A 529,180-nucleotide genomic window follows, 5' to 3' on the forward strand; every position below is an offset into this window, starting at 1 on the left:
TTGGAAAACTGAGTTGTGGAAGTGCCTGGGACACTACCTTGAAGAAGGGTGAGGGACCGTCCAGATCAATATCGATCCTGAGAACAGCACTACCATGGACTGGCTCATCATTTATCACCGGGCTGCTCATGGGACCTTGCTACGGGCAAATTGGCTGCAACCCTTCTGCCACGCTCATTGGCAGGTTTTGAGGTCGTGACACGTGCTATGATGTGAGGGTCTCTTTCCCTGGAATGGGGCGAAGTACAAAGGAAGAGCGCATTTACCGTCAAAGTGAACCTTTATGATGTAATCCTTGTAAAACCTCTTGCCATTCAGGGGCCTCATGTTGTCGCAGAGCCTGGTGGTGTTGGGGCAGAGTGCCTGCTGCATGTTGTGGAGGGCATGGGCCATGGCGTAGACGGCATTGAGTACGAACATGATCTTGGACTCTGGCTGGTAGTTCTCCTTCCTGAGAGTGTTGCTGGTGCATTCCCGCTGGCGGAAGCTGCAATTGAACCTCTGCTGCCAGAACTCCCGGAACCAGGCGTTCCTGTGGTTGTTGGTTGGGTGGAGGTTGACGAAGTACGCGGCGAACTCGGCGATGGGGCGAGCGGCCAGCTCGATGGTGATGGCCCCCCGCGCCGCCTGCTCATTACCCCGCACCACGTTCTCCAGGGCACCCCAGCCGTCGCTGGCCACCCAGGTGAAGGTGAGGTTGAGCCGGTGGGCGGCAGCCAGCAGCTCCCGCGCGTCTTCGCTCTTGGTGAAGAGCACCACCACGCGGGCGCTGGGCTTCTGCGCCAGGGCCTTGATGACGCCGTCGTAGCTCTTCTGGTCCATGGAGCGGCCCACCTTCTCCGAGGTGGCGATGCAGATGTTCCTGGCACGGGCCTCCTGCTCAAACACCTCGATGCCCGTCTCGCCGTAGTCGCCCTCAGATGCCACCGTGGACACGTACGTCCAGTTGAAAAAGCGGAGGATGTCCGACATGGCCTTCGCTTGGTAGAAATCGGGAGGCACAGTCCGCGCAAAGTAATCGTAGCGGGACTTGTCGCTCAGTTTGGCGCTGGTGGAGGCATAGCTGATCTGGGGGATCTGGAACAAGCGCAGCAGGTTGGCAACCTGGCACAATATGGAAAGAAGAGAGTCAGTGTACCTCGCCATTCAACCAAATCCCTGAACCAGTGATGCCAGCTGTTTGGCAACCCAACAGGCTGGACAAAAATTCCCCGAACATACAGGAACAATACTACTAAACTGGAGGGGGTTTGGAAAATATCTACTGAGGCGTTTCCAGGACTCGAGGGTTTGAGTTATAAAGGAGAGGCTGGAAATGCTGGGACATTTTTCACTAGAGCCCAGGAGGTTGAGGGGTAACTTTACAGAGGTTTATAAAATCATGAGGAAAATGGATCAGGTGAATAGCCAAGGTATCTCCTCTTGGACTGGGGAGTCCAAAACGGTGGGGACATGGTTTCAAGGTGAGGGGAGAAAGATCTAAAAGGGGCCACGGGGCAACATCTCCATGAAGAGGATTGTGGAATGAACTGCCAAAGGAAGTGGTGGGTGCAGGTACAGCGACAACATGTAAAAGACGTTTGGACAGGTACACCTAGTGGAAAGGTGTGGAGGGATAGTGGGCCAAATGCAGGCAAATAGGACTTGTTCAGTTTGGGAAGCTTGGCAGGTATGGACGTGTTGGACTGAAGGGTCTGTTTCCATGCTGTATGACTCTATCTGTACCAACCAGACTCCGAAAGCTTGCTTCTCAGAACAGAAATCTCGCTCTCCTGGTCGCTTCTGTTATCAAGGTCTATGTCCCCAAGACTCTCTCAGACCCACCCCGTGCCCAACTTACCCCAGAGCTCTGACTGCTGCCTTTTCTCACAGCTCGGTCACGGTCTGGGATGTAGGGACAGCCCTGCATGCCACGCTCAGCTCAAGTAGTGGGGCATTGCCACCAGCCTTCACACTGGGGCACACCTCTTGCTGCCAGCCTCAGCAGGCCTGCAGTAAATGGCACAGGCCCTCCCACCACCCGATGCACAAAGGTATCACTCAGCCTGCCAGCTAGCCACCCCATTCAATGCAAGACACTGTGGATGCTGGAAACGTAGAATAAGAAGAGGAAATGTTGAGGAACTCAGTGGTCGCGGCAGCATCAGTGAAGAGATTAACAGTTAACGTTTCAAATCTTGAGAACTGAAGAGTCATATCGGACTCAATGTTACATCTGTTTGTCTCTCTCCTCAGCTGCTGTCAGACCCGTTGAGTTTCTCCAGCACTTCCTCTTTTCAACTTCAGTTTAAATCCTAACTGCCCGACAACGCGGTTTCACTTTCCCACTATTGCCCCACATCCCTCAACTTGCAAAAATTAGCAACCTCAGTCAGAAAAGCTCCCATTGTTTCCCAGCACTTTACAAGGACGATGGTCTTCACCCAAAGATGAAGAGTATGGTCATCGAATCTAGAGCTCTTGATGAGTCCTTACAGCTTCATGGGAGTGACTGAGACAGTGAAGAACTTTGCCAGTGTTGGCTGGTGCTATCTCACTCTGGGAACAGGTCTTGCGTGAGTAAGCTGACCAATCCTATCAGCAACATACCATCCTTTGAAACCCATCCCTCCAGTGCCTGAAGTTACGTATCAGAGAATCTTCCCCATTTCAATAAGTCCCTCACATTTTCAATTTCCCCAATGGATCACTGTAAGCATTCGGAACTCTCATGAACAAAATTCTTTCGAATGCAAGTGGTTAGCACAGCTGCCTCACAGCGCCAGGGATCCAGGTTCGATTCCAGCCTTGGGTGACTGTCTGTATGGAGTTTGCACATTCTCCCCATGTCACAGTCCAAGGGTGGAATCAAACCCAAGTCCCTGCCACTCTGAGGCAGCAGTGCTAACCACTGAGCCATTGTGTTCTCTTGAGAGGGCATTGGATTATTATTTAAATAGAAACAATGTGCAAGGGTATTGGGGTAAAGGCAGGAGATTGGCCCGAAGTCATCTTACTCATTTGATGAGCCAGTACAGGCAAGATAGACTGAATGGCCTCTTTCTGATAACAATTCTCTGATACTCTTAATCATCAGCAAAGTTGGACAATGCTGTGAAGTTACACTGATGCAGTAATAACCTGCACATTGACACTCGGTTTGAGTTCCACCAGAACCACTCATTACCTTCATCCAAACATAGACAACACAGCTGAACTTCCGTGATGTTACTCCAGCCCCACAGCAATATAGTTAACTCTGAACTGTCCTCTGGGCAATTCGAACTGGGCAATACATGCTGACTCAGCCAGTGACACCCACAATTAACTCAGCATAAACCACTGAGCTCTGGCAACATTGGAGCCAATGAGAATCCAGAGGAAAGCTGTAGTGGGGGGGGCGGGGGCTCACTGATGATTTTGTAGTGTTCTGTGCTCTTCCCAACTCCTCAGATATTGAAACAACAAGTGCAGCAAGACCAGGACAAAACATAGGCTCAAATTGATTGGGAACAATTAACATTTGTGCCATACAGATGCCAGGCAATGACCATCCCCAATAAAAGAAAATCTAACCACTGCCTCTTGACATTCAATGATGTTACCATCACTGAAGCCCCCACCACCAACATCCTGGGGGGTTACCATTGACCAGAAACTCAACTAGATGCACCACCTAAACTCAGTGGTTACCAGAGCGGGTCGGGGCTGGGAATATTGTGGTGAATAACTCACTTCCTGACTCTGTAAAGCCCATCCACCATCTACGAGTCAGGAATGTGATGGAATTCCACCCCCCCCCCCCCCCTTCAACCGCCTCAATGGGGGAAGCTTCAATTGCATTCAAGATAATTGAAGCCATCCTGGTAAAAGCAACCCCCTTGCTCGGTGCCCCATCCCACCCCCCCCCCCCCCCCCACCACTTTAAACATTCACTCTCTCCACCCCTGAAGCTCAGTAACAACAATGTCTATCACCCACACCCTGCACTGCAAATAACTCCTTCCTAACCCACAACCACTTCCATCAAGGACAGCAAATATAATGGGAACACCAGCAGCTGCAACTTCCCCTCCAAGCCACTCCCCAACCTGAATTGGAAAAAAATGTCATTATTCCTGCACTGTCGCTGGGTCAAAACCTGACAGTCTCTCCGTGTCGGCACTGTGGGGATCCGTGCACCCTGAGGCACTGCAGCACTTCAAGAAGCCAACTAACTCACTACCGTCTCCAGGGCAATAATTGATGGCCCACCCAGCAATGCCCCCGCCCCATGAACAAATGTAATTGTAAATAAGAATGAACACGCCATTGCAGAGAGTTCGTTGCAAGGTGACCAAGGAAAGAACCTAAATATTCAAGGGTTCCTGACAGTTTGGAAGGCACGAAGGTAGGAAAGGTCATGGGGTAGCTGTGTTAGTTAAGGATAACAGATCAGTGGTGAGTAACGACCTTGCTTTCAGAAAATCAGCATCCAGAATGAGTTTGATTGAGACAAGAAATAGCACAGGGAGGAAGTCACTTGTGTTCACTAGTTTATAAGCCCCTGAACAATAACACACTGTAAGACAGAGTATTTCAGAAGAAAAAGAACCTTGAAAGAAGATCCTGCAATAATTTCGTGCTTCCTATACAGTGGCAAAGAACATAGAATAGTGCAGCTCAGAAATATCTGTGTCGATTCTGATATATTCTAAACTAATCCCATCTGCCTGTATATGGTCTGTAGCATTCTATTCCTGCCTATCCATGTATCTGTCTAAATGTCTCTTAAACATTGTTATTGTACCTGCTTCTACCGCCTCTGGAAGAATGTTTCAGTCACCTACCACCCTCTGTGTAAAAAAGGTTACCCTGCGAATCTCCTTTAGATTTTCCCCCTCTCACCTTAAACCTATGCCCCATAGTATTTGATATTTCCAACCTGGGAAAAAAGAGTATCTGACTATCCACCCTATCCACGCCTCCCATAATCTTATGGACTTCTACCCCTCAGCCTCTGATGCTCTAGCGAAAACAATCCAAGCTTGCCCAACCTCTCCTTACAACTAATACACTCCAATCCAAGTAACATCCTGGTAAATCTCTTTTTCACCCCCTCCATTTCCTTCCTGTAGTATGGTGACCAGAACTGCACACAATACTCCGAAGTGTTATACAGTTGCAACATGGCTGACCAATTTTTATTCTCAATGCCCTGGGATATATACTTATTTGCCACCTTATCCACTTTTGTTGCCACTTTCAGGGAGCTGTGAACTTGAACCCCCAGATCCTTCTGTATGTCAGTCCTCCTAAGGGTCTGGCCATTTACTGTGTACTTTCCTCTCACATTTGACCTCCCAAAATGCATCACCTCATACTTGTCCAGATTATCATCTGTCATTTCTCTTCCCAACTTTCCAGTTGGTGTACGGCCTTCTTAATATTGACATGCCCCAGAATATGAACATACCCCTCCCTAACCTTTTCTCTGTAGCCATTACCTTCTCACTGGTGAATACCAATACAAAGTATTCATTAAGGACCTCATCCATGTCCTCTGGCTCCATGCATAAATTCCCTCCTTTGTCCTTGAGTGGACCTATCCTTTCCCCAGTTACCCCTTGCTCCTAATGTGAATATAAAATGCCATGGGATTCTCCTTGATCCTACTTGCAAAGGACATTCCATGGCCCCTTTTAGCCCTCCCTTAACTCCTGGTTAAAGCTCTTTCCTGCTTTCTTCATGTTCTTCAAGGCCTGAGTCTGAATTCAGTTTCTTAAACCTTTCATGTGCTTCTTTCTAACTTTCAATATCTCTTGTCATCCAGGATTCCCAAATCTTTCAATCCTATCTGCCATCCTCACATGAACGTGCTGGTCCTGACCTCTGAATCAACCTGTTTTTAAAAGACTCCCACATGTCAGATGTGGATTTACCCTCAAACAGCCACCTCCAATGTAATTTATTTTCAGTTTCTGCCTAATCCCATGCTAATTAGACTTCCCACAATTTAGACTTTTCATGCAAAGACCTGCCTTATTCTTATCCATGCTGATCGTAAAACTTACAGAATTATGATCACTCTTCCCAAAATGCTTCCTCAGTGAAACTTCAATCAGCTGGCCAGGTTCTATCCCCACTGCAAGGTATGGTACGGCCGGTACCCCAGTTGGACTATCTACAGAACGTTTCAAGGAACCTTCTGAGATGCAGCTTACAAATTCTGTCTCATCTGAGTCAATACATTTTGCCCTTCCATACTAAAACTGTCCTCACTTACAGGATCTGTATCCCTCTATTCCCTTCCTATTCATGTATTCGTCCAGTTGCTTCTTGAATGCTGCTATTGTGTCTGTTTCCACCCCCTCCTCTGGCAGTGTGCTCCAGGCACTCACCACCCTTTGTGGGAAAAACCTGCCTCACAGATCTCTTTTAAGCTTCCTCCCTTGCATCTCGAACTTGTGTCCTCTTGTAATTGGCCCGTCCACCCTGGGAAAAAGCCTCATACTTTCCACTCTATCCACACCAGTCAGAATCTTGTAAACTTTGATCAGGATGCCCCTCAACTTCCTGCATTCCAGTGAAAACAAACCCAGCCTATCCAAACCTTTCTTCATAGCTAAAATCGCCCATACCAGGCAACGTCCTGGTAAACCTTTTCTGTACCCTCTCCAATGCGGCCACAATCTTCTGGTAGTGTGGTGACCAGAACTATTGGCTAGCTTTGACAGCTATAAAGATGAGTTCAGAGAGGGTTAAAGAGATCAAACTTTCTCACAGTAGTACTTTGTCATGCCAAACAGGAAAGCTCTGGTTAGGCCCCATTTGGAGTACTGTGTCCAGTTTTGGTCCCCACACCCCAGGAAGGACATACTGGCACTGGAACGTGTCCAGCGGAGATTCACACGGATGATCCCTGGAATGGTAGGTCTAACATATGAGGAACGGCTGAGGATCCTGGGATTGTCTTCATTGGAGTTTAGAAGATTAAGGGGAGACTTAATAGAGACATACAAGATAATACATGGCTTGGAAAGGGTGGACGCTAGGAAATTGTTTCCGTTAGGTGAGGAGACTAGGACCCGTGGGCACAGCCTTAAAATTAGAGGGGATCAATTCAGAACAGAAATGTGGAGACATTTCTTCAGCCAGAGAGTGGTGGGCCTGTGGAATTCATTGCCGCAGAGTGCAGTGGAGGCCGGGACGCTAAATGTCTTCAAGGCAGAGATTGATAGATTCTTGTTGTCTCGAGGAATCAAGGGCTATGGGGAGAATGCGGGTAAGTGGAGTTGAAATGCCCAGCAGCCATGATTGAATGGCAGAGTGGATTCGATGGGCCGAATGGCCTTACTTTCACTCCTATGTCTTATGGTCTTATGGTCTAGGCTGTTTAAACTCTGGTCATTGGCAATGAGACAGGATTAATTAACATCATAGTAAAAGAGCCTGTAGGCAACACTGGCAATAAGATGCTAGATTTTAACATTCAGTTTGAGAAGGAACAGTGTGGATATTCTCAACATAAAGTAACTGCATGGATATGAGGAAAGTATTGACTAAAACTAACTGGAAACATAGGCAGCCACTGAGTGGTGAATGGGTTTTTTCTGGAGTCCAATCACGGAATCCCTATCTTTAGCCTATCGAGTCCATATTAACTCTCCAAAGAGCATTCCACCCAGCCCCTATCCCAGTAACCCTGTATTTCCCTTGGCTAATCCATCTAACCTGTACAGCCCCAGACACTTCGAGAAATTTGACATGGCCAATCCACCTTACCTTCATACCATTGGATTGTGGGAGGAAACCAGAGCATCCAGAGGAAACCCATGCAGACACGGGGAGAGTGTGCAACTTCCACACAGTCACCCGAGGCTGGAATTGAACCTGGTTCCTGGCGCTGTGAGGCAGCAGTGCTAATGACAGTCAATTTTAATGCAAGTCAGAATACAATGTGGGACAACGTAATGTTGGGTCTTTTTGAGGCAAAGATCCTGAGCAGACTTCCAGTGTACGTAATGAGAAGATGTTTCCCTTGGTGGGGGGGGAGTCCAGAAAACAGACTCCCCTTCAAGTTGGAGATGAGGAGAAAGATTTTCACTCAAGAGATTGATAGTGGAATTCTACTCTGCAGACAGCAGTGGAGGCTTGGTCATAGGGAGCATTCAAGGTGAGTTAGATAGATCTAGATTTATGGGTGGCACGGTGGTTAGCACTGCTGCCTCACAGTACCAGAGACCTGGGTTCAATTCCCGCCTCAGGTGACTGTGTGGAGTTTGCACGTTCTCCCTGTGTCTGTGTGGGTTTCCACCGGGTGCTCCAGTTTCCTCCCACAGTCCAAAAACATGTGGGTTAGGTGAATTGGACACGTTAAATTGTCCGTAGTGTTAGGTGAAGGGGTAAATGTAGGGGAATGGATCTAGGTGGGTTGCGCTTCGGCGGGTCGGTGTGGACTTGTTGGGCCGAAGGGCCTGTTTCCACACTGTAAGGAATCTTTGATCAGTAAGGGAAGGTCAGGACAGCTCTCAAGCTGTGAGGGAGATGCTGTTCAGGGTGAAAATGAGGACAGTTACTGGGAACCAGCTGTGTTCTCCACCTTCAGGCTCCAAACCCTAACCCCCTCCCAACCCTGACCTACCCCCAGGGGCCCAGATGTGGGCTGGGGTGCCAGCTGAGTCCGGGTTAAGAGCCACATCTCTCAACAATGAAGAAAAAGGGAGGGTTGTTTTGAGGAAGAGTGAGTTAGGATGTATTTTGTCTCTACCAACAGTTTAAAAATAGTTCATTGGCAACCTAGCCTCTTGCTGTGCTTACACTCCTGGAATTTCTGAAAACTTAGCTCTGACTCTTTTCATTTCCTGGACATTCTATGGTATGAAATTAAAATGTTTGGCAATTTTTTCCATCTCAGTGGAAAGTTGATACCTGATTTAACAAGCTGCCCCTTCAGTCACTTTTTCACTGCTGGTTCACCCTTTTGAATTTTTGTAGCGCCCTGCATGGCCACAGGATGTTCCCAGTGCCTTTACAGTCGATGAAACTCTTCAGAAATACAGGCAAATGGTGCAAACATGGCAACAGCTCTCAATGCAATGACCAAGCAGCCAGAAGGGGGCAGCATCTGCCAAGCATGGTGCTGCTATCCATGCTACACCCAATATGTAAAGTTGCTTTTGATCCCTTTAATGCTCCTGATTTATGATCAGCAAGGAAAACAAAAATGATTCAGAACTGCGACAGAGAAAAATCTGATGGAAGCAAGGGAGAAATATGTACTTTAATGCACCTCAGCAATTCTGTCTCTCAAGGTAAGATTTCTAAGTAGGGACCATCTTTTACAATCCAATCCTCAAAAAATATTGCAACCAATGAGGCAATTTTCAATTGTAATTATTGTGGTGGACGAAAAATCAGCAGCCAATTCATTCACAGGAAGCTCCCACAAACCGAGGAGGTGATAATGACCACTTCTGCATTGTTACTTGAGGGATAAAACATGCCCAAGGCACTGGGACTAACTCATTCACTTTTCTTTTTGACAGAGCGTTGAGTGCTCCTTTACATCAGAGGCAAATGGGGGTCTCAGCTTAACTTCTTCGCCAAAGGACAGCTCCCCCAACAGTGCATCACTCCCTCAAACCCTGCACTGAGCCATGATTTTGTCTACATCAAGCCCTCGAGAGGGGATTGAACACTGGACCCTGCGACTCAGACAAGCTTGCAGTTGATGACACTGCAGTGACTTGGTGTCTGATGTCCTGAACAGGGCAACCACTTGACTGACTCCACTGTGTAGCACGGATAGCATCACCAAGGTTGGCAGATGCTGCCCCCTTCTGGCTGCCTAATCATTGCGCCATGGACTGTTGCCATGATTGCACCATTCACCAACATCTCTGAAAAGTTTCATCGACTGTAAAGGCACTGGGAATATCCTGCGGCCATGCAAGGCGCTACAAAAACGCAAAAGGGTGAACAAAGAGTGCAATAGAGACTTGTTATGAAAGGACAGCTTGTTAAATCAGGTTTCAATTTTCCAATGAGGTGAAAAATGTTGCCAAGAATTTTAATTTTAATTTCATACCAAGACATAGACTGTCCAGGAAAAAAAAAGTTGAAAAACACCTTGAGAAAGCGAAGATCGCACCTTCTTCCACCAACCAGGCACATGTCCTAAAGATACCATTGGGACATAGGTCACCTTACAAAAAGAAGCTGTCAGCTTTAAAGTCCAGCTTAAACTGCCTCGAGTCACCATATCAAATAGCACAGACTGTAGAGGAAGATAACAGCCCAATACCAGCATCCATGAATTGCTGTGGGTCAGCAACAGCAGAACTAACAGCCCAGACCATCCCTTACATTCCACAATCAAACACAGAGATAAAGACTGGTTCCACAGAGAACATCATTTCATATATCACTGAATAATGTTCGAAAGTAATATAATGAAACACAGCTCTACATGCGAAACACCAAAGGCTATTGATTACAAATACCACCTAATCAACTTGTTCAGAGATGGCGACAGCTGGGATTTTTTTACTCAATAGTGGGACTTGAGTGTTGCTGGCTATTGCCTGCCCCTAGTTGCCCTAGTGATGGTGAGCTGCCTTCTTGAATCACTGCAGTCCATGTGCTGGAGGAAGACCTAAAATGCCCTTAGAGAGGGAATTCCAAGATTTTGACTCAGCAACACCAGGTCACAGCAACAATGGTGAAATATTTCCAAGTCAGGATGGTTTGGAGGGGAACTTGCAGGTGATGGTGTTTTCATATATCTGCTGCCCTTATCCTTCCAGATGGAAGTGTTTAAGGGTTTGGAAGGACCTGTCTAAGGAGCTTTGGTGAATTTCTGCAGTCCACCTTCTAGATAGTACACACTGCTGCTACTGAGGGTGGTGGAGGGTGTGGATGTTTGTGGATGCAGTGCCAACCAAGAGAGTTGCTTTGTCCTGGATGGTGTTGAGCTTCTTTGAGTTTTGTTAGATCTGCACTCATCCAGGCAAGTGGAGAGCATGTCAATGGTGGACAAGCTGTGGGGAGTCAGGAGGTAGGTTACTTGCTGCATTGTAGCTGGGTCTCTTAAATTTAAACCTGGGTCTCCTGGCGCAGAGATAGGGGCACTACCAATGCACCACATGAACAACTAAGCAACAGAAGCACATAGTTGCACAATCAACACATCAGAACAAAGCTCTCCATTCCCATTATAATGGTTCAGATAGTGAGGGGTAATCTGACAACGTAGAGGAATATGAGCATTCTCCATTCTGACTGCTGGCCAGAGTCTCAGATCCCACTGATCGGGAGCATACATGCATTCCAAAATGAGCAGATATCCCACTTGTTCCCCCTTCCAGGGTCTGGGTCATCATTGTAAACGGCTAACCAGTTCTCTTGTTTGGGATGCTTTGACCCTCAAACCTAGTTGAGATTTTTGAGGAGATAAGGTGAAAGATTGTGGGAGATTGTGTTCGCAGATGGTGCTTATATCGACTCCCAGGACGGTTATCAGTAAATTAAACAGGAGTGCATAAAATTGCAATGTGAGTGGTGAAGTGGACAGCAGTCATAAGGGGGCTGTACGACAGTTAGCAATTTCTGACTCGGGGATCTGTACCAAGTCTCAACCTTTCATTAAAATAAACACCTGGATGTACAGAAAGCAATATGAGTGAGTTAGCTGTGGTCACTGGATTTGCTGGTGTAATAAATAGGTTAGACGGGACCCTATTCTTAAAGGGACTGCAGGACAGAGGAGGGATTATGTTGAAATTGTATAAATCATGGTCACACAGTGACTCCAGTGGTTAGCAGTGCTGACTCACACTGCCAGGGACCAAGGTTTGAATCCAACCTTAATTAGATTAGATTACTTACAGTGTGGAAACAGGCCCTTCGGCCCAACAAGTCCACACCGACCCGCAACACACCCATTCCCCTACATTTACCCCTTTACCTAACACTATGGGCAATTTAGCATGGTCAATTCACCTAACCTGCACATCTTTGTGACTGTGGGAGGAAATCGGAGCACCCGGAGGAAACCCACGCAGACTCGGGGAGAATGTGCAAACTCCACACAGACAGTCGCCTGAGTCGGGAATTGAACCCGGGTCTCTGGCGCTGTGAGGCAGCAGTGCTAACCACTGTGCCACCGTGCCGCCCACACAGGTGACTGTCTGGGTAGAGTTTGCACACTCTCGCTGTTTCTGTGTGGTTTTCCTTTAGTTGCTCTTGTTTTATCCCACAATCCAAAGGTGTGCAGGTTAGTTGGATTGGCCATGCTAAATTGCCCATGGTATCCAGGGATGTCTAGGCTAGGTGGATTAGCCATGGGAAATGCAGGGTTACAGGGATAGGGCGGCAGGGTGGGGGTTGGGAGTGGACTTGGGTGGAACGTCTTTCAGAGGGTTGGTGTGAAATCGATGGCCGAATGGTCTGCTTCCACGCTGCTTCCACTATGATTCATTGGTCAGATCCCACCTCAAATTTTGTGCTCAATTCTGGAAAGGACAGAATGGCCTTTTTGGTGGGGTGGGGGGGGAAAGAGGGAGGAGGGGAGGGACTGTGGTTTGAGTTAACCGGACAAAGCCATAGCAGATTTTCAAAGAATAGAGGAGGACTTGTACATCCCTGCCTCTGCGCCAAAAATTCTGGATTCAATTCCCACTCTGGGACCTGATACTGAAGGAAAGTGTGTTCAAACAGTTGCGTCTTGACTAATTAATCCTTCCAACACCATTGGCAGGCCATAAGAACATTACACTTGTATTCCCATCAGTATGGAAGGTTAATGGCTGACCTCCTTGAGAAGGTTACAATGATTACTTTCATTGATAGGGAAGGTGGAGAGGAACTATTTCCTCTCATGGGAGGGTTTAGGTCAAGGTGAGATAACCTTAAGATTAGTCCCTTTGGGGTTATTGGTAGGGAACAGCTTTTCACCCCAAAAAGAGAACAATTCTTTCCCCTGAAAAATTGTCATTTAAATTACAAAGTTAAAAACTGCAGCTGGATTTTTTTGTGAGACTAATAGCACCAAGGATTTTAGAAGCAGGGTGAGTGGATGGGGTTAAAATGTAGGTCAGCCCAAGACTTAATTGGATGATGGAATGAGCTGAAGGAGTTAATGGCTTCTGCGGATTTTTCATTTGAATCCTGTACTGTGGGCCTTTGGAATTTTACAGAGATAATGGTCTGTGCTGTGACCTTTAATCTTCAACCCTGTCCTGTGAGACCCTTAGCCTTTGACCTACGGGATATGTGGTCAATTTGGCCCTTTTGCCCAGATCTTTGACCATCAAATGGGTTTCTCTCAGCAAGAACAAAATTGAGCCTGTTTGCAGTGGGGGGGGGGGGGCTGAATTACTGAGCTGTTACCTATTGAGTGAACAGTTATTTTAAGCACATTTCAAGCCTGCTCATTATCTCACCAGAAATGCAAGGGGGTTTCCATATGTGAGCTCACGCACCGTGTTATGCAGCTTGACAAGGCTGGAAGAAAACGTACCCTTCACCCCCATCACCACCCCCTTCGTAAGTGTCAAGGCCACATCTACTGCTTCTCGCCGCCTTCCCTCTAATTAACCCTTCAGTGAGAGCATTAATTAGCAAGCACCAGCTTCAAAACCACTAGGCATTACATCAACCTCCTACTGTGCAGACCTGCTGACCTGCAGCTAACACACTGCATACAGTAATTGGCAGCTTTAAATATATATGCAGCCATTTCTGGTGTTTAGGTTAGAAATATGGTCACAGGGAAAGTAGGAACATGGGTTGTAGGTAGGCCATTCAACCCTTCAATGCTGATCTATCCATTCAGTCAATCCTGCACCTCCTTGCACTTTCCTCCATATTCAGTAACACACACACACACCACTTGTTGTGACACTAAAGAAACATGCGAACACAAGGCAGGTTTTTAGCCCTGTTCTCATGAAGCCTCTTTGTCCTTGAGGGAGATGTTTGCGGAGACAGTCAGACTGTGTTCAGCTGTCAGACTCTCCGGAGCAGATTGGCAATGCCTGGGAAATCTGCATCCTGCCTCTTTTGCTGAGTCCAGGCTGCACAGCGCCTTCACTAAATGGCTCCAAGAAGCAATGGCCAGTGCCAAAGCCTGATCGGGACACACATGACACTAACATGGAGAAAGACAGAGCCTGGAAGTTCCCAAATACCTCGTAGGAAGTATACAATGATACAAATATACAATTGCATGAGTATACAATTACATGAGCAGTGATGGTATGCATAATGAACAGTAGGACCCTGGGATGCACTGAGGATCAGAGGGGACATTGATGTGCGTGTATAGCAGTACCTTAAGGTATCAGGAGAAGTGGATAAAGTGGTTAACAAGGCATATGGGACACTAGCCAAGCACACAATTCAAGAGCAGGGGGGTGATGCTGGAACTGTATAAATCATTGGTTAGGTCACAGCTAGAGTGTTGTGTGCAGTTCTGGATCCCACATTATAGGAGGGATGTGATAGCACTGGAGAGGAGACAGAGGAGATTTACAGGTGTTGCCTGGGCTGGAGAATTTCAGTTATGAAGAGAGAGGGGGCAGACTGCGATTGTTTTCCTTTGAGCAGTCGAGATTGACAGGGGACATGACTGAGATGTTTAAAATGAGGAGGGCACAGATAGAGTAGGCAAGAAAAAAATCCTTCCCCCTTGATGGAGGGGTCAGTGACCAGCGGGAAGGCAGGAGGTTTACAGGAAACGTGAGGAAAAGCTTTTTCACCCAGAGAATAGTGGGAATCTGGATCTTGCTGCTTGTAAGGGGAGAGGCAAAAACGCTCACAATATTGAAGAAGTATTTAGATATACGCTAGTGATGCCAAGGCTAGGGGCCAGTGCACAAAAAGGGGATTAGAGCAGATAGATGCTTTGACCAGTGCTGACTCAACAGGCCAAAGGGTCTTTTTCTGTGCTGTAAATCTCAATGACTCCAATGATGTCAGTATACAATGATATCGGTACACAATGATATCAATATACAATGATATCGGTATACAATGATATCAGTATACAATGATATCGGTACACAATGATGTCAGTATACAATGATATCGGTACACAATGATATCAATATACAATGATATTGGTATACAATGATATCAGTATACAATGATATCGATATACAATGATATCAATATACAATGATATCGATATACAATGTAATCAGTATACAATGATATCGGTATACAATGATATCAGTACACAATGATGTCAGTATATAATATGTCAGTATATAACAATGTCAGTATATAATGATATCAGTATAAAATGATATCATCATACAATGATAACAGTATACAATGATATCAGTACACAATGTAGTCTGTTCACGAAAGCATAATGTCAAGTTTGAAATATTGCCTTAATGTTAATACCCTCCCAGTTTCTGTCTCCTCTGGTGACGCCATTTACCACATTAGGCCAAGATGCCAGTTCTGTCTGGCCCTTACCTGGATGGACACATCACTGTACGAGCCCCCAATGACCCCAGCAATGGCAAACGCCTTGTCATCATGAATGGCAAAGGATCCATCTGGACAGATGTATTCGGTCTCGTCGACTTTAGCCAGTGACGATCTGACAAACTCCAGTGACTGCTCCAATGCGTAGGTGTCCTTGGAGCAGGTGTCCAGGATGTGGGCCCCAAGTTTGATCCCAGGCAAAATGCTGGGGTCCTTGTTTATCGTGTCCAGAGCAAAGAGCATGGCCTCAAGCCGCTCAATGCCCCGCTGCTCGTTGATCCTTCCACAGTCTTCCAAACCGTTGCCTTTCTCATGGACTGGGAACAAGCCTCCGATCACCAGATCCCCATCGATCGCAATCTCCTTCTTCCCAGCAGGAAAGCTATTGGAGCTGGACAAGATCACCTGAAGCACAAGGTGCAGGAGGCTGAGCAGCTGTGGCTGGGACATGTCCAGTGGCAGGGGGCGTGCAGGGGAGGGGGGGTTTGGGGGAGAGCTGTTTCTATTAAAATCTCACAACTTCCAGGAGACAGGGGGCAGCAAGAACTCCCCCAATCTGGGAACAAAGGGCATTATCCTAGTCAGTTGGCTGTGGAGAAAGATGCAGAAAGATCCAATTAGAGTGACATTTGGAAATTGATTCAAATCTTATAGAGTCACACAGCATGGAAACAGACCCTTCGGCCCAACTCATCCATGCCAACCAGGTTTCCCAAATCTAACTAGGCCCATTGGCCCATATTCCTTTAACCCCTTTCCTATTCACATCCCTGTCCAAATGCCTTTTAAACACTCCTCTGGCAGCTCATTCCATGCATGCGCCACCCTCTGTGTGAAAAAGTTGTCCCTTGGATCCCTATTAAATCTTTCCCCCTCACCTTAATCTTGGACTCCCTCACCCTTGGAAAAAGACCTTGCCTGTTCACCACATCTATGCCCCTCGTGATTTTACAAACTCTGTAAGATCACTCCCTCAGTCTCTGATGCTCCAGGGGAAAAAAGTCTCAACGTTTCCAGCCTCTCCTTATAACTTAAACCCTTCAGTCTCAGTAACATCCTTGTAAACGTTTTTCTGTATCCTTTCTCAGGAATGTCTCTTCTCACCTTTTCCAACGCATTTGTCAGCAGACACCATTAATCAATTGCACACCCAAGGAAATTCTGCTCAATGATGTACCGGGCACACTACCACGCTAAGGAAAATGACCTTTAGTTCATCCTCATTTGTTTCTGAAGCAGTCCACATTGACATTGCTCTAATCAATCTTACCTCCTCCCTGTGCATTCAGCTCTAACGGGCTGTATCCTGCTATCGTTCCCAGCCTCTCACTGGTAACTTTCCCAGCCTTCATTACAAGCAGTTTCACAGAAATTCCAGCATAAAAACATTAAAGGTTTACCCTGTGTTCAGTTCTGGTCACCCTGTTATAGGAAGGACATGATCAAGTTGGAGAGGGTGCAAAAGAGATTTACCAGGGTATTGTCGGGAATTGGAGATTTAAGTTAGAAGGAGAGACTGGATAGTCCGGGGCACTTTTCACTGGAGTGTAGGAGGTTGAGGGGTGACTTTATCGAGATTTATAAAATCATAAGGGATATAGATAAGGTGAGTGGCAGATGTCTTTCCCCTAGGATGGGGGATTTCAAGACTGGGGGACATATTTTTAAGATGAAAGGAGAAAGATTTAGAAAGGACATGGGGGCAACATTTTTATACAGAGAGTAGTTCAAGTGTGAAATGAGCTTCCAGACGATGTAAGTACAGTTACAATGTTTAAAAGACATTTGGATAGGTTCGTGAATAAGAGAGGTTTGGAGGGAACTGAGCCAGGTGCAGGCAGGTGGGACTAGTTCAGTTTGGGATTATGGCCAGCATGGACTGGTTGGATTGAAGGGTCTGTTTCCGTGCCGTATGACTCTATGACTCTACTTGAGGCTGGACTTTCCTTGTCCCTCCTTATCTCTTATCCATTAGTCCTCACCTTCTCTGTTGAATGGGTTCTGTGTTCCATAATCTGAGAACCTTCTGTGTTATAAACGTTTCCCTCTGTCCATCATACGTCTCTTATCTTTAATATTATACCTTGTTCTGGACACCTCAAAGAACTGTCTGCTTCAATCATCTCTGTTTGACCGCTTGTAACCTTAAACATCTCCACCCAGCTCATTCTCTAGCCCTTCCTTTTGTAGCTGGCTTCCCTCCCAGCTGGGTAGTTGCTGGTGTATCTGAGCTGTAGTTTTGGAATCCTTCCAACAGCGTGGAGCTCAGACTCACACTCGCTAGCCCTACTGTATGGTTGCTGCGGATTTCCCATGGAGGCACCATTGCGTTTCGACACTGCACTTTTCTCTTTGGGAGCAAGATCTCTATTTATCTTTTCAACATGGCCTTATCCATTTGAGGGAGGGGGGGGCCATTAAATGTGGTTATCAGTCACAACGCCCACTGAGTCATAAAGTCATCGGAAGCAGACCCTTCAGTCCAACCCGTCCGTGCTGTCCAGATATCCCAACCTAATCCAGATGCCTTTCCCAGTATTTGGCCCATATCTCTCTAAATTCTTCCCATTCATATACCCACCTAGATGCCTTTTAAGTGCTGTAATTGTACCAACCTCCACCACTTCCTCTGGCAGCTTGTTCCATTCACTCATCACCCTCTGTGTGAAAACGTTGCCCCTTGGGTTCCTTTTAAATCCTATCTCCTCTCACCTTAAGTCAATGCCCTCTAGCTTTGGACTCCCCCCACCTTGGGTAAAGCCCTTGGCTACTCACCCTATTCGTGCATTATTGATTTTATAAACCCCGATAAGGTCACCCTCAACTTCTGACACACCAGGTAAAATAGCTCCAGCCTCTTTCTATAGTTCAAGCCCTTCAACCCCAACAACATCCTTGTAAATCGTTTCTGTCCCTTTCAAGTTTAACAACATCTTTCCTATGGCAGCGAGAGCAGAATTGAACGCAGTGTTCCAAAAGTGGACCAACCATCATTGCTCATTATCTTGGAACTGATTGGCTCACCAGAACTATTTCCAACCCAACCACAGAATCCCTATGGAGCAGAAAGAGGCAGTTTGGCCCATTGAATATGCACCAACCCTCCAAAAAGCATCCCACCCAGACCCAGCTCTATCCCCATAACCCTGCATTTCTAATGGCTAGTCCACCAACCCTGGTCACCACGGGGCAATTTTAGCATGGCCAATCACTGTACCATCCTTGCCAGGAGACCTATTTTCCTGAAAGGACATAATTACAAAGAATGGCTTTCCGTTCCAGGACAATGAATTGAATCTGACTTTCACCGGGTGCCAAGGTGGGATATGAACCCATCTTCCCAGAGTATTGGCTCGACATCTTTTCACTATTATGCCACGACATCACCATCTCCCTCGAGTTACCAACTGAACATGATCCACCAAATCCTTCCATACTTCTGCAAAGGGGTCAGACCTTTGCTTGTCTTTACCCTGGAAGGTTTCATCTCCTGACCTCCAGCTTCTTCCCTCTACCATTCCATACACAGTGTCTCGCTTTTGCAATGTGAGTCAGTAAAAAATGGACCTTTAGTGCTTGATTCCGCACTGTTATTCAACCAACTGTAACTCTACCATGACCACCATAAAATGTACAAATAAAAACTCACACACGTTATCATTCTTATAGCTTTACTCTCACTCCAGAACATCAACGTTTAATCCCTGAGAATCTCCAAGGCTAGCATGCAGGCGCAGCAAGACAGCTAGAGACAAACATCATGTTTATTACAAGGGAATTCAAGTGCGCAGCAAAGAAGGGTTGTTCCAATTGTAGAGGACACTGGTGAGAGTCCATGTGAAGTAATGTTGCCATTCTAGTTCCCTTGCCTCAGGAAGGATATGTTTGCCACTGACAGTATGTAGTGGGGGGGAGAGGGGGGAGGGGGTCTGTCCTCTGAGGAGACAGGATTTTATTCTGTATTCCCTAGAGTTGAGAATAATGGGAGACTATCTCATAGCTACTTCCAAAATTCTAAAAGGAGTAGATGGAGTAGATGCAGGTCCCCGATCTGTGAAGTCTAGAAACAGGTGACAAGAGTCTCAGAATGAAATGGAAGCCATTTAGGACCGAGGTGCTGAGATATGTTTTCACTCAGAGAGTGACAAATCTTTGGAATGTTCTAGTCCAGACCATTGCAGGAGCTTCGGTATTAAGTAAGTTCAAAAGAGAGATTGATAAACTTCAAGTTCCTCATGACATCAAGAGGTATCGGGGTAATGTGGGAATTTTTACTTCATTCAGACACAGGATGAGAATATTAATGATTCGGTGGCATTCTGAGGAAGAGTCACTCGACCTGAAAACATTAACTCTGATTTCTCAGCCAGACCTGCTGAGCTTTTCTAGCAATTTCTACATTTTGTCCCCACATTGCTGTGGGTCTGGAGTCACATGTCAGCCAGTCCAGGTAAAGGTTAGCAGTTTCCTTCCCAAAAGGACATTAGTGAACTAGATGGGCTTTTCCCAACAACTGACAGCAGATTCGTGGTCACTGTTAAACCCGTAATTCCAGACTTTTCTTGAATTTAAATTCCACCATCTGCCACGGCAGGATTCAAACCCAGATCTCTGGGTTAATAGTCCACTAGCCTTCCCATTTAGTATTAAGATAAGTGATCAACCCTGATTGAGAAAAATCAAGGAAAACTCGACTAGCTGAATGGCTTACTCTTGCTCCTATGTTCCAATGTCCAACCCCATTTACCTTCACTCAGTCAAGATAATCAAAATATACCATCTCACACATACTGATGTTGAATTCCATTTGCTGCAGATTTGCCAATTCTACCTTCTTGTTAATATTTACTTTCAGCTTCTTTTGAGTGTCAGTGTATTGACCGAGCTTTCACTGTTTAACACCATGTGCAAATGTAAAGACCAATCCCCCTCAATCAAGATCTGAATGGTTAACATTCACACAATACACAAAGGCTGTGCCAGAACAGAATCACGTGGCACTGTCATTCACTAGGTGTAAACAATGATTGTAGATGCTGGAAACCAGATTCTGGATTAGTGGTGCTGGAAGAGCACAGCAGTTCAGGCAGCATCCAAGTAGCTTCGAAATCAACGTTTCGGGCAAAAGCCCTTCTTCAGGAATAAAGGCAGTGAGCCTGAAGCGTGGAGAGATAAGCTAGAGGAGGATGGGGGTGGGGAGAAAGTAGCATAGAGTACAATGGGTGAGTGGGGGAGGGGATGAAGGTGATAGGTCAGGGAGGAGAGGGTGGAGTGGATAGGTGGAAAAGAAGATAGGCAGGTAGGACAAGTCCGGACAAGTCTTGGGGACAGTTACCTGTCATCCACTACAGTCTGTTGTGAGGAATTGTCCTTAATACAACCTCTCTCTTTCTGCTCTTAGACCACTTTTAAGTCAAATTGGCTACTAATTCCATACCCCTCTCCAATTATTTCAAGTGTAAACCCACATGCAACCAAGACAGTGAATCTGTAAGATCTGACTGCTCCACATTTGTTGCACTTCTTCATCCACCTCATCCCTCACTTCGTCAGACAATTCTGTCCCACTTTCGACACAATCTGTTCTTAAATCTGGTGCTGGCTACTACTCATCTTCCATGGGATTATCACTTTGTTTCCCACCATGGTTCAACAGAAGAATCTGCACACACCAATGAGATGGTCATTCCTCCATGATCTCATTTGCCTTCTGCTCGCAACGCAGTGGGACATTGGGAGAAACATCCCTCAATCAACACCACAAACAAAATTATTGAGCCATTACTGCATTGCTGCTTGCGTTGCATGTGAATTGCCTGCTGCATTCCCTACAGTATAATAGTGACCACTACATTCCAGAAGCATTCCATTAGCTGTTGGGGCATTTGTGATGTGCAATGGTCATGAAAGATGCTAGGGAGCGATAGAATCAGAGGTATTATGACTGAATAGAGGCATGATGGTCGAATTGACTGGGAGAGGAGCCGAGCCGGAAAGACAGTGGAACGGCAATGGCAGGAGTGTCCGTGAGTAGCTCAGGAGATACATCCCAAGGAAAAGGAAGCATGGTACAAGAAGGATGAGGCAACCATGGCTGACTAGAGAAGTTAGGGATAGCATAAAAGCAAACAAGAAAGCATTTAATATGGAGAAGGGCAGTGGGAAACCAGAGGATTGGGCACCTTACAAAGTCCAACAGAGGACAATGAAGAAGAAATAAGAAGGGAGAAGATTAAGTATGAGGGTAAGCTGGCCAGTAATATAAAGGGAGACTGTAAGAGTTTCTTTAGATATATAAAGGTCAAAAGAGAGGCAAAAATGAAGATTGGAAAATGATAGTAGTGGGGAACATGGAAATGGCTGAGGAACTGAATAACTACTTCACATCAGTCTTCATGGTGGAAGACATGAGTAATTTCCCAAAAATTCAAGAGAGTGAGGGGACAGAGCTGAGTATGGTGCCCATCAGCAAGGAGAAGGTGCTAGAAAAACTGGCTGGCCTGAAGCTGGATAAATCCCCTAGACCAGATGGATTACACCCCAGAGTTCTAAGGAAGATAGCTGAAGAGATAGTAGAGGCATTAGTGGTGATCTTTTAGGAATCGCGAGAGTCAGGGAGGTTCCCAGAGGACTGGAAGATTGCTAATGTGACACCCCTGTTTAAAAAGGGAGTAAAGCAAAAGACAGAAAATGACAGACTGATTAGCCTAACCTCGGTGGTGGGTAAGATTTTGGAGTCTGTCGTGAAGGATGCGATTTCTGAATACTTGGAAATGTATGGTAAAACAGGGCAGAGTCAGCATGGTTTCATCAAGGGGAGATCATGCATGACAAATCTGCTAGAATTCTTTGAGGAAGTAATGAGCAGGTTAGACTAAGGAAAGCCAATGGATGTTATCTATGTGGACTTCCAGAAGGCCTTTGACAAGGCTCCACACAGGAGGCTGCTGAGTAAGATAAAGGCCCATGGTGTCAGAGGCAAGGTGCGAGCATGGATAGAACGTTGGCTATTTGGCAAAAAGCAGAGAGTGGGGATAAAAGGGTCCTTTCACAGGATGGCAGCTGGTGAAAAGTGGTTTTCCGCAAGGCTGTGTTGGGACCACAACTTTTCACTTTAGACATTAACGATCTAGATGAAGAAATGGGGGGGGCATTCTGGCTAAGTGTGCAGATGATACAAACTTCGGTAAAAGGACAGGTAGCACTGAGGAAGTGGGGAGGTTGTAGAAGGATTTGGACAGGTTAGGCGAGTAGGCAAAGAAGTGGTAGATGGAGTACAATGTGGGAAAGTGTGAGGTCGTGCACTCTGGTAGGAAGATTAGAGCTATGGACTATATTCTAAATGGAGAGAAAATTCAGAAGTCTGGAGTGCAAAGAGACTTGAGAGTTTTCGTCCAGGATTCTCTCAAGGTAAACTTGCAGGTTGAGTCAGTAGTTCGGAAGGCAAATGCAAAGATGGCATTTATTTTGAAATGACTAGGATATAAAAGCAGGGATGTACTTCTGAGGTAGTATAGGGTCTGGTCAGGCCACATTTGGAGTATTGTGCTCAGTTTTGGGCCCCGTATCTCAGGAAGGATGTAATGGAATATGGTCAGAGAAGGTTCACGAGAATGGTCCCAGGAATGAAAAGCTTAACATATGAGGAACGTTTGAGGACTCTGGGTCTATACTCAATGGAGTTTAGAAGGATGAGGGGGGTATCTAATTGAAACATACAGAATACTGAATGGCCTGGACAGAGTAGATGTTGGGAAGATGTTTCCATTGGTAGGAGAGACTAGGACCTGAGGGCACAGCCTTAGAGTAAAGGGGGACCTTTTAGAATGGAGATAAGGAGAAACTTCTTCAGCCAGAGAGTGGGGAATCTATGGAATTCATTGCCACAGAAGGCTGTGGAGACCAGGTCATTGAGTATATTTAAGACTGAGATAAGTAGGTTCTTGATCGTTAAAGTGATCAAGGGTTACGGGGAGAAAGTGGGAGAATGGGGATGAGAAAATAATCAGTCATGGTGTTGGAAAAGCACAGCATCCGAGGAGCAGGAAAATCGACGTTTCGGGCAAAAGCCCTCGCCTGAAGTTCTCACTTTCGCCTGTGAGAAAATGATCAGTCATGATTGAATGGCAGAGCTGACTCGATGGACTAAATGGCCTAATTTCTGCTCCTATGCCTTAGGACTTTATATATTCAAGTCATTTATTTCCTATTTTCCTACATACGTGAAATTAAATGGCCTGGGTTTTGCCAGACAAGCTTTGTTGTATTTTTGGAAGATGTTTTACTTTGAACATGCTTCAATCCTCAAGCATTCTCACTCACTAGATGAGGAAGACAGGTAAGAGGAAGAGAGTAATAGAAGAAAAGAGACAAAGTTAAAGGCTGAGACAGGAGAAGCTACAATGGGCTTGAAGAAAATGGCAGATGTTAAACAAATATGGCGTCAATGTGAGAGGTACAATGCTTCGCACAAAATGTCAGAGACAAGGAAAGCGAAAATCTAAAAGTAATTAGTATAAGAGAGAAACAGTACTAGAGAAATGAATGGGATAAATTACCTCTAACCTGACTGGACGTACAGAGATAATAAATGCAATTATTGTGACATTCCAATACTCCTTGAATCCTAATACAGTCCCAATGGTTTGGAACGTTTAAAACATAATCCCACTATTCAAGGAAAGAAGGAAAACTGGCCACTTAGGCTGACATCCTAGTGTGGGAAATACTGACATTTTTTCTTAAAGTAGATAAGATCACAGTCCGATTATAGAATCATCGAATCCCTCCAGTGTGGAAGCAGGCCATTCGGCCCATTGAATCCACGTGTATTCAACATGATTTAATGATTAGGCAGTCAGGCACAGTCTGGAGCCAGATTGGGCGGGAGTCTCAGCGCTAGCTTGGGATGGTTGGAAGACCATTGTTCTAGACTTCGATTTCTGCAAAGCTGGACATTTTAACTTTGCTATTTTATCAGATGTTGTAACTAAAGAAGCTGTACCTAGTTAGCTTTGTACCTAAAATGGCAAGGTAAGTGGCAACACATAAATTTTTCACTGTACTCGCTTGAGTATATGTGACATTAAAGCTAATTCATTCATTTACATGGTTTCATCCAAGGGAAACTGTGTTTGCCACACTAAGTAGAGCTTTTTTAAAAGGAGGTAACAAGCAGGGAGGATAAAGAGAAACCAGTGGATGTAGTATATTTGAAATTCCAAAAGTATTTGATAAGGTACCATAAAAGATCAGTGCACATGATTAATACTGATGGGTTTGAGGACCCCTCTTAACACGGATAGAGATTAGGACACAGACAGAAAATCAGTAAGTAGGAGAAGTGGGACAGTCTCAGTGAAATATAACCTGCCCTACTTTCTCTACTTCTTGGACTAATGACCAATATGAAGCCATGGTCATTATCGATGCACAGTTAACTCATCTGTCTATCTAGAACCAAAACCAGCAACAGCTCTCTTTCCTTGATGATTACATTCTACCAGTGGGACATCTCTCATTTGTTTTCCAAGCCCCATCCCTGATCAAGTACAGGGCAGCGTGCAGTTATCGAGTCATAGAGATGTACAGCACAGAAACAAACCATTTGGTCCACCTTGTCCATGCCGACCAGATATCCCAACCTAATCTAGTCCCATTTGCCACCACCCAGCCCATATCCCTCCAAACCCTTCCTATTCATATGCCCATCCAAATGCCTCTTAAATGTTGCAAGTGTACCAGCCTCCACCACTTCTTCTGGCAACTCATTCCATACACGTACCACCCACTGCATGAAAAAGTTGTCCCTTAGGTCCCTTGTAAATTTTTCCCCTCTCACCCTCAACCTAAACCCTCTCGTTCTGGACTACCCCAACCCAGGGAAGAGACTTTGTCTATTTATTCTATCCATGGCCCTCTATAAGGTCAGCCCTCAGGCTCCAACGTTCCAGGGGAAACAGTCTCAGCCACTTCAGCCTCTCCCTATAGCTCAGATCCTCCAACTCTGGTGATCTTATCTGAACCGTTTCAAGTTTCACAACTTGATCCTTCCGAGAGGAGGGAGACGAGAATTGCGTAATTGCGTATTGAATGATGATCTGATTCAACTGCCTATCCCCTAGCAATCAATTGGCCAGTGTTCGGAGATCACACATTCTTTAGTGGTCTAAAGATGGCTCATACCATGGTTCATTTGCTAACATTCTGGGCCCAGGTTCATAAGGTGCTTGACTCCTGTGATAGCATTAAGGGATTACTGCACTGATAGAGGTGATTTTTCAATGAGATGTTAATCCTCTGCTTGTCCACTCAGTCAAGGACACTGTTTGAAAAAGAATGAGGGAAAATTTAGCAATATTTACCACCTGCTCCCAATCTACATCAATAAACATTTACGCTGGTCATTGTTATATAGCTGTTTGTGGGACCTCCCTCTGTGCAAATAGGCTGCCATATTCTCTGCATTACAACAGTAAACACTGAGGAAGGAAAGCACCTCATTGGCTGGAATGTACTTGAGATGTCAAGGGGTCACGAAAGGTGCTACATAAATTCAAATCCTCCTGTCTATAGTTGAGCAGAATGGAAATGATCAATGTGACAGACATATTCTGTGCCCTCTCTAGAGTGCAGGCACTCAATTTCAGACCTCAAGAGCAGCAAATATTACCCTGAACTTTGGACTCAAAACGTTAACTCTGCTTCTCTCTCCCCGTAGGTGCTGTTTTTGGCTCCTCTGCATTTAGATCGACCATTGTAACCACACTGTAAAACCACACAGGAGCCTGTGACCGATTGCTGTATGGGAACTGAGGTGCTGTGGATTGAGCACAGTTCTTTCTACCCCCTTCTCTCTTTAAAAAAGGCTATTATTCTGGGTGACTGGAGCTAACTAAACCATGGTCCACAGCACTGCGCTATCATCAGCCAGTGCCAAGTAACGTGGCGGCATTCGCGCTGCTAGAAATGGTAGTGTGTAGGGATTGTTGACAGAGTGAGCTCGGTCTGTTCCACCACAGGCATGATAGTGAGCCTGAACACAACAGGACACACACACCCAACAACACAGTCACCAGCCCCACAACCACTGTACTGCCATCAACCGCTTCACAATCAGGGAGCAGGGACAACAAGACAGAACTGAGTGCCAGCTCTGAAAAGACTGCAAGACATCAGAGAAGGCCATCCAGCCCATTGAGTCTGTTCTACCAAGCAATGAGGTCATAGCTGAGCTGATAATCCTCAATTCCACTTTCCTGTCTTTCCCCATCACCCTTGCTGAGGGAATATTTGTCTCAGTCTTCGACGTACTTAATGACCCAGCCTCGACAGTCCTTTGCGGTAAAGAATTCCCCAGATGCATTCCATTCCCGAGAGAAGGAATTCCTCCTCGGTTCTGTCTTTAATGGGTGGCCCTCATAATGACCACTGGTATGAGACTCTCCCACAAGGGGAATCAAGCGTTCTCATACGTGAAGGGAGCAAAGGAGGGGACAGGAATAAAATGTTGTGATGTTAAAAGGGACACAGGAAGAGAGAAATCGGGGAGGGGAGGATATATATATACACAATCAAGGCTTAGATGGTGGTAGGACAGGTCACTAAAAACGTTAAGAATGCACAGAGGCAAAAGCAGAAACATATGCAAAACGTTTGTTGGATGGTCAAGAGAAGACGAATCAATTCCAGGCATGGCATATGTAAGAGCTCCAGAGTGACTCCAGGACTGAGAGACCTCAGTGCAGATGGAGTGAGTGAATGAGAGTGAGAGAGAGAGAGAGAGAGAGAGAGAGAGGGAGTGGAATAGAGAGGTTTGTCTCCAGAGGGTGAAGGGGACAATGAATGGTTGGAATGTGAATTATAAATTGTGTTTTGTCGAGTAGACTCTTTTACAGGCAGGTCGGTCAGAGGATTAAAGTTCAAGGTAACTGGTAGAGGTTTTGAAGGAGTTTACAGGGTGCGGCGTTGTGCACTGGAATATGTCAATAGACAACCAAGTTCAATAGAAAAAAACATTTCAAAGAGAGTTTGTTAGATACTTTGAACAAACAAAAATCTCTGCAGGACTGTTAGGGGAGGGCGAGCGATTGAGTGGACAGAATCTCTTTTGGAAAGCTGACACACATATGAGGGGCTGAATGGCCTCTATCTGAACTAGGTGGCTCTGTGTTTCTACAGGACATGACTGAGAAACCCACTCCAATGCGAGAGGATGTAAGCACAGCCCCACACAGACTCACAGCCTTGTGAATCATGCACAGGACTTCTCTCTAAGACCTAGGACAGACTTTTAAGGATGAGACAAACCAGGGAAGCTGCCCCCAGGCTAGAGATACACTTGGGCATCTCGGCTTTGAAGAGAAGCGGCCAATAAAGTCAATTTCAAAAATACCTTACTGACTTAAAAAGCTCATGCCCATGACTCATAAAAATGCCGAAACCAATCCTGCAAAATGCCAGGACAGAATCCAACTGGGATAGAAATCTGGGAAAACCAAGATGTAACCCTTCGAAGGTTCCAACTGCGCATCAGTTGTGATAAAGATTGGACATCAATGACTAAATCGTGTCGCCCGTATTAAAAAATGAGCCTAATTCTGGCTAAAATTCCCAACACTTACCAGAGTTCAGGGGCAGTGCTGAGGCCTGTGCACCCGTGTGCGAAACGCGGTTACATTCACCAAGCCCTTGCGGAGCCGATAGCGAGCAAAGTGTCACTGAGACCAGCTTTTAAATCAAGGAATCGGTGACAGTGGGAGCTGCAGGATGGAAATCCAGGCACAGCTGCCACTCAGGCACTGGGAGACAATCTTTGCGAAAACCTTAACTCTCTGAAGTACCTGCCCAATCTGCATATTGCCCAGCCTCATGTTGTTCACAGACTCTGTCCCTGCCCGCTGCTAAAACCCTGGTGCGTTCACAGATTCTCTCCCTGCCCACTGCTAACAGCCCCGTGGGGCACAACCGAAGGCTCCAAAATTGTAACAATCTGCTTCAGCCACATAATTAAAAAGCAACAAGGTGCCAACAACATTTAGAACACTCCTTTTATCCTTGTGGAATATTCCAGCCTTGATTGCAAAAGGTCTTATTAACACCATTAGCATCTTTATTCAAGAAGGTATGACATTTATTTCAAAACGAACATTCTTTTTCTCCATGTTCTTAACCATACTTTTTTTTGTCGAAGGGGATTGTTCAAACTCAGGAACAGAAAAGTCCACAATGCAGAAACCACTGTCCCTAATAAACTCCCCCAAACGCAGGGACAGCATGAGGTTAGATACAGAATAAACCTTCCTCTACAATGTCCCCATCAAATTCCTGCAGGGCAGGGAAAAGCACAAGGTTAGTTATTGTTCTATTTATCTTGTCCTCTTCAAATGGCCCCAGGACAGGGACAGCACAGTGTTAGATAAACTTAGCAGCCTCTCTACACTGTCCCCATCAAACACTTCCAGGGCAGTGATACCACAGGTTTAGATACAAAGTGCAGCTCCCTCTACATTATCCCCATCAAATACTCTCAGGATAGGGACAGCACAAAATTAGGTACAGAGTAAAGCTCCCTCTACACCGTCCCCATTAATGATTTCCCAAGACAGGTTCCGCATGGTGTTAGATCTAGAATAAACATCCCTCCGCACTGTTGCCATTGTAACAATTGTAACAAGGTAAACCAGGTGGACCTTATAAAATATGAATTATCTGATTTGGGCTATTAATCTTGTCCAATCAGGGAGTCCAGGCTGACAGAGAAGAACAGGCGTCCTCACTCGGGTGTTTTCCTATCTTCCTGGTGGTGGAAACTGAATAAAGATTCGTGCACTTTGTGTCTCTCACTGTGTCTAACACCTGCACACACACACAACATGGTGCTGGGGGACAAAATAAGCACTACCGCAGTTAGGCGGGAGGGTGGGGGTTAATTTAAAAAAAAACAGGCATCCTCGACTGCTGCTGCACACCGTCCACCTCTTCTCCCCCATCCACCGTCCGGACACGCCTTGGCGTGCCCATTTGCCACCGGGCGGTGGGGATCCCCAGTGGAGGGCTCTCTACGCGGGAGTCATCCCCCTTTCTCTCGGGGATCTGGGGTGGAGGGTGCTGCACGCAGCAGTCCCCTGCAACCGCAGGTTGCGGTGGTTCACGGACTCCCAGCCCAACTGCTTGTTCTGTGGCGCTGTGGAGTCCGTGGACCATGTATATATTGGGTGTGGGCGTTTGCACTCCCTTTTTGATTTTCTCAAAAACCTCCTCCTCTGCTTTTGGTTGCACTTCAGTCTGACGTTCCTGATCTTCGGGCACCCGGTACGGAGGAGGGAGGGCAGGTCCGAAGACCTCCTCGTGGGTCTGCTCCTGGGCCTGGCCAAACTGGCCATCAACAGGTCCAGGCAGTGGGCCGTGGAGGGGGTCGTTAGGGCCGACTGCCTGCCCCTCTTCCGGGGTTACGTTAGAACCCGGGTGTCCTTGGAGAAGGAGCATGCGGTGTCCACCAACACCCTGGAGTTGTTCAGGGAGAGGTGGGCGCCGCAGGGAGTGGAGTGTATTATTTCCCCTTCCAACTCTATTTTGATTTAGTCCCTACCCTCCCCTTCACTGTTTGATCACACAGCATTGCCCTTTGATGTGAAGGGCAGTGCTTGTCACTGGCCACTTGGGTGTTTTCCTATCTTCCTGGTGGTGGAAATTCGTGCACTTTGTGTCTCTCACTGTGTCTCACACCTACACAAACACACACAACATGGGTGCTGGGGAAAAAATAAGCACTACCGCAGTTAGGCGGGAGTGTGGGTGGTTTTAGAAAAAGAAAAAAATTAAACAGGAGTGTCAGAGGTTCTGCTCACTCTGAGAGCTGGCTCTGAGGGAGCTGGACCAGTGTGTGTGAAAGACTCTCCTCTTAAAAAAAAGAACAGGCATCCTAGCTGCCTCTGAGGGAACGGGATCAGTGGTGAAACACTCTCCATTTTGTGGATAACAAAGAACATACATCCTGTTTTATCTGAGAGCTGGCTCCGGGGAACTGAATCAGTGTCAAGGACTCTCCACGGTAAAAATAAAGATTGATTTAGCGTTGACATACCCGCGGCTGTGGAGTTATTTCAGTGGCGACAAGATAAAAGCATGCTCCTGAAGAAATTCACTTGTCTCAATCGTCTTTGAGTTGGGCTAAGAATTCCTGGCATCATGCTGTTATTTGGAAAGCTTAACTCATTCAATCCTGGCACTGAAGACTGGGCCCAATATGTGGGAAGAATACGTATTTTTTCCGGGCAAATGACATTGGGCCAGATGAAAAGCAACAAGTAATTCTCCTGACTGCTTGTGGACATGCAGCCTTTTTGGTTATTAGGAGGCTAACTTTTCCTGAGGCACCAGGACTTTCAAAGGTTGATAGATTTAGTTATGGAATATTATGACCCCAAACTGCCTCTAATTCTGAGATGCTATCAGTTTTCCTCAGCAATTTGAGTATCAGTGGAATCTATATTGGGATTTTTGAGGCGGTTAAGACATCGTGTGACTTTGGTTTAACCCCTAATGAGATGCTGAGAGACCATGGACACCCTCGCTGGTCTGACTGTGGTTGGGGAACACCACTTGAGTGAAGACAATTGCACAGCCTCACTCAGGACATATCCTGAACAGAGGGACTCTAGGTCAGCCCACAGCAAAACCCCACGACAAAGCCAAGCCTCGGCCAAATGGTTCAAACTTTCTTCAGGATTCAGGCTGACAAGCCGTTGTAGGCAGACTCAGGACGGTAAAACTCCCATTCGACCTAAACTGAGGAAGAGAACCCTGAGGCCAGTATCGAGGAGAGTGCACACTCTGGAAAGTCCATCTATAGCTGATTTGGAACAGGTGAATTGCTTCGCAATGTCCAAATCAAAATCAGTTCGAATAAACGTTTGGTTAAATGGTCATCCAGTTCTAATGGGGGTCGATACTGGTGCAGTCATTTCAGCCATAGTTTTTCTCTGGACTCAAACTCTCCTATGTTTGTGTAGGTCCTTGTCTAGACTGAGAATGTACACCAGGGAACGTTTACAGATTAAATGTTCAACTTCAGTTCTGGTCTCTTAAGAGAAACAGTTGGTTCAGTTCCCACTGATGGTAGTAAATGGCTTGGGCCCAAGCCTGATTGGGGTGAAGTTGGTTGCGAAAGATTCACCTCGAGTGGCTCAACATTTTTTTGATTAGAAAATGGCTGCCTGAGTAAAGTCCTAATGAATTAATTACTTGGAAACTTTTCAGGAAGGTGTAAGGACTGTCAAAGGCTGCCTTGCATGTTGAGCAGGAAGCAATTCCACGATTCTTCAAAGTCGACCCAGTGCCATTTGCTTTGTGGGCTGGGGTAGAGGGAGAAATCGGAAGGCTGGGAAGCGAAGGCATCATCAAGCCAGTGCAGTTTGCCGAATGGGCAGCACCAATTACACCACGTTATGAAGTCTGACAGGTCAGTTCACCTTTGTGGGATTTTCAACAAACAGCAAACTGCTTCTTGCAGCTGGATAGATACCAGAAGGGTCTATACGCAAAGCTGGCAGGATGCTGTCCTTCATGAAGGTGGACCTGGGCCATGCTAATTTGCAATTGCAGTTAGATGACGATTCTCCGAGGAATGCCACAATTAATACTCATAAGGGTTTGTACCGATATACAAGACTGCCATTTGGGGTATCATCAGCCTGTACAATTTTACAGCAGACGATGGAGAACATTTTATAAGGTCTACCCTAGGTCACCATTTATCTGGATGATGTGCTAATAACAGGGAAGACCAATAAGAAGCACTTAGAGAACTCGGTCGTTGTCCTAAGGTGTTTCTTCCAGGTTGGTGTATGCCTTAGAAGGGAACCATGTGTGTTCCACACACCCCAGATGACCTACTTGGGTGACAGAGTCGACAGGATTGGGTTACACCCATTGGAAGATAAAGTGGGGGGGTGATCAAATGCGCCCCGGCTCCCATGTCCATACTGGAGTTTAGGTCTTTCCTTGGGCTGGTGAATTATTATGGAAAGTTCATACATAACCAGGCCTCCAACCTGGTCCTTTTGTGTCAACTCTTAAAAAAAGGATCAGCTTTGGAAATGGTCACGTAGTCAAGTCTTAGCCTTCAGGGAAGTGAAGAAATGGCTATCATCCTGTAAGGTATTGGCACATGAGGATCCCAAGTAAGATCTGGAATTGACCTGCAAATGACTATGGCATTGGGGTTGCATTAGCTCATAGATGGAGAGAAATATCTAATAGCATTTCCATCCAGGACTTTGGCTAAAGCAGAGCATAAATACACCCAGAGGAGGGTTTGGTGGTCATATTTGGAATCAGAAAGTTCCACCAATACCTTTATGGGTGTAAATTTGTAATAACAGGCCCCGCCTCCACCCCACCCACCCCTGCTAGGTTTACTTGAAGAGGACAAGGCTATGCTGCCCATAGTGCCATCCCAAATTCAGCAGTGAGCTCTAATACAAAGTGTGCATCATTACAAGTTGGAACATCAGCCCCAGCTGGCCAAGTGGCACATGGGGATGCACTGAACTGCCCCCTGCTGACAGATGCACCACTGGTGATACTGCCTCTGGATGTCCATAATAGTCTAGCTGACAATACAAGACTTTGGATGCAGTAAGAGCCAGTCCTGGCCAAATTGAAAGAATTGCTAGTGATGCGGGAGACCGAAGGGCCGTCACAATCAGATTTGAAACTGTTTTGGACCCAGAGTGACCAGATCACAGCAGAGGACAGCATATTATTGTGGGGAACAAGAGTGCTTGTCCGAGCAAAGATCACTGCCAGATACTGGCTGAACTTCAGGGGTTTCCAAATTGAAGATACTGGGTGAGACGTTATGTCTGCTGACCGGAATTGGATGCAGTCATAGCTACGTTGATGGGACAGTGCCCAAAGCACCGGCAGCTCCCCCACATTCATGGGGATAATCTTGGGCTCGGTTACACATCGACTATGCCTATCCTTTCACGTGCTCAACATTCTTAGTCATTGTAGATGCCCACTCAAAATGGCTGGATGTGCACAGAGTTCATTCATCAAACACAGGGATGACAATAGAAAAACTGCGAACATCTTTTACAATACGCAGATGGAATTTGAGTATTTCCTAAAGTCAAATGGTATTCAACATATAAGGACAGCTCCTCATCATCTACCATCCAACGATCTGGCAGAAAGAGCAGTCCAAACCTTGAAAACAGGCTTAAAGAATCGGCCTACAGTTTCACTCGGTTGCAAACTGTCCCGGCTCCTGCTTGATTATAGGACCGGCCCTCATGCAACTGTAGGGATAGCTCCAGCAGAGTTGCCAATGGGAAGCAGACGCTGCACCAGGTTAAATCTGATCTTCCTGGTCCTGGGGGTGGGTGTGAAACCGCATCAGAAACCTAATGCCAGACACAAAGTTCTGCCAAGTGAGAGAGACAGTTTACTTCAGAGGATGAAGTTGGTGGAGGAACCATGGGAATGGCCCCGCACCGATAAGAGCCATGTTCGATGCAAGGTCAGGTCCAGTGATGCACAAAGTTTGGGTAGGTGCGATATGACCATATGAAAGCTGCAAACAGTGGAAGAGCAAAACGTGCCCATCTCCTCGACTACTTTTCTGACTATTCCAGAACCTGTGGGTTCTCCTTGTCCATCACACGTTGGAGATACCTCGGAATCTGAATTGGACCTGGCAGATGCCGCTGCCTAGACACCTTTTCCAGTGGAAGAAGAGAATGAATTTCTTCTGAGATTCTCTGGGCACTAGAGGTGAGCTATTGAGTATTACATGCTGCCCATATCAGAGGTAGAGTTGGACGAACCTGAACCTGGTGCTAAAATGCCCCAAGTGGAGCTACACAAAGAGAACTGGCCTATGTCATAGAACATAGAACATAGAAAAATACAGCGCAGTACAGGCCCTTTGGCCCTCGATGTTGCGCCGATCCAAGCCCACCTAACCTACACTAGCCCACTATCCCCCATATGCCTATCCAATGCCCGTTTAAATGCCCATATAGAGGGAGAGGCCACCACTGCAACTGGCAGGGCATTCCATGAACTGACAACTCGCTGAGTAAAGACTCAGAGTGCCGTTACTGAGTGTCAGTGGGTGGAGGGAGTGGATGCTTGTGGATGTGGTGCCAATCAAGCAGCTGCTTTGTTCTGGATGGTGCCAAGCTTCTTGAGTGATGTTGGAGCTGCAGTAGATGGAGAAAAATTCAAAGCCAGGTAAATGGGTTCAAGGTCCAGAAAATCCAGGATGTAACTGAACAGCAGTACAGAGTGAATGGGCTAAATAGCCTCCTTGTGTTCTTGTCCATCCAAAAGAAGAAGCTGCATATTTGTTTTCCCAGTCAGCAACACCATTGAAAATGTAGACATCAAAATGTCACTGAGTTTCTGACCTGAGGCCAGGTTAGTGCAACTACGCTGAGCAAAGAGGGTGAGAAGCAGAGCAGCCAAACTATCAAGACAGGTGAAGTCCTGCCTGTACGGGATGAGTAGGACCTTGAGAAGGGTTGACGATCAGAGGAACCTTGGTGTGCATGGACCCTGAAGGTATCGTGACAGATAGATAAAGTGGTTAAGAAGGCACATCGGATATTGGCCTTCATTAGCCAAGGCATAGAGTTTAAGAGTGGGGAGATTATTGCTGGAACTGTATAAAACATCAGTTAGGCCACACCGAGAGCATTTGTGTAGTTTTAGAATCCATTGTATTGGAGGGATGTTGGTTGGAGAGGGTGCAGAGGAGGTTTACCAGGATGTTGAGACGGACTGGAGATTAAGCAGCTGGATAAAGACAGACCGAGTTAAACACAGGTCCACGTTAGCATCTTGATCAAATACTCGGGCTGACAGAAACAATCCTCCCCAATTTAATAATATCCTTCCAACAGGAGGGCAACCAGAATTGTATGCAGCACTCCAAAAGTGACCTCACCGACGTCCTTCCCCATTGATGAGGTAGCACCTCGAAATGACCAACTCTTTGAGAGGCTGAGTGTGGGAGCCCTTGTGATGCAGTGGTTGTGTCCCTAGCAGTGAGCCAGGAGGCCTGGGAACAAGTCCCACTTTGAACAAATTGATTGAAAGAGATACCTTATTAATGTACGACTGAATGGCATGAAACCATGCACCTTGGAATAAATGAAAGGTCAGCCGCAATGGTTTCAACTTTGGCTTGTCTGAAGGAAGTGGAATATTCTCTTCCCTGACAATACTGGAGAACAAGCTGGCCTTGTGTTCGGGTGGCTTTCAACACCAGCATTATTAATGCTACCATATATCACCTCACATAATACAACAAGACAGATGTCACAACCTTTCAGGCAGCATCCAAGTAGCTTCGAAATCGACATTTCGGGCAAAAGCCCTTCATCTGTATTCCCGATGAAGGGCTTTTGCCCGAAACGTCGATTTCGAAGCTCCTTGGATGCTGCCTGAACTGCTGTGCTCTTCCAGCACCACTAATCCAGAATCTGGTTTCCAGCATCTGCAGTCATTGTTTTTACCCAGATGTCACAACCTTCCTCATTATTAATGTCACTCTGCCCTCCATTTTACTCACAGGTTTATGGATACTGCTTATAGTATGCTGCAATGTGAGGTGAACGTTACTCAGAGGAACTCCATATCTGATCATTTGCATCTAGTGTCACCTCAAATACACAAGAGCTTAGATACAGAAGCAATTGAATCTTCTCTCAATTTAAATCAATTCTTAAATTTGGACATAGCCTATCCCAACGTAATGAAGGCATTGCTGGAACCCCCTCCGAGATCAGTGCATCCCACATCAAGCATAGGAGAGCACACCTGTACACAGCACTGAAGGTGAGGTCTGAAAAAAGCTCTAATTGCTTTTTTTTTGTATACTTTCACAGTCCAAACCTTTTGCATTAACATTTACAACTGCATTTACAGTTCAGTTTTTCTGTACTAACCTTTTGTCTTTCTATAATTTGTGTATACAGACTTCAAATCTTCATTATACAATCATTTACTAGTCTCTCACCTCTGATTTTATATTCTTCCTGCTAAAATGGGTAATTTTACACCTCTCCATGTTATTTTCCATCTGCTACCATCTTATTCAATCACTTAATCTATCTATAACCCCTTCTGATAGATGCTTTTGGCTCTCGATTTTAAGTAAACTGAACCCCTCTAAATCACTGACGAGTTTTATAAATAACTGGGGTCCAGCCCCTGCAGATTATTAAATGATTCCAAAAGTGACCAATCTATTCTACTTCCTGTCTTCTGTCTATTAACCAAATACAGAATCCATGTCATAATAATGACCTGTTGCTTTTGACAATATTATCAGACCCTTCTTTTGATAGAAAATACCCTTAATTTCTTTAGTTAGCTGCAGGGCTTTCCTGTGGAGTCTTTATTCCTCAGAGCAATACACATTGCGAAGAATTGCAAATTATTTCTCTAAATGTTCCCTGTTTTCCGAAATGCTTTTTAAAAATCTAATACCAAATCAACCTTTGTGCCTTTGGGGTAGGCTATGTCTAAATTTAAGAATTGATTTTGAGATTGATCTCATCCCTGTCAAACTTAGTGTGAAATTCCAACCACGTTATGATCACTCCTGCTCAGTGGATCTTTAACTATGACATTGCTCATGAACCCTGTCCCACTAATATCATCTTTTCCTTATTGGCTGCTGAACTTACTGTTCTTGAAAACTGTCTTTGAATGCAGTCCTTGTTCTTAAAGCCAATTTTGTTTGCCCGCTGCATATCAAGATTAAAGTCCCCCACAATTATGAAGTTGTCCGTGTTCGGTTTTCCTCGACAGTTCTTAGTTGTGCTCTGTTCAGTGCTGATTACTGTCAACAAGCTACAAATTACAACCCTGTTCCCAGTATCTCCTGCTCTATGTTTATCTTGGCTCCACACCCAATGCATCCTACTTCTTCATTTGCTGATCTTGGATCCTTTCCTGCTATGGCCTTTGATGCTTTATCATCCGGGCTGTCCCACCTCTGCTGCCATTTTGCCTGAGTTTTCTCAAAGTCAGGCATTCAGGAATATCTATTTCCTGACCTTGGGCCTTTGTAACCATGCCTCTCTGATGACAGCTAGATCAAACTCTATTTTCCCATTTGAGTCCATTATTTCATCGATCTTTGCTTCCACGCTGTGTACCCCATCTTTATTTTCAACTTTTTAATTATTTTCCCCTGAAGCAGTGTTTGTTGCTCATGTTCATTTGCAATTATTATTTGCTCATTCCTGACCCAAAACTTTACTCAAAACACTGTTCCTCTCTGCAACTTTGCCTTTTCCCTTCAGATTCCCAAGTTTTATATCTCGGATTTATCAAAGTCGATAGTTCCTGCTTGTATACCATTAATCAGATTCTCCATGTTCTAATCCAGCAGATTTTTAATCTGTCGGCACCCTGGCTGGGAAGCACTTAATGCTGGTCTCTCGTTTCCCTTGAGACGGTCGTGATGAACTAACCTTTTTAAATCACTCCAGTCTAGGTGCTGTAGGTAGACCCACAGTGCCCTTCGAGAGGGAATTGACCCAGTGACACTCTAGGAATGGAGATATATTTCCAAGTCAGGATGGCAAGTGGCTTGGAGAGGAATGGTGTTCACATGTATCCGTTCTGCTTGTCCTTCAAGATGGAAGAGGTTATGGATTTGGAAGGTGATGTCCAAGGAACAGTGTTCCCACTAAACAAACTCTTACCCTTTGGTCACAGGGATACAGAACAGTGGCACTTTCTAGTGCACCCTCAGTGTAGCCTCTCCCTTAATACAGCCCGTTCCTCAATTCAGCCCCTCCTTTAATACAGCCTCTTCCTCAGAGCATTCTCTTCTGCAGTACGATCTCTCCCTCGGTGCAATCTCTCCCTCAGTGCGATCTCTTCCTCAGTGCGGTCTCTCCCTCGGTGTAGCCTCCCCCTGAGTGCAGTCTCTCCCTCGGTGCAGACTCTCCCTCGGTGCAGACTCTCCCTCGGTGCAGACTCTCCCTCGGTGGAGCCTCTCCCTCGGTGCAGACTCTCCCTCGGTGCAGACTCTCCCTCGGTGCAGTCTCTCCCTCGGTGCAGTCTCTCCCTCGGTGCAGACTCTCCCTCGGTGCAGACTCTCCCTTGGTGCAGTCTCTCCCTCGGTGCAGACTCTCCCTCGGTGCAGACTCTCCCTTGGTGCATTCTCTCCTTCGGTGCAGACTCTCCCTCGGTGCAGTCTCTCCCTCGGTGCAGACTCTCCCTTGGTGCAGTCTCTCCTTCAGTGCAGACTCTCCCTCGGTGCAGCCTCTCCCTCGGTGCGAGGTAAAAACAATGACTGCAGATACTGGAAACCAGATTCTGGATTAGTGGTGCTGGAAGAGCACAGCAGTTCAGGCAGCATCCAGGGAGCAGGAAAATCGACGTTTCGGGCAAAAGCCCTTCATCAGGAATAAAGGCAGAGAGCCTGAAGGGTGGAGAGATAAGCTGGAGGAGGGTGGGGGTGGGGAGAAAGTAGCATAGAGTACAATGGGTGAGTGGGGGAGGGGATGAAGGTGATGGGTTGGGGGCGGGGGGAAGGTGGAGTGGATAGGTGGAAAAGGAGATGGGCAGGTAGGACAGGTCATGGGGACAGTGCTGAGCTGGAAGTTTGGAACTAGGGTGAGGTGGGGGAAGGGGAAATGAGGAAATTGTTGAAGTCCACATTGATGCCCTGGGGTTGAAGTGTTCCGAGGCGGAAGATGAGGCATTCTTCCTCCAGGCGTCTGGTGGTGAGGGAGCGGCGGTGAAGGAGGCCCAGGACCTCCATGTCCTCGGCAGAGTGGGACAGAGGCAGACCAGGGCCTCCAAGCCCTATGTTATTTCCTCTCCTGACATCCCCAACAGTACCCTTCCACCGACACTCTCATTCGTTTGGCCGAATTTCTCCTTTGAATCCTCCCACTTCCTCCAGACCAAAGGGGTAGCCATGGGCACACGTATGGGCCCCAGCTATGCCTGTCTCTTTGGTGGCTACGTAGAGCAGTTGATCTTCTGTAATTACACCGGCACCACTCCCCACCTCTTCCTCCGCTACATTGATGACTGCATTGGCGCCACCTCGTGCTCCCGCGAGGAGATTGAGCAATTCATCAACTTCATCAACACATTCCACCCTGACCTTAAATTTACCTGGACCATCTCTGACGTCTCCCTCCCCTTCCTGGACCTCTCCATCTCCATTAATGACGACCGACTTGACACTGACATTTTTTACAAACCCACCGACTCCCACAGCTACCTGGATTACACCTCTTCCCACCCTATCTCTTGCAAAAATGCCATCCCATATTCCCAATTCCTCCGCCTCCGCCGGATCTGCTCGCAGGAGGACCAGTTCCACCACAGAACACACCAGATGGCCTCCTTCTTTAGAGACCGCAATTTCCCTTCCCACGTGGTTAAAGATGCCCTCTAACGCATCTCGTCCACATCCTACACCTCCGCCCTCAGACCCTACCCCTCCAACCATAACAAGGACAGAACGCCCCTGGTGCCCCTCCAAACAGACCCCACCACCAGGAATATATTTCCCTCCCCACCCCTTTCCGCCTTCCACAAAGACCGTTCCCTCCGTGACTACTGGCCAGGTCCACGCCCCCCTACAACCCACCCTCCCATCCTGGCACCTTCCCCTGCCACCGCAGGAACCGTAAAACCTGTGCCCACACCTCCTCACTCACCTCTATCCAAGGCCCTAAAGGAGCTTTCCACATCCATCAAAGTTTTACTTGCACATCCACTAATATCATTTATTGTATCCGATGCTCCCGATGCGGTCTCTTCTACATTGGGGAGACTGGGCGCCTCCTAGCAGAGCGCTTTAGGGAACATCTCCGGGACACCCACACCAATCAACCACACCGCTCTGTGGCCCAACATTTCAACTCCCCCTCCCACTCTGCCGAGGACATGGAGGTCCTGGGCCTCCTTCACCGCCGCTCCCTCACCACCAGATGCCTGGAGGAAGAACGCCTCATCTTCCGCCTCGGAACACTTTAACCCCAGGGCATCAATGTGGACTTCAACAACTTCCTCATTTCTCCTTCCCCCACCTCACCTAGTTCCAAACTGCCAGCTCAGTTACTGTCTCCTTGACTTGTCCTACCTGCCTATCTTCTTTTCCACCTATCCACTCCACCCTCTCCTCCTTGACCTATCACCTTCTTCCCCTCCCCCACTCACCCCATTGTACTCTATGCTACTCTCTCCCTTACCCCCACCCTCCTCTAGCTTATCTCTCCACCCTTCAGGCTCACTGCCTTTATTCCTGATGAAGGGCTTTTGCCCGAAACGTCGATTTCGCTGCTTGTTGGATGCTGCTTGAACTGCTGTGCTCTTCCAGCACCACTAATCCAGAATCTCCCTCAGTGCAGCCTCTCCCTCGGTGCAGTCTCTCCCTTGGTGCAGTCTCTCCCTCGGAGCAGCCTCTCCCTCGGTGCAGTCTCTCCCTTGGTGCAGTCTCTCCCTCAGTGCAGCCTCTCTCACAGTGCAGTCTCTCCCTCGGTGCAGCCTCTCTCTCGGTGCAGTCTCTCCCTCGGTGCAGTCTCTCCCTCGGTGCAGTCTCTCTCTCAGTGCAGTCTCTCCCTCGGTGCAGCCTCTCTCTCAGTGCAGCCTCTCTCTCAGTGCAGTCTCTCCCTCGGTGCAGCCTCTCTCTCAGTGCAGTCTCTCCCTCGGTGCAGTCTCTCCCTCGGTGCCGTCTCTCCCTCGGTGCAGCCTCTCCCTCGATGCAGCCTCTCCCTCGGAGCAGCCTCTCCCTCGGTGCAGCCCTTCCCTCGGAGCAGTCTCTCCCTCGGTGCAGTCTCTCTCTCAGTGCAGCCTCTCTCTTGGTGCAGCCTCTCTCTCGGTGCAGTCTCTCTCTCAGTGCAGTCACTCTCTCAGTGCAGTCTCTCCCTCGGTGCAGCCTCTCTCTCAGTGCAGTCCCTCCCTCGGTGCAGTCTCTCCCTCAGTGCAGTCTCTCCCTCGGTGCAGTCTCTCCCTCGGTGCAGTCTCTCCCTCAGTGCAGCCCCTCCCTCAGTGCAGCCTCTCCCTCAGTGCAGTCTCTCCCTCAGTGCAGTCTTTGGACGGCATAGTGGCTCAGTGGTTAGCACTGCCACCTTACAGAGCCAGGGTCCCAGGTTCGATTCCAGTCTTGGGTGACTATCTGTGTGGAGTTTACTCCCACATTCCAAAGATGTGCAGGTCAGGTGAATTGGCCATGCTAAATTTATCATAGTTGTTAGGTGCATTAGTCAGAGGTGAGGGGGGGGACGGGGGTTAGCCTTTGGAGGGTCGGTGTGGACTCATTGGGCCAAAGGGCCGTGTTTCCACACTGTAGGGAATCTAATCTAATCAGCCTTTCCCTCAGTGCAGCACTCACTCATATTTCCATATTCGGATGGTGCCATTCAGGGACTGTTCCATGACCAGACAGTCCCCTATTGGGACAGTTCCATATCCGTACAGTTGCTTATTTCGGACGGTTTTACATCCGGACGATCTCCTATCCAGGACATTTTCATATTTGGACAGTCCCCTATCTCATACAGTTCCATATCCGGACAGTCCCCTATCTGGTACAGTTCCATGTCTGGATAGTCCCCTACCCTGGACAGTTCCATGTCCGGACAATACCCTATCTAGAACATTTCCATATCCCGACAGTTCCCTCCCTGGGACAGTTCCATATCCGGACAGTCCCCTATCTGGACCATTTCCATATCCGGACAGTCACCTATCCGGGACAGTTCCATAACCAGACAGTCCTCTATTCTGGACAATTCCATATCCGGAGAATCCCCTATCCGGGACAGTTCCATATCTGACAGTCCCCTATCCGGGACAGTTCCATATCTGACAGTCCCCTATCCGAGACAGTTTCATAGTCAGACAGTACTCTATCCCGGACTGTTCTACATCTACACAGTCCCCTATCCGGGACAGGTCCATATCTGGACAGTCCACTATCCAGGACAGTTCCATATCCGGACAGTCCCCTAACTGGTACAGTTCCATGTCCAGAGAGTCCCCTATCCGGGACAGTTCCATATGGGGACAGTTCCATATCCGGGACAGTCTCCTATCCCGGACTGTTCCATATCCCGGACAGTCCCACATCCCGGACAGTCCCCTATCCCGACAGTCCCCTATCCGGGACAATTTCATATTCGGTGAGTCCCCTATTCAGGACAGTTCCATACCTGAACAGTTCCCTATCTAGGACAGTTCCCTACCTTGGTAGTTCCCTATACTGAGCAATTCCCAATCTAAACAGATCCCTATCCAGAAGGTCCCTGTCCAGACTGTCCCAAAACTGGCCAAACCCTTATTTTGACCAATGACTGTCTGTACAATCCCCTGTATGGGCAGGCTACTATCCATCTATATCTCTGTCCAAACAGTTTGCTATCTGACTATCGCCTAATCTAGATGGTTGACTATCCAAATATACCCTGATCCAGGTAGTCCACTACTGCATTGCTACCCTACCTGGACACTCCCCCACCTGGACACTCCCCTACCCGGACACTCCCCCGCCTGGACACTCCCCTACCTGGACACTCCCCCCACCTGGACACACTCCTACCTGGACGCTCCCCCGCCTGGACGCTCCCCCACCTGGACACTCCCCTGCCCGGACACTCCCTTACCTGGACACTCCCCCACCTGGACACTCCCCTGCCCGGACACTCCCCCGCCTGGACACTCCCCTACCGGACACTCCCCCACCTGGACACTCTCCTACCCGGACACTCCCCCCACCTTGACAATCCCCTACCTGGACACTCCCCCACCTGGACACTCCCCTACCCGGACACTCCCCCCACCTGGACACTCTCCTACCTGGACATCCCCCCACCTGGACACTCCCTCACCTGGACACCCCCCCACCTGGACACTCCCTCACCTGGACACACCCTCACCTGGACACTCCCGTACCCAGACACTCCCCTACCTGGACACTCCCCTACCAGGACCTTCCCTACGTGGACAGTCCCTTATGCGGACAGTCCTCTACCCGGACACTCCCCTACCCGGACACTCCCCTACCCGGACACTCCCCACACCTGGACACTCTCCTACCTGGACACCCCCCCACCTGGACACTCCCTCACCTGGACACACCCTCACCTGGACACTCCCGTACCCGGACACTCCCCTACCTGGACACTCCCCTACCAGGACCTTCCCTACGTGGACAGTCCCTTATGCGGACAGTCCTCTACCCGGACACTCCCCTACCCGGACACTCCCCTACCCGGACACTCCCCTACCCGGACACTCCCCTACCCGGACACGCCCCTACCCGGACACTCCCCTACACGGACACTCCCGTACCCGGACACTCCCCTACCTGGACACTCCCCTACCTGGACACTCCCCTACACGGACACTCCCCTACCCGGACCTTCCCTACGTGGACAGTCCCTTATGCGGACAGACCTCTACCCGGACACTCCCCTACCCGGACACTCCCCTACCCGGACACGCCCCTACCCGGACACGCTCCTACCCGGACACTCCCCTACACGGACACTCCCCTACACGGACACTCTCCTACACGGACACTCCCCTACACGGACACTCCCCTACACGGACACTCTCCTACCCGGACACTCCCCTACACGGACACTCCCCTACACGGACACTCTCCTACCCGGACACTCCCCTACACGGACACTCCCCTACACGGACACTCCCCTGCCCGGACACTCCCCTACACGGACACTCCCCTACACGGACACTCTCCTACCCGGACACTCCCCGACACGGACACTCCCCTACCCGGACACTCTCCTACACGGAGACTCTCCTACACGGACACTCCCCTACCCGGACACTCTCCTACACGGACACTCCCCTACACGGACACTCTCCTACCCGGACACTCCCCTACCCGGACACTCCCCTACCCGGACACTCCCCTACCCGGACACTCCCCTACACGGACACTCCCCTACCCGAACACTCCCCTACCCGGACACTCTCCTACACGGACACTCTCCTACACGGACACTCCCCTACCCGGACACTCCCCTACCCGGACACGCCCCTACCCGGACACTCCCCTACCCGAACACTCCCCTACCCGGACATTCCCCTACCCGGACACTCTCCTACACGGACACTCTCCTACACGGACACTCCCCTACCCGGACACTCCCCTACCCGGACACGCCCCTACCCGGACACTCTCCTACACGGACACTCTCCTACACGGACACTCCCCTACCCGGACACTCCCCTACCCGGACACTCTCCTACACGGACACTCTCCTACACGGACACTCCCCTACCCGGACACTCCCCTACCCGGACACTCTCCTACCCGGACACTCTCCTACACGGACACTCCCCTACCCGGACACTCCCCTACCCGGACACGCCCCTACCCGGACACTCCCCTACCCGGACACTCCCCTACCCGGACACGCCCCTACCCGGACACTCCCCTACCCGGACACTCTCCTACACGGACACTCCCCAACCCGGACACGCCCCTACCCGGACACGCCCCTACCCGGACACTCCCCTACCCGGACACTCCCCTACACGGACACTCTCCTACACGGACACTCCCCTACAAGAACACTCCCCTACCCGGACACTCTCCTACCCGGACACTCTCCTACACGGACACTCCCCAACCCGGACACGCCCCTACCCGGACACGCCCCTACCCGGACACTCCCCTACCTGGACACTCCCCTACACGGACACTCCCCTACCCGGACACTCTCCTACACAGACACTCCCCTACACGGACATTCCCCTACACGGACACTCTCCTACCCGGACACTCCCCTACACGGACACTCCCCTACCCGGACACTCCCCTACCCGGACACTCCCCTACCCGGACACTCCCCTACACGGACACTCCCCTACACGGACACTCTCCTACCCGGACACTCTCCTACACGGACACTCCCCTACCCGGACGGTCCCCTACACGGACACTCCCCTACACGGACACTCTCCTACCCGGACACTCCCCTACACGGACACTCCCCTACACGGACACTCTCCTACACGGACACTCCCCTACACGGACACTCCCCTGCCCGGACACTCCCCGACACGGACACTCCCCTACACGGACACTCTCCTACCCGGACACGCCCCTACACGGACACTCCCCTACACGGACACTCCCCTACCCGGACACTCTCCTACACGGACACTCTCCTACACGGACACTCCCCTACCCGGACACTCTCCTACACGGACACTCCCCTACACCGACACTCCCCTACACGGACACTCTCCTACCCGGACACTCCCCTACACGGACACTCCCCTACACGGACACTCTCCTACACGGACACTCCCCTACACGGACACTCCCCTGCCCGGACACTCCCCTACACGGACACTCCCCTACACGGACACTCTCCTACACGGACACTCCCCCACCTGGACACTCCCCTACACGGACACTCCCCTACCCGGACACTCCCCTACACGGACACTCCCCTACACGGACACTCCCCTACCCGGACACTCTCCTACACGGACACTCCCCTACACGGACACTCCCCTACCCGGACACTCCCCTACCTGGATACTCCCCCACCTGGACACTCTCCTACACGGACACTCCCCTACCCGGACACTCTCCTACACGGACACTCCCCTACACGGACACTCCCCTACCCGGACACTCCCCTACACGGACACGCCCTTACCCGGACACTCCCCTACACGGACACTCCCCTACCCGGACACTCCCCTACCCGGACACTCTCCTACACGGACACTCCCCTATCCGGACACTCTCCTACACGGACACTCCCCTACACGGACACTCTCCTACACGGACACTCCCCTACCCGGACACTCCCCTACCCGGACACTCCCTTACCCGGACACTCCCGTACCCGGACACTCTCCTACACGGACACTCCCCTACCCGGACACTCCCCTACACGGACACTCTCCTACACGGACACTCCCCTACCCGGACACTCCCCTACACGGACACTCCCCTACCCGGACACTCTCCTACACGGACTCTCCCCTACCCGGACACTCCCCTACACGGACACTCCCCTACACGGACACTCCCCTACCCGGACACTCTCCTACACGGACACTCCCCTACCCGGACACGCCCCTACCCGGACACTCCCCTACACGGACCTTCCCCTACACGGACACTCCCCTACCTGGACACTCTCCTACACGGACACTCCCCTACAAGGACACTCTCCTACACGGACACTCCCCCACCTGGACACTCCCCTACACGGACACTCCCCTACAAGGACACTCTCCTACACGGACACTCCCCTACCCGGACACTCCCCCACCTGGACACTCCCCTACACGGACACTCTCCTACACGGACACTCTCCTACACGGACACGCCCCTACCCGGACACTCCCCTACACGGACACTCTCCTACACGGACACTCTCCTACACGGACACTCTCCTACACGGACACGCCCCTACCCGGACACTCTCCTACATGGACACTCCCCTACACGGACACTCCCCTACCCGGACACTCCCCTACACGGACACTCTCCTACACGGACACTCTCCTACACGGTCACGCCCCTACCCGGACACTCCCCTACACGGACACTCTCCTACACGGACACTCTCCTACACGGACACTCTCCTACACGGACACGCCCCTACCCGGACACTCTCCTACACGGTCACTCCCCTACCCGGACACTCTCCTACACGGTCACTCCCCTACCCGGACACTCCCCTACACTGACACTCTCCTACACGGACACTCTCCTACACGGACACTCCCCTACCCGGACCCTCCCCTACACGGACCCTCCCCTACCCGGACACTCCCCTACACGGACCCTCCCCTACCTGGACACTCCCCTACCCGGACACTCTCCTACACGGACACTCCCCTACACTGACACTCCCCTACACGGACACTCTCCTACACGGACCCACCCCTACCCGGACACTCGCTACATGGACACTCCCCTACACGGACACTCTCCTACACGGACCCTCCCCTACCCGGACACTCCCCTACACGGACACTCCCCTACCCGGACACTCCCCTACCTGGACACTCCCCTACCAGGACCTTCCCTACGTGGACAGTCCCTTATGCGGACAATCCTCTACCCGGACACTCCCCTACCCGGACACTCCCCTACCCGGACACTCCCCTACACGGACACTCCCCTACCCGGACACTCTCCTACACGGACACTCTCCTACACGGACACTCCCCTACCCGGACACTCCCCTACCCGGACACGCCCCTACCTGGACACTCCCCTACCCGGACACTCTCCTACACGGACACTCTCCTACACGGACACTCCCTTACCCGGACACTCCCCTACACGGACACTCTCCTACACGGACACTCTCCTACACGGACACTCCCCTACCCGGACACTCTCCTACCCGGACACGCCCCTACCCAGACACGCCCCTACCCGGACACTCTCCTACACGGACACTCTCCTACACGGACACTCTCCTACACGGACACTCCCCTACCCGGACACTCTCCTACCCGGACACGCCCCTACCCGGACACTCTCCTACACGGACACTCTCCTACACGGACACTCCCCTACCCGGACACTCCCCTACCCGGACACTCTCCTACACGGACACTCTCCTACACGGACACTCCCCTACACGGACACTCCCCTACCCGGACACTCCCCTACCCGGACACTCTCCTACCCGGACACTCCCCTACACGGACACTCCCCTACCCGGACACTCTCCTACACGGACACTCCCCTACACGGACACTCCCCTACCCGGACACTCCCCTACCCGGACACTCCCCTACCCGGACACTCTCCTACCCGGACACTCCCCTACACGGACACTCCCCTACCCGGACACTCTCCTACACGGACACTCCCCTACCCGGACACTCTCCTACCCGGACACTCCCCTACACGGACACGCCCCTACACGGACACTCCCCTACCCGGACACTCCCCTACACGGAAACTCCCCTACCCGGACACTCTCCTACCCGGACACTCCCCTACCCGGACACTCCCCTACACGGACACTCCCCTACACGGAAACTCCCCTACCCGGACACTCTCCTACCCGGACACGCCCCTACCCAGACACGCCCCTACCCGGACACTCTCCTACACGGACACTCCCCTACACGGACACTCCCCTACCCGGACACTCTCCTACCCGGACACGCCCCTACCCGGACACGCCCCTACCCGGACACTCTCCTACACGGACACTCTCCTACACGGACACTCTCCTACACGGACACTCCCCTACCCGGACACTCTCCTACCCGGACACGCCCCTACCCGGACACTCTCCTACACGGACACTCTCCTACACGGACACTCCCCTACCCGGACACTCCCCTACCCGGACACTCCCCTACCCGGACACTCCCCTACACGGACACTCCCCTACACGGAAACTCCCCTACCCGGACACTCTCCTACACGGACACTCCCCTACCCGGACACTCCCCTACCCGGACACGCCCCTACCCGGACACTCTCCTACACGGACACTCCCCTACCCGGACACTCCCCTACCTGGACACTCCCCTACCCGGACACTCCCCTACCTGGACACTCCCCTACACGGACACTCCCCTACACGGACACTCCCCGACCCGGACACTCTCCTACACGGACACTCCCCTACACGGACACTCTCCTACCCGGACACTCCCCTACACGGACACTCCCCTACACGGACACTCTCCTACCCGGACACTCCCCTACCCGGACACTCTCCTACACGGACACTCCCCTACACGGACACTCTCCTACACGGACACTCCCCTACCCGGACACTCCCCTACCCGGACACTCCCCTACCCGGACACTCTCCTACACGGACACTCCCCTACCCGGACACTCTCCTTTACGGACACTTCCCTACCCGGACACTCCCCTACACGGACACTCCCCTACACGGACACTCTCCTACCCGGACACTCTCCTACACGGACACTCCCTTACCTGGACACTCCCCCACCTGGACACTCTCCTACCCGGACACTCCCCCCACCTTGACAATCCCCTACCTGGACACTCCCCCACCTGGACACTCCCCTACCCGGACACTCCCCCCACCTGGACACTCTCCTACCTGGACATCCCCCCACCTGGACACTCCCTCACCTGGACACACCCTCACCTGGACACTCCCGTACCCAGACACTCCCCTACCTGGACACTCCCCTACCAGGACCTTCCCTACGTGGACAGTCCCTTATGCGGACAGTCCTCTACCCGGACACTCCCCTACCCGGACACTCCCCCCACCTGGACACTCTCCTACCTGGACACCCCCCCACCTGGACACTCCCTCACCTGGACACACCCTCACCTGGACACTCCCGTACCCGGACACTCCCCTACCTGGACACTCCCCTACCCGGACACTCCCCTACCCGGACACTCCCCCCACCTGGACACTCTCCTACCTGGACACCCCCCCACCTGGACACTCCCTCACCTGGACACACCCTCACCTGGACACTCCCGTACCCGGACACTCCCCTACCTGGACACTCCCCTACCAGGACACTCCCCTACCCGGACACTCCCCTACCCGGACACTCCCCTACCCGGACACTCCCCCACCTGGACACTCTCCTACCTGGACATCCCCCCACCTGGACACTCCCTCACCTGGACACACCCTCACCTGGACACTCCCGTACCCAGACACTCCCCTACCTGGACACTCCCCTACCAGGACCTTCCCTACGTGGACAGTCCCTTATGCGGACAGTCCTCTACCCGGACACTCCCCTACCCGGACACTCCCCTACCCGGACACTCCCCTACCCGGACACTCCCCTACCCGAACACGCCCCTACCCGGACACTCCCCTACACGGACACTCCCGTACCCGGACACTCCCCTACCTGGACACTCCCCTACCTGGACACTCCCCTACACGGACACTCCCCTACCCGGACCTTCCCTACGTGGACAGTCCCTTATGCGGACAGACCTCTACCCGGACACTCCCCTACCCGGACACTCCCCTACCCGGACACGCCCCTACCCGGACACGCCCCTACACGGACACTCCCCTACACGGACACTCCCCTACACGGACACTCTCCTACCCGGACACTCCCCTACACGGACACTCCCCTACACGGACACTCTCCTACCCGGACACTCCCCTACACGGACACTCCCCTACACGGACACTCCCCTGCCCGGACACTCCCCTACACGGACACTCCCCTACACGGACACTCTCCTACCCGGACACTCTCCTACACGGACACTCCCCTACCCGGACACTCTCCTACATGGACACTCCCCTACACGGACACTCTCCTACCCGGACACTCCCCTACCCGGACACTCCCCTACCCGGACACTCCCCTACACGGACACTCCCCTACCCGAACACTCCCCTACCCGGACACTCTCCTACACGGACACTCTCCTACACGGACACTCCCCTACCCGGACACTCCCCTACCCGGACACGCCCCTACCCGGACACTCCCCTACCCGAACACTCCCCTACCCGGACATTCCCCTACCCGGACACTCTCCTACACGGACACTCTCCTACACGGACACTCCCCTACCCGGACACTCCCCTACCCGGACACGCCCCTACCCGGACACTCTCCTACACGGACACTCCCCTACCCGGACACTCCCCTACCCGGACACTCTCCTACACGGACACTCTCCTACACGGACACTCCCCTACCCGGACACTCCCGTACCCGGACACTCTCCTACCCGGACACTCTCCTACACGGACACTCCCCTACCCGGACACTCCCCTACCCGGACACTCCCCTACCCGGACACTCCCCTACCCGGACACGCCCCTACCCGGACACTCCCCTACCCGGACACTCTCCTACACGGACACTCCCCAACCCGGACACGCCCCTACCCGGACACGCCCCTACCCGGACACTCCCCTACCCGGACACTCCCCTACACGGACACTCTCCTACACGGACACTCCCCTACACGGACACTCCCCTACCCGGACACTCTCCTACCCGGACACTCTCCTACACGGACACTCCCCAACCCGGACACGCCCCTACCCGGACACGCCCCTACCCGGACACTCCCCTACCTGGACACTCCCCTACACGGACAATCCCCTACCCGGACACTCTCCTACACAGACACTCCCCTACACGGACATTCCCCTACACGGACACTCTCCTACCCGGACACTCCCCTACACGGACACTCCCCTACACGGACACTCTCCTACCCGGACACTCCCCTACCCGGACACTCCCCTACCCGGACACTCTCCTACACGGACACTCCCCTACACGGACACTCCCCTACACGGACACTCCCCTACACGGACACTCTCCTACCCGGACACTCTCCTAACCGGACACTCTCCTACACGGACACTCCCCTACCCGGACGGTCCCCTACACGGACACTCCCCTACACGGACACTCTCCTACCCGGACACTCCCCTACACGGACACTCCCCTACACGGACACTCTCCTACACGGACACTCCCCTGCCCGGACACTCCCCGACACGGACACTCCCCTACACGGACACTCTCCTACCCGGACATGCCCCTACACGGACACTCCCCTACACGGACACTCCCCTACCCGGACACTCTCCTACACGGACACTCTCCTACACGGACACTCCCCCACCTGGACACTCCCCTACACGGACACTCCCCTACCCGGACACTCCCCTACACGGACACTCCCCTACACGGACACTCCCCTACCCGGACACTCTCCTACACGGACACTCCCCTACACGGACACTCCCCTACCCGGACACTCCCCTACCTGGATACTCCCCCACCTGGACACTCTCCTACACGGACACTCCCCTACCCGGACACTCTCCTACACGGACACTCCCCTACACGGACACTCCCCTACCCGGACACTCCCCTACACGGACACGCCCTTACCCGGACACTCCCCTACACGGACACTCCCCTACCCGGACACTCTCCTACACGGACACTCTCCTACACGGACACTCCCCTACCCGGACACTCTCCTACACGGACACTCCCCTACACGGACACTCTCCTACACGGACACTCCCCTACCCGGACACTCCCCGACCCGGACACTCCCTTACCCGGACACTCCCGTACCCGGACACTCTCCTACACGGACACTCCACTACCCGGACACTCCCCTACACGGACACTCTCCTACACGGACACTCCCCTACCCGGACACTCCCCTACACGGACACTCCCCTACCCGGACACTCTCCTACACGGACTCTCCCCTACCCGGACACTCCCCTACACGGACACTCCCCTACACGGACACTCCCCTACCCGGACACTCTCCTACACGGACACTCCCCTACCCGGACACTCCCCTACCCGGACACTCCCCTACACGGACCCTCCCCTACACGGACACTCCCCCACCTGGACACTCCCCTACCCGGACACTCCCCTACAAGGACACTCTCCTACACGGACACTCCCCCACCTGGACACTCCCCTACACGGACACTCCCCTACCCGGACACTCTCCTACACGGACACTCCCCTACCCGGACACGCCCCTACCCGGACACTCCCCTACACGGACCCTCCCCTACACGGACACTCCCCCACCTGGACACTCCCCTGCCCGGACACTCCCCTACCCGGACACTCCCCTACCCGGACACTCTCCTACCCGGACACGCCCCTACCCGGACACTCCCCTACCCGGACACTCCCCTACCCGGACACTCCCCTACCCGGACACTCCCCCACCTGGACACTCCCCTACAGGGACACTCCCCTACCCGGACACTCCCCTACCCGGACACTCTCCTACACGGACACTCTCCTACACGGACACTCTCCTACACGGACACGCCCCTACCCGGACACTCCCCTACACGGACACTCTCCTACACGGACACTCTCCTACACGGACACTCTCCTACACGGTCACGCCCCTACCCGGACACTCTCCTACACGGTCACTCTCCTACACGGACACTCTCCTACACGGACACTCCCCTACCCGGACCCTCCCCTACACGGACCCTCCCCTACCCGGTCACTCCCCTACACGGACCCTCCCCTACCTGGACACTCCCCTACCCGGACACTCTCCTACACGGACACTCCCCTACACTGACACTCCCCTAGACAGACACTCTCCTACACGGACCCTCCCCTACCCGGACACTCGCTACATGGACACTCCCCTACACGGACCCTCCCCTACCCGGACACTCTCCTACACGGACCCTCCCCTACCCGGACACTCCCCTACACGGACACTCCCCTACCCGGACACTCCCCTACCTGGACACTCCCCTACCAGGACCGTCCCTACGTGGACAGTCCCTTATGCGGACAATCCTCTACCCGGACACTCCCCTACCCGGACACTCCCCTACCCGGACACTCCCCTACACGGACACTCCCCTTCCCGGACACTCTCCTACACGGACACTCTCCTACACGGACACTCCCCTACCCGGACACTCCCCTACCCGGACACGCCCCTACCCGGACACTCCCCTACCCGGACACTCCCCTACCTGGACACTCCCCTACCCGGACACTCTCCTACACGGACACTCTCCTACACGGACACTCCCTTACCCGGACACTCTCCTACACGGACACTCTCCTACACGGACACTCTCCTACACGGACACTCCCCTACCCGGACACTCTCCTACCCGGACACGCCCCTACCCGGACACTCTCCTACACGGACACTCTCCTACACGGACACTCCCCTACACGGACACTCCCCTACCCGGACACTCCCCTACCCGGACACTCTCCTACACGGACACTCTCCTACACGGACACTCCCCTACCCGGACACTCCCCGACCCGGACACTCCCCTACCCGGACCCTCCCCTACCCGGACACTCCCCTACCCGGACACTCCCCTACCCGGACACTCCCCTACACGGACACTCCCCTACACGGAAACTCCCCTACCCGGACACTCTCCTACACGGACACTCCCCTACCCGGACACTCCCCTACCCGGACACGCCCCTACCCGGACACACTCCTACACGGACACTCCCCTACCCGGACACTCCCCTACCTGGACACTCCCCTACCCGGACACTCCCCTACCTGGACACTCCCCTACACGGACACTCCCCTACACGGACACTCCCCGACCCGGACACTCTCCTACACGGACACTCCCCTACACGGACACTCTCCTACACGGACACTCCCCTACACGGACACTCTCCTACCCGGACACTCCCCTACCCGGACACTCCCCTACCCGGACACTCTCCTACACGGACACTCCCCTACACGGACACTCTCCTACACGGACACTCCCCTACCCGGACACTCCCCTACCCGGACACTCCCCTACCCGGACACTCCCCTACACGGACACTCCCCTACACGGACACTCTCCTACCCGGACACTCTCCTTTACGGACACTTCCCTACCCGGACACTCCCCTACACGGACACTCCCCTACACGGACACTCTCCTACACGGACACTCCCCTACACGGACACTCTCCTACCCGGACACTCCCCTACCCGGACACTCTCCTACACGGACACTCCCCTACCCGGACGCTCCCCTACACGGACACTCCCCTACACGGACACTCTCCTACCCGGACTCTCCCCTACACGGACACTCCCCTGCCCGGACACTCCCCTACACGGACACTCCCCTACACGGACACTCTCCTACACGGACACTATCCCTCCTGGACACTCCCCTACACGGACACTCCCCTACCCGGACACTCCCCTACACGGACACTCCCCTACCCGGACACTCTCCTACACAGACAATCCCCTACACGGACACTCCCCTACCCGGACACTCCCCTACCTGGACACTCCCCCACCTGGACACTCCCCTACACGGACACTCCCCTACACGGACACTCTCCTACAAGGACACTCCCCTACACGGACACTCCCCTACACGGACACTCCCCTACTCGGACACTCCCTTACCCGGACACTCCCCTACCCGGACACTCTCCTACCCGGACACTCCCTTACCCGGACACTCCCCTACCCGGACACTCTCCTACACGGACACTCCCCTACACGGACACTCCCCTACCCGGACACTCTCCTACACGGACACTCCCCTACAAGGACACTCTCCTACACGGACACTCCCCCACCTGGACACGCCCCTACCCGGACACTCCCCTACAAGGACACTCTCCTACACGGACACTCCCCTACCCGGACACTCCCCTACCTGGACACTCCCCTACCCGGACACTCCCCTACACGGACACTCTCCTACACGGACACTCTCCTACACGGACACTCCCCTACACGGACAGGCCCCTACCCGGACACTCCCCTACACGGACACTCCCCTACCCGGACCCTCCCCTACCCGGACCCGCCCCTACCCGGACCCTCCCCTACCCGGACACTCCCCTACACGGACCCTCCCCTACCTGGACACTCCCCTACACGGACACTCTCCTACACGGACACTCTCCTACACGGACATTCCCCTACCCGGACCCTCCCCTACACGGACCCTCCCATACACGGACCCTCCCCTACACGGACACTCCCCTACCCGGACACTCTCCTACACGGACACTCCCCTACACGGACACTCCCCTACCTGGACACTCCCCTACCCGGACACTCTCCTACACGGACACTCCCCTACACGGACACTCCCCTACACGGACACTCTCCTACACGGACCCTCCCCTACCCGGACACTCCCCTACACGGACACTCCCCTACACGGACACTCTCCTACCCGGACACTCCCCTACACGGACACTCCCCTACCCGGACACTCTCCTACCCGGACACTCCCCTACCCGGACACTCCCCTACACGGACACTCCCCTACACAGACCCTCCCCTACACGGACACGCCCCTACACGGACCCTCCCCTACACGGACACTCCCCTACACGGACACTCCCCTACCCGGACGCTCTCCTACACGGACACTCCCCTACACGGACACTCCCCTACCCGGACACTCCCCGACACGGACACTCCCCTACCCGGACACTCCCCTACACGGACACTCCCCTACCCGGACACTCCCCTACACGGACACTCTCCTACACGGACACTCCCCTAACTGGACACTCCCCTACCTAGACACTCCCCTACACGGACACTCTCCGACACGGACACTCCCCTACCCGGACACTCCCCTACCTGGACACTCCCCTACCCGGACACTCTCCTACACGGACACTCCCCTACCCGGACACTCCCCTACACGGACACTCCCCTACACGGACACTCTCCTACCTGGACACTCCCCTACACGGACACTCCCCTACCTGGACACTCCCCTACCCGGACACTCTCCTACACGGACACTCCCCTACCCGGACACTCCCCTACACGGACACTCCCCTACACGGACACTCTCCTACCTGGACACTCCCCTACACGGACACTCCCCTACCCGGACACTCCCCTACACGGACACTCCCCTACACGGACCCTCCCCTACCCGGACACTCTCCTACACGGAGACTCCCCTACCTGGACACTCTTCTACCCGGACCCTCCCCTACACGGACACTCCCCGACCCGGACACTCCCCTACACGGACGCTCCCCTACACGGACGCTCCCCTACACGGACGCTCTCCTACACGGACACTCCCCAACCCGGACACTCCCCTACCCGAACACTCTCCTACACGGACACTCCCCTACCCGGACACTCCCCTACACGGACGCTCCCCTACCCGGACGCTCCCCTACACGGACACTCCCCTACCCGGACACTCCCCTACACGGACACTCCCCTACACGGACACTCCCCTACACGGACGCTCCCCTACACGGACGCTCTCCTACACGGACACTCCCCTACACGGACACTCCCCTACCCGGACACTCCCCTACACGGACACTCCCCTTCCCGGACACTCCCCTACACGGACACTCCCCTACACGGACACTCCCCTTCCCGGACACTCTCCTACACGGACACTCTCCTACACGGACACTCCCCTACCCGGACACTCCCCTACCCGGACACTCCCCTACACGGACACTCCCCTACACGGACACTCTCCTACACGGACACTCCCCTACACGGACACTCCCCTTCCCGGACACTCTCCTACACGGACACTCCCCTACACGGACACTCCCCTACCCGGACACTCCCCTACACGGACACTCCCCCACCTGGACACTCCCCTACCTGGACACTCACCTAACTGGACACTCCCCCACCTGGACACTCCCCTACACGGACACTCCCCTACCTGGACACTCCCCTTCCCGGACACTCTCCTACACGGACACTCCCCTACACGGACACTCTCCTACACGGACACTCCCCTACACGGACACTCCCCTACCTGGACACTCCCCTTCCCGGACACTCTCCTACACGGACGCTCTCCTACACGGACACTCCCCGACACGGACACTCCCCTACACGGACACGCCCCTACACGGACACTCTCCTACCTGGACACTCCCCTTCCCGGACACTCTCCTACACGGACACTCTCCTACACGGACACTCTCCTACACGGACACTCCCCTACACGGACACTCCCCTACCCGGACACTCCCCTACACGGACACTCCCCTACCCGGACACTCCCCTACACGGACACTCCCCTACCCGGACACTCCCCTACCTGGACACTCCCCTACCCGGACACTCCCCCACCTGGACACTCCCCTACCTGGACACTCCCCCACCTGGACACTCCCCTACCTGGACACTCTCCTACCTAGACACTCCCCTACCTGGACACTCCCCTACCCGGACACTCTCCTACACAGACACTCCCCTACACGGACACTCCCCTACCCGGACACTCCCCTACCCGGACACTCCCCTACACGGACACTCCCCGACACGGACACTCCCCGACACGGACACTCTCCTACACGGACACTCCCCTACACGGACACTCCCCTACCTGGACACTCCACTACCCGGACACTCCCCTACACGGACACTCTCCTACACGGACACTCTCCTACCCGGACACTCCCCTACACGGACACTCCCCTACCTGGACACTCCCCTACCCGGACACTGCCCTACCGGGACACTCCCCTACCCGGACACTCCCCTACACGGACACTCTCCTACCCGGACACTCCCCTACCCGGACACTCCCCTACACGGACACTCTCCTACACGGACACTCTCCTACACGGACACTCCCCTACACGGACACTCTCCTACACGGACACTCCCCTACACGGACACTCCCCTACCCGGACACTCCCCTTCCCCGACACTCTCCTACACGGACACTCTCCTACACGGACACTCTCCGACACGGACACTCTCCTACACGGACACTCCCCTACACGGACACTCTCCTACACGGACACTCCCCTACCCGGACACTCCCCTACCCGGACACTCCCCTACCCGGACACTCTCCTACACGGACACTCCCCTACACGGACACTCCCCTACCCGGACGCTCCCCTACCCGGACGCTCCCCTACACGGACGCTCTCCTACACGGACGCTCTCCTACACGGACGCTCCCCTACACGGACGCTCTCCTACACGGACGCTCTCCTACACGGACGCTCCCCTACCCGGACGCTCCCCTACCCGGACGCTCCCCTACACGGACGCTCCCCTACACGGACGCTCTCCTACACGGACATTCCCCTACCCGGACGCTCTCCTACACGGACGCTCCCCTACACGGACGCTCTCCTACACGAACACTCTCCTACACGGACACTCTCCTACACGGACACTCTCCTACCCGGACACTCTCCTACCCGGACACTCCCCTACCCGGACACTCCCCTACCAGGACACTCCCCTACCCGGACACTCCCCTACCCGGACACTCCCCTACCCGGACACTCTCCTACCCGGACACTCCCCTACACGGACACTCTCCTACACGGAAACTCCCCTACACGGACTCTCCCCTACACGGACACTCCCCGACACGGACACTCCCCTACACGGACACTCTCCTACCCAGACACTCCCCTACCCGGAAACTCCCCTACCCGGACACTCTCCTACCCGGACACTCCCCTACACGGACACTCTCCTACACGGACACTCCCCTACACGGACTCTCCCCTACACGGACGCTCTCCTACACGGACGCTCTCCTACACGGACGCTCCCCTACCCGGACGCTCCCCTACCCGGACGCTCCCCTACACGGACGCTCCCCTACACGGACGCTCTCCTACACGGACACTCCCCTACCCGGACACTCTCCTACACGGACGCTCCCCTACACGGACGCTCTCCTACACGAACACTCTCCTACACGGACACTCTCCTACACGGACACTCTCCTACCCGGACACTCTCCTACCCGGACACTCCCCTACCCGGACACTCCCCTACCAGGACACTCCCCTACCCGGACACTCCCCTACCCGGACACTCTCCTACCCGGACACTCCCCTACACGGACACTCTCCTACACGGACACTCCCCTACACGGACTCTCCCCTACACGGACACTCCCCGACACGGACACTCCCCTACACGGATACTCTCCTACCCGGACACTCCCCTACCCGGACACTCCCCTACCCGGACACTCCCCTACCCGGACACTCTCCTACCCGGACACTCCCCTACACGGACACTCTCCTACACGGACACTCCCCTACACGGACTCTCCCCTACACGGACACTCCCCGACACGGACACTCCCCGACACGGACACGCCCCTACACGGACACTCTCCTACCTGGACACTCCCCTTCCCGGACACTCTCCTACACGGACACTCTCCTACACGGACACTCCCCTACACGGACGTTCCCCTACACGGACACTCTCCTACACGGACACTCTCCTACACGGACACTCCCCTACACGGACACTCCCCTACCCGGACACTCCCCTCCCTGGACACTCCCCTTCCCGGACACTCTCCGACACGGACGCTCTCCTACACGGACACTCCCCGACACGGACACTCTCCTACACGGACACTCCCCTACACGGACACTCCCCTACCCGGACTCTCCCCTACACGGACACTCCCCTACCCGGACACTCTCCTACCCGGACACTCCCCTACACGGACACTCCCCTACACGGACACTCCCCTACCCGGACACTCTCCTACCCGGACACTCCCCTACACGGACACTCCCCTACACGGACACTCCCCTACCTGGACACTCCCCTACCCGGACACTCCCCTACCCGGACACTCCCCTACCCGGACACTCCCCTACCTGGACACTCCCCCACCTGGACACTCCCCTACCTGGATACTCCCCCACCTGGACACTCCCCTACCTGGACACTCTCCTACCTGGACACTCCCCTACCTGGACACTCCCCTACCCGGACACTCTCCTACACGGACACTCCCCTACACGGACACTCCCCTACCCGGACACTCCCCTACCCGGACACTCCCCTACACGGACACTCCCCTACACGGACACTCTCCTACACGGACACTCCCCTACCTGGACACTCCCCTACCTGGACACGCCCCTACACGGACACTCTCCTACACGGACACTCTCCTACCCGGACACTCCCCTACACGGACACTCCCCTACCTGGACACTCCCCTACCTGGACACTGCCCTACCTGGACACTCCCCTACCCGGACACTCCCCTACACGGACACTCTCCTACCCGGACACTCCCCTACCCGGACACTCCCCTACCTGGACACTCCCCTACCCGGACACTCCCCTACACGGACACTCCCCTTCCCGGACACTCTCCTACACGGACACTCTCCTACACGGACACTCTCCGACACGGACACTCTCCTACACGGACACTCCCCTACACGGACACTCTCCTACACGGACACTCCCCTACCCGGACACTCCCCTACCAGGACGCTCCCCTACACGGACGCTCTCCTACACGGACGCTCTCCTACACGGACGCTCCCCTACACGGACGCCCTCCTACACGGACACTCCCCTACACGGACTCTCCCCTACACGGACACTCTCCTACCGGACGCTCCCCTACCCGGACGCTCCCCTACCCGGACGCTCCCCTACACGGACACTCTCCTACACGGACACTCCCCTACACGGACTCTCCCCTACACGGACACTCTCCTACCCGGACACTCCCCTACACGGACACTCCCCTACCCGGACCCTCCCCTGCCCGGACACTCCCCTACCCGGACACTCCCCTACACGGACACTCTCCTACCCGGACACGCCCCTACCCGGACACTCCCCTACACGGACACTCCCCTACACGGACACTCCCCTACCTGGACACTCCCCTACCCGGACACTCCCCTACCCGAACACTCCCCTACCCGGACACTCCCCTACACGGACACACCCCTACACGGACACTCTCCTACACGGACACTCTCCTACACGGACACTCCCCTACACGGACACTCTCCTACACGGACACTCCCCTACCCGGACACTCCCCTACACGGTCACTCCCCTACACGGACACTCCCCTACCCGGACACTCCCCTTCCCCGACACTCTCCTACACGGACACTCTCCTACACGGACACTCTCCGACACGGACACTCTCCTACACGGACACTCCCCTACACGGACACTCTCCTACACGGACACTCCCCTACCCGGACACTCCCCTACCCGGACACTCTCCTACACGGACGCTCTCCTACACGGACACTCCCCGACACGGACACTCCCCTACACGGACACGCCCCTACACGGACACTCTCCTACCTGGACACTCCCCTTCCCGGACACTCTCCTACACGGACACTCTCCTACACGGACACTCTCCTACACGGACACTCCCCTACACGGACACTCCCCTACCCGGACACTCCCCTACACGGACACTCCCCTACCCGGACACTCCCCTACACGGACACTCCCCTACCCGGACACTCCCCTACCTGGACACTCCCCTACCTGGACACTCCCCCACCTGGACACTCCCCTACCTGGACACTCCCCCACCTGGACACTCCCCTACCTGGACACTCTCCTACCTAGACACTCCCCTACCTGGACACTCCCCTACCCGGACACTCTCCTACACAGACACTCCCCTACACGGACACTCCCCTACCCGGACACTCCCCTACCCGGACACTCCCCTACACGGACACTCCCCGACACGGACACTCCCCGACACGGACACTCTCCTACACGGACACTCCCCTACACGGACACTCCCCTACCTGGACACTCCACTACCCGGACACTCCCCTACACGGACACTCTCCTACACGGACACTCTCCTACCCGGACACTCCCCTACACGGACACTCCCCTACCTGGACACTCCCCTACCCGGACACTGCCCTACCGGGACACTCCCCTACCCGGACACTCCCCTACACGGACACTCTCCTACCCGGACACTCCCCTACCCGGACACTCCCCTACACGGACACTCTCCTACACGGACACTCTCCTACACGGACACTCCCCTACACGGACACTCTCCTACACGGACACTCCCCTACACGGACACTCCCCTACCCGGACACTCCCCTTCCCCGACACTCTCCTACACGGACACTCTCCTACACGGACACTCTCCGACACGGACACTCTCCTACACGGACACTCCCCTACACGGACACTCTCCTACACGGACACTCCCCTACCCGGACACTCCCCTACCCGGACACTCCCCTACCCGGACACTCTCCTACACGGACACTCCCCTACACGGACACTCCCCTACCCGGACGCTCCCCTACCCGGACGCTCCCCTACACGGACGCTCTCCTACACGGACGCTCTCCTACACGGACGCTCCCCTACACGGACGCTCTCCTACACGGACGCTCTCCTACACGGACGCTCCCCTACCCGGACGCTCCCCTACCCGGACGCTCCCCTACACGGACGCTCCCCTACACGGACGCTCTCCTACACGGACATTCCCCTACCCGGACGCTCTCCTACACGGACGCTCCCCTACACGGACGCTCTCCTACACGAACACTCTCCTACACGGACACTCTCCTACACGGACACTCTCCTACCCGGACACTCCCCTACCCGGACACTCCCCTACCAGGACACTCCCCTACCCGGACACTCCCCTACCCGGACACTCCCCTACCCGGACACTCTCCTACCCGGACACTCCCCTACACGGACACTCTCCTACACGGAAACTCCCCTACACGGACTCTCCCCTACACGGACACTCCCCGACACGGACACTCCCCTACACGGACACTCTCCTACCCGGACACTCCCCTACCCGGAAACTCCCCTACCCGGACACTCTCCTACCCGGACACTCCCCTACACGGACACTCTCCTACACGGACACTCCCCTACACGGACTCTCCCCTACACGGACGCTCTCCTACACGGACGCTCTCCTACACGGACGCTCCCCTACCCGGACGCTCCCCTACCCGGACGCTCCCCTACACGGACGCTCCCCTACACGGACGCTCTCCTACACGGACACTCCCCTACCCGGACACTCTCCTACACGGACGCTCCCCTACACGGACGCTCTCCTACACGAACACTCTCCTACACGGACACTCTCCTACACGGACACTCTCCTACCCGGACACTCTCCTACCCGGACACTCCCCTACCCGGACACTCCCCTACCAGGACACTCCCCTACCCGGACACTCCCCTACCCGGACACTCTCCTACCCGGACACTCCCCTACACGGACACTCTCCTACACGGACACTCCCCTACACGGACTCTCCCCTACACGGACACTCCCCGACACGGACACTCCCCTACACGGATACTCTCCTACCCGGACACTCCCCTACCCGGACACTCCCCTACCCGGACACTCCCCTACCCGGACACTCTCCTACCCGGACACTCCCCTACACGGACACTCTCCTACACGGACACTCCCCTACACGGACTCTCCCCTACACGGACACTCCCCGACACGGACACTCCCCGACACGGACACGCCCCTACACGGACACTCTCCTACCTGGACACTCCCCTTCCCGGACACTCTCCTACACGGACACTCTCCTACACGGACACTCCCCTACACGGACGTTCCCCTACACGGACACTCTCCTACACGGACACTCTCCTACACGGACACTCCCCTACACGGACACTCCCCTACCCGGACACTCCCCTCCCTGGACACTCCCCTTCCCGGACACTCTCCGACACGGACGCTCTCCTACACGGACACTCCCCGACACGGACACTCTCCTACACGGACACTCCCCTACACGGACACTCCCCTACCCGGACTCTCCCCGACACGGACACTCCCCTACCCGGACACTCTCCTACCCGGACACTCCCCTACACGGACACTCCCCTACACGGACACTCCCCTACCCGGACACTCTCCTACCCGGACACTCCCCTACACGGACACTCCCCTACACGGACACTCCCCTACCTGGACACTCCCCTACCCGGACACTCCCCTACCCGGACACTCCCCTACCCGGACACTCCCCTACCTGGACACTCCCCCACCTGGACACTCCCCTACCTGGATACTCCCCCACCTGGACACTCCCCTACCTGGACACTCTCCTACCTGGACACTCCCCTACCTGGACACTCCCCTACCCGGACACTCTCCTACACGGACACTCCCCTACACGGACACTCCCCTACCCGGACACTCCCCTACCCGGACACTCCCCTACACGGACACTCCCCTACACGGACACTCTCCTACACGGACACTCCCCTACCTGGACACTCCCCTACCTGGACACGCCCCTACACGGACACTCTCCTACACGGACACTCTCCTACCCGGACACTCCCCTACACGGACACTCCCCTACCTGGACACTCCCCTACCTGGACACTGCCCTACCTGGACACTCCCCTACCCGGACACTCCCCTACACGGACACTCTCCTACCCGGACACTCCCCTACCCGGACACTCCCCTACCTGGACACTCCCCTACCCGGACACTCCCCTACACGGACACTCCCCTTCCCGGACACTCTCCTACACGGACACTCTCCTACACGGACACTCTCCGACACGGACACTCTCCTACACGGACACTCCCCTACACGGACACTCTCCTACACGGACACTCCCCTACCCGGACACTCCCCTACCAGGACGCTCCCCTACACGGACGCTCTCCTACACGGACGCTCTCCTACACGGACGCTCCCCTACACGGACGCTCTCCTACACGGACACTCCCCTACACGGACTCTCCCCTACACGGACACTCTCCTACCGGACGCTCCCCTACCCGGACGCTCCCCTACCCGGACGCTCCCCTACACGGACACTCTCCTACACGGACACTCCCCTACACGGACTCTCCCCTACACGGACACTCTCCTACCCGGACACTCCCCTACACGGACACTCCCCTACCCGGACCCTCCCCTGCCCGGACACTCCCCTACCCGGACACTCCCCTACACGGACACTCTCCTACCCGGACACGCCCCTACCCGGACACTCCCCTACACGGACACTCCCCTACACGGACACTCCCCTACCTGGACACTCCCCTACCCGGACACTCCCCTACCCGAACACTCCCCTACCCGGACACTCCCCTACACGGACACACCCCTACACGGACACTCTCCTACACGGACACTCTCCTACACGGACACTCCCCTACACGGACACTCTCCTACACGGACACTCCCCTACCCGGACACTCCCCTACACGGTCACTCCCCTACACGGACACTCCCCTACCCGGACACTCCCCTTCCCCGACACTCTCCTACACGGACACTCTCCTACACGGACACTCTCCGACACGGACACTCTCCTACACGGACACTCCCCTACACGGACACTCTCCTACACGGACACTCCCCTACCCGGACACTCCCCTACCCGGACACTCCCCTACCCGGACACTCTCCTACACGGACACTCCCCTACACGGACACTCCCCTACCCGGACGCTCCCCTACCCGGACGCTCCCCTACACGGACGCTCTCCTACACGGACGCTCTCCTACACGGACGCTCCCCTACACGGACGCTCTCCTACACGGACGCTCTCCTACACGGACGCTCCCCTACCCGGACGCTCCCCTACCCGGACGCTCCCCTACACGGACGCTCCCCTACACGGACGCTCTCCTACACGGACATTCCCCTACCCGGACGCTCTCCTACACGGACGCTCCCCTACACGGACGCTCTCCTACACGAACACTCTCCTACACGGACACTCTCCTACACGGACACTCTCCTACCCGGACACTCTCCTACCCGGACACTCCCCTACCCGGACACTCCCCTACCAGGACACTCCCCTACCCGGACACTCCCCTACCCGGACACTCCCCTACCCGGACACTCTCCTACCCGGACACTCCCCTACACGGACACTCTCCTACACGGAAACTCCCCTACACGGACTCTCCCCTACACGGACACTCCCCGACACGGACACTCCCCTACACGGACACTCTCCTACCCGGACACTCCCCTACCCGGAAACTCCCCTACCCGGACACTCTCCTACCCGGACACTCCCCTACACGGACACTCTCCTACACGGACACTCCCCTACACGGACTCTCCCCTACACGGACGCTCTCCTACACGGACGCTCTCCTACACGGACGCTCCCCTACCCGGACGCTCCCCTACCCGGACGCTCCCCTACACGGACGCTCCCCTACACGGACGCTCTCCTACACGGACACTCCCCTACCCGGACACTCTCCTACACGGACGCTCCCCTACACGGACGCTCTCCTACACGAACACTCTCCTACACGGACACTCTCCTACACGGACACTCTCCTACCCGGACACTCTCCTACCCGGACACTCCCCTACCCGGACACTCCCCTACCAGGACACTCCCCTACCCGGACACTCTCCTACCCGGACACTCCCCTACACGGACACTCTCCTACACGGACACTCCCCTACACGGACTCTCCCCTACACGGACACTCCCCGACACGGACACTCCCCTACACGGATACTCTCCTACCCGGACACTCCCCTACCCGGACACTCCCCTACCCGGACACTCCCCTACCCGGACACTCTCATACCCGGACACTCCCCTACACGGACACTCTCCTACACGGACACTCCCCTACACGGACTCTCCCCTACACGGACACTCCCCGACACGGACACTCCCCGACACGGACACGCCCCTACACGGACACTCTCCTACCTGGACACTCCCCTTCCCGGACACTCTCCTACACGGACACTCTCCTACACGGACACTCCCCTACACGGACGTTCCCCTACACGGACACTCTCCTACACGGACACTCTCCTACACGGACACTCCCCTACACGGACACTCCCCGACCCGGACACTCCCCTCCCTGGACACTCCCCTTCCCGGACACTCTCCGACACGGACGCTCTCCTACACGGACACTCCCCGACACGGACACTCTCCTACACGGACACTCCCCTACACGGACACTCCCCTACCCGGACTCTCCCCTACACGGACACTCCCCTACCCGGACACTCTCCTACCCGGACACTCCCCTACACGGACACTCCCCTACACGGACACTCCCCTACCCGGACACTCTCCTACCCGGACACTCCCCTACACGGACACTCCCCTACACGGACACTCCCCTACCTGGACACTCCCCTACCCGGACACTCCCCTACCCGGACACTCCCCTACCCGGACACTCCCCTACCTGGACACTCCCCCACCTGGACACTCCCCTACCTGGATACTCCACCACCTGGACACTCCCCTACCTGGACACTCTCCTACCTGGACACTCCCCTACCTGGACACTCCCCTACCCGGACACTCTCCTACACGGACACTCCCCTACACGGACACTCCCCTACCCGGACACTCCCCTACCCGGACACTCCCCTACACGGACACTCCCCTACACGGACACTCTCCTACACGGACACTCCCCTACCTGGACACTCCCCTACCTGGACACGCCCCTACACGGACACTCTCCTACACGGACACTCTCCTACCCGGACACTCCCCTACACGGACACTCCCCTACCTGGACACTCCCCTACCTGGACACTGCCCTACCTGGACACTCCCCTACCCGGACACTCCCCTACACGGACACTCTCCTACCCGGACACTCCCCTACCCGGACACTCCCCTACCTGGACACTCCCCTACCCGGACACTCCCCTACACGGACACTCCCCTTCCCGGACACTCTCCTACACGGACACTCTCCTACACGGACACTCTCCGACACGGACACTCTCCTACACGGACACTCCCCTACACGGACACTCTCCTACACGGACACTCCCCTACCCGGACACTCCCCTACCAGGACGCTCCCCTACACGGACGCTCTCCTACACGGACGCTCTCCTACACGGACGCTCCCCTACACGGACGCTCTCCTACACGGACACTCCCCTACACGGACTCTCCCCTACACGGACACTCTCCTACCGGACGCTCCCCTACCCGGACGCTCCCCTACCCGGACGCTCCCCTACACGGACACTCTCCTACACGGACACTCCCCTACACGGACTCTCCCCTACACGGACACTCTCCTACCCGGACACTCCCCTACACGGACACTCCCCTACCCGGACCCTCCCCTGCCCGGACACTCCCCTACCCGGACACTCCCCTACACGGACACTCTCCTACCCGGACACGCCCCTACCCGGACACTCCCCTACACGGACACTCCCCTACACGGACACTCCCCTACCTGGACACTCCCCTACCCGGACACTCCCCTACCCGAACACTCCCCTACCCGGACACTCCCCTACACGGACACACCCCTACACGGACACTCTCCTACACGGACACTCTCCTACACGGACACTCCCCTACACGGACACTCTCCTACACGGACACTCCCCTACCCGGACACTCCCCTACACGGTCACTCCCCTACACGGACACTCCCCTACCCGGACACGCCCCTACCCGGACACTCTCCTACACGGACACTCTCCTACACGGACACTCTCCTACACGGACACTCCCCTACACAGACACTCTCCTACACGGACACTCTCCTACCCGGACACTCTCCTACCCGGACACTCCCCTACACGGACACTCTCCTACACGGACACTCCCCTACACGGACACTCCCCTACACGGACACTCCCCTACCCGGACACTCTCCTACACGGACACTCTCCTACACGGACACTCTCCTGCACGGACACTCTCCTACACGGACACTCCCCTACACGGACACGCCCCTACACGGACACTCCCCTACACGGACGCTCCCCTACACGGACGCTCCCCTACACGGACACTCCCCTACACGGACACTCCCCTACCTGGACGCTCCCCTACACGGACACTCTCCTACACGGACGCTCCCCTACACGGACACTCGCCTACCCGGACACTCCCCTACCCGGACACTCCCCTACACGGACACTCCCCTACACGGACACTCTCCTACACGGACACTCCCCTACCCGGACACTCCCCTACCCGGACACTCCCCTACCCGGACACTCCCCTACACGGACACTCTCCTACCCGGACGCTCCCCTACCCGGACACTCCCCTACACGGACACTCTCCTACACGGACACTCTCCTACCCGGACGCTCCCCTACCCGGACGCTCCCCTACACGGACACTCCCCAATACGGACACTCTCCTACACGGACGCTCCCCTACACGGACGCTCCTCTTCCCGGACACTCCCTACCCGGACAGTCCCCTACACGGACACTCCCCTACACGGACACTCCCCTACCCGGACACTCCCCTACACGGACACTCCCCTACACGGACACTCTCCTACACGGACACTCCCCTACCCGGACACTCCCCTACCCGGACACTCCCCTACCCGGACACTCTCCTACACGGACACTCCCCTACACGGACACTCTCCTACACGGACACTCCCCTACACGGACACTCCCCTACACGGACACTCCCCTACCCGGACACTCCCCTACACGGACACTCTCCTACCCGGACACTCTCCTTTACGGACACTTCCCTACCCGGACACTCCCCTACACGGACACTCCCCTACACGGACACTCTCCTACCCGGACACTCTCCTACACGGACACTCCCCTACCCGGACGCTCCCCTACACGAACACTCCCCTACACGGACACTCTCCTACCCGGACTCTCCCCTACACGGACACTCCCCTGCCCGGACACTCCCCTACACGGAGACTCCCCTACACGGACACTCTCCTACACGGACACTCTCCCTCCTGGACACTCCCCTACACGGACACTCCCCAACCCGGACACTCCCCTACACGGACACTCCCCTACCCGGACACTCTCCTACACAGACAATCCCCTACACGGACACTCCCCTACCCGGACACTCCCCTACCTGGACACTCCCCCACCTGGACACTCCCCTACATGGACACTCCCCTACACGGACACTCTCCTACAAGGACACTCCCCTACCCGGACACTATCCTACACGGACACTCCCCTACCCGGACACTCCCCTACACGGACACTCCCCTACACGGACACTCCCCTACACGGACACTCCCCTACCCGGACACTCCCCTACACGGTCACGCCCCTACCCGGACACTCCACTACACGGACACTCCCCTACCCGGACACTCTCCTACACGGACACTCTCCTACACGGACACTCCCCTACCCGGACACTCTCCTACACGGACACTCTCCTAAACGGACACTCCCCTACACGGACACTCCCCTACCCGGACACTCTCCTACACGGACACTCCCCTACCCGGACACTCTCCTACCCGGACACTCCCTTACCCGGACACTCCCCTACCCGGACACTCTCCTACACGGACACTCCCCTACCCGGACACTCTCCTACATGGACACTCCCCTACAAGGACACTCTCCTACACGGACACTCCCCCACCTGGACACGCCCCTACCCGGACACTCCCCTACAAGGACACTCTCCTACACGGACACTCCCCTACCCGGACACTCCCCTACCTGGACACTCCCCTACCCGGACACTCTCCTACCCGGACACTCCCCTACAAGGACACTCTCCTACACGGACACTCCCCTACCCGGACACTCCCCTACCTGGACACTCCCCTACACGGACACTCTCCTACACGGACACTTCCCTACCCGGACACTCCCCTACACGGACACTCTCCTACACGGACACTCTCCTACACGGACACTCCCCTACCCGGACCCTCCCCTACCCGGACCCTCCCCTATCCGGACCCTCCCCTACCCGGACACTCCCCTACACGGACCCTCCCCTACCTGGACACTCCCCTACACGGACACTCTCCTACACGGACACTCTCCTACACGGACATTCCCCTACCCGGACCCTCCCCTACACGGACCCTCCCCTACACGGACCCTCCCCTACACGGACACTCCCCTACCCGGACACTCTCCTACACGGACACTCCCCTACACGGACACTCCCCTACCTGGACACTCCCATACCCGGACACTCTCCTACACGGACACTCCCCTACACGGACACTCCCCGACACGGACACTCTCCTACACGGACCCTCCCCTACCCGGACACTCCCCTACACGGACACTCCCCTACACGGACACTCTCCTACCCGGACACTCCCCTACACGGACACTCCCCTACCCGGACACTCTCCTACCCGGACACTCCCCTACCCGGACACTCCCCTACCCGGACACGCCCCTACACGGACACTCCCCTACACGGACCCTCCCCTACACGGACACTCCCCTACCCGGACCCTCCCCTACACGGACACTCCCCTACAGGACACTCTCCTACACGGACACGCCCCTACACGGACCCTCCCCTACACGGACACTCCCCTACACGGACACTCCCCTACCCGGACGCTCTCCTACACGGACACTCCCCTACACGGACACTCCCCTACCCGGAACACTCCCCGACACGGACACTCCCCTACCCGGACACTCCCCTACACGGACACTCCCCTACCCGGACACTCCCCTACCCGGCACTCTCCTACACGGACACTCCCCTAACTGGACACTCCCCTACCTAGACACTCCCCTACACGGACACTCTCCGACACGGACACTCCCCTACCCGGACACTCCCCTACCTGGACACTCCCCTACCCGGACACTCTCCTACACGGACACTCCCCTACCCGGACACTCCCCTACACGGACACTCCCCTAAACGGACACTCTCCTACCTGGACACTCCCCTACACGGACACTCCCCTACCCGGACACTCCCCTACACGGACACTCCCCTACACGGACCCTCCCCTACCCGGACACTCTCCTACACGGAGACTCCCCTACCTGGACACTCTTCTACCCGGACCCTCCCCTACACGGACACTCCCCGACCCGGACACTCCCCTACACGGACGCTCCCCTACACGGACGCTCCCCTACACGGACGCTCTCCTACACGGACACTCCCCTACCCGGACACTCCCCTACCCGGACACTCTCCTACACGGACACTCCCCTACCCGGACACTCCCCTACACGGACACTCCCCTACACGGACGCTCCCCTACACGGACGCTCCCCTACACGGACGCTCTCCTACACGGACGCTCCCCTACCCGGACGCTCCCCTACCCGGACACTCCCCTACACGGACACTCCCCTACCCGGACACTCCCCTACACGGACACTCCCCTTCCCGGACACTCCCCTACCCGGACACTCCCCTACACGGACACTCCCCTACCCGGACACTCTCCTACCCGGACACTCTCCTACACGGACACTCCCCTACCCGGACGCTCCCCTACACGGACACTCCCCTACACGGACACTCTCCTACACGGACACTCCCCTACCCGGACACTCCCCTACACGGACACTCCCCTACACGGACACTCTCCTACCCGGACACTCTCCTTTACGGACACTTCCCTACCCGGACACTCCCCTACACGGACACTCCCCTACACGGACACTCTCCTACCCGGACACTCTCCTACACGGACACTCCCCTACCCGGACGCTCCCCTACACGGACACTCCCCTACACGGACACTCTCCTACACGGACACTCCCCTACCCGGACACTCCCCTACCCGGACACTCCCCTACCCGGACACTCTCCTACACGGACACTCCCCTACACGGACACTCTCCTACACGGACACTCCCCTACACGGACACTCCCCTACACGGACACTCCCCTACCCGGACACTCCCCTACCCGGACACTCCCCTACACGGACACTCCCCTACACGGACACTCTCCTACCCGGACACTCTCCTTTACGGACACTTCCCTACCCGGACACTCCCCTACACGGACACTCCCCTACACGGACACTCTCCTACCCGGACACTCTCCTACACGGACACTCCCCTACCCGGACGCTCCCCTACACGGACACTCCCCTACACGGACACTCTCCTACCCGGACTCTCCCCTACACGGACACTCCCCTGCCCGGACACTCCCCTACACGGAGACTCCCCTACACGGACACTCTCCTACACGGACTCTCTCCCTCCTGGACACTCCCCTACACGGACACTCCCCAACCCGGACACTCCCCTACACGGACACTCCCCTACCCGGACACTCTCCTACACAGACAATCCCCTACACGGACACTCCCCTACCCGGACACTCCCCTACCCGGACACTCTCCTACCTGGACACTCCCCCACCTGGACACTCCCCTACCTGGACACTCCCCCACCTGGACACTCCCCTACATGGACACTCCCCTACCCGGACACTCCCCTACACGGACACTCCCCTGCCCGGACACTCCCCTACCTGGACACTCCCCCACCTGGACACTCCCCTACATGGACACTCCCCTACCCGGACACTCCCCTACACGGACACTCCCCTACACGGACACTCTCCTACAAGGACACTCCCCTACCCGGACACTATCCTACACGGACACTCCCCTACACGGACACTCCCCTACCCGGACACTCCCCTACACGGACACTCCCCTACACGGACACTCCCCTACCCGGACACTCCCCTACACGGTCACGCCCCTACCCGGACACTCCCCTACACGGACACTCCCCTACCCGGACACTCTCCTACACGGACACTCTCCTACACGGACACTCCCCTACCCGGACACTCTCCTACACGGACACTCTCCTACACGGACACTCCCCTAAACGGACACTCCCCTACCCGGACACTCTCCTACACGGACACTCCCCTACCCGGACACTCTCCTACCCGGACACTCCCTTACCCGGACACTCCCCTACCCGGACACTCTCCTACACGGACACTCCCCTACACGGACACTCCCCTACAAGGACACTCTCCTACACGGACACTCCCCCACCTGGACACGCCCCTACCCGGACACTCTCCTACACGGACACTCCCCTACCCGGACCCTCCCCTACCCGGACCCTCGCCTATCCGGACCCTCCCCTACCCGGACACTCCCCTACACGGACCCTCCCCTACCTGGACACTCCCCTACCCGGACACTCTCCTACACGGACACTCTCCTACACGGACATTCCCCTACCCGGACCCTCCCCTACACGGACACTCCCCTACACGGACCCTCCCCTACACGGACACTCCCCTACCCGGACACTCTCCTACACGGACACTCCCCTACACGGACACTCCCCTACCTGGACACTCCCCTACCCGGACACTCTCCTACACGGACACTCCCCTACACGGACACTCCCCTACACGGACACTCTCCTACACGGACCCTCCCCTACCCGGACACTCCCCTACACGGACACTCCCCTTCACGGACACTCTCCTACCCGGACACTCCCCTACACGGACACTCCCCTACCCGGACACTCTCCTACCCGGACACTCCCCTACCCGGACACTCCCCTACCCGGACACTCCCCTACACGGACACTCCCCTACACGGACCCTCCCCTACACGGACACTCCCCTACCCGGACCCTCCCCTACACGGACACTCCCCTACAGGACACTCTCCTACACGGACACGCCCCTACACGGACCCTCCCCTACACGGACACTCCCCTACACGGACACTCCCCTTCCCGGACGCTCTCCTACACGGACACTCCCCTACACGGACACTCCCCTACCCGGACACTCCCCGACACGGACACTCCCCTACCCGGACACTCCCCTACACGGACACTCCCCTACCCGGACACTCCCCTACCCGGCACTCTCCTACACGGAAACTCCCCTAACTGGACACTCCCCTACCTAGACACTCCCCTACACGGACACTCTCCGACACGGACACTCCCCTACCCGGACACTCCCCTACCTGGACACTCCCCTACCCGGACACTCTCCTACACGGACACTCCCCTACCCGGACACTCCCCTACACGGTCACTCCCCTAAACGGACACTCTCCTACCTGGACACTCCCCTACACGGACACTCCCCTACCCGGACACTCCCCTACACGGACACTCCCCTACACGGACCCTCCCCTACCCGGACACTCTCCGACACGGAGACTCACCTACCTGGACACTCTTCTACCCGGACCCTCCCCTACACGGACACTCCCCGACCCGGACACTCCCCTACACGGACGCTCCCCTACACGGACGCTCCCCTACACGGACGCTCTCCTACACGGACACTCCCCTACCCGGACACTCCCCTACCCGGACACTCTCCTACACGGACACTCCCCTACCCGGACACTCCCCTACACGGACGCTCCCCTACACGGACGCTCCCCTACACGGACGCTCCCCTACACGGACGCTCCCCTACACGGACGCTCTCCTACACGGACACTCCCCTACCCGGACACTCCCCTACCCGGACACTCCCCTACACGGACACTCCCCTACCCGGACTCTCCCCTACACGGACACTCCCCTTCCCGGACACTCCCCTACCCGGACACTCCCCTACACGGACACTCCCCTACACGGACACTCCCCTTCCCGGACACTCTCCTACACGGACACTCTCCTACACGGACACTCCCCTACCCGGACACTCCCCTACACGGACACTCCCCTACACGGACACTCTCCTACACGGACACTCCCCTTCCCGGACACTCTCCTACACGGACACTCTCCTACACGGACACTCGCCTACACGGACACTCCCCTACCCGGACACTCCCCTACACGGACACTCCCCCACCTGGACACTCCCCTACCTGGACACTCCCCTAACTGGACACTCCCCCACCTGGACACTCCCCTACCTGGACACTCCCCTACCCGGACACTCCCCTACCCGGACACTCTCCTACACGGACACGCCCCTACCCGGACACTCCCCTGCCCGTACACTCCCCTACACGGACTCGCCCCTACACGGACTCTCCCCTACACGGACACTCCCCGACACGGACACTCTCCTACACGGACACTCCCCTACACGGACACTCCCCTACACGGACACTCCCCTACCTGGACACTCCCCTTCCCGGACACTCTCCTACACGGACACTCCCCTACACGGACACTCTCCTACACGGACACTCTCCTACACGGACACTCCCCTACACGGACACTCCCCTACCTGGACACTCCCCTTCCCGGACACTCTCCTACACGGACGCTCTCCTACACGGACACTCCCCGACACGGACACTCCCCTACACGGACACGCCCCTACACGGACACTCTCCTACCTGGACACTCCCCTTCCCGGACACTCTCCTACACGGACACTCTCCTACACGGACACTCCCCTACACGGACGTTCCCCTACACGGACACTCTCCTACACGGACACTCCCCTACACGGACACTCCCCTACCCGGACACTCCCCTCCCTGGACACTCCCCTTCCCGGACACTCTCCTACACGGACGCTCTCATACACGGACACTCCCCGACACGGACACTCTCCTACACGGACACTCCCCTACACGGACACTCCCCTACCCGGACACTCCCCTACACTGACACTCCCCTACCCGGACACTCCCCTACCTGGACACTCCCCTACCCGGACACTCTCCTACACGGACACTCCCCTACACGGACACTTCCCTACCCGGACACTCCCCTACACGGACACTCCCCTACACGGACACTCTCCTACACGGAAACTCCCCTACCCGGACCCTCCCCTACCCGGACCCTCCCCTATCCGGACCCTCCCCTACCCGGACACTCCCCTACACGGACCCTCCCCTACCTGGACACTCCCCTACACGGACACTCTCCTACACGGACACTCTCCTACACGGACACTCCCCTACACGGACACTTCCCTACCCGGACACTCCCCTACACGGACACTCCCCTACACGGACACTCTCCTACACGGACACTCCCCTACCCGGACCCTCCCTTACCCGGACCCTGCCCTATCCGGAACCTCCCCTACCCGGACACTCCCCTACACGGACCCTCCCCTACCTGGACACTCCCCTACACGGACACTCTCCTACACGGACACTCTCCTACACGGACATTCCCCTACCCGGACCCTCCCCGACACGGACCCTCCCCTACACGGACCCTCCCCTACACGGACACTCCCCTACCCGGACACTCTCCTACACGGACACTCCCCTACACGGACACTCCCCTACCTGGACACTCCCCTACCCGGACACTCTCCTACACAGACACTCCCCTACACGGACACTCCCCTACACGGACACTCTCCTACACGGACCCTCCCCTACCCGGACACTCCCCTACACGGACACTCCCCTACACGGACACTCTCCTACCCGGACACTCCCCTACACGGACACTCCCCTACCCGGACACTCTCCTACCCGGACACTCCCCTACCCGGACACTCCCCTACCCGGACACTCCCCTACACGGACACTCCCCTACACGGACCCTCCCCTACACGGACACTCCCCTACCCGGACCCTCCCCTACACGGACACTCCCCTACAGGACACTCTCCTACACGGACACGCCCCTACACGGACCCTCCCCTACACGGACACTCCCCTACACGGACACTCCCCTACCCGGACGCTCTCCTACACGGACACTCCCCTACACGGACACTCCCCTACCCGGACACTCCCCGACACGGACACTCCCCTACCCGGACACTCCCCTACACGGACACTCCCCTACCCGGACACTCCCCTACCCGGCACTCTCCTACACGGACACTCCCCTAACTGGACACTCCCCTACCTAGACACTCCCCTACACGGACACTCTCCGACACGGACACTCCCCTACCCGGACACTCCCCTACCTGGACACTCCCCTACCCGGACACTCTCCTACACGGACACTCCCCTACCCGGACACTCCCCTACACGGACACTCCCCTAAACGGACACTCTCCTACCTGGACACTCCCCTACACGGACACTCCCCTACCCGGACACTCCCCTACACGGACACTCCCCTACACGGACCCTCCCCTACCCGGACACTCTCCTACACGGAGACTCCCCTACCTGGACACTCTTCTACCCGGACCCTCCCCTACACGGACGCTCCCCTACACGGACGCTCTCCTACACGGACACTCCCCTACCCGGACACTCCCCTACCCGGACACTCTCCTACACGGACACTCCCCTACCCGGACACTCCCCTACACGGACACTCCCCTACACGGACGCTCCCCTACACGGACGCTCCCCTACACGGACGCTCCCCTACACGGACGCTCTCCTACACGGACACTCCCCTACCCGGACACTCCCCTACCCGGACACTCCCCTACACGGACACTCCCCTACCCGGACACTCCCCTACACGGACACTCCCCTTCCCGGACACTCCCCTACCCGGACACTCCCCTACACGGACACTCCCCTACCCGGACACTCCCCTACACGGACACTCTCCTACACGGACACTCCCCTACACGGACACTCCCCTACACGGACACTCCCCTACCCGGACACTCCCCTACCCGGACACTCCCCTACACGGACACTCCCCTACACGGACACTCTCCTACCCGGACACTCTCCTTTACGGACACTTCCCTACCCGGACACTCCCCTACACGGACACTCCCCTACACGGACACTCTCCTACCCGGACACTCTCCTACACGGACACTCCCCTACCCGGACGCTCCCCTACATGGACACTCCCCTACACGGACACTCTCCTACACGGACCCTCCCCTACCCGGACACTCCCCTACACGGACACTCCCCTACACGGACACTCTCCTACCCGGACACTCCCCTACACGGACACTCCCCTACCCGGACACTCTCCTACCCGGACACTCCCCTACCCGGACCCTCCCCTACACGGACACTCCCCTACAGGACACTCTCCTACACGGACACGCCCCTACACGGACCCTCCCCTACACGGACACTCCCCTACACGGACACTCCCCTACCCGGACGCTCTCCTACACGGACACTCCCCTACACGGACACTCCCCTACCCGGACACTCCCCGACACGGACACTCCCCTACCCGGACACTCCCCTACACGGACACTCCCCTACCCGGACACTCCCCTACCCGGCACTCTCCTACACGGACACTCCCCTAACTGGACACTCCCCTACCTAGACACTCCCCTACACGGACACTCTCCGACACGGACACTCCCCTACCCGGACACTCCCCTACCTGGACACTCTTCTACCCGGACCCTCCCCTACACGGACGCTCCCCTACACGGACGCTCTCCTACACGGACACTCCCCTACCCGGACACTCCCCTACCCGGACACTCTCCTACACGGACACTCCCCTACCCGGACACTCCCCTACACGGACACTCCCCTACACGGACGCTCCCCTACACGGACGCTCCCCTACACGGACGCTCCCCTACACGGACGCTCTCCTACACGGACACTCCCCTACCCGGACACTCCCCTACCCGGACACTCCCCTACACGGACACTCCCCTACCCGGACACTCCCCTACACGGACACTCCCCTTCCCGGACACTCCCCTACCCGGACACTCCCCTACACGGACACTCCCCTACCCGGACACTCCCCTACCCGGACACTCTCCTACACGGACACTCCCCTACACGGACACTCTCCTACACGGACACTCCCCTACACGGACACTCCCCTACACGGACACTCCCCTACCCGGACACTCCCCTACACGGACACTCTCCTACCCGGACACTCTCCTTTACGGACACTTCCCTACCCGGACACTCCCCTACACGGACACTCCCCTACACGGACACTCTCCTACCCGGACACTCTCCTACACGGACACTCCCCTACCCGGACGCTCCCCTACATGGACACTCCCCTACACGGACACTCTCCTACACGGACACTCCCCTACCCGGACACTCCCCTACCCGGACACTCCCCTACACGGACACTCTCCTACACGGACACTCCCCTACACGGACACTCTCCTACACGGACACTCCCCTACACGGACACTCCCCTACACGGACACTCCCCTACCCGGACACTCCCCTACACGGACACTCCCCTACACGGACACTCTCCTACCCGGACACTCTCCTTTACGGACACTTCCCTACCCGGACACTCCCCTACACGGACACTCCCCTACACGGACACTCTCCTACCCGGACACTCTCCTACACGGACACTCCCCTACCCGGACGCTCCCCTACACGGACACTCCCCTACACGGACACTCTCCTACCCGGACTCTCCCCTACACGGACACTCCCCTGCCCGGACACTCCCCTACACGGAGACTCCCCTACACGGACACTCTCCTACACGGACACTCTCCCTCCTGGACACTCCCCTACACGGACACTCCCCAACCCGGACACTCCCCTACACGGACACTCCCCTACCCGGACACTCTCCTACACAGACAATCCCCTACACGGACACTCCCCTACCCGGACACTCCCCTACCTGGACACTCCCCCACCTGGACACTCCCCTACATGGACACTCCCCTACACGGACACTCTCCTACAAGGACACTCCCCTACCCGGACACTATCCTACACGGACACTCCCCTACACGGACACTCCCCTACCCGGACACTCCCCTACACGGACACTCCCCTACACGGACACTCCCCTACCCGGACACTCCCCTACACGGTCACGCCCCTACCCGGACACTCCCCTACACGGACACTCCCCTACCCGGACACTCTCCTACACGGACACTCTCCTACACGGACACTCCCCTACCCGGACACTCTCCTACACGGACACTCTCCTACACGGACACTCCCCTACCCGGACACTCCCCTACCCGGACACTCTCCTACACGGACACTCCCCTACCCGGACACTCTCCTACCCGGACACTCCCTTACCCGGACACTCCCCTACCCGGACACTCTCCTACACGGACACTCCGCTACACGGACACTCCCCTACCCGGACACTCTCCTACACGGACACTCCCCTACAAGGACACTCTCCTACACGGACACTCCCCTACCCGGACACTCCCCTACAAGGACACTCTCCTACACGGACACTCCCCTACCCGGACACTCCCCTACCTGGACACTCCCCTACCCGGACACTCTCCTACACGGACACTCCCCTACACGGACACTTCCCTACCCGGACACTCCCCTACACGGACACTCCCCTACACGGACACTCTCCTACACGGACACTCCCCTACCCGGACCCTCCCCTACCCGGACCCTCCCCTATCCGGACCCTCCCCTACCCGGACACTCCCCTACACGGACCATCCCCTACCTGGACACTCCCCTACACGGACACTCTCCTACACGGACACTCTCCTACACGGACATTCCCCTACCCGGACCCTCCCCTACACGGACCCTCCCCTACACGGACCCTCCCCTACACGGACACTCCCCTACCCGGACACTCTCCTACACGGACACTCCCCTACACGGACACTCCCCTACCTGGACACTCCCCTACCCGGACACTCTCCTACACGGACACTCCCCTACACGGACACTCCCCTACACGGACACTCTCCTACACGGACCCTCCCCTACCCGGACACTCCCCTACACGGACACTCCCCTACACGGACACTCTCCTACCCGGACACTCCCCTACACGGACACTCCCCTACCCGGACACTCTCCTACCCGGACACTCCCCTACCCGGACACTCCCCTACCCGGACACTCCCCTACACGGACACTCCCCTACACGGACCCTCCCCTACACGGACACTCCCCTACCCGGACCCTCCCCTACACGGACACTCCCCTACAGGACACTCTCCTACACGGACACGCCCCTACACGGACCCTCCCCTACACGGACACTCCCCTACACGGACACTCCCCTACACGGACACTCCCCTACCCGGACACTCCCCGACACGGACACTCCCCTACCCGGACACTCCCCTACACGGACACTCCCCTACCCGGACACTCCCCTACCCGGCACTCTCCTACACGGACACTCCCCTAACTGGACACTCCCCTACCTAGACACTCCCCTACACGGACACTCTCCGACACGGACACTCCCCTACCCGGACACTCCCCTACCTGGACACTCCCCTACCCGGACACTCTCCTACACGGACACTCCCCTACCCGGACACTCCCCTACACGGAAACTCCCCTAAACGGACACTCTCCTACCTGGACACTCCCCTACACGGACACTCCCCTACCCGGACACTCCCCTACACGGACACTCTCCTACACGGACACTCCCCTACACGGACACTCCCCTACCCGGACACTCCCCTCCCTGGACACTCCCCTTCCCGGACACTCTCCTACACGGACGCTCTCATACACGGACACTCCCCGACACGGACACTCTCCTACACGGACACTCCCCTACACGGACACTCCCCTACCCGGACACTCCCCTACACGGACACTCCCCTACCCGGACACTCCCCTACACGGACAATCCCCTACCCGGACACTCCCCTACCTGGACACTCCCCTACCTGGACACTCCCACACCTGGACACTCCCCTACCTGGACACTCCCCCACCTGGACACTCCCCTACCTGGACACTCTCCTACCTGGACACTCCCCTACCTGGACACTCCCCTACCCGGACACTCCCCTACCTGGACACTCCCCTACCCGGACACTGCCCTACCGGGACACTCCCCTACCCGGACACTCCCCTACACGGACACTCTCCTACCCGGACACTCCCCTACCCGGACACTCCCCTACACGGACACTCTCCTACACGGACACTCTCCTACACGGACACTCCCCTACACGGACACTCTCCTACACGGACACTCCCCTACACGGACACTCCCCTGCCCGGACACTCCCCTTCCCGGACACTCTCCTACACGGACACTCTCCGACACGGACACTCTCCGACACGGACACTCTCCTACACGGACACTCCCCTTCCCGGACACTCTCCTACACGGACACTCTCCTACACGGACACTCCCCTACACGGACACTCTCCTACACGGACACTCTCCTACACGGACACTCTCCGACACGGACACTCTCCTACACGGACACTCTCCTACACGGACACTCTCCCACACGGACACTCTCCTAACCGGACACTCTCCTACACGGACACTCCCCTACCCGGACACTCCCCTACCCGGACACTCCCCTACCCGGACGCTCCCCTACACGGACGCTCTCCTACACGGACGCTCTCCTACACGGACGCTCCCCTACACGGACGTTCTCCTACACGGACGCTCCCCTACCCGGACGCTCCCCTACCCGGACGCTCCCCTACACGGACGCGCCCCTACACGGACGCTCTCCTACACGGACACTCTCCTACACGGACACTCTCCTACCCGGACACTCTCCTACCCGGACACTCCCCTACCCGGACACTCCCCTACCAGGACACTCCCCTACCCGGACACTCCCCTACCCGGACACTCCCCTACCCGGACACTCTCCTACCCGGACACTCCCCTACACGGACACTCTCCTACACGGACACTCCCCTACACGGACTCTCCCCTACACGGACACTCCCCGACACGGACACTCCCCTACACGGACACTCTCCTACCCGGACACTCTCCTACCCGGACACTCCCCTACACGGACACTCTCCTACACGGACACTCCCCTACACGGACTCTCCCCTACACGGACGCTCTCCTACACGGACGCTCTCCTACACGGACGCTCCCCTACCCGGACGCTCCCCTACCCGGACGCTCCCCTACACGGACGCTCCCCTACACGGACGCTCTCCTACACGGACACTCCCCTACCCGGACACTCTCCTACACGGAAGCTCCCCTACACGGACGCTCTCCTACACGAACACTCTCCTACACGGACACTCTCCTACACGGACACTCTCCTACCCGGACACTCCCCTACCCGGACACTCCCCTACCAGGACACTCCCCTACCCGGAAACTCCCCTACCCGGACACTCCCCTACCCGGACACTCTCCTACCCGGACACTCCCCTACACGGACACTCTCCTACACGGACACTCCCCTACACGGACTCTCCCCTACACGGACACTCCCCGACACGGACACTCCCCTACACGGACACTCTCGTACCCGGACACTCCCCTACCCGGACACTCCCCTACCCGGACACTCCCCTACCCGGACACTCCCCTACCCGGACACTCCCCTACTCGGACACTCTCCTACCCGGACACTCCCCTACACGGACACTCTCCTACACGGACACTCCCATACACGGACACTCTCCTACACGGACACTCCCCTACACGGACGTTCCCCTACACGGACACTCTCCTACACGGACACTCTCCTACACGGACACTCCCCTACACGGACACTCCCCTACCCGGACACTCCCCTCCCTGGACACTTCCCTTCCCGGACACTCTCCGACACGGACGCTCTCCTACACGGACACTCCCCGACACGGACACTCTCCTACACGGACACTCCCCTACACGGACACTCCCCTACCCGGACTCTCCCCTACACGGACACTCCCCTACCCGGACACTCTCCTACCCGGACACTCCCCTACACGGACACTCCCCTACACGGACACTCCCCTACCTGGACACTCCCCTACCCGGACACTCCCCTACCCGGACACTCCCCTACCTGGACACTCCCCCACCTGGACACTCCCCTACCTGGACACTCCCCCACCTGGACACTCCCCTACCTGGACACTCTCCTACCTGGACACTCCCCTACCTGGACACTCCCCTACCCGGACACTCTCCTACACGGACACTCCCCTACACGGACACTCCCCTACCCGGACACTCCCCTACCCGGACACTCCCCTACACGGACACTCCCCTACACGGACACTCTCCTACACGGACACTCCCCTACCTGGACACTCCCCTACCCGGACACGCCCCTACACGGACACTCTCCTACACGGACACTCTCCTACCCGGACACTCTCCTACCCGGACACTCCCCTACACGGACACTCCCCTACCTGGACACTCCCCTACCTGGACACTGCCCTACCTGGACACTCCCCTACCCGGACACTCCCCTACACGGACACTCTCCTACCCGGACACTCCCCTACCCGGACACTCCCCTACCTGGACACTCCCCTACCCGGACACTCTCCTACACGGACACTCTCCTACACGGACACTCTCCTACACGGACACTCCCCTACCCGGACACTCCCCTTCCCGGACACTCTCCTACACGGACACTCTCCTACACGGATACTCTCCGCCACGGACACTCTCCTACACGGACACTCCCCTACACGGACACTCTCCTACACGGACACTCCCCTACACGGACACTCCCCTACCAGGAAGCTCCCCGACACGGACGCTCTCCTACACGGACGCTCTCCTACACGGACGCTCCCCTACACGGACGCTCTCCTACACGGACGCTCTCCTACACGGACGCTGCCCTACCCGGACACTCCCCTACCCGAACGCTCCCCTACACGGACGCTCCCCTACACGGACGCTCTCCTACACGGACACTCCCCTACCCGGACGCTCCCCTACACGGACACTCCCCTACACGGACACACCCCTACCCGGACACTCTCCTACACGGATGCTCCCCTACACGGACGCTCTCCTACACGGACACTCCCCTACCCGGACGCTCCCCTACCCGGACGCTCCCCTACCCGGACGCTCCCCTACACGGACACTCTCCTACACGGACACTCCCCTACACGGACTCTCCCCTACACGGACACTCTCCTACCCGGACACTCCCCTACACGGACACTCCCCTACCCGGACCCTCCCCTACCCGGACACTCCCCTACCCGGACACTCCCCTACCCGGACACTCCCCTACCCGGACACTCTCCTACCCGGACACGCCCCTACCCGGACACTCCCCTACACGGACACTCCCCTACACGGACACTCCCCTACCTGGACACTCCCCTACACGGACACTCCCCTACCCGAACACTCCCCTACCCGGACACTCCCCTACCCGGACACTCCCCTACACGGACACACCCGTACACGGACACTCTCCTACCTGGACACTCCCCTACCTGGACACGCACCTACCCGGACACTCCCCTACACGGACACTCTCCTACACGGACACTCCCCTACACGGACACTCCCCTACCCGGACACTCCCCTACCCGGACACTCCCCTACCCGGACACGCCCCTACCCGGACACTCTCCTACACGGACACTCTCCTACACGGACACTCCCCTACACGGACACTCTCCTACACGGACACTCCCCTACACGGACACTCTCCTACCCGGACACTCCCCTACACGGACACTCTCCTACACGGACACTCTCCTACACGGACACTCTCCTACACGGACACTCCCCTCCACGGACACTCTCCTACACGGACACTCCCCTACCCGGACACTCCCCTACACGGACACTCTCCTACCCGGACACTCCCCTACACGGACACTCTCCTACACGGACACTCTCCTACACGGACACTCTCCTACACGGACACTCCCCTCCACGGACACTCTCCTACACGGACACTCCCCTACCCGGACACTCTCCTACACGGACACTCCCCTACACGGACACTCCCCTACACGGACACTCCCCTACACGGACACTCCCCTACCCGGACACGCTCCGACCCGGACACTCTCCTACACGGACACTCTCCTACACGGACACTCCCCTACACGGACACTCTCCTACACGGACACTCCCCTACACGGACACTCTCCTACCCGGACACTCCCCTACACGGACACTCCCCTACACGGACACACTCCTACACGGACACTCTCCTACACGGACACTCCCCTCCACGGACACTCTCCTACACGGACACTCCCCTACCCGGACACTCCCCTACACGGACACTCTCCTACCCGGACACTCCCCTACACGGACACTCTCCTACACGGACACTCTCCTACACGGACACTCTCCTACACGGACACTCCCCTCCACGGACACTCTCCTACACGGACACTCCCCTACCCGGACACTCTCCTACACGGACACTCCCCTACACGGACACTCCCCTACACGGACACTCCCCTACACGGACACTCTCCTACACGGACACTCCCCTACCCGGACACTCCCCTACACGGACACTCCCCTACACGGACACTCCCCTACCCGGACACGCCCCTACCCGGACACGCCCCTACCCGGACACTCTCCTACACGGACACTCTCCTACACGGACACTCTCCTACACGGACACTCCCCTACACGGACACTCTCCTACACGGACACTCTCCTACCCGGACACTCTCCTACCCGGACACTCCCCTACACGGACACTCCCCTACACGGACACTCTCCTACACGGACACTCTCCTACACGGACACTCCCCTACACGGACGCTCCCCTACACGGACGCTCCCCTACACGGACACTCCCCTACCTGGACGCTCCCCTAAACGGACACTCTCCTACACGGACGCTCCCCTACACGGACACTCCCCTACCCGGACACTCCCCTACCCGGACACTCCCCTACACGGACACTCCCCTACACGGACACTCTCCTTCACGGACACTCCCCTACCCGGACACGCCCCTACCCGGACACTCCCCTACACGGACACTCTCCTACCCGGACGCTCCCCTACCCGGACGCTCCCCTACACGGACGCTCTCCTACACGGACGCTCTCCTACACAGACACTCCCCTACCCGGACACTCCCCTACACGGACACTCCCCTACACGGACGCTCCCCTAAACGGACACTCCCCTACACGGACCCTCTCCTACACAGACACTCCCCTACCCGGACACTCCCCTACCCGGACACTCCCCTACACGGACACGCCCCTACACGGACACTCTCCTACACGGACGCTCCCCTACACGGACGCTCCTCTTCCCGGACACTCCCCTGCCCGGACACTCCCCTACACGGACACTCCCCTACACGGACACTCTCCTACACGGACACTCCCCGACACGGACACTCCCCTACACGGACACTCCCCTACACGGACACTCTCCTACCCGGACACTCCCCTACCCAGACGCTCCCCTACACGGACGCTCTCCTACACAGACACTCCCCTACCCGGACACTCCCCTACCCGGACACTCCCCTACACGGACACTCCCCTACACGGACACTCTCCTACACGGACACTCCCCTACACGGACACTCTCCTACACGGACACTCCCCTACCCGGACACTCCCCTACCCGGACATTCCCCTACACGGACACTCCCCTACCCGGACACTCCCCTACACGGACACTCTCCTGCACGGACACTCCCCTACACGGACACTCCCCTACCCGGACACTCCCCTACACGGACGCTCTCCTACACGGACACTCCCCTACACGGACACTCCCCTACCCGGACACTCCCCTACACGGACACTCTCCTGCACGGACACTCCCCTACACGGACACTCTCCTACACGGACAATCTCCTACACGGACACTCCCCTACCCGGACACTCCCCTACCCGGACACTCCCCTACCCGGACACTCCCCTACACGGACACTCCCCTACCCGGACACTCCCCTACACGGACACTCCCCTACCCGGACACTCCCCTACACGGACACTCTCCGACACGGACACTCCCCTACACGGACACTCCCCTACCCGGACACTCCCCTACACGGACACTCCCCTACCCGGACACTCCCCTACACGGACACTCTCCTACACGGACACGCCCCTACACGGACACTCCCCTACACGGACACTCCCCTAGCCGGACACTCTCCTACACGGACACTCCCCTACACGGACACGCCCCTACACGGACACTCCCCTACACGGACACTCCCCTACCTGGACACTCACCGACACGGACACTCTCCTACACGGACACTCCCCTACACGGACACTCCCCTACCTGGACACTCCCCTACCCGGACACTCCCCTACACGGACACTCTCCTACACGGACACGCTCCTACCCGGACACTCCCCTACACGGACACTCCCCTACCTGGAGACTCCCCTACCCGGACACTGCCCTACCGGGACACTCCCCTACCCGGACACTCCCCTACACGGACACTCTCCTAGCCGGACACTCCCCTACCCGGACACTCCCCTACCCGGACACTCCCCTACACGGACACTCTCCTACACGGACACTCTCCTACACGGACACTCCCCTACACGGACACTCTCCTACACGGACACTCCCCTACACGGACACTCCCCTACCCGGACACTCCCCTTCCCGGACACTCTCCTACACGGACACTCTCCTACACGGACACTCTCCGACACGGACACTCTCCTACACGGACACTCCCCTTCCCGGACACTCTCCTACACGGACACTCTCCTACACGGACACTCCCCTTCCCGGACACTCTCCTACACGGACACTCCCCTACACGGACACTCTCCTACCCGGACACTCCCCTACACGGACACTCTCCTACACGGACACTCTCCTACACGGACACTCTCCTACACGGACACTCCCCTCCACGGACACTCTCCTACACGGACACTCCCCTACCCGGACACTCCCCTACACGGACACTCTCCTACCCGGACACTCCCCTACACGGACACTCTCCTACACGGACACTCTCCTACACGGACACTCCCCTCCACGGACACTCTCCTACACGGACACTCCCCTACCCGGACACTCTCCTACACGGACACTCCCCTACACGGACACTCCCCTACACGGACACTCCCCTACCCGGACACGCCCCTACCCGGACACTCTCCTACACGGACACTCTCCTACACGGACACTCCCCTACACGGACACTCTCCTACACGGACACTCCCCTATACGGACACTCTCCTACCCGGACACTCCCCTACACGGACACTCCCCTACACGGACACTCTCCTACACGGACACTCTCCTACACGGACACTCCCCTACCCGGACACTCCCCTACACGGACACTCTCCTACCCGGACACTCCCCTACACGGACACTCTCCTACACGGACACTCTCCTACACGGACACTCTCCTACACGGACACTCTCCTACACGGACACTCCCCTACCCGGACACTCTCCTACACGGACACTCCCCTACACGGACACTCCCCTACACGGACACTCTCCTACACGGACACTCCCCTACCCGGACACTCCCCTACACGGACACTCCCCTACACGGACACTCCCCTACACGGACACTCCCCTACCCGGACGCGCCCCTACCCGGACACGCCCCTACCCGGACACTCTCCTACACGGACACTCTCCTACACAGACGCTCTCCTACACGGACACTCCCCTACCCGGACGCTCCCCTACCCGGACGCTCCCCTACCCGGACGCTCCCCTACACGGACACTCTCCTACACGGACACTCCCCTACACGGACTCTCCCCTACACGGACACTCTCCTACCCGGACACTCCCCTACACGGACACTCCCCTACCCGGACCCTCCCCTACCCGGACACTCCCCTACCCGGACACTCCCCTACCCGGACACTCCCCTACCCGGACACTCTCCTACCCGGACACGCCCCTACCCGGACACTCCCCTACACGGACACTCCCCTACACGGACACTCCCCTACCTGGACACTCCCCTACACGGACACTCCCCTACCCGAACACTCCCCTACCCGGACACTCCCCTACCCGGACACTCCCCTACACGGACACACCCGTACACGGACACTCTCCTACCTGGACACTCCCCTACCTGGACACGCACCTACCCGGACACTCCCCTACACGGACACTCTCCTACACGGACACTCCCCTACACGGACACTCCCCTACCCGGACACTCCCCTACACGGACACTCTCCTACCCGGACACGCCCCTACCCGGACACTCTCCTACACGGACACTCTCCTACACGGACACTCCCCTACACGGACACTCTCCTACACGGACACTCCCCTACACGGACACTCTCCTACCCGGACACTCCCCTACACGGACACTCTCCTACACGGACACTCTCCTACACGGACACTCTCCTACACGGACACTCCCCTCCACGGACACTCTCCTACACGGACACTCCCCTACCCGGACACTCCCCTACACGGACACTCTCCTACCCGGACACTCCCCTACACGGACACTCTCCTACACGGACACTCTCCTACACGGACACTCTCCTACACGGACACTCCCCTCCACGGACACTCTCCTACACGGACACTCCCCTACCCGGACACTCTCCTACACGGACACTCCCCTACACGGACACTCCCCTACACGGACACTCCCCTACCCGGACACGCCCCGACCCGGACACTCTCCTACACGGACACTCTCCTACACGGACACTCCCCTACACGGACACTCTCCTACACGGACACTCCCCTACACGGACACTCTCCTACCCGGACACTCCCCTACACGGACACTCCCCTACACGGACACTCTCCTACACGGACACTCTCCTACACGGACACTCCCCTCCACGGACACTCTCCTACACGGACACTCCCCTACCCGGACACTCCCCTACACGGACACTCTCCTACCCGGACACTCCCCTACACGGACACTCTCCTACACGGACACTCTCCTACACGGACACTCTCCTACACGGACACTCCCCTCCACGGACACTCTCCTACACGGACACTCCCCTACCCGGACACTCTCCTACACGGACACTCCCCTACACGGACACTCCCCTACACGGACACTCCCCTACACGGACACTCTCCTACACGGACACTCCCCTACCCGGACACTCCCCTACACGGACACTCCCCTACACGGACACTCCCCTACCCGGACACGCCCCTACCCGGACACGCCCCTACCCGGACACTCTCCTACACGGACACTCTCCTACACGGACACTCTCCTACACGGACACTCCCCTACACGGACACTCTCCTACACGGACACTCTCCTACCCGGACACTCTCCTACCCGGACACTCCCCTACACGGACACTCCCCTACACGGACACTCTCCTACACGGACACTCTCCTACACGGACACTCCCCTACACGGACGCTCCCCTACACGGACGCTCCCCTACACGGACACTCCCCTACCTGGACGCTCCCCTAAACGGACACTCTCCTACACGGACGCTCCCCTACACGGACACTCCCCTACCCGGACACTCCCCTACCCGGACACTCCCCTACACGGACACTCCCCTACACGGACACTCTCCTACACGGACACTCCCCTACACGGACACTCTCCTACACGGACGCTCCCCTACACGGACACTCCCCTACCCGGACACTCCCCTACCCGGACACTCCCCTACACGGACACTCCCCTACACGGACACTCTCCTACACGGACACTCCCCTACCCGGACACGCCCCTACCCGGACACTCCCCTACACGGACACTCTCCTACCCGGACGCTCCCCTACCCGGACGCTCCCCTACACGGACGCTCTCCTACACGGACGCTCTCCTACACAGACACTCCCCTACCCGGACACTCCCCTACACGGACACTCCCCTACACGGACGCTCCCCTAAACGGACACTCCCCTACACGGACGCTCTCCTACACAGACACTCCCCTACCCGGACACTCCCCTACCCGGACACTCCCCTACACGGACACGCCCCTACACGGACACTCTCCTACACGGACGCTCCCCTACACGGACGCTCCTCTTCCCGGACACTCCCCTGCCCGGACACTCCCCTACACGGACACTCCCCTACACGGACACTCTCCTACACGGACACTCCCCGACACGGACACTCCCCTACACGGACACTCCCCTACACGGACACTCTCCTACCCGGACACTCCCCTACCCAGACGCTCCCCTACACGGACGCTCTCCTACACAGACACTCCCCTACCCGGACACTCCCCTACCCGGACACTCCCCTACACGGACACTCCCCTACACGGACACTCTCCTACACGGACACTCCCCTACACGGACACTCTCCTACACGGACACTCCCCTACCCGGACACTCCCCTACCCGGACATTCCCCTACACGGACACTCCCCTACCCGGACACTCCCCTACACGGACACTCTCCTGCACGGACACTCCCCTACACGGACACTCCCCTACCCGGACACTCCCCTACACGGACGCTCTCCTACACGGACACTCCCCTACACGGACACTCCCCTACCCGGACACTCCCCTACACGGACACTCTCCTGCACGGACACTCCCCTACACGGACACTCTCCTACACGGACAATCTCCTACACGGACACTCCCCTACCCGGACACTCCCCTACCCGGACACTCCCCTACCCGGACACTCCCCTACACGGACACTCCCCTACCCGGACACTCCCCTACACGGACACTCCCCTACCCGGACACTCCCCTACACGGACACTCTCCGACACGGACACTCCCCTACACGGACACTCCCCTACCCGGACACTCCCCTACACGGACACTCCCCTACCCGGACACTCCCCTACACGGACACTCTCCTACACGGACACGCCCCTACACGGACACTCCCCTACACGGACACTCCCCTAGCCGGACACTCTCCTACACGGACACTCCCCTACACGGACACGCCCCTACACGGACACTCCCCTACACGGACACTCCCCTACCTGGACACTCACCGACACGGACACTCTCCTACACGGACACTCCCCTACACGGACACTCCCCTACCTGGACACTCCCCTACCCGGACACTCCCCTACACGGACACTCTCCTACACGGACACGCTCCTACCCGGACACTCCCCTACACGGACACTCCCCTACCTGGAGACTCCCCTACCCGGACACTGCCCTACCGGGACACTCCCCTACCCGGACACTCCCCTACACGGACACTCTCCTAGCCGGACACTCCCCTACCCGGACACTCCCCTACCCGGACACTCCCCTACACGGACACTCTCCTACACGGACACTCTCCTACACGGACACTCCCCTACACGGACACTCTCCTACACGGACACTCCCCTACACGGACACTCCCCTACCCGGACACTCCCCTTCCCGGACACTCTCCTACACGGACACTCTCCTACACGGACACTCTCCGACACGGACACTCTCCTACACGGACACTCCCCTTCCCGGACACTCTCCTACACGGACACTCTCCTACACGGACACTCCCCTTCCCGGACACTCTCCTACACGGACACTCCCCTACACGGACACTCTCCTACCCGGACACTCCCCTACACGGACACTCTCCTACACGGACACTCTCCTACACGGACACTCTCCTACACGGACACTCCCCTCCACGGACACTCTCCTACACGGACACTCCCCTACCCGGACACTCCCCTACACGGACACTCTCCTACCCGGACACTCCCCTACACGGACACTCTCCTACACGGACACTCTCCTACACGGACACTCCCCTCCACGGACACTCTCCTACACGGACACTCCCCTACCCGGACACTCTCCTACACGGACACTCCCCTACACGGACACTCCCCTACACGGACACTCCCCTACCCGGACACGCCCCTACCCGGACACTCTCCTACACGGACACTCTCCTACACGGACACTCCCCTACACGGACACTCTCCTACACGGACACTCCCCTACACGGACACTCTCCTACCCGGACACTCCCCTACACGGACACTCCCCTACACGGACACTCTCCTACACGGACACTCTCCTACACGGACACTCCCCTACCCGGACACTCCCCTACACGGACACTCTCCTACCCGGACACTCCCCTACACGGACACTCTCCTACACGGACACTCTCCTACACGGACACTCTCCTACACGGACACTCTCCTACACGGACACTCCCCTACCCGGACACTCTCCTACACGGACACTCCCCTACACGGACACTCCCCTACACGGACACTCTCCTACACGGACACTCCCCTACCCGGACACTCCCCTACACGGACACTCCCCTACACGGACACTCCCCTACACGGACACTCCCCTACCCGGACGCGCCCCTACCCGGACACGCCCCTACCCGGACACTCTCCTACACGGACACTCTCCTACACAGACGCTCTCCTACACGGACACTCCCCTACCCGGACGCTCCCCTACCCGGACGCTCCCCTACCCGGACGCTCCCCTACACGGACACTCTCCTACACGGACACTCCCCTACACGGACTCTCCCCTACACGGACACTCTCCTACCCGGACACTCCCCTACACGGACACTCCCCTACCCGGACCCTCCCCTACCCGGACACTCCCCTACCCGGACACTCCCCTACCCGGACACTCCCCTACCCGGACACTCTCCTACCCGGACACGCCCCTACCCGGACACTCCCCTACACGGACACTCCCCTACACGGACACTCCCCTACCTGGACACTCCCCTACACGGACACTCCCCTACCCGAACACTCCCCTACCCGGACACTCCCCTACCCGGACACTCCCCTACACGGACACACCCGTACACGGACACTCTCCTACCTGGACACTCCCCTACCTGGACACGCACCTACCCGGACACTCCCCTACACGGACACTCTCCTACACGGACACTCCCCTACACGGACACTCCCCTACCCGGACACTCCCCTACCCGGACACTCCCCTACCCGGACACGCCCCTACCCGGACACTCTCCTACACGGACACTCTCCTACACGGACACTCCCCTACACGGACACTCTCCTACACGGACACTCCCCTACACGGACACTCTCCTACCCGGACACTCCCCTACACGGACACTCTCCTACACGGACACTCTCCTACACGGACACTCTCCTACACGGACACTCCCCTCCACGGACACTCTCCTACACGGACACTCCCCTACCCGGACACTCCCCTACACGGACACTCTCCTACCCGGACACTCCCCTACACGGACACTCTCCTACACGGACACTCTCCTACACGGACACTCTCCTACACGGACACTCCCCTCCACGGACACTCTCCTACACGGACACTCCCCTACCCGGACACTCTCCTACACGGACACTCCCCTACACGGACACTCCCCTACACGGACACTCCCCTACCCGGACACGCCCCGACCCGGACACTCTCCTACACGGACACTCTCCTACACGGACACTCCCCTACACGGACACTCTCCTACACGGACACTCCCCTACACGGACACTCTCCTACCCGGACACTCCCCTACACGGACACTCCCCTACACGGACACTCTCCTACACGGACACTCTCCTACACGGACACTCCCCTCCACGGACACTCTCCTACACGGACACTCCCCTACCCGGACACTCCCCTACACGGACACTCTCCTACCCGGACACTCCCCTACACGGACACTCTCCTACACGGACACTCTCCTACACGGACACTCTCCTACACGGACACTCCCCTCCACGGACACTCTCCTACACGGACACTCCCCTACCCGGACACTCTCCTACACGGACACTCCCCTACACGGACACTCCCCTACACGGACACTCCCCTACACGGACACTCTCCTACACGGACACTCCCCTACCCGGACACTCCCCTACACGGACACTCCCCTACACGGACACTCCCCTACCCGGACACGCCCCTACCCGGACACGCCCCTACCCGGACACTCTCCTACACGGACACTCTCCTACACGGACACTCTCCTACACGGACACTCCCCTACACGGACACTCTCCTACACGGACACTCTCCTACCCGGACACTCTCCTACCCGGACACTCCCCTACACGGACACTCCCCTACACGGACACTCTCCTACACGGACACTCTCCTACACGGACACTCCCCTACACGGACGCTCCCCTACACGGACGCTCCCCTACACGGACACTCCCCTACCTGGACGCTCCCCTAAACGGACACTCTCCTACACGGACGCTCCCCTACACGGACACTCCCCTACCCGGACACTCCCCTACCCGGACACTCCCCTACACGGACACTCCCCTACACGGACACTCTCCTACACGGACACTCCCCTACCCGGACACGCCCCTACCCGGACACTCCCCTACACAGACACTCTCCTACCCGGACGCTCCCCTACCCGGACGCTCCCCTACACGGACGCTCTCCTACACGGACGCTCTCCTACACAGACACTCCCCTACCCGGACACTCCCCTACACGGACACTCCCCTACACGGACGCTCCCCTAAACGGACACTCCCCTACACGGACGCTCTCCTACACAGACACTCCCCTACCCGGACACTCCCCTACCCGGACACTCCCCTACACGGACACGCCCCTACACGGACACTCTCCTACACGGACGCTCCCCTACACGGACGCTCCTCTTCCCGGACACTCCCCTGCCCGGACACTCCCCTACACGGACACTCCCCTACACGGACACTCTCCTACACGGACACTCCCCGACACGGACACTCCCCTACACGGACACTCCCCTACACGGACACTCTCCTACCCGGACACTCCCCTACCCAGACGCTCCCCTACACGGACGCTCTCCTACACAGACACTCCCCTACCCGGACACTCCCCTACCCGGACACTCCCCTACACGGACACTCCCCTACACGGACACTCTCCTACACGGACACTCCCCTACACGGACACTCTCCTACACGGACACTCCCCTACCCGGACACTCCCCTACCCGGACATTCCCCTACACGGACACTCCCCTACCCGGACACTCCCCTACACGGACACTCTCCTGCACGGACACTCCCCTACACGGACACTCTCCTACCCGGACACTCCCCTACACGGACGCTCTCCTACACGGACACTCCCCTACACGGACACTCCCCTACCCGGACACTCCCCTACACGGACACTCTCCTGCACGGACACTCCCCTACACGGACACTCTCCTACACGGACAATCTCCTACACGGACACTCCCCTACCCGGACACTCCCCTACCCGGACACTCCCCTACCCGGACACTCCCCTACACGGACACTCCCCTACCCGGACACTTCCCTACACGGACACTCCCCTACCCGGACACTCCCCTACACGGACACTCTCCTACACGGACACTCCCCTACACGGACACTCCCCTACCCGGACACTCCCCTACCCGGACACTCCCCTACACGGACACTCTCCTACACGGACACGCCCCTACACGGACACTCCCCTACACGGACACTCCCCTAGCCGGACACTCTCCTACACGGACACTCCCCTACACGGACACGCCCCTACACGGACACTCCCCTACACGGACACTCCCCTACCCAGACACTCTCCTACACGGACACTCTCCTACACGGACACTCCCCTACACGGACACTCCCCTACACGGACACTCCCCTACCCGGACACTCCCCTACACGGACACTCTCCTACACGGACACGCTCCTACCCGGACACTCCCCTACACGGACACTCCCCTACCTGGACACTCCCCTACCCGGACACTGCCCTACCGGGACACTCCCCTACCCGGACACTCCCCTACACGGACACTCTCCTACCCGGACACTCCCCTACCCGGACACTCCCCTACCCGGACACTCCCCTACACGGACACTCTCCTACACGGACACTCTCCTACACGGACACTCCCCTACACGGACACTCTCCTACACGGACACTCCCCTACACGGACACTCCCCTACCCGGACACTCCCCTTCCCGGACACTCTCCTACACGGACACTCTCCTACACGGACACTCTCCGACACGGACACTCTCCTACACGGACACTCCCCTTCCCGGACACTCTCCTACACGGACACTCTCCTACACGGACACTCCCCTTCCCGGACACTCTCCTACACGGACACTCCCCTACACGGACACTCTCCTACCCGGACACTCCCCTACACGGACACTCTCCTACACGGACACTCTCCTACACGGACACTCTCCTACACGGACACTCCCCTCCACGGACACTCTCCTACACGGACACTCCCCTACCCGGACACTCCCCTACACGGACACTCTCCTACCCGGACACTCCCCTACACGGACACTCTACTACACGGACACTCTCCTACACGGACACTCCCCTCCACGGACACTCTCCTACACGGACACTCCCCTACCCGGACACTCTCCTACACGGACACTCCCCTGCACGGACACTCCCCTACACGGACACTCCCCTACACGGACACTCCCCTACCCGGACACGCCCCTACCCGGACACTCTCCTACACGGACACTCTCCTACACGGACACTCCACTACACGGACACTCTCCTACACGGACACGCCCCTACACGGACACTCCCCTACACGGACACTCCCCTAGCCGGACACTCTCCTACACGGACACTCCCCTACACGGACACGCCCCTACACGGACACTCCCCTACACGGACACTCCCCTACCCAGACACTCTCCTACACGGACACTCTCCTACACGGACACTCCCCTACACGGACACTCCCCTACACGGACACTCCCCTACCCGGACACTCCCCTACACGGACACTCTCCTACACGGACACGCTCCTACCCGGACACTCCCCTACACGGACACTCCCCTACCTGGACACTCCCCTACCCGGACACTGCCCTACCGGGACACTCCCCTACCCGGACACTCCCCTACACGGACACTCTCCTACCCGGACACTCCCCTACCCGGACACTCCCCTACCCGGACACTCCCCTACACGGACACTCTCCTACACGGACACTCTCCTACACGGACACTCCCCTACACGGACACTCTCCTACACGGACACTCCCCTACACGGACACTCCCCTACCCGGACACTCCCCTTCCCGGACACTCTCCTACACGGACACTCTCCTACACGGACACTCTCCGACACGGACACTCTCCTACACGGACACTCCCCTTCCCGGACACTCTCCTACACGGACACTCTCCTACACGGACACTCCCCTTCCCGGACACTCTCCTACACGGACACTCCCCTACACGGACACTCTCCTACCCGGACACTCCCCTACACGGACACTCTCCTACACGGACACTCTCCTACACGGACACTCTCCTACACGGACACTCCCCTCCACGGACACTCTCCTACACGGACACTCCCCTACCCGGACACTCCCCTACACGGACACTCTCCTACCCGGACACTCCCCTACACGGACACTCTACTACACGGACACTCTCCTACACGGACACTCCCCTCCACGGACACTCTCCTACACGGACACTCCCCTACCCGGACACTCTCCTACACGGACACTCCCCTGCACGGACACTCCCCTACACGGACACTCCCCTACACGGACACTCCCCTACCCGGACACGCCCCTACCCGGACACTCTCCTACACGGACACTCTCCTACACGGACACTCCACTACACGGACACTCTCCTACACGGACACTCCCCTACACGGACACTCTCCTACCCGGACACTCCCCTACACGGACACTCCCCTACACGGACACTCTCCTACACGGACACTCTCCTACACGGACACTCCCCTCCACGGACACTCTCCTACACGGACACTCCCCTACCCGGACACTCCCCTACACGGACACTCTCCTACACGGACACTCTCCTACACGGACACTCTCCTACACGGACACTCCCCTACACGGACACTCCCCTACACGGACACTCTCCTACACGGACACTCCCCTACCCGGACACTCCCCTACACGGACACTCCCCTACACGGACACTCCCCTACACGGACACTCCCCTACCCGGACACGCCCCTACCCGGACACGCCCCTACCCGGACACTCTCCTACACGGACAATCTCCTACACGGACACTCTCCTACACGGACACTCCCCTACACGGACAATCTCCTACACGGACACTCTCCTACCCGGACACTCTCCTACCCGGACACTCCCCTACACGGACACTCCCCTACACGGACACTCTCCTACACGGACACTCTCCTACACGGACACTCCCCTACACGGACGCTCCCCTACACGGACACTCCCCTACCTGGACGCTCCCCTAAACGGACACTCTCCTACACGGACGCTCCCCTACACGGACACTCCCCTACCCGGACACTCCCCTACCCGGACACTCCCCTACACGGACACTCCCCTACACGGACACTCTCCTACACGGACACTCCCCTACACGGACACTCCCCTACCAGGACGCTCCCCTACACGGACGCTCTCCTACACGGACGCTCTCCTACACGGACGCTCCCCTACACGGACGCTCTCCTACACGGACGCTCTCCTACACGGACGCTCCCCTACCCGGACACTCCCCTACCCGAACGCTCCCCTACACGGACGCTCCCCTACACGGACGCTCTCCTACACGGACACTCCCCTACCCGGACACTCTCCTACACGGACGCTCCCCTACACGGACGCTCTCCTACACGGACACTCCCCTACCCGGACGCTCCCCTACCCGGACGCTCCCCTACCCGGACGCTCCCCTACACGGACACACTCCTACACGGACACTTCCCTACACGGACTCTCCCCTACACGGACACTCACCTACCCGGACACTCCCCTACACGGACACTCCCCTACCCGGACCCTCCCCTACCCGGACACTCCCCTACCCGGACACTCCCCTACCCGGACACTCTCCTACCCGGACACGCCCCTACCCGGACACTCCCCTACACGGACACTCCCCTACACGGACACTCCCCTACCTGGACACTCCCCTACACGGACCCTCCCCTACCCGGACACTCCCCTACCCGGACACTCCCCTACACGGACACACCCGTACACGGACACTCTCCTACCTGGACACTCCCCTACCTGGACACGCCCCTACCCGGACACTCCCCTACACGGACACTCTCCTACACGGACACTCCCCTACACGGACACTCCCCTACCCGGACACTCCCCTACCCGGACACTCCCCTACCCGGACACGCCCCTACCCGGACACTCTCCTACACGGACACTCTCCTACACGGACACTCCCCTACACGGACACTCTCCTACACGGACACTCCCCTACACGGACACTCTCCTACTCGGACACTCCCCTACACGGACACTCTCCTACACGGACACTCTCCTACACGGACACTCTCCTACACGGACACTCCCCTCCACGGACACTCTCCTACACGGACACTCCCCTACCCGGACACTCCCCTACACGGACACTCTCCTACCCGGACACTCCCCTACACGGACACTCTCCTACACGGACACTCTCCTACACGGACACTCTCCTACACGGACACTCCCCTCCACGGACACTCTCCTACACGGACACTCCCCTACCCGGACACTCTCCTACACGGACACTCCCCTACACGGACACTCCCCTACACGGACACTCCCCTACCCGGACACGCCCCTACCCGGACACTCTCCTACACGGACACTCTCCTACACGGACACTCCCCTACACGGACACTCTCCTACACGGACACTCCCCTACACGGACACTCTCCTACCCGGACACTCCCCTACACGGACACTCTCCTACACGGACACTCTCCTACACGGACACTCTCCTACACGGACACTCCCCTCCACGGACACTCTCCTACACGGACACTCCCCTACCCGGACACTCCCCTACACGGACACTCTCCTACCCGGACACTCCCCTACACGGACACTCTCCTACCCGGACACTCCCCTACCCGGACACTCTCCTACACGGACACTCCCCTACACGGACACTCCCCTACACGGACACTCCCCTACACGGACACTCTCCTACACGGACACTCTCCTACCCGGACACTCCCCTACACGGACACTCCCATACACGGACACTCCCCTACCCGGACACGCCCCTACCCGGACACTCTCCTACACGGACACTCTCCTACACGGACACTCTCCTACACGGACACTCCCCTACACGGACACTCTCCTACACGGACACTCTCCTACCCGGACACTCTCCTACCCGGACACTCCCCTACACGGACACTCCCCTACACGGACACTCTCCTACACGGACACTCTCCTACACGGACACTCCCCTACACGGACGCTCCCCTACACGGACACTCCCCTAAACGGACACTCTCCTACACGGACGCTCCCCTACACGGACACTCCCCTACACGGACACTCCCCTACCCGGACACTCCCCTACCCGGACACTCCCCTACACGGACACTCCCCTACACGGACACTCTCCTACACGGACACTCCCCTACCCGGACACGCCCCTACCCGGACACTCCCCTACACGGACACTCTCCTACCCGGACGCTCCCCTACCCGGACGCTCCCCTACACGGACGCTCTCCTACACGGACGCTCTCCTACACAGACACTCCCCTACCCGGACACTCTCCTACCCGGACACTCCCCTACACGGACGCTCCCCTACACGGACGCTCTCCTACACAGACACTCCCCTACCCGGACACTCCCCTACCCGGACACTCCCCTACACGGACACTCCCCTACACGGACACTCTCCTACACGGACGCTCCCCTACACGGACGCTCCTCTTCCCGGACACTCCCCTACCCGGACACTCCCCTACACGGACACTCCCCTACACGGACACTCTCCTACACGGACACTCCCCGACACGGACACTCCCCTACACGGACACTCCCCTACACGGACACTCTCCTACCCGGACACTCCCCTACCCAGACGCTCCCCTACACGGACGCTCTCCTACACAGACACTCCCCTACCCGGACACTCCCCTACCCGGACACTCCCCTACACGGACACTCCCCTACACGGACACTCTCCTACACGGACACTCCCCTACACGGACACTTTCCTACACGGACACTCCCCTACCCGGACACTCCCCTACACGGACACTCCCCTACCCGGACACTCCCCTACCCGGACACTCCCCTACACGGACACTCCCCTACACGGACACTCTCCTACACGGACGCTCCCCTACACGGACGCTCCTCTTCCCGGACACTCCCCTACCCGGACACTCCCCTACACGGACACTCCCCTACACGGACACTCTCCTACACGGACACTCCCCGACACGGACACTCCCCTACACGGACACTCCCCTACACGGACACTCTCCTACCCGGACACTCCCCTACCCAGACGCTCCCCTACACGGACGCTCTCCTACACAGACACTCCCCTACCCGGACACTCCCCTACCCGGACACTCCCCTACACGGACACTCCCCTACACGGACACTCTCCTACACGGACACTCCCCTACACGGACACTTTCCTACACGGACACTCCCCTACCCGGACACTCCCCTACCCGGACATTCCCCTACACGGACACTCCCCTACCCGGACACTCCCCTACACGGACACTCTCCTGCACGGACACTCCCCTACACGGACACTCTCCTACCCGGACACTCCCCTACACGGACGCTCTCCTACACGGACACTCCCCTACACGGACACTCCCCTACCCGGACACTCCCCTACACGGACACTCTCCTACACGGACACTCCCCTACACGGACACTCCCCTACCCGGACACTCTCCTACACGGACAATCTCCTACACGGACACTCCCCTACCCGGACACTCCCCTACCCGGACACTCCCCTACCCGGACACTCCCCTACACGGACACTCCCCTACCCGGACACTCCCCTACACGGACACTCCCCTACACGGACACTCTCCTACCCGGACACTCCCCTACACGTACACTCTCCTACACGGACACTCTCCTACACGGACACTCTCCTGCACGGACACTCCCCTACACGGACACTCTCCTACCCGGACACTCCCCTACACGGACGCTCTCCTACACGGACACTCCCCTACACGGACACTCCCCTACCCGGACACTCCCCTACACGGACACTCTCCTGCACGGACACTCCCCTACACGGACACTCTCCTACACGGACAATCTCCTACACGGACACTCCCCTACCCGGACACTCCCCTACCCGGACACTCCCCTACCCGGACACTCCCCTACACGGACACTCCCCTACCCGGACACTCCCCTACACGGACACTCCCCTACCCGGACACTCCCCTACACGGACACTCTCCGACACGGACACTCCCCTACACGGACACTCCCCTACCCGGACACTCCCCTACACGGACACTCCCCTACCCGGACACTCCCCTACACGGACACTCTCCTACACGGACACGCCCCTACACGGACACTCCCCTACACGGACACTCCCCTAGCCGGACACTCTCCTACACGGACACTCCCCTACACGGACACGCCCCTACACGGACACTCCCCTACACGGACACTCCCCTACCTGGACACTCACCGACACGGACACTCTCCTACACGGACACTCCCCTACACGGACACTCCCCTACCTGGACACTCCCCTACCCGGACACTCCCCTACACGGACACTCTCCTACACGGACACGCTCCTACCCGGACACTCCCCTACACGGACACTCCCCTACCTGGACACTCCCCTACCCGGACACTGCCCTACCGGGACACTCCCCTACCCGGACACTCCCCTACACGGACACTCTCCTAGCCGGACACTCCCCTACCCGGACACTCCCCTACCCGGACACTCCCCTACACGGACACTCTCCTACACGGACACTCTCCTACACGGACACTCTCCTACACGGACACTCCCCTACACGGACACTCCCCTACCCGGACACTCCCCTTCCCGGACACTCTCCTACACGGACACTCTCCTACACGGACACTCTCCGACACGGACACTCTCCTACACGGACACTCCCCTTCCCGGACACTCTCCTACACGGACACTCTCCTACACGGACACTCCCCTTCCCGGACACTCTCCTACACGGACACTCCCCTACACGGACACTCTCCTACCCGGACACTCCCCTACACGGACACTCTCCTACACGGACACTCTCCTACACGGACACTCTCCTACACGGACACTCCCCTCCACGGACACTCTCCTACACGGACACTCCCCTACCCGGACACTCCCCTACACGGACACTCTCCTACCCGGACACTCCCCTACACGGACACTCTCCTACACGGACACTCTCCTACACGGACACTCCCCTCCACGGACACTCTCCTACACGGACACTCCCCTACCCGGACACTCTCCTACACGGACACTCCCCTACACGGACACTCCCCTACACGGACACTCCCCTACCCGGACACGCCCCTACACGGACACTCTCCTACACGGACACTCTCCTACACGGACACTCCCCTACACGGACACTCTCCTACACGGACACTCCCCTACACGGACACTCTCCTACCCGGACACTCCCCTACACGGACACTCCCCTACACGGACACTCTCCTACACGGACACTCTCCTACACGGACACTCCCCTACCCGGACACTCCCCTACACGGACACTCTCCTACCCGGACACTCCCCTACACGGACACTCTCCTACACGGACACTCTCCTACACGGACACTCTCCTACACGGACACTCCCCTACCCGGACACTCTCCTACACGGACACTCCCCTACACGGACACTCCCCTACACGGACACTCTCCTACACGGACACTCCCCTACCCGGACACTCCCCTACACGGACACTCCCCTACACGGACACTCCCCTACACGGACACTCCCCTACCCGGACGCGCCCCTACCCGGACACGCCCCTACCCGGACACTCTCCTACACGGACACTCTCCTACACAGACGCTCTCCTACACGGACACTCCCCTACCCGGACGCTCCCCTACCCGGACGCTCCCCTACCCGGACGCTCCCCTACACGGACACTCTCCTACACGGACACTCCCCTACACGGACTCTCCCCTACACGGACACTCTCCTACCCGGACACTCCCCTACACGGACACTCCCCTACCCGGACCCTCCCCTACCCGGACACTCCCCTACCCGGACACTCCCCTACCCGGACACTCCCCTACCCGGACACTCTCCTACCCGGACACTCCCCTACACGGACACTCCCCTACACGGACACTCCCCTACCTGGACACTCCCCTACACGGACACTCCCCTACCCGAACACTCCCCTACCCGGACACTCCCCTACCCGGACACTCCCCTACACGGACACACCCGTACACGGACACTCTCCTACCTGGACACTCCCCTACCTGGACACGCACCTACCCGGACACTCCCCTACACGGACACTCTCCTACACGGACACTCCCCTACACGGACACTCCCCTACCCGGACACTCCCCTACCCGGACACTCCCCTACCCGGACACGCCCCTACCCGGACACTCTCCTACACGGACACTCTCCTACACGGACACTCCCCTACACGGACACTCTCCTACACGGACACTCCCCTACACGGACACTCTCCTACCCGGACACTCCCCTACACGGACACTCTCCTACACGGACACTCTCCTACACGGACACTCTCCTACACGGACACTCCCCTCCACGGACACTCTCCTACACGGACACTCCCCTACCCGGACACTCCCCTACACGGACACTCTCCTACCCGGACACTCCCCTACACGGACACTCTCCTACACGGACACTCTCCTACACGGACACTCTCCTACACGGACACTCCCCTCCACGGACACTCTCCTACACGGACACTCCCCTACCCGGACACTCTCCTACACGGACACTCCCCTACACGGACACTCCCCTACACGGACACTCCCCTACCCGGACACGCCCCGACCCGGACACTCTCCTACACGGACACTCTCCTACACGGACACTCCCCTACACGGACACTCTCCTACACGGACACTCCCCTACACGGACACTCTCCTACCCGGACACTCCCCTACACGGACACTCCCCTACACGGACACTCTCCTACACGGACACTCTCCTACACGGACACTCCCCTCCACGGACACTCTCCTACACGGACACTCCCCTACCCGGACACTCCCCTACACGGACACTCTCCTACCCGGACACTCCCCTACACGGACACTCTCCTACACGGACACTCTCCTACACGGACACTCTCCTACACGGACACTCCCCTCCACGGACACTCTCCTACACGGACACTCCCCTACCCGGACACTCTCCTACACGGACACTCCCCTACACGGACACTCCCCTACACGGACACTCCCCTACACGGACACTCTCCTACACGGACACTCCCCTACCCGGACACTCCCCTACACGGACACTCCCCTACACGGACACGCCCCTACCCGGACACGCCCCTACCCGGACACGCCCCTACCCGGACACTCTCCTACACGGACACTCTCCTACACGGACACTCTCCTACACGGACACTCCCCTACACGGACACTCTCCTACACGGAAACTCTCCTACCCGGACACTCTCCTACCCGGACACTCCCCTACACGGACACTCCCCTACACGGACACTCTCCTACACGGACACTCTCCTACACGGACACTCCCCTACACGGACGCTCCCCTACACGGACGCTCCCCTACACGGACACTCCCCTACCTGGACGCTCCCCTAAACGGACACTCTCCTACACGGACGCTCCCCTACACGGACACTCCCCTACCCGGACACTCCCCTACCCGGACACTCCCCTACACGGACACTCCCCTACACGGACACTCTCCTACACGGACACTCCCCTACCCGGACACGCCCCTACCCGGACACTCCCCTACACGGACACTCTCCTACCCGGACGCTCCCCTACCCGGACGCTCCCCTACACGGACGCTCTCCTACACGGACGCTCTCCTACACAGACACTCCCCTACACGGACGCTCTCCTACACAGACACTCCCCTACCCGGACACTCCCCTACCCGGACACACCCCTACACGGACACGCCCCTACACGGACACTCTCCTACACGGACGCTCCCCTACACGGACGCTCCTCTTCCCGGACACTCCCCTGCCCGGACACTCCCCTACACGGACACTCCCCTACACGGACACTCTCCTACACGGACACTCCCCGACACGGACACTCCCCTACACGGACACTCCCCTACACGGACACTCTCCTACCCGGACACTCCCCTACCCAGACGCTCCCCTACACGGACGCTCTCCTACACAGACACTCCCCTACCCGGACACTCCCCTACCCGGACACTCCCCTACACGGACACTCCCCTACACGGACACTCTCCTACACGGACACTCCCCTACACGGACACTCTCCTACACGGACACTCCCCTACCCGGACACTCCCCTACCCGGACATTCCCCTACACGGACACTCCCCTACCCGGACACTCCCCTACACGGACACTCTCCTGCACGGACACTCCCCTACACGGACACTCTCCTACCCGGACACTCCCCTACACGGACGCTCTCCTACACGGACACTCCCCTACACGGACACTCCCCTACCCGGACACTCCCCTACACGGACACTCTCCTGCACGGACACTCCCCTACACGGACACTCTCCTACACGGACAATCTCCTACACGGACACTCCCCTACCCGGACACTCCCCTACCCGGACACTCCCCTACCCGGACACTCCCCTACACGGACACTCCCCTACCCGGACACTCCCCTACACGGACACTCCCCTACCCGGACACTCCCCTACACGGACACTCTCCTACACGGACACTCCCCTACACGGACACTCCCCTACCCGGACACTCCCCTACCCGGACACTCCCCTACACGGACACTCTCCTACACGGACACGCCCCTACACGGACACTCCCCTACACGGACACTCCCCTAGCCGGACACTCTCCTACACGGACACTCCCCTACACGGACACGCCCCTACACGGACACTCCCCTACACGGACACTCCCCTACCCAGACACTCTCCTACACGGACACTCTCCTACACGGACACTCCCCTACACGGACACTCCCCTACACGGACACTCCCCTACCCGGACACTCCCCTACACGGACACTCTCCTACACGGACACGCTCCTACCCGGACACTCCCCTACACGGACACTCCCCTACCTGGACACTCCCCTACCCGGACACTGCCCTACCGGGACACTCCCCTACCCGGACACTCCCCTACACGGACACTCTCCTACCCGGACACTCCCCTACCCGGACACTCCCCTACCCGGACACTCCCCTACACGGACACTCTCCTACACGGACACTCTCCTACACGGACACTCCCCTACACGGACACTCTCCTACACGGACACTCCCCTACACGGACACTCCCCTACCCGGACACTCCCCTTCCCGGACACTCTCCTACACGGACACTCTCCTACACGGACACTCTCCGACACGGACACTCTCCTACACGGACACTCCCCTTCCCGGACACTCTCCTACACGGACACTCTCCTACACGGACACTCCCCTTCCCGGACACTCTCCTACACGGACACTCCCCTACACGGACACTCTCCTACCCGGACACTCCCCTACACGGACACTCTCCTACACGGACACTCTCCTACACGGACACTCTCCTACACGGACACTCCCCTCCACGGACACTCTCCTACACGGACACTCCCCTACCCGGACACTCCCCTACACGGACACTCTCCTACCCGGACACTCCCCTACACGGACACTCTCCTACACGGACACTCTCCTACACGGACACTCCCCTCCACGGACACTCTCCTACACGGACACTCCCCTACCCGGACACTCTCCTACACGGACACTCCCCTACACGGACACTCCCCTACACGGACACTCCCCTACACGGACACTCCCCTACCCGGACACGCCCCTACCCGGACACTCTCCTACACGGACACTCTCCTACACGGACACTCCACTACACGGACACTCTCCTACACGGACACTCCCCTACACGGACACTCTCCTACCCGGACACTCCCCTACACGGACACTCCCCTACACGGACACTCTCCTACACGGACACTCTCCTACACGGACACTCCCATCCACGGACACTCTCCTACACGGACACTCCCCTACCCGGACACTCCCCTACACGGACACTCTCCTACACGGACACTCTCCTACACGGACACTCTCCTACACGGACACTCCCCTACACGGACACTCTCCTACACGGACACTCCCCTACCCAGACACTCCCCTACACGGACACTCCCCTACACGGACACTCCCCTACACGGACACTCCCCTACCCGGACACGCCCCTACCCGGACACGCCCCTACCCGGACACTCTCCTACACGGACAATCTCCTACACGGACACTCTCCTACACGGACACTCCCCTACACGGACACTCTCCTACACGGACACTCTCCTACACGGACACTCCCCTACACGGACGCTCCCCTACACGGACGCTCCCCTACACGGACACTCCCCTACCTGGACGCTCCCCTAAACGGACACTCTCCTACACGGACGCTCCCCTACACGGACACTCCCCTACCCGGACACTCCCCTACCCGGACACTCCCCTACACGGACACTCCCCTACACGGACACTCTCCTACACGGACACTCCCCTACCCGGACACGCCCCTACCCGGACACTCCCCTACCCGGACACTCCCCTACCCGGACACTCCCCTACACGGACACTCCCCTACCCGGACACTCCCCTACACGGACACTCCCCTACACGGACACTCCCCTACACGGACACTCCCCTACCCGGACACTCCCCTACCCGGACGCTCCCCTACACGGACGCTCTCCTACACGGACGCTCTCCTACACAGACACTCCCCTACCCGGACACTCCCCTACACGGACACTCCCCTACACGGACGCTCCCCTAAACGGACACTCCCCTACACGGACGCTCTCCTACACAGACACTCCCCTACCCGGACACTCCCCTACCCGGACACTCCCCTACACGGAAACTCCCCTACACGGACACTCTCCTACACGGACGCTCCCCTACACGGACGCTCCTCTTCCCGGACACTCCCCTGCCCGGACACTCCCCTACACGGACACTCCCCAACACGGACACTCTCCTACACGGACACTCCCCGACACGGACACTCCCTTACACGGACACTCCCCTACACGGACACTCTCCTACCCGGACACTCCCCTACCCAGACGCTCCCCTACACGGACGCTCTCCTACACAGACACTCCCCTACCCGGACACTCCCCTACCCGGACACTCCCCTACACGGACACTCCCCTACACGGACACTCTCCTACACGGACACTCCCCTACACGGACACTCTCCTACACGGACACTCCCCTACCCGGACACTCCCCTACCCGGACAGTCCCCTACACGGACACTCCCCTACCCGGACACTCCCCTACATGGACACTCTCCTGCACGGACACTCCCCTACACGGACACTCTCCTACCCGGACACTCCCCTACACGGACGCTCTCCTACACGGACACTCCCCTACACGGACACTCCCCTACCCGGACACTCCCCTACACGGACACTCTCCTACACGGACACTCCCCTACACGGACACTCCCCTACCCGGACACTCTACTACACGGACAATCTCCTACACGGACACTCCCCTACCCGGACACTCCCCTACCCGGACACTCCCCTACCCGGACACTCCCCTACACGGACACTCCCCTACCCGGACACTCCCCTACACGGACACTCCCCTACCCGGACACTCCCCTACACGGACACTCTCCTACATGGACACTCCCCTACACGGACACTGCCCTACCCGGACACTCCCCTACACGGACACTCTCCTACACGGACACGCCCCTACACGGACACTCCCCTACACGGACACTCCCCTACCCGGACACTCTCCTACACGGAAACTCCCCTACACGGACACGCCCCTACACGGACACTCCCCTACACGGACACTCCCCTACCCGGACACTCTCCTACACGGACACTCTCCTACACGGACACTCCCCTACCTGGACACTCCCCGACACGGACACTCTCCTACACGGACACTCCCCTACACGGACACTCCCCTACCTGGACACTCCCCTACCCGGACACTCCCCTACACGGACACTCTCCTACACGGACACGCTCCTACCCGGACACTCCCCTACACGGACACTCCCCTACCTGGACACTCCCCTACCCGGACACTTCCCTACCGGGACACTCCCCTACCCGGACACTCCCCTACACGGACACTCTCCTACCCGGACACTCCCCTACCCGGACACTCCCCTACCCGGACACTCCCCTACCCGGACACTCCCCTACACGGACACTCTCCTACACGGACACTCTCCTACACGGACACTCCCCTACACGGACACTCTCCTACACGGACACTCCCCTACACGGACACTCCCCTACCCGGACACTCCCCTTCCCGGACACTCTCCTACACGGACACTCCCCTTCCCGGACACTCTCCTACACGGACACTCTCCTACACGGACACTCCCCTTCCCGGACACTCTCCTACACGGACACTCTCCTACACGGACACTCTCCGACACGGACACTCTCCTACACGGACACTCTCCTACACGGACACTCTCCCACACGGACACTCTCCTACCCGGACACTCTCCTACACGGACACTCCCCTACCCGGACACTCCCCTACCCGGACACTCCCCTACCCGGACGCTCCCCTACACGGACGCTCTCCTACACGGACGCTCTCCTACACGGACGCTCCCCTACACGGACGTTCTCCTACACGGACGCTCCCCTACCCGGACGCTCCCCTACCCGGACGCTCCCCTACACGGACGCTCCCCTACACGGACGCTCTCCTACACGGACGCTCTCCTACCCGGACACTCTCCTACCCGGACACTCCCCTACCCGGACACTCCCCTACCAGGACACTCCCCTACCCGGACACTCCCCTACCCGGACACTCTCCTACCCGGACACTCCCCTACACGGACACTCTCCTACACGGACACTCCCCTACACGGACTCTCCCCTACACGGACACTCCCCGACACGGACACTCCCCTACACGGACAATCTCCTACCCGGACACTCTCCTACCCGGACACTCCCCTACACGGACACTCTCCTACACGGACACTCCCCTACACGGACTCTCCCCTACATGGACGCTCTCCTACACGGACACTCTCCTACACGGACACTCTCCTACCCGGACACTCCCCTACCCGGACACTCCCCTACCAGGACACTCCCCTACCCGGAAACTCCCCTACCCGGACACTCCCCTACCCGGACACTCTCCTACCCGGACACTCCCCTACACGGACACTCTCCTACACGGACACTCCCCTACACGGACTCTCCCCTACACGGACACTCCCCGACACGGACACTCCCCTACACGGACACTCTCCTACCCGGGCACTCCCCTACCCGGACACTCCCCTACCCGGACACTCCCCTACCCGGACACTCTCCTACCCGGACACTCCCCTACACGGACACTCTCCTACACGGACACTCCCCTACACGGACTCTCCACTACACGGACACTCCCCGACACGGACACTCCCCGACACGGACACGCCCCTACACGGACACTCTCCTACCTGGACACTCCCCTTCCCGGACTCTCTCCTACACGGACACTCTCCTACACGGACACTCCCCTACACGGACGTTCCCCTACACGGACACTCTCCTACACGGACACTCTCCTACACGGACACTCCCCTACACGGACACTCCCCTACCCGGACACTCCCCTCCCTGGACACTCCCCTTCCCGGACACTCTCCGACACGGACGCTCTCCTACACGGACACTCCCCGACACGGACACTCTCCTACACGGACACTCCCCTACACGGACACTCCCCTACCCGGACTCTCCCCTACACGGACACTCCCCTACCCGGACACTCTCCTACCCGGACACTCCCCTACACGGACACTCCCCTACACGGACACTCCCCTACCTGGACACTCCCCTAGCCGGACACTCCCCTACCCGGACACTCCCCTACCTGGACACTCCCCCACCTGGACACTCCCCTACCTGGACACTCCCCCACCTGGACACTCCCCTACCTGGACACTCTACTACCTGGACACTCCCCTACCTGGACACTCCCCTACACGGACACTCTCCTACACGGACACTCCCCTACACGGACACTCCCCTACCCGGACACTCCCCTACCCGGACACTCCCCTACACGGACACTCCCCTACACGGACACTCTCCTACACGGACACTCCCCTACCTGGACACTCCCCTACCCGGACACGCCCCTACACGGACACTCTCCTACACGGACACTCTCCTACCCGGACACTCTCCTACCCGGACACTCCACTACACGGACACTCCCCTACCTGGACACTCCCCTACCTGGACACTGCCCTACCTGGACACTCCCCTACCCGGACACTCCCCTACACGGACACTCTCCTACCCGGACACTCCCATACCCGGACACTCCCCTACCTGGACACTCCCCTACCCAGACACTCCCCTACACGGACACTCTCCTACACGGACACTCTCCTACACGGACACTCTCCTACACGGACACTCCCCTACATGGACACTCTCCTACACGGACACTCCCCTACCCGGACACTCCCCTTCCCGGACACTCTCCTACACGGACACTCTCCTACACGGATACTCTCCGACACGGACACTCTCCTACACGGACACTCCCCTACACGGACACTCTCCTACACGGACACTCCCCTACACGGACACTCCCCTACCAGGACGCTCCCCTACACGGTCGCTCTCCTACACGGACGCTCTCCTACACGGACTCTCCCCTACACGGACGCTCTCCTACACGGACGCTCTCCTACACGGACGCTCCCCTACCCGGACACTCCCCTACCCGAACGCTCCACTACACGGACGCTCCCCTACACGGACGCTCTCCTACACGGACACTCCCCTACCCGGACACTCTCCTACACGGACGCTCCCCTACACGGACGCTCTCCTACACGGACACTCCCCTACCTGGACGCTCCCCTACCCGGACGCTCCCCTACCCGGACGCTCCCCTACACGGACACTCTCCTACACGGACACTTCCCTACACGGACTCTCCCCTACACGGACACTCTCCTACCCGGACACTCCCCTACACGGACACTCCCCTACCCGGACCCTCCCCTACCCGGACACTCCCCTACCCGGACACTCCCCTACCCGGACACTCTCCTACCCGGACACGCCCCTACCCGGACACTCCCCTACACGGACACTCCCCTACACGGACACTCCCCTACCTGGACACTCCCCTACACGGACACTCCCCTACCCGGACACTCCCCTACCCGGACACTCCCCTACACGGACACACCCGTACACGGACACTCTCCTACCTGGACACTCCCCTACCTGGACACGCCCCTACCCGGACACTCCCCTACACGGACACTCTCCTACACGGACACTCCCCTACACGGACACTCCCCTACCCGGACACTCCCCTACCCGGACACTCCCCTACCCGGACACGCCCCTACACGGACACTCTCCTACACGGACACTCCCCTACACGGACACTCTCCTACCCGGACACTCCCCTACACGGACACTCTCCTACACGGACACTCTCCTACACGGACACTCTCCTACACGGACACTCCCCTCCACGGACACTCTCCTACACGGACACTCCCCTACCCGGACACTCCCCTACACGGACACTCTCCTACCCGGACACTCCCCTACACGGACACTCTCCTACACGGACACTCTCCTACACGGACACTCTCCTACACGGACACTCCCCTCCACGGACACTCTCCTACACGGACACTCCCCTACCCGGACACTCTCCTACACGGACACTCCCCTACACGGACACTCCCCTACACGGACACTCCCCTACCCGGACACGCCCCTACCCGGACACTCTCCTACACGGACACTCTCCTACACGGACACTCCCCTACACGGACACTCTCCTACACGGACACTCTCCTACCCGGACACTCTCCTACCCGGACACTCCCCTACACGGACACTCCCCTACACGGACACTCTCCTACACGGACACTCTCCTACACGGACACTCCCCTACACGGACGCTCCCCTACACGGACACTCCCCTAAACGGACACTCTCCTACACGGACGCTCCCCTACACGGACACTCCCCTACACGGACACTCCCCTACCCGGACACTCCCCTACCCGGACACTCCCCTACACGGACACTCCCCTACACGGACACTCTCCTACACGGACACTCCCCTACCCGGACACGCCCCTACCCGGACACTCCCCTACACGGACACTCTCCTACACGGACACTCCCCTACACGGACGCTCCCCTAAACGGACACTCCCCTACACGGACGCTCTCCTACACAGACACTCCCCTACCCGGACACTCCCCTACCCGGACACTCCCCTACACGGACACTCCCCTACACGGACACTCTCCTACACGGACGCTCCCCTACACGGACGCTCCTCTTCCCGGACACTCCCCTACCCGGACACTCCCCTACACGGACACTCCCCTACACGGACACTCTCCTACACGGACACTCCCCGACACGGACACTCCCCTACACGGACACTCCCCTACACGGACACTCTCCTACCCGGACACTCCCCTACCCAGACGCTCCCCTACACGGACGCTCTCCTACACAGACACTCCCCTACCCGGACACTCCCCTACCCGGACACTCCCCTACACGGACACTCTCCTACACGGACACTCCCCGACACGGACACTTTCCTACACGGACACTCCCCTACCCGGACACTCCCCTACCCGGACATTCCCCTACACGGACACTCCCCTACCCGGACACTCCCCTACACGGACACTCTCCTGCACGGACACTCCCCTACACGGACACTCTCCTACCCGGACACTCCCCTACACGGACGCTCTCCTACACGGACACTCCCCTACACGGACACTCCCCTACCCGGACACTCCCCTACACGGACACTCTCCTACACGGACACTCCCCTACACGGACACTCCCCTACCCGGACACTCTCCTACACGGACAATCTCCTACACGGACACTCCCCTACCCGGACACTCCCCTACCCGGACACTCCCCTACCCGGACACTCCCCTACACGGACACTCCCCTACCCGGACACTCCCCTACACGGACACTCCCCTACACGGACACTCTCCTACCCGGACACTCCCCTACACGTACACTCTCCTACACGGACACTCTCCTACACGGACACTCTCCTACACGGACACTCCCCTCCACGGACACTCTCCTACACGGACACTCCCCTACCCGGACACTCCCCTACACGGACACTCTCCTACCCGGACACTCCCCTACACGGACACTCTCCTACACGGACACTCTCCTACACGGACTCTCTCCTACACGGACACTCCCCTCCACGGACACTCTCCTACACGGACACTCCCCTACCCGGACACTCTCCTACACGGACACTCCCCTACACGGACACTCCCCTACACGGACACTCCCCTACACGGACACTCTCCTACACGGACACTCCCCTACCCGGACACTCCCCTACACGGACACTCCCCTACACGGACACTCCCCTACCCGGACACGCCCCTACCTGGACACGCCCCTACCCGGACACTCTCCTACACGGACACTCCCCTACACGGACACTCCCCTACACGGACACTCTCCTACACGGACACTCTCCTACCCGGACACTCTCCTACCCGGACACTCCCCTACACGGACACTCCCCTACACGGACACTCTCCTACACGGACACTCTCCTACACGGATACGCCCCTACACGGACGCTCCCCTACACGGACGCTCCCCTACACGGACACTCTCCTACCTGGACGCTCCCCTAAACGGACACTCTCCTACACGGACGCTCCCCTACACGGACACTCCCCTACCCGGACACTCCCCTACCCGGACACTCCCCTACACGGACACTCCCCTACACGGACACTCTCCTACACGGACACTCCCCTACCCGGACACGCCCCTACCCGGACACTCCCCTACACGGACACTCTCCTACCCGGACGCTCCCCTACCCGGACGCTCCCCTACACGGACGCTCTCCTACACGGACGCTCTCCTACACAGACACTCCCCTACCCGGACACTCCCCTACACGGACACTCCCCTACACGGACGCTCCCCTAAACGGACACTCCCCTACACGGACGCTCTCCTACACGGACGCTCTCCTACCCGGACGCTCCCCTACCCGGAAACTCCCCTACACGGACACTCCCCTACCCGGACACTCTCCTACACGGACACTCCCCGACACGGACACTCCCCTACCCGGACACTCTCCTACCCGGACACCCCCCTACACGGACACTCCCCTACCTGGACACTCCCCTACCCGGACACTCCCCTACACGGACCCTCCCCTACCCGGACCCTCCCCTACCCGGACCCTCCCCTACCCGGACACTCCCCTACACGGACACTCCCCTACCCAGACTCTCCCCTACACGGACACTCCCCTACCAGGACCCTCCCCTACCCGGACCCTCCCCTACCCGGACATGCCCCTACCCGGACCCTCCCCTACACGGACACTCCCCTACCCGGACACTCCCCTACACGGACACTCTCCTACACGGACACTCCCCTACACGGACACTCCCCTACCCGGACACTCTCCTACACGGACAATCTCCTACACGGACACTCCCCTACCCGGACACTCCCCTACCCGGACACTCCCCTACCCGGACACTCCCCTACCCGGACACTCCCCTACACGGACACTCCCCTACCCGGACACTCCCCTACACGGACACTCTCCTACACGGACACTCCCCTACACGGACACTCCCCTACACGGACACTCTCCTACACGGACACGCCCCTACACGGACACTCCCCTACACGGACACTCCCCTACCCGGACACTCTCCTACACGGACACTCCCCTACACGGACACGCCCCTACACGGACACTCCCCTACACGGACACTCCCCTACCCAGACACTCTCCTACACGGACACTCTCCTACACGGACACTCCCCTATCTGGACACTCCCATATCCGGACACTCCCCTACACGGACACTCTCCTACACGGACACTCCCCTACACGGACACTCCCCTACACGGAAACTCCCCTACCCGGACGCTCCCCTACACGGACGCTCTCCTACACGGACGCTCTCCTACCCGGACGCTCCCCTACCCGGAAACTCCCCTACACGGACACTCCCCTACCCGGACACTCTCCTACACGGACACTCCCCGACACGGACACTCCCCTACCCGGACACTCTCCTACCCGGACACTCCCCTACCCGGACACCCCCCTACACGGACACTCCCCTACCTGGACACTCCCCTACCCGGACACTCCCCTACACGGACCCTCCCCTACCCGGACCCTCCCCTACCCGGACCCTCCCCTACCCGGACACTCCCCTACACGGACACTCCCCTACCCAGACTCTCCCCTACACGGACACTCCCCTACCAGGACCCTCCCCTACCCGGACCCTCCCCTACCCGGACATGCCCCTACCCGGACCCTCCCCTACACGGACACTCCCCTACCCGGACCCTCCCCTACCCGGACACTCCCCTACACGGACACTCCCCTACACGGACACTCCCCTACACGGACACTCCCCTGCCCGGACACTCCCCCGCCTGGACACTCCCCTACACGGACACTCCGCTGCCCGGACACTCCCCCACCTGGACACTCCCCTACCTGGACACGCCCCTACACGGACGCTCCCCTACCCGGACACTCTCCTACACGGACACTCTCCTACACGGACACTCCCCTACACGGACACTCCCCTACCTGGACACTCTCCTACCTGGACACTCCCCTACCCGGACACTCCCCTACCTGGACACTCCCCTACACGGACACTCCGCTGCCCGGACACTCCCCCACCTGGACACTCCCCTACCTGGACACTCCCCCACCTGGACACGCCCCTACACGGACGCTCCCCTACCCGGACACTCTCCTACACGGACACTCTCCTACACGGACACTCCCCTACACGGACACTCCCCTACCTGGACACACTCCCCTACCTGGACACTCCCCCACCTGGACACTCCCCTACCTGGACACGCCCCTACACGGACGCTCCCCTACCCGGACACTCTCCTACACGGACACTCTCCTACACGGACACTCCCCTACCCGGACACTCCCCTACACGGACACTCCCCTACCCGGACACTCCCCTACACGGACACGCCCCTACACGGACACTCCCCTACCTGGACACTCCCCTACATGGACACTCCCCTACACGGACACTCCCCTACCCAGACACTCCCCTACACGGACACTCCCCTACCCAGACACTCCCCTACACGGACCCTCCCCTACACGGACACTCCCCTACCCGGACACTCCCCTACCCGGACCCTCCCCTACACGGACACTCCCCTACCCGGACACTCCCCCACCCGGACACTCCCCTACCCGGACCCACCCCTACACGGACACTCCCCTACACGGACACGCCCCTACACGGACACTCCCCTACACGGACACTCCCCTACCCGGACACTCCCCTTCCCGGACTCTCCCCTTCCCGGACACTCCCCTACACGGACACTCCCCTACACGGACACTCCCCTACCCGGACACTCCCCTGCCCGGACACTCCCCTGCCCGGACACTCCCCTGCACGGACACTCCCCTACATGGACACTCCCCTACCTGGACACTCCCCTGCCCGGACACTCCCCCGCCTGGACACTCCCCTACACGGACACTCTCCTATCCGGACCCTCCCCCCACCTGGACACTCCCCCACCTGGACACTCCCCCACCTGGACACTCCCCTACCTGGACACTCCCCCACCTGGACACTCCCCTACCTGGACACGCCCCTACACGGACGCTCCCCTACCCGGACACTCTCCTACACGGACACTCCCCTACCCGGACACTCCCCTACACGGACACTCCCCTACCTGGACACTCCCCTGCCCGGACACTCCCCCGCCTGGACACTCCCCTACACGGACACTCCCCTACACGGACACTCCCCTACACGGACACTCTCCTACCTGGACACTCCCCCACCTGGACACTCTCCTATCCGGACACTCCCCCCACCTGGACACTCCCCTACCTGGACACTCCCCTACCTGGACAGTACCCTACCTGGACGCTCCCCTACCTCGATACTCCCCTACCCCGACACTCCCGTACCTCGACGCTCCCCTACCTCAACACTCCCCTCTCCAGACACTCCCCTACCCGGACACTCCCAGACCCGGACACTCCCCGACCCGGACAGTCCCCGACCTGGACAGTCCGCGACCCGGACACTCCCTGACCTGGACAGTCCCCGACCTGGACACTCCCCTACCTGCACACTCCCCGACACTGTCACTCTCCTACCTGGACGCTCCTGTACCTGGACAGTCCCCTACCTGGACAGTCCCTTACCTGGATACTCCCCCTACCTGGACAGTCCCCTATCCAGACACTCCCCTACCTGGACACTATCCTACCTGGACATTACCTAACCCGGACACTCACCTACCTGGACACGCCCCTACCTGGTCACTCCCCTACCTGGATACTTCCCTATCTGGACAGTCTCATACCTGGACATTCTCCTACCTGGACACTCCGCTACACGGACACTCCCCGACCTGGATACTCACCTACCTGGATATTCCCTACCTGGACACTCCCCTACCTCAACACTCCCCTACCTGGACACTCTCCTACCTCGACACTCTCCTACCTGGATACTCCCCTACCTCAACACTCCCCGACCCGCATACTCCCCTATCTCGACACTCCCCTACCTCGACACTCCCCTAACCGGACACTCTCCTACCTGGACTCTCTTCCACCCGGACAGTCCCCTACCTGGACACTCCCCTAACCGGACGGTCCCTCACCTGGACGGTCCTCTACCTGGACGGTCCCCTACCTGGATACTCCGCTACCTGGATACTCTCCTACCTGGACTCTCTTCCACCCGGACAGTCCCCTACCTGGACACTCTCCTACCAGGACGCTCGCCTATCTGGACACTTCCCTTCCTGGAATGTCCCCTACCTGGACACTCCCCTACCTGGACCTTCCACTATGTGGACAGTCCCCTACCCAGACAGTCCTCTACCTGGACAGTCCCCTACCTGGACGCTCCCCTACCTCGATACTCCCCTACCCAGACACTCCCGTACCTCGACACTCCCCTACCTCGACACTCCCCTAACTCGACACTCCCCGACCTGAACACTCCCCGACCCGGACACTCCCTGACCTGGACAGTCCCCGACCTGGACACTCCCCTACCTGCACACTCCCCGACACTGTCACTCTCCTACCTGGACGCTCCTGTACCTGGACAGTCCCCTACCTGGACAGTCCCTTACCTGGGCACTCCCCTACCTGGACACTATCCTACCTGGACATTACCTAACCTGGACACTCACCTACCTGGACACACCCCTACCTGGACACGCCCCTACCTGGACAATCCGCAACCTGGACACTCTCCTACCTGGACACTCTCCTACCTGGACACTCTCCTACCTGGACACACTCCTACCTGGACAGTCCCCTACCCGGACACGCCCCTTCCCGGACACTCCCCTATCTGGACAGTCCCCTACCCGGACACTCCCCTACCGACACTCCCCTACCCGGACACGCCCATACCTGGACACGCCCGTACCCGGACAGTTCCCTACCCGGACAGTCCCCTACCTGGAAATTCCTCTACCCAGACACTCCCCTACCTGGATACTCCTCTATCTGGACACTCTCCTATCTGGACACTCCCCTACCTGGACACTCCCCTATCCGGACACTCCCCTTCCCGGACACTCCCCTTCCCAGACACTCCCCTATCTGGACACTCCCCTTCCAGGCACTCCCCAACCTGGACACTCCCTTACCTGGACAATCACCTTGCTGGACACTCCCCTACCTGGACACTCCCCTACCTGGACGCTGCCCTACATCGATACTCCCCTCCCCAGACACACCCCTCCCCAGACACTCCCCTCCCCGGACACTCCCCTCCCCGGACACTCCCTGACCCGGACACTCCCCGACCCGGACACTCCCCGACCCGGACACTCCCCGACCCGGACACTCCCCGAACTGGACGCTCCTGTACCTGGACAGTCCCCTACCTGGACAGTCCCCTACCTGGGCACTCCCCTACCTGGACACTATCCTACCTGGACATTACCTAACCCGGACACTCACCTACCTGGACACACCCCTACCTGGACACTTCCCTATCTGGACATTCTCCTACCTGGACACTCCGCTACACGGACACTCCCCTACCTAGACAGTCCCTTACCTGGACAGTCCCCTACCCGGACACTCCCCGACCTGGACACTCCCCTACCTCGATACTCCCCTACCCGGACACTCCCCTACCTCGATACTCCCCTACCTGGACACTCCCCTACCTGGACAATCCCCAACCTGGACACTCCCCTACCTCGATTCTCCCCTACCTGGACACTCCCCTACCTGGACACTCCCCTACCTGGACAATCCCCAACCTGGACACTCCCCTACCTGGACACTCCCCTACCTGGACAATCCCCAACTTGGACACTCCCCTACCTGGACACTCTCCTACCTGGACACTCCCCTACCTGGACACACTCCTACCTGGACAGTCCCCTACCCGAACACGCCCCTTCCCGGACACTCCCCTATCTGGACAGTCCCCTACCGACACTCCCCTACCGACACTCCCCTACCCGGACACGCCCCTACCTGGACACGCCCGTACCCGGACATTCCCCTACCCGGACACTCCCGTACCCGGACATTCCCCTACCCGGATACTCCCCTACCCGGACATTCCCCTACCCGGATACTCCCCTACCTCGATACTCCCCTACCCGGACAGTCCCCTACCCGGACATTCCTCTACCCAGACACTCCCCTACCTGGATACTCCTCTATCTGGACACTCTCCTATCTGGACACTCCCCTACCTGGACACCTCCCTATCCGGACACTCCCCTTCCCGGACACTCCCCTTCCCAGACACTCCCCTATCTGGACGCTCCCCTTCCCGGACACTCCCCTATCTGGACACTCCCCTTCCCGGACACTCCCCTATCTGGACACTCCCCTTCCCGGACACTCCCTAACCTGGACACTCCCTTACCTGGACAATCACCTTGCTGGATGCTCCCCTACCTGGATAGTCCCCTACCTGAACAGCCCCCTACCTGGATAGTCCCCTACCCAGACACTCCCGTACCTCGACACTCCACTACCTCGACACTCCCCTCCCCGGACACTCCCCTCCCCGGACACTCCCCGACCCGGACACTCCCTGGCCTGGACAGTCCCCGACCTGGACAGTCCCCGACCTGGACACTCCCCGACCCGGACACTCCCTGACTCGGACCCTGTCACTCTCCTACCTGGACGCTCCTGTACCTGGACAGTCCCCTGCCTGGACAGTCCCTTACCTGGATACTCCCCCTACCTGGACAGTCCCTATCTGGGCACTCCTCTACCTGGGCACTCCCCTACCTGGACATTACCTAACCCGGACACTCTCATACCTGGACATTCCCCTACCTGGACACACTCCTACCTGGACACGCCCCTACCTGGACACGCCCCTACCTGGACACGCCCCTACCTGGACACGCCCCTATCTGGACACACTCCTACCTGGACACGCCCCTACCTGGACACGCCCCTACCTGGACACTCCCCTACCTGGACACTCCGCTACACGGACACTCCCCTACCTGGACACTCCCCTACCTGGACACTCCCCTACCTGGACACTCTCCCACCTGGACACTCCCCTACCTGGACACACTCCCACCTGGACACTCCCCTACCTGGACACTCTCCCACCTGGACACTCCCCTACCTGGACACACTCCCACCTGGACACACTCCCACCTGGACACTCCCCTACCTGGACACACTCCCACCTGGACACTCCCCTACCTGGACACACTCCTACCTGGACACTCCGCTACACGGACACTCCCCTACCTGGACACTCCCCTACCTGGACACTCTCCCACCTGGACACTCCCCTACCTGGACACACTCCCACCTGGACACTCCCCTACCTGGACACACTCCCACCTGGACACACTCCCACCTGGACACTCCCCTACCTGGACACTCCCCTACCGACACTCCCCTACCGACACTCCCCTACCCGGACACGCCCATACCTGGACACGCCCGTACCCGGACACTCCCGTACCCGGACATTCCCGTACCCGGATACTCCCCTACCCGGACAGTTCCCTACCTGGACAGTCCCCTACCTGGAAATTCCTCTACCCAGACACTCCCCTACCTGGATACTCCTCTATCTGGACTCTCCCCTACCTGGACACTCCCCTTCCCGGACACTCCCCTATCTGGACGCTCCCCTTCCCGGACACTCCCCTTCTCGGACACTCCCCTTCCCGGACACTCCCCTTCCCGGACACTCCCCTATCTGGACACTCCCTTACCCGGACAATCACCTTGCTGGACGCTCCCCTACCAGGACAGTCCCCTACCTGGACAGTCCCCTACCAGGACAGTTCCCTACCTGGATACTCCCCCTACCTGGACAGTCCCCTACCTGGATACTCCCCTACCTGGACAGTCCCCTACCTGGATTCTCCCCTACCTGGACAGTCCCCTACCTGGACACTCCCCTACCTGGACACTCCCCTACCTGGACACTTCCCTACCTCGATACTCCCCTACCCCGACACTCCCCTACCTCGACGCTCCCCTACCTCAACACTCCCCTACCTCAACACTCCCCTACCCGGACACTCCCCTCCCCAGACACTCCCCTCCCCAGACATTCCCCTCCCCGGACACTCCCCGACCCGGACACTACCTGACCCGGACACTCCCCTACCCGGAGACTCATCTATCTGGTCACTCTCTGACCTGGACACTCTCCTACCTGGACAGTCCCCTACCCGGACACTCCCCTACCGACACTCCCCTACCCGGACACTCCCCTACCGACACTCCCCTACCCGGACACTCCCCTACCCGGACACTCCCCTACCCGGACACGCCCGTACCCGGACACTCCCCTACCCGGACAGTCCCCTACCCGGAAATTCCTCTACCCAGACACTCCCCTAACTGGACACTCTCCTACCTGGACAGTCCCCTACCTGGACGCTCCCCTACCTCGATACTCCCCTACCCCGACACTCCCGTACCTCGACACCCCCCTCCCCAGACATTCCCCTCCCCGGACACTCCCCGACCCGGACACTCCCCGACCCGGACACTCCCTGACCCGGACACTCCCCTACCTGCACACTCCCCTACCCTGTCACTCTCCTACCTGGACGCTCCTGTACCTGGACAGTCCCCTACCTGGACAGTCCCTTACCTGGATACTCCCCCTACCTGGACACTCCCCCTATCCGGACACTCCCCTACCTGGACACTATCCTACCTGGATACTCCTCCTACCTGGACACGCCCCTACCTGGACATTCCTCTACCTGGACACTCCGCTACACGGACACTCCCCGACCTGGACACTCACCTACCTGGACACTCCCCTACCTGGACACTCTCCTACCTGGACACTCCATTACACGGATACTCTCCTACCTGGATACTCCCCTATCCAGACAATCCCAACCTGAACACTCCCCTACCTCGACACTCCCCTACCTCGACACTTCCCTAACCGGACACTCCCTACCCGGACACTCTCCTACCTGGTTACTCCCCTACCTGGATACTCTCCTACCTGGACTCTCTTCCACACGGACACTCCACTACCCAGACACTCCCCTACCCAGACACTCCCCTACCCGGACACTCCCCTACCTCGATACTCCCCTACCCCGACACTCCCCTACCTGGACACTCCCCTACCCGGACACTCCCCTAACTGGACGGTCCCTCACCTGGACGGTCCCCTACCTGGACAGTCCCCTACCTGGATACTCCCCCACCTGGACACTCCCCCACCTGGACACTCCCCTACCTGGATACTCTCCTACCTGGACTCTCTTCCACCCGGACAGTCCCCTAGCTGGACACTCCCCTACCCGGACACTCCCCTACCTGGACCTTCCCCTATGTGGACAGTCCCCTACCCAGATAGTGCTCTACCTGGACACTGCTCTACCTGGAAAGACCCCTATGTGAACAGTCCCCTACCTGGTCACTCTCCTACCTGGACACTCCCCTACCTGGACATTCTCCTATCTGGACAGTCCCAGACCTGGACACTCTCTTACCTGTACACTCTCCTACCCGAACAATCCCCTACCTGGACACGCCCTTACCTGGACACGCCCCTACCTGGACACGCCCCTACCTGGACACTCCCTTACCTGGACACTCCCCTACCTGGACACTCCCCTACCTGGACACTCCTTTACCTGGACACTCCCCTACCTGGACACGCCCCTACCTGGACACGCCCCTACCTGGACACGCCCCTACCTGGACACTCCCCTACCTGGACACTCCCTTACCTGGACACGCCCCTACCTGGACACGCCCCTACCTGGACACGCCCCTACCTGGACACTCCTCTAACTGGACTGTCCCCTACTTGGTCACTCTCCTACCTGGACACTCCCCTACATGGACACTCCCCGACTTGGACCCTCCCCTACCTGGACACTCCTCTCCCTAAACACGCCCATACCTGGACACTCCTCTACCGGGATAGTCCCCTACCTGGACCCTCTCCTACCTGGACACTCCCCTATCCGGACACTCCCCTTCCCGGACACTCTCCTACCTGGACACTCCCCTTCCCGGACACTCTCCTACCTGGACACTCCCCTTCCCGGACACTCTCCTACCTGGACACTCCCCTTCCCGGACACTCTCCTACCCGGACACTCCCCTACCCGGACACTCCCCGACCCGGACACTCCCCTCCCCGGACACTCCCCTCCCCGGACACTCCCCTCCCCGGACACTCCCCTCCCCGGACACTCTCCTACCCGGACACTCCCCGACCCGGACACTCATCTATCTGGTCACTCTCTGACCTGGACACTCTCCTACCTGGACACTCCCCTCCCCAGACACCCCCCTCCCCAGACATTCCCCTCCCCGGACACTCCCCGACCCGGACACTCCCCGACCCGGACACTCCCTAACCCGGACACTCCCCTACCTGCACACTCCCCGACCCTGTCACTCTCCTACCTGGACGCTCCTGTACCTGGACAGTCCCCTACCTGGACAGTCCCCTACCTGGATACTCCCCCTACCTGGATATCCCCTATCTGGACACTCTCCTACCTGAACACTCCCCTATCCAGACAATCCCAACCTGAACACTCCCCTACCTCAACACTCCCCTACCTCAACACTCCCCTACCTAGACATCCTCCTACCTCGACACCCTTCTACCTGGATACTCCCCTACCTCAACACTCCCCTACCCACACACTCCCCTATCTCGACACTCCCCTAACCGGACACTCCCCTAACCGGACACTCTCCTACCTGGACGGTCCTCTACCTGGACGGTCCCCTACCTGGACGGTCCCCTACCTGGATACTCTCCTACTTGGACTCTCTTCCACCCGGACACTCCACTACCCAGACACTCCCCTACCTCGATACTCCCCTACCCCGACACTCCCCTACCTCGACACTCCCCTACCTCGACACTCCCCTACCTCGACACTCCCCTACCCCGACACTCCCCTACCCGGACACTCCCCTACCCGGACCCTCCCCTAACCGGACGGTCCCTCACCTGGACGGTCCCCTATCTGGATACTCTGCTACCTGGATACTCTCCTACCTGGACACTCCCCCACCTGGACACTCCCCTACCCGGACACTCCCCTACCCGGACAGTCCCCTACCTGGACACTCCCCCACCTGGACACTCCCCCACCTGGACACTCCCCTACCCGGACACTCCCCTATATTCACCATCCAGATCACGGTCTATGTAGACAGATGGTTTCTCAGATTCTCTTCTATCCAGATAGTCCACTGTCTCAATACTCTCCTATTTGGGTAGACTACAAATTGGACCATTCCAATATCAAGATACCTTCCTATCCAGACAGTCTGATATCCAAATAATCCACGATTGAGATAGTGGCCTGTCCGGACATTCTCTGTTCTGGACAGTCCACTATGTGGACATTTGCAATCCATCATCTAAAAGCCTTCCCCTTTCCAGACAGTCAACAACTGGACATTGAGCTTTTTGGACAAACCCTTATCCCAAGTTGGACACACCCCTCTCCTTGTCAGAGCCCTAATGGGACAGTTCATTCGTTGGACTGTCAGCTTTTCGGGGCCAATCCAACATTAGAACCATACATTACCCAAAGCACCTCTTCCCAGGAGAGTCTCATATTGTATTGGAAGACAGCCACTATCCAGACCTTTCGGTGTCTGGGTAAATTCCAATCTAAATACACCTCCTGGTATTGTAACGTGATAGCGGTGTCCCTCTGCAACCTCGCGCAATCGAAAATCACACTATGGAAACTCACTGTAGAAAATCATGCTATAGAAACCTGCTATATAAAATCATGCTATAGAAACCTGCTATATAAAATCATGCTATCGAAACCTGCTATATGAAATCATGCTATAGAAACCCACTGTAGAAAATGGTGCTGGGGAAACTCACTAAAGAAACTGGTACTATGGAAACTTGCTATGGAAAATCACACTATGGAAAAATCACACGATGGAAACACTATAGAAAATTGTATTATGGAAACTCTCTATAGAAACTCATGTCGGCCGGGTGCTGGCAGGTGGGACTAGATTGGGTTGGGATATCTGGTCGGCATGGACGGGTTGGACCGAAGGGTCTGTTTCCGTGCTGTACATCTCTCTGACTCTACGCTATGGAAACCCCTTATGGAAAATTGCGCTGCAGAAGACTGATAATAGAAAATCGCTCTCCCCATTCGGCAGAAAGTTTACATTCTCCAAACAATGTCCACAATTTGTCCATCACATTATAGCCAATTTGCACTTACGTTAAAGCAAAAGCACCTGTGGTCCCCCTGACTGGACAATCCCAAATCCAGCCACATACCATCCAAACCCTCTCCAATCTGGATACTCCTCCAGCTGGCACTCCCCTATCCATCACTCCACTATCTGGACAGTTTCCTCTCTGGACAAATTCCTATCTGGATAGCCCTATCTGGACACTCACACCATCTGGAAGGTTTCCTATTTTCTAGCTTCTTTCACTTGCCGCTTTGGAAGGGGCATCGTGTTTCTACACTTGGATTAAGCCTATAGCTGGTAATCTCTGATCTCTGCGATGCTGGTGTGTGAAGGCATCGCAAACAGTAATCAAATTCTTAAAAATGAAAAAACTGTGGATGCTGGAAACCAGAAACAGAAACAAAAACAGGAAAAACACATCAGGTCTGGCAGCATCTGGGGAAAGGATTCAAAACCGTTCTGAAGAAAGATCCCTGGATCTAAAATGTTAATTCTGCTTTCTCTCCACCAATGCTGTCAGACCTGTTGAGTTTCTCCAGCAGTTCCTGTGTTTGTTTTTGAAACAAATGCTGATTCCTGATTGGGACTTACATGGTGCTATGTTACTCTAGTCCTATCCAATGGAAAATGTGTGGGATTAATAGAGCTCAATGTTGAAACTGGTTACTTATTGAAACCACTGGATCTCCAGTTCTTCCCTCGAACTAATGGTTAGATTTTTGATTGATGAATATCACTAAGTGAGGTGTCCATTTTTAGTAGCCTGATCTGGTCTGAATGTACATTAAAAACAGGAAGGTGGATGCGTGTGAGATTGTCTGTATGCATATGTGTATGCTCCTGTATGTCGGTGAGATTGTGTGACTGTGTGACTGTATACGTGTGTGCATGTCTACGTGACAGAGACTGTGTGTTTGAGACTGTGTATTGTCATGTGTAAGTGTGAATGTGTGTGTCGATGTGAGTGATGATGTGTGTCAATCTGTGACTGAGTGTTGGTATGGTTTTCTGTGTGCATGTTGGTGTCTAACCACGTTCATGCGTTGGGTGTGCATGAGACTGTGTTTCTGTGTGACTGTGTCTTCGTGTGTGACTGCATGTTAGAGTGTAACTGCATTAGCGTGTGACTTGGTGTGTGTGTGTCAGTGCGTGACTGTGTTGGTGTGTGGTTGTGTGTTAGCAAGTCTAGCTCTGTATGTTGGTGTGTGTGTCCGTGTGTAACTGTGTAGATGTCAATATGTGACTGTGTCTGTGTGTCTGTGTGTCAGTATGTAGCTCTATGTCAGCATGTGACTGTGTCTATTGATATGTGACTGTATCTGTGTGACTGTGTGACTGTATGTCTATATGTAACTGTATGTATCACTGTGTGTCAGTGTGCAACTCTGTAAGTGTATGATTGTCTGGATGACTGAACATAGAACATTGAACATAACAGTGCAGTACAGGCCTTTCGGTCCTCGATGTTGCGCTGACCTGTGGAACCAATCTGAAGCCTATCTATCCTACACTATCTCATTGCCATCCATTTGTTTATCCAGTGACCACTTAAATGCCCTTTAAAGTTGACAGGTCTACTAATGTTGCAGGCAGGGCATTCCATACTCCTACTACTCTGAGTAACGAAACTACCTCTGACATCTGTCCTATATCTATCATCCCACAATTTAAAGTGGTGTCCCCTCGTGCTAGCCATCACCATCCGAGGCAAAAGGCTTTCACTGTCCACCCTATCTAACCCTCTGATTATCTGACTGTGTCTGTGTCTAACTCTGTGTCAGTGTGTGACTGTGTGTTGGAATGTGACTATTTCTGTGTGACTGTGCATCTATGCGCAACTCTATGTGTGACTGTGGCTGTGTGTCAGTGTGTAACTCTGTGAGTGTGTGACTGTGTCTGTTGGTATGTGTCTGTGTGACTGTGTGTGTAACTTTACTCAATGTGTGATTGTCTGTTGATGTGTGACTCTGTCAGTGTGCAACTCTGTGTCAGAGTTTGACTCTGTGTGACTGTGTCTGTATGACTGTGTCTAACTCTGTGTCAGAGTGTGACTGTGTGACTGTGTCTGTATGACTGTGTATACCTCTGTGTCAGAGTGTGACTCTGTGTGACTGTGTCTGTGTGACTATGTATAACACTGTGTCAGAGTGTGACTGTGTCTAACTCTGTGTCAGAGTGTGACTCTGTGACTGTGTCTGTGTGATTGTGTGTAACTCCGTGTCAGTGTAACTGTGTGACTGTGTCTGTGTGTAACTCTGTGTCAGTGTGACTCTGTGTGACTGTGTCTGTCTGACTATGTGTAACTCCATGTCCGTGTGACTGTGTGACTGTCTGTAACTCTGCGTCAGAGTGTGACTCTGTGTGACTGTGTGTAAATCTGTGTCAGTGTGACTGTGTCTGTATGACTGTGTGTAACTCTGTCAGTGTGTGACTCTGTGTGACTGTGTCTGTGTGACTGTGTGTAACTCTGTGTCAGTGTGACTCTGGGTGACTGTCTGTAACTCTGTGTCAGAGTGTGACTGTGTCTGTGTGATTGTGTGTAACTCCGTGTCAGTGTGACTCTGTGTGACTGTGCATAACTGTCAGTTTGACTCTGTGTGACTGTGTGTAACTCTGTGTCAGAGTGTGACTCTGTGACTGTGTCTGTGTGACTGTGTGTAACTCCGTGTCAGTGTGACTCTGTGACTGTGTGTAACTCTGTGTCAGTGTGACTCAGTGTGACTGTGTGTAACTCTGTCAGTGTGAAACTGTGTCAGTGTGACTCTGTGTGTAACTCTGTGTCAGAGTGTGACTCTGTGACCGTGTCTGTGTGACTGTGTGTAACTCTGTGTCAGTGTGACTCTGTGTGACTGTGTAACTCTGTGTCAGTGTGACTGTGTGTAACTCTGTCTGTGTGAATGTGTGTAACTCTGCGTCAGAGTGACTCTGTGTGACTGTGTCAGTGTGACTGTGTGTAACTCTGTGTCAGTGTGACTCTGTATGACTGTGTGTAACTGTGTCAGTGTGACTCTGTGTGACTGTGTGTAACTGTGTCAGTGTGACTGTGTGTAACTCTGTGTGATTGTGTGTAACTCTGTGTCAGAGTGTGACTCTGTGTGACTGTGTCGGTGTGACTGTATGTAACTCTGTGTCAGTGTGACTCTGTGTGACTGTGTCTGTGTGACTGTGTGTAACTCTGTGTCAGTGTGATTCTGTGTGACTGTGTGTAACTCTGTGTCAGAGTGTGACTCTGTGTGACTGTGTCTGTGTGACTGTGTGTAACTCTGTGTCAGTGTGACTCTGTGTGACTGTGTGTAACTGTGTCAGTGTGACTCTGTGCGACTGTGTGTAAGTCTGTGTCAGTGTGACTGTGTGTAACTCTGTGTCAGTGTGAAACTGTGTCAGTGTGACTCTGTGCCAGAGTGTGACTCTGTGTGACTGTGTCTGTGTGACTGTGCGTAACTCTGTATCAGTGTGACTCTGTGTGACTGTGTGTAACTGTGTCAGAGTGTGACTCTGTGTGACTGTGTCTGTGTGACTGTGTGTAACTGTGTCTGAGTGTGACTCTGTGTGACTGTGTGTAACTGTGTCAGAGTGTGACTCTGTATGACTATGTCTGTGTGATTGTGTGTAACTCTGTGTCAGAGTGTGACTGTGTGACTGTGTGTAACTCTGTGTCAGTTTGACTCTATGTGACTGTGTGTAACTCTGTGTCAGAGTGTGACTCTGTGTGACTGTGTCTGTGTGCCTGTGTGTAACTCTGTGTCAGTGTGACTCTGTGTGACTGTGTGTAACTGTGTCAGTGTGACTCTGTGCGACTGTGTGTAAGTCTGTGTCAGTGTGACTGTGTGTAACTCTGTGTCAGTGTGACTCTGTGTGACTGTGTGTAACTGCGTCAGAGTGTGACTCTGTATGACTGTGTCTGTGTGACTGTGTGTAACTCTGTGTCAGTGTGAAACTGTGTCAGTGTGACTCTGTGTCAGTGTGACTGCGTGTAACTCTGTGTGATTGTGTGTAACTCTGTGTCAGAGTGAGACTATGTGTGACTGTGTGTAACTGTGTCAGTGTGACTCTGTGTGACTGTGTGTAACTCTGTGTCAGAGTGTGACTCTGTGTGACTGTGTCTGTGTGACTGTGTGTAACTCTGTGTCAGTTTGACTGCGTGTAACTCTGTGTGATTGTGTGTAACTCTGTGTCAGAGTGTGACTCTGTGTGACTGTGTCGGTGTGACTGTGTGTAACTCGGTGTCAGTGTGACTCTGTGTGACTGTGTCTGTGTGACTGTGTGTAACTCTGTGTCAGTGTGATTCTGTGTGACTGTGTGTAACTGTGTCACAGCGTGACTCTGTGTGACTGTGTCTGTGTGTAACTCTGTGTCAGTGTGACTCTGTGTGACTGTGTAACTGTGTCAGTGTGACTCTGTGCGACTGTGTGTAAGTCTGTGTCAGTGTGACTGTGTGTAACTCTGTGTCAGTGTGAAACTGTGTCAGTGTGACTCTGTGTGTAACTCTGTGCCAGAGTGTGACTCTGTGTGACTGTGTCTGTGTGACTGTGCGTAACTCTGTGTCAGTGTGACTCTGTGTGACTGTGTGTAACTGTGTCAGAGTGTGACTCTGTGTGACTGTGTCTGTGTGACTGTGTGTAACTGTGACTGAGTGTGACTCTGTGTGACTGTGTAACTGTGTCAGATTGTGACTCTGTGTGACTGTGTCTGTGTGACTCTGTGCGACTGTGTGTGAGTCTGTGTCAGTGTGACTGTGTGTAACTCTGTGTCAGTGTGAAACTGCGTCAGTGTGACTCTGTGTGTAACTCTGTGTCAGAGTGTGACTCTGCGTGACTGTGTCTGTGTGACTGCGTAACTCTGTGTCAGTGTGACTCTGTGTGACTGTGTGTAACTGTGTCAGAGTGTGACTGTGTGTGACTGTGTGTAACTGTGTCTGTGACTCTGTGTGACTGTGTGTAACTGTGTCAGAGTGTGACTCTGTATGACTATGTCTGTGTGACTGTGTGTAACTCTGTGTCAGTGTGACTCTGTGTGACTGTGTGTAACTCTGTGTCAGTGTGAAACTGTGTCAGTGTGACTCTTTGTGTGTAACTCTGTGTTAGTGTGACTGTGTGTAAGTCTGTGTCAGTGTGACTGTGTGTGACTGAGTGTAACTGTGTCAGTGTGACTCTGTGCGACTGTGTGTAAGTCTGTGTCAGTGTGACTGTGTGTAACTCTGTGTCAGTGTGACTGTGTTTGACTGTGTGTAACTTTGTGTCAGAGTGTGACTCTGTGTGACTGTGTGTAACTGTGTCAGTGTGACTCTGTGCGACTGTGTGTAACTCTGTGTCTGTGTGACTGTGTGTAACTGTGTCAGAGTGTGACCCTGTATGACTGTGTCTGTGTGACTGTGTGTATCTCTGTGTCAGAGTGTGACTCTGTGTGACTGGGTCTGTGTGACTGTGTGTAACTGTGTCTGAGTGTGACTCTGTGTGACTGTGTGTAACTGTGTCAGAGTGTGACTCTGTGTGACTGTGTCAGTGTGACTGTGTGTAACTCTGTATCAGTGTGAAACTGTGTCAGTGCGACTCTGTGTGTAACTCTGTGTCAGAGTGTGACTCTGTGTGACTGTGTCTGTGTGACTGTGCGTAACTCTGTGCCAGTGTGACTGTGTGTAACTGTGTCAGTGTGAAACTGTGTCAGTGTGACTCTGTGACTGTGTGTAACTCTGTGTCAGTGTGACTGTGTGTAACTCTGTGTCAGTGTGACTGTGTGTGACTGTGTGTAACTGTGTCAGTGTGACTCTGTGCGACTGTGTGTAAGTCTGTGTCAGTGTGACTGTGTGTAACTCTGTGTCAGTGTGACTGTGTGTAACTCTGTGTCAGTGTGATTCTGTGTGACTGTGTGTAACTGTGTCACAGCGTGACTCTGTGTGACTGTGTCTGTGTGTAACTCTGTGTCAGTGTGACTCTGTGTGACTGTGTAACTGTGTCAGCGTGACTCTGTGCGACTGTGTGTAAGTCTGTGTCAGTGTGACTGTGTGTAACTCTGTGTCAGTGTGAAACTGTGTCAGTGTGACTCTGTGTGTAACTCTGTGCCACAGTGTGACTCTGCGTGACTGTGTCTGTGTGACTGCGTAACTCTGTGTCAGTGTGACTCTGTGTGACTGTGTGTAACTGTGTCAGAGTGTGACTGTGTGTGACTGTGTGTAACTGTGTCTGTGACTCTGTGTGACTGTGTGTAACTGTGTCAGAGTGTGACTCTGTATGACTATGTCTGTGTGACTGTGTGTAACTCTGTGTCAGTGTGACTCTGTGTGACTGTGTGTAACTCTGTGTCAGTGTGAAACTGTGTCAGTGTGACTCTTTGTGTGTAACTCTGTGTTAGTGTGACTGTGTGTAAGTCTGTGTCAGTGTGACTGTGTGTGACTGAGTGTAACTGTGTCAGTGTGACTCTGTGCGACTGTGTGTAAGTCTGTGTCAGTGTGACTGTGTGTAACTCTGTGTCAGTGTGACTGTGTTTGACTGTGTGTAACTTTGTGTCAGAGTGTGACTCTGTGTGACTGTGTGTAACTGTGTCAGTGTGACTCTGTGCGACTGTGTGTAACTCTGTGTCTGTGTGACTGTGTGTAACTGTGTCAGAGTGTGACCCTGTATGACTGTGTCTGTGTGACTGTGTGTATCTCTGTGTCAGAGTGTGACTCTGTGTGACTGGGTCTGTGTGACTGTGTGTAACTGTGTCTGAGTGTGACTCTGTGTGACTGTGTGTAACTGTGTCAGAGTGTGACTCTGTGTGACTGTGTCAGTGTGACTGTGTGTAACTCTGTATCAGTGTGAAACTGTGTCAGTGCGACTCTGTGTGTAACTCTGTGTCAGAGTGTGACTCTGTGTGACTGTGTCTGTGTGACTGTGCGTAACTCTGTGCCAGTGTGACTGTGTGTAACTGTGTCAGTGTGAAACTGTGTCAGTGTGACTCTGTGACTGTGTGTAACTCTGTGTCAGTGTGACTGTGTGTAACTCTGTGTCAGTGTGACTGTGTGTGACTGTGTGTAACTGTGTCAGTGTGACTCTGTGCGACTGTGTGTAAGTCTGTGTCAGTGTGACTGTGTGTAACTCTGTGTCAGTGTGACTGTGTGTAACTCTGTGTCAGTGTGACTCTGTGCGACTGTGTGTAACTCTGTGTCAGAGTGACTCTGTGTGTAACTCTGTGTCAGTGTGACTGTGTGTAACTCTGTCAGAGTGACTGTGTGTGTAACTCTGTGTCAGTGTGACTCTGTGTGTAACTCTGTGTCAGTGTGACTGTGTGTAACTCTGTGTCAGAGTGACTGTGTATGTAACTCTGTGTCAGTGTGACTGTGTGTGTAAGTCTGTGTCAGTGTGACTGTGTGTAACTGTGCCAGAGTGACTGTGTGTGTAACTGTGTTAGTGTGACTCTGTGTGTAACTCTGTGTCAGAGTGACTGTGTGTGTAACTCTGTGTCAATGTGACTCTGTGTGTAAGTCTGTGTCAGTGTGACTGTGTGTAACTGTCAGAGTGACTGTGTGTGTAACTGTGTCAGTGTGACTCTGTGTGTAACTCTGTGTCAGTGTGACTCTGTGTGTAACTCTGTGTCAGAGTGACTGTGTGTGTAACTGTGTTAGTGTGACTCTGTGTGTAACTATGTGTCAGAGTGACTGTGTGTGTAACTCTGTGTCAATGTGACTCTGTGTGTAAGTCTGTGTCAGTGTAACTGTGTGTAACTGTGTCAGAGTGACTCTGTGTGTAACTCTGTGTCAGTGTAACTGTGTGTAACTGTGTCAGAGTGACTCTGTGTGTAACTCTGTGTCAGTGTGACTCTGTGTGTAACTCTGTGTCAGAGTGAACTCTGTGTCAGTGTGACTGTGTGTAACTCTGTGTCAGAGTGAACTCTGTGTCAGTGTGACTGTGTGTAACTCTGTGACGGCATTTATCTCTCTGTGTCAGCGGCCCTGTGCATGGCTCTGAGCTCCCGTGTGTTCAGCTCTCTCCTGTTGGAGTTGGAGTTGATTTTCTGTTCCGGACACCGAGCACACTGTCCTGTGGGACAAGCTGCAGCTCCCCTCACTGCTTCCCCGCCTCTGGCTCTTCCTGAGGGGCTGATGCAGTGACTGACAGTCGGCTAGCCTTTCTGGAGAGTGACCCTGGGAGCACCGCTGGGATCTGGGATCAGAGCCCCAGTCCTCTCCGGGCTGAGGGAGATTCTCAGCCGCCGACAGAACAAACATCCCCCCAAGGTCTGAGCTCCTCCAACACCAGAGTGTGTTCTTCCAACTGCATCAGTCAGTGGGCAAGAGGCAGAATGGTATCTCCGAGAGAGAGAGAGAGAGACAAGGACACTGAGAGGGATAGGGAAAGGGGGCTGTGGGGAGAGAGGAAGGGGACAGAGGGAGAGTTATAGAGGACGATAGAGAGGGGGAGGGGGAGGGAACAGGACTCGGGTCAGCTTCACTTTGGCTAGTCCAGGGACTGCTCCTGAGCACAGGAAGATCCCAGACTAAGCAATGCCGGAGCTGAGAGTGGGTAACCAGTTCGGAACGCCAGTGTGGGGCCAGTATCAACACATCAATACTCCCGGTTATAGCGCCGTCCGAACACCTCCTCAAACAGGGAGGCTCCGTGTGTCTGTGTGTGTATCCCTGTCTCTATGTGTCCCTGTGTATCTGTGTATATGTGTGTATGTGTCCCTGTATCTATATATTCCTCTGTGTATCTCTGTGTGTGTGTGTGTCTGTGTGTATCTGTGTCTGTGTCCCTGTCTCTATATATCCCTCAGTGTATCTGTGTGTGTTTGTGTCCCTGTCTCTATATATTCCTCTGTGTATCTGTGTGTGTGTCTGTGTGTATCTGTGTCTGTGTCCCTGTCTCTATATATCCCTCAGTGTATCTGTGTGTGTGTCTCTGTCCCTGTCTCTAAGTATCCCTCAGTGTATCTGTGTGTGTCTGTGTCCCTGTCTCTATATATTCCTCTGTGTATCTGTGTGTGTGTCTGTGTGTATCTGTGTCTGTGTCCCTGTCTCTATATATCCCTCAGTGTATCTGTGTGTGTGTCTGTGTCCCTGTCTCTAAGTATCCCTCTGTGTATCTGTGTGTGTGTCTGTGTGTGTATCTGTGTCTGTGTCCCTGTCTCTAAGTATCCCTCAGTGTATCTGTGTGTGTGTCTGTGTGTGTATCTGTGTCTGTGTCCCTGTCTCTAAGTATCCCTCAGTGTATCTGTGTGTGTGTGTCTGTGTCCCTGTCTCTAAGTATCCCTCAGTGTATCTGTGTGTGTGTCTGTGTCCCTGTCTCTAAGTATCCCTCTGTGTATCTGTGTGTGTGTCTGTGTGTGTATCTGTGTCTGTGTCCCTGTCTCTAAGTATCCCTCAGTGTATCTGTGTGTGTGTTTGTGTCTGTGTGTCTCTCAGTGTCCCTGTCTCTAAGTATCCCTCTGTGTATCTGTGTGTGTGTCTGTGTGTGTATCTGTGTCTGTGTCCCTGTCTCTAAGTATCCCTCAGTGTATCTGTGTGTGTGTGTCTGTGTCCCTGTCTCTAAGTATCCCTCAGTGTATCTGTGTGTGTGTCTGTGTGTATCTGTGTCTGTGTCCCTGTCTCTAAGTATCCCTCAGTGTATCTGTGTGTGTGTCTGTGTCCCTGTCTCTAAGTATCCCTCTGTGTATCTGTGTGTGTGTCTGTGTGTGTATCTGTGTCTGTGTCCCTGTCTCTAAGTATCCCTCAGTGTATCTGTGTGTGTGTTTGTGTCTGTGTGTCTCTCAGTGTCCCTGTCTCTAAGTATCCCTCTGTGTATCTGTGTGTGTGTCTGTGTGTGTATCTGTGTCTGTGTCCCTGTCTCTAAGTATCCCTCAGTGTATCTGTGTGTGTGTGTCTGTGTCCCTGTCTCTAAGTATCCCTCAGTGTATCTGTGTGTGTGTCTGTGTGTATCTGTGTCTGTGTCCCTGTCTCTATATATCCCTCAGTGTATCTGTGTGTGTGTCTGTGTCCCTGTCTCTAAGTATCCCTCTGTGTATCTGTGTGTGTGTCTGTGTGTGTATCTGTGTCTGTGTCCCTGTCTCTAAGTATCCCTCAGTGTATCTGTGTGTGTGTTTGTGTCTGTGTGTCTCTCAGTGTCCCTGTCTCTAAGTATCCCTCAGTGTATCTGTGTGTGTGTCTGTGTGTGTATCTGTGTCTGTGTCCCTGTCTCTAAGTATCCCTCAGTGTATCTGTGTGTGTGTGTCTGTGTCCCTGTCTCTAAGTATCCCTCTGTGTATCTGTGTGTGTGTTTGTGTCTGTGTGTCTCTCAGTGTCCCTGTCTCTAAGTATCCCTCTGTGTATCTGTGTGTGTCTGTGTCCCTGTCTCTAAGTATCCCTCTGTGTATCTGTGTGTGTTTGTGTCTGTGTGTATCTGTGTCTGTGTCCCTGTCTCTAAGTATCCCTCTGTGTATCTGTGTGTGTTTGTGTCTGTGTGTATCTGTGTCTGTGTCCCTGTCTCTAAGTATCCCTCAGTGTATCTGTGTGTGTGTGTGTGCCCGTGTGTCTCTCAGTGTCCCTCTGAGTGTTTCAGCATCAAACTGCTGAGGGGTGACTGGGCTCAGTTTGCTCCCCCCCCCCCCCCCCCCCCCCCGTGTGTGTGTGTGCTGCTGCCGATGAGATTCCCGGTCTCCCGGTTCTTACCGCTGTGTGCCGGTGTTTTCCGGGATGTTCCCGGGCTCCGCTCCCATCCCAGAAGGCGGTCCCGGCTCAGCTCTCTCCCAGTCTCCGTCTGTGTGCTCAGCGGGCTGGGACTGACCCTCTGGATACCCCCCAGCCCCCGGTTCCTCCCTCTCCCTCTCCCTCTGTGATGGGGGCTCACTCCCTCTCCCTGAGCCCCTTCACCCCCCTCCCCAACACTATTACACACACACACACACACAATAGTACAACACACACACACACAATGCACAGAAACCTGGGGAAGGGGGTGGGGGGGGGGGAGAACCATTCCTCACTCACCTGAGGCATCCCTCCCTCATCTCGCCCCAAGAGGGCTATCACCCGCTGGACGGGCCCAACGGACTTGCCTGTGATACCGGGGGGCACTCCTGAAGTTGGACGCGGAATGGTGTCTGCCTGGTGGCGTGGGGCAGTGCTAACGGTGGGTGCTCCGGGCTGTCACTGAGGCTGGGTTTCCTGGGGGTGGGGGGGGGTCTGAGCCCCTTCCTGGGTCCGGGAGGCAGTGAGGGGCGAAACGGGCAGCACTCACCGCTGCACAGACTCGACTCTGCTGGAATTTGAGAATCCCAGTTCCAGATTATTTCCCGAGAGCTGTCCACAAGCCACACACTCAGTCTCTCTCTGTCTCTGTCTCCACTGAAGGTTTCTCGCTGGTCTGTTCCTTTATTTCCAAACTGTTCCTGTGACAGACGTTGCTTTGATAAGCCAAAGGGGCAGTGGAAATGGCGAAAATGCTCACTGAATGTTGCACCAGGCTCGAGAGGCGGCACTGACAACGGCTGGGAGTGAAAAGGGCGCACGGGTCTGCATTTGGATAGCCCCTTTCACAATCGCAGGGCACCTCAAAGCGCCCTGCAGCCAAGGAGTGGAGGTGCAGTAACTTGAAATGTTCAGATAGGTGGCGCACGGCACACTCCCACCCCCTCTCCCCCCACCCCCCAGACAGCAAGGAGATAATGACCAGTTCCCAGTCAGGGTTAACTACATTGCTGTGAACCTGGAGTCACATGTACACCTGACCAGGTAAAGATGGCCGACTCCCTTCCTGAGAGCACCTGAGTGAATCAAAGAGGGTTTTGCAGCACCCAGTGGTCACCATCCCTGAGACTAGCTTTCAACTGCAGGTTGATGATGAATCACAAGTTAAATTCTACCAGCTGCTGTGTGGGGGGGGGGGGATTTGCACGGTGTCCTCAAAGCGCAAGTGGGGCTCGTCAGGATTGAGGCTGGGAGGACCCCAGCAACTACTCCCCTGCTGGGGTTTCTGTGCTCACCCGAGACCGGGCGATCTGGAAGGCGGTAGATGTGAGTGTGCAGCCCTCCCACAGTGGCACACCGAACGAGTTGCCTATTTCGACAGGCACTGGCAAGTGGCACAGTGTGGATCCATAACCTGCTGATTGAGAGTTCATCCACCCACACACCCACACACACACACACACACACACCCGCACACACACCCACACACACACTCACCCACACTCACACACCCACACACACACAGTACGATGAACACAGACAGATCAGACACTGACAGGGATAATGAGGCGGCCAGTGTTAACGAGGATGTCTTAACCAAATTGGGAGGGTTGAGGGTGACACAGGATGGTACACGTTGAGTAGAGTGTCGTTAGTACCTGGGAATGATGGAGAAGCAGAGAAGAGCAGGAGGATAAGGGACAAATGTTGTATTTTGTTAACAAAAGGGTTGGATAGTCAGGGTTAATGAGGCCGGTGTGAGCCTAAGGTAGCTGCTGTGTTTCTCATTTGGAGGGAGTACATTATCATGAAGCTGTGAGGCTGTCTGATTCCCTCTAGCAACTGGAGAGGAGAACGGGTGAGGTGTGTGCCAGTTCCAATCGAAGTGGGCGACCATGGCTAATGGCGTTCCACAGGGCTCAGTGTTGGGATTGCATCTCTTCACCTTCCACATGAACAATGTGGACCAAGGAACTGAGGGCTTTGTTGCTAAGTTTGTGGCTCTCACAAAGATAGGTGGAGAGACAGGTAATGATGGGAGAAGGGCTTGGACGGGCGAAGAGATAGGGAACAAAAGTGGCTGATGGAATACAATGTGGGAAAGTGTGAGGTCGTGCACCTTGGTCGGAAAAACAGAGATTTTCTAAACAGGGAAAGACCTCGGAAATCTGAAGCACAAAGAGATTCATTGATCAGGATTCTCTTAAGGTGAACCCGCAGGTTCAGATGGCAGTTAGGAAGGCAAACGCAATGTTCGCATTCATTGCAAAGGGGCTAGAATACAAGAGCAGAGATGTCTTGCTGAGACTGTGTAAGGGTCTGGTCAGACCGCATTTGGAATATTGTGAGCAGTTTTAGGGCTCAGGTCAAAGGAAGGACCAAAGGCTGGAATTGTGGGAAAGGTCCAGAGGAGGATTTCAGGTATGGTCCCAAAGATAAAGGGCTTGTTAAATGAGCAGCTGAGGACTCGATGCAGTTTAGAAGGTTGAGGGGGGCCTTACAGAATACTGAGAGACCTGGATAGAGAAGATGTTACCATAAGACCATAGGACATAGGAGTGGAAGTAAGGCCATTCGGCCCATCGAGTCCACTCCGCCATTCAATCATGGCTGATGGGCACTTCAACTCCACTTACCCGCATTCTCCCCGTAGCCCTTAATTCCTCGAGACAACAAGAAACTATCAATCTCTGCCTTGAAGACATTTAGCGTCCCGGCCTCCACTGCACTCCATGGCAATGAATTCCACAGGCCCACCACTCTCTGGATGAAGAAATATCTCCGCATTTCTGTTCTGAATTGACCCCCTCTAATTCTAAGGCTGTATCCACGGGTCCTAGTCTCCTCACCTAACGGAAACAATTTCCTAGCGTCCACCCTTTCCAAACCATGTATTATCTTGTAAGTTTCTGTTAGATCTCCCCTTAATCTTCTAAACTCCAATGAATACAATCCCAGGATCATCAGCCGTTCCTCGTATGTTAGACCTACCATTCCAGGGATCATCCGTGTGAATTTCCGTAGGACTTACTCCAGTGCCAGTATGTCCTTCCTGAGGTGTGGGGACCAAAACTGGAGACAGTACTCAAAATGGGGCCTAACCAGAGCTTTATAAAGTCTCAGTAGCACAACGGTGCTCAGTAGCACCACTAGTAGGAGAGACTAGAACCTGAGGGCCCAGCCTCAGAGTGAAGAGACAGCCCTTTAGAACTGAGATGAGGTGGAATATCTTCAGCCAGAGGGTTAGTTAACCTGTGGACCTCATTGCTGCACAGGACTGAGGAGGGGCCCAAGTCACTGAGTCCATTTCAGAGAAAAGGACAAAAGGCAGGAGAATGGGGTTCAAAACCATGTCAACCCATGGTCGAGTGGTGGAGCAGATTTGATGGTCCGAATGGCCTAATTCTGCTCCTGTTTCTTACTCTTTCGTGGGAGTGAGGGAGGTGAGTGAGTGGGTGGGTGGGAGTGAGGGAATGGCTGAGTGACTGGGAGTGAATGAGAGAGTGGATGGGCTTGAGTGAATGGATAGGAGTGACTGAGTAGGTGGGAATGAGGGCAGGAGTGAGTGGGTGTGGATGAGTGAGTTGTTGAAGTGAGTGGGTGGGAGTGAGAGAGTGGCTGGGAGTGGATGAGTGGGAGGGAGTGAGCTGGATGGAGTCATAGTCATAGAGATGTACAGCATGGAAACAGACCCTTCGGTCCAACCTGTCCAGGGAGTGAGGGCGAGTGAGTGAGTGGGTGGGAGTGAGTGGGATGGATTGAGTGGGAGTGATTATATAGCAGTGAGTGAGTGAGTGGGAATGGGGGGGAGGGTGAGTGATAGTGCATAGGCAGGACAGGGTGGGTGTGGTTGGGACTAAGAGGAGGAGAGTGAATCAGAGAGAGTAAGTGTGAGTGAGTAGTGGAATGCAATGAATCGGTGGGTGGGAGGGAGGGTTGGGAATGAGTGAGAGTAGATAGGTGGGTGGGAGGGAGGGTTGGGAATGAGTGAGAGTAGATAGGTGGGTGGGAGGGAGGGTTGGGAATGAGTGAGAGTAGATAGGTGGATGGGAGGGACTGAGTGGGTGAGAGGGAGGGAGTGAGTGAGTGGGTGGGTGAGAGGGAGGGAGTGGGTGAGAGGGAGTGAGTGAGAGGGAGGGAGTGAGAGGGAGGGAGTGAGTGGAGGTGAGTGATTGTGTGGGAGTGAGTGAGTGGGTGGGAGTGAGTGGCGGTGAGTGAGTGGTAGTGAGTGAGTGAGTTGGAGGCAGTGAGTGAGTGGGTTGGAGTGAGTGAGTGAGTGGGTGGGAGTGAGTGAGTAAGAGTGAGTGGAGGTGAGTGAGTGAGTTGGAGGGAGTGAGTGAGAGGGAGGGAGAGAGTGAGTGAGAGGCAGGGAGAGAGTGAGTGAGTGGGAGGGAGGGAGTGAGTGGGTGGGTGAGAGGAACGGAGTGAGTGACTGGGTGGGTGAGAGGGAGTGAGTGAGTGAGTGGGAGTGAGTGACTGAGTGGGTGAGAGGGAGGGAATGAGTGAGTGAGTGGGTGAGAGGGACGGAGTGAGTAAGGGAGTGAGTGGTGGTGAGTGAGTGAGTGAGAGGGAGGGAGTGAGTGAGAGTGAGTGAGTGAGAGGGAGTGGGTGAGAGGGAGGGAGTGAGTGGAGGTAAGTGAATGAGTTGGAGTGAGTGAGTGGGAATGAGTGAGAGGGAGTGAGTGAGAGGGAGTGAATGGAGGTGAGTGAATGAGAGGGAGAGAGTGGGTGAGAGGGAGTGAGTGAGAGTGAGTGAGTGAGAGGGAGGGAGTGAGTGAGAGGGAGGGAGTGAGAGGGAGGGGGTGAGTGAGAGGGAGAGAGTGAGAGGGAGGGAGTGAGGTGAGTGAGAGGGAGGGAGTGAGTGTGTAGGTGGGAGTGGAGGTGAGTGAGTGAGAGGGAGGGAGTGAGTGAGAGGGTGGGAGTTAGTGGGTGAGTGAGAGGGAGGGAGTGAGGTGAGTGAGTGAGAGGGAGGGAGTGAGTGAGTAGGTGGGAGTGGAGGTGAGTGAGTGAGAGGGAGGGAGTGAGTGAGAAGGTGGGAGTGACTGAGTGGGTGAGTGAGAGGGAGGGAGTGAGTGAGTGAGTGGGAGTGAGTGAGTGTGACGGAGTGAGTGAGTGAGAGAGAGGGAGAGAGTGAGTGAGAGGGAGGGGTGAGAGGAACAGAGTGAGTGGAGGTGACTGAGTGAGAGGGAGGGAGTAAGTGAGAGGGAGGGAGTGAGTGAGAGGGAGGGAGTGAGTGAGAGGGAGGGAGTGAGTAGAGGTGAGTAAGGGAGTGGGAGGGAGTGAGTGAGTGAGTGGGAGTGAGTGAGTCAGAAGGAGTGAGTGACTGGGTGGGAGTGAGTGAGAGGGAGGGAGGGAGTGAGAGGGAGTGAATGGACGTGAGTGAATGAGAGGGAGAGAGTGGGTGAGAGGGAGTGAGTGAGAGTGAGTGAGTGAGAGGGAGGGAGTGAGGTGAGTGAGAGGGAGGGAGTGAGAGGGAGGGAGTGAGAGGGAGGGAGTGAGTGAGAGGGAGGGAGTGAGAGGGAGGGAGTGAGGTGAGTGAGAGGGAGGGAGTGAGTGTGTAGGTGGGAGTGGAGGTGAGTGAGTGAGAGGGAGGGAGTGAGTGAGAAGGTGGGAGTGAGTGAGTGGGTGAGTGAGAGGGAGGGAGTGAGTGAGTGAGTGGGAGTGAGTGAGTGTGACGGAGTGAGTGAGTGAGAGAGAGGGAGAGAGTGAGTGAGAGGGAGGGGTGAGAGGAACAGAGTGAGTGGAGGTGACTGAGTGAGAGGGAGGGAGTGAGTGAGAGGGTGGGAGTGAGTGAGAGGGAGGGAGTGAGTGGAGGTGAGTAAGGGAGTGGGAGTGAGTGAGTGAGTCAGAAGGAGTGAGTGACTGGGTGGGAGTGAGTGAGAGGGAGGGAGTGAGTGGAGGTGAGTAAGGGAGTGAGAGGGAGTGAGTGAGTGAGTCAGAAGGAGTGAGTGACTGGGTGGGAGTGAGTGAGAGGGAGTGAGTGAGTGGAGGTGAGTAAGGGAGTGGGAGGGAGTGAGTGACTGGGTGGGAGTGAGTGAGAGGGAGGGAGGGAGTGAGTGGGAAGGAGTGAGTGAGAGGAGGTGAGTGAGTGAGTGGGAGTGAGTGGAGGTGAGTGAGTGAGAGGGAAGGAGTGAGTGAGAGGGATTGAGTGAGTGAGAGGGAGTGAATGAGAGGGTGGGAGTGAGTGAGAGGGTGGGAGTGATTGAGAGGGAGAGAGTGAGAGGGAGGGAGTGAGTGAGAGGGTGGGTGAGAGGGAGGGAGTGAGTGAGAGGGAGGGAGTGAGTGAGTGGGAAGGAGTGAGTGAGAGGAGGTGAGTGAGTGAGTGGGAGTGAGTGGAGGTGAGTGAGTGGGAGATAGTGAGTGAGAAGGAGGGAGTGAGTGAGTGGGAAGGAGTGAGTGAGAGGGCGTGAGTGAGTGGGAAGGAGTGAGTGAGAGGAGGTGAGAGGGAGGGAATGAGTGAGTCAGAAGGAGGGAGTGAGTGGGTGGGAGTGAGTGAGAGGGAGGGAGTGAGTCAGAAGGGGTGAGTGAGTGGAGGTGAGTGAGTGAGTGGAGATAAGTGACTGAGAGATAGTGAGTGAGAGGGAGGGAGGGAGTGAGAGGGAGGGAGGGAGTGAGAGGGAAGGAGTGAGTGAAAGGAAGTGAGTGAGTGGAGGTGAGTCAGTGAGTGGGAGTGAGTGAGTGAGTCGGAGGGAGTGAGTGAGTGAGAGGGAGTGAGTGAGTGAGTCGGAGGGAGTGAGTGAGTGAGAGGGAGTGAGTGAGAAGGAGAGAGGGAGTGAGTGAGTGGGTAGGAGTGAGTGGAGGTGAGTGAGTGAGTTGGATGGAGTGAGTGAGTGAGAGGGAGTGAGTGAGTGAGAGGGAGTGAGTGAGTGGTGAGTGAGTAAGTGAGAGGAAGGGAATGAGTGAGTGGGTGGGAGTGAGTGAGTGGTGAGTGAGTGAGAGGGTGGGAGTGAGTGAGTGGTGAGTGAGTGAGAGGGAGGGAGTGAGTGAGTGGGTGGGAGTGAGTGAGTGGTGAGTGAGTGAGGTGGGAGTGAGTGAGAGGAAGTGAGTGAGAGGAAGTGAGTGAGAGGGAGTGAGTGAGAGGGAGTAAGTGAGAGGGAGCGAGTGAGTGAGTGGGAGTGAGAGGGAGTGAGTGAGAGGGAGTGAGTGAGTGGGTGGGAGTGAGAGGGAGTGAGTGAGAGGGAGCGAGTGAGTGAGTGGGAGTGAGAGGGAGTGAGTGAGAGGGAGTGAGTGAGTGAGTGGGAGTGAGAGGGAGTGAGTGAGAGGGAGCGAGTGAGTGAGTGGGAGTGAGAGGGAGTGAGTGAGAGGGAGTGAGTGAGTGAGTGGGAGTGAGAGGGAGTGAGTGAGAGGGAGTGAGTGAGTGAGTGGGAGTGAGAGGGAGTGAGTGAGAGGGAGTGAGTGAGTGGGTGGGAGTGAGAGGGAGTGAGTGAGAGGGAGTAAGTGAGAGGGAGCGAGTGAGTGAGTGGGAGTGAGAGGGAGTGAGTGAGAGGGAGTGAGTGAGTGAGTGGGAGTGAGAGGGAGTGAGTGAGTGGGTGGGAGTGAGAGGGAGTGAGTGAGAGGGAGTGAGTGAGTGGGAGTGAGAGGGAGCGAGTGAGAGGGAGTGAGTGAGTGGGTGGGAGTGAGAGGGAGTGAGTGAGAGGGAGTGAGTGAGTGGGAGTGAGAGGGAGTGAGTGAGAGGGAGTGAGTGAGTGGTGGTGAATGAATGGTGATGGTTTGGGAGAGAGTAGGTCTCAGGAGGTGGAAGTTATTTGGTGTAAGTGAGTGTGTAAGAGAGTGTTGATAGGAATGTTGAGCCGTACAGCACACCAACAGACCATTCAGTCCAACTAACCCACGCCAAGATTCCCAAACTAAACTTCATTCCACTTGCGTGCATTTAGCCCATATCCCTCTAAACCTTTCCTAAGTATGTACATGTCTTTTAAATGTTGTAACTGTACCTGCATTTAACACTTCCCCTGCCAGTTCATTTCACACATGAACCATTCTCTGTGTTAAAACATTGACCCTCATGTCCCTTTTCCTCACACAGCCCTAGCTTTGAACTCCTACGTCCTTGCTAATAATCTTATCTATTCTCTTCATGATTTTATAAAACTCTCTAAGGTCACTGCTCCCCCGTCCTATGCTCCAGTGAAAAAAGTCCCAGCCTATCCAGTCTATCCTTTTAACTGAAACCCTCCATTCCTGGCAACATCCTGGTAAATCTTTCCTGCACCCTCTCAAGTTTGATAATATTCTTCTTTTAACAAGGTGACTAGAACTGTACGCAATACTCTGAAAGTGGCCTTACCAACATCCTGTACTGCTTCAACATGACACCCCAATTCCTAGCTCAATAGTCTGACCAATGAAAGCTAGTGTGCTAAATGCCTTTTTAACTCCCCTGATGAAGGGCTTACGCCCAAAACGTCGACTCTCCTGCTCCTCGGATGCTGTCTGACCTGCTGTGCTTTTCCAGTGCCACACTTTTTGACTTTTTAACTACCCTGTCTAACTTTAATGCAAATTTCAAAGAAATACGTTCCTGAACCCCTCTGTTCGACAACACTACCCAGGGCCCTACTATTAATTGTATAAGTGCTGTCCTTGTTCATTTTACCAAAATCCAATACTTCACATTTATCTAAATTAAACTCTATCTGCCACTCCTCAGCCCATTGACCCAATTGATCCCTTTGTACTCTTAGTCTTATTCACAGTCCGCTATACCACCAATTTTGATGTCATCTGCAAACTGAGTAACCACACCTCCTAAATTCTCATTCAAATCAATTAAATACATTACAAACAAAAGTGGACCCAGCACCAATCCTTGTGACACCCCACTGGTCAAAGGCCTCCAGTCTGAAAAACAACCCTCCATCACCACCCTCTGTCTCCTACCATCAAGCCCCGATTTTGTAACCAGTTGGCAAGCTAACCCTGAATCCCAGTGTCTGGGATCCCTGTCTGTCAATGGGAGTGTGCGGCTGGAGTAAATGGGTGGGAATGAGTGGGAGGGAGTGGGATCGGGTGATTTGATATACGGTGAGTGCGTGTGAGTGAGTGGGTGAGAGTGAGTGGAATGGAATGAGTGTGCGTAATTGGGAGTGACTGTGTGTGAGTGAGTGATTGGCAGTGAGAGGAGGTGAGTGAATCAGTGGGACTGAGTTCGAGTAATGGGATGGAAGGAGACGTTGGGTGGGAGTGAGTCCGAGGGAGTGACTGAGTGGTGATAGTGAGAGAGTGGAATTGAGAGGGAGTGATTTAATTTAATAATTTATTGTTAGGTGTATTTCTTGTATTGACAATGAAACGTGTTGTTTAGTGTTGTTTCAGAAAACCAACCAAAACACTTGGAAATTAGAGCCAGAAAAATAAAACAATAAAGTTTATAGAGTTATAGAGGACACAGACCCTTCGGTCCAACAAGTCCATGCTGAACATAATCCCAAACTAAACTAGAACCACCTGCCTGCTCCTGGCCCATATCTTCCAAACCTTTTCTATTCATGTACTTACCCAAGTGTCTTTTAAACATTGTAATTGTGTTGCATCCACCACTTCTTCGGGAAGTTCATTCCCCTTCATTTATTTGTATCATCAATAGACATGGTTGAGATGCTGGAAGACGGGAGGGTTGCTAACATGGTGCTACTATTTAAGAAAGACAACAAAGAAAAGCCAGGGAACTATAGACCATGGGCCTGACCTCGGTGGTGGGCAGGTTGTTGGAGGGAATCCTGAGGGACAGGATGTCCATGTATTTGGAAAGGTAAGGGCTGATGAGGGATAGTCAGCATGGCTTTGTGCCTGGGAAATTATGTCTCACTTGATTGAGTTTAAAAATCTCACAGCACCAGGTTATAGCGCAACAGGTTTATTTGGAAGCACTAGCTTTCAGAGTGCTGCTCCTTTGTCAGGTGGTTATCATATTGGTAAACGATAACATTGGGTAAACATTATAACCCGGTGTGGTGTGATTTTTAACCTTGTCCACTCCAGTCCAACACCAGCACCTCCAAATCATGACTTGATTTGAGTTTTTTGAAGAAGTAATGAAGAAGATTGATGAGGGCAGAGCAGTGGATGTGGTCTATATGGACTTCAGTAAGGTGTTCAACAAGGTTCTTCATGGGAGACTGGTTAGCAAGGTTAGATCTCATGGAATACCGGGAGAACTAGCCATTTGGATACAGAACTGGCTCAAAGGTAGAAGACAGAGGGTGGTGGTGGAGGGTTGCTTTTCAAACTGGAGGCCTGTGACCAGTGGAGTGCCACAAGGATCGGTGCTAGGTCCACTGCTTTTCATCTTTTATATAAATAATTTGGATGTGAACATAGGAGGTAGGGTTAATAAGTTTGCCGATGACACTAAACTTGGTTGGTGTAGTGGACAGTGAAGAAGATTACCTCAGAGTACAGTGGGATCTTGATCAGATGGGCCAATGGGCTGAGGAATGGCAGATAGAATTCAATTTAGATAATTGTGAGGTATTGCATTTTGGAAAGGCAAATCAGAGCAGAACTTATACACTTAATGGTAAGGTCCTAGGGAGTGTTGCTGAACAAAGAGACCTTGGAGTGCAGGTTCATAGCTCCTTGAAAGTGGAGTCACAGGTAGATAGGATAGTGAAGAAGGCATTTGGTATGCTTTCTTTTATTTGTCAGAGTATTGAGTACAGGAGTTGGGAGGTCATGTGGCTGTACAGGACATTGGTTAGGTCACTTTTGGAATATTGTGTGCAATTCTGGTCTCCCTGCCGCAGAAAGGATTTGATGAAACTGGGAAAGGTTCAGAAAAGGTTCATGAGAATGTTGCCAGGGTTGTAGGATTTGAGCAATTGAGAGAGGCTGAATAGATTGGGGCTGTTTTTTTTCTGGACCATTGGAGGGTGAGGGGTGACTTTGTAGAGGTTTATAATATTGTGAGTGGCATGAATAAGATAATTGGACAAAGTCTTTTCCCCAGGGAGGGGGAGTCCAAAACTAGAGGGCATAGATTTAAAGTGAGAGGAGAAAGATTTAAAAGGGATGGAAGGGGCAACTTTCTCATGTGGTGGGTGGTGCGTGTACGGAACAAGCTGCCAGAGGAAATGGTGGAGGCTGGTACAATTACAGCATTTAAAAGGTATCTGGATGGGTGTATGAATAGGAAGGGTTTAGAGGGATATTAACGAGACTAGATTCTTTTCGGATATCTGGTTGACATGGACGAGTTAGACCAAAGGGTCTGTTTCTGTGCTGTGTGCAGGAGACGATCGTTTATCCGAAATTCCGAAATCCAAAAACTTCCGAAATCCAGAATTTTGTTCGTGAGGTTTGATTTCCTCCATAACAAGATTGTTTGGTGTGTGAACAGTTAACCCAAGTCCACGCCCACTCGACCCACATCACTCAGATGTGCTGTGGCAGCCGTATGGCCCAGCACTGGCAGGAGTCAATTCTGTCTCACAGCTCATAGTAGTCACACTTGCGTCTGCCACTTGGTAAGTTTTTTTTTTGATTTCACCGTGGAAATGCCATTTATTCCAAAATCCCCAAATCTGAAAACCAGCTGTCCCCGAGGGTTTCGGATAAAAGATTGTCTACCTGTATTTCAGTGCGAACCACCCTCTGTGTAAAAAAAATGTCCCCCTGGTGTATTTTTTTAAAATCTCTCTCCTCTCGCCTTAAAAAATCATGCCCTCTGGCCTTCAAACGTATAGACTTATCTCAATAAAGGTAGGTAGTCTGCGGGACAGCTCCCACATCGAGCTCAGCCTCGGCCCTGGATCTGGTTTCCTCCGTCCTGGTCCTCATGTCCGTGTTGCTAAAACCGATTACACTGCTGCAATCGTGCTTCACCACCTCTCGGGAACTAAGAGTGGCCCACTCACCAACAGGATCTCACCTCCACCAATAAGACAGGGTGAGTGAGTGTGCAGGAGGGACTGTGTGGGAGAAAGAGTGGGAGTGAGGATCAAATATGTCAGGAGATTGGCTGTTAAGAGTAATAGTATTGTAATAGTAGGGGATTTTTTTAATCTTTCAGACATTGACTAGGGCTGCCATAGTGTCAAGGACCTGGATGGGAAGGAATTTGTTCAGTCATTAGACAGGGGTCAAAATCCGACATCCTCTTTGGAGATAAGATACAACAGATGACTGAAGTGATAATGGAGCGGCACTTTGGGACCAGTGACCATAATTCTATTAGTTATAAAATAGTTATGGAAAAGAATGGGACTGATTAAAGTCAAAGTTCTAAATTGAGGTTAGGCCAATCTTGATGGTATTAGACAGGAACTTTCAAACTTGACGAGGGGAGGGCTCCTCCCAGATAAAGGGACGTCCGGCACAATGGGAGGTTGTCAAAAATGAGATGATGACAGTTCAGAGACAGTATGTTCTTGTTAGTGTGAAGGGTAAACGGCAGGAGCAGGTGACACTGGATGACTAAAGGTATTGAGCTCTGTTCAAGAAAAAGGAGGGATATGTCAGGTATAGACAGCTGGGATTAAATGAATCCCTTGATTATTGTAGGAGTACACTTAAGAGTGAAATCAGGAGACAAAAACAGGACATGCAATAGCTTTAACTGATAAGGTTAAAGAGAATCCAAAGAGAGTGGGCAAGTATATCAAGGGTGCTGGAAGAGCACCCAATTCCTCTGCCTCCCACTCTGCCAAGGACATGGAGGTCCTGGGCCTCTTTCACCGCCGCTCCCTCACCACCAGACGCCTGGAGGAAGAACACCTCACCTTCCGCCTCGGAACACTTCAACTCCAGGGCATCAATGTGGACTTCAACAGTTTCCTCATTTCCCCTTCCCCCACCTCACCCAAGTTCTAAACTTCCAGCTCAGTAACTGTCCCCATGACTTGTCCGGACTTGTCCTACCTGCCTATCTCCTTTTCCACCTATCCACTCCACCCTCTCCTCCCTGACCTATCACCTTCATCCCCTCCCCCACTCACCCATTGTACTCTATGCTACTTTCTCCCCACCCCCACCCTCCTCTAGCTTATCTCTCCACGCTTCAGGCTCACTGTCTTTATTCCTGATGAAGGGCTTTTGCCCGAAACGTCGATTTCGTAGCTCCTTGGATGCTGCCTGAACTGCTGTGCTCTTCCAGCACCACTAATCCAGAATCTGGTTTCCAGCATCTGCAGTCATTTTTACTTAAGCATATTAAGGGCAAAAGAGTAACCAGGGAGAGAATAGTACCCCTCATAGATCAATGAACTGTACATGTGTGGAACCACAGGAGATGGGTGAGATGCTAAATTAAGCATTGTCGGAAGAGATAGGAGAGGTCTTGAACAAGTACTTCTCTTCAGTATTTACGAATGAGAGGGACCGTATTGTTGAAGAGGAGAGTGTGAAACGGACTGTTAAGCTAGAAGAGATACCTGTTAGGAAGGAAGATGTGTTGGACATTTTGAACAACTTGAGGATAGACAAGTCCCCCGGGCCTGACGGGATATATCCTAGGATTATGTGGGAAGCAAGAGAGGAAATTGCAGTACCGTTGGCAATGATCTTCTCGTCTTCACTGGCAACGGGGGTGGTACCAGGGGACTGGAGAGTAGCGAATGTTGTGCCCCTGTTCAAAAAAGGGAATAGGGATAACCCTGGGAATTACAGGCCAGTTAGTCTTACTTCTGTGGTAGGCAAAGTAATGGAAACGGTACTGAGGGATAGGATTTACGAGTATCTGGAAAGACACTGCTTGATTAGGGACAGCCAGCACGGATTATTGAAGGGTAGGTCTTGCCTTACAAGTCTTATTGAATTCTTCGAGGAGGTGACCAAGCATGTGGATGAGGGTAGAGCAGTGGATGTAGTGTACATGGATTTTAGTAAGGCATTTGATAAGGTTCCCCATGGTAGACTTATGCGGAAAGTCAGGAGGCATGGGATAGAGGGAAATTTGGCCAATTGGATAGAAAACTGGCTAACCGGTCGAAGGCAGAGAGTGGTGGTAGATGGTAAATATTCAGCCTGGAGCCCAGTTACAAGTGGAGTTCCGCAGGGTTCAGTTCTGGGTCCTCTGCTGTTTGTAATTTTTATTAATGACTTAGATGAGGGAGTCGAAGGGTGGGTCAGTAAATTTGCAGATGATACGAAGATAGGTGGAGTTGTAGACAGTGAGGAGGGCTGTTGTCGGCTGCAGAGGGACTTAGATATGATGCAGAGCTGGGCTGAGGAGTGGCAGATGGAGTTCAACCCTGCCAAGTGTGAGGTTGTCCATTTTGGAAGAACAAATAAGAATGCGGAATACAGGGTTAATGGTAGGGTTCTTAGTCAGGTAGAGGAACAGAGGGATCTTGGGGTCTATGTACATAGATCTTTGAAGGTTGCCACTCAGGTGGATAGAGTTTGTAAGAAGGCCTATGGAGTATTATCGTTCATTAGCAGAGGGATTGAATTCAAGAGTCGTGAAGTGATGTTGCAGCTGTACAGGACTTTGGTTAGGCCACAGTTGGAGTACTGTGTGCAGTTCTGGTCGCCTCACTTTAGGAAAGATGTGGAAGCTTTGGAGAGGGTGCAGAGAAGATTTACCAGGATGTTGCCTGGAATGGAGAGTAGGTCGTACGAGGATAGGTTGAGAGTTCTCGGCCTTTTCTCGTTGGAACGGCGAAGGATGAGGGGTGACTTGATAGAGGTTTATAAGATGATCAGAGGAATAGATAGAGTAGACAGTCAGAAACTTTTTCCCCGGGTACAACAGAGTGTTACAAGGGGACATAAATTTAAGGTGAAGGGTGGAAGGTATAGGGGAGATGTCAGGGGTGGGTTCTTTACCCAGAGAGTGGTGGGGGCATGGAATGCGCTGCCCGTGGGAGTGGTAGAGTCAGAATCATTGGCGACCTTTAAGCGGCATTTGGATAGGTACATGGATGGGTGCTTAATCTAGGATAGAAGTTCGGCACAACATCGTGGGCCGAAGGGCCTGTTCTGTGCTGTATTGTTCTATGTTCTACGTTCTAATATTTTGCATCAACATTTACTATGGAGAAAGACAGGGAAACTAGGGAACTCAGGGAAAGTCCACATTAGAGAACAGGATTTCCTGGAGGTCTGAAAATGCATAAAGGTAGATACGGCATGGTGGCACAGTGCTGCCTCACAGCGCCAGAGACCCGGGTTCAATTCCCGCCTCAGGTGACTGACTGTGTGGAGTTTGCACGTTCTCCCTGTGTCTGCGTGGGTTTCCTCCGGGTGCTCCGGTTTCCTCCCACAGTCCAAAGATGTGCAGGTCAGGTGAATTGGCCATGCTAAATTGCCCGTAGTGTTAGGTAAGTGGTAGATGTCGATGTAGATGTAGGGGTATGGGTGGGTTACGCTTCGGCGGGGCGGTGTGGACTTGTTGGGCCGAAGGGCCTGTTTCCACACTGTAAGTAATCTAATCTAATCCTGAAATCCCCAGGACCTGATCAAGTGTATCCCAAGACATTGTGGGAATGATGGGTGAGGTGCTAGAAGCCTGGAGAATGGCTAATATCGGGCCATCATTTAAGATTGACTGCAATGAAAAGCCAAGGAACTGAAGATGAGTGAGCCTAACACTCTTAAGTGTACTCCTATACCTGCAATTATCAAGGGATTCATTTAATCCCAGCTGTCTATCCCTGACATATACCTCCTTTTTCTTGAACAGAGCTCAATATCTTTAGTAATCTGGTGTTGTCTACTCCTGCCTGCCTTTTACCTTTCACGTTAAGATCAGTGTTGGGTAAGTTGTCGGAGAGGATACTAAGAGATGGGATCTGCATGCATTTGGAGAGGCAAGGACTGATTAGGGATAGTCAGCATGGTTTTGTGCTTGGGAAATCATGTCTCATAAACTTAATTGAGTTTTTTGAAGAGGTGACCAAGAGGATAGAATAAAGGTAAAGCAGTAGATATTATCTACATGGATTTGAGCAAGGTCTTTGACAAGGTTCCACATGATAGGCTGGTTAGTAAGGTTAGATCACATGGCATCGAGGGAGAGCTAACTAATTGGATACAAAATTGACTTGACAGTAGGAGACAGAGGGTGGTGGTGGAGAGCGTTTTTTTGGGCTGGAGAATAAAATGGGACCCATTAGAGTACAGGAGTTGGGAGGTCATGTTGTGGCTGTACAGGACGTTGGCTAGGCCACTGTTGGAATATTGTGTGCAATTCTGGTTTCCTTCCTATCGGAAAGATGTTGTAAAACTTGAAAGGGCTCAGAAAAGATTTACAAGAATGTTGCCAGGGTTGGAGGATCTGAGCTATAGGGAGAGGCTGAACAGGCTGAGGCTGTTTTCACTGGAGCGTCAGAGGCTGAGGGGTGACCTTACAGAGGTTTATAAAATTATGAGGGGCATGGATAGGGTAAATAGGCAAAGTATTTTACCTGGGGTTGGGGAGTCCAGAACTAGAGGGCATAGGCTTAGGGTGAGAGGCTGGTACAATTGCAACGTTTAAGAGGCATCTGGATGGGTATATGAATAGGAAGGGTTTGGAGGGATATGGGCCGGGTGCTGGCAGGTGGGACTAGTTTGGGTTGGGATATCTGGTCGGCATGGATGGGTTGGACTGAAGGGTCTGTTTCCATGCTGTACATCTCTATGACTCTATGACTCTAAGATGGGGCAGTGTGCTGAAGAATGGCAGTGTAGATTTTAATTGAGAATAAATGCCAAGGTATTGCATTTTGGCAAGACAAACCAGGGCATGATGAATATAGTTAATGGTAGGGCCCTGGGGAGTGTAGGGGTGCGTGTAAATGGTTCCTTGAAAGTGGTGTCACAAGTAGACAGGGTAGTGAAGAAGGCCCCAGTTACCGCGCTCCCAAGCCACATTCCTGATGAAGGCCTAACGTCCGAAATGTCGGTTTTCCTGATCCTCGGATGCTGCCTGACCTGCTGTGCTTTTCCAGTGCCATCGTTTTCGACTGGTGAAGAAGGCATTTGGCGTGCTTGCTTTCATTGGTCAGTGCACTGAGTACAGGAGTTGGGGGTATCATGTTGACGCTGCACAAGCCAACTGTAAAGGGGGCAAAAAAAAGGAGTTAGAAGGATGTTACCAAGATTGGAGGGTTTGAGTTAGATGGACTGGTTGGATAGACTGGGACTTTTTCCCTTGAGCATAGGAGGATGAGAGGTTGACCTTATAAAATCATGAGGGGCATAGATAAGGTCATAGATAAGCCAAGGTCCTTTCTCCAGGGTAGGCGAGTCCAAAACTAGAGGGCATAGGTTTAAGGTGAGGGGGAAATGTTTAAAAGATAAGTGAGGGGGAACATTTTCTTACAGAGTGTGCTGTGCATATGGAATAAGCTGCCAGAGGAAGTGACCAAGGTGGTACAGTTACAATATTTAAAAGACATTTAAGGTAGGTAGATGAATAAGAAAGGTTTAGAGGGAAATGGGCCAAACACAGGTAAATGGGATTAGTTCAGTTTAGGAAACCTGGTCAGCATGGATGAGTTGGGCTGAAGGGTCTGTTTCTGTACTGTATGACTCTATGACTATTATTAGCATTCCCTGTGAGTGATTGGGAGTGATTGACTGGGATTGAGTGGTTGGGGGTGAGTGGGAGTTAGTGAGTGGGTGGGAGGAGGGGAATTAATGGGAATTCGGGATGGGTGGGTGGTACAGTTTATTGAGTTTCAATTGAAAGACTGCAACATTCAATCTAACACAGGGGCAGTTATAATCCAGAAATTAACTTGCTCCAATCAGGGGTTTCAGATCTCAATGTGCCAGGTCCTTATTGCCAGACTTTGCTTCTTTAATGCGGCCATTCCATACAGTCTTCAAATTTCTGAGGGAATAGTCCCTGCGGATTAGCGAACTAAACTGAGAAATGGAAGCAGAACTACGTTCTGGTTCTAGTGGAGATTTAAACTTCTCTCTGTCTCCCCCCCTGCCTCACCCACTACAAGGAGAAACCTCATTCCTGAAGAAGGGCTGATGCCCGAAACGTCGATTCTCCTGCTCCTTGGATGCTGCCTGACCTGCTGCGCTTTTCCAGCAACACATTTTCAGCTCTTACCCACTACAAGCCAAGAGGAGGTTTAATCTGTGTGGGCAGCTTTTCCTTACAGAGTCAAACAGTCCGACAGCACAGAGATAGTCCCTTGGCCCAAACTGGTCCATGCTGAATGAAATATCCATCCACACTAACCCCATTTCCCTGCACTTCGAAACTTTTCCGTTCCATGTATTTGTCCAAATGCCTTTTAAGTGTTGTTAATGTACCCACCTCAAACTCTTTCGCTGGCAGCTCATTCCAAATGCGTACCACCCTCTGTGTAAAGATGTTGCCGTCTATTTTAGTGTCGTCTACAAGAATGCCTTGTTCAATCTCATCCAAGTCTTTGATATCGATAACAAACAGCAATGAGCCCAGCACCGGCCCCTGAAGCACTCCACTCATCATAGGCCTCCTGTCTGACAAGTGTCCTTCCACTATTACCCTCTGCTTCCGACCATCAAGCCAATTGTGTCTCCAGTTTGCCAGCTCCCCCTGGATTCCATGTGGTTTAACTTTCCAGAGCAGCTCACAATGTGAAACCTTATCAAAGGCCTTACTGACATTAACATCGACTCCATCTACTGCCCTGCCCTTGTCAGCCTTCCTTGTCACTTCATCAAAGAACACTAACAAATTTGAGAGGCATGACCTCCCACTCACAAAGCCATAATCACACCCTGTCTTTCCAAATGCAAGTATATCTTATCTCTCAGAATCTTCTCAAGTAACTTATCCACCACAGATGCTATGCTTACTGGTCAAGCATAGAACATAGAACATAGAACATGACAGCAGGCCCTTCGGCCCTCAATGTTGCGCCAACCTGTGGAACCAATCTGAAGCCTATCTAACCTACACTACTCCATCTTCATCCATATGTTTATCCAATGACCAATTAAATGCCCTTAAAGTTGGTGAGTCTATTACTGTTGCAGACAGTGTGTTCCACGCCCCTACTGGGAATTGTAATGTAACACTCACTGGGAATTGCACTGGAGCACGCACTGGGAATTGTAATGTAACACTCACTGGGAATTGCACTGGAGTACTCACTGGGAATTGCACTGGAGCACTCACTGGGAATTGCACTGGAGTACTCACTGGGAATTGCACTGGAGCACCCACTAGGAATTGCACTGGAACACTCACTGGGAACTGTACTGGAGTACTCACTGGGAATTGCACTGGAGCACTCACTGGGAACTGTACTGGAGTACTCACTGGGAATTGCACTGGAGCATCCACTAGGAATTGCACTGGAACACTCACTGGGAATTGCACTGGAGCACTCACTGGGAACTGTACTGGAGTACTCACTGGGAATTGCACTGGAGCACCCACTCGGAATTGCACTGGAACACTCACTGGGAATTGCTCTGGAGCACCCACTAGGAATTGCACTGGAGCACCCATTGGGAATTGCACTGGAGCACCCACTGGGAATTGCACTGGAGCACTCACTGGGAATTGCACTGGAGTACTCAAAGAGAGTTACAGTGGAGACTACAGTGGAACACTCATGGGTAAAGAAACTAAAGAAACTGAGTAAAGAAACTACCTCTGACATCTGTCCTATATCACTCACCCCTCAATTTAAAGCTATGTCTTCTTGTGCTAGCCATCACCATCCGAGGAAAATATAATTCCCAAACATTCCTTTGCAGCCTTCTTGAATAAGGGTAAAACATTCACTACCCTCTAGTCCTGTGGTCATCTTCAAACAGTTTCAATTCGCAAGGTCGATGCGAGTTTGATGTGTCCAGAGTGGAATTCAATGCCCACCCAGAACCGCAATGTCCTGATCGAGTAGGATTAACAGAATCACAAAGGGAGGAGAAGATGGAGATAGTGGGGCTAGAGGGATTGGGCCTGGAGGGACAGGGGTTGGAGGGAGTGGGGCTAAAGGGAGTGGGTCTGGAGGGACAGGGGTTGGAGGGAGTGGGGCTGAAGGGAGTGGGTCTGGAGGGACAGGGGTTGGAGGGAGTGGGGCTGAAGGGAGTGGGTCTGGAGGGACAGGGGTTGGAGGGACAGGGGTTGGAGGGAGTGGGGCTAAAGGAAATGGGGGGATAGAAGGAGTGGGGCTAAAGGGAGAAGGGGCTACAGCGAGACGGCCTGGACGGAGTGGGGCTGGAGGGAGAGGGGCTGGAGGGAGTGGGGCTGGAGGGAGTGGGGCTGGAGGGAGAGAGGTTGGAGGGAGACAGGTTAGAGTCAGAGGGGCTGGAGGGAGAGGGCCTGGAGGGAGAGGGGTTGGAGGGAGACAGGTTAGAGTCAGAGGGGCTGGAGGGAGAGGGCCTGGAGGGAGAGGGGTTGGAGGGAGAAGGGCTAGAGGGAGTAGGGTTGGTGAGAGAGAATGGGGTGAAGGGATGGAGGGAGGGGGCAGGAGGGAGTGGGGATGGAGGGAGACAGGTTGGAGGGACAGGTACAGCAGTAGTCAAACCACTCAACTGCACACCCCTCAGCAACCACTTCTGCTAGCTCCTCAAAGAACTCAATCAGATTGGTCTGACCTGATTTGACTTGAACTGGTGTCTGCTGGTTGCTAATTATTATTCCATATTTTCCCACATGATCACTCCTCTCCTTCCCCAGACGTGTGAGTGCAGCCTGTGCTCCAGTGCAGTTCTAGCTCGGTATTCCAGTGCAGCTCTAGCTCGGTATTCCAGTGCAGTTCTCGCTCGGTCTTCCAGTACAGTTCTAGCTCGGTATTCCAGTGCAGCTCTAGCTCGGTATTCCAGTGCAGCTCTAGCTCGGTATTCCAGTGCAGTTCTCGCTCGGTCTTCCAGTACAGTTCTAGCTCGGTATTCCAGTGCAGTTCTAGCTCGGTATTCCAGTACAGTTCTAGCTCAGTGCTCCAGTGCAGTTGCCTGTGGGAGATCCAGGACAGTTCCCAGCAAGTGCTCCATGCTCGTTGTCTGTGGGTGCTCCTCTGTGATTCTTTCTGGGTGTTCTTCTGCAGTGGTGTGTGATGCTGCAGTGCTGTTCATGGCGGGTGCTCAAGTGCAGTATTCCATGAGTGTTCCACTGTAGCTCTCCACTGTAATTCTCTTTGAGTACTCCAGTGCAATTCCCAGTGAGTGCTCCAGTGCAATTCCTAGTGGGTGTTCCAGTGCAATTCCCAGTGAGTACTCCAGTGCAATTCCCAGCGGGTGCTCCAGTGCAATTCCTAGTGGATGCTCCAGTGCAATTCCCAGTGAGTGTTACATTACAATTCCCAGTGCGTGCTCCAGTGTAATTCCCAGTGTGTGTTACATTACAATTCCCAGTGCTTGCTCCAGTGCAATTTCCAGTGCATGTACATTACAATTCCCAGTGAGTGCTCCAGTACCATTCCTAGTGAGTGCTCCAGTGCAGTTCCCAGTGAATGCTCCAGTAGAGTTCCCAATAAGTGCTCCAGTGCAATTCCCAGTGAGTGCTCCATTACAATTCCTAGTGAGTGCACCAGTACAGTTCCTAGCGTGTGCTCCAGTGCAATTTCCAGTGAGTGCTCCAGTGGAATTCCTAGTGAATGGACAATTTAGCATGGCCAGTTTGCCTAATCTGCACATCTTTGGAATTTGGGAGGAAAATGGAGCACTTGGAGAAAACCCATGCAGACACATGTAGAATGTGCAAGCTCCACACAGACAGTGGGTGCTCCAGTACAATTCCTATTAAGATCTCCAGTGCAATTCCCAGTAACTGCTCCAGTACCATTCCTAGTGAGTGCTCCAGTGCAGTTCCTAGTGAATGCCCCAGTTCAATTCCCAGTAAGTACTCCAGTACAATTCCCAGTAAATGATCCATTGCAATTCCCAGTGAGTGCTCTAGTATAATTCCCAGTGAGTGCTCCAGTACAATTCCCAGTGAGTGGTCCAATGCAATTCCCAGTGACTGCCCTAGTACAATTCCCAGTGAGTGCTCCAGTGCAGTTCCTAGTGAATGCCCCAATGCTATTCCCAGTCAGTACTCCAGTACAATTCCCAGTAAGTGATCCAGTACAATTCCCAGTGAATGCTCCAGTACAATCCCCAGTGAGTTCTCCAGTGCAATTCCCAGTAAGTGCTCCAGTGCAATACTCAGTGAGTGCTCCAGTACAATTCCCAGTAAATGCTCCAGTGCAGTTCCTAACATGTGCACCCATGCAATTCCCAATGGGTGCTTCTGTACAATTCACAAAGTGAGTGTTCCATTGCAGTTCCGACTGAGTGCTCTAGTGCAATTCCCAGTGAGTGCTCCAGTGCAGTTCCTAGTGAGTGCTCCAGTACGATTCCCAGGGAGTGCTCTAGGACAGTTCGTAGTGAGTGCTCCAGAACAATACCCATTGAGTGCTCCAGTACAGTTCCTAATGAATGCTCCAGTGCAATTCCCAGTAAGTGCTCCAGTGCAATACTCAGTGAGTGCTCCAGGACAATTCCCAGTGAATGCTACAGTGCAGTTCCTAGTGAGTGCTCCAGTGCAATACTCAATGAGTGCTCCAGTACGATTCCCAGTGAATACTCCAGCGTAATTCCCAATGAGTACAATGAATGCTCCAGTGCAATTCCTAGTATTTGGTCCAGTGCAATTCCCAGTGAGTGCTCCAGTGCAATTCCTAGTAGTTGGTCCAGTGCAGTTCCTAGTGAGTGATCCTTGCAATTCCCAGTGAGTGCTCCCATGCAAAAGCCAGCGAGTACTCCAGTGCAATTCCCAGTAGTTGGTCCAGTGCAGTTCCTAGTGAGTGCTCAATGCAGCTCTCGAACTGATATTCACTCTGATGCAATAGCTTGTGGTGATTATTGGGTGATGCATCACATTGCTGTCAGAGGAAGCTGGCTGTGCGCAAATTCACTGACCACACTTCAAGAGAACTTCATTTGTTTTGGCGTTATGGAGTCATTGAGATGTACAGCACGGAAACAGACCCTTCGGTCCAACCCGTCCATGCCGACCAGATATCCCAACCCAAACTAGTCCCACCTGCTAGTACCTGGCCCATATCCCTCCAAACCCTTCCTATTCATATACCCATCCAAATGCCTCTTAAATGTTGCAATTGTACCAGCCTCCACCACATCCTCTGGCAGCTCATTCCATACACATACCACCCTCTGCGTGAAAACGTTGCCCCTCTTTTATATCTTTCCCCTCTCACCCTAAACCTATGCCCTCCAGTTCTGGACTCACCGACCCCAGGGAAAAGACTTTGTCTATTTATCCTATCCATGCCCCTCATGATTTTGTAAACCTCTATAAGGTCACCCCTCAGCCTCCGACGCTCCAGGGAAAACAGCCCCAGCCTGTTCAGCCTCTCCCTATAGCTCAAATCCTCCTACTCTGGCAACATCCTTGTAAATCTTTTCTGAACCCTTTCAAGTTTCACAACATCTTTCCAATAGGAAGGAGACCAGAATTGCACGCAATTTTCTAACAGCGGCCTGACCTGTACAGCAACAATATGACCTCCCAACTCCCAACTCCTGTACTCGATACTCTGACTGCTAAAGGAAAGCATACCAAATGCCTTCTTCACTATCCTATCTACCTGCGACTCCACTTTCAAAGAGCTATGAACCTGCTCTCCAAGGTCTCTTTGTTCAGCAACACTCCCTAGGACCTTACCATTAAGTGTATAAGTCCTGCTAAGATTTGCTTTCCCAAAATGCAGCACCTCTCATTTATCTGAATTAAATTATCTGCCACTTCTCAGCCCATTGGCCCATCTGGTCCAGATCCTGTTGTAATCTGAGGTAACCCTCTTCGCTGTCCACTACACCTCCTATTTTGGGTGTCATCTGCAAACTTACTAACTGTACATCTTATGCTCGCACCCAAATCATTTATGTAAATGACAAAAAGTAGAGGACCCAGCACCGATCCTTGTGGCAATCTACTGGTCACAGACCTCCAGTCTGAAAACAACCCTCCACCACCACCCTCTGTCTTCTACCTTTGAGCCAGTTCTGTATCCAAATGGCTAGTTCTCCCTGTATTCCATGAAATCTAACCTTGCTAATCAGTCTCCCATGGGGAACCTTGTTGAATGCCTTACTGAAGTCCATATAGATCACATCTACTGCTCTGCCCTCATCAATCCTCTTTGTTACTTCTTCAAACAACTCAGTCAAGTTTGTGAGACATGATTTCCCACGCACAAAGCCATGTTGACTATCCCTAATCAGTCCTTGTCTTTCCAAATACATGTACATCCTGTCCCTCAGGATTCCCTCCAACAACTTGCCCACCACCGAGGTCAGGCTCACCGGTCTATAGTTCCCTGGCTTGTCCTTATCACCCTTCTTAAACAGTGGCACCACATTAGCCAACCTCCAGTCTTCCAGTACCTCACCTGTGACTATCGATGATACAAATATCTCAGTAAGAGGCCCAGCAATCCTTGATAATTTGGGTCTAAAAAACTTCTTTCTCTTTTTAACCTCACTGGTTCCACTCCCAAACGGACATCTCACTTCCTGGACAGTTAATTTGCTTTGCTCAATAGCTAGACAACAAGCAACAAAGACCTCCATTCACCATTGGCAGCAATATGTCTGGTGTTGCCGTGAGAATTGTGGTCCTGACAGCATTGAGCTGGATATTCAGCAGAGAGACACAGGCTTTGAACAAATAAACCATTTCATTTCCATGTGATAGACATACAAATTTGTGTGATTTAACATCGTATGGGACAATGTTCCCTGCATTTATTAATGTATACAACAAAGGCATAGTTCTGGTTAACTAAGGTTTCATATCTTTGTTCAAAGTAAGTGGCTGCTGGCTCTGATGTTCACACGTTCATCCTCGCAAACATACAGAGACACCCCCCCACACACACATACACACCCACACACACCCACACACACACACACCCACACCCACACATACACACACACACCCACACACACACCCACACACACACACACACACACACCCACACGCACATACACACTCTCTCACCCACACACACACCCACACACACACCCACACCCACACACACACCCACCCCACACACACACCCCACACACACACACACCCTACACACACCCACCCCCACACACACACCCACACACACAAACCTCCCCCCCCACACACACCCACCCCCACACACACACCCACCCCCACACACACCCACCTCCACACACACACACACCCGCCTCCACACACACACACACTCACTCTCTCTCTCACACGCACACTCAGATGTACATACACACAAACACACGTACAGTCACACATACACATGCGCGCATACATATACACACACACATTCACATATACTCACACACATATTCAGACACACATACACAGTCACACAAATACACACAAACATACAAACAAGCACACACATATCTTCACACATACACACACAAAAACAAAGACATATACACACATATGTATACACAAATACAGACACAGACATACATATACACACACACATATACAAACACAACATACATGCAGTCACACACAACCGCACACATGCACATGTAATCAAACGTACACATGTACACACATGTAAATACACATACACTGACACGGATATATACACACACAAACACACACTCTCACACACAGACATGCACTCACACACACAATACACAAACACACACTCTATCTCTCTCACACAGACACACAAACACAGGCACACTCTGTCACACATGCACACATATACACTGGCACACACACAAATACACACAGCCACCCTCTCTGTCTGTCACATACACGCAGACACACAGACACACACAAACACAGGCACATCCACACAGACACACAGGCATACACACACCGACATGCATGCGCGTACACACACACACACACTCACCCACTCTCACCCACACACACACAGATCCACACACACATTCACACTCACAGAGAGACACATACATACATACTCATACACACATATTCACCCACACATACAGTCACCTATGTACACACAAACATACACACAAGCACACACTATATATACACACACATAAATGCACACAAACACACATATATAGACACAGATCATGCACCCACATACACACATATCTATACATGTACACAGGCACACATAGACACACATACACAGACATATACACACAGGCACATACACATACAAACACAAGCATACACTCAGACACAAATTTCACATATGCACATGCAAACAAACATACACATATACACGTATGCACACACATACACTGACAACAAACACATTCACTCTCTCATAAACACAGATACGTATTCTTTCACACAACCAGATATAGACATACATATGCATGCACACATATATACATACAGTCACACATGCACACATATATACATACAGTCACACATGCACACACATATACACATGCACACACATTTACACACACATATACACTCCGACAGACAGATATTCACTCAAGCATACAGACATACATGAACAAATACAGATAAACACACTCATGTACAAACACAGTCACACATACACACACATACACTGACACAATACACACACGCATCTTTCTCACACATAAAGACATGCGCTAGTACTCAGGTATTCAACAGACACTCTCTCATACACAGACACGCTGTCTCACTGCCACACATATACACACACAGGCACATACACATAAACACACAGGCACACGCACACACAGACATGCTCTGTCTGTCTCTCTCACACACACACAGACATCTCTCTCTGTCATGCACACACAGAGACACACAGTCATACACACACTCACAGACGTGCTCTCTCTGTCTCACATGTACACAGGCACACACACACACACACACACACACACACACAACACACACAGAGGCATATACACACACACCATGGACACGTGCTCACTGTTACTCACTCTCATACACACTCTCTCTCTCACACACACACACACACACACACAACACACACAGAGGCATATACACACACACCATGGACACGTGCTCACTGTTACTCACTCTCACATACACACACGCACACACCCATTTTCCTCAAATTTGCCTCGATCAGTCTGGGAAAGGCTCAAGCGGGATGTTCCCAGACTGAGTAAGATGGGCTTGGGCTCAGCGATGTGGACAAAATTGCAGCAACTACCATCAGGGTTCTGACCTGCTCCCTGCCTCTCTCCCACCTTTCCAAGGAAGCAGAGTCAGAAAACCTCATTGCTGAGGCATGAAGCCAATTCAAGCCGGAGTGAAGTTGGTTCCCTGATGACAACGCTGACCTGCTGACTGTGGCTATCTAGGGTTGGGCACGTGTGGTGGGAAGTCATTGAGATTGAAACCAGTATGTCAGCCTTGAAAAGGGGAAACTGACCCACAATCTGAGAGAGTTGTGCTGACTAGAGATGTTGGTGTACAGAATGAGTGTACACAGACCTGTGCAGCAACATCTCTATCAGTCTAGAAACTGACACTTTGTCTGGAAGATCAGCTTGGACATAGAGAGCCAGTCAGTCCCAGAGAGATGCAGGACTGATGACTTCTGAGTGCTTTATTCAGGTGTGGGCAAGGCTAGCATCTCTAATTGCCCCCTCAGCTATGGGATTTGAGCATATATACCACATGTTGTAGTATCCCCAGATATTAGGTTGTGAGTCAAGTGACAGTGCCGCTGTGGCCCTGTCTCCCCCATATTAGACAAGCAGGAGGCTGGAAGAACACAGCAAGTCAGCCAGCATCACGAGGTGGATAAATCAATGTTCTTCAGGACCCTTCCCCACCTCCCGAGGCTGCCTGGCTCGCTGTGTTCTTCCAGCCACTGGTTTGGCCACCTTGGATTCCAGCATCTGCAGGGGTTTTTTTGTCTCTGTCTCCCCCGTGTGGCAGCCGATGGAGATCAGTGTCCAGGACTGTGCTGGTGGTGATGGACTGAATGAACCCAGTAGATCCAGACCCTGTAATGATAAGGGGACCACTGCCCCCACATCCCCTCCCAGTCAGCACCCCAATAGCCTCAGGGCAATCAAATAGAAACCAATGACAGCTAAACACCAAAGACAGCACTAATGCTAACCCTAATGGAGGGCAGGACACTGGATAGCTTAGAGGAACAGAGGGATCTTTGGGTAGTTATTCACAGACCTCTGAAATCGGCAGAGCATGTGAATAGGATAGTTAAGAAGGGTTATACGACCCTTGCTCTCATCAGTTGTGGCGCTGAGTCTAAGAGTGAGGAGGTAATGTTGGAGTTGTGCAGAGCATTGGGCAGACCACAACTGGAGTAGTGTGTGCAGTCCTGGTCACCTCATGACTGGAAGTACTAGGAAGGGATACAGAGAAGGTTCGTCTGGACGCTGCCTGGGATGGAGAAATTGAACTGTAAGGAGAGACTAGAAAAGCTAGGATTGTTATCTTTAGAGCAGAGAAGACTGGGGCACATGGTTGAGGTGGAGGGGTCTCGACAGGGTGAATAGAGAGCAGCTGTACCCTTTGCTTGAAGGATCAATCACAAAGAGGGGATAGTTTTAAGGTGAGGGCCAGGAGATTCAGTAGGTGGTGGGAATCTGGAATGCACCTGCCTGGCAAGGAAGTGGAGGCTGGAAACCTTATAACCTTTATAAAATATTTGGATGAGCACGTCAAATATCATAACGTTCAAGGGTACGGAACAAGTGCAGGAAATTGGGATTAGCGCACCTTTAGCGGTAGTTATGGGCCGAAGTTTCCCCTTTTCAGTGCTGACATACTGGTTTCAATCTCAATGACTTCCAACCACACACGTGCCCAACTCTAATTAGACACAGTCAGCAGGGTCATGTCATGAACACTGTCAAGGTCATCGATTTCCACAAGGCACTAACCTGGGACATCACACCCAAGTGATTCTCTAGGTACAGTTCAAACCCTTTCTGCCTTCTCTTCCCCCCCCCACTGTGTGGTTCTCTCTGTGTTAGATCTGTTGAGGTGCCAACTCCTTCTGGATGTGGTAGACATGCTATGGGTTTCTGGAGCCCTGCCTGTCTCTTAGTGGTGGGACTTGGGTCAGAGTCAGAGGTGCTCCAGTCCCGTCAGGCCCACCTTCCCTCTCAGGGCCTACCATCCAACTGAGCATGTTGTAGTGTTTAACCTTGAGGACCAGTGACTCTGGTGACCAGTGACCAGTGACTCTGGGAGAACAGGAACCTTTCTTTTTCACAATTTGAGGCAGAGAAAACCAGAGAAACCTAGCAAGTCAGGCAGTATCTGTGGAGAGAGACAGAGAAATAGAGTTCATGTCCCAGCCTCACCGCCATCTCCCTCACCCTCAACCCTCCCAACCCCTCAAACCCATCCCCCTCAGGCCCTTACCCCATCACCTCATCCAGCCCCTGCTCTCCCCATCACCTTTATTCCCTCCCTACCCACATCTCTCTCCCTCCCCTCCATCTCTGTCCCTCTCAATTTCTCAACACTTCGAACCCACTTCACCCTTTCACCTCATCCATCCCCATTTCCTTCCTCCATCTTTCAACCTTCAAACCTCCTCCACAAACACATTCCTTTCCCCCTCGACTCACCCATTCTCTCACACTGTCCTCCCCATCAGTGCCATCTCCCTTCTCCTCGCATCTCCCTCACTCTTCTTCTTCACTTCCCTTCCTCTCAATTTCCCAGCTGTTCAAACCCACCACCTCCTCCTCACATACATCTCCCTTCCCCTTGCCTCATTCATCCCCTCACCATATCGTCCCCATGACATCTGTATCTGATCCCATCTCCCTCATTCCCCCCCACACTCCCCCTGTTGCATCACCTCTACACCTCCACCTCCCTCCCCCTCTCTCCTCCTCCATTTCCTTCTCTCTCAAACACAAAACTCTTCAAACCCACCATCTCCTGGTCAAAACGTCCCCCACCCCCTCACTTCACCCATCCCCTCACCCACTCCCCATTCCCCCCCCACCCCCCCCACCTTGCACAACTCCATTTCCAATCCCTTCCCCTCAGCACGTTCCATCCCCATGCTCCACTTCTTCCTCCCTTCCCCAGCCTATTGCTGGATTGTAAGCTCCTTTTCCCTTCTGTTTGGAACAGTGGGAAGTTGGGAATAGAGGGCACACTGTCCTCACTCGGGATGGAGTCTGAATATTCAGGATGTGGGGAGAGCTCACTGTGTGGCATCATAAGGTGAATGTTGATAGTGTCTGTAGAGCTGGGGAATGGGGTAGACATCTGGGGCAGCATTCCTCTGCGGAATGTTGAATTGTGTGTGCCTCCAGGTACATCCATGCCTTGTGTCATCCGACAGAATTATAATCTGCCTTGAGTTTACATCTCCCACCGCTGCTCTGTGAGCTGCAGCCTAGCCTGTTTGGTGAGTCTCGCTGTGCTCCACCCCACATTCACTCCTACCTCTGTGTTCTGTTTCACGTATCGCCAACAAGGTGGTTGTTGTACACCTGGAGCAGCTCTCTCCCCTCTGCCCACCTCCTCTCTCGTGCCTCTTGTTGAGTAAATCAGGCCAGAGACTTCGAGTGCTGCTGGTGTTGGTCCTACAATCTGCTCCCCCCCTGAACTGCAAATCAAAGAGGCCCCAGTTCATTGGAGATCTCAGTCCCCCACCTCCAGGTCTCAGATACAATTGCCAATCCAAATGACCTTTCTCAGTTTGTTCTCACTTAACGTTCGACTGCAATCTTTAAAATGGCAACTCAAAGTGAAATGACCGGAAGTGAATCATGACCTCCCATTGAAATCAAGGTTAAAGCCAGACTTAGGACCCTGCGAATATTTATTGTCTGAAAGCAAATACTAACCACACACGTGCAAAACTGCATTCTTGCTGAAATAAAGTGTAACGTAAAACATATCACTAAATGTAAGAAAAATCCAATACCATTGCTTTTTAAAAAAAATACACCCTTGCCTTTACTGTACGGTGCAGTTGAATTGATCAGGTTCCATCCGATGGCAGAATAGTTTGGCTGCCCAGATGACCTCCTCTGATTGGCTCCTGCCCAAGGCCTCCGTTTACACATTAAAGGACAGAAGCTAAGAACAAAGACAAGGCCAGAGCTAGGCCTAAAGGTAAGCACAGGGACAGGACGGTAGGGATCAGTGGGGTGGGTGGGTGGGGGGGAGGGGTGCAGGTGGTGAAGATGAGGCCGGGGCAAAGCAACAATGAGATGGGAGACAATGTCGGGAGATCATGATGGCAAGGGGGCAGCAAGTCAGCAAACCATGAGGTCAGGAGACAGGTAGGTTCCAGAAGAGGAAACTACCTTTCGATATCTGCCCTGCACACTCGTCTCTCAGAATCTGAACCGTTTTGGTGAGCTCACTGTAGTGATGGGAACGAAGCCAGACAGGTGGACCTCATAGAATGTGAGTTCCCTGATTGGGGCTGTTAATCTGGTCCAATGAGGGAGCCCTGGCTGACAGATATGAACAGGAGCGTCAGAGATTCTGTTCGCTCTGAGGAAGCAGGACTAGTGTCAATGACTATATGCGCACAAATAAAGGCCGACTTGGTGAAGGGAGACTGGCCTCTGTGGAGGTTGTCGACGAGAGCAAAGCAGACTCCTGAAGAAATCTGCTCCCAACAGCCATCTTTGAGTTGGCGTAAGCATTTCTTACATCACGCCATTATTTGGAAAGTGTGACTCATTTGATGAGGACCGTATCCAGTATTTGGAAAGAATGCATTTTCTTTTTCTCGGCAAATGGCATTGCGGCAGATGAAAAGCAGTGAGTAATTCTGCTGACAGTGTGTGGACCCACAGTTTATTTGTTTATGAGGAGTCTGACGTCTCCTGAGGCACGAGATCACAAATCCTTTCAAGGGTTGACAGAATTAGTCAAGGAATATTACGACCCCCCAAGTCTCCTCTAACTCTGAGACGCTATTGGTTTGACTCGGCTGCTCGAAAACCTGTGTCAGGATTTTTGAAGCATGTGATATTGGTTTAACCGGAAGTGACATTCTGAGACTGTTGGGTACGTGGGATTCATGATGTAACCACGCAAAAAACTCCTATTTGTTATAACCCACCTGGGCTCCAAACAGGCACCACTTAACATTGGAAAATGCACTAAGTGGAGCATATGAGTTGCATGGTATTCCAGTGGAAGTGGACACTCTCACCAGGCTGACTGAGCTCAGGGAACACCACCTGAGTGAAGGCAATTGGGTGGCCTCACTCAGGACATATTCTGGACAGAGGGACTCCAGGTCAGCCCACAGCAAAATCCCAAAACAAAGCCAAGCCTTGGCCAAACAGTTAACGCTCCGGGCCAGTGAGCTATCGTCGTTGCTGCCGGTATGCCAACTCAAGACAGCAAATCAGTCCCACTAGGCCTGAATTCATTAAGAGAACTCAGAGGCTGTTTTCTAGGAGAGTGCATACCTTGGAAAGCCCACCCACAACTGGTTTGGAACAGATAAAATGCTTAGCAACATCCAAATCAAAGTGAGCATCTCATTTAATGGTTACCTGGTTCAAATGGAGGTTAAATACCAAAGCAGCTGTGTCAGTGATTCCAGACTGAGTCTTTAACAAAACGCACTCTAAACTCCAACCCTTAAATTTGCATAAGACCTCATCTAGACTGAGAACCTGCCCCAGGGATCCCCTACGAGAATAAAGGTACAACCTTGGTTCAGGTCTTGTGGGAGAAGTAGCTGGTTCAGTTCCCACTGATCGTAGTAAAAGCCTGACGGGGCAAAATTGGTTGAGAAAGACTCACCTTGATTGGCTCAACGTTTCTCAGTTAGAAAAGGGCTGCCTGAATGAAGGCCCTAATGAGGTGCCCGCAGGTTTTTCAGGAAGGTCGAGGGACTATTGCAGGAGCCTTTCATGTTGACCAGGAGGCAATTCTGTAATTCTGCAGGGCCTGCCCAGTGCCATCTACCTTATGGGCAGACGTAGAGGCAGTAATTAGAAGGCTGGGAAGGCTGAGGGATCGGTTCACCTTTGTGGGGGTCTCGAACAAACGGCAAACTACTTCTCGCAGCTGGATGAGTACTCAGTCCCTCGCACGGAGGATTCATACAGAACGCTGGCGAGGAGGTCTGTCCCTCATGAGCACGGACATGAGCCATCTATACTTGCAATTACCGTTAGTTGGGGATTTCCGGAAGTATGCGACAATCAATATCCACATGGGGTTGTACCAAAATAGGAGACTACCAATTGGGGCACCATCAGCCTGTGCAATTTTTCAGCAGACGATGGAGACATTTTACAAAGCTATTGATAAAGGGTCAGCTTTGGAAATGGACTCACAGCCAAGATGTAGCCTTTATGGAAGTGAAGAAGCAGCTATCATTGTCTAAGGTTCTAAGTGAATCCCATGAAACAGCATCAGGAACGCCAATACCAGACACAAGACTCATAGAGTCATAGAATTATACAGAATGAAAACAGACCCTTCAGTTCAACTTGTCCATGCTGCCTATATATCCTAAATTAATCTAGTTCACTTTGTTAGTATTTGGCCCAGATCCCTCTAAATGCTTCCCATTCATGTACCCATCCAGGTGCCTTTTAAATGTTGTAATTGTACCAGCCTCCACCACTTCCTCTGGCAGCTCATTCCATACACGTACCACCCTCTGCATGAAAAAGTTGCCCCTTATGTCTGTTTTATATCTTTCCCCTCTCACCCTAAACCTATGCCCTCTCGTTTTGGACTCCCCCACACCAGGGAAATGACCTTGTCTATTTACCCTATCGGTGCCCCTCATGAATTTATAAATCTTTATAAAGTCCCCCCTCAGCCTCTGATGCTCCAGGGAAAAACAGCCCCAGCCTGTTCAGCCTCTCCCTACAGCTCAAACTCTCCAACCCTGGCAACATCCTTGTAAATCTTTTCTGAACCTTTTCAAGTTTAACTACCTTCCCCCTCCCCTCCACATTCTTGATGAAGGGCTTTCTTATAGGGAGACCAGAATTGCATACAATATTCCAACAGTGGCCTAACCAATGTCCTCTACAGCCACAAATTGACCTCCCAACTCCTATTCTCAATGCAGTGACCAATAAAGTCAAGTATACCAAATGTTTTCTTCACTATCCTGTCTACCTTTGATTCCACTTTCAATGAGTTATGAACCTGTACTCTAAGGTCTCTTTGTTCAGCACAATTCCTCTACGCAAGAGACAGAGTTTACTTCATGGTGCTGAAACCATGGAAATGGCCCTATAAGGGGAAGAGGCAAGGTCCACCCCGTGATGTGCTTGTTCAGGGAGGAGAGACGGGCCCTGAACAAGCACATGGATCACATGAAAGCAGCAGATGGGGCAAGAGCAAAACATACCCGGCTCCTCAGAACAGCTTGAAAGTCTGTCACAACCTATGGGTGCTCCCCCTCCATCTAGTGTCAAAGAAATGTCAGAGTTTGAGATGAGCACCATAAATAAAGGGTGACTTGGTGATGGGATACTGGCTTCTATGGTGTTATTTCAGTCATCACACATTTTTTTATGAGTGCAAGCCCAAACTTCTCCACCTCTCCTCACACAAAACTCCCTTCCTATCCAAGAGCAGTCCAGTGAACCTTCTCTGGAACTGCCTCCAATGCCAGTATATCCTTGCTTAGATACAAGGACCGACATGTTCATGATATTCCAGCTAGTGTTAGGCATAGATTTAGCAAAATCTCCCTATTTTTGTGCTCCATTCTCTTTGAGTTAAATTCAAAGGAGGGGAGAGGGGATTTAACTCCGAGATATACATGAGCAACACCTGCAGGAAATGGACTAGTGCTTTGGATGGACTACTACAGCTTTTTCAAAAACATCACAAGATGCTTTGAACCATATGTACCAGCTCCCTGTCGTCATTAGTGTGTGAGTCAGAAGATAGCTGGAACATGAGCAGGATCATGGCCGACTGCTACTAAGTGGTTGAAGTCTTGAGAAACATTATCACATATAGTCTTGGGCACTAAGCCATATATACACACACTGATTCGATATTCACAAGCATTCTGGAGGTGAAAGATGGAAGTCTACTGTGTGACTGAAGCTAGTGCAATTCTGGTCCCCTTCCTATCGGAAGGATGTTGTGAAACTTGAAAGGGTACAGAAAAGATTGACAAGGATGTTGCCAGGGTTGGAGGATTTGAGCTATAGGGAGAGGCTGAACTGGCTGGGGCTGTTTTCCCTGGAGTGTCGGAGGCTGAGGGGTGACCTTATAGAGGTTTACAAAATCATGAGGGGCATGGAGAGGATAAATAGACAAAGTCTTTTCCCTGGGGTGGGGGAGTCCAGAACTAGAGGGCATAGGTTTAGGGTGAGAGGGGAAAGATATAAAAGAGACCTAAGGAGCAACCTTTTCACACAGAGGGTGGTACGTGTATGGAATGAGCTGCCAGAGGATGTGATGGAGGCTGGTACAATTGCAACATTTAAGAGGCATTTGGATGGATATATGAATAGGAAGGGTTTGGAGGGATATGGGCCGGGTGCTGGCAGGTGGGACTAGATTGGGTTGGGATATCTGGTTGGCATGGACGAGTTGGACCGAAGGGTCTGTTTCTGTGCCGTACATCTCTATGACTACGACTCTATGACCCAATCCTCTTCACTCGGAGAAAGTGAGGACTGCAGATGCTGGAGAGTCTGAATCAAAAAGGGTGGTGCTGGAAAAGCACAGCAGGTCAGGCAGCATCTGAGGAGCAGGAGAGTCAACGTTTCGGGTATAAGCCCTTAATCGGGAATGTGGAGAGGGAGGGAGAAGAGTGATAAATAGGGGGTGAGGGTGGAGCTGGGGGGTAGATAGGTGGGAAGGTGATAAGTAGATACAGGTGGGGGGGTAATTGTGTTAGTTTGGTGGGGAGGTGGAGTGGGTAGGTAGGAAGGAAGATGTCTAGATTAGAATGGTGCTGGAAAAACACAGCAGGCCAGTCAGCATCCGAAGAGCAGGAAAATCGACGTTTCAGGCAAAATATTCCCTGATGAACGGCTTTTGCCCGAAATGTCGATTTTTCTGCTCCTCGGATGCCAACTGACCGGCTGTGTTTTTCCAGCACCACTCTAATCTTGACTCTAATCTCCGCCTGCAGTACCCACCTCCACCAGGAAGGAAGATGGACAGACAGCACAGGTCAAAAGGATGGTGCCAGGTTGGAGGGTTGGATCTGGGATGAGATGGGGGGGGGGGAGGGTGGTGGAGGGGAGATTTGGAAACTAGTGAAACCCCACCATCCTGTGGCCAACCACTTCAACTCCCCTCCCACTCCCCTAAGGATATGCAAGTGCTGGGCCTCCTTCACCGCCAAATCCAAATCACCTGCCAACTTGGAGGAAGAATGCCTTATTTTCCTCACTGGGACCCTTCGACCACACGGCATCAACATTGACTTCACTAGTTTCCAAATCTCCCCTCCCCCCACCTCATCCCAGATCCAACTCTCCATCTCAGCACTGCCCTCTTGACCTGTCCCACCTGTCTATCTTCCTTCCCACTGGTCCCCTCTAACCTCTGCATCAACCTATCACAATTAACCCCCACCCGCATCCACCTATCGCCTTCCCACTTACCTTCACACAGCCCCACCCTCACCCTCTCTATCCATCTCAGTCCCCTTCCCCCTCCACATTCCTGATGCCTGAAATATCAACTCTCCTGCTGCTCGGATGCTGCCCTGACCTGCTGTGCTTTGCCAGCAGCACTTGATCTCCAGCACTGCCCTACCTGTCCATTTTCCTTCCCACTTATCCACTCCACCCTTGGCTCCGACCTATCAGCATCACCTGCATCTCCCGATTGCCTTCCTGTCTACCTTCCCCCTCTCCCCCAGCCTCATTCCCCCTCCTATTTATCTCTCAGCCCCCTTCCCCTTCCCACCAAATTTTTGATGAAAGGCTTATGCCTGGAACATTGATTCTCCTGCTCCTCAGACACTGCCTGACCTGCTGGGCTTTTCCAGTTCAACACTTGTCGACCCTGTCGAAGGTGGATGGACTTTGGGGAGTCTCTCTTATTGGAGATACTAATTGCCTGGCATTTGTGTGGCACCACTTTTACTTGCCACTTGCCAGCCCAAGCCTGGAAATGGCCCAGATCTGGTCCATTTGAACATGGACTGCTTCAGTAGCTGAGGAGTCGTGAATGGTGCTGAACATTGTGCAATCATTGGTGAACCTCCCCACCTCTGACCTTATGATAGAGGGAAGGTCATTGATGAAGCAGTTGAAGATGGTTGGGCCTAGGACATCACCCTGAAGAACTCCTGCAGAGATGTCCTCTAGTTGGGATGTATTAAGAACAAAGTGATATTTTACCAAGGTGGCATATATTAATGAGAATGAGATGTTTCATTTTGGGGGCAGCATATTTTATTGAATTTATAATCAAGAGTAGGATTGAACATCTTGGGCCAATACATAATTTGGAGCAGGCTGTTTTATCAAAAGCAGCAACGATGTGGAAATGCCAGTGTTGGACTAAGTTAAAAATCACACAACACCAGGTTATAGTCCAACAGGTTAATTTGGAAGCACAATCTTTCGGAGGGCTGCTCCTTCATCAGGTCGCTAGGATATAAGGCAGACATAATGCTAGTATATGTTCAAAGGCAGGATCTGTTAATGTCAATGGAATGTAGTGCTGAGCTTAATATTCAACACCAAAGGGCAGATGGATCACCAAAGGCAGAAAATGTTCACATGTTTTCTAGAGTTATAACATCATATAGCATCGAAACAGACTCTCGTTCAACTCATCTATGTCAATCAGATCTCCGAAATTTAATTAGTCCCTTTGCCTGCGTTTGGCCCATATCCCTCTAAACCTTTCTTATTCATGTATCTGTTCAAATGTCTTTAAAGTGTTGTAGATGCACTTGTCTCCACCACTGGCAGCTTAATCCATACACACACCAACCTCTGTGTGAAATAATCCATACACACACCAACCTCTGTGTGAAAAAATCCATACACACACCAACCTCTGTGTGAAAAAAAATTCCTCTGAGGTCCCTTTTAAATCTTTCCCCTCTCACCATAAATTTAGGCCCTTTAATTTGGACTCCCTACCCTTGGAAAAGACCCGGCTATTCGCCCTATCCACGCCCCTCATGAGTTTAGAAACCTCTATAAAGTCACCTCTCAGCCTCCTACACTCCAGTGAGACAAGTCCCAGTCCATCCATCCTCTCCCTGTCGCGCAAACCCTCAAGTCTCAGTAACATGCTTGTAATTTCTTTCTGAACTCTTTCTGAACTCCAATAGTAGGGCAACCAGAATTATACTCAGTACTCCTCACCATTGCCTTGTACAGCTTCAACATGATGTTCTGTACTAAAGAAGGCAAGTGTGCCAAACGCTTTCTTCACCACCCTGTCTACCTCTGGCCCCATTTTCAAGGAACTATAAACCTGCATCCCTAGACCTCTTTGTTGGCAACATTCTTCAGGACCCTGTCTTACCAGCATCTCACATTTATCTAGATTAAACTCCATTTGCCACTTCTTGGTCTATTGGCCAATCTGATCAAGATCTCATTGTACTCCAAGATAACCACCTTCATTGTCCACTATCCTACCTATTTTGGTGCAATCCATAAATTTACTAACCATCTGTCCTATATTCTCATCCAAATTGTTTATATAAATGACGAACAACAGAGGACCCAACTCCAATCCTTGCTGCCCACAGCTTGGTCACAGGCCTCTAGTCTGAACAACAACCCCCTACTATCACCCTCTGTCTCCTCCCATCAAGCCAATTTTGTATCCAATTGGCAAGCTCTCCCTGAATCCCATGTGATTGACCTTACTAGCCAGGTAAAAACAAGGATTGCAGATGCTGGAAACCAGAGTCTAGATTAGAGTGGTGCTGGAAAAGCACAGCAGGTCAGGCAGCATCCGAAGAGCAGGAAAATCGACGTTTCAGGCAAAAGCCCTTCATCAGGAATAGAGGCAGAATGCCTGCAGAGTGGAGACATAAACCAGTCTATCATGCAGAATCTTGTCTAAGACCTTGTTAAAATCAATGCAGGGTGGAATATTTTATAACAGATGAGGTTCAGTACAGAGGAATGTATATATTACCAGAAGTAGTATATAATAAAGCCAATAGGATATATTATCAAGAATAGGCCATATTAGCCCAGGGGGTATATTTCACTCAGGGACAGTGTATAGAGGAGCTGGATGGGGAGGGGGATATTGGATTACTAATATTTTAGCCAAGTATATGTAACTGAGGCGAGTCAGAATCCCCTAATATTAGGGGATTTCTCATCAAATACAAATGGTTTTGATTCTCCGATGTAAGGGAGCTGCTACATGAACTCCTCTTTCCAAGTTTCTGAGGCCTGACTTCACTCAGAGTGTACAATAGATGGAGCTCTTCCTCATCAAGTCAAGCCCTCGTCCTTGCCGAATGGTCTTTGACAACACCATCGTAAACCAGCAGAGCTGCTGGCTAGCAGCTTCCCTGCAGACCTGTAAGTTATACACATGCATTGAACACCAGCAGTATTCACAACATGCACTAAACACATTGTGTACGTTCTAAACTTATTATTAACTTATAAACTGAAATTATGGCAGAGCTACTGACTGCATTGTTTATTTTAAATATGGACCATACTATGGGCGGCACGGTGGCACAGTGGTTAGCACTGCTGCCTCACAGCGCCAGAGACCTGGGTTCAACTCCCACCTCAGGTGACTGACTGTGTGGAGTTTGCACGTTCTCCCCGTGTCTGCGTGGGTTTCCTCCGGGTGCTCTGGTTTCCTCCCACAGTCCAAAGATGTGCAGGTCAGGTGAATTGGCCATGCTAAATTGCCCGTAGTATTAGGTAAGGGGTAGATGTAGGGGTATGGGTGGGTTGTGGGTCGGTGTGGACTTGTTGGGCCGAAGGGCCTGTTTCCACACTATAATGTAATGTAATCTAATCTATTTAAATTGTTAACCTATACAAAGCAGATAATTAAATGATTCCACTAATATTAATGGCATTGTTACTGTATACTGACCATTATAAAGCATGCTGGACACATGGAAGCTATACAAGTTGCCATTGCTATTAACCTAACTTTAAAATAAAGCTTTGGATTCAAGGAAGGAATTGATTAATAAGCATTTGGGGAATGTTTGTTCAAATCCTAGGTTTATTTCACTTAATTTAGTTTAAAGAGGTAAGGAACATAGGAACAGGAATAGGCAATTCAGTCCCTTAAGCATGTTCCAAAATTCAAAGAGATAATGACTGATCTGTGGCCTAACTCCATATACCTGCCTTTGGCCCATATTCCTTAATACCTTTGCTGAACAATTTTTTTAAAATCTGGTTTTGAAATTGACAACTGATCCAGCATCTACTGCTTTTTATGGAGGACAGTTCCAACCCTCTCCCAATCTTTGTGTGTAGAGGTGTTTCCTAATATCTCCTGAATGGACTGGCCCTAATTCACAGACAATGTCCACTAGTTCTAGAAACCCCAATCAGTGGAGGTAGCTTCTCTGCATCTACCCTGTCTTATCCTAGCACCTCATGCCCTGTTCCCTGTGGTTTTTCCAGGATACAAGAGGTAACATCAGCTGGTGGAGCTCAGAGCTTCATATATCGAACTGGAGCTGGTGTCCCTGTGCTGTGTTTATGAGGCTCAGAGGTACATGGAGAGGAGATCTCTCAATGTGGTCACTGTGTAGCTACAGGTAGTGAGGGAAGGAGCAGCCAGGGACTGCCACTTTGACCAGCTGTGAGGGGACAAGGCAGGAGTGAGGGGGAAGGGTTGGAATGGGGAGAAAGGGTAGGAGTGAGGGAGGAAGGGCAGGAGTGAGGGAGAAAGGGCAGGAATGGGGAGGAAGGGTAGGAATGAGGGAGGAAGGGCAGGAATGGGGAGGAAGGGTAGGAGTGAGGGAGAAAAGGGCAGGAATGGGGAGGAAGGGTAGGAATGAGGGAGGAAGGGCAGGAGTGAGGGAGAAAGGGCAGGAATGGGGAGGAAGGGTAGGAATGAGGGAGGAAGGGCATGAGTGAGAGAGAAAGGGCAGGAATGGGGAGGAAGGGTAGGAGTGAGGGAGGAAGGGCATGAGTGAGGGAGGAAGGGCAGAAGTGAGGGAGAAAGGGCAGGAATGGGGAGGAAGGGTAGGAATGAGGGAGGAAGGGCAGGAGTGAGGGAGAAAGGGCAGGAATGGGGAGGAAGGGTAGGAATGAGGGAGGAAGGGCAGGAATGGGGAGGAAGGGTAGGAGTGAGGGAGAAAAGGGCAGGAATGGGGAGGAAGGGTAGGAATGAGGGAGGAAGGGCAGGAGTGAGGGAGAAAGGGCAGGAATGGGGAGGAAGGGTAGGAATGAGGGAGGAAGGGCATGAGTGAGAGAGAAAGGGCAGGAATGGGGAGGAAGGGTAGGAGTGAGGGAGGAAGGGCATGAGTGAGGGAGGAAGGGCAGAAGTGAGGGAGAAAGGGCAGGAATGGGGAGGAAGGGTAGGAATGAGGGAGGAAGGGCAGGAGTGAGGGAGAAAGGGCAGGAATGGGGAGGAAGGGTAGGAGTGAGGGAGGAAGGGCATGAGTGAGGGAGGAAGGGCAGAAGTGAGGGAGGAAGGGCAGGAGTGAGGGAGAAAGGGCAGGAATGGGGAGGAAGGGTAGGAGTGAGGGAGGAAGGCCAGGAGTGAGGGAGGAAGGGCAGGAATGGGGAGGAAGGGTAGGAATGGGGAGGAAGGACAGGAATGAGGTGAGGCAGGGGTGAGGGAGGAAGGGCAGGAGTGAGGAAGGAAGAGCAGGAATAAGGGAGGGCAGGAGTGAGGGAGGAAGGGCAGGAATGAGGCGAGGCAGGAATGAGGGAGGAAAGGCAGGAATGGGGAAGGACAGGAATGGGAGAGGAAATGGGGAAGGACGAGAGTGTAGTCCTTCCTTCCCATCAGAGTAGTTGGTTCCTCTTTTTCTGATTCCTCTCCCTAAAGGGACCACAAAGACTAATAACTTCCTCCTCCTGCTTTCCTTGGCCTGCCCAGTTTGATTACCTGGAGGATGGGGAGACGATGAAAAACCACTCCTAGTTTGGCTGTGCTCCCTGGGATCTTCATTATAGGCCACCATTTTGGGGGCAGGTGTTACTCACCGAGTTGCCCATTTTAAGCCTTCATTTCAGCTTTGAAAAGTCTAGCTCCTTCACTAAACGTGACATGGCTGTGAGTCCCGTGTTGCTGGTCGTACCTAAGTCTAGAGTTTGCAGAGAGACCCCCCCTTTATCAAAAGGAGATGGTTAATGGACCTTCAGAATCTGCTCCTTTCTTCAAAGTTGCAATCCCAAACTGGGAACAAGGACGTGAGAGGCTGGGTGAGAGATTCCTTCCTGAGGCTTGCTCTGAAAAGAATGGAATGGATGTCATTTGAACCCAGAGAAAATCGATGGGTTCTGGGTGAGTTAAATCCCATCTCAATATCTTGCCGTTTTCCCCATCACCTGTCCAGGACCTTTTGCCCCATTGCTTTCCATCCTGTCACAATAGCACCCATTTCATCTCCTTCCAGAGATCTGGGTTGCTGTTTTCATTGGAGAAAAGAAGGTTCAGGGGGTGACTTGATAGAGGTGTACAAGATGATTAGGGGTTTAGATAAGGTTGACCATGAGAACCTTTTTCCACGTATGGAGTCAGCTATTACGAGGGGGCATAGCTTTAAGTTAAGGGGTAGTAGGTATAGGACAGATGTTAGGGGTAGATTCTTTACTCAGCGAGTCGTGAGTTCATGGAATGCCCTGCCAGTAGCAGTGGTGGACTCTCCCTCTTTATGGGCATTTAAACGGGCATTGGATAGGCATATGGAGGATAGTGGGCTAGTGTAGATTAGGTAGGCTTGGATCGGCGCAACATCGAAGGCCAAAGGGCCTGTACTGCGCTGTATTTTGCTATGTTGTAAATGTTAACTGTCACTATTGAGTTCGGACTTTATAAAGTAGGAGATTCCTTTATAGTTAGAACATCTTGACTTCATTACTGGCATTTTTCACTGCAGTTTATTCTGAAATCTTTTTTAGTGAAATAGATTGAAATATGGGTTTATAAATAGTGTTGTGAGAACACTGGGACTTTTAATGAGGCATTGTTCAGCTTCAGTACGAGAGAGTGCAGATCTTAATTGACAATTAAAATTAAAATGTACCGTGGAGCTGTCCTTTTAGCAGCTGGCCCTTTTCTGTGTGTTTTATTATAATTACATATGAGCAAATGTCACTTGTTGTCACCTGCAGCGAGTCAGTGGAGAGACTGTTGTATAATAACAGAATGATGCCGAGAAGGTGGTGGGAAAATGATCCCGGGAAGGAAGTGTGATACCTGCAGGAAATGCACGCAGTAGCAAGGCTTGAATACAGACCTTTGACAGGCGAATATTCTCAAGATCTGCTCTTTCAATGTTCATTCTCACTCATCGAGAGCACCAAATGTGAAATGAACTGCACTCTTCATCATGGGTGTGGCTCGGTAGCTCAATGGTTAGATACTGCTGCCTCACCGCGCCAGAGATCTGGGTTGAATTCCACCCTCAAGTGACTGTCTTGGTGGAGTTTGCATGTCCTCCCTGTGTCTGGGTGGGTTTTCTCCCACAGTCCAAAGATGTGCAGGTTAGGTGGATTGGCCATGCGAAATTGCCATACTGTCCAGGGAGGTGCAGGCTAACCATGGGAAATGCAGGGTTACAAGGACATGGTAGGGCGTTTGAGACTGGGTGGAAAGCTCTGTGGAGAGTCAGTGTGGACTTGATCGGCTGAATGTCCTCCTTCCACAGTGTAGGGATTCTATGATTTAACATGGACATCTTTCTGAAACGTGCTCAGAAGCCTCATCTGCCTCAGGTTTTGTATATCAACATCTCTTAATGCAGTCCATAAATCAAACTGTGTTCTTTTACTTTCTGTATGTTTCACCTTGCTGTAGTGTCCTGGAGACTTGGGGAATATCATTCTGCTCTGAGTTTGAGTAAGTGAAGACTCGCTTTGCTTATTCTTCTGTGGAATGTGGGCACGGCCAGCATTTATTGCCTGCCCCTAGTTGCCCTGGGAGCAATTGGGAAGATACTTTCAGCATTTTGACCCAGAACAATGAACGGTGATATGTTCCGATGTCAGGATGGTGAATGGAATCGAGAAGGTGGTGGTATTCCTGGGTATCTATTGGCCTTGTTGTTCTCGGTGGTACATATAATCTCAGAGAATGAGATCTTGCAATACAGATTCCATTCTGTGGTTAGTCACCCTCCTGACATCAGCAACATAGCAGGGGAGTTCAGAAGTCGTTTAGACAGAACCTGATCTCCTCTTCACCCATTTTCCTTCATCTTGTGGCACTGATTCAAGGCACGTGGCAGAAACCTTGGGGGAGACGATGACCCAGTGCACCAGTACTGGACTATCATTCAGAGACTCAGCCAATACTCGGGGGACCTGGGTTCAAATCTCACGAATTTGAACCTAGAATTAATCATTGCCGAGAACCATTGTCAGGAGAAACCCATCTGTTTCATGAGATATCCTTCAGGGAAGGAAACTGCCATCCTGACCTGGTCTAGCCCACATGTGACTCCAGAGCCACAACAATGTGATTAACTCTTAACTTCCCTCTGATGAGGACAATAGATACACCCTGTGAATAAATAAAAAAGAAATCCAAGCCAACAATCCCACCTAATGTGCCAGAACTTCACGGAATGGGTGCTAGGTAAAAACAATGACCGCAGATGCTGGAAACCAGATTCTGGATTCGTGGTGCTGGAAGAGCACAGCAGTTCAGGCAGCATCCAAGCAGCAGCGAAATCGCCGGTTCGGGCAAAAGCCCTTCATCAGGAATAGGTGCTACACAGTGAGATTTATGTTTTGAGGATAAGCCCTTGCCCATTTCAGGGAGATGCAAAAACTCCCAAGGGACGGTTGAAAGATGAGCAAGGAGTTCTTCGCCATGGCTTGGGAAACATGTTCTCCTCATGCATTTGCAAATTTGGATTGAGTAGCGATTTCTTTTATTGTTGTTTGAGGCATTTTGCTCTGCACAAACAGGCCAACATTGTACAAGATCTGCACTTCAGCAACTGATTGTCTTTGTGAGCCCTCTGGGAGGTCCTGGGGCCAGGAGACCATGGAAATGGAAGGCCCAATCATCTTCATGTAGAAGGTGGCTGTAGAAAAACATTGAGGACTCAAGAAAGGCAACTGAAACTAGTAAAGAAAAAAATAACAGCTAACAAGGCAGTGTTTGCTGATGTAACAGTATCAAAAGGAAATGTGCAGGCAGGCGGTCACAACATGAGTCAATCAGGAACGAGAAGTGGAAACGACACAAACTATTCATATAAATCAATGAGGACATGAAAGCAATAAATAGAACAGAGGACATAAAGAACTGCATGAATAGCTATAGCCGACATGTGAAATGATATGTGGATTGGTCAGTGAAATTCTCTGTGGTCAGGGTGAAAGAACTAATTTGTATTTATATAATGCTGACCGACAATGGTTTTCAGTTCATCCACGCATCCAGTTTAAAATTCTCACTCATGGGATAAGATCCCTTCATGGCTTTCCCCTGATGATCAGACTCCTCTAGCCCTAACATTCCTCTGATCTCTCTGATGGCTCTCAGCCTCCTCCCACCTTTTGCCTTAGTAGCTGGACCCTACAACTCTCCAGGTCTAGTCCTCTGCAATTCCCTCCTTAATTGTTTTGCTGTTCCACCCCCTTCACCCTTTAAAAGCCTGCCATTAGTGAGTTGGAGTAGACATCGACGAACACTAAAATGCAGATCTGCAAAAGATCTGAAATAGAATGAGCTTCTGGGCTCATTTCAACTTTTAAAAACATATTTATTTGTGGGATGTGGCTGTCGCTAGCTGGCCAACATTTATTACCTGTCCCTCATTGCACTTAAGAAAGTGGTGGTGAGCTGCCTTCTTGAACTGCTGAAGTCCACCTGCTGTGGATTGACCCACAATGCAACGAGGGAGAGAATTCCAGGATTTCGATTCACGACAGTGAACGAACAGCTATATATTGCCAAGTCAGGATAAAGGCTGGCTTGGTGGGGAATTGAACGTGGTGGAGTTCTCATGTATCTGCTGCCCTTCTTCTAGACAGAAGTGGTCGTGGGGTTGGAAGATTCTGTCTGAGGATCTTTGGTGCATCTCTGTAGATAATAGATTGACCAGAGTGTTGGAGAATGGGGAAGAGTTGGTGTGAGCTGGAAAGAATTTTCCTCGATTTTCTCCTCAAGTTATCCCGGGTTTTCACCTAACCCAAGGGATCTCCGAGTTTTGGGCAGAAGTTTGGGAGTACATCCTTGTGTGGGCAAGGCTGGATGGACGAGAGGCTCCTGACAGTCAACGTTCATAAACTTGTGCCATTTGGCCTGTGGGGAACTTTGCATTAAGGATCGCAAGCTGCAACAACTCAGAGGTACACGTATCCCCTGGAACCTTCAGTGTCCTTATTCCTTCTCCTAACCCTATCTTTTGTCAGGTATTTACTAACCCTTCTGACCTTTTGCTCTCTGATGCTGAACAGTTTGTATTCACCAAAGGTCTTATTTTATCATCTCAGTGAATTTCAGGCGTTACATGTCTTTGAATTCTTCCATCGCCTTTACCTCTGTGCCCATTTCTATGGACAAGTGCCCTCTGCCCTTCCCAAAGACCATTCACCCACCTCCAACACACTCTCTCCACCTGGACCCTTTCCCTCTGGTCTTTCACCTGCACTCAATGCCTCATTGAGAACTGTTGCTGTCATATTGCTTGCCTTAATTGCACCCATTCGAACCAGTCACCCTCGGAACTGAAAGGACTCCACGCTCACAGATCTAACCCTGACTTTGTAATTAAGCCTGCCGACGAGGGCGGTGCTATTATTATCTGTTGTATTGACCTCTACATTGCAGAGACTGAGCATACGCGCTCAGATACCTTCTCCTATTTCCCCTTGAACCATGACTCTATTTTTGGAACATCAAACTACCATGTCTATGATGGTCATTAAGCTCAACTTACTTGAGGATCCCCCGCCAAAAACCTCCAAGCTCATCGTCCCCCAACCCCACAAAACTCACTTCGACTTCCGTCCCAAAATCCATAAACAAGACTGCCCAGGCAGACCCATTGTTTAGGCCTACTCCTGCCCCACAGAACTCATCCCTTCCTATCTCAAGTCATTTTTTTCTTCCTTTGTCCATTCCCTTCCTACTTATATCCACGATTCTTTTAATGCAATCCCTTTACACGTCCATCCCCCACCAGGACAGTCTCACGGCCCACTGCTTCTTCCTTGAAAACAGGCCTGAATTATTGCCATCCATCACCACTTCCTCCCCCTAGCTGAGCTCATTCTCACCTTGAACAACTTCTCCGTTAACTCCTCCCATTTTCTTCAGGTCAGAGGAGTGGCTGTGTGTAAACCGCACGGGTCCCAGTTATGTCTTCGTGAGATACATGGAACATTCTTGTTCCAGTCCTATTCTGGCCCCGATCCACAACTCTCTCTATGGTACATCAATAACATCATTGGTGCTGCTCCCCTCTCTTGTTCAGAATTGGAAAAGTTATCAATTTCATTTCCAATTTCCACCCCACTTTCACCATCACTCATTCATCTGACTCCTCCCTTCTCTTCTGCGTCATTTCTGTTTCTATTTCGAGGGATAGGCTGGCCATCAATATCCATTACAAACCATTACAAAGGGGAAGGGGAGGTCTCTAAAATGCTCACCTTCTTCCTCAACCAAGGATTCCTCAGCACTGTAAGTTGAAGAACACCCAGCCATGCTTGACCCATCTCCTACACTTTGGCTTCACCCTCCCACAACAGTGATAGTATCCAACACAACACCTAACATTCCACCAGCATCCACAGCCAGAGGGTCATCAGCTACCATTTCTGCCAGCTTCAGGATGCCACAACCAGACACATACTTTCCTCCCTTCCCTAGTCAGCCTTCCAGAGACTATTCCCTCCAGGTCACCCTGCTCTGTGTCTCCTCCTTTCCCAACACCTCCCCATGCAATCACAGAAGGTGTCACACCTTCTCTCTACTGAGTATCAAAAGGCCCCAAACACACCTTCCAGGTGAAGCAGTGCTTTATCTGCACTTCACACAATCTAGTCTAATGCATTCACTGTTCAGAATGTAGTCTCCTCTCCAGTGGGGAAATGAAATGCAGACTCGGTGACCACTTTGGAGAACACCGATGCTCTGACGGTAAAAATGACCGTGAGCTTCCAGTAGCCTGCCACTTCAATATACTACTGTGATACTTGGCCAACGTTCCTGTCTCAGGCCTTGCTGCAGTGCTCAGAGCATGCTGGAAGAATAGTATCTCATTTCCTGCTTGGGAACCCTGCAGCCTCTACGATTCAACATCAAGTTCAGTAACTTTAGAATCCGATTCAGTGCTTCCATGTTTTTACCCCCCCCCCCAATCCTGGTCCTCTCACGACATGGGTTACCTTTAGCACAACCCACCCATCTCTCATTATCACTTCTTCACCATTCCTTCTCTCCTGGCCTCTACCAATAATTCCCACATTTGCCTAACCCTTTCATATCTCTGACCCTCTACACTGTGTGTCCATCTATCCATGGGCCTCCCCATTCCACTTCCCAACCCATCTTCAGCATCAATATTACTTTTTCCTAGCTGCTCTCAGTTCTGAAGGGACAGTGGACTCAAAACATTAACTCTTTTTTTTCCTCAGATGCTGCCAGACCTGCTGAGTTTCTCCAGCGATTTCTGTTTTGTTTCAGATCTCTAGCATCTGCAGTTCTTTGTTCTATTTTATGACATGTTGTTGTTGTAACTGTTAGCTTACAGCTTACAAAGAGTTAAACCTGAGAGGGTACACAAGCCATGCATCATACTGATGAGAATGGCCCAAACCCAAGATATTCGAAGAGGAGAAACAGCCTCTTTGTCAATGCTCCAACTCTAGCAGACTCAGTGTCAGTAGAATGGGAGAACCCATATTTCAAATCCCAGAAATCATGTGCAAAACCATGAAATGGAATTATTGATGAAGTGCAAAAAGAACTTAAAATCTCATTTTTAATTGTTAATGCCAAATATTTGAATTTATTTAAAAAATGAATAATGTTGCTCAAGTATTACAGTATTATAGATACATTGATAGAAGCTTCAATCTTCAATCAAGACTTTCTTTTAAATTTCAAGCTATTTGATTAACGATTATGTTTCTCTGGAGTTGCAGCAAGCCATCTGTACCTAATCGGTGGAAATGTACCAAGCAAAGTAGTTTGCATGGTCCCAGTCAGGTCACTTCATCATTCCTTCCGTCTTTATTCCTCCTCCATTCTCCTGATATCAGTTTCTGTCACTTCGTCCAGTTTCTTTGCCACATCAGAGCTCTGAGGAGAGACCCAGGGCCGGTCCCCGTTATCTTGTGCTTCCAGATCAAGTTCCTCGAAGGACGATCCACTCGCGACTGACTCACTTTTGTCACTCTTCTCGCTGTCCTCAGCGTCCTTGTTGCTCAAGGTGGTCGTCTCTGACTTTGCCATTGAGGTTTCCCTGCTCTCTGTGTAGGCCTCGTAAGTCACTGAGCTTTTCTCGCTGAATGAATCTACACCTGAAGTAATAAAGAGAAAAGACAGACATCATTCAACCCAAACTAACATTCCCTAGCACATAAATAAAATGTCAGAAAGCCAGTCAGCTCTTGACACTCATCAGACTGCTCAGGCTCAACAATTTTATCGTTCATGCAAGAGGACATCTTAGGATGTTTTGAAGAAATTGGTGAATGAGAGGTAATGGTGGTGTGGAAAGCTAGTACGGTGGTACAGCGGGTTATGAGGAGGGAAAACAGAATTTTGATACCTATTACAAATTAAAAATCAGCCTATCTCCTCCAGAAGGTTACTCAGTTTCCCAGCATCTACTGCACTCTGGGGGTGTGAACTCCACCGATTCACAACCCTGGAGGAGAAGTCATTCCATCTCATTTCTGTTCTAAATCTGATACCATTTATTGCTGAATCTTTACAAGCGAGACCGCATCCAGAGTATTGCGTCCAGTTTTGGTCCCTTTACTCGAGGAAGGATGTAATTGCACTAGAGGCAGCTCAGAGAAAATTCAATCAATCAGTCAATTCCAGAGATTACAGATTTGTCCTATGAAGAGGGATTGAGTGGTTTAGGTCTGTACCAACTAGGGGTGGGAAGAATGAGAGGAGGCATACATAATGTTAAAGGGAATTGACAGAGTAGACAAAGATGTTTCCCCTTGTGGTGCAATCTAGAATGAGGGGTCCTAGTTTGAGGACAAATGGTAGCAGATTTCAAACAGAAATGAGGAGGAACTACTTCTCCTACAGGGTTGTGAATTGGTGGAATTCACTCTCCCAGAAGGTGACGGATGCTGGGAAACTGAGTAACCTTCTGGAGGAGATAGGCAGATTTTTAATTAGTAATGGGTCGAAGAATTGTGGAGAGCAGGCAGGAAGTGGAGTTGAGGCTGAGATGATATCAACCATGATTGTATTAAATGGTGGAGCAGGCTCGAGGGGCTGAATGACCTAGTCCTAAACTGAAATTATACAGCCAATCTGAAAATAGCCCAAAAATAACAGCACTAGAATTCATGAAGATCGATAGCTAAGCTAACCCATCAGAAGCTGTAATCAGTCACACAGAAGGCCGCAGCATTCAGGGAGTGGCAAGGACTGAGAGCTTTATTCACAGTAAAAACTTGCAGAGGACTGACACATGCTGTTCTCAAAGTAAATTGCTGCCACAAAGTTAACTATCCCAATGAGGTCTCCCGGTTTGGTACAATGCAGTTTCAACTCGTGTGTGGGATTCACCTGCTTTGACAATATTTGGTCCCAAAAGGAGGGCAGTCTGGGAAATGAGAAAATTGGAGACCCTCATACACACTTCCTATCACGTAAATACCCAGACCCTAATGTACCCCTTCCTCGGCTCCAACTCCCTTTCCCAGCCTGAACCCAAACTGCCAGCATCAATCTACCCTTCCTTTCCCCAACCCAAGCTGCCACTTCTAGTTGAGGCCCTAATGTCACAAATGAATGAGCTAAACTCAGATTTGTTCATTAACCCAGATACAGACAGGCTGGTAGCTTTTCAGCTTGATGGGACGGAGTAGGGACTGTGCTCTGTTGATCAACAGCACTTGGTAGGTATGATTAAAGGGCTGGATACTAGACAGGAACTACCCACAGGGTGCCACACTGCTGCAGTCCCCTCTCCCTGCAACACCCATTACATTCAATCCTTCTCCCTTCACATCCCTCTTATCTAGCTCATATGCACTCTTGCTCCTCAGATGCTGCCTGACCTGCTGTGCTTTTTCCAGTCACCGACCTATCACAATCATCTCCTATCTTCGTTCACCTATCGCCATCCCAAGAACAACTCCCCCAGCCTCACCCAACCTCTCCCTATTTCTCAGCCCCCCTCCCCAGTCCTAATGAAGGGTTAAGCCCAAAATGTCAACTCTCTTGCTCCTCAGATGTTGTCTGACCTGGTGTTCTTTTTACAGCGCTACACTTTATCAACTCATACGTACCTTTAGTCAGTCTGCAATTCTGGGAGCCTGCAGTGGGATTCTGTCCATTTAACTCAGTTCCTCACCACAGACTCTGCTTGGCTATTGTGCATTTCCTGTATTTTTGACTGCGATTTGGTTTTAAATTCTAAGCATCCATAACATTGTGCTTTAAGTTCATCGAATACAAAACACCACACTAATGTTCATATTCAGGAAAAAAGATATAGACTGCAAATGTTAAGACTTGTTGAGAAATATGGAGAGGTGAGGTGTGGAGGGATCTGGAAATTTATTGTGAACATGGAGATGAAAAGTCATGATAGTGACACACACATCTTAAGATTTTTTTCCAATCAGCTTGTTCAGCTCCCATTGTGGAGCAGGTGGGACTTGCGTGTGGGCCTCCTGTCTCAGAGGTATGGACACTACCACTGCATTGTGGAAGGTCACCATTTTGAACAATGTTGTTTGGGACGCATTTGTTAAATTCGGAAGCTTGAATTGCAGCAGGTTATTAGAAATTGTTATGTCTAAGGCTAATGAAGGCCTTACTCTATTCATTGTTCTTTTATTAAGTGAAAGAAAGTTTACAGATGTTCTAGTATAACTATTGCTCTACAGTTTACTTACATTCACATGGAGAAGCTGCTTGTTTACCTTATTGTAACAAGAACAAAGCATGTGTGAGGCACAATGCAATAGGCATGACATCTCACTTTTATGTCAAAGCACCTATAGTTTTACACCCCACGAGTTTTACAGATCCATAACAAGTATTGGGCACCATGAGTCAACTCAGAATGTAAGGGTTATGAAATTCATTTGGAGGATTAATTAACGCCAATGAGACTGAGAGGGCATTAAAAGAAAGACATGAAACTTGTACGAGCCAGTGACTTTGGGCTCTTGCTCAATCGCGAACACTAAAGTTAATTACTGTTAAGTTTTCACTGATTCAACTGAAAATGCCACCTCTAAGATCTAGGTGTCTCTACTAAACTTAGAGTCATACAGATGTACAGCATGGAAACAGACCCTTCGGTCCAACCCATCCATGCCGATCAGATATCCCAACCCAAACTAGTTCCACCTGCCAGCGCCCGGCCCATATCCCTCCAAACCCTTCCTATTCATATAGCCATCCAAATGCCTCTTAAGTGTTGCAATTGTACCAGCCTCCACCACGTCCTCTGGCAGCTCATTCCATACACGTACCACCCTCTGTGTGAAAACGTTGCCCCTTAAGTCTCTATTATATCTTTCCCCTTTCACCCTAAACCTATGCCCTCTAGTTCTGGACTCCCCGACCCCAGGGAAAAAACTTGGTCTATTTATCCTATCCATGCCCCTCATAATTTTGTAAACCTCTATAAGGTCACCCCTCAGCCTTTGACGCTCCAGGGAAAACAGCCCCAGCCTGTTCAGCCTCTCCCTATAGCTCAGATCCCTGAACCCTGGCAACATCCTTGTAAATCTTTCCTGAACTCTTTCAAGTTTCACAACATCTTTCCGATAGGAAGGAGACCAGAATTGCACACAACATTCCAACAGTGGCCTAACCAATGTCCTGCACAGCCGCAACGTGACCTCCCAACTCCTGTACTCAATACTCTGACCAATAAAGGAAAGCATACCAAATGCCTTCTTCACTATCCTACCTTCCTGCGACTCCACTTTCAAGGAGCTATAAACCTGCATTCCAAGGTCTCTTTGTTCAGCAACACTCCCTAGGGCCTTACCATTAAGTGTATAAATCCTGCTAAGATTTGCTTTCCCAAAATGCAACACCTCGCATTTATCTGAATTAAACTCCATCTGCCACTTCTCAGACCACTGGCCCATCTGGTCCAGATCCTGTTGTAATCTGAGGTAACCCTCTTCGCTGTCCACTACACCTCCAATTTTGGTGTTATCTGCAAACTTACTAACTGTACATCTTATGCTCGCATCCAAATCAGCCCTGTTCTAAAAGAAATTAAACTGGCATAGAGTTAATAATTAACAAATTAAATTTTGTGCTTTAGGAAACAAAATCAAATCTGCCATCTTGTTTGAAGTGTGTTGGCTTTACAGAAAGAAAGGACTTACATTTATACAGTGCCTTTTGTGACTTCAGGGCGTCTCAAAGCACTTTACAATTTATGCACATCAAAGAGTTTCAAACAGCAATAACATTAATAACCAGATAATCTATTTAAGATTATTGTTGGACAAATATTGGCCAGGTACCAGCAGAATTCCCCTGCTGTTCTTAGAACAGTATCATAGAATCTTTCACACCTTCCCAAGAGAACAGACAAGACCTTCATTAACTGCTCAGCTAAAAGACAGCACTTCCTACAGTGAGAATCTCCCTCAGCTCTGCACTGGAATGTCAGCCAAGATTTTGCAGTCAAGTCTGGAACATGGTTTGACTCCATGACATTGACTCAGAGACTTCGGAGCTATCACTGAGGCAATTGCCACTTCTACCCTCTCACATTAATCTCTCTCCCTGTTCAAGTCAAAGCTTTTTACCTCATGTTTATTTTTCATCACATCCTTTTTTTAAATACAGTTTTTGTAAATTGCCCCATTTTTGGTGATTTTTGTTCATCAGGCACCAGCTTTCAGTTTTTCTACAATTAAATTGGGAAATAACCAGCCAACCCATTCGATCCTTCGATATATAGGAGTGTCAGGTGCACAGAAATCATCTGACAGAGTGCCCACTGGAGTCATCTGTAGCCTCTCTTTGCAGGTGCTGTCAAAGCATTTGCTGTCCTCACTTCAATTTTCTGGTTTTAAATTTGTCATCTTTCCAAATTAAAACAGTCCCGAGTTCCATTTTTGTTCGTACTATGATTCTTTACCCGAAAGTTTTTTCAAGCGTAAGGCTTGGCCCTATTCCTTGTCCTTGCCTGACATATAAATTCCATTATCAGAGCAGTCAATTCTCTGGTGTACCAGATGTAATTACTGTCTGTGTTTTAGTTAGACTACGTTAATTGCACACAGCAATTAAATGGCAGAATGTTCAGAGTTTTAATTGGTCTTGGGGTGAAGTTACAATCAGTAGCACTGGATAAAGGAAGAGTGCATATGTAGTGATAATGATTAAGTATATACAGTAATGGCAGCAGTTAGCATATTAGATGCAAATTTGAAAGTTCTTGCATCAATATAAGCAGCATTGTATATATCTCACTTCTGTAATGTGGGTAAGTGAAAGCTGCTTTTGGGAGGAAGGATTATGGTTATTGTCATTGGAACTTCATCCTTCCCAATTAATTTTTGAGCTAGGGCAGTCACTCAGTTTAAAGAGAGGCCCACAGGTATGGTCAGGCATGGATGATTTAACAGAGTTCAGCTGCAGCAGGAATATGGCTGTCAAAAATGACCTGAGAGTCTGCTTTTACATTGGCATTTGAGGGTCTCTCGCTAATGTGGAAAAATCTCAGGGGAAAGTTGCTGGATTGGCTACAACTTTGGCCTAATGTTACTATGGGTTTTCCTGTTGAGGCCTCTGGAAGTGAATTTAGAAAATTTACACTGGGAATATAAGCAGACACCACAGGAAGCACACAGCAAGTCAGTCAGAGTCTGTGACATAATCGTTTTCTACAAAGCAACGACTGAGGAAGAGCCCAGTCTGAGATATTTCTCCTCCTGACCCCTCTCCTCAGAAATGATTACTGATCTTTGAAGGTTTCTAGTATTTCCTGCATTGGATCCCGGCCTTTGCCAGTTTATGTGCAAAATTTATATTAATAATCGTCACCAGATACACAAGCCATCACTCTGAAGCACTGTTGTTCATCTGCAAGATGCTGATCAGGTCTCTGTACTTTTCTGACATTTTTTTGTTCCCCAACAGAGTAACATTTGACTCCATTAAAATTATAGAATACAATAGAATCCCTACAGTGTGGAAACAGGCCCTTTGGCCCTCCGAAGAGAAACCCACCCAGACCCATTCCCTTCGCCTATTGTTCTACATTTACCCCTGACTAATGCACAAATCCTACACATCCCTGAACACTATGGGCAATTTAGCATGGCCAATTCACCTAACCTGCACATCTTTGGACTATGGGAGGAAACCAGAGCACCTGGAGGAAACCCACACAGACACGGGGAGAATGTGCAAACTCCTCACAGACAGTTGGTCGAGGCTGGAATCGAAGCCGGGTCCCTGGTTCTATGATGCAGCAGTGCTAACCACTGAGCCACTGTGCTGTTTGTTAAAATACTGGTTCGGAAAATCCTTTTAAGGAACTGTTTTGCCTTGCTTGAATCAGGATCTCAATTCAATGTGTTTTGAGAGTTATGTAATGGGACAGATTTTGTTTTTATATTGAAATTGTACAACATTCTGTCCTTTTAAAAATTATCAAACTTGTAACCTTCAAACAAATTGATTGAGCACCTTGAGTCCCTGATTCTGTTTGAAATTCTACAATGCCCGTTTTAAAAAAAAAGTTGGGTCAGTAGACATGCTTTAGCCAGATTGTATTAAAATATCTTTGCTGCTGTGTTTTTAATGCAGTGTGTTCACAAAAAGAAGAGTGCATTTTGAGTTTGCTGTTTTGTTAAGATTTTAGAGAATATTAGAACTTGAGACTGTGCTGTTTAAATTCTGTTAATCATTGTTAAGACTTCATTGGCCCCCTTCATATTGCAAATTCAAAGAATGTTGATCTCTACCAAAGCTGTCACTGTAATTCTGACTGTTTTATTTGGGAAGTTTCATTTGGAGAACATATTTTAAAATATTCCGCATTTGTTTCCCACAAATATTTGAGATTTAAATCTGAACTGAAATTGCCTCTTTTAATTGCTAAAGCACAGGAAACATTTTGTTGCTTTTGTGCTGTTCTGACTTTTGAAATACGTTTCCTGGCAGCATTCACATTAGCTAAGTATTAATTTGTTAATACAACCTGAATGGGGTCCCCCGAGGGTTTGATTTTAGGACCATTGATTGCTGTTTATAATTGACTGAATTGTTTAGGCAGTACAATTTAGAAGTTTATGGATTGTATAAAACTTGATAATAGTGAACAGAATAACAGACTTCCAGATGACTGAGAATGTTGAAATAGGCAGACACAATTTTTTGTAGTTAAACGCGTGACTGTCTTCATATTGATAACCACCTTGGCAAAGAAGGAAGGAGAGAGGAAATGCAAAGATACTTTCAGCAGCTAACATCGTCTCTAGAGTTTCTCCATTCACACCTTCGGACCACCACAACCTGATCCAATGGATTCAATCAACTCCCCAGCCATGAGCATGAAAAGTGAAGAAGTTAACAACAGTGAAGAGAAGGTCGGTGTGCTTTTTGTCAGTGGCCTTCCTATGGACGTTAAACCACGTGAGCCTTACCTTGTCTTTGGATCATTTAAGGGATATGAAGGTTCACTGATCAAACTAACATCACAACAGTCAGTTGGCTTTGTTACATTTAACAGCAAAGCGGGAGCAGAAACAGCAAAGAATGCTGCATTCACCTAGTCTGCAGTTGCAGCTCCTGCACTGCACACTGACACATGCGCTGATATCCTCCAACTGAAGCAAATCTGGAAGGATGGAAGTCTCGACAGTTTTGTGAAACATTTAACTGCCCTTATCCAAGAATTCAGATTTCTCTGAGGAGTGATGCACAAGGACAGACTGAATTTTGTTTTCAGGTTGGACTTTATTAAAGGAGATTTTGGAGAACTCGACTTGGAGGGGACGTAGTGGCCGCTAAGGACTCTGGATTTAAGGACTTTACCAGTGATTTAGTTTCCCCCACATGGGACCATTCTTCAAACTCTATTTACTGTTACAGACTAGTAATTTTTGTTGTTATAATCACTGAATAGTGTGTGTCAATGACTTGCTTGGGTGCTGGCTGTCAGAGTCTTATGAAAGCTGGTAATGCCACTGGTTATCATGGACTGTAAGCAGGCAGGGAAAGAGTTAACTTCAGAGTTTTGTGAAACAAGAGGTTCAGCTGATCATGACTCAGATCAGATAAGAGCTTACAGTTAACAATGGGGTGCTGGAGGCAAGGGTAATGGGTTAACAAGGTGGAAAAGCATTCATTATGTAGTGCCATTTAACAAGATGAGGTAGCATTCAGTATGTAAGGCCAGTTAATAAGGTGAAAAGTATTCATTATGTGAAGCCAGTTAAGGTTAAGAACATTCATTGTGTAATACCAGATGGCTTAATCTTTGCTAATGGCACGGTCACCCAATCAATATGTATGACTTCTTATCTGGATGCTCCTCCCTGTAAAATGACTATATAATTCATTAAGAACCTGCTCTTCCAGAGAAGACCATGCGTCTCTGTGCACATGGGCGATTGTTCTCTCTCCCTCCAGGACCCGGAATAAAGATGAAGTTATGATGTACTGTGAAAAGGGAAGGTTATCAAACCAATCGGCCATTTGGGGCCTGGCTTGATCAAGATTTCCCACTTTGACGTGCATGTAAGCTTCATTAGTCAAGAGAACTCAGACCTGTCAATGAGTTTCTCTTCGTCTACAAACTTCTGCCATTTTATTGCTGGTTATTTGAATAAGGACATGGGATGTTCTTGCAATTTTAATACCAATTTCTGTATAAAGACAGCCTATTTGCAGCAGCAAGGGGAGTAGCCTGAGAAACATCTTTGGGGTAAGAGCTGGCTACTCTGCTAATGGTTTTAGAACCTTAGATACCTGCAATCCAGGCTTGAGCTATGTTATAGTGTAACATTGATACAGTTGGTAAATACAGGTAATAATTTAAACTAAACTGTCATAAGAGTGTTATATTCCAGACTATCACAGAGAATGGTCTCCGGGACGAACCAAGAAAGGCTTACAGGTTGAGTCAAAGAGTCATAGAGATGTACAGCACGGAAACAGACCCTTCGGTCCAACCTGTCCATGCCGACCAGATATCCCAACCCAATCTAGTCCCATCTGTGAGCACCCGGCCCATATCCCTCCAAATCCTTCCTATTCATATACCCATCCAAATGCCTCTCAAATGTTTCAGAGTCCATCAGGGATTCCCTGAGCTGTCTCGAATAGGTGCTTTAACATGACCATTTACGCCGCCCTGCCGCGGGTTATGCTGTGGAAGAGTTTTATACTGGCATATTATTGGCACAAGAGGTGTAAAAGGCATGCATTTATAAAACACCTTTCCCAAACTCATGATGCCCACAAATGATTTACAGCCAATGAATTGTAGTCGTTTCTGCAACATAAGTAAACATGGCAACTAATCTGCACATAGCAAGGTCCCAAAGTGATCTGATTATAAGCAAAAAAATCTGTTAGCAGACAGTGGTTGCAGGACATAGAACAAGTTCCCAATCCTGTTTTAAATTGTAATTTTTAAATCAGTTTGAGAGAACAGCTTGACCCTCAGTCAAAAGATGTGGGAGTCGATAAAATGTGGAGCTGGAAAAACACAGCAGGTCAGACAGCATCGGAAGAGCAGGGAAGTCGACGTCTCAGATCAGGACCTGTCCTAATGAAGAATCCTGATCTGAAATGTTGACTTTCCTGCTGCTCCGATGCTGTCTGATGTGCTTGTTTTGCTAGCTCCACATTTTACCAATTCTGACTTCCAGCATCTGCAGTCCTTACTATTTCCTCCTCAATCATAGAGTCATAGAGGTGTGCAGCACGGAAACAGACCCTTTGGTCCAACTCGTCTACGTCAACCAGGTATCCTGAAATAATTTAGTCCCATTTGCCAGCATTTGGCCCAGATCCCTCTAAACCCTTCCTATTCACATACCCATCCAAATGCCTTTTAAATATTGTCATTGTACCAGCCTCCTCCACGTCCTCTGGCAGCTCATTCCATACACACACACCAACCTCTGCATGAAAAAGTTGCCCCTTAGTCCCCTTTTAAATCTTTCTCCACTCACCCTAAACCAATGCCTCCTAGTTTTGCACAGCCCCACACCGGGGAAAAGACCTTGTCTATTTATTGTATCAATGCCCCTCATGATTTTATAAACCTCTATAAGGTCAAACCTTAGCTTCCGACACTCCAGGAAAAACGGCCCCAGCCTATCAGCCTCTCTATACAGCTCAAATCCTCCAAACCTGGCAACATCCTTGTAAATCTTTTCTGAACCCTTTCAAGTTGCACAACATTCCTCCTATTGTATGGAGTCCAGGATTTCAAAAGATGTTGTGTGATGAACTCTCAGTGTCCCTAAAATAGATAGGGAAACATAATCTAGCACAATTGTGTCACCTGAGTGCTACGCACTGCTGGAAGGTTGGATGAGGATATTGTAGGTCTCACTGGTAATGCTGCCCCTTTCTAGGGATTGCTTTCTGACTCTCAATGTTTGTGTTGAAACATGGAAGGTGTCACCTGATTGAGGCTCTTGTGTTTGTTCGCACTCACTGAAGTGCAGTCCAACGGACAGGAAAGAGGTAGGAAGAGGGTGAACAAATCTAAAGACTAAAGCAACAGTGGGAAGGTTTGAACTGTAGGACCAGATGCATAGCAGGAATTGTCACTTAGCAACCAGCAGAAGCTACTGCAGTGTAAGGTCCAAGAACTGGCCCTGGTCACAGTCCTTGCAGCTGAGAGCAACAACACTCCCTCTCCAGCCGAGACTGGCTCTCATTCATCAATGAGCAAATCCAATATTCTGGCTCAGACGTCCCTCTCTTTTCAAAGAGAAATGCTCCACCGAATCACTGAGGTCAGCGCATCTTCTATTTTATAGTTCAGCAGTCATTCCATGTTTGACAGTTGTCAGCATTACTTTTTCTCACCTACTGTGCAATTAAGATGTTTCCTCCTAGATTTCAGTTGTGTTTGTATAAAATCTGCCAGTGTTCACATTCACTTCCTCTTCCAACAATGGCTTTGAAAGGCTCCATTAAGGAGGAGCTGAATGCCCCTATCCATAATGGACCTTCACAGCAGAGTGAGCCTATTGAACACTTCAGTTACTTGGGGCTGTTGCACATGTTCCTTTACAATGATGTACTCACTCTTATCAAAGCAGCGTGGCTCACGGAGAGAAATCTTAAAGGCACCGTACACTTCAAGTCACTGTTCCCTCTGACATTGGAATGCCACATGCAAAGATGAGCTGATAACTTTCAGCGGCATTCATGCAAGATGTTTGACCTGAATCACTTCTTAAAATGTTATGTTTTCTTCAGAATGTCACTGCGCATTTAATCTTATGAAATACTCGGTGCCAGGCTTTTCAGAGATGTCATTAAGGTGGATAATGGAAAAAGCCAGCATTCCTCTGAACTGAAATAAACCAAGCACCCAATACTTTAAGATTGTGATGCTCAGAAGCTGGGGGTAAAACAGTTCTGTGTATTGTATCCTCAGCAACTTTTAAACAGGCTATTATTCCCCTCTGCTTCAGGTCAACATTCATCCATCAGCAAGCATCATTATGGCCTGGTCTTTATCTGATTGCTCATGGTGACAGCACTCTCTAAGCAAATTCACAACTGACTCCACTACATTATAACCATCACTGTAACCTAACAGTACAATCCCAACCATTTATAACAGAGGCTTTATTGGAAAAGCAATTTTCCTGCTGCATGTTGATGGTCTACAAAACACAGGAAACCATTAGAACCTTGCAGACAGGAGAAGGATTCAAGCAAAACTGCACTAAAAACACCAACATCAAAATTAAATATAGAAACAGGAGGCAAAGAAAAGGAAGAGAAGGGTCAGGAACTGGGAGGAAGCCTTATTTAATCCTGGAGAATAGAGAGGCACAGTGGCACAGTGGTTAGCACTGCTGTCTCACAGAGCCAGCGACCTGGGTTCAATTCCCGACTCAGGCGACTGACTGTGTGGAGTTTGCATATTCTCCCCATGTCTGCGTGGGTTTCCTCCGGGTGCTCCGGTTTCCTCCCACAGTCCAAATATGTGCAGGTCAGGTGAATTGGCCATGCTAAATTGCCTGTAGTATTAGGTAAGGGTTAAATGTCGGGGTATGGGTGGGTTGCGCTTCGGCGGGGCAGTGTGGACTTGTTGGGCCGAAGGGCCTGTTTCCACACTGTAAGTAATCTAATCTAAGTAATCTAATCTAATCTAAAAAGAGATTCACGGGGTAACAGGTATTTTTTGAGCAGGATCAGAGGTATTCACGGTGTAAAATCTATGAATCCAGAGCATAATGGTGTAATATTTGTTTATCCAGCAGCGTAAAGATTCAGAATAGGAGAGGGCCTCTCAGTCCCAGGGCCCACTCTGTTCCTCAGATCATTGCCATGCAGTACCTTAATCCAAGTCCGCTTGATAGTCTTACACAAGAATGGTCCAGGGTCAGGAAGGTCCAACTGGCCCTCAGCATCAACAATACTCTGTGAAAAAGAACTAATGATTCCCATTTCCATTCCAACTGAAAAACTGTTCCTCAAATTTGCTACTAAATCAGTCTATATCTAATATGCAGATTATTTTGTATTTATCTACCGGCGGAAATACTTTCTTTCTATGTACACTGGCACATCTTTTAAACAGTCGAAATATCTTGATTAGATCACTCTTTAATTTTCTTTTCTCAAGGCAATAGCAGCCGAGTTTGTGCAATTTGTCTGAATAATTTCACCCTCCAAGACCTGCCATTATTCTGCCATTGCTTTAGGAAACTCGTTATTCGGCAGGGCTTTATAGTATTTTGTTTCTTTTTAAATTTCATCGGAGTAGGAGTAAACTACTAATCACCACACTTGGGCAAAGGTTGAGATTAAGTTTATTCAGGAGGTTAACAGTTAAAACAGGAGTCTTAAACATTTACTGGGTGACCATATGGCATATTGGTTTATGCAGTGGGATAAACATTAAGATTCTACTGAACATATGTTGTGCGAAATGTATAGAATCCAGGATGTAACACTCTTTATATGATTGGCACAAAATTGAAAAATGAAGAAAGGTGTGACGGATTAGAACACTGACTTCTGATTTAATCCAGTTGACAGCTCCCCTTTTACATTTGGCTGCAATGTTCTTCTGGAAACTGGCTGGGCAATCCCAACCCAGCAGCTAATTGATCCCACTCCATAACAGAGCTTTTTAGAATGTACAAAACTGCTCACAATGTGTGTGCATGTTCAAGTAAGAGAATGGGAGAAATAGAACTGTCTTGCTTGATTACAGTCATTATGGTTACATGCTGGAGACCTACCTGATAGTAAGCATACAAATACCTGATCAGGGCAGTGTTCAATGTTTCTACTCAATACAAGAATGTAAAAGCAAAATGTACAATGCATAGAATCATATAACATGGAAATAAACACTTTGACACAGCTCTTTTCCTCCCATACCCCAAATTCACCCAGCCCCTTGCTTGCTGTTCTGCAAATGTTTCCTAGTACTCATGTGTCCACCTTAAACAACATGAAATTTACCTAATGTGAGAATCCGTATAGCATCGAGCTGGATAGAAAGCTTCCTCCTGTATTACACAATTAAATTATAGTAATTTAAACGTAAACGTCAAGCTTGCTGCTAGTTTTATTTTTACCATTCTGAATCAGCAAGACAATGTGTTTCTTTATTGCTGGCAGCGAGGGAGAGGGGGACGGGTATGTAAGCACTTAACCAGGTTCTACCACTTTTGATTCCTGTGACTTGGAAATATCTACCATTATCCAAACCTATGGCTACCTGCCACTGCCTAACCAATGTGCCAGAGAATTTTTCTGATTCACCAAACCAAACGTGACTGCTGCACCTCAATGATGTAGTCCAAGTTAAGCAGATGCAGAAAGCTCAAGTCACTGTCTGCACTGAGTTAGCTGTCTCAGGGGTTCTAGAATTGATTTGTGCCCCTTGGTGGGTGAAGGGGAGAAAATCAGATGCTCCTTCCTCAATGGTGGCTATTCAATCTAAAGTACGAACAGGCCAACACTGAACATATGGATGACTGATGCTTACGAGGGAATACAACCAAATACTTACATTCTAGAAATGTCTGGAAGCACTTATCATCAGTTAGAAAGAGCGGGCAGTTCCAACAAAATCAGACAATCCATGCGTACCCACCCTGTGGACAGCCATGATGCATAACTATACTAGAATGTATAACTCTACATACCACACATACAAGAAATAGTCACGTTTAATAATAAAGGGAAATCAACGGATGACAGTATTAGGAAAAGCCACTTGAATGGAGTATGAAGCCTCGGACTGTATTGTCACAGGGTTCAGTGCTTTCAGCAGAAGAGATAAAATAGGAGTTGAGAGGATGTGTTTGTAATGGTTAATAAGCAGTCAGGCTTGAGTGAAAGATAAATGATACTGTTCACTGACACACAATGAGGCAGGGTTCAACGTCACATTTTTACCCAATTGCAATGCAATCAATCCCTTCGCCAGAGGAAGAAGAGTAAATCTGAACAGTCAATGTCACAAAGCAATATTTTAATGTGCACTTACTGCATTCTCCAGTTCTCATTCAATAAGTTATAAAACCTGACTCTATAAACTCAGAGACACTGCAAAGTAAAGCTCCTTAGATCAGGTCCCACTTATTTTATTTAAATCTAACCCATCAATTAGATTTCAACCTTAAAGTAACCGGAAATACTGTTTGAGTTCCAGCCTGTCAATGGTTACCCAGTTATTTTTTTCAGTTTCAAGGCTAAACACGCCCTCAGCAAATCAACCACGTCTCTCAGAAAACCTGTCCTCAGTGTCGATCATAAAGGCACAGACTCCTGTCCTCAGTGTCCATCAGAAAGACCCGAGCCCGTCCTCAGTGTCTATCAGAAAGACCCAGGGCCTGTCCTCAGTGTCTACCAGAAAGACCCAGGGCCTGTCCTCAGTGTCTACCAGAAAGACCCAGGGCCTGTCCTCAGTGTCTACCAGAAAGACCCAGGGCCTGTCCTCAGTGTCTACCAGAAAGACCCAGGGCCTGTCCTCAGTGTCTACCAGAAAGACCCAGGGCCTGTCCTCAGTGTCTACCAGAAAGACCCAGGGCCTGTCCTCAGTGTCTACCAGAAAGACCCAGGGCCTGTCCTCAGTGTCTATCAGAAAGACCCAGGGCCTGTCCTCAGTGTCTATCAGAAAGACCCAGGGCCTGTCCTCAGTGTCTACCAGAAAGACCCAGGGCCTGTCCTCAGTGTCTATCAGAAAGACCCAGGGCCTGTCCTCAGTGTCTACCATAAAGACCCAGGGCCTGTCCTCAGTGTCTACCAGAAAGACCCAGGGCCTGTCCTCAGTGTCTATCAGAAAGACCCAGGGCCTGTCCTCAGTATCCATCAGAAAGGTGCAAAGTCTCATGAGTAACTCCACCATCTTGTCCAGAAAGACAAGGATCATTTGAATCATTGTGATGATTAATTATTCTTGATAGATATGCAAAATGATCACGTGCACAATGCCCAGCATGCCCTTTTGGAAAATCTGAGTCTTAAGTTATTGAGATGACAAGTTAATATTCATGGTTGAACCAGCAGATAGACAAACAAAGAAGCAGTTGAAGATAGCCATTAAAATACTGGAATGTACACTGAACACATGTTGGAACATTAATTAATCCACCGGAGTACTGTATAATTAGAGTGAGTCTCACAATCAAAGCTTCTTTAAAACATCAAATCTGAACAAAAACATTACCATCAACTTGTAGATTAATTAGTTGGTGCATTTCTATTGACTAATTAAATATTTTTCCTCTAAATAATGACTGTTGATTTCATTTGGAGTTGGGGGAAGCAGTTGTTTTGGAAGTGTGAACGTGGGGCCACATTGATGGCCATGATAGCCACTCAACCTGGGTGGCTCAGAGGCATTGCTGGTGCAAAATTGCAATTTTTTTTAAAAAAGTGTTTTGTTGCCCTTGGATTCATCCAGCCAGCTCCACCTGTGTGAGATGGTTCACAGCTCTGCAGGTGTCAGTTTTCTGTACCTTCAGTTGTAGCTAATGCCAGGATGTTGAATGTTTTCAAACATTTTGGTCCTTATACCAGTGCCTGGTCGTTGAAAATATTGTTTCAGACTGGAGGTTGATGTGTATTTCAGGGTAAAGAATAGTACAGCATATGGAATATTCTCACAAGATGGACAGAGTCCTCTGATGAGAAAATAGGACAATTCATTCCCAGAATGTGAATGCCATTGGGTTGCGCTATCTTATATTGCCAATCCCTGATTGCCCTGGTGAAGGTGGCAGTCTTCTTGAACAGTTGCAGACCGTGGAATGTAGGGACACCCACAATGGTGCTGGGAGGGAGCTTTAAGGATTTTGAGGTGAGGTGTGAGTGACCGCCCTTCACATCAAGGCAGCATTTAACTTAACATGATATCAAGGAGCCTGAGCAAGACTGGAATTAATAGGAGTCGGGGGAAAACTCTCCGATGGTTGGAGTCATACTCTAAGGAAGATGGCTGTGGTTGTTGGAGGTCAGTCATCTCAGCTCCAGAATATCTCTGGAGTTCCTCAGTGTAGTGTCCTATGCCCAACCATCTTCAGCTACTTCATCAATCACTTTTCCTTCATCATGAGGTCAGAGTAGGGACGTCATCTGATGACTGCACAGGGCTCAGTACCATTTACAACTCCTTAGTTACTGAACAGTCTGTGTACAAATACAGAAAAACCTGGACACTACCAGGCTTGGGTTAACAAATGAAAAGTCACATTTGTGCAAGTGCCAGGCCATGACCATCTTAACAAGAAAAAACCTAACCATCTTCTGTTGACCATCAATGGCATATTCATCACTGAATCTGCCAATATCAACGTCCTGAGGATACCACTGACTGAAAACTGAACTAAACAGTCACAATAACTCCTGTACTTTCAAGATCAGATCACAGGTTAGAAATTCTGTAGAAAGTAACTGATTTCCTGATCTACAGAACACAAGTCTGTGTCTGCACCAAGTTGGCTGTGACAACATTTGGGCAATAATTCTGAAGACTTGTGCTGTGGAAAAAGTGAGGGAGGTTAGAATATGAATGCAAATTAGGAGAAAAACAAAAAATAAAGATTGTAAAAGCTATTTTAGGTGTGTAAGAAGGAAATGTTTGGCTAAGACAAATGAATCCATTATAGACAAAATCAGAATTTATAATGGGGATATAGAGAAATTACAGAAAACTAAATGATTATTTTGTCGTCACTGAAGAATACACAATACACTAACAGGTTCAAGAACAGCTTCTTCCCTGCTGTTTATTAGACTGCTGAATGGACCTCTCTAATTTCAAATCTGACGTTGACTTTGCTTTTGTGCACCTCTGTGCAGTCATAGCTTTGTGTGTCTTGGTCTAAGCACCCTACAATTTGTATGTCCTTGTCTGCTGTAATCTACCTGTACTGTTCACAAAATGATTTTTTTCACTGTACTTAGGTACACATGACAACAATAAACTTAATCAAATCAAAACACAAAAACAATCTCCCAGATTAGCGATTTTGGGACTAAGAAGAATGAGGAATTGAAGGAAATTAAAATTAGTAAGAAAGGCATGTTGGCTAAATTAATGATTCTTTGGAATTCTCTACCCCCAAGGGCTATAGATGCTCAGTCATCAAGAACCTTAGAGATGGACAGATTTCTAATTCTCAGGAATGTAAACAGATATGAGGATAGCGTAGAGAAACGTCATTAGCGTGCATGATTAACCATCATCATGTTGAATGGCACAGAAAGCTCAAAGAAATGACCTATTCCAACACCTAAGTTTCTGTATGATAAATACTCTCCACTTGCAAGGATGGGTGCAGCTCCAAAATGCTCAAGAACATTGGCAATGTCCAGGATAAGGCCACTCATTTGATTGGTAGCCCATTGACCACTTTAAACATTCACTTCCTCTACTACCAATGCACATTGGAGCAGTGTGTACCATCTATAAGATGCAGTCCAACAACACACCAAGTATCCTTCAACAGCACCTTCCAAACTAACAACTTCTACCAGCCAGAAGTCAGCAGGCATATGAGAACACCTAATACCCAGAACTCGTCCTCTAAATCAGAGGTGATCTCGATTTTGAACTATATCACTGGTCCATCAGTATCACTGGTACAAAATTCTGCAACTGCCTTCAACCTACCAAGTGCTATTTGGAAGGCAGCTCATAATTATGTTCTCTATTTATCAAGGGCAATCTGTTAGCAATGTTCATAATCCCATTAACAACAACAAAAATAAACACTCTCAGACTAAGAAAGCGAGAGTTAAAAGCAGGGTAAAACAACACTCTTCACCTCCTAAAACAATGCACTTCAAACCCAATTTTAGAAGGTCCCCTTCCTACAAATGAAAAGTAGAATTCGCACAACAGTCCCTCTTCTAGACAGCTAATTCAACGTTAAATGAGGCTGAATTAGGAGAACTCTGTTCTACCAATCTAACCCAACAGGTACATTTCTTTCAGCCTTTAACTTAACTGGTAAAATGATTGAAAGGACAGGAAGTGAGACAGGAGCACTGTTTTCTCTCAAACTGGCAAATGAACTCACTTTGCCAACTCAGGACTTTCAAATATAGTTGCTGCTTTTCATAGTCACGCTGTTTAATTTTGGCTTAACCAAGTTGTAATGAGACAGATTGACTACAATGTGCTGATCTGGTTTTTACACTGATACTGAAGCACTGAAGAAAAACCTACAAATATGAGACCTACAAATTGAGAGGATGTATTAGTCAGGGTTAGGCATGCTGGGACTTCATCTCTGAAAAGGAGGCAGTGGTTATATCACTGGACTAGCAATCCAGAGCCCCAGGCCAATATTCTGGGATCATAAAAGCAAAATACTGTGGCTGCTGGAAATCTGAAAGACAAACAGAGTGTTGCAGAAACTCTGGCAACATCCACACAGAGAGAAACAAGGTTTTCATTTCAAGTCCAATATGATTCTTCTTCAGAGCTGTTTTTTTAAACAACAGATAAACAAAGCAAGAGGAGAGTGGGGAGCATAAGAAAATTAGAGGACAGAGATTACATTCTGAAATTGTGGAACTCAATAGTGAGTCCTAGAAGCTGTAAAGTTATGGCTTGTGGTCATGGGCTTGAATCCCACTATGCAAATGCTGAAATTTAAATTCAATGCAAGACTCAACTATAAAATCAGCCTAGTGGTGACCATGTAAACAGTGTGACTGTTGAAAAAAAACACTCATATGGTCCTTTAGAGAAGGAAATCCACCATCCTTACTGTCCTAAATGTGACTCCAAACCCACAGTAATGTGGATGACTATTAACTTCACTCCGAGCAATGAGGAGGTTGGCAAAAATTGCTGAGAAAATGAAGAGATCTCATCGAGGTTCTTAAAATTTTGGATGGGTTGTTCAAGTGATGTCGAGAAACAATTTCCACTTGTGAGGACTGTAGATGCTAGAGATCAGAACTGAAAAAAGTAGGGCACTGGAAAAGCACAGCAGGTCAGGTAGCATCTGAGGAGCAGAAGAACCGATGTTTTGGACATAAGCCCTTCATCACGCATTCCTGATGAAGGGCTTATGCCCGAAACATTGATTCTCCTGCTCCTCGGATGCTGTCTGACCTGCTGTGCTTTTCCAGCACCACACTTTGACATGAGAAAATAGTGACTAATTACATCAAATTTTCATAGTATGCAGCACAGAAACAAGCCATTTAGCCCAACACGGTGTTGCTTTTAGACACCACACTAGATTTTTCCAATTCCACTGGCCTCAGTGCTTCACCATATCTTTTTATATTCTCTTTTCTCTTGTATGCTCCTCCAGTTTCTGATCAAAAACATAAGTTATTGATCTATTTCACTTCCTCTAGCAATCGCTTTTGCATAATATAGTGCTTTTTGAGTGAATTAATTGATCCTTCCATTCAGTTTTGTGCTATCATTTTGCGAATATGCTATACTGCCAAAAAAATCAAAACGCCTCATGACCATGTGTAACACATACCAAGACTTAAACAATAGAGTGGTTAAAGTGTTGTTAACGCTTTCATTTGTGACTGTGCATAATACACAGATTAACTTCTCCAGATTTACATTTAGGAGAAAATACATACTAGACCAGATTTTCCATTGAGTGGTAATCATGGTCAGATTGCTAGTCTTCTCCTCCATCTAACTGCTTAGAAAGAGCTCCACATTCCTGGTCAGGGATTACAATCACAGTTCCTTTACGAATGCATACCTTTCATCCGATCATGTTCTCATAGAGCATGATAATCAGAAAGGCAAACCATGGTCCCCTTTCTCCACAGCAGTCAATTGTTATATTCTGCCATTAAAACATTCAGTATCTCAGACAGCCACCTTGTCAGCTCCTCTGAAAGAGTAAACAAAATGCGATGCTATGGTACCATAACTAGGGGACAGGAGGGCAGACTGCCATGGTGCCAGGTAAGTAGGGTGTCAGGGTTCAAGGTGGGAGTTAAGTGTTTTTTCAGTGTTCAGAGTAGGTCTGGTTGGGTGGACGGCGTTAGGTCTGGGGGTGGGAAGGGCGATGGGCCCTGGAAGTAGGCGGAGAGGTTGGTGTTGGGAGCTAGGGGGCATTGGGTTCCTGGGGGAGGTGGAGGAGTGTCAGAGTGGACAGAGATGGGTGCTTGGTTCAGCAATGTGGAGGTGTGTGTCAGTGCCCGATGGTGTGGGGGGAGGCACATCATAATCACAGAATCCCCACAGTGTGGAGACACGCCATTAGGCCCAAGACCACACGAACCCTCCAAAGAGTAACCCACCCAGACCCATTCCCTTACCCTATTACTCTACATTACCCCCCACTAAGGCACCTAAACTACATATCCCTGTGGGCAATTCAGTGCGGGCAATTCACCTAACCTGCATATCTTTGTACTGTGGGAGGAAACCGGAGCACCCGGAGGAAACCCACATAGACATGGGGGTGTGCAAACTCCACACGGTCACCCGAATCTGGAATCGAACCCGGGTCCCTGGTGCTGAGAGGCAGCAGTGCTAACCACTGAGCCATTGTGCCACCAGGGTCAGGGGAATAGGTTTATCTGGGGCGATTTGGTGGTCGAATACATTGCAGGTCAGTCATCCAGGAGGTAGACTAGGTTTTATAATTTTCTTTTACTGAACTGCAGTGGAACCTCTGAATTCTCTCTGAATTAAGTGGGTAATTTCAGAAGCTTCCTGACACAAGGGAATCTCCTCGGATTCTGCTACATCAGAGATGCTGCAGGATCCCGACGCGTGACTCCCATCTATGGTGCAGAATCAACTGTCGGGTCATTGGAAAATCTGGGCGATTATATTTGGAAAATTACAGAATTTTCTATGACGAAGGTAATCCATCTATCTATTGCATCAAAGTACAAAGTTGGAGAATTCAATCTCAGTGGTGTAACAGTAAGGTAGCAGTGAGGCAGATCCATGCTCTTTTACAAGATTAGTGATCTTCCCAGTGTGCAGCTTGTGGTACCCACTCTACCTTTAAGAAACAGGAACAGGAGATGGTCATGCAACCCCTGTGCTCTTCATAAATTTTTGCTTCCCTTGTCAGGCATGACTGTGTAACTTAGCCACAAGTACATTCAATAACTCAGCCTTCACTGCTTTCTGGGAAGAGAATTCCACACACCAGCAGCCCTCTGAAGAAAGAAGATCCTCATCATCTCCATCTGAAATGGGACATGCTTACTTTTTAAACAGTACCTCCGGTTGTAGATTTCCCAGAAAGGGAACATTCTCTCACCATCCAGCCTAAGAATTGGAAATACCTCCATAAGGTCACATCTCATGCTTCTAAACTCCAATGAGTATAGACTCAACCTGCTCAACTTACCCACTTAAGACTGCAATCTCATCCCAGGTATCAACCTAATAAACTTTCTCTGAGAAGTCTCCAATGCAAGTACATATGTAACTTAAATAAGGAGACAAAAACTGTACACAGTACTCCAGGTTCATTCTCACCCATGTCCTACACAGTTGTAGCAAACTCTTCCTACTTTTATACTCCATCTCTCTTGTAATAAAGATCAATACTTAACTTGCCTTCCTAATTACTTGTAGCACATGCATACTAATTTTCTGTGATTCATATTTGGGAACACCCAGACTCCACTAAGGGGTGGCACAGTGGCTAGCATTGCTGCCTCATAGCACCTGAAATCCAGGGTGAATTCCACCCTTAGGTGACTGTCTGAGTAGAGTTTGCACATTCTCCCAAAGTCTGCAAGGTTTTCTTCCTATTCTATGAATCGGTATTCCAGTATTCTGCACTCTCTCTCTCTCTCTCTCTCCATTTCAGTAATATACACCTTTTTATTCTTCTTGTCAAAGTGTACATCTCTCATTTCCCACAGGATACTCTATCTGGCAAATTTGCCCCATCACCCAGCTATCATTATCCCTTTACAGATTCTCTGTATCCTCCTCATAATCTGCTTTCCTGCCCATCATCAGCAAATCTGCCTGCAATACACTCAGTCTCTTCGTACAAGTTATTGATGTAGATCATAAATAGACAAGACCTTTGCACTGATCCCTGAGGAGCTCCATGAAGGATTGTTTATCAATTCGAAAATGACCTATTTATCCCATTTTCAGTTGGATAGCTGATCCTTTACCCATTCTAGTGTATCACCCTCAAATATAATGATGCTTAACTTGTGCAATAGCTTTTTATGTGGGACTTTATCAAGTCCCTTTTCAAGTCATAATATAATATCTACTGATTTCTCTTTTCCCATTTTGCTCATCACATCCTCAATAAGCTCTAATAAATTTGTCAAGTACAATTTTCCTTTCAGAAGACCAGGTTGACTTTGCCTGGTTGTATTTTGACCACACAAAAATACCCTGTTAAATCCAGTTATACTGGATTTCAGCATTTTTTCAATGATAAATGTTCGTTTAACGAGCCAATAGTTTCCTCCTTACTGTCTCCCTCCTTTCTAGAATAGAAATGTTGTATTTGTGGTTTTCTGATCTGCTGGGATCTGTCCGGAGTTAAGCAAATTTTGAAAGATTACAACCAATGCACCCACTATCTCTGCATCTACTTCTTTTCAGGCCCTAAGATGCAGGCCATTGGGTCCAGGGGACTTGCCAACCTTCAGTCCCATGAGTTGGCCTAGTCCTTCTCCTCCAGCGATCATAATTATTTTAAGTTCTTCCCTCCCTTTTACCTCTTAGCTTCCTACTATTCCTGAGATCACTATAGGACTGATGAAACAAGCAATGAAGCCAAGCCTTGTTCTTTCCGAATGGCTATCTCCCAAAGTACTTGTGAACTTAAATAGCTGCTTTTCGATTTCCTTGTCATTCTAGAGGGTGGCAACAGTTTTACACAGGATTCATGTCAATGACTCCTTCAATGAGAATACTCATGAAATGATATAGGAAACCCTCATGTAAAAAAACCTCTCCAGATACTCAATGGTTGAAAGCCTTTTTCACTGGGGTCACAACAAGGTGACTGACCGCATGGATATTCATGATCAGAGTGTCAGTGTAGGAATACACTGCCTCCAAATCATTGATCATTCCCTAGCAAGAGTCACACATTGAATATTACTATGTTGATCTGATGGGCTAACTCCTTTGCATCAACATTTCCAGTCAAGAGTTTTGTTTCTCAATGTTAAAATGCATGAGTCCTCTGAATCACACAGGCAGTATTTAGAGTATACTTTCTACGGTGTAGGTTTGCTCGCTGAGCTGTAGGTTTGATATCCAGACGTTTCATTACCTGGCTAGGTATCATCATCAGTGGCGACCTCCAAGTGAAGCGAAGCTGTTATCTCCTGCTTTCTATTTATATGTTTGTCCTGGATGGGGTTCCTGGGGTTTGTGGTGATGTCATTTCCTGTTCGTTTTCTGAGGGGTTGATAGATGGTATCTAGATCTGTGTGTTTGTTTATGGCATTGTGGTTGGAGTGCCAGGCCTCTAGGAATTCTCTGGCATGTCTTTGCTTAACCTGTCCCAGGACAGATGTGTTGTCCCAGTCGAAATGGTGTATTTTTTTCATCCGTGTGTAGGGCTACGAGGGAGAGAGGGTCGTGTCTTTTTGTGGCTAGTTGGTGTTCGTGTATCCTGGTGGCTAACTTTCTTCCTGTTTGCCCTACATAGTGTCCCATGCAATTCCATGCAAGGACTGCCACAAACACGCAGGACAAACAGGAAGAAAGTTAGCCACCAGGATACACTAACACCAGCTAGCCACAAAAAGACACGACCGTCTCTCCCTCATAGCCCAACACACGGATGAAAGAAAACACCATTTCGACTGGGACAACACATCTATCCTGGGACAGGCTAAGCAAAGACACGCCAGAGAATTCCTAGAGGCCTGGCACTCCAATCACAACGCCATAAACAAACACATAGATCTGGATACCATCTATCAACCCCTCAGAACACGAACAGGAAATGACATCACCACAAACCCCAGAAACCCCATCCAGGAGAAAGATATAAATAGAAAGCAGGAGACAACAGCTTCGCTTCACTTGGAGGTCACCACTGATGATGTTACCTAGCCAGGTAATGAAACGTCTGGGTATCAAACCTACAGCTCAGTGAGCAAACCTCCACCCTAAACCTCAACCTGAGCTACAAACCTTCACAAACCTTGCAGTATACTTTCTGTTTCAGATTCTATTGAAAATTAATCTATATTCTCAGATAGAAAAAGTTCAATGCAAATTTATTTCTTGACCTCCAAAGACAATGCAATATTAATAACATTGAGATAAATTATATATCAATTGCACAACTCCCACATCCTCATCAGAGGAAGGTTTGTTGGTGTTGTTGAGAAACATTTGTGAGGGGAGTAACAGAAATTGTGGCTGTTGGGTTTGATCAGAAGTGAAACATGGTTTGTGCTCAGGTTTTGCTTTTAACCAGATCCTGCAAAAGTGCAGAGACAACATTAATTGCCATAAGGTTTTTCTATATGTTATCGGGTATAGAACAGGCACCATTCTGTATGGTTTTCAGCTAAACAGGATTGCAATGGTGATGTTCAGTAACACTTGCAAATGTCATTTATATCTAGAATAACTGGACATCACTAGTAATGCCAGTTAATCCTGTGACAGAGAGTGGTTTCCATGTCCTCCTCCTTCACGAACTTGACAAGTCTCCTTCTAAACGACTGCAATATACTCATTCCTTTAGAAAAAAAAATCTTTGCAGTGAAATAAAGAAATAATTGCATAACCTCATCCAACCCTTTCCCTACAGATTTTATGGGTATGTGGTCCTCCATTTTTACTATTCATTTTGAATATTCAACAATAACTACAATATCCACCCATTTTCAAATCCTCTACCAACCCTACATTTCAAGTCTGCCATTAGCTGGATATACCTCCTGTGGTTTATTTACATATCATAGGCAAACAGCCCCTTCATCTTATATCTCACATTATATGTGACTATTAAACAAAATTGTTCAAAGAAAATAAAGAAAACATAAATGTCTCTCAAGGCTTTGTTCCTGTTCTGCTTTTAGCAGTACTTGCAAATGTAACTGTCAGTTTCTGGAGAATCCTGTTGAGCTGGTAATCCTAATCACACTCTCTCTCCTTCCCCATAGCTGAAAGCTCATCTTAGATGCTCCTTCTAGACTCTCAGCAGTCATTCAATGGAGGTGGAGTCAAAACCTGGACACTGATGCACCAAAGCTTAAAGCTTAAGTATAACAGTCATGTTCTGAGAATAGGGAATGTTTTATGAAGTTGAGGGCATGTATCATACCTTTAAGAGAGAGTCAATGCAGTTTTGTACTGAGAGTTTGCAAGCACCTGTCATATGACTAACTAGCAGTCCCATAGTATACTGGAAAATTGAAAATATGCAATACTTGGCTGTGAAATACACACCTGAGTCAGTTGCTGTTTTGACAACAATTTAACCAATTTAAATTATGCCCCGGGATACTAAAGCCCAATCGAGTTTGAATTTATTGTTTTGCCAACATCAAACCAATGAGATGATCCGATGTTGGGGGTATAAAAAAAGGCAGTCAGTTTGAAAGTCAGACAGAACAACTGCCATTTGAAACACTCTCCATGAAAGGTATCTTTTCACATGGGACATCTTTGCATTAAAAGAAAGAAGGGAGATCTTCAGCCGAAGGAAGAAATACACCAAAGACAACAGCCACTGTATGATTTTGAAATTATGTTGCTGTAAATTTACTAAGTATTTTATAGAGTTGGAGACAGAAAAAGTAATGGGGGGCTTAAAGTTGTGAATAGTTGATGTTTAATGTTCACTTTTAAAGTTAAAGAATAAATTGATATTATTTTCTTTAAATAGTGGAATTTGGGAGTTCTCTGTCACTCATATTTTATCAGATTACGAGGCGAGGTGAGTTTCCTCGGTGTTTGGTTTAATTAACAGAAAGGTTCACTGCCGTGTTGCAACACTTGCACCATTTAATAGAAACACAGGAGAAGGTCTTTCCTTTGCCAATCAATATGATCATCACTGATCTTTTATCTCAATGCCATATTCTGGCTTTCTCCCCTGCCCCTTAAAGCATTTAAAAACAAAACATTCTCCCTCTGTTTCTTGAATACATTGAGTGACTTAGCTTGCACAGCTTCTGTAATGGTAAATTCCACAGCTTCACTATCCTTTGAGTGAAGATATGCTTCCTCATCGCACTCCTAAATGGTCTACTCCCCATCTAGAGGAAACATCTTCGCTGTATCTAGTCTGTTAGAAATGAATATGTTTCAATCAGATTCCCTCTCATCCTTCTAAACTGTAATGAATATAGGTCCAGTTGAACCAATCTCTTCTGATCAGATAGTCCTGCCAACCTGGTCTCAGCCCAATGAACCTCTGCAACATTCTTTTTATTCATTTGTGGGACTTAGGCATTGCTGGCTGGCCAGCATTGATACCCCATCCCTGTTGGCCCTTGAGAAGGTGGTAGTGAGCTGCCTTCTTGAATTGTTGCAGTCCACTTGCTGTGGGTTGACCTATAATGCAGGTGGGGAGGGAATTCCAGGATTTTGACCCAATGATTGTGAAGGAACGGTGGTATATTCCCAAATCAGGGTGGTGAGTGGCTTGGAGGGGAACTTGCAGGTGGTGGTGTTCTCAAGTATCTGCTGCTCTTGTCTTTCTAGATGGAAGTGGTCGTGGGTTTGGAAGTTGCTGTCCAAGGATCTTCGGTGAATTTCTGCAATACAGCTTGTAGGTTGTACACACTACTGCTACTGAACGTCGGTGGTAGAGGGATTGAATGTTTGTGGATGTGTTGCCAATCAAGCGGGTTGTTTTGACCTGGATGGTGTCAAGGTTCTTGAGTGGTGTTGGAGCTGCATCCATCCAGGCAAGTGGGGAGTATTCTATCACACTCCTGACTTGCACCTTGTAGATAGTGGACAGACTTTGGGGTGTCAGGAAGTGAGTTGTTCACCGCAGTATCCCTTGTCTCTAACCAGCTCTTGTAGCCACTGTGTTTATGTGGTGAATCCAGTTGAGTTTCTGGTCAATGGTAACCCCAAGGATGTTGACAGTGGGGTTTCAGTGATGGCAATACTGTTGAATGTCAACGGATGATGGTTAGAGTATCTCTTATTGGTGATGGTCATGTCTGGTATTTGTGTAACATGAATGTTATTTGCCACTTGTCGGCCAAGCTTGGATATTGTCCAGATCTTGTTGCATTTGAGCACAGACTGCTTCAGTATCTGAGGAGTCGCGAATGGTGCTGAACACTGTGCAGTCATTGGTGAACATCCTCACTTCTGACCTTATGACAGGTGAGGGAAGGTTGTTGATGACACAGCTGAAGATTGTTGGACCTAGGACATCATCCTGGAGCTGAAATGACTGACCTTCCACAACCACAACCTTTGTGCCAGGTCTGACTCTAATCAGTGGAGTGTTTGCTCCCAGATACCCTTTCATTCTAGTTTTGCCAGGACTCCTTGATGCCATACTCAGTCAAATATGGCCTTGATGACAAGGGCTGTCACTCTCACCTCACCTTTGGAATTCAGCTCTTTTGTCCATGTTTGAACCAAGGCTGTAATGAGATCAGGAGCTGAGTAACCCTGAATGACCATTCTCTCTGCTGTAAACACCTTAGGGAGGGAAACCAGGATATGCAAGACAGCAAGGAAATTTAGATTCCCTCTGCAAATCTGAGTGCGTCACTGCAAGAACCACAGAGAGGATCAGCTGGCAACTAGAGAGCTTTAAACAATTGCTACAAAACAAGCAAAGCGCATGCAATACAATCACCTCCAGATCTTGAAGGGCTTTAGGAATCACAGACGCTGATTTGAAGTTCTCCACTAACTTCAGGACACATCAACACCCAACTAGCTACCAAAAGACATGACCCACTATCACTAGTATCCTTGCATACAGTCAAAGGAGGACACCACTTTGACTGGGCCAACACATCCATCCTAGGACAAGCTAAACAGAGCCACTCACTGGAGTTGCTAAAGACCTGACATTCCAACCAAAACTCCATCAATAAACACATTGATATGGACTCCATCTACCAACCTTTGAGAAAAAGAACCAGAAATTATATCACCCACCTGAAGAAACCAAGACCCATAAACAGAAAGCAGAACATAATGATGCGGCACAGTGGCTCAGTGGTTAGCACTGCTGCCTCAGAGCACCGGGGACCCGGGTTCAATTCCTGCCTCGGGCGACTGTCTGTGTGGAGTTTGCACATTCTCCCAGTGTCTGTGTGGGTTTCTTCCCACAGTCCAAATATGTGCAGGTCAGGTGAATTGGCCATGGAAAATTGCTCATAGTGTTAGATGCATTAGTCAGGGATAAGTGTATGGAAATGGGTCTGGGTGGGTTATTCTTTGGAGGGTCGGTGTGAACATGTTGGGCAGAATGGCCTGTTTCCTCACTGTAGGGAATATAATCTAAAAAAACACCAGCGCTTCATCGGTGGCTCACTGATGAGGTCACCTAGTATGGTGATGAAACGTCTGAAAACGAACCTTTCAGCTCATTGAGCAAACTTACATCCAGAGACTCTACAAATCTTTTCAAAGAAAGAGAGTCAAGCAAAGTGATTCCTGTACTGATGGCTGCCTTTGTGCTGAGCTGGGGGCCATTCAGCCTGTGTTAGTAGCAGGAAGTATAGTCAGCCTTTTGTTCAAAAAGCATACAATCTGCAGGCAGTCAGTCCATGTGACATGTTATAAATTCATACTTTGGATACAGAACCAGTCTGGCTCACACTTTTAATGCATTGTCTGAGATGAGATGTCACTTTTAAAAAAAAATCCTTAAGTTATCTCGGGAATGTGACTTGAAAGTAGTTCTGGGATTTACATATTAATGAATTGAAACCTGCAGTGCATTCTAAGTGATTAAAGACTGAACAACAATTTAGGTTTGTTCAATACATCACATCAGTTGTATGTTATTTTGACCTTTTACTATAAATTCAGAGTCCTATGATCCTGCCCCGCTAGTGACCTGAAGAAGGAGCAGTGCTCTGAAAGCTAGTGCTTCCAAGCAAACCTGTTGGACTAAAACCTGGTGTTGTGTGATTTTTAACTTTGTCCATCCCAGTCCAAAATCGGCACCCCCCCCCCGCCATTTTGTTCTTAAATATAGTCTATTTCTTATAAAAACAAAGACTGCCTGAGTTATCATGCTCTGTGCACTTATGCATTCCACATTCTACATGCCCTTTGCATGACTAAACCTTTTCTAACCTTTGTGCTTCTAGAACTTCTCCAGAGTTTATATTTGCTTGCTATATTTTATAATACTTTCATAATTTTCAATAGCTCTATGAAAACCAACCATTCTCCGCGGCAGAAGAACACCGCCCCCAGGCTTTGAGTTTTTATACAATTACATTCTGTTAGATTCAGTCAGATAGTATCAAAGTTATATTGCACCTTTTCCATACTTACAACACGCTTTCCAAGTGGGGTTTCCTAAAGCACTACGCATACTCTAATTAACACCTAATTAATCTCCTATACAAATTCATTCTCTGCTTCTCCAGTCTGTTGTAATCAATGCCTACTGACTCTGGATTACATATGCCTATTTTGTTTTTTTGCCTCTGCAAACCCACTATTGAACATCTTTGTATGGGCACTCCTAGAAATCTTTGTATCCTCCACCCCAGTGAACTTTCCAGTCCTCAGTGACTACAGTAAACGAAGTGTGAGTGAAAATGGAAGACTCAAGTACTTTAAATTATCTTCAGCTGGTTTTATAGAATGGAAGATCCCTTTCTGCCTCCATCTGGGCTCCCCACATCATTAAAACCAGTCTTCAGGCATTTCAATTCACTCCACCGTTACCAACAATTGGGTCAGCACATTCACAGAATCATAGAATCCCTACAGTGTGGAAACAGGCCCTTCAGCCCAACAAGTCCACACTGCCATTCTGAAGAGTATCCCATCGAGACCCATTCCCCTATTATTCTACATTTCCCTGATTAATGAACTTAACTTACACATTCCTGAGCACTATGGGCAATTTAGCGCGGCCAATTCACCCAAACTGTACATCTTTGGATTGTGGGAGGAAATCGGAGCACCCGGAGGAAAGCCACATAGACATGGGGTGAACGTGCAAACTCCACAGACAGTCACCCGAGGCTGGAATTGAACCAGATCCCTGACGCTGTGCGGCAGCAGTGCTAACCACTGAGCCACTGTGCCACCCTTCATGCCCCAAGAAAATCTGTCCTATTGTTTTCAAGACACCGTGACTCTAGCCAAACTCTTCCAGTATAGTTACAAAACAGGCAGTTATCTGACAAAGTTGAAAATGGGAATAAAATGTCCTTACAAAGCATGACAAGCCCAATCAGACCAATTATCACTCTGTCAGTCTACCTGACAGAGTAGCCAAAATGCCAAAAGGTGGCAATTACTCACCAATAACATGCTTACTAGTGTTTAATTGCTTAGGGTGCATTAGCAGCATGGTATGTTACTAGGCTAATAATCCTGAGCCTTCATTTATTGACTTTCAAGTCCTCTCAAGGCAATTGGGGAACTTAAATGGATTTGGAACGAGAAGTTAGTGTTAATAATAGCAACAATGTAATGAACAGATTGGTGTACGAGATCAGTTCACTAATATATTGGAATATAAGTGAATCAGCCATTCTTATCTGGTCTGTCCTATATGTGACTCCAGACAGACAACTATGTGGTAAAAACAATGACTGCAGATGCTGGAAACCAGATTCTGGATTAGTGGTGAATTAGCAGTTCAGGCAGCATCCAAGTAGCTTTGAAATCGATGTTTCGGGCAAAAGCCCTTCATCAGGAATAAAGCCTGAAGTGTGGAGAGATAAACTAGAGGATGGTGGGGGTTGGGAGAAAGTAGCATAGAGTACAATGGGTGAGTGGGGGAGGGGATGAAGGTGATAGGTCAGGGAGGAGAGGGTGGAGTGGATAGGCGGAAAAGGAGATAGGCAGGTAGGACAAGTCCGGACAAGTCATGGGGACAGTGCTGAGCTGGAAGTTTGGAACTAGGGTGAGGTGGGGAAGGGGAAATCCACATTGATGCCCTGGGGTTGAAGTGTTCCGAGGCGGAAGATGAGGCGTTCTATGTGGGTGAGTCTTAACTGCCTCTGAAATGTTTGAGCAAACAGTTATGTAAAGTACAGTAAGACTAAAATCAAATGAAGCACTGGCAACCACCTGCCCTCCTCAGTAATATCTGGGGACTCACGCCAAAACTGAGAGCTTGCCCACAGACTAGTCAAGCAGCAGCCATATATGATGATATTCATCAACTCGTATCTTGCAGTCAGTGTCCTAGACACTTCCACCACTATCCCTGGGTGTGTCCTTTTCCAACAACAGGCCAGAGCCACCAGAGATGGTAGGAGAAAGTGAGGACTGCAGATGCTGGAGTACCAGAGTTGAAAAATGTGGTGTTGGAAAAACACAGCAGGAAAAAGGGCTTATGCCCGAAATGTCGATTCTCCTGCTCCTCGGATGCTGCCTGGCCTGCTGTGTTTTTCCAGCACCACATTTTTCAACCACCAGAGATGGTGTCATAATTGTATACAATAGCAGGTGTCGCCCTGAGAATTCTCAATAGTGACTTGAAAGTTCACTGAGTTTCGTGGAGTCGGATTAAATTAGCAGAAGCCAGGATTTCCAGTTATCAACACTATCTGCTGGAAAGTCAGACATGCGGACATTGAATAAGGAACGTGATTTATGGTGAATAGTTACAATGGTGCATAGCTATCTGGTACATCAGTTTACACTGTGAGATCGCAAGTGAGGTGCATCAGAGGACATGTGCATTATATCAGCAGCAAAATGAGCTTCCATTTCCCAGAATATTTAAGGACTGTGGTTCAGCAGTTCTTTCTTATTTCAACTGGATATTCCCCTCAGCCTGCCCACCAACTGCTTCTGGTCCACTTTCGCTGGTGATGTAAGGGTCACACCAATGAGTTAATCAAAGATGCATGGCCAGGTTGCAGAAGACAAAATCAATTCTCCAAGGATCAGTTACATAGAATCCCAACAGGTCATTTGATTTGACTGGTCCACACTGACCCTTTGAGGAGCATCCCACCGGACCCATTCCCCTACCCGATGTTTCCCATGGCTAACCCATCTAGCATGCGCATCCCTGAACACAAAACGCAATTTAACATTGCCAATCCACCAAACTTGCACATCTTTGGACTGTGGGAGGGAACCAGAGCACCTGGTGAAAACCCACACAGGCACAGGGAAAATGTGAAAACTTTACAGTCGCCTGAGGGTAAAATTGAATCTGGGTCCCTGGTGCTGCCAGGCAGCAGGGCTAACTACTGAGCCACCGTGTCACCAGAGAGGTTGGCTGCACCAGACCTGGGAGATGCGAAACTGCCATCAGCTCATATTTTCCAAAGGCTTTAACAGTGTTCCTGCTCAGACTCATGCAGGAAGTAGAATCGTCAGGGTAAATGCTACATGGGTGGCTGCAAATAAAAGTCAGGAAGAGGGGAGTGCGGAAGGAAATTCATGCACATATTTCCTTTTAAATAAAAAAAAGCGACTTAGTTTAATTTGCATTCTTGTCTCGAGACATAATCAAGGTTATAAAGGGTCACTAAGTGTGACAGAATGAGGGATATGGCAAGACACATATCCTCATAATCAAAGTCCAACTACTTTCCCTCCAAACAAATAAACTAATTAGATCTGCACTGATAATAATTCAGCTGCTCTTGTCTTCAGGTCATTCTGGATCACAGACCTAGCAAAGTGAGTGCACACCAGTCCATTCGCAGCATCACTGTCCTGTATGTGGGCAATCACCTGGGTGTATTGCTGCCTGCTAACAATGAGGTTCATAGTCCTGCAGGTCAGCGTTGATAAAGCATGACGCTGGAAAAAGCACAGCAGGTCAGACAGCATCCAAGGAACAAGAGATTAGATGTTTTAGGCAGGACCCTACTTCAGGACTGGGGAGGGGGAAGGTGGCTAAAAGATCAATGGAATGTGGGTGGAGCTACAAAAAGGTAGGTGGGATGGCAACAGGTGGGCAAAGGTGAGAGTTGATGGTGAAAGGTCGGTGGGAATTGTGGAGAGGATGGGAGGGAAGGAAGATGGACAGGTAGGACAGTTCAAGAGGGCGGATTTGATTTGGATGGTTGGATCTGGGATGGGGTGGCGGGAGGGGGGGATTTGGAAACTGATGAATGCAATGTTCATGCCACGTGATTGTAGGCTCTTGAGGTGGAAGATGAAGTGTTCCTCCTCCAGTTTGCAGGTGGCCTTGTGTAGGCAGTGGAAGAGGCCCAGAATAGATATGTCCTCAGGGAGTAGAAGTGAATGGCAACATGATTCTAGATTAGAGTGGTGCTGGAAAAGCACAGCAGATCAGGCAGCATCCGTGGAGCAGGAAAATCGATGTTTCAGGCAAAAGCCTTTCATCAGGAATAGAGTGAATGGCAACAGGAAGGTGGGGTTGGTTGGTGCATATGGACCAAAGATATTCCCCAGGATTGTTCCGTGAGTTTGCGCTTGGTCTCTCTGATGTAGAGGAGACCACATCGAGAGCACCGGATGCAATAAATGAGGTTGGAGAACGTACAAATAAATTTCTGTGCTGCAGATCAAACAATAATCTGGTTGTGATCTGTCATAAAGCCATTTCCATGTGGCATCCTAACTACAGCATGAGAGATCAAGAAGGGAAGGTGCACATCACAACATTCATGCCTAACAGATGAGCATGAAAATGTGTTGCTGGAAAAGCGCAGCAGGTCAGGCAGCATCCCAGGAACAGGAGAATCGACATTTCGGGCATGAGCCCTTCTTCAGCAATAAGGAAAGTGTGCCAAGCAGGCTAAGATAAAAGGTAGGGAGGAGGGACTTGGGGGAGGGGCGTTGGAAATGCGATAGGTGGAGGGAGGTTAAGGTGAGGATGATAAGGTGAGGGTGATAGGTGGGGGTGGGGGTGAAGAGGTCAGGAAGAAGATTGCAGGTTAGGAAGGTGGTGCTGAGTTCGAGGATTGGGACTGAGACAAGGTGGGGGGAGGGGAAATGAGAAAACTGGAGAAAGCGGAGTTCATCCCTTGTGGTTGGAGGATTCCTCGGCGGAAGATGAGGCGCTCTTCCTCCAGCCATCGTGTTGCTATGGTCTGGCGATGGAGGAGTCCAAGGACCTGCATGTCCTTGGTGGAGTGGGAGGGGGAGTTGAAGTGTTGAGCCACGGGGTGGTTGGGTTGGTTGGTCCGGGTGTCCCAGAGGTGTTCTCTGAAATGTTCCGCAAGTAGGCGGCCAGTGTCCCCAATATAGAGGAGGCCACATCGGGTGCAGCGGATGCAGTAAATGATGTGTGTGGAGGTGCAGGTGAATTTGTGGCGGATATGGAAGGATCCACTGGGGCCTTGGAGGGAAGTAAGGGGGGAGGTATGGGCGCAAGTTTTGCATTTCTTGCAGTTGCAGGGGAAGGTGCCGGGAATGAAGGTTGGGTTGGTGGGGGGCGTGGACCTGATGAGGGAGTTACGGAGGGAGTGGTCTTTTCGGAACGCTGATAGGGGAGAGGAGGGAAATATATCCCTGGTGGTGGGGTCTGTTTGGAGGTGGCGGAAATGACGACAGATGATACGATGTATCTGGAGGTTGGTGGGGTGGTAGGTGAGGACCAGTGGGGTTCTGTCCTGGTGGTGATTGGAGGGGCGGGGCTCAAGGGCGGAGGAGCGGGAAGTGGAGGAGATGTGGTGGAGAGCATCGTCGACCATGTCTGGGGGGCAATTGCAGTCTCCAACCCTCCAACCACAAGGGATGAACTCAGATTTCTCCAGTTTTCTCATTTCCCCTCCCCCCACCTTGTGTCAGTCCCAACCCTCGAACTCAGCACCACCTTCCTGACCTCTCCGTCCCCACCCCGGCTTATCACCCTCACCTTAACCTCCTTCCACCTGTCGCATTTCCAACGCCCCTCCCCCAAGTCCCTCCTCCCTACCTTTTATCTTAGCCTGCTTGGCACACTTTCCTCATTCCTGAAGAAGGGCTTATGCCCGAAATGTCAATTCTCCTGCAGATGCTGCCTGATCTGCGGCGCTTTTCCAGCAACACATTTTCAGCTCTGATCTCCAGCATCTGCAGTCCTCACTATCTCCTAACAGATGAGCACGACTACCAGTCATCTGTGTCTTCATATCCTCCGGTGTAAACTGGGAGGCAACACCAAGGTAATGTCATCACCATTTAGTGTCTTAAAAAAAAATACATTACAGGAACTGAATCTGTAGAAGTATCAGTGTTAATTATAACATCGTATAATGGTTTACTTTGGTATGCCTGTTTGAGAAACTACATCGATAACAAACAGCTACCTCAGGTCTCAAAGCTTTTTGAATGGTTAAGTTATTAATGGCCTTTGATCTCGTGAAGGACAAAATACTGGAGCTCACCAGAGGCAAGACAACATAATTTGTGGATGGATTATAATGCAATCTGCTGTTAGAAACTATGGATACATTTTTCTGATTTAAGCCTTGTCTCAGCATTGCAGCAGATACAATGAAAATGTAGTGAGACAGTCACTGCCCTGGGCAATACACAATGTACAGGCAGAGGAGGGCTCACATGGTTATTCATAAGGCACAAGCTGCTCTCAAGCTCTTCACCTACAGCTCAGTTATAAAGCAAACAACATACGCTGCTGTGACATGTTTGCTAGATCCTTTTCTCTCTAGGTTCAAGACTTTTTTGAAGCCTATTTTGTTTCACTGGTCTGGTTCTGGGAATGAAGTGGATCAAGTGTTAGTGGGGGTACATTGTATCAATGTGCCACTGTTATCTGTGGTCAATAGTAGAAATTGCTGGGAAGGCTCAGCAGGTTTGGCTGCATCTATAGAGAGAAATCAGAGTTAACGTTTTGAGTTCAGTGATCCATCCTCAAAACAGTTCTGAGGGAGGTTCACTCATCCTGAAACATTAACTCGGATTCCTATCCACTGATGCCGCCAGACCTGCTGAGTCTTTCCAGCAATTTCTGTTTTATTTCTGATTTACAGCATCTGCAATTTTTTTTTTATTTTTATTGAGTGGAACATTGATCAAAATTTAGGATAGCTATGGAAATGGCAACGAGCAAACTAGAGCAAAATAACTTCACTGGAGATTTCATAGAACATAGAACACAGAACGTAGAAATGTACAGGCCATTCAGCCCTGGATGTTGGGCCGAACCCTTTATCCAAACTCTTAAGATCAAACTAACCTCCATACCCTTCATTTTACTATCATCCATGTGCCTATCCAAGAGTCGCTTAAATGTCCCTAACGTATCTGGCTCTACTACCACTGCCGGTAGTGCATTCCACGCATCCACCACTCTCTGTATGAGGAATCTTCCTCTGACATCTCCCCTAAACCTTCCTCCAAGCACCTTAAAATGATGCCTCCTCGTGATAGCCATTTCTGCCCACTCTAACTATGCGTCTCCTCATCTTGTACACCTCTATCAAGACACCTCTTATACTTCTTCGCTCTAATGAGAAAAGCCCTAGCTCCCTCAACCTTTCTTCATAAGACATGCCCTCCAGTCCAGACAGTATTCTGGTAAATCTCCTCCACACCATCTCTAAAGCTTCCACATCCTTCCTGTAAGGAGGTGACCAAAACTGAACACCGTATTCCAAGTGTGGTCTAACTAGAACCTTTTAGAGTTGCAGTATAACCTTGCGGCTCTTAAACTCAACCCCCCCTGCTAATGAAAGCCAACACACCATACGCCTTCTTTACAATCCTATCAACCTTGGTGGCAACTTTGACGGATCCAAGGATGTGGACCCCAAAGTCCTTCTGTTCCTCTACACTGCCAAGAATCTTGCCTTTAACTGTATTCTGCATTCAAATTTGACCTTTCAAAATGAATCACTTAACACTTTTCCAGTTTGAACTCCATCTGCCACTTATCAGCCCAGCTCTGCATCCTGTCAATGTCCCGTTGCAATCTATAACAGCCCTCCAAACTATGCACAATTCCACCAATCTTCGTGTCATCGGCAATCTTATGAACAAACCCTTCCACTTCCTCATCCAAGTCGTTTATAAAAATCACAAAGAGCAGAGGTTCCAGAATAGATCCCTGCAAAACACCACTAGTCACCAAGCTCCAGGCTGAATACTGTTCATCTACCACCACAGTGTCTTCTATGGGCTAGCCAATTTTGAATCCAGACAGACAAATTGCCCTGTATCCCAATTTTCCTTACTTTCTGCATGAGCCTACCATGGGAACTTTAGCAAACGTCTTGTTAAAATCCACATACACTACATCCACTGCTCCACCTTCATCACTGTGTTTTGTCACATCCTCAAAGAATTCAATAAGGTCATGCTGCACCTGTTGGACTACAACCTAGTGTTAATTGATTTTTAACTTAGTTCTACCCAGTTCAACATCAGCACCTCCACATCCTGTGTTTTATGATCCTGCTCCACAGCTACCTGATGATGGAGCAGTGCTCTGAAAGCTAGTACTTTCAAATAAACCTGTTGGATTATAACGTGGTGTTTGTGTGATTTTTAACTATCTCTAATTAAACTATGCTTTTCCAAGTAATCATAAATCCTGTCTCTCAAAATCCTCTCCTATAATTTTCCCTCCACCAACATAAGACTGACTGTTGTGTAATTTCCAGGATTATCCCTATTCTCTTTCTTGAACAAGGGAAGAGCATTTGCCACCCTCCAATCATCTGGCACAACTCCAGTGGACAGCGAGGAGGCAAAGATCATCACCAAAGGCGCAGCAATCTCCTCCCTTGCTTCCCGTTTTAACCTTGGGTATATCCAATCTGGCCCAGGGGATTTTTATATCACGTTTTTCAAAATTCCCAGCATATCCTCCTTCTTAACATCAACTTGTTTGAGCATATCAGGCTGTTTCATGCTGTCCTCACAAATGACAAGGTCCCTCTCACTAGTGAATACTGAAACAAAATATTCATTATGGACCTTCCCTACCTCCTCTGACTCCAGGTACAAGTTCCCTTCACTATCCCTCATCGGCCCTACCCTTACTCTTGTTCCTCGCATAAGTGTAGAATGCCTTGGGGTTTTCCTTAATCCTACCCACCAAGGCTTTTTCATGCCTTCTTCTAACTCTCCTAAGTCTATTCTTCGGCTCCTTCCTGGCTACCTTGTAACCCACCAGGGCCCTGTCTGATCCTTGTTTCCTCAACCTTAAGTAAACTATCCTTCCTCCTCTTTACTAGATGTTCCTTGCCTCAGTGAGACAAACCTATCCAGCATTCACAGCAAGTGCTCCCTAAATAACCTCCACATTTCTGCCATGCATAATATCTATTCCCAATTTATGCTCCACAGTTCCTATCTAATAGCATTGTAATTCCCCCAGCCCCAATTAAATACTTTCCCATACCGTCTGCTCCTATTTCTTTCCATGATTATCATAAAGGTCAGGGAGTTGTGATCACTATCACCAAAATGCTCTCCCACCGAGAGATCTGGCACCTTGCGTGGTTCATTGCCAAGTACCAAACCCAATATGACTTCCCCTCTAGGCAGCCTATCTACATAATGAGTCAGGAATCCTTCCTGGACACATCTGACAAAATCTGTTCCATCCAAACTATTTGCACTAAGGAGATTCCACTCAATATTAGGGAAGTTAAAGTCATCAGTGCCAACAACCCTGTTATTTCTGCACCTTTCCAAAATCTGTCTCTCAATCTGCTCCTCAGTGTCTCTGTTGCGACTGGGGAGTCTATAAAAACTCCCAATAAAGTGACTGCTCCTTTCCTGTTTCTGACTACCACCCATACTGACTCAGTAGACAAACCCTTCTCGATGACCTCCCTTTCTGCAGCTGTGATTCTATCCCTGATTAGCAATGCCATTCCCCCACTTCTTCTACCTTCCCCTCCCTATTCCTTTTGAAATATCTAAACCCTGGAACATCCAACAACGATTCCTGCTCCTCTGATATCTAAGTCTCCATAATGGCCAAAACATTGCAGCTTTAATACTGATCCATGCTCTCCTTGCATTAAAATAGACACACTTCAATCCATCACACTGGCTACAACTTTGTCCTCGGAACTATCTATCCTTCCTCACAGACTCTGCATGCTGTATCCGCCTGTTCACCAGCTACCTCATCTGCTAATCCGTAGCTCCATTCCCATCTCCTTGTCAGACTAGTTTAAACACTCCTGAAGAGCTCTCGCATACCTCCCGCCCAGGATATTGGTACCCCTCCAGTTCAGGTGCAACTTGTCCTCCTTGTACAGGTCCCATCTTCCCCAGAAGGTATTCCAATGATCCAGATATCTGAAGCCCTCCTTCCTACACCAGATGTGGAGCCACGTGTTCAATGAGCTGCGGTACAAATATATGAATTGAAAGCAGATGTAGACCATGTGGCCCCTTGAATACGTTCTGCCACTCAGTAAGATCATGGCTGATGTGTTTAATTTGAGTTCCGAATTCTACATTCCTATTTACCATGGTGACATTTGATTCTCCCACCTGACAAGATTCTATCCACATCTACCAGAAGAAAAGTCAATGACCTTGCCTATACCACCATTTGAGACAAGGAGTTCCAAAGTGGCACACTCCTGTGAGCGAAGATGGTTCTCCTTACCTCTGCCCTGAAAGGGAAACCCCTAGTTGTAACACAGTGCCCCTACTGCTGGATTGATGCACAAGAGAAAACATCCTTTCCAAGTCCACATGTCAAGAGAATTCAGAATCTTATAAACTCTATTCACTAGTCAGTGAAAACAAGCCCAGCCTTTCTACCTTATCCTCATAAGACAATGCAATCTGGTGCAGTTAAAATGGAATCACAGTTTGACTGGCAACCTGCAACAATGGGGCAGATCTTCAATGATTCAGGAAGTGTGGAAAAATGGAGTGGTAGGGCCCGATACCAGGATTACTTACCCAGCAATTTTTATAGCACTCCCATTCTTTCCAGCTCCAGTGTGTAGCAGATAGTCTAAATCGACCTGCAATTTCTGTGGAGTTAAAAAGCAGGAGAGTCGACGTTTCGAGCATAAGTCCTTCATCAGGAGATCTTATGCTCGAGCTTATGCTCAAACAATCAACTCTCCTGCCTCCTCGGATGCTGCCTGACCGGCTGTGCTTTTCCAGCACCACACATTTTGACTCTGACCTTCAGCATCTGTGGTCTTCACTTTCTCCCTGCAATTTTTTGGAGTTAGAACATAGAAAAATACAGCGCAGTACAGGCCCTTTGGCCCTCGATGTTGCGCCGATCCAAGCCCACCTAACCTACACTAGCCTACTATCCTCCATATGCCTATCCAATGCCCATAAAGAGGGAGAGTCCACCACTGCCACTGGCAGGGCATTCCATGAACTCACGACTCACTGAGTAAGGAATCTACCCCTAACATCTGCCCTATACCTACCACCCCTTAATTTAAAGCTATGCCCCCTCGTAATAGCTGACTCCATACGTGGAAAAAGGTTCTCATGGTCAACCCTATCTAAACCCCTAATCATCTTGTACACCTCTATCAAGTCGCCCCTAAAGCTTCTTTTCTCCAATGAAAACAGCCCCAAGTGCCTCAGCCTTTCCTCACTGGGTGCTCACTGTCAGTGGACATGAACCACAGCCTCAAATGAGAAACAGCGCATGGGGGAGAATTATCAACAAAAGCAAGCTGAACAGATAAGACTGGAAATCGTAAATCTAACAGAGCTTTCACTGCACAGCTTGAAAAAATATCAATTCCTGAAAGTCCATTTAAAGTTATTTTTAATCTCAATACTTTACTCTTATCAAAACAAAATTCTATTCGCAACCTAATTCAGAGATAGATAATTCATTAATAAGCTGTTTAATTTGTCAATTATACGGTGAACTGAAACGGCCACATCTAGTAAATACATTTTTAAAAAATGCTTTGGAATATCCTGAGGTTGTAAAAGGTCATTTCTTTGTTAGTCAGTTTCTCCTCAGAGTTCTCTTGAGAGAGAGGCTGGTCACTCATTTCAAACACAAACTTGCTGTGTGATTAGTTTTCAGACATCTGTTTGATTGCTGATATTTTGATCTTCTGAATGCAGCAGAGTTGTACAAATTCAGTGTTAGTTCTTACTTTTAAAAACAATTAATTTCACCTTGAGCCTTTGCAGATAGTCAGAACAAACTCTTTTCAAATTGCTAATTTGAAAACAAGCTCACTATAAGGAGCTGAAGTCTGCCAGAGATGACACTACCTTGGACAAAAAAAGCCAATACATCTCATCAATAGTAGTACTGCCCTCAGTAAGTAGCAGTTCAAACTGAAGGACAAGCAGGGCAGGGAGGGATTGTGATTCCTCTTTCTGGATATCTATCGTGATTGGATTATGGCATCAAGCACCATCCTAATTTGGGAATGGAGGGTTTTTTTTTGGTGTGGGCTAATAATAGTAAGTCATTCAAATGGTAAAAGGAATACATGACAGACATGGATTTAATGAACGGAATCTTGATGGAGAAAACAACAGAAGTTGGAATATTTCAGCCAATGAAGTACAGGTACTGAGGTAGATCTGAAGGCCAGGTAGCTTTGTAGGTGCAAATTACTGCAGATGCTGGAATATGTACTGAAAAAAGGTGCTGGAAATCACAGGTTGGGCAGCGTCCGTGAAGAGAAAGCAAGCTAATATTTTGAGTCTACATGACTCTTAATCGAAGTTGGATGAAACTAGATCAGCTCTGATGAAAAGTCATCGAGATTTGAATATTAACTTGCTCTCTCTTCATTGATGCTGTCTGAATGGCTGTGATGTCCAGTATTGTTTGTATTCTTTAGCTGCTTCTAGAAGTGGCTGAAAAATGTTTCTCTTCCCTGCAGACTCCTGGCTTGCACTGTGTTACCTGATTTTAATCAATATGCTAACCAGGCACTACAGTTGCCTTCATTACTTTGATTGAAGGGCAGGACTCACAATACATGGGCGCAGCAGACTAATCCATCCCTGAAATCTTCAAACTGCCCAAAGTCCACTCGGGGTGGCCAATCAGAGAAATGTCATCCTGTAAATAGAATGGAAGGAAATATTGAGCAGCCTCTCCTCCAATCACAGGCTGGCTCACTCCCATGTTTGTTGCTGATGGGTTCACTGCAAACCCACCAATGGAAGAAGACTAGCGTGTGATTAGAGGAACAAAGTGGCAGCAGACAGCAAGTTTGGAGGAAGGGGGCTGGAGTGGAAGTGAGGCCATTTGCCAGAGTAGCAAGGCCCAGAGGGAGGCAAAGGAATTAGACTTGGAGACAAGGCTGGTGAACAGAGGCTCAACAAGAGAAGAAAAGAATTGCATGGTGGAAGAGGAGGGCCGGAAAGGAGGAGGAGGATTAGAAGGGGGCAAAAGGGATGGTAAAGAGGCAAGAAGAAATTGTACAGGGGAGAGACGTTCCAGAAAGGGGAAAGAGAAGTTAGAAAATGAGCTTAGAGGTCTCTGAGAAGGAGTAGTTGATCTGCAAAAGGGAATGGGGCTATTTAGGGGCAGTGGGGACCTTTTTTTGGGGGGGGGGGGGGGGGGAGGGGAGCGGGAGTGGGATGGGGTGAGGTGAGGTAGTTTGGGGTAGGGAGGGAGAGGGTCTATGAGGGGAGAAAACATTTTAAAACTTTAAAACTTTTCAATGAAGTAGTGCTCACCTAATTAGGAACAGGAAAACTGAGATAATGAATTCCTTGCAAACTAATGTAGATCTCTAGAGTGATAGAGCTGTCCAGCATGGAAACAGACTCTTCAGTCTAACTTGTCCATGATGACCAGCTATTCTAAATTAATCTAATCCCATTTGCCAGCATTTGGCCCATATACCTCCAAACCCTGCCCATTCATTTACCCTTCCAGATGCCTTTTAAGTGTTGTAACTTACCAGCCTCCACCAATTTCTCTGGTAGCTTGTTCCATACATGAAAAGGTTGTCCCTTAGGTCCCTTTTAAATCTTTCCCCTCTCACTTTAAATATCCGCCCTCGAGTTCTGGTTTTCACCACCCATGGGAAAAGACGTTGGCTGTTCACCCATTCATCCCCTTATGGCCTTGTAAATCTCTATAAGGTCACTGATAGTCCAAGGAAAATATCCCCAGCCTATTCAGCCTCTCTCTCGAGAAGACAAACTGTCCAACCTTGGCAACAGGCTTGTAAACGTCATCCTGAAATATTTCAAGTTTCACAACATCCCTCCTATAACAGGGAGACCAGAACTGAATGCAGTGTTCCAAAAGTGGCCTTTACCAATGCCTTGTACAGCTACAACACAACATCCTTACTCCTATACTCAATGCACTGTCCAATAAAGGCATGATGTGGAGGTGCCAGTGGACATGGTCAGAAGTCACATGACACTAGGTTGTAATCCAACAGGTTTATCTGAAGTCTCATCCTTTTGAAGTGCTGACCCTTCATCAGGTGAAGCCATTGGTATGCTTTCCATTATTGGACAGAGTATTGAGTACAGGAGTTGGGAGGTCATGTTGCAGCTGTACAGGACATTGGTTAGGCCACTTTTGGAATATCGTGTGCAGTTGGAAGGATGTTGTGAAACTTAAAAGGATTTAGAAAGGATTTACAAGGATGTTGCTAGGGATGGTGGATTTAAGCTATAGGGAGAGGTTGAATAGGCTGGGGCTGTTACCCCTGGAGCATCAGAGGCTGAGGGATGACCTTATAGAGGTTTATAAAATCTTGAGGGGCATGGATAGGGTAAACAGAAAAATTCTTTTCCCTGGGGTGGGGGAGTCCAGAACTAAAGGGCATAGAGTCAGTTTAGGGTGAGAGGGGAAAGATACAAAAGGGACCTAAGGGGCAACTTCTTCATGCAGAGGGTAGTGTGTGTATGGAATGAGCAGCCAGAGGAAGAGGTGGAGGCTAGTACGGTTGCAACATTTAAAAGGCATCTGGATGGGTATATGAATAGGAAGGGTTTGGAGGGATATGAGCCAAGTGCTGGCAGGTGGGACTAGATTGGGTTGGGATATCTGGTCGGCATGGACGGGTTGGACCGAAGGGTCTGTTTCCATGCTGTACATGTCTACGACTCGATATACTTCATGTTGCAATGTGCAAAGGCAAGCATATCTTTACTATCCTGTCAACTTGGATTACGCTTTCAAAGATTTTTTTAACCAGAACTCCAAGGTCTCTTTGTTCAGCAACACACCCCAGAATCTTACCATTAAGGTGGCTAAGTCCTGCTCTGATTTGTCTTTCCAAACTGCAGCAGATCACATTTATCGAAATTCAACTCCATCTGCCACTCAGTGGCCCATTAGCCCATCTGATCAAGATCCTGGTGAATTCTGAGGTAACCTTCTTCATTATCCACTACACCTCCAATTTTGGTGTCATCTGCAAAATTACTAACTCTTCCTTCTATGTTCACATCCAAATCATTTATATAAATGATGAAAAGCAGTGGACCCAGCACCAATCCTGGTGGCCAACCGCTGGTCACAGGCCTCCAGTCTGAAAAACAACTCTCCATCACCACATTATACCTCGTACCACATTAAAGTGAGGGGAGTTCAGGACCTATTATTTGGTGGAAAATAGAGTGGATGGTATTGTCAATTGGACAATTTAGCACTGAAAAGTTTTATTTCATAAATCTCTGTATTTATGTGTTATTGCATCTCAAATCTTCTTAGATACTGTGAATTACATGAGGTGCAGCAGCTGTGTTAGAGATAAACATGTAACAGTTTCACTATAACCTCACCAGTTTGTGGAAAGTGTGTTTAGGGTGATGGATTTGTGTGCACAGAAGTATGAGTTAGTTACTAAAAAAGAAATTTATTACTAACTTATGTAATGTGCCAATTTAAATATTATTGTATCTAGGAAATAAATGCTCATAAAAGTGGCCTAATCAATGTCCTGTACATACGCAACATGACCTCCCAACTCCTGTACTCAGTGCTCTGACCAATAAAAGAAAGCATACCAAATGCCTTCTTCACTATCTGCCTTCTTCACTATCCAATCTATCTACGACTCCACTTTCAAGGAGCTACGAACCTGGACTCCAAGGTCTCTTTATTCACCAACACTCCCCAGGATCTTGAGGTCAAGTTGCAGCTGTACAGGACATTGGTTAGGCCACTGTTGGAATACTGCGTGCAATTCTGGTCTCCTTCCTATCAGAAAGATTCTGTGAAACTTGAAAGGATTCAGAAAAGATTTACAAGGATGTTGCCAGGGTTAGAGGTTTTGAGCAATAGGGAGAGGTTGAACAGGCTGGTGCTGTTTTCCCTGAAGTGCGGAGGCTGAGGGGTGACCTTATAGAGACTTATAACATCATGAGGGGCATGGATAGGGTAAATAGACAAGGTCATTTCCCTGGTATGGGGGAGTCCAGAACTAGAGGGCATAGGTTTAGGGTGAGAAGAGAAAGGTATAAAACAGACCTAAGGGGCAACTTTTTCAGGCAGAGGGTAGTGTGTGTATGGAATGAGCTGCCAGAGGAAGTGGTGGAGGCTGGTACAACTGCAACATTTAAAAGGCATATGGATGGGTATATGAATAGGAAGGGTTGAAGGGATATGGGCTGGGTGCTGGCAGGTAGGATTAGATGGGTTGGGATATCTGGTCGGCATGGAGAGGTTGAACCAAAGGGTCTGTTTCCGTGCTGTATATCTCTACAACTCTAAGTCCTGCTAAGATTTGCTTTCCCAAAATTCAGCACCTCACATTTATTAAATTAAACTTCATCTGCCACTCGTCAGCCCATTGGCCTATCTGATCAAGATCCTGTTGTAATCTGAGGTAGCCTTCTTCGATGTCCACTACACCTTTAATTTTGGTGTCGTCTGCAAAACTTACTAACTATACCTGTAATGCTCACATCCAAATCATTTATATAAATGACGAAAAGTAGTGGACCTACTCGTCACAGGCCTCCAGTCTGAAAAACAACCCACCACCACCCTCTGTCTTCTACCTTAGAACCAGTTCTGTATCGAAATGTCTAGTTCTCCCTGTATTCCATGAGACCTAACCTTGCTAATCAGTCTCCCACAGGAAATCTTGTTGAACGCCTTACTGAAGTTCATATAGATCACTTGTACTACTCTGCCCTCAACAATCCTCTTTGTTACTTCTTCAAAAAACTCAATCAAGTTTCTGATACATGATTTCCCACACACAAAGCCATGTTGACTATCCCTAATCAGCCCTTGTCTTTCTAAATACACGTACATCCTGTCGCTCAGGATTCCCTCCAACAACTTGCCCACCACCGATGTCAGGCTCACCGATCTATAGTTCCCTGGCTTGTCCTTATACTTACAGAAAATGCAGCAAGCTCAATAGAGGAGACAACTCCTCCAGTCCACTTTCAGAAAGGGAGAGGTTACTGCTAATTCAGGCTTCAAACATTAATCAAAATCAGTATCAGGTAATAACCAACATGAAGCACCAAATGCAGAGATATATTAATTTTGTATTACCCACTGCAGTTCAAATTTACTTTGGGACCTCAGTAGAAAGGGTTTCATATAAGGCACTAATTCTGTAAAGTGCAAATAAATCTCTGAAATATTGAAAAATAAGCCACTCATTAAAATTCAGGTGTTGTTATCTTTCATCAACGCAGACTGAACTGGATTTTATCACAACTGGATTAGCTTCAGTGCTGGAGATTTTCATACTGGATTAATTCTAGTACATGATTTGTTCTAACACTCAAATTGATTTGTTGTAGAATTGAATGTTCATTACCCTGCTTCACACATTGCACTACATGCAATCAGTGTCCCACCACCCCATGCACACACTCGCTGACCCACTTACTTCAATTCCCCTTAGAATCCCATTCCTCCCCTCTTTTGACAGTCCCATCTTCTCACTCTGACAGTCCCATCCCCTCCACTCAGCACCACTCTCTTTATTCTCTCCCACTGTCTCACTCCCTTTTCTTCCTCCTGCCCCTTCTCCAGGATCAGTTCAATAACAACAAAAGTGAAGGAAAAGTAGGGAAAGAGGGAGGGATTAAATTAAAATGGAATTGGAGGGGGAGATGCCAGAACTCAGCTCTTTCCTTATTATATTTTCTAATCAATCTGTTTGAAAATGTTGTTAGACAGCTCTGGAGCAGGTGCGACTTGAACCCAGGCCTCCTAGCTCTGAGGGTAAGGACACTTCCACTGTGTCACGAGAGCCCCTTGAAAACTCAGCTCTTTTTTTTGATACCCGTCACCAAATTACCATTTGACAAATTGAAGAATTAACAAGCACTACACACCAGGAACAGTGCAATAACATAAGTAGGGAAGGGCAGGTGGACAGAATGGGAACTAAATTATAGGAGAGATGGATGGGGTAATAATGACGCTAAGCCCCACAGTGTCTACCATGTTAATGGTGTTAGTAGCCACTGTAAGAACTCAGCTCACAGATATTTTTATTAACTTCACAGATATTATGACATACCTCTGCAGTGGGTGGGGTTTGTACCTAGGTGTTCCTGGCACAGAGGCAGGGACACTACCACTTCACCACAAGGGTCCCTCACCACAAAGTCCAATGAGTGTCACTGTTTGAGCTTTAAAGGAACTTGTAAATCTAACTCTAGCATACCCCACTCTACTCCCACTGACCATGGTAAATATCTTCAAGAGGGTGTTCAACCCAAGGTTGTACCAGCTTTCATTTCCAAATGTACTGATACTCCTGAAGTGAGGTACAGTCCCGCAAATGAATGGGCATTTATATGAGATAATACTGAACAGACTGAGTATAGATTTGGTAATGTACACAGTGACCTATGTTGCGTTTGGTCAGAAGTGCACAATTTTTCTTCATGTTTTTATTTGAATCATTTATGTCCCTATGATCGCCTCACCAGCTGACTGCACCACGAACATGTTTAAAACACATCCAGACTTCTTTTGCTGTGGGTCTTCCAGACTGGCCTTGGTGGAAGACTCCTGTTCATATCCAGCTGCACTGATGAGCACAGTTCAGAACTGGCCACAGTACCAGCAATGAACGTGGCTCTGGATGGCACGACTGGCACTGGAGTACCAGCAGCTCCTGAAGCCATCCCTTTGGCGGAGAAGGAAAATCCTCAAGAAAGATCGTCCTCATTATATCATGGCATGGAACTTGGTGAAATTTAACTTGGGTATACAAGCAGCATGGTACACATCATCACATGAGTTGTGCACCCTGCCCAATGATCCGATCCAACAAAATTGGAGGATACAACATGGGCAGCCGATGCTCTGAAAGAAGACTGGAAAAGTTCAGGACTCCTGAAAATACGCCATGACAGTGAAGGTGAGCAATTGAGAAATTCTCTCTGAAAATTGTATTCCAGAGTGAGAATTGTAAACGTCCTCAGCCTTTCTCCTAGATCAAACTATTCTAAAATAGAAGAGAATAGAATAGAAGAAATAGAATTAGCATCAGTGAACAAGTTTATATCAAACTACCTTATGGATTCAATTTGGTATTTTAGCCCAGTAAAGATCAGAAAAAAAGGAGTGTCAAAATATTCCAATGTTATTGCTTTCATTTTCATTTATTGCCTGAATACGACAAAAGTGGGAGCATTCTCTACCCCTCATTCAGTGCCAATGATTAATTATACAGCAATCAAGCTGTCTGCTTAGGAGCTGTTTAATAAATCCAGCCCAAAACAAAAAGGCTCAACCCCTAGTTAACTCTGTCATGCTGCTTTCAGTGCTATTTGATCATTTCCTTTTCAGCTTCAGCCTTGCTTCAGTGGTAGTACTCTCTTACCTGTGAAACAGAAGATTGGTTCATGCTCCACTCCAGAGAGATGACTCATGATTCAGCACTGAAGTTGTGCTGCACTACCGGAGGTGTCACCTTTCAGATAAAACATTAAATCCTCTGCTCTCTCAGGTGGCCTTGGAGAGTGGTGAGAATTTGAACTTACTACCACAAAAAGGATGATGTGAAACCTGAAAGGGTTCAGAACAGACTTACAAGGATGTTGCCAGAGTTGGAGGGTTTGAGCTGTAGGGAGAGGCTGATTAGGCTGGGGCTGTTTCCCTGGAATGTCAGAGGCTGAGGGGTGACCTTATAGAAGTTTATAAAATCATGGGGGGGGGTGGGCATGGATAGAGTAAATAGACAAGGTCTTTTCCCTGGGGTGGGGAAGTCCAAAACAAGGGGGCAGAGGTTTAGGGTGAGGGGGGAAAGATTTAAAAGGGACCTGAGGGGCAAAGGGTAGTGTGAAATGAGCTTCCAGAGGAAATGGTGGAGGCTGGTACAATTACAATATTTAAAAGGCATCTGGATGGGTATATGAGTAGGAAGGGTTGAGAGGGATATGGGCCAAGTGCTGGTAAATGGGACAAGATTGATTAAGGATATCTGGTTGGCATGGATGAGTTGGACCAAAGGGTCTCTATGACTCTAATAGCTTAGCTGAACGGCAGTGATGTAACGAAAAGGAAGCTAATTACATACGTGAGAGAGAAAGGAATAGAAGGATACAGCCATTGGGTGAAATTACCTATGTTGAGTGCAGATTCATGTGGAGCATTCACATTTGCTTGTTGCAAACTGCTAATGAATACTACAAGAGCTCTTCCGAGCTGTCAAGGCAAGCCAATGGTCTGTTTGATCAGATCTCATGGGAACACAGCTTTCAATGTATGAACCCGTGAGCTATGTACTGGAGCCATCAGCAATTCAGAGCATTGCCTTTGCCACGTAGTCCGGCACCTTTGGTTAGTCGTATGACAGACTCAGAAAGACGACGTCATGGCAACTGCCAATTTATGAGCCATTGACCAGGCTGATTCTGTGCCTATGGTCACTTACAGAAAAAAGAATAACACAGCGCAGGAACAGGCCCTTTGATCCTCCAAGCCTGCATTGTTATATCTACCCCCTACTTCTGTCACAACTGCAACCTGAAAGTAGGGCATGGATCTCATTGCTAGTGGCTGTGAAGGTGATCTTGCTCATGAACTTTTCTCGATCGAGCTCCTTCCAGGCTGAAACTGGAGATATTATAATTTCTCACAGATTTCCAACTACAGCTGTGTACTTTAAGGAAAGTTATCGAGCCTTTCTATTCGGGAGAACTGAATGCATTCCTTTCTTGTAGGTTGAGCATACAGATTTGCTCAGATTGCATGTTGCTTCTTAATACAGGATGATGCAGATTATAGAAATCTGATGAAATAAACACCCCTAGCAGTCCGCTGGCTGAAATGCACAAACAGGTTTGTATCTTTGCCAAAGTGAGGTCTCTAGCACAGTGAGTCCTGAATACTTTGGATCTCATAATCCATATGCAAACCAACCATCTGTGGAAGTATTAAAAACAGGCTCCTGGGGAAATGAAAAGTCACTTTTGTTAGGAAGGAGGTTTTGAAGTAATCCATGTTGGCTTTGGCTTTCTTTGGACTGTGAAGGACCAAGAAAGAACTTGTAGACACTTTGATTAGATAGTAGATGGCTACTCTCACCAGTTTCACTCTGTTTCATGTGCTTATTTATAGTGTAGACTGTTCACTGCTCAAACACCCTCATCAAGGCAGTCTCTAATCGTGTGTTCACGAAATCTGTGAGTGTACTGCCAATGCCATTTCCCAAACAACAGATGCAAATAATTCTATGCAATGTCTATTATTTACCTGTAATACTTGTCTGCACTTTAGAATACTGCCTATCATTTGACACATGTACATGCATCAGAATACATCCATCATTTAATGGTGATGCTTGTATGTGCTCTAGGGCACTCTCACTTACCAGTGTCTGTAAGTGCATCGTCCCCCTCTTCCTCTTTCTGTTTCTTGTCAGCTTCCTTTAGTTCAGGCACATAGAAGTCCCCCTGACGTGCCAGAGGACACATGTAATAGATCATGTCCCCACGATAGATCTCCAGACATGGATGGGCACACAGCTTCCGCTCCTAAAGAAAAGAAGATGCGTTGATAAAAATGGAATTATACTAAGTCAACTTTAGGTGAGACATCTGTATGAGTAGCTGCACACAAGTTGCCTGATGGAGATGAAAAATCAGCAAAGGATCAACTAAAATACTTGGAATCATTGTGCTTTCGATAGCACAATGAAATGATGATGATGATGCATCTGCTAAAGAAACTCTCTGACTGAAAGAAACCAACTCTGATGAAATCTTATTAATTTGAAACTGGGTTCAATTATCTCCTCCTTGCGATGGCAAAGAAGAAAGTGAAAACAGTAGCCACTTACTGGGCTTCAACCTGCCACTGGCATGATTTTCTTCCTCCCTGCCAGGGGAGTTAAGCGAAATTAAAATGCTATGAATACTGGAAATCTGAAATAAAAACAGAAAGTGCTGGAGAAACTCAGTAGGTCTGGCAGCAACTGTGGTGGGGGGAAAACAGACCTCATGTTTCGAGTCCAATATGAGCCTTCTTTGGAATGGAGTCAATGTCAGTCAAATGGCAGCTTTCCCAACTGGTGGTGATTGGAGGATTGTTCTGGCAAGCTGTCCCGCTGGTAGGGATAGTGAAAATGCCTGCTTGCATTTAGTGCATGGAGAACTGAATCTTAGCCATTAACACAGTTTCTCTCTCAACAGAAACTGCCAAGTCTGCTTATTATTCCATGCAGTTTCTGTTTCTATTCTCTGAAAGACACCATTACAACAGGACTGACTCTGAAAGTTTCAATCCCACATGAACACTCATTCTAACCTTTCGCTCCACTGCCTAACAAGGCAGTGAAGAATATTTGAAAGGACTGCTGTAAGTCACAGGGGCTCCTGCGGGTGGGAAAACAAGTAAGCAGATGCATAAATTTGGGCAACGTGCCATCATGCCACTCAAATGCCTAGCCACCTTTCATGTACAGTCGGGTAGGATTCAGGTGGGCTCCTCCCTTGGATCTAGTTGAGGCCAAGTGGGCAATTAATGCATAACGGAGGACCTCTTTCCATTACCACTCTAGACACTAGAGGCCTACACAGGTTTAACCCTGAGGGCTGTTGCTCAGTGAAAGGGCAGTATACCACAGTTTTGCCTCCTCCATCAACTCTCCCCCATCAACTCTCCCCCACTGACTGCCTTGTCCAGTAGGCCCACCTCCACCCTCCTTGATGGGTCCTGACAACACTACCCCATTGAGAACATAGATTTTGAGCATTCATGTTCCCTCTTCCTTCCATCTTTCTGTAAAACTGGAAGTGATCATTTGCACTCCACAAGGAATGAGAACTAGGGCAGCAAAAGTACAGAAATACAACTTCCTGTAGGTTCTCTTCAAGATACACTTGAAATTACATCATGGGTTCCTCAGTGTTCCTGGATCAAAATCCTGGAACTCTTCCTAAGCAGCACTGTGGCTGTCCCTACACTGCTCGGACTGCAGTGGTTTGAGAAGGCAGCTCACCATCATCTTCTCAAGAACAATTAAGGATGAGTAATAAATGCTGATCTTCAGTGGACTGTCCACACACCACAAAAAATGTGTTTTACAATAAAGTCCTTTCTTCTTTCTTGTCACCATGTAAGCGTCTGTCTCTGTGTATGCTTGTACCATATCAATAGACAGTTAGACCCCAGAATCTCATGTATTAAAATCAAAATTGTATTGAACCTGCCCCCCCCCCCACCACGGTAACTGCTACTATTCTGGGCATGTCCTAAAGAACAGCACAGTCAACAGTGCCACCATCTGTTGGAAAGTTCATTGATGATTCTGGCCTAGTAGAGCACTTAGAATAATCTCAGAATCTTTTTGAACTACGTAGCCCACCAGGAGGCATGGGAAATGCACCCACTTCTTTCACTTTCACTTCTACTTCCTCGTTAAAATTCATCAAATGAAATCCAATGCTAATTACTGCAGATAAATGTTTGCTAATTCAATTTGCATATGAGTTTCCATTAGTGATAACGTATAATCAAATGAGAAGACAAAATGCTCCTTGTTTCATCTGCATATTAGACTTTTGAATCATTTTCTCTTGCATAATAAATCAAGAGTGAAATCCTATCCAGTCTAAGTCAAATGAGGCCACTCGCAAAACTGAGCAATTTTAAACAAGTCTTACTTCAATCCCAGGTGAATTAATGAAGTTCATTATTAGAAGTAAATTTGAAGGCAATTACCACAACAACATAGCAAACCACAGCCATTGTGGATTCAAAATCAGAGCTGGAGAAAGATGCAAAACAAAAAGGGCGGTCAGTTCTTCTCCCTCTCTCAGGTACTTGCCTTCGACAGGGCATGGGCAACCATAGACTTTCACTGGACTGGTCTATACTTGTGGGAAACATACTGCAGAGGTTGACTTCTGTAGTACATCTGATCGGAAAACTGTTCTGCTCTTATCACCGACCATCAGGAGTATTGGAATGATTTCCATAGAATCCCCAAGCTGAAAATGTGTTGCTGGGAAAAACGCAGCAGGTCAGGCAGCATCCAAGGAACAGGAGAATCGACGTTTCGGGCATCAGCCCTTCTTCAGGAATCAAGCATGGCACATCTTTGGACTGTGGGAGGAAACCGGAGCACCCAGAGGAAACCCACGCAGACACAAGGAGAATGTGCAAACTCCACACAGTCACTCCAGGCTGTGAGGCAGCAATGCTAACCACTGACCACCGTGCTGCCCTTTACAGGCTGACCTGTAAAGAATACAAGAATACCCATTGCAGCACAAGACCTGCTCATCAATTCAAATTCAGCCATCTCTCAATTGCCCAGAGCCAATGCAACATTCAACATCTCTGCACAACCAGCTGAAGATAATCTTCACCTTTCTTAATTCTCTCAATTAAAAGTCATAATAAGTATAGGATAATACAGGGACACTCCTGCCAAATCATAATAGGTGCCTCTCACTCTAGTCACTTGGACCTCTCCGATCACGCATCACTACTGACTGTGTCTCCAGCTATCTAGGCCTCACTTAAACTTCTTAAAGTTCTGTTTCTCCCCCTTTATCTCTGTCTGCCTTAAAACTAATCTTTCTGATCAAGCTTTTGATCACCACTCTAAACCACTCTTTCCTCATACATCTGTTAAACATCTTTAGCCCATCTTTTTAGATTAGATTAGATTACCTACAGTGTGCAAACAGGCCCTTCGACCCAACCAGTCCACACCTACCCTCTGAAGAGTAACCCACCCAGACCCATTTCCCTCTGACCAATGCATCTAACACTACGGGCAATTTAGCATGGCCAATTCATCTGACCTGCACATCCTTGGCCTGTGGGAGGAAAACGGAGCACCTAGAGGAAACCCACACAGACACAGGGAGAACGTGCAAACTCCACACAGACAGTCACCCGAGGCTGGAATCGAACCTGGTGCTGTGAGGCAGCAATGCTAACCACTGAGCCACCATGCCACCCAAGGATCCAGATTATATGTTGTCGCAATATAATTTGTTTCACACTAGTATCACTGACATTTTGAGAAACTAAGCATAAAATTTCCTCGTGTTCATGATGTTGCAACATTTTTGGTTCAGTTCAACTTTATATAGAAAACTTACAATTTGTAATTTGTGATTGTGACACCATCATAGTGTCTACTCCACAACTGATGCTTCAGTCACATGATGTTCTCTCATTTTGTTCATAGCAGGGGGTGTGTACACATTGTGTTTTACATAGTAATGCATGAATATTTTGGCAGCTAGGTATGAAACACAATATTTCTTTAAGTTACAGTCCCTATCCTTACCCTCTTCATTGTTTCTTATGCAGGGAAATTGCCCCGATATGAGTTGTATAGGTGACTTTAATACTTTTACAGTCCCTATCCTACCAGATTTACATTAAAAGTTCCTATGGAGAAGAACTCTTCAGTGTGATTTAGATGTAAGTTGCACTTTTCTGGTACTCAACGTCAACATGTATCAAGGCCCTCGTATATGCAAATCATCAGTGATCACGTAGCTCATAGTAATATTACACAAACCTACTGTCGGTATTGAGCATCATACGTGGATTTTAGTGATATCTTATTGTCACATTTCACTCAATGATTCTGCAATTTATTCAGTCACTTGTCATTCCATCTCTATAACTATCTTGGTCTCAGGGAACTGTAACTTACATTACAGGACCATATTTGTTATTGGCTGAGGTATAATGATCACACTTATTTAATATCCAACCTAACCAAAGGCAACATGCAATGCATTACTCACTCACAATAAAGAAAATCCCTTAATACAATACACTCTCACTGCTGCACAATACTCATTCTGGAACCTCACTGTTAGCTCTCCTATGGAATATGCTGTACCTGTAACACATCCCTCACTGTAGAGTTCTTTAGCAAAAAAGGCACAGAAAGCAAGATTCCTGAGTGTCATTTAGAACATTGCAGGCTGAAGTCAGAAATCAGATACCTTCAGCACCAGAAGTATTTAATCCATTGAATTTCAGAATGCCTGTTGTTTATACTGTACACAATTAGACAAGTTTACAGTAACAGTTTTAATAAGATACTGTCTCTGTCTTCAACTATACTGCAAAAAATGACCATGCTAATCAGTTTGCTGCCTTGTGACACAGTAGGAATAATTGTTACAAGTAATTATATTTCAAATATTCTCTTTAATTTTTTTATTTCCAAAAGAACTTGCATCATGAAATTTTCTCATTATTTTACAAACATTTCAAAGCTGTCCACAAATGCTTTGAAGTGCAGAGAATACAGTCAAACAATTTGCAGCAATTGCAATGAGTGATAGAAAAGTAGAAAATAGGAGTAGGCCATTCAGCCTGCTCCACCGTTCAATTTGACCATGGCTGATCATCCAAACTCAGTACCTTATGCCTGCTTTTCCCCCCATACCCTTTGATCCCTTTAGCCCAGAGTGCGATATCCAATTCCTTCTTGAAATCATACAATGGTTCGGCCCTGACTGCTTTCTGCAGTCGCAAATTTCACAAGCTGATCACTCTGTAGGTGAAGGAATTTCTCCTAACCGCAGTCCTAACTGGACTGTAACTCCTGGCTCTGTATTCCGTGGTTATCAGGAACATCCTTCACATATTTTACCCTGTCCAGTCCCGTTAGAATTTTATAGATTTCTGAGATTCTCCCTCAGTCTTTTGAAGGTTAGTGAATATAATCTGAACCAATTCAACCTCTTCGCATATGTCAGATGCAGAAAAAGTATTTCATAAACACAATATCTCCAACTAAGATATGAAAGAATATCAAGTTATCAATTATTGTATCTATGTTATATAAATTGAATCTCTGAAAACATTTCAGCTGAGTGGCCTACTACTTTTGTTAAAATGCTTGCTGATTTTTCATTCCTTTTTCTTTTTATTCTTTTATAAATTTTGGTTTGGAATTGTGAGTGAGCAATGACTTGTTGACTTTGGGGCATCTTGTGGTAAAAGGAAAAGAACAGACTAGACAAGTTTTGTTTGTTTGTGAGGCCAGTACTGGAGACTAATCACAGGCTGATTCTTGATTAAGAAGGTTCCAACAGACACAGCAACTCCCGGAAGTGCACTGCATTTATACAGATAACAGAAGGTGGCTACCAACAAGGTCAGTACCTGAAAATTGATTCTGGCAAGTCTAGCAGAGACCCTATGTTCAAGCAGATGGCTGTTGTTGAAAGGCTCGAGAAGACATAATCAGCTATCTGGGCAGAACCAGAGTGAAAACAAGACAAACCACATAAATCCTACAAGATGGTCTACGAGAGTCTTGTTAGAATTGTACAGCATAGCACAAAGTTCATCAGTCCTGTGCCAGTTGTGTCAAAACAGTGATGCAATTGATTACACTTCCCTGTTCTTTCCTTAAAACACTGCAGTTTTTACCTTCAAATGTTTACCTAATCCACCTTTGAAAGTTGCTACTGAATTTGTGTCCATCATTCCTGCAGACAGATTGTAATGACTCGCATAGTTTAACAAGGTGCCTGTGGCCTTTTGTTTTTGCTAATTAACATAAATCCGTATCCATATCTGGTTACTGATCATTCACATCTTGAATCAGTTTCTTATCAAAACCATTCATAATTTTGAATGCATCTCTCAAGTCTTCCCTTATCATTCTCTAGTCTAGAACATAACAACAGTGCAGCACAGGACTAGGCTCTTCGGTCCACTATAATCTGTATTAATCTTGGTGCTATTCTAAACTAATCCCATCTGCCGGCACATGGTCTGTATCCCTTTATTCCCTACCTGTTGATGCATCTGTCTAAATGCCTCTTAAACATTGCTATCATTTCTGCTGCTTCCACCTCCCCTGACAGCACATTCCAGGCACCTATGACACACTGTGTAAAGAGAGTGGGGCGGCACAGTGGCTCAGTTAGCACTGCTGCCTCACAACGCCAGGGACTCAGGTTTGATTCCCGCCTCAGGTGACTGCCTGTGTGGAGTTTGCACGTTCTCCCAGTGTCTGTGTGGGTTTCCTCTGGGTGCTCCAGTTTCCTCCCATAATCCAAAAATGTGCAGGTTAGATGAATTGGCCATGCTAAATTGCTTATAGTCAGGGGTAAATATAGGGTAGGGAAATGGTTCTGGGTGAGTTACTCTCCGGAGGGTCGGTGTGGACTTGTTGGGCCGAAGGGCCTGTTTCCATACTGTAGGTAATCTAATCTAATCTAAAAACCTTGCCTCACAAATCTCCTTTAAATGTTCCCTCATCTTAAACCAATACTCCTTCGTATTTGACATTTTCATCCTGGGGGGAAAAAACATGCAGACTATCTACTCTGTCCATGCCTCCCATAAGTTTACATACTTCTATTAGGACACCCCTCAGTCTTTGACTCTCTAGCAAAAACAATCCAAGTTTGTCCAACCCCTTTATTAGTCAGAGCATTGAGTATAGGAGTTGGGAGATCATGTTGTGGCTGTACAGGACATTGACACTTTAGGACTATAGTGTGCAATTCTAGTCTCCCTCCTATAGAAAGGATGTCGTGAAACTTGAAAAGATTCTGAAAAGATTCATGAGGATATTGCCAAGGTTGGAGGGTTTGAGCTACTAGGGGGTGCTGAATACATTGGGGCTGTTTTCCCTGGAATGGAGGCTGAGGGGTGACCTTATAGAGGTTTATAAGATCATGAGAGGCATGGATAGGGTAAATAGACAAAGTCTTTTCCCTTGGATGGGGGAGTCCAGAACTAGAGGTTTAGGGTGAGAGGGGAAAGATTTAAAAGGAATCTAAGGGGCAACTTTTTCAAGTAGAGGGTGGTGTGTGTATGGAATGAGCTGCCAGAGGAAGTGGTGGAGGCTGGTACAATTACAACATTTAAAAGGCAATTGGATGGGTATATGAAAAGGAAGCGTTTAGAGGGATATGGGCCAAGTGCTGGCAAATGGGACTAGATTAATTTAGGATATCTGGACCAAATGGACGAGTTGGATCGAAGGGTCTGTTACGGTGCTGTACAACTCTACGACACTAGAAAAAGACAATGTTGTCGAGGAGAATACTGAGATACAGGCTACTAGACCGATGGGATAGAGGTTTATAAGGAGGGAGTGTTAGCAATTCTGGAAAGTGTGAAAATAGATAAGTCCCCTGGGCTGGATGGGATTTATCCTCAGACTCTTTGGAAGGCTAAGGAGGAGATTGCAGAGCCTTTGGCTTTGATCTTTATATCATCATTGTCTACGGGAATAGTGCAAGACTGGAGGATAGCAAATGTTGTTCTCTTGTTCAAGAAGGGGAGGAGAGACAACCCTCGTAATTACAGACTAGTGAGCCTTAATTCGGCTGTGGTAAAGTGTTGGAAAAGGTTATAAGAGATAGGATTTATAATCATCTAGAAAGGAACAAGTTGGTTAGGGATAATCAAAATGGTTTGGTGAAGGGTAGGTCTTGCCTCACAAACTTTATTGAATTCTTTGAAAAAGTGACCAAACAGGTGGATGACGGTAAAGTGGTTGATGTGGTGTATATGGATATCAGTTAGGCATTTGATAAGGTTCCCTACAGTAGGCTATTGCATAAAATACGGAGGCATGGGATTGAGGGTGATTTAGCCTCAATGATTTGGATCAGAAATTGGCTCGCTAAAAGAAGGCAGAGGGCAGTAGTTGATGGGAAATGTTCATTCTGGAGTTCAGTTACTAGTGGTCCACTGCTGTTTGTCATTTTTATAAATGACCTGGATGAGGGCGTAGAAGGATGGGTTAGCAAATTTGTGGATGACACTAAAGTTGGTAGAGTTGTGAATATTACAGAAAGATATTGTAGGTTACAGAGTTGGGCTGAGAAGTGGCAAATAGAGTTTAATGTAGAAAAGTGAGAGGTGATTCACTTTGGAAGGAGCAACAGGAATGCAGAGTACTGGACTAATGGTAAGATTCTTGGTAGTGTAGATGAGCAGGGATCTCTGTGTCCACAAACATAGATTCCTGAAAGTTGCCACCCAGGTTGATAGAGTTATTGAGGTGGCATATGGTGTGTTAGCTTTTATTAGTAGAGGGATTGAGTTTCGGAACCATGAGGTCATGATGCAACTGTACAAAACTCTGGTGCGGCCACACTTGGAGTATTGCATACAGTTCTGGTCACTGCATTGTAGGAAGAATGTGGAAGCTTTGGAAAGGGTTCAGAGGAGGTTTACTAGGATGTTGCTTGGTTTGGAGAGAAGGTTTTTTTTCTTTATCTTAGCAAAGTTCATGTCCACACAGGCAAATGTTAAGGGCTTCAGTTTTAATAACAAATCTACTATGTGGTACAAAACAACTTTTGAAAATCTATGTACACCATATCAACTGCAAAATCCTCAATAAACTTTTCTGACACATCAAAAACTCAATTAAGTTAGTCAAACATTCCATATGTTTATGAAATTCAAATTTCACAATCTTCTGTGGTGAGATTTGAACCTGGACACCCAGAATATTAACTGGCTCTCTGGATTAACAGCTGAAAATGCGCAGCAGGTCAGGCAGCATCCAAGGAGCAGGAGAATCGACGTTTCGGGCATGAGCCCTTCTTTGGGAAGGGCTCATGCCCGAAACGTCGATTCTCCTGCTCCTGGATGCTGCCTGACCTGCTGCGCTTTTCCAGCAACATATTTTCAGCTCTGATCTCCAGCATCTGCAGTCCTCACTTTCCCCTCTCTGGATTAACAGTCTATCACTAAACTCACTAGACTATTGCCTTCTGGCTTTCATTTACTAAAACAAATTTTTCCATGGCCAATTAATTTTGTCCCAAATTAATGTCTCTAAAGGTTTCCAACAGTTATCCGATTTATTCCTCTCCCCTTTTTTGAGACATGGTGTAAGATTTACAAACTTCCAGTCTTCTAGCACCACCTCCATCGAAGGAAGATTGGATCATTATGGCCAGAACCTCTACAACTTCACTTCTTCTTCTAATCTAGGCTCAATGCTATCTCTAAAATAATTTTGCTATGTATGACCTACTTATTATCATGCACATAACTAAAACAGAGTATTTTAAACAGGACAAATTCTAAGCAAGCCACTCTGTAGCTTCCAGATGGCAGTGTGATTACACATTGGACACATCCAAATGGGTATGGGTGACTTTTCTACTGAGTGTGCTGGGATTCTCAAGTACTTTTATTTTTAACCAATTCAATTTGTCTACTATTTTCTCCTTTTTTGTGACATTTGCAGTTTCCTCTTCCTTAATGAATATAGCAGGAAAGAACCGATTCAGTACTTTAGGCCATGTACTCTGTCTCTACAAGTTCATCCTCTTTTTGATCCTTAATTTGCTTCACCATTCCTTTGACTAACATTTTTACTCTTTGTATATTTATATCTTTGGTTCCCTTTCAAGTTACCTGAAACATTGGAAAATGACTGTTGAAAACACATCAACATTGAGTTGTCAAAGAGTGTGGCGCTGGAAAAGCACAGCTAATCAGGCAGCATCCGAGGAGCAAGAGAGTTGATGTTTTAGACACAAGCCCTTTATCAGAGTTGGGGGGGGTGGACAAGGTAGCTGAGAGTTACATGGGGTAGGGGGTGGACCCATGACATGAAACCAGCTTGTGTTTCTGGTCATTGCTCAATCTGGTTTGACTAGATTCCAGCCACAAGATACACACTCCCTTAGAGAATATATAAACAATATTTACCAATCCCCTCCTCTAATTTCAAGCCTTCAGGCTCTACCTTGCTCTATTCGAATGTCCCTCAGTTCAGATCCTGAATTTTGACATTGACTTTTATAGCTATAATCACTTTAATATTGTGCCTGTTGACCAAATGTGTGACAAATATCCTAAACTGGAATTAATGTTTGAAAATTATGGACTATAGATGATTTTAAAAAATAGTTAAATTGTGGCTATAATGTGGTCATACAAATTTTGAAGTATTTCATACTAACATTAAATATCTGTTCTTACACTAAGGATTTTGATCAAGGGACAGTAATGATCTGGAATGGGACACTCCTTTTTCCAAACTATCTGTAGTAGGTCAATACGATTATGCAGCATTAAACAATACATTAATTGCCAGCCATATGTAGTTAGGATTAATTGGAACCAATAAACACTTAATTTTTGATTAATAGATAAGAATTCTAAGTAATGATTGCAGAGCGATTCCAGGGCTCATGTAAATATGGCTATCTATGTGAATTCTGGGGGTTAGCCAGTTTGTAATAATAGCTTGGATCCAACTCCCACAGCAACTGAGGTTACCAGGAAGGACTCTCCTTCTCAACTTCTCCCCTCACCTGAGCCACAGTGACCTTCAGGTTAACCACTACCCATGGTCACTCATGACAGAACAACCCTCAGGGACTACATACATTAAGTACCTTTATCAGTAATGTTCCCTGTGTGAATAAAGCAGCTTCCACAGAAGTTAGGGTTTGTGGATGAAACAGTATTTCTGAAGTCACAGCAGTAGCTACTTAGCAAATGAAAGTGCAAATTCTCTCATGTTTGGTTTCATGAGCTCACTGTCTTCTTCAATCACAGAAGCCACTAATTTTAGCATATGCACATTCCAATGAAGAATCAAGAAAGAGCAAATTAAATGTGAACCAGACTGAGTCCAGGAGACCAGCTGAAGGTGAGGTCACAGCTAAGCATTCAAAAGTCTGTAGTATATATCTGTGAAAATCAGGAAACAGTTATCACCACTGTCCTACAAACTAAATTATTCTAAGTTAAAAATCACACAACACCAGGTTATAGTCCAACAGGTTTAATTGGAAGCACACTAGCTTTCGGAGCGACGCTCCTTCATCAGGTGATAGTGGAGGGCTCGATCGATTTTTTGTGTGATTTTTAACTTTGTATACCCCAGTCCAACACTGGAATCTCCAAATCATAAATTATTCTAGACACACATCTGTGATCATTGCTTAACTCCATTGTTCAATACAGCTAGTTATGACCATTGATCTACGAACATGGTTGTTGTGGAGCAGCTACCCAATTTCCCCTTAAATTGATATCTTTGCTGTTTACTGGCTTGCCTACATTGAGTTACTCATTAAAGAACTATGCTATACTTCATTTTGTTCACTTCTTCATCCATTTTATTTTTTTTCAAGGGACGTGCTGGTAATAAATTTCCTTCTTGAATTACAGCTCTGTTCAGTGTGTAAAGACAGTGGGATTAGGAAGGTCACTCCAGAAATTTTGACCCAGTGATACTGAAGAAATTGTGATATAAGTCCAAGTAAGGATGACGAACAAATTGGAGAACAGCTTGTAGGTTGTGCCTCTCCTGGGTATCTGTTGTCTTTGCTTCCCCCCCCCCCCACTCCGCAAAGTGATAGAGGTTACTGATTTGCTGGTGCTGTCAAAGGAGACTTGGTGAATTACTGCAGTGTAATGTACATGGTGTACATTGCTGCCACTGTGCTTTAATGGTGGAGGGAGTGAATTTTGAAAGTGTAGATATGGTGCTAATCAAGCAAAGCTACTTTTTCCTGATGGTCTTGAGTTTCTTAAATGTTTTTGGAGCTGCACCCATCCAAACAAATGAAGACTACTCCATTACACTCCTGACTTGTGCTTTGGAGATGGTGAGTTACTCATTGCAGAATTCCTAACCTCGGATCTTCTTTTGAACCCACATACACAGTATGGCTAGTTCAATTCATTTTCTGGTCAATCTGTCCACCAGGATATTGATAGTCGGAGATTCAGTGTTTGGCAAGCCATTGACTGTCTAGAGGTTATCATTAGATTCTCTCTTAATTGGAGATGGTCACAGCTTAGCACTTATACGGTGTGAATCATACATGCTGCTTATAAATCCAAGCCTGAATGTTGTCCAGATCTTGCTGCATCTGGTCGTGGACTGCTTCATTAGCTGGCGTGTCATAAATCATGGAATCATAAACGGTGATGAACTTTGTAATCATCGACAAACATCTATCTCCACCTCCGACCATATGGTGGTGGGAAGATCATTGATTAAGCAGCTGAAAACAGCAGGGCCTAGGATACTCCCTGAAGGAACTCTTTCAGAGATATCCTTGAATTGAGATGACTGACCTCAATCAACTATCTTCCTAGTGCCAGGTATGATTCCAACCAGCAGAGAAATCTCACTCCAATTCCAGATTTGTGAGGACACCTCAAAATCACACTCGGTCAAATGCAACTTTGATATCAGGGACAGTCACTCTCACCTCACCCATGGAATTCAGCTCTTTTGTGTTAGAACCACAGAGCACAATGGAAGATAAAGTCCTGTCTTCACATTGTCAGTATCTTCACAATGTGCAGTGGTCTCTCCTATCAATAATGTTATCGACTGATGCATCTGATACAGATTGTTTGGTGATTTCTCTCTTGCTGATGTCCTTAATCCTTGCCTCAGACCTAGTCCACCAGCTTTAAGGAATCTGCCAGCTCATAGTGTAGAGATGTTGCCAGGCCAGTCTTGGCAACGGACATTTAAGCTGTCAAACCAGAGTATATTCTGCACTCTTACCACCTTCAATATTTCCTCCAAATAATGCTCAACGTGAAGCAATACTGATTCATCAGCCTAGCAGGGTGTGTGGCAATCAGCAGGAAGATCCTTTGCATCTGTTTAACTTGGTGCCATGAGACCTCATGGGGTCCAGAGTAAATGTTCAGGAATGTTTCTCCTGACTGCATTCCATCACCTCTGCTGGTTGTATCCTACCAGTGGGACAGGACATACCCAGGGATGGTGATATACTTTACAGTCAGTGTACTGTATGATTTTGTAAGTGAGATTACATTAGGTTGTTGCATGACTGGTCTGTTGGACAGCCCTTCTACTTTTGGCACAAGCCCAGACCTATGAAAGGAGAATTTTGCAGGGCTAACAAAGCTGGGTTTGCAGTTTTCTTTTCTGGTGCCTAAGTTGATGATGGGTGGTTGATCCAAATGTTACATTGTAAACACATGGACAAAGCTGCTGTAAAGATATCCTTTAATGGTTCAAAAACTTCTTTTCATCAACAACTTCAAATAATAATTGCTGGTGTAAAGTGGCTTGTTGGTACAGTTTACAGAAATTGTCCTACTTTCGATACTAGAATTTGGATTAGATTTTATTGTCACATGCACTCAAGTACAGGGACACAGGAGTACAGTGGGAAGTCATCATTCCCAGTGCCTTCTTAGATACAAAGGTACCTTGGTACGAAATCTTGGTACAAAGTTGAAAAATAAACTAATAGATTTCCAAGTTCAACATTATAGCCCTTAAGTTCTTAGCCATACTGGTCTCAATCTCCTTCACACTGGGCTCGGTCTCCCCCCCACTGGCTCAATCTCTCTCATGCTAGATATCACCACAGAGGTTGAGACACCTTGGGCTGCCTGCTCTCAATGCCACAGATATCAGGGAAACTCTCTTGCTGCCACACTGGCTCGATCTTCTCCGTGCTGCACAAGCTCATTCTCCACAGAACGTAAGTAGATTAAGAAAAAAATAAGCAGTGAAAGAATAAAAAACAAACGTAAAAGCAGATGGAACAGATGAGCTCTGGACAGGAGCCACCACCATCTTGGATTAGTTGTTTCAGTAATGACTAATTTCACTGGTGTCAAGGCTGATACTGAGTCCATTCTTGTCTCACAGTCTCAATTGATATGTGAAACAAATATCCTGAACAAGGTTCCACCACATTGATTGTAAGTAGTTTTTTTACTCTAGAGTTCTATTCTATCAAATTTCATAATAGAGATACCTTGGACTATAAAAATCTCATTCAGACTACCACTGGAACAAAATGTTTAAATAAAAAAGATCTCTACTACAGTGATAGTAGTGGTTTTACACTTGGCCTTAGGACCCCTGGTTTAAATTGATTTCCTGCTGTCTACCCAGCAATCCCTGATATATGTATGATTTGCATATGTGGAACTGTCACATTAAGACAGGATTAAGCTTGGCTATACAACTCACTTAGCATAGTTGCACGGCACAAATTTGAGTCAGTCACAGAATCAGAATGGATTTGCGATGAACTAATCGTATTGACTAATCTGGTTGAATTTGTGAAGATGGTTGATCAAGGATTGTCTGCAGCCATTGCCTGTCTGAACTTATGAAAGGCACTGTGCATGTTAATGCATAAGACATTATTAGCAGTTAAGAAAGGGTACAGATTTGGTGGCAATGTGATATGGGCTGGAAAACTGTTCGGGAGGTAGGCTATAAAATGTGAGTTGCGGAATTGTAGTATTGTCCTGATGAAGGACGAAACGTCGATTTTACTGCTCCTCGGATGCTGCCTGAACTGTTGTGCTCTTCCAGCACCACTAATCCAGTGTTGTGCAGGGATGTATTACGTTGTAGTTTGCTTCTTCCCTCCTGAAACTCCTGTTTATTTTCCCTTGATCAGTCTCTTTCCATCCAACTTTCAAGCGGCCCCCTAAGGCCAGATGTCCTCCTAGGTTGGGGGTGGATGTCTCACCTTAAAACAATTATCAGCTTGGTCTGCTGATTGCCTAATCTTATTTCCAGCTTGGTAAGAAATCAGCATTTCCTATCAGTTCATGGCTTGCTTCGCAGAAGAACAGAACTTCTATTTCCTCGTGGGTGTAAAATATTATTGTTCTTCATCTTCATTTATTATTCAAACCTCTTCAGCTTGCCTCTTTGCCCTTTAACTGAATGAGTTCTGCAGTTTTCTCCAGATGGTTACACTGCAAATATCCTCATCATTGCCAGATGATATTGAACTTCTAAGCAATATAAAAAAAAGGTTAATTACATTGGAAACCATTGGGACGTATTATTAATAATTAATTGAATTTTATAAATCTGAAGCACGAAATATCCTGGTCACTGGAAAGTTATTTCCTGGAACCATCCTTGCCTTCTGACAGGTTCAAGCCCAGTCAGAAAACTTATAAGAAATAAAGGTTCCTGCATATTTGGGTACATCTAAGTTTCCCAAGACTAAATGAGAGAATCCTACATTTTAACCCCAGACAACTGATAAAACTAATAATGTAACTAAGAATTGTCTGAAAATTATGCGGAAGTACAGTTGTGTCACATTTTCCTAAGTGACCACTCAGAGTACCTCATGGTATTTGCCACCTCTACAATATGTAGTACCGGGTAAGGGTTGCTTGGGGTAGCTTGTTGCTACCAATCCTCTTTTGAATCGTGCCTATCTAGTGATTAGTGGTGAATGACACAGCATATTAGAGCATTTACAGAAGAGACACTTCTGAGAAATTAAGAAGTTTAATACATTATGGCAATAAGTACATTTAGTTGGGCATTTTGATTAAGACCTTAGGGAGATGGTCCAAATACATCTTTTCTCTGAAAGCTCAAGTAGAACTCAATGCAGCAAAGACATGCACCCCTCAAACTATTACCTTTCAAAGCTGTGTGCAGCTAGTGAAGTTCATAGCGTAGCTGAGGCCCTTGAACGCTTTTAATATACATTATGATACCCATGTTTGCTGACATACAGCGCCATTAGATGTAAAGTGTTTTGCACATGAGAAAACAAGTGTTTCCAAAGAGATCCAAGATCAGATGGTATACTGAGGTCAATTTTGTTTTAATCATGAACTATCCTTCGTGTATTGAAAGCACATCCATGCATGTAATGCAACAAATCAACAGTTTAATTAAACACTATCCAGTTTTTTCCTCTATCTCATAATGCTCTAATTACAAACTCACATTTGTGTGAGGATCTGGTTCGGCATTAGTGACTTATTTTGTTGAAAGTTGACAATGTTTGAAATCTCAGGTACTTATTGAGGGAATAAAGCCAAAAGTTTGTCAGTTTTGAACAAATAAAATGAACTTTATTATACAAAGCAATCTCTCATATATAGATGCAAAACATTTACACTAACAATCAGAATAAACACAAGGAAAATATGGGCACAAACTCTGGTAAGACATCCTATCAAGCGCATTAAGTTGCAAATGCGGTAAGACAGTTGCCTTAGATTTCTCAGCCAGCCAACCAACCAAATGAAAGTGACACCGTGGATCATGCGATCTCACTAAAAATCTGTCTCTTTTTCAATGGAGTTCCATTCTTCACTCTGAAGCTCTGGTCTTGAAATTCCCTCAAAGGCCACTTCATCGCAGACTGCCTGTTGATGATTGTTCATACCTTGACAGTTCAAACTTTTGCCTGAATTTATGTTGCACTAAATTTCCAAAATTACACTCCAACCTTACTCACAAGCACAATTCTAACAACGGTTATATTCACAAGTCTTGGCACTGCCCAGATTCTCTGAACGCCAGTCCTTCTCAACTAAACCAAGCAAATGCTCCTTGTGCATTTCCTTCACCTCCACTCTCAGTTAACAAATGGGTCCATGGACCTCAATGAGTTTTCCAGCTCCTCTGAGATAACAGCAGTATTTTAGCTGTATGGGGACACTTTCTTTGGCTGTTCCTTTCTCCAATAGAAGGCCAGTGATCTTATACTGCCTTCGAAGCTCAAGGTTTCCCAAGCCCTGACTGCCTAGAAACTCACAGCCACAGCGTTAAAATTGCAACTTAATATCTCCCTGCAAGCAAATACATTGAATCCAGAGAATCTTTTCATTAAAAGTCCACCATCCCCATGACAAAATAGCTTTCTCCAATACTCTTAACCTGACCTTTTCGGTTTAGTATCACCCATTAACAATTTCTTTCTAGATCTGATGAAGTAAAATGGGTTTTACAACTTTTCCAAATTCACTGAATTGTTTAAAGGTAATTCAGTTCTATCCCCCCAAAACAATCTCTTCTATTCTGCTTTTATTAAGCAAACATAGGTAATCTCTTAAAGCACCAGATTCCAATCTTTTAAGTACACTTGACTTCAATGTGCTTCAATTCCATTTATGCCATCTTCTAAGTTAAACTTTAATTCCTTAAGCTAAAGCTTATTCAGTGAAACATATAAAGCACGTACTAGACATTTCTTGTTGAAACTCTGTACTGTAAGAGGTCAAAGAAAGGTCTGGTCTAATTTAGGTTTTATGTAGCTGTTCAGGTGGAACAGATGTCGATATCTGAATTTGCACAGTGATGTACGACTTATGGAAAAAAATCAACGAGGTAAAAACAATGACTGCAGATGCTGTACAGGACTTTGGTTAGGCCACATTTGGAGTACTGTGTGCAGTTCTGGTCGCCTCACTTTAGGAAAGATGTGGAAGCTTTGGAGAGGGTGCCTGGAATGGAGAGTAGGTCGTACGAGGATAGGTTGAGAGTTCTCGGCCTTTTCTCGTTGGAACGGCGAAGGATGAGGGGTGACTTGATAGAGGTTTATAAGATGATCAGAGGAATAGATAGACAGTCAGAAACTTTTTCCCCGGGTACAACAGAGTGTTACAAGGGGACATAAATTTAAGGTGAAGGGTGGAAGGTATAGGGGAGATGTCAGGGGTGGGTTCTTTACCCAGAGAGTGGTGGGGGCATGGAATGCGCTGCCCGTGGGAGTGGTAGAGTCAGATTCATTGGCGACCTTTAAGCGGCATTTGGATAGGTACATGGATGGGTGCTTAATCTAGGATAGAAGTTCGGCACAACATCGTGGGCCGAAGGGCCTGTTCTGTGCTGTATTGTTCTATGTTCTATGTTCTATGCTGGAAACCAGATTCTGGATTAGTGGTGCTGGAAGAGCACAGCAGTTCAGGCAGCATCCAAGTAGCTTCTTGGATGCTGCCTGAACTGCTGTGCTCTTCCAGCACCACTAATCCAGAATCAAAGCATGAACTCCATTTCACAGTCTACAAATGCTGCCAGACTTGCTGAGTTTCTCCAGCACTTTGTTAATTTTGCTGAAGCCTCTTTTGTTTTTTAGTAAAGAATAGAGCTAATGCTCCCAGGAATGATACAGAATCCATAGCACATGACTCCATTGTTTATACTCAATACAACTTTTCTAATGTCCTCTTCTTGCCTCAATACTCTTCCATTCTCTTCTCCCTCATGCATAGGCTCTCCATATGTAAAATAACTACCTGCTGACTAAAGGAGATGGATTAATTTATTAGTGTCATGGTGAAAACAGAGAGCAAAATTACTACTTTTTAACTGAGGAGGATGATCCAATCTTGAATTTGTAGGGGATAGGATAAGTCTCTAGACACTAACTGGGATCATGGAAAATCAAATTCTTATCAACCGTAATGTTTAGAGCCCAGGGCGGTAAACACCTCCAAAACACCAGTGCAATCCTGCTCAGATTTTGTGCCTCCATCTGGCAGAGTTCGAGGACACCATACAGCCCATTCAACTGAACAAGAAACAGAAGAAGTTGGAAGAACAGAGCAAATCGATCAGCATCATTGAAGCAGTTTATGTCAACTCTGTTCAGGAATGACACATCAAACATTGATCCTGCCTTCTCCCTTTTCAGAACGCCAATTGGCTAACTGTATTCTCAAGTGTTCTGGCTTGCTTTCGGAAATCTGACCTCACATGAGATGAGACGACACAAAAACATTTTATAGATTGTTTCCATATTATTCTGCAGGCAGAGTAGTTACAACACAGGAGGAGGGCATTCAGCCCAAAATGGCTCTCTGCAATGGCAATTTAGTTTGCACTGTGGTTCTCAACCATTCTGACAATGCAAAGATTTCCTCTGCCTAGATCTCTCATCATTTTCAGTATGTCTGCCGAATTACTCTCTAATGGTTTTCTCTTATTGTATGTATTCTCAGAAGCAAAAAGACCTTTCTCTGTAGCATACAATATGGTATCAAATTAGTAGTTAATTAGCAGATGTCTTTGTACTGACCCAGCCACCATTAGATTTACAGAGTACAAACAGAAAACCTGACATTTTTCATTAACACCCTGTCGAAGAGGTACTGAGAGTATAAAGTGTTACCATGGCAGCTGAGAACTTCCACTTCTGATCTGCTCAGATGGGCCTGGTTTGTAGGCTTATTTACCAGGGGGAGTATGCCCTAGCTTTATCTGGTCAGCTTGCAACAAACCAATGGTCTAATTTTAAGACTGGGACTGATTTTTTGATGAGTGGCAGCTTCATGCAGATTTTTTTTTTATGAAAGAAGGAAGCATTGATTTCTCAGAGGAGATTCCACTGAAGGCTCTGTCATAAGTATGGAGCCATACTTGCATTCTGACAATTCTTTTGGCCTGGTCAGAGGAAGGCAAACCATATCCCATTTCCAAAGCAGTCAACTGCCATTTCCTGAAATGTACAAGGTCGAGAATCACAAAAAGTCACTTTAACAGCTGCTGTCATATAATAAATGTGATGCCGGGTCCTGGGAGGGAGGGCATCAGATGTGCAAGAGGGAATAGGTGCGAGATATGTAGGGTGCCACGTGTATAGGTTGCTAGATGAGTACAGGTTAGTGTCCCAGGTTAATCACATACCAGCTGGGTAAGGTGCCACGTGGATAGAGGGTAGACTGTCAGAATGCAAGGTTGGGGATGCAGAGTGGAGGATAGTTTGGAGAGATCAAGTCCTTTGTCTGTGGGAAAGGTAGTTGGGTTGTGTGAGCTAAGTATGGAGTCTGTTGAATAGTTAGACAGGAGGTAAACTACAGATTTAATAGTCCAATATTTTTTGGGTAACTACTTCATGTAATTTCAACAGAATCCTTCCAAGTTAAATGAAACCGTTGGAAGGTTTCAGACATAGTGGAACTGCCCAGGAAGAATTAAATTTCCTCTGGCAATTCCTTCAACAGTACTACAATGCATGTGCAACTCACAGCTGGAAAGGCAGCTGGCTGGCCATTGGGAAACCTGGGCCAACATGTAAATTTAGGCATGGCGTACAGAGGTATCTTTGATTGTATCAGTTTCTTCCTGAGTCTGTTAAAAGTATTTAAAAGCAGAGAATTGCAGCAGCCATGGAGAGCGAGAGAGAGAGAGAGAGAGAGAGAAAGGAGCATCTCCACAGTTGTTGCCTGTCTGGTTGAGCATTTCCAGTATTTTTTGCTTTTACCTCTTAAAATTATCCCATCATGCACTCAGCATTCTGACCTGGTAAAACTGTATTTTTCACTTTGCAATACCAATAACTGGTCAATCGATATAAATGGGATCCATGCAACAACCCATTCTCACTCCAAGATGTGCCCGTTGTCCACCAATCGGTTCATTGACACCACCGTCCCTGCCTTCTCTTCCTGTCCAGGGATATGTCCACTTGACTCCACTAACCTCAGCAATCTATCTGCTGATCCTGCTTCCCCATGGCCTGTCTCTTACTGAACCTACAAACTGCCCACTAACTGGACACTCCCCAAAATCCCCCTACCAGTGACCTACTTCCTTTGCTGAATTCTAACTATGGCCTGAGCCACTGGCCTTGCCACCCAACTGCCTCCAATTTGCTTAGCTGCTGGGCCAGAAAATGAGAATTTAAGGAAAAAAGCAAGTCTTTCTGTTAAAATGGGTAGGACTTCCAGGATGAATATATTTCCAGGTTTTGAGCCACTAGACCTCCCTGGAGACCCTTCCTGGTTTCTTGTTATTATTGGGGCCTAATGTGTAGGATCGGTTCTCTTTCCCTCAGGAAAATAGAAAATGGTCCATCAAATACAGACATTTTTCCTCCTTCAGCTTAACTAATGTATTCTGTTTCATAACACATCTTTTCTGGGACAAATTCAGGCCTCACCTCCAGACCACATCCTTCCTTCCTGCATTAACTGAATTGAAACCCTTATAAAGTACCCTTGGCTGTATCTGTTTCACTTTTACTAAGGTGTCTCCTCTCAGGTGTCCCAGTCATTTCGAACAATTTGTTATACTGGCATATTTACAAATCTTTATCTGGTCTTAATATCTTTTTCTATTCATTCATCATAGTCTTTCCTAACTCTTGTCATCCATTTATTAACTTATGTCTAAATTTTTCATTTTCTCTTACTTTAACCGTTTTTATTGTGCATATTTGACCCACATGGGATCCCTCCTTCAATGTGATTTCTAATCTTCCTATTTATCCATGACATGCCAAATCCTGAGATGCACACCTTCTTTAACGAGATCATGCTATAGAACATAGAACAGTACAACACAGTACTGGCTTTTGGCCCTCGATGTTATGCCAACTTTTTATCTTTCTCTAAGATCAAACTAACCTACATACCCTTCATTGTACTATTTTCCATGTGCTTTCCAAGTGACGCTTAAATATCCCTAATGTATCTGACTCTAATATCACTGTTGGCAGTTCATTCCACGCACCTACCACTCTCTGTATAAAGAACCGACCTCTGACATCTCCCCTAAACCTTCCTCCAATCACCTGAAAATTATGCCCCTTCGTGATAGCCATTTCCACCCTGGGAAGAAAATCTCTGGCCATCCACTCTATTTATGCCTCTCTTCATCTTGCTTCCATATCCTTCCTATAATGAGGCGACCAGAACTGAACACAATATTCCAAGTGTGGTCTCACCAGGGCAGCATAACTTTGTAGCTCTTAAACGCAATCCCCCTGCTAATGAAAGCCAACAAACCAAACATCATCTTGACAACCCTATCAACTACCTTTGAGGGATCTACCAACATGGACCCCAACACCCCTCTGTTCCTCCACATTGTGAAGAAGCCTGCCTTTAACCCTGTATTCTGCGTTCAAATTCGGCCTTCCAAAGTGAATCACTTCACACTTTTCCAAGTTGAATTCCAACTACCACTTAACAGCCCAGTTCAGCATCCTGACAAAGTCCTGCTTCAACCTACACTGTTAATCTATTTTGTAAACAGTTGTGGTTTGAGCACTGATGCCTGTGGACCCCCATTTGTCAAGGGTCTCCAACCTGAAAAGGAGCTCTTTATCCCCACTCAATATTTCCTTTCATTACCAATTTTCTATGCATGACAATAACCCACCTCCAATGCAATGGATCCTTACCTTATAACTACCTTTTGTGAGGTCATCAAACACTTTCTTGAAGTTCAAATACATCGTATCCACTGGTTCTCCTCTATCCACTCTGGTTGAGGCATCCTTGTAAAATTATAGTAAATGGGCGAGACGTGATTTGGCGGCACCCCTCCCCCAACCCCATCTTTCTTTCAATCAATTTAAACCCATGCTCCCTAATCATGGTTTGTTCAGGTTTGCCAGGTCTTTTTAACTCAGACAAGGCATGAACATCCCATTCTAAGGTTTCCCACCCAATAAGAGAATGCAGCTATGATGATGATGATCCACACTAGTCAACTGAAGGGAGTCATACGTAAAGGGAGAAGTCAGACGGCTCCGTTGAAGACCTGTCTCTGAGCGTACAGCAAGCATCAGGATGGATGACTATGCCCCTAACTTCACCTCTTTGATGCATCCTTTGCTACAGATTGAGAGTGTCCAGACAGAACTATTAGCCCCTTGCAAAGAGCTAGAAACCAGCTTTATAAAGAAACAGGTATGGTTGTAAGCTGCTGAAAACATGCAGTAGAGTCAAACAAGGCTCAGTGACTTCAATAGCATAAGGAAGTTGAAAGACATACCAAATGCTAATCCCCATTCTCTGAATACCTCCGTATTTTCCCGCAAGCACTCCTCAGACCCTGCAGCTTTCCCTCTCATTCCTGTCTCAAGACATCTCATCACATCACCATCTAAACAACCAATAAGCATCCTCATCTGATTATCATCCCATACCTACCCCTCACAATTACCTTGTACAAATGTTTTCATGCCATTCTGTCCATAAAATGCATTCCTGACACATGTAGGTCTTGCTCCTCACAGAGGAGAGCACCAGTGCTGGTCCTGGCAGTGCATGCCCACCTTCTTTCAGGAGGCTGTAGATGTAAGCAACAAGCTACCATGGAAACCTGAGTGTTCTGAGGTCCTGTTACCCAGTTATATTCAGAAAGCTGATCCCCTGCTTGTACAACCTAAATCGAGGCATCAAGCTGGAGTTCTATGTCCATCCCCTCTACCTTGCAAATGGATATTTAAAGCACAAGGTTTCTCTTCTGTTAAAACTGAGTGCCAGTTTGCCAATGGAAACTGGCTTGAACATTGAACAGAAAGAGAAGCATTAAGCATCTGAAAATCACGAATTCATAGCAATGAGTTGCTCTCAATTTGCTATCTCCAAAAATTTATATTACTTTCCGACAAACGAGAGAAACGAGGGAAAAATCTATTAGACCTTGTCCTATCAACCTACCTGTTGCAAGTATGTCTCTCTGTCATAGCAAGTTTGAGTTTGGCAAGTAACATCTATGCTACCCAAGTTCTAGACAATGACCATTTCCATTAATACAGATCCTAACCACTTCCCATCGACATTTAACAACTTTAACCACCTTAACTATTAATATCTTGAGAGATACCATTGAATTTTGCTTCTGGTTAATCAGCCACATAAATATTATGGGTACAAGAGAAGGCCAGAGACAGAGAATTCTGTGGCAAGTAACTCACCTACAGAGTTCCTGAAGTTTGCCCACCATTTATAAGGCACAAGGCAATAGTACAGTGCAATACTTGTTTGACAAGAGCAACTCCAATAACATTTAAGAAGCTTGACACTGTGAAGAACAAAGCAGCTGATTTCATGGGTCCCTATATCTTAAACATTCGCTCCCTTCACTATCAGTACACAGTAGCAGCAGTTGTTTCTTTCTCCGATACAGTGCAGTAACTCACCGAGCCTTCTTCTGAACAGAAGAGCAAGGATGGCAGGCTGATGACGGCACTACTATCTGCAAGCTCTCTTTCAGGGCACATACCATACTCATTTGGGAATACTTCTGATTTCTTATTAGTTGATAATACACAGCAAGCAGAAGCAGCCATTCAGCCCATTGAGTCCACTTCCCAGTTCAGTCAGACCATGGTGAGTCTGACAATCCTCAATTCCACTTTCCTGTCTTTTCCCCATAAGCCTTGATTCTCTTACTGACTAAAAATGTCTCCCTCAGCCCTAAATGTACTTAACGATCCAGTCCTCTGCTGCAAAACATTCCACAGATTTACTTGCCTTCGGATAAGGAGAAGGACAAAGATGAGGAGTTTCTTCTTGGAGATTAGATCCTAGTCTCTCTCACAAGGGGAAACAACCTCTCTGCATCTACCCTGCCCACCCCTGAAGAATCTTACACATTTCAAGAAGGTTGCCTCTCATTCTTCTAAACTCTAATGCTGCTCATTGGATGCTGCCTGAACTGCTGTGCTCTTCCAGCACCACTAATCCAGAATGAGTACAAGTCCCACCTATTCAACATTCCTTCATAACAAAATCCCTCCATACCCGGGATCATCTCAATGAAGCTTCTCTGGACTGCCTCTCATACCAGTATGTTTCCAGAGACATGGAAATCAAAACTGTTCAGTTTCATTTGAAATGTCCTAGGAGAAAATGAGGACTGCAGATGCTGGAGATCAGAGCTGAAAATGTGTTGTTGGAAAAGCGCAGCAGGTCAGGCAGCATCCAAGGAGCAGGAGAATCGACATTTCGGGCATGAGTCCTTCTTGAGGGCTCATGCCCGAAGCTTCGATTCTCCTGCTCCTTGGATGCTGCCTGACCTGCAGCACTTTTCCAGGAACACATTTTCAGATTTCAAATGTCCTCCCTGGCAGCACTGTGATTTAACTACAACACGTGGACTGCGGTGGCTTAAGAAGTTAAAAATCATAACACCAGGTTATAGACCAACAGGTTTATTTGGAAGTACTAACTTGCGGAGCGCTGTTCCTTCATCAGGTACCTGATGTTGTGTGATTTTTAACTTTGTCCACCTCAGTCCAACACCAGCACCACCACATCATGGCAATTTAAGGTGGCAGCTCACCATCACTTTCTCAAGGGCAGTTTGGGATGGGCAACCAATGCTGCCCTGGCCACACCCCAGGAATGAATCAAAAAAATTGCGACACTTTAGAAGTACTTTATTGTAAAGCACTTTGGCATGTTGTACAGTTGCAATATAAATGCAAATTATGCATTTCTTCTAATGTCAAATAGTCTTCTCTCCAGTTTCAAATATACATAAGTCAGATGTATCACATTGTTCCTCTTCACTGAAATAAATTACTTTTTGCTGAGCATCATTGCAAAACGGGTCCAATTGTTTCAAACCAGGAGCTTTGCCTTTTATGTATCTTTGTTCTTTTGGGAGGTTTTGTTATGATCATCCAATGAATTAAGATATGCAGACGACATATATACCTTTACAAATACTTCCAATCGCAAGACTTCTCTAGGCAGGCGGATCAGATAAATACTTTTTAATGTTTGGAAAAATTTTTAGAGGTCCAAACATGGGAATAAACTGAACAAAGGTATCAAGCCTTTTTTCCCCAAAATTTACTTTAATATTCTATTGTAAACAGCCCCTATTGACAGTTCAAGAGTTAAAGCTGAATCCTAATTTCTTTGGAATCTTTGTTTCTTTGTTCACCTTTTCTTCTGAGGAAATGTGTGCTGTGAGTCTCCAAATTCTGCCCTCAATGTCCTGGAGCACTTTTCTTTGTTGAATCCCTCATTTCTTTTAATGCCAGATGATTTCATCTAAATTGCAACTTGCTAGTCAGCTTTGTCTAACCTAAGGGTCTGCAGTCTTAAAATCAACGACTTTGAAAGTCAACGACTCTTATTCTGCCAGTAGAAATAAGTTTTGGGGCATTTATTCAGTTTGTATACACTGCTGCCTCCTGGGATCCTTTATTATACATTCACAATAAGAATGGGCTGCGACGAAGCTCCTTTAACTCATTTGACTCTATGTTTCCAATGCCACCTCCTCCACTGCACATAATACCGCACATTCCTCCTTTACAGGTAATAATCCAGTTTCCCCTCATTGCACCTCACATTCCAGATCAAAACTCCTTAAAAGTTTATTTCTATTCATAAACCCAGCTAACACATCACAGGTCAGTCATCAAGTTTCAGTTACATAACAGTAAAACTTCTAGTTTATTGAATATTTGACCTCTTGTCAACGTTCACGTGTTTGAAACACACTCTACACCAAGAAATGTCATTGACAGATTTCTATTGCGCTTCTGCGCTCAATGGAACCGATACTTGATTTTGCAAGTGATTGACCTCACATCTGCAAAGTATTTATTTGCAAGACAAAAGATTCATTAAGGAAACTGTTAACTGAATGAAGTGTATTTAAAGACCAAAAGACAGAGGCGCAGAAGTAGGCCCATCGAGTCTGCTCTGCCGTTCCATGAGATCATGATTGGTTTGATAATCTTCCATATCTCTTTCCTGCTTTTTCCACAGTGATTTCTCCACTGACTAAAACTTTGTTGATCTCAGCCTTGAATATACTCATAACCCAGCCTCAACAGCAATCTGTGGGAAAGAATTCCACAGATTCATTACCCTCTGAAAAAAAATTCTTTCTCACCTCTGTGTTAAAAACTTTATTCAGAAATTATATGTGACCCCTTATTCTGAAATTATGCCTTCTGGTCTTAGACACTTGCACAGTGGAAAAATCTCTCCACATCTAGCCTGTTAAGATCCCTAATTAAGGTTGTCTCTCATTCTTCGGTACAGTGGCTCAGTGGTTAGCACCGTTGCCTCACACGGCAGCTGTCTCGGGCAATTGTCTGTGGAGAGTTTGCACATTCTCCCCGTGTCTCCATGGCTTTCCTCTGGGTGCTCTGATTTCCTCCCACAGTTCAAAGATGTGCAGGTTAGTCAAATTGGCCATGTTAAATTGCCCCATAGTGTTCAGAGATGCGCAGGTTAGGAGAGTTAGTCAGGGGTAAATGTAAAGTAATAGGGTGAGGGAATGGGTCTGGGTGGGTTTCTCTTCGGAGGGTCAGTGTGGATTTGTTGGGCCAATGGGCCTGTTTCCACACTATAGGGATTCTATAGACCAATGAATACAGCCCCAACCTCCTCCTCAGACGACTGCCATTCATACCTGGGAACAAACTAGTGACCTAGTCAATCTTCATTGGACAGTCTCCAATGCCAGCATATCTTTCCTTAGGTAAGGGGAGGCAAACTGCTCACAATAGCCCAGCTGTAGTCTAATTAGTGGCTCATATTGTTTTAATGACTCCTTCCTACTTTCATCCTCAATTCCCTTTGAATTAAAGGCCAACATTCCACCTGTCTTCCCTATGACCCGCTAAAGTGAGATGTTAGCTTTTACGGACCAGGACTCCCGAATACCACTGCGCTACACCTTTCAGCAATCTTTCTCTATTTAAATAATATTCAGCTTCTCTGTTCTTCCTGTCAAAGTGCAAAATCTCACATTACTTTCCATCTGCTGTTTAATGAAACTTGGTGTGGAGCAGCTTAAATGAAACTCCTTCAAAAGATAGCTGCAGCTGCAGGATATCTTCTTAAATAAGTTTTGAGACGGTAGAAGCAGCATTATTATTGCACTGCAAAATTCATCTCTTTCTTGATGTGAACCCTTTATAGTCTGCCCTTATAGTCTGTCCTCCTCCCCAATTCAAAAGAAGTCCAATAGCTTTCACTGGGTGCTCATGGAAGCAGCCACATTAATCTCAACATCAGTACTGAATATAACAATTGCATTGCTTTGGCAGAAATTTAGATCTGAACGAAATACATTGTAGGTAGTACAATTTGAAACACTAATGGCAGTGCCAAATTGAGCATAACTAAATTGTAGTTGGTGCCCAATTCTTCCCACAAAAGAACTGACTTGGTTGGAGTCATAGTGAATGTACCAATAAATCAATGAATGACTGGAGTTGTGCACCATTTAACACCAGATGAAATCTTATTATCTGACATTGCCCACTAGCAATAGTCAAAGAGCGTTCTAAATTGTCCTTGGTTCTGGATTCAATGGCCTGGAGAAGCATTCCATGTTGGGAGTAGCCACTCTGAGGTGGGGAAGCTGGGTTTTCTGTACATTGTAACCACATGCTCCTTTATGTCCATTGTCCAGCCTGAGGCAAAAACAGAAAATACTGAAGAAGCTCTGCAGAACTGGCAGCATCTGTAGAAAAAGAAACAGAATTTCAAAATGTTAACTCTGTTTCTCTCTCCACTGCTGCCTCTCCAGCATTTTCTGCTTTTGTTTCTGGTACCCAGCATCTAAAATATTTTATTTTTACCTACCCTAAAGCAGGCTGAATGAATGGTTAGAGACCTATTAGGTAAGGAAGCCTGCAGCAAAAGGCAGCATTGTGGGTGCATAGGCCACAGGAGTCCTAATGAGAGCAGGGGAGAGAGGACATTTTAAAATAAGATGGGAATCCAATGCGCTTGGGAGGGTGCAACTGGAAGGCAGGTGTAAAATGGTGGGTTAATGGATTGAAAAGGACTGGAAAGGGAAAAGCTTTGTGGTTGGCTTTTTGGAACAGTCCTGAGAGTCAAAGCAATGCTGTAAAGACAAAGAAACTGTGGATACAGGAATCCAAAGTAGACAAGCAGGAGGCTGGAAGAACACAGCAAGCCAGGCAGCATCAAGAGGTGGAGAAGTCGATGTTTCAGGTGTAACCCTTCTTTATATCAGTGCTATAAAGCTACTTCATTCATGGGGTCAGTCTTTCTCATCCCCTTTCACTTGCTGGGTTTACAGACAGCTTCAAAATCCAACCAACAGGAGATAAAAATAGAATGACTTTCCAAATGAAAGCACAGCCTCATTGTAAATATTGAAATGACAAATACAGCTCGTGGCAATGATTTAATTCGTCAATAGCATGAAGGTGTGTGTTTATGGCTGGGGCCAATACCCACCCTCCAAAAGCTAGTTTCTACCTATTTAAATAACAAGTTTCAAACTAATGAAAGCACATGCAGAAAGAGATAAACCTGGTAACAAAGCTAACCATATTTATTGAAATGTAAAGATCAAACTCCATGATTTATGCCTAAAGACATTTTCTCGATTTAAATTAGATGAAAATCCACAGATGTGGTAAATCAATAAGTAATTGATTTGGATGCGAGGGACATTTTTTCAAATCTGTGTTGGGAATAGATGAGGTATTTCAGTGCTGAAACAGAAGCAGAAAATTAAAGTTATGACTTTTTGAGAAGACTGCCACCAACCACACAGATTATCTAACATCTTCTGCATATGGTTTTTGTCATTTATCAAGGTGCTGATGAGGCAGGCAGTGTTCCAGGCTTTGTTTGAACTCTAAATCAGTAATTCTGTGGCCAAGAGGTCACAGATCTTAGCGTCAGGAGCATTTAGCTTCCAAGGGGAGGAGAAGTCATCAAATTCGGTGTTCCACTCTGGTCTTTTGGAAGGTGCTAAAAGGCCTAAAATCCTTCGTAATCTAGTGGAAAGCAGTACCGATCGAGCTTATAGAATCAAAGACTGTTTACAAGACAAATCATTTGACTTCTTGTACGCATGTCGCTGTCTGCGAGAGCAACAAAGCTACTCCAACTTCCCCAGCCTGTACCCAATATTTTCTGCATAGATCCTTTTATAAAGTCATAGAATCAAACAGCACAAAAACAGACCCTTTGATCCAACTCATCCATGCCAAACCAGGGCTTCCCAAACTAGTCCCACACCTCTCTAAACCATTGCTATTTACATACCTGTGCAAATGGCTGAATCTATCACTCACAGACAGTGTATTCCAGAAAATAGCCTCTTGCAAATATAAAGATGTTTTTCCTTATGTTATTGCTTCTTTCGTCAATGATCTGAAATTGGATTCCTCTGGCTCTCAATCCTTCTGCCAATGGCTATAGTTTCTCTCTAATTATGCTGTGCAGGCCCTTCATGACTTGGAACATCTCCACACAATTTCCATTCAACCTGCTCTGAGGAGTACAACCTCACTACCTCCAACCGACTCATGTAACTGAAATCCCTCAGCCATGACCATATCAAATGGCAAAGCAGGCTTGAAGCGTTTAACTGCTTATTCCTGCCCATAGTTCTTGTGATCTTAATGTTTTCTGCAACCTCCAAAAGTTTGAAACTTGTTATTTAAATAGGTAGAAACTAGCTTTTGGAGGGTGGGTATTGGCCCCAGCCATAAACACACACCTTCATGCTATTGACGAATTAACTCATTGCCACGAGCTGTATTTGTCATTTCAATATTTACAATGAGGCTGTGCTTTCATTTGGAAAGTCATTCTATTTTTATCTCCTGTTAGTTGGATTTTGAAGCTTTCTGTAAACCCAGCAAGTGAAAGGGGATGAGAAAGACTGACCCCATGAATGAAGTAGCTTTATAGCACTGATATAAAGAAGGGTTACACCTGAAACATCGACTTCTCCACCTCCTGATGCTGCCTGGCTTGCTGTGTTCTTCCAGCCTCCTGCTTGTCTACTTTGGATTCCTGTATCCACAGTTTCTTTGTCTTTACAGCATTGCTTTGACTCTCAGGACTGTTCCAAAAAGCCAACCACAAAGCTTTTCCCTTTCCAGTCCTTTTCAATCCATTAACCCACCATTTTACACCTGCCTTCCAGTTGCACCCTCCCAAGCGCATTGGATTCCCATCTTATTTTAAAATGTCCTCTCTCCCCTGCTCTCATTAGGACTCCTGTGGCCTATGCACCCACAATGCTGCCTTTTACTGCAGGCTTCCTTACCTAATAGGTCTCTAACCATTCATTCAGCCTGCTTTAGGGTAGGTAAAAATAAAATATTTTAGATGCTGGGTATTTTCTCTACGCTCTCTAAAGCCTTCACATCTAAGTGCGTATCCAAAATTGGAGATCTTCCCTTTCTTTTAATAAAATCTAGGATTCAGTGTGCCTTTTTAAAAAAAAATCTTCTCTGTCAACTTCAACAGTTTTTTGCACATATTTCCTTAGGTTCCCTGCTCCTGCACCTCCTTCAGAATCGCACCCTATATATTTTTTTTGGCACTTCTAATTTTTCCCACCAAAATGTATCGCTTCATACTTCTCCGCACTAAATTCCTACCCATTTTACCATTCCGTCTAATCCTTTTGAAATCTTTCAATATCCTCCCCACAGTTGACAACACTTTCAAATTTTCAGTTTTGAAGTTGTGTCCTGAGTCCCCAAGTCTAAGTCATTAATATGAATCAAGAAACTAAAGGAAAGAGTTTGTGCAGTGGAAGGGAAAAGGATACTCAAGTTTACAATTAGTCCTTTATTATGAAAGGGGCAGAAGGGAGTTTCCGTTTTGCTCAAGTTCAGGCAATCTTTTTATCTCTGGCAATAGCTCCACCCCTCATTTCAGGCTGTAAAATGTCTCTGCAGGAGATCCACTAATTAAGAATACATTAAGTGAATGGATGAATAGAGACTCTTATCATACCAAGAATAAGCATATTGAATGTAACCATCTGCTGATTAGCAGTCCACCCAGGAACCAGGCTGCATTCAACTGAAATGTATTTTGTAAGCCTGGAGCACAGATGGGAACACTACAGAAAATTCATTACGGGTTCATGGTTGAAATTCTTATGCAGAGCAGTGTACTTTAACAATAGAGCTTCAAGAATCATAATTGGGCATTGGAGCAAAGTAACAAGAATATATATTCAAGGCACAGAAGTATAATCCAGAATGGTCTGCTGTGCTCCAAATATATTAAACAGACTGAAACATAATAAAGACCTATGCTCGCTGAGTTAAAAATACTTCAGAGAAAATGTTTTGGAATTATATATGTATTGCACAAGCACGTGTGAGTGTGTGTGTGTCATACAGATACACTCAAAAGTTGCCTGTACATGACATTAATGGAATATATGCTGTGACTTCTGGAAGTCTGAATTCTATCAAGTTTGCAGTAGCACCATTGGAAACCTACCTTACTCAACAAGGCCATAATTCAGGAAGACCCTTATTTTTATTTCAATCCACTCGCTCCTCTATGTCAACATCTATGAATCTGGGCATGTTTAGGGTTGCATAAATACAATGCCTGACACCAGTATAAAAGCAGCTGTAATGTACTTTGGATCTCTATTGTGTTCAACTCCAGTCGGAGGAAGGGTCACTCAACCAGAAATGTTAACTCTGATCTCTCTGCACAGGTGCTGCCAGACATGCTGAGCTTTTCCATCAATTTTTGTTTTTGTTTCAATTCTGGTCTCCTTTCTATAGGAAAGATATTGTAAAACTTGGAAGGGTCCAGAAAAGATTTACAAAGATGTTGCTAGGGTTGGAGGGTTTGAGCTATAAGGAGAGGCTGAATAGGCTGGGGTATTCTTCCTGGAGCATCAAAGGCGGAGGGGTGACTTTGTACAGGTTTATAAAGTCATGATGGGCATGGATAGGGTGAATAATCAAGGCCTTTTCTCCAGATTAGGGGAGTCCAGAACTAAACGGCATAGGTTTGAGGTGAGGAGGAAATATTTAAAAGGGACTTAAGGAGCAACTTTTCCAGACAGAGGGTGGTGCATGTATGGAATGAGCTGGCCGAGGAAGAGATGGAGGCTGGTACAGGTTACAACATTTAAAAGGACTCTGGATAGGTATATGAAGAGTTGAGAGGGATATGGGCCAAATGCTGGCAAATGGGATTAGATTAATTTCAGATATCTGGTCAACATGGAAGGGTTGGACTGAAGGGTGTGTTTCCATGCTGGACAACTCTATGACTCGGGAGATCTACATTAATTTGCAAATAATTCATTACCTCAGTTTCCCTGTTCCCAGTTATGTGAACACTACTTCATTGAAAAGTATTAAGGGATTTAACTGCATTCCCATAGGATACTCAGTCTCAGGCAGAGAAGCCCCCTTATGGGGTGCCACAATGACACGGTGGTTAGCACTGCTGCCTCACAGTACCAGGGTCCCAGGTCCCAGGTTAAATTCCAGCCTCGGGCGACTGTGTGGAGTTTGCACATTCTCCCAGTGTCTGCGTGGGTTTCCTGCGGGTGCTCCGGTTTCCTCCCACAGTCCAAAGATGTGCAGGTCAGGTGAACTGGCCATGTTAAATTGCCCATAGTGTTAGGTGCATTAGTCAGAGGGAAATGGGTCCGGGTGGATTACTCTTCAGAGGGTCCGTGTGGACTGGTTGGGCCGAAAGGACTGTTGCCACACTGTAAGAAATCTAATCTAATCTAATCTAATCAATTAACAGGGGTGTATGAATAACTGGTGCATGAGCTGAAGCCTGGAATGTGGCTGGAATCAATATTGTGAAGGCCCAAGGATAAATGACAAAGGGGGTCTAGCCAACCTCTTGAGATTATCTAGAACAATCCATCGATTGATCACAGTCACATGATTAACTTGATTGGATGTGCATGTAATCAATTAATAATACGATTGGTTCACAACAATCAAAGGCAGGCTAAAAGCAAATATGTAAAAAGTGACTGGATGTTCCTTTTGTTCAGTGGAGGACCTTCTGGACTGCCACAGATTTTCCTCCCACTGGTGTAAAACAGTAAAGCACTCTGACAACAAAGTGGTCCTGAGTGTCGAGTGATTATGCCCCAACTAAACCAACCTTAAATACTCATTAGCATAAAATGTTTTTATAATTGTGTCTTGATATAAAGTTAGTAATCCATGAGAATCTCATGGCACATAGTGGTTTTTCTTGTTTTACTCAAGTGGCACAAGAGATTGGAGTCGGAGAATGGAGTTTTGCACTGAAGGTCAGAAATGGTGACGATGATTCGATGGTGAGGATCTGGAATGCATTAAGACAATTATACTCTTAACATCAAATATAATGAAAACATGGACTTTCGCTTCATGAGATTTTTGACAGGTTAAACCACCATCTGCCATGAAAAACATCTGTCCTGAATGAACACAGACCAAGCAATCCAATGTTTGTGTGCAGAAGATCCTCCTCATTATTACTAATAGATACATTTTTCTCACCTTTCTCACAGTGTAATGTCTTCTCGTGTCAATGCCAACTTTTAACTAACTAGCCAACTTAGTTATTTGAGAATGATACAATGATAGTACTTAATTTTGAAAAGTAGAGGACATCTATGTCCCCTATAGTGCAGAAGTAGGGCATTCAGTCCGTCAAGTCTGTATTGACCCTCCAAACGGCATCCTATGAGACCCAGACCCCAATCCTATCACCATAAAGCTGCATTTTACCATAGCTAATCTATCTATTGAGTTAGATAGGTTTTATGACATGGTCATCGTTAGCATTTTATTCCAGTTATTTGAAAACTGAATTCAAGTTTCACCATCTGTCTTGAACATTAGCCTGAGGATCAGGATTAGTGGTCCAGTGCCATTACCCTGACACCACCACCTCTTTATACATTAAAGCAGTTAAATGTGAAATACAAATAAAATGAGATTTGTAGAAAGTGATTAAGATTTCTTAGTCACCTACTCCAAGCATTCTGCACAAGATCATACTTAATATATTACTTGGACCATGATTATGCCATTGTAAATTTTGACAAATCATAACAAAAAGAGCTTTTAGAATATTGAATACTTTGTCATATAAGCAGCAAGAGTATGTGTCAGTGTGAGAAATGATTTACAGACAACACAAAAGATTTAAAATAGAAAGATCATCTCTGCTGTGTCGATTACTTCAGCTTTCTAATTACGGATAAAGTCAAATTTATTTATATAACAATCAGTGCAAGACTTTACATCTATTTTTCTGTCAGCCACTTCCCAAATTGTTCACCTTTTATAAGACAGAGGGTGCAATTTTCCCTCGCTGAGAAGTGGTGAGAGAAATGAGGGGCTGAAGGTTAGTAAATGGGAGATATCTGCCCCATTCCCACCAGTTTTTTGAAGAGATAATAAAGAAGATTAATGAGGATAGAGCAGTAGACATGATCTATATGGACTTCAGTAAGTGTTTGACAAGGTTCTCCATGGGAAATTGGTGAGCAAAGTTAGATCTCATGGAATACAGGGAGAACTAGCCATTTGGATACAAAACTGGTTCGAAGGTAGAAAACAGAGGGTGGTGGAGGATTGTTTTCAGACTGGAGGCCTGTGATCAGTGGAGTGCCACAAGGATCAGTGTGGGGTCCACTAATTTTCATCATTTATTTAAATGATTTGGATGTAAGCATAAGAGGTATAGTTAGTAAGTTTGCAGATGAGGTGTAGTGGGCAGTGAAGGAGGTTACTTCAGATTACAATGGGAACTTGACCAGATGGGCCAATGGACTGAGGAGTGGCAGATGGAGTTCATTTTAGATAAATGTGAGGTGCTGCATTTTGGGAAAGCAAATCTTAGCAGGACTTATACACTTAATGATAAGGTACTAGGGAGTGTTGCTCAACAAAGAGACCTTGGAGTGCAGGTTCATAGCTCCTTGAAAGTGGAGCCGCAGGTAGATAGGATAGTGAAGAAGGCAATTGGTATGCTTTCCTTTATTGGTCAGAGTATTGAGTACAGGAGTTGGGAGGTCATGTTGCGGCTGTACAGGACATTGGGTAGGTCACTGTTGGAATATTGTGTGCCATTCTGGTCTCCTTCCTATTGGAAAGATGTCCTGAAGCCTGAAAGGGTTCAGAAAAGATTTACAAGGATGTTGCCAGGGTTGGAGGATTTGAGCTATAGGGAGAGGTTGAATAGGCTGGGGCTGTTTTCCCTGGAGCGTCGGAGGCTGAGGGGTGACCTTATAGAGGGTTACAAAATCATGAGGGACATGGATAGGATAAATAGACAAAGCCTTTTCCCTGGGGTGGGGGAGCCCAGAACTAGAGGGCATAGGTTTAGGGTGAAAGGGGAAAGATATAAACAAGACTGATAGGGCAACTGGCATAAAATTCACCAAACTGCCATTCCTAGATGTCACAATAGAGCGAACAGCCAGTAGGGAACTTCAAACCAGCGTCTACAGGAAAACAATACATACGGACCAAATATTGAACTACAGAAGCAATCATCCCAACACCCACAGACTAAGTGCATCAGAACATTATTTCAATGAGTCAACACACACTGCAGCACAGAGGAACTATGCAGAGTAGAGGAAAATCACCTATACCGAGTATTCAATGAACACAGCCTGTCGATTTCTCAGCAACAAACCCAAAAAAGCAGACAAAACATGTCCAGAAACCCTAGCCACTCTCCCCTACATGAAAGACAACTCAGAAATAACCACCAGACTACTCAGAGGATGGTGAGTGTATGGAATGAGCTGCCAGAGGAAGTGGTTAAGGCTGGTACAATTGCAACACTTAAAAGGCATATGGATGGATAAAGGAATAGGAAGGGTTTGGACGGCTATGGGCCGGGTGCTGGCAGGTGGGACTAGATTGGGTTGGGATACCTGGTCGCCATGATCGAGTTGGACCGAAGGGTCTATTTCCGTGCTGCACATCTCTATGACTCAATGACACTACAGGTGTTAAGTTTCTGGCAGGAAGGCTAAAGTTGAGTTTTCTACACCATTGCCAAGTGAGGCCTTTAAGTAGTCAATTATCAAGCACTTAAGGGCCTGATCCTACTGGGATACAATGACTCCAGATGGGTCAAGAGTAAGTTGTCCTAAATGCTTGTAAACCAGTGTGGGCAGACTGTAAGTTTGGACTGAGGGTAGGATTGTCTCTGAATCTGCAATAATGTATGTGGACCTAGGGATGGGGGCTTGGCATTTGAAATCCACCCTGCCTTCACCTGTGGCTCCTTCCTCCCTCTACCCATCACCCTAAATCCAAGAAATCCCCTCCTCCCCAAACAATGCCTACATTAGTGAGTTTTGAGAAGATTTGTAGCTCAGGTTGAGGTTCTGGATGTAGGTTTGCTCGCTGAACTGGAAGGTTCATTTCCAGACATTTTTCACCCTACATTGTTCAGTGGGAATCCTTATCTGGGACCCAGGGGATGATTTCCCAGCAGCATCCACAGCCTCCAAGTGAACAGCAGCTCAGTGAGTGGGGCTTCCTGCTCCTGGTCATACTTCTGACAGAATGCCCACCAGCAGCCAATCAGATGAATGATCATAGATCTGGCAGGCATTCAAAAACACACCATCTACTTCCACACATTAGGTATGGTGCTGGAGGGAAGCACAGAAAGTTAATACAGGAATAAGATGTCAAATAAAGTTCATTACATAAAACTTCTTTCTGAACTATTTCTTCAATGGTGGTTGGATTGAAAGTAGGCGTGTAGCAAAAAGGCATCCCATGTTTTTCTAATTCTTGGGATTTTGGAGGATGCTATCACTTTGCAATCCTTGTTTGTTTAAAAAAAAAGTCTTTTGTTAAGTTTATTCCTTTAAAGGAGAGTTACCTCTTCCACTGGAACACCTTCAAACTGCTTAGGTCAACCTTATTGTACAGAGCAGGAAATTGAGAGGATTGGGTGGAAAGCCAAGTTTATGTTCCAGCCAATGCCACTTGCCAGTGACTTCAATGGAATGTAAAACTAGATGGGATGGAAACCATTGTTGCATCTTATCCTACCAGCTGCCCAACGTGTGTGTTAGGTTAAAATTGCATCCATGTGCACTCGTTCAGCATAATCTACTTCTTCATTTCAAGTTCCCTGCCTGGAAGCAAGTTTGGCCTGTAGTTCCATAGCATTGTGGGTTTCATTGCATTTCAAGGACTGCAGCAGTTCAAGAAGGCAACTCACCGCCACCTTTTCCAGGACCAACCCGGAATGGGCAGTAAGTACCAGTTTAGCCAGTGATGTCCATATCCCATGAAGGAAGGAACAAACTCTCCACTCTGGGGAGGGCATTGAGACAGATTCCAATTCACCCAAGCCAAAATATGGATCAAACGTTCGCACCAGTCTGATCCAGACCAGCTGTCCAGTTAACTAATCCCCAAGTTCATCACTGAAGTTCTGTAGCAGCAGTGTGTACTATTGACAAAACGCAGTGAGGAAATCACCAAAGATCTTGAGATACCACCTTCCAAACTCTCAGCCACTTCCACCTAAAAGGACAAGGGTATCAGATACATGGGAACACCACCTCTTACAAATTCCCCTCCAAGCCTATCATCCGGACCTGGAAATATATTGTCTTCAATCAGTGCTATTCAGTCAAAATTCTTGAATTCCCTCCCTAACAGCTTTGTGGATTTACTTAGTGGTTTAAGGCAGCAGCAAATCACCATCTTCACCAGGGCACCGAGAGACGGGCAACAAGTGTTGGCTCACTCAAATACCATGAATTAATTTTGAAAAAGCACAAGGACTACCAAATCTCCTGTGCTGCAAACTTCTATACTATGTTTCTCTATTTAAATAATATTCAATTTCTCTATTCTTCCTGCCAAAGTGTATTGCCTTCTATTCCATTGGGCATTTTTTACCCTTTTGCTTCCTCTGTCTATGTCCATCTGCAGACTCTGTCATCCTCACCACTTGCCTTCCCACCTAAGTTTGTCTCCTCTGCAAACTCGGAGATGGTATGTTCCCTTTCCATATCTCCGTCATTATCATTTATTGTAAATAATTGTGGCATTACCACTGTGCCAACTAGGTACAGGCAATAAATTCTGGCCTAGCCAGTGAAGCCTATGTCCCATGAGTGAATAACAAAATCGAAATGGTTGCTGAATACACAGTTACATGTACATTGTAATCCTGTGATTATTGATAGTGATGGTAGAGGATCCAATTTACCTTCCATCACATGGTTGAACAGGAATCTTTATTCTTTCATGAAATTTGGGCATCACCGATTAGGACAGCATTTATTGCTATCCCTAATTGGTCAGAGTCACTCACATTGCTGTAACTCTGGAATCACATGTAGGTCAAATCAGCTGAGGACTGCAGATTTCTTCTCCTAAAAGGCATTAGTGAACCAGATGGGTTTTTAAATGACAATCGACAATAGTTATATGAGATTAGCTTTCTTTTCTTAATTACAAATTTTTATTGAATTCAAATTTCACCTGTTATAGAGTCCCTTTGCCATGGTGGGATTTGAATCCATGAGAACTTTAGTCACAGTCTCTGGATTACTAGTCCAGTGAAAACCTCCAATGCTTAGAGCATGTTCAAAGGATTTACAAACTAATAATCTATTTACATCAGCAGCCTCCTTAAGTCTTCTTCACAATGTACTTTCTGATTTATCTTGAAATTGCCTCCACATTTAGATACCAACTGACCTCCCTTAGGCACTAAGACCTGGGGTGGATTTGAACCTAGATCTTCTGGCTCAGAGGCAAGGACATTACCAATGCACCACAAGACCTCATGTAACCTCTTTCTGATGTGGCAACACTTTTCTTTGGATTGCGTTTTCCTCCTGCCATGATGTACAGCAATTCTACTGTATCCCTAAATAAAGCCAGATATTTTGATGACTTAATCGGTTTCCAAATATTCCTTGTCAAACTCATCCACGTGGTTGTCAGAAAAACTAATGAGTGTGGCAAACAGAGCATACAGAAAGTTATTAATATGCACTGAAGAATGTAAGGAATGCTCACTTGTCGCAGGCATCAACAGCCAGCAGCAATGACACTCTGGCACTGAATAAATAGATGATACACTGTCACCTCTGCCTTATTTTCACAACTGATTAAAATTGGATGATTTGTAAGGGCCGCAGGCATAATAAAGACAGAGTTGTCAATTCTCATTCATTAGAGATGACACTCGCTCATTTTGGTTCTATTACATAACCTATATTGATGCACATAGCCCTAGCACATAATTGAACAGTTTCGCAAGGGACTTTATTCTTTATGATCATAAATCTTACACTACCTCGACATGAACATGTTTGGAGGAAAGAGGAAGGTTTTAACATCACCAATTCAGTGCAATGGCAAGAGATCTCTGTTCTTTTCAATCTGCCCTCATTGTTTCTTTCACTGACTAAAGGAATGAAGGTGACCTCTGAGAATTTTAAAAGTCTTGCATACAACATGCAACTCCTGAAACACACTGTTCATTTACTCATAATAAAACTGGAGGTGTGGGTTTCATAACATCATAGAATCCCTACAGTATGGAAATAGGCCATTCAGACAAACAAGTCCACATTGACCCACGCCCCCTGCCCTATTCCTATAACTCTGCATTTCCCATGGCTAATCCATCTAACCTACATATCCATGGACAATTTAACATGGGCAATACACCTAACTTGTATATCTTTGGACTGTGGGAGGTAACCCGCGCAGATGTGGGGAGAACGTGCGAACTCTACACAGACAGTTGACCAAGGCTAGAATTGAACCCAGGTTCCTGGTAACCACTGAGCCACTGTGCTGCTCAGTGGGTTGAAATCCTGGAACACCCTTCCCAACAGCACAATGTGTACACCTACAACGGTTCAAAACGACAACTAACAATCATCACCTCCAGGGCAATTAGATAAGATCAGTAAATGCTGACCGGGCGAACAATCTCACATTCCAAAAAACAAACAACCAAAGATGAAGAGCTAGAAACAAGCAGGGAGTTCTCAAAACCACCAATCAGGGAACGTATGGCTGACAAAGGAGAAAGTGAAGCAATCATTTCACCCCATCTTTGAAAAAATTATCTCCACAATTTTTCTTCACAAATTGAAATTTCTGATGTTTAAAATAATACTTTATACAAATAAATCCCATTTGATATTTCACAGTAACATAAATATGAATTTGATGGGAAAATGTAGTTAAATTGTTTGATACAGGGTAAATCTTTGACCTGGAGGCAGTAAAGCGAGGAAAATTTGAAGTTGTTATAAGTTAACCGTTTTGTATGCCTATTAAGAAACAAATCTTTCATGGGAAGTTGGTTACACAGGTTAGATATTTGTTGCCCATCCACAATTGCACGAGAGGTTGATAGTGAGCTACCTTAATGTTTGAAAATAACTTTTCAGATTTTTTGTTTATCAACTATAAAAGGGAACAACTGTAAAGTTTCTTGTACCACAAGCAATATTGGCCCATGTAACCTGCTGACTATTGACTTGGAACCAGTACTAACTAGAAGGAAGTTAAGAAAAGCTGCATGGTCGACACAAAAGACGACTGCAGTTACAAAGCAGAACTCCAACCAGAGGAGCTGGAGGATTGAGATGGTCAGCATATGAATACAGATTGTAATTATCCCAGCAGATGATATCAGTGGATAAACCAGATCCGAGATTAAGACTTGGTTAGGTAGACCGTAAATTTTATTTTTATGTTTACTGTAGGATCAGAACATAAAGGTTTATTACAAAAATAAAAATGTTATACTGTACAAGAGCTTTATGAAATAAACTCTTTACAAATATCAAAGAAGAATTCAAACCTCAGATCCTAACAACAATTTTACAGACATCCAGATCTCAATGAAGGGCCACCCTTGTCTTCAAACTAAAGCTCTTTCCTCAGCTGGTGTGATTGGAATCAGTTTCTTCTTGGCAAATGTTTGCATTCAGCAGATGCTACTTTTTGTTCATGTCCTTTCCTGAAAGTAAGTGTCACAACAGGGAGTTGAAAACTTATTAGCATGCTGCAAACAGTCAAGTCCAATCAAAACAGTGGCTGAGGAGGGGAATGGAATTGTTAGTGAGGATATAGAATACTCCAATTCTACAACCCTGCCAAAATTCTTCGTTCCTCAGTGTGTCATTCACTCTAGCACTGGCAATCTTCCCTTCAGCTAGCTAAATCCTCCAACGAGGAATTCCAATTTTCAACCTGTCCAACATTCCACAACCTCTCCATGTTTCAGATCCTCCTTCAAATACAGCTATTTGGCAAAACGTTTGATCACCCTATCTTAATATCTCCTCAGGAAGCTCTGCACAAATGTTTTGATTACATTCTTGTGAAATGCCTCGGGACATTTTCATACAATCAAGATGTTATCTAATGGCAACTTACTCTTCAGAAATCTCAACTACAAATATCATTGGAAATGCTCTGTAATGTTAGTGGAATTGAATTTCGAAGTGAAACTCCCATGGATGTGCAGGTTTGAATCCTTTAACCAACTTTTTCATTTTCTTCAGCTAAGATGTAGATCGGTTAATTTGGTGTTTGTCCAGTCCACCATAAGACACAGCAGCAGCAGAAGTAGGTAATGTAGCTCATTGGGTCTGCTTCACCACTCACTGAGATCTTGGCTGATCTGATAATCCTCAGCTGCATTTTCATGCTTTTTCCCCCATGACCCTCGATTCCCTTACTGATTAATACTGTGTCTATCTCAGTCTTGAATACACCATGGGGAAGGTGAGAGAATTGATCATTCAAGTGGTTATAACTGGCCACTTGGAAAATTTCATGGTAATTGGGAAACTTCAGTATGGTTTTGAGGAGAGGAAATCACTTTTAATTGGAGTTCTTTGAAGAATAATATATACTGTAGACAGAGGTGAGCCTGTAGCCATCTTCGAAGTGCAGTATTTTATAAGGTATCATTGTACATTTCACTCTGTAGGCGATAACAAATTAACATGGATAGAAGATTGGTTGACTATTCAAAAATAAAGTATGCATAAACAAGACTTTTCCAGATTGGTACTATGTAACTAGTGAGGTCCTAGTTTTTTACAATTGACATCAATGATTTAAATGAGGGTAGTGAAGGCTTGGTATATAAATTCGAAGACAACATCAAGATAGATCAGAAAGTAGAGTGTGAAGAAGACATAAGGAGTTTGCAGATGGATACAGAAATATCGAATGGTTAAACATCTGATAGATGGAGTGCAAAACGGGAAAATGTGAAGTTATTTACTTTTTGGAAGGATGAAAAGACAGTATTATTTAAATGGAGAATGACTGTGAAATTCCGAGATGCAGAGAGAATTCAACACAGCAGTCAAGATTAAACATTGCAACATTCACAACCATACAAATTAATATCTGTAATTCCTTAGAAGGAAAACTGATTAGGTATCAAAAGTATAAGAGTAAATAAATTGTGCAAGGATTCAACATAAATTCTGAGACATTCTCTATATATAGTCAGCCCCTGTGGATCATCAGTCTGTAAGCCAGCTGAGAATTCTCTCTGCCAAAATAAGGTCTCCAATTTTGACACAGGCAAAGACAAATAGAAAGTCTACTACCTTCAGTGCATCTGTGGTTCAGTGAGTACAGCTCCTACCTCCAGGTCAGAATGCTGAGAGTTCTAAATCTCACAGTCTCAAGCTCATAATCCACACTGCACTCCAGGGCAGAACTGAGAAAATGCTGCATTAAGTGTTGGCTTTCACCTGGAGTATTAAACTAAAGCCCTACGTTGGTTGGCAAATGTAAAGGATCTGTAACACTATTCTAAGAACAGCAGCCGTGTTCTCTGGTTTTCAACCAACGTTTTCCTTCAAACAATATAAGAAGAATCAGGAACAGGAGTAGGCCATTTGGCTCCTCAAACCTACTTTGTCATTCAATTGGATCCCCAAATGGATAATCTGGTCATCATTCAATTTCGATGTGCGGAATCTTGCTGTGTACAAATTGGCACTCATATTTTCTAAAGCTCAATTGTGATGACAGTTCATATGTACCTCATTGGCTGTGAAGCATTTTAGGATGTCTTAAGTTTGTGAAAGGGGCTGGGCATTAAGTTCATTTATTCAGTGAGATGGCAGAAGCAGCAGCACCTTTATATTCTCAGAACTCTTAACATCGCAACTGATTTTGCATGGAACTGTTCCCCATCAACTGAAGCTTATGGTATTCTACACTGGCTGCAGTGTTACACCAACTCGTTGCGAGACACTGTGGGTGCACATGTTGCACTGAATGCAGAAATAGGAAACTAGGTTAGCACTGTTGCCTCACATCGCCAGAGACTAGGGTTCAATTCCCGCCTCAGGCGACTGACTGTGTGGAATTTGCACATTCTCCCCGTGTCTGCGTGGGTTTCCTCCGGGTGCTCCGGTTTCCTCCCACAGTCCAAAGATGTGCAGGTTAGGTGAATTGGCCATGCTAAATTGCCCATTGTGTTAGGTGAAGGGGTAAATGTAGGGGGAAGGGGTCTGGGTGGGTTACGCTTCAGCGGGTCGGTGTGGACTTGTCGAGCCGAAGGGCCTATTTCCACACTGTAAGTAATCTAATTTAATCTAGAAGCAGGCAGCACCTGTAGGCAGCAGGAACTGGAAACAGTTGAAGAGATTTATGAGAAACCAAGGTACAAAGGATGAAAATTTTGCTTTGGGTACTCTAGGAAGGATGTCAATGCCATATCAAATATGGAATGCCTTCAAGAAAGTAATATCAGGATGTGGGACTTTCAAACAAAAAGAGGAGAGATGTGTCTCTATGGCTCCATGCAAAAAGCAGGTTTTTTTTATTAGAGTAGAGGGAATATATTTTTATAGGAGTTCATAAATCTTTAAATAATTTAACGGTACAGGTTCATCATCAAAGAAACAAAAATAAACCTTAGATGTTTCTACTCTATTGATTGATGAAAACCTAGAATGCTTTAATTAAAAAGTGATAGAAACAATATCACGATTTTTAGAAAGAGAGTGGAAAAATACTTAAAATAAATGTTAAGAGGTTGTGGAGAAGAATTGGGAAGACAAATTAAGTGGATACGGCTTTCAGGGAGCTGCAAAGATGCAATTGGGTCAATTGACTTTCTTCTGAAATATAACAATCTTAGGGTTTTAGAAAAGAATTTCTTCAAGAGTTTTGCAAGATATAATGCAATGGCACAACCTAGATACAAGATAAGTAATTATAATAGATGGATGTCAGCACACAGATCTCATTTATGTTGAGAGAGATTTTCCAAGCACTTCAATCACTTGTGTGAAGAGAAGCAGCACACTCATCCTGCAGGTCTGATGAGTTTGACAGCTTTATGGTTTTGAAGACCCGTCTCTAGTTACTTTCAACTTTCAGAATAAATCAGTCTCGATCAAAGCAGAGTTGCCAGATTAACAGATTGCTCTCTACTTCTTCAATTATCAAGTTCATCATTTGGGATAGAGAAATGCCGTCTGCTCCAGTCCTCTTTTTAGATTGTGAAATAAACATCTTGTTGCGGTTGAGGTAAAACTTCAGACAGAAGGAAAGGAAAATAATTAAGGTGATTCAATAAACCCTATTCTGTCCTACTGGATAGCTCTTTGGGGGCTATGAAGAGGACTGCCCTGCCCAGCCTGAAACCCTCAGTTAAAATCATGAGAAATTGAAGTGAAAGTAGACCATGGTTTGTCTCCCATAACCCGTTCCCTTGTCACTCAAAAATGTAACTAATTCATTCCTGAATATATTAAGTGACCCAGCCTCCATTGCTCTCTTAGGGAAAAAAAAATCCCAAAATACACATGGAGTTATCCATCCTGTAATTGGATGCAGCATATTCAGGAAGGATGATATCTCATATTTAGCTTTAGGAAATGGAAATTCAGCAACATTTTTCCCAAACCATAGATTTCCCTCTGTATTTGGTCACCATTTCAATGACTATGATTCACCACCCATATCTCTGTTATGACAGGTGGCTATTCCAGAAATCTCACACTTTACTTATCAATAATTTCGCAATATCACTCAACGAAAAGTGAGACTTGCCATTTTAAACAACTCATGATATGGATGGGAGCTACTGAGGTGTGTTTTTCGGCTGACTTCACTGGATTTCACGAATCCTGTATAACTATACCCCACAACCCCACACATCTTGGTCAAATGATTGCATTATCAGTTTCTTTAACTGTAAAATTCAAATGCTCTTTTCCTGTTATGTGGAAAAAATACTTAACAAATTAGCTACAAAAATACAAATAGTAGGGCGAAGATTAGAGGAAGGTAGAAGGTAATGTTTCACCAGGATCAGTGCAAGGACTGCTGTATCTCACAATTCATACTAACAATTTGGAATCGTCAAGGATAAGTACCACACCAAAAGGATCTACAGACGCAGATGAGCAAATCATTTAAAGTAGCATTACAATTAAAATGCTAACAAAGCACTGGGATTTACTTTTAGCGATACAGAATTCAAAACCAGGGAAGTCATTTTCAACCAGTATACAGTCAATATCTTCTGATTAGATTAGATTACTTTAGATTAGATTACTTACAGTGTGGAAGCAGACCCTTCGGCCCAACAAGTCCACACCGACCCGCCGAAGCGCAACCCACCCAGATCCATTCCCCTACATTTATCTCTTCACCTAACACTACAGGCAATTTAACATGACCAATTCACCTAACCTGCACATTTTTGGACTGTGGGAGGAAACCAGAGCACCCGGAGGAAACCCACACAGACACGGGGAGAATGTGCAAACTCCACACAGTCAGTCGCCTGAGGCGGGAATTGAACCCGGGTCTCTGGCACTGTGAGGCAGCAGTGCTGACCACTGTGCCACCGTGCTGCCCATCATACCTTGTCATCATACCTTGACAAGTTGCTACTGATATCTAAATAAATCATCCAATGCCCTCTTGAATTCCTCAACTGAACCTGCATTCCATGGTAGGATCAGAAGCTCCATGTTACTGAGGCGAGGTATGCAGTCAATAAGAAATGTGTTTGACAAACAATGTCTTCGATAAGCAAAACCCTTCAATTCTAGGCTGATGCCAAGTGAGAAATGCTTCTTGATCCTCATCGGACAAAAGATGCTGCTGCAAATTGCTCTTGATGTCTCAGACTTCTCACATGTTTCAGTCACAAATCTCACCACAGCCCATGTTGTTCAGACCCCTAAAAAGATTCTCCCCTCAGTTAACACTACACATTAAATCAGGTAGAGGGGTGGAGGTCTATAGCATAGGTTAGGTAAATGTGATTGAAACTACTTTCTCACATGGAGCGAAAACACGGGCTCAGACTCGTTCTCTGCTGCAATGTCCATGAACAATGCTTTATGAGATGTCCACAAATTTGAATCCTTCACATGGCAGCAATGCCGAGGAACAGGAAGAGGAAAATAACTGAGGAAAAGAGCAAACAGAATGTGTCAAGTGGCAGAAATATAGGCCACTGTGATTTCATGTGTCCAGCGTGAAGTGAGGACAGTACTTTGAATGGACACAACTTGGTCAGATCTTCCTAATCCAGCACATTGCAATATACCTGTTTGAGAACTTGGGAAAGACTGCAGTTAGATGTAAATATACAACCAGACTATACCAACACACAGCAGGTTGAACATCTACATCCATGTTTTCAAAGGGGGAGAAAAAAAATATGAAAATTAGGTCACTCTATTGGGGTGCCTATTTCTTTGAGTGCAGTAATTCTTAACAACAGTAAAGTGTCATTCAGTTACTCTGTATTTTAATGTGGCTGTTTCACATGGAAAAGTGAAATCTCTAGACCTGTATTTCAGTTATTATTGCCCTGTAGTAAACCTTGCACGCTGCAAGTTCCCAAAGACTCCATGAGGTTGAATCACCAGGTATTCTAAAAGTTTGATCGTTTTGGCCAAGAGTCAAGCTTTGCTCAAGAGCCCAAAAGGAGTTTCTAATATTCTTCAAAGAGTTCTGTATTCCTGAATCATCCTTTGCACACTTGGTATTAGCATCTCCTCTCAGGATCAGTACTGACTGAATTACTACACCTTAGCTCTAATGTGAAAAGTTTAAATTGTACTATTTCTCTGGACATTAATGTAATGTCAAAGGGTTAAACTGTACTGTCTTACTCCAAAAAGCTGAACATTCTAGAAGTGGGTGGGGGCGGCATTCTATCTCACAGAAAGCGTGAAAGAATGTGGCTGACTGTCCATTGAAATCCACACTTCATTTGGGTAGCCATTTATTAATACTCTACTGCTATTATCAAATTAAACTCTCATTCAGTCCCTTCCATTCAGAAATACTTTCAGTGCCATCCCCCAGCCAATCAAATTCATTTGCATGATCATCGTCCGACACTGAAGCAAACCACACCTACATTGTCTGGGGAAGTAGTGGAGCCAGAACTCATCTGCAGAACTCGCCCCGAAGCTAGGACATATCACTCCTACATTGCCTTGGGGAATTGCTGAGTCAGGAAATCATTTGCATAACAATTCCTCAGAATTAGGGCATTTACATTATCTCCAAGGATAACCTCATCTTCCCATTGTACCAGGGGTGACGTGGTTAAGGGGACGGGAGGAGTGGCCTGAGTACCTGAGCATCATCAACCGACCTGTATAAAAGGATAAGTTTCCTTTATTTGTGGCCTCTTTTGACTCAACTTCGCATGCCTGTGAGGAGTGTCAAAGGGGGTCACCGAACTGGTACAGGTTTTAATAAACTTTAATCTTTGCAGAAGTTGGAGTGTGTGAATTGCATCTCTTGGTTTGGAGATGCATCTCATGTGTGAAACCTTGGGAAAAGAACTGAACATAGCAAGGTCCAAAAACTGTCATTCCTTCCTTTCTTTGATTATCCTCAAGCCTGCTTTGCTTTATCTTTTCAGAGGGAGGCTCTCTTACTAAGGATAGCTGAAGTTCAATACTGGCTACTGCTGGGACCTCAAAACTACATTTATATCCAATTGTCCACTGATTTTTTGACATTAATGGAGCACTTGGTTGAAATGATCTTTTGCTAATCATCTTTTCTACTCCTTTCATGTAACAACGAAACAAGAATTAGAATTTTTACTTTCTCAGGTCTTGCTACTTGACTGATTGCATCCTACATTACAAATTCCTCAACACATTCAGATAGAGAATGAGGGACTTGCATAGATTGGCAAACTTGAATGACATTACTATTTGGCCGGAACCATGACAAAACTTGGCAGGGCTTTGGGAGCAGCCGGTAAGCGAGTCAGGGTAGGGGAATATGGCTGTTTGGGCATTAAATCAGTTCTTAGCTAGCAGAAGCTACATCTCTTGGCTCTCAAGTCAAATTCCTCCCCTGGGAATCAGAGACATTTTGCAACCTGACCGAATGATGAACAGCAGCTTTGAGATAGAAAGATATCAAAGAGGGGCAGTCTGGAATCTGGGAAGTATCTCCAAGAACAATCCCCACGGCAAGGATTCTTGGATCAAGCAAAGTGATTGGCAGCATATTGTTTCCTCTGAAGCACTCATGGGTGCCAGGTTCTGTTCAACAGCTTTGAAAGATAAGTAACAGAAACTATTCTTCCTGCTGTAGGGAGAACAACAAAGTGGAAACAAGAATTAACTAATTTAAATGTTTAAGAGTGCAAATGTTGCTTCCTTCATTATCTTCTCCCTAACCATTAGCTCTCTGGAGTGCCTTACACATTCCACAAATATACTCACTTTATTGCATTGTATTAGTGCAAAACTCAGCACTACTTCTGAGTGGCTATCCATTAATAATAAATATTGGATTGAATAAAGAGCACTCCCTAATTTTGTAGTCTGTTACTTACAAGGCAGATGCAGAAAAACATATTTTGAACATTTAATCACTTATTTTTCAGGAGAAGGGCAAGTAGATCTTTAAACTAAATACAATCATGACCATGTTATATGGAGTATGTCAGGGTAAAGGTTCAAAATGTTAACTGGTTTGTTATGTGCTACAATGTACAAAGCACAGCAATAAATTAGGGGACTTCGAATTTCTATGGATCTGTCCTTTAATATGTTGGGTCTACACTTCGAACATGCTTGTTTGGTACACAAAAGCACAATGCTGCAAATGTTGGAAATTTGAACTAAGAACAAAAAATGCGGAAAACACTCAGCAGCCGTGGCTAGGGAAATAAAGTTAGAGTTTCAGGACATTGACCTTCCATCAATTCTGGAATAAAGGAAGATCTGTTATGCCAAAAGTCAGGAAGGTGTAAAACGATGGGACAAAGTGAAGAAACAAAAAGATTGGTCTAGGAACTATATGTTGTATTGGCAGAATCATTCAAATACGTGTTGACCCCAAAATCGGGGTGGGGAATGTTGCTGAACAAACTTTGGAGTGCAGGTTCATACTTCCTTGAAGGTGGAGTTGGCAGGTAGATAGGATAGTGAAGAAAGTGTTGACTATGCTTTCCTTTATTGGTCAGAGCATTAAGGTCAGGGGTTGGGAGGTTATGTTGCAGCTATACAGGACATTAGTTAGGTGACTTTTGGAATATTGCATACAATCCTGGTCTCCTTCCTATTGGAAAGATGTTGTGAAACTTGAAAGGGCTCAGAAAAGATTTACAAGGATGTTGCCAGGGTTGGAGGATTTGAGCTATAGGAATAGGTTGGGGCGGTTTTCCCTGGAGCATCTGAGACAGGCTGACTGTTCCATGCCCCTACTACTCTGAGTAAAGAAACTACCTCTGACATCTGTCCTATATCTATCACCCCTCAATTTAAAGCTATGTCTCCTTCATAAGACCTTCCCTCAATACCAGGCAACATCCTGGTAAATCTCCTCTGAACCCCTTCCAAAGCTTCCACATTCTTCCGATAATGTGGTGACCAGAACTGTATGCAATACTCTAAATGCGGCTGCACCAGAGTTTTGTACAGCTGCAGCATGACCTTATGACTCTGAAACTCAATCACTCTACCAATAAAAGCTAACACACCATATGCCTTATTAACAACCTTATCAACTTGGGTGACAATTTTCAGGGATCTATGTTCATGTACATAGAGATATCTCTGCTCATCTACACTGCCAAGAATCTTACCATTAGCCCAGTACTCTTCATTCCTGTTGCTCCTTGCAAAGTGAATCACCTCACACTTTTCTGCTTTCGGTGTTGGCATGATGGCTCAGTGGTTAGCACTGCTGCCTCACAGCACCTGGGATCAGAATTCGATTCCAGCCTCAGGCGACTGTCTGTGTGGAGTTTGCACATTCTCCCAGCGTCTGTGTGGGTTTCCTCTGGGTGCTCAGATTTTCTCCTACAGTCCAAAGATGTGCAGGTCGATGAAAGAGCTATGCTAAATTGCCCATTCAGGGATGAGTAGGTTAGGTGCATTAATCAGGGGTAAACGTAGAGACATGGGGATTGAGTTTGGGTGGAATACTCTTTGGAGGGTCGGTGTAGACTTGTTGGGCTGAAGGGCCCACTGTAGGGATTCTAAGATTCTAAACTCCATTTGCCACCTCTCAACCTAGCTCTGCAGCTTATCTATGACCCTCTGTAACCTGCAACACCCTTCCGCAATATCCACTCCACTGAGCTTGGTGTCATCCGCAAATTTACTAACCCATTCTTCTACGCCCTCATCCAGGTCATTTATAAAAATGAGAAACAGCAGTGGCCCAATACATATCCCTGCGGTACACCATTAGTAAGTGAACTCCAGGATGAATATTTCCCAACAACCACTACCCGCTGTCTTCTTACAGCTAGCTAATTTTGATCCAAACTGCTAAATCACCCTCAATCCCATGCATCTGCATTTTGTGCAATAGCCTACTGTGGGGAACCTTATCAAACGCCTTACTGATATCCATATACATGATATCAACCGCTTTACCTCACCCACCTGTTTGGTCACCAACTCAAAGAACTCAATAAAGGTTTATGAGACATGATCTTCCCTTCACAAAACCGTGTTGACAATCCCTAATCAAAGTATTCCTCTCTCGATGATTATAAATCCTTTCTCTTATAACCTTTTGCAAAGCTTACCTAGTAGAAAGTGAGGACTGCAGATACTAGAGATCAAAGTCGAGATTGTGGTGCTGGAAAAGCGCAGCAGGTCAGGCAGCATCCGAAGAGCAGGAGAATCTTGGATGCTGCCTGACCTGCTGTGCTTTTCCAGCACCACACTCTTGACCCCAACACTTTATCCACAACTGAAGTAAGGCTGACTGGTCTATAATTACTCGGGTAGTCTCTAGTCCCCTTCTTGAATAAGGGAACAACATTTGCCATCCCCAGTCTTCTGGCACTATTCCTATAGACAATAATGACATAAAGATCAAAGCCAAAGGCTCTGAAATCTCCTCCATGGCTTACCAGAGAATCCTAGGATAAATCCCACCCAGCCCAGGGGACTTATCTATTTTCACACTTTCCAGAATTGCTAACACCTTCTCCTTGTGAAGTCGTCTGTATCTCAATCTTCTCCTTGACAACATCGTCTTTTTCCAGCGTGAATACTGACAAAAAATATTCATTTAGTGCTTCCCCTCTCTCCTTGGACTCCATGCGCAACTTCCCACAACTATCCTTGATTGGCCCTAATCTTACTCCCGTTATTCTTTTATTCCTGATATACCGATAGAAAGCTTTGGGGTTTTCCTTGATCTTATCCGCCAAAGGCTTCTCATGTCCCCTCCTGGCTCTTCTTAGCTCACTTTCATTTGGTCTTTACTGGCTAACTTGTAACTCTCAAGTGCCCTAACTGAGCCTTCACGTCTCATTCTAACATAAGCCTTCTTCTTCCTCTTGACAAGAGATTCAATGTCTTTAGCAAACCACGGCTCCCGAGCTCAACACTTCATCTCTGTCTGACAGGTACATACTTATCAAGGATACACAGTAGCTGTTCCTTGAATAAGCTCCACATTTCAATTGTCCCCATTCCCTGCAGTTTCCTTCCCCAATCTATGCATCCTAAGTCTTGCCTAATCGCATCATAATTCCTTTCCCTCAGCGATAACTCTTGCTCTGCAGTATATACCTATCCCTTTCCATTGCTAAAGTAAATATAACCAAATTGTGGTCACTATCACCAAAGTGCTCACCTACCTCCAAATCTAACACCTGGCTTGGTTCATTACCCTGTACCAAATCCAATATGGCCTTGCCTCTTTTTGGCCTGTCTGCATACTGTATCAGGAAACCATGCTGCATACATTGGACAAAAACTGACCCCTCTAAGGTACTCAAACTATAGCGTTTTCAGTCAATATTTGGAAAGTTAAAGTCCCCCATAACAACTACCCTGTTACTCTCACTCCTATCCAGGATCATCTTTGCTATCCTTTCCTTTACATCTCTGGAACTATTTGGAGGCCTCTAGAAAACTCCCAACAGGGTGACCTCTCCTTTCCTGTTTCTAACCTTAGCCCATACTAACCTAGTAAACAAGTCCTCAAACATCCTTTCTGCCACCATAATACTGTCCTTGACAAATAGTGACACACCTACCCCTCTTTTACCATCTTCTCTGTTCTAAGCAAAACATCTAAATCCCGGATACTGCAGCAACCATTCCTGCCCTGCTCTACCCATGTCTCCGAAATGGCCACAACATTGAAGTCCCAGGTACCAACCCATGCTGCAAGTTTGCCCAACTTATTCCGGAAGCTCCTGGCGCTGAAGTAGACACACTTCAAACCACCTTCCTGCTTGCCGGTGCAATCTTATGATCTTGAAACCTTATTTCTGTCCTCACACTACTCTCGACCTCTTGGACACTGGAACTACAATTTAAGTTCCCATCCCCCTCCTGTTTTGTAATGTGCATCCCACTCCAACTTCAACATCCTCAGCTGTTACACTGCTTTGGTGCACTCACTAAAAACTTGGTACATCTCTAACCTTTTTTTCCAATTCTGATTAAAGGTGATCAACCTGGCATATTCACTTTATTTCTTTGCCCAAAGATGCTGCCTGGCATGCTGGGTATTTCCAGCATTTCAGTTGCTTGCAGTAGTTTCATGTAAATTTTGTTTTGGAGAATCACAGAAATGTTTCGTGAATTACTTGCCTATAGTCTGTATTTGTGAAAACCTTGACAGATAGTAAAAGCTCTCAGAAAAACTGGCTTGTCAAAAATAGTTCTGACCCTAACTCCATAACAAGATGTTAGCCCTAAAGTTCAATGGATACAGACCTCAAGTTGCAGGTATACCCAACACGTAATTGATTTCTCTTCTTCAAGAAACATAATGTGTATAGAAATACGCTGACAAATTTAGAAATGACTAAATGAGGATGAAAGTATTGGAAGCAAGAGATTTATTTTTTCTTAAACTCTAGATGCTTGACTCTTATACCTCCTCACTCAAATCTGTACCTTCTCCCCTGGCACCATCTCCAAACCACTGTGCAAAACTCTCTCTCATACCCATCAGGGAACACTCATTGCTCACTTCAGAAACTCACAGATCATGGGTGTGCTGATTGAGTAAATATCTATTTATTTCTTCGTATCTTCACAATTCAGTATGCATTAACAGAACTAAATTTTAGAACTAAGTTCTCTTTAAGGCTCACCATTAAGCACCAAGCTGTCCTCTCTTCTTTAAAATGACTATTATGTTTAAGAAATTAAGTCAAAGGGGGAAGCATTGAAGTTAGACATTTCAATTGGCTTTAACAGGGTACAACACAATGTGACCATGAACAAACTAATAACATCTTGTGATGCTAGCAAACCAGGAGGACCAATGGAACTGAAGTTACAGAATAAAATTTGGATAAAATGCACCAAGTTTTTTATTAATTCATGGGTTGTCAATGTTGCTAGCTGGGTCACCATTCATTGCTCATCCCCAATTGCCTCAGAATTTGCTAACAAGTTGCCTACTTGAATTGCAGCAGTCCATGGGGTATAGGAGGGGCATACCAGGATTTGGACCCAGCAGCATTAAAAGAATGGCAGTATTAGTTACAAGAGGTGTGTGACATGGAGAGGAATACACAGGTAGCATTCCCATGCATCTTCCACCTTTGTCTTTCTAGGTGGTGAGACTACAGATTTGGAAGTTACTCTCGATTAAGTCTTCCTTTATTAGTGTCAGTATGTATTGGTGATGAAGGGAGTGAATATTGAAGATTGCGGATGGGGTCAGCTTTCTTGAATGTTGTTGAAGTTGCACTCATCCAGACAAAATGGCACAGAATAAAGGCAAATGAAATTAAATGCAATCAAGTATTGTGCATACAGAAAACGTTATAGAATCCCTACATTGCAGAAAGAGACCAGGTGACTCATCGAGTCTGCAGCAACCTTCCAAAGAGCAACCCACCCAGACCCAGTTTCTCATCCTAAGCCCTCAACCCCACACTTACCATGGTTAATCGACCTTGCCTGCACATCCCTGGACACTATGGGACAATTTACAATGGCCAATCAAGCTAACCTGAACATCTTTGGGCAGTGGGAGGAAACCAGAGCACCCAGCCAAAGCCCAAGTGGACACAAGGGGAATGTGCAAACTCTACAGACAGTTGCCCAAGGCTGGAATTGAACTTGTGCCCATGGCACTGTGAGGCTGCAGAGATAAACACTGAACCACAGTGCCTCCTAATGTTTGACAAATTTCTTAGATTTATTTGAAGTTGTAAGCAGGTGATTAAAGGCAAATCTGTAGATATAACATATTTCGTTTCCGAAGGATATCCAATAAACTGCCACAAAAAAAAATAACTACACAAATTAGGAGGACATGTAGTTGGGGTGATATACAGTTATAAGTAATAAGTGGAATGTGACAACAATCAGTATATAGTAATAACTTGATGAAATGATAAATAATATGCAGTCAAATTTTCCAATAATACAAAGATAGTCAGGAAAGCAAGCGATTGAGGAAGCAGCTGAAAAAGAAATACAATTGTTAGCAGGTTCAACACTCCCCACCTTTTCCTCCGCTACATTGATGACTGCATCAGCGCCACTTCATGCTCCCACGAGGAAGTTGAACAGTTCATCAACTTCACCAACACATTCCACCCCGACCTTAAATTCACCTGGACCATCTCTGACACCTCTCTCCCCTTCCGGACCTCTCCATCAACAACGACGAACTCAACACTGACATTTTCTACAAACTCACTGACTCCCACAGTTACATGGATTACACCTCCTCCCACACTGTCTCCTGCAAAAATGCTATCCCTTATTCCCAATTCCTCCGCCTCTGCCTCATTCTGCTCCCAGGAGGGCCTGTTCCACCACAGAACACACCAGATGGCCTCCTTCTTTAAAGACTGCCATTTTCCCTCCCATTTGATTGAAGATGCCCTCCAACGCATCTCATCCACGACCTGCACCTCCACCCTCTAACCCCACCTCTCCAATTGCAACAAGGACAGAGCCCACTTGGTCCTCATCTTCCACCACACCAACCTCTGTATACATGGCATCATCCGCTGACTTTTCCACCATCTACAAACGGACCCCACCAGAGATATTTTTCCCTCCCCACCTCCATCCACTTTCCGGAAAGACTGTTCCCTCCATGACTACCTGGTCAGGTCCACACCCTCTAACAACCCACCCTCTCGTCCTGGCATCTTCCCCTGCCACCGTTGGAATTGCAAAACTTGCACCCCCACCTCCATCCAAGGCCCCAAAGTTTCACCTGCACTTCCACACATCATTTATTGTATCTGTTGCTTCCTCGACATTAGGGAGACTGGACGCCTACTCGCAGAGTGCTTCAGAGAACATGTCTGGGATATCTGCACCGCCCCGTGGTTAAACATTTCAACTCCCCCTCCCACTCTGCCAACGACATGCAGGCCCTGGGCCTCGTCCATCGCCACTCCCTTACCACCCAACGCCTGCAGGAAGAATGCCTCATCTTCTGCCTCAGGACCCTTCAACCCCATGGCACCAATGTGGATTTCTACTCCAGCACCTTACCCCAGTTCCAACCTTCCAGCTCAGCACCATCCTCATGACCTGTTCCACCTGTCAATCTTCCTTCCCACCTATCCGCTCCACCCTCCTCTCCAGCCTATCACCTTTACCGCCACCTCCATCCACCTATTGCACTCTCAGCTACCTTCTCACCATCCCCATCCCCTCCCATTTATCTCTCCACCCCAGAGTCTCCCAGCCTTATTCCTGATGAAGAGCTTTTGCCCGAAATGCCAATTTTCCTGCTCCTCGGATGCTGACTGACCAGCTGTGCTTTTCCAGCACCACTCTAATCTTGACCTGACACACAACATGTCCAGCTAAAGCACAAACTGCATTCAGCTCTGCTTTGAGAAAAGGCAAATTAGATTTGGAAAAGAAGAGGACATTAAAATGTTAACCTAACTAGCACAAGTCAGGAGTGTGATGGAATGCTCCCCACTTGGCTGGTTTGCTGCAGCTCCAACACATTCAAGAGGTTTGACAACATCCAAGAAAAAAGCTACCCACTTGACTGGCACCCCATCTATCACTTTCATTGTTTCCAATTCAACAAGATCTATAAGATGCACTGCAGAACAAAACCTATGCTCCTTCCAAATCCAAGACCTCTACAGCTGCCAATTCAGAACCTTCCAGTCCTAAATATAAGACCTCTTCTATTGATTTTGAGCATGTCTGTTCTTTCTCATCTTCCACTCTCTCTTCTTCAGGGAATTATAGACTCTTGGAAAAACATTTGAGGTAACAGTGGCTGAAGGATCTGAACTGAAGGGAGTTTATATTTGCCAGGAATTGGTGTTGGAGAGATTGTTAGGTCTGAAGGTTGATAAGTCCCCGGGGCCTGATGGTCTACATCCCAGGGTACTGAAGGAGGTGGCTCGAGAAATTGTGAATGCGTTGATTATTTTCCAGAGTTCGATAGATTCAGGATCAGTTCCCGCAGATTGGAGGGTGGCTAATGTTGTACCACTTTTTAAGAAAGGTGGGAGAGAGAAAACAGGAAATTATAGACCAGTTAGTCTGACCTCAGTGGTGAGAAAGATGCTGGAGTCTATTATAAAGGATGAAATTACGACACATCTGGATAGTAGTAACAGGATAGGTCAGAGTTAGCATGGATTTATGAAGGGGAAATCATCCTTGACTAATCTTCTGGAATTTTTTTGAGGATATAACTCTGAAGATGGACGAGGGAGATCCAGTAGATGCAGTGTACCTGGACTTTCAGAAAGCTTTTGATAAAGTCCCACATAGGAGGTTAGTCAGCAAAATTAGGGCGCATGGTATTGAGGGCAAAATCCTAACTTGGATTGAAAATTTGTTGGCTGACAGGAAACAAAAAGTAGTGATAAACGGCTCCATTTCGGAATGGCAGGCAGTGACCAGTGGGGTACCGCAGGGATCAGTGCTGACCGCAGCTTTTTACAATATATATTAATGATATAGAAGATGGTATTAGTAATAACATTAGCAAATTTGCTGATGATACTAAGCTGGGTGGCAGGGTGAAATGTGAGGAGGATGTTAGGAGATTTCAGGGTGACCTGGACAGGTTAGGTGAGTGGTCAGATGCATGGCAGATGCAGTTTAATGTGGATAAATGTATGATTATCCACTTTGGTGGTAAGAACAGGAAGGCAGATTACTACCTAAATTGAATCAATTTAGGTAAAGGGGCAGTACAGAGAGATCTGGGTGTTCTTGTACACCACTCAATGAAGGTAAGCATGCAGGTACAACAGGTAGTGAAGAAAGCTAATAGCATGCTGGCCTTCATAACAAGAGGGATTGAGTATAGAAGCAAAGAGGTTCTTCTGCAGCTGTACAGGGCCCTGGTGAGACCGCACCTGGAGTAGTGTGCGCAGTTCTGGTGTCCAAATTTGAGGAAAGACATTCTGGCTATTGAGGGACTGCAGCGTAGGTTCACGAGGTCAATTCCTGGAATGGCGGGGCTACCTTACGCTGAAAGACTGGAGCAACTGGGCTTGTATACCCTTGAGTTTAGAAGACTGAGAGGGGATCTGATTGAGACATATAAGATTATTAAAGGATTGGACACTCTGGAGGCAGGAAACATGTTTCCGCTGATGGGTGAGTGTCGAACCAGAAGACACAGCTTAAAAATATGGGGTAGACCATTTAGGACAGAGATGAGGAGAAACTTCTTCACCCAGAGAGTGGTGGCTGTGTGGAATGCTCTGCCCCCAGAGGGCAGTGGAGGCCCAGTCTCTGGATTCATTTAAGAAAGAATTGGATAGAGCTCTCAAGGATAGTGGAATCAAGGGTTATGGAGATAAGGCAGGAACAGGATACTGATTGAGGATGATCAGCCATGATCATATTGAATGGTGGTGCAGGCTTGAAGGGCAGAATGGCCTACTCCTGCACCTATTGTCTATTGCCAGGCTGAAAAGATGACTGAGCCTTTGACTCCCAAAGCTCTCCAGCATTTAAGATTTGCTCTCTGTCAGTTGTAATTAGTAGTGATCAATGGCTCTGATTAAGCAACTGCTTCACTGTCATTGTATCTTGTGACCAAGACGATTGAAGAGGGAGAACTTTATGGTATTTGGCTTTTTTTTTTAACATAGCAATTGCTATGTTTCTTTCTTGGGAAAGCCCTACAGAAGTTTGAGTGTTTCTATCAAATTTCTTCTAACCTCCTGTGCTCTGGTGAACAGATTTAATTTGTTTTGCTTCCATTTTGACAGAATGCCTCTCATCCCCGGTGCCTTGATATCCTTCCTAACGTGTCCATTATGGGACAAATTCTTCTCGTAACCAAATAAAAGGTTCAGCAGTCCCTCGGCTTTTGTATTCTACAAAACGGAAACGTGTCTCAAACTGTTTTGGCCTAGTATCAGCAATACACTGGTATTGCCCAATCCACCTGGAGGGCCCTCATTTCATCCACTGCTTTGTGAACAGCCATATAAATTTCTTTCCATTTATAAAGGTTTGAGCCTCTGAGTCCTTCAATCTCTTTGTTCCTCTAATGCTTTTAGTTTTACCAGCGTGCGCATTTGCTTTTCTTCTCCTTCTTCATAAAGCATTACATCACATTCCTCCACATTCAATGTCATCTGACATCTATCTGACTAATTTATCCACCTAATCCCTCACTTAGTGTTTCTTCCACAGTTAACACTGACCTTGGGGGATGCCCATAGGTGCTTCCTTCCAACCCAAACAAAACTCAGATTTCTGTTTGAGTGAGTATCCCATCCACATTCCCTCTTAAGACTGTGTCTCAATTTAATCAATAAGAACCTTGATGCTGTACACTTTGAAATTGCACGAAAACCATGAACAGTTTATTTCCTTATAAACACATTCATCCAATTTGGTTGAGAATTTCATCAGACACAATTTGACAATTACAAATCATCCATACTTCTATTTAAGCAATCCATCTTTCAAAGTGATTATCAATTTTATCATGTATTACAGAATCCTACCTGCTACTAAATTTAGGCTGACTGGTCGATAAATGGCAGGTTACCACTTCAGTCTGACTTGAACAGACTTTTTATATTGGCAATGCTCTAGCATAACATATTTGCATGCACACAGGAGAGATTACTAAACAAGTGCTCATGTATAAAATGGATATATTTGTTCTATAGCAACAGCAAAATACAAGACTCAGATACTGGGCTGGAAATTTGACAGACTTGAGCACACGGCTCAAGATCAGTCCGATAATGTCGTATTTCTATTACCATCCCAATCTCATGTTTACTGAGGTTTGGCAATGCACTAGGCTCTTGCAATCTGTGCTCTTAGATGTTGCCCAAGCATAGTCTTATCGAAAAAAAAACCTTAGTTATTTTCCACAGCATCACATATACAGCACAGGTGGTCATTGCCAATTCTCTGCATAAACAACTTTACTGATTCCCATTCCTTCACCTTTTCTGGGAGGTCCTGCAATTTCATCTCTCTTTAGAAGCTGATCCAAATCTCTTTAGTAAAGATGCAATTCATCCTCTCAGGCAGCACATACTAAGATATGCTTTCTTGGGAAAACGGTCATTAGTTCATTGCTCAAAGTGGCTCTCTGAACTGGAACTCAAGATGGCGCTTGTAGTTTTCACTAAATTATAGGAAAATCATTCATAATGCTATGCTTTCACTGGCTAATCAGGCAGTAAACAATACAACTCCAGACCCACTCTCAATAGTATCCTTACATACAGATGAGAAAGGACGCCATTTTGACTGGTGCAACATTTCCACGCGAGGACTAGCAAAACAGAGACACACACGAGAATTCCTAGAAGCATGGCACTTCAACCGGAACTCCAGCAACAAACACATTGACTTGGACCCCAACTACCACCCTCTGAGAAAAAGAGCAGGAAATGACATCACCAACTCAAGGAAACCTAAATACATAAATAGAAAGTGGGACACAACACCATCGTTTCACCGGAGGCTCACTGATGATGTTACCTAGTAGGGTGGCAAAACGTCTGAAAACGAACCTTCCAGCTCAGCGAGCAAACCTACATCCAAGACTCTATTATCTTAAATAAATTAATGACTTCTGAAACAGCAAAGACTAGAGTTTTACAGAACTTTGTTAAGTGTGTATACCCTTTATCTTACAGAGATGTTTAAGCCTCTTACCCTTTGTTACTGCTTCTAATTAGGCCAATTTAAATTAAATATTGAATGAATGAACTTTGATATGAAGTTCCATCAATTTTAAAAATTAAAACCATGGCTTACCACAATCCTCATTCAACCTTCACAGCATCTGGCAAACCTGTCTGGTGTTGATAAGGATCTGGTATTTATGCTGCAAGTAGTAACAAGGCTTGGCCCCTTAGGACAGATGTTCCATGGCTTCCATTAAAATCCATGTTATATTTCTAATTTTCAGATGTCAAAACACGTTTGCGTCTCCTGACCTGATGACACTTTCTGTAAGATGGATGAGAGTTCAGCAAAGTGAAAATAACTCTGAGAGCGAATGGTTATCTCATTACTATAAGCGCTCAGCTCATGGGATTTCAATGGAAGGCTTATAACTGACACAAAATGAATAAAATCTCACTTCAATGCTCATGTGATTTTGTTACATGGTACAAAACCAACATTTAGCCAACCAATGTTCTTTGATTTCAGCTGGCAGTAGAACAAGGTATGGTTCATTCATCAGTACAGAAGCACATTCCCCAACTGCTTTACTCTGAAGTTGTACTAATGATTTTCTCCCCACCCAATGTTTCCAAATACCTGAATTTTGAAGGAGTACTATTGCAGAGATGTCAGCCATTCGCCAAAGCCTCACACAGTGCCTTGTACATTTGGACAGCAAGTGTCTACTGACTATTCTACTGTAAGAGATACTGCAGTATTTCAGAGTCCTCATCCAATATCTGCGCACACAATATATTCCAGCAAAGCCACAGCCCCTTCCTCTTACTACAATGAGGACATTGAACATAACAGCGCAGTACAGGCCCTCGACACTGCACCGACCTGTGAAACCAATCTAAAGCCCATCTAAACTATACTATTCCAATATCATCCAGATGTTTATCCAATGACCATTTAAATGCCCTTAATGATGACGAGTCCACTACAGTTGCAGGCAGGGCTTTCCACACCCCTCCTACTCTCTGACTGAAGAACCTACCTCTGACACCTGTCCTATATTTATCATCCCTCAACTTAAAGCTATATCTCCTTGTGATAGCCAACACCAGAGGAAAAAGGCTCTCACTGTCCACCCTATCTAATCCTCTGATCATCTTGTATATCTCCATTAGGTCACCTCTTAACCTTCTTCTCTCGAACAAAAACAGCCTCAAGTACCTCAATCTTTCCACTTAAGACCTTCCCCCCCATACCGCAACATCCTAGTAAATCTCTGCACCCTTTCCAATGCTTCAACATCCTTCCTATAATGCGGTGACCAGTATTGTATGCAATACTCCAAGTGCGGTCACACCAGAGTTTTGTACAGCTGCAGCATGACCTCGTGGCTCCAAAACTCAATCCCTCTACTAAAAGAAGCTAACATATATATGCCTTCTTCACAATCCTATCAACCCGGGTGGCAATTTCCAGTGAACTATGCACATGGACACCGAGATCACTCTGCTCATCTACACCTCAACCTCACCCTGAAATGCAGCACCCAGCCCCACCCTGAAACACAGCATCTAGCATCGAGCACCCAGCCCCGCCCTGAAATGCAGCACCCAGCCCCGCCCTGAAATGCAGCATCTAGTATTTAGCCTCATCCCGAAACACAGAACTAGCATCACCCTGAAACACAGTGCCCACCCTATATTGTTGAAACCATGGGTTCAAGGCCAACCTGAACACCATTTTTTTTTTATGTTCAGCTGTTCACCTGAAGAATGAGTCATATGAATATTCTGAGCTACTTCAAATGTAGTTCTGTCTTTCTTCAAATAAAGAGACCAATACTGTACACACAGTACTCCAGATGTGGTTTCATCAACATCCTGTGCAGCTGAGTAAAACATCCCTCATTTATATTCCATTCTCTTTAAAACAAATACTAATATCTACCTTCCTAATTATTTGCTGTACGTGGATACTAATGTTTTGCTATTCATGTTCCAGGTCACCCAGATGCCGATGTACTGCAGAATTTTGCAATCTCTCTCCCTCTTTAAATAATCTGCTACTTTTCTATTCTTCCTAGAAAAATGGAGAATTTCACATTTTCTTTCATTCTACTCCATCTGACAAAGTTTTGCCCAATCACTTAACCAATCAATACCCTTTACAGACAGACATACAGTCAGGGCTGATTTTTTAATCTTTTTGGTTAAGTTTGAGTTGTCAAGTTTCTACAGGGTTTGTTGTTGTGATGCCAAGTGAGTTATTTCAGTGTATCTCACCAAATCTGCCTCACTAATTACTCACTCAAGCCCCTATTGTGTGTCTCACATCCGATTTTCGCCTCATCTTAGCATGTGCTGCTGTTGGAATAAGTTGCCACTCAGCAGATAATGTTTTGCCTGGTGTCCAATTTGGAGATCAATAGTGGCACTTGGCAAGCTGAATTTGCCAAATACCTGTTTTGGCTTCCATGTCAAGTTTTCCTGAAATCTAGCTCGTTTACTGAGCTTGGTAGAATGGGGGACTGAATATTAGCAAGGCAAGTTGTGGCATTAAGACATTAAAGCATTAATCCCTATCATCTGGCATGTTGCTGCTATATGATAGGATCTCACCACATCACTTGTGAAAATTTTAAAAAGAGGAAGCGAGGTGATCACAATATCCAATATGGGCCTCACCGCACTGGTCACTCGACCCTGCCACTCATCTTATCATAGACCACATCGTGCAAATCCCTAAAAGATTCTACCTCTTACTACATCTTGATAATTTATTTTCCTACCTCATCGTAGTGCCACTGGCATTTGGGCCTGACCCTCAAGTCATTGATAGAGGTGGCAAATAGTTCAGGGCCCAGCACTGGTCCCTGTAGCACTACCATTTACTTTTGTTTTTCTTTCTTTTCCTTCTGTCTGTTTTCTCATCTTTCTCTTTTAATACAAGGTTTTTCATTTCTCTCTCTCTCTCTCTTTGTTTTCCCTCCAATTCAAATCTTTTCATTTCTAATTGTGTCTTAGCTGATTTTCAGCAGTGTCATCTCAGTTATAGGCTCCCTTCAAGTTCTAAAAGTTGGACCATCATTTTCCCCTTCACACCCTTGCAAAATCCCGCTTTCATTTCCACTTCCAATTTCTCTGCTTACTCTCTCAGTTTAGCATTGATCTATGATTTCAAGTTATTCACTATTATATCTTCTACTCCCAAAACACATTCAGAACCATTTTTAAAATCTGTACAATAAACTTCACCACAACTTTCCTATGTCATGTTCAGAACCTCTACACCCCCACTTAAAATGGACCAGATCCTTCTTCAATTCAATGAACTCAAATCCAGGCAAAAGTTCCACTAAGCTGAAGTTATGACTGGACAAGTCTGATCTAAGAATGAAATCGCGCTTGATAAATCATATTTTGCTTTGTTTAATTTAACTTGGTAGCATTTCCCTGAATCATAAGCATGCCAGGCCACTGATTTGGTTTTTTAACAATAAGACAGACATTGTACAAAAAGAATACAAGAAAAATAAAACAAAACAAGCTATCCAAATACAGAACACAGTTTGAAATAACCCAAAACAGTACCATCCACATTAAAGCAAGTCAAATTCAGATTTTTATTAAATCTTTAAGTTTGACTTAACTGCTTTTCCTCCCCTCCCCCCGCCAAGTCTGTCATTTGAACTGTGATGTCTTCTTACATGAATACCCATAAAACTAAAAGCTTAGACTCTCATTTTTTTTTAAATTCTCAGCAAATTTCAAATCAAATGTTACTGGTCTGGAAATTGCACAAGCTAAAGTTTGATACGAAGATAAGTGACTTTTCCCGATATCCCTTTCTAAGATGGTGAGTATATGGAATGAGCTGCCAGAGGAAGAAGTGGTAGAGGTGGGTACAATTACAACATTTAAAAGACATTTGGACAGGTACATGGACAAGAAAGGTTTAGAGGGATATGGATCAAATGCAGGCAAATGGAACAAGTTCAGTTGAGAAAACCTGGTTGACATGGACAAGCCCAAAAGCTTTTCACTCTAGGTTTTCCCAACTTAAATGAATCCTTGATTATATCAACAGCTTTGAAGCAGGGTCACTAGACTTGAAATAATAACTCTGCTTTCTCTCCACAAATGAGGAGAGATCTGCAGAGTTTCTCCAGCAATTTCTGTTGTTGCCTTGGTTATACTGTGCCAAACGCAATCTAATGCCTCCACCATTTACACTCCCTGTCATTAGCCCCCACAATATCAACAACCTTCCATTAACATTCAAGTTGCTTTGCAGTTCCCTCTCTCTGACAACACACCATTCTGGAATAGACTCTGATTATTTTCTCCCCAGTAGTGGACCAAAATCAGAAAATGTCAATAATCCGATTGGTGTAGATGTGAAATAAGAAATGTCATAGTCACAGATATTAAATGAGATATGACCTGAACTGAAAAGGTGCAACAAAAAATAGTACTCTTGATATATATTCACTAATCTATAAAAATTATCCAATGTGGAAAATATGTTCCTAGAGATGAGAAACCAAATTATAGAAAGTTAAATGGTGGCCGAGTCATAGATGAATTATTATGCAGTATCATATCCCAGTAGTGAGGTGTGTTAAGTTACACAGAGGTGCTAAGATCTGTGATCCATTTCTTTCATTTTGAAATTAAACATTGGAGACAATGTACAGCGTGTCAGCTGCAATTGCAGTAAGTGGATTCACGTGCAGTGGAGAAACATAAATGAGGTTAAAAGTAAATGAAATTCTGTAAATTGGCAATGAATGCTTTAATGCATTGGGATGTTTTACAGTGTGTGTAAATTGCGCTGGAGCTTGGCAGCATTTAAACAGGAACTATGTAATGTACAGGAGGTATACAAGCTACAATCAGAAGATAACCATTGTGGTAATTGATCAGACATAGTGAAAACCAGCCCTCCATCAGCAGTTCAGTTGAAGAGATTATCAACTCTTCATTTCCTTGCCATGCTCACTGTTTAATTTACACTTCTACCAGACCAGTTATGTATATTTGAGAAACATAAGTGCAGATGTGTTTGGGTTCTATCTTGTACTGACTACTCCATTTTATGTTTGAGTGAATAGCTGCAGAAAACTCTTGCTTGCAGTACCTGTGCCATGTTCAGATTGGCCCAGAACCAATTTATGACCTATTCAACTCACAGTCATGATGTTATTTTGATTCACAAACACATAGAGAGATGCTTTCACCTTTCCTCGAATTGAAAGGAAACAGATAGCTGATGAGATGTCATAAACTCCACCATACAGATATAAATAGGTGTCTGGCATTTACCTTTCACCCACTCAAAATGTGGAGACAACAAATTACTGATTAATGGTGGTTAATATGAACCATGTAAGGTGCAAGATGCAAGAGTCTGTAGTCAAACTACAATTACCAAACCACATAACGTGTAATGTGAATTTAGGGTATGGAGGGTTGACTAGTTTGCCCATGAGCTCAATGACAGTAGCAGGACTTCACAACATAATGGGTTTTGCCTGTATGCTTGGAAGCACTTTGTGTCCACAGAGCTAAAGATAAAATAGAAGAGGGTGAGAAGGAGCAAGAGCAAGGTCAAAGAGAAGGCTGCAGACAAAACTGCCAAATGGAGGCATGGCTGGAGGTTAGGGAGTTCAAGAGAAATGAGCAAAGTGATGGAAACAGCAGCTGCCACAAAAATGGGCAATAACCAGCTATGTGGATTTACTTAGCATAATTAATATTGAAAAATGTAGGACACCAGGCAAAGGAGGTGACGTTAAGAGAGATGAGTTGGTGAAAGAGCTTTTTGTACAGAGAACCTTATAGCAGGAGAGGGGAGTGAAAAGAGGGGTGAAGGTTTCAGGTGGGACTTGAGTTTTTTTGACTGTAAATAGAGACATCAATGGTGAGGCAATACAAAAAGGCCTAGAATCAGAGGAATGGAGAGTTTAGTCATGGAGGAGGTTACACGGATAAAGGAGTCGACCACTTTTGGAAGAACAGAGGATATGTTAGAGATTCAGGCTGAGGAAATCATAGCAGCAAAACTGAGGAGGGTTTTGAAGATGAGATTGGGAAGCTTAATTTTAAAAAGAATTAAGCCATGGGATGTGGCGTCGCTGGCTGAACCAGCATTTATTGCCTTTCCCTGGATGCCCTCAAGAAGGCAATGGTGAGCTGCCTTCTTGAACCATTGCAGTCCATGTCCTGTAGGCAGATCCACAATGCTGTTAAGGAGAAAGTTTCAGGATTTTGGCTCAGTGACTGTGAAGGTACAGTGATATATTCTGGATTAGTGGTGCTGGAAGAGCACAGCAGTTCAGGCAGCATCCAAGGAGCTTCGAAATCGACGTTTCGGGCAAAAGCCCCTGCAGTCATTGTTTTTACCCTACTTATATATTGCCAAGTTAGGATTGCTTGGAGGGTAACTTGCAGGTACTAGTGATCCCAGAAACCTTCTCCCCTTCTCCTTCTTGATGGAAGTGGTTGTGGGCTTCGAAGGTGCCGTCTAAGAATCTTTGGTGAATTGCTTGCAGATCTTGTACATCTTGTGGATGGCACACACTGCTACTACTGAGTGTCTACAAACTTCTTGACTGTTGTTAGAGCAAAACTCATCCAGGAGAGTGGAGTGTATTTCATCACATTCCTGACTTGTGCCTTGGAGTTGGTGGGGTTTGGAGAGTCATGAAGTGAGTTACTCACTGTAGTAACTCACTAGTTTCTGACATATTCCTGTAGACCCAGTATTTATATGGCTAGCCCAGTTTAGTTTCTGGTCAATGATACTCCTTAGGATGTTGATAGTGAAGGATTCAGCAATGATGATGCCATTGAATATTAAAGTGTGACGGTTGGATTCTTTCTTATTGAAGATTTATTCATCTGACGTATTTGAAAACAAGAGACTCAACATTCTTAATGATGTCAATAGTGGTTCAAAACAGAAAATTGATTAGAAGGTTGGAAAAGTCCACATAAAAGATGATAAAGGTGTGTACTTGGAGCAGAGACTGCAGATGTTAAGTGTCGAGCCCTTTGCAAACTTGGAGCAGACTCAACATTACTGATAGAAATTGAAAATTTCGATTGGAGTAGTATTCTTTATAAATATGGAACATGAGAGATGAACAGTGTTGGGTCTGAGATAAAAGCTTCCTTTCCCTTGGGATGTGAAGTACAATCAGGAACGGATTCCTTTGTAGGCAGTCAAACTGATCATTACATTTGAATAACGGAGTGGAAAGCATGGTGTAATTGCACTGTCACTGGATTGGTAATCCCTGAATCTAGAGATATTGGTTTGAATTCCAGCATAGCAGATGGTAAAATTTGAAATAAACAAAAATCTGGAAATAAGAAGTCTAGACTTGTCGATCATAAAAACCTGTGTGTATCGCTAGTGTCCTGTCATAGAAACATACAGCACAGAAACAGATCTTTAGTCCAACTCGTCCATGCCAACCAGATATCCTAAATAAATCTAGTCCCATTAGCCTGCACTTGGCCAATATCCCTCTAAACCCTTCCTATTCATATACCCATCTAGACACCTTTTAAGTGTTGTAATTATACCAGCTTCCACAATTTCCTGTAGCACCTTATTCCATACATGCATCATCTGTGCATAAAAAAAGTTGCTCCTTAGATCTCTTAAATTTTTCCCCTCTCATCGTAAATCTATACCCTCTAGTTTTGGACTTTCCCCACCCCAGGGAAAAGACCTTGTCTATTTACCCTTTCCATGCCCCTCATGATTTTATAAACCTCTATAAGGTCACCCATTAACCTATAACACTCCAGGGAAAACAGCCCCAGTCCTATTCAGCCTCTCCCTACAACTCAAATCCACCAACTCTGACAACATCTTTGTAAATGTATTTTGAACTATTTCAAGTTTCACAACATAGCAGGGAGAACAGAATTGCATGCAGTACTCCAAAAGTGGCCTAACCAATGTCCTGTACTGCCACATGACCTTCCGACTCCTATACTCAATGCACTGACCAATAAAGGCAAGCATACCAAATGCCTTCTTCACTATCCTATCTACCGGTGATGTCACTTTCAAGGAACTATGAACCTGCACTCCAAGGTCTCTTTGTTCAGCAACACTCCCTGGGACCTTACCATTAAGTGTATAAGTCCTATCCTGATTTGCCTTTCCAAAATGCAACACATCATTTATCTAAATTGAATTCCATTTGCCATTCCTCGGCCCATTGTCTGATTAAGATCCCATGCACTCTGAGGTAATCTTCTTCACTGTCTACTATACCTCCAAAGTTTAGTGTCATCTGCAAACTTACTAACCATACCTCCTATGCTCACATCCAAATCATTTATATAAATGACGAAAAGCAATGGACCCAGAACCGATCCTTGTGGCACACTGCTGGTCATACTTCCAGTCTGAAAAGCAACCCTCAATCACCAACTTCCTGTCTTCTATCTTTGAGGCAGTTCTATACCCAAATAGCTAGTTGTCCCTGTATTCCTTGTAATCTAACCTTGCTAATCAGTCTACCATGAGGAACCTTGTCAAATGCCTAATTGAAGTCCATACAGATCACATCCACCACTCTGCCCTCATCAATCCTCTTTACTACTACTTCAAAATAACTCGACCAAGTTAGTGAGGCATGATTTCCCACACACAAAGCCATGTTGACTATTCCTGATTGGTTCTTGCCTTTCCAAATACCCGTGTTTCAGCAATGCTGATATCCTCACTTGCTCTAGCCTATATGTGACTCCACACCTACAGCAACTTGGTTGTCTCGCGAATGCCCTCTCAATTTGCTCTGTTCAAGGGCAATTAAGGTTGCATCAGCAATAGTTTTTACATTGCTAAAACTTGTATTCCAATATCCCTCATCCCAAATTAGAATCACTGGGGCGACACGGTGGCTCAGTGGTTAGCACTGTTGCCTCACAACAGTAGGGTCCTGGGTTCGATTCCAACCTCAGGTGACTGTGTTGAGTTTGCACATTCTCCCAGTGTCTGCGTGGGTTTCCTCCGAGTGCTCCGGTTTCCTCCCACAGTCCAAAGATGTGTAGGTTAGGTGAATCGGCCATGCTTACATTGCCAATTAGGTGCATTAGTCAGAGGGAAAAGGGGTTGGGTGGGTTACTCTTCGGAGGGTCGGTGTGGACCTGTTGGGCTGAAGGGCCTGTTTCTACACTGTAGGGAATCTAATCTAATCTAAAATATATAATCATCGATGCTACAACTGTATCCAACAGTAGAAATGAAGAGTGACACATGGACACAACTGTCCTGGATCATATATAAGCCTACAGCACATGTAAAAACACCTTGACACACTCCATTGCTGTGTGCAAGTTATCTTCCTTCTACCCAGATTTACAGTGTACATGAATTCTAATAAATGGGTTTTTGGGTTGTAAGTTTGTCTGTTGAGCTGGAAGATTTGCCACCATGCTAGGTATCATCATCATTGAGCATCCGGTGAAGTGCTGGTGTACTGTTCCATTCTCTTTTTGTGTCTTGGTCTGTTGTGGTGGGTGATATCACTTACGGTTCTTTTTCTGAGAGGTTGGTAAATGGGGTCCAAATTGATGTGCTTGTTGATGGAGTTCTGGTTTGAATGCCAGGCCTCCTGGAATTCCCATGCGGATCTTTGTTTAGCCTGTTCCAGGATTGATGTATTGTCCCAGTCAAACAGGTGTCCCACATTGTCTGTGTGTAAGGAACGTAGTGATATCCACCATGGTCTTTTGGTGGCTAGTTGGTGCTTGTGTATCCTGGTGATTAGTTTCCAGCCAATCTAATGGATGTAATGCTTGTTGCAGTCCTTGCAGGATATCTTGTATATGATGTTTGTTCTGCTGGTTGTTGGTACAGGGTCCTTTAGATTCATGAAGAGCTGTGTCAGTGTGTTAGTAGATTTGTGGGTTACCATGATGCCAAGGGACCGGAGTAGTCTAGTCATCATCTCTGTGATGTCTTTAATGTGTGGTAGTGTGGCTAGAGTCTCTGGGCAGGTTGTAGATTGTTTAGGTTTGTCATGTAAGAATTGGTGGACTGCGCTTATCTGCTAGGTAAAAACAATGACTGCAGATGCTGGAAACCAAATACTGGATTAGTGGTGCTGGAAGAGCACAGCAGTTCAGGCAGCATCCAACGAGCAGCGAAATCGACGTTTCGGGCAAAAGCCCTTCATTTATTCCTGATGAAGGGCTTTTGCCCGAAACGTCGATTTTGCTGTGCTTATCTGCTGCCTGTTGTTCTTGAATACATCGTATATGTGTTTTTCTTCGGCATCTCGCAGTTCCTGGGTGATGCAGTGTGTTATGGCCCATTAAATAGTGTCCTGATGAAGCTCCATTTGTGGATGTTGAGATGATTGCCCCTGTAGTTGAGTGTCTGGTCTGTGTGTCACTTTTCTGTAGACACTGGTCTGCAGCTCTCCATTGGCTTTTCGTTCTACTGTGATGTTGGAAAGGGAGTACGTTGTTGTTCTCTTCCTCTTGGTGAACTTTATACCAGTAAGGATGTTGTTTATGTGTTTGTGGGTTTCTTCTAATTTGTTCTGTTTTGTGATGACAAAGGTGTTATCCACATAGTAGATCCAAAACTTCGGCTGGTTCGTGATGAAGGCTGCTCGCTCCAACCTCTGCATAACTGCTTCTGCCAAGAATCCTGATGTTGGTGATCCCATGGGTGTTCCATTGCTTTGTTTGTAGGTCTGGTCATTGAAGGTGAAGTGGGTTGTGAGGCACAGGTCTACTAGTTTGAATTTGCTGTCCTTGCAGATGGAGGAGGTGCTAGCAGGTGTTTGTGTCCTTGGTTTGCCTAGTACTGTGACCAGTGTTTCTTTGGCCAGGGTGATATTTATTGATGTGAATAGGGCCATCGAAGGAAATCATGACCGCGTCATCCTCCACCTTGGTGTCTTTGATGATGTCAGGAATTCCTGGGTGGAGTGGATGGAGTGGTGTGAGTCTTCTACTAGGTATTTTGGTTTGCGTTGAAGTTCCTTTGCTAGCCTGTGTGTCGGCCTGGGAGGTGAGACTATGGGTCTGAGGGGGACCCCTGGTTTGTGTACCTTTGGTAATCCGTAGCAACGGGGTATATTGGATCTATCAGGTTTCATATACAAAATACCCTGCAAGGACTGCAACAGATATTACATAGGATAGACTGGCAGGAAACTAGCCGCCAGGATACACAAACACCAATTAGCCACCAAAAGACACGACTATCACTAATATCCTTATACACAGACAATGACAAGAAGAAAGCAGGACAGAATATCAGTGCTTCAACGGAGGCTCATTGATGTTACCCAACATGGTGACGAAACGTCCGAGAACAAACCTTCCAGCTCAGTGAGCAAACTTACAACCTGAACCATAACCTGAGCTACAAAAATCACAATTGTGTTTGGTTTTTGACATTCGTGTGCAATATAAATGCATGTTCTTATGCTATTTCCGAGAATGATCTTCATATACACAAAGTCACTGAATCCAGTGTGCTAGAACTAGATACGTCAGCATTGTAAAATCTGTCATTGTAAAAGTTAATTTTCACCATCACAGAATCCATTATAATCAGAAGGCCGCTGAGAGCTGAATAAGGGTACAGCTTAGCTTTATTGGGAGGGTGAGGTCTTAAAATTTTGCGGTACAACTCTGAATAACATCTGTGGAGGCATGTTGTGACAGAAATTTTAAAGAGCAAGATTAGTTCTCTTCTATCCAACCTGAGAGCACTGGAAGTTCCAAGTATGAAGAGGAGAAATGTTTCATTTCCAGCACTGGCACCTCTCATCTGAATGAACATGCACGAACCCACATATAGAGAGAAAGAGACAAATCATTCATCCTGAGAAACCAGTCACTAAATTAAAGTACAATAGAGTGGCAGTGCACAACCTGACAGTGCCTTTAGTGTGCAGCAGCAAGCAACCCACCCCATTGTCCATCTTGCTTTGTAATGTGTTTCCACATCAGCCACAGGCAATATATGCTACAAAGCAATTGAGAAAGGAAGAGGAGAAATTACAATAAAAGGCAAGGGGTGCTGCTGCAGGCAGCAATTAAATCCATGAGTTACACAGTTCAAATATATCCTTCACAGTGACTCTCATGATAAAAATGATTCATGAAGTAAATCATCCTGAAGAAATGTTATTTGGAAGAAGTGAGAACTGCAAGGAAAACATTTGAGTTTAAAATAAAAATTAAATATTGTTTGCCTTTCTCTGCACAACTTTTCCTCTTCAACATTCATTTTAAACCTTTTCAGCAATTCTGGTCTCTAAAGTAAATACCTGCAGAACGCCTTAAACTAATATAACAGTGGAACTCAGAAGAATATAGGTGTCAAAGCAGTGAGTGTAGCCTGGGAATTGTTCAAACCTCAAGACTGCATCTAAAAGATGTGAAGTTTGTGCGTGACTAAGCCGCATGCTTGAAGCTAGAGCAAAAAGCTGAGAATACTTTCAACTTTGGGCCTCCCTTGAACGCCAATGAGCTGCAAACGTTAAGTGAGGTTCTACTTGCTTCCTGCCAGTTGTGAGGAGGCCAGGGCATGTTGGGGGGCTTGGCAGGTGAGGATTTTGGAACATAACGGGGATTTTAATTTTGCAGAGGAGTGTGGGTGGAGTTCAAACACGGAGGTAGGTATGAGAGATGTCCCCAGACAAGTTTGAGCAGAAATTGGCAGTGGCTTGCAGTAATTTTACAGTGCACCTGCTGACTCTAGTATCTTGAAATTCCCCAAAATGTAATTGTAGAGATGTAAGTGAACAGCCTATATCCATGAATTATGTTACATGGGTTGGGCTGAACATAGATACAAATAGGGACAATCTGCAAAGAGCACAGCCCACTATGTTGTATCAGAAGAATTGCACTTGGTATCCTACAATTGGTGTTTGATTTTGTTCTGTGATTGGAAACCTCGGAGCTAAGTGATAGTCTCCCCATGTGGCTGAGTTATAGGTGATTAGTGTGTACAGGGTACTCCTCAGTAACATGCAGCATTATTTCTATGGCACCACAAGTATAAGGAGTTTATAGTGAGGCCCCAGTGGTTGGTGGCATAGGAACCCTCGCTTGCCCTGCACAGTGTTTATTAGGACCACCCCCGTGGTGGTAGCTCAAAGCCTGCTATTCAACGGATAGGATTTGTCACACGAAACTTGCTCGTGACTTCCTGTGGCGTAGTGAAAAGAGAACATGTTCATTAGAATGTACTAAGAGGAGAGAGATAACTGGGAGGCAACAGAATTCTTCTTTCAATAGCAATAAAAAGAATCAGACCACTGGACATCCTAAAGATGTTATCTCAAAAGGAAAGGCATTTCTTTATGCTACAAATCAAAAAGGTACACCAACAAAGACATTTAAATAAGTCAGTCATTGATACTAGATGATGATACAATTTATCTTGCAATGGGATTAATGGAAGACAAAATGTTAATTGAGGTATACACAGAGGTTACAAACTAACCCAGAGAGTTGGATTAAAGAGGGACTTAGTCAATGGAGAAGTTGCAATTGGAGCAGTGAAACAAATCCCTGTAGAAGGGATATATTTTATCTTTGGAAATGACTGAGTTGGTTCAAAGATACTGGTCTCACCCAAGGTAGTGGAAGGTAAAAGAAAGTGGAATGCAGCAGGAACATTTTGTATTGCTTTCTGACGGTGTTGCAACTAGAACTCTGACCCACAGAAGTGGATAGGAAGAAGAGGAGTCCATGAAAAGGAGAGATAACTTGAAAATTCAGTTACTGGATACAATTTTTAAAAAAAATTAGAAGCAATGAAGCTAAAAAGAATGAAGATCCATCTTCTTTCATGGAAATATAACACATGGATCCTAAATTGACAGAGTTATACCAAACAGCCTACTCAAAAAATCAGTGTGCATTGGAAAGATGTCCTGACCCCCTTTTCCCAAGGATGTATACTAGGTACATAGATTTTAAACAATATTTATCAATTATTTAGTGGAAAGGAAAGAGGTCTGTATATCCAAGTTTCCTGATTATACTAAATTAGGTGACAGAGCAAGTAGTTTAGATAGATGCAGAAAGTGGTAAAGAGACACTGATAAGTATTGTGAATGGTCAAAATCGTGGCAGCTGAAGTTCAGTGTGTAAAAAATGTGAGATCATCCACTCTGGGTCTACCAATGATAGATTAAAGCAAAAAGTTCATGTAGCCTTTATATTAAGAAACCTGGAATACTTGGGTAACAACATCCAGTTTCTATTATAAAAATGTCTAGGGTTTATACACTCAAATGGACTACTGCATTTAGTTCTGGACACCACACCTCGGGAAAAATATATTGGGTTTGGAGAGGGTGAAGTGATGATTCATCAGCATGTTACAAGCAGGGGCTAAAAACTCTAAATTAAGAGGACATGCTGCTAAGACTAGGTTTATATTACTTTTGGCATAAAAGATCAAGGGATTATTTAAGGTTTTAAGATGCTTGAAGGCTTTGAGGTCATAGAGTACAAAAATAGACCCTTTGGTTCAACTTATCTACACCAGACATCCCAACATGACCTAGTCCCATTTGCCAGCATTTGGTCTACATCTCTCTAAACCCTTTCTATTCATATACCCATCCAAATGCCTTTTAAATATTGCAATTGTACCTCTAGGATAGTTGGAGAAACAAGTTCCTCTAGTGGACAGAAGCTTAAATTAGATCTAGATTTAAATAAGACCTAATTAGATTATTCAAAGAGAATGCTGGGAAGAATTTCTTCAAAAGAAATTTTGGAAAGCTGGATTGCTCCCCAAAAAACTTGTTGAGCCAGGAATCAATAGAAAATTTAAAATTAAAGCTATTATAGTTTTGTTAAGCAGGGGCATTTCAGATTATGTAACTGAGGCAGCTAGATAGCATTAAGGTAGAAATAAACCAAAATGTAACTAAATGGATGAAAGTACCAATTCCATACTCCTGTTCCTGTGTTCACCTTTCACAAGTTCACAAATTCCTAGGAGTGACAATAACTGACAACCTGAACTTCCCACGTAGATGCAATTGTCAAGGAGGCATAACAATGCTTCTTCTTTCTCAGGCAGCTTAGGAAATTTGGCATGTCCATAAGGACCCTCACAAATATTTGCAGATGTACCATAGGCAGCATACTATCTGGGTGCAATAACGGCCTGGTGTAGGAACTGCTCTGCCCAGGACTGTAAAAAACTACTGAAAGTTGTGTGCACAGCCCAGACTATCAAGGAAGCCAATCTTCCTTCCATGGACTCCATTTGCACTTCCCATGCCGGGAAAGGCTACCAACGTCATCAAAGACCCCTCCCCACCTTAGTAATGCTCGCCTACAATGTCTTCTGTCAGGCAGAAGATACAGAAACTCAGACACATGCACCATCAAGTTCCTTCCCTGCTGTTAGTAGACTGATAGATAAACTCTAACTTCAAATAATGTTGATCTTGATTTGTGCATCTCCTGTACAATGTGACCTTGTAGGCCTTGCTCTGTCTAAGCACCCTATGACCTGTATGTCCTTGTTTGCTATGATCTGCCTATACTGCTCGCAAACAAAGTTTTTCACTGTACTGAGGTATATGTGACTACTAGAAATCAAATCAAAAATCAACCCTGGGTTGAAAATAATTGTAAATTTCTTTCGAATTTGAGTTACAGCCTGAAACTTTGGCATGCTTTAAAATGCAAATTTCTCTTTCAGAAATGAGATCTAAATAATCTTAGTCCTTATTTTCTTCACTGTACTTTATGGCCTTTAAAACACCTACTTTAGTACAATATCTCACCATACGTTAAACTCCCTCTACTGGCAATAATCATCGGGTTATCATGAGCATTGCCACAGAAGAGTCTTACATTTTAAATCATATGCACGAAATGAAAATAAAAACATTAGGTCATCTGAACAGCTGCTCATGATGAATTTTGCTCTAAATTTTAGTGTGGAAGCTGCTTTATCCTGTTGCTATTTCACTTCTAAAAGTTAATAATTAGTATAAATACATATTCCAGTTAGGATCAGGTAGGAGGGAGATTAAATCGGAGATCAGATTGGGAAAAAACACACAAGTTATTCCAGTCCCTCTTAAGACTTTTGTCAAGACAATTACTATCTTCAAAATCTCTGGACATATGCAGCTCCTTAAACATTCTCAGAAAAATAAATATAACTAAATAAACAATGATGCCTTTTTTTTGAACAAACCTCTCAGCTGTTACTACCGCAAGCTCACATGGACTGTAGATAGCAATGCTAAATGTTAAAACAATTAATATTCCATAAATTCATCTAGAATCCTGAAATCCAAATCTTTTTTAAGCAAAATAAACATTTTTGTACTGCTTGTTCATATTAGTGTAAAGTGAGGTGTTTTGAGTTAGTGCCACAGTAGATATTCTGGCAGGGAACCGGGTTTGGCACCTGATGTTGATCATCAGTGTTTGAGCAGAGCTCCTGCTGCTGTGGAACTATGATCTTTAAATTTTGCAACTTGTAATTGGACAGAATTGACAGGATGTTGATGGAGAGGGCTACTATTTGCTTTCTGCAATCTGCTGCTGCAGAATATTTTATTTCACAAACACTTACTAAAAGCAAAGTAGTTTGCGCATAGATTAAAAAGAATCATGTAAAGTGATATGGAAGATGGGTCAGCTGAGGCATTTAGGATGGAAAATTTAGGCTTGTGGATAATTGGAATGCAGTTTGCAAGTCCCAAGAAAAGCCCCTCACTCGACCACGCCTCAAATGCCTATTAAACATTTGTGAATATTTTATCAAACTGACTCCATGAGTAGGAGAAAGTGAGGACTGCAGATGCTGGAGATCAGAGTCGAGTGTGGTGCTAGAAAAGCACAACTGGAAGGGCTTATGTCCTAAAGGTCGATTGTCCTGTTCTTCAGATACTGCCTGACCTGCGGTGCTTTTCCAGCACCACACTCTCGACTCTGACTCCATGAGTAGTCACAGTCAGTGCATAATGTAACGAATCTAAACTGGGAACCTTCCCTCTTAAACTTGAGCTCAGAACCTCCGGTTGCTCCAATCTCAATCATATTATTGGAGTTCAATTTCTTTGTTCCTCAAGATCTTGAATACTTAATAATTCTTCTCTTGAACTTTCTGAGACAGAAGTTATTCAAATTTTTCCTGCTACTTTGCTTTTATTTTCTATTTTAGCGATACTAGCTAGTTTCGAATCTGCTTTTTGCTATTTTTAATATCAGTCTCTTCAGTGTTATATATTCAAGAATAATCAAAGTTTTAGACTTATAACCACATTTCATGGAAATAGATATGTATAATTTGATAGCCATCAAGAGACATTGCTTTAAGGTGACCATGGCTGGGACTTGAATATTAACAAATATTTAACGTTTTGACAAGATAGGAACCAGAAAAAAGGTGGTAAGAGTCACTTTGATTAAGGATGTTATTACTCCAGTTGAGAGGGATGACCTTAGCTTGAAAGGGCAAGATGTAAACTCATTTTAGGTGGAGACAAGAAATAGAAAAGTTAAGAGATTATTTTTATGAATAGATACACTGTTGGACAGAGCGCACAGGAGGAAACAAATGGGACATGTAACAAAGGCGCCACAATAATCACGGGTGACCTAAATCTACATGTAGACTGGGCAAATCAGATTGGTCAAGGCAGCCTAGAAAATAAATTCAGAGAATGCATTCAGAACCATTTCTTAGAGCAGTACATTCTGGAGCCAACCAGTGAACAGGCTAGACTTCGTAACAAGCAAAAAGACAGAGTTAATCAATAATCTCACTGTAAGGAATCTGTAGATGACAGCGATCACAAGTTGATAGAATTTTACATTAATTTGAAGTGGAAAACTGTGCATATCGATCTTTTAGATGTGAAAAAAAGTAACTATAAGGATTTGATGACAGAGCTAGTAAAACTAAGCTGGGAAACCAGGTAGCAGAATAGTAGTAAAGATAAAATGTGGAATAAAGTTTCCATTGTCCTAAGGGTCCATCTCTCTCATTAGAGAAAGAGAACTGGTGGTGGTTTAAGCTGAGGGTCACCACACCTCAGATGAGATTGAGAATGTGGGACCTGTATGGTAATCTCAGCCAGTGAGGGAATTGAACCTGCGCTGCTGGCATCACTTGACCCATTCCTGGGGTAAAGGGGTTGCCCTTTGAAGAGAGTTTTGGAAGTTGGGCATAAACTCTTTGCGGCTTTGGAGAATGAGAGGTGATCTTCTTGAAACATAAATTATCCTGAGGGCACTGGATAGGGTGACTAAGGAGAGGGTATTTCCTCTTGAAGGGAAGAATAGAACTAGGGGACAAAGTTCAAGAATAATAGGTTTCCCTTTTAGGACAATGATGAGAAGAAATTTAATTTCTAGTTAAGGAATTTAGTTGCTTTCACAAAGAGGGACACATAGTCATTTGTCAACTGGACAAATTTCAAAGTAGGGGCTCACTAATGTATACTAGAATACCATAACCAGGAATTAGCTGTAGGCTAGAATCTAATTGAGGAATTTCCTGGCGTCAATATAACTAGTTGAATGATAAAGTGAACATACAGTCTTGCACTCACTTCTGAAGTATATGGCTAATGTAAGCAATGAGAGTTCTCATGATCAGTTTGAGCTGGTTCATTACCAGATACTGCGGTTAACATGGCAAGCAAGAGGAATCAACCACAACTGAAAAAAGGATACAAACTCCATTAAACTACTTAAGTATCAAATACAGGATCAGGACCATGTAATTTGCAGTATCACTCTCACTGTGAGCCCTCATCAGAGCTTCAATTCTAGGCCAAAGTCTGGCATCTTCACACACCCACCCCATCTGGCTCACATGCCAGCCCCCACAACTACCTCATGTCAATTTCCTTCAACCCACTTTGTCTCTGTTCCATCAGCTCTCACACTGCTCCCTGCTTTAAACATGGCTTTGCCTCCTGTGATTTACAACAGGTGACCACATTGATCCAATATGACAAGCTGAAGAACTACAAGAGAGTTCCACATTTATCCCTCACCCAGCACTATCTGAAACAGATGAACTGGTCATGGTTGCATTGTAGTTGATGGGTCTTTGCTACACTTTTTTATATTACAACAGTGATTACATTTCAAAACACATTGAATAGTCTGTAAGGAGCTTTAACATCTCCACAGGTGCTCAATAAAATGCCTGATAAGATTAAAAGTTGCTACATCTGTTGACAAATGCTAACATCCAGAACTCAATATACAACTGAAATGACATCACCGAAATAGGTCGTGGAGGTACTGAAATAGAGCTTTTTTCCACTTCGATTTGATGACTGCAGTCTCACATTCCTATGAGAAATTGTAACATTTTTGTTTGAAGAGGCAACTTGATGGAATGAGTGTTGAAATTTAATATGTTCTGCAAACCAAACCATTCCTGCATCAATCTAATCTGGGAAAGACAAAAACAGATGCAGCATGATGTTTGACTGCTGGACCGAGCACTGACTCAACAGTGTCACCATCAGGAAAATCTCATTAATCTTGGTGCTCACATGTAAAGATTGCAACAGCTCCTTCAGAGAAATACATGTCAAGATGAAAGCTGAGAATAGAGGATTGCAGAGGTGCAATTTCCAATTTCTAATGACGTACACAAAACAAGATAAGTGCTAAGTTGTTAACATTATATCCAAATTCCGTTCCTCAATGAAAGCAGCAGACAAGGAAAACACAACTCAGATTAAAATCTCATCCAAAATACAGAACAAACAATGCAATGGTAGTGAGTGAAGACAGCACTAACAAGGGAGTGGCAGTGAAGACAGCAACGACAGTGCAGTGTGCATCTGTGAAGAGTTGGCATGGACTCTGCATTGAAGTCTCTGCAGAGTAATTGATCCCAAGACCTTATGATCTTCGGAGGTAAGCAAGAAACCCACTGAGTCAGGGTGACTGGTGGTTAGGATCTAACCTTATTCATCAAAATGGGACTGTCAGTAGAAAGCAGGCAATGATTCTCAGTAATAGTTCACACACACTTACCCCATTCCAGTTCTCAGCTATCTTGATACTGTCCATATCCAACTCCCTATCCTTTCCAGGAAATTGTAGCCCATGAAATTAGATCAAGCCTGTTCTTCTACCATAGGCTCCTCATGGTGACAGGGATGCTGGTGAAGAATGTTTTGTGAAAAGGGATATTGATATGGCAGCAACCAATACATTGCCCAATTTATACAGCAGAGAAATTTAAATCTCACAGGGGTGGTCCTGATTCTAAGTTAAAAACATTTATCTCATTGTTGTATGCACTAAGCTATGGTATTGTACTGGAAATCAAGTTCTGCTTTACCAGTTGTCACAAAAGATAAAGATCTTGTAAAAGCACACAGAATTCCCCAATTTATTTTCCTTTAGACTCAGGTTGCCAGAAAGTACAGACCAGGTTTCTGTACTTAACAAGAATGACTATTTATTACTAATAAATAGATCTGAGAGACAAATAAACATTATAAATTATTAAGATATAACTCTTCTGGTTAAAACTCTAACCCCTCATAAACTCCTTCTATGTAGTAAGATAGACACTGATAGGATTTAAAAAAAGGTGTAATGGGCTGAGGGAAGAGTGGGAAGGCAATTCAGTGGTGCCTATTCACAAGGTTTGCTGAGATTATCTCTTTTGCGAATCAGAATGCTGCTTCTTGGTCTTGGTCTTCCTCATCCAGATACATTCACTTACTTGTAGAAGCTACTGGGCAACTGGCTCATACTCAAAGTTTATGACTTACTGGTTAAGAGCCACAGCTAACAGCAACTGCGGAGAGAAAAATAAACTGGCTTTCTTCAGGTTTAAAGGTGGTTTTTACTTCAGCGAACAGACAGCTCCTGCCTTGCAGAGATCTGAAGGTTTTGGCTCATCTCATTCACACCCTCCCTAAACTGTTTATTCACCTGGGCGGTATTCACATTGCTGTTAGTAGGTAGAAGGTCTTCACCATTCATAGCTGGTCACTAGTCCACAGACCATTGAGCAACTTGTTGCCAGTCTCAAAGTTCCAATCATACACAGCACCCTGACTCCAACCAGTCTAACTAAGCTTCCATACTGCTTGAACAAGCAGCTTTATAAACAGAACTTACTGTCAGGTTACTTACTTTTAAAAAGTGCATTAATCCTTGTTAATTAAAGGAGTCCTTTTCCCATTTCAGTCCACAAACAAAAATAGAGAAAAAACATAAGAATTAACTGATTCCCATTGGCAGAATCAAATTCATTTACTTTCTGATTCAAAGCCATTCAATTGCTGAGGAAACAGAAGCAGAGGTATTCTGGCAAAATACAATCTTCTGAGAAATTCTAACAACACCAGGTCATTTGAAAAAAAGTACTTATGGCTTACAAAGTCGATCAATGCTGTCAAGCCCTGATTTGATTTAAAGAAATACTACTTACTGCTAAAGATAGTTTGGGATAATATTTAACCCTGCCAACAACAAACATAACTTTTGGTGTCGACTTTTCATTCTTTATTTTCATCAAAGAACCATACTAAATACTGGGAATGTTAGACAGTAGAAATACAGCAGTACAGAGAATCACTTGATGTTTGTTAAATGTATACATTGCTTGAGATAGAGCAAGCTGATGTCATATTAACATGTTGGCAAACAGAACAATACAATGGCAGTACAATGATCTGAGCAGTTCCTGCTGCCTTGCATATTGGTATCTTTGAAACATTAATTCAAAAATTCAAATGTCCACATCAGAAGGGTTTCTGTTGCAGCTCCAATTGCATATAATGACCTGCCAAATGGTTGATCCTTTAAATCCCAGTATTGAATGTTCTGCACCAAACCAAGATGGTTTATACTCTTAACTCCAACCTATCTCTGAAGTTGACTGCACTCATTTGAATTGAACTCCATATTCCCAAATGCCTTTGAGTTGTCTGGACACTAAACAGGATCTCTCAGTTGTTTTCTTTTCCATTTCTAGTGTCGAGATTTTGAAACTCCATCAGTTATTTGGACAATAATGCAAATTAGTAGCACTTCTAAGCCACGGAGTGACAGAGAGGAGGATGACACACTGGATGCTCTTTCTCAATACAGGTCCAGCAACATCTCATCCCTGTGTTCAAATCATTCTCACTTCCCTACCTCTAAAATCTATATCCCTACAATCCTAAAATGGCTACTTTCTTCTAATTTTGGCCTCTTGCACATGCCTGACTTACTACATTACATTACTGACAGCCATTCCATTAGCTGCTAAGTCCCAAACTTTGATATTCCCTTCATAAACCTTTAACCTCTCTCTTTTCCTTTCCCTTTAAGCTCCTTAATGAATAACCCTTTGACCAAGTGTCTCCTTTAACTTGGTGTCATTTTCAGTTGTTTATTACACTCCTTTGAAGTGCTCAAAAGGTGTTGTATCAATTCAAGTTGTCACTGATGGCATCTTCCATATGAACGAATGCATTAAGAAATGCATCAATAAAGCCTGAACAGTATTTAACCTTCAGAACATAGACGGATACAGTGGCATTAAGAACTACTGGTAGTGTTTCAGGAATTACTATGAACCTGATAATAATAGATCACCAGCTTTGGCTTTTGTTTAGGGCGGTATGACAATGTAAAGTGACACAAGCAAGAATTTTGAGAGTGGCTGATAGCTGACCATTCAAAGGGAAATAATGCTGAATGATTCTGGACGACAATAACAATCAATTCAATCTGGATTAGATAAAGGACAGGAATAGAGAATAGGCTCAGCCAAAAGCAAAATGTGAATGTTATGAAAAGCAAAATCTCTTCTCTACTGAATGTACAATGCAAGCAATGATTAATATAGTTTATGAGATGATGTGTGTAATGTGGGTCTTCATTCTATCCATAATGACCAGAGTCCTTATTGCCCATATGTGCATATAGCTATGCACGTCAGTGGCCTCAATAACAGTGCCTTTAATTGGACTTCTCAAATTTCACGTTGCTTGATAAAATTATCCAGAGAACTGGGATGAAAGGGAGTTCGACTGGGGGTTCTGGTATGATCAAAACAGCAAATTCAATATCTCCGCAAATTAGCACATCACAATTTGGATGGGACTCTGTACCTCTTTTCTATTTAATGTCTTCCAGCATTTGAGTTTGAAGGACACAATAATATTCAAGTTAAATGGGAGAGGCACCCAGGTTGGGAATATAAACTACAAAAGCCACTTATTGAATTATGAGCTGATAGCAACCAATTAAACCTTTACAGCATTTAGACTTGGCACCAAACATCCCAAATTCTTCAGTGTATTTAAAAGTACTGTACATACCTCTGTCTTTATGAAAAGGATATGGAGGCAATAGAGAAAATTCAAAAAGGTGGGGTGTAGCTAAGGAAGAATTTGGAAACAAGGTATTTGTTTAAAAATTGAGGGTGTTAATATTGTGAGTAGCTCATGTGAACAGCGCAAATTTAAAAACAACACTCAAAAGAAAAAGATGGATTGGCTGATTGGGTTAAATCAAAGCAGGGCATGTCAGCATAAGCACCAACATAGGCCAGTTGGGTCACTTGGCCTGTTTCCAAGCTGTAAATTCACTGTAACTCTATATAATGCCTGACTACCAGAACAGTATCTCGCAAATAATACTTTATCAAAAGAGAACAGCAGGTATAAGCCTGACAACAGGGTTGTGTTATTCTTCAAATAGTCAATTGATTAATGAACTGAAAGCCAGTCAGATCATGATGTTTTTGGAGCAGTGGGCCAAAAGTCCAATGCGATAGCAGTTCATTTCCATAAGTACGATTAAATGGCAACATAAGATCATTATATAACAATATAATATAGCACAATGCCTAGACCCCGAGCACTTCAATTACCTTGAAGTACACACTCTATCATATATAATGGCCAAATTATCTGCTACCGATGGAAGGGAGGAGATTGCTGGGATGCTGACGGACATATTTAATACTTTGCTGACCACAGGTGAAGTGCCAGATGACTGGAGGATAGCTAATGTGGTTCCTTTGTTCAAGGAGGGCAGCGGGGATAGTCCCAGGTAATTACAGACCAATTAGTCTGACATCAGTGGCCTGGAAATTATTGGAAAAAACAAAATCTGAAGGTCAGGATTAATCGATACTTAGGAAGGCAGAGATTGATCAGGAATAATCTGTATGGATTTATTCGAAGGAAATCCCATTGGAGTAATTTGATTGAGTTTTATTTTGAAAAGATGACTAAATACATCAATGAGGGTGTGCAGTTGATGTGGTTTACATGAACTTTGACAAGGTCCCACATGGAAGGCTGGTCCAAAATGTAACAGCCAATAGGATGCAAGGCAAGTTGGCAATATGGGTTCAAAATTAGCTTGCAAATAGGGTGATGGCAAAGGATGGTGGTGAAGGGTTGCTCTTTTAATTGAAAGCCTGTGACCAATAGCTTACCACAGACTGATGCTGGGACCCTCACTGTTTGTTAATAACTTAGACATGAATGCAGAAGGTTGAATTAGGAAATTTGCAGGCAACACTAAAATCGCCACTATTATTGATAGTGACAAGGATGGATTCAGGCTACAGTCTGATATTGATCACCCTGAATGAGTTTATGACCTGCTCAACTGGGAAGAGTAACAGCAGGTGGAATTTAAACGTGATAAGTGCAAGATGTTACATTTAGGGACGTCTAATAAGGATATATACAATGTTCGGTAATTCCTTAGGGAGTAGTGAGGAACAAATGAACCTGGTGTACAAGTGCATCCATCCCTGCTGGTGTCAGCACAGATAGATAGGGTGGTGAAGAAGGCAAATGGGGATGCTTGCCTTCATTAGCTGGGACATAGAATATAGGAGCAAGGAAATCTTCTAACAACTTTATAAAACCTTGTTTAGGCCACTGATTGAATATGGTGTCCAGTTCTGGTCTCCACAGTATTGGAAGGATGCCACTGCACTGGAGAGGATGCACAGTCAATTCACCAGGATGTTGCCTGGGTTGAAAACTCTCTGTTCTGAGGAGACACTAGATAGGCTGGATCTGTTTTCCTTGGAGCAGAGGCGGCTGGGAGATGTGGAGGGGGAATCTGATTGAGTTATACAAAATTACAAGTAGTCAAGACAGAGGTAGTGAGGATCTCTTTCCTATGACAGATGTGTCTAAGACCATACAGCAATAAGTTTAAATTGGGAAAAAAACCTGAAAGAACTCCAGATGATGGAAATCAGAAGGAAAAACAAGAATACAAACAGAAGCTGATGGAAAAGCTCAGGGAGGTCTGGTAGTATCTATGGAAAAAAAAATCAAGTTTAAGTTTAAGATGAGGAGTAAGTAGTTTAGAGGAGATCCAAGGAAAAAAGGTGGTAGATATATGGAACTTGCTGCAAGACAGGGAGGTGGAGGCAAATATTCTTGCAGAATTTAACCAGCATCTGGATGAGTACTTAAAATGTCAGATCACAATAGGCTATGGACTAAATGCAGCTAAATGGGACTAATGCAGTTTGGTATTTATTGGTTGGTATAGTTGGCTGAAGAGCCTTTTTTTAAGCTGTATAACTATTTCTTAACCCTATTACTCTCCTCCATAATGAGCAGCATCTTACCCAGCTTTTGTGGAATATTTTCCTCCTGGAATGAGACAGGCAAATGAATGTAGGTGGCATAGCTAATATTTTCTGTGCTGGCAGTGCAGAACACACGCAGGATGTGGGGAAACTGGTGGAGTTGAGAGCTAGATGATGTTGCAAGCAATGCTCAAAATAGTAGTGTATGAACCTTGACAGGATGTGGGTTCAGAATGAATGCGAGGTAAGAAAGAAAAGATGGCAGACCTTAGAGTGGAAAAGGACATTGACCTTCTTCCGAGAGCTGAGCTCTCTTCAGATGGCTGTGTCTGCACTGATCCAGAAGGCAACCTTAGAGCAGACTGGCAGGGCATTCACCGCTGGTTCTGGGGGAACAGGAAATCTCGCCTGTGTACCATTCCATCCAGCTGAACCGACCCACTCACAAAGCAGGGCACCAATCTCTCCCTACTGGTTATATCTGGGGCAAATGTCAGGAAGCATGCAGTGCAGTTCAAGACTGACACTGCTTGACAGGCCGTATGGCATATAAAGGTGGCCTGAACACAAAAGATGCTGTCTTTTGATTGATATCCATTGAGTAGTGTCAAAAAATTGGTCCTTTTCTCAAGGATACTGTGTGCTTGACTTGTTTCAGAGGGGTCGCAAACCACTCAAACTCCGAATCGACTGGTTTGGTACAGAGATGAAAGGCCCTTTTGTTTATACGTAAATATGAGATTTTAGGCCAAAGCTTATGCTTTAGCAGTGACCTGTATAATGAAAGGGGAGTGGTCAGTCCTAGAAACTAGAGTGTTGTGAGGAGTTCAGCTATAGAGCTGTGTGGAAACAGGCTGCTAGACTCTCTCTCCTTCTGCCCTTCTAACTTCAACCTGTGAGCCTTTGTTTCATTTCTTGCTCTGTGTTTAAAGGGTTTGTTTATTGGGACTGGTGTTTATACTCAGAACAGCATAATTAAGTCTAGTTTGGTATAGTCTAAGTTCTGTAGATGTTCTTTATTTTGTTCTTTGTGTTGCATTCCGTAATTTTGTGAATAATTTTTTGTCTGTTTTAAATCCTGGGAGTCAACCTGACGTACTCCAGGTAATTTTCACTGTACACTTACCAAAATAAATTGCAAAGTTGTGGTCTGGGCTAGTCCAAAACAATAGCTAGTTGTCCCAGGACCAGCACATGGTAAGATGGGGTGGAAATCAGGCCTGAGAGACATCATAGGGGTGTGGTAAGGATAATTATTGAGGAGAGTTTGGTCAGATACAGTGGGAGTACTTGATAGGGCTCACAGCATAAATTACTTTTTAAAAAAAAAACTCGGCATACCTCGGATCTAGTCAAAAAGAAAAATGCAAGTTTCAGCTCAATGACATCGTATGTAAAGGCATGATGCAAATTATTTCATTGCATCATGTGATAGCTGAAAACAGTTTCACAAGAATATTCTTTGACAATAAAAGAAGGTGCCCTTTGAATTTATAAGTGCTAGACGAGAGCAATGTTCGCCCAATGTAATCCTTTAGGGCTGAGCTTGAATGCATTCACCTCATGGTTAAACAGTACTCTATTTTAGGGCTCCTGTCACCTTAAAAACTGTTTGCTTTTGGTACCAATCTTCATCGCAAATGCTAACTTGAGTTACACCCTGCAGACTTTACCATGATAAAGTATAACTGCATATAATAGTCTTCAAAGTGAGACTAAATTACTTACACAATAGGGCACTCCAAACTAATTAAAATGTAGTTTCCAATCTTGCAACTTCTTAAAATGCAAGTCAAATTCTCAGAAATTAAGTGGTGAGTGGTGGTTAATTGAGTTCAGTTTCAGAGTGTTTATCGGGTGCTATTGTCACTGGATATGAATTAGTTTTCACTCTCCAAGGGCCTTGTTAAGGGCAAGTGTAGCAAAAATGAGGTTATCTATTCCTTTTCATCTATAACTTGTCCCGTTAAAACAATTCAGCCCAACAATATTGCTCTGATTACTTCTTAGTCTCTCAGGGTTTCAGTCATTTCATAAATAAGTAAAGCTGCTCAGAATCCCAGGGGCTATCAGTTTAGGGTTAACACAAAACTGCACATGAAAACAATGCCCGAGCAAACCTTTCAAATATCCCAAAAGGATTTTGGGATGGATATTACATTCCATTAAGATTAAAATGGTGTAGTCAAAAATACAGTAACATTAAGAATACACTGAGATTGCTTTTTAAATGCAGTATCAGACCACTCAATGTCGGATGTCAGGTATGGCCTGAACGCTTGGTTGATGCAAAGGTTGATAGGCTGACTTCACTGGGTGCAGGAATCAAGCCCTTCACCAGAACGGGTAGCTTTACCTGAAATTTGACTGGGGAAGCAGACATCAATGTGAAGCTTCTGCATTGCCAGCAGTCACCTTCCGATAGATCCTGGGTTGAGGAGTTGGGGAACTATCAAGAGAGGGCTGAGCATGACCTGGCAGCTATCTGCTGGGCTTTGGAGACACAGGGGCTACAAAAGTGCTCCTTTGGCTTGAAATATTTACAAAATGGAATGCCTTTTCCGTGTCTTTTGCCAGAGGTCCTGTCAAAGACTATGGGTTCAGCCTCATGCAGCCCAGCACTGGCTACATTCTAAATTTGGATAGGATGCCTAATTCTGGCCTTTAACTCCTCCTTTGCGTTTGTTTAACACTTGTATCAGCACAGGTGATCCGTACCTTTAGCAGGTGATACAATTTTGATGTAAAAAGTGTGCATATATACCATCTCTTTCAGGTGCCCATTTACCACCAATGAATGTCCCATAATTGTCCCATATTCCGTCATTGCTGTTTCATTAATTTCAATCATATATCAGCTCCTCCACTCCAAACCATTCTTCACACTACCATGTCAACTTCCAAAGTTCCAATGTTCCTGTGCACATTATTCATCGAAAACAATTCTGACACTGCAGTAATAAAAAGAAATTTCATCTGGAGAACAAAGCATAGCAGACTTGAAATTCTGTATTCATACAGAAATTGTTTGACACTGCATGGAGTAGCCTACTCCACACTCTGTCAGGAGATAAATATATACATTATTTTTCATCTGTACATAAACTGGCTGTGTAAGAGGCTGTAAGGATAAAGTGAAAAACAATCATTGTTAGTTCCAATGAGACCAAAATCTGTCATCGAAATTTCAGATAAAGGGAAAGCAGCTTAAATGGAGTATAAAATGACAATTACGTTTCACTCAGTCAAGCAGTGTAACATTCAGGAAGTTAAAAGAAGAAATTATGAGTAACTACAAGGCTCATGAATAACAGAAGGAATAGAGAATATTTGAAGCAGAATAGGTCTCAAGCTCAAAAATAAGTGTGTACAGGACAGCAAATAAAAAGGAGAGTTATGCATGACACGGATGATCTTGTTGCAAGAGGTACCCTATGTTAATAAGGATAATGAATTGCAATATAATTCTCTCAATTTACATCGAATAATAGACTGCCTGGATGGAGTCTGTTGGTTTCTATTAAATTGACAAGAAGCCCAATTAATTTACCTGACATCACTTGACACAAGAGCTGAAAGTTGCACTCATTTTATTGAAGCATTTCAACTATTTCTGTTAATATTAAATTCCATGTGTACTGCAGATTGACTCTTATAGTATTAGGAACATGTTTATTGAGAATTGTTACATAATTCTAATTTCAGATATCATTTCTAGCTAAAGAGCTTTGTTTCAGGACTAGAGAAGACCTGCATTCGGGAAACCACTTTAAAGCTGGGCACAGACAAGCTGAACACTTGATGCCCACAGGAAGAGTGACACCTTGAGGCAGTGTCAGATTTGCTATGCTGATTTGTCTACTTGGCCACACAGTGTCCTAATCATAGAGTCAGTCATACAGCATGGAAACAGACTCTTCCATATAACTGCCCATGCCTTCCCAAATTAAACTAGTCTCATTTGCCCACAATAGGCCTATAATCCCTATAAATCTCTAAACCCCTATTTGTGTAACTGCCCAAATCTCTTAAATATAGTAACTGTACCTGCATCTACGACTTCTTCTGATCGTTCATTCCAACAACGCACCACCCTTTGTGTGGAAAAGGTTACCCCCTCAGGTCCCTTTCAAATCATTCTCCTCTCACCTTAAACCTACACCCTCTAGTTTTGGACTACTGAGACTACTCTACCCCGGGGAAAAGATCTTTGTTTATCTGTGCCCCTTATTTTATAAATCTGTATTAGATCATCCTGCCACCTCCAATACTCCAATGTGTAAGGTTCTGGATTATTCAGCCTCTCCTTATAACACAAAACTCCAATCCCGACAACATTCTCGTACATCTTTTCAGCATCTCTCCAATTTAATAACATGTTTCCTATAGCAAGGCAATCAGAACTGCACACTGTACTCCAAAAGTGGGCTTATCAATGTCCTGTACAACCACAACACATCACTCAAACTCTTTTACTCAATGGTCTGAGTAATGTAGGCAAGCGTGTCAAATGCCTTCTTCTCAACCTTGTGACGCAACTTTCAAGGAACTACATACCTGAATCCCTAGGTTTCTCTGTTCAACAACACTACACAGGGCCTATCATTAACTGAATAAATTCTGCCCTTGTTCCTCTTATCACAATGCAATACCTTGAAATTATCTAAATTGAATGTCACCTGCCACTCCATGACCTATTGGTCCAATTGATCAAGATCCCTTTGAATTCTTAGATAACCTTCTTCACTGTTCACTATACCACCAATTTTGGTGTCATCCACAAACTTACTAACATCTAAATCATTTATATTAAAATGACAAATAACTGTGTTCCAAGCACTGTGAAACACCATTGGTCACAGGCCTCCAGTCCAAAACAACAACCCTCCACCACTTTGATTTGATTTATTATTGTCACGGACCAAGATACAATTAACAGTATTGCTTTACATGCTATCCAGATGAATTACTCCTTACGTAAGTACATCGGGGTAATAGAACAGAATGCAGAACATAGTGTTACAGCTAAAGACAAGGTGCAGATCAACTCTAATATAGGGGCCCGTTCATAATTCTGCCCAATGAAAGAGGATGATAAAGCGCGGAAAAGCAATAACCAGGGTGGTAGGAAGTGTAGAAAGAGTCAATGGAAGGCTGGTTTTCAGAGTGGATTGGGCTGTGTTCACAACACCCTTAATTTCTTGCGATCTACAGCATAGCAGTTGCACACCAAGGTATAGTACTTCTGGATAGGATGCTTTCTATTGATAAGTCATTGTGGACATGCCAAATTTCCTTAGCCTACTGAGGAAATACAGGCACTGGTGTGCTTTCTCGACTGCAGCATTGACGTGGATGAACCAAGATAGTTTGTTGATGATATTTACTCCTAGGAACTTGAAACTTTCAACCACCTCCACTTTAGCACCATTGATACAGGCAAGGGCATGTCCTCCACTCTGTCTCCTGAAGTCAATGACCAGCTCCTTCATTTTGCTGACATTGAGAGCGCGTTTGCTGTCTTAACGTCATGCCACTAAGCTCTCTATCTCTTTCTTGCACTCTGTCTTGTTGTTGTTTGGGAACTGAGCAAGCATGGTGGTGACACCAACAAATTTATAAATGGATTTAGAGTTGAATTTGGCCATTCGGTCAACGTATAAGAAGTATAGTAAGAAGCTGAGTGCAGAGTATTGTGTGGCACCAGTGTTGAAGATTATGATGGAGGAGATGCTGTCACCTATCATTACTGATTGCAGTCTGCAGACCAGGAAGTCAAGGATCCAGTTGCAGAGGGGGGGAGCAGAGTCCTTTGTCTCCAAGTTTGGAGATGAATTTGGTTGGAATCATTGTATTGAAGGTGAAATCAATACGTAGGAGCCTGACATAGGTGAACTTGTTATCCACATGTTCCAGGGATGAACGTAAGGCTAAGGAGATGGCCCCTGCCGTGGACCCTCTGTCTCCTACTGTCAAGTCAATTTTATATCCAATTGGCAAGCTCTCCCTGAATTCCCATGTGTTCTAACCTTACTAACCAGTCTAACACATAGAACCTTGTCAAAAGGCCTTGCTAAACTCAGTGCAGATAATGCCTACCACTCTGCCTTCATCTATCTTTTTGGTCACCTCTTCAAAAAACTCAAATCAAGTCTGACAGACAATTTCCCACGCACAAAACCACGCTGACTATCCCTAATCAGTCGCTGCCTCTCCAAATGCATGTAAATCCTATCTCTCGGAATCCCCTCCAGTAACTTACCCACCACTGATGTCAGACTTTCCGGCCTATAGTTCCCAGGCTTCTCATTGCAGCCTTTCGTAAACAAAAAGCACAACACTAGCCACCCTCCAAGTCCTCCGACACCTCAGCCATCACGGTGGATGATACAAATATCTCTATTAGCAATTTCTTCCCTAGCTTCCCACAACATCCTGAAATGCATATGATCAGATCCCGAACATAGTCCAACTGACGATAGCCAGTATAGCTATGCAAGATAAAGGTACCATTTGTTCTGCATTCCAGGGATGCCTACAATTTGATGCAAGATAGCTTTTTAAGCGCTTCTAATGACTGTTTTAATTTTGCACCATGACTTCAATAAAAGCTAAGATTATGGGGCTGCAGGAGTTGCTGTAATTAAATCACTGCAGAATAACGTGATTCATGGTATTTTGCTTCTGTTGTAATAATTGATTTGTGTGGATATAACTCATTTATGTATCAATTAAAGAATTTTACTTTGATGTTTGCCACATCAGACTTCTATAACATACCCTGAAACAGTGAGCAATGACCTACAGAATCAGTTACGCAGGTGGGTAGCACTGGAAACAGACCATTCAATTTTAATTCTGCCACAGTGATGTTGGGTTACACAAAATGAAAGCCAATGTTACTCAACATTCCAACATTACTAAAGACTGATCACCCGTTGAATCTGGTCAAACAGAAGAAGGTAACACAAAAATATTAGCCACTTTATGCTTTCCAATCCTGGGCTCGTAAGGCAGAAAGAATGAACTTGCATTTTTATATCACTTAACTCAACCCAGGTCATCCCAAAGCATTTCATAAACGATTAAGAATTTCTGAAGTGTTCAGAATTTGCATCAGGGAAACATAAATGCCTGTTTAGACACAGCCAGGTCCAGCAAACAGCATTAAAATAAAACCACACCACCAGTTAAGACACCACTGGTTGAACCCTTTAGTTTCTTGAAACAGAGACTATGCTATTCCAAAGGCTAACTGTAGCACTCTCAATAACGTATTGAATTGTCAACCTGGATTATGTTCTCAAACGTTTGGGTCTTTAACCCAAGCTTTCTGTCTCAGAGGTAATCATGTCATATTGATGCAAGGTTAAAGTAAGAATCCAAAGCATTTTTCTCATTAACTCTTATCCTTGTCCTCATTAATCTGGCAAATCAGTGTTATTTTTTGATGCAAGTTAAAGAACCTCCTGAATGCAGGTGGTTTGGCTGCATACAATGAGAACTCGGGAAAAATCTGATGGTGTTTCATTACATACATCTATAAGAGACGGTTCAATTCCCACATCAGCTAAGGTTACCATGAAGATTCCACCTCTTAACCTCGCCGGAGGTGTGGTGACCCTCAGGTTAAACTCGCCACCAGTCATATTTCTCTCTCTCTCTCTTTCTAATGAGAGACAGCACCCCTATGGTCCTATGGTAACTTTACCTTTATTACCATCGGTATAACTCCTGCTCCCTTCTGTCACTGAAATCAAAAGAGGTCAAAGGAAAAATCATACAAACCTCCCTGACCTCATTTGGAGAAGACCATAGCAGACCTCAATCAGCATAGACAGATATGATGACAGAACTGCGTTCTTGTTGAGATACATCGATGACAAATGGCCATTTCTTTAAAGTATTGATGGGCGATTGACTCCTGTGTAACTATTCTGCATCGCTTTCAGGGTTAGAGTGTAAATCTGAAGCAGGGTAATAAGAGACCAGAAATTGTTTCCACATCCCAAGCATTATCGTGCAACAACTCTCTCCTCAGCCATTGCTGTTTGTGAATGATGCTGTCACAGAGGCATGTGATGTCTCAGACTAGCTTAATGATGTGATGTTGAATACTTGGATCCTGAAGCATCCAATGAATGTGGCTAGAAGGACAGAGTCTTAGATAGAACTAGCAATCTGATAGACAGCCAGCACACTCAAGCTTGAGTCACCACTGCTCAATCAACTCATCTCTCTCTTTATTCCCATAAATGTATCCATCTCTCATTATTCATAAAAATTCTCCACATAATGAATCTGACTGTCAACTTTACCTGCTATGTCATTTGTTTCCCCAGAGTATTGCTAGAATGTTTCAAGGAACTTGCTGTAGTATGGGAGTAGTTCCCTCACCAGCCCAGCCATTATCTGGTTATTAAGGAATGCTGTTCTGATCTGGGCAGAAAAACAGTTCTGCTGGTGTGATAAAAAAAAGGGTTTAATTAGTCCAGGAACACAGATATGACTCAGAAAATCACATGTCCTGTTCACTCAACATTTGCCACACTTACTCTCAGATTAATTTCAATGCCAGGTCTTTGAAGCAGAACAGCACAAATTGCTCAGCTGTCAGCAGGCTGAAAATTCACAATTTCCCAAATGCAGAAAGATTAGAATTTAGGATCCGAAATTAACTCAACTATAGACAGCTCTTCCGCAATAATGGCAAACTGGGGTTGGGGGTCCAATATCTTGCATAACGAAGGCAATACAAACTCAACTCTGGGTTCAGGGCCTTTGCTCAGCTGACACAGAGCAGCAACAAGCTGGGCTTATGTTCACTCAACATTGCAGGATATATGTGGCTCAGGTGAGACTATCCTGAGTACATACTGAAAAGTCTACAACACTATATACACACACACACACACACCTCAAAATCTGACCATCTCACAAGACATCTGACCAACTCTTGTAAATCCATGTTCATTTCTTTCAAAATCTTCCTCAAAGATCTACTCCAGGACTTGGCATGAAGTAAAACTTTGTGATAAGTCTCCTGAATTTGCAATCTAAGAGTCTGAATCAGCTTTAGGTTGCCTTTAAATCACCACCCTGAAGGCTGAAAACTTCAGATACTTCACTCTTTCTTCAGCTTTTGATCCTTTAACACTAGGGATAAATCTAGCATCTTGTTCCAGTCTCATGGCTTTACTATTTTCCTTGTGTCTTGATGATCTATATTGAGTATAGGACTGTCTACTCAAGTCTGTGCAGTTTCAACACAACTAGTAACGTAGTGATATATTTCACTGGCTGAGTGGCTTTGTTGATTATAGCATTGCTGAATTCACTGGATGGGTGAGGTTTTAAACACACATTAACTATGCCGTTAACTATTTCAGCACCATTCATACTGTCGGTATGCCACCTATTTTTCCAACATGCAATACTCCTTACATTTTGAATGCTGGCTTTCATTTACTAACATCCTGCTTATTTACAGGTATTATCCAGCTTTTATTAATCCTTGATTCTCTAATCACGGCGAACTCCCCTGCCAATCCCTGCTTTGAATATTTTCAAGTGATATCCATTTACATTCAAAATTTTGTACTTAGAAAGAGTAGACACCCCAACTTCAGGTCCAATCAATGCCTTCCCTTCATCTCACATCATTCCTGTAACAAGTAACCACAATTTACTTCCAACAATTTCATATTCAAGCTCCAATCTTCCTGACACCTCTCAATGTTTTTGGAATTTGGCTTTTTAAAATTATACCCCTGGACACTGGTCTTGGGCTGTGTTGAACTGCAGGTCATTTACCATACTTGGTTGGCTGATCTCTATCACTCAAGGGATGTCACAACTCCTGTTTCTTGTACCATCATAAACTTGACTTCAGAGTTTGAATCTTAGCCTTTCCTGGCAAACTATGCCAGGACACATACACTCCCTAACTCAGGCTCCAAATCATTTGGCCAATCCCAAATGTTAAATTTGTTGCAATCAATCATTAAATAAACTCCACATTCACCTGCACAAGATTCTTTTATATAAGAAATTGTTTTCCTTTTTTTCTGACTTCATATATGCCACAATCTTTCAATATTGCTTTTGTACTGCGTAAATTAAAAAAATTCAACTCATTAGGTTAGGAATTCATTCAGGCCTACTTTCTAATTTGTGTGGTTGCCAACACAGGGAACTAGCTTATTAGCAGTTCTATTATTTGCAAGCATTACAATTCCTTTGTAGTTGTACTTACATATTACATTTTAGCTCCCTAATACTGCACAGGAATATTCCTATGAATGCTCCAAGGATTTATGTGCACAACAGTAAAGTTACACCTCTTACTTCCAGGAAATACTAAAATTATTTTAACACCAGTTTGCCAACTTTCTTTAACCTAGCCAACTGAATCGTAAAGGTCTATCAAGGCTCAACACAAAGCATCACAAGGTGTATTACGTATTACTTGCCAGGTTAGTCTGCACCTATGCTTCTGAGTGTGTGTTACTGGTCACAATGTGTGTTACTAGCTGCATCACCTTTCAGCAGTTTGAGGCACTTGTCAACATACACAGTTAGACACAAAACTTTTAATTAGAACACAATCAGCAAATATCCCAGTGGGGCCATGCTGAATGTACAACAGCAAAGTGGATCTCTGAGTTTCTGCTTTCACTTATTGTATTCAGGCTTTCACATAGTTCTTGTGAAGTTGTTTTGATTTCAATGTTATATCTTTGACTTCACAAAGGCAGACACTTATTTTTGACAGCAAAACCAAGTGGGCAGCCAGTCTGATCTTCAATTTGATTTCTTTTTGACATTGACATCAATCGGGCGGGATGTCAGCCAGGCTGCTGATTCGCTACTGACATAATTTACGTTAATGCTCGACCAAATTTCCCCCTCCGGGAATGTTTGACCTCATATAGCATCAACAACCACTGAGGGGGGCAATGGGCCAAGATACAAATAATCAGCTCAGAGTGAGTTCACCTAGCAATGGCTCTGGAAAAATGATTAACATTTATGGAAAGATTCAGATTGAAGAGAAATGATGTGATGCGATTCCTGAGAAAGAGCGAGCAGTGTACCTGGTCAACACTCCAAATGTTAAATAAGGCTTTTTTGTTGAGATTTTAAAACACTTGATCGCAAAGTTAATATGGGTTGCTTTCCTTCTTGAGTGGACTGGACAAATTGCATGTTGCTTGCAATGATTCATTAAATCGGTGTTATTTTTTGAAACCATTACAGTTATGTAGATTAAACATGTGCGTTGTGTGTGACACATATTATACTTCTAATTGGACGGAAATGAAGATTAATTGAAGGGGTATAGCGTTGCGTGAGGAGTGTTGGGCAGCTGCAGACAGAAGCAAACAGGTTTAATTGTCTGCAATATAGATCATTGAGCCTGCATTTGTTTCCCTACATGAAATTTTATTTGATTAGTTTAAGTGCAGGTTGGATCAGGGAAGTAAAGCAATATCAAGTATCAAACAGATGTCAAGACAATACACTTTATTTACAGCTAGCAAGAATGGCAAATGGATTTTAAATTATTAACGAAAGATGTTAAAAGCAGACAATACAGAATGAGATCTGACCAAATGACCAGGAGATGTTTTAGCTGGGCGGAAGAAGTTATGAAATAAATGTACAGACTTAAACTTCGTCCCATAAAGCTTAAACACCCAAGTTGCACTTAAATATCACACAGAATAAATGTGAAGGGGATGCACAAAGTGATTTGCCAGCAAGTGAATATTTAAGTCACTGAAGGTGACAGAGAGAGCAGGAAGTTGATGACAGCGTGTCAGTGTCCTGTCTTAACCTGATATAGCTGTACAAAATGTTGTACAGAACATTGAACCAATCCCTCCAACCCACCAGTGTTAATTAAAAGGGATCATTAACTACTTACAAGCTAGCTTGTGAATTATTTCTTCTGGCTGGCAATTGAGATTTTTGAAGAGATTTAGAAACACAGATACCAACATCATTGATCCGTCCAGCCGGGCCAATGGTCACAGGCTCAGCAATACCTTTTTATTGTTGGCCAGAATTAAGAGAAAGGTGAGCAAAAGGAACGGCCTTCAACATGATAGGGTGACATGGCTGACACGGCTGAATATCTGTGAGTGTGCGCCATGTGGCCTGCAATACAGTGTAAGATAAATCATATAGACTTGGATAATGATTGATAATCTTTTTATCCCCTGAAGTGCATGATGCATGTGTAATGGGATTGAGCAGTGGTGTAATTCATAGTATGTAGGATTTACAGCTAAATTTATTCAACTTGACCATTTGTATGAGACTGAAAACTTCACTCTGCACTTGCCTACGTTACTGGAGTGACACTTATGGCATTGGCCTCCACCCTGACTTCTTCCAACTGTTCGAACACAGAAACTGGAGAAACTCAGCAGGTCTGGCAGCATCTGTGGAGAGAAAGCATAGTTAACATTTTGAATCCAGTGACCCTCCTCCAGAGTGTCCGGGATTCTGTGTTTTATTCTTCCTACAGTACATCGATATATGTTTGGCAAGCCTTCTGCCTCCTCCCATGGATACATCACCTTCAAATCTCTAGCATCCCAATGCATCATCAGAAAACAGGGGTAGTCACTGCACATTCAGCCATTGTTCAAAGTTTCTGTATTCACCTTCCGAATAACACTCAACACTTGCATTCACAATGAACTTCTCTTTAGCAGGTGCAAACTGCCTTTAAGTAGCACTAGCCATTTATAACACTGGGACTCCTTTTGGCGTGTGAAACCGTAAACAGAAATCATTTAAAACAGCAGGCAGCATCGATTAAACATGTTGCTTGTATCATCAACATAATCTAGGTTTACTAAAATCCTCCTGCCCATCTCAGGAGTTAGTGACTTAACCCCAAGTCTTTATTATCCACTGTGTGTACAGCAAGACCCAACATGTATTATCCATTTCAAAACACAACATGCATTATTGGATTTTTCCTCTCTATTGCCCTAGGGTCTGCCAATGTTACTATTCTGGTCAGCAATAATCTGTACCTTTGATCAATGGTTGAATTGCGCCTCTCAGCCATTCAAAAGGTAAATCTCAACACATTGGTAACCAATATGTTTCCAACTTGCAGGGGATTTTAGAAATTGTGGGACCAAGGAACTGAGGTCATGGGCATGAATTAAGATAACTAAACAGCAATCTGTTAGTCCGAATAGAGAGAAGAGCTATGTACCAATATTGTTCTAAATATGTCAAGTTCAAGTAAAAGAAAACTGAATTTATTGATTTCTCACTAAGTGTTTGCAAACGGCAAATATTTTGCAATAAAAATAATGCTCCTTTGCACGTGAGTATTGGGTTAAATACAAACACTGGAACTTGCTATGCTAATAAGATGAGGTAGCAGATCAGTGTCTTCAAGAAAGCAAAATTCCTCAAGAGGAGAAGAGTACAACATCTCAGTCCATCTCTCATGGCTCAAAATGGGCACCCAAAAGGGCAAAATCCAGGGGATCCAAGATGGCAGCTGTCTGATAGGTCAGCTGTGCTGGGCTGTGCACTATAACCCAAGTGGTGCTTTTACTTCTTCCCCTCACTAGCCATTGATAAGAAGAAAAAAAAAAATCGGGAAAATAAAGTAAAACAAAACCCCTAGAGCCTTTTAGAGTCATAGAGATGTACAGCACGGAAACAGATCCTTCATTTTGGGAAGATGAAGAAGACAAAGGAAAGGGAGCGTGAGCATCACAGCATCACACCCACGGACATCGCCCTGAATCCCGCGATAGAGCCTTTGAACCCACTGGAGCAACAAACTTTGTCTCGGAGTTGGTAAAACTACAAAAGCACGAGCAGGAGATTCAAATGTTTGATCGATGCTTCAAGGCGGTCGAACAAAGGACCATAGCAGAGAATTTGGAGGGGAGGATCAGAAAGCTAGAAAGCCAGGTTCGGGCTCAGCTGGACCAGGTCATCGACCTGGAAAATTGAGATCAACGGATAATTGGGCTCCCAGAACGTGAAGGTGAGGACCTGGTTAGTTTCCTTGAGCAGTGCTCCTGCGGTTCTTGGGGCTGGGAGTCAAGTTAGGCCGGGTGTGTGTGGAGCGGGCCCACCAGATCGTGATGCGCAGGTCAAGGTTGGATCAGGGTCCCTGCCTGGTCATAGCGCAACTCCAGTGTTTAAAAAAAACAAAGCAAATGATAATGGAAGCTTCCAGAAGGCTCACTGGGGAAAAGACTGGTGAAGTCCACATTGATGCCATGGGTTTGGAGGGCCCTGAGGTGGAAGATGAGGTGTTCTTCCTCTAGGAACTGGGCGATAGGGACATGGTGATGGAGGAGGCCCAGAAACTGCATGTCTGTCTTCGGCAGAGTTGGAGTGGGAGTTGAAATGTTCGGCCACGGGGCAGTGGGGTTGATTGGTGCAGGTGTCCCAGAGATGTTCTCTGAAGCATTCCACAAGTAGGAATCCTGTCTCCCCAAAATAGAAAAGACCACATCAGGAGCAACAGATACAGTAAATGACATGTGTGGAAGTACAGGTGAAACTTTGATGGATGTGGAAAGCTGCTTTGGGGCCTTGGACAGACATGAAGGGGGAGGTGCGAGCGCAGGTTTTGCAATTCCTGCAGTGGCAGGGGATGGTGCCGGAAAGGAAGGGTGGTTTGTTAGGGAACGTGGACCTGACAAGGAAGTCACAGAAGGAATGGTCTCTACGGAAAGGGGATAGAAGTGGGGAGGGAAATGTATATCTGGTGGTGGGGTAATTTGTAGTTGGTGGAAATGGCAGAGTCTGCTGCGATGTATATGGCGGCTGGTGGGGTGGATGGTGAGGACGGGGGGGGAGGGGGTCGGTTCAAGGGCGGTGGTTCGGAAAGTGGATGAGATACGCTGGAGGGCATCATTAACCACGTGGGAGGGGAAATTGCAGTCTTTAAAGAAGGAGGCCAAAGGTGTGTTCTGCGGTAGAACTGGTCCTCCTGGGAGCAGATGTGGCAGAGGTGGAGGAATTGGGAATAAGGGATAGCAGGGTGGGAGGAGGTGTAATCAAGATAGCTGTGGGAGTCAGTAGGTTTGTAGAAAATGTCAGTGTTGAGTCAGTCATCATTGATGGAGATGGAGAGGTTCAGGAAGGGGAGGGAGGTGCCAGAGATGGTCCAGGTGAATTTAAGGTCAGGGTGGTATCTGTTGGTGAAGTTAATGAACTATTCAACTTCCTCAAGGGAGCACAAGGTGGCGCCAATGCAGTTATCAATATTGCGGGGGAAAAGGTGGGGAGTGTTGCCAGTGTAAATGCAAAGATAGACTGTTCCACGTAGCCAACAAAGAGACAGGCAGAGCTGGGGCCCATGCAGGTGCCCATGGCTACCCCTTTCATCTGGCGGAAGCTGGAGGATTCAAAGGAGAAATTATTGAGGGTTAGAACCAGTTCAGCCAAACAAATTAGAGTGTTAGTGGAAGCGTACTGGTGGGGACATTGGGAGAGGAAGAAATGGGGGGCTTGGATACCCTGGTGATGGTGGAGGTGTATAGGGGCTGGATGTCTATGGTGAAGATGAGGCGTTGGGGGCCAGGGAAACCAAAGTCTTCAAGGAGGTGGAGGGCATGGGTGATGTGGGGAGTTCCTGGACCAGCGGAGGGGGAATAGGCAATATTGAGGTAGGTGGAGATGAATTCGGTGGGGCAGGAGCAGGCCTAGACGATGGGTTAGCCAGGGTAGTCAGGCTTGTGGATCTTGGGTAAGAGGTAGAACCGGGCGGTGCGGGGTTCCCGAACTTTGAGGTTGGAAGCTGTGGGTGGGAGATCCCCTGAGGTGATGAGGTTGTGTACGGTCTGGGAGATGATGATTTGGCGATGGAAGGTGAGGTCATGGTCAAGGGGGCAGTAGGAGGAGATGTCTTCCAGTTTGCGCCTGGCTTCAGCGGCGTAGAGGTCAGTGCGCCTACCATTGCACCCGCCTTGTCTGCTGGTCAGATAGTGAGGTTGGGGTTGACGCGAAGGGGGTGGAGGGCTGCACGTTGTGAGGGTGAGAGGTTGGAGTGGGGGAGTAGGGTAGATAGGTTGAGGCAGTTAATGTCTTGGCAGCAGTTGGAACCAAAGAGGTTGAGGGCAGGTAACAGACCGGCATGGGGAGTCTAGGTGGATGGGGTGTATTGGAGAAAAGCAAAGGGGTCCTTGGAAGGTGGGCAGGAGACTGGATGGAAATATTAAGCTCTGAGGCGGAGGCGACAGAAGTAGTGTTTGATGTCACAATGTACATTGAATTCGTTGATCTGGGAGAGGAGAGGGCGAAAGTAAGGCCTTTGATGAGGACTGATTGTTTGTCCTCAGTAAAGGGGGATGTCTGGGGGGATGGTGAAAACTCGGCCAGGCTGGGAGCTAGGCCCTGGTATTGGGCTGGAGCTGGGAATGGGGGCAGAGACTGTAACTGAAGTGGGCGTGGTAGTGGAAAGACTGAGGTGACGTCATTTATGGAAGTGACTCTCACCCTGGACGTGGGGTGGGGGACGGCAGTGGATCTGGGGACTATGGGATCCCCGGAAGGGTGGGCATGTCGGCGGTGTTCAGATAAGTGGCGTCAGTGGAGGTGGAAGTGGTTGCAACAACGGCAGTTGCGGGGCGGAAGTGGTGGAACGCAAGGTGTTGGTGATGTCGTGGGGGGGTTGGGCCTTGCCTCGGCAGCAGCAAATCTCATAGCAGTCACAGCGGCGGTTGTCTGGTCGACGGTCATGGAGGCGACATGATCAGCCTTGGCTGTGGGTTGTCGAGCAGCGGGAACAGAAATGACGTCATTGTTCGCTGTGACGACGATGGTTGGCACAGCCTTGTGGCTGATGGCAGCTGAGCAGTTCCCGAGGCTGGAGGAAGCTTCTGGAATGGTTGAGGAATGCCAATTATTGAGGTGGCTACATGAAAATTTGTTGCATTTACAGCGTGAGCGAGAGCGAGAGCGTGAGCGAGAGAGCGCGCATGAGCGCGAGAGAGAGAGAGCGCATGAGCACGAGAGAGAGAGAGAGCATGAGCAAGAGAGAGCGAGGGAGAGCAAATGAGAGCAAGTGAGAGCAGGCGTGTGAGAGAAGGCGCGTGAGAGAGCGAGAGCGAGCGAGCGGGCGAGAGCGGGCGAGCGCGAGCGAGGGGGCGAGCGCGAGAGAGAGTGCATGTGAGCGCGAGAGAGCGAGCCCGAGAGAGCGAGCGAGTGAGCAAGCAAGCGACCATAAGTGTGAGCGAGACAGTGACAGAAAGTGAGCGTGAGAGTGAGCGTGAGTGAGTGAGTGAGTGAGCACGAGTGAGCTCGAGTGCGAGAGAGCGTGCGCGAGAGAGTGAGCGAGAACGCGAGAGCGTGTGAGCATGAGTGTGAGAGCGTGAGCGTGTGAACGCGAGCATGCGAGCGAGCGTGAGAGAGTGAGGAAGAGAGACCGTGAGAGAACGAGAGCGCGCGCAAGCGTGTGAGAGTGAGCGAGAGAGAGTGTGAGAGTGAAAATGAGTGAGAGAGTGAGTGTGAGAGCGAGACAGTGAGTGTGAGAGCGAGAGAGAGTGAGCATGTGTGAGAGTGAGCGAGAGAGTGAGTGTCAAAGCGTGAGCGAGAAAGCGTGAGCGAGAAAGCGTGAGCGAGAAAGCGTGAGCGAGAAAGCGTGAGCGAGAAAGCGTGAGCGAGAAAGCGTGAGCGAGAAAGCGTGAGCGAGAGAGTGAACGAGAGAGTGAACGAGAGAGTGAACGAGAGAGAGTGTGAGAGAGAGTGTGAGAGAGAGTGTGAGAGAGAGTGTGAGAGAGAGTGTGAGAGAGAGTGAGAGAGAGAGAAAGTGAGAATGAGCGTGTGAGATTGAGTGAGAGAGTGAGCGGGAGAGAGTGAGCGTGAGTGAGCGCGAGAGTAAGCGTGCGAGAGTGAGAGCGTGAGCGTGAGTGTGTGCGTGAGAGCGAGTGAGTGCGAGAGTGAACACGAGAGCGTGAGAGAGGGGGTGTGAGCATGAGCGAGCGTGAGTGAACGAGCGTGAGCGTGAGACAGCATGAGCGTGAGAGAGAGTGAGCGTGAGAGAGAGAGCATGCGAGTGAGAGCGCTAGTGTGCGTGAGAGCGAGTGAGCGCAAGAGTGAACACGAGAGCGTGAGAGGGAGTATGAGCGTGAGAGTGAGCGAGCGTGTAAGAGAGCTTGTGAGTGAGCGAGTGTGTAAGAGAGCGTAAGCGTGAGAGAGCGTGAGCGTGAGAGAGCGTGAGCGTGAGTGCGCGAGAGAGCGAGGGACAGCAAGCGAGAGAGTGAGTGAGAAAGTGAGCGAGAGTGAGAATGAGCATGTGAGATTGAGTGTGAGAGTGAGCGTGTGAGTGAGCGTGAATGTGAGTGTGTGTGAGAGAGAGAGCGAGAGCGAGAGAGCGAGAGCGAAAGTGCGGGAGAGCGAATGCGAGAGAGCGAGAGAGAGCGAGCGATCGTGAGCGAGAGTGAGAATGAGCATGTGAGATGGAGTGTGAGAGTGAGCGCGTGAGTGAGCGTGAGCATGAGCGAGCGTGAGAGTGAGTGTGAGCATGCGTGCGAGTGCGTGAGAGAGCGAGAGAGAGCGAGAGAGAGCGAGAGAGAGCGTGAGAGAGCGTGAGAGAGCGTGAGAGAGCGTGAGAGAGCGTGAGAGAGCGTGAGAGAGCGTGAGCGAGAGCGACCGAGCGAGAGCGACCGAGCGAGAGAGCATGAGAGTGAGTGAGAGCGACCGAGAGTGAGCGAGCGTGAGAGAGCGAGCGTGAGCGTGAGCGAGCGTGAGAGTGTGCGTGCGAGAGGGAGAGTGTGCGTGAGTGTACGAGAGTGTGAGTGAGCGCGAGAGTGTGTGAGTGAGTGTGAGCGTGAGCAAAAATGTGCGTGAGTGAGTGCGCGCGAGAGAGAGCGCAAGAGTGAGAGTGAATGAGAGTTTGAGCGCGCCCGCGCGTTTCTGGGGTGGGAGGTTGAGAGTGTCAGTGAGAGAGTGTGTATATGTGTGTGAGTGTCAAGTGTCTAAGTCTGTGAGAGGGTGTGTTTGTGCGCGCACATGCACAGGAGTGTCTGTGTGTGTATAATGCAATGTGACATGAACCAGTTGAGGCTGTCCCTGTGGGCCTCAACGGAGGACAACCACCTGATGAAGGAGCAGTGCTCCAAAAGCTAGTGCTTCCAATTAAACCTGTTGGACTATAACCTGGTGTTGTGTGATTTTTAAACTTCAATATCTCAACATTTTATCTGCACTGACACCAATTGTTACAGTTAACCTGAGAATGTAACTTTTAAAAAAAAGTTTTGTGATTTACATATGAAAGAAGTGAAACTATCATGGTCATTCTAACAGATGAAAGACTTAACAATCAAGGTACTTTTCAATGTATAATTTCAGTTACATCACACTGTAAACTTTTGCTGTAAATTCTGTGCCTTACAATTGTGTCCTCCACAACCACCTGGTGAAGGTGCAGAGCTCCGAAAGCTAGTGCTTCCAATTATACCTGTTGGACTATAACCTGGTGCTGTGTGATTTTTATCTTTGTACACCCCAGTCCGACAACGGCCATTCCAAATCATTGCTGGAAACTGATCAAGTTCAGGATACCAGCCTGTCAGGTGGGGACAATGCACCCAATGCACACTGTGCACTAGGAACACAGTAGCCCCTCAATTGTTCAGTGTGGAAAACAACTCACTATCCAAATGGTGTGCAGCGGCGCCCTTTCTGCAAAGTGCAGACCAGAATATGATGCCCTTCCAAACAGAGCAAGAAATAAATCGTGGATTTTGTACAATGACCCTTCAATTGTACAACACCAAATGTCAAATAAAAGGTACAGTGAAAACCTCTGTAAAGTGTTCCAGATGGAATGTTATTTCTAGATAGAGATAGAATTAAATTTTGAAGAATGCTTCAATTCAGATGAAATTCTGAAGCATCAGTATTGGAGGTGTATAATCAGACTGCAGTAATCAAATACAGACACAGGACCTGATCTAATGTAGATAACAGGTGTCTACTGTGACCCCAACCTGACATGATATCGGTCTTTATTTACTGCTTAGTGATAACACTCGCGCATCATTCTTTGGAAAACAGCTAACTCTCTGGGATTAGAAACTTTCCGTTTGAACCTTCTCTGAATTGAGATGAAGAGGTTCTCAAGAGCAATATGAATCTGTCAGTTTTGAAATCAAAGACTTATATTACAGCTCCTAATGCAATAATGCATCATTTGCAACCTTCTAACCTCAAATAAATTGATTGCTTCCAAGTAAATCTGTTCAGGCAAACAGAATTTACTGGCACTCATTCAGACAACATTGCTATTGAGGAAGTGATTTTGTGTCATGCATTTAGAGGGAAACAGCAATTTGTTTTTGTCTAATCAAATACAGAGCAGCTACTTCATCTAAAATAGTGTGAGGAGGTCAAGGGCTGATAGCATCAGTGATAATGTGCCTCTCCTTCTTTGGAAACAAGCAGTTATGGATTAGAATCCTATAGACAGTGTCCCATACCCTGCATTCTACCTGCACAGCCTGATTTGCAACAGCATGGTCAAACTCGGTGCCCTGTTCCTGTCTGTTACAGTGGTCCATAACATCGCCAACAGAACTTGATTTTACTCATGCCTGCACTGTTGTCTCAGGAACAGAATCTCCATGCTTGGCTTTACATTGTCGCAAAGTTAACCTCTGCTTGCATTTGCAATGGTAGCAAGCTCCAACTGGGTTAATATGGGGGTCACAAGGGACACACTCTTCTTCCCTTGTCTAGACCAAGTATCTGCATCTAAACTCTGAGGATAACCTGCAGTAGTCCCTTTAAGAACCTAGGAGACTGGATGTTGATCTGATTAATATTAAATATAGCTGGCTGCCTCAGCACTGTGATTCAAACAGACTCCTGCTTCCTTCAATACGTATGCAAGACAGCCTTATATGTATAGATATAAATGTGGGCTTCTGATCACCATTTTCCACCTGTTTCGTGGTGGAAAATGGAACTATAACATGGTTACAGCACCTGAGCAAATCATTCACTTGTTGTGTCTCATTGCAAGCAAAACTCACCTGATCCCATGCCCTGTAAGGGCTTGTTCCCCACAGCCCCACAATTTTGTCTCTTCATGTATTCATCTGCATTGAAAGCCACGATCGAGTCTACCTCCACCCCACACTCAGGCAGTGGATTCCAGATTTAGGGGGAAGACAGTGGCATAGCTGGAATGGCAGTGGATTAGTAATCATGAGGCTCAGGCCATTCCTCCAGAGACATGGATTCAAATGAAATCTGAATTCATTCAATAACAGCACACCTTAGTAAATGATTTTGCCAGTCATGTAGCAACACCATCGTGCAGGTGTTACAACTACTCTCCTGCTACACACCCAATGAGTATAACCTCAGGTGAACCTTGAAGGCATGACACACAACTCAACTCAAACGCTGAGAAACAATATTCTGAGCCAAGTGATCAGACCATCATTTCCACAAGTCTCCAAGTGACAGCAAGAACTGTCCTATAAGACCAGAATAGAACTTTAGGCCTACAAAACCACATCATCCCCCAGCCTTCAGTTTACTTGGAGACAGTGACAGCATATCATACTGCAGGAATGGCTTTGTCTTCCTTACTCCTTTCATTGGCTTTTGGTGAAGTAGCACTTATTGCATGGATTCATACAGAAGAGGACGGGAGACAGACAAATCTAACCTCCGTAAAATGAGAAATAACAAGAAGTCACAGCCTGAAAGTCATATTGCTGGTCAGGAATAAATGACAGATGTATTTATTTATTCCTCCTTGATGTCAACTTCATGTTTTAGATGACCTTGACTTCGAGTCAGAGATGTACAGCACAGAAACAGACCCTTCACTCCAACTCATTGATGCTGACCTAACTTAATTATCCTAAATTAATCTAGTCCCATTTGCCAGAATTTGGCCCATATCCTTCTTTCAAACACTCATTCAGATGTCTTTTAAAATGTTGCAGTTGAATCGGCCTCCAACACTTCCTCTGGCAGTTTATTCCATACATGCACCTGCCTGTGTGCCAAAAAGTTGCCCCTTAGGTCCCTATTAAATATTTCCTTTCTCATTTTAAACCCATGCCCTCTAGTTTTGGACTTGACTGATTTTATAAACCTCAGACTCTGAGCTCCAGAGAAAATAGACTTTTAAAAAAACACTTAGCAGTTCCCCTGCTGTGAAGAGCTCCCAATATTGAATTTCTTCAAGGTCAGCTGTGAATTTCACTATTTATTTTTCTTTTTAGAAATAACTTTCCTCCCATTTGGTTCCTGCTCCCTCTCTTTTTTTTATTGCACAATTTTTAAATGTTTTTCTAAAATTCCAAAATATTGCACAAGCTTATAAAATAGTAATTACTGCTCCAAGAAATCAAGGAAATCAGCGTCAACACTGAAAATATCTTCAAAAACCTAGCAGCTCTTACAGCCACAATGTTCTCCTGTCCACCATCTTAAATTACCCAGAATCCTTTTCTTATACTGGTTACATTCATACTTCAGTAGAAACATCCACCTAAACTCTGTAAAGGTAGTAACACATTCTACTTTATTGTGCACCTGTAAGTATCGAAGAATTGACTGTCATTAAACAGATGTGCCTGCATTAACTTTACTTACAAACTAAATATATAAACTGAATGAGGCTAGGTGTGCAGCTGAGGGTGCAAAAGGTGATGTTAATCTATTCAGTTTAATTCCTTTTAACTATTGCTTTAGTAGTCAGATACAACTTATTGGCTTATTTTGCCATTTCAGAGGCCAGTTAAGTGTGAACCACTTTGCTGTGGATCTAGAGATGTATGTCATTTGTCAACTGGACCATGTCAGGAGGGTAGATTCTCCTCTCTCAAAGGACTATAGGAAACTGGCTTGATTTTTGCAGTAATTGATCATAGTTGCCTTGATCTTTAAATGCAACTGTTTCCTCAGTATTTCCTGCAGAAAACATACAGATATTGAATCCTCTTGCCACGAAGGCCAATATTTCATTTACCTTCTTCACCACCTGCTGCACTTACATGCTTACTTTCAGCGATTGGTGCACAAGGACACCCAGATCTCTCTCAATTTACCGCTATTCAATTCGTAATCTGTCTTCCTATTTTTGCTACCAAAGTGGATCAGAGGAAATAGAAACAAGTGTAGGTTATTCTACCCCTCAAGCCTGCTATGCCATTCAATGGGATCGTAGCTGATATGACATACCTCACATCCACTTTCCTGTCCTTTCCCCATAACCTCGCATCTATCTACACTATGCCATGTATTTGACAAGACAGAGATATACATTGGTGACAACGATCTTGGTAGAATGAGGCATGAGGTCTTGTATCAAGAATTCCCTCACAGCGCCAGAGACCCGGGTTCAATTCCCGCCTAGGCAACTGTCTGTGTGGAGTTTGCACATTCGCCCGTGTCTGCATGGGTTTCTTCCGGGTGCTCCGGTTTCCTCCCACAGTCCAAAGATGTGCAGGTCAGGTGAACTGGCCATGCTAAATTGCCCGTAGTGTTAGATGAAGGGGTAAATGTAGGGGAATGGGTCTGGATGGGTTGCTCTTCGGAGGGTCAGTGTGGACATGTTGGGCTAAAGAGCTTGTTTCCACACTAAGTAATCTAATCTAATCTAATCTAATCTAATTCAGGGAGCTAGGCAGAAGACAAAAGAACAGCACCTCTAAGGTTATATTCTCTGACTTACTCCCAGTGTCACCAGGTAGCAAGTACAGAAAGGGAGAATAGAACAGGTGAGTGCTCAGGTGGTGGTTTCAGATCCCTGGATTACTAGGACTGTTTCTATGGAAAGTGGGACCTCTACAAATGGGATGGGGTCTGTACCTGAACCAGAATGGGTCCAACATCCTCGACAGTGCTGAGGTTGTGCAGGACATTGGTGAAGTCACTTTTGGAGTATTGAGTACAATTCTGTTTGCCCAGCTATAGGAAGAATGTCATTAAATTGGAGAAGGTTCAGAAAAGATTAGTAAGCATGCTACTGGGACTGGAGGGTTTGAGTTATAAAGAGAAGCTGGATAGGCTGAGACATTTTTCCCCAGAGCATAGGACGCTGAGGGGTGGCCCTACAGAGGTTTATAAAATCATGAAGGGCATAGAAATAACGTGAATAGCAAACCGTACACTATAATCAAAGTATGAATTAGTAAAGGTTCAAGATAAGTTTAGCATAACTTTTATGATATCAAGGTTGCACATTTTGCTCCTGCTAAACAGATACCTAGTTTAACCACATCTGCTCTAAGAATCTTACCTTCAAAGGACAAATCAGCCTTGGAATGAAGGCATCACAGATTCATCAGAATGTTATCAAGAACCTGGATCAGATATATGAAAAAGTTGCATAAAGCTTGGTTTGTAATCATTGGAATACAGATGAGCATACAGTGATTTATTTGCAGTTTTTAGGATTTTGAAAGAAATTGATAAGGGTACAAAGTAAATAAAATATCTGACATTTGCTGGGTAGTCAAGGGCAAGGGGACAATATTAAAATTAGAGCCAGACTGTTCAGGAAAGAAAGTTCAAAATACAAAGGATGGTACAGATTTGGAACTCTAACAGAAACAGCAGACATTAGCCCAACTAATAAATTTAAATTCAAAACTGGGTTATTTTGGTAGGCAAGAGCATGAAGAGAGAAGAGCCAGGGTGGGTGGATAGAGTTGGGGTACTGATCTGACAGAACAGTGGAACAAACGAGAGAGAGAGATAAAAGTGGTGTATCCCTGTTCCAAATAACAAAAACGTCAGGGTGCATTATGCAGACCCCATCAATGCTGAAAAGAGAATACAAAAAGGAGACAAAGCAAGGTCTATTAAATCATGACTTAATTTTGCAAATCTCCAGATTTGGACAAGTTGGGGAAAGTCTAAAATCTAAAGGAGGCAAGTAGCATCAGGATTCATAACCCAGAGAGGGAGCAATAAAGATTTCAAAGTTGACAGGAAAAACGTCACAACACACCCTCAGGTGTGGAGCTAATGACATCAGGATTCTGGTCCAGAGAAGAGTAGGCATCAGGACTCTGTGGTCCAAAGGGTGAGTGGCATCAAGGCTAACCCATGGGCTATGTGGCATCACATCTTCCTTGTCCAGATGGTGAGCTGCATCAGAACCTCATAGTCCAGGTGTTGGAGGGTGGCAAGGGGACTCTAGCTAAAGCTGATTGTTTTAGACACTACAGTAAATAAACAGTAATGTTCAATAAAGTTCTGGTGACGTAGTTTATCAGTTTTGGCTGACAAGCTTTTGTGGAATCAAAAAGTACCATCAGCTAGAGTTCCTAGGAGAAAGCCAGATACAACGGATTCTCACTAAAAATAGTTGCAGCTGTCATCCAAAATGGTGCTTTCCTTAAGTTAATCTACAGCTGGTAACACACTTTCCCAGAAACATATCCATTATGTTTTACTGGGATTTCTTTATAGTAAAATAGCGTTTAAGAAATGAAATAAGCTCCATCAAAATATAATGGTCGTGTCATAAGTACTAAGATGTAGGGGAAAGAAAAAGTGCTTGCAAACACTTAGTGAAAGAAATTAAGTAGCACTCCAAAGAAAGCATCAGGGCCAGCTGTGTGGCCTAGATTACTTCTGCACATCAGCACAAGGGAAGAGTGCATGTCTTTCATATACGCAAGTCTCCATGTCTCATTTCTCCTGAAGGTAACATTCAGCATAGCGTGGGTATAAAGCTAATGTCATTACACACTTCACAGAACACCAAACTCGAGGCTGGACAGAAGCAGCTTCAAAACTCCAAGGCAGTCTCCCTTATCACCCTTGAGGTACTTGGTTTAAATATGTTTCGCAAAAGATTTCAAATGGTTTAGATAATCTGCATCAGTGCAAGTGATCTGTTTCACTTCTGCAGTCATGAGTTATTGGCTGAGCAGGGTTTTATGTTAAGTCTGGAAAATAAATTTATTTGATTAAAATCTAAGCCTTCATCCACCAGATGCTTCACTTAACTACAAGAGATATTTTTGTTTGAAAAGCTGTCACTATCGTCATACCTGGTAACTTCATGAATTTAAGTATCTCAGCTCATTGGATGCAGCCTGACATTTGGATATTGCATAGAAAATGTAACCTCAAGTTTGAATTTCCTTCTTAAACAATGTCGACAAATCCAAACACTATATATTTACATATTTATGGCATTGCAACTCAACAAAATTTTCCAAAACCCAGTGGAAATGTCACAGATTGAGATTTTGCTTTTTTTTAAAAAACGTACGCTGTCCAGCATTCTCCCAGCTGAGAACATACCACAGCATTTAGAAACATTGATGTCTGGCTGTCGCATGTCAGCTCGTATCACAAAAATCTTCTTCAAAGTGAGGAGCTGATTAACCTGTGTGATAACCCCTACAATCACTAATCAATCTTCTTGTGGAACTCATTGAGTATGAGTTTCTTTGATAATAGGCAATGCTTGTCCTGCTGGAACTCATCACTTTTATAAAGAAGGCCTTTGTAACGATCTTTGTATGCAACAAACCAATTTGCTACATGGTGATTTACTGGGGGCAGTTAATAGTTAAGAACCAAAAAAAAAGCAGAGCAATTTCGTGGTTGGGCAAAAATAAGTTGGTTCTGATAGCACTTCCAGATAAAATTTCAAAAAAGTCATGCCCAGGGGTCTCTTATGGTGCAGTGGCAGTGTTCCTATTTCTCGACCAGGAGACCTGGGTTCAATTCCCACCTGCACAAGAGGCAAGGTGAAAGGTTCTAGGTTTACTGAAAATACCAAGGAGAAAATGAGGACTGCAGATGCTGGAGATCAGAGCTGAAAATGTGTTGCTGGAAAAGCGCAGGTCAGGCAGCATCCAAGGAGCAAGAGAATCGACGTTTCGGGCATGAGCCTTTCTTCAGGGCTCTATCCTCATTCCTGAAGAAGGGCTCATGCCCGAAATGTAAATTCTCCTCCTTGGATGCCTCATGACTTGCTGCGCTTACTGAAAATACCATAAAGCAGATGCAGGCTGTGCACATAAATATCCATTTGGCTGCATGGCTAATTTACTGATGATTGTTAAAAACACACAAAAAACAAGTCATGGTGATTTGACGGTGAGAAAAACAACATTCTGTTGTTTATGATCGAACTTCCAGATATAAAAAGCAATAAAACAGACCCAGAGAGGTCTACTGGTAGTATCTTTATCTCTGAGCTAGGAGGCCTCAGTTCAAGTCTCATCCGCTTCAAAGACTCTAGTAACATCTCTGACAGGTTTATTAAAAAGCAGACTCAAAACTGTCTGTCTCTGCCTAGGACTAGTCAATGCTCACTACAAGTAGTAGCTCCATTTTGACATTCAAAAATAAACAATGCTCCTTTTAAGGGGTTCCTGAGTTATTACAACCTGTAATCTGGCCACTTTATTTCAATTACCAAACCAGGCGCTGTCTGTATGTAAGGGCATATGATAAACAAGTTTTCAGAGGACACTAAGATTGGCCAGCTGGTTGACAGCGAGGAAGAAGGTCTTAGACTACAGGACGGTAGATAGAGATTAGTCAGATCAGTGGCAGATGGAATTTAACTCTGATAGGAGAAGGTTTGATGCACTTTGGAAGAAGTAACACAATAAGGGCATAATCAACGAATGACAGAACACCAGGAAGCTCAGACGAATTGAGGGATCACAGGCAATTGTCCACAAATCCCTGAAGGTTGTAGAGCTGGTTAATAGGGTAGTTAAGGCAACTTACGGGACATTTGCCTTTATCAAGCAAGGCGCAGATTATAAGAGCAAGGTCGTCATGTTGGAGCTGCGCAGAACTTTGATTTGGCCACAGTTGGAGTACTGTGTGCAGTTCTTGTCTCTGCATATAGGAAGGATGTGACTAGGCTAGAGGGATCGAAGAGGAGATTCTCCAGGATGTTGCCTGGGATTGTCCACTTTATGTATGAAGACATGCTGGATAAGCTTGGGCTGTTTTCCTTGGAGCAGAGAAAGTTGAAGGGAGACCTGACAGAGGTGCATAAGATTATGACAGGTGTGGACAGGCTGAATAGAATGCAAATGTTCCCCTTATAGTCCCACATTGTCTGGAGACAAGGTTCTATCATTAGACTGATGGTACTCTCCATTTTATGCATGTCGCATGGGCACCATGATAAATAGGACAGCTTCACAACAAATCCAGTATCTTAAAGATAGGACACTTATTTCCCTCTCTTTCCTGGTCAGCATTTCGCAGAGTCCACTCCCTCTAGGACACCCTGGTCCACTCCTACTCTACCCCTAACACCTCCCCACACTCCCACAACACCTTCCTATGCAATTATGGGTGGCATGGTAACCCAGTGGTTAGCATTGCTGCCTAACAGATTCAATTCAATCCTTGGGCAACTGTCTGTGTGGAGTTTGCACGTTCTCAGTATCTGCATGGGTTTCCACCAGATGCCCCAGTTTCTTCCCACATTCCAAGGTGTGCAAATTAGGTTGATTGGCCATGTTAAAATTACCCATAATGCTCAGGGATGTGTACGTTAGATGCGTTAGCCATGGGAAATGCAGGGTTACAGGGTTGGGGTAGGGAGATGGGTCAGAGTGGGATGCTGTTTGGAGGGTCAGTGCGGACTTGTTTGGCTTGGTTCCACACTATAGGGATTCTAAGGATGTGGAGGATGTAATACCTGCCAGTTTACCTCCTCCCCCCGACCATCGAAGGAACCAGACATATATTTCAGGTGAAACACTGTTCACAACATGGTCTACTCTACACTGGGAGACAAAGCATAGGCTGGATGACCGCTTTGCAGAACTCTATTCCTGATGAAGGGCTTTTGCCCAAAACGTCGATTTTCCTGCTCCTTGGATGCTGCCTGACCTGCTGTATGGTTTCCAGCACCACAATAATCTAGACTCTGGTTTCCAGCATCTGCAATCCTTGTTTTTACCTGCTTTGCAGAACACCTATACTCTGTCTCCAAAAATGACCCTAAGCTTCCAGTTGTCTACCACTTCAACACACCACTGTGTTCCCTGACCAACATTTCTGTCACAGGTCTGCTGCAGTGTGCCAATCACAAACTCGAAGAACAGCAACTTATTTTCTACTGAGGGACTCTATATCAAAGTCAATGAGCTTAGAGCTTTTTTCTGTCGTTCTATGTTTTCTAGACATCCCAAGCCCAGTCCTGTCATGACATGAGTCTCTTAGCACATCCCCCATTCCCACATATATCTACTTTCACATGATATGGATTGCATTCAGCACAGGTCAGTCAGTCATTTTTTCATTCTTAGCCTTTCTCACTTACTTAGCTTTTCTTCTGTCCTGGCCTGCTATCCATGATCTCATTGTTTATCTCCACCTTTCACCTCTGTGTGCTCAGTCTCCACCTGCCCACTCACCTGTCCCTTCCTTCTCCCAGCTTCCCCCCTCAACCCCCCACAAACACACACTTTCGACTTTGGCTTCAGCAGAAATACCACATTTTACTAGTTACTGACAGTACTGGAGAAGAGAGTCACAGACTCAAAATGTGAACTGTTTTCTTCCAACAGACACTGCCAGACCTGCTGGATTTCTCCAGCTATCTCTGTTTCCGTTTCCAGTCTCCAGCATCTGCTGTTCTTTGTTTTATCTCAAAGCTCAGTATCTGTGAAGTACTGTGGATTATCAGCAGCATAATTGTACTCAGCCACATAATCTGTAACCATATAATCTTGTATAACCCTAACTACCACTGCTATCAAACCAGGAAACCAACACTTGTTCAGTGAGAAGTATTAGAGAGCACAATTCACAACACAGGACTTTAAACCATCTTCAATCACGAGCACCAGTTGGATAACCCCTCTTGACTTCTCCCCTGAGATTCCCAGCATAGTGGATGCCGATCTGAAGACAATCTTATTCACTCCATGTGATATAAAAAAAACAGCTAAGCAGGATGGATACAGCAAGGTCTCCATAATTAACAGTGCCCCTAGCTAATCTGTTCCATTACAGCTGCAACGCAGACATCTACCCAACACAGAGAATTTCTCAGGTTTGTCCTGTCTAAAGGAAGCAGGACAATCTAACTTAGCCAATTCCCCACCCCAGCAGCCCACTCTCAACAGTGGCTACAACAGTAGGTGAGAGGTTGAGAAAGCTGCAATAAGTGGCTCACTTCTTTACTCCCCAGATCTCTCCACCATCTACAGTACAAGTCAGGAATGTAATGGAATGTTCTTCACTTGAGTGACAGAGTGCAACCACCTACAAGTCACACTCCAGTAATTGGCCAAAGCATTTCCAGCAACAATTTCCAAATTCATGATCTCTACTGCCTGGAAGAACAGCAGCAGTGGAAGAACATGGCATCACTACCATTTGCAACTCACACACCAAATTCACTTTCAAACATTTTGCTGCATCTTCATTATTGCTGAGTCAAGATCTTAGAATCAGCTTCAGAGCAGAACCTAGGGTGTACCCACGCCATGTGGGCTGCGGGTACTCATTGCCACCTTCTCAAGGGCAATGAAAGATGAGCAACAAATGGTGCCCTTCCTCTTGGCAATAGTGCACACATCGCGTGAATGATTAAACAAAATCTACACACTGCCCTTTCGTGGCATCATCCAAAGACATAATGTAAGGAAAATTAGGGGAAAGAAATTAAAATGCTGTGGGCAAAAAAAAAGTGTGACTGGTCTTTTCATACTACAGTTTTAGACACTCTCCTCCCACACGAGATGGGCTGACAACAAGGTTTTCCTTGAAAGCATGAGCCTTACTGCTAATGAGGTACAAGTGAGAATCCGGATTTGGAGAAGCTGCAAGAAACAGATATCAGCAATGGCCTCTTATGAGTCAGTCCCCAGACAGATAGATATATATGTATGTATGTATGTGCATGCCTTTGTGTTAGAGTCCTGCCTGGACTCTGTACAGTAGTACAGATGGTCCCATCCTAGGCTGCCACCACAGTTGGAGTTTCTTCATTTACACCTCTCTGTAACACAATTTACACCTCGCTTTGCTTTTTCCACACCTTCTTTAAGCACCATCACTGCCATGTGTCCTCTCCAGTCCTGGAGGGCAGGCAAAGCTGGCCACCAATACTGATGGAATGCAGAACTCTCAGATGTTGGAAAAGCAATGTTTATGTACCATCTTTAAGCTTTAAAAAAAAATCTGCTTTTGTTTTCTTGTGGACTACAGCTTACTAAGAAAATTCAGTGTGAAAATGGGTGTGTGCACATAACAGGAGTGGGAGTAGTCAAGCATTATACACTGTCGGCTGTTTCAGCCCCAGAGATCAGAAATTTAGTACCTGAGCCTAACAGCAGCCTTGCAAAGGGAATTCAGTGTGACACCAAAGACTATAACCAGCTGATAGAAGAACCAGTCAGCACTGTCTTGTGCTCATTTATGGGATTGAAGATTTGAATTTTCAATGCCTCAAATGCATGGGAAAATTCAAAACACAAACACGTGATTCAAATGGGGCCTGTGATTGCACCATGAATTGGCAAGATTTGTGTCAATCTTCATGATTCCTTTTTAAGGGACAATCTTCTCAAAATGTCAAGTAATTTCTTTCCAAATGAATTAACTCTTGTGCATGCCAGGTGGAAACTTACAATGTGGAAACTTACAGCGTGGAAACAAGTCCACACCGACCCTCCGAAAAGCAATCCACCCAGACCCCTTCACCTAACACTAAGGGCAATGTAGCATGGCCAATTTACCTAACCTGCACATTTTTGGACTGTGGGAGGAAACCGGAGCACCCGGAGGAAACCCACGCAGCCACGGGGAGAATGCGCAAACTCCACAGTTACCTGAGGCAGGAATTGAACCCGGGTCTCTGGCGCTGTGAGGCAGCAGTGCTAACTGCTGTGCCACCATGCGCCTGTGACAATCCAGGAAGTACACTGCCTGTCATTTTTCTCGGTGGGGAGGGGGGGAAAAAAATCACAGAATCATAAAATTCCAACAATGTGAAAGCAGGCCATTCCAAAAAGAGAATCCCACCCAGACCCACCCCCTCAACACTGTCCCCACAACTCTACATTTCCCATGACTTATCCACCTAGCCTACACATTTGTGGATAGTATGGGCAATTCAGCATGGCCAATCCACCTAACCAGCATGACTGGACTGTGAATGGTGGTGAAATTGTGAAGGAAAAATGTTGAAAGTACAACTTCACCACCAAGAACTCAACTGCTTCATTTCCTATTATTTAGGTATGTTATCTGGCAGCAGAATATATACACACACAGTCATATTAACGTCATCCGCCTATATTGGAGCGAAGTCAGTTGGCTGTTTCACAAGTGTGTTTGCGGGGATCTCACCTCATTACACACTTCTGATCAACAGCTGGCTTCCTGATTATCAAGTCTTATCAGGATGATGAAAAACTGGAGCTGTGATATTTAAATGCGAGTTGGTGGATATTTTTAGCCCTACTTTAACAAGTCACAGGCTGTTTTATTATGACATCAGATTAGCAGCCCAGACGCGAGAACTTAAATCCCACCATCGCAATTTGTGAAAATGAATGAACAAATCTGGTAATTTTCGGTCTGGCACCAGACAATGATGATGAAAGCTTGCTAGTTATTGTTAAAAAAAACCCACAGGATCATTAATGTCCTTGAGAGAAAGGAGCATGTTATCTCATGACCTGCATATGACTCCAGACCCACATGGTCTAACTATGTCTTTACAACCTCTGAAATGGCCTCACGAGCCACTCACTCACTCACAATAAAACAGAATGGGCAAGAGCACAACCTTGTCACTGTCGCCCACATCATAAGAATAAATTAAAAACAAGCTGTGCAAGGCAAGGCTTTTTAAGTTCCCTCCGATTTCAATGGCATCTGTATTTACAAAACAATATCAGAAAAATAGCCTGGTGTGGTAAATCCAATATAGAAAATACAAGGCAAGAACTGTACTCAGCAAAGAACAACTGTTTGTCTTCGGTGGTTCTGAGCACATTAGTCATTTCAAACTGAAAAGGAATGACGTTCAGGCTTGGAAGCTATCAAAGTCCTAGGTACCTTTAATGAGGTAGCTTCATAGTTAAACACTGAACATTAAATAAGTCTGTCTGAAAACCAGGTCACAGCGAAAGCACTCCCCTCCTACTGATCGCTAATCGCAATCCTTTAGGAGAAATGATGCTTCAAAGAGCAGAGGTGCTGAACAATTGCCAGTCAGACCAATCTTGAAACAGACTCCACATTATAGAGATGGCTCAAGGGCACCTTTCAAATACAAGAAAAATGGGCAGTAATTGGAACTTCAATCCATAAACACACATATCTCAGGTCAAACGTTTAAAAAGATAACAAGGAGACCAAGGATGAACAATAAATTTCTTCTTAAAAAGAATCATCACATTCACCACTCAAACTGCTTTGAGATGTGTTACTGTTACAATTCAGACCTTTTGTTAGTAGCTTACCCTTAAATAACCTACTCACCTGGTCAGTGAGCCAGCTTGCATCCTCTGTAAACTTCAGCCCACTAAATTTCTCATGTCTGCGCCACACTTCACTCGTCTACCAACCCTGAGTTCACCGATTTACATCGGTGGCCTGGTAATTTCACACCCCCGTTCTCATTCTCCTCAGGGTATTGCTCTTTCCTAGCTCTATAACCTCCTCCAGCTCTACAGAACTCCTCTCTCTTTATTATCCCTCCACATCACAATATTTTATCACCTCTAGTGACCTTAAACTATGGATTCCTTCCCTAATCTGTCCACCTTGCTCTCAGCCATTAAGATTATTTTTAAATCCACCTCTTTTACACTCTCTTTCACCTGTCTTAATATCTTCCAGATGTTGCATCATGAAATCTTTTGTTGTCTGATCTCCTTGATCTTCACCCTGTTGTGAATAATCTCCTCTATTCCCTTCAGTTCTAGTGAGGGGTCACTACCCTGAAGAATTCACCTATGTTTCTCTCCACAGATAATGCCTAACTTGCCATAATTTTATAGTATTTTTGTTCTTATCTTAAATTTCATTATCAGTTTTACCAGCTTCATCAACCCAAGGTACTTCTTTGAATATCCAGACAGCTTCCCTAAATCTGTTATACCCCTAGTTGGTCCCACTCACTTGGAACTTCAATTTATTGTGTAACATCACCTCATACTTGCTGACTTTGAATAGGATAAGTCACACCACATATTCCACTGAGACAGAAAGGTATGGGAGCCTGAAACTAGAGGGCATCGATTTAAGGTGAGAGGGGAAAGATTTACAAAGAACCTGAGACAACTTTTTCACACAGGGGTGGTGCGTATACAGAAGGAGCACCAGAGGAAATGGTAGAGGGGAGTACAATTACAACATTTAAAAGACATTTGGTTAGGTACTTGGAAGGAAAGGTTTAGAGGGGTATAGGCAAACACTGACAGATGGGACTAGTTCAATTATGGTAACCTTGTCGACCTGGACAAGTTGGGCCAAAGAGCCTGTTTCCGTGTTTTACACCTCTAGGACTCTCCCTCGTGAGCTTGGTGCCAGTTTCAGTATTTAGCAGGTAAATTGTTGTTTAGTTTAGAGCTGCATAAGGGAAAGGCAAGAGCTCTAGCTTCTTTACAATTGCAAACTTATTTTCTACTTAAATTTAGGGTAGGAATTTCTTTTAAACCAAATGACTGACAGAGGAGTTCAGTCTCATATGTTGCACAGCCTGCAACATGTGAGGAATCTTAGAAGCTCCTGACAGTCCGGATGACCACATCTGCAGGAAGTAACACTGGTTTGATCAGCTTGAGCATCAAATTCTGGAGCTTAATTAATGGTTACAGGCACAGCAGTGCATCCACCAGAGTTACACGGAGAGCGTGTTTTTATGCAGGGTCATTCCGCAGCTTAAGGATCTTTAGTCAGGGAGGAATGGCTGATTGTCAGGCAGAAGATAGATGACAGGCAGGTAAACTCCAGAGTGTTTCCACTCTGCACTGGAAAATAGTCAGAATGACTGTTGTTCGAGGGAGTGAAGACAGACTCCAGATGCACAAGGTGGGAGCAGACAGAGAGGAAGCTACTGTGTAGGAGATTCAATAGTGAGGGGTACAGATATGTGTTTCTATGGCCACAGATGTGACTCCAGGGGAGTGTGCTGACTACCTGGTCAAGGATGACAGTTAACAACTACAGGCAGCATGAAGGGGGAGGGCAAACAGTCACAGATTGTGGTTCACATCAGTACCAATGACAAGGGCAGAAAGAGGATGAAATCCTGCAACAAGAATTTATGAAGCCGGGCTGTGAAAAGCAAGACCTCAAAAATTGTGATTAGTGGATTATTTGCGCAGTGCCATACGCTAAGGAGGATAGTAATAGGTGGATAGAGTGAATGAACATAAGGCTGAAGATTTGGTGGAGGAGAAAGAGTTTTAGATTCTTGGATCTCTGGGGAAGATGGGACCTGTATAAGACTGATGGGTTGTTCCTGAACCGCAACAGGACCAACGTCCATGCGAAGGGACAGACAATTACCGAAGAAACTCCAAGTCGTCAATTTGATAGACAGAACATATAGTTTTAACACAAGGGAGCTCAATGTGATTGATGATATTTATTTTAATGCAAGGACTCTTACGGGAATTGAAGGTGCTGATTAACAGACGGGAACATGACATCATTATTACCATAGAGACATTCGGGAGGGACAGGACTGGCAGCTCAATATTCCAGGTTGCAGAATCTTTAGTTGAGAGAGGGAGGGATGTAAAAGAGGAGTCAATTATTACAATAAGGAAGGATTATATCTTAGAAGATTCCTCAATTGAGGTCATACGGGCATATCAAAAGTTGGCAGGATCTTTCTGAATTAAGTATGTTCATTGAGTCACTCTGTCTGGTACCAGAAGAAGTTGAATAAACAGGCTGTCCAACTATTTCAGAGTAGGATGATTGTGAATGCAATTTTTAAAAAAAAATTTATGGAAAAACTATTTTATGGTAAAGCGAATTGAAAATCCATTGTATGAAACCTTTGTTTTTTCTCTTGAAGCAGACTGTTGGGGAAAAGGTAAAATATCATCGATGATCCTCAAGTAACTAAACAGAAACCAAGGATTGAATTGTGGCTGATATAGGTAAGGGTTACATCAGATAGGCCCTTGTTCACTGAGTGTTTTGGATTTCCTGTACTGTTACTCAGACTGCGTTATAGTACAGTATCTGATATTGCATCAAAGTACAGATTCCCTACTTTTACCATATAGCACAGTGAATTCTTTTAAAATATATTTGTTCAAGGGCTGCAGGAGTCACTAACAGGGCCAACATTTGTTGTCCATCCCTAATTGCTCGGACTGTGTGCTTGCTAGGCTGTTTGAGGACAGTTGGTAATCAGTCACATGGCTGTAGATCTAGAGTCCCATATAGGCCATTTGAGGGAAGGATAGCAGATTTCTTTCCCCAATGGCATTTAGGGGACCGGGTGGGTTTTTATGGCAATTGATGCTGTGGTTTTGGTCATTGTTACTTTATATTGTAGATTTTTAAATTCCACCAGCTGCTATGGTGGGTTTTGAAACCATGTCCCAGATCTTTAGCCTAGGTTGTTGGGTTGCTAGTGTAGAGTCACTATGCCACCATCTCCCCTTATTTGTGTTTGCTGACTGTTTCAAACCGCAAATTTTCTTTGCCACATTCAGAATCCCTGATTTCAGTTATTTCCCTCCTTCAATCTCTATCCAATTGCCTGATTGTCCCAGGCTCAGTTCTCTCTGATTGTGGCCTCTAATTAGTTTAATTTGTGACTAACGTGGTGACCAGCTGACAGTGCTTATCTGTTTCCCAGCCTTCCTCAATCGCCTCAGCAATGTTTCTGTGATGGAGTGGTCATTTGGTGCTAAAAGGGTCTTCTTGGGCTGATCTTATGCCACCTGTTTGATGCTGAAGCTGTTCTCATCCACTATAGTGCTCCCTGATTCCAATCAAAAAAACAAGGCCAGCAAATTACATTGTAGCTTTCATTTTTCTAGTGCCTTAACGTAAATGTAGTGAAATGTCCCAGGTTGCTTCATAGGCACACAATCAGACAAAAACAATCAGTCAAAGAAAATTTAGGGCAGGTGGCAGGACTTATACACTTAATGGTAAGGTCTTAGGGAGTGTTGCTGAACAAAGAGACCTTGGAGTGCAGGTTCATAGCTCCTTGAAAGTGGAGTCACAGGTAGATAGGATAGTGAAGGCGGCATCTGGTATGCTCTCTTTTATTGGTCAGAGTATTGAGTACAGGAGTTGGGAGGTCATGTTGCGGCTGTACAGGACATTGGTTAGGTCACTGTTGGAATATTGTGTGCAATTCTGGTCCCCTTCCTATCGGAAAGATGTTGTGAAACTTGAAAGGGTTCAGAAAAGATTTACAAGGATGTTGCCAGGGTTGGAGGATTTGAGCTAAAGGGAGAGGCTGAACAGGCTGAGGCTGTTTTCCCTGGAGCATTAGAGACTGAGGGGTGACCTTATAGAGGTTTACAAAATTATGAGGAGCATGGATAGGATAAATAGACAAAGTCTTTTCCCTGGGGTAGGGGAGTCCAGAACTAGAGGGCATAGGTTTAGTGTGAGAGGAGAAAGATATAAAAGGGACCCGAGGGGTAATGCTTCCACGCAGAGAGTGGTACGTGTATGGAATGAGCTGCCAGAGGAAGTGGTGGAGGCTGGTACAATTGCAACATTTAAGAGGCATTTGGATGGGTATATGAACAGGAAGGGTTTGGAGGGATATGGGCTGGGTGCTGGCAGGTGGGGACTAGATTGGGTTGGGATATCTGGTCGGCATGGACGGGTTGGACCGAAGGGTCTGTTTCCATGCTGTACATCTCTCTGACTCTGAGTAGAGCTTAAAAACAAAAAGAGCAGGCAGTCACATTGTTGGGCTATACTCCAAACCTCAAAACTGCCAGCAAGAGATAGAGGAGCAGATACTGAGACAAGTTCGGAACATGTACAAATAATAGGGTAATATTAATGGGGAATTTCAACTTGCCCAATATTTACTTAGACAGACAAAGTGCAAAAGGTTTAGAGGGGATGGAATTCTTGGAATGTATCCAGGAGAGCTTTTTGGGCTAGCACAAAGAAAGTCTGACAAGAGATGGGGCCAGTGGTGAACATAGTTTTAGGGAACAAAGGCAGGAGAGTGGTATAATGGTCAGTGGGACAGCATTTTGGTAATTGTGACCATAACATTCATAATATACAAGCATCAAGCACTGGCTAGCTCCAATAACAGACAATCTACCTATCGCTCCTTGACATTCAATAGTGTTACCATCACTGAATTCTGTCAAATGGAGGGTATCACTTAACAGAAAAATGAGCTGGACTAACCATATAAATAGTGGCTGTAAGAGCAGGTCAAAGGCGAGGATTCTTGGAGTAAGTAATTCACCTCCTGACTCCTCAAAACCTATTCACCATCTCCAAAGCACAAGTTGGAAGTGTGATAGAATACTCCTCACTTGTCTGGATGAGTGCAGTTCCAACTGCTCTCAAAAAGCTTGACACCATCCAGCAGAAAAGCAGCCCACTTGATTGACACCACATCCACAAACATTTACTTCCTCCACCTCCAATTCTCAGTAGCAGCTGGGTGCATCATCTGCAAGATGCATTGCACAAATTCAGCAAAACCCATTGGGAGTACCTTAAATGCATGATGACTTCCATCTAGAAAGACAAGGGCAACAGATACATGGGAACATTAACACCTGAAAGTACCCCTCCAAGATGTTCACCACCCAGACTTGGAAAATTATTGCTGTTCCTTCAATGTTGTTGAATTAAAATCTTGGAACTTGCTCTCAAATGTCAACTGTGGGGTCTACGTATAGCACATGGACTGTGGTGGTTCAAGGTGACAGCTCACCACCACCTTCTGAAGGGCAGCTAGGTACAGGCAATAAATTCTGTCCAGCCAGTAACTCACTAAGATTTAAGGTAGTCAAGGAAAGGACAAGGATGGGTTAGAAATGAAGGTTTTTAATTCAAGGATAGACCAATTTTAATATGATAAAAACAGGATCTGACCAAAATGGACTGAGCAGCAGCAGCTTGTTAGAAAATCTATACTGGAGTAGTGTGAATCTTTCAAAAAAGAAACATTGAGATTGTATGGCCAGAGTGGGAATTCCATAGGAACCCTGGAGATTAAGGAATGTACTCAGTTGGATAAGGAAGAAAAGAAAATGAAGCTTACAGTAGTTATGATAGATTATAAAGGCTCGGAAAAGCAGAAGCCCTAGGGATATATAAGGAAGTGTGGGGCAGGGAAGGGTGGGGGTGATGGAGGTGGTGATACTTAAAATAAAAATCAGCAAAGCAGAGGGGGCATTGAAAAAATACAGTTGGGTAAAATAAAGGAAAATTGAAAGGCATTTTACAAGTATATTAGGGGCAAGGGGATAACCAGGGAAAGAGAGACTTAATTGGCAAATTGAAAATATAGGTGAGGTTTTAAATGAGCAGTGATAGATGAAAAAGACATAGGTTTAGAAATGAGGGAAATACGCTGTGATAAATTTGAGTAAATTAAATTGAGATAGAGGAGGTATTACCAGTTTTAGTGTGCATACATTCTCAAGGCCTAATGAGATGCATTCCATGCTGCTCTGGGAGGCAAGGTAGGAGATTACAGGAACCTGGACATTAATTTTCAACTTCTCTCTGGGGGGGGCGGGGGGGAAACGAGGTGGGAGAGGGGGTTGGGGGAGAGGGGGGTGTGGGGTGAGGAAGAGGAGGAGGACAGAGATCTATTGTACCATGATTCAAGAAAGGTGTTAGAGATTGATCAGGGAACTATAGACCACAAGTCTAAGATCAGTGACGTGGAAACTACTGGAAGAAAATCTGATGGATAGAATTATCTCCATTTAGAGAGGTAAGGATTAATCAAGGATAGTCCGCATGGCCTTGGAGGGGGAGATCATGTCTAGCAGGTTCGACTGAAATGTAAAAGGTGACTGGATGTGTAGATGTGGGTTGTGCACTGGATGTAAGCTACGTGAACTTTGGAAAGGCGTTTTACAATATCCCACATGGGAGACTGGGCAAGAAGGAAAGAGTGCAAGGGATCCAGGGGAATTGGGCAACTGGACCCTAAATTAGCTTAGTGGCAGGAAGCAGAGGGTGATGGTTGAAGGGTATTTGTTGTGACTGGAAGCTTGCTTCCAGTTCGGTGCTACAGAAATTGGTGCTGTGTTTCTTGCTATTTGTAGTCTACATCATCCTGACATGGCCTTACGAGGTATGATCAGTAAATTTACAGAACTTGTGTGTCAGTTTCACTTTTTACTAAGTAGGTCGTGGATTCAAGTCCCTTTCAGCACAATCTAGTCTGACACTTCAGTGTCACACTGAGTAAACAATGGCTTTTGAATGGGATTCACCACATTAGTCAGATGCAAAAGATCCCAAGACATTATTCAAACAAATATGGGCAGTTCTACCAATTACTGAACAAACATTCATTGTAAACAAAGCAGCTGCTGATCATATATTTCATTTAGTTAGCTTAAATATTACTTAAGTCGTCTGGGGAAGCTAAGCACACATCCTGTACCTGATCTGCAGGATCTATCTTAATCTAACACGGGCACTGTTTTAGATTCAACTATCAAGTTCAAACTTAAGTCTTTAAGAGGGGCTCAGACGTTTAAACAAAAATTTAAATATATTAAAAAGATACAATAAACAATTTAAAAGATTAAAGTTATTCAAATACATATGTAATCAAAAATTAACTTTCACATTTAAAATTTTGTTTTAAAACACACAGTTTTGACATAAGAAATTTCAGTGACTGAAAGGTACTTTTTTTTATTTGAGTGATTCATCAACAAATCATGGTGCTGAAATGTTAATTTGCTTCCTCCATTAAGATATGTTGACAAAGAAGTTTGCATGAATGTTTACTTTGAAGTATTCCAACATAAACTTTCAAACGTCCATATAAAAAATACAGTCGGTTCTGATATAATGCGATAATTCTGCTCTCGTGCAATCTTGTGTTATAAGAAAATCGCACAATAACCATGCTTTTTAAACTAATGGGGCTGGAATCGCATTGTAGCCAATACAGGCAAGGAAAGTTTGCATTCTACAAATAACTGTCTAAAATCTTCAATTGTGTTCAAGCCGATTTTCATTGAAGAAACATGCATTACAGCAGAACCGATACATTACAGACAGTAACATTAGCGGACAAGAAATGTACATTATACATAAGGTTTTTAATGACCTGTACAAAATATTGTGGTTCAGCCAAATATATTGAAGTATTCAGTTCCACCTACAGGAACTCTATGTAGCTCATAAATTACATTATCAAACATGCTTTTACAATATTCAAAGCATGAGACTACTTGATATATAGGGATATGAAATTAATATCTAATCTCCTTTATCACACTGTTGATACTTTAGCGCTGGTGGGGTGTCAGTACGTACTTCCCAATAAGCTGGGAAAGTTCATTAGCAGTCCTTCACAGATTAGTTGAGCATGCATCAGAGAAGATCACGTGACATTGACCGAAACAACATTCAAAGCAGATCATAATAGAGGCCAATTTCCTTGTAAGTCAAACATGCAACCGATATATTAGCCAATAGGATTGCTCAAGCTCGTCAATTTGCAAGTCCAATCGAGAAGGTTGGAAAGCCTCTACCTCAAGCGCTTGTTGCTCATACCTCAGCTGGATGAAAGCTTTGTTAGTTCTTAGCCAGCATTCTGAATAAAGCATAACACAAACATGAGACATCAATTCTGGCTTTGGGATGGGGGTAAGATAAGAGACCAAGACTAAGTGATGACAACACTCCAGTAATGTACTTCTGGGTGAATGTATACAACAAACCACCATTTAAATTGATAAGAAATAATAGATTAACTCCTAGTAATTACTGGGCAAATCCCATGCTCACCAGTTTAGAGAGGTCGTCAAACCTACCCTGAAAGTGATCCAGATATAATTATTTAATTTTGAGATTCCATAGAACATTCAATTATTGTTGCCACAATTCACCTTTGTATTTTTAAAAACAGATCTTCTCAAAACTGTTACCATCATGGGAGATTTTCAGCTAAGAACACCAGCTGGTCCATATGTTTTGGCTTCACGCTGCTTCGGTACTCAGTAAGTGCATAACTACTATTGCTGAATGCTCTCTCTGATGCCACATTCATTGCAGAAATACAGAGATACTTTTTGGCTAACTTTGCCAGTAAAGGCAGACAATTCTGAGTGGCTTTCCACCATTGAAGAGGACAGCTCTCTAGAGAGAGTTTAGGCTCCTTGAAATAAAAATCCAGTTCTCGGTCAAGCTGTTCTTGTAGTGACACAGACGTCGTCACCACTTTGTCTGTACCTCCATCTCCACTCTGTTTTCCAAATACCTTGGCAAGTCCCCCACCATATTTGGCCTTCTTTGGTTGACTTGGCCCTGGGCTATCTCGATCATACCAGCTGCAAGAGCTCAATGGCGAAACAGTTGAGCCATCAAAGCTAATTTGAAACAATGATGATTCTTCAGCTATTTTTCCAGCAAGAATCTCTCCTTTAATTTGCTGCAGGACATTTTCTAGATTGTCTACACAAGTGGGACCAAAGCGGGGATCAATGAATGTAACTTTCTCCAGAAAATGAACCAAGTCTGGGTCTCCATATCGCATTTCAAGGTCTCGTTTGATTCGCATTCTCATGAGAAAACTAAGAGTCAACTCCTCTTGTTCCTCTCTCACAAGATCATTGCAAATGTGCTTTATAAGAGGATTTATTGCTGAAATAGAAATGAATTTTTCTGAAGACAGGGCTTCAGTCATTTCACGAAAAGGACGTAAAACACTTATAACTGACTCAAGAACATCAATGTCCTGCCACGTTGGAACAAGGCGACATATTTTATGATCATGAGCTAACACAGCTCTGACAGCATCCTGTTGCTCAAGAAATCTTTCCAACATATTCAAAGTAGTCCCCCAATGGTAGTTGACATCTGCTTTCAGTGAATTCCTTGGAAGCCCTTTCTGACTTTGTGCTATAGAAAAATCCCGCTTCCTCCTCCAGCTGCGTGAAAACTGAGAAAATATTTGACGGGACAACTGTATGATTCGTTCAATGCGGGAATCCTCGAGACCTTTTTGGAGAGAACATTGCAAGTTCCGACTGAAGCAAGTTATTCTCTTCCAGCCTAGTAACTCACAGGCATGTTTAATAGCAGGTCCATTGTCAGTAGTGATGGCTACAAGGTTGATTGGGTCTAGACCCCACTCTTCCAGCACATCTTCAAGGGCACACTTTAGACTCTGACCGGTGTGTTCATCTGGTAGATACTGAGTCTGCAGACAATGGCTTTTGAGGATCCAATCATTGTCTACATATTGAACCCCACATGTCAGGTACATTTCATTGTTCCTACTTGTCCATGTTTCAACAGTTGCAGCAAAACAATCTCCACTCTTTAACTCTTTCTCAACAACTTTGCGAACATCTGCATAAAGTGATGGAATAGCTACTCTGGAAAAGTAATTCTTGCTTGGCAGCTCATACCTTGGGTTGAACTTGCTCAAGAGGTGCTGAAAGCCAGGCTTGGAAATGGTACTCAGAGGCATTCTATCCTTGGTGACGTAGTAAGTCACAGCCTTAGTCAGCTCCCTGTGCTCTCTGGGCTTTGGATCAAATTTATCCTTTCGCTGAAAGATCTCCCGCATGGTGGCGGTCTGTTCCCTGCCTGGCTCCCCAGAAGCTGTAGTGGTTGGTGGTGCCTGGTTGGGTTTTCCTTTCACTTCTATATAAATATGGGGGTGTTGCGATTTCAGATGTGCATAAAGATTACTTGTGTTTGAAGCTTTTGCTGGAATGACACGGAAACAGATTTTACAGACAGGAGTTTCAATGTTTTCTGGTCTACCATCACTGCCAGGTTGGAAGCCGAAATATCTCCACACTTCTGATGTAGTGTTGCTTTTCTCCACAAGCTGAGGCCTTTCAATTTTCACAAATGATGATCCACAATGTACAATGTCACTGTCTCCTTCCATTACTCTGAATATGCTTCAAAAGAGGATAACTAAAGCAGCATAAGGTCTTCTTTCTGAAATAGTTCACATGGGAAGATCAAATGGATGCCACCACCCAGGTAGGGGATCCAGTTACAGCTGGGATTGGGCAAGACAGTCCTGCTGCCTAGAAACAAAATTTAAGGTGACATATTATTGATTTAAAAAGAAAACTAGATTTGCACATTTTGGCAATTCTCTGAATAATTTTGGTTCCAACAAAAAAAAATTCTTCTTCACCAAAATGTACCACAAAGATCATTATCATTTGTTCCCATTAGCTAGTAGAGAAGGTATTAAAGAAAGTAAGAGAAAGAAGTGACCCATTGGAGAGACAGTAACCAGGAGGAAAAGCAACAAAGGGCAACTCATAGGTCAAGATCCAAATAAAGACAAAATGACAAGTTCAAGAGATGTGTGAATATGGATAATGGAGCCAGTGCAGTTGAGAGGAAGGGAAGAAGAATGAAAGGCTCTTTAGTGCAGAAAAATCATTTGTAAAGAGTTCCAATCTTGTCAAACTGCCTGCCAAAGCAAGGAATAGGCCAACAAAACATACACCTTATCAGACATTACCATTAAAATGCTGAAATCCTTTCCCAATAATAAAATAATTCATTGGAAGCAGGGTTAAAGTTTGTTCTAATGGGGAAGTAACAAATTTAAAATTCAAATTACAGATTAGAGTCTCTGACTAAATGTGCACTTTTAACAAAATCCTGCTGTAAAATCCTCCTTAGTCAGCTTAGTAATGAGTTTGTTAAAGTTAGGTTTCCAATTTGATGGTGACATTCGATTCTTTGCAACAAATTTAGAAAGAATGACTTTGATACAGTAACCTAGTACCAGACCTGCTCTGTGTAACCCAAAAGCACAAAACCTTTACTCATCTGCAACTTAATGTGCTTGCTTCTTGATAACCCAAAACAACAACTAAAAGCCGACAAATAAATGGACATGGAATCCACAATCTGTGGTCAAATTCTATGATCTGGTAAACATGTTTGAAACGTCCAAGTGATTGACAATCAAACAACAGAATACCAACACTCCAAATTCAAAATTGCAATGGTCAATTATAAAGCAGCATCTGAAACTTTTATTTATCCATAAATGTCACAATGTGTAGATTTAGACATTTTTCGGAGGTAATGCTGCCTAAGTTTTGAGAATGCCTCTGGATATAGTCAGGATTGGAAACTCTTGCCCCACCCACTGACTACAGCAGGCAGGTAGTATCACTCTCATCATACTTTGACCTTCAAAATATAACAAAAAAGTGCCTTCATTTTGCTTAGAGACGTCCACTCATCCACTGGTAACGTTATGCTCTGGTGCAATCTTGTTCTAAAGTGAGCCAAAGCGTGATGTGAAGTTTCCCCATGTGATATGTCCCAAATACTGTACTTGAAGGTCACTTGAGGACTGGTAATACCCCACTGTACCACAATTTTTAAAAAAACGTTTTTAAAAACAAAAATCAGAAGTGCTGCTGTTTCTCTGAGGATCATGTCATGAGCCAGCAGAATAGCAGCTCAAGAACATCAAAGACTTTATAAATACCCATAATTATTGACCATCAGCTTAGACAGAACATCCCTCAACCCTTGAATTCATGCAGTATGTATCTCTAATCTAACACTTTTGTTCATTCTCCAAGCAAGATTACCAACTCTAGTTGGAAGTATTCCTGGATATTTCATCCAATGGCTACTTCCCTCTAACTACTCTACCTACGCAATGCATCCACTTTCAGAGCGTACCCAAGCACACAAATGCTACACTCTTCAGTGATCAAAAGAGATTTAAATCAAAGTCATCTTCCTGTGACCTTCGTCATGAGTTGTGTACAGCAGTGTGCAGGAAAATAATTGCTAGACAATCCAGGGCAATTTTAGAGAGCTGCCAACTCTACGTCGAGACGATGGAGGGATATCGGTACGGCAATGGGTGTTCCATTTTTAAAAAAACAACAAAAAGAGAATAAGTTCTACATTTATATCTATAGCACAGAAGTTATTTAACTGCAAGTAACTGCTCCCAGTGCACTTGGGCCAAATTGTATCTTAACTTAGTAAAACTAGCCTTTGGAGCAGAATTAGTCCACTCTGTCCATCGAGTCTACTTTGCTATTTGGTCATGGCTGATATATTTCTTAGCAATCAATTTCTCCTGCTTTCTCCCCATAATGCTCGGTTCCCTCACTAATCAAGAATTTCTATCTTGAATATTCTCAGTGACTTAGTCTCCACAGCCCTCTGTATCAGTGAGTTCCACTGATTCACCGGCCTCTGACTGAAGAAATTCCTCATCTCACTTCTAAAAAAGAGTCATCCCTTCACTTTGAGGCTGTGCCCTCAGGTCCTAGACTCTCCTACTTGTGGAAACATCCCCATGTCCATTCTATTCAGGCCTCTCAGTATTCTGCCATGCTCACAGACCCCTCATCCTTCCTACATACAAAATCCAAAATGACTCAATATTCCAAATGTGGTCTGACCAGACCTTATACAGCTTCAGCCATACATCTCTGCTCTTGTATTCTAGCCCTTTTGAAATGAACGCTAACATTACATTTCCCTTCCTATCTGCCAGCTATACATGCATGTTCACCTCAAGAGAATCCTGAATATGGACACCCAGGTTCCTTTGTGTTTCTCATTTCTGAAGTCTTTCCTCATTCAGTTTAGAACTTTAATTCCCAACTCATCTTTATCCTTTTCCATAACTATCCTAAATCTAACTGATTGCTATCTCCAAAAGGGATTCAGAATGTTAGGTTCAGAATTGCTCTCTCATTTGTTGGGCTTTTGATATGCTGCTAAAAATTCTCTCCTGGATGCAATTTAAGAATATTGTTCCCTCCCTATCTAGCACACTAAAACCATAATTTAATATTTGGGTAGTTAAAATCTCATTTACTGCCTTCTACCTCTCTGAAATTTGATTACACATAATAAGGCAGTAATAGGAGATTTTAACCACTCAAATATTAACTCAGATGGTTTTAATTTGCAAGGTACAATTACAGGTTTTTATCTTCTGTTTCGCCCGAACAGACTAGGGGCTCCTGGTATACACCGAGCAGCTTGTTTGCCCCTTTTGGGCTTTTTTTCACTTTTATCCATAATGACTCATTCGACAATTCTTCCAAGATATCTCTCCTCACTGCTACAATTGATTCGTTGATAAATACATCTTCTACGTCCCTCTCAATCGCATACCCTACATCCAGGAATGCTCAGCTACCAATCCTGCCCACCTTTCACCAAGTCTTGATCATAGCTATGGGGCAATACACCCATTTGCTTATCTGTGCCCATAGCTCATGCATCTTATTCTTCAAGAAGCTAACAGCAGGTACATTGTAAGCTGAGGGTTTCTGCATTTCATAGAATCATGGAATCACTACAGTGTGGAAACAGGCCCTTTGGTCCAACAAGTCCACATTTAACCTTGCACTTTGTTTCTGGCCTGAAGTAGCTGTGCTAATTATTTAAAATTACAGTAAGCACCGGTAATTTCACCATTATTTTGGCAATTAACCAGACTATCATCCACTTTACTATTAGTAATTCTTACATGTTTCACATAAGACCAATTTTCAGATGCTTTCTTTCCAGATTGATGACTCCATTATTTCATTCTTTTCTCACGATCTAAGAGTCCTATCAGCAGGAATGAGGTTAGTGACACCCCTCTACACTGCCTCATGATGACTAATATTAAATGTATGGTTTGCTACACACTACACAGCTTAATCATAACCTCCTTTTTGATGGACGTTGTATTGTTTTGGCTACATAGCTCAACAGGAGAAAGTGAGGACTGCAGATGCTGGAGATCAGAGCTGAAAATGTGTTGCTGGAAAAGCGCAGCAGGTCAGGCAGCATCCAAGGAGCAGGAGAATCAACGTTTCGGGTGTGAGCCCTTCTTCAGGAATGAGGAACATGTGCCAAGCAGGCTAAGATAAAAGGTAGGGAGGAGGGACTTGCTCACAAGTCAATCTTTGTGATTCAGCTATTTTAACATCATTCATAAATACAGAATTTTAAAAATGCTACACTGGAAACACATGCACTTACTGACTTCCTTCTGTTTGTTATCCTTATAATCTGCTGTTCATTAAGGCAGGAGTAGACCAGTCTGCATAAACACAAAAGAAATCTCTCATTTTTATAGATGAAGCCTGACTGTGTAGGCCTCAGACAGCAAGCAGCAACGCACAGCACCTGCCTTCAGTTATTCATGCTTTTCTACTTAGCAGCAAACAATTTCTCATGTATTGCAAGGTTAAAACTAAATGTAGTGACAATAATCATATATGAAGAGTAACACTGCAGCTACACACAGAAGAGGCCTGTACTGAAAGAGCCACACATCTAGCTGCCTGTGGAGAGAACTAGTCTATTGTACAGAATGGGAATCACTAGAGCTGCACCTAGCATTCATTCAATTGCAAACTGCAGAATTTGAAATAATATGATGTCACAATACAAAACACAAGTTTAAGACCTCCCTTTTGTACACAGATGAAAATGTCTCCACCATACGCATGATCTTTAAATTAACATGCAAGGCTCTAGTCCTTACTTGTTGCATTACAACACACACATATCAAATAAAATGCTAATGTGTTTAGGTTAAAACAAGCAGTTTGGTGCCTGTGTGTGTGTGTGTGTGTGTCTGTGCGCGCGTGGAACTGGCCCCTTACCTCCCTCCCAGGCTGCAGATATCTGAAACAAGACACAGCCTGTGGCAGACATCACATATTTTCAGACTTCACACTACCAGCCTACAGCATGATGTCACCAGGGTAGCAACTCTGTTGCTATGGACTGCCTGGAAAGACCCTAGCAACTAGTTAGCAACCATTGGCATATCAATTTGCAATCTCTGCTTGTAAAATTCCAAGAGATTTATTTACTTCCATCTCTATATCGCCACCTTTTCAAAGGCACTCTGCTGTATTTTTGTGTGCACTGACTGAAGTCTTTAACTCTTTCTGACAAATGATGACATATTTTGACAGTTTTTTAAATTTCAAACTGGGTGCCAACTTTAACATATAAGACAAGCTTAACAGGGCAGATTTGAAAGGAAAGTGACAGGAAACTGTCAACATTATTCACTAACAGCAGTATTGTTGATTGATCAGCAAATTTGGAGGTAATGGGATTGACGGACCAGGAGTTCAGTCCATTGGAGATGTGCTTAGATGGATACAAGGAAAGCAAATAGTTTCTAAATTCATGACAAAGAAGCCACAAACTCCTAACAATGTTTTATTGTCAGTGAGGATGAAGAAGGGAAGCATAGAGAGAGTATAAGAATATAGTTTACATTAAAGAATAGAAACCAGGAGATGTCTTTCCAGTCCGACTGACTCTAGAATAGTTAGAAGTTTGACAGAGAGGATGACCTAATCATGCTTCATGTGGTACAGTCAGATTTGGCAATGAATGACTTTGCCATAAACGTTCAAGTCTGTGTTCCCAGAACTTGGTGACACTTAGAAAGAGATCATTCTGGGATAACAGCCAGGCTGAAAAGTAGTAATGGCTTCAATGGGGGCATTGAACGCGGAGGCATGGGTGTGTTAGTGCAGATCCAAAGTTGAAGAAATGTCACGATGACTGGAGAGCCAAAGACTAAATTATGAAAGAACAGTTGTAAGCAAATTGGGAAAGGGTTTTTTTTCCCCCAAGGAAGTAGGACTGGGAGAAAGAAAGGGGATGCAGGTATCAAGTGATACAATTTATTATAATTATCATGTTTGTTATACACATTAAAACTTGCAAAATAAAAATATTTGCATTGCACAAAAATATTAATCATGTGATTAAATTTAAAATATCATTGTCACATTAAGTATCTTTAATGATTTTCTTGAAAAGGCTTTGTCTTTCACAAAGGCTGAACTTTTCCCTTCACTTTGTTGGGGAAGTGGCTATTAAACTGTGCCATGATCTGTGCTTTACAGAGTACGCAGACTTCCAAAAGGCATTTGGCAAAGCCCCACATTAAAGTTCATCAGTTACACTCAAAGCTGTGGGGATTCAGAATAAAGTCTGAAACTAGATAAGAAATTGGCTTAAAAATAAAAAATAGCTACTATTTGTTAAGATGAATTATGTCAGGGTAGTGGAGACAGTACTGAAGCAAATAATCCAGGGACAGGTTAACAATATTACTATTTCTCTTGCACGGTCTTAATTTCAGAAGCCCAATGCACAGTAGTCAAACCAAAAGCATTGATGGAATCAAAAGTGAACCAAGATGGCTGAGCAGCTTTCTTCATCAATAATTATGATTTTCTGAGTTTTCAAAAAACTGAGATAAAACCAAAAATAAATGAACGAAGTCACAAAACTGGTCTGACCTCAACCTTGGGTTCAAATCGAGTCCAGAAATTTTGACTGCTAGGTTACCAGAAGGGAAAGAAAATTTGGGAATTCTCAATCCAACCTGCAGTAGGTCATTGCAGGAAACAAGGCAAAAATGCCAGAATGGTACAATGCTTGAGACTGAAAGTACGGGAAATGTGAAAAATGGAATTACAGCTTGATGAGCACAGAATTCTTAAAGATCAAAGGGAAAAGTACCAGTTTTTTCCCCTATATTCTTTCATGGGAATGTGAGCATCGCTGTCAAGAAAAGCGTTTGTTGACCATCTCTTGCTACTAAACTGAGTAGCTTGCTAGGCTATAATTCCAGATTTGACAGACTCAGACTTCACTATCTGCCATGATGGGGTTCATCTGTGTCTGAAACTCTGGATTACTAATCCAATGAGATTACCACTGCACCACTACCTTTCTTGGTTTCATGTGTACACCACTCTGGAAGTTCTTTATGCAGCAGTTCTGCCAGAGTAGTGGATGCTAACTAAGCACAGATAACAGTGCTACAGTACACTCATCTGGAAAGGACCTCAGTAGCACACCAAATTCCTTGTCCCGACGTAATTAGGAATTTTGGCAGCCAATTTGTTCTAAACAAGATACCATATTGCCTCTGGGTGAGTATGACATGCCTCTCAGGTCACTAAGAATCTCCAATTACCCATGTATGTTTTACTAGTCTGGTTCACAGTAAAGGACCAATGCAGATTTTATTGTTTGCTTCTGCCCATAATTCATTTTGTGAAGAGATATTAATGACAAAATTACAATCATTTCTTTTTAATCTACGTTATTCAAGCTATATTCCAATCATCTGGAAAATTTATCTAGAATTCCAGAGGAGGGAAGCTCTTTAAGAACATAATTAATACTTCTGCATAGTGCCTTTCATAGCCCCAGTCTTTTTTAGATAATGAAGAACTTCTGAACTGTAATCACTGTTGTAAGGAAACGTGGCAGCTAATCCACACCAAAGCACCCTCTAACAGCAAGGCATAATGCATGAAATTTCTATTCTAGGCCCAGCTGATCGATTGCTTCTGTGGTTGACCACATAGTTATCCTCGATGGACTCTCCTCTGCTCCCCAGTACTGTCCTCACTTTGTTTCACTTCTACAGATCTGATCATCTTCAGGAATGATTCTCCTCCCACTCCTCATACCATGAAATATGGAATCATGTGGAAACAGTAATTTCAACTCTTGGAGCCATTTTAAAACAAGGGTCACGGTCTTAGAGCAGAGATAGGGGAATTTATTTTCCCCTCAGAGGGTTTGCAACTTTGGAAGTTTCTGCCTCAGAAGGAGATGGAGGAGTTGAATATTTTTAAAAGGTGTGGTGGATTGATTCCCATTCCATTCAAGAATCAAAGATTATGAGGGATTGATGGAAATATGGACTTTGGAACAGAAATAGATCAGCTATGATCTTACTGAAAGATGAAGCTGGCTTGAAGGGCTGAATGGCTTACTGCTGTTTGTATTTCATTTCCTTGCATTGATATATTGACCCCCTTCATTCCTGCTGAAACTCTCAACCAAACTTGACTAAGTTGGCATCATCACATCTCTCTATAAAAGTGTGTCATTTTTGTGCTGGAGAGGTGACAGGGGCTCCCTCTACTCCTTTATGGGGAGACCATGACTTGACTTCCTCTATTCAACCCCTCTATTTTTCTTTCAAAGCGTTAATTGTGTTTACTTCACTGGTAGCTTAGCTTTTTCTAAACATGTGTTGGTATGTAGCGTTTCCCCATAATCTTTTTAGCGTTCACTGAACTGTTTGGTCTTAGGAAGTGAAAAATTAGTACCTCAAAAGGTCATGTTCTCAGGATTTCTATCAGTGCCAAATACAACTCAGAATAGAAATAACAGGATATATCAGTGAATCCCTCCTAATATCAATATCCTGGGAGTTATCATTGACTAGAATCTCAACTGGACTCACTATATAAATACAGTGGCTACAAGAGCATGTCAAAGGGTAGGAACACTACAGCAAGTAACTCACCTTTCGAATCCCCAAGCTTATCCACCATCTACAAGGCACAAGTCAGGAGTGTGATGGAATACTCACTTGCTTGGATGGATGCGGCACAAACAATATTCAAGTAGCTCAATATCATCCAGGACACAACAGTCTACTTGATTGGCATCATATCTACAAACACCCACTCTCTCCACCACTACTACAATAGGCACTGTACAAATTAACCAAAGATCATTACACAGCACCTTCAAAACCCACAAACACTTCTATCTAGAAGGAAAAGGGCAGCATATACATGGAGACACCATTGCCTACAAATTTCCCACCAAGCCACATGTCATCCCAACTTGGAAGTATATCCTTCAGTGTCACTGGGTCAAATCCTGGAATTCCTTCCCCAAGGGGACTATGGGTCAACCTACAGCACGTACACTGCAGAAGTTCAAGGTGGCAACTCACCATCATCTTCTCAAAGGCAATTAGGGGAGGGCAATAAATGCTGGCCAGCTAATGATGCCCACGTCCCCACAAATTAATTCTAAAAAGTGGCTAAGGAGATACTGCAGGAGGGATTATTTCAGATTTCTGAAATTGGGACCAGTTCAGGGGCAGATGATGTGGGACCAGTATAAACTGGACAGGTTACTCTTGGGCAGAACTGAGTGACAGTATTTTGTTAAAGTGGTTGGGAAGACTTTAAACTAAAATGGTAGGGATTCAGAGAAATGAGAAATCAAGGTCAAGACCAAAAAGGTACAAAGAGGAATAAGAAAAGTGATTGGCATTGAAATCAAGGGCCAGCGTAAAACAGGGTCACAGTAAAAGATAATGGGAATGGAACAAATAATGCTGAAAAAACAAGCCTTTAGGCTTTGTATCTTTGTTGTGAATGCTCCATGCATTAAATGTATGAATTAATTGTAGGTGAAAACAGGCGCGAGAGTTGGGATTGTGAAGGGTGGAAAATTACAGCTGCAGGGTGACCACAGATGGATACTGAATATCTCGAGCTATTCAGTATTTCGGAAGGACAGACAAAAAGGAAAAGGCAGTGGAGTTGCATTAATTGGGCACACAGGTAGTTCTTCCATAACGTGACTGTTGTACTTTTGTGCAATCCCAAATTATGGAAAAATCACACCTTTGAAACAGCACTTAAAAGTGGTGATGTAATTGTGTTATAGCCAACACATGTTTTAAAAGTTTGCGCTTTAGGAACAGTGTCCCCAATTTATCAGTCGCATGACAGCAAATTCACGTTATCAAAATACATATAAGACCATAAGACCATAAGACATAGGAGTGGAAGTAAGGCCATTCGGCCCATCGAGTCCACTCCGCCATTCAATCATGGCTGATGCGCATTTCAGCTCCACTTACCAGCGTTCTCCCCGTAGCCCTTAATTCCTCTAGACAACAAGAATCTATCAATCTCGGCCTTGAAGACATTTAGCGTCCCGGCTTCCACTGCACTCTGTGGCAATGAATTCCACAGGCCCACCACTCTCTGGCTGAAGAAATGTCTCCGCATTTCTGTTCTGAAATGACCCGCTCTAATTCTAAGGCTGTGTCCACGGGTCCTAGTCTCCTCGTCTAACAGAAACAATTTCCTAGCATCCACCTTTTCCAAGCCATGTATTATTTTGTACGTCTCTATTAAGTCTCCCCTTAATCTTCTAAACTCCAACGAATACAATCCCAGTATCCTCAGCCGTTCCTCATATGCTAGACCTGTCATTCCAGGGATCATCCGTGTGAATCTCCGCTGGACACGTTCCAGTGCCAGTATGTCCTTCCTGAGGTGTGGGGACCAAAACTGGACACAGTACTCCAAATGGGGCCTAACCAGAGCTTTATAAAGTAATAGTAGTACATCTCTGCTTTTATATTCCAACCCTCTTGATATAATAGCAGAACGATCTGTACCTAATTATGTACAAGTGTGGCCACTGTCCATTATCCGTGGTGACTCCCCAACCTCAGCCAAAATAAAGCCAGAGCTCTTGCCTCACCTCATTTTAAAACCCATTCATGTTTATGAGTCACCCTTGTTTCCCATATCTCCTTGAACCCTGCAACCTGGCTTATACTTCTACACTCTTAACTCATGCCAATTTAGCTTTCGTTCTTCAAACTGCTATATCTTGTAAATATGACATTCATCTTGCATCCTTCTACTATGAAATTCAATAGTCCACTCTGAACTTCTCTCATCACTTGTGCCTTTACACGTTTTCTCTGTTTCCCTCAAATAGCTATTTGATAAAGAACTTTGAAGTGTCTTGGGAACTTTTACAACAAGAAAGATACTCTCCAATTTCTGGTTGCTACTAAACTGGGGCTTTTTTGGTTCATGTTTTAAATTCAGATGGATTAAATTCATTTCATCAGGGCCTTTATGTCTGCCAAGCAAATATGGTAGTAGATTGGAGACTGAAAATTTGTAACTTTTATAATTTGATAAATAAGGTCAATACTGAGCGGGAGAAAACTAGCACAAAATAGATAGAAAGTTTGGGAAAAATGATGGTGAGGCAGCATTAAATGTCATCAATGGACAACTTTCTGCAGCTGATTCGCGAGCTAGGGCAGAAACAAGTCTGTGCAGATGCTGGCAGGCATACCCAGCAGGACAACAAAGTCAATGAAGGAGGTTAGTGTAATCAACTGTGTCAAAGGGTGCAAAGATGTCAAGGAGGATGAGGAGGGCTGGTTTACCACAATCACGCCAATGTTGGACTGGGATGGACAAAGTCAAAAATCACACAATGCCGGGTGATAGTCCAACAGGTTTATTTGAAACTGCAGGCTTTTGGAGACCTGCTTCTTCCTCAGGCAGCTGGTGAGAGAGAATGCTTTGGTCACAGAAGTTATAGTAAAAGATCAAAAGGGTCATAATAACTTATGTGAATGTGTTAAAAAAAAACCTGATTAAAGACTTAGTAACCATCTAGGATTATTCAATACATTTGCCAAAGTTGCATGACCCTTTGATCTTTTACAATAAATTCTGTGTCTGATGTCTTCCCTCTCACTAGCTGCCCGAGGAAGCAGCAGGGACTCTGAAAACTTCCTGTTTCAAATAAACCTGTTGAACTATAAGCTGATGTCATGTGATGTACCACATAGGAGAACATTCAGACTTGCTAGGACTGGAGTGTGGAGAGAATATACTGGGAGAGTTAGTGAGAATGAAAGGAAGATGATGACAGCGAAAGAGTGAAAATTATTGCATTGACAAGGAGCTAAATTACTAATAAGGGAAAGGAGAGAATGGTTCGCTCTAAGGGGGAAATAACACTTTATTTCAAAGAAAACTAAAATGAAATGACATTAGAGGGAAAGGTGGCACTGAAGGTACATGGAAGGAGGTGGAAAGAAGAAACTCAGAGCAGTGGTCTAGTGTATAAAGAAAAGCCAGTTGCCAGTAGGAATCCTAAACACTAAGGAGCACCTTATTGAATGGTTGAATGGGAATGAGAGTGCCTTCTAAACTAATCTGAATGACCCTGATACACGAAATCAAATAATTACTTGGATTATGCATCTCATACAGTCACTTAAAGCTACACACCATCTGTTGAAGGCTGGGAACATATCGACATGAGAGGCTGACGGCCAAACCAGTTATGGAAAGCACAAAATAAGCACTGCACTTCAAATTCAATCAGGGAATTTGTCTCTTGGAAATATTTGCAATTTTTAGATAATATGTGATGCTTTCTGATACATTTATAATGAATAGCTTATTCATCTTAAACAGAAGGAACCCCAATTTTTGTCACTTCAACTGACCAGTACAGAGCCAAATGTTAGATCATCAGCCCCACCACCAGGGCTAACTGTCTCAATCACTGTTACAGTTTAATTTACAGGGGCACTCTTTCCCTAGATGCATGGATCACATGGATACTGGAACCGCATAAAACTTCTTTTCACAGGGACATTCCCATCATTAACTCATCAGAGGTTTACAGCATATGAACAGGACCTTTGGCCCAACTTGCCCATGCTGCACAGTTTTCACAATTTAAATCAGTCCAATTTGCCCCCATTTAGTCCATATCTTTCCATACAGCCCGTTCCAGACACTCGCCACCCTTTGTGTGAAAAGATTGTCCCTCTGGACCTTTTTGTACCTCTCTCCTCTCACCTTAAACCAATGACCTCCAGTTTTAGACTCCCTTACCATGGGGAAAAGCTGTTGACAATCTACCTTATATAATCACGAGGGGTATAGATAGAGAGTCTATGAGGTTACTCCTCAGTCTCCTCCACTCAAAAAAAAATTCAAGCTATCCAACCTCTTCTTATAACTCCTTCCAGTCCAGGTAGCATCCTAGTAAATCCTTTCTACATTCTTTCTAGTTTAATAGTATCTCTTCAAGTGTAGGGCAAGCAGATCTGAACACAGTACTCCAAACATGGCCTCACCAACATCTTATACAGCTGCAATAAGGCATCCCAACTGCTATACTCAGTGTGCTGACCGATGAAAGTCAGCATGCTGAAAGCCTACCTGTGGCTCAATTTTCAAGCAGCTATGAACATGTATCCCTACATCTTTGTTCTAAAACACTCCCTGCTTCACCTGGGAAGGTTATCTCAAAATGCATTGAGGCCTTGATCAACTGAGCCAGTATGCTGAGCAATGGCAGATAGAGTTTAATTTAGATAAATGCAAGATGTTGCATTTTGGTGAGGCAAATCAGGGCAGAACGTACATTGTCAATGGTAGGGACCTGGAGAGGTTATAGAACAAAGGTGTAGGGATACATATTCATAGCTGCTTGAAAATTGAGCCACAGGTAGACAGGGTGGTGAAGGCAGCTTTCACCATGTTGACTTTCATCGGTCAGCACACTGAGTATAGCAGTTGGGATGCCTTGTTGCAGCTGTACAAGATGTTGGTGAGGCCATGTTTGGAGTACTGTGTTCAGATCTGCTTGCCCTACACTTGAAGAGATACTATTAAACTAAGAAAGAATGTAGAAAAGATTTACTAGGATGCTATCTGGACTGGAAGGAGTTATAAGGGGAGGTTGGAAAGCTTGAGATTTTTTTTTCACTGGAGCGGAGGAGACTGAGGGGTACCCTCATAGACTGTCTATACAATCACGAGGGGTAAAGATAAGGTGGATTGTCAACAACTTTTCCCCATGGTAGGGGAGTCTAAAACTGGAGGTCATTGGTTTAAGGTGAGAGGAGAGAGGTACAAAAAGGTCCAGAGGGACAATCTTTTCACACAAAGGGTGGCGAGTGTCTGGAACGGGCTGTATGGAGGCAAATTGGACTGATTTAAATTGTGAAAACTGTGCAGCATGGGCAAGTTGGGCCAAAGGTCCTGTTCCTATGCTGTAAACCTCTGATGAGTTAATGATGGGAATGTCCCTGTGAAAAGAAGTTTTATGCGGTTCCAGTATCCATGTGATCCATGCATCTAGGGAAAGAGTGCCCCTGTAAATTAAACTGTAACAGTGATTGAGACAGTTAGCCCTGGTGGAGGGGCTGAAGGTCTAACATTTGGCCCTGTACTGGTCAGTTGAAGTGATAAAAATTGGGGTTCCTTCTGTTTAAGATGAATAAGCTATTCATTATAAATGTATTTAAAATGTATCAGAAAGCATCACATATTATCTAAAAATTGCAAATATTTCCAAGAGACAAATTCCCTGATTGAATTTGAAGTGCAGTGCTTATTTTGTGCTTTCCATAACTGGTTTGGCCATCAGCCTCATGTCGATATGTTCCCAGCCTTCAACAGATGGTGTGCTGCTTTAGGTGACTGTATGAGATGCATAATCCAAGTAATTATTTGATTTTGTGTATCAGGGACATTCCGGTTAGTTTTGTTTTGAAGCCGCTGATTAGCTTTTGCTAGTTTTGAAGGTTGACTTGTATAGTGATTTGAGCTCTGGGTCACTGATCCAAATACTTGCCAGACACATGAAAGGTAAAGGTCAGAATAACAAGTTCATTTAATTGTGCTTTCCCTTCTAGACTGCACTTTTTTTGTAGAAGCAAAGAATGATGTGACAAAAGTTGGAAGGAAGAGTTATTGAAGTTTCTATTTCAGTCACAGCTCACCAGCTGTATATCAAAGCTGAAGATAATTGGCTTCTTAAACGAAGCAGTGGACAGAGCAGAAAGTGCACTGTCGGACTACAGCTGAAGCTGCGGTAATTAGATCTCATGGGACTCAATATGAGACAATGCTGCAGGACCTAACAGTTGAGCAGCCTCTATATTACTATCTTTCCTGACTGCTGCAGTGTGGTTGATCACCTCCCAAGGACCTGTCAACACTTCTTTTCTGTTTCTTTATTGGATTTCATGTGTACATTGTTCCAAGTACCACATGGCAGCCATTGTTCTACCCTTTCAAATATTCATTGCAACGTTTGCTTGTCAGTAATGACTGGTGCTTATGCGTAAATATCACAAAATAGCTTGAGATTCCGAACAAAGAGAATTGCTAACACTTTCTCAGCTCCAATTCTTATGAATCCTAGACCCCCAAAACCACAGTATTATAAAATTGGCAAAGATCAGTGTGACATAAAATGTCTGTCAGTTCAGCACTGCGTAAAATGTGAGCTATGTATGGAAACTGATGACTTGCGATGATTATTTTGGATTCAACTCATAAAACATTGAATTGATTTTGAAACCTTTGATAGGAGTTATAGAAACATTATGCCTTGAAGAGAACTAGCATGGTGTTAGTCTTTTTTTAAAAAACGAGTCTGTCACAATACACAAGTGATTATCTATCTTAAGGTAATAAATAATTGTTGCCTTCACCTGAAGTCCAAGACAAGACTCCAGGTCAAATGCAATGACTTTTGGTAGCTTTATTCAATCTGTGTCTGATTTACAGGTTTCTAGAAATGTCATTGCTATTTACATGTCAGGCCCAGTTACATATTTTTCGAAGGTTTTTTGTCAACTTGCTCAAGTTAAAAGGGGCAACTGGCGTGAAACCTTCAAGGAGAAAAAAATTTCACCTGACAAGTTCCAAAACAGTGGGAAAATTAAAAGACCTATCCTATGAAAAAATAATTGTAGACCAGTGCAGGAATTACAACATGACAAGTAGCCAAACTTACTACTGAGAAAACATATTATTGCCAGTATCAATTTACGTTATTACTTAATACATTTGATTAATCGCTATAGTCTAAGTCTAGCTAGTAACTTTATAATCTTCCAAAGAGCTTTTGCCCGAAACACTGACTCTCCTGCTCCTTGTATGCTACCTGACCTGCTGTGTTTTTCCAGCACCACACTTTTCAACGTCAATGAAGAGTACAGAGAGCATACCAGAGGCTTCAATGAGAGATACTTAGGAATTAAGTATCAATGTAATGAAGATACAATACAACCACTTTTACATGTCAAGTAGTGTGTGATAGGTGGGGATAAGCAATCCATGCCAACATATTGGAGTCCTGCCACTTCCAATCATGAATAGTAGTAGACAATGAGACAAGCAATTAGGAGAAGAGGCTCCATAAGTATTCACATCTTCAATGATTGGGAGCCCAGTATATCAGTGCAAAAGACAAGTCTGAAATATTTGCAATCAACTTCAGCCAGAAATGCTGAATGTGTCTTTCCCAACACAACACTTTTCAACTGATCTCCAGTATCTGCAGTTCTCACTTTCTCTCAGCACCCTTCATTGAACCTTAGTTTGACGGCAATGGTAGAGTGGAGAATTTACTGGACATGAGATTACAGACTGTGCTTGAATAGAATTTTGTAGCTGATGGCACACAGTGCTCTTGGTCTCCTCATCACCTACCACAGGCACAGCCCCAGTCTGGACATTTTCTGGTCAAGTAATTGGGTGGGTGGGTGGGTGAGTTGGTCGGTCGTGGTGCTATAAGCCATTCCTTTGATATATGGACTTCCATGTCCATCACGAGTACATTCCGTGCTGTTGTCACCCACAGTGCTATTTACAATTAGTGTTCAAGGAGTACTGATTTATAAGCTGAAGGTGAGGGCAGAATGGGTAAAATCAGCAGCTGGTTTCTTTACTCATGTTTGACCTTATACCAAGAGACTTTGTGTGGCCTACAGTCATCCCTTCTTGTCTCTCTTGCCAGTCAGACAGCTCACACTCAGAGATGGTGATGGTATCTATAAAGTATATTTAGTGAATATGTCTATATTAGGATATATTGAAGATAGAATAAAGGAATAAAACCAGAAAAGGTTGGAACTGACCAATAGAACGTTACGAAGTCCAGAAAGTATCACACAATTACCTGATCTTTTATATCTTGCTATTTTGGCAATTGAAAATATGTATTAAACTCCACTGCAATTTGACTGTATAATTCATCTCCACATGAAATTCATTCCAAAAAATTAGCATAGTATGGAAAATAATTGTTTCTAAATTCTGTGCATAGCATTCCCTTTGTCAAATTCAAGTTCTTTCCCAATTCGAGCTATTGAATAAATCATGTCTTGTTAAAGCTTTATAGCAGAAGAACATTTGCAAAGTAAAGGGGAACAATATTTTACACTGTGCGATGACAGAAGGTCATCAAGCTGGCTGCTAAACACAAGCAGCAGAATGACATTAAGATTCATAACATTAACAATCATATGATCAATATTCAACATAGGAGTAACTTCAGTCTTGTTCATCATCATTCTGTTGACACAAGTTTATTCATGCTAGCAATCCATTTAGAAACTTACCAGAAAGAAAACTTTACAACCAACCTGGCAACTCCAATATGAAATCCTGAATATAAAATTCCAGAAACTGTTCACTCAGTTTTAAAATTCTTTTTTAAATTTTTATGTAATTTTCTTTGTATATGAATTGTATTCTTGGATTTATCAACCTTTTCAAATAGTTGTTTGGTAGGATTTTAATCTCTAATAGAAGAGGGTGGCACAGTGGCTCAGTGGTTAGAGCTGCTGCCTCACAGCGCCAGGGACCCAGGTGCAATTCCAGTCTCGGGTGACTGCCTTTGTGGAGTTTGCACATTCTCCTACTGTCTGCGTGGGTTTCCACCGAGAGATCAGATTTCCTCTCAGTCCAATGATGTGCAGGTCATGTGAACCGGTCATGGGAAATGCAGGGTTACTAGGATCGGGTAGGTCTGGGTGGGAACCTCTTCAGAGGGTCTGTGTGGACTTGATGGGCCAAATGGCCTGCTTCCACACTGCAGAGATCCTATGATTCTAATACACTACCAAATGCGGCTTTATTTTCTTTTTTTAAAAACAAACAAAACAGCATTCCCCTGAAAAAAGAATGGGATCCTCTTTGTAAGTGCTCCTTAAATGAAACTTTCCCAAACTAATTCACTAATCATAATGCAAGCACTTAAACATGGCACAGGAATGCACACACTGACAATAGGCTTGTTGTAACTGTGGCAAACATTGCCCTCTTCAACAAGCTTCCACAAAAGCTCCCAACATCTCTTTCAGCTGATTGATTATGTATGGAGAAAGTAAGGCCTGCAGATGCTAGAGATCAGAGTCGAGAGTGTGGTGCTGGAAAAGCACAGCAGATCAGGCAGCATCCGAGGAGCAGGAGAATCTCTTTGGATGCTGCCTAACCTGCTGCGAGATTAGATTAGATTAGATTCGATTCGATTCCCTTCAGTGTGGAAACAGGCCCTTTGGTCCAACCAGTCCACACCGACCCTCTAAGAGTAACCCACTCAAACCCATTTCCCTCTGATTAAATGCACCTAACACTATGGGCAATTTACCATGGCCAATTCACCTGAATGTGGGAGAAAACTGGAACACCCGGAGGAAACCCACACAGACAGAGGAGAATATGCAAACTCCACACAGACAGTCGCCCAAGGCTAGAATCGAACCTGGGACCCTGGTGCTGTGAGGCAGCAGTGCTAACCACTGAGCCACTGTGTGCTTTTCCAGCATCACACGCTCGTCAATGACGATTGATTACATATGTATGACTCTTGATATTGAAGCAGCAGGCATCTCAACTGAAATCTCATTGGCAACATATAAAACATTTGCACTGTATTAAATTTATGAAGGTCAAAGAACTATAAAAATTCAAGTTGCTAAACACTGATGTTATTTATCAACTGATAAATCAAACGTAGAAAAAATCCAAAATATATTTAATTATCAATTAAGTTCTAGGGTGATTCGTTGAAAGGAGAGATTAAAAACAATGTTACCCAGCTGATTTCTGTGCAAAGGCTGCAGTTAGTGTTGTAGTGTAGTAATTACAAGTTCTCTGATAGCTAAGGTGTGTTCCAAAGAGCCAGTTTGTTGTTCTTCATTGACACCTCTATCTCAAGCTCAATACAGTCATAGAGACATAGAGATGTACAGCACGGAAACAGACTCTTCGGTCCAACCCGTCCATGCCGACCAGATATCCCAACCCAAACTAGTCCCACCTGCCAGCACCTGGCCCATATCCCTCCAAACCCTTCCTATTCATATACCCATCCAAATTCAAAGTTTGGGAGAAGATTTGTAGCTCGGGTGCTCGTTGTTGTGGTTCTGTTCGCCAAGCTGGGAATTTGTGTTGCAGACATTTCATCCACTGTCTCGGTGACATCCTCAGTGCTTGGGAGCCTCTTGTGAAGCGCTTCTGTAATCTTTCCTCCGGCATTTATAGTGATTTGTATCTGCCGCTTACGGTTGTCAGTTCCAGCTGTCCACTGCAGTGGCCGGTATATTGGGTCCAGGTCGATGTGCTTATTGATTGAATCTGTGGATGAGTGCCATGCCTCTAGGAATTCCCTGGCTGTTCTCTGTTTGGCTTGTCCTAGAATAGTAGTGTTGTCCCAGTCAAACTCATGTTGCTTGTATCTGAGTGTGTGGTTACTAAGGATAGCTGGTCATGTCGTTTCGTGGCTAGTTGGTGTTCATGGATGTGGATCGTTAGCTGTCTTCCTGTTTGTCCGATGTAGTGTTTTGTGCAGTCCTTGCATGGGATTTTGTACACTACATTGGTTTTGCTCATGCTGAGTATCTGGTCCTTCGCTCTGGTGAGTTGTTGTCTGAGAGTGGCTGTTGGTTTGTGTGCTGTTATGAGTCCTAGTGGTCACAGTAGTCTGGCTGTCAGTTCCGAAATGTTTTTGATGTATGGTAGTATGGCTAGTCCTTTGGATTGTGGCTAGATTCACTAGAGGGGAAGAAAAGGGCAACCAACTCCCATTCCTAGACGTGATGGTACAGAGAACACCGAACGGAGAATTCACCACAAAGGTATACAGGAAAGCCACACACACAGACCAAGTCCTGAACTACGAAAGCTACCACCCCAACACACACAAAAGAAGTTGCCTCAAGACACTGTTCAAAAGGGCCACAACACACTGCAGTACACCAGAACTGCAAAAAGAGGAAGAAGAACACCTATACAATGTATTTGCCAAAAACGGATAACCGCACAATTTCATCAACAGATGCCTAAGGGAAAGACAACGGAACGAGGACATGCCACAACCCAAAGGACTAGTCACACTACCATACATCAAAAACATTTCGGAACTGACAGCCAGACTACTGCGACCACTTGGACTCATAACAACACACAAACCAACAGCCACTCTCAGACAACAACTCACCAAGACGAAGGACCCGATACCCAGCATGAACAAAACCAATGTAGTGTACAAAGTCCCATGCAAGGACTGCACAAAACATTACATAGGACAAACAGGATCAGCTAACGATCCACATCCATGAACACCAACTAGCCATGAAACGACATGACCAGCTATCCTTAGTAGCCACACACTCAGATACAAGCAACATGAATTTGACTGGGACAACACTACTATTATAGGACAAGCCAAACAGAGAACAGCCAGGGAATTCCTAGAGGCATGGCACTCATCCACAGATTCAATCAATAAGCACATCGACCTGGACCCAATATACCGGCCACTGCAATGGGCAGCTGGAACTGACAACCGGAAGTGGCAGATACAAATCACTATAAATGCCGGAGGAAAGATTACAGAAGCGCTTCACAGGAAGCTCCCAAGCACTGAGGATGTCACCTAGACAGGGGACGAAACGTCTGCAACACAAATTCCCAGCTCGGCAAACAGAACCACAACACCCATCCAAATGCCTCCTAAATGTTGCAATTGTACCAGCCTCCACCACATCCTCTGGCAGCTCATTCCATACACATACCACCCTGTGTGTGAAAAAGTTGCCCTTTAGATCTCTTTTATATCTTTCCCCTCTCACCCTAAACCTATGCCCTCTAGTTCTGGACTCCCTGACCCCGGGGAAAAGACTTTGTCTATTTACCCTATCCATGCCCCTCATGATTTTGTAAACCTCTATAAGGTCACCCCTCACCCTCCAACACTCCAGGAAAACAGCCCCAGCCTGTTCAGCCCCTCCCTATAGCTCAGATCCTCCAACCCTAGCAACATCCTTGTAAATCTTTTCTGAACCCTTTCAAGTTTCACAACATCTTTCCAATAGGAAGACGACTAGAATTGCACACAATATTCAACAGTGGCCTAACTGATGTCCTGCACAGCCGCAACATGACCTCCCAACTCCTGTACTCGATAAAATAAAGCATACCAAATGCTTTCTTTACTCTCCTATCTACCTGCGAATCCACTTTCAAGGGGCTATGAACCTGCACTCCAAGGTCTCTTTGTTCAGCAACACTCCGTAGGACCATACCATTAAGTGTATAAGCCCTGCTAAGATTTGCTTTCCCAAAATGCATCACCTCGCATTTATCTGAATTAAACTCCATCTGCCATTTCTCAGCCCATTGGTCCATCTGGTCCAGATCCTGTTGTAATCAGAGGTAACCTTCTTTGCTGTCCACTACACCTCCAATTTTGTCATCTGCAAACTTACTAACTCTTATGCGCGCATCCAAATCATTTATGTAAAATGACAAAAAGTAGAGGATCCCGCACTGATCCTTGTGGCAATCCGCTGGTCACAGGCCTCCAGTCTGAAAAACAACCCTCCACCACCACCCTCGGTCTTCCACCTTTGAGCCAGTTCTGTATCCAAATGGCTAGTTCTCTGTGTATTCCATGAGATCTAACCTTGCTAACCAGTCTCCCATGGGGAACCTTGTCGAATGCCTTACTGAAGTCCATATAGATCACATCTACTGCTCTGCCCTCATCAATCCTCTTTGTTACTTCTTCAAAACACTCAATCAAGTTTGTGAGACATTATTTCCCATGCTCAAAGCCATGTTGACTATCCCTAATCAGTCCTTGCCTTTCCAAATACATGTACATCCTGTCCCTCAGGATTCCCTCCAACAACTTGTCCACCACTGATGTCAGTCTCACTGGTCTTTAGTTCCCTGGCTCATCCTTACCACCCTTCTTAAACAGTGGCACCACATTAGCCAACCTTAGTCTTCTGGCACCTCACCTGTGACTATCGATGATACAAATATCCCAGCAAGAGGCCCAGCAATCACTTCTCTAGCTTCCCACAGAGTTCTCGGGTACACCTGATCAGGTCCTGAGGATTTATCCACCTTTATGCATTTCAAGACATCCAGCACTTCCTCCTCTGTAATATGAACATATTGCAAGGTGTCACCATCTATTTCCCTACAGTCTATATTTTCCATATCCTTTTCCACAGTAAATCCTGATGCAAAATACTTGTTTAGTATCTCTCCCCCGTTTTCTGTAGCTCCACACAAAGGCCGCCTTGCTGATCTTTGAGGGGCCCTATTCTCTCTCTAGTTACCCTTTTGTCTTTAATTTTTGTAAAAACCCTTTGGATTCTCCTTAACTCTTATTTGCCAAAGCTATCTCATGTCCCCTCATTTCCCTCTTCAGTATACTCCTACTGCCTTTATACTCTTCTAAGGATTCACTCGATTGATCCGGTCTATACCTTACATATGCTTCCTTCTTTTTCTTAACCAAACCGTCAATTTCTTTAGTCATCCAAAGACGCTGAATTTATTTAATGCCACATACCACATGTGGAATGCTATTCACAATCTCCTTACAGATTGTCTTGTTTATCAAATAACTCAGGCTAATTGTCTTGTTTTAACATTACTTATCTGCCCACAGTATTCTTTACAAGGTTGTTTTTTTCTAAAGGTAGTCAGTTGTTTGACTGCATTTATCCATATTATTTCATCTTACCCAATTTTTAGATTTAAGTTTTTCTAACTGCTTTGTCTCAACAGACGGCAACAAGGATCAGTCAAGGGGCAAAGGCAAAATCTTTTGCTTCCCAAAATGTCCTTGCACAAGCTCTGATACCGAATGCAGAAAAATAGCAATTATGATAAGAGATGGAAATTGTTTTCTTGCAGAGACTATGATTATTCACAATATCTAGCAATTTGGTGTTGACAAATTCCTAACCCTGGTGTATCAGGGAAAGCTGCTTTAAAATAAAACAGAGGTCAGGCAATAGCTGGCTGAAAAGGCGGCACCTCTGGCCACTTTAAACAATCTTTTTAACGTAAAGATATCCACCATAAAGGGTTAGCCTGCAAATCTCCTTTACATATACTTGAAATAGTATGCAAAAAGAACCCATCCTATTAAGTATCTCACATCAAATTCAATGTGCTGTACAACTTGAGTATTTGGAATACATCAACTTCATGAACCACCTTCCAAGCAATGGAAGTAGAACATGCAACGCAAATACCTAATTCAGAACACAACGGAAAATAATTTTTTACACTCACTGGGTCCTGCAACCACCAGATGAGACACAACTCAGTTACTGACTTCTCTAACAGCCAGGTGATCCAACTGCTATAGACAGCAACTGACCCCACTTAAATTCAGTAGCTGTTTGCAGAGAAGTTAAAGGTTGAGTTTCTCTTTCATAGGTGGGCTTTGGAGTTAGAGACGTTTTTGAAAAGTAGCAAAAAATTCCTTCATCCATGTCAGAAATTATATGCAGTATTGTAGAATGTGAGAAATCCCTTACTATCTATTGTGAACATTGGTAACAACACATTGGGAAACCTAATTGGTGTTACTTCATTCATACTCACATTTAGTGATTGATAAACAAGGCAGGACACACCGATTCTTCAAGCCTGTCACCTGTCTATACAAGCATTTTATCTACCAGTATCTTCAGACTTTATTTTCTTGTCATAACAATCAGATAGAAGTACTCACGGCTCACCCCTGATTTTAATTAGCATCTCTCAACATTGTCACAATCAGTCACAAAGAGGTTTATTTCTCATTCACCTCTTATATCCATTTAGTTAAACTATTAATGAATCTCCCTCAAGCACACAGCGCTCTCATAAATTGATGCCAGGCTGCTACCTACCTACCACACCCTCCACACTAAAAACTGAGCGTTGGGGTCAAGCAAGGAATCTAATTTCCTTCTAACAGAGAAAACATTTATAGAATTCCTGATAGATAGCCGAGATCTCTCTGTATTGAAGCTAAGTTACAAAGAATCTGTACTCGATGATTACCAACTCTCCAGGAATTAAAGACTAATTTCTAGGTCGCTCTGCAAACAACCCAGGAGGAAGATCATCGGCTGATGAAAGGTTGTGTCCTTCTAATTTATTTCACCACTTTTGTTCACTATCATGAAAATGCATAAAATACTTTTTGACCAACAGAAAAAAAAAGTTTAATTGGCTACTAGAGAATCAATTCACTTTGTAACTGTTGTGGCAAAGAGATGAGTTAGAGAAATTACATGCTGTTGGGTGGTGGGGGTGGGGGATGTAGGGGGATGCGTGTGTGGGGATGGGGGAGAGAAGAGGGGGGGGTAGGGGACATATGATAAAGCCTCAAGAATAGGTCTAACCAGAGTTGGAAACACTTCTCCCAATGTCATCTGGCCCCACCCTCAATATGATACAAATAATATCATGTCAGTTTCCTCCAAAAATGCTTTCTACATTCATTATCCTCCTTCATTATCTTTCCAACCTGATGCTGTTCTTGAGAAGAGGCCCTTCATTTGGGTTTTTCAACAAAATAAAAAATGTTGAGCACACTATGATGTCAGTAGTTGCTCAGTTACTGGAGAAAAGCAGATGATCTTCAATGTTTTGACAGCCAGACTTTAAACTTATCACAGATATCATCCCTTCTCCCCAAATACCACTGCCTACTAGTGACACACCACTCTGACTTGCAATCACATTGCTGTTCCTTTATGGTCAACAATCTAGAACTCCCAGCAGCAGTAGTGAACTGATACTTGACGGACTGAAGTGGTTCAAGGAGGCAGGATCACCACCACCTTCTCTAGGACAAGAAGGGATGCTCAACAGACACTGGTTATTGCATAAAAAGTTTTTAAAAACACACAGTGAAGAAAGTACAATAGCTGACATACTGAACACATACTACAATGTCTTCATTCAACATTAATTAGTGTTGTCTGTGTCTATACTCCCTGTAGAAAATGAGGCAGATGGCACCTAGTCTCCAACAGTAGCCTACAGTCAACAAACTGCACTCAGCAAAACCTTCAAAAGATGACTATCACTGCCTATCATGAGAGAGATTTCTATTACAGGCAAACCCTCATATAGGCATAACACGAGCAATCTCATCATAACACAATCAGTCATTATTTACCTTGTATTTGCATACTTATACTGCATACTCCCGGCTATGTCTATTTTTTTGTGGAAATCTTGATCTTCTTGAATTATCTGGCCAAAGGAAGGACCAAACCACAACACTGAGATCACCACGATGGAAATGGGAAGGAGGCAAGTCCTGAATCCACCCTAACTGAACAGGGAAGAAACTCTGTACGATTGGCACCAATCTGACCCCAAAATGGTCATCCAGCCAACTGACCCAACTGCTGCTCCACTATACACCAACGTTGTCAGTGCAGTCTCAATCAATGGGTGGGAATCAGATAGCTTCCCAGTCAGATCTGGAGTCAGGCAGGGCTGCCCTCTCTCTCCTGCCTTGTTTGTGCGCTGCATTGAGCCATTTGCCAAGTCCATCAGGAAGGATGCGAGCCTAAGTGGGGTGGCCATTCCTAGCAGCAGGGGCCTACAGGTTAAGGCCTCCCTGTACATGGATGATGTCGCCGTTTTCTGCTCGGATCCACTGTCCGTGCACAGACTCTTGTGCACATGTGACCAGTTCGAACGGGCCTCGAGTGCCAAGGCCAATTGAAGCAAGTGCGAGCCCATGCTGTTCGGGAACTGGGCCGACCCCCAATCCTCCATCCCCTTCACCGTCAGGACTGACCACCTGAAGGTGCTGGGTATTTATTTCGGAGGGGCTGGGGCATGCGCCAAGTCTTGGGGGAGCATATCAAGAAAGTGAGGCAAAAACTGGTCGCTCTCCATCGCGGGTAAAAATCTGGTCATCAGATGTGAGGCACTGTCAATGTTGTTATATGTGGCACAGGTCTGGCCTATTCCCAGGACCTGTGCAGTCGCAGTCACCTGGGCCATCTTCCATTTGATATGGAGATCAAAGATGGCCAGGGTCCGAAGGGACTCGATGTACAAAGCTCTGGGCAACGGAGGAAAAAAAATGCCACCCTCACCCTGATGGACACCTTTGTGTGTGGCTGCATCAAGCTGTGATCCCCGCTACGCAAACACCAAGTGTCACTACGTACTGAGGTTCTACCTGTCCCCGGTGTTGCGAAGGATGGGCCTGGCCTCGCTGCCACGGAACGCTCCAAGTAGTTGGACCATTCCCTATCACCTGTCCTTCGTAGAGAAATTTATGAAGAAAAGTACCTTTCACCACAAGTCCATTAGGAAATGGTCAGCACGTAGTGTCCTTGAGACCCTTTGGGAAAAGGAGAGGGCGGATCCTGTTGAGCAGTTCCCTGAGCAGACTGTCAAAGTCATTTGGCAGAATGCCTCATCGCCAGAACTTTCCAACAAGCACCAAGATTGGCTTGGCTGGTGGTGAGAAGGGCTCTGCCTGTGAGATCCTTTATGCACGCCCAGACTCTCTGCCGCACCGCACGCTGCCCTCGAAGTGGCTGCGGAGGAGACGAGATTGTCACACACCTCCTTCTGGAATGTGCTTATGCAAAGGAAGTCTGGAGAGGAATGCAGTGGTGTTTGTCGAGGTTCGTTCCGAGCAGTTCCGTGACGCGGGACTCCGTGCTCTACGGTCTGTTCCCCGGGATGCACACAGAGACGAACATCAACTGTGCCTGGAGGATCATCAATTCGGTGAAAGACACTCTTAGGTCTGTCCAAAACCTGTTGATCTTCCAGCTGAAGGAGCTGACCCCGACTGAGTATTGTGGACTGGCACATTCCAAGGTCCAGGACTACGTGTTGAGGGACATGCTGAAGCCTGGGGCAGCTGCCGCCAAGGCATGGTGGTGAAAGACCACCGTGTAATGTCTGCCTGCCTAAGCACAGGAGACCCACCCAGTAACTGGGCTCCGCTGATGCCTCAGCTAAATATATGGATAGTAAATGTACAGACTTTGTACATATGAATGATTACTCAATCTCTGTATGCAAAGAAATGGAATGTTTACGTATGTATGGCATGACCAATTGTACAGATCAAAATATTTTTATGAATAAAGTATTTTGAAATAAAAAAAACCGCTTCCACTCTCCCCATCTCCAGAAGTCTAGGTTGCTTTGTCAACTTTCATACATCTTGCAATCCTGTAGCTTTGGATGAAGGTAGAGGCTCCAATTTCCTTCCATCTTATTTAGACCTACATTTACTTAAAACAATAGATTCAGTGAATGTACCAAACTAATTTCAGTTCTCTGGCAGCCCACTATTATGAATTATATTCTTTTCAGAAGTAACTAATTAATTTTTCAATGTTTTATCTGTCACATAGAATTCACTAATTCAGAATGAAATGCTTTAGGTGCTGCTTTAGGTCCTGTCTCCGAGAAATTACTATCCAGATTAAGAATTTAAAAACCAGAAAACTACATTTACTGATCCAGTTCTCTTGGCAAAATAATCCTCTTGAAAGTTCATCTGCTTATTTTAGGAGCTGATACATCATATACTGGTGTGAGGTCATTTCATCTGGAGTACACCCAACAGGATACTATTATCCTGGGTTAGAGATTCACAAATACAGCAGCAAACACACATTTATAGATCTTAAAGGCTCCAAAATAGAATGTTCTTTTCTCCCTTGCCAGGCCACACGTCATGCTGGCTCTAGCTTCACATTTCATTGAACAGTATGGGTCTGCCATTGTGTGGGAAGAGATTGGCTTGATCATGAGTACAAGATTTGTAAATTCTGCACTACACAGTTACTATAGCGGCTAACAGCTAAATTAACTCAATTTAAAATCCTAGCTAACATGTTCTAAAACTCCCCAGTTTCTTGACTTGTGCAAAATCCAATGTCAAAAAAAATAAGATATTAAATGTTCCTCTTGCACATTATCAGCATTGTTGATTGGACTCTACAACTACTATTTCTTGTAGTGGGTAGTAGTTGTGTGAAATTGTATAACCAGAATGGATGTGGAAGAGAGCAAATAATTATTTTGACAGGAATGTTAATGGCTATTAAATGTAAAATGAGGAAAGATGCCTCACAAATTCAGGTTTATCTAGTCGATGAGGAATGAATTTTTGATATGGTATACTCTTACGCCCCTAAACAAAATCTGGAAATATTGGAGGTTACTTTAATTACAACTAGTGATGTATTATAAATAAACATAGTCCGCTGTAGGATCCTCAATTCTCTCAGGCAGTCACATCAACTACCTAGAGATTTTTCAAACATAAACTTTAACTGGATTTGGAACTTTTTTCATGAAATATACAGTTGAGGTTTCGGCCTTTTTCACTATATGAAATTAAATGCATTATATTTGAAACATTATGGGATTTGATAAATAATATCTTGACAATTTAATTCTTGCTTATCTGTAAAAATGAGTCCTGTGGAAAGTGATATCAACTGAAGATAAATATTTATACTGAGGTTAACACTGTTACAATATCAGCAGCTATGCATCGCACTCTCTTCGAGTAAATAACAATTTACAGTCCTTGAACAATTTGTAACCGATGGATTTTTCTAATCAGTGAGACAGGTAAGCTAGAAGCTTTTATGGGTCATCAGCCACTCCATTTAATAGCCTTTACAAATCTCACACACTCAGCTGAGCTATCTAACAGTTTCCCTTTTTTCTGCTTTCTCAGAACAGTGAGAAAGCTCATTTACCTTTCTTTAACTGAAGCAAGCTAGCTTTATGCTGCCACCCAACAGTGACATCCAAATTATAGGACACGTGAGAGGTTAATGTAACACCTCTCTAACTTGATACAAAAATGAAATTGTGGAATAAAAAGTGCAGTCGCAGCACTGATATAAAATTGGTTGAATGACAAGAAACAAGTAATAATATTTAATATAGGTCTTTGGACTAGAGGAAGGCGTGTACTGGAGTTCCTCAGGGGTCTTTACTAGGACCCCTGCCTTTTCTGATCTATTTTAATGACTTTCAAAAGAAAGGGATTAGGGGAAGTTGGTGGCATAATGATATTGTCCAGCATCCCTGATTAAGCTTTGCCCATATATAGGTTTCAATCCCACTCTGGCTGATGGTGAAATTTTAATTCAATTAATAAAGCTGGAAATTAAAAGTACCATTAATGGTTGTCACAAAACTATTGTTGATTTCATAAAAATCCATCTGATTCACTAAGGCCTTTTAGGGGAAGAAAGTCGGCCAGCCTCACGTGGTCTCGCCTACATCCGACCCCAAACTCACAGCAATGTGGTTGACTCTCAATTACCCGCTGATTCGGTTCAAGGGTGTTTAGGGATGGGTGGTAAATAACAGCAACATCCACTTTCTATGAAGGAATAAAAGAAAGTTTGCAATAAAGTTGAATAGGTGGTAGGAGAAGTTCAATATGGAGAAATAGGAGGTTATTCATTTTGGTAGAAATACAATGTAAAACAAATGATATAACGCCAAAGAGGGCACTGGGGCAGAGGGGAGCTGAGTGCATCTGTACAGAAGTCACCTAAGGTGGCAAGGCAGGTTTACAAAGTGGTTAAAGTATACAATATCCCACTACTGGCAGCATCAGAAATTACACGACTAAATGTTGTAACTACCTGTCTCCAGGGGTGCTGCCAGAATAGTGTGCAGGGTTATCAGAAGAAAGCAGAAAAACTATGAAATGTTTGTTTTAAGAACCAGTACAGATAATGATGGGCTGAATGGCCTCCTTCCACATTATAATAATTCTGTGACTCTGCAATTCAAAAAAATGCTGTTATTTGTCATGCAAATGTACCTTTATTGGCTTAGTTGGATGTTTTATCTGAACTCCAATATTAAAATTTCTTGTATCTATTATAATTTTATTGTCATATAATATTTCAGATATAAGGCAGTCTACAGATTTCATTAAAATATGTTGGATCAGATGAGCAATGTGTAAAAACCTTTTGTGATTTTTCCGCTGCCCATAATGGTCATAATCAAAATGCCCAAGAAATTGCAACCTGCTTTTATAAAATCCTGTCCAAAAACCTTAAACTTAACTCGTCTATTTCCCCATTTTCCCTCTTTCACTTTTCCAAAATAGCTAGAGATATAATGCAATGTTCTAATTAAAAGGAAAGGTTCCTTAACACAGAAAAGTTTGGTAGTTTATAGGTTACATGCAATCCTATCAATTCTTTTCTTTCAAATCTTGGTAGAAACCATGTGATCCTGGGGAGCTTTCATCCTTTAGTGCCATTATTTTTTTGATTACAGCTCCTTCATTCTATTTTGGAGAGGTCCTGTCCCTGATTGAAATAAGCTTCTTGGGGATGCCCAGCATTCCGAATTTTTCCTGCGAGGCAAAGTAATTAATCAGCATGTCTATCATTTCCCTATATTCATTGATTTATGTGCTGCATGACTCGAAGGTCAGTTTCAAAGCATCAACATTTTGCTTTGTTGTATAAGGCAATGGTTTTGAAGAAGCTATATCTTCACTGACTCCTACTCTTCTAATATCATACACAGATGGGTGCAGATAAGGAGGTTTGCTCTAGCTATTGGTGGGAACAGATGTATCTGTAACAGCTCTCCAAACTCTTTGTAATTATGCATGACCAAATGTTTTTGAACACAATGCTATCATGGAACAAAGGTTCTCCTTATCAAAGAATTGTACTGAGATTCAACCTCTACCAATAATCACAAGATTGCCTATGCTGTATCTAGGGCTTAAGCAGGATTGATGGTAGTGAGTTACCTCAAACAAACTTTATCTCGTACCATGCACTGATTGAAGTGAAAAATACTACACAATACCATGAGTGATCATCTGGGGACAATACACATTCATAGTCAACCTTTGTCCTAACCTAATGATAAAAATCTGTTGATCTTTACCTCCCTTGAAGATTTTCATACATCTGTTGTAGCTCTTACTATCTGTTTCATCACATTCCATTGTTCTTTGTTTCTTTCTCAATTACCAGAATCCTTGAGTTTTGTATTTTTGCATGCTTTTTCTTTTAGTTTTATGGTGTCTTTAACCTTAATTTCCAAAACTTTTTTTTTGCCAAACAGAGCTCTGGCCCCTTAGTAGCATAAACTAGATCAAACATTAAATTTGATTTTTTAAACACATTCCACTTGTTGTGGGGAAAATCACAAGCCCTGGAGTCCAAGTCGGTGTTCAATGACAGAGTTTATTGTACAAAGAAATACCGGAGCTCCAGGGAGAGAAAGACACCAACAACACAGTGGTCAGCTGCAATTCTGGTCTCAACCCAGAGCACGTCAAGGTACTTTTATGCATTTTGCGATATAATAGGTCAGTGATGTGGTTATTCTCTCTGTAACATAGCTTGTTTGTTGTAAACATTGCAGAATCATTGATAGTTTCAATGCAGTCATTGTCAGTTCCAGGGCAGCCTTTGTTAATTTCAGCACAGACATTGTCAGAAGTCCATTGCTGCAGTAATGGGTGCTGATCCCTCTTCCTGAGGATGATTACTGTAGCCCTGGCTATTAGCACTTTGTATTGAGTCCGTATCAAACTTAGCATTTCTATCAAAGGTATTGGTTGGACTCGGACACTTTGGTGGGCAGTATACACTACACATGTGTATTCTCTCCCAAACCGCTTTAAACTAATCAACTAGATTGTGAGTGCATTGTGCTGGCATTCTGGTGGCCCCACGCAGTATCTGCGTTTGATCTGCTGACTCTCCCCATATTGTGGTTCAGCTTCCACACTGTAGGGATTCTATGACAAACCTGGCTCAATAGTTATTAAAAAATCCAATTTGTTTGATGTGCTCCCTCATTGGTTCGAGGATGTATTGTCACAGAAAACTATCCTGACCATAATCAAGAAATTCTATCTTTCTGGCGTGAGCTAGTCTGTTTACCTCAAATCTATAACATCAAAGTTAAAATCCTCCATCACAACCATTCTGTGTTTGCTAATGCTTGTCCAATTGCTGATGTTGTATTAACTATTTCAACGCCAGTACAGTCTTAAATCCATATCTTTTTCTTAGCTCTCCCCTTTGAGTTTCCACTGCCAGTTTACCTTGTGACATCCTACCTCATCATTAAAGATGAAATTGCTTCAATCATTGAGGCTGCTCCTCCCTCTGTCATTCGCTCTGCCTTTCATTGTAGATCTTACAAGCTGGTACATTTAGTTCCAGTTCTGACCATCTTGCAGCCATATCTCAGAATAAGTCACAATGTCCTATTCAAATTGAATTCATCCATACCAGTTATTAAATTTGTTCTGAATTATCCATGTATTTTTTGGAAAAAATGTTTATTGGGACCACAGACCTAATGGTAGTACATCCAGCAGTTCCGCTTTATTCATGGCATCCCCAAAGAGCTCAATGTGTGGTCAAACACATGTTTCCTTTCACAAATCCATGATGACACTGCCTAGTCACTTTGATCTCCCCCCTCTACCCCATAAGTGCCCTGCTATACTGTCTTTAACAATAGTTTCTAACATCTTCCCCAAGAGATGTTAAACAAACTCAGTTTCCTGCTTTCTGACTCCACCTCTTTTGGAAATTTTCAGCTACATTTGTTATTTTCCAATATAAAAGGAACCTTTACCTGAACCCAGAAAATTAAAATCAACACATCAACTATCTCATTAGTCATTTCTTTTAAAGACCCAAGAATAAAGTCCATCTGGACTCAAGGACTTGTCAGTTCACAGGTCAACCAATTTACGTGGTTTCAATTTCATAGCGATTATAATTTTCCTACGTTCCTGACTCCCTTCCATATCCTGATTTACAGCTACTTCTGGGAATTTGATCATATTCAAAACACCTGTTCAATTCATCTACCATCTCCATATTTTCCATTATTTATTCCATGCTCACTTTTTTATAGAACCAATGTTCACTTTATTAGCTCTGAAGTTCTGTTTACATTTCTAGCAAGCTTTCTCTTGTACTCACGTTTATCTCGAATAATCTTCCCTACTTCTTAACCTTTTAGTCATGCTTTGCATTTTTTTCCAAAAATAATCTGTCCAATCTTCTGACCTGTCACAAACCTTTGTGCAATTTCATAGTATCAAAACTTAAGAAAAAGTATCTTTCACCCATGCATCGAATGATGATTATTAGGTGCTACTACTCACATTAGGAGAACTGTCACATCACTCTACTGCTTTGGAACTAGAATAGCAAACATATGTTGAAAGAATATGGCAGTAAATGTCAGATGTGCCATGTCTGATTCTTTTATACAGTTTAACCACAAATAGGTTTCAAGACAAAAGTTATTAAGGGTGAAACTTTTCTCTTTGCCATTCAAAAGAATTCCAAGCTTCTGACTTGCTCCTGCAGCCACAGGATAGATATGACTGCTCTAAGTTCAGTTTCTGGTCAATGGTAACCCCCATCCCAAGACGTTAATTGTAGGGAATTGTTGGAAATGGTCCTTGTCTGATACTTGTGCAGACTGAATGTTACTTTGCACTTATCAACCCAAGTCTGGACGCTGTCCAGGTTTTGTTGCGTTTAGACTTGGCCTTCTCCTGTGTCTCTGGGCTCGCAAATAGTACTGAACATTTTGCATTCCAAAATATATCCACCTCTGACCTTATGAGGAGGAAAAAATCATTGATGAATCAACTGAAGATGGTCAGGCCTATGACACTCCCTTGAAGATCCTACAGTGATATCCCTGGACTGAGATGACTAACCTCCAACAACTGGACGACATGGTGGTTCAGTGGTTAGCACTGCTGCCCCACAGCACCAGGGGCCACCCTCAGGAGACTGTGCAAACTCCGCACAGACATTCTCCCTGTATTTGTGTGGGTTTCCTCCCAAAGTCCAAGGATGTACAGTTAGGTGAATTGTCCATACTAAATAGCCCGTAGTGGCCAAGTATGTGTAGCTTAGATGGATTAACTGTGGGAAATGCAGGGTTATGGAGGTTGGGGGTGGATAGGTCTGGGTAGGATGCTCTTTGGTGGATAGGTGTGAACTCAATGGACTGAATAGCCTGCTTCCACATTGTAGGGATTCTTTGATTCCTCAACTACCTTCTTGTACACTCAGTATGACTCTAAACAATCACTGACGTGAGAGAGGTCAGTGAAAAAGCACTTTAATGCTAATCTTGAATATTGCAATTGAAATTAGTCAGCTTGGCCAATGAATATCCAGTTAAGTGATACTTAAATGGTTACCATATTAAAGCTACGACACAACAGAGAGGAAAACAAAACCCTCAACTTCTTTTGAATTCTTCCATTGATTAGGCCAGCCATTATCCATCTCTAATTGTCCGCAGGAAGGTGTTGGTGAGTTTGAATCACTGCAGTTTGCATGTTGTAAATGCACCCACTGTCAAGCAGTTCCAGGACTATGACCATACAAAACGAATGGAACAACTATATAGTTCTAAGTTAGGATAATAAGTAATTTGAAGGGTAATGTCCCCATGCATCTGCTGTCCTTATCCTTCTCAATGTAGATTGAGTATTTAAAAAGGTTCTATTCAAGAATGTTTTGGAGCTGCTGGTGTTGGACTGGGGTGTACAAGGTTAAAAATCACACAATACCAGATTATAGCCCAACAGGTTTATTTGGAAGCACTAGATTTCAGAGCACTGCTCCTTCAAGTGGTTGTGCAGCGCTCTGAAAGCTAGTGCTTCCAAATAAATCTGTTGGACTATAACCTGGTGTTGTATGATTTTTGACTTTGTTCAAGAATTTTAGTGAATTACTGCAGTGATCTTGTAAATGGCCCGTGCTACTGTTGTTGTGCATCACTGACAGAGGGAGTGAATGTTGAAGGTGTGCATGGGGTTCTAATCATGTGGGCTGACTTGTCCCAGATAGTGTTGAGCTTTGAGTGAACATTCCATCACGCCCCTGACTTGCGCCACATACAGACACTGTGGATAGTGAATTACTTGCCACAGAATCCACAGCCTCCAACCTGTTCTTAGCTACAGATTACATATGGCTGGCCCAAATTCAGTTTTCAGTCAATGGTAATCCCCAAGATGTTGATTCTGGGGAGATCAGCAGCGGTAATGGTATTGCACATCAAGGTGCAGTGGTTAGATTCTCTCTCACCAGATAAAAATAGCTGGCACCTGTGTGGTGCAAATATTTCTTATCAACACAAGCCTAAACACTGCTTGAATTCATCTCACTGCACTGGGACACAGGCTGTTTGGGCCTAGTACACTACCTTGGAAACTTCTGCAATGAGATGACTGGTGTGCAACAACCTCAACCACTTTCTATTACACTCTACTGAAGATAAGGGAATATGGCATTGGAGGCAGTATAATCAGCATGGATAGAGAAGGGGCTATCTATAGAAGATAAGTACTGGGATAAGGATTTCCGGATGGCCCCTGTAACTAACAAGTACTACAATTATTTACAATTTATATTAGTGACTTGGATGTGGAAAGTGAGCGTACTATAGCCAATTTTAACAAAAATAAATAGGTGGGGAGTCAAATGGACAAAGTTTACAGGGGAGAAAGTGAGGACTGCAGATGCTGGAGATCAGAGCTGAAAATGAGCTGCTGGAAAAGCGCAGCAGGTCAGGCAGTTTACAGGGGAACACAGACAGATTAGGTGACCCGACAAAAGGAATACAGCATAGGAAAATGTGAGATAATACACTTTGATTAGATTCCCTACAGTGTGGAATCAGGCCCTTTGGCCCAAGCAGTCCACACCGACCCTCCGAAGAGTAACCCACCCAGACCCATTTCCCTCTGACTAATGCACCTAACACTACGGGCAATTTAGCATGGCCAATTACCTGACCTGCACATCTGGACTGTGGGAGGAAACCAGAGCACCTGAAGGAAACCCACGCAGACACAGGGAGAATGTACAAACTCCACACAGACAGCCACCAGAGGCTGGAATCGAACCTGGGACCCTGGTGCTGTGAGGCTGCAGTGCTAACCACTGAGCCACCGTGCCGCCCCACTTTGACATAGAGGTCATAAAGTTATACTGCACAGAAACGCACCCTTCAGTCCAAGTCATCTGTGCTGAGCAGATATCCTAAACTGATCTAATCCCATTTGAAAGCAAAGGCCTATATCCCGCTAAACCTTTCCTATTCATATACTTGCCCAGTTGCCTTTTAGATATTATAATTTGATTTCGAAGCTACTTGGATGCTGCCTGACCTGCTGTGCTCTTCCAGCACCACTAATCCAGAATATTATAATTGAACCCATCTCTTCCACTTCCCTTGGCAGCTCATTCCATACACACAATACCCTCCACATGAAAAAGCTGCTCCTTAAGTCTCTTTTAAATCTTTCCCTTCTCACCAATGCCCTCTAGTTTTGGACCCCCCCTACTCTGAGGGGGGAGAAAAAAAACTTTGACTATTCACTCTATCCTTGCACCTTATGATTTTATAAACTTCTAGAAGATCACCTCAGCCTCTGACACTCTAGGGGGAGAAAAGCCCCAGCTTATTCAACCTCTCCCTATAGCTCAAACTCTCCAAATAGAGGAAATTGCAGTAGGCTGCAGCACAAAGGGGATATGTGAATTGTCATGCACAAAAAGCTAGCATACACATTTAGCAGGTAAGAGGGAGGACAAATAGACCACTGACCTTTAACTCAAAAGGAAATGGATTATAAAAATAGGGAGGTTTTGCTAAAACTATACAAGGCACTAACTGCCAGACCACAGCTGGAATACTGTGAAGAGTTTTGGCTCCTTATCTAATCAAAGATATACTGACATTGGGAGTCATCCAGAGAAGGTTCACTGAGTTGATCTCAAGTATTTTCCAAAATAGAGAAGTTGATTAGGTTGGGCCTGTACTCATGGAATTTGCTGAATGAGAGTTGACCTTATTAAGACATACAAGGTTCTTAGGGAATTGACTGGGCAGACACAGAAAGGTTGTTTCCCTTTCTGGGAGAGTCGAGAGTCTGAGGACATAATCTCAAAATAAGGGATCACCTATTTAAAACGGGGATGAGGAGTGGGGTTATGGAAAAAATGGAGTTGACAATGATCAGATCAGATCAGATATGATCATGAGCTAGGAGATTTGTAGCTCAGGTTGAGGTTCTGGATGTAAGTTTGCTCGCTGAACTGGAAGGTTCATTTTCAGACATTTTGTCACCATATTAGGTTACAACATCACTGAGCCTCCGGTGAAGCACTGGTGTTACAGCCCGATTTCTATTAATGTGTTGAGGCTTACTTGTGTTGGTAATGTCACTTCCTCTTCTTTTTCTCAGAGGGCGATAAATGGAATCCAAATATGTGTTTGTTGATGGTGTACTGGTTGGAAAGACATGCTTCAAGGAATTCTCGTGCGCGTCTGTGTTTGGCTTGTCCCAGGATGGATGTGTTCCAGCCAAAGTCTTTCCTCATCTATATGCAAGAATACTAGTGAAAAAGAGTCATGACTTTTTGTGGGTAGTTGATGTTTAGTTGATGTTCATGTATCCTGGTGGCTAGTTTTCTGTTGTTTGTCCAATGTAGTGTTTGTTACAGTTCTTGCAAGGTATTTAGTAAATGACGTTCAGTTTTAGATTAGATTAGATTACTTACAGTGTGGAAACAGGCCCTTCAGCCCAACAAGTCCACATCAACCCGCCGAAGCGCAACCCACCCATACCCCTACATCTACCCCTTACCTAACACTACGGGCAATTTAGCATGGCCAATTCACCTGACCTGCACATCTTTGGAGTGTAGGAGGAAACCGGAGCACCCGGAGGAAACCCACGCAGACACGGGGAGAATGTGCAAACTCCACACAGAGAGTCGCCTGAGGCGGGAACTGAACCTGGGCCTCTGGCGCTGTGAGACAGCAGTGCTAACCACTGTGCCACCGTGCCGCCCACTTTTTGTTCATACAGAGGAACCTCGATTATCTGAATATTGGATTTTCTGAAGGAGATCTCGAGGTCTTGATGGAAACATGACATCAAAGAAGTGTTTCCAACATTGTAAACAAAAGACGCGATCAGTGATTAAACAGGCACTGTCTCCAAATGATTGATTGCCCGCCCTCCCTCTCCCCACACACTCCCTGGGGTTCTACACAGGGGTGTACCCTAAACCCCCCTTCCCCAGATAATCTCTGCAACATTTTCTTGTAGAGAGCAAAGGTACAACCTATCAAAAAGTTGCAGTAAAATGTAATGTGTGAGAGAGACCGTGCATGTGCTATTTGAAGACTCACCCACCCCCCAAAACAAAAAGGCAGCAGTCTTGTTGTTGGAGTCTGGTCCAGCTGCCCCACAGAGGGGGTGGGGGTGGGGTGGAGAGATAAGAGAGCGGCGCACAGCGGGTAGGCATGGGGGGCATTGTTTGACAGGGTTGGGACAGGGCGGGGCAAGTGGGGTGCAGTGTTGGACAGGGTTGGGAGGCAGGCAGTGTTGGACAGGATTGGGGGCGGGGGCCAGTGTTGGGCGGGGACAGGGGCTCGGGCACGTTGTGCTGCTGCCTCTTATCTTGAACAAGGAGCAGACTGAAAAACCTGAGCCCCAAAGGAAAGGCATTTAATCAATTAACCAAATAATCGATTATCCGAATGAAACAGTGCCTGCCCATTTCATTTGGATAATAGGGGTTCCTCTGTATAGTTTATTAGCTGCTGTTTTAGTCTGGTGGTGGGTTTGTGGGCTACCATGATGTAAAGAGATCTGAGTGGTCTGGCAGTGATTTCCAAGATGTCTTTGATATAGAGGAGTGGTGTCTAGGGTTTCTGGGCGCATTTGTCTGTTTATTTGGATTTGCTGCTGAGAAAATTGACAGACTGTTTCATTGAGCACACATTCTTTTTGAATATGCTGTTTAGGTATTTTGCTTCTACTCTCCGTAGTTCCTCGGTGCTGCAGTGTGTGGTGGCTCGTTGAAATAATATTCTAATGCAGCTTTGGTTATGGGTGTTGGGATGATTGCTTCTGATGTCACCATACTAGGTAACAAAACAGCCGAAAACGAACCTTCCTGCTCAGCAAGCAACCTTACATCCAGAACCTCAACCTCCAAGCTACAAATCTTCTCCAAACTCATTAACATCAATGGGCACAATATGCTAAAACTAGTCCGAAGATGGGAAAGCAATGCCATCCGACAGACTGCCACCCGTAAAACAGCTATACTTCCTGCACAGATGCCTAAGAAAACAGGTGCTGCCTAAATGTTTTAAATGCAAACCTCCCCTTAACAACCCACTAGCCAAAAGAATAGCAGAGCAAAAGGTTCAGAGAAGATTTGCAGGAATGATGCCAGGGTTGAGCTGCGGGGGGAGGCTGGGGCTATTTTTCCTGGAGCGTCGGTGTCTGGGGGGTGACCTAATAGAGGTTTGCGGGATTATGAGGGACATGGAAGGGGTAGGTGGACAGGGTCTTTTCCGTGTAGTCGGGGAGTCCAGAAGTAGAGGTTGAAGGTGAGAAGGGAAAGATTTAAAAGAGACCTAAGGAGCAGCTTTTTCATGTGGAGGTTGTTGCATGCATGGAATGGGTTTGGGGTGAGAGGGAGAAAGATATAGGGGAGACCTGGGGATGGCTTTTTCACACAGAGGGTGGTACGTGTATGGAATGAGTTGCCAGAGGTGGTGGCGGCGGCTGGTACAATTGCAGCATTTGGGAGGCATTTGGATGGGTGTATGAGTGGGAGTGGTTTGGAGGGGTGCGGGCCGGGTGCTGGTGAGTGGGACTAGATTGGGTTGGGATGTCTAGTCAGCATGGATGGGTTGGACCGAAGGGTCTGTTTCCATGCTGTACATCTCTAGGACTCTATGAGGAATTGATTAACTGGCTGGAGACTGGCATCTATGATGCTGGGCACCTTAGGAGGATGCTGAAAATGTGTTGCTGGACAAGTGCAGGTCAGGGAGCATCCAAGGAGCAGGAGAATCGATGTTTCGGGCATGAGCCCTTCTTCAGGAATGAAGAAGGGGTCATGCTCAAAACGTCGATTCTCCTGCTCCTTGGATGCTGCCTGACCTGCTGCGTTTTTCTAGCAACACATTTTCAGCTCTGACCTCCAGCATCTGCAGTCCTCACTTTCTCCACCTTAGGAGGATGCCAAGCCAGATCATCTATTTGGCACTTAAATAGAGATTGTTGTGGAGCCTCCTCTTCCTCTTGTAAGTTGTATAATTGTCCATCCATTTATAACTGGCTCGGACTGCTTAGTTCTGTCTGCTACATGCTGCTTCCAGTGTTTGGCATTGAATAGTCTTACATTTTAGTTTCACCTAGCTGACACAATTTTTCATTAAATCTGGTACTCTGGAGGCATGCCCACCTGCACTCTTCATTGGGGAAGGGTTGAACCCCTAACTTTATAGTAATGGTTGAGTGTGGGATAGGGTGGACCCTAAAGTTACAGATTCTGGTTGAATAGAATGTTTTCTGCTGCTGCTGATGGCCCACACAGCCACTTGGATGACTAGGTTTTTACTTTTTGAAATCAATCAGGTAGTAATAGCGGACAACACAGTGAAGCATATTCTTAATATGAAAATGGGACTTTGTCTTCAAATATGTGCTGATCCCGTTCCTAGATCGGCAAGGGTGAGGTCAAGTTAGTTTTTCCCTTTTTGGCTCCCTCTCGACGTGCCACACGCCAGGTCTAGCAGCTAAGGGCTGCTGCAGGTCTTGATCAGTTCAATCAGCAGCAAATGATACAAAGGCACTCTCTGTGATGGACATGGAAAACCCCACCCAGACTACATTCTGTGTTCTTGCTACCCTCAGTGCTTCCTCAATAGGTGGTATCTAATATTAAAGGAGTACAGATTCATGAGCTGAAAAGGGGTTTTATGTGCCCAAACCTCCTGGGGTCCAGAGTCAATACTGATGACTCCCAGGACAACTTCCTTTCAAGCTCTGGTGCGGTCTGTCTTGCTGGTGTGACAACAATGGTGGCGTGTGGAACACAGTTGAAGAAGTGCAGCACTGGAAAAACACAGCAGGTCAGACAGCATCCAAGAAACAGAAGAATCAATGTTTTGGGCATTAGCCCTTCTTCAGGAATGTCTGGTGCATAGTCATATTCGCAGAATCATCCCTTACAGACAATGTCAGACTTTTGTTTGCATGGTCTGTAGGACAATCATGGAATAAAGGAGAGGGACGGATAATGTTATTTGCATTTTAACATGGTTTGTAATATGTCAGTTGGATAGTATTACAAGTAGATCTGTACACTGCAGTATTAATTTGTCACAAGCACTGCTTCATCATGGTGGGCAGCACGGTGGCATAGTGGTTAGCACTGCTGCCTCACAGCGCCTCAATTCCCACCTCAGGTGACTGACCGTGTGGAGTTTGCACATTCTCCCCGTGTCTGCGTGGGGTTCCTCCGGTTTCCTCCCACAATCCAAAAATGTGCAGGCTAGGTGTATTGGCCATTCTAAATTACCCATAGTGTTAGGTGAAGGGCCCCTAGGTGAGTTGTGCTTCAGTGGGTCGGTGTGGTCTTGTTGGGCCGAAGGGCCTGTTTCCACACTGTAAGTAATCTAATCTAATCTAAAGTGCTTCATTAAATGTGCTGCTTGCAGTTATAATGATCTATAACAGATCCAGACTGTACAACTATGAGGAATCTGTTAGCAATATAATACTTCCATTACATTTTGAAATATTACAAAAAGCTTAGCACACAATGGATTACTTCTGAATATCATTACATAGATATCTCTATTCCCACAAATGGCACTGGTTTGTCTGTCAAGTAGCCCATTGCAAAACAGCTCACTTTGTGCCAATACCATTTAATATCAGTAACATTCTCATTGCAAGAAAGGAAAGGAATAAATCCTTCACTGAAGTGCCTTCTTCCTATTCATGAAATTATGACACATTGCTAAAAGATGGTAATGGGTAGAATTGACAGCAATCTTGCAGTAAAGAAACTGCAGCTGATAATGTATTTTTAAAATGTTTACATCGAACAATCTATGTCTGCTCATTGAAGGTCTCCTGAAAGTTCACTAACTTTTATTTAACCTTATATAATACATAAAAAAAGTCTAACTAGGAATGTTGTTTGTTAGATTACACATTAAGAGGTCACAGTAAATTCCATTTACTGTTTACAATGTGGTATTACTGGTTTTCAGGCTGCTGGCCAATGGAACCACTCCCCTCCACTATCTGTCAACAATGTTGAACAATCTGAATTTTAATACTTGAATACCAGCCTTTGCCTGAACAGAGACAGAGTTAAAGTTTTGGAAAGGAACAAGATCAAGTAAAGAATTCATTAAAACAACAGGAAGAAAATCAAAGAAAACAAAGAAAATGAAATTATTAAGAAAGTAATGATGTGTTCTACATTGAAAAATTATTCTATAACATGTCTGGAAGGGTGAACGAACATGAACTGCTTCTGTTATATTCATGTGGCATGTTGTTCATGTGACATGGTGCTGCTGGTTTTAGGATTGGACTTCACAAGTCCAGGGTATTTTACATTCAGTTTTCAGACAGCCAAGTAATACATCACCCTCTCAGAACACACAGGTCTCAAGAGTGGAAAAACAATGACCGAGTACTTCCATCTCTGTAATCTAGGATATAATTGAACTGCCAACTGCAGAGGATTTAATTGACTGAACATTGGAGTTGGTGTGAGCAGCGAATCAGTGTTAAAATGCAAATCATTTTGTTGTCTACTGTTTACAGAGTTAGGCTTGAGCAATTTCTCATGCTCCTAACACTGCCCCTCAGAATAAACCAGGAGAACACATCTACTTTGCCAACTAGTTAACAAGTTCATTGCCTGCTCAAGAACCAGAGTAGAAAACAAAACACAAATTTGTTCATTTCCTTGAGTCACACTGCATAAATTTTCACACATTTCAACAGCTCCTTGAACTTATATAGCACTGTCAATGTCGAAAAATGGCGTTAGGAATTTTAGAAAAATGCAGCAAGTGAAATTTTTTTTTAAAAACTGGCAGAGTGAATTGGTCGAAACTTACTTTTCTACAAACTCTTCGGAAAAGGAGGCTGCATAGTACTTTGCAGGGTGGAGATACACACCCAGACCAGGAAATAAAAAGGGATTTCAGGGTGGGTGGAACCAACTGCATGCCTAAATAAATTGGTTTCTCAGGAGCCTTCTGTGAATGGCAGAGAAATGTCGCAAATTAAATTGGTTTGGAAGAGACTTCCAGATACCAGAAACAGAGCCTCTGATGAAGCAATAGCGAGAATAGAAGACAAGCTATGTAATCCAGAGAATGATGGTTGCAAAATATTACCCAAATAGAGTAGGAGGGGGGCATGGAGAGGATCTAAAAACAAGGAGACACGCAGAGTCACAGTAGGTGTTGAGCATGCAGGGTTTTTCACAGAACAGATCTTGAACTACAGTTTTAGATAGACAGGCAGGAGGCTAGAAGAACACAGCAAGCCAAGCACCACCAGGAAGAGGAGAAGTCAACATTTTGGGTATAACCCTTCAGGAATAGAGGTGAGGTTAGGGGGAGCTGCAGATAAAAAGAGGGACAGGGGGAGAGAGGAGATAGAACAGGGAGTTTACAAGAGTTACTGGACACAGGTCCTAAGAGAGAATAAGGGGAGGAAGAACTACTCAAGACAGCATTACTAGTAATTTAAAGGAAAAAGTACTACTTTTAAATATGTCATTATGAATATCAGAAAGGCAAGAGATTAGCAGGGAGGACTGAAAATGACCCCAATAGGTTGGTACTACTCTCCATCAATAGAGTCAAGATGAATAACACCTTGTCTTCCACCTGGGCAGCCTACAGCCCAGAGAACTCAACATCGAATTCTCCAATTTCAAATAATCTTCCTTCCCAGCTCCCAACTCCCTTTCCAGCCCTATTTCCTCTCTTCCATTCCATTGACCTACCCTTCCTTCCACCTACCAACTGGATTCACTCCTTCCATTGACCACCCAACTTGTACCACCACCTAGCTTCACCAGTCACTACAATAATGTCTACTCTGGACTGCAGCATCTGCAGGTTTTTTTTTGCCTTTAATACAGTGTTAGAGGAGTTGAATTTGGGAAGCATAGCTCACTTCAGTAGTTGATCAATTTCTGCATTTTTCAAAATTTTAATCTACAAATTATTCTCATTGACTCTTTTGAGCTCTGTTTTTAATACAGTTAAACAAATAATGCAAACATGGCAGCTATCAGCAAACTTTTTAGGCAGGTGAGATGTTAAAGGGTTAATTTGTTCTACTGACATGTAACAAATTGGATGTCCTGCCGGGGGGGGCGGTTCTGCCTTGCAGGCAGAATGTGACAATCTAATCATAGTCTGTAAATGCTGTGGTTTTAGGAATAACCTAATCTGGAAATAATCTAATCACTTTACATTGTTTTTGGGTGGCATGTGACTATGACAGTGTGGCAGGAGGTTGTGTCTTACAAGCATGACTGACTGTGATGTAAAACCTTATGTAAAAGGGAGGACAGCTCCCTTATTCGGACAGCCTCACTTGACATGCTCTACAAGCATTGTGAAGAGTATTAGGTGATCCTCCAAAAGGTGGTACTTGATGAAGTAGATTGTGGCTGTTCACAGAAGTTGGTGTATTGCCGTTGCATCAAGTGTGTAAGAATCTCAAGAATAGAACCGGAGACAGGTACTTTTAGGGATTGATGGTAAATGGCTGTCAAAGTAATATGCACTAAGCCTTGTTGCATACCTTCCAGACTAACCAACCTTTAGGAATCTGATAAGATTTGACACCAGATTCACATAGACTTTCTGGGCATTCAAGGTGTCAGAGGTGGGACTGGCAGGAATACCGATGGGCGACAGCTTCAAAACCCTTAATGCTCCACTGGAAAGACACCAAGGAATCAATCTAAATTGTCAGGGTCCACATTTATTAATAGTGTACTGATAATTGTATTAATATATTGCTGAATAAACCTTTACTTTTATTCACAAACAAAACTCAATTTAAACACTACCAGGAAACTAACTATTAAAAGCCAAAATTCAAGCCTTAACAACTTAGTTACTCTTGGATACAAATGTATAGCTCAGAGCTTGCCACCTCACTGAGGCAACAACGTGGCAATTCCCCTATGAACAGAGAAATTGCAACAGGATAGAGTGGAGGGGATTTAGAATGTTATAATTTAAACTTGAATGCTTATTAGTTCCAAAAAAGGAAACATTGCCAATCATAATAATTGAAACATGCGATAACCAAAGCCATTGTACAAAGTAATTTTTCATGAACTTCATAATTTTCCAATAGTCTCAGTAAAGAGTTCATTCTGAAAGTTACTGTTTGAAAATCACTAAGTGGAGATTGTGCAAATGACTTGCACATGTACATCCCCACCCAGATAGGCAGAGACTGTAATCAAGCATTTCCTATCACATATAAAAATGGGTCGAACATAGGGCAATGAGGTTGCATCTCAATATCAAAATACAGTATCTTACAGGTGTGAAATTTCCATTTTTCAGTGAGTCTTCTAATATCTGTGGACACAACTGTCAATTCGCTACGAACAATTTAAAGATGCAGACTTGCACATGGAAAAAATTCAGAAAGCTGACCCAATTAATTTCATTCAAGACCTGGGAACTTCGGAGAATTGTGGGGTTATCAAATTGAAGCATATAAAATCCTGTCGGGGCTTGACAGGGAAGATGCTGGAAGGAAAACAAAGTGCGTGACAAATTCAACAGGTCTGACAGCATACATGGAGAGAGAAAGAGAGTAAACATCGAGTGCAGTGTGACTTCTCGTTGCTCCACAGATGCTGCAGAGTTTCTGCAGCATTTTCTGTTTTGATTTCAGATCTCATGACCCACAGTAAATACTGGCAGGATGTTTCACTCGCCTGACAAATCTGGAACTAGGCTCACAGTCTTGGAACAAGGGTTTAGCATTTAGAAATGAAATGAGGAGAAATCACTTAAGTATTATGAACGTATGGAATTCTCCACATCAGTAAGCTATGAGTGCTCGGTCAGTAAGTACTTTCAAGACAGATAGAGTCATAGAGATGTACAGAACGGAAACAGACCCTTCCGTCCAACTCAACGTGCCGACCAGATATCCTGAATTAATCTACTCCCATTTGCCAGCACTTGGCCCATATTTCTTGAAACCATTCCTATTCAGATACCCATCCAGATGACTTTTAAATGTTACAATTGTACCAGCTTCCATCACTTCCACTGGCAGTTCATTCCATACACACACCACTGCTTGAAAAAGTTGCCCCTTAGGTCCCTCTTAAATCTTTCTGCTCCCACTCAACCTTTGGATAGTAAGGGAATTAAAGGGTGCAGGGATGGTCTAGTGTGGGGTACAAGGCCCTTTGTTTTCTTTATTCATTCACGGGATGAGGGCATCGCTAGCTAGGCAGCATTTATCATCCATCTACAGTGGCTCAATGGTTAGCACTGCAGCCTCACAGCACCAGGATCCCACGTTCAATTCCAGCCTCGTGCCACTGTCTGTGTGGAGTATGCACATTCTACCAGTGTCTGCGTGGGTTTCCGCTGGGTGCTCCGGTTCCCTCCCATAGTCCAAAGATGTGCAGGTCAGGTGAATTGGCTACGCTAAATTGCCACTAGTGTTAGGTGTATTCGACGACTGTAAATATAGGGTAGGGGAATAGGTCTGGGTGGTTACTCTTCAGAGTGTCGGTGTAGACTTGTTGGGCCCAAGGGCCTGTTTCCACACTGTAGGGGATCTAATCTAATCTAATCCCTTATTGCCCAGAGGACAGTAAAGAGTCAACCATATTGCTGTGGGTCTGGAGTCACATGTCAAGGTCGCAGGAATGTACCAGCAGGCAGGAAGGTGGTTTGAAGTGTGTCTACTTCAACACCAGGAGTATCCAGAATAAGGTGGGTGAACTTGCGGCATTGGTTGGTACCTGGGACTTCGATATTGTGGCCATTTCAGAGACATGGATAGGGAAGGGACGGGGTGGTTGTTGCAGCTTCTGCGGTTTAAATGTTTTAGTAAGATCAGGGAAGGTTGTAAACAAAGGGGAGGTGTAGCATATTTAGTCAAGGACAGTATTGCAATGGCAGAAAAGATGTTTGATGAGGATTCGTCTTACTGAGGTAGTATGGGCTGAGGTTAGAAACAGGAAAGGAGAAGTCACCCTGTTGGGTGCTATCTATAGGCCTCCAAATAGTTTCGGAGATGTAGAGGAAAGGATTGCAAAGATGATTTTGGATAGGAGCAAAAGTAACAAGGTAGTTGTTATGGGAGATTTTAATTTTCCAAATATTGACAGGAAATGCTATAGTTCAAGTACTTCAGATGGGTCAGTCTTTATCCAATGTGTACAGGATAGGCCAACAAGAGGTGAAGATACATTGGATTTGGTACTGGGTAATGAACCAGGCCAAGTGTATGGAATGAGCTGCCAGAAGATGTGGTGGAGGCTGGTACAATTGCAACATTTAAGATGCATTTGGATGGGTATATGAATAGGTAGGGTTTGGACGGATATGTGCCGGGTGCTGTCAGGTGGGACTAGATTGGGTTGGGATATCTGGTCGGCATGGACAGGTTGGACCGAAGGGTCTGTTTCCATGCTGTACATCTCTATGACTCCATTTGGAGGTAAGTGAGCACTTTGGTGATAGTGACCACAATTTGTTTATGTTTACTTAAGCGATGGAAAGAGATAGGTATATACCACAGGGCAAGATAGCAGGGGAAAGGCAATTATGAGGCGATTAGGCAAGGTTTAGGATGCACAGGATGGGGAAGGGAACAACTGAAGTGTGGAGCTTGTTCACGAAACAGCTACTGCATGTCCTTGATAACCATTTACCTGTCAGGCAGGTAGGAAGTGATTCAGCAAGGGAACTGTGGCTTACGGTGGCTCAGTGATTAGCACCGTTGCCTCACAGCACCAGGGTCCCAGGTTTGATTCCAGCCTTGGGTGACTGTTTGTGTGGAGTTTGCACATTCTCTCAGTGTCTGCGTGGGTTTCCTCCGGGTGCTCCGGTTTCCTCCCACGGTCCAAAGATGTGCAGGCCAGGTGAATTGGTCATGCTAAATAGCCCATAGTGTTAGGTGCATTAGTTAGAGGGAAATGGGTCTGGGTGGGTTACTCTTCAGAGGGTCGGTGTGGACTGTTTGGGCTGAAGGGCCTGTTTCCACACTGTAGGGAATCTAATTTAAAGTTGAATCTCTTGTTAAGAGGAAGAAGGCAGCTTATGTTAAGAGGAGGTGTGAAGGATCAGCTAGGGCACTTGGAAGATACAAGTTAGCCAGTAAGGACCTAAAGAGAGAGCTAAGAAGAGCCAGGAAGGGACATGAGAAGTCTTTGGCAGGTAGGATCAAGGAAAACCCTAAAGGAATAAAATATGACTGGGGTAAGATTAGGGCCAGTCAAGGACAGGGGTGGGGAGGTTGTGCATGGAGTCAGAAGGGATAGGAGAGGCACTAAATTAATACTTTTCATCAATATTCACTCTGGAAAAAGGCAATGTTCTCAAGGAGAATATGAAGATACAGACTACTAGATGAGATAGGATTGAGGTTCATAAGGAGGAGGTGTTAGCAAGTTTGGGAAGTGCGAAAATAGGTAGGTTCTCTGGACCAGATGGGATGTAACCTAGGATTCTCTGGTAAGTGAGGGAGGAGATTGAAGAGCCTTTGGCTTTGATCTTTCTGTCACCATTGTCCAAAGGAATAGTATCAGAAGACTGGAGGATAGCAAATGCTGTCCCCTTGTTCAAGAAGGGGAGTAGAGACAACCCTGATAATTATACACCAGTGAGCCTTACTTTGGTTGTGGGTAAAGTGTTGGAAAGGTTATTAGAGATAGGATTTATAATCATCAATAAAGGAATAATTGATTAGGGATAGTCAACATGGTTTTGTGAAGGGTTAGGTCATGTCTCACAAACCTTGAGTTCTTTGAAAAGGTGACCAAACAGGTAGATGAGGGTAAAGCAGTTGATGTAATGTATATGGATTTCAGTAAAACGTTTGATAAGGTTCCCCACAGTAGGCTATTGCAGAAAATACAAAGGCATGGGATTGAGGGTGATTTAGCAGTGTGGATCAGAAATTGGCTAATTCTAAGGAGACAGAGGGTGATGGTTGATGGAAATGTTTATCCTGGAGTTCCGTTGCTAGTGGTGCACTGCAAGGATCTGTTTTGGGGCCGTTGCTGTTTGTTATTCTTATAAATGACCTGGATGAGGGCATAGAAGGATGGGTTAGTAATTTTGCCGGTGACAATACAGTCGGTAGAGTTGTGGATAGTGTGGAAAGACGTTGCAGGTTACAGAGGGACATGGATAAACTGCAGAGCTGGGCTGAGAGGTAGCAAATGGAGTTTAATCTGGACAATTGTAAGGTGTTACTTTGGAAGGAGTAACAGAAATACATACAGAGTACTGGACTAATGGTAAGATTCTTGGTAGTGTGGTTGAGCAGAGAGATCTTATTGTCCACGTGCATAGATCCCTGAAAGTTACCACCCAGGTTGATAGGGTTGTTAATAAGGTGTATGGTGTGTTTGCTTTTATTGGTAGAGGGATTGAGTTTCAGAGCCATGAGGTCATGCTGCTGTACAAAACTCTGGTGTGGCCGCACTTGGAGTAGTGTGTACAGTCCTGGTCGCCGCATTATAGGAAGGATGTGGAAGCTTTGGAAAGGGTGCAGAGGAGATTTACTGGGGTGTTGCCTGGTACGGAGGAAAAGCCTTATGAGGAAAGGCTTAGGGATTTGAGGCTATTTTCGTTAGAGAGAAAAAGGTTGAGAGGTGACTTAATAGAGACATATAAAGGTAATCAGAGGGTTACATAGGGTGGATGGTGAGAGCTGTTTTCCTCAGATGGTGATGGCTAGCATGAGGGGACATAGCTTTAAATTGAGGGGTGAAAGATATAGGACAGATGTCAGAGATAGTTTCTTTACTCAGAGTAGTGGGAGCGTGGAACGCACTGTCTGCAACAGTAGTAGGCTCGCCAACTTTAAGGGCATTTAAATGGTCACTGGATAAACATATGGCCGATAAGTGAATAGTGTAGGTTAGATGGGCTTCAGATTAGTTCCACAGATCGGTGCAGCATCGAGAGCCAAAGGGCCTGTACTGCGCTGTAATGTTCTATGTAGGCCATACCAGGTAAGGTTCTAATGTCCTTCTGTAAAGGACATTAATGAACCAGATTTTTTTTTTTGACAATCAACAATGAATTCTTGGTCATCATTAGATTCTTAATTCCAGATATTCATTGAATTCAAACTCCACTAAGGAATTCAACCCCAGAACATTGTCTGAATCTCTGGATTAACAGTCCAGTGACAATACCACTGTGCAGTCACCTCCCTTTTTGTTGTACTGTGAAGCAGGCTCATTGGATTGAATGGCCTGTTCCTGCTCCGGTTCTTCTGGTTTGCAGCAAAAGGAAAGCTTCACTTCGGTCTGGATTGCATCAGAATCTGAACTGCATGAATAAAACAACATGGAAAAAAACCGATAGCTCACACCATCACCAATCCTCTTGAACTCAGAGTTGTACCAATAATCAGATACAAACAACATGTTACTCTATTTTGGTTTGGATCCCAATACATTTTAAAATAATGGTGATCTCAGAAACCACCATCTGTTAGGAGATGCTTCCAGAGTCAGAAGCAACTTCAGATAAACGTCATGAAATACTCCCATACTGTCACCATCTGGGAGGCAATTCACAACTGCTCTGATACTGAAGCAGTCCTACACAACATTCAAGTTGGGATTGATAAGTAGCACATAACATTAATATGACACAATGACCTTCTCTCTAATAAGAGCGAATCAAACCATCACCCCTTAAAGCTAAAATGAATAAATTTTTTAAAAAGTTCAATGATGGCAATACCATTTTTGAATCCCCAACTGTCAAAACCTGGGTGCTATCATTCACCATATAAACACTGGTTACAGGAGCAGTTTAGAGCCTGGGAATCCTGCAGTGAGTGACTCACCTCCCAACTCCCAAAGCCTGTCCACAAATGAAATTGTCCCCACAGGTCCCATTGAGTGCAGCGCCAGCAACAGTCAAGAAGCTAAACACATTCCAGGACCTGACTAGCAGTCCATACACCATTTTCAACATTTTCTCCCTTCACAAAAAAAGCACAATGCCTACCATATGTGCAATCCTCAAAATGCTACCAAGGTCCCTGTGATAGCAACTTCCAAACCCATTAACCCCACTGCTTAGAAGGGCAAGGATAGCAAGTGCACAATGTCATCACCCACGAGTTCTCCTTCAAACTTCATTCCACCCTAACATGGAACTACATCAGCATTCCTTCATTGTCATTGGGTCAAAGTCCTGGAAATCCCTTCAAAAAAAACATTGTTGCGTGCCTACATCCCAATTCATGAGGCAACTCACTTCATGTTCTTGGGGGAGGATAAAAGAGGTTGGAGGGTGAGAATAAGGGTAGCCCTACACCCACATCCATAAATAGTAGGATATTTGCAGAGAGATATTCCATAAAGGTTGTGCCTTAACCTCCAGGACCAATTAGTAAATCAGTTTAAAAATCTGGGATTGTATGTTATGTATTTCCTGTTGACAGCTTAATGTGGACATTTGGCTATCGTGAATGATGCCTGCGAGCAACGCGGCATCTTCTCCCTCGCTCCTGGATGAAGAGCATCGAGCATTTCCACTTGACATATGCAAATGGGAAAAAAAAAAGAACTAGGTGAGAAAAACACAACACCTGCAGATCACAAGAAACACGGCACTGTACCAGCTGCTCTCTGCTTTCCAAATGTCACCGGATGTTTTTACTGCATACGTAACAGAATTGGGAGAAGAAAAAAAACTTTGATTATCTTTGGCTATGACCTTTCCATAATTGCCATGAGACTAATCCTTATTCCACCTCACTTTTGAAAAGATGGTGATTTATTCCGTCTTGGCATTAAAGTTGCAAAGACATCCTTTCTCAGGGAGGGGAGGGAAGAGAGAAAAAAAACATCACCAATGATTTTAAACCTCAAAAAAAGGGATTTCAACACTTAACTGGATCCCAACTCCAGTTGGGCATATTCCCAACTGTTTTATCCACCAGATCAAGTAGCTTTTTACCCCCAACCACTGACGTTTTTAAGAGAAAAAAAATTCAAACAAATTCAACATTATACTATTATTTTTAATGTGCCCCATGATCTTTCACCCAGATTTTCACAATACAGTCTTGAAGTTTTTTTTTATCTTTAATTGGAATTATGACTGATGCACAAACACACTCCTATTCATTGCAATTCCTTCTCATTTGGCAATCAGGTCCTAGGAAGATAGCCCAAATGCCAAGAGGCAGATTTCCAATATAGACATCAACATTTTCCCACTTTCTTTTCTGTCAATCAATGAATCTTCCTCAAACTAGCTGCACTAAGCACAGCCTTTCTCACTCTCCCTGTGCAATCTTAAACTTGACAAACCTGGCAATCTCTGACATAACCAGATTGGAGTTCCATTTCATTCAATCCACTGGGAAGACAAAAACTCAAAACGCAGACACAGACTGTCTGTGTTGTGGAGACTGGGTTTAATTTATTTCCTTCCTCTATTACTCCACTGCCTCTCGTAATCAAGAATGGTAGGGGAGGAGGAAAGGTATTAAGGTGCTTCAATTTCAAAACTTCATTACCTCTTATGTCAACACTGCTGGATCCAGATCACATTCATGAGTTAGCTTTCACTTGGAATACTTAAATATCTGGACTTGTATACTGATGATGGAAATTTAAAAATTACTGCCAATTTTGTTGCTTTTGGAACTGCACATTTATGATAACCTCCCATCTGTCACGATCAAAGATGACATACTCCACTGCAGCTTGATAGATTCAGACATGGCTGATAAGTCCACTGTACAATGGGTCTGCCACATGAAGGTCTGTGCACTCTTGCCAATGTCTCGCCTTTACCTGCATATGCTCCAGATGGATATGATGCAGACATCTGAGTAACATATTATATCTAGCAGAGAATTATGCACTTGTCTCCATTCTTAAATATTGTTACAACCATGCAGAATTCTTCCCAGATGCGGATTATGAGATTGTACAGCTCTGCTGGCAGTGTACCTCCACCACGTTTTATAATTGTGACAGGGGCTCTATCTTCTTCTGTTGTTCTTCAACTACTGAATGGCTTTTTCAAATTTGTGGTAGATCAAGGTAGTATCAAGACTGAGCCAGATTGAATACTAAAAAAAATGGGCTTGAAAACGTAGTCAGTTAAAGAATAGAAAGTGGTCTATCCAGTGAGCATCGACTGCTTCCTTGTCTTTGATGACCAGTCAAGATGTTTTCTGATAAAGAAACCAAGGAGCTCTTTACAGATGCTTGCTATTGAGAATTTAGGTACAACTGGACACTGTGGTACATTGTAGCTTCTAGTGGCTGGAGGTTGAGAAGTTGGCAGTGAGGCACTGACTGAGAATATAGTCTTGGTGAGATTGTGGAGACGTTGAATGTTTTGTTTTCAACACTGCTTCAGTTGCCTCTGCCAGGGCAGTCAGGAATAATAAACAACATTCCTTTAAAAAAATGCTTTCACTGCACTAGTCAATTTTCTTATGATAAATGCAGTCACTTTTTTCTTTGCTGAACAGAGGAGCCTTACCTGACTGACTGTCTTCTGGGCTGGAAATTTCAACAAGTCATCTCAACCTAGCTGGTTGCTTGCCATATGGACTTGGCAAAGTGAGGACTACAGATACTGGAGATCAGAGAATAGATTAGAGTGGTACTGAAAAAGCACAGCAGGTCAGGAAAGGGCTTTTGCCCGAAACGTCGATTTTCCTGCTCCTCGCATGCTGCCTGACCTGCTGCGCTTTTCCAGCGCCACTCTAATCTAGACTGCTTGCCATATGGAGACAGTCAGAATCTCCATAATAAAAGCACCAGAGTGTTGCAGCAGGAATCCCAACAATGTGCTCTGTATAGCACTCCATGCAGTAAGCAGTGGCATCATTTCATTTTTTTCTTCAGCAACTGTACAAGATGGAATGACAGCGGAAGATGGAATACAGAAACACCTACTTGACTAATTTATTTTTCTTCTTTCTCTACCTTAATTTCTCAGTGTAATGTTTAAAAATATAACATACTTTCCTATTTATTTCAGATCTTTTGCTAATAGTGCATTATAACTCGGTTGTTAGAATGGTCAGGTTGGACCTTAAACACAAAGATACTAAATTTCCTTCCCTTCTTAAGAAGTCTATTTGTCCCTCGGACAAAACTGCAGAGACTGTCAATTCATCACGTCATTCATCTTAGGCATGAACTCTAAAGGGTAGTGCTTATATAAAGGTGATATTTCTTAAGGGGTTAGTATTCATGTCACATTGGCTCCAACCATTCTACTGATGTCACATACAGTCTGTGAGTGGAGAGAAGGAGTTCTACTGACTTTTTGAAGGGAGCCCATGTATCTGACCCAAATCTCCAAGTTCATTCCTGATGAAGGGCTCATGTCTGAAATGTCAATTCTCCTGCTCCTCTAATGCTGCCTGACCTGCTGTGCTTTTCCACTTTTTGACGCTGTCTCTCCAGCATCTGCAGTCCTCACTTTCGCCTGGCAATTATGTCTGACCAAATGTAATTAATCTTACTGATATCATGCGATTAACCACTTTACAATTTAAGAAAAGTGCCTTTTCTATCCTTTTCATTGTATGCTCTACCATTAATCACTAGGTAGGCCCAAGACAAAGCAAAATATATCTCAAACTCTTCCCCAGGACATACTGTTAAAAGTGATGAATACCTTTCTTTAAAAAAAAAGGTACTGGGATTGATCTTCTGGGAAGATACATGGTTGCAGCAATGTGGACCTGAATCCTGCTACATGCAGCAATTCAGAAAAATATAACTCAAAAGAGCATTACAGCTTCAAATTGACAAAGAAAGCCAGTCATAGACAGACAGGAGGCTGGAAGAACATAGCAAGCCAGGCAGCATTAGGAGGTGCAGAAGTTGACATTTTGGGTATAACCCTTCTTCACCTCCTGATGCTGCCTGGCTTGCTGAGTTCTTCCAGCCTGTCTATTTAGAATCCCAACATCTGCAGTTATTTTTGTTTATAACCAAAGAAAGCCAGTAGGCAGGTAAAAAGTGAATATCAACTGAGGGGGGGGGGGGGGGGGAATAGCTATGAAAGGAACAAAACTAAAAGCTCAGCTCTCCAAGGGAAAATGTTCACTCAGAAGCTGGTAAGACCTTCTAGGGCAAGAGTGGGGCTTAGAAGTGAGACAGAAAAGCGAGTCACACTTAGAAAACAGAGGTGATCCAGTGAAGGAGGTTCTGGAAGGAGATGATGATTCCGGGAGGCAACAAAAGACAAAAGGAATAAAAGAAAACTATGCAAAGACCAGAAAGGGAAGGCAATCAGTTTACTTTTAGTACAAAAGACAAAGTTCTCACCTATCAACACAAATCGTTGCCATCAACATTAGGCTTCATGACATTCTGCTGCAACAGCCAGAAAATAAATTTAGTTCCGGGCCACAAAATCAGGGAAGCCTCAAAATGTATTTAAGCTGAAACTGAGCAAATATAAAACAAAAAGGCTTGTCAGAGAGTCTAGCTTAATAAGAAAAACCAGGAAAATTAAAGACTTAATAGGGCCAGAACTCAAAACCTTAGAAAAAGCCAGCAGTGACTAATTTCTTAAAAATGGCTGGATATCCAGTACGCAGTATAGCGACACAGTAGTACAAAAGAATAGATTTAAAAAGCTTGAAAGTAACAAATTACTGGAATTCAATTCTAAGCTTTATTGAAGAATTCAATACAGTATTTCAGAAACACAGAGTTTAAAAACAGGCAAATAAATGCTGTGGTACAGTCTAACAAACTGTACAATGACCGAATTTAAAACAATATTGATGAATACAAGAACAAAAGCTTAAAGAGCAACATGTTTAAAACGTATCTCCATTGGCACTTCTTTGGTGATTAGTTACTCCAGACAATCCAGAAGAAACAGGATTTATGTCAATGGGCATCCTGCTTATTCTTTGCTTGTTACTAGATATGTGGCTGTTCTATCAGATCAATTACCATGGCTGAGTAGAAAATTACAAGCAGAGAGGTAACACTACATAGTACAGTGGAATAAATGGCAAAAGCAGAGGAATGTAACTATTTACATTACAATGTAACAGACAAGAGAAAACTGAAAATGTGTATGTTGTTCGCAATCAACCAACTTCATTTCTGAATCTGCACACAACCTCAACATCAGAAGAGTTGGAGGAAATCTCTGAGAACAATGAGTCGAGAAACAAAAAGCTGTAAAAAGGCTGGTCTAGGAAGAAACCATTTTTGTCCAAAATATCAAGAGGCAACCAGGAGACTTCACTGAGCTTCCCAGACTTTGGCAAACCCAAAAGAATGAATCAAATGAAACCACTTCTGTTGACATGAGAGAGCTGTTTAACATCGTCAACATAAAAGGAAGTCACAGACTTCCCAGGTCTGACAGAACATTCAATCCTCCCTTCTAAGACTGCTAATTCAGTGACAGAGATAGTGCCAAGAGAACAGAAATCATTCAGTAACTCAACTGAGTGTCTGATAAAAATTACTTCACCAGTGAAACAGCCATAATGATAACTGAAAATGTTCAGTCTGACTCACAACCTGAGGGAGATAAGTATATGATTTTATGGGAGTCAAATCTGTGTCCGCAAATTCAGGGTGTAGTCAAGAAGAAGAAACTGCTTGGTCTAAATATTAATGATACTGCAAAAAGAAGTTACCTTTTCCAATTAAAAAGCAATTGCTCGATACTGGAATGCAGGAAACAACAAGGGAAAGCTGAATTCCAGGAAGGAAATTCCTAGGAAATAAGGGTCCTCCAGATAATGTAATAGACAAACACATTGACAAAGAATGATGTATTTCACAAAGATTATCAGGGTAAATAAAGCATCCTTCAGCAAAGAAATGATCCACAGATCAGATCCAAGGTCAACAGTACTCAAGCAAGAGAACTACCATTCTTCTAAGTCTGAAAGAAAGTACATACTGTGAAAAAATGTGAAACATCTATTCCACTGGTATTTGTAAAGTTAGAGACCTAAGGGAGATGGAGTAGTGGTAAATGTAATATACATTTGTATGTGATTGTATTATGGGTTAACTTGAGGGAGTGAGGGAGTAAAGAGCTTGGCAGGGGAGGAATGTTGTATAATACAATGGATTGGAAAGCATTAATGCTACATTAGCTTCACCAATTCTACTGATGTCACAGACAGTATGTGGGTGGATACAAGGAGTTTTAATATCATGTTTGGAGGAGCAGATGTATATACAACAGTTTTCTAAGGTGCTAGTAATTATGCCTGATCAAATGTCGTTGTGCTCCTTGCCATCAGGCAATAAACCTTCTTGTTATGTAACAGTCTATCCTTTTGTAGAGTAGAAAGAGACTCAACATTTTCTCTGCCTCTCTCTCGCTCTATTGTGGTAATTAAGGTCTATTAAAGTAACACAGTCATTCCTATAACCCTTTCCAGCAAACCTGTGTCAGTATCTCAATATCTTAAAGCAAATGTTGAGAACATCAAAATCCTTGGGGGAGAAATTAAGTTCATTTGTTAAATTGATTTTCATTCATTATTAATATAATGGGAAAATTGTCAAGATAAGCCAGGTTCCAAAGCATACATGTGGATAATCATGAAAAAGACACACAGTAAGATACAGTACTTGTTAGCGAGTTTTGAGAACCACAGTACTTATGGTTATGTTACTGAAAATTGTGACTTCCACAGAATCATGGTTTCCCAAAGAAATCAATATTAAAACTGGAATTGGGTTCCTTTGGACATTCCTTGCTCTGATTAAAAGGTACAGTATGAAATACCATGAAGTACTATGCATCTGTAGCTAAACGAACTTGCAAAATAAAATTATTAGGTATAAAAAGAAACACTGCACAGTTTAGCATATCTGGACTTCCCAGCAGAGTATTTCATCAGAAATGAAGTAGTGTACATTTCTAAATCTTATATTCATAAATATAATAACATTTAAAACAACATTTTTAAATTTAGAAATACAAAATAAATGCAAATACACTCGCCTGATGACATTCAACAGACCAGGTTCCACCTGGAGGCAGAAGCTAGTCAGCACAGGCAGACTACCTGCACTGACCAGCATTTGTTACGAGGTGGAGTGCAGAAATTTAATGCAAGTTCAGAACAGAAGCCAGAATTTTCAAAGGGTAACAATAGAGTGCAGGAACAAGAACTGGGGAGGGGGAAAGAGATGAACAGGTATTGAGCGGGCAGAGGCAAGAAGTGGAGGAAGGCCAGAAGAATCTCAGAACTGAGCGCGGGAGCAAAAGCATGGAGAAGGTAGAACACAAAATAGGAAGTCTGTAGCAAAGAACATTAAACAAGCATACTGCCACTGCATTGTCAAGTTAAACAACTTGAACTGAGTCAACTTTAAAAGTATCAGCTTTTATACAGAGTGTGTAGATTCAAGAGTTGCCACTAGGCCATAAAACAGCATATTTGAGCAAATAATCTGTTAGTCTTGGTCACATCAATACATCACTTGAAATGGTCATCGAATAGTTTATGAGTTTCTTTGTGAACTGTGCTAATATTCTCTGCCAAAATAGCTACAAAAGCACAATAATCTACACTTCTGGGAATGCTCTCTTCCTTTAACACTTTACTTGCAAGCAACTTGTGAATAGAGGCAAATATACCACATTAGGCTGACAGTAATATTATCATAGTTTAGGTCAGCCGAACACAACTCACATTTTAATTATTTTCACCACTTGACCAAAATGGCTTAAATAAATATGTACCATATTAATTTAATACATTCCAAATTTGTCCATTTACAATACAAGAGATAATAGGAATAATGACTAGTTTTCTTTTTGCCAAAGATGAAACAATGAAGAATTCTTACAATTTCTTCTGAAAAAGATGGCTGTGTTCACTGAAGCTGCCTCTTGCAGCAGAGTCCTGTAAAGGGCAGTTAAAGCACCAGCACTAATTAAACCTGACATTCCAATTCAGGAAATCTAGCTTGCAGTCCTGTGTTGTTGCTTTGCTAATTGGAAATTAATATTAACTGTCATGTTTTCTGATTTTGAGATTTCTTTCCCCACAGAAAGGATTTGGGGAAAGTAATTCATTTTAGATATCGCATTTTAAAGCAAAGTCAATTCAAAAGCTTTTCTTAATTAAAAGGCATCAAGGCAACAAGTTGTTCATATGTAATAAGCAATGCTTTGGTGTTTTGCTAATCTGTCAGTCAGACCTAAGGCAGCAAAGTCAGCTTGAGTATTGAATCAAAGTTGAAAAGGCAACCATTGGTCTGGCTCAAGAGAGTTAAGAATTTACTTCAATGGTACATGCGTAGACTTATAGATGGAGATAGATACAGGGCTAAGGAAAGATGAGGATGAAGAGCTTAGTCTACTTATTGGGTATCATCTTCTTAGATTAGTTCCTTAGGATTGAGCTTCTGCTCCTGTACGATGGCGTCAAAGACCAGTCCAAAGAGTGACCTGCAGACTCTGTCCATTGAAGCGTTTGGACCCTCTTTACAATGCCCTGAACGTGCCTTTACGCCTCTTGGTGTTCAATGACTTCCCAAGTTGTTCTCCATTTCGATTCATCACAGACCAGGGAGTCCAAAGAAACAGCAGCATTAAAATCAGAGTGTGCCAGAGAAACTCAGCAGGTCTGGTAGCATCTGTGGAGAGAGAAAGCACAGTTAATGTTTTGAGTCCAGTAAGACTCCTCTTAGGGGTGTTTGATTTTAGGGTGATACTTTGAGGGCACTTCAATGACATTTCCACTAAACTCCTGGTGGCCTTCTGCCAAGTTCTGGATAGAGCAATTACTTTCAGTAGTCTGCTGTAGGGCATATGAGCAGCATGTCACACAGAACAGAGCTGGTTTTAAATAATTAAGCACCTGGATGGTCAGCATGTTGGCTTTGAAGATATTGCTGCTGCACTGCCTTTCTTGCCAAGAGATTTGGAGAATTCTGTGAAGGGGACATAGCAGTACTTCTCCAGTATTTTGAGGTGTTTCTTCTATTTACCACACAGCAAAGATAATATCTGCAATACCACTAGATGGGCACCACTAAGAATAGGTGATTGAGGAAGACCTTTGCAACAAACTTTCCTGTGGCAGACATCAGGGAAACTGTTCTGTCGTTAGCACTATCATCATAAAGGTACAGGAAGCCAATGAAGCTAAGCAATGGATATGGAGTTGGTAATAAAAGACACAGAGGGCAGTTCTGGACAACTTATGTCATGTAATGTAGTGTTAGGCAAATCAGCAAAGACAGAATAAGAAGTCACTTCAAGACAAGACTGTATTTAAAGGATTAAAGGCAGTCAAGACTCAATAGTGGTTCTAGTATGAATCTACATATTCAGCATTTGCATTATTTAAAATTAGAGATAGTGGAGCACTCTTAAGTGCCTCCATGTTCGATGCTGATTAACCTGAAGCTTGGTCTTACTTTTCATGGTTTCATAGTCCCTAATAAGACAAGCAGCACGATGAGAAGCAGGGACAGAATAAATTAGAATGCAAAAGTTTGACCTTCAAGTCATTTTCTGGAAATTTATCAGTGAAGTGATGCAGCTACTTGCTATTGGTCAGGTAGAAGAAGAGTGCAGAATAGTTGCAAGACCCATCCGTGTTGTTTTCCTATCTTGTTCCATGTCTACCAGTGGCTTCTTCCTTGTTGGTAACAGTTTCGTTGCTGATGCTCTGGCAAAGTCAGACTCAAGTGCCACACAAGGTGACCATACCAGACTCACTGGCAACAATGGCCCAACCACAAGGGTGCACACTCCATTGGTCTGATGCGTCGATGCCTGAACTGTACTTTAACAGGGATCCCTGTTGAGATTGAGAACTGCTACCAGGTAAGACTGCTGGTAAGGAGGAGTGCCAAGGAGAATGGTCCAGCCAGAGTCCATTTAGCCTGAGGTTATCAGTCCTTTCTGGTACCATCCAGCAATTCATGGCTGCAAGGAGTAACAATCTGACCGTAATGTTGGAGGTGGTGAGTAAATAGGCCAAGCTGGCAATATTCTCCGCTGAAAATTGGTAGAAAAAACTGGAAAGCCCATCCTGCTGCTCCCAATGCACAGGCTCCAGAATAGGGTTGACTCTGACTGGTTCTGAGAATGGGAATGGTGTTGGCCAGGAAACAGATATGTCGTTGAGTGACCGAAAAGCAAGAAACAAATAAAAACTGATATTCTTTTTAAAAAGGTCAGGATCATTTAGTATTCTGTGAAGTGATCAAGAATCAGATACACTGATACATTTATTCATTATTTGCTGTTAACACATTTTACAATTTATTTCAATATGGATATCATTAATGCATTGTCAAGCCTTGTTTTGAGATTGTTACCGGTGTTTGATCTCCATATATGAGGTAGAGCTAATGCACAGCTCACAACTGAAATGTACCTATGTACAGAGTTAGACTATACTCCCACCATCATGACCTTGACTACTTGGTTGTCATGGAAAATTGACAGTTAACATCTCCATGACACAGTAGTCCAGCAATCAGCACCTTCTTCTCTTGTTGTACAAGTTGTTGTTGCCTTTCCAAGTTTGGTTTCTTAAGTCCCAACCCTGATGAGCACATGATGAAAACTTAGACTTCAAGGAACTTTTTAGCAATTGTTTATAGCCTGTGTTAGGAAGATGCACGAGAGTTTTAGACACACTCATAAATCAGACCATGCACTCCATTCCCTGTCATTTTTTTCCTGCCATTGCATGTGTGCAACAATGACTTCTGGAATTAGAAATCAGTGCATCCACACTTTGACTGCACTCCAACTGGCAAGGATGGACACTCAGAGTGCTGTACAGCCACTGACATGTATGACATAATGACTGACAAACAGAAATCGGTTCTCCATCAATAAGAACGAAGAACAATTCTGCTTTCAAACTAGAAGTCATAACATTTGCTGATTCATCAAATGATTGTGCAGCAGCAAGAATGCAGTTGATGAAAAGCCAGCTGGAAGAATCTATCCTCGAAAAAATCCCCAGACCAAAAGGTGCTATCAGAACAGGGACCAGGCCTGATCTTGAGAAGCATATACTCGAATGGGTCCTCAAAAGTCACTGAAATGATTTCACCATTACCAGAAATGCTGGTTATATATAATAGAATGGACCCAAATCAAACCCATTCAGCTAAGATTTTAGACCAACAGTAAATGGCCAATTACTGGAATAATACAGCGTAGAGCTGTGACAGACGTATGATACTCATTAAGTCACTTCAGTAATATGGATAAAGCAACATGGATTCTGATATGCTCTGCAGCAGCCAGATAAGGTTTGAAATCCATTCTAATGCAAACAACAGTACATGGCAAGATTCAAGGTAGGACTAGCATGCATGGCCAATCAACAAAATCAAAGCCAATTTTCAAATGTCAAACAAAAAGTTCCCTGCAGAAGACTGTGTGTGTGTCCATGACAAAGGCTGAGGATGAGGAAGCCATATAATTATAGACCAATACCGTGTAGAATAGGCAGCCTTCATAAAAATGCATTTTATTGGGCAACACATCCAAAAATGGCAGTCCTTCTGCCCTCCATCACTTCCAAAATATCAAAATGATTTTCTAAGTTAGGTATATAAATCCAAGCAAGATTTTTAAATATATCATTTCTGCATTTGGAGTCAACAATCATCTGATAATTGTCCATTTTGCAATCACTTGAAAAGAAACTGAGTTAAGTCGTAACCAACAAAGACATAATTGTTGATCAGGAATACTAAGTCAAAAAAATAGCAAAGGCACAGGATGGGAGAAGAGCCATGCATAATTTTCCCACACATGTACAACATGACAACAGATTTTGACATAAATTAATTCAGTTCATCACGTGTTTGCCGACAAGCAAAGATTTGCAAACACTCTCTTTCATGGTGGCAGAGCTTATAATTCCACAAAAATCATCATAAAGGCCAAATATCTCCAACTGCAAGTTTAGTATTCAGAAACTGAACAAAACTCTGCAAGCATTCTTGCGAGAGCAGGCGGCACTAGAACATGATTTTTTTCTAATTTGATCACATAGCTACTGCAAATCCTGATAATTAAACACATTTCTGTTTGTGCGTCAGAGTAATAAAAGCCAGTTGGGCAGACTACAGGCGTTATGTATGGTACAACAGGCAATCTAACTGCAGGCTCTCCAGATAAAACTGTTAATTAATCAAACTTGCAGTACCCATTTCAAAGATCAGAGACTGGCTTTCCCAACCATCTGTCACAAATCAACAGAGAGCTTTATCCTCCACTAAACATTTCAATTACTTCACCCAATTACTAATTTATTATTACTGGACTTAAACGCTCAATACAGCCTAAAGTTTGTTTCTAAATATTGTTTCTAGTGCACAATGAGGAATTTTTGCCACCCCTTCACCCAAGTTTCTTCTTTTTCCTCAGTCGGAAAACACAAAATCATGATTTCGCCAAGACATTCTTCACAACTATCATAGTAAGTTAAGCAAGTGGTCATGCTTATCTGTAGGTTTGGAGTATTGTGTGCAGTTTTGAGCCCCATATCTCAGGAAGAAAGTACTGACCCTGGAGCGTGTTCAGAGGTGGTCCATGAGAATGGTCCCAGGGATGAAAAACTTAACATATGAGGAATGTTTAAGGACTCTGGGTTTATACTTGATGGAGTTTAGAAGGATGAGGGGAAATCTAATTGAAACATACAGAATAGTGAATGGACTGGATAGAGTAGATGTTGGAAAGATCTTTCCATTGGTAGATGAGACCAGGACCAGAGGGCATAGCCTTAGAGTAAAGGGAAGGCCTTTTAGAACGGAAATAAGGAGAAACTCCTTCAGTAAGAGAGTTGTGAAGTTTCCTTTCTTGTACCAAAACAAAATATACATTTGCTGAAAACAAAGACACATTTTGTTAAAGTTTTTCATCTTGCACTCATCCGGACAATTCACAAGAAATAAGGGCATATAAATGGAAACCACTCAGGTTTTTCCTCTGTACCTATTTCACGGCAACTCCAATCCTGAGCCCATGACTCTTAATTTCACACCATTTGCCTCACCTTTTTAAAAAATATTTTCTTTCCTCTATTTCTCTGAGACTGCTCTCCTCTGACACTATGCTTTCTTTCATTTCTCCCCTCTCAAGAACTCTGCCTCTCAATTCCCCACTAGGGAATACTTTTTAAAAAAAAAGGACATGACCATCCCACCATGCCACACAAGCATACACATGGCAGAGGTCATCATTGGTGCAAGCAGCAACAACATAGTTTTCTTAGCAAAACTTGAGTCCCTGTGGATTTTGTTGAATATAAATGAAAGGTAAACATCAGTTTTTCATAAGTTTATTGTGATATGTATTAGAATGTTGGAAGTAAATTAGTTTTATTGAAGTATTACTATTTATAATATAAAAATGTTGTTTCTGGCATGAATTAATATTATAAAGCAATGCTATTCTTTATGTTCTATCCATTTCAGGTCAAACGTGGATGACTTTATATTTGCCAAATTTCATCCTTTTCTTAATCTGTTACCATTTCTTTGCAATGCAATGTTTCTAACTACACTGTGTGTCATTAACAAAAGCTGAATATGTAGCATTTTCTATCCCCTCATCCCAATCATTAATACAATAAATGGTTGAGGCCTGTACGCATATCCCTGAGACACACCATCAATCACATTCTGTCCATTGTTCCTATCTGTCTCCTGCCACTCAAGTTAATTTTCTAACCAGATCAATCATTTGTCTTCAATCCTTTGGGATTTAGTTAGCAGTGTCTTATGAAGTACGTTGTCAAATACATTACAAATTATTAGCAGTTTGAACTAGAATAATACCACATATGGGTCAATATCAGTTATTCAACAAACCAGGGAACAAATACAAATGAATTGCTCCAGACACCAATCAGACAATGTTCCAAATCAACTGTGACCTTTCTACAGAAGGGCCCTAATTGCCACTGCTGCTACACTGCAGTGTCACCATTTGGGAGAGCGCCACATATTCCCTACCAAAACAACATATCCCCATTCACTCATCAGTGATGAAACAATCACATATAATGAGTCACATTTCCACTGGTTCCATATTGGTTTGAATGCTAAGAGATCAACACTGTTGAACTGGCGCACAGTATATACACTGCTAACTGTGGCCTGCTTACCCTGGTAGCAGAGTCAAAGTGCAAAAACAGAACAAAAATAAAACAGTATGCATCTTTGAAAGAACTTGCATTCTTCCACATCAACTGAAGATACAACATTACAATGTATGCATGACTAAGCCAAATGGTGGTAGCATTTCTAGCACAAATAAAACTAAAGATCTGAAGTGAAGAAATATTCCGTTAATGAAATCAGCTGACATGCTAACCCATACACACAGGAAATCATTCAATCCATTCATTGTTCATTATAACCACTAAAAATTCAAGTTACCATTTTATCCCAGTGGAGATCATTTTAAACAGAAATCACATAAGACACTGCAAATCAATTAATACTATAATTCTAAGAAATTTTTAAATAGCAATTAGACATAAACGTAAGAAATAGACGTCCAACACCTTGTGATTCTAAAATCACTTGGTGAGCAATTAATCTAATTAACATAATCAGCAGCATCCACGAGCATAATAATCAAATACAACGTACAGTGCACAACTACCCAAAGATGTTTTGCAATGTATTTCACATCACGAACCACGTTTGTGGATTCTGTTGTATCCTAGAGTGTCTGTGCTGTTAGAAGGCTTAAGATAGCAGGACCATGATTTGCATCCATGTAGACCATTTTCAAGGCTCTGGTTTGCATGATCACTGTGAAACATTTGTAATTGATAAAGTCATGATGCTACCATTGCCAAACACAGGGCATCAATTATGGGTCATGCCAAAAAAAAGAATTGCTTAACATTTACCAAGTGGCTTAATGAAATGGTTCCTACCTTGATGTAATTATTCAGGATTGGGTACACCCGGTACATCGCTATGAACAGTGAGAGGAAGGTCGTGAAAGGAAAAGTTGTCATGACAACGTGCGTAACCTCTGGGAAGGAGATTATCTTAAAGCCGAATTTCTCAAAGAGTTCGATCAATTCTTCAGATGGCTTCTCTTCACCTTCACTCAGGATGCTGCCTGCTATATATCGTGGTTTCTCTGCTGCTTCCTACAATCAACAGGAGTTTACATTAACTTAGGTCAACTAACATATTAACGTATAAAATTCCACAATGTCAGCCAGTATCATTACACACAAAATTCCACTGATTTAAGTGTTAAGGTAACGCTGCTGTTCCATCGCTACACAATTAATGTTTAATTTTGTGCAATGCTGAAATCTACAAATTCCCCTCTCCACACCAAAAGTATAGAACAAGAAAGATGCTGATCCAAAAGCAAATACACTAATGTTGGAAAACTGGAATAAAAACTAAGAAAAACACTCAGCAGGTCTGGCAGCATCTGTGGAGAGAGAAATGGAACCAATATATGATGAAGTAGTGACATGTCTGAAATAGTAACTTGTTTCCCACCCTTTCTCCACAGATGTTATCAGGCTTGTTTCAATATTTTCAGTACATTCTGTCTCCATTTTAGTTACACAATTTTAGCTAAACAACATAAATTATTCATTGTGCACCATGGTTCTCAATGAGAAGATCGGAAAGTGGGCAGCACAGTGGTTAGCACTGCTGCCTCACAGCGCCAGAGACCTGGGTTCAATTCCCCGCCTCAGGCAACTCTCTGTGTAGAGTTTGCACGTTCTCCCAGTGTCTGCGTGGGATTCCTCCGGGTGCTCCGGTTTCCTCCCACTGTCCAAAAAAATATGTGCAGGTTAGGTGAATTGGCCATGCTAAATTGCCTGTAGTGTTAGGTGAAGGGGTAAATTTAGGGAATGGGTCTGGTTGGGTTGCGCTTCGGCGGGTTGTTGTGGATTTGTTGGGCCGAAGGGCCTGTTTCCACACGAAGTTATCTAATCTAAAACTGTATTAGCTAATCACCAATTAGACAGCATTCTTGGTCCTCGAATGTATATACAAAAAAGGAAAATTATATTAAATTATGGTGAATGATATTAGCTTAGGTGCCTCAAATGGATTCTCGTTTTACTTTGTTTTTAAACCTGCAATTCATCCTCTCCATACCAAAACTATGGTGAATTAGATAGGCAGGAATGAGAAGGCAAGTCAATGCCTGGATCATGAATCCATCCCTGGTGGGGAGCAAAAACATTTTATCACTCTTACAGAGGCAACCTGTCAACTGATCAACAATCTCAGGGATCTGGAGCAAAGATAGATTCATTGAAATATAAGCTACTTTATGCCTCACTTCATCAGGTACTTGGACACGAAGATTTCAATACAAAGGCTGGCAAGATTAAAAATTTCCCTATTCCACACAGGAACAATGGAGAATCTACGGACCAATACAAACGAGTCACTGCAAGTTAATAATATTTGTAAAATAAAATAAAAAGTGATAATGCAAGAATTGATGAGTAGCTAAGTCCGCTGGACTGAATGACTATATCCTACAATGATAAAGGAGTACCCTATAGGCACAATAGATGCATTGGTGATAATTTTTCAAAACTCTATAGACTCTGGAGTGGTCCCTTCAAAATGTAAGGTGACAAATATAACAGAAATCTTTAGAAATGAACGAACAAGAAATCAGTGGACTACATTTTAAACAGATGATAAATGTTTTTGATCAGAGTCCAAGTCCACATTTATGAGGGCTTTACTTCAGCTGACCACACTCAAAGTGGAGGTGCCAGTGTTGGACTGGGGGGTACAAAGTTAAAAATCACATAACACTAGGTCATAGTCCAACAGGTACTAGCAAGTACTAGCTTTCAGAGCACGGCTCCTTCTTCAGGTAACTAGTGGGGCAGGATCAGGTTTTAATTTTAAAAAGGTGACATCTCAGCTCAGACAATGTATTAACGGTGTGAGGTTAGAGTCTGTCTGTATCCCAATATTGAGTCAGACTGGTTCCTGCAAACCATTCTAAAATTTGAAAGACTTAACAGCAGTCTAGGTTTGTTCAGTATATCGTTTTAATTGCATGACACAATGGTCTTTTGCTATATATTCTGTGTCTTTTAATCCTGCACCACTAGTTATCTGATGAAGGAGCAGCACTCTGAAAGCTAGTACTTTCAAAGAAACCTGTTCGATTATAACCTGGTGTTGTGAGATGTTTAACTTTGAACACATAAAAAAAACCTCAAGCACTGATTATTAGCTCACATTTATACAACCAATTCACACTCATTTAACTGTAATTAATATTTTCATCACCTATTCCCTCATTTCTTTAAGTCTCAGGTATTCCTTCACTTCAGACCTGGTACCCTAATACCAGTGTTGGGAAAATGCTAGAATCTATAATCAAGGATGAAATAACAGTACATTCTGAAAATAAGGATTGGACAAAATCATTATGGATTTATGGAAGTGAAATCACATTTGTTTGGATATTTTGTTTGAGGATATAACCAGCAGAATAGTTAAGCTGGCACAAGGTGGGCACGCTATATTTAGATTTTTAAAAGGCTTTCAAAAAAAGGTTTCACACAATTGCCAACATAACACACTTATTTGGAAGTTGCATGTTTTGTCTCCTTAGTATTTGTCATTGGTAAAATATTAAAGTGTACAATAAAAATACATATAGAAATACATAATAAAGCAGACACATCATGGTTTTAAGAAAACTGCCTGACAAATTTATAAGAATTCTTTGAGGAAGTATCAATCAGGACAGATAAAAGGGAACCCCAAGATGCAATATATTTAGATTTCCAAAAAGACATTCAATGAGGTACTGTACATAAGGTGACTTACTAAGATAAGGTTAGAGAAGAAATTGTGGGGGCACTGGCTGATATTTTTGCACTATCGTTAGCAACAGGTGAGGTCCCTGGACATTTTGGAGGGTAGCAAATGTTGTGCCCTTATTCAAAGAGGGCTGCAAAGAGAAACCAGGGAACTATAGGCCAGTCAGCTTAACATCTGTGGTAAGCGAGTTATTTTAGAAGATTCTGAGATAAGATATACATGCATTTGGAAAGACAGGGTTTGACTAGGAGTAGTCAGCATGGCTTTGCGCATCGGAGATCATACCTGACTAATTTGTTAGAGTTCTTTGATGAAGTGACCAGGAAGTTTGATTAAGGCAGGGTGGTAGACATAGTCTGTATGGATTTCAATAAGGCTTTTGATAAAGTTCTACATAGTAGGCTGCTCTGCAAGATAAGATAGCATGGAATTTAGGAGGAGTTGGCAAATTGGATACACAATTTTCTTGATGGTAGGAAGTAGAGGGTAGCAGTGGAAGGATGCTTGTCGAACTGGAGGCCTGTGACTAGTGGTGTGTCTCAGGGATCTGTGCTGGGCCCACTGCTGTTTGTTACCTATATGAATAATTGGGTTGAGAACATACAAGGCATGATTAGTAAGTTTGCTGATGACACTAAAATCGGAGATATCATGAACAGTGAGGAAGGTTATCAGAAATTGCAGCAGGACCTTGATCAGCTAGGGAAGTGGGCCGAGAAATGGTAAATGTAGTTTAATATAGACAAATCTGAGGTCTTGCATTTTGGAAAGTCAAATCAAGGTGGGAGTTTCATGATGAATGGTCAGGCCTTAAGGAGTGCAGTGGAACAGAGGGACCTTGGAGTTCAGATGCACGGTAATCTGAAAGTGAAATCACTGGTAGATAGGGCAGTGAAGGCAGTTTTGGCACACTGGCCTTCAGTCAGGGCATTGAGTAGAGACATTGGGAAGTTATGTTGCAGTTGTACAGCACGTTGGTGAGGGCACACCAAGTATTGTGTTCAGTTTTGGTCACCTTCCTATAGGATGTTACTAAACTGGAAAGAGTGCAGAAGAAATTTACATGTTGCCGGGACTCAATGGTCTGAGTTATCAAGAGAGCTTAGAAATGGTGGAGAATGAAGGGTGATCTTGTAGAAGTGTAGAACAGGCATGGATAGGGTGAATGCACTCAGTCTTTTTCCCAGGGTTAGGGAATCAAGCACTAGAGGGCATCAGTTTAAGTTTAGAGGGGAAGGAATAAAAAGGAACCCGAGGGGTAAATTTTTTTTTTTACACACATGGTGGTAGACACATGGAATGAGCTGCCAGGGGAAGTTTTTGAGGCAGTTACATTAACAACATTTAAAAGACATTTGGACAAGTACATGGATGGGAAAGATTTAGAAGGATATTGGCAAAGTGCAGGGAAACGGGGTTAGCTTGGATGGACCATTTGGGCCAAGGGGCCTGTCTCATGCTATAGGAATCTGTGACTCTAAGGTTTCATCATGTTAGAGGTAGTATGTTAGCATGGATAGAGAATTGGCCAATTAACAAAAGACTAAAGTTAAAAGGGGCATTTTCAGGATGGAAACCAAAAACTGTTCACAATATATATGAATTAATTGGATGTTAGAAGCTAATGCCCAACTTTGAGGATGACACAAATAATAAGGGTGACACAAAAACGCTATAGAGGAATACAGACAGATTACTTGAGTGGTAAGATGGAATATAATGTTAGAGGATATGAGGGTAAACACTTTGGCAGAAAAATTAAAAGGACCGGAGTATAATTTAAATGGAGAAAGACTACAAGAATTTGCAGAAGAGAGGAATTTGGGGAACCCCATGCATGACTCACACTACGTAACCAACTAAGTGTAGTGGGTAATACAGAAGTCTAATGGAATGTTGGCCTTTATTTCAAAGTGAACAGATAAGAAGGCAAAGTGATGTCTTTCTAAAAGACAACAATACCCTAAGCAAACCCTGCAGGAATACTGTGAAGAGTTCTGGTTCCCTTATCTAAGGAAAGATATACTGGTATCGGAGGCAGCACAAAGAAAGTTCACTTGGTTGATTTCAGATATGGAGGGATTTAATGATGAGTCCTTTATGAATAGGTCAGTCTTGTACAGAATGGCATTTAGAAGAACAAGAGTAGACTTGATTGAAACAATCAAGGTTCTTGGGTATCTTGACAGAATAGACGCGGTAAAGTTGTTTTCTTTGTGGAAGAGTCTGAAAACCGGAGCATAGTCTCAGAGTAAGTTGATTTTTTAATCCTCCCCCTCCCACACCTACACACGCACAGAGCAGAAATTCTGTGGAGTTCTTTATGCAGAGGTGTTGCAACACCAGGTCATTAAGCATATTGAAGTCTGATATAGACAGTTTTCTCATCATTAAGGGAACAAGTCAGGAAAGTGCAGCTGAGGATAATCAGAACACCATAAACTCATTGAATGGCAGAGCAGACTATATGGACTAAACGGCTTACTACTTCTCCAACATCATTTGGTCTTATGGTCTATTTGTTGATAAACAAAATTGGAGATAATATACTAATACGCTGTGGTGACCAATTGTAATATTTCCATGTGCCACAAAACTAGTTGGAAATATGAAAATGATCCAAGCAGGTTTCAAGCAAACATAGACAACTAAGTGAATGGACAAGTCATGGCAGATTGAATACAATGTGAATAAGGATAAAACTATATACTTGGATTTTAAAAAAGGTAGAAAGTTTCTTAAACAATAAGATCTTGAGAACTGTGGGAGTACAAAGAGTCCTGAGTGTCCTTGTTCATGAATCATTAAACGCTAGCATGCAGATGCAACAATTAATAAGGAAGGCAAACGGTATGCTGGCCTTCATTGCAAGGAGAGTTGAGTAGAGAAGTAAAGATTTATTGCTGCGATTACAGAGACCCTTGGTGAGACCATAACTAAAACACTGAATAGTTTGGACTTTTTTATGTAGGGGTAGAGAGGAATACAGGAGGCTCACTAGTCTAATCCCTGAATTGGTGGGATTGTCTTGAAGACAGATTGAGGAAACCAACCATATTCTCTTAATAGTTTTGAAACTTACAACATTCTTACATGGTGTGACAGGACACAAAAAGAATGTTTCAACTGGTTGGTGAATCTTGAACCAGAAGACCAGTCTCAGAATAAGGGATAGGCTAATTAGCCGAGGACTGAGATAAAGAAGAATTTCCTCACTCAAAGATGGCGAATCTTTGGAATGGTCTACCTCAGAGGGCTGTGGAAGCTCAAACATTGAACAGATTAAAAGCTGATATCAATAGTTTCTTTAGACCAATGGCATCAAAAGATATGCAGATTGCATGGGAAAGTACTAGTGGGATAGTACTATTGAGATAGATGATCTGTCATGATCCAAATGAATAGTGAACTAGACTTGACGGGTTGAACAGCAGAGTTGAAAGGTGTGGCATTAGAATAGCAGAGCAGGTCAGACAGCATCCAAGCAGGGGAGTCGATGTTTCAGGCATAAACCCTTCATCAAGAATATGTGAAGGACTTATGCCCAAAACATCAACTTGCTTTTTCCTTGGATGCTGCCTGACCTGTTATGCTTTTTTAGCACCACACGTTTTGCCTCTGACTCTCCAGCATCTGCTGTATAGCATACTCCGGTTAAAGCCAATGCATTAACTCAGTTAAATCCCATTTTGAAGATTGTTGTTTTATCTTCATCTCTACTTATTATTTTGTGTGCATGATAGTGCGGATTAGCCCAGAGAAGCTGAGGGCGCTTTAACAGGTTAAGAAGATAATACTTCAAAATACAGACAAATAAAAAGAATCACCTCATATGTGTTTGTGGCAAATGGAGGGCTGTGATCAAGTCATTGCAAAAGAAGCCAAATTGGACTTTAATGGAATTGAAAGTAGAAGCAAAAATTAAAGCCAAAATGTTGAAATAACAGTGACAAGCTTTGTGAATACTTACAACAGAAAGCATGAGAGGACATAGCTTTAAAGTGAGGGGTGAAAGATACAGGACAGATGTCAGAGATGGGTTCTTTAATCAGAGAGTAGTAAGGGTGTGGAACGCCCAGCCTGCAACTATAGTAGACTCGCCAACCTTAAGGACATTTAAATGGTAATAGATGGGCTTCAGATTGGTTTCACAGGTCGGCACAATAGAGGGACAAAGGACCTGTACTGCGCTGTAATGTTCTATGTTCTAGATGATTAATTTTTGTATACAAGCATTTCTGAAACAAGAGGGCTTAACTTCGCAAAAATTGGAATTGCTAAGCATAAAACCATGAAAAATTATAGTTAAGTGAATAGAGCTTAAATTATACAATAAAGATTGGTGAAGTTGAAGTATTAAAGATGCTGATGAGTATTTGGAATCACTTCCAATTCAGAACAGATAGAAAAATACATAATCCGAAACAGACCAGTTCACCATTTCAAAATACTTGCTTCGTACAGCAGAGGCGAAAGTTAGAATTTCAAGCAATGGAGAAAGAGAAAGAAAAACCCAGGAAAAAGACAAAAATCCAAACTGAAAAGGAAGAAAGTGCATTCCAGTACAAGAACGTTTGAAATGGAGTTAAAAGCACAGAAAGGTACAGAACTGATGCAACAAATCTGACATTAATTCCTTTAGCCCTGAGATAGCTTTTGATTTTGTAAGTTATTCAAAATTCATTCCCAAATTTGAAGGGAAGGATATGGAGAATTTCTTTCTAGCTATTGAAATGCTGGCAGCTAATTCTAGTGGCCACAAGAGTACTGGACCCTCATGATATAACTCAGATAAATGTCAGAAAAGTCCAAAGGGTTTATTCCTTCCTACCTGGAATCTCACTAATTACAACTAGACAAAGGCTGATGTTCTGAGTGTCTAGAAATTAGTACCAGAAATATACCTCCAACAGTTCTGACAGTTGTAAAAAAAAAATTCAAACTGACCTACTTGGAATTCAAAATAATTAAATAGGTAGGTTTTGACTGTTCAGTCTAAGCTTTAAAATTAGGCCATACTTATGAAGGCTTCTCCTGCTGCAGAACTTTACAAACACAGCCTGGAAAATCACATAGAAGAATAAAGCGCTTACAAAGTCAGAGCAGCAACAATCACAGCCAATGATTAGGACTTGGAATCCATAAACCTCTAAACCAAAGTAAATTTGGGTCAGATAATTCCCAGCATCAGGAGAGAGATGAGGTGGTAGAAGGAAACTCTCATAATATTTGAATTAATTCACTTCCAACCCAAGGACCTGTCATCTAATGTTTATAAAGTAGGTGGTGCTGGGTTCTTGTTGCAAATTTCTATAGTTCAGCCTGAGAAATGACCCCCAACCCATCCATTTCGGAGATGCGTCCCTCCAGTGAAGGGCAAATCCTGTAGTAGAAACTAAATGCCCCATAGTGGACAGCTGAATATAGACACATTCCTTGTAGGAAACCAAGAATAAATGCACACAATTCAACAATTCTTTAAAATGCTTCAACTTTAGGAGATGGCCATAAAACACAATTTAATCTGTAATTGTGTAATTATGTAATTATACTACATAATTACAGCAGCAGTCAGATAACACATGACTCAGGAGGAGATCTGACCCATTCAAAAGCTAACAGAAGGAGAACCATATGGTCTCAAGTGGAGCAGATTAGATTGAATAGTATAAGCAGAAAAACAGACTATTGCATAAGGAAAGCTCAGACCAGAGGAGTGCATCAAGGGGGCTTGTAGATAGGTAAACATTACATCACATGGAAGAGCACTTTGGAAAGAAAGAAATATTACTGAAGTAGCCTCCCTGGGGTAAATGAGAGAGTAAATTGGTCTCAACATGACTAATAAATCTGCCATCATGAATCAGTTTTGATTCCACTTTTCCATTTTGGTCTTTATACTGTCACTCTGCAAGGAAAAGTCCATAGATTCCAGAATCAATTCTGTCTTCCCATGGATTAGTATTGTAATTGAAAGGACGCATTGAGTTAACAGCCTACAGAAATAATGTTGGACTGGGGCGGACAACACCAGCTTTTAATCCAAAAGGTTTATTTGGAGGTACAAGCTTTTAGAGCACTGCCCCTTCATCAAGTAGCTAGTGGAGCAGGATCACAGGACACAGAAGGATACAGAGCCTGGAGAAAGTCAGAGATCAGATGTACTATCAAAAAGTAAATAAACTGCACCAACGTATACATGGAGAAATACATGAAACAACATGGAAAAACATGGAAATGCAAGTAAACCAGGGAAGCATCACAGAATCCCTACAGTGCAAAACAGGCCCTTCAGCGCAACAAGTCCACATCAACCCTCCAAAGAGTATCCCACCCAGACCCATTACCCTACCCTATTGTCCTATATTTACCCTGACTAATGCACCTACCCTACACATCCCTGAACATTATGGGCAATTTGGCATTGGCCAATTCACCTAACCTTCACATCTCTGGATTTATAATGTGGAATAAAAGCAGAAATGCTAGAAATACTCTGCAAGTCAAGCAGCATCTTTAGACAGAGAGAAACAAGGGTTAATGTTTCAAGTTGAACATGACCTCTTTAGAACTGAAGGAGGGTAGAAACATGATGGGTTTTATATTAAAGACAGGGAGTGGGATGGGAAATGCAAAACAAAGGGATATCTGGAGTAGGGTGGAGAGTGGGGGAAATTAAATTACATAGATGTCAAAGGCAAAGAGAGCTGTAATGATCATAGTAAAGAAACAAAGTATCTTCCTGAAAATAGGAATTGCCTGAGAAACGCCACTGGTCTAGTAGCTTCTATGGAGAGGGAGCAAGTTAATGTTTCATAAACCTCTTCAGAGCTGATAGCAGTTAGGAAAAGCAGACAAAATAAATGAACAACTCCTTTCTCTTATTCTCAAGAATAACTATTTGGACCAATACATGGCAAAGAAAATTCAAAATGGAGACAGAGTATATGAATCATAAATTCCCTACAGTTCAGAAAGAGGCCATTTGGCTTTTCAACTCTGCACGGACTCTTTGAAGAGCATCCCATCCTAACCCTGTAACTTTGCATTTTCTGTGACTAATCCAACTATCCTGCCCATCTTTGGGCTGTGGGATGAAACCGGAGCACCTGGAGGAAACGCACGCAGACATGGGGAGAACATGCAAACTCCACAGAGACAGAGACAGTCACCCAAGGCTGGAATCGAACACAGGTCCCTGGTAATGTGAGGCAGCAGTGCTAATCACTGAGTTACCCTTGTTCTGAAGTTATTGAGCTTAATGTTCAGTCCAGAAGGCTGTTTAACTATTGAGCTTTACTCCAATAGGCTGCAGACAGGAAAGCAAGGTGGTGAAATAAAATGGCAAGCAATCTAGAAGTTTAGGATCATGCTTGTGGACTGAGCAGAGATCTTTCACAAAATGGTTGCCCAATCTCTTTATGGTCCTCTTCGGGTCGAACAGCTTTGACCAGTAATCATGCTGCAATATTGCAAATAGCCTGGAGGAAATCAATCTTCTTATTTTAACTTCATCTTTCTAGAATATTTAATTGTTGACAGTCAAAAAGGAAGAAAGCTGAAAAGGTGAAACAAAATGTTTAAAATACAAAGTAGATCCCTATATAATTAAAAACAGAAGTGACATGTTAACATCCCAACAACAGATTAATGGCCTATTCACAAAATATTAACTTATCTTTAACAAATCTTTGCTTTTTTTTCCCATTTAAATGATTAGATATAATTCAAGGGATTCCAAAGTAATAAAGGAAAGACAATGGGGAATGGAAGAATTTCTGACTAATACTCAATGCTATTACAAATTAATCCTTTACTAAAAATACAATATTATTTAATGGAGACAGCAGACTAATGTAACTAGGAAAGAACTGAAGCAACTTCAGTGAAGCTGAATTGCTAATTTGGGCCCAAATTGAATTTTTAAAAATGCACACTAATTTACATCAATGACTTAGAATCAGAAATTCAATACAATCTAATTACATTCAAAGTAGATACAGTACATCACCAATAACAGAATAAGTTAAATGAGATATATATTGCCAAAGAAAATGGAAGATGAGATTTAGTGCAGACAAGTGTAAAGCACTGCATGTAGAAATATATTTACCAACCAAAAAAGTACTAAAATGTTAAGTGACAGCCTCAAAATTAAGTGCGATATTAACTGGTTATAACCTAAAATACTCAACTAAAACTCACTGAATGTAAGTATAAAGGATGAAAGCAGAAATTTAGGGTTCTTGGTGAAAATCAAAATCAAAGCAAGGTAAACTTGCAGATTGAGTCAGTAGTTAGGAAGGTAAATGCAATGTTGGCATTTATTTTGAAAAGACTTGAATATAAAAGTGGGGGTGTACTTCTGAGGCTCTATAAGGAAGGATGTACTGACCCTGGAAATGTTTTCAAAGGAAGTTCACTAGAATGGTCCCAGGAATGAAAAGCTTAATATCGGAGGAATGTTTGAGGACTCTAGGTTTATACTCGATAGGAGTTTAGAAGGATGAGAGGGAATCTACCTGAAACATACAGAATACTGAATGGCATGGACTGAGTAAATGTTGGGAAGATGGTTCCATTAGTAGGAGTCATTAGAATCCAACGGCATAGCCTCAGAGTAAAGGGAAGACCTTTTTAAGAGTGGAGATAAGGAGAAACCTCTTCAGCCAGAGAGTGGTGTATCTATGGAATCCATTGCCACAGAGCACTGTGGAGGCCAGGTCATTGAGTATATTAAGACTGAGATAGATAGTACCTTGAGTACAAAGGGGATCAACGGTTTTGTGAAGAAAGCTGGAGAATGAGGTTGAGAAACTTATCAGCCATGATTGAATGGCAGAGTAGACTCAATGAGCTAAATGGCCTAATTTCTGCTCCCATATCTTATTGTCAATTGGACCTCACTAGGTAAATGTCACAAGTCCAGCAGTAGTGAAAGAATTGGAAGATGGGATAGGCAAGCCATTAGCTCATTAGTTTTTTTTTTGAGGCTGGACTTTTTTTTATTCACCAGAGCTCTTGTAGCTTCAATACTTTAGAGAGTTCAGACCTTACAACATTTCTGCTTAGTTGATTTAACATCAGTTCCAGAAAAGGTGCTTGACAGCATCATTAACAATGGGACTTAATTACCAGCAAAGAGATCCTGCCTCACTAACCTCCCTGAATTCATTGAAGAGTTGAGGCTAGTTGATGACAGCAGTCCACTTGATGGTGCATAACTCCAGTTCTAGACAGCCTGAATGCTGTAAAAAGGTTATTTAGCAAGGTTTGGTGGTTGGAATTTATGCCAACTGTAGAATTACTTGTAATCTTTAAGTAAACCATAAATCACCAAAAGGGTTAACAAATGATCAAGTCATAAGTGTATTCCTGCAGGAATTCACAATGTATCTTCACCATATTCAGAAACTTATTGGGGATGAAGACACTTCAATGGAGCTATTCACCAGCTTACCAATAAACTAAAAATGTGCATGTCTGAAATAAGGATCAAACAAATACCAAATATAATTAAAGAAAGGATCTATCTGACTGAATAAGCTCATTATAACTAAAAGCAGGAAGGAGTGGCAAAACCAATAGCTGTACTCCACCGTACATTTGTCCTTAATTATAAAGGAGTCAACTCTGTTTCTCAGATTCAGAAGGTTGCAAATTCAAATCCCACTCAAGACTAGAACATATCATCCAGGCTAACACTTCAGCACAATAACAAGTACTGTACACTCATTGGTGTTGCAGTTTGCTCTGTTAATCCAGATTCCGCAGACCTCAGATGGTCATAGATGCTCCTCTGACATTATTCAAAACAGAGTAAAGACATTCTCCTTTCCAACGGTCAAAAATTAGTCCTAAAATCAACATTTTAAATATTTCTAGATTAGGTGATTAATTAATCACATTGCAGATCGTAGGAGTCTGCTGGATACAAATTGGATATCAACTTTCTTCACTGAAACAATGCTACACTTCAAAGTACTTTTCTGAAAAACAATTTGCAATGTCCTGAGACTATGAAAGAAGCTCTACGAATGCAATTCCTTTCTTATAAATAAAAGAGGTGGGGTTTTCACATAGATTGCCAAAGCATACATCATATCGGATTCCCCTGCAGGTCGTCAGTGCTCTTAAGGAGATAAGGCAATTTCAAAGTACGAAAAATACGTTAGTGATTAGCTGGTATTATTAATAACGCAAGAGCTACGGTGATCTCCTGGAGTGTGGACAATAGTCTCCTTTGCTTAGCAATTTTATGGATACTGTAAGTGCATATGTGTTTTTGATGATAATTAAAGGGAACATTGGCCAGAGTATTTGAAGGACCTGTTTTTTAATAAATAGTGACATGGGGTCTTTCAGGACCACCTGAAACACCGAAACAGTGAAATGAAACCTCAGTTCAACACTGCATCCAAAAATGATGCGCTTGAAAGATGCCAATTTATCTTGGCTGCTTTAATTTCACTACTGAGGAGGACTTTATATTCTGTATAATTTGTTTGCCTCCCTGCTGAAAATATTTAGGAATCAATATGTTGTAATCATATGGTCTTGGATGGCACTGAAGTGAAAACAAAATTTATTAACTCAGAAAATGTGTGGCATTGACATAAAACCTGCTATAGAAGCAAAATATATTTTAAAAATCCCAACCTTCAAATTGAGACATTTTCATCTCACATTCTCTGCTGTGTTCTGTTTGGATGGTGTCACACATATGACTTCAGAGTAGAAAACAGTTCATGTGCATTATTACATTTTTTTTTGTGGGAGGGGGGTGGAAGGAGGGATTTGGATTTGATGCTGTGGTGCATGGTGGAAAAGGAGACTGAAGTTATCTGGCAGATTAACATACATTGCCAGACTGCTCAGCTTTCATACCAGCCACCTGTCTGAAACTGTCCAAATACTGCTTTGGGTGTTCATTTTTTTTTGGAAAAATAAATGTAAGAAAATCCACACCTCAAGAGAAACACAATTCTAGTACACATCAACAGCGCTTAATATCTGTGAAAGCGCAGCAGTCTTTCTGGGTTGTCCCACTGCACTTGCATCACTGCTTCACTAAAAAGCTAAGCCACTAATTCAAAATGCACAAAAAACACTTAGTTTATGGTTTAGCTTTTCAAATTTTTCATAATCATAAACCCCCTTCCATCCAGTTATTTCAGTAATTGCTAAGCACTGTTTCAAAAAGACAATGAAGGAATCTTCTTTCCTTTCAACCTCTTCACTATGTTTCAGATTTAGAAGGTTAGGTGTCTCGATGGTAGAAAATATTCAAGCACAGATTTTCAGGGTAGTGTTAGTGAAACAGAACTTCCTGCAAGGGAAGTCGAACTGTCAGATCAACTTTATTTGGCGGTTGAAATCTTTCCATGGAAGAAAATCAAGATTTTGTCTACAAACTTTATGCCCATACTTCGGATAATTTAAAGTGCAGTCAACAAATTTATGAAACTCCATGCTACTTCGGATAATTTAAAGTGCAGTCAACAAATTTATGAAACTCCATGCAACAATCAGCTGTGAGGACAACTGGTACCTCAGAAAGTCTTGATTAATGGTTGACGTGTGTTTTTGCAGCACTTATGGTTGGAGGTGGTGGTGAGGGGAAAAGAGAGATTATGTTGGAGATTTGAGCAAAATGGCCTCAAGTAGATCAGTCAACCATTGGAACATCACTCCAAACGTGAAACTGCCAGTTCGTGCACCCTTGCTTCAGTTAAATTTCATTCTCAATATCAAAACCCCACCTTGCAGCTTCACAAAGGAAAAAGATGAAATAACAATTTACGCGCAATTCTTCCAATTTGGTTTGTTATTGTGTGATTCACATCAGATCTACACTGGACATACCAAAATGTAGAGTGGTGACTGTTTTTGCAGAATGCCCTCATTCCGTCTACAAGTATGATTGCCAAGTGGCTTGGCATTTTAATTCTCCACTCAATCTAATCTTTCTGACCTCGGCTGCTGAAGTGTTCCAATGAACATAGAACATAGAACATAGAACAATACAGCGCAGTACAGGCCCTTCGGCCCTCGATGTTGCGCCGATCAAAGCCCACCTAACCTACACTAACCCACTATCCTCCATATACCTATCCAATGCCCGCTTAAATACCCATAAAGAGGGAGAGTCCACTACTGCTACTGGCAGGGCATTCCATGATCTTACGACTCGCTGAGTGAAGAACCTACCCCTAACATCAGTCCTATATCTACCCCCCCTTAATTTAAAGCTATGCCCCCTTGTAATAGCTGACTCCATACGTGGAAAAAGGTTCTCACTGTCAACCCTATCTAACCCCCTAATCATCTTGTACACCTCTATCACATCACCCCTAAACCTTCTTTTCTCCAAAGAAAACAACCCCAAGTGCCTCAGCCTTTCCTCATAGGATCTTCCTACCATACCAGGCAACATCCTGGTAAACTTCCTCTGCACCCGTTCCAGTGCCTCCACATCCTTCCTATAGTATGGCGACCAAAACTGCACACAATATTCCAGATGCGGCCGCACCAGAGTCTTATACAACTGCAGCATGACCTCAGGACTCCGGAACTCAATTCCTCTACCAATAAAAGCCAGTATGCCATATGCCTTCTTCACTGCACTATTTACCTGGGTGGCAACTTTCAGAGATCTGTGTACATGGACACCAAGATCCCTCTGCTCTTCCACACTACCAAGTAGTCTACCATTAGCCCAGTAATCCATCTTTTTATTACTCTTACCAAAGTGAATCACTTCACACTTAGCTACATTGAACTCCATTTGCCACCTTTCTGCCCAGCTCTGCAGCTTCTCTATATCCCGCTGTAACCTGCCATATCCTTCCTCACTGTCTACAACTCCTCCGACTTTCGTATCATCCGCAAACTTGCTCACCCAACCTTCTAACCCTTCCTCCAGGTCATTTATAAAAATGACAAACAGCAATGGTCCCAAAACAGATCCTTGCGGAACACCACTAGTGACAGCACTCCAAGATGAACCTTTGCCATCAACTACTACCCTCTGTCTTCTTCCAGAGAGCCAATTCCTAATCCAAACCTCCAACTCACCCTCAATGCCATATCTCTGTATTTTCTGCAGTAGCCTACCATGGGGGACCTTATCAAACGCCTTACTAAAATCCATATATACCACATCTACCGCTTTCCCCTCATCTACCTCCTTCGTCACCTTCTCAAAGAATTCAATAAGGTTTGTGAGGCACGACCTGCCCTTCACAAAACCATGCTGACTATCCTTGATCACATCATTCTTATGCACATCTGGATAAATCCTATCCCTTACAATTCTCTCTAAGACTTTGCCCACAACAGAAGTGAGACTCACTGGCCTATAGTTACTAGGATTATCCCTACTCCCCTTCTTGAACAAGGGAACCACGTTTGCTAGCCTCCAGTCCTCTGGCACTACTCCTGTAGACAGAGAGGACACAAAAATCAAGGCCAATGGCTCTGCAATCTCCTCCCTTGCTTCCCAGAGAATCCTAGGATAAATGCAATCAGGCCCAGGGGACTTATCTATTTTCACCCTTGCCAGAATTTCCAACACCTCTTCTCTACATATCTCAAAGCCATCCATTCTACTTATTCGTGCCTCAGTATTCATATCGACAACAATGTCCTGTTCCTGAGTGAATACTGACGAAAAGTATTCATTCAGCGCCTCCCCAATCTCTTCAGCCTCCACACGCAACTTCCCATTACTATCCTTGATTGGACCTATTCCTTCCCTAGTCATTCTTTTATTCCTAACATACCTATAGAAAGCCTTAGGGTTTTCCCTAATCCTACCAACTAAGGACCTTTCATGTCCCCTCCTTGCTGCTCTTAGCTCTCTCTTCAGGTCCTTCCGGGCTACCTTATAACTTGAAGTTCAAAGTAAGCTCGAGGAACATCACCCTCTCTCTCATTGCCTTTGAGACTCCAAAATTAATTTCAGACTGTAACCTGTGCCCCTACCTTAAGGTCTTTTCCTTGCTAGAGGAGGCATGCAGGAGGGTGCAAGACAGGGCACACGGGATGGGGAGCAAACGAGACTGAGAGCACAGGAATGAGGATCTGATTCCAAGTTACAAAACTGAGAATTTCGAGCTGAACTTTCACAAGGTGATGTTCCCATGCTCTTGTTCTTTCAGGTGGCAGTCATGAGTTTTAAGGTGTTGCTGAAGGAGCCTTGGTGACACCCTGCAGTGCACAATGTAGATGGCACACAATAGTGGATGTGCTGTCAACGAAGTGAGCTTTATTATCCTCAATAGTATCAAGTTTCTTGACTACTGGAGCTGCACACCTCTGGGAAAATGGGGAGTGCGCAATCACATTCCTCTGTTGTGCCTTATAAATGATTTCCAGGCTTTGAGGGGGGGGGGGGTCAGGAGCAGAGTTAAATTCACCACAGAATTTGCAGTTTCTGCCCTGCTCCTTTGCCACAGTATTTATTGGACTGGTTCCACTAATAAAGAAGTTATTGGTAATCCCCTAGAATATTGATGGCATCAGTCAGCAAGTAATTGTTGTGAAATGCCACTTGATACCACAGTTAATAACAGTCAGCCTCATATTTCTGCTGATTTAAATAGACTGGTGAGTGCTGATTATATTGAATTTACTATTTTTGTTTAAAATGGACAGGACATTCCTAGACAATTTTCTATATTGACAAGTGAATGCTAGTGTTATACCGCAACAGCTCAGTTAAACATGTGGCAAATTCTGAAGCAAAAGTCTTCAGCCACAATGTTATCAGGACCTATACTGCACCTTTGCCTTCAGCGGTTTCTTGATTTAATGTGGGGTTAGTGGAATTGTCTTAAGTCTGACATCTGTGATGCATGGGGAACTCTGGAGGAGATCTAGATGGTTCATACATTCAGTACTTCGATTGTTGCAAATGCTTCGGTCTTATCTTTTATACTGACCTGGATTCCCTCATTTTGGGGATAGAGGTATTGTGGAATCTTTCTCCAATGAATTGTTTAACTATTCACATCACTCAACCAAATGTCACAGGATTGCAGAGTTTTGATGTGATCCGTTGGTTGTGGGATCACTTAGCTCAGTCATTAATGTTTCATATAAATGTCATTCTGTGTTGAAGCTTTACCAGGTCAGCACCTCATTTTCACCTGGTGTTGCACCTGTCAAGCCCTCTCCTGCATTCTCCGTTGAACCAGGGATGATTGTCGGTTTGACAGTAATGATGCAGTGGGGTATATGACACAACATGAGGATATATTATGGTGAATACTGCTGCTAATTGTCAATAGTACTTTGTTGTTGCCCAGTTTTGAACTGATGAATCTGCATCCTAGCCCATTTCAAACAGTGTACTATACAATTCCACGTACTCACTGAAGTCAGGACTTCATCTCCTAAGTTAAATGCGGTGACCAATCCTACCAATAATGCATGGGAAGATGCATTAACAACTGGTAGATCAGTTTTTCCCTCACCACCCACCATAGGGCCCAGCATTAATGATGCGCCCCTCAAGACTCAGTCAGCAGTGATAATATTGAGCAATTCCTGGTCGTGGGAACTGAAGTCCCCTTTGAGAGTACATTCTGTGCCTCCGCTAACCTTAACGTTTCTTCCAAGTCATGTTCAAAATGGAGTACGGAATCATCAACTGAAGAAAGGGAGTAGTTGGCGAATTGCAGATATTTCTTTTTTGTCCGTGCTCCAACTTTTCATGGAGTGGATAGTGTCCTGAGCCAGCAAGTCCACTTCCAAGTTCCACTCCAGGAATTGATGGCCAAGGAGGATGCGTTCAAAGTGAAAATCCTTACAGCATACACCAGCAGCAGCAAGCAAAAGCAGAGAGATTCCCAGTCAGCCATGTGACGGAATGTAAATTGGAGCCTGTGCCATTTATATCTATAGCTCCAGACAACAACACTTATGTAGAAGTGTAGCAACTGTGACAGCCTGGGGAGCAGTTTGCTTAGTTGACTGGTATGGATCAGATCAGTGCCAACAGCTCAGGGTTCAATCCCCATTACCGTTGGGATGAATTTGGGAACTGCCTCTACCTTGACAGCGGTAGCAGTTGCAGTTTTGGATATCAGACCTGCATTCAGTCAGGGAACTGAAGATGACATCATGAGACACCACGATTCCAGAATCAATGACTACAAGGACAATTCCCTCCTGACTGCACACTCTGTGAATAACACCTGTCTCATTGGCTGAGATGGTGATGGAAGAGTTCAGGACACTGGCAGGAACCTATTATTCTGAGGGGATGATAAAGTCAAGCTTAACTAGTTTATGAGACTGCTCTTCCATTTTTGGTACAAGCCCCCAAATGCTAGCAATGAAGACTTTGCAGGATTGAGTGTGTGGGCTGTGCATTTGCCATTTCTGATGCTTAGTTCAATGCTGGGACTTTTGCCATTGGTAAAAATTTAGTACAATTGAATAGCTGCGAGACTACATGTTGTAGATCCGTAGTCACACATGGGTCAGACCAGGAAAGGTCAGAAGGTTCCCTGCTTAAAAAAGGATATTGGTGAATCAGATCCATAAATATAACAATCTGATTGTTTCCTGGTCACTGTTCCTGAGACTTGCTTTTAATTCCCAATTAACTAATTAATTTAATTCAATTTAAATTCCACCAGCTACCATGATGTGATTAAAACTAATTTCCCCACAGGATTAACCTAGGTCTCTGAATGACATTTCCAATAACATTACCACGGTGCCATAATCGCTAAAGTTAAAGGGACAGCATGGAGGAGGGAGGGAAGGAAAGAAAGGAAGTAAATCTACCTCTAACTACTAGTTTATTATAGAAAGCAGAATTGAGTTGCAGTTTATTGATTCTTTGAATCAAACAAAATAGCAATACTTTCAAAAGAAAATCCATTCAAACACCATTTTTGTATAATTCAGTACTCAGTCATTTAAAATACTAAGCCTAATACTAACAGACTACATTATGAGTACCAGCCTATTACCAAGCTTTAATTCAGTCAGTTGAGAACATAGATGAAATTTTCCCATCCAGAGCTACAGCACAAAAGCATCTGTGACTTAACAACCATTATTCAGAGAGATAAATAAATAAATTTATCTAACTGAATAGTCAGCAATAAATTTTTAAGTATTTCATTATTGATTGTGATTCTTTAGCATGAAAGTCAGTTAGCTTCACCTTTTATAAAACTCCCAATTTTAACATCTTGTTCACATCATGCAATTTAAAGTACATCTATTTCCCGCTATGTGAATAGAGGACATAGCACTTCAGGTCAAATGCAGTAAGATCATATCTGTTAAAAGAATTAAAGATGCTGCAAGCTGTGAATCTAATATATTTCAACCTTGTGGAGAGTGAATATTAACTACGGTTCAGGATCAAGTTTCCACGTTAGCCTGAAGGCTATTTTTTGTTTTGGAATACATGAGGCTTTCATGGTCAGAATTTTTCAGAACTGTCTGATGATGGAGTAAGTAAAGGCAAACACTCAGTCCTGGAGACTTCTCATTTTCTAACATCTGAGATATGCTCCACAAGGAGGTTTGCAAGATTAACCTAATAGATGGCACTCTCCAACAGTATCCCAGATCATTGTAAGCGCTTACTCATGAAGGACTTTGAGAAAAAAGTAACATTCTCTCTAAAAGAAAATTATCCCTGATCCAATTATGGTACTTGCTAACGATTTCATTTGTTAACTGTAAGTGCATGAGCATAACTGAACAAATACAATGAACCAGGAGAGGAAAAACATATTTCCTCACAGCCTTGGGTTTTTTTTAATGCATTGACTTAAGTTTAGACAGGAACGGAAGTTTTTATTTGTTCTTTCATGGGATTTGGGCTTTGCTGTCAGTCCAGCATTTATTGCCTAGCCCCAACTGGCCCTTGGAAAGGTGATGGTATGCCACCTTTTTAAACTTACTACAATCTACTGACTACACCTAACTGGTTGATACAAATCAAAGGCAATTACTATTGCTGTAGGTCAGATTGGAAAAGACCAAATCTGGTTAAGGAAATCTTCCCTTCCCTAAAATGACATTGTGAACCAGAGACCTTATTTTTAAAATGTGATTTCATGGTCACCATTTCTGAGAACTTGCAATTACAGATTTACATTGCACCTTAATATAATAAAACTAAGGCACTCCACAAGAGCAATTTTTTTTTTAAAAAGTCATTCGTGGGATGTGGGTGTCACTGGCTAGGCCAGCATTTATTAACCATCCTTCATTGTCCAGAGGGCAGTTAAAAGTCAACCACATTGCTGAGGGTTTGGAGTTCACATGTAGGCCAGAACAGGTAGTGATGGCAGATTTCATTAAAAGGATATTAGTGAACCAGCTGGGTTTTTCTGACAATTAACAATGGATTTCATGGTCATCATTTCCAATTCCAAATGTTCATTGAATTCAAATTCTACCATTCTCTGTCATTGCGGGATTTGAACCCAAGTCCCCAGAATATTACCTGGGTCTCTGGACCAACAGTCCAGCAATAATACCACTAGGCCATCGCCTCCCCTACAAAAGAAAATAAAATATAAACAAATAAAAATTTTAAAACAAAATATGATACCAAACCACAAAAGGATATATTATCATAAATGATCTAAAGTAGTAAATTTTGAGAAGTTCCTTTACAAAAGGAAGACAAAGACAAAAGGCAAAGTGGATAAGAGAAAAGGGGAAAAGGGTGGGGAGGGAGGAGGAGGAGTGGAGCAGGGAACAGAGGAGGGAGGACCAAAGTAATGCCATGTATAGCAAGGTAATACTAGAAATTATGTTCAAGGCAGTTGAAGACATTAGCACCAATGGCGGATCAATTTAAAATGCAAATGGAAAACAGGTCAGATATCTTAGAGGGTTCAGGACGAGACGGGATATTAGAACTCTAACAAAGGAAGGTGCAATAAATCGAATTTCACTACTCTGAGCCATACCAAAAGTATAAATGCCTCATTATCAACAAAACACTTCATTTGTTTATCTTTTATTATTGATATCATAAGCACTAGGATAACTTCAAAAATAATATTTTATTAGAAACATGGCTTAACTAATTATCACCTAAAACAAATTCCGCCACCCCCCCACTTTTTCTTGTGCACATATGCATACACAGTCAGAGCAAGATGACAATTCTGCTCAGAACTGTAGACTGGAAAAAATATAGGGTAAATAAAGGAACAAACTCCTGAGGGTCAAGGTTTTGAATGCAGAAGGTGGTTGACGTCTCATGATTCCTCCGATTTCCCACCGAGATCCAACTGCTTGTTTTATTCACTCGTGGGACGTGGACATCGCTGACTGGCCAGCATTTATTCCCATGAACTGAACTGCTTGCTTTGTCAGAGGGCAGTTGAGAGGCAACGACATTGCTGTGGGTCTGAAGGCACATGTAGGCCAGACCACGTTAAGATAGCAGATTTCCTTCCACTTGTATTTTTCTGACAATCAGCAATGGTCAGCAGTAAATCTTAATTCCAGATTTTATTTTTTAGTATTTTGAATTCAAATTACACTGCCTGTCATGGCAGAATTCAAAATGGAGTCCACAGAACATTAGCTGAGTTTTTGGTTTAACAGTCCAGCAATCATACCACTAGCCCATTGCCTCCCCTCACTGTCAGTTGTAGAGAAATGAAAGACCCACAGTTTGGGTGTACAATCAGTGAAAGTAAGGCCCTTGGATTAGGTTAATAGTTAAATACTCAGTCTGTAGGGAGATACAGAATTCTGAACTCTCTCAAAGATTCAACATTCAATGTTCTAAATCGAGAACTCTCTTCAACTGGTTCTAAGGATTATCTTTTACTCAATGAGACAGAGAGAAAACAGTTTCCTTGCAACCCTCTCCACAAATGACCAACTCTCAGGTCTCTGGCAAAACAGAAACCAAAAGGTCCAGAGATTATTGCTAGGCAATCTTTAGCATTAGAATTTTTTCAAAAATCAGCCTGTCTACAATTATAGGCTATTAAGCAGTCACATTCTTATTTTGAAAAGGCTTTTCTCCCAAACTCTCTTGACATTTTGTAAGCAGCAGACAACTCCAGTTCATTTGGCTTTCAAAATGTCACATAGTAAACCCTTCACAACCCAGGAATTGTCTTCATTTTCACTTTCCATTTCTCATAACCCATAAACATATAAATTTTCCCAAATGGAATTACAGGGTTATGGAGAAACCAGGCTATGGAGAGATCTGAAACTAAGGATGGAGTATTTTATACATTGGGATAGTGCTTAGCTAAGAACCAACCCAGGTCAGCATGCACGATGGCAATGTTCAATTGGGACTTAGTGAGAGTTAAGACATGGACAGCAAACTAAAACAACCTCCAATTTACAGAGGTTGGACACTTGCCAAGGATGTGTTGAGCCAGTCAAGTCTAAGGATAGCCAAGCCACAGATGTGACTTTCAGCAGATGAGCCAAGCCAGTGCAGTATCAGATGTTACAGAGGTTAAAATAAATAATCTTAATGATAGCAGCCACATGTGGCCCAAAGTTCACCTCAGGTCAAATATAGCAGAGTTAGGGACACAGTCTGGTTCAGTCTGAGACAGCTGACAAGTAGAGGGATGGAGTTATTGGTTAGTGAACAGAATTTGTGGCAGGAACTGAAAACAAATATTAGGTAAGCAATATGACAATTTAGAAGCAGTAAAGGGGTCAGAAGTGGTGGTTTGGAGTTGGGGGGGGGGGGGGTGCACTCATGTGCTTTCAATAATGTGGAAACTGATGTGGAGTTAACTTTTCAGATCCATGACCTGACATCAATAAAGTGGACAAATCTATTCACTTTATCCCTGCAAATTGCATTGAACGATAACTATAACCAATGACAACTGGAGGTTACACAGTTGAGCAGAGTAGTGGCCATTGTCCCTGACTACTCTGAAGCTTGTCTTCTCTGTTAATTGGAGTACGGATGCTAGGGCTCGATAAAAATTCCCACACTGCAAACTAATTATTTCAGTAAGTTGGTTAATGAGCTTGGCAAACTTTGAAAAGAAAGGAAAAGCTACTCAGAAAGCCTCAGAACCACATTAAAGTTGGGAGATGAAAAGCATGGGAAACAAAATGATTTTGTTCAAAAGAATTTTTTTATTTGTAGATGTGCACAAAAACTGTTGCAGACACATTTGAAAGAACTTGCTGGATATCAGGATTCTGTAACTGCAGCTTTTCCTCCAGAGCTGAAAACCTTCACAGTCCTGTCAGGAGGTGAAATATTTACAAGCTGTCAGCCATGAAACATGAGGAGGCTGTTTAGTCTCTTGGAACTATTTCCACCACAGTACACAGCTGATATCAGACACAATGTCACAAACACCATTTTCACAAGTACCGTTTAACAGTTTTGGATATCAATATCTATCAATCTCAGATTTGAAATTAATAAGCGATCTCACATTAATCATCACTTGTGGGAAACAGTTCCAATGGCCTGATATTCTGTGTGTAGAGATGTTTTCTAATCTCACTCCTGAAAGGTTTGGTTCTAACTCTCAATTGGCTCCAAATCAAAAGTTCCAAGTTCAAGTTCCACTCCAGGAATTAAGCACAAAATTCAAGGTTGACAACTCAAGTACCAAGAGGGAGCACTGCACTGCTGGAGATACACTTTTCAGATAAGACGTTAAACTGAGATTTCACCTGCCCTTTCAGTGCAGATCTATACAAGATCCCATGGTACTAGTTTAAGCGAATAGGGATCTCTCCCAATTGTCCCCGTTTATATTTATCAGAACGGACAAGAGTCAGACTCTGGTTATTATCACAGCACTGCTTGTGGGAGTTTGGTTTATGTAAATTAGCTGCCACATTCCTGCAGTACAATCATAACTACACTGCAGAAGTCTTTGAAAGGCTGCATTGCCTTAGGAGACCCTGTGGTGTCAAGAAAGACATTACAAATCAACCTCAATTATCCGAATGAGATGGTAGATCATAAACAAAGGAAGCCATACTGAACATAATTATATAAAAATGTTTACAGTATTTTTATTTCATCTATTCAATAAAAGGTGTACAAACACTGAATATTGCTTAAAAATTAATTATTTTTACAAATAAAGTCACTTTTCGTGTAAATAAAACTTCATTGAGGTGGAGGTCAGTTATTCTTTTTGGAGAAAATATCCAGTCGCTGTACCTTCAGGTGCTCGTGTTTGTTTTTGGCAGCGATAAAATCTGATGAAGATACATCAACTTAATGACATTGACTTTGTCTTGTGCTTGATACCACTTCATGAAAAGTCGCAAGCTGTTGATAGCTTCGTTAATGGGGACTGAAGGAGATGTCAGTATCAGATTTTCCTGCTGTTCTTCCATGACTATGTTGATAATCTGATCATTGCTGACTCTCTGTTCCAACGACATTGTCACAGTTTACCCAAGAATTGATCTCAGCCTCTACGAAGTCTCCTAATCCCAGCTGTCTGCAGTTCAGTGATTTCAGTGGCTACCCTTTGATCTGGACGGGTGTCCTTTTCACTGTCACGGCTACCAACACACAAGCCATTGTACCAATACTCTGACTTCGATGGCTTGTTGCAGTCCCAAGATTCAGCGATCATTAACATTGTTTAAAGTGACAGAGATCAAACTGGAGAACTGTGAACAAAAGACGCGATCGTCGCACCAGTATCTGCAACACCTCTTTGATGTAACGTTCTTATGGGATATTGAGATCTTGTTCAGATAATCCAAAACTCAGACAATTGATGTTAAGATAACAGAAATTATTCTGCATATAAATGCACTTGTTTTCTTTTTAATTTTTAGACTACATCACCAAGTACTTAATCAATAGGATACTTTCTTTCACTCTTTGCTTTAATATCGAGGGAAGCAACTTTTGAGAAGATTTGTAGCTCAGGTTGAGATTCTGGATGTAAGTTTGCTTGCTGAGCTGGAAGGTTCATTTCCAGACGTTTCATCACCATAGTAGGTATCATCATCAGTGAGCCTCAGTGAAGCACTGGTGTTTAGTCACCCGCTTTCTATTTATGTGTTGAGGTTTCCTTGGGTTGGTGGTGTCATTTCTGGTGATGTCATTTCCTGCTCTTTTTCTCCAAGAAAAGGAACAGGAAATAACGTCACCGCCAGAAATGATATCACCAGTCCAAGGAAACCTCAACACATATAGAAAGTGGGTCATTAACACCTGTGCTTCACTGGAGGCTCACTGATGATATTACCTTGTATGGTGACAAAATGTCTGAAAATAAACCTTCCAGCTTAGCAAGCAAACTTACATCAATATCTAGGGAAGTCTGTCAGCACTTTGTTTTTTTTATTTGCAATTTCTCAGTCAAGGTATCATTCTGGTGAATCTACTGTGCACTTCCTCCAAGATCAATATCTTTCTGAAGGTGTGGTCTATCAAACTGGTGACTATGTTCTAGATCAAATCTAAACATTCGTATGGTGAGTAAATGGCCCCTTGTCCTCTAGTCCTTTAGCTATAAAAGCCAGTGTTTTGGTATTTTTTTCTTGTACCTGTTCTTACTATTTCCATAAGCCACATCCATGAAACCTCAAGTCTTTTTTGACCTCTTGTTTCTAGGTTTTCACCTATTCCATGCTTTAAGACTAAGTAGATAATGTCACATTTGCTTATATTGAATTCCATTTCCCAGTTTGCCCATTCACAAACTATTATTAGGTCTTTATGATGTTATTTTTCCTTCTAGACTATGCTTACAATGCTACCTATATCTTTGTTATCAACAAATTTGGACACAGAGATCCATATTATTCACAGACATAAATGAGGCCCATGCCACAAATCACATTATAACAATTAGAGGACCTTCCTGTTATTTCTACTTTGTTTCTTGTCACTCAGGTTTTTTCCAAACCAGCTCAATAAATTTGTTTTCAATTCCAATTTCAATCTTTCAATCCTGTTTCAACCTTTGTTAACAGTCTCCCATGAGGAACTTTATCAAATGCCTTCTGGAAGCCCATTTTACTATCCATAGACATTCACCTGCATGGTCCTTTAGTCATCTCTTCAAAAAATTAAATTTGATGCATCCTTAAATTCATGCTAGCTCACTCTAATCAGTTGGACATTTTCAGGATTTTCAGTCAATCTTTCCTTGACTATGAATACTAGCCTAATTTGTCGGCTTCCCTCAACTTTAATAGAAGAATCATATTCAATTTCCCCCCAACTCCACTGTAAAAAGGATCACAGACAGAACAGAGTCAGTATTCAGCATAATCATTTCTTTTTTTTTAAATCAACAGTCTAGGATTTCTATTAGCTCCCTTCTTTATCTAGAAAAAGATTGATAAATCACCCAGTTTGTGAAATTTCTCCTCTCAATTTCTCTCTTTAGACTCCAGGTATCATTCTCACAAATCTACATTGTCTTCACTCCTAGACCTTTGAAGACATTGCTCCTGACCAATTTCTATTTTTACTTCGGACATTAAAAAAAAACTTTCAAACTTAACATTTGTTACTTTTTCTTTATGCTCCTTTTTTTTGTAAAAAGGGGCAACATCCAAGGACTGAGAAAAGTGTGTAGCACATTCTTCTCATAGAAATACTGGTCCTTTACGATCTCACTGTATATAACCATTAGGTGAAACACCATGAAATTTTCAGAACAGCATTTTAAAATCCCACCAGAAAGAAGTCAAGCCACAGTATAGGGAACCATCCAACATGCACAATTAGTTGTACAACAGAGCTATATACTATATTTAATAAAGCCCATTGCAGTTCACAGGGAATTTCGGATGTATCCAAACAAATATAATAAACCACAATCCACGAGCGATGTTATGATTCTTCATTGAAACAAACCTTACTTGAACTTAGAGTTGAAAAACGTGGTGCTGGGAAAACACAGCAGGCCAGGCAGCATCCGAGGAGCAGGAGAATCGACGTTTCGGGCATAAGCTTAGAAGAAGGGCTTATGCCCAAAACGCCGATTCTTCTGCTCCTCGGATGCTGCCTGGCCTGCTGTTTTCCCAGCACCACATTTTTCAACTCTGGTACTCCAGCATCTGCAGTCCTCACTTTTTTCCCTTACTTGAACTTACTCAGCTTTTCCAGTTTCGTTCACATTTTCAACAGAATGTTTGAAAGTTGGAGAGATGCTAAAGCTGACCTGCAAGACATTTTAGAAAAAAAAATGTGTGGGGTGGATACAGTAAGGGCACCAAATTTGGAGCGAATGGTAAAGTTGCCATAATTTTACCAGACCATAAAGGTTGCTCTTTCATTAGAGAGGCACAACTGGTGGTGGTTTAACCTGAGTATCAGTACACCTCAGGCAAGGAGAGACGTTGAGATGGAATTTTGTTTTTATGATGACCTTATGTGGTACAGCAATTAAACCCACACTGTTGGCATCACTCTGCATGGGAATACAGTATATAATTTTAATAAGAACAGTAAAGGTGGCCAGTAGCTGCCCATTCCACTTCTCAATGCATGGCTAACCTCAATAGGTCAATGTTTTTAGCTGCTAGGTACTAAACTTTCCACTGTCCAAATTACAGACACATTGTTTTGCCTTTTGGAACAAAGTATGGTGTTGAGTTAACATCAACAAGTGAACACGTCAATTCATTTATTTTAAGTTTCACAATTCATTGATTTATATTCCAAGATGATTGTAACTTTCTTCTGATCTTTGTCAATTTCAGAAGCCTGTTTTGGCCTGTATAAGTTACATCATGGAGATATTTCTATGATCCATGTTAAAATTTACAGTTATTTTAGGTTAGAGTCTTCATGCAACACATCTTCGTTCAGAAATCTCAGCACAGACAGACCAAAACCAAAATTGTTAAATTTTTTAAACTGCACTGTTATTTAATAAAGCAATGAATCAATTGCAATAAATAGCACAATCTTCCATGCAGAACAGTATGCTTGTAGATATGACACTTCTGTTATAATTGCAGGAGATCAAGGGTAGATATCTTGAGTGAAGATTCATGCAGCTGTTCATGGCTTTGCTGAGATAATTGTAAGTAGCTTCAAGATCCGGTGAAAGAAGAGACCAGGTTCAAGAAGCAAAAGTAATTTTGCCAGCAGATAAGATACTCAAATCACTTCTTTATCAAGTATTTTATCCTAAAAACTTATCTAATCAGTTTCAAATTACCTCATCATGTGTTAACACCGCCACCAAGTGGTATTAATAGAAATGTCATGGATAGTGTAAAAGACCTTTGCTATTGCATTATCATTCTAGATATTGCTTCAGATCATTCAGATTCGTCAATTTTCTGCTTTCTCCCCATGCAAACTACATTTGGATTCCATTTTCTGAGATTTGTATTGATTATTTAATTTTACAACAAAACCATCCACAGCCCAGACAGAAAAGAAAGATGATTGGTTGATCCTCGGACTGAAGGGACACCATAGAAAGAATGGAAGAATTACTTATTTATCACACAGGGTAGGTGGATTAGGGGTGAGGGATGAAAGGTGGGGTGGTTAAGCAGGGAGAGTAGTTGATGCGACACTATCTACTATAATGATGGTAGATAAGGAACCAATTATACGACATCAATTCTTCACCAACATTTCAACATTATGCTTAATTTAATAATAAATTGTAACTTGCTGATATGTTGATCATTTCAAACAATGAGCTAAATCTAGTTTTTCGGACAGCTGCCTGTGTTACTCCATTTTTTTAGTTTCCTATATTACAAATGTGCATTTTAAAAATAAAGGCACTACTCTAAAGATAAGTTCTTGTGCCTCGTGATCAAAGTGCTCATTCCTCCAGCAGTGTCCATATCCAGATTACTGTGCACAGAGAACAAGGGCTTGTTCTAATGAACTCTTGCACTAGACAAGAAAAGCAATATCATCTGCATAGAATCTAAAGACAGACTGAAAGTGACAAAGTTACAGATTGTACATCACTTGTTACATAAATAATTTATCATTGTATATGTATATTACACAAAATAGTGGCTTTTCTTCCAGAGGAGATTACACTTCAATCCAATCAAAGCAAATCAACTTGTATCATTCACAAACTATATTCAACCTGTTTTTGGAGACCCACAGCAGAAATGGAATCTAAAAGGAAAAAAAAGTGAATTTATATTGCACTTTCTCCATCCTCTAGATGTCATAAAATGTCTAATAGCCGAAGAACAATGTTTGAAGCATTGTTGTTACAATGGCCAATTTTTGTACAGCAAGATTCCACAGATGAGACAGCTGACTTAGTTGAATTGTTTTGTTAATGTCAGTCAGGTCTTGCTCCTTAAACCTTACCTCTCCAATCAAACCTTTGGTCACCTGTCCTAATATTTCTACACATAGTCTGGTGTCAGTATTTGATTTGTTGTGCATTTCTGTTAAGCATTTGGACAACTTTTTGACTATAGAGAAGACACCTATTAATACAAGTTACTGTTTTGGTCAAGGAATAAAATAATGATCAGAATACCAGTAGGAGAATTTGCTTTTCCTCAAGAACAGCTTTTATATCTACATAAGCTGATCGTAAGGGCGCCTATTGCCTCAAATGAAAAATATCTACATAGGCAAAATATGGAAGTATTCATTTAAATACAAATTAACACCTGGAGTGTACATTCTTGAATCCTGTACCAGGATTAAAAGCTTTTTTTAAAAGAAAAGTTCCAAGAACTCAATTCCTGGATTGAGACTGGACCCCAAATATACAACTTAAATTTCATTGAGGAGATAAAAAAACAAACTGTAGTCCTTAGCAGGTTATTACTGAATGAAGATGGCAAAGCTAATTAACCTGCAAACCCACCAGTTCAATTAATCACTTAAGTGAAACAAAATTTTCACTATTCTCTCCAACTCCACAAAGGTTAAGGAAGCATTTCTGTCATACAGAAAGTGTTCTTAGAATTACATTGAATATACTGCTCAAAATGCTTAAGGTCCATTTTATATTCATGAAATCAAATCAAGTACTTTGGTTCCAAAAATACTACCATTTGGGCAATTACTGTAGCAATTAAAGCGGAGGTATTCAGTAAAATCTTGACATTGCACAGAAGGTTTAAACAGTAGGTTATAAATGTCATAACCAAGTGGCTCTGGGGACTAATGCGCCGCATGCTAGTCTGAATTTTAGACAATGGCCTGAATTTAATGGTTGTGGGACAGCTTTCAGAAAGAATGCTTACTCTCATCCTGCACAAAGCAACTGATCCCTGTTAAATAAACAAACATTAGAAACAGGATATAAAATAACAGCTGCAACCATTGAAGCAGACAGGATTGGCATAATAAATGCTGCCCTCTGGCCACAGATTTGGGCTTTGCACTGTGTGAATCACAAACCAGTTCATATGATTCAGTCACCAGCAATTTTCCAAAACTCTATTGCCAGGTTTTATCAGATTCTGTAATGGAGTACCCTTAGACAGTCATGTTCTGAGCTCACTTACACTGATGACATGCTGTTGAGTATCTTGTGCTTTCTTTTCCCATTGACAAATCAGACACCTATGCTGATAGGAAGACAACTTCTCTAATTTCCCTCTATACAACCTCCAAATTATTTAAAACTGTTTTCCACATACACTTACATCTTTGACCTTGTTCCTAATACTGTCGCATTGCCTTATCTTCCAAAGCATCTAGTTAAAAATCTCTTCCCATCCTAGCCCCACTCTAGGATCCTGAGTATTGCTATTCAACTTGCTTCCCTACACCAATGTTGTTACAGAACTTACTCCTCCTCACTGCCTCTACTAGTTTGGCCATAGTTATTCACAAGCAATCTTTTACAGCTATGAGGCCTCTCTTCCCCCGAAGGGAAACATCTTTGAACATTTTAATTCCTTCAAAGGGCACAGAAAGTCCTAATGGTATTTATACTCTCTGTATACAGATATTTTTAATCAGGCATATTACGACATAGCTCTGGAAAAGGTGGGACTTTAGAACATGAACTCTTCCAACTACATTTAATCTTTACCAGCCCTCTCTCCTGCAAAACACCACAAATAACCTGATGACTGTTTGTGTCATTAACTAATCATTTATCTCCTCATCAAGGCAGATGAGAGGGTTATTGTTACATCACAAAATCATTGGTGAGAGGCCTATGTAGATTGTGGTACGCATGTACTGCACTAACCACTGGTCATTTGTGTGTTTAGTATCTATTATGTTTTGAGATGAATATTCACATGGGGAAAACCACAAATTAAATACAACAAACACATTTTCCCAGCAACTCAAAGTGCATTTCAGAAAGCTTTTCTCACTTAGTGAAAACAGTTAGAATTAGTGTATTTCTGGGGGAGTGTGAAGAAAGAAAGTACTTTGAAGTTTTTTTCCCTTGATAATTTCAGATTCAGTATCAGTCACCCCTAGAAGCAGCTCCCATCCAAAAGGTTACTCAGGTATAATAACATATGTGTCATTTCCATTAGCATACAGCATCACGGATGTGACGTAAAGTTTTCAAAGGCAGATCATGGAAAGACCTGCAACCAAAGCCAGATACAAATCAATAAGTTGCTTCCTTCCACAGCTAGCAAGCATTCAAACCCACAATGAAAATTCTTACTACAATTACTCTGCTCAAAAAAAACTTCACTGGCCATAAAGCACTTTGAGACATCCAGTGGTCATGACAAAAATTAAATAAATACAAGATTTCCCTTTCATCTGATGTACTATGTTCAGTGTAACTGGTCTTCAGCTAATAATACAAAATAACAAACAAATAATCGTTATCTTGGAGGTTGACTTAACTTGGCAAACTAAATAGCTCCTTGCTACTACTACTCCTAAATTCTGAGATCAACCTGAGCTTTCCCTCAGCTTTCTGTTTGAAGTCCTCATTGAATACAAAAGCCTTTTCCTGCTTTTGGCTCTCAAAAAAATGTTCAAAATAAATCCCAGAAAGGGATTCCATATTAGTGAGAAGTGTCAGGAAAATTTTACTATATTAAAGATGACTACACAAGCCCACATTTCCTGTCAGAAATATGAAACGTGTACTAGACAAAGTGAGATCAAGAGTCCATCGAGAAGAAAATCACAACTGTCAATCACCAGAAAACAATGACAAAACCACCTTTCTCATATCCCTTTACAACAAGATGTCAAGTAATAATTGTTAAAGCAAGAATAGGCACAGATAGCCCTGGGATTTAAAAATCTTCCTTCCAAAAGCCAAACACTCATTGCACTTGGTAACAGATGTAGTTTTAATAGCTCTTGAAAGCACTCCCCTTCCAAGAAATGTTGGTTCTTGTCAGCATCAATTTAGAATTGCAATGCAGTATAACAAGATCATTTTCCTCCTAACAGATCTGTCAAACTTGTCAAGCTGCTGTCTTCAGATTCACAGTAGACATTCTTCACTGGATTAATGTCAAGCACCAAATTCTAAACATGCTCCTGCAAACTCTGTTGACAATCTTAGTCTTTTCGTCAATCTTTTGGATTCAATTTTAATAGCTTCTTCAGCTCAGTCTATCTTTTCAGGCCTTCAAAAGGCATTCCCCTGCTTTTCACAGGGAGAAATGTTAACTTATTAGAGGAACAAAAATTCTCCTCTATCTTCATATGATTAAAAAAAAATCAAGCTCACTATATCATTGCGAACTGAAAGGTTTCCATCACTGCAAAGACTCTTTATTATTAGAACACTTCGATTAATAGCACAGCTAAGTAAATAATCCAAAGATATCCAGACATGCAAATAGGGATTCACAGCAATATTCTTCCTTACAGATGATAATGGGTCTGAAATTAGCTTCATGCTAGTTGTAAGAGGGATAGAAACAGTTTACAAAAAGAGATGTTGATAAGCCAAATAAGCAGGCAAAAAGGTTGTCAAATGGAGTACAATGTGGGGAAAACGTGAAGTTGATCATTTTGCAGGGGAGAACAAAAGAACAGAATATTAATTTCAATGGAGAAAAACTGCAGATAGCTGCAGCACAAAAGGACTTGGGGGTACTTTTGCATGAAACACAAAGCTAGCACAGGTGCAAGGAGGCTAATGGAATATTGGCCCTTATTTCAAGGAGATTGGTGTAGAAGAGTACAGAAGTCTTACTGCAACTGTAGAAGGTGGTGGTGAAACTACATCTGGAATACAGCGGGCAGATTTGGTCCCTTCACTAGATGATCCTGGTGTGGAGGGATTGTCTAATGAACAAAGATTAAAAGATTGGGATTTTACTCAGTCATATCTATAGTCATTCAACACAGACAGACCCTTCAGTCTAACCAGTCTGTGCCAACCATAATCGCAAACTAAATTAGTCCCACCTGCCTGCACTTAATGAATATTCCTCCAAAGATTTCTTATTCATGTACTGATCCAAATGTATTTTAAATGTTATAACTGTACCTGCACCCACCACTTTCTATTAAAGTTCAATCCACTCTCACAAACCACTGCGTAAAACAATTGCCTCTCATCTTTTTTAAATCTTTCTCCTCTCACCATAAAAATATACCCCTTAGTCTTGAAATCCCCACCAAAGGGAAATGATATATACCCTCATGATTTTATAAACCCCAATAACTACAGATTTCACTCCTCAACCTTCTACTCATTCGAATTTAAGAGAATAAGAGATGATCCCATTGAGACAGATAGGATTCTGATGGGGCTTAACAAGGTGAATGCTGAAAGAATGTTTCTCCTCATGAGAGGCTGTAAGGCGAGAGGACATGGTCTCAGAATAAAAGGGCACCAATATAAGACTGAGATGAGAAGGAACTTCTTCTCTCAGAGGATTGAGAGTCTTTGTCAATCCTTGCTGCAGAGAACTGGTGGGTGGGAGTGAAGGCGGGGGCTGTGAGTGAGATCCTTGCTGAGATAGATTCTTAATTAGTAGGGCTTATCTCAAGGTTTATAGGGAAAGGGAAGGAGTGGACATCAGTAGTATCAGAGCAACCATGATCTTACATTCCTATTTCTTATAATCTTAGACACCTAATGCCAATGGTAATGTCTACTAATATGTCATTGACATTAACCAAGAGACACGAACAACAGACGGGGGGAGGGGGGGTGGGGCGGGCGTGGTAGAGGGGTGGAATGCAGTTATTAACAACTGGAGATGAATATGTAATATTGCATAACAGATAAGCGTTTTAACCAGAACTACTAATCTTCTCTGTTTCTTGTCTCCATTGTGCATGAACTGGCGTGAATCATAAAACTATATAAAAGGTTCAGTCTACAGGTAAAAGCAGGAAAAGAGGCTTTGTCAGGAAATTGTGGCATTAATAACAACAGAGGTGGAGGTAAGAAAATGCAGGTTGCCCCCAAGTTTCCTGAGTCTTCTCCAGACATCCTACCGGCTCTAACATGTCAGGTTAGCAGACCTGTATGCTAGCAGTGAGAAGAAGAAACCTGCTGCCATAAACAGCAATGCTGGCTGAGCTACAGCAGCTAACCTATAGGAGGGTTTTGCAAGATCCAGTGATACAAAAGAAAGATTGATCTGACCAGGTCAGGAAAGTCAGCAAACATAAAAGGTGCACAAACATTCTGAGAGTGCTCACACTCTCTCAGCATTGTCTGATGCACTCATCGTCAGAATTTCTTTTTTTTTTCAAATTTCACTTATGGGACATGGGTGTCACTGCTGGCCAGATCCTATTGCCCATCCTGTAGTTGCTCTTGAGAAGGTTGTATGAGCGGTCTTCTTGAACCACTGCAATCGATATACAGTACCCTTCTATCTATTTACATATGTTTGCTCAACATCTTTTCCTTTGCTCCCTCCATTGATGGGAATTCTTGTAGTAGTGGTGATATAATGGGAAACAGAGGTGTGTTCCTCATAGATCACACAGCTTTACCTGACAGAGGAACTGGGTCTGAAAATTAGCAGCATCTTGATCTCTCTCTCAGCACTGAACACACAGATTGGAGAAGGGCAACTGCACTAATCTCAAACTCCCATCTTTTATACGACAACCACCTGCAATCTCTTCAAAACTTTAACAAGTACAAATGCCCCAGTCATGTGCATTTCAATACTGGTTAAAACATAACCCTTCACTTTTTCAGGTCAATTACATTAAAAATAACAGCCTCCCCCACCCAAACATGATGAGAATGGTTCAGAAAACTCCACTGCTGCAGAAGGCACAATGTCACAGGATGCATGTTATGTCTCTTACACAATTTGAAAGATGAGGTGATTGCTTGCATTCACTCATGATAGAGTCAGTGGTATCAGGGATAGATGCACTCAGCTAGTCAGAAATGTGGAATCCAAGGGATCAACAGACGAATGCTAAAGGTTCACCAGCAGTGGTAAAAGATAAGAGTCAGAGATGTACAGCATGGAAACAAACCCGTCAGTCCAACTCATCCATGCCGACCAAATTAATGTAGTCCCTTTTGCCAGCATTTGACCCATATCCCTTTAAACCCTTCTTATTCATATATCCATCCAGATGCCTTTTAAATGTTGTAACTGTACCAGCATTCGCCACTTCCTCAGGCAGCTCACTCCATACATGCACCACTTTGTGTAAAAATATTGCCCCTTAGGTTCCTTTTAAATCTTTCCCCTCTCATCTTAAATTTGGACTCCGCCAATTCTGGACTCCCCAGTGCTGGGGAAAAGACCTTGACTGTTCACCCTATCCACACCCCTCACGATTATATAAACAGCCTCTGACACTCCAGGGAAAACAGTCCCAGTCTATTCAGCCTCTCCCTACCCATGCAACATCCTTGTAAATCTTTTCTGAACCCTTTCAAATTTCAAAACGTCGTTTCTGTAGCCGGGAAACCAGAAATGAATGCAAAAGTGGCCTAAGCAGTGTCCTGTACAGCCTCAACATGACATTCCAACTCTTATATTCAAATCACTGACCAATAAAGACAAGCATATCAAACGCCTTCTTCACTACTCTGTCTACCTGCAACTCCACTTTCAAGGAACTATGAACTTGCACTCCAAGGTCTCTGTTCAGCAACACTCCCCTTACCATTAAGGTGTAAAGTCCTGCCCTGATGTGCCTTTCCAAAATGCAAAACCTCACATTTATCTGAATTAAACTCCTTGTGCCATTCCTCAGCCCATCAGTCCATTTGATTAAGATCCCATTGTACTCTGAAGTAACCTTAGGTATCCAATACACAGCCAATTTTGGTGTTATCTGCAAACTTACAAACCACATCTATGTTTATACTCAGATATATAAATGACAAAAAGCGGTGTATCAAGCACCAATCCTTCTGGCACATCACTGATCACAGGTCTCCAGTCTGAATAGCAATGCTCCACCAGCACCCTCTGTCTCCTATCTTCGAGCCAGTTGTGTATCCAAGTGGTTAGGTCCCCCTGTATTCCATGTGATCTAACTTTGCTAACCAATTTACCATGTTGAATGCTTTACTGAAGTCCAGATAGATCTGTCAATAATCTGAACCTGTGTGTGTCTCTGTAGATATTGCAGTCCTTTTGAATATTTCCACCACTCTGACTTCACCAATCCTCTTCATTACTTTTTCAAAAAACTCGATTTACATTAGTGAAACATGATATCCCATGCACAAATCCATGTTGACTATCTCAAATCAGTCCTTGACTGTCCTCCCAGTCCTGCTGGACACAATCATAAGCACAGAGGATGAATGATTTGTGGATGGACATTGCAGGGCACTTTTATTGAACCTTTAAACTTTACAGTTGTCCATTGAGAATCTGACTGATTTTATGAGAGATAGGAAGTTGTTTTACCACAAGAGAGAATGAATAATTTGCTGCCCTCAGTCAGGGTATGTGCCACTGTTTGCTCAGCGCTTCATGACATGCCAAACAGGATCCCCTGACGATGAAGTTGGGAAAGCTGATAGGTTCTGAGATTGTAATACCAAAACCTTCACTCCCTGTGGGAAGCTGAAATGTTACCCCCAGCCAATTAAGTTCCCCTACACAACCTTCTAAAAACTTCAGGTAGGCCCAGAAGATTCTACTCCATATGTTGTTACAACTGAGGTTGGAGAGTGCACTGTAGCTTTCAGTCTGTATTGTCACACTTCGATGGATGTCAGAGACCTTTACAGACAGATAGTTCAGGAATTATTGAGAATTCTGAGGTGCTTATAATATTTGATGCAGCACATAGACTTTATGGATTTGTAGTGCTCTTTCCTGCACCCTATTATTGAATTTTGGGGGGGGGGGGGGGGGGGGGGCGTGTGTGTGGTGCCCATACTGCACTCGATTTGCTGCTAGAGATGGCGTTTTTAATTCTGAAGAGTCAATAACCTGAACCTGTGTCTGTCCCTGCAGATACTGCAGACCTGTTGAACATTTTCCCATTCCATTTCAGATTTGCAGCCTCTATTTAAGACTGCATCCTGGGTCAGTGCAGAGAAGCATGAGGAAAGATGATTGGCATAAATACTAAGGGATTCTATGAATTCTAAATAAATGCAAAATTGGCACGACAAATATGGAGTATGAGTAAACCAAGGAAGTCAACTGTAAGTATTTGTTTTCTTTTTAAGAAAGCAATCTTCAACTCAAAAACTCAAAGTTAAAGGATTAAGGTTAGAGATAGCTGTAACTAGATTAAAGAGAAATCAAAACTTTATTTCTGGTAAGCTTAGCTAATTGTCTCGTTAACAGAGGTAAAGCAGGATAACTCAGCTGATTACATATCTTACACCATATGGGAATTCGAAAATGGTCCTGACAACCTCACACGCAGAAAAAAATTATCAACCAGAGGAGCTTGAACACCTATGTCATAGTTTGAATAGCAGCTAGCATTACCAAGGTGAATGGAGTCTCGGAGCTATGTGGACAGCATGTTTCTAGAGGTGGGTTTTGGATTAGTGGTTCTGGAAGAGCACAGCAGTTCAGGCAGCATCCGGGGAGCAGCAAAATCGACGTTTCGGGCAAAAGCCCTTCATCAGGAATAAAGGCAGAGAGCTTGAAGCGTGGAGAGATAAGCTAGAGGAGGGTGAGGGGTGGGGAGAAAGTAGTATGGAGTATAATAAGTGAGTGGGGGAGGGGATGAAGGTGATAGGTCAGGGAGGAGGGTGAAGTGGATAGGTGGAAAAGAAGATAGGCAGGTAGGACAAGTCATGGGGACAGTGCTGAGCTGGAAGTTTGGAACTAGGGTGAGGTGGGGGAAGGGGAAATGAGGAAACTGTTGAAGTCCACATTGATGCCCTGGGGTTGAAGTGTTCCGAGGCGGAAGATGAGGTGAGGTAAAAACAATGACTGCAGATGCTGAAAACCAAATACTGGATTAGTGGTGCTGGAAGAGCACAGCAGTTCAGGCAGCATCCAACGAGCAGCGAAATCAACGTTTCGGACAAAAGCCCTTCAGGGCTTTTGCCCGAAACGTTGATTTCGCTGCTCGTTGGATGCTGCCTGAACTGCTGTGCTCTTCCAGCACCACTAATTCAGTTCTTCCTCCAGGCGTCTGGTTGTGAGGGAGCGGCGGTGAAGGAGACCAGGACCTCCATGTCCTCGGCAGAGTGGGAGGGGGAGTTGAAATGTTGAGCCACAAGGCGGTGTGGTTGATTGGTGCGGGTGTCCCGGAGATGTTCCCTAAAGCGCTCTGCTAGGAGGCGTCTAGTCTCCCCAGTGTAGAGGAGACCGCATCGGGAGCAACGGAAACAATAAATGATATTGGTGGATGTGCAAGTAAAACTTTGATGGATGTGGAAGGCTCCTTTAGGGTCTTGGATGAGGTGTGGGAGGAGGTGTGGGCGCAGGTTTTGCAGTTCCTGTTGTGGCAGGGGAAGGTGCCAGGATGGGAGGGTGGGTTGTAGGCGGGTGTGGACCTGACCAGGTAGTCACGGAGGGAACAGTCTTTGCGGAAGGCGGAAAGGGGTGGGGAGGGAAATATATCCCTGGTGGTGGGGTCTTTTTGGAGGTGGTGGAAATGTCGGCAGATGATTTGGTTTATGCGAAGGTTGGTAGGGTGGAAGGTGAGCACCAGAGGCGTTCTGTCCTTGTTACGGTTAGAGGGGTGGGGTCTGAGGGCGGAGGTGCGGGATGGGGACGAGATGCGTTGGAGGGCATCTTTAAACAAGTGGGAAGGGAAATTGCGGTCTCTAAAAGAAGGAGGCCATCTGGTGTGTTCTGTGGTGGAACTGGTCCTCCTGGGAGCAGATACAGCTGAGGTGGAGGAATTGGGAACATGGGATGGCATTTTTGCAAGAGGTTGGATGGGAAGAAGTGTAATCCAGGTAGCTGTGGGAGTTGGTGGGTTTGTAAAAAAATGTCAGTGTCAAGTCGGTTGTCATTAATGGAGATGGAGAGGTCCAGGAAGGAGAGGGAGGTGTCAGAGAGGGTCCAAGTAAATTTAAGGTCAGGGTGGAATGTGTTGGTGAAGTTGATGAATTGCTCAACCTCCTCGCAAGAGCATGAGGTGGCGCCAATGCAGTCATCAATGTAGCGGAGGAAGAGGTGGGGAGTGGTGCCGGTGTAATTATGGAAGATCGACTGTTCTCTGTAGCCAACAAAGAGACATGCATAGCTGGGGCCCATATGTGTGCCCATGGCTACCCCTTTGGTCTGGAGTAAGTGGGAGGATTCGAAGGAGAAATTGTTAAGGGCGAGGACCAGTTTGGCCAAACGAATGAATGTGTCGGTGGAAGGGTACTGTTGGGGACGTCGGGAGAGGAAAAAACGGAGGGCTTGGAGGCCCTGGACATGGCGGATGAAGGTGTAGAGGGATTGGATATCCATGGTGAAGATGAGGCATTGGGAGCCGGGGGAACTGAAGTCTTGGAGGAGGTGGAGGGCGTGGGTGGTGTCTCGAATGTATGTGTGGAGTTCCTGGACTAGGGGGATAGGAAAGTGTCGAGGTAGGTAGAGATGGCCTACCCCACACAATTTCTGGGCATGCAGGCAAAGAAGGAATGGGTGACTTCCAGATAGGACCAAGTAGCTCATGCAGGAGTCCCCAGGGTGCAACCTATTTACAAACCAATATTCAGTTTTGAATACCACGTGAAGGCTATAGTTCTCTGCAAAGGACAGCCACAGCCAGGTTCATGGCACCATCAGTGGCTGAATCACACAGGAGAAAAGTCAGTCATAGAGAGACAAGATTCAAATGGTACAGAGTGCATAACGCTGTTTCTGCGGCCAAAGACATATGATTCCTAGGTAGTATGTTAATATTTTGGCAACGGAAGTTTGCAGAGAAATTGATGGAATAATTGATACTGCAGAGGTTAGCTGTAAACTGCAAGAAATTAGGAATTAATTGATCAGGTGGTTAGAAAGTAGCACATGAAATTCCACCCAGAAAAGCCACTTGACATTCAAGGACATCACTGAACGTCCCATTAATTATACATGCAAGCTTGTCCACCATTTGCAAGATACATGCCAGGAATGTGACAGAATGCTCATGCCTTGCCTGATTGAGTGCAGTCACAACAACACACAAGCATTGTGATATCATCCAGCACAAAGCACTTAATTGGCACCACATAACAATTATCCACAGTCTCCACCATCGATGCTCAGTAGCAGCAATATGAACCTTCCACAAGATGCACTGCAGAAACTCACCAGAGAAACCTTATACAGCACCTTCCAAACTTATGACCACTAACGTCTTGAAAAACAAGGGCAAATACAATGGGAACACTATCAGCTGCAAGCTCCTCTCCAAGCCACTCACCATCCTGACTTGAAAAGATATCGTCATGCCTTCACTGTCAAAATGCTGAAGTTCTCTGCTGAACAACTCTGAGGACATTCGTGAGGGAGCTCAAAGTGAACTTCCACCAATCCCTAAACGTAGCAGGATAGATCAATAAGGTGATTAAGAAAGCATATGATATTCATTCTTTAATGAGATACAGTTGAGATTTAAGAGGAAAGAGGTTATGCTGAAACTTTATAAATCATTGTTAGGCCAACCCTTCACTAATGTGGCAGTTCTGACGATTTCATTATAGAAAGCATGTACTTGCACTAGAGAGAGTACTGAAAAGCATTATCATTGACAAAGAAATGCTACGAGTAAAGATTGGAAAGGCTGGGGTATTTTCCTTGGAGCACAGGAGACAGAGGTTGAATTGAGTTTTTTCTTCATTCATTCATGGGTTCTGGCGAGACTGGCTAGGCCTAAATATTGTTCATCCTGACTTGTCCAGACAGTAATCAGGTCAGTCCATATTGCTGCGAGTCTGGAGGTCAGACTAGAAAACAACAGAAAAAAAAACCAAACAACTATGGATGGTAGAAATCACAAATAAAAATAAACTGCTGGAAAACTCAGCAAGTTTGGCAGCACCTGTGGAGAGAAGATATTCTGCAGAAGAGATTCTGGACCTGCTTTCTTTATACCCATCAAATTTTGAAGGGCATTATGATCTACAGATAAAACTGGCAACTTAGCCTCAATGGAATTAATAGCCTAACTGCATTCCAACATCATATGATCTAAAATTGTGGATGACTCATGTTGTTCCAACACATCTCCCTTATTTCAAAACAAAGCTGCAGTATGCTCATTTCTATTTATTGCTTCTTTGCCATAGTTAAACAGTTATGTTTACATGGCAGCCCCACTGCACCAACAGCACAATGGGAGTCTGGGCTCTCACCAGAGTGATGGACAGCCCTACTAATGACGTCATGACCAGCTGACATTGGAGGCAGGCCTGACCTGGCCCGGCATGGGCAGCAGGACCCGGTAACTCTCAAGGCCTTACCTTCTTCGGCGTGTCATAGTAGATGCCAATGGAGCTCAGTTTGGGCGCGATGCTGGTGATCTCAGTGAAGAGTCGGCCTGCTTCCCGGTAAGGACCCTGCTTGTACTTGTAGGCCACGGTGAAAGCGCCGATGGGCGGCGGGCCAGAGCGCACTGTCACCTCAGACAGGAGGCCCGAGTACAAGGCCAGGACCAGCAGGCTGAGCAGCAAGAAGGCTGCCAGCAACACAACGCCCACAGCCAAGAAGTTTAGCTCGGACATGTCTGCAGAGCGGCGGGTGGGGCTCGAGCTCGCAGTCCGGCAGGGGAGGGAACTGGGGCTACCCCGCTCCAATCACAGGGGCAGGAGCGGGGCCTGGGACAGGGGGCGGGGCGAGGGGGCTACCCGGCTCCAATCACAGGGGCAGGAGCGGGGCCTGGGACAGGGGCGGGGCGAGGGGGCTACCCGGCTCCAATCGCAGGTGTAGTGGGTGGGGCCTTGGGCGAGGGGTGGGGCAAAGGGCGGCACGGTTCTCCAATCAGAGAGCTATGGGGCGGGGGTGTGTGTCTGCGACCGGCGATGACAGCCGCTCGGTTCCAATCACGGGTAGGGGGGGCGTGGCCTAGATTGTGACGGAATCAGTCCGACTCAAGGAGGGGTGGGGGGCGGGAAAAGACATATTCGACCCAACACCAATCACAGGGGCAGCGGGCGCAGAATGTGGGTGGGGTCGGCCGGTGGGAGGCGGGGCCTATGATGGCCCACGCCTCGCTCGCGGGTATGTGGGCGGGGCCTGGCGTGGACCGGCTCCAATCACCGGGACATGAGGCGGGGCCTGTGGCGGCCCATTGCAAGAATGATGTGTCTCCTCCCCCTCGGGTGCTGGGGGTAAATCCTTGCTGCAAATGCGCAGATTCTGACCTGTCAATTCAAACTCGTGAACCGATAACGGACTGTGCCCGCATTGACATACATTGCAACGATTGTTTTTTTATTTGTGGTGTGCAGTAGAGAGATTTTTTTTCTTAGGTAACATTTAACAATTAATGCTGCTGATGTTTTTTTTTCTTGAACAACGAGCTCACCCCGCCCTTGTGCATCAAAGGTCAGAGCAGGGTCTGAGCTTTCTGAAATGTGTTGCTGCAGATATAGCAGGGGTTTGCTGTCAGGGCATGACATCTTGACCTGGCTAGTGCCATCTTAACACACCCACTGGAGCTCACCTTCAAGTTGCTCTGGGAGCAGCTTTGAACAACTCACTTTCTGGATGAATCTGTGCCCCTTTTGGACAAATTCATATTTGGCACTCTTGGGTCTATTGGACCCTGTGGTGGGATTGACCTAAGAGAACTTCCCTTTCTTATTACACTGTCCTCATCATCCCATTGCACAGAATAATTTCAAATTTTCTTCATTAAGTATAATAATGAAAGATGACCTAAGTTCTAAAATCAAAATGTGTTTGGGTAAAGTTGAGAATGTGAGTAAGCACCGAGTGCGTAAGAGAACCTTTCCAGGACACCCGCACCAATCAACCCCACCACCCTGTAGCTGAGCACTTCAATTCCCCCTCCCACTCCGCCAAGGACATGCAGGTCCTGGGCCTCCTCCATTGCCACTCTCTAACCACCCGCCACCAAGAGGAAGAACACCTCATCTTCCACCCAGGACCCTCCAAACCCATGGCATCAATATGGATTTCAGCAGTTTCCTCATTTCCCCTCCACCCCCCCACCTTATCCCAGTTCCAACCTTGCATCCTGGCACTGCCCTGGTGACCTGTCCCACCTGTCCATCCTCCTTCCCACCCTCCTCTCTGACCTATCACCATTACCCCCACCTTCATCTACCTATCACACTTTCAGTTACCTTCCCCTCCCCAGTCCAAGCCCCACCTCTATCTATCTATCACAATCTCAGCCACCTTCCCCCCAGTCCCAGCCCTAGCCCATTTATCTCACCAACCCGTCGGCTCACAGCCTCATTGTTGATGAAGAGCTTTTGCCAGAAACGTCGATTTTCCTGCTCCTCGGATGCTGCAGGACCTGCTGTGCTTTTCCAGCACTACACTTTCAACTCTAACCTCTAGCACCTGCAGTCCTCACTTTCTCCTCAATGAGGAAAATCAATTCTTGCAGACAACGTTCCCTCTTTTTTTTTAAGCCACTCAATGAACCTCCAAGGTCTCTCTATGTGACAGCCATGCATCAGCCCACCACTTTTCTGTAGCCACCCAGTTTAGAGAGAACATTGGTTACGGCCATAGCCCACACGTGGATAAAAGAGGTGAATTCCAAAGGTGAGGTGAGAATGACTGCCCTTGATATCAAGGCTGCATTTGACCAAGTGTCCCATAAAGGTCGAATTTGAATTCAATAAAGTGTCTAATGATAATCATGAAACTATTGTTGATTGAATATTAGTTAACCAGAAGGGTTTTTCCAACAAAGAACAAAGAAAATTTACAGGCCAGGAACAGGTCCTTTGGCCCTCCAAGCCTGAGCCGATCCAAATCCACTGTCTAAACCTGTTGCCCAATTCCTAAGCATCTGTATCCCTCTGCTCCCCACCTACTCATGCATCTGTCCAGATGCGTCTTAAATGAATCTACCGTGCCTGTCTCTACTACCTCTGCTGGCCACACGTTCCAGACACCCACCACCCTCTGTGTGAAGTACTTGCCACGTATATCCCCCTTAAACTTTTCACCTCTCACATTGAAAGCTTGACCTTTCATTATTGAATCCTTTACCCTGGGAAAAAGCTTATCTCTATCTACCCTATCTATACCCTTCATAATTTTGTAGACCTGAATTGGGTTCCCCCCTCAATTTCCTTTTTTCTAATGAAAACATTCTCTCCAAAGCGTCCACATCCTTTTGGTAACGTGGTGACCAGAACTGTACACAGTATTCTAAATGCGGCCGAACCAATGTCTTTACAACTTTAACATGACATACCAGCTCTTATACTCAATACCCCATCCGATAAAGGCAAGCATACCATATGCCTTCTTGACCACTCTATCCACCTGTACAACAACCTTCAGGGTACAATGGACCTAAACACCCAGATCTCTCTGCTCATCAACTTTTCCCAAGGCACTTCCATTTACTGTATAATTCGCTCTAGAATTAGACTTCCCAAAATGCATCATCTCACATTTGCCTGGATTGAACTCCATCTGCCACTTTGCCACCCAACTCTCCAGTCTATCTATATTCTCCTGTATATTCTTTAAGGGAAGGAAATTGCCATCCTCACCTCGTCTGGTCTACCTGTGACTCCAGATGCACAACAATGTGATTAACTTTTTTAAGTGTCCTCTGACCAACTGGGGGGGAAGGGGAAGGAGTAAATGATAGGTGGAGGTGGCACCCAGAGAGAGAGAAAAACAGTTGGGTAGACAAAGTAATGAGTGAAAGTCAGTCTGGGACAATGAATAGCTGCTGATGGGGACCATTGGTGACTGACAATGGGTTGTTTGTGGTAACAGGTGAACGTGAGGACTGCCGATACTGGAGATCAGAGTCAAGATTAGAGTGGTGCTGGAAAAGCACACCAGGGTCAGGTAGCATCCGAGGAGTGGGAAAATCAGGAATGAGGCAGGGAGTTTCCAGGGTGGAGATATAAATGGAAGTGGGGGGTGGGGCTGGGAGAAGGTAGCCAAGATGGAGGAGGGGATTAAGGTGATAGGTCAGAGAGGAGGGTGGAGTGGATAGATGGGAAGGAAGATTGGCAGGTAGGACAGGTCATGAGGATGGTGCTGAGCTGGCAGGTTGGAACTGGGGTAAGGTGAGGGGAGGAGAAATGAGGAAATTGGTGAAATCCACATTGATGCCATGGGGTTGAAGTGTTCCGAGGCGGAAGATGAGGCGTTCTTCCTCCAGGCGTCAGGTGGTGAGGGAGTGGTGGTGGAGGAGGCTCAGGACCTGCATGTCCTCAGCAGAGTGGGAGGGGGAGTTGAACTGTTTGGCCACGGGGTGGTGAGGTTGATTGGTGCAGGTGTCCTGGAGATGTTCCCTAAAGCGCTCTGTGAGAAGGCTCCAGTCTCCCCAATGTAAAGCAGACCGCATCAGGAGCAACAGATACAATAAATGACATTGGTGGATGTGCAGGTGAAACGTTGATGGATGTGGAAGGGTCCTTTGGGGCCTTGGATGGAGGTGAGGGAGGTGGTGTGGGCGCAGCTTTTGCAATTCCTGCAGTGGCAGGGGAAGGTGCCAGGAGGGAAGGGTGGGTTTCTGGGGGGAGTGGACCTGACCAGGTAGTCATGGAGGAAATGGTCTTTACGGAAAGCAGAGAGGATGGAAATATATCCCTGGTTGGGGGTCCATTTGGAGGTGGCGGTACTGTCGGCAGATGATGCGGTTTATGTGGAGGTTGGTAGGGTGGAAGGTGAAGACCGGGGGTTCTGTCCTTGTTGCAGTTGGAGGGGTGGGGTTTGAGGGCGGAGATGGAGGATGTGGATGAGATGCGTTAGAGGGCATCTTCAATTACGTGGGAAGGGAAATTACGGTCTTTAAAGGAGGAGGCCATCTGATGTGTTCTGTGGTGAAACTGGTCCTCCTGGGAGCAGATATGGCAGAGGTGGAGGACTTGGGAATATGGGATAACATTTTAGCAGGAGGTGGGGGCGGGGGGTGGGAGAGAAGAGGTGTAATCCAGGTAGCTGTGGGTGTTGGTGGGTTTGTAAGAAATGACAGTGTCAAGCCGGTCGTCATTAATGGAGATGGAGAGATCCAGGAAGGGAAGGGAGGTGTCAGAGATGGTCCAGGTGAATTTAAGGTCGGGGTGGAATCTGTTGGTGAAGTTGATGAACTGCTCAACCTCCTCATGGGCCCTGTGCAGTCATCAATGTACCGGAGGAGGAGGTGGGGAGTGGTGCTGGTGTAACTATGGACGATGGACTGTTCTACGTACAGACAGGCATAGCTGGGGCCCTTACTGGTGCCCATGGCTACCCCTTTGGTCTGGAGGAAGTGGGAGGATTTGAAGGAGATATTGTTAAGAGGGAGGACCATGTGGTGACAAGAAAGAAAAGAACTGCAGATGCTGGAATTCAGAGTAGAAAGGTAGGAGGCTGGATGAACACAGCAAGCCAGGCAGCATTAGAAGGTGGAGAAGGGTTACACCCGAAACATCGACTTCTTCACCTCCTGATGCTGCCTGGCTTGCTGTGCCCTTCCAGCCTCCTGCCTGTCGATACGTGATGACAAGGTCTGGTGTGTGGGGGTCAGGGTAAGGACATGGGAAGATGCTCAAAGCCTAAAATAATTGAACTCGATATTGAGTCATGAAGACTGTAGGGTTCCCAAGCAGAAAGTGAGGTGCTATTTCCTCAGCTTACACTGAACGACCACTAGCAAGCCCAACGCAGAGATGTTGGCTGGGGATCATGGTGATGTGTTGAAGTTATGGACAAGAAAGCTCAGGGTCACTTTTGCAGACAGAATGTAAGTGTTCTGCAAAGCAGTCACCCAGTATGCATTTCATCTCCCAAATGTAGAGGCGATCACATTATGAGCAGCGAGCATGGTAGACTAAACTGAGTGAAGTGGAGGGAATGATCCCTATGGAAGGCTAACAGGGGAATGTGTGCCTGGAGGTGGCAGAAATGGCTACAGATCCTTTGGATGTAGACATTAGTGGGGGTGGTAGGTGACGACAAGGGGACCCTATCCATGTTGTGGGAGGGAAGAGAAGGAGTGAGGGCCAAAACGTGGGAGATGAGTCAGACACGGCTGAGGCCCCTGTCAACGATGGTTGTGGGGAATCCTCAGTTGAGGAAAAAAGTGAGCATTTTGGAGGCCCCTTGTCAAATTTGGCATTATCAGAACGTATGTGATGGAGATGGAGAAACTGGGAGAATGGGATTAACTCTTTACAGGAGGCAGGGTGTGAGGATGTGTAGTCAGGGTAACTGTAGGATTCAGTGGGTTTGTATTGGATATTGCAGTAACCACAATCAACTCATGTTCGCCATTAGTATCTATTCATTCAGGCGTACCTTTCCACCCATTCCTTTGTCCACCCAATTGCTGTTTTCTCTATTTCCCTCTGGGCTCCACTCCATTTATCATTTACTCCTTCCTCCTTCTTGCACATGCACCAACCTTTTCCTAGCTACTATCAGTTCTGGAGAAGAGTCACTGGACCTGAAACATTAACTCTACTTTCTCTCCACAGATGCTGTTTGACCTACTGAGTTTTTCCAGCAATTTCCAGTTTTGTTTCCGATTTCCAGCATCTGCAGTTCTTTAATTTTTTTTTGTTTCATTGATGGAGACATTTCTTCAGCTGCTGAACGCCACCACAGGCCTTCAAAGTCTGTGACAGCTTTATCACTACGTACTGTGGTTAAAATCTCAACAAAATGTCTGCCTGATACAGGTTGATCATTTAGTAAACCAAAAGCTTTCGCAAAGAACATAAGCGCTTGCCACAGAGGAGGAGGAATCTTCAGAAGTCCTAACTACTGAGGACACATTGTTAAAGGCACCAGTGAAGACATCAAATGCACATTTGACAGACAAATGAGCTGACACCAGTTGAATCTCAAAGCATGCCTGAAATCAAGTTACTGCTTTCTGATTACAATTCTATTCCCAACCTCAAGTCCAGCCTTACATTAATGCTTCAAAGTCTAGTGTACTACACCAAGTAGCATCATGACTGACTGAGCTGGCCATGTCCTTCAGGACAGTGTTGTCAGAATGGGCTAGCGGCCATATGAGAGATTCAGGGCTCAAGGATGACCCTTTGACCTTGTTCTTGCCAGTCCATCATTTAAGAAAGAAATGCTTACATTTATACAGACCCTTTCACATGTGTAATATTTCACGCCAATCAAGTACTTTTACAGTGTAGTCACAATGTAATAATGATCGGATTGTATGTTTTAGCAATGCTAGTTAAATAACACGTATCAGCCAGAAAACCAGGAATAAATTGCCAGTTCATCTTCAAATTACTGCAGTGGGTGACCTTTTCCATCCACCTGGGAGAGTAGCAGGTTTAGCATTTTATTCCAAAGATAAAACCATCCCCCAGTACTGCACTAGAAGGTCGATCTTAATTGTTGTGCTCAAGTCCTGGAATGGGACTCGAACAGCATCTTTCTGACTCAGAGGAACAAGAACCAACTGAATTATAACTCAGAATGCATGTGTCCACATAAGTATTGGAACAGGTAACTACCTCAGAGTCCTTGAGACAGAGCTTCCCTTTACATCGGAGATATTCTCTATCCAGTTGAGTGACATTAACCAATGTGCTAAATGGGATAGCTTCAGAACATCTCTAGGAACTCAAAACTGGTCATTTACAAGGACTTGCTGGTTATCAACAGCAACAGGATCATATTCAACCAAAACATGTAACCTCAGAGCCACATTCCACCATGAGCATCAACTCAGAGGCTGTAGAAGATCATCCCCAAATTAACATAAAGCTATCTAACAATGATATACCAACCTGAAGAAGCTATAACACAAGAATGCATGAATGCCAAAAAGCAGAAACAACTTGGTGTAGAAAAAGCTTAGCAATTCCACAGTCAGTGATTCAGACCCAAGATCTGTAGTCCTGCCACATTCAGGATGAATGATTATAGTTCAATTCCGTACTGAACAGACAAAGGTGCATCAAAAACAATCTGCAATAATAGTGCAGTTGAACAGGAATTTAGCTTGAGATGGTTTGCAATCAACATCAGTCAGAAGTTGCAAGTGGATGATTCTTCTCAGCCTCCTCCTGAGATTCTCACCTTATAGCCACTTCAGTTTGCTCCATATCAAGAAATGGCTGAGCATGAGGTCAGCTTATAAAACCATAGGACATAAAAGCAGAAGTAGACCGTTCAGCATAGTGACTCTGCTCCACCCAATCCAGTGAAATCCTGGCTGATCTGATAATGATCAACTCAATTTTCCTGCCTTTTCCCGGATTCACTTAGTGTTTAAAAGTCTGTCTATCACAGCCTTGAATATAGCTAATGACACATCCTCATTAACTCCTGTAGTGAAGAATTCCACAGATTCGCAATCCTCCAAGAGAAGAAATTCCTTTGATTCTCTGTCTTAAATGTGCAACCCCTTATTCTGAGATTATGCCCTCTGATTTGAGACTCTTCCACAAGGGGAAATAACCTCCCCACAACTACCCCATCAAGTCCCCTGAGAATCGTCAATAAGGTCTTTTCTCATTCTTCCAAACTCCAATGAGTACAGACCTAATCTATTCAACCTCTTCTCATAAGAGGTTGAATAGATTATATCCAGTATATATCCAGTATCAACCCAGTGAATCTGGACTGCCTGCTATGTCAGTATATTTTTCCTTAGATAAAGGGCCTAAAAAAATTGTTCGCAATATTCCACCTGTGGTCTAACTAGAACCATGTGTAGTTTTAGCAAAATCTTCCTATTTTTATACTCGACTTCATTCCCTTTGTAATAAACAATCCACGTGTCTTCCCTATTACCTGCTGAAGTTGGATGCTAGCTTTTTGAGATTCACAGATGAGGAATCCCAAAGCTCTCTGTAGTCTGTTTAAATAATAATAAGCTCCTCTCTCCTTCCTGCCAAAGTGCATGACCTTACATTTTCCCACCCTATATTCAATCTGCCAAGCTTTGCTCACTTGATTCACCGTTCTATATCCTTCTGCTGACTCTTTATATCATCTTACCATTTGCCTTCCCACTTATTTTTGTGTCGTACTCAAACTTGACAATAGTACATTATGCACTCACAAACTGAGAGCCAGTGGTGCTTATTACAATGTCTAGAAAGATGTAATGTTTGAAATGTGTTTTAAGGCATTCTGTGATCTTCACTGATATTTATTGATGTTTGTTGGTTAACTCCCAGTGGTCAGAATAACAACTGATAGTGATAGATAATCAGTTCCTGAAAGAGTGAAGAGATTCGATTCAAGCTCCATCCATGGCCTGTCTTGGTGTCATTCAGGTATTTTTAGCTTCCTTATTTTGGTACTTGTTACAAGCACCATGCTGCCTGATATGAACATAATATCAATGATCACATTCAGCTAGTCGAGCCACTTCTCTTGCCTTCCTCAGACTAGACTGATTCATTGATGTTTTGCTTAGGTGTGCTTCACTACCTGTCTTCAGGATAATGATTCTCTTTCTTTCATACAACATGTCATCTTGGGCTATTAATTCATTTCTTCATGGCCAACACTCTCTCAAAGCAAGTTATTCCCAATGGTTTTATGTCACCATTTCATCCTGTAAAACTTGCAGAGTCCTATCTTGTTGCATAGTTTGATTGATCCACCTTTCAGATTTATTGGTATTGCTGGGTTGTTGAGTTTCAGAGAAAGCTAAGTTGTTATTTTGCATTGAATCTCAAATATTTCACATGCGGTCTTAAAATCCTCTAATTTCTTCATAGGGAATGCTGCACTCAACAGCGTGTTGGCAATGTACATCTATTTCCTTTGCTTGTATATCACTTTCAAATTACACCTTTGCAAATAAAATCGCGTTCTTTGCAAATGGTTCGGAGCAGATAGAAGCAGTTTGAGAAAGATGCTTTAAAGTGATTTATGATCAGACCTTTGTCACTTTCTCATTCCCAAATAGGTTTCAAATTCTCAAAAGCAAATACAATAGTCCAGCTCTCTTCCTCAAACTGTGTTAATGCCCTAGGTGCAATTACAACTGACTGACCTTGCTGCATAAGGGTTGCTTCAAGTCCATCTGTCTGGCATTATTCTGTGAGGTGAATTCCTTGTTGACATCCTAGTACCTCAGCATAAGCATTGCCTTCATTAGATTTTTGATTCTAATGAAATCTGCTTCTTGCTCTGTGCCCTAATGTCATTGCAAATCCTTAGCAGTGAGTTTGCACTGGAGATTCTTACTCTGTTGACAATTAGCCACCGGGTGTTGGCAGGTGGGACTAGATTGGGTTGGGATATCTGGTTGGCATGGACAGGTTGGACCGAAGGGTCTGTTTCCATGCTGTACATCTCTATGACTGTATGACTCTATAAATAGTTAACAGATTTCACATCTTTTGCTCAATCTCTGCTACAGCACTGGATTAATCAGTGGGGTAATCCATTCACTGTCAATAAATGATCAGATGACTTGACTTCAGCATCTTCAATTGCATACTTGTCTTGCCAGTAACCATCCTTTATATCATGAGTGGCAAAAATCTTTTAGTTTTTTGCAATAAATGCCTAATTCTTCAATGTCATGATTTCCACCTTCGGTATCTTATGTTATTGGGAGATAATACAGCACTGCATATCAAGTAAAACCCTGTAGGAGGAGAATGTGAGGACTGCAGATGCTGGAGATCAGAGTCAAAGACTGTGATGCTGGAAAAGCACAGCCAGACAAGCAGCATCTGAGGAGCAGGGGAATTGATGTTTTGAGCATCAGCCCTTCATCAGGCATTCCTGTATTGTAGACAATCACATACCATAGTAGCAGCAATTGCCATTGATGAATTACTCTAATATTTTGTTGGCAGATATTTGGAAAACTAAATGAATATCAATTGGATAAAGGCTTTGGAGAACAATGAATTTGAAAAATTGTCACCGTTGTGCAGCACCAGTTTTCGTGAAAACAGATCTGTAGATAAGACAATTGACCAAGAAAACAGCAAATAGCTTTTTGATTAGAATGTATATTCTTTCAATATGGAAGAAATGTCTAAGATTATATTCTTTCAAACTTAAAAAGTTGAAGTACACATTTGAGCTGGAACACAAAGCTAATATGGTACAATGCAAAAAGCTGGAAGGTGAAAACACTCTGTTTCTGGCACATTAGTAACAGTTTGTCTCTTAACATCAACTGCAGAGTCTTTGTTATTAAAGAAAGAATAATTTTAAACTTAACCTGACACAAAGTCAGGGGTATGTAGCTTAAGGACATGTAGACCAATGTTTTTAAGATAGAATCATGACTAGCAGAAACCTATTGGGCATCCAGTGACCGCATCACTAAATTACAACTGTTCAAACAATATATGCAATTCTTTCTGCAGATCAGCTATAGATGATCATGAGAAAAGACCTCTTAAAGTCTTGCTTGTCAATTGGCAAGGAGGGACATTGTAGAATTAATATATCCAGCCTTTATATGAATGATCATAAAGACCCAGAAAAGATTTGAAAAGTTCTCAAAGACCAATTCAAGATAAGAATTAACTTCAGGATTAACAGATTGTCATATAGTCAGAAACCCCAAGATTTTATTGATCCGTTTTTAAGAAGATATGGAGCAATGCGCAAGAATGTGATTTTTCCACACATGTAATGTCACAGAAACATATGGAGTTGGACATCCCCACTAAGCCATCTAAAGTCTTTGGGAAGGGTCTTTTGGACAAGATAATGAGATGTGCCATTGACCTTAGGATGGATGCAAGTATGAAGTCATTGTGACTAATCAACAACAAATTGCTTGCTTTAGGTGCAGCTAACACTATTTCTACGGTTAGCAGAGTACGCCAAACCAACAAAATCTATACAAATGCTATTTGTCGCATCCACCCAAAAGCTGTGCAACATTTCTTGATATCTGTATAGTATGTAACACATATCTGTATAGTATGTATATGTTTAGTATGCTCAGGCAGGAAATCTGGTATCAAAGGCCAGGCCAGACTCTACTGCACAAATACAATTGACCAACAAGATGTTACAATACCACATTATGAACAAGGCAACTATTCGGAAGTGCTTGAATGCAAACACATCAATTGTTCAGAGTCATCCAAACGAAAGGGAAATTTTACACAAAGGCCAAGTTTTCCATATTGTTAATCTCACACATCATGTCAGTGGTGTTAGGCGATCAGACTGACATCAAAAGCAAGACAACAAAAGAAAAGCTAAGATCAACATCAGAGCTCAAACCAACATATTATCACGATGAATCCTAAAAGAAATGCACCACAGCAAATAGTGTGCATGGTACAGCCTACAAGAGACCACCACACAGCATACAACAGATCATTAATTCCCTGCACTGGGAGCATCACATTGCAGTACTAATATACAAGTTCATCTTGGCTTCCTAATATATTCTACTTGGTACCAATGATCCAACAGTAGCAGGACTATCTGCATCTATGGACAACATAATTCCTGAGATTCAAAACGTATCCATCCCTGATGCAACGGAAACAGTCAATGATCTGAAAGGATGTGACTTTCAAGTCAGATATAAGCCATGTCTCAGGATGATTACAACTGAAACTGTGAACATATTACCCAACCCACACAAAAACTAACATATTCTTCTTCTACATCTACACATTGATGCTCAAGACCACAAAGTTGAAGAACTTGGATTAGTCAAGAACAGTCAGCATGATTTTGTTGAGGAGAGGTAATGCCTGACCAAACTGATTTAATTTTTCGAAGAGGCGACCGGATATGTAGATGAAGGTAATGCTTTTGATGTTGGCTACTTAGACTTCAGCAAGGCTTTTGAGAAGGTTCCAAATGGGAGACTAATAGCAAAGGTATTAACCCACAAGATCCAAAGAAATTTGGCAAACTGGATCCACAATTGGCTGAGCGGCAAAAAGCAGATTGTAATTACCAGCACGATCATTGGATTACATTTCTATTGTGCAAGGAGCAATGCAAAGTGTACTGACTATCATTAATATTATCTCACAAAGCGAATTAGTCAAGGACATTTCAAGGGAGCAAAGTGGCATTGTCACTGGACAGAGACCCAGCCTGGGAATGCAAGTTAAAATCCCACTAGCAGCTGAGGGAATTTAAATTGGATGTTGTAAAACTTGAAAGGGTTCAGAAAAGATTTACAAGGATGTTGCCAGGGTTGGAGGATGTGAGCTACAGGGAAAGGCTGAACAGGCTGGAGCTGTTTTCCCTGGAGCGAAGGCTGAGGGGTGATCTTATAGAGGTTTAGAAAATTACGAGGGGCATAGATAGGATAAATAGACAAAGTCTTTTCCCTGGGGTCGGGGAGTCCAGAACTAGAGGGCATAGGTTTAGGGTGAGAGAGGAAAGATATAAAAGAGACCTAAGGGGTAACTTTTTCACACATGTATGGAATGAGCTGCCAGAGGACGTGGTGGAGGCTGGTACAATTGCAACATTTAAGAGGAATTTGGATGGGTATATGAATAGGAAGGGTTTGGAGGGATATGGGCCGGGTGCTGACAGGTGGGACTAGATTGGGTTGGGATATCTGGTCGGCATGGACAGGTTGGACCGAAGGGTCTGTTTCCATGCTGTACATCTGTATGACTCTAAATTTAATTATTACTTCTGAAATTAAAAGCCAGTCACAAGGATGGTCATTATGTAACTATCAGTGAAGGTTGTAACAACCAAGTTGATTCATTAATGTCATCAAGGGAGAGAAGTTTGTCATTCTTACTCAGTTTGGCTTACATGTGACTGCATACACAGATGCTCCTGCTCCTCGGATGCTGCCTGACTGGCTGTGCTTTTCCAGCACCACACTCTTCAACACTGCATTCACAGATGTTAAACATTTGAAACAGTCCAGTCAACCACTCAGGGGTTAGGGGTGGTTAAGAAAAGCTGGTCTTAACAGTGACACACACATCCCAAGAAGGAATTTTTAAAATTCAAGTAACTGAGAAATGGAACATAATTCAATATTTATTTTAGAGGTAAGTGATCATTGGTTATCACATCTATACAAATAAAAATTCTACCTAATTCATTGTGTCATTGCCCAACATCAATGTGACAGGTTTGAAAATTAGATTTATCGAGATGCTCTGAAACTCTATAGAAAATGCAACATGGTAAAAAGTACAACACTCTGATAATGACATTTATGTATACAATGCATTGACTGTATCATGACTATATACATGAGGAGACAGGCAGGTTAAACGGAGTTAAATGTCAGCAATTTTTGTCATGAAAGAAGTGCCAAAAGAGCTCTTCAATGTAGCACAGTTACATACTGTGTCAGAAGAGACATTCCAGATATCAGATATTAAATTAATGCCAAACACTCAAAACAGTGCTGAGTGAAAGTTGCAATTTAATTAAATTGTATCTCAGACATAATTGATTCATTACTGCAGTGAAGTCTCTCAAAGTTGATTGATAAATCACACCATTAATTAGTAAATCTCCCCAAAAATAACTTCATTGACCCATTGGTTTCACGAAATAACAAATCCTCCCACGTGTAATAAGTAAACCGCTGTTAGTTTTACACCCCTAATTGTTTAAAGGTAATTATTCTGAAAGCCATGGAAAAATGATGTTACAAAGTTAACGGGGCTGGGTGTTTGGAAATATTTGTATCACAGATGCTAAATCTCCCACTGAAAGGCTGGCGCCTAGAGCTCTATGACTTTTTTAATCCAGTCCACGTACATTGCAACTCGGACAAAGATGCCAGGGTGATTCGGTCGGCCACATCCACGCCTTGGAATGATGACTCCCTCAAGCACCCAGCAGCTGTGGGTAAAGCAAGCAAGAGGCCCACCATAATCCCGCTGAAAGACACAAGAAACTGTTTAAGTTTCCTGGGAACACAAGTGTAATAACAGTTGTTGCAGTTGTCCAACTTTGGATATCATTCATCTCTAGTAGTGTACTGATCATGTCCCTACCTCTCAACCAAGAGTTCAAGTCCCACCCTGCTCCTGAGGTGTATCATAATATCTCTGAATATGTTGATGAGAAACAACTAGCTTCCAGATTCAGTGAATTCAGTCTAGGTAATGGTGCCTCTATTCAAAGCTCTACCAACACTCCTTGTTCAGGTGAAGGGTAGTTTGAACACAGAATGAAGCTCCCCCTACACCATAATTTCAAGCATCATGGAGCCCTTACATAATAAGGTACTGTTGGCTATTGCAGTGCTACCTGTTAATTCTGCTGACCAAATGTCCCAAATCCAAATATCAAAGCAAGATTTTCTGTGTGGCTTGATTCCTACTCCAGCTGTTCTGATTAGATTAGATTCCTTACAGGGTGGAAACAGACCCTTCGGCCCAACAAGTCCACACCGACGCTCCGAAGAGTAACCCACTCAGTCCCACTCTTCCCTCTGACTAATGCACCTAACACTAGGGGGAATTTAGCACGACCAATTCACCTAACCCGCACATCTTTGGACTACGGGAGGAAACCGGACAACACGGAGGAAACCCACGCAGACACGGGGAGAACGTGCAAACACCACACAGACAGTCACCCAAGGCTGGAATTGAACCTGGGACCCTGGTGCTGTGAGGCAGCAGTGCGAACCACTGAGCCACCGTTCTGCTGACTAGAATCCTCCATCTGCTGTTACTGGTCACAACCATTTGCTCCTGTTCTTGTTTCTTACCTCACATGCTCCAAATCCCCGTAGAACTGTCCCAGCACAGATCTCTGTCTCAGCCAGGCGACCTCTGTAGTACAGATTACATACTTTGTTACTTATCACTGGCATCACCAGGATATTCAGAACATCATCACGGCCTGTACCTACACATCAAGAGGAAGAAATTAGGACAGACAAAGAAATTATCAAAGAACCAACACAGGGCCTGGGTCCAATAGGCTCTGATAGAATAACACAATGGTAATATCCAGCAAGCATCCAGTGACTGTCTCAATCATCTACTCTTTCTGGCCTGACATGCAGGACGATGTTTTGTCTCGTAAGTCCCTGGACAAACCAGAGAACCCCAGTATTACCCTTCTAGCATTCAATGCATCAGGTGGCTTTCTCTTATTTCTTGCTTTGTCCAAATAACTTGCAGGTACAAACCATTCCAAAACTAGAGAATCACATCCTGGAAGTACTGCACTATGGAGAACACCAGCTTTGCTCAGGACACACAGAGGACGTAATTAGGGTGTAGCACCGTGCCAACTGTAATTAATCGAACTTAATTCACCTTTGCTTCATGCTATTTGTGCTACATCAAAAGGTGAAAGCATTGGTTAGAGTTTCAGTTTATGAACATCATCACCGATAATGAAACTGTCACTCCCCAAATAGTAATAGGACCGAGGCAGCTTGTTTTCATCCTACTGCATAACTGGATCAGACCACAATGATTGTTCCATGTAAAGTATGGTCCATGGTGGTGTCATCGAGCTGTTACCAAATTCCTGGTGGATGTCCTTACCTTGGGTCTCTCCCCAACCCGCTATCTCACAGCTAGTCCCTTCAGGAACAATATACCCCTGAGGGGGTAGACAGATCAGAGCAACCCGACTGTTCAAGGTGGCAGGTCTGTACGGGTGAGAAAAGAAACAGAGATCAGTGCAAGGTATCTCGTGTTGACTGGGAAGACTTGAACACATAATCTCGGCTGATCTCCGGTAAGTAGTGAAGCAGTGTTGCACAAACGGAAACAGACGAGATGTTAAATCAAGGTTCTGGCTCTCCTCTCAGGTGGATGTAAAATATCCCATCCGACTAGTCAAGGTAGAGCAGAGAAGTTTTCCCTGATGCTGTGACCAATACTTACCCTTCCAACAATATCAAAGATGCAAATCATCATCATCACACTGCTGGTTTTGAGAGCCTGCTGCGTACAAACTGGCTGCCACATTAGAACGTATAACAGTACAATACAGAAACAGGTCTTTCAGCCCACAATTTTGTGCTGATCATGATACCAAGTGAAATTAATCCCTTGTGCCTGCCCTTGATCCCTCCCTACATGTCCCTCCGTTCCTTACATATTTATTAAAAAGTCCCTTAAATGCCCTTATCATATCTTCCTCACACACTCCAGCAGTGTGTTTGACACTCCTACCACACTGTGTATAAAAACTTGCCCCTCACATCTTTGAACTCTCCCCCTCTCAACTTTAATGCATACCCCCAAGTATTAGATATTTCAACTCCGGGAAAAAGATTCTGACCGTCAACCCTATCTATGCATCTCATAATTTTATGGATTTCTATCAAGTCTCCCCTCAACCTCCACAACTCAAGTGAAAACAACTCAAGTTTTTCTAGCCTCCCCTTATAGCTCATACCCTCTAATCCAGGCAGCATCCTGGTAAACCTTTTCTACATCCTCTCCAAAGCCTCCACATCTTTCCTATAACGTGGCGACCAGATATGAACGCATTACTCTAGGAGTGGCCTAACCAAAGTCTTATAAAAAGCTGCAATATGACATCCTGACTCTTGTACTCAACTCCCTGACCAATAAAAACAAGCATACCATATGCCTTCTTTACTACCGTATCTACTTGCTTGGCCACTATCAGGGAGCTATGGACTTGATCCCCAAGATCCTTCTGTATATCAATGCCATTAACTGTATACTTTTTCTTAACATTTGATCTCCCAAAGTGCAGCACCTCACACTTACCTGGATTAAACTCCATCTGCTATTCTCCGCCCATATCTGCAGCCGATCTATATCCTGCTGTATCCTTTGACAACCTTCTACACTATCCACAACTCCACTGATCTTTATCATCTGCAAAGTTACTAATCCACTCATCTACATTTTCACCTAAGTCATTTACATATATCACAAATAGAGGAAGTCCCAGTACCGATCCCTGCAGAACACCATTAGTCACAGACCTCCAACCTAAAACACACTCTTCTACCACTACCCTCTGCCTTCTATGGGCAAGCTGACTCTGAATTCACGTGGCCAAGTCACCATGGATTCCATGCATTTTAATCTTCTAGATGAACCTACAATGTCAAAAACCTTCCTAAAATCTATGTAAACAACACCAACTGTTCCACCCTCATCAATCACCTTTATCACCTCCTTGAAAAATTTAATCAAGTTGGTAAGACACAACCTGCCCTGCAGAAAGCCATGTTGAATGTCCCTAATTAGGCTATGCTTTTCCAAATGTGTGTAAATCCTAAGAATTCTCTCCAATAGCTTCCCAAACACTGATATAAGACTCACCAGTCTGTAGTTTCCTGGATTAACCCGATTTCCCTTCTTGAACGGAAAAACAACATTAGTTTCCCATCAGTCCTCTGAAACCTCTCCTTGACCAAAGATCTTGGTCAAGGCCCCAGCAAACTCCTCTCTTGCCTCTCTCAGTAACCTGGGGTAGATATCATTGGGCTCTGGGGACTTACCTACCTTAATGCTCTTCAAGAGATCTAACACCACTTCCTTCTTGATCTCAAAATGCCCTAGTGTATTAGCATGCTCTACACAAATCTCACAATCCTCCATTTCATTCCCTGGGTGAACTCAAGGTCTCACCGACATCCTCTGCCTCTCAGCACAAGTTCTCTCCTTTACCCATGACTGGTTCTACCTTTTCCCTAGTTAACCTCTTGTTTTTAATGCCTTGGCTATAGAATGCCTTGGGTTTAACCCTTTAACCCTACTTACCAAGGTCATTTTGTTCTCCTAATTTCCTGCTTGAGTATTTTCCTGTTACCTTTTTTTCCCTCATGGGCCCTGTCTCATTTTAGCTTCCTAAATCTTACATAGGCTTCTTTCTTCTTTTGACAAACTTCACAACTTCCCTCATTATCCAAGGGTCCCTGACCTTGCCATCCTTGTTTTTCCTCCTTACTGGACCATGCTGATCTTGAACTCTTATCAGCAGGTCTTTAAACAATCCCCACAAGTTAAATGTGGACTTGCCTGATAACAGCTCCTCCCAATTAACACTCCCGAGCTCATCCTAATACTATCTCAAAACTTAAGGAGTTGTGATCACTCTTTCCAAAATGCTGTCCCACTGAAAGGTCAGTCTCCTGGCCAGGCTCATTAGCTTACAAGGTTCAGTATGGCCCCTCCTCTCGTTGGACTCTGCACATACTGTTTCACCAAACCATCTTGGATGCACCTGACAAATTCTGCTCTGTCTAAGCTTCTTGCTGATCAAAATTCCAGTCAATATTGGGGCAGTTAAAGTCACCCATTATGACAGCTGTTTTTATTGCATCTTTCCATAATCTGCCTACATATTTGTTCCTCAATCCTATCACAGTAATTGCAGTTTATTTTTGAGCTGTACCCTTGGAGAGGCCTCAGTAGATGAGCTGTCAAGTATGTCCTCTCGGAGTGCAGATGTAACATTCTCACTGATTAGTAGTGCAACCCCTCCACTTCTTTTACCTTCCTCTCCATCATGTCTAAAACAATGAAACCCTGGGGACATTGAGCAGCCAGCCCTGTCCCTCTCTCAACCAAGTCTCTGTAATGGCCACAGCATCATAGTCCCACATACTGATCCAGACTCTCAGCTAATCTGCCTTACCTATAATACTCATGGCGTTCAAATAAATATACTTCAGTCCATTAGTACCAGATGTTCATTTCCCTGTCTCTGCCTGTCCTTTCTTGCTGATTTACTGGTCCTAACATCTACGTTGCTCTCAATCCCTCTACTTGCTGACCTGCTGCTCTAATTCCCAACCCCCTGCCACTCTAATTTAAACCTTCCTGAGTAGCACTAGTGAATCTCCCTGCGAGGATATCGGTTCCCCTCCGGTTTAGGTGCAACCCATCCCTGTTGTACAGGTCACCTCTGCTCCAGAAGAGGTCCTAAGAACCTGAAACATTACCCCCTGCACCAGCTCCTTATCCACATACTCATCTGTCCTATCTTTCTATTCCTTGGAGCGAATTACTTAATTTTTTATAAAGTAGTTTAACATGTTGCAAAGATATGAAAGGCAGTATATTGATACACACTTGGGGCTCTTGTGTCACAATGGTAGTGTCCCTATCCCTGAACCAGCAGTCCCATCTGCTCCAGCGAATTGTCAATAACAAGTCTGAACAGGTTGATTAAAAATAATTATAAATGCACTCTTTTAGCTTCCAACAGATTCCGAGATCTAATTGACTGTCCTTCCAGATGCCAGATTTTCACTTTCTAGTTCTTGGGTCCTACCTTAAGACATTCAGTGTACATGTCAGCAGTGCCCTCAAAGACGGGCTCCTTGGAAACCCCCAGATACTGGAATGCACAGCCAGCGGTGATAGTAGACTCAGAAACATGAGGCACTTTTAAGTGACTCTTGGATAGGCACGTGGATGATAGTACAATGAAGAGTATGTTGGTTAGTTTGATCTTAGAGTTAGGATAAATGATCAGCACAACATCGAGGCCATAGGACCTGTGCTGTTCTATGGTTTATACTCTCACCAGTGCTCCAGGACTCCAGTTATCCTGGTATATGAACATTCCAGAGCAGCTTATTGCCCCAGTTCTCAAATTAACTTCTAATGACCTGATTCTCAGTTTTATCAAATCCAATCAATCCTTTCCCATTGTCACCCTAGCCCTGCTACACTGACCCCAGTATATAAAGAGACAGAACCTGATACCTTCTATCCCTAGAGCTGACAGATAGTTCCAGCCATCATAGAACAGCTCAGTACAGGCCCTTCAGCCCTCGATGTTGCGCCAACCTGTGAAATTAATCTGATGCCCATCTAACCTACACCATTCCATTATTATCCAGATGTATGTCCAATGCTCATTTAAATGCCCTTAATGTCGCCGAGTCTTCTACTGTTGCAGGCAGGCCATTCCACGCCCTTACTACTCTCTAAGTAAAGAAACTACCCCTAATATCTGTCCTAAATCTCTCACCCCTCAATTTAAAGCTATGTCCCCTTGTGTTAGCCGTCACCATCCAAGGAAAAAGGCTCTCACTGTCCACCCTCCTCTGATTATCTTATACATCTCAATTAAGTCACCTCTCAACCTTTTTCTCTCTAACGAAAACAGCCTCAGTTCCCTCAGCCTTTCCTCATAAGACCTTCCTTCCAAATCAGACAACATCCTGGTAAATCTCCTCTGAACCCTTTCCAAAGCTTCCACATCCTTCCTATAGTGCAGTGACCGGATACTCCAGGTGCTGCCTTAGCAGTGTCTTGTACAGCTGAAGCATGACCTTGTGGCTTCGAAACTCAATCCCCCTACTCACAACTGAAGTAAGGCTTACTGGTCTATAATTCCCTACTCCCCATCTTAAACAAGGGAAACAATGTTTACTATCATCCAGTCTTCTGGGACCACTCCTGTTAACAAAGATGACTTAAAGATCAAAGCCAAAGGGTCTGCAGTCTCCTCCCTGGCTTCCCAAAGAAGCGGAGGATAAATCCCATCTGGCCCAGGGAGTCCTATCTATTTTCAGATCTTCCAAAATTGCTAAAACCTCCTCTTTGTCAACCTCCCTCCCATTTAATCTTGTAACCTGTATCTCCATATTCTCACTGGCATTGCCCTTTTCCAATGTCAGAACTGACGAAAAGTATTCATTAAGCGCTTCCCCTATGTCCTCAGATCCCACACACAACTTTCCACTACTGTCTTTGATTGGTCCTAATCTTACTCTAGTCATTCTTTTATTTCTGATTGACCTATAGAAGGCCATAGAGTATTCTTTGATCCCATCTGCCAACAACTTCTCATGTCCCCTCCTAGCTCTTCTTAGCCCTCTCTTTAGATCTTTTCTGGCTAACTTATAACTCCCAAGCCCCCTAATCGAGCCTTCATGCTTCATTGTGACAGAAGCATTTTTCTTCCTCTCAACAAGAGCTTCAACTTCTTTCGTAAACCATGGCTCCCGCTCTCGACAACTACCTCCCTGCCTGATAGGTATATACTTATCAAGGGCCCAAATTTCAAGTGTGTCCATCCTCTGCAGTTTCTTTCCCCATCCTATGCATTCTAAATCTTGCTTTATTGCATCATAATTGCCTTTCCCCCCAGTCATACCTCTTTCCCTGTGGTATATACCTATCCCTGCCCATTGCTATTGTAAATATAACCAAATTATGGTCACTATCACTAAAGTGCTCACCTACCTCCAAATTTAACACCTGGCCGGGTTCATTTCCCAGTACCAAATCCAATATGGCATCGCCCCTTGTTGTCCTGTCTACATACTGTGTCAGAAAACCCTCCTGCACACACTGAACAAAAACTGACCCATCTAAACTACTTGAACTATAGTATTCCTAGTCAATATTGGAGAAGTTAACGTCCCCCATAACAACTACTCTGTTACTCTTGCTCCTATGAGAATCATCTTTGCTATCCTTTCCTCTACATCCCTGGAACAATTCAGAGGCTGATAAAAAGCTCCCAGCAGGGTGATCTCCACTTTCCTGTTTCTAACCTCAACCCAAGCTACCTCAGTTGTCGAGTCCTCAAACGTTTTCTCAGTTGCTGTAATACTCACCTTGATTAACAATGCCACACCCTCCCCAAGCCTCCACCCCCCCCCCACCCCCACCCCCCACTTTTACCATCTTCTCTGTTCTTGCTGAAACAATCCACAACAACCATTCCTGTCCCTTCTCTAGCCATGTCTCTGAAATGGCCACAACAGCAAAATTCCAGGTACCAACCCATGCTGCAAGTTCACCCACCTTGCTCCAGATGCTCCTGGCATTGCAGTACACACATTTCAAACCAACATCCTGATTGCTAGTATCCTCTAGTGACATTATAAATTTATCTCTGAGCTCAATGCCCTTAACCTTCTGTACACCGGAACTACAATATAGATTCCCATCTCCCTGCTGCATTAGTTTAAACCAACTCCCCCCCGGAGAGCATTAGCCAACTCCCCCCCCCCCGGTATCTTCTATCGGTACCACTGATGTCTCTTGCTGTTTCTGGGACATCCTCTGCACAGAGAATGGGTTGATGTACTCAGTGGAAAACTAAATGACCTAATCGAAACCGGACTATTTGACTTATTGGGTTCTTTTTGTTTCATTGTAGTTTTACCATCCCAGTTCTCTTCATATTGGCTCCCATTATCAAAGCCACTCAGTCAATATTCCTGATTATGCTATTTTGCAGAAGATCCCCGGTGTTAGAAAGATTTGATTCACCATGACCACTCTTCACGTGACTTCAAATGCTGATACGAAGAGTCAGGCCAATAATGTGCTCTGCCCAAAACACTAATTCCATTCTTCAGTTCTGTAGAAGACTCAGACTTTAAATGTTAACTGTTTCTCTCTCCACAAATGCTGCCAGACCTAGGGATGTAATACAATATTGGTAATGCTACTGAACTAGTCATCCCAAAATCTTGGTTAATATTCTGGGATCAAGGGTGTAAATCCTACCATAACAGTTGGTGAAATTTGAATTCAGTAGAAATCTGAAGTAAAATGTTACTCTAATGAAAGCCTCGTATCAACTGTTAATTGTCATAAAAGCCCATCTGGTTCCTGAAGTCTTCAGTGAAGGAAATCCACCATCCTTACTTCATCTGGCCTACATATGACTCCAGATCCAATAGCAATGTCCTTGACTCTTAGCTTCCATATAGGCAATTAGGGATGGGCAATGCATGCTAATCTAGTCAGCGATATCCCATGATTAAATTTTTAAAACTTGCTATCTTTCTCCAGTATTTTCTGTGATTGCTACTAATTCCATTCTGATGCGCTTTCTCCACCAATCCTTTACACTTATATCTATGTTTCAGGCTGATAGGCTCAAAGTCAAAAACAAATATTCCAATGGATTCACGGCAGTTACTGCAAAGGTAATCCAGAACCCTAAACATCTAGAAAAAGTTCAAATCCCTCAGCAGTTTAAGAACTTGAATTTGGTTGAAAAAGTCTGGGATAAAGAGGTGGTATTGGCAAAAATGACAATGAAGGTGTCTGATTATTGTTAAACCCTAGAGTTCACTAATATTCTTTTGGAAGGAAAGTCTGTTTTCCTCTAGCCTCAATTTTATTCCAGTCTCATATTTCTAGATGTCTCTTTACTATCCACTGATAGAGCCCAGCAAGATCACCACGAACCTCACCAGATGCTGATTTAAGATGGCCCACTACCACCATATTCTCTGAGCAGTTGTGCAGGATCAATAAATGTCAGTTAGCCTTGCCAGTGACACTCATACTCCAAGAATGAACATAATTTTAAAACATTAAAGTTACAAAGATGAATATCAAACAGAGCAGATGATTTTATTGGTACAGGTACCTCTCTAACTCCAACATGATCAGGTTGGAATGTTTTGGTCCACACACGGCCCTTCGGATGGGGATAGCTTGCTTGTCTGGGTCATCAGATCTGGGATCTTTTAAAATGGTTCCCATCAAGGCTTCATACCCCCTGAACTCAGCATAACTAAAAGACAAAAACACAAAACTAAAACACTGGTTCATTTTTCATGACCGATGCAAGGACTTGCTCTTTCAGGATAATCTAATATAGCTTCATCAGAGGACAATATTTTCATTCACATCCTCCAATCTGAAAGTGTCTTTGTAAGCTGATGCTGTGGGTCTGGGTACCTTGGTTCACTACTAACTTCAGATTTCTTGTCAGCCAGGGAAAGAATCTCTGAGTCCAGAGAAATGATTACATTCTTGGGAGAATCAAAGGACAGACATCCTGCTGATGATTGAGTTCTGTGTGCTTTGCATGGTGGGATCAATGGAATACAGTGACATTTTGGGGAGCTTTGACATAATGCGAGCAGAAATTACACTTGGTTAGAGGTTGGAACAGAAGTAAGATTCTATCACATTATCCTATCAGGTGTTTAGATCTGACCCAACAGTATGTCTCCCTCCCCATACCAATAGGACACTTCTAGGTCTCACTGTAGTATATCCATAGGGATGGACAGAGTGGGATGATTACTCATTCTGCTCCAGGCTGGAAATAGGCTGAAATTCCCTAAAGCATTTCACTCAGGAGGTGATTAGAGATTTTCACTCATTAATCTAAGCTGGATTCAAAGAACCAGGCTCAGAATATAAGATGGATATCTGACCTGGTTTTATAACGAATAAATGATTGTCAGAATTGTAAGTGAGGATAAACAAAGCAGAAATTCCATTTAAGATGTTGAGTAAAGTTATTATAAACATAGTGATGGATAACTATGAAGGGTGAAGGTGGACATACAGTTCCCACTGACAAAAGGGTCAGTAATCAAAACATAAATTAAGATCATTGGCCAAATCTCCAGTGAAAAATTAAGAGCTTTGTTTTAAACAGTGAGTTCTTCTTATCTGGAATCTGCCTGAATGGCTGGCTGAAGCAGATTCAAGAAACTATCAAAAGGCAAATGGGTAAACATCTGAAGAGAAAAATTCAGGGAAAGGGCAGGAAGAGTGAGTCTAGCTGAATTGTTCTGCAGAAGACTAGCATAGAAGCAACAGGCCAAATGGCCTCTTTCTGTGCTGTTACGATTCCACAAGTCTACGATTCCACAAATCACTGGACAAGGAAGAAATGTTTGTGCGGCATTGAAGGAACAGGAGAGGGCCACTGTCTGGATAGTTTTTCCTTGGACATAATGGGACAAATGGGACAAAGCAGCCCACTTAATTGACAACATATCCACTCTCTTCACTGCTAATGCTCAGTGTGTACTCTCTACAAGATGCACTGCAGAAATTCACAGCACATTCTAAACCCTGGACCACTTCCATCTAGAAGGACAAGGGGAACAACACCCCTGGCAAGTTCACTTCGAAACCACTTACCATCCTGACTTGGAAATATATCGCCATTCCTTTGGTGTCACTAAGTTAAAACCCTGGAATTCTCAGCCTAACGGCATTGTGGGTCTACCTGCACCAACATATCAAGGCTGCAGCTCAGCACCATCTTCTCAGCAGGGTAGGTTGAGGAGTGGCCCAGCCAGCAACACCTACATCCCATGATGGATTTGAAAAAAAAAACTAGAATAGAACATAGAATCCCTACAGTGTGGAAACAGGCCATTAGTCCACATCGACCCTCCAAGGAGTAACCCACCCAGACCCTATTACTTGACATTTACCCCGACTAATGCACCTAACCTACACATCGTTGAACACTATGGGCAATTTAGCATTGCTAATTCACCTAAATCTGCACATCTTTGGATTGTGGGAAGAAACTGGAGCACCCAAAGGAAACCCACACAGAAACGGGGAGAACGTGCAAACTCCACATTGACAGTCGCCTGAGGCTGGAATCGAACCCGGGTCCCTGGTGCTGTGAAGCAGCAGTGCTAACCACTGAGTTACAATATAACCTACAAAATTCTAGCAAAACTAGACAGGGTAAGCAAAGGAATGATGTTCCCAATAACTGGGGAGTCCAGAACCAGGGGTAACAGTTTAAGGGTATCGGTGGGTCATTTAATACCGAGACAAGGAGCAATGACTTCACCCAGAGAGTGCAGGGCCTGTGGAATTCTCTGCCACAGAAAGCAGTTGAGACCAAAACATTGAATATTTTCAAGAAGGTATTACAGATAGTTCTTAGGGTAAAGGGACCAGAGGATATACAGAGAAAGTGGGAACAGGGTATTGAGGTGAATGATCAGTCATGATTGAGATAAATGGTGGAGCAGGCTCGAAGGGCAGAATGACCTACTCTTGCTCCTACTTTGTGTTTTTGCATTGTAAATTCTAATATCGTATGAATAAGAGGGAAAGCAACACTTCATGTGAGAAGAGGTCAATCTTTTACCTGATTTTCCCTTTTCATTCTGTATGTTATTTTTATGCCAGGACCAAAATACTTCAGGGATCTCACTTTGTAATTAAGTGCATCAGTTGAAACCTCTGGAAATTGCATAATTCCTGGTTGCATGATGAACCCTGGAACTGGGAGTTTACCTTACACCATTTGAAGGGGTAAAACATTGACTGCCTTTTGAGAGGTACATTTTTATTGGAGTAAAATGAAGGAGGGACACTTGGTGGTGGGGGGGGGGGTTCGCTCCACCAGGATAAAGCACTGAACCCTCCCCCCCCCCCCACAGAAAAATATGGTCCATTTACCAGAGAGTCTAGGTCAGGCCTGGTACAAAGAAGCAAAGTCAAGCCTGCTTCCCAACATGGCTAAAGCAAGGACTGGGGATGCTGGAGATCCGAGTCCAGATAAGAGTGGTGCTGGAAAACCACAGCAGGTCAGGCAGCATCTGTTTTACTTTGATGGATGTGATAGGTTCCTTTGGGGCCTTGGTCAGAGGTGAGGTGGGGGGTGGGGGAGGAGGGAAGGTGTGGGTGCAAGTTTTTCAATTCCTGCGGTAGCAGGGGAAGGTGCCAGGAGGGGAGGATGGGTTGTTGGGGGAATGTGGACCTGACCAGGTAGTCACGGAGGGAATGGTCTTTGCGGAAAGCGGAAAGGGGTGGGGAGGGAAATGTATCCCTGGTGGTGGGATCCGTTTGGAGGTGGAAGAAATGTCAATGGATGATGCAGTTATGACCTGCTGTGCTTTTCCAGCACCACTCTAATCTAGACTGCTTTCCAACACGCCTGCATCTGGTGTACACATACAAACTACTGCAGGGTCAGTGATGGAGGACAATAGGATAATATTCTCAATGAGGTTAGCCCACTCCGATTGAAGTTCCCAGTCACCTCACTACTTCCTGATTGAAATGTGGGAGTTGCCTTCACTCCCAACCAACAAAGCTTCTCTATAAGTACCCACAGGAGGCTACCATGTTGCAATGGTCATCCCTCCCACTGAATTTGACTTCTGTCAGGATGGGGAAGGATGAGAGTGCCTGGCTCATGCCAGTTTGGGATGTCTTGACTGAGCAAGGGTATTTGTTTCTCCCCCACCCCCACATCAGTAACGTGGTCATCTCAAATATCCCTGACTCCGGCTGAGATCAGGAGGTTAAACCAGGGTCTTCTTACGAGTTTGGTTCAGAACCACTTTGCATGATGCGCTCACCCATGAAGCTCTCAGTGCCCAAGTCCACAGCTCCCTGGCACTTTGAGACCTATCGCCAAGCCCACACCAAAATTATATTGGCATGATATTCCTGCACAATTAGAGCTCCATGCATTAAACAGACTGACCTACCAGGAGGAAAAACACTGCTTCATACTGATGATCCAGTTCCTGCGCACAAGGGATCCACCACAAAAATGCTTCCCTTCCCTGAAAAGAAAGGAAAATACAACTTAAATGCATATTCAAGAAAAATCAACAAAATTGGCATGAGAGAAAATGGCAGCAGGGAAGAAATATCCATTCCATCCTCTCCACCTCCTTAATTGGGTTGACAGCTCTGATTGTTCAGCTCCCTGGTGCCTTTCTCACAGGATGTCCCACTTCTAACTGCACCCATGAACAGCCCACAGCTCCTGCCACTGATCCACTCAATGGAGTCCACTTCACCAGGTACCACCTTCTGACACTGACTGGACTCAATCATCTGGATCGGGTGATCCTTGACTGTCAATCAAACAGTTCTTTCCCACATGGATGACAGCAGTGAAACACTGCAGGACAGGAAGTCTGAGGTGAAAAGCAGAAAAATTTGGAAATCAAATAGGACATCAGTTGTGGAGAATGTAAGAAAGGCAATATTTTAGGGTGACTAGCACTGAGCAAGAATGGAAAGCATTAAGTATCGAACTGGTTTAACTCAAGCACAGGGGCTGGCAAAACTTCGGGTATGAAACACAAGTAAAGCCCTGCAGTAGAATGGAAACCAGGAGAGGGTTAACAAGAGATTTACAAGGATGTTACCAGGAATGGAGGGTTTGGGTAATAAGGAGATGTTGGATAGGCTGGGACTATTACTCCTACTACTGGAAACATCTTCTCAATATCTGCTCTATCCTGGGTCTCCCAGTATTCTGTAAGTTTCAATCAGATTTTCCCCTCATCCTTATAAACTCCATTGAGTATAGACCTAGACTCCACAACTACTCCTCACTTGAGAAGCTCTTCATCTCCAGGATCATTCTTGTAAACCTCCAATGGACACCCTCCAGCACATCCTTCCTTAGATACGGGCCTGAAACTGCTCACAATATTCCAAATGCGGACTGACCAGAGCATTCTCCAACCTCAGCAGTACATCTCTGGTTTTATATTCTCGTCCTTTCAAAGAGAATGCTAACACTACAGTTGCCTTCCTAACTGCCAATTGAACCTACATGTTTAGTTTGAGAATCCTGAACTAGGATTCCCAAATCACTTTGTACTTCAGGTTTCCACAGCCTTTACCATTTAAAAAATAGCCTCTACTCTTCCTACCAAAGTGCATATGCTCACACTTGCTCTCACTGTATTCCATCTGCCACTTCTTTGCCCACTCACCTAGCCTGTTCAAGTTCTTCTGCAGCCTCCCCATTTCCTCAACACTACCTGTCCCTCCACTTACCTTTATGCCATCTGCAAACTTAGCAATAATGCCCTCAATTCCTCCAGCCAGATCACTAATGTACAAGTGAATAGTTGTGGTCTCAGCAAACCTCCACTAATCACTGGCTGCCATTCTGAAAAAGAATCTTTTATCCCTACTCCCTGCCTTCTGCCAGTCAGCCAATCCTCTTTCACATTGCTCTCTCTCTCTCACTGGGCTCTGTCTCCACCAATCAGCTCACATTCACCCCATCCCATCCCACCCCACCTCACCTCACACTGTCCAATTCCACCTTCAGCATAAATACAATGTTTTCCTAGTTGCTAACAGTCTGATGAAGAGTCACTGAACCGGAAACATTGATCCTGCTTTCTCCCCGTAGATGCTGCCAGACCTGCTGAGTTTCACCAACAAATTCTGTTTTTGTTTCGAACCTCCAGCATCCACAGTTCTTCATTTTATTTTCATATTTTGGTCTATTAGCCATTGGATTCCCAACACAGGGGAGTGATAACTGGGATGGGGGGGGGGGGGGGGATCTTGTAGCATGGCAGTCTTGGGGAAGGGGTTTAGAAACATGGATGGGCTCCTAGTAGTCCACCTTACCTCCCTAAGAGCAGTTTCTCAGTTATGCATCCATGAGACTGAGAGCATCTCTGCTAAGGTAAGACAGTGAATGTGCTGAAAATGTTGAAAAACATTAAGGATAGATAAGTCCGCTGGCATGAGATGGAATATATCCAAGGTTGCTACAGGAAGTGAAGGAAGCGATTGCTGCGTCTTTGGAAATGATCCTTGCATCCTCACTGTCCACTGGAGTACTGCCAAATGATTGGAGGGTGGCAAATGTTATTCTGTCGTTCAAGAAAGGGAATAGGGATAATCTTGGGAATTACAGACCAGTCAGTCTTACGTCAGTGGTGGGCAAATTATTGGAGAGGATTCTGAGAAACAGAATTTATGATTACTTGGAAACCGCAGTTTGATTCGAGATAGTCATGCCTCACAAGCCTTAGAGAATTCTTTGAGGATGTGACAAAACACATTGGTAAAGTTAGTGCATTGGATGTGGTATACATGGATTTTAGCAAGGCATTTGATAAGGCTCCCCATGGTAGGCTCATTCTGAAAGTAAGGAGGCATGGGATACAGGGAAATTGGGCTGTCTGGATACAGAATTGGATTAGTGGTCCTGGAAGAGCACAGCAGTTCAGGCAGCATCCAACGAGCAGCGAAATCAACGTTTCGGGCAAAAGCCCTTCATCAGGAATTCCTGATGAAGGGCTTTTGCCCGAAACGTTGATTTCGCTGCTCGTTGGATGCTGCCTGAACTGCTGTGCTCTTCCAGCACCACTAATCCAGTATTTGATTTTCAGCATCTGCAGTCATTGTTTTTACCTTGGGTACAGAATTGACTGATCCATAGAAGACAGAGGATGGAGAGTATTCAACCTGGAGCTCGGTGGCAGTAGTGTTCCACGGGGATCTGTTCTGGGACCTGTGCTCTTTGTGATTTTTGTAAATGACTTGGATCAGGAAGTGGAAGGGTGGGTTAGTAACTTCGCCGATGATATGAAGGTTGGAGGAGTGGTGGATAGTGTGGAGGGCTGTTGTAGATTGCAACAGAACATTGACAGGATGCAGAACTAGCCTGAGAAGTGGCAGATGGAGTTCAACCTGGAAAAGTGTAAAGCGGTTCATTTTGGAAGGCTGAATTTGAACACAGAATACAGAGTTAAAGGCGGGATATGTGTTTTTTTTTATCCTTCGCAGCTGTTTTTTTGTCAGAGTTTGGCTGGAGATGTTGCCCACTATTAAATCTATCTTTAGTTTCAGATTCCACTGGGATTTCATAGGCCATAGCTGCTGAGGTGAGGCAACATCACACACAGGAGCTTAATCTAATTCTCGTCCATGTCAATCCATTATTGGTGAAACAGTGAATTATTGTCAAGTGAAGGGACAAGCTCAGCCACCTGAGAAATGAACATTGGCTTTCATGACCACAGCTGAGCGTCACAAACTGGCTAGACCTATAATTTTCTCTATCCATACAGAGTAGTGCCATTGTGTGATGGAGCATGTGGAGGACAATGTATAATGCTGGACACTCATCAAGTATTAAAGATACATGGATTAGGAGTATAACCTGATAGCAAAGGTACAGGCATTTTGGAAACAGACTACAACCTGGTCCGATTACCTGTTGCGAAGACTCACAGTCCAGGGAGAGTTACCAGGTGTGCCTCTTAACATACGACTCTTTTTGTTTTCCACTGGCCGGTCTTCCCGCCTACCGCATGACTCAAATTCGACTGAGGCTAAAAGGGGTACAGAAGCCAGTATTAAATACTACACACACTCATCCAAAGTACAGTGAGTGAACTGACCCAGGGGCAGCTTGCTAAACCCAATCTTGGCACACAAGCCAGGGAACAAGAAATAAGAAGAACGCCATGGACAATTCACCTCCCGAAACTCCATAGAGGAGAACTATCACTAGTATTAAAGGTATACCACTGCCGAGTCAGGCTACTAATATTAAACTTATGGTTATCTTAATAAAGAACTAGACCATGAAATTAAAGGAGCAGTCATCATGGGGTAGTATTGCACTCTGGTGTTAAAATATAATTATTATGGAGTAGGACTACACTGTGCTATTAGAAGTCATTGTGAAGTAGATCTTGATGTTACAGTCAGCATTAAGTAGGGCTACATCTTGATATTAAAAATACAGTCATTGTGGAGTAGGATTACATCTTAATGCTAAAGGTACAGTCACCTTGGATAACCAAATGGAAACAAGTACTCTACTTGTCAACAAGAACAGCCAGGGATGACTAAAGATCTGAGGGACAACATAAGACTAAAACATAAAACATACAAGAATAAAATATAGCATAAATCTTGGCAAAGCGAATGATACATATAAAAGTAAAGCGTCACAAAACAGAAAACGAAGGCTAAAAACGAATATGAAAAGAAAACTGTGAAGTACATCAGAGCAACCATTATGTTAGAAAAAGATGTGGTGATAAACAGTATTGTGGGCCCTTAAACTAGTAATGGTGACAATGTTAATAAAAATAAGGAAATGGCAGACATGCTGAGTTATTGCTTGTGTCAGTATTTATAGTAATGAAAGAAATCAATACATACTGAGAGAATAGTTTTCAATTGGGGACTCGCCATAATTAACATATGCGATTTAGCAGTACTGAAGAAAATAGTTAAGAATCATACAACACCACGTTATAGTCCAACAGGTTTATTTGGAAGTACTAACTTTTGGAATGCTGCTCCTTCATCAGGTAGCTGTGGAGCAGGATCATAGGACACAGAATTTATAGCAAAAGATCATAGTGGCATACAACTGATGCAATGTAGTGAAAAAACCTAGATTGCTGTTTAGTCTTTCATCTTTTAGAATGAGCTGCAGGTTTCCATTCATTAATATGTAAATCCCAGAACTTCTTTCAAGTCATATTCTCAAGATAACTTAAGGTTTTATGTAAAAAAGGTGACATCTCAGCTCAGAGAATGCATGAAAGGTGTGAGGTTAGAATCTGTCTGTATTCCAATCTTGAATCAGACTGGTTCTATTTCCAAAGTAGGAATTTATAAAATGCCTTCAGGTTGTGTGCTTTTTGAACAAAATAAAATGTATCTGCAAATCCAATTCTGAAAATACAAATTCACTCCAAAGACCTATATTTGTGTGTGCGTGCATGTGAGGGAGAGAGAGAGAGTGAGAGACTGTGTGCGTGTGTGTGTTTGTTTGTGTGGGAGAGAAGGAGAGTATGTGATTACATCTTGAATGCATTGTCTGAGCGATGACACTTTGATCTTTTGCTATAAATTCCGTATCACATCATCCTGCCCCACTTGCTACCTAATGAACAAGCAGCGCCGTGAAAGTCAGTGCTCCCAAATAAACCTGTTGGACTATAACATGGTGTTGTGAGATTTTTAACTTTGCCCACCACAGTCCAACACTGGCACCTCCATATTGAAGAAAGTAGTGGCACGAAAGAAACTTCCAAGACAAGGTGATTTGCATCCCAGTGTTTTAAAGGAAATGGGCAGAGAACTACAGTATTATAAACTTCCCTTCATTCAGGGATCACTCCTTTTGCTATTTAAGAAACGGCAGCGAGGGAAACCAGGTAACTATAAACCTGTTAATTCACCATCTATGATTGGGAATTTTCTATAATTAACACCATGAAAACCTCTAATACCTCCAGATGGTCAGATGGGTATACCTTGGGTTTGTAACTGGGTCAGTCATACCTGATAAACCGAATTAATTTTTTTAAACAGTGTTCCCTTTAAATGACCCTTAATTATGTATGACCTATTTGTTGGAGTGCACAGTTGGACTGCCACATATGGCCTCTTAAAGGGATAGCTGCTTCTGGGCTTTCCTCATTCTGCATTTCACAATTTCTGCCCAGTTACCCATCCACACAGAAGGTTGGAGGTGACTAAAGTAGTGGGCAGGCGAATGTCAAGAGATATTATCCATTTGGACTTCCTGAAGGCATTTCATAAAGACCCTCTCAAGGACTGAGAGCTAAAGGTGAAGCACATGGAACTGAAAGCAAGTTATTGACCTGGTTAGGAACATGGATGAGTGTGAGGAATAGAACAAAAGGACAATGGGCGAGTTCTCTTATTGACAGCGCGTCTCTCGTGATGTCCCACATGGATCAGTTTTGGGTCCTCAGCAGTTCTCTCTTTTTATTAATGACCTCAATGACGGGATAGAAAAACACATCTGCAAGTTTGCAAATGAACAAAGATAGGTGGTATTGTATGCAGTGTAGATGTAAGTATTATAATGACAAAGTGATATTAATTGATGAAGTGAATGGGTTAAATTGCGACAAATAGATTTCAAAACAGGAAAGTGTGAAACCATCCATTTTGGATCTAAAAATGCTCGAACAGAAAACCTATTAAATCAAGAAAAACTAGAAAAAGTTCAAGTCCAAGGGACTTTGGACTCCAGGTGCACAGATCTTTACAATGTCATGAAAAATACAAAAATAATCAACAAGTCTAATGGAATTCTGGCCTTGCTTCTGACCTGGTTGGGCACCATTGAGAGATACTGTGAGCATTTCTCGGCACTGCATTTGATAAAGTGATGTTAATCTTGGAAGTGCAATTTAGGTTCTATGAGAACAATATGACGATTCTATGAGTTAAGTCATAAGAGACTGCTTGCTGAAATTGGCATTGTATTTTCTGAAATTCAAAGGATTAATGAGTAATTCAATCAAAAAGTTCAAGATATCGAAAGATGACATAGACAGATAGAAACTATTCTGCAAGTTGAGGAATCTAGTGGTCGGGGACACAGCCTAAAATTGAGATGCAGACCTCAAAAGAAAAATTAGGAAACACTTCCACGCATAAAGGGTAGTAGAAGTTTGGAACTCCCTTCCACAAATAGGAATTAATGCTAGCTCAATTGTTAATTTTAAAATCTGAGATTGATAGATTTTTTAAAACTAGTTCTTAAAGGATAACTGGCACTAAATGATAAAGAGACACAAGACGGGTATTTGAAGTTAGTTCATGGGTCAGTGAGGAAATGGGGGCAAACCAGCCTCTTCCTGTTCCCATGTTCTTTGTGTGGTTCAGGAGAGATGAGAAGAAAGGTGAGCAGAGATGTAGAAAATGGGGCAGAACCCATCAAGTTCTGGTATACATCGGCACAGAATATTTGTTTGAGAAAACAGGAACACATGACAAAAATACAAGTTTCATCAATAGGACAGATGAAAGAGAGATACTGGGAGAATGGAATGGAATCCACTCAAAAAGTGGGCATTGAGAAGTATAGTCAAGATAGCTGTGGAAGTCAGTGGGTTTATTAGTTAACAGTTTAACTCCAGAAAAGAGGATATTGAAGTCAAGAAAGGGAAGAGAAGGGAAGCATCATAGATGGACAACTAAAAAGGTACAAGAGGGAGGGAAATATGAAACAAAAAGATGATTTTCTTCCAGTCAGGACAAGGGCAGGAAGCAGCACTGATACAGTCATCACTGGAAAATGAGGTGAGGGGGGCCCTGATTTGGAGTGTCATAGAGTCAAGGAGTTTTATAGAGGAAAGAGGCCATTTAACTCATTTTGTCTGTCATCAAATACCAATCTATTCTAATCCCAGTTCCCAGCATTTGTATCATAGTCTTGTATGCCTTGGCATCACAAGTGCACACCTAAATGTTTCTTAAATGTCTTTAGGGTTCCTGTTTCTATGACTCTTTTAAACAATGTGTTCCAGATGCCCACCACCTTCTGGTTGAAAAACCTTTTCTTCCTAATCCTATCCAAAACTCGTGCCTCTTACCTTAACATTGTGTCCCTGGCTAATGATTCCTCCATTAAAGGAGAACGGTTTCTCCCTGTCTAACCTGTCAATGCCTCTCAGAGCTTTGTACACTTCAATCACATTCCCTCCACCCTTCTCTGCTCCCAGGGAAAACAACCCCAACCTATCTCATCTCCCTTCGTTGCTGTATCACCCCATCCCTGGCAATATCAGCTAAGAAACATTCTGTGCTATGTTCTCTTGCTATCTAAACATAACATAAATTAGGCATGTGTATTCCGTTTACTTGAAGATCTCTAATGAGTTTTCTTACTAAATTAAACTAATAAATAAAGTGCAGTGTAATCTCTAGACACATCATACTCATAGAGTGACAGTGCAGAGTCACTGTGACTCCTAGTTATATGATGACCTCCAAGTACTTGGCTAACCTGCACGTTGAACCTCTTAAAGAGACATCACTCTAATGTTCCACATTTTCCAAAATGGAATTAAGATCTTATGGGTTCCAGTACGAACATGTTTAACTGGAGACACAACCCTCTTTCTGACCTTTCTGCTGGTGAAAAGAGTTTCTCCTTGTCTGCTCCATCAAAAAAAAGCCTATAATTTTGATACAACAAGTAAATCTCTCCATAACCTTTTCTGCTCTAAAGAGAATGATCCCAGCTTTTTCCATCTCCCCATTTCTTGAACAAGGTCTTGTCAAATTTGACTGGATGGATCATTTCTGGGAGATCAAAGCTACTCAATGTAACCGCGGAGACACATTCTGCTTTCTTTTTGCTTCTGTTTGTAAGTTCAGCTGCTGCTATCCTCAGTTACCTGGATCCTCCTTGTTTGTTGCTTTGGCATGTCCATCTGTAATTGAAACAGATGATCGTTGCACAATTAGAATAAGTTTGACTGGAAATTTCTCTGCAAATGTGATCTTTGAGGAATCCTGTTCTTGTGTCTATGATTTGAGAGGAGTAGGGAGTTAGTCACATTCCATACTAACAACCTGACAATCGCTGATCACCAGGCACAGGAAAGAGGAAACTGAGACATCAGGCCTCTGCCCTTCCAATTTTCACAAGACATAGAATCCCTACAGTGTGGGAACAGGCCCTTCGGCCCAGCAAGTCCACACCGACCCTCCGAAGAGTAACCCACTCAGACCCATTCCCCTCTTACTCCACATTTATCCTAACTAATGCACCTAATCTACAAGTCCCTGAACGCTATGGGCAATTTAACACGACCAATCCACCTAATCGGCACATCTTTGGACTGTGGGAGGAAACCAGAGCACCCAGAGGAAACCCACACAGACACGGGGAGAATGTGCAAACTCCACACAGACAGTCGCCTGAGGCTGGAATCAAATCCGGGTCCCTGGCGCTGTGAGGCAGCAGTGCTAACTCAGCCAAAGGCACTGACAGCAAAACAACCAGAGTGCACCCACCCGGTGAATGTCCCAGGCTACAGAAAATCTCCACTTATAAAACAGTAAAATTTCTGTGACTGTAATGTAGCATGTGTGTGTAATCTCAGATGCTGTGTGCCCCCTGTAATACAGTACACCATCTCTGTGCCTGCGCTGTGGACTACTTCTTGTGTGTGCTGTGAAACAATGTAATGATTTTCTAAGGAGTGCCAATGGAATCTCATATAGTTTGCCACTCCTCTTGCTCTTTTTTTAATGATAGGAGAGCGCTTCATATTTCTCGAAAGGAATTTCCAGTAAGGGTTTTCTTCAGAAATGCGGAGTGCTTCCAAGCCAACAGTTCACTTGTTGTGCAGAACTGTGGGAAGGCAAACACCGTAATGCCACCTTTCACAGCAGTTAGCTGCAGCATTCAAAAATTTACAGGTCCAGAATCTCAGACTGTCAAATGGTAAATACACAAGGTACGTGTGAGGTTAGAGTGTCTGATGGATAGGGAGTAAGGTCCGAGGGATGTACATTGCCAGTTAGGTAACAGGAGGAAGGATATCAGGGTGTGAGGTGCCAGGTGGGAAGAATGCCAACTGGGTAAAATGCCAAGTAAGTAGGGGTTAGAGTGTCAAGGACAGACACATGGTGGCACAGGGCCAGGTAAGTGAGACAGTGCTGAGTAGATCAGGTGGGTGGAGATCCTGGCAATGGAGGGAGTAGAGGCAGTTCAGGTCAGGTATGGGGATGGGGTTGGGTGGCGGGGGGAGGGGGGGGGTGGAAATGGGTCTAGAAAGAGTGAGAACAAAGTCAGCCTCTAGAGTAGGGATGGGACGTAGGTTCCACAATAGGGGAAGGGTGGATCAGCTCCCAGGAAATTAAATGGGGTGGGGGAGGAGGAGTGATCAGGTACAGATTGGGGAAGGTGCTGGAATAGGCAAAGGGGTTTGGGTCGTGAATGGGAGAAGGGAGGGGTGAGCCTGGAATGAAGGACGGGAGTGCTTTATGAATAATTATTTAATTAATTTCATTAGTGTCTCCAAATTCTCCAGTTTTAATGGAAACTTTCAGACTGACACTGTCCTGTACCTGTAAACGTGTGACACCATAACTCTGTGCCCATAATGTATTATACTATCTTTGTAATGTACATTATCTCTGTGAATGGTGATGCTACATCTGTGCCTGTAAAGCGCAATCCTAGCTCTGTAATATGTGGAATGCATGGCAATATCTCAGTAATTGAGGATGATTTCTCTGTGGTAATGTAATATTGATACTAACCCTGTGACATGTGATATTACTACTCAAATGTAACACTTTTCGGTCTCTGATTAAAGAAAAGTTGTATACTATAAATAGCCTGTATTTTGGCCTGTTGTCCAGTTCTGAAATAGTTTCCATTCATTCTCTGATCATAACTGTCCAATTTGTATTGCAAACACATGTTTAAATCTCTGATCCCCATTCAGCCAGTTAATAATGACAGTTGGTCTCTTACTGCAAGTACGAATGGCACAATAATCCCACTGCACTTTGGGATCACTGGTGTAACACCAGGGCCCATGACTGTCACCATCAGGGTTTCGACAATAGTTTTTTAGAAGACCAGCATTAGGGTGAGTCTGAGGAGTCACTCTATGGGAGAAAGAATATTAGGAAACTGTCAGGGTGTGAGAGAAATTGAGCAAAAATCTCAGTAAAAAAGAGCAAAGTTCAAATTGACATGAATCCCAGTAATGTAGACAATCCCAGAAGTTAAAAATAACCAGTTTAAAAGATAATAATACTTGAGGTGAACAAAGCTAAAAATTAATACTGCTCAAAACACAAGGGCCCTGAGATTAGGAAGTCATTAATCTCAACACAATCTACATAGGTAAGATAAATCTCAACAATATCCATAGTCCCTGCAACTAACACATTCCAAAAATATACATAGTCCATTTAATATACACTTACCCAGTAATATACATGGTCCCAGTGATTAATGCTCATCCCAGTAATATATATATATTATATACATATAGTCTCTGAGATTAACGTTAATTCCAATAAAATACAGTGTCTATGATTATCACTAATCCCAGTAACATATACAGGTACTGTGATTATCACTGATCCCTGTAATATACACATTCCCTGTGATTATCACTGATCCCTGTAATATACACATTCCCTGTGATTATCACTGATCTCTGTAATATACATAGTCCTCGTCATTAACACTAATCCCAGGAATATGCACAGCCTTTGTGCTTCATACTCATCCCAGTTATATTAAACAATAATGTCAGAAATGTTAAAAATCCCAGCTATTAACACCATTATCAGTAATAGATACTATGCTAGTAATTAACATAATTCTCAGTAATATTATACAACAATATCCATGATGAACACTAAGGCTAGTTTGTTACATATGCAGTCCCTGTGATTAACACTGATCTCAGTAATTTAAACAATTGCCCCTGCAATTAATACTAACATCAATGATATACATAGTTCCTGTGCTTAACATTATTCCCAATGACATTCATGTTCCCAGTGATTTATACCATCCCTGTAATAGACAATCCCTGTGACTAACACTCTTCCCGATGATATAAACAAGCAACTGTAATTAATACAATTCCCAGTCCCAGGTTATGTTATAATGTATAAAATCCCCATGATTTGTACATATTCCCAGTTAAATACACAGGCCACGTGATTAACTAAGATGAAGAGAAACTTCTTTATCCTGAATAGTGTGCCTCTGGAATTCTCTGCCACAGAAAGCAGTTGAGGCCAAAACATTAAATGTTTTCAAGAAACAGTTAGACATCATTCTTAGGGGTATGAGAATGAGAATATTTTACTTCAATATAGTTAAATCAATAAGTTTCACTGGGACAATCTTGGACCGAGTCTTAACTTTCTATACAAAAACTAGTAGATTCTGGTCAGAATATATTAGTGTCTCTTTGCAACCATGTCATACACAGATGTTAAAATGTTGAAGAACAGATAAAAATCACAAAACCGCCTTTTTGTAGTTCTGATATTGTTTTAATTTCTTAGAAGTATACCTCATTGGCTTCTCCATCCCTGATTCACCATCATGCAATATGGCTGCATTAGTCACTGTCATTAACTGCCATTTAAAAACATTTTTTAAATTTGGACAACAAAAACTGGTTCATTTATTAACTTGACCTTCATCTGTTCAAAGGCTGCTTAGTACCCTGTTGACCACACCACCATTGTCTGCTTATTAACAAATCTGTTAAAAGTACAAATATTGCACTAATTCTAGGCACAATTTTCTGATAAACCCACATATTCCCAAAAATCTGATGGTTTCTAGTTTAGTTTTAGGAACAGGGAATTCTATCAGTGCCTTCACTTTTGCTGTTCTTGGTTAACACTTGACTTTGCCCTACAACATATCCTGGAGAACTTATCCTGATTTTCACAAATTCACTCTTGCAAGATTTATTATTAAGCCAGATAATAGCTTAAACAGGTCTCCTAGCTGTTTTACCTACTCATTCCGAGGCGTTAGTGTATAATACAATGCTGGATTAATGGTGCTGGAAGAGCACAGCAATTCAGGCAGCATCCAACGAGCAAGTAAATCGACGTTTCCTGATGAAGGGCTTCCAGCACCATTAATCCAGTATTTGCTTTCCAGCATCTGCAGTCATTATTTTTACCTCTATAATACAATGCTGTCCAAATAAATTTGGCACTTTAGTTACGACTTGATTCATAATTCCTTGGAATCTTGTTGGGACACTTTTAAACCCATTCAACATTAATATACCCTATTTTCTGTAACATAGCCTGATATTGCCTTAGCTTTTGATATAAGTAGTATTTGCCAATACCCTTTCAATAATCAATCTTAGAAAAACATGAAGCACTACCAATCATAGCAATACAATCCCTTGCCAAGCGCAGGCCACCCATACCCCTACATTTACCCCTGCCCCTAACACTACGGGCAATTTAGCATGGCCAATTCACCTGACCTGCACATCTTTGGACTGTGGGAGGAAACCGGAGCACCCTGAGGAAATCCACGCAGACACGGGGAGAATGTGCAAACTCCACACAGTCAGTTGCCTGAGGCAGGAATTGAACCCGGGTCTCTGGCGGTGTGAGGCAGCAGTGCTAACCACTGTGCCACCGTGCCTTTGCTTAAGTTCAATCTGTTTTTGAACATGTGTTGAATCTCCATTTCCACCTGAGGTTTTCTTTCCTGGCTTAACCAAGAGGGTGTTGTTTTCTCTATATGGATTCCCCTACAGCCACACCATGTCTGGCTGACATGGTACATTTAAGTCTATGTCTGCAGATTTCCTTGAATTTCCTAATTAACCTTATTCTGTCTTCTTGTTATCCTTTCTCTAGTATGAAAATATGTTGGTTAACTGTCCCAGTATTTCAGTATTAGCCAGTTAAATTGTCAGAGATTCACTTCATGAACTGTTTACTTTTCCTCTACTGTCCATGTCATTCCCAATCCTCTTACGACCTGACATACTTATTCTTTCTTATTTTCTTCCAGCTGTTGATATTGCTTCAACATATTTACATGATGTAATAAATTCTTGTTCTTACAATCAAGAGTTTCTATCAGATCCATCACTTTTCTAACCCTACTCACCACCTTGTAGGGAACACTGAATCTCACATTCAGAAGCTCACATTGTAAAGGTAATAAGCATAACACATCATGGCCTGTTTGAAATGTTCTACTTGTAGCATGCTTGTATGCCCTTTACTCTTTGCCTGTGGAGTTTTCAAATGATCCTGTGCTGTTTTGCATGCTCCCGTGAGTATCTGAAGAAATGTGCACATGTAATCCCAACATTTGGAGTTCATCACTGCGAATTAAAAACTTAACTAATTTTAACTGATCTTTTGATCTCATCACCCAGATTAATTTGAATGGATGAGACCCAGTAGATTTATTTGGGGAATCTCTGGTAGTGAGGAGTAAGAAATCTAATCCTTTGTCCCAAACCTGTGGGTATTAATGAGAATGTAATAATTGTTTTCGGAATCTGCTGGTAACTCTCCAAAGCTCCCTGTGTTTATTGATGACAGGTGGTGGACTTCAACCACATTATACCTAGATTACTGATCATGTCCTGAGAAAGCTTAGATATCACGTTAGAAGCTTGATCTGATTGTATTCGAATTGGGAGCCCATTGTGCATAAAAAAAAACTGAATTAGGTTTTCCTTCACTATTTTAGCTATAACCGCCCTTAAACAAAAAGCTTCCTGAAATTGGATTGTCATATCCATAACTTTAAGGATGTCGTCCTGTATGCATTTTTGATACTGGCCCTACACAATTCTCAAACACTCAAGTAAATGATTCTGCAAAAACATAAATGGGAAGTAAAGGTGCCAGTCAGATTACATTATGACATTTTCCCAACAACTTGATGTTTATAACATAGAAGGGTAGTACCACTTTATGAAGTCTTAGCCAAGTAAAATGCCTGATTATTAATGCTTGAGATTTCTCTATTCTTACACATCCTGCCATAAGAGTTTCATGTGCTATTTACAATATGACAGTATTTGGCTGTACTGGAAATTGGGGTTCTCTTTAAAACAGTTCTTTTAATGCTCCATATTTAGTATTTCCAGCATAGCGTGAGATTTCATTTAACTGTTACAGTTGTGATATAAACAAAAGAGTTTTTGGTCAACACACTACCCTAATACAAAGGCAATGTTTGGGAAAATAAGGAATGAAAACTAACCTTTGGATCGAGGTGGGTAAGACATTATGAATAGCTGCCCATGGTCATTGGCTAAAAGAATTTAGACAGTTGACTGACACAATGTAAGCTACCAGCTCCAAGAAATGGGGTATGTCAGGGGCAGAGGGCAATCCTCACCAGGCAGTCAATATGGGCAGCAGTCCTTGTCAAGGAACTGTCTCCTCCAGGTGGAAAATGAAGAGGAGGAAAAAGACCCAGGGAAGAGCTCCCTAATGCTTCGACTGGCAAGCAGGGTGCTGCCTTCACAAGTTAACAAGAACAAAATCTCCTCTGCTCACAGTCTACTTGTCCTGTGGTCTCAGTAAACCATCCTCAAAAGCCATGCATATACACTTTCTTTGTCGAATTAACTATTGTATGAAATCTAAATTACTGTTACTTAGCAAACTCAATAAACTACCTGAAAATTCCTTACAAATAGTTGACTGTCCATTTGAGGTAACTGTGATCATGATCCCCCAAAATCAACAGGCAGTACCTCAATCTGATCAACAACCATCTATTCTGCAGCCCTAGGTGTGTGAAGATGTCTCCACTTGCTCGTCAGATCTGTGTTTTTACAACACCTTCAGCCTCAGCCTCAGTGTAAGCTGTGTGTGCTCACTTACTTAACTTTTGATCTGCTTTCTGAACCTCAATTAGCAAAGACTTTCGGTGATTTAACCTTCACATCCACCAATCATTATCTCGGAGAAAGTCAACTCCCTCCACAGGCTTTTTGGTTTAACAACAAGAACTACTACCATTTCTCCAGACAACAACTCACATTCCAATTTTACATTTCATAGTGAAACTAGGATGTACTCTTCACTTATTCTATTTACTAACACTTTGGCTTTTATTGCGCTCTGAAGGAAACATTAAATCCTTCAGCAAGAGTTTGAGTAGCTCTTTGGTCTCTCAGTATTGTTATAGGCTTGACGTCATTCAAAGAAAAAGGAGGCAAAAAGTGTTTACATCTCATCTACCACATTTATTTTACCTACACTCTCAGTCTTTGCCTCCAGTTACCTTCTTGCTGAAGTTATAGCTTCAATTTGATCAGTGACATTTTCCTTTCGAATTTTCTTTTTGGAGCTCCTCTTACAAACCCCATCAAATCCCCTGGGCTTCCCCTGTAACTTCCATATCGATGTCCCACTTTATTACAATGAAAACACATAGGACCGTGATTGTCACCTCCAACCTCAGCAGCTTTCTTTCTGATCTGAAGAGGGAATGCACAGGCATTCTTAGCTGTCTTTTTTCACTGTGATCACTTCTCTTCCTTTCACCATCACTAGCCTTTTGAGCTTATGGTGGTGACGGAAAAGAGGGTTATAGTTTTTATTGAGGAGCTCACAATCATTAGCCATTATTCCTTCCTGTCCAGCAACTGTAACCCTCTGGTCTTTATCTTGGGATTTAAGTTCAAAAAAATTTTTTAATTCTCTGAAGTGAATGATCTCTCTGAAAGCTTCATGTGTAGGATTTACTGTCAACACCTATTCTCACCTGTCAAAACAACTTGGTCTTGCCATTCAAATTCAGTGTAAGTTTGCCCAGGCAGTTTCCTGAAATTTTTGCCTGTATGCTTCAGGAACTAAATCATACACTGCCCAGATCGGCCCTTAGTTTTTTATAAACAGCATCATAATCAATTTAAACCTTCTCTGACAGTGAAACTGATCCTTGTGGGCAATGTCCATAGAGTCATAGAGATGTACAGCACGGAAACAAACCCTTCTGTCCAACCCGTTCATGCCAACCAGATATCCCAACCCAATCTAGTCCCACCTGCCAGCACCCGGCCCATATCCCTCTAAACCCTTCCTATTCATATATCCATCTAAATGCCTTTTAAATGTTGTAATTGTACCAGCCTCCACCACTTCCTCTGGCAGCTCATTCCATACACGTACTACCCTCTGCCTGAAAAAGTTGCCCCTTAGGTCCCTTTTATATCTTTCCCCTAAACCCTCTAGTTCTGGACTCCCCGACCCCAGGGAACAGACCCTGTCTATTTATCCTAAACATGCTACTCATGATTTTATAAACCTCTATAAGGTCACCCCTCAGCCTCCGATACTCCAGGGAAAACAGCTCCAGCCTGTTCAGCCTCTCCCTATAGCTCAGATCCTTGAACCCAGGCAAAATCCTTGTAAATTTTCTCTGAACCCTTTCAAGTTTCTCATCTTTCCGATAGGAAGAAGACCATAATTACATGCAATATTCCAACAGTGGCCTAACCAATGTCCTGTACAACTGCGATATGACCTCCCAACTCCTGTACTCAATACTCTGACCAATAAAGGAAAACATATCAAATGCCTTCTTCACTATCCTATCTACCTGCAACTCTACTTTCAAGGAACTATGAACCTGCACTCCAAGGTCTCTTTGTTCAGCAACACTTCCCAGGACCTTACCATTACGTGTATAAGTCCTACTCTGATTTCCTTTAGAAAATACACAGTAAAACACAGTTCCAATGATTTACCCTAATCTTAGTAACATACACAGTCATTGATCTTAACCTAATTACCAGAAATAGACACAATTATATTGATTAACATTACTCGTAGCACTGTACATAGTGCCCTTAATTAAACTAATCTTAGTTAGACATACAAACAATGCTTAAATCTATTTCCAGTAATATACATAGCTCCAGTAATTAACATTATTCCCTGTAGTATACACAGATCTGGTTATTAACCCTAATCTCAGTTACTGTATGTACACAATACCAGTGAATTACACAAATCCCAGTAAAATACACACTCCCATTGATATACACAGTCCCACGATTAAGACTCACTCACATTATTAATGCGCATAGTCCAGTTGAATAATTCTGATTTCAGTTACTGTACAATACTATACACACTCCCAGTGAGTGACACTAATCTCAGTTATATGCGCATTCCTGGTGATTAACACTAACTCCAGTTATCTGCATTGTCCCTGCAATTAACAGTATGCCCAGAAATATACTCACAGTCCATGTGATTAATATGGACCTCCAGTAGCATACATATCCCTGTGATTATCACAAATCCCAATTATAGACACAAATCCTCAGGATCTACACTATTCTTAGACACTAGCATATTGCTTATAATTAATATTAATCTCAGTAATAGGCACAGTGTCTGTGATTAACACTGTACTTTGTAAAATACACACATGGTTCATGTGATTAATATGGCTCCTAATAACATATACAGTTCCTGTGATTAATATTAATCCCAGTGATAGATACAAATCCCTATGGTTTACAGAATCCCAGTTATAGATGAGAATCCCTCCGTTTAACACATTTCTTCATAACAGGCATGATGCTCATGATTAATACTCATCTTAGTAATAGGCATGGTGCCTGTTTTCAATACTAATCTGAGTAATAGCTGTCAGCAATAACCATGGCACCTCTGACTAACACTCATCTCAGTACCGAACACAGTGCCTGGCATTACAGCTAATTTTAGTAACAGTCACAGTTCCTGTGATTAATACTAACCTTAGTAAAAGGCACAGTCCCTCTTATTACTACTGATCTCAGTAATAGCACAACACCTGTGATTAATGCTAATCTCAGTAATAATTTGCTCACAAGTATTAAATGGCATTTTAAAAGTCATAATCTAATAAACAAATCAACAGGGGCTTACTTAAAACAGCAATTGCAACAGAGCAAATTGTTTCCATGTGCACACATAAGCCAGACTGACCAATTGGTCACAGTCATAACATTTTATAAGCACAGTCCTTCAAAACAAAGTCTCTTAAAGGCAACGTACACATAAAGGAGCAAAGGCACATTCTGAACAATATTCTGATCTTAATGGCTGCATCAGGCAGCTTTTGACAGTATGATATTGCCTACCGTGGTCTGTGAGGACTATTGGTGTTCCACATTTGGCAAGGGATTCCCTTCCTGGTTTTACTAACAAATCCTCGGTACGTTGTCCCATTTCCAGTGTAACAATCTGGGATGGAACAAGGGTTAGTGTAAATTAGCATTCTGGCAATTTAGGAACAAATGGAGACTAATATTCTGAGGGCAGCTGCCAATACGTTGTCATTATCAATAGCAAACAGAACAAAAAGAAAGGCTTGGCATTTATCCCTCAGTCAGAGCTTGCTGAGTAAGTGCTGTCTCAATCAGCGAGTACTCACTCTTGCTTGGACAATGCTGCCTCTCTCGGTCAGTAACATCTCTCTCTCTTGGTCAGTTATCTCTCAGTCAGTGTGATCTTTCACAGCCTTTGGTCAGTTCCAATGACGGATTCTTGCTTCAATGCTGTTAGTCAAGTGACATTACCTGACCCCCTTATTGTCCCCATTAGTAACTATTCATTCTCCTAGACTGATTGTTATCCAATCCCAGGTTTTCGCTCTCTTTGGGCTCCACCTCTACCTATTCTTTACTCCTTACCCCCTCCCTTCACCCTATCTTTGACATAAAAACCAACTTTTATCATCTGAGGAAGGGCCAATGGACCCAAAATGTTAACTCTGATTTCTCTCCACAGATGCTGCCAGACCTGCTGAGCTTTTCCAGAAATTTCAGTTTTTGTTGGTGTTGACCTTACCTTCAGGTTCAATGTCATCATTGCAGCGTTCAAGTTGGAAACAGAACGCAGTCCGGACCCCGCGATCTTTTGTGAAACACCATGGGGCTTCGGAACCATCTGGATTTCGGCAGTAATTCTCCTCCAACCCCCTGGAACAACAAATTAAATTCTGGTCTGGAACTTCCACTTCATGAATAGACAAGGCCAGGCCCTCTCAAAGTATCTTGCAGCAAGCAAACTGATTTTGAAGTCTGACCTTGCTGCTTTGTGAGAAACTCAGCAGCCAATTTTCATAAAGTGAAGTCCCATATGTAGCAATGTAATAATCCCTAGACTATCTCATTTTAGAATACTACTTGAGGGTTACAGTCCAAAATATATAGGGGAGAGCTTTCTTA

General features: G+C 46.3%; 4 protein-coding genes across 12 annotated transcripts in view; all 4 read right to left on the reverse strand.

The window, feature by feature from the left end:
* LOC140483919 (metabotropic glutamate receptor 3-like) overlaps positions 1-142,341 on the reverse strand; it is a 155,138-nt gene extending 12,797 nt beyond the window's left edge. The window contains exons 1-3 of one of the 5 annotated variants that reach the window (XM_072582742.1): positions 141,749-142,341; positions 15,448-16,048; positions 267-1,104 (exon numbers count right to left, since the gene is read on the reverse strand). In XM_072582742.1, the coding sequence (XP_072438843.1) occupies positions 267-1,104; positions 15,448-15,909 (1,300 nt within the window). In that variant the 5' untranslated portion in view covers positions 15,910-16,048; positions 141,749-142,341. Of the gene's footprint in view, positions 1-266; positions 1,105-15,447; positions 16,049-25,644; positions 25,770-28,082; positions 28,179-141,430; positions 141,525-141,748 lie in introns of those variants that run through there. The other 4 variants (XM_072582744.1, XM_072582745.1, XM_072582746.1 and 1 more) reach the window with 4 other exon arrangements.
* A 47,967-nt stretch (positions 142,342-190,308) lies between these two features.
* On the reverse strand, positions 190,309-481,972 carry tex264b (testis expressed 264, ER-phagy receptor b). The gene is made up of 4 exons (XM_072582751.1): positions 481,608-481,972; positions 438,999-439,220; positions 241,971-242,133; positions 190,309-190,852 (listed from the first exon to the last, which is right to left on the reverse strand). The coding sequence occupies exons 1-4, from the start codon at positions 481,866-481,868 to the stop codon at positions 190,563-190,565; spliced, it is 936 nt and encodes a 311-aa protein (XP_072438852.1). The 5' UTR covers positions 481,869-481,972; the 3' UTR covers positions 190,309-190,562.
* On the reverse strand, positions 369,844-410,378 carry LOC140483920 (E3 SUMO-protein ligase ZBED1-like). Of its 3 annotated transcripts, XM_072582750.1 has the most exons (3): positions 377,822-377,875; positions 377,193-377,253; positions 369,844-373,234 (listed from the first exon to the last, which is right to left on the reverse strand). In XM_072582750.1, exon 3 carries the CDS (start codon positions 373,087-373,089, stop codon positions 371,116-371,118), a length of 1,974 nt encoding a protein of 657 aa, XP_072438851.1. In that variant the 5' UTR covers positions 373,090-373,234; positions 377,193-377,253; positions 377,822-377,875; the 3' UTR covers positions 369,844-371,115. The 3 variants fall into 3 exon arrangements, with proteins under 3 accessions (XP_072438851.1, XP_072438850.1, XP_072438849.1); XM_072582749.1 differs by lacking the exons at positions 377,193-377,253; positions 377,822-377,875 and adding an exon at positions 410,183-410,378; XM_072582748.1 differs by lacking the exon at positions 377,193-377,253 and having other exon boundaries at positions 377,822-377,913.
* Positions 481,973-495,260: 13,288 nt separating the features above from the next.
* mst1 (macrophage stimulating 1) overlaps positions 495,261-529,180 on the reverse strand; it is a 76,537-nt gene continuing 42,617 nt past the window's right edge. For 2 of the 3 annotated variants that reach the window (XM_072582752.1, XM_072582755.1), the window contains 10 exons: positions 528,801-528,931; positions 528,092-528,194; positions 519,937-520,073; positions 517,844-517,879; positions 512,875-512,992; positions 509,378-509,455; positions 505,534-505,680; positions 497,733-497,839; positions 496,943-497,082; positions 495,261-496,103 (listed from right to left, as the gene is read on the reverse strand). In XM_072582752.1, the coding sequence (XP_072438853.1) occupies positions 495,945-496,103; positions 496,943-497,082; positions 497,733-497,839; positions 505,534-505,680; positions 509,378-509,455; positions 512,875-512,992; positions 517,844-517,879; positions 519,937-520,073; positions 528,092-528,194; positions 528,801-528,931 (1,156 nt within the window). In that variant the 3' untranslated portion in view covers positions 495,261-495,944. The remainder of the gene's footprint in view (positions 496,104-496,942; positions 497,083-497,732; positions 497,840-505,533; positions 505,681-509,377; positions 509,456-512,874; positions 512,993-517,843; positions 517,880-519,936; positions 520,074-528,091; positions 528,195-528,800; positions 528,932-529,180) is intronic. The other variant, XM_072582754.1, reaches the window with a different exon arrangement.

Source organism: Chiloscyllium punctatum, chromosome 12 (genome assembly GCF_047496795.1).
Source record: "Chiloscyllium punctatum isolate Juve2018m chromosome 12, sChiPun1.3, whole genome shotgun sequence".
NCBI classification, from domain to species: Eukaryota; Metazoa; Chordata; class Chondrichthyes; order Orectolobiformes; family Hemiscylliidae; genus Chiloscyllium; species Chiloscyllium punctatum.

What these genes read in the sequence shown, in the direction of transcription:
- tex264b (XM_072582751.1), bottom strand. Translation starts at nt 481,868, where the DNA reads ATGTCCGAGCTAAACTTCTTGGCTGTGGGCGTTGTGTTGCTGGCAGCC. An exon ending in ACTATGACACGCCGAAGAAG is followed by an intron (nt 439,221 to 481,607) that starts GTAAGGCCTTGA and finishes TGTTGATTGTAG; the next exon opens with GAAGCAGCAGAGAAACCACG. An exon ending in CGATGCACTTACAGACACTG is followed by an intron (nt 190,853 to 241,970) that starts GTAAGTGAGAGT and finishes TTATTACTTCAG; the next exon opens with GTGTAGATTCATTCAGCGAG.
- LOC140483920 (XM_072582749.1), bottom strand. Translation starts at nt 373,089, where the DNA reads ATGGAAGGAGACAGTGACATTGTACATTGTGGATCATCATTTGTGAAA.